The 576716-nt window shown below is 44.2% G+C and overlaps 1 protein-coding gene across 1 annotated transcript; it reads left to right on the top strand.

Moving 5' to 3' along the window:
• Positions 1–170823: 170823 nt before the first annotated feature.
• On the top strand, positions 170824–521536 carry STIM2 (stromal interaction molecule 2). Its single transcript, XM_069202138.1, has 12 exons — positions 170824–171217; positions 317987–318117; positions 384539–384653; positions 433282–433393; positions 466442–466557; positions 484757–484934; positions 488164–488341; positions 509283–509450; positions 510845–510945; positions 512006–512244; positions 516073–516274; positions 520132–521536. Exons 1-12 carry the CDS (start codon positions 170992–170994, stop codon positions 520607–520609), a joined length of 2244 nt encoding a protein of 747 aa, XP_069058239.1. The 5' UTR covers positions 170824–170991; the 3' UTR covers positions 520610–521536.
• Positions 521537–576716: the final 55180 nt, after the last annotated feature.

Below are 576716 nucleotides of genomic sequence, written 5' to 3'. Positions count from 1 at the left end.
CAGGTGTGTGTTGATGAACGTGTCCGTCAACATTGACGCATGAGTTTGCCATCAGAAACCGTTCCTGCCATTGCTATCCTCCATCATGACGGTCCTATCATGGTCACACAGAACAAGGCTCAGCTTGTCACTTGCAAACACCAATCATTCTACAAGAGTAAAGCCTGGATCCTGGGAATGTGTGCATGGAGACACATGTTGTGGAACGGAGGGGGCAGCAGAGTATGAAAGACAAATACCATTTGAATGACAATGTGTGCTTACACATTCTGAGAAGAAGAAACACGCTGCTTAAAAGGATGTTTGAATAGAGAGAATATTTCCGGTTGAGCCATGTCATCATTCAGACTTCATCCAGAATGTTTTCCAATGGTCTTGCCAGATTTGCCAACTCTCTGAGGCCATTTTGACTATGGAATGTATAAAGATCCAGCCCAAGGCAGCACACCTTTTATTAGGCAATCAGTGCTGGTTGAAGGAGGTCCTGACACTGCTCCTGATTACTTACCTGAACTTCTTCAGCAAAACTCCAGCAAAGCTACGACTCTGACCTGCACCACCAGCAACGCAATGCATCCTGGTTCCATGGCACCCAAGAGCTTAAAAGTCAACCAAAGGCAGCAGCATTCTCTGAAAAAAAACAAAGCCAAAAGTACATAAGTAAGTGGCAGTAACCCCCAGCAGCACTGCCCAAGTGTTCAACAGGCACAAGACTTATCTAATTCACAGTGATTAACCCAGCACTTAACCAGACAATCCTCATTCAAAGGCCTAAAACCATTAACAGTGCAAAATAGACAAGGCCCAGACCAACTAACAGCACATTAGCAAAACAGATTGGAAGTTATCAAGCAGGCACATCTTGACACTGTCAGCAAAAACTAGACAAGAGTAAGTGCCTCTTGCACCAATGACGTGTGGATATTGACTTAAAATCAAGAAGGCACTTAACCACAGATGTAGTAGCATCCGACCTCAAACAAATGCAACACATTGAGGGTCCTTGCTCAGTTAAGCCTCAAGAACATTTCAGTGTCCAGGCTAAGAAAACCAGATAAATTAAGAATCTTGAGAGAGACACTGAACGTGATAGAAAGATGTGTGGAATAGACGTTGAGTAATTGTGAACGCTGAAGTGTGTTCTGATTCCCCACAGCACATGCAAAACCCAAAATACACAAGGGGACTTCAGTCAATTACATTTTGAGAGCCAAATGAGAGTGCAATTGTGACTATGCGTGGTCAGTGGTTGATCAGTTTTCTCATTTTATCCCAGTTCCCTCATTACCTTTGGTGTTCTTTGGGGTGACTTAGTTGCTAGGTGGCCTCAGAGAGTGCTGAGGGCTGTGGTAGCATACACCACGTGCATCACTCCCACTGAGTCAGACCTCACAGGTTAATACCTATAAATATTGTAATGTGACAGGCCCCTTTATTTCACTCTGACAGCTCTAAATATGGAAGATGAATGTCTGCCGTAGCATCGATGAAACAGTGGTGTCTGATGACAGAGGACGAGGGGGATACTGACGGAGAACTGAAGGATCACCAACAGTCCTTCCTCAGTTATGATAGATGGTGATAGCCCAAATTCTAAATACAATAGATAGTTGAAATCAATGGTAGCTGGGTATCACTGAGGGTGAACTCTTAAAATATCAATGCAGACATTAATTACAATACAACTTTTACTCTTTTCTGGGAAGGATGGCCACCTGACAACCCTCAATGCACCAGACCAGCTCAGACAAAGAATGATGCCCTTGGGTACGCCAATTAAAGTAGGCAAATATATTTATAGCAAATGTTCATCTTTAATATGGGCTCTACCCTTCCAATTTGCAGTTCAAAGTTCCTATCTTATTTTGTTGAATCCAGTTAGCACGTTAAGATTAAAAATAAACGGAGTTACTCTTTACATGTAATCAGCTCTAAGTTACAACGTCCAATACCACCTCATCAACACCACTCAGTGATAAATCTAAATACTCAAGATTTCAATCCAAGGTATTATCTATCAAAGTTGCTCAAATCCATAATGTTAAGTGTTTAACAAGATTATGTAACACCAAATGTATCCAACGAAAGGGATGCATAGTAATTGGTTGGCAGAGGTCTTTAGAGGATATTACAGATCTGGACACTGTAGTATTTGTAAATGGGAGCAGGAAAAATCTATGAGATTCTGATGTGGTATATAATTTCAATGGATATCAATTGTGGTACCAGATTTTGGTTTATATACTTTTGTGTAAATGCCACAACATATATGTGGGAAATACTATTATACTGCTAAGAGAGAGGATAGGTGAATATTTCCCAGCCTTGAAATAAGGTGACACTAAATACCTAATAGACTCACATGCACGTGAATGTTAAGCTCAGACTAAATCTCGCAGTTCTGGAGTTTATGGTGTAGATAATGTGGTCAAGAACCCCAGGGGTGGTAACAGAGAATCACACCTTTGGCGATTAGAAGCTTTTTAGATTATGAAATAAAAGGCTGTAGAGATGGGATTATGGGGGTCATTCTGACCCTGGCGGTCTAAGACCGCCATGGCCACGAATGACGGAAGCACCGCCAACAGGCTTCCTAGCCCATTCTGACCGCGGCGGTAAAGCCGCGGTCAGAAAACCGGGGCCGGCGCTTTCCCGCCGATTTTGCCCCTTTTGGGCTAATCCGACATGGCAGCGCTGCAAGAAGCGCTGCCATGGGGATTCTGACCCCCTTCCCGCCAGCCTGTTTCTGGCGGTTGTCACCGCCAGGAAGAGGCTGGCGGGAATGGGTGTCTTGGTGCCCCTGGGGGCCCCTGCACTGCCCATGCCACTGGCTAGCAGACAGTGAAAAGCGTGACGGGTGCAACTGCACCCGTCGCACGGCCGCAACACCGCCGGCTCCATTCGGAGCCGGCTTCTGTGTTGCAGCCCTCCTTCCCGCAGGGCCGGGGGGCGCTAACATAGTTAGCGCCCGCAGGCCCAGCGGGAAGGTCAGAATGCCGGCAGCAGTCTTCTGACCGCGTAGCGGCCAAATGGCGGTTCCTGCCTGGCGGGCGGCAACCGCCACCCGCCAGAGTCGGAATGACCACCTATGTATTATGTTGTCATGTGACAAATACTATATTGCCTCTCAATCTCATGCATTTAGTTATACTAAGAGTCTTTACACTGATATTTTTAGACGAGGGGGATCATGTGAATGCTTTTGGTTAAGATGCAATATTGAATATTTTCATGTAATGGCTCTTTAGTGTTATTTTTGAACTTTGATCAATACTGATACTGTGCAATTACTTTTTATTGTTATTTTAGGCTTCCAATCAGTATATATGTTAATAATTTAGTTATCTGGAGGTTTATGTTTATTGAAATGTTTCGCTGAGACCTCCTGTTGAGCAATACGCTTTAGGTATTCTGGTGTAGTCTAGTGGATAGCACTGTTCTTAATAAGGATGATAGTTTTAATTCAGTAATTTGTGATGCACGCGAGATAGGTAAAAAAAATGTAAAATGGCGGTCATGCTGGTATAAATGGGATACGTTTGTTATCTTTAAGGTTGTCATGATGGCGCCAGTTTAAGACATTGTCATATATAAGAAGTAAGGAGAGTGACCGTATTGGTGAAGATGGGATGAGTCTGTCAACGATTGCAGTTATTATTATAGGAAAACAAGATGGCACCTATACAAGTAATGGAACTCTCCAAATTTGCCATTGCTATTTGATTTGTCATGGATCTACTTACATTTTTCTAGTGGACAAGAAAATATGTTTTGTAAACTGCGTGTAGTATATTGGCCAATACGTACTGGCCTTGACAAGAAAGAAACAGCATGTATTTTTACTATGTGGTATTGGCAACTTCAAGATGGCAGCGCATTAAGATTGATGGGATGTCTGTCATCAACCATAATTGTTGATATTCAATTCAATTCACTTTATTTCAGCTGCAAATGTGACCGTAAAAGCACACATAAAACAAAACAGTCCATCACTTTCAAATTATAAAAAGCAAAGTTAAAATATGATTTTGATAAAAACCAACAGCATGCAATTCTCAAAAATGCCATAAATTGATTTACATGGCAAAGACAATAAAATACACACTTCATATTGTCTTACATATTTGGCTGGTACATATAAAGTGCAAAGAATAGTGCCACAGTCGCAAAGTGTTACTTTAATCATAAAAGAGGACCTTCCAGACAAAACATCAGTGGTTTCCTTCTGCTAACTGCACATTTAAAAAAAGAACAGATATTAACACAATTGCATGGGAAATCATGTTGTTGCAGATACACCATGGCTAATCTTGAGGTACTAATCCCCAGCTTTCTTATGATCGGAATTAGAAAACTTTTTGTAAGATTAGTGTAAAATTTACAAAAGAAAGTAAAATGCAACAGACTTTGTGGGGATGATTCATTGCGGGGACATATGAATACTTTTGAGGGCTCAAATTGGTCAGATTGCAGGAAAACATACATGTATGAACATTTGCTTGAGAAGTGTTTCATATTGTTTTTTACATCTCCAGAGTACATTTGCTGAGGAGGCCAAGAGAAGATTTCCTTTTACCGTAGGAAATGGGTTAGATCTAAGAGTTTTAATTATTACAATGTTGCTTTTGATTTGCCAGTGTGAGTTAGCCATGATCATGTCATGCTGACTTTGCAGTTTTGCTAAATGTTTATGCATAACATATGTATAAAAAGCCTTAGGGCCTGATTTAGAAGTCGGCTGGGGGAATACTCTGTCACAAACGTGACGTATATCCTGTCAACAGTATTATGATCCCCATAAGATATTATGTGAGTTCCCTCCGGTGACATAAAATATAGGTTTTTGCAGTGCTGCCAGCTATTGGCATCTATAGTTAGGAGGTACCAACAAATCATGAAACACGGTCAGTTCAATGTTTTAAAAACTTGGAAATATCCAACTTTGTTTTGTATTTTTTTTGGACAATGTTGTTCATTAGTGTTGCACTTTGTCAGTTTTGTATTGCAAATGTACGAGTGACTATTCAAATGTCTGTAATCTAACACTATTCTATAGGAATGGATCCACGCAGCCAGGCTCGTCTCCAAGGAGAGGGAAGCTGCACTCCACACCACAGCCCAAGCGGCACACCCGAGCGGCCCCCAGCAGCACCTGGCCCACCCGCACTTGTCCTGTCCCTGTTTGTGATCCAGGGGAGCCTGCCCTCGACCCAGAGCAGGCCCCGCACCCCTCAAGGCCGCGGTCCGTTCCGACTGCTGATCGGGCCCCAGGAGTGCAAGCCCGTAATCCACCGCCGGATCTCGGCTGCCGGTCCGCAACCAGCACGGCCTGGCCAGCGGGACCCGTCGGGGGACACACCGCGGCCCCCAGCACACCTCGGTCCACCCGCCGCCGGCACCGCCTTACCTCCAAGGCCCAAGAAAAGTTTCCCGTGCCTCCAGGCCCACCTCTCTCCTTCAGGCATACTCAGCACCTCCGGACGCCTCTCGTTCCCGCAGAGGCGACCCGCAGCCTCTACAGAGCTGCCGGGACCCGCTCCTGCTGAATCCAGGACACAGAAGGCCGCTCCCAAGGATAAATTCAGAAATTAGGCATCCGGCCCAGCAGAGACTCACTCAGTGGCGACCCTCTTACTGGTCGGCCTAGCCACGCCCCAAATATACAAAATTCAGCATCAGCCTATCTGCGCTCAATAAACAATAATCTAGTTAGATTATATAGATACTTGACACAATTTGGAATGTGAACATTGAATAGTGCCTCAGCGAGGGCTGCTTGAGCTGTCCAACAACAAATGACTACAACTGGGATTAACCTAGTGATTATTAATGCGATTATGGGTAAAGTACCCACCAACCAGGAGGAAATTCCCTTTTTGGATTGCTCAGAAAACAAATCTGCTGGAAGCAGTATTTCCCCATACAGACCTCAAGATAAACATAAAAATTCACAATGTGCTTTTCATTTAGGATTGTAACCTCTATTGATGATTGTGCTACTCGGGGCAAATATATGCCATAACTCATGGTACACCATCAATTGTGGTTTTACTGAAGGGTTACAACAAATACAAAACAAATAAGGGGCTGCCCCTGCCCTGGACGGATTTAGGGATTTAACTTTGCCACAGTATCCGCAATTATTTTAGAAAACATAAAAGGGGAAGCAGCAGCATTGGCTGTTTCCCAGTGATCCCGCACAAGTTCCTTTAATAGATCAGGAGCACAAATTACCAAAATAAATTGCAGAGACTAACACGTGTACAGGTCACAATAATTTGATGGCCAGACCAAATAAGCCACAGCTTAAAGGTAACCCTGAAAAGGATAATCCTATGCAAGAGCAGGAGTCTTGTAAAAAACACAAGGGCAAACAAAAATCAAATAAGGACAAAGTAATATCACAAAGAGAATCACAGCAGCTGGAGAGCTCTGAAAAGCTTTATAATTTATGTAACCATGATAATTTGAAACTGCCTGACAGGTATCAGTACACTGATATATGCCCTTCTTGTTCCTTTCAGGACTCATCAGACAAATGGTCTGAGAGAGCGGGTGGTCAGAATGCACAGCAGAGGAGTATGTGAAACCAAAAAAGGAGTCACAATTCTCATCTGACATCATCATAAGAAAGGACGAGAAACTTCCTCAACAAAAACCCCAATTAAAAAACAAGAAGGTTGTCAGGCACTTTGGCAAAATATGTCACAATACTGAGAACCTTATTGTGGAACAGGATGTGGGCAGTGGTTCTGCCAGGCAGCATGGCAAAGGTCACAATAGTTCACCAGAATCTTCAAGAGTTTCTGGATGTGAGAGCAAGTAATGACTACACAGCAGTCAAAACCCCAGATGGGCGAGTCGCCCTTCCAGACCAAGTGCATAAATCAAACAAATTGAGTGGAAAACAATGCACACAATTAAAGTAATTTTCTGGGAAAGATTAACACATAGCTATGACATTCTCTTGGTTGAAAAAGATTGGCCAACAGAGTTTATTAGAACACTCCCACAAGGGGAAGATATGATTTTACTGTCTTTTGTCAGTTCTCATTTCAGAGCAAGTAAAGCAAGCGTATGCTGCAGATTCAGCTCTTGCACAAACTTCAGCGCTATACCACAACCATGCGGGCTGGGATAGGGACATTCCTTATCATCTAATATCCATAAGGTCCAGGCCACAAGTGCAGCGACAATAACCCAATAAGCATCAAGCAAAAGCTCCTGTGAGGGAGATTATCTTGCGTCTCAAGTACTAGTGAGTAATTAACCCCTATGTATCTCCTTTGAACAACCCTCCGTTCCCAGTAGCTAAGCTGGATCCATTCCCGGAGAACTCTCGCGGCTGCTGGTGGTAGAGAGGGCTCATAGATCATTGGGTCCTCCCCCACCACCTGGTACGCCGGCACAGCCTATTATAGTGCGTTTGTTGAATTACTGAGATAGAGACACCATACTCATGCTGGCGAGGGAGCGGAGGCCGGTGATTTACAAGAACACTGAACTGAGTATATTTCCTGATTATACCCCAGGGGTGCACGCTGCTCGGAGAGCTTTCTTAATGATTAAGCGCACTCTGAGCCATACAGAAGCTAGATACTCTCTCATTTACCCTGCGAAGTTGAGAGTGCAGCATGGGGGCGAATTGCATTTCTTCACGGACCCGAAATTGGCAGCCAGGTTTGCCAAAACTGTGCCTAAAAAGACAGCATCGGGAAGTCCGATGGCCTCTGGAGAAGAGAGAGATACCCTAAGTGACAATGACTAAAGTGGTGTGCTGATGATGGTCGGGGTTGTCTGTCTGGAGGTTGTATGGAGGCGCCATGTCACTGTGATAATTATTTCTATGGGCTGCTCTGATGTATAATTTGTTAGCAGGCCCTTTGCCCCCCGTCCTGTTCAGGATGGTGGTTCGGATGTCCTGGCTTGCGCCCCTTGGATGAGTTCTCTTACAAAGTAATTGTTGTGTTTGGGGTTGCAGATTTGAGGGTGAGTAGGATTACTGTTTTGACCCGTTTGGGGGGTCTGCGTGGGTGGGGTACTTCTTTCTTTCTTTTTTCTCTCTCCTTGCTTCTTTGCATGCATGCAGCAGGCACTTATAATGAGATGCTGTTGGTGAGCGGTTCATTTGGCTGGAGGATGCGATGGTACATGGAGATGTGACATTGGTGCGTTGTCTTACTTGGAATGTGCATGGACTGAATGATGGGCGTAACGTGTGGCTGCTGTCAGCTTATGTGAAGCGGCATGAGATTGACATATGCATGCTGCAGGAGACCCATTTAGTTGCGGCGACTAGGAACCGGTTGAAGGCTGGCTGGGTCAGAGAGTACCACGGAGCGGTGTTTTCGCGCTATGCGAGAGGGGTGGTGATCCTGTTGTGGAGGTGGCTGCAGTGGCACACTCAGAGGGTAATCGTGGACCCCAATGGCCACTATGTCATGATGAGTGACACCTTATTGGATAGAACATGCAGACTTGTCTCAATTTATGGTCCTAATACCGATGACCCCAAATTTATCAGGGAAGTATCAGGGCAGCTGATTGAACCGTTGGTGAATGGGCCCTTGATTTGGGGAGGGGACTTCAATGTGATCCTGGATCCGGTGGCGGATTGTGAAAGCCTAGCCAGGGTGCAGCTGCCAAGGCCCTGTCATCTGTAATGGCCGAGGGCGCTCTGGTGGACATATGGAGGGCGAAGCATGGGACAGCCAGAGAGGGCACCTGTGTTAATTATGCCCATAACAGCTGGTCCCGCATTGATAGATGGCTGGGGATGAGGGACGTGGAACTCTGGACACAGTCAGTTGAACATATGGAGCGTACCCTGTCAGGTCACTCGCCGGTCAAGCTGGTGCTGGCAGTGCCCGGGGCCCTGGACATGCATTCACGGTGTTGTTTGCTGCATGGTGCACTACGAGATCAGGCGTTTCGGGAGGAATTTCGCGAGGCCATTATTCGTTACTTTGTGGAGAATTGTGGATCAGTGAATTCGGCAGGAGCTCTCTGGGAGGCTTTTAAGGTGGTAATTCGGGGTATATGCCTGTCTAAACAGCATGGTGTATTGAAAATGCTGCAGCGGGTTCTGGCGGACCTGGAGGCTAAGCTTATTGAAATGGAAAAGGGTCTGCTTCTGGACTGGTCTGGAGATATACTGGCAGCCCTGAGAGGCACTGTGTCACAATACGAGGAGGCGGCGCTGCGTGAGATCTGCTTTTTGGGAAACATGCCAAGGCGAGGAGCTATGGGGAGGGGGAGAGGGCGTTACATACATTGGCGAACATGCTGCATGAGCTATGGGCCAGTAACTATATTGTTGAACTGAATAGCTCGTCCAGCGAGCGGGTGGTGGGAACTGATGGGATCATGCATGTTTTTACAGATTTTTTTGCAGAATTATATGCGGAGCCTTCTGGGTTAGACACTGAAGCGGCACAGGATTACTTCTCTGTGATTAGTTTGTTATGATTTGATGAATTGCACAGGTCCTATCTTGATGTTCCTTTTTCTGTGGAAGTTGTAAAACAGGCGATTTGTAGTCTGCCAGGTGATAAGGCACCTGGCCTAGAAGGCCTAACTCCCTCCTTTTATAAGGAATATGCAGATATTCTAGCACCACACCTTTTGGAGGTTTACGCAGAATCTCTTGAGACCGGGGTTCTTCCTGCCTCACTACGTGAGGCCTTGATTGTCACGATTCTGAAGCCTGGAAAGGATCCGTGCAGTTGTGACTCATATCGGCTGCTCTCCTTGATTAATATAGATAATCAAATCTTGGCTAAGATGATAGCGGCTTGATTACAGCCTTTGCTCCCAAAGCTGCTGTTACCGGATCAGACTGGTTTTGTACGTCATATAATCTACGTACGTACTTCACTGTAGCCAGTACGATTGATGCTGAGGATGATGCGACGGCAGTGTTTTTAGATGCCACCAAGGCTTTTGGCTCTCTGGCGTGGACGTATATGTTCGTGCCATTAGCTAGAGTAGGAATGAGCGCGAGGGTTGTCCAATTGATTCGCTTGCTGTACTTGGAGCCTTCTGCTTGGGTGCGAGTAAACGGAATTGTTTCTGACTCCTTTCAGGTCACCTGGGGAACTCGGCAGGGCTGGCCACTTTCTCCGTTCCTTTTTGCAATAGCGATGGAGCCACTGGGGGCGTGTCTAAGACAGCATCATAGCTATTGATGGCTGCCGTTTTGCCAATGCCCAATATTAATATCCATGTATGTGGACAACATAGCGTTGTATGTTTGCGAGCCGTGGAATCATCTTGACACTCTGCTGGATGAAATAGTGCGGTTTGGTGCCTTCTCCGGGATTACGATCAACTGGTCCAAGTCAGTGGTGATGCCCCTCTCCACGGGAATGCTGCGTCTTCCTCCAAGTATCCCATTGGATGGACCGATGGCCCGGTGCGATACCTGGGCGTCTGCCTGAGCAGAGAAAGACGCTTTGGTCTGCAAATTATGGCAAAGCCATAGCGTGGTTGGAGAACAAGGTGGAGATGTGGCACTCACTACCGCTCTCGCTTACGGGTCGTGTTGCAATAGCTAAAATGGTAGTTCTGCCCAAATTTCTATACTTGTTTGTGAACTTACCTCTTGTTCTCACTGCAAGCTTTCTGCAGAGACTTCGCTCTGCGCTGATACGGCTGGCTTGGGCTGGAGGGCAGCCCAGAATTGCATGGGAAAAGCTGACACTCCTATTTGAATTGGGTGACCTTGCTTCTCCGGATTTAGAGCTCTACTACCACTGCACGCAGGCTCATTTTGCCCATTTTTTGCTTTGTCCTGTTAGGTATTTACCGCACCTCACACCAGAAAGTGATGCGGTGTGGTCGGATGGGTTGTCGCGGGTGCTCGGGAACCCGTCTCGGCCTAGGCCGCGTGGGGTGGATACGGTGGCCTGTACAGCTCGGGCCTGGACTGCATTGTTGTGCCGGGCTGGTGTGCTTGAGCCCTCTGCCCAGTCGATGTCAGTGCTCGATGTTGCAGATGGGCAGATGTTCCGGGATGCTCGGCTGCACGAATTTCTCCGTGAATTGAACTTAACTACACTGGGAGACTGGTTTGCGGAGGAGCGGTTTCTTGCCTTGGAGACAGCGCTGGGGGATGGATGAGATACTGCGTTGAATTGGTTGTATGTGCGTCGCATTGCCGCGATGCTCTGCGCATGCTTCCTTTGCTTCCCTGAGGCTCCGATGGCATGTCAGGTGCTGGAGCTGATGTATCGGGAGCAATCACTGCGCAAATTTATTACTAAGCTATATGATTGCACCCAGAGCGAGATGATGGGGACAGAGATTACTGCCAAGGCGCGGTGGGAGATGGACATAGGCAAGGCCATATCTGCTGAGGTGTGGCGAAAATGCTGTGCGCATATGAGGGTGCTGTCCCCCAATTATAGGCTGTGCCTTATTCATTTTAAATTTCTGCATCGTTTGTATTATACCCCGGTAGTTTGCATGGTATGGGTCTGCTTGCGGATGCTTGTTGCGCAAGATGTGGTGCCCCGAATGCAGATTTCTTGCATCTGGCGTGGAGCTGTGCGGACGTGCGTGCTTACTGGATTGAGGTGCTGCAGATGATTGAGGCGATGACTAGTCTTGTCCTGCCCTTTACTCCTACACTTGTGCTTCTTGGATATGTCGAGGAGATACCGTTAGCGCATAGGAGGCTGGTGGGATTACTGCTGCTGTTGGCTAAGCGTAGAGTCGCGATGTGTTGGGGACGTGGGCAGTCCCCCCTGTGGCTCTGAGTGGCTTTGGGATGCCTCGTTTTGTCAAGAACAGCTAATGATTTATTGGGAGTTGATGCCTGAAGGGTCTCGGCCTAGAGACATATGGGCTCCACTGCGCTCTTTCTTAGAGTCCAAATTATGAGACTGAGGATAGTGAGTTGCACCTTGGCATGAATACAGAAGATCAGAATCCTGACCATGGCATCCATGTGCCTTTGCAGATACACTGTGATGGATGACTGCATTGGCCTTCTGCGTCTTTAATCATCTCTACCTTTCTTTCTCTCTTACTGCTTGTTGTTGGTTTGTGTTCTACAGCCCTCTGGATATATCCCAGATTTGGTTCTTTGCCTTTATGGTAGTATACTTCTTAGCGGACCCACTGGGTGGCCGCAGATAATGGATACGTTCGACTGGGTTTGGGGGCAGCTTGCTCCATTTAATTGATATAGAATGTGATGATATATATATCTGTCTTTGGTTGCTGTGAATGCATATGTAAGAAATAAGCTTGGCCATCCTCACGGGATGGGCTGGTTCTGTTAGTTGTTAAAGCTTGATAAAAGAAATAAAAAAATGTTTAAAAAAATATTTTTTGGGGTATATATGGATGTGGTGTGTAGGCAGCTAGAACTCCCCATGTGGCCCCGTCAATACTGAGGGGATCCAATCTATAATTTTCAACAACATGTGGCAGGGTGCTTTGGAACCAACTTTGATGTTCCTGCTAAGTGAGAGGTATTTCTAAATAATTGCATGCTCTTTTTTCTTGTGGAAAGTTAGCTGCTGAGTATGTATGAAATGTATTTGTGTTGGCATCCACTGCAGGAAAATTGACCCATGAGTAAAATGTTTCATTTTTGTACATATTGTGTGCCCCTACAACAAATGTAACATCTCCATCCCATTAGGTACCCCATTCAGAAGTAAATGGTGTGTGACAACATGTCTACAATTTACTGGAATAACCACTGGATTTGTCATTTTAGAAAATGGAGTTCAGAAAAGGAAACACTAAGTGGGGTATCCTTTTAAATGTTCAAGCTTGAACAACCTACAGACAAATATAGGTGTTATCTATACCACTGAGAAGGATATTTCGCTAACACCACAAATGGCTCTGTATAAAGGTGAATAGAGCTCCTTAGGCATACAAAAGAAAACTACTCAGGAGATCGGTTAAATAAGTATCTGACCTTGATGCATTGGTGGCACCATGTTATGTGGTTTCTACTACAGTAATAGGACTGCTTGTTTAGGACAGCAGAGTGTGGGAGACTGAGTCCATCCACACTCTTAGTACCTGTCAGAGGGAGACTGAGTCCATCCACACCCTTAGTACCTGTCAGCCTAACTCCTAGCTAACTCACAGTGCCTCACCTGAACTCCAACCGGGTGTTCAGCTACCTGAACATGACACACAGACTACACAGGGAAGCCGTGAAAACAGATGTTACCCCTTTCATAGTATTACTCATGCTTGCCAAGACGAGACACAAAAGATGTGAGCTAAGTTTTCAACACACTCATTAAAACTATTGCAATCTAGCATATAAAGAGTGAGCTGTGATAATAAGGCAGATGAAACAAAGCAAAGTAATCAGCATTACAAACATGGTAAAAAAAAGATAAACAATCCTACCATGGTGTATATGGTTCTAGATGTCCTAGAGGCTCCTATCTAACCTTATGTCTATGCTGAGAGCACAGCAGGTGTACCCTTCTCCCTGTCCCAATCTAAGGGATTAGCCCCAACCCCATTTCTGGAAACCGTGTCAGGAGTTAGTCTGTGATGTAGATGGCAATCCTCTCAGGAGGCTGGGAGCCAAGCTGTATGTTAGACGGCATGCATCCCAGGATAGTTGTGGTCAGAATCACTTCTACCTCCTCTAGGTCTGTGCATCATTTATATAATAAACCATACTGTATTGGAAGTACAGTTTTGATGCCATGCCGTGGTTAGGTGTTAGAAGCTCTCTCCTGAATGGGTAAAACCACTAGCATATTGTGTACAGAGTTCTTTAGCCTTGGACAGAAAGTACTGATTACTTGTTTCCCGCCCTGCCTGCCTGGTGAGGCAGGTGGGAAATTAGCTATGCAGGAGTCATGCACCTACAAAGGACTAGCCACACCTTGAAGGTGGGCTAGGAGGTCAACACAGCTGAGGGAGGGTTCTGCCATCTTGGCAGACACTGAGGATAGTGTGTTCTGGGTTGAAAAGTGACACACTTCCACAGGAAGCCTTCACTTCAGGGGCAGATTAGCTGCAGGGATGCACCAGCCACTGAGAACTGTTCAGCACCAAGGACAGCCAAGTCACTTCTGCAACGAAACTCCCTGGGCAAGGTAACAAAAGTGTGACTGTTAAATCTTGGTCTAGGTCCCAGCAGAACCTTACGTTCTCTTGGGTCCGTCAAAACTCACCATACAAGTGCCAGAGTGCTCACTGCTACTTTCCCCTTTGACTTCAATGGAAGCCCTTTAAATCTACAAAGTATTGTATTTTCTGAAGACTTAAAATTTCACAACTCCAGTTGTACAAAAGCTACAAGGTTTGTTTTGGTGTATAAATTAAGAGTAAAATCTCATCTATTTTTCTAAATTGGTGTCTGCTTTCCATTGAGTCATGCCATTTACTTATCATCCATATTGGTAATGTGAAATACTTTACACATGTTCCTCTAAGTAGCCTGAGTTGACTTTGCCACACTACCAGGACTGAGCTAGGGTTTGCTGAGAGTGAATCCAAGGTCCACTACTGCGTATTCTGTTTGTATTCCATGGCAAGACTGCCTAGTCATACCATAGAATACCTTTACCTTGCTACAGCACCCCAATCCAATCCAGTTCAATCCACCATAAGCAATCCCACTCCAAACCAATCCACCCCACTCCAATCTAATCCACCCCTACTCTATCCATCCATTACAATCCAACTCACCCCATTCCAATCCAACTCACCCATTCCATTCCATTCCAATCCAACCTACCCCACTCTAATTCAGTCCACCCCACTCTAATCCACCCCACTCAACTCACCACACTCCAGTCCAATACAATATACTCCACACCAATCCAATCCACCCCATTCCCTTCCACCTCTCCAGTCCACCCGACTCTAATTTACTCAACTCAACTCCACTCCAATCTAATCTACCACAATCCAATCCACCCCACTCCACTACACTGCAGTCCAGTCATCCCATGCCAATCCATCCCACTCCAATCTTCACCAATCCAATCCTCCCATCCCCATCTGCTCCAATACAAATTCACCTCACACCACCCCATGCCAATGCAATCTGTCCCACTCCAGCACAATCCACCCCACTCCAATCTACCGTAAGTAAATCCACCCCACTCCACTTCAATCCTCCCCACACCACCCCAAATTAATCCACTCCAATCCAACCCACCCCAATCAATCCATGCCCACCATATTCAATCCACTTTCCCAATCCAATGCACCCCAATGCATCTCGATCCAACCAATGCACCCCAATCCAGTACAGTCCACCTCCCCAATCCAATTTACCATAATCCAGTCCAGTCCACCTCACCCCAATACAATTCATCCCACCCCAGTCCAATTTACCTCAATCCAGTCCAGTCCACCTCCCCCAAAATCCAATTCTTCCCACCCCAATCCAATTCACCCCACCCCAATCCAATCTAATCCACCCCACCCAATGTCATCCACTTTATCCCCATTTAATCCACCTCACTCCAATGCAATCTCCCTAATCCATTCCCTCACCATCAATCCAATCCACCGTACTCCAATCCAATTCATCCAATCCACCCCACTCAATTCAACCCACTCCTGTTCACCCCATACCAATCCACCCCACTCCAATCCAATCCACCTGATCCAATTCACCCCACTCCAAATCAATCCACTCCAATCCACTCAATCAAATCCATATCACTCTAGTCCATTCTATTCCACCCCACCCAACACCAGGTCAGCAGTGGCGGCCGGCAGCTTTGGGAGGGGGGCGGGCGGGGCACACACACAAACACACACACAAACACACACACACACAGGCTCATTCTTTCACACACAGACACGCACGCACGCTCATCAATTAACAACACTCATTCCATTCAAACATACACGCACGCACCAAACATTCATTTTACAAGATCACACACACACATTCATTCTTTCACACACACGCATGCACGCACTCACATCCATTAACAACACCCATAACACTCAAACATACACGCGCGCACCAAACATTCAATGTGAAACATAACACACATACATACATACACACACACACACACACACACACACACACACACTTACACACTTACCTTTAGCCTCCAGGTCCCAGGAGGGTTGGGACTGCTGCCTTCCCTCACTGGCTGAACTGAGGTCAGCCAATGAGGGAAGGCAGCAGTCCCAGCCTCGTCACAGAGTGGGATGGGGTCAGTGAGACTGCTGACCCCACCCCACTCTGTGACGAAGTGTCACTGATTGACACTCGCCCTGGGCTCTTCAGGGCTTAAACCTGAAGCGCCCAGAGAGAGTGTCAATGGGTGACGCTTTCCTCGTCACCCAGGGGAGGGCCTCGAGGCACCTTTGCTGGGCCGAGGAGGTCACGCCCATAGGGGTCGTGATCTCCTCAGCCCAGCAAAGTTCAGCTCAGGCAGCCAGGAGTCTGCGCAAATCGCGCATGTCTGCTCCTGGCTGCCTACCCTGAACATGAAGAGTGTCTGTCAGGCTGACCTTTGTTCAGCCTGACAGACACTCTTCATGGGGTGGGGGGGCGTGGCCCCTCCACCCCAAAGGACGGGCCGCCACTGCAGGTCAGTCCACTCCACTCCACTCCAGCCCAATTCACCCCACCCCACTCCAACCCACCACAATCCACCTACTCCAATCCAACCCACTCTCACCCACCCCATTTCAATCCACCCCAAATCCAGTCCACCCAACTATCACCCCAATCACAGTACAGCCCACCCACCCACTCCAGTACAACCCACCCACTCCATTCCAATCTACCTCATTCCAATCCAATCCACCCTAGTCTAAACTAATCCACTCCAGTGCAATCCAACCTGCCCCCTGTCCCATCCCCCTCACTCCAGTCGAATCCAACCCACCACATTCCACCACACTCCAATTCAATCCAGCCCACCCCAATCTAATCGACTACACTCAATCCACCCCACTCCAAACCACCCGGCTCCAATCCACCCAACCCAATCTAATCCACTCCACCCAATCCAACCACTCCAATCAAACCCACTCCAGTCCATCCCACCCCAATCCACTCCACACATCTAGTCTACCTACTCTGCTCCTATTCCATCCATCCAATACACCCCACCCAGTGCAATCTATCCTACTCCAATCCAATCCACCTCACTTTAATCCACCTCACTCATATCCAGTCCACCCCACCCCAATCCAATCCACCCCGCACTCCAATCCAGTTCACTCCACTGCAGCCCGCTCCAATCCACCCCACTCCAATCCACTGCACTCCAATTCCCCCACTTTAATTTACCCCACTCCAACTCCAACTCATCCCAGTCCAATCCACCCTACTCTAATCCACTCCAATTGACCTCTCTCTAGTTCAATCCATCCAATCCACCCCACTCAACCCAATCCACCCCACAATCCAATTCACTCTACTGAAAGCCAATCCACCTCTCTCCAATCCAATCTACCTCACTCTAGTCCAGACCACCCCACTCTATCAAATCCACTCTAATCCACCCCACTCCAGTCCAATCCACCACACTCCAGTCCAGTCCAATCCACCGCAATCCACCCCACTCCAATCTATCCCATTTCTATTCCCTCCAATCCAATCCACCCCACCCCACTCCACTCCACTCTAAACCAGTCCACCCCACTCCAGTCCAATCCACTCCAATCCACCCCAAACCATGCTACTCCAATCCACCCAACCCCAATCTTATCCACTCCACCCCAGTCCAATCACTCCAATCAAATCCACCCCTCCAATCTAATACATCCATCCCAATCAAATCCACCCCACTCTAATCCAATCTAATCCACCCCACCCCAGTCCAATCCACCCCAGTCCACTCTGATCAAATAAACTCCAATCCAATTCACCCCACTCTACACCAATCCACCCCACTCTACTCAACACACCACACTCTAACCCACTCCATTTCACTCAACTCTACCCCACTCCAATCCACCCCACTTTACCCCAATCCAATCCACACCACTCTACTCCAGTCCAGTCCATCCCACTACCTCAGTCCACTCCAACCTGCTCCACCTTATTCCACCCCACCATATGCCACTCCACTCTACAACGCTGCATTCTAAGACACTCTTTGCCACTGAACCACTGAACTATACTCCACTCTACCCCACTCTACAACACTATACTCCCTGTACTCTACACTGACAGTTTACTCCAACAGATCCACTCTGCAACACTCTATTCCCCTTACTCCACTCTACAACACTCCAGACCATGCCACTGACTTTTTGCCATTCTGAACAACGGTCACCCTGGTGTTCAACATGGCTAAAATACATTGCCAGAGTCAATAGCTTTTGCAAAGGCGAGACCTATTGACTTTGATAATGTTGTTTAGCGTTTGAAGCAGATAGGTCTTAACAGTGAAGATGTGCTATCTCATATTAATAGAGACTTAGATTGAAGAAATAATCAGAAATAAAATGTTTTCCGGTTGATTTATAGCACTATTTGTGGATTAAATAATTGCAACTAAACAGTGTATTCACATGCTGCAGAGTAATGTAATTTTATCTGCAAGCTAATAACTAGCCATCTGAATGTAGAGTTTTTATGAAATTTACATTTAGTCTAATCCCTATTGGAGAAAATGTATGGATAAAGAGAAAAGGGATGAGTTTTCATCCTGGCTGTCAGTTTTGAGGATCGAAGATACAGGACATGGTTCATCTTCTGTTTTTTTGTCTGACGCATTTATACATAAAACTTATTAGAACCATTTTTATCAATATCCGATAGAAATGAATGCGGAAACATTTTAATTATTGTTAAATCTACCCACCATGAATATTTGTTATCACTTGGCAAAATGCTTTGGCTTCTTTTTTAAACTGTAATAATAATGGAGATTTGTAGTTCTTTTATTTTAAATAATTGAATGTGGTCTATAATAGAGTAGAAAGGAATAAGAAAATATTTTATCCATTAGCAAATCTGTCTATGGTGAATATTTACTATAGCCTGGTATTTTTTTGTCTCATTCCCCAAACCTTGATAATGATAGAGTTGTAGTTTTTAGATTTTTAGCAACTGGATGTAAATGCACTCCACGATAGAACAGAAACAAATGAAAAAGTGGTGTTTTTTTTTCCTCAATTGTACCCATTGTGTGCATTTGTTAGTAATTGATGAATTTCCCTTGTTCACCTTTAAATGTAATAATGTTTTTGATGAAAATTATATATTTCCCTTTTTTTATGGGTGAGCGCAAAGCTCTCCGTCCCATTCTGTAATCTCTCTTTGGGCTTCCAACCACGCCCATGTCACGTCAGTCACTTTCATTGGTTCGTGGGCTTGCCTTTTAAAATCCACTTGCTTTCATTTGTGAAAGGCATGCATACATCATGCCTTTTCCGATGTTTAGCCTACCTACACAGCACCGGTAAACTACTAAAAACATAGGAGGCTCGATGGTTTCAGCATGGTGTCCGGACTACTTTATCTATTTATTTTACACACAGTTGAATGGCGCTGCATTTTACATGGTGCGATCGCGCTGAGTTTTTTTTTCTTTACAACGCTAATAGCTCTAACTCGAGCAAATGCGAGACCCGCTGCTTTGAAAATGCTTGTTGCTTGTATTGTGTTTTAGTAGTGTTTATGAGAAACCAAAACTTGAAAAAATGAATAAATAATTTGTCCCTCTGCTGCTGGTATCACAAGGTCTCACTCACTCTCTTTGCTCCCACCAGCTGCTGACCCACTGCTCCATCCTCCACAGGTTTGGCGTCTCTCGTGGCCTCTTTGGAACCGTGACGTGGGTTTTGAAAAATTGCTCATTTGCAAGGGGTGTTCTATCGGGTGCCAGTGTGCATACACATGCCTCCTTTCTGCTTTTAGTATGCAGTTTAGTACGTCTTTCTTTATTTGCTTCTTTTCTAGTTACCAATGGTGTAGCTGCTGCGGAGCCCTAATTGAGTATAATCCCGGCTCTAAATGGAAATATAGAAGTGCAGGTACTCTTTAGTGTACCTGTTTACTCTGGAGACGTGATGGTACTCTCCCACTAAATGTGTGACAAAAGTGAAGAGAAGAGCAGGTAGTCTCCCTTTCAAATTAAAGAAGTTCAGGTACCCAGGACCGGACAGTACCTGCCCATTCAAAGCACGGAGTATAATGTGATGCAAATGAAACCCTGGCTAATTGGCTGTGGATGCAGTGGATTGGTTGGTTATATTTATTTAAGTATAATTTAAGTCAGGTGAGTATGAATTCAGATTCAAGAGAGTATAATGATTTTACAGTGGCATATCCTATGAGTTGCTCTAGCTGTTTAATACCAGCCTATCTCATGTGTTCCAGTTTAAGAGAGATCCTCCCATTGTCAGACATGCATTATTTCATATCACACAAGTGTATGAAACCAAGGATGTAATTTAAGCAATTTGTGTGCTGTTTTCTACGTCAAAGGCATGCAGTATTTTAACAGATATGTTACAGTGGGTCATACTGATTTAAGTTTGTAGAGGGTATTTAGGGTATTATCCCCTTCTAATAGGATGGTCTCGGTGACAACCTGTGAAGGTGCGTAGGGTATAATATATTAAATGAAAAGCATGATGCATCAGACAATATATTTCCCTTTTAGGCAAATACAATCCTCCTGCCACGGTGTTGGGGCTTCTATTTACAAGTATGCCTAGTACACCCAAGCAGTGAATTTTACTGTGAACCCATTTCAGAGGAACGTTGTTGATACTGGGCCTGATGGTAACGCGAGATGTGGGCATCACTTTGCATTTCTCCCAGTTTATTTTATAACCAGAGAGCTTTAAGAAGGTGGCAATCACTGATATTAATACCGGAAAGGATGCCTGGAGACCAGTTATTGTCATCAGGATGTCATCTACATACAGGAAGGCCTTTAACGGGCCCTTAGATTTGCCAACAGTTCTAATGTAGGGAATACCAGCAGAGTGGATAGGGTCCATCTCTGCCTGGTTTGATCTCTATTAGCGACACAGGAACACTCCACAATTGATTTGTGCAGTCAAGGTTTGGTGTACCCATTGGAAGTTAGTAATAAAGTCTTGGTCTAGGCCCGATCTGTTCATAACTCAGAAGAGATATTCCCATTCCACTCTATCAATCGTCTTTTCTAAATCTACAGAGATGACAAAAGCTAACTGCTCTGAATTTTTGGATTCCCGTAAGCAATGAGCAAGTATTCTTAGGTGGTTTCTAGAAGCGGTGAATGCACATTCAATGATGTCATGCTAGGCATCCAGGCCTGCTCCACTGCAATGTCTTATTTTGGGTGTGGCAGTTTGCTAGCATCAAATAAATTGTAGAAAACGGGTGCCATAAATTCTGACGGTAGTCATCTTCCTTCCACAACCATGTGCCTTGTCAGAATTCCCCCGAGGATGGCGAGAAGGCTACTGCTCTTTTACCTTCCGGCAGACTTGAATTCACACAGCTATCATCTTGCTCCATGGCTGCTTCTGCATCAAGCAGTAGCAGGTTCCATTATGGAAGATGAGAAAGATTCTAGTCAGGGCTTGGTTTTCTGTTTGTCTCTGATTACTAATACAGGAAGTCTGATGACAGCGAGGTGCAGAGATTTCACACTTCATTGTGCCACTGCTGTGGGTACTCCTACTTGAAATCAGCCACATTGGTACTTGCTGTGGAAGCCCTCACTTTGCACAAAGGCTGAGTCTGGAAATTGAAACCGATTCCAGGATGCTTGTTTCCGGTCCAGGGAGGGCCTAGCTTAATAGTTCGGGCTGGACTGTTCCCATGGGGAGCAGGGTAAAGACTGATTTGCACATGTCTGGGTCAAAACTGGGGTGGCATAATGGGCAAGAAAACGATGGATTAACCCCAGATCTTTGTGGCTGAGGTGAATGTTTGCATTGTTCAGCATTCCATCCATCATCTGTTCTTTTTACTTGTGACATTTGAAAGGTGACCAACCAAACCCAGCCTTCTTTCTAAGTACATCCTGTTCTAGATTCAATTCATATCTTATTCACTTTGAGCGGTTGCTGAGATGGCTGTGACAGAGAAGCATCTCTGCGGCGGCTGTAAAAGAACTTTATTGGGCCACTTGTCCATAAAACATTTAAAAATAATAAAACAGTAAAACAATTACAATATAGTATCAACTTAAAAACAGATGCACACCTGAGGGGCACAGCTTATTCTAAACCATCCTTAAAACTCTGCTCAACAATAAATATAAAATGTGCAATTCCTACTGCAATGTCAAGATAACACATCTCAGACAGAAGCCCTACTGCCTCCAACCTTGGAAGTGTTTGATATTTTAAAACTAGAGGACTTAAAAATATAATATGGGCAGGAATGTAACAAATAGAGTCCATAAGTACATGAGATAAGGACCATTTTGCATTCAGAGAGCATGTGCAAAATCCATTGCTATCCTTCATAGCGTTAAACCATTTCGGGGTTAAAAAGAATGAGTTACACCCCACTGTCATTTTTAAGATTTCATTCCTTAGCCTGGGGTCTGGTACCTGGGCCAAATAGGGAAAGACCGTGTGCTGACCAAGAGTGGGCTGTTAATAAAGAAATTGTACGTGTCTTCCATTTGTGTGTTTGTAGTATGGGTTAGTGTATTTGTGCATGGAACGTAGAATGGAAGATTTGTGGCAGTTCTTATCTCTGTGCTCTGCTTGTTGCAGTTACTGACATATGGAGATTTTACTGGATGCAGCCTTGCTTTGGTCTCTTTGTGGGTCCTGCACCTTCACTTCAGGAATAAACCAAGTATTGTACTTACCAACAAAGTGTGTGCTTGTATCCATCCATCACCAATTCAATGAGGAGATGTTTGGTAGGGACCCACTGATGATCGACCATCCTTCCCTGTAGTTTCAGAAGACTCCAGTGGCGGACTCATCATCTATCCTTCAATTGCCCTGGAAAAACGTGCATGCTGTGTCTTCATTTGTAGTAGTCTTTAAGGTTCCGCAGTACTAGGATTAATGGCCCTTCAGTAACTCAACGGTTGGTACCCTACACAAGCACAGCACTCAATTGTGATTTACATGGCGCTCTAACTCCTTGAGTGTTTCTTCTTGAGCTGATGTTCTCATTGTGTTGGCAGACTTACTGATGTCTAACACTGTGTGTGACCACGCTAAAGAGAAAAAACAAGGTAAACAGTTGAGTGAAAGTGTAGGAAGATGGCTCTCTATACAGTGCACTAAAATGAAGTACACTGTGCAGAGAATCCAGTGGATCCCCAAAGATTTACAGAGGCAGAAATAGATAGGCCTAGTGCCCTTTTTGTGGTAGTGTGTGTGTGAGTACCTAGTCTTATCCAGGAGTCTTGCTAAGCATTTGTTGTACTCACAGAGGCAATAAATGAGAGACACACTCAAAGAATGAATCTGAAACCAATTTATAAATAACAGTTGCTTTTATATACAGGGAGTGCAGAATTATTAGGCAAGTTGTATTTTTGAGGATTAATTTTATTATTGAACAACAACCATGTTCTCAATGAACCCAAAAAACTCATTAATATCAAAGCTGAATATTTTTGGAAGTAGTTTTTAGTTTGTTTTTAGTTTTAGCTATGTTAGGGGGATATCTGTGTGTGCAGGTGACTATTACTGTGCATAATTATTAGGCAACTTAACAAAAAACAAATATATACCCATTTCAATTATTTATTATTACCAGTGAAACCAATGTAACATCTCAACATTCACAAATATACATTTCTGACATTCAAAAACAAAACAAAAACAAATCAGTGACCAATATAGCCACCTTTCTTTGCAAGGACACTCAAAAGCCTGCCATCCATGGATTCTGTCAGTGTTTTGATCTGTTCACCATCAACATTGCGTGCAGCAGCAACCACAGCCTCCCAGACACTGTTCAGAGAGGTGTACTGTTTTCCCTCCTTGTAAATCTCACATTTGATGATGGACCACAGGTTCTCAATGGGGTTCAGATCAGGTGAACAAGGAGGCCATGTCATTAGATTTCCTTCTTTTATACCCTTTCTTGCCAGCCACGCTGTGGAGTACTTGGACGCGTGTGATGGAGCATTGTCCTGCATGAAAATCATGTTTTTCTTGAAGGATGCAGACTTCTTCCTGTACCACTGCTTGAAGAAGGTGTCTTCCAGGAACTGGCAGTAGGACTGGGAGTTGAGCTTGACTCCATCCTCAACCCGAAAAGGCCCCACAAGCTCATCTTTGATGATACCAGCCCAAACCAGTACTCCACCTCCACCTTGCTGGCGTCTGAGTCGGACTGGAGCTCTCTGCCCTTTACCAATCCAGCCACGGGCCCATCCATCTGGCCCATCAAGACTCACTCTCATTTCATCAGTCCATAAAACCTTAGAAAATCAGTCTTGAGATATTTCTTGGCCCAGTCTTGACGTTTCAGCTTGTGTGTCTTGTTCAGTGGTGGTCGTCTTTCAGCCTTTCTTACCTTGGCCATGTCTCTGAGTATTGCACACCTTGTGCTTTTGGGCACTCCAGTGATGTTGCAGCTCTGAAATATGGCCAAACTGGTGGCAAGTGGCATCGTGGCAGCTGCACGCTTGACTTTTCTCAGTTCATGGGCAGTTATTTTGCGCCTTGGTTTTTCCACACGCTTCTTGCGACCCTGTTGACTATTTTGAATGAAACGCTTCATTGTTCGATGATCACGCTTCAGAAGCTTTGCAATTTTAAGAGTGCTGCATCCCTCTGCAAGATATCTCACTATTTTTTACTTTTCTGAGCCTGTCAAGTCCTTCTTTTGACCCATTTTGCCAAAGGAAAGGAAGTTGCCTAATAATTATGCACACCTGATATAGGGTGTTGATGTCATTAGACCACACCCCTTCTCATTACAGAAATGCACATCACCTAATATGCTTAATTGGTAGTAGGCTTTCGAGCCTATACAGCTTGGAGTAAGACAACATGCATAAAGAGGATGATGTGGTCAAAATACTCATTTGCCTAATAATTCTGCACTCCCTGTATGCTTGGACAAAGAACTTCGTTATAAGGTAAGCATTTTTTAAATTAAAAATACTTCAAAAATCGACAGTGCAATTTTCTGTGTTTTTAATGTTAGCCTATGGAAGGAAAACTAGATTGCAGTTTCTCAGGCAAGTACAAAACTTACAACCCCAGTCTTCAGGGTTTCAGTCTAGCGCCGGACAAGGTTCAGGTTGGTACTAAGTGGTACTTTGGTTGGGTGCCAAATTTGAAGTCGGAGTCTGTGCACAATGTTATTCAATGGAGACTAGAAGGGGGACTAAAGATGCGTTGCTCCCAGGTAAGTACAGGTGGTGTCAGAGGTTGGTCTCCAGGGGTTGAGGCAAGCACTAGGGGTGCCACAAGGCAGCACCAAACCTACACCCTGAGTGGCACAGATGCAGCTGGGTGCAGTGTGCCAACACAGCATCAGGTGCCCTATGCTATCCAATGGACACAGGGGGTATCTGCTGCAGCGCTGCTTATAGGTTAGTAGAGCAGGGTCAGGGGTGGATCTCCTGCGGTTGAAGCAAGAACAAGGGAGGGTCACAAGGCAGCACCAAACTTACATTCTCAGCAGCACAGGGGCGGCCGGGTGCAGAGTGCCAACACAGCTTTGAGCTCCCAGTGTTAGTCATTGCAGGGGATCACTTTCAGAAAAAGGCTGCAGGCTCTGACCAGAGAGCCGGGAGCGGTCATCCCACAGCTGCCCAGGTAAGTTAAGATGCCAGAGGTTGCAGGGACACCAACGGTCTAGCTCACCAAGGCCCAGGGGCTCCCGTTGCAGGGGTGTCTTTTGTAGATGAAAACAGGTTACAGGGCGGGTCGCGTTCAGGGGGAACCCTCAGATTTAGGCTGCAGGCATTACTGTGGAATCCGCAGGGGTCAGCCCATGATGGACTCTGGGTTAGAAGTGCTGGTGAACCTTCACTGGACTGGTGGGCCACTTGGACTCGGGCCGTGGCTGTCGGGTGCAGAGGTGGTTCCAGGTAGTGGTTTCACGGTTCCTTAGGCAGACTTCTTTCTTCTTTGGAGATGTTTCTTTTGGACAGGTCTGCTGTCCACAGGAGTTCTTGTTCTTTACTGAAGGCAGGCAGTCCTCCCACCACTTTAGAGGTCATGGGCTGCAGGACAGTCAGTCGCTTTCTGGGTGCAGGTTCCTTTGAAGGCTGGTTTGGCTGGGGCCAAGACAGTTGATGTTTTCAATCTTCTCTGCTGGGCAACATCTGTTTTGTCTGGCTCTTCTGAGGTCGACATGAATCTGATTCAAAGGTTCAGGGGTGCCATCTAAATACTGAATTTAGGTGAGTTACAGGGAGTGCCAAATGGTAGCCAATGGGCTACTCACCTTTAGGGTGACTACACCCTTCCAATGACCACTTCCTTTGAGAAGTGGCATAGCCCTAACCCTATTGGCCTAATTCCTTCCATGCAAGATGGAAGAATTTAAAAAGTAGTGTCCACTTCAGCTCACCCACCCTAGGGGTGGGACTGGCATGAAGTGGGCACTCCTCCTAATTTACCTAATTTTCCCACCAGTCCTGCTTTCAAAAGTTGGGTCAGGAACTGGGGGTCGGCCTTCTCCACCATTTGGAGAGGCCTGATTTGCAAGGCCTTTGAAGCGAATGTCCATCCTGCCTGGGAGATGAGATCACACCCCTGCCCAGAGCAGGCCTTTGTTCTGAGCCCTCAAGAGCATTGGCTCTCACCTCAGGGAGCCAGAGCTCTGTCTAAAGTGGCTGCACTGGTTCTGACCAGTCAGCCCACTCTAGGAGTTTGTAGGTTGCAAGGGGGCATGAGTGCATGTAATAATAAATCAATCACTGGCTTCAGTGACAGTTTATTAATATGAGATGTTTGATACCAAACATCTCTATTGTCAGTGTTGCCATCATGTAGCTGGGGAACTCGTAATGACCAGTGTCCAGCACATGTACTTAAAATGCCTGCACTGTTCACTTACTATGTCTGAGAATTGACAAAGACGTAGCATGGGCATAGCTGCTCATGCAGATATTCCCTCACATGTAATATAATGCACCCTGCCTTTAAGGCTGGAAGTCCTGCCAGAGGGGTGACTTACATATATTGCATGCAATGTGCAGGGGGCAGGGAAACATGCATTGTGCCATGTTGTGTTTTAATTGTAGGTCTGCACCAAGACACACAGCCTGTGAATGCTGCACTGTGTGCACCTAGGTGACAGGGTCCCTGAGGGTGGCAGAATTTGTGCTGCAGCCCTCAGGGACCTTCCTTTAGTGCCCTGTGCCTTAGATACTAGGGGTGCTATTCACTAGGGACTTACAATGGCAACTAAAGGTTTGGGAAAAATGACTGTGCAGTTTTAGGGAAAGAGATCTGGCACTGGGGAACTGTTTAGCAGTCAAAATTACACCAGAAACCAGGGAAAAAGTGTGGGGGGGGTTGACTATGTAAAAAGAGGTACTTTCTGGCAGAAAGTGTGTTGGATACATTTCCAGAAGTTTTTAAAGAATCTGTAGGAAATGTTTTGGGGTTCAAGCATCATATAAAGGTTAAAAAATTCCAAATCTGTAGTTCACAAAGTCAGTAAGAAAGTTTAATTTCTATGTTTCAAGCAGTTCACATTTACTCTGTGGCAGCCAAGTTTCATTTATTCCTGTTTACTAGCTGACTCATTTATGTGTTGATTTATTTCTGAGAAATGCTTATCTGTTCACCTACTGTAGGAAAGTAGGATTTTTCTGACATAGTTACCCCCACTTTTTGCCTGGTGTTTTGACTATAGTGTACTTTGATACTGCTAACCAGGACCCCAGTGTCAGTATTCTCTCCCCTGAATTTAGTTGGTAAGCAATGTTTACACTCCACAATTGGCATACTGGGGTACCCTTGAAAGCCACTAGTATATGGTACTTAGGTACCCAGGGCATTTGTGGACCAGGGGTCCCCCATAGGCGGCAGCATGTATTGTGCCACCCATGGGAGCCCATGCAGATTGTGACTACAGGCCTGCCACTGTAGCCTGTGTATTATGGTGTATGCGCCTTTCATCGTAGATATAAGGTTCACTTTTTATCATGGTCACTGCACTTTGACCCTATAATTCACCCCTAAGGTATGCCCTTCAGCCCATGGGCAGCGTGCATGGGTCTAAGTGTCGGGGCACCCCTGCATGAGCAGAGGTGCCTCTACAAACCCCGGACTCCATTTTCTGGGCTTTGTAGGTGTGGGAAAGCCATTGTAAGGCATGTAGTGGACACTGATCATCACAAGATGTCCAACTACATAATGGTTTGCCGAATCTAGTCATTTGTGGTACCAAACATGTCAGAATCATGCAACTACACTGATTCCAGTGTTAGTTGCCTGAAGCCATGTACTGTTGGGGTTCCTTAAAGGGTCCCCCATGTCTGCCTGGGCAGCCTTGCAAGGTCTGCAGGGACGCCAGTGTTGCCGCCAACCCCAGACACTGTTCTGCCCTCCTGCTGCTGAGCTTAACTCGGGCAGTGAAAGGCAAAAACAAAGAATTTCCTGTAGAGAAGAGGTGTTCCCACCTCTCCTTTAGAAATAGGTGTCTCTGGGCTAGGGTGGGGGTGCCTCTGAGCACCCCCAGACTGCTTTGAAAGGCACGTTTGATGCCCTCCTTGCATGAACTGGTTTACTCAAGTGCAGGAGCCCCTTGCTCCCGCTCTGGCATGAAACCTCACAAAGGACAAGCGAGTGACCACCCCCTCATCCAGCTCCTCCCCTAAGGAGGTGCCCAGCGCGCTGCCAGGTGGCCATCTGATTCTGTTGTCTTGGAAATAAGATGAGCAGAGGCCCCTGGGGACATCTGACTGGTCAGTCCACCAGATTAGTGTTCCTGAGGTCCCCCAATAGGTGGCTCACTGCAGAAGCTGTCCAACCCCCTTCCTGGGTTATTTGAGGGCTCCCCGGAGGGCCGGTCCCTAGATTAGTCTGCAAGAGCAAGATTCATCTGCAAGAGCAAGATTTGTCTGCAAGACTCTTGTGCAAGACAGTTCTGCAACCTGGACATTGGAACCGCTACTGGACTTCGCTGGGACCCACGACAAGACTGCAACTAGTAGGAGAGCTACTGCAAATTTGTCCCTGTGTATTGCAAGGACTCAGCAACCTTCATGGCCGTGCATCCCTCAGATTCACAAGGACTCTGCCTGCATGTAGGACAGCAAGAGGGAATCACCTTTGGAGTGACAAAGTCACTCATCTGCATCTGCAGGAACCTCAACGATGACAACTGGTTTGTGGATCCTGCTGTCCCATGGAGTCTTCAGCTCTACCACACAGGTGGTGGTTCTGTGGCTCTCCAGAGATCTGACCTGTGTTTGCTTCTGAGAAGTCTGTGGTCCCTCGATAGAGCTGCTTGGCTGGAACCCCTATGCACTGCATCTGTTTGTCATTGCCAAGGCTTGTTGGCTCTTCAGTCCAAAGACCTCATAGCTCCAAGAAGCCCCAGTCTCCAGCATCGCACAGCTCCAAGAACAACATCTTCCCTGCAAACCCTGTGACATGGGCATCCATCTTTGCTGTGCTGCTGAGGCTTTCCTGCGACTCACTGTGCCTGCTGCCAGTGGGTTCTCCTCAGGTTTCCAATGATTCCTCTTGACTCTCCTGCTTGCTGAGGGCTGGCCCTGATTTAGGTACAAAGGTTGAGTCCCTTGGACCTCGCTGGTCCCCAAATCCTGCACTTTTTTGAAGAATGCTTGCTTGCATTTGGCAAGGCTTATTGGTGGCCCTAGTGTCTACTGACCCCTTGCAATTCAACCACTGGTATGGGACAGCTCGTGGATGCCTCCTGGGATCTTCCTGAATCACCTGGACACCACAGCCTCACTTCCTTGACAACCGTTCCTTAGTAAAGCATCTTCAAGAAAGGTGAACATTGCCCTCCTGCACCCCCTGGCATCTCCAGGTGGTCTGAACTCTGTCTTCCCTTCCTTAGGTCATCTTCATCCAGAATCCATGCCTGGGTTCCACCGACCTGGTCCATGGTTCACGACAGCAGCTGGACAAGTGAGGTCCCCATTGACTTCAATGGGAGGTTCCGACCCAACTTCACCCATATGCATCTGGTCTTCCTGGTGTGGGTACTCCACTTCTTTGGGTATCCAGAGGTAGGGACACTCTTGAACCTCCCTTGTCCCAACAGGTTTCTGCGTGGACCTCTGGGAAGGGTCCTGGAACACGAAAACTAACTGCAACTTCCCATGTTATCTTAAGGACACTCACCTGGGGTAACATCTCTGCACACGGGCACCAGGGGGATCGAAGCTACCTACTTCTAATGTTTTAGGGCTTCTCCAGCCCTGAAGGTCCTTGGGTGGTAGTATTGGTTCATAGTGACCTTCAGCACCCCATTTATTTTGTATATGGTCTGGCCTACCCATAGGGGCCCCTGTTATTTTATGCCTTTACTTACCTGTTTGTAAGTATATTTTTGTGTGTAGATATCTTTGGTTAGGAGATACACCAAGGTTAGTTTAGTACCTGTGTTGTAATAAATAATACATTTGTTTTCTAACACTGGCATGATTCTTTCTTGTGTGTACATCACTGACTGATCTATGTAGTATTTCAAATTGCTTTACATCCTTCTGGATAACCCTTAGCTGCTCTCCACAGCTATCCTTTGAGAACTCTGGTTATCTGGAACCACTTACACTACCATCAAGGGTTGCCTGGACTCAGTACAGGGTGCCTCATATATACGTTTACACCATTAGCCTCCTACACATACCAACAACCACCAAATGCCCTTGTCAATCAAGAACAGCTGAATAGTATTATTTCTTCTGTTTTGTACTAGCCCAAGGTTTGTTTCCTTTACAGGAGGGGTAGCTGATGTCAGCTGAAGTCTGCAGGAAATTCTGCTAAATTGTGTGTTTTTACACTGGAAACTCCCTGACAAGGTCTTTTCTAATTTATGAATGAAATTAATGAGGGAAAGACAAGAAGTCTAGCATTAAGAAGTTCAAAAGTAGTAAATCTGTCAGGAACATCCAGTGCCACATCTTTGTGAGCCCCCGCTGTGATATTTTGTGCTTCCTGACTCATCTGTTTCAATTAGAACCAATGGTGTCTTCAATATATATATATTGTGTGCATGTCTCATTCAGCAGAGTTGCTGATTGGATGTGTATTGGGCTCTATGCAGCGCTGCAGACAAATGATTATTTTCCATGTCTGCACTCTGTCCATTGTGAGCAGTGACATTATTTACGCTTTAACAACTGGAGTTCACTGCTGAGATAGACTGAATCCGCGAGCCGGATTCTCTATGCTGCAGTCTAGGAGTCAGTTTTGTTCCTCCAATGTCTGATGTGTACACCTCCAGAGGCTATTGCATTTCCCAGAGTTGGCGGCAACCAAGGGACTGTCCATTTAACCCCAAGAAAAGAAACTGATTGCTTGCTCTCTCTTTGAACTATTACGAATGCAAGTGTGGACAGTGGGTAGATTGACATATCAGAGGTTTCTGTATTAATTAGTCAACATTCTGTACAGAAACCAGGGGTTAAAGTTACCAATAAAATCATTGGGGTTAGAGTCCCCAACCAACTAATAGTGGTTAGAATCAGCCAAAAAGTAGAGGGAGTTAAGTGTCCTGTTTTTCCTCTGAATAATGATGTTAAATCACAGATCTATGTAAAATGTCCTGGATTTATGCGTAATTGTGCTTATTTTAAAGGTTCCAAAGAAGTAAGATATGGGTAACCTATTTAATATAGATACTCAGGTGGATCAAGTGAAGCCCACACCACCAAAAGATTTGCTTGCTTTTGAAATAATGGTGGAAAACTACCGGCATTCTTACCTTTGATAAATTAGATTACCTTTGATAAACATTGTATACACTAGGTAACAAAAGATAACATCATCATATTAAATATAGGGGAGTACTATGCCAGGAACCGATCAGTAAAACAGTCCATGGTAAAAAGAGTTAAGAAAAAGAATAATAGAGAAGTAACCAAGGAAAAAAGGGACCAAAGAGTGGAACAAGGAAGACAAGATTCATTACTAGAAGAAAATGTTACCCAACCACGCTGTCAGCACCATCGGAGCCAGAAAAGGAAGACCTCATTATAGAGGGGTTACTAAATGGAGTGATATGTCCCTCTCCATATGAACAGACTAAGATAGATAGTAGACAGAAAGATGGGAGTGAATCAGTTGTACAGTCTAACACGTCAACATTATTCATACCGCTTACATCTCCCAACAACCTAAACGAGAGGTCTAAAAGATTCGTAGGTACCACATTGTCCATCGCTGTTATTTTTATGGACAATGTGATATGCAATGGCATTGATCATTTTAGGGGTGATGTTGAAAAAGTAGAATTTCCTGGAGAATTTACCCTTATCATGAAAATCTTGTTTTAGAACACATGTGAAAACATATATTTCATGATTTGAAAACATATGAGGCCAGGGCACATGAGAAGAAAGTGGAATTAAAATGTGAATGGGATACAGAACTAATGGATATTCATTACCGGGCTCACAACCTTCATGGTAGGGAAGAAGAAGGACCATGTCTATTCTGCACTTAGGCCCATATTTATCCTTTTTGACGCAAAACTGCGCAAATGCAGTTTTGCCTCAAAAAGCTTAGCGCTGGCTAGCGCCATTTTTTAGCGCCGTCTGGGCATCATACTTATACCATGATGCAAGATGGCACTAAAAACTTTTCAGAGTCAAATATTTTGACGTTAACCATTGCGCCTTGTCAAAGGCAAAATTACATTAACATTTTAAGGCACGTAAATTTGTCGCAAAACAGAAATGCACCATTTTTAACCGCTTTAGCGTAAACTTCAGATGCTAATGCAGAACACAGTGCAAAGGAGAGGCAAAATGGACCCGGAAAGCCAGGAGAGACCCCAGGGTGAACCCATTCAAACAGGAACCAGCCAGGAGGACACACACAAGTCCCAGAGAAAGGAGAAGAAAAAGAGAAAGTGTTGTTTTAGTGCAGAGGAGCATGAAATACCTGTGAGAGAGGTGACAGAGCACTAACATCAACTCTTCGTCACCTTCAAATTGCCAATTGGTAGGAGAGAGGCAATCTGGCACCAGATAGTTGACAAGATTAACAGTGTGGCAGAGGTGAGAAGAACCATAACCGGATGCAAGAAACGCTGGCATGATTGCAAGCAAAGGACTTAGGAGAAAATGGCAAGGAACAGGAAGGCGGCACTGCAAACTGGAGGTGGTAGTTCAGCACCACAAGAGGACCTGGATGAGATGAAGGAGATGGTTGCAGTGGTCATCCCAGAGGAACTGGCCACTGGAATCACAGGACAGGGCAGCGCAGACTACCAGGAAACACCACAAATGTAGGGTAAGTTGCATGGGTAAATTAATGCTAAATTGTCAAGTGCAAGAAGGGGGAGGCACATAGGACACACTCAATGCATGTCAAAGGAGAGCAGAGGAACACATTGCACAAGAAGCAAGTCGCACCATTCAGACGTAAGCTACACATGTGCCTACGCCTTGGTAGTGCCATGCACCACAACACATACACAACCTGTACATATGTCAATCACCATGGCTAAATACCTATATGTACATATGAAGCACATAGGATGGAAGGCATGTCTAATTACTGTGCCTCTGGTTGTGTCGTCACAACATCCCTTGCATATAGTCAAATAAACCCTACCAACACGACCAAGACATCAGAGACAAGGAAGTCAGTCAATACCATTCCTGGGGTTACGTCATGTTGGTGTCCCTTGCAGTAAAACCTTGCAACTGCCTTGCCTCATTGCCCAAACACATGTGTGCTGCATCTTACAGCACACAATTCATTGCAACCTTTCCCAACAGTACCCAGACATGTGCGGGTAGCACCACCACCGTGCACATTAACAAGAAATCCACATAAGGCAGCCACCACTCCATCATGCAGTAAGGATGCCCCCTGGGTGCAGGGAAAAATAATCTGAGCAGGCGCTGGGGGAATAGCAGGGTGGTCCTGTATCACTGGAAATATTCCACTACCCAGAGCAATGAAACTGGTGTAGTGTGGAGCCACACATTTTGATGCTGATCAGAACTGTGCCACTACAAAAAATATGTACTACATATTGCAAACGGTAGGTCACAACAAATACAGGCTGAGCCCACAACTACTCTGACAAAACAATGTGAGACACATAGGAATGGGGAAATAACCACACACAATCAACATATGGTGAATGGCTGTGAACATAATGGTGTACAATTATACATTGACGGGTGGGGGTGGTGCATGGGAAAATCTTGTGTTGGTAAGACTGCCAGTGCAGTGTACCCTTTGCGGTTGGCAGTATGAGTCGCACATTGTGATGGTGGGTGTAAATCTGTCTGCTCATGGTAGCCCTGTGGGGCACTTAGCACAACATTGTTGATGGATCAAATAGAGTCAGTGCCAGTCTTGGGGTGCTTTTTGTGTGACAGGGCATGCTGCTCTTCGCCTTGCAAATCAGGCAGTGGAAAGGGGAAAGGGTCAGGGCATGGGTCCCCCTGCACAGCCCATGCCAGGTGCATGGGCTGTGCAGAGGCACCCAAGGGCACACCAAACCACATCACCACCAACCTTTGCATGACAACCTTTGCATGGGGGTTTCACCGCCATGCAAAGGCTGGTGGAAAAGCTGGAACATACCTGGAGGGTAGCGCTGATTGTAATACTGGTCTGGTGTTACAAGACAGGTGGCATTGCAAGTCTGTGAGCTGCCGGCAACCTGCCAGTGCCAGGCCATTGGCCCATGGGGCATTCCCCATGGACAACATGCGCCACTACCACCTGCGCTGTTGGGGGTGGTAATCTAGACAATGGCGGTCAGGTGGTCATAGGACTGCTGGAGTTGTAATGAGGGTCCATGTATGCACCAGTATGTCTACCTGCAAAATCACCATCAAACCAGCATGAGGCCCTGACCTAACTGCAACTCCAGTTAACTGGCTATGTCCATAAACTAATTTACCATCAGGCACTGTCATATAGAAAATGATGTACACAGCAACAAATGAAACCCATGCTGGAAATCCCTGGGTCCTCCCCTGTGCCTGTGTCAATTTAGCTGCACTGCCACTATGCTGCATATCTTGCATCATAGTGCAAGGATAGCTGCATTGAGGGGGAGATTATAGCTGTGTAGGAAGGAGCACCTTCCAGCACAGACAGAAGATGAAATGGAAATCTGCTAGGTCCGTCTGTGCTGTGCAATGTAGCACACATACACATTCATCAACATAAGGAGCTATCTAAGGAAACAACAGTATAGTGTCTTGGCAATGCCATCCCTGCAGTGATGTAAGGTTTCAGTACCGCCCGGGTGTATTTGAAACATGTAAGACTGGGACAGGGGCATATTGCAATGTGTGTTGCTGTGCCTTGACCACTGCAATACCCACTGCAAGGCCCTACCATGCAAATTGATCCATAGGGTCGACAATAACAAGATGGTGTTAAGCCACCAAAAGGATTTACATCACACTTTGTAGATATAACGCAGCCAATTGCTCCACCTGCACTTCCCTTCATGTGACACTCAGGTGGGGCAAAGAGCTGATAGACTACAACCATGATATACAGGAACAATGTTTGGTAAGTAAGATGACAATGCGCCTCCAATAGCAAGTCAGTGATGTGACATGTCAACAGCCACAACACAGAAAGATTGATTTTACACCATCTCATTGCAGAGGATGATGGCTATCCTGCTGATCTGCCTGTCCTTGAGTACCCCGATGACCTGGATGACCAGCTGACAACCATCAGCCAAGAGACCCTCCAAGAAGTCCTGGTATCCCTCCAAACATCACCTCCAGTCACAAGGAGGACAAATTATGTAGCAGCCATCCCAGATGCCCCATTCAACACCCCAATAGTACGACCTGCCAGCACCGACACAGCTGAAGACTCTGAGGACCCAGTGACTAACTTTGAGAGGATAGTGGTAGGAGTCTAGCGGGAGCTGGCCAAGCAGGTGCGGGTTGGGATGGAGACTGTGGCAGCCAGCCTAGAGGGTATGCGCACTTGCCTTGTTACGGCCAATGAACATAATGCAGCCAAACAAGGCACACACTCCCCACTGCATAGAGTCCAGCAGTGTCTGAGGTACATAGCTGCTGCCATGAGGGAGAGGCTACATCTGCCCTCCCAAACTGGTAGCAGCGTGATTGAGAACAAGCTAGACTTCATGCACTGGGAAGTGGCCTCCCTCAGGGCAGACATGGCTGCCTACCACCGGGATGCTGCTGCTATCTTGAAAACTCAGCAGCTCCTCCTTGCTGCAGTGATGCCATATGTTGTTCCACAAATGGTAGCTGCTGGGAATTGGGATTCCACATCTCCAACCACTGAAGTGTGTGTGGCCCCCTCTACCTCTCCACCACCACCATTAAGGCAGAGGAGACACCATACACATCGGAGGATGAAGATGTGGAACAGATCATCTTCACTCGTAAGAGTTCCCAGTAGCACCAGCCCATGCCACATGGGCAGTGTTCTCCTTTGTTCTGTGCTTGAGATCGTGCCAGTGTTAGCACAGTTGGATATGTGCACTCTTAACCCACACACTGTTGGCCTGTCTGCTATGGACTGTCATTGTCTCTCACCTACCAATTGGCAATTATTGTTCCTCCGCACTTAACAACACTTTACCCAAGCATGTCCCATGACATGTCCTTCAACCATGGGCTAGTGTTGTGTCACGATTGTATGGATTTCACAAATGGGGTCACTGACCTGGACATTGGAAATATTGCCACATGGGCAGTGTTCTCCTTTGTCCTTTGCTTGAGATCATGCCGGTGTTTGCCCAGTTGGATATGTGCAGTTTTCACCCACACACTGTTGACCTGTCTGCTGTGGATTGTCATTGTCTCTCACCTACCAATTGGCAATTTTTCTTCCACCGCACTTAACAACACTTCACCCAAGCATGTCCCATGACATGTCCCTCAACCCTGGACTTGTGTTGTGTAATGACTGTATGGATTTCACAAATGGGGTCATTGTAAATATTGTGCTACAACATTTGTAAATAAACACCTCCTACACAAACAGCATGGGCCATATTTATACTTTTTGACGCAAAACTGCGCCAACGCAGTTTTGCGTCAAAAAAATTAGCGCCGTCTAATGCCATTTTGAAGCGCCGTGCGGGCGTCAAATTTATACTTTGACGTACGGCGGCGCAACCAACAGGTGGGAGTCATTATTTTGTGACGCACACAGCGTCGGTCTGTCGTAAAGGAAACCAACGTAAAGGCGACGCACATCACTGTGGGTCGATTTACGACAGCGCAACTCGGAAAGCGCTGGTTTTCTTCACGCTATTGCGTAAAAAATTTGCACGAAAACTGCCCTGTCAGCAGAGGAGACCCAAAATGGATCCCAGATGCCACAACAGACCCCAGGAGGATGAGAGCAGACCAGGAACCAGCCAGGAGGATCCATACAGGAACCAGGACATTTAAAAAAAAAAAAAGAAAGTGTCGCTTCAGTGAAGAGGAGCAGGAAATCCTGGTGAAAGAGGTGACGGAACACCAGCACCAACTTTTCATCTCCTCTAAATTGCCACTCAGTAGGAGAGAGGCCATATGGAAACAAATAGTGGACAAGATCAACAGTGTGGCTGAAAAACGCCGCACAGTCACTGAGTGTAAGAAACGCTGGCATGACTGCAAACGTAGGACAAAAGAGAAAATGGCCAGGAACAGGAAGGCAGCAATGCAGACTGGAGGGGGGAGTCCAGCACAACAGGAGGCCCTGGACCACATGGAGGAGATGGTCGCAGCCGTCATCCCGGAGGAGATCGTCACAGGGATTCAAGGACTGGACAGCGCAGACTACCACGACACAACGCACATGCAGGGTAAGTCGCATGGGGAATTCAAATGCAATAATGGGGACTGTAAGCAGGGGGGGGGATACCTACTACACAATGCATGTAAGTCAGCACATATATGAAGTGGCATGGGTAAAGGGGCACGGCAGGGGGGCATGCCCAGCACAGACCGAAGCTGGGGCACGACAAAATACAGCAACAACAACAGTCCCATGGGGACATCCTGTAATGACAACAATAGAGCCAAGGGAAAGCAGCAACAGGTGGGAAGGCCACTACCTCAAATCCACATCCAGGCACTTGTATTGCAAAATCTATCCTACATCAACTAGGTCCCTATCAGTAATGCAGTAGGCAAAACAACAACTGCAATGTAACTGCCACAACAGTTGACAATAACACCTCTCATCTCTGTGCAGCTATAGTACCAAATGGCAGGAACCTCCCCATGGAACATACATACCTAAATTAGGGGGTGAGGATGACATCCGCAACTGTTCATAGAAATAAGACAAAGGCACCAGTACACTCAAATGCCGAATGTCCATACCTGACACATACATAAGCCTAAGTAAACAGCAATAGGAGCCACACAGCACTAACGACACACACATGCTGCATACGTCACGGTCCCTCGCGTGCCTGGCTAACAAGGCTACATCACTAATGTCATACTGCTCAGACAACAACATTGAGGAGGGGACACAGGCAACTGGTCACTGAAACACACCTGCAAAGTCTGACAAACAAATAGGACATTCATACGATAAACAGGCCAATCCAGTAAGACACACATGACCCAACATCATCTTCAAACATCAACAATGTTTACATCCATTCCACATCCTAACATTGACATGCATAGGTAATGCAACGTAACATGTACAGTTCATGCAACGTGAATAAAAAGTGTATGGGGCAGGGCCTGAGAGGCAAGTGTGCTGGCAGGGCAGTCACAACACCCACAGTCAGTCAAAGTGTATTGTGGCAAGTGTAACGTATACTTTGCGCATTAGCCTCAGGCTGGAGGCCTTTGTGCATCTTACCCTGAATGTACTTATACTCATTTGCTCACATCTAAGAGCCTCAGAGCACTTTGCACTAAATGATTCTCATTGCCCTTCCTATCAGTTAATTTAGCAAATAGCCAGTCCTAAGGTGTTGTCAATTAGTCAAATCACACTGTTTTGCCTACTTCTGCACTGGAGTTTGCCAGAACATATTCACTCTGTGCCCCAGTCAAGGATACAGTCTGGTATGTTGCTGATAGATGTGGTAGGGATTAAGGTTTGGCATTCCTGCGTAGGGAAACTTTGTCATCACAATGACATATGACTTATAAAATCACTTCCTTGTCCCAAGATATGCAAGAGGGAGTTTCCAAACAGAGAAACACAACTAGATGCTGCCTGCCTTGCTGCTGATGCACAACCAGATCACAGCCCATTCCTCTGATATGAGGGATGATGTCTCCCCTGTGATTCAGACAGGCAAGCTCCAAACTTAACATGCTGTGCTATACATAGAACAAGCAGAGGGAGAGTAGAAACTGTTAGGCACCATGATAGCTGTGTACTAATGTATTACTCTCCTGCGGACTATTTAAATTCTAACAGTGTGTATTGTTTGGGTTATTGTGGCTCACACCTAAATTTCTACAAGTCAGTTGTACAATGAAACCTCATATTAAACAAATACTGTCTTTGTCATTTGTGTATGGTAACATACCGGAAAATACATAATAGTGTAGGATCTGAGTGACCACGACTTGCCTGAGAAGTTCCAAAGATGTCATGCGCTCGGATGTCTAAACATTCCTTTGATGTGGGAGACCAGAGGCACTGCTAGTTAGTCTGAGCAAAATGAAATATCAGGGTGACAGAGTTATTTACAAGTGGGTCAGACTTAGTCCCCCACACCATTAGCTATCCTGCTGCCTAGAAAGCCAGTAATCACATGTAGGATAATGAGAGCCCACCCAACAAAATGTCCCTCCATAACAATAGTTAAACACCGAGGGAGGAGGAGGACCAAAAGACGCCTATTCCTAAATAATTACAAAGCAACACCTAGAGGCGATCTGGCAGACATGTCTGATAGCTCCATATCATACATGTGACACACAGGTGGGCCATAGGCCTACAACAATGCCCTATGACGGACAGCAGATACCAAGACAAACACAGAGCACAAAGTTAAGGCATACCAAGGCTTGTATCTTAGTGCAAAATTGTCACAACACAGACACACTAATTGTACCCTGTTTCATTGCAGAGGAACACGGATCTCCTGCCGATATGCCTGTCCATGAGTTCCCTGATGACATGGATGACGAGCCCATAAACCTCCCACAAGAGACCATTCAAATCGTCCTTGAAAGCCTCCAAACCCCACCTTCAGTCACAAGGAGGAGCACAGAAGAAGCAGCCACCACAGGAGAACCACCCGCCACCCCAATTGTAAGACCTGCCAGCTCCAACACAGCTGAGGACTCTGACGGCACTGGCACCAGCTTTGAAAGAACTGTTGTTGGGGTCCAGCGGGAGCTGGCCAAGGAGGTGCGGGTGGGGATGCAAACTATGGCAGCCAGGCTTGAGGGGGTGCGTTTGTGCATGTTGTCAACTGCTGATCAGGCAGCTGCAATGCAAGCCCGAACATCGCTCTTGGAGGAACTTTTAAAAACACAGAAGGAAATCTGCACAGCTGTCATCCAGTTGACACAACAACTCCAACTGCAAGCCAGTCAACGTGTGCACGAATGCAACATAGAACCCCTCAGGGCTGACCTGGCTGCCTACCATCGTGATGTGGCTGCCATTCTGAAAAACCAGCAGGTCCTCCTTGCTGCAGTACTGCCCTTCATAACTCGACAGGGAGCAGCCCCCGGGATGTCTGCCTCCATGTCTTCTAACACTGAGGTGTGTGTTGCCCCTTCACAACCAACAACAACAAGGACACACCAGGCAACACACACATCAGAAGAAGAAGACATGGAACAGATAACATTCACATGCAAGAGTACCCGGAAGCCCTAGTCCCTGCACCATGGCCTACTCTGACCAAGGTCCTACGTTTTGACAAATGCCAGTCTCACTACAACTACACTCAATGACTGTTTGGCAATCCACTGTATGACTTGTCCCCATTGCCAGTGAATGTCTCTCTCCTACTATTTGGCAATTCCTGTTCCTCTGCACTGTCTGTGACATCACCCCAGCATGTCAGGAGCATCATCCACACCCCGTCTGTAGGATCACCATGTAAGAATGCACCAGAACGGACTCAGCTAACATTGTGAATGGACATTTTGCACTACAGCACCTATAAATAAATATCACTTGCACACCTATTGTGTCTCTGTGTTATTTCACACTCCAACTGTGCAGTACATAACTCCAAAGTGGCTGTGTGGCAACCATGTCGATTCTCTATACTACTGTCCTGATTTCATGTATACTGAAACATCTGTGCAGTGGCCAGGAATGCATCATAGCCTTACTATACTGAGGACAATAACTGATGAAGGGACTAAGCACACACAATCATGCTGTGTTGGACAGAATGATGCACCATCTATAGCTATTCTAGACAACTAATGGTGGCTGAGAAATGTAGGCACCATGCAATACTTAAATAAGAAATAATGCTGTAAAATGTAAGGAATCATTAACAAATTACACTGCATCAATCATCCTTACGGAGTATACTTCCATGAAGGAAAGTCATGCTGAATCAGTACACACATGATGTAGGTCAGCAATGACAGCAACAAGACAAGAGTGTGAACAATTCCTCATCTACAAAGATCTCCCTGAACTTCACACTGCTGTCCGACCTATCTATTTACCCACAATAACAAGTCTGGAAGCACTCTTTGTGAGGTAGGATACATGCCAACCCAAAACCTTGATGATCAATGCACACTACCAATGGTGGGTCTCCCACATGGTGGATACCTACCAAGTTAGCACACGGGTAGCTGGCATGTTAAACCTCAATATCCTGGGGATAGCGAGCATAGGACACAAATGTCATACTAAAACATTCTGCTACACTGATGTCAAGGCCATGATAATGTAGCACCTAACGCATCATGTAAAGGGTTAACTAAATTTTTATTTCAATGAAGTAATAAAAGATGCAACTAAGGGAAAGGTAAACCTACACTAATCTAACCTGACTACTACTAACCCACAACTGTCCATAACTAACCTAAGCTAAACTTACTCTACACATGTAACGAAACGATCTAAACATCAACCCCCCACCCACCATTATGAGACAAGACACATGCAGGACAACACTTACTAACCTACACACATACTATACTATCCTAAACAAACATATATTTTTTTGGTAATATTTTTTTAATAAGTTTTTTTTTTTTTTTTTTTTTTTAAACAGGAATCCCAACATTGCCCCACACCCACCCACCCACACAAAAATATAAGATAGAAAGAATAAGGACCCCCCACCCTCTTCCCTAACACTAACTAAGCTAATTACCTATACTTATCCTATAACTAACCCCCAAAACCCAACTAACAGTATAAAATAGGAAAGAGGTGAGAGGGGAGGGATAAAAGTTCAGGAGGGCAAATGTACTACAGATTTGCCCTCCGTAGTGTGCGCCTGATGGAGTGGACCTTCTTTTTCACATAACTCATGTCCTCCCTCAGGTTGTCCACCTTTTTAACCAACTTGTCCAATTTTCGGGACAATGCCAGGAAGGCAGCTGGGTCGACAGGAGGGTCTGTGCTGGTTTGCGTGCCGGCGGAGGTGGATGTTGTGGCAGGAGTTGTGTGGCCACGGGACAGTCCTGCTACCACCACACGGCTGGGTCCAGGTCTGGAGGAAGATGCTTGGTCCGTTGCTGGGTCCACTTGGGCAGACCTGGTGGATGTGGTGTCGGTGGTTGTTGGTGGCACTGTAGGGGGAGCCTGTGGTGTGGCCCACCACGCCCCGGAGGCCCGATCTGAATGGTACTTGCGGGCCATCCTCCGATACCCACACTGCACCTGCAGGATGTGCCTGTATCTCATCGCACGGTGCTCAAAATGGTTGCGATCTGCGGCACTCAGGTTTGCAGCTGTGAAGAGAAAAGGCAAATATTTAGCTTTGGATTTGCATTGGGTGGAATACCACAATGGGTCATTTGTCCATTACTAGAAATGTATTGGTTGCAGCAATTGTCACAACATAGTTCACGGAAAGGCTCAGAGGAAGTACATGTGAAACATGCATACATAAGGGCATATCACACCTAGAATATCCATGTCTCTACATGATGGATGGCATCACCCTAAACTACTCATCCAAATCATACCTAAGGCATTTGACATCATGGCAGCACCTCTTCTGCATACTGACTTCACTACATATGTCATTCTATGTGATAACAATCACACTCCTCACTCAATGGCATTTGGAATTAGTTGTGTGCTAAGATTGAACCCATGGGCCAGAATCAAATGTCAACACTAGGGGCCAGATGTAGGAATTTTGAAAATGCAACTAGCAATTTGCAATGCAGAACGGTGTCTCTGACACCGTCTGCAAGTCGCTATGGGGTCGCTAAGACCCACCTCATGAACATCAATGATGTGGGTTCCAAGTTGCGCCACCTTAGCGACTATGGGCACTCACGGGGATGGAGGCCTGCTGGGAACAGCAGACCTCCATGGACGTGACTGCTTTTAAATAAAGCAGGTTATTTATCCCCAAGTGTAGGCCATTTACCTGAAAGGAAAATGAGCTGCAATGAGTAAAAAATCACAACAACTTCAATCTTGGAATATTTCACGGTAATTAGTGGTCCCTTAGACCACTGGCTGTTTTGTACAGGATTATTTCGGTCCACTCACAAAGGTGAAGGGTTACAATGGGGACCCCTTCCAGTTAGCAAGTGGGTTACCATCCACTTCAAGTGGATGATAACTGCGACTCACTTTGCAACCACGTACTCGGTTGCAAATGGGATTGCCTACCACTGTGAGTTGAAAGTAGGTCTGGAAAACCCCTTTATATTTTGCATTTTGAAAAGCATTTAGCTAATATGTTCATGACCACCAAATACATTTCGGAATAGGAAACAGACGTTTGCAACTCACAAACAGAAATTTATGCCATTTGCAACGTGTACACAGTTTGCTACATCTGGCCCTAGGTACTAACTCAAGTCACAAAAGGTGTCAAGTACGTGTAACATACTGGTTGCTACAGTCCTAGGTACCCTGTTTCACAGTAACATCCCAGTCTTTGTGGGTGGTGTGCGAAGAACAACCAACAATCCAAGGTTCAATGCACACCCAGGAGTGTATAGAAAGTTCAACAAGTATGTGCCTTCACACACAACACCTATGAAGGGCTAGCAACACGTTGTAGTCAGCCAAACATTGTCACATCCCAGGTCCACACATGTCAAAATGATATGACTTAGGCCAACATGACATACTATCAGTGAGGCATGTTTTACAACACACACAGAGGAGGTAGAACACCCATTCTCATGATTCGACAGAACACCTAGGCCATTGCACTCAAGTCACACACACTTCTAGTTCACCTTGTGGAAGTACATGCCCCCGGAAGATCCGACCTACAGTGTACACAGTCCATCCTCAACTAGGAAGAAGCACTTGTCATCAGAGCCATGTGCCTAAGCTATCTGGGAGACTGTCAGTCTGATATGCAGACTCAGTTCATGGCAAGTCCCTGACCAAGTCTAACATTGACCAGTGTATTCCAAATGAGTCATCCCATTCCCCATTGCCGCACAACTGGAATGACCTACAGCCCCTCAATCTGAGAGATGGCTAGGTATTGCTTTACAGAAACATAAGTCCTATTTGATATCACACTAAAACAACAATGCCAATGAACGGCGAGCGCATCAAATCATGAATTCTCTTGAACACACAGTAATCCATCATGCTTCATTACCAAACAATGAAAATAGCACTCAGGCGACACTCACTGTAGGTATCGGGGTCGTCAAAATGTGCCACCTCTCCCATGGTGTACGGGGCTGGTCCACCTGTAAAGCATGAAAGGAAGAATATACTCAGACTGGGTGAACTGACAAATAATTTCAGTTACAATGACACTGTGTGAATATGACATGGTAATGATAGACTTTCCCACATGCTCATACTGCATGGATGACTTTGTATTCAACATTATCATTGGATGAGTCTCCTGCTACAGTGACACACCCTACTACACACATGCAGTGGCCAGGACAGTCATGTGTCGTCCAAGTTAACCCTCCATTAGTATGCCCCAACAATAATGTTATCCATACATCTCAGCCTGTGCATCCCAGAGAGACATTCCAAAACTGGTTCCATGAGGACTGCATGACCACTCACAATCAAACAGGCTAGGTGGACATGTTCAACACACAGCAACCACACACACATGTGACATATGTGTGGACAACATAACTAACTTCATGTGACGTGAAGGCAACACACATGTATAGCATCATCATGTGTTTCTAATTTTCTGTCTAGCTATGGCGTCTACATATGTAGGTATGTTGTTTCTACATGACTTACTCACTGGCCATTATGACCACTAGAGTACAAATAGAGCCGTTCACGTGTTGCTTGTCTGACACAAATGCAACACTACATTACATACAGCTATAGCCATCTGGTATGTGTTGCAAAAAAGAGCCATCGGACTGGTAGCATTGGTCTTCCTACACATTCTGCAACAAATACACATTAGGGCACATATGGATACCTTTGTAGCGCATCATTTGCATCATTTTGTGACGCAGAGAGGGGGCTAATTAGCAAAATACAGATAGATGTTGCAATTTGCTGCTGTTATTGCGTGAAAATGTGTTGCAAAAATGGGGATATATGTGTATAAACATGGGCCTAGGTTTCCCTAGCATTACACACAGTCAGCTACTTATTTAGCAGATTGCTAACAATCATCACATGTTCCCACACAGATTTCTATTATTCCCATGTAATTGATTTGTACTCACCAACATGGCCACCAATCCTGAGTCCCAGGTGGTCCAGCAGGTCCTGTTCCCTGGTGATCAGATCTGCCCAGCGGTGCTTCAATTGATGGACATTTCGCATGCTCCCGTAGACCCGGACCAGGTGATGGCGCACCTTCTCCCACCGGATTTTCCTAGCCTCCGTGTGATACCCCTGTATCACACGGCCCCCAGCCTCCAGCATCAGTGGGAGGAAATGGCTAACTAGCCATATGAACCCCCCCAATTCATCTTCACCCATCCTGGACAGGCGAGGCCTACCTGACATATTGACAGCTAGAAAAATGGACAAATGAAATAAGAAAGTAAAAGTGGGAAATGGGGAAAGGTAGAGGTGTGAAAGAAAATGAAAAAGGAGAAAAATAGCCCAACTAACCCCCCAAACTATGCTACCCACAACAGACTCCCACAGACAATACAAACAATCACAGGAATAGACAAAACAAGACTAAACAGACTGAGACAATGTTATACAACAAGAATAGATTGACAAAAAGACAAAATACAAGGGACACAGGACACTAAAGCAGTAAAACACAGGACAACACCTTTCACACAACCACACAGTCTAGATAAATCTGAGACTGCAAAGTGAAAGTGAAAGTTAGCTCACAGTACAGATTTTGTAAACAGGATATCCTTTTACATCACTTCCTGCATAAAATGGCCGCCGTTTTTATTTTCCCGTTATGCGTCATATTTTCACGCATACACAATTGTGCGTCATTGTTTTTTTTACGCATTACATTGCACATGATGCCGAGTAAAAAAATATGATATGAATATTAATAATTTTTAATGTACATGAGATGACCAACATATTGTCCATGTAGCGTCAATTTTACCACGCATACATCATGGGCGTCATTTTTTTCCACGTACAGTAGTGCACATGATGCTGAGTCAAAAAATATGATATGAATATTAATAATTTTAAATGTACATGAGATGACCAACATATTGTCCATGTAGCGTCAATTTTACCACGCATACATCATGGGCGTCATTTTTTTCCACGTACAGTAGTGCACATGATGCTGAGTCAAAAAATATTATATGAATATTAATACATTTTTATGTACATGAGATGACCAACATATTGTCCATGTAGCGTCAATTTTACCACGCATACATCATGGGCGTCATTTTTTTCTACGTGCAGTAGTGCACATGATGCTGAGTCAAAAAATATGATATGAATATTAATAAATTTTTATGTACATGAGATGACCAACATATTGTCCATGTAGCGTCAATTTTACCACGCATACATCATGGGCGTCATTTTTTTCCACGTACAGTAGTGCACATGATGCTGAGTCAAAAAAAATTATGATGTAAATTATACTTTGATGGCTAAATATGTGACACTTTTGGATACATTTCTATTTGACTCTGCATTCTGTACACTCATGTACGTGAACAAATTATGACGCCCATGCTGTATGCGTAGAATTTGGAGCAAATTTTTCCTTATGTCTTCATGTTTTTAACTTTGGAAAGGTGATTTGTCATGGTCAAACGGTGCTATGTGATACACATTTGTGTTTGGATATGACACATGTCCGTTGTTGTATGTATAGAAGGCATTCACACTGTCATGTTTTGGATACGTTAACTAATGTATTGACCATATTTGTCAACATATTTGGGGTAATTGCTGATGGCTATTTTGAAATGATGGATGGGATACCATGATGTATTCCTTCTCCAAAATGTGTCCACAATTATGATGGTGATGCTTTTATCTGTAGTCCTAACAAGGAGTGCAATAGTCACTTACAGTTTTTATGGGCTAACCATGTCCCATTATGATTTTGTGTTTCAGATTTGTGTTGGACTTTTGACATGTAGCCCACACATGTGCCTTATGCATGTGTTTAGTTCACAAGTACAAGATTCTTGTATGTTTTGGGGGCGGTAGAGGTGGACTTACGCCCCCAGCACCCTAGGATTTGACCATCCAGAATAGCTACTGTATCCATGGAGTATATTTATTATATCATGGCAAACCTGCAGCAGCAGGCTAATGTAAGGCCATATGGTATGAATGACTGTTGACCATTCAATTATCTCATTAGCCCATTTGACGTTTGCTGTAATGATGAATTGGAGCAAACTTGCATACCATTTTCCAATGACTATGTTTGCAAGACTCTCAGCGTTCCCGATGTGATAATGAGAATAATTTTGTTGTTGTCTGTGTCCCTTTCTGCATAAACTGGTTTAGTGGCATGTTACATTCTTCCTGCTAGGTTCAAACTGGGACACAACTGTGATGGTCTACTTTCAAATATTAGGTTGATTGTATGACATATGTGTACATGTGTGTTGGAATGTAGATCCACTATCACCTGTCTGGGTGTATGTTGTCACTGTGACTTCAAGGTCTCCTCCTGAGTTAGTGGCAGCTGATGTTGTTCCAATTGTGTATTGCTCATATCACACACTTGAGAGAAGCCATTGATGACATGGTCACGTACACATGGATGGTCCCACCCTGTCTCTGAACACGTGTGATGTGACTTTCAAATGATCTCAAATTTTGGGCTGGATGAGAGACTGTTTCAGGTGTTTGGATCCGGCATGTGTAATTGCCACATTTGTACTCCTGTTGGGCTCTGTGTATGGTAATGTATCATGTCACATCCTACCCTCTGTGCATACATTTGTGATGTAAACTTTTGGTGTGATGACTGTTATAGCATTCTTGCTCAATGAGACGACATTCTTCTTCAGCAATTTCAAACTAAAGGTGGTCAGAAATGCATAGGCCAAAGCATGATGTGGTGTTGGTTATCTGTGTTTATTTACAAGTGTGGAATACAAGTTATTATATTAAATTAAGAAAAAAAATTATTGACAAGCTGTTGGCGCCTACGCACTCCTGCTGCCGTGTTAGGTTGTTCCCCCTCCTGTTGCAGGCCAGCATCCTCCTCTTCGTCATCCTCAGGCATGTCTGGGTCCAGGTCAAGAAGGGGAATATTCCTTTTAACACAAATATTGTGTAATATGGCACAAGTGAGTATGATCTTACAGACCATCTCTGGGGAATAGAGTAGGCTACCGCCAGTTATGTCAAGGCAGCGGAACCTTGACTTTAGGATCCCAAAGGTCCGCTCCACAATGCTGCGTGTCCTCTTGTGGGCGTCATTGTATGCCCGCTCAGCAGCAGTATTTGGGTTCCCATATGGTGTCATTATCCAAGGCTGGATGCCATACCCCTGATCAGCTGAAAGAGAAACACAGAATGGTATCAATTAGATGTAGGAGGCACTGTTGTACGTATCTTTGATGGCAGTAGTTGTGTTGTGTTGTCTGTGACTATTTTGTGTACTAATGTGACAACCTATGGTTGTTGGTGAAAACGTTTGCATTGATTTTTTTTTCCTTGGCTGAGCAAGTGTTTGTTGGCTAACTGTTTGTCAGCAGGATGTATTGGTTTCTCCAGTACAGTGTGCCCTCCCTTGCATTGTGACTTGTGATACAGGTGTCCGTGTGTCCTCACTGGGGGTGTGATGATAGTTCCATGTAGAGTTGAAACATGAAAGTGTATTAGAAACGTTCATATGAACATACCCAGGCCATCCCATACCTTTAAACTTATGCATTGTATTAGTGTACAGGTTATTGTGAGACTTCCAATTTGCAAGGTGACATTTAGGCAACCACAGTCATTAATGTCTTCACACTAAGCTGTAGAGTAAATTCCAATGTGTGAGAGGTTCAATGGTGACTTGTGAAACATGGCTAGTGATGTGAGTACCTCAGTGTGTTCCTGGCTAGGTGATGCTATTGTGGTGTATGTGTTGTTTATCCTAGAGGGTTTCTGAGCAGTGTGTATATGACTTTGTTTTTTGTCCTTACCAACAAGTAGTCCATTGCCATACCGTCCATCCTGGAAGTGTTGGTTGATGGTGGAGTGACGGAAGATGAATGCGTCATGTACACTCCCAGGATATTTAGCCACAATGTTGCTGATCAGTCCTTGGTGATCGACTATGGCCTGCACGTTGATTGAATGTGTGTGCTTCCTGTTGCGGTAGAGGTGTTCACTCGCAGCAGGTGGCACAAGGCGTACGTGTGTGCAGTCAATTGCACCAAGGACGTGCGGGAAGCCACTGATGGCGTAGAACCCCTGTTTAGTTTCCTGCTGCATCTGCAGTGTGTTAGGGAAGCAGATGTGGCGGGGTGTCAGGCGAATGATGGCATCCAGTACTTTAGGCAGGAATGCGGAGAAAGATGGTTGTGATATTCCACCAACCAGGGCACCAGTTGTCTGAAACGAGGCACTTGCCAGCAGGTGAAGTACGGCAAGCAGCTTTGTTTCTGTTGGGATAGTGCGGGGAGTCACTAAAGTGGGGGCCAACTGCTGTTCAATATTTGTCAGCAGCTGCTGAATGGCCTGCCAGTTCAACCGGTTCCTCTGGATGATGTCTCGTTCCCTGAGGCCATGCAGGGTTGTTCTTGGGCGGAATATCCTCTCCTGCCTTCTGCGCTGTCTTTGGGGTCCCTGCTGTTGTTGTTGTAGCTGCTGTTGTTGCTGCAGGGCTCTGCGTCTATGTGCACGCTGAAGAAAAAGCACCTCCATGTCTCCCTGTTGCTGCTCTGCTGCTCTGCTGCTCTGTTGTTTGTTCTGTGTGTTCTGATTAAGTACAGGTGTGTTTGCCCCATTTTAACGCCTGCCCTGACCCAGGCGTTAAAATTTCACGATATTCGTGCTTTGCGTCATTTTTTTGCGCCGCCTGCCGCGCGGGAGTCATTTTTGCACGGAAGCATAAATACGACGCACCGCTGTGTGCGTCGGTTTTTGGACGGGAACACCTACCCTGCATGTCATTAACGCAGGGCGGGGTGCCGCTTCCAGAAACTGACGCACATAGCGCCATTTTCCTTGTGCGCCGGCTCGGGCGTCAGGGTTTAAATATGGGCAACGTTTGCGCTGAATGTGCGTCAACATTTTTGACGCACATTCGGCGCAAACAGAGTATAAATATGCCCCCATGTCTTTGTGTATTGTGATCCATCTACTATGCTTAGTAATTGTGATGTGTGTAACCATGTCATTAGTCACAGAGTGTCAGTACAAGAGTGCAGGACTGTGGGGCACATACCTACACACAAGATCCCAACATGACAAATGTTAATGCTGGTCTGATCCCCTACAAGCAATTCACTGAGTATATCACAAATGAAGATAACATATATGCTGTAAAACAGTACAAGGGCAATATCATCAGATGGGAGTACCAGTAGAACACATTGGTGTGGTACAGAGGTACCTAACCTCATTAGTGATTGCCACCGGTCAGTTTTGCAGGATAGAGTTCAAATTTAAGCTGTTGTCAAATGTGCCACAGTTCCCACACTGACAGCTGAAGTCCTACAACTACCTATCCAATACAAAGTAAACATAGTCAGCTTGAGTGGTGGGCACACTGGATGCAGATGCATGGACAGTAGATGTGCTGTTGCTGCCAATGTGACAGCTCAGTTGTCAATAGGTGATGCACATGTCAAGAGAGGTATTCAGAGACATGATGGAATCCCTAGGCCAACACAAAATTTGCACTGTGCACTCATGGGAAGACCCTGAGACACAAACATATAACACAAAATGTATGGAAGTACGCAAAAATGTTTCTTCACATTTTAACTAAACTAAAAACTTTAATAAAACCTACCCTATCCTAAACTAACCTATTCTACCTATATTTATCCAACAACTAAAGCTACCTACCCTATGCTAAACCTAAATAACACATTAAACACCACACTCTTAACATTGGCCCACCCCACCAACTCTAAATTACAAGACACATGCAAGACAGCGTGTACTAATACTACACATATACTAACTAAATCTAAATAAATATATTTATTTTTTATATATTATTTTCATTTTTTATTATGGAAAACACATATATACCCCAACATGAACCGCCAACCCACCCACCAATTAACACATAATAAATCAAAAAAGCACCTCTCAAATCCACTTATCCTATCTAATCTACATACCTACATTAACCTAATACTACCCCCCTAAAGCCCATAATAAAACTTAATCGAAAATCAGAAGGGAGGAGACAGAACTTAGAGGTAGCAGTCCACAGATTACTCAAAGTTTGGTCTTCTTTAGTTTTTTCTTTATGTATGTTAACCTCTTCCTCCAAGCTGTCCAAACGTTTTAGAACAAGGGATAGGTCCCTCTGCAGATCCTGCAGCAATTGTGTGTCCATGGCTGCAGGTGGTGTGGGCTGTTGCACTGATGTTGGTGCAGTTTCAGCCGATGTTGTGGGTGTGGTGCCAGCTGTGCCCCCCTGCACTGCTGAGGAGTTAGGTGTCTGCTGTGTTTTCTTAGCCAGTATAGGGACCCCTCGTGGGAATGCCTGCCATCCCACTGTTGTCTTCTCAGCACGGTGGCGGCGAGCGATTCGTCTGAACCCAGACTTCACTGCCAGGATATGGAGGTACCTTACTGCCCTCTTCTGAAACGCACGCAGCTCATCATTGGTCATGTTGGCAGCTGTTCAATGTAAAAAAAACTGTAAACTTCATACTTGTATGACGCAATACTCACCTGTTACGGTCTCAAGGCGCTGTATGCATACCACTGTGGAACCCCTCCTGGCTTTTTCCCTTTGAGGCACCCACTCCTGGGCACCCCCAGGTATCCAAGCGCTGTCAGGGCCCTTGTGGAGATTAAGCAAGCTATTGCCCAGAATTACAGAGTGGGACCCCTTAATTAGATTAGGCACCATGGCGAGAATTATCTGGTCCAAGGGAATTGAGCCCAAGACCCACCAAGGAGGGAATTGAACCCTGGTCCTGGACCAGATCTCTGCATTAGGGTCTGCCGCTCTAACCATTGTTCCACACTTCTCCACAATGGAGACAAGCAACAATCATTGTCAGCAATGTGTGGAGTCTCTACAGTACTGCTAAATCTAATTACACATGCACTCAAATGCACATTCCAGAAAAGACAATGGCCCTGATAAATGTAATGACAATGCTGCATTGGCATCATTATTTTGACACCAAAGCGACGCAAACCGAGAAAATGAACCAAACATTTGGAAGTGTGCATCGCTTTTGCGAAAAAATGAATGATGCAAAGGCAGCGCTAACTTTACATAGATCAGGCCCAAACATCATCTGTGTCTATTTCCAACCATACATCACCAGTAACTTGGACATGTCATTTGGAGGATGGGATGCTGTTGGTAAACATAAGGGGTCAGAGCTGATAGGTACACATGCAAGCCTGATCAATATGACTGTAACCTACACTGTGAGCATCACATCTACCAACACATTTGCTTTTCCTCTCCCCCTGAGCCTAAGGGGGATGGCCATGCAATCCATCATCTCAACTGTCCTGGACCTCCACCAAGGCCTGCCCACTCATACATGGAGTCAAGGAGTGGACCATATGTTAGGAGGGCTGACAATTAGGAAGCTGGCATCCATAGGTCTATAACATCTACATTCATGTGTCCAGGTGTAGACACCCATCAATACCAGATTTGCCACTACAATTCCTTTTACACCCATTTCCATGCCAGCACACATTTGACCTTGACCTGCATGCAAGGCAATTACATTCCACACAAGTGTAACATACATTGAGTGCAAAAGACGGAGCGCGATGCTGGGGGACAATTGCCAGCCCAGTCCTCTATCTTCATGACAATACAGGGATGCACCAATTTGGGTTCAATATGGTGCATCCCTGTGTTGTGAGAATGATGGAGTGCGCCACTGCCAATATTCTCACAGCGTTGCACTTTGTCATTCTTAGTCACATATGGCCCTACATGTGCTTGTCACCACCTTGTCTACACGATGCTGGCCATTGTGCACCATGAGCCTCACAAGATGTGACCCTCTGGTGGTGCATAGGTATCCTTTAAATGGGCCATAATGTCACCATCCTGCCTACTTTGATATCTGATCATTGGACAGCTTATCACATCTGGCATTGTATTCAACACACATGACTCACTCACACCAAACCTTGAATTACTTCACAGGACACGCATTATCACACTTACTGAATACATCTGGGTCCTCGAATCACACCAGTTTGCCAGTTGTGTAGTGGGCAGGTCCACCCATAATACATGAATGGTAAACAATGCTTAGTGTCAAATCATAGTCATTGTGAGTGGAAAACAAATTTCAGTGTGAACTGGTTGAGAGGAGTGAGCTAGGTATCCTAGTGGTAAACAGTGCAACAGACACACCACTACAATCACACAATGACACAGACACTCAGGTGAATAAAAACCACACATCTGAACACTGACACCGGGCCAGAGACCCAGTGCAACATCCATATGTGGGCCATCTATAGAAGATGGAACAAAATGGTATAATGGGGAGTTATGCATGAAAACATGATACTACCCTGGCGCTTTGCAAGACTTATAATTCAGGTACTCAAGCTTGTCCAGCAAGGCACCCAAAGGTGCTTTGTGAAGGAAATGTCACTCAATTTTAAGTCTGCAATGATAATGTGTTGATTAATCCATGACTGATGTGGCAAAGTTATTTAATGACATCAAATGCCTCATATTCATTGCCTCCTAAGGTGGGTAAACCCCCTTTGAGAACATAATGGCTGAGGCAGGGGTCATGTGTGTAAAATGTTGACAAAGTTGCACTATGCATGCATTGCGCCACTTTGTTGACACAGTCCAGGGAAGATATGGTAGCTGGCGGTGCCTTGGCGTTTCATACATGATACTATGCTAGGGCACAGGTGTCACTATGGGCTCTGAAATGTGTGCCTTCATGATGGTTGTGCAGGACTCATCAGACATCTGACCAGCATTGGTATCATTGTTGGACATGTGAACTCCAGGCCTAGACTGGCACAGATACACTTCGTTCTAGTTGCATACAACCTGTCCACAAGCAATGCAAGCAGCACTCCAACTCATCTGCTTCTGTCATTCAAGAGCAGTGAATAGTCAATAGTATGCCAATGGGAGACTCACCAACAGCTCCACCGATCTCAATCCCAAGGTGATTGAGCAGATCCTGCTCCCTGGCCACATTTAGCTGGTGCTCATTCCTGCCGGTCCTGTATATTCGCTTCAGATGGTGGAGCACCTTGCCCCACAGCAGCCGCCTGTCCGCGGTCCTGTATCCGAGGAGGACCCGGCCACCCATCTCAAGCATCATTGGCAGGTAGTGAGATACCAGCCACACAAATCCACCAAGCTCATCCTCTGACATTCTGGTCATCCTCCCCCTTCCAGACATGTCGAATTATGGTCAGAGTTGACCACAAATACAAAGAAATAAAAAAGGAACGGAAACTTAACCCTACTAACTTTTCACAACCATCCCAAATGAGTAACAACCCCAGACAGACACCCCACAGTACAAATACAAATCTAGGCAAAAAATACACAATTACTGGGACAAAAAGCACACAAAATACAACAGGACATGACAGAAGGGACACCACAAACTTCAAGACACAACCAAGACTCAACCACCAGCTCCAAAACACAACCACACAGTCACACAGGCACAGACTGTAAAGAGAAAGTGAAACTACACTCACTGTATCATGCTTGTAGAGAAGATTTCCTATTACATCACTACCTGTCCCCGTGCGTTTCTCGGTTATGCGTGTATTAATTTGACGGATTTGATATTTGCGTATGTTTTTTTAGACGCATTACGCACTTGCGTTGTTTACATTGACGCATGTCGGTTATGTCAGAAGGCTGCATTAAGAGGAGTGCGAAGGTAGAATTCACGCTAAAGTCCCAAGTGTTGTTTGCGGATGTTTTAGATGCATTTGCGTAATATTTTTTTACTCATTTCCTGAATGCATGTTTTTTTGCATTGGCCTAAGATGCACCCTGAATCAACATGCATATGACATGGGCTGTGCTGCAGTGTGGCATATTGGGTATGGCCACATGTGGTAGTCCATACAACAGTGTGGTAAGGGTGTGATTGGTCTGTTCTACCAATATGTGTTGAAGGAGTCAACAGCATGGAAATTGTTGCACGTTGTGCATATATATGCATGTCTGACAACAGTGTATCCACATATGTTTGGCATTCAGTACAATGCAATACTTCTGATATTCAGTTGTGTATTGTGAATTGGTATGTGATATGTGATGTTCTCATACAGAGCATACTATTTTTGAGGTGCATACAAAGGTCAGGCATTGTTGATGATGGGCAAACTATTCCTACCTAGGAAATGTGACCAGACATCTGTCTCCGTATTTGGATTTAGTTTATGCAGAGCTGTGTGAAGACAGCATATCTGCCTGACATGTGTACATCTTTGGTACATAGTATGTGTGACACACTTTGCCTACATTCCACCCATACTATGGTAGGATCACATATTTTGGATTTCACTCGTTGCATTTACCAATGGTTGTTGTTTTTAGTATGGTGGACATGCAGCCCTAGCTGCATATGTTCTCATCCATACTAATGCGCATACCACAGATGTGTTCGTGCAATGAGTGAGGTCATGTTTACTCTGTGTCAAGCTTGTGCCCCATGCCTTGGCAGCACAGATTACCAATATCCTTGGGCAAGTCATGATGACCATAGTTACCAAGTATGCCCCCCTTGTCACACATGCTCCATGCAGCCATTGCCACTCTCACACTGAGTTGTGACAGTGTTCAGTTCCAACATGACTTAATTTCTATTTTTCAACATCCCCAACCTCATGTGTGGGCCCCCTTGCATACATCCTACTGGGACATGATGTAGTTGGTGTGATACGCTATTGATTAGCAAGTTGGCAAAGTGAATGTACAATATGTGTTGTTGTCTATAGATTGTGTCCTTCTGTTGTCACATACCAGTGATCAGGCTGTAAGTGATGTGTGTGATGGTGGCAGTACAATGTTACAAATCTGTGACAGATAAGTAATAATGGATACTTGAATGCGTAATATAGGTTTCATATATTTCTTTATTTTCTTTCTTCCACACTTTTCTGTCTTCTCTCTTATAAATTTTTCTATTGCTTTGTAATGCTGTCTAGAAGTCTTCCTTTCCTTCTTTCAGGTTTCTTTACTTTCCTCTTCTTATTCTTTGTAGGTTGGCATCTCGGAGATCAGAAGACCATTTATTGGAAAAGGGATAAAAACAAGAAGCCTGTTTTAGAAAGTATGCTGGTCTATAGAGGATAATTCTGTAACACTGCGCTCAGACGCGGCGTCTCTTTCTGTCTTGGCGGGTGGAACGCGCTACCGATACTCGGAGCGCCGTTCCCCGCGTTTTTTGACTACACATTTTGGGAAGCATATATTTCGCTCCCGGTCCTGCTATACTTACCTGTAGCCCTTTTTTCTTCTTTTTGTTGTTGGAGGTGGGGTTGTCTGGTCTTTTTGCCTGTCTCTGTCCATGTTGTGTCCATCTTGTCTTCTTCGTGTTTTTGTCCCAGCATGCTCTGTACCACTTTCTTTTTCCTATACTGGTCTATGGGCTCTTCCCAATTCAAGATGGTGTTCTTTCCTTTTCCTGTGATGTCACTTCCCTTTTCTCAGTATATAAGTCAGACAGTCTTGTTCCACCTTGTGTTGCAAACACTTCCTTCTGGTTGTGTTGTTCGCTTCCGTTCTTTGTTCCGGCTTTTTGCCTGTTCTTTGTTCCTGCTTTTTGCCTTGGGAGATTTGCCTATTTTTGTTTCCTGTTGTCAAGTCCTTTTTTTCTTGTTTTTCTTCAGGAGTTCCTGTTTGAGGTTTTTTCCCCAGTGTTGGTTTTTTTTTCCCTCTGGGACTGCTTCTGGAAGGTACGTTCGGCTTTGGCGTAGCCTGTCAAGCGGCACCGTGGCTACTAGAAGGGGTCGTTCTTATCTGGGTGTATCCTGAACCTGTAGAAGACTTGGGGGGTCATTCCGACGGGGATGCGGGAGCACCGCCAACAGGCTGGCGGTGCCCCGCAGGGCATTCTGACCGCGGCGGTTTGGCCGCGGTCAGACAAGGAAAACCGGTGGTCTCCCGCCGGTTTTCCGCTGCCCTGGGAATCCCCCATGGCGGCGCAGCTTGCTGCGCCGCCATGGGGGATTCCGACCCCCTCACCACCATCTGTTCCTGGCGGCTCCGACTGCCAGGAACAGGATGGCGGTGAGGGGTGTTGTGGGGCCCCTGGGGGCCCCTGCAGTGCCCATGCCAATGGCATGGGCACTGCAGGGGCCCCCGTAAGAGGGCCCCACTTTGTATTTCAGTGTCTGCTGTGCAGACACTGAAATACGCGACGGGTGCCACTGCACCCGTCGCACATACCCACTCCGCCGGCTCCATTCGGAGCCGGCTTCCTCGTGGGGAGGGGTTTCCCGCTGGGCTGGCGGGCGGCCCTCTGGCGGTCACCCGCCAGCCCAGCGGGAAAGCCAGAATGGCCTCCGCGGTCTTTCGACCGCGGGGCGGCCATTTGGCGGCTCCCTCCAGGCGGCCGGCTCCCACCGGTCACCGGGCTCAGAATGAACCCTTGGTGTATTTGCCAACCCGGTTTCCAGAGGTGAGAAGTCCAGCGCAGTACGTAACAGATTGCAACGCCAAAACATTCCGCCTTTCGAGCTCGCAATGGAAGATCCACAGGGAGAGGCGTCAGAAAATGCTCAAGCCATGTTGCAGACTGTCCAACAACAAGCCCAAGAGTTACGGGCAGAGAACACTGTGCTACGACAGGTCTTGTCTTCCCGATCAACGGACATACCACCCGTATCTACCACTACTCCCCGATTTTCTAGAAATCCTCTAAAGATGAAGGAATTTTTGGACGCCCTGATGGTTTTCTTTGCCTTTCGTCCACTCCAGTTTTCTACGGATAAGGCTAAGGTGGGCTATTTGATCAGTGCCTTGTCTGGTCCAGCGCTTGCTTGGGCGACTCCTCTGGTTTCTGCAGAAGACCCAGTCCTGGCTAACTATTCCGCTTTCCTGACTCTTTTCAAACAAATGTTTGAGAGGCCTGGGGTAGAGGCAGCAGCTGAAGAAGCCTTATGTGACATTCAGCAGGGTAATCAGGATGTTCTGCAGTATATAACCTGCTTCAAACAGCTGGCAGCTGAAACCTCCTGGGTGGAGCGCACCTTCATAACCCTTTTCCGCCGAGGCCTGCGTGAAGAAATTAAAGATAAGCTTGTACATTCTTCTCCAGCTTGTTCTTTGAAGGAATTAATGGATCAATCTATGAACATCGAATATAGACTTCGAGAGCGCAAGATGGAGAGACGTAGAACGCGAGCTCCATTCCAGTCTGGTACCTTTCGTGCTAGCAGTTGGCAAACAGAAGATATTCCATCCGAAGCCTCTCCACCTCCCCCTGAAGAACCCATGCAGACAGATCTGGTTTGTGGGCAATTGACGGAGTCAGAAAGGGAGGAACGACGACGAAAGGGACTTTGTACTGTGGTAAGGCTGGCCACCTGATCCGTAGTTATCCGGTACGTCCTTCAAGACCTGCGGGAAACGCCAGCTCCCGTCCCCTGTAAGGAGGAAGGAGACGGGAGGAGCTGAAGTACCATCAATATGTTCCTCCAAAGAAAGCATGTCCACCCTGTTTATCCTCTCGGTCATGTTGCAAAGTTCACAAGATCAAGAAGAACACCTTCTGGCTCTCCTTGATTGTGGAGCCAGTGGACTTTCTCTGGATGAGACCTGGGCTATGAGTAAGGGAATTCTTTGCATTCTTAAAGAGACTCCTGAGCAGGTTCACAAGGTGGATGGCTCTCCTTTAACCTAAGGACCTGTGGTGGCCTCAACTCCAATCTTTGTTTGACATTTTGAGGGCATCAAGAACATGTTGCCTTTGATCTCATAGCCTCACCAAATCACATCATGATTTTGGGAATACCCTGGTTAGCCCGACACAACCCCTATATCAATTGGGAAACAAGAACTATATCCCTAATGTCTTCATTTTGTCAACAGAATTGTTATTCCACTACTTCTTATTGGACTCCCAAAAAGTCCTGTCAGTCAACTAAGGATAACACTAAGGGCCATATTTATACTTTTTGACGCAAAGCTGCGCCGGCGCAGTTTTGCGTCAAAAAAATTACCGCCGGCTAACGCCATTTCGATGCGCTGTGCGGGCGTCAAATTTATACTTTGACGCATGGCGGTGCAACCAACAGGTGGGAGTAATTTTTTTTTTACACACACAGTGGCATCAAGTCGTAAAGGAAAACAACGTTAACGTGACGTAAATGACTGTGGGTCGATTTACAACAGCGCAACCCGGAAAGCGCTGTTTTTTTTTATGCAATAGCGTCAAATTTACCCGCAAACACTGCCCTTTCAGCAGAGGAGAGCCAAAATGGATCCCAGATGCCACAACAGACCCCAGGAAGATGACAGCAGACCAGGAACCAGCCAGGATGATCCATACAGGAACCAAGACATATATAGAAAAAAAAGAAAGTGTCGCTTCAGTGCAGAGGAGCAGGAAATCCTGGTTAAAGAGGTGACGGAACACCAGCACCAACTGTTCATCACCTTTAAGTTGCCAATCAGCAGGAGAGAGGCCATATGGCAACAAATTGTTGACAAGATCAACAGTGTGGCTGAAGTACGCAGGACAGTCACCGAGTGTAAGAAACGCTGGCATGACTGCAAACGTAGGACAAAGGAAAAAATGTCCAGGAACAGGAAGGCAGCACTGCAGACTGGAGGTGGGAGTCCAGCACACCAGGAGGCCCTGGACCACATGGAGGAGATGGTCGCAGCCGTCATCCCTGAGGAGATCGTCACAGGGATTCAAGGACAGGACAGCGCAGACTACCACGAGACAATTCACATGCAGGGTAAGTCTCAGGGGGAATTAAAATGCAAAAATGTTAACAGCAACCGGAGGGGAATACCTACTCCACAATGCATGTAAGTCAGCATATATATGGAGTGGCATGGGTAGAGGGGAACCGCAGGGGGGCATGCCCAGCACAGACAGAAGCTGGGGCACGACATAACACAGCACCAACAACTGTCCCATGGGGGCATTCTGTCATGACAACAATGGAGCTAAGGGAAAGCCGCGACAGGTGGGAAGGCCACTACGTCAAACTTACATCCTGGCACTCGTTAGTCAAAATAGATCCTACATCAACTAGGTCCCTATCAGTAATCCAGTAGCCAAAACAACAACTGCAATGTAACTGCAACAACAGTTAACACTAACACCTCTGATCTCTGTGCAGCTATAGTAGCCGATGGCAGTAACCTCCCCATGGAACATACATACCCAAATTAGGGGGTGAGGATGACATCTGCAACAATCTCCAGAAATAAGACAAAGGCATCAGTACACTCAATTGTCAATGCCCATAGTTGACACATACATCAGCCAAAGTAAATAGCAATAGGAGCCACACAGCACTAAGGACACACACATGCTGCATACGTCAGGGTCCCTCACGTGCCTGGCTAACAAGGCAACATCACTAATGTCATACTGCTCAGACAACAACATTGAGGAGGGGACACATGCAACTGGTCACTGACACACACCAGCACAGTCAGAGGACCAAATAGGACATTGATACGATAAACAGGGCAATCCAATTAAACACGCATTACCCAACATCAGCTGGAAACATCAACAATGTCTACATCCATATCACATCGTAACATTGCCATGCATAGGATATGCCACATAACAATTACAATTAGGTCAATGTGAACAAACAGATTTTGGGGCAGGTCCTGAGAGGCAAGTGTGCTGCCAGGGCAATCACAACACCCACAGCCAGTGAAAGGTCTCACCATAAGAATAGATATACACGGAGGGTCGAGTAGGACAAAAAGATGGCTATTCCCTATTTGGTACAAAGCAGCACCTAGAGGCGATTAGGCAGACAAGTCTGATAACTCTGTATCATACATGTGACACACAGGTGGGCCATAGGCCTATAACAATGCCCATATGAAGGACAGCAGATACCAATACCAAACAAGATCACAAAGTAAAGTCATCAAAAGGCTTGCATGCTACGTCAAAACTGTCACAACACAGACACACTAATTGTACCCTGTTTCATTGCAGAGGAACATGGATCTCCTGCCGAAATGCCTGTCCCTGATTTCCCTGATGACATGGATGACGAGCCCATAAACATTTCCCAGGAGACCATCCAAAAGGTCCTTGAAACCCTCCAGACCCCACCTTCAGTCACAAGGAGGAGCACAGAACAAGCAGCCATCACAGAAGAACCACCCACCACCCCAATTCTAAGACCTGCCAGCTCCAATACAGCTGAGGACTCTGACGACACTGGCACCAGCTTTGAAAGAACTGTAGCTGGTGTACAGCGGGAGCTGGCCAAGGAGGTGCGGGTGGGGATGCAAAATATGGCAGCCAGCCTTGAGGTGGTGCGCTCGTGCATGTTGTCATCTGCAGATCAGGCAGCCGCTATGCAAGCCCTAACATCCATACTGCAAGGACTACAAGAAACCATAAAGGAATTCACCACTGCAGTAAGGGAGTTGCCACAACATCTCGCACCCCAAACTTTCCACTGCATGCACGAATGCAATCATGACTCCCTCAGGGCTGACCTGGCTGCCTACCATCGTGATGTGGCTGCTATTCTCAAAAACCAGCAGGCCCTCCTTGCAGCAGTACTGCCCTTAAGAACTTCACAGGGAGCAGCCCCCGGGATGTCTGACTCCACGTCTTCTAACACTGAGGTGTGTGTTGCCCCTTCACAACCAACAACAACAAGGACAAACCAGGCAACACACACATCAGAAGAAGAAGACATGGAACAGATCACATTCTCACGGAAGAGTACCCGGAAGCACTAGTCCCTGCACCATGGCCTATTTTGACCAAGATCCTACGTTTTGTCAAATGCCAGTCTCACTACAACTACACTCAATGACTGTTCTGCTAACCACTGTATGACTTGTCACCATTGCCAGTGAATGTCTCTCTCCTACTATTTGGCAAATCCTGTCCCTCTGCACTGTCTGTTACATCACCCCAGCATGTCAGGAGCATCATCCACACCCCTTCTGTAGGATCACCATGTAAGAATGCACCAGAACGGACTCAGCAAACATGGACAATGGACATTTTGCACTACAGCACCTATCAATAAATAACACTTGCACACCTAATATGTCTCTGTGTTATTTGACACATAAACTGTGCAGTAGATAACTCTAAAGTGCCTGTGTGACAACCATGTAGCTTGTCAATACAACTGTCCTGACATCATGTAGTCTGATACATCTGTGCAGTGGCCAGGATTGCATCATAGCCTGACCATCCTGAGGAGAATAACTGATGAAGGGACAAACCACACACAATCATGCTGTGTTGGACAGAATAATGCTCCATCTATAGCAATTCAAGTCAACTAATGGTGGCTGATAAATGTAGGCACCATGCAATACTAAAACATGAAATTATGCAGCATAATCTAAGCAAACACAACTAAACACTGCATCAATCACCCTTTCTGAGTATACTTCCATGAAGGGAAGTCATGCAGAATTTTTACACACATGATCTATGTCAGCAATGAAGGCAACAAGACAAGAGTATTAACAACACCTCATCTACAAAGATCTCCCTGAATATCACACTGCAGTCCGACCTAATAAATTACCCACAATACCAAGTCTGGAAGCACACTTTGTGATGTAGAATACCTACTCATCAACACAAATCCTTGGTGATCGATGTAAACTACCAATGGTGGGTCTACCAAATGGTGGATACTTACCAAGTTAGCACACGGGTAGCTGCCATGTTAAAGCTCCATGGTCTTTGGTGTGTAGCATAGGACACAAATGTCATAGAAAAACATTCACCTACACTGATGTCAAGGCCATGATCAAGTAGCAGTTAACGCATAATGCAAAGGGTTAACTATATGTTTATTCCTATGTATTCACACCAGAGGCAACTAAGGGAAAAGTCATACCTACACTAATCTAACCTGACTACTCCTAACCCACAACTGTCCCTAACTAACCTAAGCTAAACTTACTCTACACATATAACGAATCGATCTAAACATCAACCCCCCACCCACCATGATGAGACAGGACACATGCAGGACAACATATACTAACCTACACACATACTATACTATCCTAAACAATCATATATTTTTTTGTTAATTTTTTTTATATTTTTTTTATTTTTTATTTTTTTTATTTTTTTATAAACAAACAGGAATCCCAACATTGACCCCCACCCACCCACACAAAAATGAAAAATAGAAAGAATAAGGACCCCCCATCCTCCTCCCTAACACTAACTAAGCTAACAACCTACACTAACCTAACACTAATCCCCAAAACCCAACTATCAGTACAAAAAGGAAAGAGGAGAGAGGGGAGGGGTAAATGTAAAAAATGCAATAAAGTCTTAGAGGTTGGCCCTCCGTAGGGTCCGCCTGATGGACCAAACCCTTTTCTTAATATATGCCACATCCTGGCTTAGCTTGTCCACCTTTGAAATAAATTTGTCCATTTTCCGGTTTAATGCCAGGAATGCCGCTGGGTCAATAGGAGGGGCTGCTGCAGTCTGTGTGCTGGCCGAGGTGCACGGTGTGGCAGTAGTTGTTTGCCCACTGGACTGTCCTGCAGCTTGGAAATTGCTGGGTCCAGGTCGTGCTGACGAGGCAGGGTCAACTGTCCCCGCCGTTGCTGGGGCCACTTGGGGAGACCTGGTGGATGTGGTGGTGGTGGCTGTTGTGGGCAATGTAGGGCCCCCCTTTGGTGAGGCCCACCATGCCCCGGAGGCCCGATCGGCTTGGTATTTTCGGGCCATCCTCCTGAACCCCGACTGCACCTGCAGGATGTGCCGGTATCTCATTGCACGCCTTTCGAACTGATGTCTCTGTGCGGCACTCACGTTTGCAGCTGTGAAGAGATATGGCAACTATTTACCATAGGAAATGCATTGGGTGGAATATCACAATGGGTCAATTGCACATTACTTGTACTGTATTTGTTACAGCGATTTTCACAACATAGTTCATTTGAAAGTCTCAGAGGAAGTACATGTGAAGCCTGCATACAAAAGGGCATCTCACACCTAGCATATCCATGTCTCAACATGATGGGTGACATCAGCCTAAACTTCTCATCCAAATAATGGGTAATGCAGCTGACATTATGGCTGAACCTCTTCCGCATACTGACTTCACTACATATGTCACTCTATGTGATAACTATCACAACCCTCAATCAATGCCCTTTGTAAATGTTTTTTGCAAATATTGAACTCATGTGCCATAACCGAATGTGTACACTAGGTTTTAAACAAAGTTGCAAAAGGTCACAAGTATGTGTAACATACTGGTTGCTACAGTCCTAGGTACCCTATTCCCAATCACATGGCAGTCTTTGAGGGTGGGGTGGGAAGAACAACCAACCATCCCAGATTCAATGCACACCCAGGAGTGTATAGAAAGCTCAACAAGTATTTGCCTCCACACACAACACCAATGAAGGGCTAGCAACAAATTGGAGTCAGCCAAACATTGTCCTATCCAAGGTCCACACATGTCAAAATGCACTGACTTAGGCCAACATCACATACTACCAGTGAGGCATATATTAACACACACACAGAGGAGCAAGAACACCCATGATCATGAGTAGAATGAACACCTAGGCCATTGCACTCTAGTCCCACACACTCCTAGTTCAACTTGTGGAAGTACATGCCCCCGGAAGATCCAACCTACAGTGTACTCAGTCCATCCTCAACTAGGGAAGCTGCATATTTAAGACAAGCCTTTTGCAGAAGCTATCTGGGAGAATGTCAGTCTGAAATGCAGACTCAGTCCAAGCCAAGTCCCAGAGCAACTCTTACATTAACCAGTGTATTCCACATGACTCATCCCATTCCCCATAGCGGGGCCGACTGGAATGACCTACAGCCCCTAAATCTGAGAGATGGATAAGCATTGCTCTATTGAAACTGAAGTGATATTTGAAATCCCACTAATGCAACAATACCAATGAATGGGCAGCGCATCAAACCTTGAATTCTGTTGAACACACAGTAGTCCATCATGCATCACTAGCAAACAATAAAAATAGCATTCATGCCACACTCACTGTAGGTGTCGGGGTCCCCAAAATGAGCCACCTCTCCCACGGTGTACGGTGCAGGTCCACCTGTAAAGCATGGAAGGAAGAATATACTCAGACTCCGTGCACTGACAAACAATTGCACTTTCAAAGACAATGGGGGTTATTCTAACTTTGGAGGAGTGTTAATCCGTCCCAAAAGTGACGGTAAAGTGACGGATATACCACCAGCCGTATTACGAGTTCCATAGGATATAATGGACTCGTAATACGGCTGGTGGTAAATCCGTCACTTTTCCGTCACTTTTGGGACGGATTAACACCTCCTCCAAAGTTAGAATAACCCCCAATGTGAGAATATGACATGCGTAATGAAACACTTTCACACATGCTCATACTGCATGGAAGAATTCTTAATCAACATTTACATTGGATGAGTCTCCTGCTACAGTTACACACCCTACTACACACATGCAGTGGCCAGGACAGTCATGTGGTGTCAAAGATACACCTCCATTAGTATGCCCCAACAATACCGGGGTGCATTCATCTCATCATGTGCATCCCAGAGAGACATCCAAAAGCTGGTTACTTGAGGACTGCATGACCCCTCAAACTCAAACAGCCTATGTGGTCATTTTCAACACACACCAACCAGACACACATGTGACATATGTGTGGACAACATAGCTAACTCCAATTGACGTGAAGGCACCACTCATATATAGCATCATATTGGGTTTACAAATTTCTGTCTAGCTATGGCGTCTACATATGTAGGTATGATGTTTCAACATCCATTTTTCACTGGCTATTATGACCTGTAGAGTTCAAATAGAGGCATTAACGTGTCGCTTGTCTGACACAAAGGCAATACTACATTACATACAGCTACAGGCATCCGGTATGTGTAGGAAACATGAGCTATCTGACTGCTAGCATTTGTCTTCCTACGCGCCTCCGTGTGATACCCCTGTATCACACGGTCCCCAGCCTCCAGCATGAGTGGGAGGAAATGGCAAACAAGCCATATAAATCCCCCCAATTCCTCCTCACCCATCCTGGCAAGCCTTGGCCTACCTGACATCTCTGCACTTACAAAGGTGAAAAAGTTGGACAAAAAGGAAAAGGGGGAAATGGGGAAAGGTAGAGTAGTGAAAAAAAAAGGAAACTTAAGAATAAGAGCCCAACTAACCCCAAATTTACACTACCCAGAACAGACTCCCACAGACAATAAAAGAAACACTGGACTTGACAAAAGTATACAAAAAAGACTCAGACAGTATTAAACAACAAGACAATGATCACAAAAGCACAATAGAGAAGGTACACTGGACACAAAAGCACTAAAACACAGGACAATACTTTCCACACAGCCACACAGTCTAGAATAATCTGAGACTGCAAAGTGAAAGTGAAAGTACACCCACAGTACAGAATCTGTAAACAGGATATCCTATTACATCACATCCTGCATAAAATGGCCGCCGTTTTTATTTTTCCGCTATGCGTCATATTTTCACGCATACAGATTGTGCGTCATATTATTTGACGCATAACAGTGCACATAATGCAGAGTCAAAAAAAAATTCGACATTGTTCCTTATATTTGTGTGAGGCTTATTTTACAGTTCTAGAGTTGAAATTTAAGCCGCTGGCAAATATGATGACCAGATATGAAAATTAATTTTGACTCTGCATTATGTGCACTCCTGTACGTCAAAAAATTATGACGCCCAAGCTGTATGCGTGGAAATATGACGCATCATAGAAAATATGGTGGCCATGTAATGCTGCTTATTAATATATTAATTTTAAATTGATATTTTTTTACTCTGCATTATGTGCACTCCTATACGTCAAAAAATTATGACGCCCAAGCTGTATGCGTGGAAATATGACGCATCATAGAAAATATGGTGGCCATGTAATGCTGCTTATTAATATATTAATTTTAAATTGATATTTTTTGACTCTGCATTATGTGCACTCCTGTACGTCAAAAAATTATGACGCCCAAGCTGTATGCGTGGAAATATGACGCATCATAGAAAATATGGTGGCCATGTAATGCTGTTTATTAATATATTAATTTTAAATTGACATTTTTTGACTCTGAATTATGTGCACTCCTGTACGTCAAAAAATTATGACGCCCAAGCTGTATGCGTGGAAATATGACGCATCATAGAAAATATGGTGGCCATGTAATGCTGCTTATTAATATATTAATTTTAAAAGGATATTTTTTGACTCTGCATTATGTGCACTCCTGTGCGACAAAATTTATGACGCCCAAGCTGTATGCGTGGAAATATGACGCATTTTGACAAATATGTCTTTATTTTGTCAAATTGTGAAAGGAATTTTGTCATGACCAAACGGTGCTAAGTGATACACATTTGGGGTTAGCTATGACACATGTCCCTTATAGGATGTATAGAAGGCATTCACAGTGTAATAGTAATGATTGCTCAAAATGGTTATTACCCATATTTGTACACAAATTTTGGGTAATTGCTGATGGCTAATTTCAAATGATGAATGGGATACCAGGATGTATTCCTTAGCAACAATGTGTCCACATTTATCACGGTAATCCAATTATCTATAGTCCAAACAGGTAGTGCAATTGTCACTTACACTTTTTATGGGGGTAACCATGTCCTAATTATGAATTTGTGTATCTTATATGTGTTTTACTTTTGACATGTAGGCCACACATGCGCCTTATGCATGTGTGTACTTCACATGTGCATATTTCATGTATATTTGGGGGGCGGTAGAGGTGGACTTAGGCCCCCAGCACCCTAGGGTTTGCCCTTCCAGATTTGCTAATTTATCCAAGGGTTTCATTTATTCAGTAATGCTAAACCTGCAGCAGCAGGCTCATGGAAGGCCATAGGGTATGATTCACTGTTTGCCATTCAATAATCCCATTTGCCCATTTGACGTTTGCCCTATTGATTATTTGGAGCAATCTGACATACCATTTTGCATTGACATTTTTTTCTAAATCTCGGCGTTCCTCATGTGCTGATGACAAATAGGTTGTTGATGTATGTGGCCCTTTATGCATTTCCTGGTTTTGTGGCATGTTTCATTCTTCCTGCTAGGTTCCAACTGGGACACTACTGTGATCGGCTGCTTGCAAATATTTGGTTGATTGGATGGCACATGTTTATATGTGTGGTCCAATGTAGATCCATTATCAACTGCCTGGGTGTATGTTGTCACTGTAACTTCCAGGTCTCCTCATGAGTTAGTGGCAGCTAATCGTGTTCCAATTGGGCATTGTTTGTAGCAAAAATGGAGAGAAGCCATTGAGGACATGGTCACCTACACATGGATGGTCCCACCCTGTCACTGAACACGTGTAATGAGACTTTCAAATAAGCTACATTTTTGTGCTGAGTGAGAGAATGTCTCAGGTGTCTGGATCAGGCATGTGTCATTGCCACATTTGTACTCCTGTTGGCCTCTGTGGATGGTAATGTATCATGAAACATCATAGCCTCTGTGCAGACGTAAATGGCTGGTATTCAACACACAACTCATCTTTAGCATTTGAAAAAAAATGTTACTCAGCGTTTTGAACAGTCAGGGTCCTCATATGTGTTGACTTTTCATGGACATTATCTGAGGTTGCTGGCTTTGATGGAGGCCATTTACACCATCATACACTATGGTCCTGGTCCACTGTCACACTTTAAAGTTTAGGCAATAATGAAGGTCAGACAACAGAAGGGCCAAGATTTGCCTATTCATGGGTACTGTCACAAATCTGGTGCAAATGACAGTCAGATGATGCACTACTATGTATTTGAGTATACATTGATGAGGCTAATGACAAATGATTGTCTGAGGTACAAAAGGTATTGGACAGCATGTGTGGTCCATAGGTGGACCCCAGGTATCTGTAGAGTGACCCACGGACAGGTGCCAGTCAGGCTGACAGGATGCTGGGTCAATCAGGTGCACACTCTTTCAGTAATTACATGATCACGTGCTCTGACTAGGACTGGTCAGAGGGTGCATTAGACAGTTGAGATGTCACACTGTGTATGTCCTGTGTTGCTTTGAAGGTGACACATGAACCCTGATAAAGTGTTACACGGCAACATTAGTGTCAAAGCTTAATGATGTAATGGCTCACATTCAAACATGTATGCAGTAGGAGGCATCTGCAGGGACAGGGCATGTACATTTGGGTGGTGTGCATGGAGGGAATCACAAGTGTGGCCTCCATCTGTGTCTCACTAGTCCTGTCAGATGGGATTAGCTGATAAATAGCCTACAGTACCTTTAACAGAAGAATCAATCTACAGGTGATACCAGGCCTTATAAACTCCAAGGCAGTGTATTATATGAGCTGGGTTCCATGCAGTGAGATGGTAGTATGACAATGGTCGGCATAGTAAAGGGTGTGGCACACTGGATGACTCTTGTGAGTGTGTGTGTGTTGATGAGGGAATCTGAGTGTACACAAATCGGCATTCCAGAGACCTCTTCAGACAGGTGGGGTGTGAGCAGCTGCAAGTGTGTGTATTGTTTTTAGAAAAGGGCTGACATGTAGATGGGATGTGATGTGCTGGATGCTTGTCATAGGTGTAGCACTTGTGCTGTGTTCTGCTTATGTGTAACTCTAGTGACAGATAGTCATTGCAATGATAGTAAGTAGTTGAAATTACTGTTGGCAAGAGTCTAGTACTACTTTCCTGTTCCTGAAGCATTAGCATGTGAATTGGCTGATGTATGAGGCCTGTTTTCCCCTAGTTGAGTGATGGTGTTTTAGTTGTGTGCCATCTGCTGCGATGATCCATGTTTCCTACATGTATGTGAGTCATATGTGTGGTCCTCAGCTATTGCCCTTCAAAGGTGAACTGTACAGGATGTCTGTCATTTACATGGTGTGTGTATTTGACCATTGTATGGTGGCCATTACATTTGTGGTGTATATTTTTTGTGTGATGAGTGTTATGTCATTATTGCTCAATGAGACGACATTCTTCTTCAGCAATTTCAAACTAAAGGTGGGCAGAAATGAATAGGCCAAACCATGATGTGGTGTTTGTTATCTGTGTTTATTTACAATTGTGCATTAAGTGGTGATAGAAAAAATTATGAAAATAAATTATTTACAATCTGTTGGCGCCTACGCACTCCAGCAGCCGTGTTTGGTTGTTCCCCCTCCTGTTGCAGGCCAGCATCCTCCTCTTAATCATCTTCAGGCATGTATGGGTCTGGTTCCAGGAGGGGAATGTTCCTTTTTACACAAATGTTGTGCAATATGGCACAAGTGAGTATGATCCTACAGACCATCTCTGGGGAATAAAGTAGGCTACTGCCAGTGATGTCAAGGCAGCGGAACCTTGACTTTAGGATCCCAAAGGTACGTTCGACAATGCTGCGTGTCCTCTTATGGGCGTCATTGTATGCCCGCTCTGCAGCAGTAGTCGGGTTCCCAAATGGTGTCATTAGCCACGGCTGGATGCCATACCCCTGATCAGCTGAAAGAAAAACACAGAATGGGATCATGTAGATGTAGCAGGCACTCTTGTAAAGACCTTTAATGGCAGTAGTAGTCTTGTGTTGTCTGTGACTCTTTTGTTTACTAATGTGACAACCTATACTTGTAGGCTATAACTTTTGCTTTGTGTTTTTTCCTTGGCTGAGCAAGTGTTTGTCAGCTAACCGTTTGTCAGCAGTATGTTTTGGGAATTGCAATAGAGTGTGTCCTCCCTAGCATTGTGACTTGTGATACAGGTGTCCGTGTGTCTTCACTGGGGGTGACATGATAGTTCCATGCAGAGTTAAAATTGAAAGTGTTGTTAACACGTTCATATGAAAGTACCCTGGACATCCCATACCTTTAGACTTATGCAATGTATTAATGTACAGGTTATTGTGACACTTACAATTTGCAAGGTGACATTTAGGCAACCACACTCATTAATGTCTTCACATTAAGCTGTACAGTAAATTCCAATGTGTGACAGGTTCAATGGTGAGTTAAGAAACATGGCTAGTGATGTCAGGACCTCAGTGTGTTCCTGTTCACATGTTGCTGTTGTGGTGTATGTGTTGTGTGTCCTAGAGGGTTGCTGTGCAGTGTGTATATAAGTAGGTTTCTGTACTTACCAACAAGTATTCCATTGCCATACCGTCCATCCTGGAAGTGTTGGTTGATGGTGCTGTGACGGAAGATGAAGGAGTCATGGACACTCCCAGGATATTTAGCCACGATGTTGGTGATCAATCCCTGGTGATCGACTATGGCCTGCACGTTGATGGAATGTGTGTGCTTCCTGTTGTGGTAGAGGTGTTCTGTTGCAGCAGGTGGCACAAGGCGTACGTGTGTGTAGTCGATTGCACCAAGGACATGTGGGAAGCCACTGATGGCGTAGAACCCCTGTTTAGTTTCCTGCTGCTTCTGCAGTGTGTTAGGGAAGCAGATGTGGAGGGGTGTCAGTCGAATGATGGCATCCAGTACTTTTGGCAGAAATGCGGAGAATGATGGTTGTGATATTCCGCCAACCAGGGCACCAGTTGTTTGAAACAAGCCACTTGCCAGCAGGTGAAGTACGGCAAGCAGCTTTGTTTCTGTTGGGATGGTGCGGGGTGTCACTAAAGTGGGGGCCAACTGCTGTTCAATGTTTCTCAGCAGCTGCTGAATGGCCTGCCAGTTCAACCGGTACCTCTGTATGATGTCGTGTTCCCTGAGGCCATGCAGGGTTGTTCTTGGGCGGAATATCCTCTCCTGCCTTCTGCGCTGCCTTTGGGGTCCCTGCTGTTGTTGTTGTAGCTGCTGTTGTTGCTGCAGGGCTCTGCGTCTACGTGCACGCTGGATAAAAATCACCTCCATGTCTCCCTGTTGCTGCTCTGCTGCTCTGCTGCTCTGTTGTTTGTTCTGTGTGTTCTGATTAAATACAGGTGTGTTTGCCCCATTTTAACGCCTGCCCTGACCCAGGCGTTAAATTTTGATGCACATCGGGCTTTGCGTCATTTTTTTGCTCCGCCTCCCGACCGAGAGTCATTTTTGCCCGGAAGCATAAATACGACGCACGGCCGTGTGCGTCTTTTTTTGGACGGGAACGCCTACCCTGCATATCATTAACGCAGGGCGGGTTGCCGCATCCAGAAAATAACGCACACTGCAGATTTTTATCGTCCGCGGGCTCGGGCGTCAGGGTTTAAATATGGGGCAACGTTTGCGCTGATTGTGCGTCAAATTTTTTGACGCACATTCGGCGCAAACGGAGTATAAATATGCCCCTAACTCTATCAATATGATCCAGGGAGTTCCAGATTGTTATCAGGAATATATCAGGATTTTTCAGAAACCTAGTAATCCTATTTTGCCGCCTCATCGCAGTTATGACTGTGCTATTCCTTTACCCCTGATGAAGTCGTCCCCTTTGGTCGAATGTATTCTCTGACAGACCAAGAAAAGAAGGTGCTAAAGGAATATTTAGACGATAACTTACACAACGGTTTGATTGCTCCTTCCACATCCCTTGCTGGGGCTTCTCTCTTCTTCGTCCCAAAGAAGACTAAGGATCTGCGTCCTTGTGTTGACTTTCGTGAACTCAACAGAATAACGATTAAGGATCGATATCCGCTGCCTTTAATCAGAGATATATTGGATGCCATTCAAGGAGCCAAGATGTCTACCAAATTAGACTTACGGGGTGCCCATCATCTCCTTCGGATCAAGGAAGGAGATGAATAGAAGACAGCTTTCCGTACCCTTTTTGGGCACTATGAGTACCGTATTATGCCTTTTGGACTGACCAACGCCCTTTCTATTTTTCAACGATTTACGGATTCGGTGTTCTCTGATGTACTCAACCAATATGTAGTCATTTATTTGGATGATATCTTGATATATTCCCGTGATCCTGAGCAACATATAGATCGTGTTCTGCAAGTCCTGGAAAGACTCAAGGAAAAACAATTATTTTGTAAACCTGAGAAGTGTGAGTTCCATAAATCTGAAGTAAAGTATTTGGGGTTCTGTATTAATCAACATGGAATATCCATGGATACTGACAAGGTCAGTGCCATATTAGATTGGCCTTCTCCAACGTCCATTAAGGAAACGCAATGTTTCCTTGGTTTATCAAACTTTTATCATCAGTTTATTCAGAACTTTGCCCACCTGCAAAGTTTCATAACACAAACAATTAAGAAAGAGAACCTGAAGAAGGGTTTCGCTTGGACCAAGGATGCTGAACGCGCGTTTCAAGAATTGAAGACAGCCTTTACCCAAGCACCCGTGTTGCGTCATCCTGACAATACCAAGAAATTTATCGTTGTGACTGATGCCTCAGACAGAGTTATTGGGGCAGTTCTGCTGCAGAAACAAGACAACGATGGATTGGAACATCCTATCTTTTATATGTCTCATATCCTATCAGAGGCTGAACACAGTTAATCTGTACTGGAACAAGAACTACTCGCTCTCACAGTAGCTTGTAAAGAATGGAGGCATTTCTTGATGGGTTTCAGAGAGCCTTTTGAAGCCAGGACTGATCATCGTAATCTCCAATGTCTTCGGAGTTTTCAGTGTCGCAATAGTCGTCAGGCTCGATGGGCTTTCTTCTTTAGCCAGTACGATTTTGTGATCACGTAAATACCTGGATCCCAGACTTCAGTGGCAGATGCCTTATCCCGCAGATATCCTGACATAGCCCAGAACTCCTCTCCACATCTTATTGAGTCTAGCAGAATCATCTGAGCTACTCAATCTTTTCAAGAACGCGTTCAATCCGAGTACCAGTTTCTGTCTGCTTCAGAATGGGATAGAGTGAGTCCTTTTTTGCAGAAGAAGGACAACTACTTCTATCATCAACATGCTCTTTTCCTACCTATCAAGAAAGTGCAGACAGAAGCTGTACAAATGTGCCATGATTCTCCTATAGCCGGTCATCAAGGTATCACGAAGACCCATGAGCTGCTTCAGCGATCTTTTTGGTGGCCTTCGCTTAAGACAGACACTGAAACCTGTGTGTCAGCATGCCCAGTCTGTGCTCAGACTAAGACACCCGGAACAAAGGTGGCAGGGTTATTAAGACCTTTACCGGTTCCTTCCGCTCCTTGGTGTACTCTATCCACGGATTTCATATGCTCTCTACCTACCTCCTCTGGTAACCAAGTAATCATGGTGACCGTAGATTAATTCACCAAGATGGCCCATTTCTCAGCATAGAAGAAACTACTGACGACCCCAGAAATGAGTTGCATTTTTCTGTGGGATATTTTTCGCCTCCATGGTCTTCCGCAAGAGGTCATTTCGGACAGAGGGCCTCAATATGTATCACATTTCTGGAGAGCTTGTTGTGCCTTATTTAACATTCAGATTTCTTTATCCTCTGGTTTCCATCCACAAACTAATGGGCAAACTGAAAGAGTGAATCAAGAACTTAAGCAGTATCTGAGATGTTACTGTAATGCCACACAAACCAATTGGTCAGAGTATCTTGCTCTTACTGAGTTCTCCTATAACAACACAATACATAGTGCGACCAAAACCACACCCTTTTATTGTACCTATAGATTTCATCCGAGGACATTCACTTCTGTTTCCTGAACATCCTCTTCTGTGCCTGCTGTCACTTCTTTTTCACGGCAGATCCGTCAAATCCAAGGCCTACTTCACACAACTCTCCTAGCTTCGAAACAAGCAATGAAACGAAAGGCGGATCGTTATCGACAAGCCGCACCTTTGTATCAAGTGGGCCACAAGTTATGGCTTTCTTCCAGATTTCTACCTTTCCGGTTTTCCACCAGTAAGTTCAAGCCACGTTGTTATGGACCTTTTCGGATTTCGCAGGTCCTGAATCCTGTAGTTGTGCGTCTCCGCTTACCTCATAACTGGAGGGTTCATCCTGTTTTCCATGTGTCCCAGTTAAAACTCTTTGTCCCTGATCCATACCATCGCCAGTTCCAGCGTCCACCTCCTCTTTCTATTAATGGACAGCCTGAGTATGAAGTCCAGGAAATCTGTGATTCCAGATTTTTCGACACAAACTACAGTTTTTGGTCCATTGGAAAGGATACCCTCTCAGTCACTGTTCTTGGGAGGATACTTTCTCCGTCCATGCTCCCCGTTTGGTCCGCCTGTTTTTTGACAGTCATCCTGACAAACCTGGTGCCTCAGGGAGGGGACCTACTGTAACGCCGCGCTCAGATGCACCGTCTCTTTCTGTCCTCACGGATGGAACGCGCTACTGATACTCGGAGCGCCGTTCCCCGCGTTTTTTGACTATACATTCTGGAAAGCATATATTTTGCTCCCGGTCACGCTACACTTACCTGTAGCCCTTTTTTCTTCTTTTTGTTGTTGGTGGTGGGTTTGTCTGGTCTTTTTGCCTGTCTCTGTCCATGTTGTGTCCATCTTGTCTTCTTCGTGTTTTTGTCCCAGCATGCTCTGTTTTTCTTTTATACTACTTTCTTTTTCCTATACTGGTCTTTGGGCTCTTCCCAATTCAAGATGCTGTTCTTTCCTTTTCCTGTGATGTCACTTCCCTTTTCTCAGTATATAGGTCAAGCAGTCTTGTTTCACCTTGCATTGCAAACACTTCCTTCTGGTTGTGCTGTTCGCTCCTGTTCTTTGTTCCTGCTTTTTGCCTTGGGAGATTTTTTCCTGTTCTTTGTTCCTGCTTTTTGCCTTGGGAGATTTGCCTATTTTTGTTTCCTATTGTCAAGTGCTGTTTTTTCTTGTTTTTCTTCAGGAGTTCCTGTTTGAGGTTTTTTCCCCAGTGTTGGGATTTTTTCCCTCTGGGACTCCTTCTGGAAGGTACAGTTTGCTTTGGCGTAGCCTGTCAAGCGGCACCGTGGCTACTAGAAGGGATTGTCCTTATGTGGGAGTATCCAGAACCTGTAGAAGACTTGGGGGGTCAATCCGACCCTGGCGGGCGGCGGAAGCCGCCCGCCTGGCGGGAACCGCCAGAAGACCGTACCGCGGTCAAATGACCGCGGCGGTCATTCTGACTTTCCCGCTGGGCCGGCGGGCGACCGCCAGAAGGCCGCCCGCCGGCCCAGCGGGAAAGCCCCTTCAACAATGAAGCCGGCTCCGAATGGAGCCGGCGGAGTTGAAGGGGTGCGACGGGTGCAGTGGCACCCGTCGCGATTTTCAGTGTCTGCTAGGCAGACACTGAAAATCATTATGGGGCCCTGTTAGGGGGCCCCTGCACTGCCCATGCCTTTGCCTTTGGCATGGGCAGTGCAGGGGCCCCCAGGGGCCCCACGACACCCGTTCCCGCCATCCTGTTCCTGGCGGTTTTTACCACCAGGATGGCGGGAAGGGGGTCGGAATCCCCATGGCGGTGCTGCGAGCAGCCCCGCCATGGAGGATTCTTTGGGGCAGGGGTAAACCGGCGGGAAACCGCCGGTTGCCCTTTTCTGACCGCGGCTTTACCGCCGCAGTCAGAATTGCCCATGAAGCACCGCCAGCCTGTTGGCGGTGCTTCCACGGCACTCTGCCCTGGCGGTTTTCAACCGCCAGGGTCAGAATGACCCCCTTGGTGTATTCGCCAACCCGGTATCCAGAGGTGAGAAGTCCAGTGCAGTACGTAACAAATTATTTTCCCTGTCTTGCTTTCTTCTCTCTCTGTCTTCCTTTTCGTTTTCTCCTAAGCCCTTCTCCAGTTTCTGTTAGCAGCTATATGATTCTTTATTTTCTTAGTCTGAAGCCTCTCTTTCTCTTTCTCTGTCCTCTAAATTACTGTATTCTATTTTTCTCTTTGTTTTCCTTTAATTAGTATATTGCCCCTCTCTCTCTCCCTGTGCCTTCCTTAATTCAGTTGTTGGTGGTATTGTGACTGTTATTATTACTATTATTCCTCAGGTGTTTTAACCATGTGCAACAACAAACATAGTGCTCGCTTCTTCGGTGCCCCTTTTATTACCCTTCCTCCCCTTCCCAGTAACTACCCCGTACCTTATGTGGCCACGTTCTTCCTGGAACGTGGCCAGCTCCTGCACATCCTCTCCCTCCTCAGTCTCCTGTGTTCTCTGTATCACCGTCTTCCTCCTGCTGTTCGTCTCCTGGGTACTCCGTACATCCGTCTCTTTTCTGCTCCTTGTCCCCTCGGTCCTCCGTACCTCCGTCTCTCTTCCGTTCCTCGTCCCCTCGGTCCTCCGTACCTCCGTCTCCCTTCCGCTCCTTATCTCTGTCTTATCCTCCTCGTTCCACGTCACTGTGTTTTTCTTTCCTCTCTTCGCCTCCCGACTCCTCCGCGTCTTCCTGGCATTCTTGTTTCCAAATTGGTCCCACCTCTTCCTTCTCAGAGTCAGCAAGCAAAGAAGTGCCCCCGGGGTACTTCCCATCCGTCCCAAAACTCTGCGTACTACCACATTCACTCCCCCTTGAGAGGGGCTGTTGGAGCCACTCTTTAGATGGATACCTAGATAAAAAGTCTGCATTGGAAAGAAGGGAACCTGGGGAATGTTGTATCTGAAATGAAAAAGATTGTAGTGATAAGAATCATCAAAGTACTCGGGAATTCATATCCTTGTGTTTAGATAGCCAAGTTAGTGGGGAGTGGTCCGTAAGGAGAGTGAAGGGTCTTCTTAAGAGATAGTATTGAAGAGATTCCATTGCCCATTTTATTGTGAGACACTTATTTTCCACCATGGGATAATGTTTCTCTCTGGGTAAGAGTTTTTTGCTGATACATACAATGGGATGATATTGTCCGTCGTCCTCTTCTTGGGCCAATACTGCTCCTAATCCTTGATTGGGAGCATCTGTTTGTAATTGGAAGGGTTTGTCATTCGGGCAATGTAAGATGGGTTCAGCAATTAGTAAAGATTTTGGGGATCATTATGAACATGGTGGTAAACACCGTTCCCCGCCGTGGCGACGCTGAACAGAATCCCACCTTTGGCAGTGAAGAGAAACCCGCCATATAAAGATGCAAAAATCAGAATCTGACAAAAGTTTCCCTGCCACCAGTCACCGCCAGGGCCTTGTCAGCGAAAATGCTGGACGTCCCACCCTGCCACCGCCGAGCACACAAATTCCCCGCCCTCCAAATAATGAAGCACAAATCACTGCGGCGGTCAGTGGAAGTCGAACAGCCATTGGCGGTACAAACCGCCACAGCCAGCAATGGGGCCCAACAGTAAGAATTGCACACATTGGCAAGTTTGAAACCCACACACCTGACACACATCCACAACACTATAAAACACTCATAGACACACCCCACAAACATTTGCATCGCCAACAGGACAACGGAGATTGAGAACTCCACAAGCAGACACTGAACGCCACAACACATGAATCACACACCCAACCACACAACAGCACCTTCACCTAGATCCACACAACACATCACTCACAACACACACCATGGCACCCTCCAAGCACCCACACTTCAGAGAAAGGGAGCTAAGGACCATGGTGGACGAGATACTGAAGGTCGAACCACAATTATTTGGGGCCCAGGTCCAGCACACACCCATCACCAGAAAGATGGAGTTATGGCATACCGTTGTCAACAAGGTCAATGCAGTGGGAAACCATCCATGCACGAGGGACAACATCCGCAAGAGATGGAACGACCTGCGTGGGAAGGTGAGGTCCATGGCATCCTGGCACAACTTTCCGGTCCAGAAGACTGGGGGAGGACCTCCACCAACACCACCCTACTACACTGACTGGGAGGAAAAGGTACTGGCCATCCTGCACCCTGAGGGACTCACTGGAGGAATGGACTCGGGTAAGTCATCTACAATTACCCCATATCTATCACACCTGTAATGCATGCACCACCCCACCCCTCCAACACTACCTCACCCAGGCCATAATCACAACAGCCAGTCACCCTGCATGCCCACAAATCCACCAACAGGCCCACATTCCTCCCCCTGTGCACAGCCACCTACCCCTGCAAGGAATCACAATGGCTCTACACCACCCACAATGCACCTTCACATCCCAATCAAAAAGCAATGGCAACCTCACAAAGGCACCCTGCATGGCTCAACAGTGGAAAACCTGCACAAAATAGCCCAGCCCTGTGCACCCCATCCGATTTTGCAACTGTAACAGACCTGTCCATTCCCCCCAACAGGCACCACTACCCATGCCATCCTGACAGACAGGACAAGGAGTGGCAGTGCCCCACATGGAGAAAGAGGCACCACCCAGGACACTGGAGAGGGAGCCCTGGACAGTGAGGAATACCCTGGCCCCTCACAAAGTCCTGGACTGTCACCATCCAGCAGCCCCACCCAGGACACCACTGACACCCTTACCACCCAGCCATCAACATCAGCCCAGGGCAACCGGCCCCACACCTGTGTATCCAGGCCACAGACTGGTGGAACACAAGGACAGAGGCCACAGTCACCACCTACCAACAGGCAGGAAGACGATGGCCCCAGTATAAGTGGTACCTCCAGACCTGTGCAGGGGACACAGGCACAGGGGGCTAGGCCCAGTGGGAGGGCATCAGTGGCCCAGGGGAGAGGCCACAGGATGGATGCTGCAGCCCAGGATGTGTCTCTGAGGTCCTGGGAGCATACCACCATACCCAGGACAGGATGGGCTAGATTGTGGCTACCCTGGAGCAGAGTCAAAGGGTGCAGATAGCCCAACACCAAGAGACCATGGAGCAGTGGAAACTGCTCAATACCACTATGGCCACCATAGCAGGTGCGTTGCTGCACCGTGTCCCAACCCAGCCTGAGACCCCCACAGACCAGGAAGCCCCTACTACAGACCAAGATACAGACCAGGCAGCAACATCAGCAGCAGCAACTAGACTTTTGCCATCATCTGAGGACACACAGGAGACCAGCACCTCAACCCGTACAGGCCAACACCAGGCACCAAACGGTTCCTCAGGCCCAGATTTGGCACTGGAACAACTGCCAAGACCAAGGTCCTCTCTAAGAAGTGACTCTGACAAGAACTGTGCCCCAAGTGTGCCACTGAACCACCATCTCAACCATGCAATAGCAACCCAAAAACTTGTAAATAACAGATGGACATAGTACCACTGCCAAAAATCGCTGAGACCATGTAGCCAATATGGACATCCACCAGTAGCCCACTCCCATCACTGTAAAGATCACCATGGCATCCCTGACACCAAGTACAACACCTGTTCACCAATGTAAATGTCCTCTGTCAGTATGTTGAATCAAATCGAAGTGTGCATGCAATTTTAATTGAAATCATTTATTCATATATTTATTGCAGGAATGGCACCCCACGCATAACATGGGGTTGTGCCAACAGAAATTTCTAACAAGTTGTCCATCATGTTACATGTCCCATTGTCACAGTGGCAATGTCTATAGACCCAGCACCCCCATAGAGGACAAGGCATACCCACAGTATGCAACACAGACAACAACAGCATCAAATAGTACCTCTTAGTTACTGGAAGTACAGTTGGATCCATTGGTTCCTGGAGCGAACATCTTCCCTCTCCTCATCATCACCATCACTCGCATCCCCTGTCAGAGGAAGCTGGTCTGGATATACAGCACCCTCCTCCTCCAAGAGGGGAATAGATTTCCTTACAGCCACGTTGTGCAGCATGCATCAGGCCACCACTATTCTCCACACCGTCTCAGGCTCATAGGCCAGGGATCCCCCAGAGATATGGAGGCAACAGAATCTAGCCTTCAGGAGACCTATAGTGCGCTCTATCACCCTCCTAGTACGTCCATGGGCCTCATTGTAATTCCTCTCAGGTTCTGTCCTAGGATTCCTCACTGGTGTCAGGAGCCAATGCATGTTTGAGTAGCCAGAATCACCTACAAAAGAGGGCAAAACAGGACTGTCACTGACAACCCTCAGGTGCAGACAGCCTGGCTGTCAGCTATGTGCCAAAAAGTGTCAGACACACTTACCTATGATCCATCCTCTGTCCCCTTGTAGCTGTTCCATCATGTGTGGTACACTGCTGTTCCTCAGCACGAAGGAATCATGGAATGATCCAGGGAACATGGCATTCACATGTGAGATGTACTGGTCTGCAGTACACACAAAGTGAATGCTCATGGAGTGAAAGTCCTTCCTGTTTCTGTAGACCTGTTGACTTACTCTTTGGGGGGATGAGAGCTATGTGGGTTCCATCGATGGCACCTATCACATGGGGAATGCTGGCAAAGGCATATAAGTCTGACTTGATGGCAGGGAGTTCAGCACTTTGTGGAAACCTCACCTATGACTGCAGGTGTCGTACAAATGCATTCAGGAATCTGGACAGAATGAGGCTAAACACTGGCTGTGAAAAACCTGCACCCATGCCCACAGTCACCTAAAATGATCCCGTGGCCGGGAAATGGAGTGCGGAGAGCACTTGCACTTCAGTAGGGATTGCATGCTGATTCCGATTAGCCAGTCTCAGTGCTGGATCCAGTAATGCACAAAATTCATGAATAGTAGCACGGTTGATGCTGTAATTGATAATGATGTGATGCTCCACCATTGTCACCAAATCAACAAGTGGTCTGTACACCGATGGGGCCCTCCCTCGCCACATGGGTCTGTACCTAGGAGGAGTGGAGAACACATGTGAGGAACACACATTCATCTGCCCAAAATGTTGAATATTCAGCACTGCTGGCATACAAGTCGATGACACATATGCATGGTAGGAAGTTAAACTGGAGTGGCAGATCCTCAATGATACATCTGGACTGTTGTGGTGAGAAAATGTATATTTTTTCATGCGTATGGGGGCTGGGGACAATAGGGCCTGCATGGGGCAAATGAGAAATTAATAACCGCGTAGTAATGTCCAAAATGTCTGCCCCTGTAATCCAGATATGTTGTAGTGGAAGTGACCTGATACTGCTAGCGGTTGTCGTAATGGCGTAAGGTGGTGTTCACCTCCGTGCGACCATTCATTGGTTAACATGGCTGTCAATGGGGAATATGAGCCTATCATGATCATCGCCGGCGGTGAAGGTGCACACTGCCACGGAGCGTACACTATCTCATCACCCCAACTTCACTTAACTCCCAGATTCCATGCATGCAAGTACTCCACTAAGTGTGCTGCTGTGTCCTGACCCTGGTCCTGAAAATGGCATGAGTGGCAGAGAAAAGGGCCCTGGCCTTCACCACTGAGGAACTGAAGAAGCTGGTGGACGGGGTCCTACCCCTGAACGCCAAGCTCTATGGTCGACCAGAGGTACAGGTGAGTAGGTGGACTGGGGGCATGGATGTGTGTAATGGTGGTAGATGGCTGTAAACATGTGTGACGGATTTGACACTACAGTCGTGGGATTCATGACATGCTGCGTGTGTGGGGTCCTGGTATGCTGTTCTAAGTGTCCGTCCCATAGGCGACGTATAGCCAGCTGTAACTAATGGGCATTATATGACCTCTGTGTTACTTTTTCTGTGTGTTCCATATAGGTCAGCGCCCATCAGAAGAGGGGACTCTGGCAGGCCTTCACCGGGGAGGTGCAGACCCGGGGCGTCTACAACCGGCGGAGCACCTACTGCAGGAAGCGGTGGGAGGACCTGCAGCACTGGGCAAGGAAGACCTGCAAGGCCCAGCTGGGGAAGTCCTCCCAACGAGGAAGGGGTGCCCGTCGGGCACAGATTCCCCTAATCGCTGCATTGTGGCTGTGGCATATCCGGACCTGATGGGCTCTTGAAGACTGCACAGCAGACAGAAGGGAGTGAGTACAGAAACCATTGTATGCCTCCTTGATGGATGTGTGAGTGTGCTATAGTATGTATGCTGTCTCGTGGCAAGGACTCTAACTGATGTCATTCTACATAATGGCCCCCATGGGAAGTTAGGTTGTTAGGTACAGGTCTGCAGTACTTAAGGTCTTTCTGTGATGTTGGAAATGGCTGGAGAGCAGGGTTGCGACCATTAGTCAGAGGCATAGCCGTGTGTATAGCGGTAGGTGCTGCTTGGTGGAATATTTGCAGGGTAGGAGTATGTGTGAACCAGTTATGTACCTCAATTCAGCTACTTACAAGTGTCTCTCCTGTTTTGTCTCCCCATCCCTGTTCTCTTGTGTTGTCTGTGTACATTAGCATCATCTGACAAGGGAGCAGTGGCACCGCCGAGTGGGGATGCAGCGGCCCACGGTTCCACAGAGGCAGAGTCGAGCGATGCCAAGGGGACCAGTGGGTTGGAGGACGAGGGGAGTACCACGGGGGAGGCAACTACCACTGGAGGTAGTGACTCTGATACCTCCTCCGCTGGGAGCTCCCTGGTGGTGGCGGACCCTAGTGGGCCCACCCATTCTGTGTCATATTCCGCCACCCCCATACCATCACCGCCCTCCCATTTGCTCCACACCCAGTTGCCCGTGCCCGCTCACCCAGAGGATGGGTGTCTCCTTCGCCCCAGGCACCTCATCCCCTGCCCCACTCAGCCCTGCTGCCCTCACGGAGGAGGCTATTGACCTCCTGAGGACCATCTCTGTAGGGCAGACAACCATCGTCACTAGCATCCAGGGGCTAACAGTTGTGGTGCAGCAGACCAATGCATACCTGGATGGCATTCACAGTGCCGTGTATGGCCTACAGAGATCTTTTCAGGCTCTGGCCTCCTCTTTGACAGCAGCCAGTGTCCCTGGTCATTCCGTCCCCCCTCCAACCACCTCCTCCCCTTCCAGCACCCCACTCCCTTCACCCGTCCCAAGCACACATTCTGACAGCCATACACACACCTCAACACACAAGAAGCACACTGAAAAACACAAGCACCACACTTCGCACCACAGGCATACACACAGCCAACATACAAAGGCACACACACCAACATCCACTTCCCCCAGTGTGTCCACCTCTTCCACCTCCCTGTCTGTCACCTCCACATGCACACTCACAACAACTGTACCCTCATTCACTGTTGCTGACTCCATTCTGGCAGTCACCACAACATCAGACAACCATTCATGCACCCCAGACACCACACCTGCACTCACCACAACGACTTTGGTTGACACATGCAGCACACTCACCAAACCTGCAGGCACACAGACAACATACATTTACACTGGCAGCCTGTCTTGTCCCACTGTGTCTACCCCCTTCTTCCCAAGACACTCAAACGTTCCAAGACACTACCCAACACACATCCACCACACCTCAGCATACTGTACAATCACCTGCATCCACGTCACACACACCTACACCTGTCACAACCACTCCCTCTACCTCCACTCCCACACCTTACTCCAGGTCCACCCCGACTGCCCCCAAAAACCTTTCCTATCCCGTTTTGACCTATTAAAACCTACTGTTAGAACCACCCCATCTTGTCCCTAAATGTGCCCACCTCCTTGCCCTGTCCACTCCTCCCATGTCACAGCCCGCCCTTTGTCTGCCCTTTCCATTCCCGTGCTACCTCCCCTGTGAGCGAGAGACCCCGTGCTGGCCCAGGTACATCTGCTGCACCCCAGACCAAGGCCCCTCCACCACCTTCAAAGGCCAGACTCAAGCCCCTTCCACCTCCCAAACGTAAACCCAAGCCCACCTCTCCCAGTCGTAAGTCCCCACCCCCACCACCCTCTGCCCCTGTTCCCTGAGGTGCCTGGATGCCCCATTGTTTCCCCTTTAAGGTGAAGAACCATTTGCACTTAAGGGAGTCAAGTTGAGGCCATTTGGGCCTATCGGACTTTGGACCATGGACTGGCCATTGGCCTTCTGTTGGACTTCTGTTGCTCCTGGAGCTTAAGAAAAGTTTGTGTGGCCAGTGTTGGTTTTGGCACACTCTGGATCCGTGGTTCATTGTTTCTTTGTTGGGGGGGTTGTGCACATGTGTATACTTTGGGCAGGTTGTCTTGGGCTTGTGTCGGATAAGTACCTCTTGTTCAGGTGTGTATGGCTTGTGCTGTTGTGAGGGGTTGTGGGTGCATTGCAGGGTGGGCGGAGTGGGTGGGTATGTAACAGTGCCCTTTCTTCCCTTATTTAGTAGGATGCGGTACTTACTGTTGTCATCTTCGTCGGCGGTCTCAGTTGTGGAGGTATACAGCAAGGAGTAGGACTGGCATGATTTGCAACTTTCTATCCATGTCTGCTTCGGCGTGTTGTGTGAGCCTCCGGTGAGTGTTTCCTTTTATGTTGTTCATTTCTGCCTGGCTTTGCGTGGCGATGGTTCCCACCCCGGAACTGACGGTAGTCTAGTGCTTCATTATTTGATGGGCAGGTGGGGCTTTTCCGTCAGCCTGTGGGCGGCCTTTGCCGTTGTTGTCGGCACTCCTCTACTGGCAGTGAGTGGTTTTCCGGCTGCCTGTTTTTCATGTGCTTCATAATTTGGTGGGCCAGATCGCCTGACTGTTGGTGGTAGTTACCGCCACCGCCGGTGGGGCGGTCTTTACTGCTGTGTTCATAATGAGGGCCTTTAAGTGAAAGAACCATTGTCTCTCTAATTTGGTTAACTGGGTTATTTGATTTGGTAATTTCTTCTTGAGTAGAGCTCTAAGAGGAGCGACAATGTCGGAAAAGTGGGGAATAAACCACCTATAATAAGCTACCATCCCTAGGAAGGCTCTGACATCTTTTTTTCTCCTTTGGGACAGGTATTTGCGTGATGGCTTCTACTTTCTCTATCTGTGGTTTAAGTCTTCCGTTTTCTATCACATAACCCAAATAATTGATTGCATTCTGAGCTAGTTTGCATTTATCCGGGTTAGCCATTAATAGATTCAAAAGTATGAATATCCCTATCATTGGAACAGATCCGAAATGGTGAGACATCCACCTTCCCTCCAAAAATCGAAAGGGCCTGGCTTAAGTGCCAGGGGAAAGGGTGGATTAAAATGAATGGGGGTGAATGGGGAAGGAAATGTGGTCTAGGATGTGGAGTGGTTCACAACGTCCCAATCTTTGAGGGTGGTTTTTGTAGGTGTGCTAATGTATGCATTAGGAGGTCACTCTGATTTTGGTTTCAATAGCAGGTCCCAGATTTAGTGGTCCACTATTGCCTGGTCCATATAGAGCCAGTGTGTATCTGATTCCCTCATGGACCATTCGGAGCTCAGTCTCAGTTGAGCTGCCTGATACTAAGAGGGGAAGTCTGGCAGGATGAATCTGCCCCTCCCTTTAGGAAAGTGCAACAGTTTATATGAGAGCTGGGCTGTACGACTTGCTGAGTAAAATAATTATCAGAGAGCAAAGTTTTGTGAAGAATCTTCACTATACTTCAATTGGAAGGCCTTGAAAAAAGTATAAAAAACACAGTAAAACAGTCAAATTGAGTGCTTGGATATGACCAAACCATGATAGGTACATGGGAGCCCACCTTTTAAGGTCTGTTTTAAGTTGCTGAAGAAGTTGAGGTTAGTTGGCTATATAGAGGTCAGATATCTTGGGAGCTTTAATCCCCAAGAATGTAAGTTCCTTTTCTGACTCAGCGGAAGGGAATATTATTCGCTAGCATCTCCATCTCAGACTAAGGGAGAGTCAAGTTCAAGAGGAAACATTTATGAAGGTTAATACAGTAGGGGCCATATGTACAAAGCTCAGGCCGTTTGTGACAGGAAAATAGCATTTAGTGATGCACAAACCCAATTTTGCGATCGGTAATCTCTTTACTGAATCACAAAAAGGGTTTGCAAGTCACAATTAGGAAGAGGCATTCCTGAATGCGGTCACAAAACAATTGCAGGTAGCACCAGTTTCAAATTGGTGCTAACCCATTCGCAAACGGGAAAGGGTCCCCATGGGACCCATTCTCCTTCATGAATGCATACAGAAATATGTTTTCAGAGCAGTCACTGCTATGAAAAAATGAAAAGAAAACTTTTCATTTTTGTTTTTGAAATACAGCCCGTTTTCCTTTAAAATGGGATGCATTTAAAAAACATACTGCTTAATTTAAAAGCAGTCACAGACATGGTGGTCTGTTGTCCCCAGCAGGCCACCATTCCTGTGAGTGCAGTCATTCCCAATGGGGTCGCAAATTGCGACCTACCTCATGAATATTAATGAGGTAGGTCATTTGCAACCCCATTGAGAATCGCAAACAGTGTGAGGTACACTGTTGTGTATTTGATTTTGCAACTCGCAATTTGCGGCTCGCAAATGAGTTGCAAATTGTGAGTCGCAAAACTCTGGCCCGAACTTCTGGCCCTAGCTCACTACTCTCTTGAAAAGTGTTAATTCTTGTTGAAATGCTACCAGGGAGGTTGCAGGTGAAATCAGGGAGAGAAGCATGTAGTCTGCAAATGGTGACATTTTATGGTTGATAGATCCAAAGGGTAGGCTCTGGATCGCTTTTTCTTTTCACACCTTGACAGCAAGGGACTCTATGCTAAGAGCTAATATGAGTGGCAAGAGGGGGCATCCTCGGCGAGCTCCCTGCTCTAATTTGAAGAGGGCACACCCCACCCCACCCCATTTACCAATATTCAGAAAGTGGATTTGCATAATTACCTGGGCAATAATAATCATTCGCACATACAAAACTTGTGAAGAGTGTAAAAAAGGAAGGGCCAGTCCAGTATGTAGTGCCAGTAAAACTGCTGGAATATGTTTTTAGTAGTCTTTTCAACCATGTGAATCACCCTTCTCAAACAGTCATGTGTTTGTCTGCCCAGACAGACTGGATAAATCAGATTCGGCATATTGTCCTCAAGTCTTGACGCAAAAATGTTAGTGTATAATTTAGTATCCAAGTTTAGTGAAGCAATGGACCTATAGGAAGCACAATAGTGCAGGCATTTCCCTGGCTTTGGCAAGACAGAGTTTTCACCTTCACTCATCTAGTATGTAACCCCTCGAGAGGTGACTGTTAGACTTTGCATTCTTGGCGTGGTCTCCCCTAACTTTTTGCCTCTGTTTCCCAGGTTGTTGATGTGTGCTGGACTCTGTTTTTGCTGTTTTTGTTACTCTGCGAACTTTACCACTGCTATCCAGTGCTAAGGTGCAAGTGCTCCTATATAAAATGTGTATGTAATTGGATTTCCATGATTGGCATATTTGATTTACTGGTAAGTCCCTAGTACAGTGCACTAGAGGTGCCCAGGGCCTGTAAATCAAATGCTGCTAGTGGGCCTGCAGCACTGATTGTGCCACCCACACGAATAGCCCTGTAAACAGGGCTCAGACCTGCCACTGCAGTGTCTGTGTGTACAGATTTTAACTGCCAATTCGACTTGGCAAGTGTACCCACTTGCCAGGCCTAAACCTTCCCTTTTCTTACATGTAAGACACCCCTAAGGGAGGCCCTAGGTAGCCCCATGTGGAGGGTGCAGTGTATGTTTAAGGTAGGTGTTGGACTTTTTGCTTTTGCAGGGTCATCCCCAATCTTTTTGCCTCCTTCCTACTATTTTTTCTGACCTCTCGCTGTGGGTTCTAGGACTCTGAGCACTTTATCACTGCTGACTACTGCTAAAGTGCAGGTGCTCTCCCATCTAAAGTTGGTATGATTGGCTTATACCTAATTGGCATATTTAATTTACCTATAAGTCCCTTGTACAGTGCTATCTCTATACCCAGGGCCTGTAAATTAAATACTACTAGTGGGCCTGCAGCGCTGCTTGCGCCACCCACTGAAGTAGACTTTCAAACCTGTCTCAGGCCTGCTAGCGCAGGGCCTGTGTGCGCAGTTTTCTGCCACAGGGGCCTGGCATCTAAATTTACTTGCCAGGCCCAGAACTCCCCTTTTACTACATGTAAGTCACCCCTAAGGTACGCCCTAGCTAGCCCTATGGGCATGGTGCCATGTATGTAGAAAGGCAGGACATGTGCCAGGTTGCGTGGCCTGTCCTGGTAGTGACAAACAGCCTAACTTGGTGTCTCACTGCTGTGAGTGCTGCCTCCTCATAGGATTGCAATAGAAATGCCCTGCTGTATGTGTAAGTGGTATTGTCTGATTTATGAGAGGTAGCTTAGGCATGTTTGGTATGGTTGTGATGGTAATGATAAATGCTGCTTACTGGTGTAGGTGTATTTTTTATTACTATCACAGAAATGCCACTTCTAGAAAGTGCACATTTATCTGTGCTTATGACTCTGGTGTTTTGCAGCTTGACTCCAATCCACGTCTGGGTAGAGTGACAGTTGGGGCTTTGTGCGTACTTTTCAGACAGCCTGCACACAGGGAGGGTATAGGTGTCACAGAGGTGGATCTGCATACTGAATAGTCTTCCTGGGCTGAGAGAAGGGAGAGGCGGGCGCACCTACATTTGTAAAGGCTATGCCCTGGCCTCGCACTACAGGGTCGTTTACCCCCCACTGATGTTTGGAGCCTGTGCTGAAGGAGAAGAAGGGGCACTCCCAGAACCAGTTGTAACTGGTTGGAACCTCCTCTCCGTACCATTGTAAAACACTGTAAGAACTGACTATAAGTACAGGGGAATTTTCCCCACAATTTGGAGACTTTTTGTACTTACCTGGAACTGGACACAGACTACCGGAAGGACTCACCAGGAACCGCCATGGACTGCTGCTGCTGTGCTGACCTGTGATCTGCTTGGTCACTGAGAAGGACTTGCCACACGCTGCACCCCCTTTGTGCTGGCCTGTTGTTGGGCCCTCCATCTGTGGGCCTTTTCTATGGACTCTGTCCCCCAGGAGCAGGGTGATGTGGCCCCTGACCCCTGTCGCCTTGTGAAGCACCAAGGAGTGCTTCAACACTGCCAAAATTAGCGCTTGGGGAAAGCGCTGCACCTTTAAATTCTTAAAAGTGCTGTGAGCACGCGTTTTTTTAATGCCAGAAGTCACCGCCGCAACCCGGGAGGCTGCATTCCTGGAGCACGAGTGCCGGGCACCTTCTAGTGCCCCCAGGGCATGAGGAAACCGAAGCTGGAGAATCTGGAGCAAGCGTGCTCCTAGCGGTGCCCACGGGGTAGGGATCGCTCTGAGGAGCGCCCTCTGGGCACCGGCAGGCCCGGCCTTGAGCCAGAGCATCATCGGAGCAGGAGGGAGAGGAGGACGTCTCTCCCTCGCCTACTCCAGCCCCGGAGGGCTCTCCTTGAGCATGCGGGCGGGGCGGCAGCCTCATCGGAGGCTCGCCCGTGCCGCGGGCTCTCTTGTGGGCCCCCCTCGTGGGCCAGTGGCATTTTTTGGGGGTCTCCTCCCTGGTGAGGGTCAGTGGAGGCCCGGGGAGACCCCAAGATTTAGCGGGTCCCTGGAGGGGCCCATTTTCAACTCAGAGGGGTCCTCCCTGGAAGCACTTTTCCTGGCTTTGCCCCCCCCTTGTGAGGGCCGGTTGAGGCCCCGGGGGGCCCACAGTAATCACGGTCCCAGAGGGGCCCATCAGGAATTCGGAGAGGGTGCGTGCCGCCCCTCCCGGTCCCCAAAGCTCACAGGAGGCCCCCCGTTTTGCACAGAGGAGAGCCAGGGGCCCCATGGTTCGTCTTTTAGGCACTGGAGGTGCCTTCATCAACTCAGGTACTGTTTACAGGGACAATATATCTCAGGAGTTCCTTTTAGACACTTTAGTGGATTGATATATTGCCTACCTGTTTTGATGTGTGATGATGCTTTTACATATATGGGCAAATGTTACTTTTATGGGCATGACTTGCTAATATGTTTCCCTAACTTGCCATATGATTTCTAATGTTCCTACTATGGGCATTTTATGATATTCTTATGACAAGTGCTTTTGCGTAATAACGTGTTTCCTGACTAAAGCTTATGTTGCAGAATATTGAGTAACCTGTGTGTTATTTGTGACTACTGCTAGTTTGCAGAGTAAGTAATGTGTAACGTTCTGACAACTGCTAAGGTAGCAGGATACTACTGTTATGTGATGTTGGTCTAATAATTGCGTTGTGTACAATACAGGATATTTTCATATACTTTGGTGTTGTGTTTCCATTGTGGTGGGGATATTGCATCACATGTGTTGTGTGTGTTGTGCAAACACTTTACACATTGCCTCCGGGTTAAGCCTGACTGCTCGTGTCAAGCTACCAAGGGGGTGAGCAGGGGTTATCTTGGACGTGTAACTCCCTTGCCCTGATTAGAGTGGGTGGGTTCTGTCTGACTGAGGTGCATACCCTAGCCAACCAGAAACCCAATTTCTAACAGTAGGAAATATACTAATGTGTTTTATATGTCCTGACAGTGAAATACTGCCAAATTTGTTTTTCACTGTTGCAAGGCCTATCTCTCTCATATGTTAACATGGGGGCTGGCTTTAAAAAAGATTAAAGCGTAGATTCCCTTTGAGAGCTGATAGACATGTGGAATTTGGGGTCCCTGAACTCACAATTTAAAAATAAATCTTTTAGTAAAGTTGGTTTTGAGATTGTGTGTTTGAAAATGCCACTATTAGAAAGTGGGCATTTTCTTGCTTAAACCATTCTGTGACTTTACCTGTTTCTGGATTCCCTGCCTGGGTTAGTTTGACAGTTGGAATGTTTGCCCCTCTCTCTAGACAGTAACACAAAGGGAGCTTGGGTGTAGCCTGCATATCCTGATGAGTCATCTGTGCTAGGAGGGCTCGGAGGAGTGGTCAGTTACACTTGAAAGGGCTGTGCCTGCCCTCACACAATGTAGTCTCCAACCCCCTGGTGTGTGTCTGGGGCCTGGCCTGGGCAAGGCAGGATTTTACAAACAAGACAGACTTTCCTTTGAAGTAGGCCTACTTCAAAGGCAGAACGTGGTGTAAGAAGGGCACCCAAACCCCTGAAAATTAGATAACTTCTGGAAATCAAGAGGAACCTCTGCCTGGAGAAGAGCTGAAGAGCTGAGGAGAAGTGCTGCCCTGCCTGTGACTGTGCTTTGTGGAGCTATCCTGCAGTTGCTGCTTCTCCCTGTGCAAGGGGACAAAGACTGGATTTTTGTGTGCATTCCTGCTTGTGAAGCAATCTCCAAGGGCTTGTCCTGAGCATGCCTCCTGTTGTTGAAGTCACAGGGCCATCAAAGACTTCTCCTGCCAACAACTGGGCTCTCTGCTGAGACTCCTGCCCTGCCAAGTGGTGCTATATCCAGTTCCTGGGGCTTTGGAAGGTGAAGCTGGCAGATGAAGACTCAAATTCCACACGCAGACCGATATGCGGGGAAAATATTGACACACCTTTCCGGGACACGGCTGAAAAACGACACACCGCCAGCTTCGCAGCAGAAATCGATGCTCCACCGGCATCCTGGCTGTAAGATCGACGCACGAAGCTGGAGAAACGATGTGCAACACCTGCTGACGGAGGCTAACATCGCAACCCTCATAGCGCGGTTTTGCTGATACCGTGCAGCAGGAGTTTTGACGCAAACCTTGCTGGGTGCAGAAAAATGACACAAAGCCTGCCCGGACCCAAGCGCTTGCCCAGATCGACGCATCGCTCTCCTGCAGAGAGGAAAAACAATGCACGCCGACCCGCCCGGAGGAGGGGAACGACGCGCGGTCTCGCTTGCGTGTGAGGAATTGACGCATCACTAGCCTTTTCTGAGGCACACTCGCCTGTGCATGTTATTTTGCTGATACTCAGGTTCGTTTCAACGCTGATAGTGTTTTTACTGTTTTCTCATGGATTTAGAACTCTTTTTAATAACTTGACTTGTGTTTGTTGGATTTTTGTCACTTTGGTGTTGTTTTGTTTAGATAAATATTTCCTATTTTTCTAAACCTGTGTTGTGTCATTTTGTGTCAGAGTTACTGTGTGTGTTGGAACAAATACTTTACACCTTGACTCTGAAGTTAAACTTACCTGCTTGTGCCAAGCTATGAAAGGGGTGAGCGGGGGTTAACTGAGGGTGATTCTCCTTTACCCTGACTAGAGTGAGGGTCCTTGCTTGGACAGGGGGTAACCTGACTGCCAACCAAATACCATATTTCTAACAGCGACTATATGGTTGAATAGTGTAGTCAAGTATCAACTCAGAACTGTACTTATAAAATTGGGTCATGAAGCCATCAGGCTCTGGTGATTCATGAAGTTTAAGGGTAGAGATGGCGGTCTGGACCTCATCGAACCTGATCAACTGCCAAGCGTTTCATTTTGGTCCTCGGTCACCTGAGTGAGAGTTATATCATTGAGGTATTTTAGCTAGTCAGTTGTCACGGAAGGCTCAGCCATGTGCAGTTGTTTATAGAAATTTCGGCAGGCTGCAGCTTTGTCAGCTTCCACTGTTGCCACTCTCCCTTCGTCTAGATTGAGGTGATTAATAAATTCCTTTTTGTGTTGAGCTCGCAATTGGTGAGCTAGGTAAGCTACCAACTTATTTCCCTGGTCATAGGTCCCGAATTTGAGACAGTACAAAGTGAACTCCACTCTATTCACATGTACTGCCTTCAACTTTTCCATCAATGCAGTAACTTCCAATTGCAGGGGTAAGGTAGGGTTTTCTTTGTGCTCCCTTTCTGCTTGTTGTAGTTCTTCCTCTAGTGCCAACCTATCCTGTTTTTTCTTTGCTTGGTCAAAGTAGCCAGGAGGAAAATACCTCTCCCCCAATAACAGCTTTAAAGCCATTTCAATTATTGGATAAGTCAGTATTATATAGTCATTCACACTGAAGAAGTCTCTGATAGTCTTGCTCAGTTTGTCTCAGAAGAGTCAATCCTGTAGTAGAACATTGGAGAATACCCACCTGCTTTATTTGGGTGTAAGAGGAGCCCACTCCAATTTCGAAAGCCACTGGAGCATGGTCTGGGAGGGATATTGGGTGAATGTCTGAATGTAGTATAGATTGTTCCAGAGATTGGCTTACAAAGAGACAGCACATACATTACTATGTGTGGTGCGAATGAGAAAAGAAAGTGTAGTCTCCAAAAATCTATAAGGCCTTTGGAACAAAATGTTTGTTTCAGAGCTTTGGGAAAGCTCCCAGTAAAGGTATTGTGTGGATGGGTGCTGTACTTTCTGGGTGGCAGATACAGTAAGGTGGAAGTCTCCCACTAAGATTATGTTGCCCTCAGTGAACTACCCTAGAAGAGTGAGGCATAATTGTAAAAAGGCAGTTTGGACTGTATTAGGGCCACAGACAGTAGCTATTGTGCTCATTCGACCTGCTATGTTCCCCTTCACCATTAATATTCTTCCCTCTTTGTCAGATTTACAGCCAGTAGGTTGGCATTTAAGAGACGATTGAAAGAGGCTGGCTATCTCATTGTGTTTGGTGAGGGCTGAAGATTTGTATATCAGGGGGTATACTTTATTATGTAATCTGTGATCTTCGCTTCTTTTAAGATGGGTCTCGTGCAAAGGTATTGTATCATGCCTCATGTCCAGGTTGTAATTCCACAATTTATGACGATTAGCCAGGGAGTTCAGTAGGGGGCTTAGATGTAGGTCCCCGCTCTTTAATGTCCCATCAGTACCCCAAGTCGGATAGGAGGGAGTTTGCACCTGAGTCCCAGGTCCCCACACCCCAACTCAAGTAAAAAGATCTCCACTCATCGATAACAAACAGAAAAAAAAACAAGAACAAGAAAGTGGTCTTAACTTGTATCAATATAGGTGTACATATCATAGACTGCTTTGGTATTCCAATAACGTATATATTAATATAAGGCATAACAGCAGTGTTAGATATTGTTTTCTTAAAGATAAGGTACCCCTTTTACAGAGAGTGAACAATCACTTTCAAATTGATCAGTTAGAGGTTATGAGTGAATAAAGAAGCACTGTCTCATTAAAAGGATTTATAGAATTGGTGAGCCATTAAGAAGGCAAAACAAATCAAAGGACATCACAATCTGAGTTTCATAGTGGCTTAGCTTCAGTGATCAGGGCAGAGGACCTGAATCGGACCTGATCCAGTGTTTCCCTTGTTGTTTCAATTGCCTTCGTGAAAGCCATTTTCCTTTCTCAGCCCCCAACGTGGAACATGTGGTGGGTCTCTCTGTTGGTCTCTCTGCGTCTCTCGACATCTTTGCCATCTGCAACGGTATACACAATAGTGAAGCCGCCTCTGCCACTTCTGTGAAGTAATAGGATTTACTTGGTAAATCCCCTGTATGTGATGTGATCGTGGCCCAGGTTATCTGTAACTGGTCAGAATTAGAATATTCTGGCTAAAGTGGGTGGTGCAATGTCTTGGAATACCGAACATGTCGTCCCTTGAAAGGAGATCTAGTCTATTTTCCTTGTAGCTTGTAAGATCTCTTCTTTCACTTTGAATGAGTGCAGCTTAATGAGAACATCTCATTGTTGTTTCCCTTCGCCAGCTATGGGTGGACCTCCATGGTATATGGTGCCATGTTTATTGACCCTGTTCACATTCTACTACAAACTAATGTCACACCACCGAGAGTACCACAATACAAGATATCACAAGAAGGTGAATTGGGATTACAGAGAGCTATTTGCAATTTATTGGAAGATGGAGTAATTTTAGAAATCGAGGGAAGTCCTTCCAATAGCCTCATTTTACCTGCCTTAAAAAATTATGATCCAACTAAAGCTGATCAATGGCATCTAGTGGCTGACCTGCGTGAAATTAATAAGATTATACAACCCAGATTTGCAGTGGTACTAAATCCAACAACAATTTGTGCCACTGTTCCTCGCATGCCAACCTATTTTTCTAACTTAAAAAATGCCTTTTTTCCATTCCTTTATATCCTGATTCTCAATACCTGTTGTCGTTCAGTTTTCAAGGTCACTCATACACTTGGGTACAAATACAACAAGGATTTACAGAATCCCTCTCAATTTATTCTCAAGAACTTTAGAAGGAATTGGATATGTTAATATTATGAACACACACTGCTTTAATACAATACATTGATGATTTGTTATTATGTTGCACACTAAAAATGAATGTATTAGGGGTACCATTGAATTATTGCAGTTCTTACATACAAATAAACATAAAGGGCCTCATTGCAACTTTGGCGGTCCTTTGGCAAGACCACTGCGGTGGCATCCGCCAAAAGACCGACATGTTGGTGGTAATACGACCGCCCTATTAAGACTCTGAAGTCCGCCAGAAAGCAGCCAAAAATCTGACACCGCCAGGAGATAGAAGGGCGGGAAAGAGATGGTTCCACCACCAGCACTGCCAGCCCGACAAAATTCCGATTCTTCCATGGTGGAAAACCATTGGCTACGGTCAGGACACAACACCACATTGGACAGTCTGAATACCCCACACCTGACACACATCCACACACCAGGCACACCTACTCACTGCACTATATAACACACTCCCACACAACCTACAATCCTTTGCAAGTAAAACGCCACTCAAATACACCGAAAGCAGGCAAATACACTAATATAGCATCTTTACACTATAGGCGCCTACACACATCTCACTAAGCACACACCACACAACTGCACAACCAACACAAAACACACATACCGAGCACACACAAACACCACAAGCGTCCAGCACTCGCAAGCACCACCCACACCCCATCAATCACCCTACACTGCACCCTTACACACACAACATCCCCGCATCAACACAACCACTACCATGTCCCCACAAAAGCACCCACGTTTTACAGACGATGAGTTGAGGGTCATAGTGGATGAAATTGTCAGAGTAGAGCCCAGGTCCAGCAAACGTTGATTGCCAGGAAAATGGAGTTGTGGCAGAGAATAGTCGACAGGGTCAACTCAGTAGGCAACCTTCCACCCACATGGGAGGACATCAGGAAGTGGTGGAATGACCTACGGGGAAGGTGCGTTCCATGGCATCACGAGACCAGATCGCCATGCACAAGACTGGCGTTGGGCCCCCACCTCTTTCCCCACTGTATACATTTTGGGAGGAAAAGGTCTTGGACATTCTGCATCCCGAGGGCCTGACTGGAATACCTGGCGGATTGGACTCTGGTAAGTACCCACAACTACTGTGGCACACAATTGTCGTGTCCTGCATGCTTTCTCACCACCCAAATACTCCCCAATTCACTGTATGTCTCACTACACCTCCCACCCATTTACCTAATGCCCCTTTACTGCATGCCACACCTCTGCCCAGCCCAACTGCCCACACAGCCTTTGCCAAAGGCACGGATAGCATTGGATAATACTATCACTAAGACCCCGACAAAGCACTAGCCCATCTACGTTAACACCTGCAAAGTGCCCATCACATCACATCTCTTGCATGTATGACTATTGTACTAGCTATACCATCTAGTTGGTATGACTGAGGACCACCACATGGCAATGACAGCAATGCGATGGCACAACACAATGACAAACAATGCTAAACACAGCAACAGCTCTGTGACAAATTCAAATGGCCACAAATCCGGATCCACAACCCAGTAATGGACTCTCCATGGTATAGAATGTAAGATGGCAGGTACCATGCACATGCACAACATGAACAGACAGGACATTTAGCCTTGCTTACTCACATACCCTCCTCCCACTGGGACACCCTGCTGCATTGTCCAGCCATGTCGTGTCACATCTGGTAATCTTGAATAGGTAACAGTGCTGAACAGTAATGTGAACTATCAGACAGTACCAGAACCCATCCACAGAGCAAAGATTACCAAACCTGAATGACACCAAGCAAAATAAAGTATGGTACACATGTCACAGAACACTATCCTCCACCAATGGTATGCTGTGCAGCATCTGTCATTGTCATTGCTGGGAATCATGTTAAGCCACTGTATGCATCTGATAAAAAAATACCCAAACACATGATCAATATTTAGCTCTGTGTCGAACTCCATCCACAGGTCCCCCTGCCAGTGCCACCATGGGGAAGATACCAGAGACTAGCAGCCCTCCTAAGGATGTTTGGACACTGACAACCTACCTGGCCCATCTGAGACACCCGGTCAGTCTACAACTCCCTGCCTCACCCTGCCCAAGACCAAACCCACTGCCAGTAAGTAAAACTCTCCTGATTAGTCCCCCTTGTGTGCCACTGACACACCCTGTTGACTGTTCAGTGATATTACTCCATTATTCAAAGGCACATGGACACTGGACCTGTGCAACCAACTGCTGTACCACCTACTCTGATGATTCCATCTACCATGACCTCACTCATCACCTGCTGGACAATGTATGCACCTTTGTTTTGCCTCACAGTTTCATGATATGCACACTAAACACCATGGAACACAGGTACTGTACATGTGTCTTTATTAAAACATTAACAAATGTTGTGATGGTTGTTTGTGGTCAGGTAAAGCCCCCCCCCCCACTACATCCAACAGGCAGTGTAATGGACAGCAGAGGGAGGCATCCTCAGCAGGGGACAACAGATATGTCCCAGGACAGATGTCAAATAGTTAGACTCCAGGGCCACACAAGGATGTAGTCAGTATTCCAACCTGCAAAAATACCATGACAGAGAGTACCATCAGCATGATGCCACACAAACAACATATGCAGGTCATATATGTCATGCTCACCCCAGGATACCTTCTAAGCAGGGGGGCCCAGATATTAACCAGTCACAGATTATACATACAAATATCTTTACCTGCCAAATGTCATGTTCAATAAACTTTTCAGCTATCACTTACCAATGGGTAATAACTATGAATGTCTCAAGCCATGGGTAGCAGAAGCACTTAGTCAGATACCACAGTTAGTGGGTGGGATGACATGAGAACAGGAGTATGCAGCAAAGATAGCTCAACATTGGTCTGGCCAGTTGAGATGTGAATGTAGGAAACTACAGTGAGAACACTTGTTAGAGCTGATACACTTTTACTGTGCACCTTACATTCTATCAGCCAGCTCCCACAACTCACACATTGGGATAAGACCACATTACACCCCCACTAATGCTTCAAGTCAGGAGGACTCTTGTCACCAAGGATTGTGGGTATACAAGACTTGCAACCCACACTCAACATACCTGCATGTCACTGGAAGTACTGCTTGATGAGCTCAGTCATAGAGTCAGTTGAACCTTCCTCCTCTGCCTCTTCAGCACTTGCCATTTCAGCATTACCAGCCACTGGTCCAGCTGCCTCACCCTCATCAGCTAGCAATGGTATCTGATGTCTCAGGGCTAGATTGTGGAGCATGCAGCTGGTAACTATTATCTGGCATACCTTTTGGGGCGAGTAGAGGAGGGCACCTCCAGATAGGTCCAGGCACCTGAATCTGGCCTTCTGGATGCCAAATGTTCTTTTTATTACTTGTATCTCCTGTGGGCCTCATTGAAATGGAATTCACTTTCCATGGCAGGGTACCTCACTGGTGTCAACAGCCACCTGTGTGCACAAATGTAGGACCAGTGAAATAACAGGTACAGTCACAGGGAAGCTTGTGATGACGTGCCATAAAAGTGAAACACCTCTATATGCATACATACCAAGGAGCCAGGCCCTCTCTGTGTGTAGTTGTGCCATCATGTGTGGGACATTGTTGTTCCTCAAAATGTAGGAGTCATGCACAGATCCTGGAAACTTGGCTGTGACTTGTAAGATGTATTGGTCTGCCAGACACACCACTTGAACATTTATGGAGTGGTTTTTCTTTCTGTTCCTATACACCTGTTCATTGGCACTGGGAGGGACCAGGGCTATATGGGTGCCATCAATGGCCCCTCCCACATGAGGAATGTGTCCCATTTCATAAAAGTCTGCCTTCACAAAGGCCAAGTCCACACATTGGGTGAACCTGTAAATAGTATAGCCTTCAACACCAGACTGAACATGGTCTTGCTGTTAAGCCCACTGTATTCAGAAAGGAGCCTGTGGAAAAAAGTGTAACACTGATAGGACTTGTACTGTGGGAGGGATGCAATAGGGATTGCGTATGGCTGGCAACAGATCTGGCTCCAACTGTGTACATAGATCCATGAAGTTCTGACGATTCAGACGATAGGTCTGGATGACATGCATGTCCTCCATGGTTGCACAGTCAACTAGTGGACGGTACACTGGTGGTTGTCTTATTCTCCTCATGGCAGGATAGCTAGGTTGAGAGGAGAGAATGTACAGTGAGTAAAACATTTGACACATGTAAGCAGAACATGTTAAAATAGCACACACCTAACACTGTAGGACATGTGTAACACTGCTGACATATACTATTACGGCCATGCTGAGGCGCTTTGGACACTATCTATGCAACACATTGTCGTACATGTAAGTTGTATAGGACAAATATCACATGTATAATGTACCCCATGTGGCTGACTGAGCTGTCCTGCACTGATCAAAGAAAATAGAATTGAATATATCAATATAGTGTCATAGCCTAGGTGCCTCCGAGTATCTGTACATGGCCATCATCAGATATACTGCCACCTCACGTCACTGTGTCATGACTGTCACAATATTTTGCAGTACCATGATGGCACAGCATTGGGCTACTCCGCCATTTGGGCAAATATATGTATGGTGCAGTTATTTTGGCACATCAATGCTTTATATGTGCACAAAATGGCAGTTGCCTGTCCTGCTGAAGTGGACAGTTGGAAGTGACCTAAGTCTGCTGGCGGATGTCGTCGCGGCGGCAGGCAGTCGCAACCACTGTGCTACTTGTCATGGGTTAACATTGCTGCCTGTGACCAATAGTAATGACCGCCATCGGTGACGGTCTAGTACGTGGCAGCCGTGACAGCCATTTTTTGCAGCCTTACTCACTTGACTCCTGACACTGTTGCTAGCAAGACCTCCACAACCTGAGCTGCTGTGTACTGTCTCTTTGAGCCATCATCCCATGTCCTGCAGGTGATAGGGCCCTAGCCTTCACCCCAGAAGAGTTGGAGAAGTTTGTGGAGGCGGTCCTACCCCTGTATGAACAGCTATATGAGGCACCAGAGGAGCAGGTGAGTCCAATTCCATAGTCATGTATGATAGGGGTTGCTTGTGACAGTGACTCATGCAAGCGTACCAGTGAGGGAGTATATGCATGCAGAGGGCAGAAAGTGAAGGTCTGTGTGGCAGAGAGGATGAGTATGTGTAGGAAATTGGTGAGTCAGATGTGTATTGGCCAATGCTGTTGGTATGGTGCCAGTGTACATGGCTTTCTCCTTCTGTCTGTGTCATCCATTCAGGTGAACGCCCATCAGATGAAAGGGGTATGGCATGCCATCGCCATGTAAGTGCGGACCCTGGGGGTCCACAGCCAGCAGAGCATCCAATGTCAAAAGCGGTGGGAGGACCTGAGACGCTGGGCCCGGAAGACCGCGGAGGCCCAGAGGGGAATGTCCTCACAATGAGGGAGGGGTGACCATCGGACCCTGACCCCCCCCTAATGGCCCACATTTTGGTGGTGGCCTACCCTGAGGTGGATGGGCATTTGAGGACAGCACAGCAGTCACAAGGGGGTAAGTGCTGACTGTATCCTGGGACTTGCATATGGTTGTATGGTGTTAGCTGCCTCACTGTAGCTTATGAGACAATGTAGTCAGTGTAACATCTATGTAGACTATTGGACGTGGGTAGTATTCACCCGGCCTGAGTATTAGTTGTAGTTGTGTTTTCATGGTTTGCTGTCAGTGGATGTACATCTCCTATATTAAGACATCTCCTTGTCTGCATGTGGAGATAGTAAAATGACAATGACACATGTGTGACTCCATCCTGACTTTTCTATGGATGTGAGACTGTGTTTTACCCTAGTCATTGTGTATGACATGGTCCATCCATCAGCATTTGAGCATTAGTTGCTCTAAGGTGTCAGTCAATTCCCATCTGTTTTGTTCACCTATATTAGCAACTGGGTGACTCTCGTTTTTTCACATGGACTATAGACATCCTGGAACTGGTATTAACTCCATGTGTGGCAGCCATTACATTTCCACCACTGATATGGGCTGTAGGAGACTGGACTTATGGCTTGTTAGTTGTCTCCACATATGATGTTCATCTTCTAATCTATGGGGTATGTGAAGGTTGCAACAGTATGACACATTGAATTGGGTGTTTGATTAGGTATGATTGCAATCATCATGCTTTTCACTGTGCCAGATTTGTTGGGATGAAACCTTGAACCCAATTGGAAAGCACTAGAGTTGCTAAGTGCCTAGGCAGCCCTCGCCATTGACAATATGTCATGTAAATGCAATGTATGCCAATGCCCTAGCAATTACAGTGCAACATACCTTGGTTACAGCCTACATCATGTCTCATTGGTTACTTGGGGCACATCTGATGGAGTGGAACAATGACTGATACCTTTGACCAAGCTTAAGTGGATGAATTGGACAGGATTCTGTATTGTATGACCTATGAGATGTGGAATATTTGTTGTTTCTTCTTTCATGAAGCAGCTCTATGTAGTAATGTGATCAGTTGTCAGTGCTATGGCAGTCGTGTTGGACCATGTGTGCATAATGCTTACATGTCTTTTCCTTCTGACATGTGTGTTGTCAGGACAGGTGAGGAATTGAGTGAGTGATGGTGGTGTCATCATGTTGTGAAGTCCAACTAGTGATACCACATGTCTGATAGAATTGTATGTGGACCATGATGTCATATGTGTGTTCCTAAAGTTCATCAGTTATGACACTGCACTCAGTGATTGAGTATGGATGTGTAATGTGTGCAATCTGGGCCATTATAGATGCACTTAGTTGTATGAACAGTGGAGGTATAAATGGGTTTGGTGTCTGCAGATCTTCCTCTGTGATTGGGTCTGACTGATCACATGCATGTGCCCAGACATGTATTCTACACATCAGATGCCACCTGTATGGGTGTCCAACTTGTAGTGGCTATATCAGTTATCAGTTCACCATTGGAATTTCTGTACAGAGTATCATGTCAGCCTTGTTATGTGCATGCATGTGCTGTGTGGTGTGTGAGTGAAGTAGTCCTCACTATCATGGAACATGACAAAGGACATGTACTGATCAGGTGTAGTAACTGTACAGGCCTGATCTGTTTTGTTCAGTCACCTGCACTTCCAATTGGTGATAGGAGTATGGAGAGGTATGATGATGATTCAGGTAGTCATTTGTACTTTAGCCAGAGCATGATGTAGAGGCAAAGAAGGCTTTGGTGGTGATAATGTGGATGACTCCAGTCACGCTGACTTACTTGAATGTAGATGTGGATGTGAGGGTTCCAATACAGGGGTGGGTAGTAGTGACATGTTGTGACATGATGTAGGATATGTGTATTGGCACCAGAGATAGCCTAACCAAGATGTGTATTCCTACAGATGTGCATGACTAAATGTGTGTATGTGAAATATGTTGACCCTCTCTCTCCCACTCACTCCCTCTCTCTCTCTATTTGTGTGCATCAGCATTAGCAAGCGAAAGAGATGTGGCACAGATGAGTGGAGATGCTGCAGGCCACGAGACCCGAGTGCTGTGACAGCGAGGGACCCAGTGGCACGGAGGGCGAGGGGAGTGCCACGGGGAGATCAGATCTTCAACATTATAATCGGAATCCTCCTCCAGTGGACAATCCCTGGTGGTGGTGGGCCCTTCTGGGACCACTCCAGCACCATCTACGTTCACCACCGTTCACCACCGCTCCTACTAGCACCACCCTCCCTGTAGCTCCCCACCCAGTTGTCCCACATCCGCTCACCCAAGACGGTAGGCGTCTCTTTTGCCACAGGCACCTCTGCCCCTACCCCAGTCAGCCCTGCTGCCCTCAGTAAGGATGCTATTGACCTCCTGAGGTAAATCTCTGTCGGTCAGTCAGCTATCGTGAATGCCATCCAGGGACTGGCAGCTCAAGTCCAGCAGAGCAATGCGTTCCTGGAGGGTATTCACTGTACACTGGCTGGCCTACAGAGATCCTTTCAGGCTCTGACCTCCACAATGACGGCAGCTGGTCACCCTTTGTCTACCTCTTCCTGATCCCAAACCCCTCTTCCCAAACCCAGCCAAAGCACACAGACAGACAAGCATGAACTCACCTCAACATCCAAGGCTACAACTGTCAAACACAAGCACCTCAAGACCCACCACCAGCATGTACATAGAAAACACCCACCTGCAAACACACCAACATACACTACCTGCACAGACTCCTCTACCATCTCCACCTTCACAGACACTAAACCCAACACACCTCCAGACACCACACCAACATTCACCAATACAGCTACAACTCCTATCCTACCAACAGTCAGCACAATAGCAGCCCCACAGATGTCCACCCCAGTTACCACATCCCCACCCACCACAACCACCCCATTCCCACATGCAGCACATCTTCCATACCTGCAGACACCACCCCAACAGATAGTCACCCATCCAGCATAGCATCTTCCAGCACTTCCTCCCCCTCCACCCAAGACACATAAACTACCACACTCAGACACCCAGCACCCACAAGCATTCCTTGCACACACATGCAGCCAAGACATCCACCAAGACACCTCCTACAACCACTCCCTCTCCCTCCACTCCCAAACCCTTTGCCATGACTACCCTGTGTGTCTAAAAAGGCATTCCTCTCTGAGTTTTCCCTTCTCCCTACTCCTCTTCCACTCCATGATACACCCAAACCGTCTGTGTCCCTCCCCAAGTCCAGTCCTTTCAGCTTCAAGTCCTCCCCTGCTCCCCCTGCTAGTACCCATGCCCCTTCCCCGGCCAAGAGGTTGACCCCTCCCAAGTAGTCCCAGCTCTCCCCTTAATCTCGCCCTAAACCTCTCTCACAAGCCCAATGACCCCTCTCCCAAACAGAAGGCCAAACACCCCCCGACCCTGCCTTAATCCCTGAGGTGCCTGTCTTCCACCTTGATGCCCCTACACTGTGGAGGTTATATAGCAGTCAGGAGTCATATAGGGGCACACAGAAGTGCCATCTGTGAATTTTGCACTTGGCAAATTGGATTGGCCTATGGCCTTTTATCTTGTACATAGTTATTTATTTACTTATTGGCATATTCATATATTTAATATATCTGGGCCAACCAGTTATTGGTTCAATGGTAACATATTTGTCCTGCCTTTCTTTCCAAATGGCTGATTTGTTCTTGCCTGCTTTGGTTTGTGTGTGTGTGTTGGTTGTTTTAGTTGTTGTGTCTGAGCAGCATGTGTGGGTGTGGCCCTGGCATTTGTACTGCTGTGATGGCTGTGTATTGGACTTGTTTGTGTTTGGAGCATGCATGTATGTTGATATTTTATGTATTGTTTGTGTTGACATGTGTAAAGGTGGTGTTGTGTGCCGTTGTGTGGTTGTTGTATGTGTGTGCGTGCGTGTGAGTAGTGATGGGTATGTCCGTTGTGTGGTGTGTGTTCGTAGTATGACATATACTTTGTTGTATGGCTGTGTGTTTGTGTTTACTGGTTGTCAGGTGTTGTTACATGTTGTTGTATGTAGTGTCAGGTGGAGGTGTGTATTGTATTTGCTTGCAGAGGCCTTTATGATGCTGTGGTTGTGGTGCAGTTGTGTGAATCGGTGGTTTTGTGTATTGTTGTGTTCGACTCTGCTGGTGCTCTGTGTCTGCGGGTTGATGTGTGTATTGTACAGGTATGTTGGCTGTGGTGTGTGTAGTATGTGCGTGCCTTTGCGTATGTGGCTGTGTGTGAATGTGTTTATAGGTGTGAGGTTACATGTGTGTGTCGCCGTCGCAACCTGTCCTGGATGTGTATGTTGTGTGTGTGTGTGGGTACTTTGGGTTTTCCCTACAGTGTCAGGTAGGTATGTGTACTCACGTTTGTTGTTGCTGTCACCCTCACTGGTTCTGGAGTCATTGCACGAGCAGGAGCAGTGGGAAGACGAGGAGTTAAGGTTACATGGCAGAAAAACAGATATGACTACAGCACTCCTTTGTTGACGTCCGCCGGCCCAGAGGAATGCCTGGCCCGGACATTGACGGTGGCTCCACATGGAGCCACCGCCAATGCCTCTGTGCGGCGGATGCAGCTGCACCCGTCGTGCAGATCACTGCCCGTAAATATGGCAGTGACCTGCACGACGGGACACTGCACGGGGGTCCTGCACTGCCCATGCTAAGTGCATGGGCAGTGCAGGGTCCTCCGGTGCACCCCTTCCGCCAGCCTTTCCCTGGCGAGGAAACCCGGTGCACCCCTTCCGCAAGCCTTTCCCTGGCGAGGAAACCCGCCAGGGAAGGGCTGGGGACTACAGGATCATTATCCGAGTGGCAGCACCGAATGACATGAGTGAGTGAGGGGCCCTCCAATGCGTGTTTTCCCGCCACCGCCGGCATGGCAGCCCACACCGCGAAGATCATAATGACTGCCTTAGTATACATAAGTTTAACTTAGTATTAGTACACAGAAATAGAAGTGAGAAAAAGGTAAAGGAAAAAGTATTTACAAACATATATAAATCTTTTTAGATATGAAAGGGCTCAGACATGACAGAGGTGACTAGATGTGTAGTGGTGGAATGATGTGCATACAAGAACTGTGAATTATAGTGTATGTGGAGAAAGGTAGAGAAAGAAAATGAGTGAAATAATTAAAAAAATTCAGTATTGTGTAGCTAAAGACACCCAAAGTGTTCGGAGAGAGCAGCAAAAAGTGAGTTGGATATGGATAGCTGAAAACCCAAGTGTGCAGAAACAACTGTCACTCGTTGAAGCAGAGAAGCATCCGGTAATTGGAACCTACCTAGACGGGAGACGAAATAGCAATATGTCCAACTAGAAATTGGTGTGAGAAAGCTGTAAAGGGAACAGAGAGAAAAAAAAAAAATAGGATGGAAAATGTTGATGAGTAATACTTGTGGTAAGGTACACAAAGGTAGAAAGCTACTAGAATAGGTACCTGTATCCAAGTTGGGCGAGCGAGGAAGTGTAATGTTTGGGTAACACATAGCGAAAGTAATCGTGGGTAAAAGAGAGAGTCATCAAAGAGTGAGGGATTAGGGGACCTTGGTAAGTCCTATAAGAAAGGGGGGTGGGAAAAACATCAGTACTGGAAAATATTGAAGTAGCAAAAATGTAGGAGTATACGGTAAGTAGTAACATATGATCTTAGTATATCCGATTTTGGATCGAACTAATGTGCTCTAGATTTTGTACGAAGAGGTACAAAAGGATTAACAAATAAGCATAGTTGGATCAGAAGAATAATAATATAAACAATGTATCGGTGGGGCTGTTAGGAAGGGAAATTGAGAAAGGCACCATAAAATGCAAGTATTGCTAACATACAAAGTAGCACGTATTTATTGGGAAGTAAGTAAGTAATGTCGAAAAATAGTATGACAGAATATCGGTGCAGTAATTAGTTAACATCATGCAAGGGATTGTTGACATACGTAATTTAAAAAGTGTCACCGATAGGTTTCACAACTGAAGTGTCTTCAGAGAAATCAGTATATCGGCGAAGCCGTTAGGGATAAGAATGTTCCCAGCATTGGAACAGTGTGCTTTACAATTGTCATTAGTTATATTTAGAAGAGTGTACACTGGACCAATAATCTCCCCATTCCCTCCTTTATTACAGTACACAGGTGGATAGTATTTAGTGTTTTGAGTTCAGCCAGAATTGAATTGTTTTTGTAGCCAAAACCACTTGTTCTGTGTTTGTCCTCCAGGGTGAATAAATCCGCACTTACTGCTTTATAAAAGATATCAATGTGGTCGTCTAGTGGTAAGATAGACATAAAGGAGGATTTTAGTCTAAGTCCACTATCTAGCTCTAGATTGGGCTGGATATTTAAGTGTTCCAAGAGTTCCTCAAAACTGGGAGTAGAGGAAGTCGAAGTGTCAAGAGATATAACCGTGTGCATGGCCTGTATATCTCTGATGGTTCTGTTGCATCTAGGTAATGTCGTGCCAGAGCTCTTGTTAAAAACAGGTTTGTCCATAAATAATTTTTTTCAGTTCAAGATGACGTACGTACTTGAATAGGTTAATGTGTATATTGTTGTAGTTTGGCCTGGAAACAGGACAGAAGCCTAGATTTTGCTCAGTACATTTATTTTATCTTGAGAAAGAACAGTAGTAGATAAATTAATAACTTGCACAATATCCTGATTGGAAGTTGGGGTTAGCTCTGAATTGGGACACGGTATGGAACTTGCACTCATGTTCTCTGATTGCATGCAACCGAGTGTGTCACGCCTTCTCTTTTGTCCGGACCCATGTTTCTTTCCTCCCCTCCTGATTGTTTTAGGTTTGGGCTTGGTCTCTTGTAATTCTGACAGATGCCTTTCCTGTATCTTGCCAGTTCCTCTACAAAAGATGCGTGCGTACCCCCAAGAGTAGGCATTGTCCCCAAGGTCCTTTCAGTAGGAGGGTCCATTTCAGTGCTGGAGATACTCAAAACATCTGTTATGCTGTTTGAGGGATACTTTGGTGGTGTTAGTATCAGAAAATTTGGAATGGGTGTCATCCTTAACTTGATCAAACTTGCGAGAAAATGTGTAAATCCAACCATTGAGATAATCTTTCTCGTCCCTTTCAAGTTTTTTCAGTTTTTTGTCTCTGATGTAAAGTTGATGCGCGTTAAGTATTTTTTTAAGGATAGTATAATTTTTTTCTGTTGCTTCTGGCAAGTTCATATTCTTGATCTCTTGTTCCAGAGAGGTAATATCTGTCAGGAGTTTGTCCCTTTTTCTTTCAGCATATCTAATAAGGATATTCATCATTCCAATAGAGGATGAGGAAATTAGATGTTCCCATTCTCCCAATAGGTCTGGGTCTAAGTCATCAAATGAAGGGAAAATAATGACTCGAAGTCCCTAAGGGACTTGTTTTAGTTCTATATATCTCTTTAGTGTAGTGGCATCCCACCATCTAGAGAGTTCTTGTTTTTTTAGTCGTTCAAGTCTAATAAATGTTTGTTTGAGACCTTCCTGTATACATGTATTTATGTTAGGTTTAGTTGACATTGGTTTAGTGGAGAATAACTCAGCTGCCAAGGTGTCTCTATTGTCATCAAAAGAAGTCATGTCTGTATTAAACAAAAGAGACAAAAGTTGGAGCAAGCATTTATGCGTAACGTATAGGACCAGGAGTGCAAGTTACCATATCATAGCATATGTATACAACTGTCTAAAGGTAGTAATGGCAGAAACTGCACCTCCTTGTGGTGTCCAATCTGGTATGTTAGTACCTTTGCTCAACTACCCTAAGGGGAACAATTTAATGTATATAGGTATACACAATGTACAGAAAAAATGATATGACTACAGCACTCAAAACATATTTGGTTACAAACACAAAAGCGAAGTCTGATGTGAAAGGTCCATTGGTGAATAGTACAGTACTCTTCTTTGTGTTCCAGAAAAATATTTATTTGGATCAATAGTTTGATTAATCATAGGCCATGTATAGTGGTAGCCTTTGGAATATATATGTATTCAAACACAGCCAACACGTGTTTCATCACACAGTGACTTTTTCAAGGCTGTAAAAGACATAGGCCCTCATTACAACCCTGGCGGTAAATGCCGCTTAACGCCATGCAGAAGACCACCAACATACAGCTGCGGCCGCGGAATTCTGCTACAGGTATTACGACCCACAGCTCGGAATCTGCCATAATACAGAAACCCACACAAGTCCGCCACACCAAAGGTCGGTTATAAACTGGCGATAACAAAACCGACACTGTCACGCCAAAATGAATACGCCCACACTATCACGACCCACGAATCAACGCAGTGGTCTTTCAACCGCGGTATTCCATTGGCGGTACACACCATGGCGCTCAAAATACACACACATTTACAAAACACAACCACATTGGACAAATCGAAATACACACACCTGATACACATACACACACCACACACCACACCCACAGACCCTATCCAATATAAAGCACACACCCACATCACCCACAAACCCTTACTACCAGAATTCTGAAACCACACCAGAGAGAGAGACACTACCTTAAACAACACCAGCATCCACAGAGACACAACACCATCACTTACACAATATCCACACACCTCAAACAACACACACCAACACATCCCCTCACCCATCACAACACACACCACCTCACACATCACCCACACCACATCATGGCACCTCAACGACACCCCAAGTTCTCCGAGGAGGAGCTCAGGGTCATGGTGGAGGAAATCGTCCGGGTAGAGCCACAGCTATTCGGATCACAGGTGCAGTACACCTCCATTGAAAGGAAGATGGAGCTATGGCACAGAATTGTCGACAGGGTCAACGCAGTGGGACAGCACCCAAGAACTAGGGATGACATCAGGAAGAGGTGAAACGACCTCCGGGGGAAGGTGCGTTCCGTGGTCTTCAGAAACCAGTTTGCTGTACAGAGGACTGGCGGTGGACCCCACCTCCTCCCCCACAACTAACAACATGGGAGGAGCAAATCTTGGCAATACTGCATCCTAAGGGCCTCCCACCATTACCCTCACCCCCATCACTCCAACACCTCACATAATCCCCACTATCACAACCCACCCACCCCAATACCAAGCCCTGCATGCAACACCAAAGAATGGACACCCATCACCAAATCATGTCCACTACAGATACCCACACAGACCCCAAACCAAATATCACACAAGGACCAAGCCAAGAATGCAAACACTGGAGTACAGGGTCACTCACCCATTGCACACGATGGCACACACAGATGCAATATTCATGCCTTTACACCCCTGCAGGACCCCTACCCAATGTCAATGGACAGGAGGTACCAGACATATCCAGTCCCCCCCCACAGAAGTGACCCACAGTGGTGACAGCAGGTCTGTACAACTGGATCAAGATGACCAGCCCGGCCCATCAGGGACCTCGGGACAGTCGGTTCCCCTGACACTGGCACAAGTCACCACAGATCCTCCCCCCTCAGGAAACACCACCACAGCACCCACCCAGCGGGCCCATCCCTCTGTCCCCAGGACACGTCAATCAGCAGTGTGTCCACCACTACAGGAAACCCAGGCAACCCCACTAACACAGGACGATCAGGGACCTGGGGGCAGTGGGCACACGGTTCAAGGGACAGAGGCTCAGGAAAAAAGGGAAGCTGGGAGGACTGCTGTGCGACAGGGGGAGGACAGGCCCAGAGAACCCACTCTCCACGAGGCACTCTCCAACATCATGGGAGCTTACCATCATTCCCAAGAGACGATGGCAACGTTACTGGCCAAGTTTCAGGAGACCCAGCAGCTGCAGGAGGAACACTATCTGGGGATCAGGGAGGAGCTGAAGTCCATTAACAACACCCTGGTCACCATTGCAGGGGTGCTGCAAGACCTTGTCAACACCAGGAGGGACACAGTGGCACAACAAGGGGCTCTTGACACTAGCCTGGACAATGAACAACCCTCCACCTCCGCCGGCGCTAGTGGACAGGAGGCACCGCCACAGGAACACGACACCAGCACCCCACCCCCTGCAGATGGAGAACCACCCCACAAACGGTCCCTGAGATCCAAGAACAAGACAGAGAACATTGCCAAGACCCCCGCCAGGAAATAAGACCCCCCTGAATGTCACCCTTCTGTTCCACTTTGTCACCCTGTCCATCCTTCAACTGCCATTGCTCCACTTCCTATGTACCTTTGGACAATGCACCTGTGAAACAAATAGACTGGACTCCGCCATGGACATTCCTCCACCACCCCCCCCCCCAGCCCATTTTACAACCCCTCCACTTATTTGTACAGAAATAAACACACTTCAATCACAAAACAATCTGGAGTCAGTCTGTGCTTTCACAAACGTGTAATTGCAATAACCATGGAATATAGCAATGTCAATTTACTTGTGCACATACCGATGTAACACAGCTGTAGGCCTGGAGGAAATATAGCAGAGGGCACAAAGTGGGACCCACATCTGTGAAATGGAAAGGCAAAGTGACAAGTCAGGGTCCATACACTGAGTGAAAATGACAGACTTATGCTAGCTCCAATAATAGTATGAAATATGGGAGGCAGTGACATCTTCTTCCCTGTGTCTCACTGGAAGTATTGCATGATTATGTTGTTTCTGTTGTCGATATCCTCTTCTTCTGTCTCCTCTTCTTCACTGTCCACAGGCTCCACAGCTGCCACAAGACCACCAGCTGGACCATCCTCCTGCAGAAAAGGCACCTGGCGTCGCAAAGCCAAGTTGTGCAGCATACAGCAGGCCACGATGATCTGGCACACCTTCTTTGGTGAGTAGTACAGAGACACCTGTCATATGGAGGCACCAGAATCTGGCCTTCAGGAGGCCGAAGTTTAGTTCAATCACCCTCCTAGTTCACCCATCTGCCTCTTTGTAGCGTTCCTCTGCCCTTGTCCTGGGATTCCTCACTGGGGTCAGTAGCCATGACAGGTTGGGGTAACCAGAGTCACCTGCAAATATCGAGGGACAACTGTTAGACACACACTAACCCTTAAGGACAACCCCATACCCAGACACCTATTCACACTGTATTGGGTCCTTGGCCTCACCTATTAGCCACACACGATGCCTCTGGAGTTGCCCCATCACATAAGGGATTCTGCTATTCCTCAAAATGTAAGCGTCATGCACTGAGCCAGGAAACTTGGCATTGACATGGGAGATGTACTGGTCTGCCAAACACACCATCTGCACATTCATCGAATGGTAGCTCTACCGGTTTCTGTACACCTGTTCACTCCTGTGGGGGGTACCAGTGCCACATGTGTCCCATCAATGGCACAAATGATGTTGGGGATATGTCCCAGGGCATAGATGTCACCTTTCATTGTGGGCAAATCCTCCACCTGAGGGAACACGATGTAGCTGCGCATGTGTTTCAGCAGGGCAGACAACACTCTGGACAACACGTTAGAGAACATTGGCTGGGACATCCCTGATGCAATGGCCACTGTTGTTTGAAAGGAACCACTTGCCAGGAAATGGAGTGCTGACAGGACCTGCATTAGAGGGGGTATCCCTGTGGGATGGTGGATAGCTGACATCAGGTCTGGCTCCAACTGGGCACACAGTTCCTGGATTGTTGCATGATCAAGTCTGTATGTGACTATTATGTGTCTCTCTTCCATTGTCGACAGGTCCACCAGCGGTCTGTACACCGGAGGATGCCTCCATCTCATCACCTGCCCCAGCAGACGTGCCCTATGGAGGAGAACAACGAGCAGAGAGTCCTCCAACACTGAGGTATCACAAAATGTCATTTGCAGAAATGTATTAATCTGCAATGTGCCTGTAACTGTGTGTATTCCAGGCCTACATTGGTGTGACACAGTTTTTATTAATGCCATGTGGCCTCCTGAAATGGCGGCTGCCTGACCTGCAAGGTGGGACAAGGGGATATGAGGTAACTGCGCTGGCGTTCTACACCGTCGCAGTGGGTGGCCGAAGACTGCGGCGCAATTCTGCATTGGTTAACATTGGGCCCTATGGGTCTGAGGAGCCAATGACGATGTACGCCGGTGGTGACGGTACGCACTGCCACGGACGTGACCGCCATTTTCTGTCTGTTCACTCACTTGATACCTGACCTTCAACAGGAGAGGACCTACACTGCAAGTGCTGCTGTGACCTGTGTCTGGAAGCGACGATGGCTACAGTGTCTGGGGAAAGGGCCCCTGCCTTCACTTTGGAGGAGTTGGAGAAACTAGTGGATGGGGTCCTCCCCCAGTACACACAACTGTACAGTCCTCCAGACAAACAGGTGAGTACACTGTGAGCATGCTGCATGGACAATGCCTGTTTGGAGTGGTGTGGATAGAAGATACATCGGGGGCTGAGGCCTGTATGTGCGGACGGTAAGTGTATGTGCGTCAGGGCAAGAGTTGAAACGGGGACCAATGAGTATGATGGTCCGCACAGGTAAAGAATTTCCTTTCCCCCTGTACTATTCCTCAAGGTCAGCGCCCACCAGAAGAAGGCTATTTGGCGTGCCATCACCAAGGACGTCCGGACCCTGGGGGTCCACCACAGACAGAGCACCCACTGCCTTAAAAGATGGGAGGACCTGCGCTACTGGAGCAAGAAGACGGCGGAGGACCAGCTGGGGATGGCCTCCCAATGTGGGAGGGGTGCCCGTCGCACCATGACCCCCCTGATGTTCCGGATCCTGGCAGTCACGTATCCGGAGATGGATGGGCGCTTGATGGAATCACAGCAGCCACAAGGGGGTGAGTACACTCTCATTCAGCTGACTCTGCGTGCATTACAAGGTGTCTGGGTGGGGGAGGTGGGCAGTGGGTTCCCCTAGGCCAGGGCGATCTTGGTAGGCAAGGTCCCTTGTGAGGCAGGCTATGTGGCACCCCAACCCCACTAGTGGTTAGAGCCATCTACACCTAGTCAGGCTCCTGTGACTGCCAGGTGTGCAGCAATCGGGCTTAGGCCCTGTACACCATGGTCATGTGATTAATCTAGGAACGATACGTGCATGGCGTAGTTGACCGTATTATGTTGGAAAGACCGCCTGGTCATAATTTGGCTGTCTTTTCTGCCGGCCTGTTGGCGGTACGACCGCTGCCACCAACATGGCAGTCCTGAGACTGCCAAACTCGTAATGACACCCAAAGTCTCTATGTAGAAAGCTGGCTCGGTATATACTATATAAAAATGAGATATAGGGGGTCATTATGACCCCGGCAGAAGGCGTTAATATAGAGGAAAATACTGCCAGCAGGCTGGCAGTACTTTTCTCCATAATATGACATTGGCGGTTTGGCTAAAGCCAATGTACCACACTGACATGGCGGTAGGCACTATCAGTGACAGGGAATCCCTTCCCTGTCACTGATAGGGGTCTTCCCTGACTCCCCACCCCCTCCAAGGGTTCCCCCCATCCACCATTACTCTCCAGAACCCCCATACACACCCCTCCCTTCAGACATGCACACATGCATACACACACACATTCCAACATTCATCCACGCATGCATACATCCATTCACACACACATCCACATACACTTACATACATACACACAGACATGCATTGACACTACTCATCCTACACGCACTCACACATCCATACATGCACACACACGCAACACACACCCGCATACATGCCCGCACTGACATACACACACACACCCACACACACACACCCACACAACACCCTCCACCCACCTCCCCTGTCGGAGCACCCAACTTACCTGTGTGCAGGGGTTCCTCCACCAGGAGACGGGATGGGCGCTGATGCCAGCAGCAGCGTCCACCAGCAGAACACCGCCAGGCCATATTATTCTCATAATACGGATGGCGATGGTCTACTGGTGTGGCTCTGGTGCTTACCGCCATCTGCCAGCATGGCCACAGCCGGATTTCCGCCATCCTTCTGGTGGAAATCTGTCTGTGTTCATAATCCAGCTGATGGCTGGTAGCCGCGGCAACGGTGTTTTGGGGGCCATCGCTGTAGGCGGTTTTTTATCGCTGGGGTCTTAAATAGTGTTCATAGAGTACATGGGTTCCCCAGAGGCTTAACAGAGGCTAAAGTCGATAATATTAATGCTCTCTTTTGTAGTAGTGTGTTTGAACAGTTAGGCTTACCAGAGGGTAGTGCAAAACATTTATTGTATACACACAGTCAAGAAATGAGGCTCTTACTCAATGATTAACTCCAGGTCAATTGTTTTTATTTAGCAAAAATATATTTTGTTCCTTTATTACTAGAAACAGAAGAACTTTGTTGCTGGTAAGTACAGTTGTAGATATGTATCAAGCATATGTATCAAATGTACTTTGGTTTTAGCATATAAAACAGTTTATAAGTAAGTAGCAATTTTCTATTTCAAAAGTTGATAGTGCAATTTTCTATAGGAGTCAATAGGGTCCCGGGTTGGGGGAAAAGTGTTAGCACAGGAAACAGGTAAGTACATGACTTAAGACTTTAGTCTTCGGAGGTTAGGATGTCCATAGATCGAAGGTTAGGTTGACCCTAAAAGTGCACCACCAGCAACATAGGGTCAGCTGGGTGCAGAGGTCAAGGGTGGCATTGGGTTTGCAATGGAATCCTATGAAGATTTGGGGTGCTTGGAATAGATCTGCTTGCAGGTAAGTACCCGCGTCTTTGGAGAGCAGACTTGGGGGTTTAGGTGAACACCTGAGGGCCACAGATTGGCACCAATCACACACCCTCAGCAGCACAAGGGTGGCCAGTTCCAGGGTGCAAACACAAGGCTGGGTGCCCAATGCTTTTCAATACGTGGACCTCCGAGGTCACAAAAGGTGCTGCAGGCTGGGTCCAGGGGGTCAGTTGGGGAAAACCACAGGCTGGACAAGGAGGGGGACTGCCTGCTGAATGTCACCAGACTGTCAGTTGGATTCCCCAAAGCCTGGGGGCTGCGGCTGCATGGGTACCTTTAGGTATCCAGAATCTTCGACGGATCCGGTCGCGGTCAGGGGGTCCTCAGATTTCAGGCTGCAGGCGTCTTTGTGCTGTCCAGAAGGGGTCAAACCCAGAGTGGACACAAGGTTTGAATTGCCTGAGGACCTGCTGTGGACCAGAGGACCACCTGGACACAACTGTGGGCAGGACTCGTGGATCCGGGCGGTTCTGTAGTCCTTTAAGAGTTTCTTGTGTACAGGGCTGCTGTCGTCAGGAGTTCTTGGTACTCTGCTGGGCAGGCAGTCCTCTGGGGGTTTGTAGAGGTCGTTGGTCCTGCAAGATGTGTCTCCTTTTTGGTGCAGGAGTCTGTGAAGCTGCAGACAGGCCGGTAGGGCTGGGGTCAAGTCAGTTGGTGTCTGGAGTCTTCTCTGCTGGGGTAGCTTTAGCAGTCCTTCTTCTTGCTTCTTTCTCCTTTTCTTCTTGACATCACCAGGAATCTGGTGAATTAGGTTCAGGGATGCCCTTAAATCCTACATTTAGGGGAGTACCAAGGGTCAGAGGATAGTAGCCAATGGCTATTGTCCCTGAGGGTGGCTACACCCTTCCTTTGTCCACTCCCTTTGGGGAGGGGGCACATTCCTAATTCTATTGGTCCCTGTCCTCCAAACCAAGATGGAGGATTCTGCAGAGAGAGGGTCACTTCAGCTCTGGACACTTTACAGGTGGTCCTAGCTGAAGTGGTCACTCCTCCCTGTTTTTCCTAATTTTCCCACCAGACTTGCTATCAAAAGTGGGGCTACATCGGGGGGTGGGCATCTCCACTAGCTGGAGTGCCCTGGGGCACTGTAACAGGAGGCCTGAGTCTTTGAGGTTCGCTACCAAGTGTTGCAGTTCCTGCAGGGTTAGGTGTGAAGCACCTCCACACAAAGTAGGCTTTGTTCCAGACTCCAGAGAGCACAAATGCCTTTCCCCTATGGCATCAGAAACGTGTCTTTTAGTGGCTGGCTGGCACAGACTGGTCAGCCTTACACCAAAGGGTTGGTTAAAAGAATCTCTAAGATGCCCCCTGGGTGCATTGTACAATAAATTCAACACTGGCATTAGTGTGGGTTTATTGTGCTGACAAGTGTGAAGCAGTACTTCAGGACAGTCTATGTCGATGATATCCACCCTCTGTGTCCTTAGGAGCGTGCTCGTCATTGTCAGAGGAGCCCCAGGGTACCGGTCGTCGTCTTGGAAGGTGCCTGCTTGGAGCAGGGGAGTGACTCCGTCACTCCACGGGAGATTTCTTCGGTTCTTCTGGTGCAGGATGAATACAGGGAGTCCCCAGAGCGTGCACACCATGGAAACTGTTGCAGTTGCTGACTTGGAGCTGAGGTTGCTAAAGAAAAGTGTCTCTTGTAGACACTTTTTTGCAGTTACTGCGTGCTAGAAATGGGGTCTTTGGTTGACAGTCAGGTTACCCCCTGTTCAAGCAAGGACCCTCACTCTAGTCAGGGTAAAAGAGAATCACCCTCAGCTAACGCCTGCTTACCCCCTTGGTAGCTAGGCTTAACTTCAGAGTGCTAGGTGTAAAGTATTTGTACCAACACACACAGTAACTTAATGAAAACACTACAAAATGACACAACACCAGTTTAAACAAAACAAGACCAAAATCACAAATATCTGACATACACAAGTCAAGTTATGAATTTTGAAAGATTAATCTCCAAAATAGCACTTAGAAACAAAAAATGCTTTGATGAGGTGTTAACACGGCATCGTAACAAAGTCGTTCCCAACAATCAGACACCAGCGGCGCCGGACACGGAGTCACGTAGACCCCCAGGTACAGTACCTTGGTAAAAAAAATTAAAACGAGCTGATGCGCGAAGTCGGGGTTCGCGGCGTCTGTGCGAAACATGGAATCCGCGCACTTCGAGTGGAATCAGTCACAACGTGGTGTTGCCACTTCCACGGAGTCGCGGGCTGCAGCGATGTCGGGCCTGCAAAGGTCGTCGCGTTCCAGTGAAGATCACGGAGTAGGGTTCAGGCGGCGTCACCGGATTCAGCAGCGGCGTCGGTCCGAAGTTGTGCAAAGTCGATTTCTTTGAATTTCCACCAGCTTTCCTTTCAAGGGCCCAGGGACTGGATAGGGCACCACTTGTCAGAGCAGGGGTCTCTCCAGAGACTCCAGGTGCTGGCAGAGAGAAGTCTTTTCTGTCCCTAAAACTTCAAACAATAGGAGGCAAGCTCTAAATCAAGCCCTTGGAGATTTCGTCTCAAGATGAAAGGCACACAAAGTCCAGACTTTGCCCTCTTACTCTGGCAGAAGCAGGAACTGCAGGATAGCTCCACAAAGCACAGTCAAAGGCAGGGCCACTCTTCATCCTCAGCTCTTCAGCTCTTCTCCAGGCAGAGGTTCCTCTTGTTTCCAGAAGTGTTCTAAAGTCTGTGGTTTTGGGTGCCCTTCTTATACGCAATTTCTCCTTTGAAGTAGGCCTACTTCAAAGTAAGGTCTCTTTTGAATGTGAAATCCTGCCTTACCCAGGCCAGGCCCCAGACACTCACCATGGGGTTGGAGACTGCATTGTGTGAGGGCAGGCACAGCCCTTTCAGGTGTAAGTGACCACTTCTCCCCTCCCTCCTAGCACAGATGGCTCATCAGGAAATGCAGACTACACCCCACCTTTTGTGTCACTATCTAGTGTGAGGTGCAACCAGCCCAACTGTCAAACTGACCCAGACAGGGAATCCACCAACAGGCAGAGTCAGAGAGAGGGCTGTTTGCACTCTCTCTAGACAGTGACACAAAGGGAGCTGGGTTGTAGGGTGCATATCCTGATGAGCCATTTGTGCTAGGAGGGAGGGTAGGAGTGGTCACTCACACCTGAATGGGCTATGCCTGCCCTCACACAATGCAGTCTTGAACCCCCTGATGTGTGTCTGGGGCCTGGCCTGGGCAAGGCAGGATTTCACAAACAAGGGAGACTTTTCTTTGAAGTAAGCCTACTTCAAAGGGCAACATGGGTATAAGAAGGGCACCCAAAACCACAGACTTTAGATCACTTCTTGTGATGCTATTAATTGTGTTTGACCAATGACTTTGTGTTTCACCACTGCGCATATTAGTTGCTCAATGCTCACCAGTAGCACATTACATGTTGTGTTCAGTTTAGCTGCCTATTGGCTTTGACATGGCGTTAGCAATTACATTCTGTATTCAGGTCAGCTGCCTATTGGCTTTAACATGGCATTAGACATTACATTTGGTATTTAGGTTAACCGCCTATTGGCTTTGACATGGCATTAGCCATTACATTCTGTATTCATTTTAGCTGCCTATTGGCTTTGACATGACATTAGACATTACATTTGATATTTAGGTTAGCTGACTATTGGCTTTAACGTGGGGTTAGACATTGCAGTTGAGACATTGCAGATGAGCTGTGTTTTTCCACAAGATAGACCAAGCAGTGTTGTTCACACCAGACCTTAGCTGATAAGAGCACGTAGATTTTGTGTTTACCTGGCAATCCAGTCTGAGAACGAGTGAGCTCTGGAGAATTGGCCACTCTCCAAGTTTCTTCGGTTCTCACACTGAGTTTGCTTTAAGGATGACTCTGGACTACAGGAGAGGTAGATTGAATCTGCTTGACTTCAGACAGGAACGTAGACGTCAGTTGCCTGCCTCCCATTTGGGTAGAAAATCTCTTTCTCGCAGTTGACCGGAGTCATCAACTTGCAGTCCCCAGAAAGATGAAGCTGAGCTATAGGCCCTACGGTGATGAATTTTGGCTTTTATGCTTTGCTTTGAAGTTATGCTATAATATAATCACATATATTTGCTGTGTACATTGCAACTGAGAAGTACTTTGATATATTTTGCTTTCATTGTTGCGACTACTTTTGAACGTGTGCTTCCAATCAACTAATTTCATCTCTCAGGAACCTTATGTTGAACAATAAATGTCTTCTTTATACTCAGAAGTGCATTCCAGAGAGGTTCTGTAAGCTCATTTATGAGATAAGAGCAGGAAAGCAGAACACTTCTGTAAACCAAGAGGAACTTCTGCCTGGAGAAGAGCTGAAGAGCTGAGGAAGAAGAGCTGCCCTGCCTGTGACTGTGTTTTGTGGAGCTATCCTGCAGTTGCTGCTTCTGCCTGTGCCAGAGAACAAAGACTGGACTTTGTGTGCCTTCAGCTTGTGAAGAACTCTCCAAGGGCTTGAAACTGAACTTGCCTCCTGTTGTTGAAGTCTCAGTGACATCAAAGACCTCTCTCTGCCAGCACCTGGAGCCTCTGCTGAGACTCCTGCCCTGCAAACTGGTGCCCTATCCAGTTCCTGGGGCCTTGGCAGGTGAAGCTGGTGGACCAAGGTTGGAATTCCACACACAGTTCGCCGTGCGGGGAAATTTCCTACTCAACCTCTGAGAGCGGCTAAAGAAACGATGCACCGCCGGCTCCGTGGTTGAAATCAACACAGCGCTTGCAGCGCAGCTGTGAAATCCACGAGTGCGGCTGGAAAAACGACACTCAGCATCTCTGACAGAGGCTGCAACCATGCAACATCACTGGGTGCGGAAAAACAACGCAAGCCTGCCCGGACCCGAGATGTTTTGTCCGGATCAACATATGTCTCTCATGCAGGGAAAGAAACGACGCACGCTGATCGGACCAGAGAAGGAGAAATGACTCACAACCTCGCTTGCGGGTGAGAAATCGCAGCACAGCTTACCTTTTTCGATGCACACTCGCTCGTGCGGGTTATTTTGACGTGACCCAGATAAATTTTTCGCGCTAACAGCTTTAGCCTTGTGTTTAAAAGAACATGAAGACTCTTTTTGCATTTTAATTAATAACTTGACTTGTGTATGTGGGATTTTTGTCGTTTTGGTCTTGTTTTGTTCAGATAAATATTCTCTATTTTTCTAAACCTGTGTTGTGTTATTTAGTAGTGTTTTCATTAAGTTACTGTGTGTGTTGGTACAAATACTATACACCTAGCACTCTGAAGTTAAGCCTGCCTGTTCGTGCCAAGCTACCAAGGGAGTGAGCGGGGGTTAGCTGAGGGTGATTCTCTTTTACCCTGAATAGAGTGAGGGTCCTTAGATGGACAGCGGGTAACCAGACTGCCAACCAAAGACCCCATTTCTAACAGCTCCCTTATTTTTGGAGACAAAGCGGACTCAGCCTTGGAGAAATTTAAGGATTCCCGGGCTACGGCTCGGTCCCTTGGTCTTTACGCAGTTCACTTTTTGCCCCTTTCGTGGCCACAGAAAGGGCTCCCTGTAGTGCCCCCCACCCAGCCACCGTGCCACCCATGCTGTTCAGCTGCTGTGTGGCCGGGGACGTGGAATCCCATGTGGACGTGGGACAGGGAACCAGAGGTCTGCCCAGTCTACCTCTGCCCCCGCTGCAGCCTCCAAGCCCTCCTAGTCCGTCCCCTCACTCCCATCCAGTTGGTGGCAGGATTCGTCATCACCTGCCCCACTGGGAATCCATCACTACGGACAGGTGGGTTTTTCAGATCGTTCGAAAGGGCTACTCCCTCCCTTTCGAATCTGCCCCTCCCTCTCTCAGCCAACTCCCGGAGGATCATTTGGCACTTCTCCGCCAGGAAGTCACGGCTCTCTTGGCCAAGGGAGCTATAGAGAAGTTCACTGTGCCAGAAGTAGGTCGTGGTTGTTATTCCCGCAACTTTCTGGTACTGAAAAAGGGCAAGAGCTTACGTCCTATACTAGAACTTTGGGACCTCAACTACTTTCTCAAGTAGGAGAAATTCAAAATGCTCACCCTGGCTCAGGTTCTGTCTGCCTTAGACCCAGGAGACTGGATGGTAGTGTTGGACTTGTAGGACGCTTATTTCCACATCCCCATCCTGCCTGCCCACATATGTTACCTACGATTTGTGGTAGGTCACAAGCACTATCAGTTTACCGTGCTCCCCTCCGGCCTTACCAGCGCCCCTCGGTTGTTCACGAAAGTGATGGCGGTGGTTGCAGCTCATTTGTGCAGGTTAGGGGTCTCAGTCTTTCCTTACCTCAATAACTGGCTGTTGAAGGCGGACTCGCCCCAGAAAGTCATCTCTCACCTTCAGACTATGGTGAACCTGTTGCACACGCTGGGGTTCACTATAAACGTGCTGAAGTAACACCAGACTCCCTCTCAGATGCGCCCTTTCATTGGAGCTGTTCTGGACACAGTGCAGTTTCAGGCTTATCGTCCCGAAAAGAGAGTCCAAGATATTCAGACTATGATTCCGATCTTTCAGCCTCTGTCTTGGGTTTCAGTGAGACTGACTCTGAGGCTGCTTGGCCTTATGGCCTCCTGCATCCTGCTAGTGACACATGCCAGATGGCATATGCGGGCTCTGCAGTGGGACTTGAAGTTCCAGTGGGCGCAGCATCAGGGGAATCTCTCTGACATGGTCCAGATCTCAGAGGGGACTGCGAAAGACCTGCAGTGGTGGCTTTGAATCCGCATTGGGTCCATGGCAGATCCCTCTTCCTTCCCTAGCCAGATCTATCTATAGTGACAGATGCGTCACTTCTGGGTTTGGGTGGCCACATGTGAGAGGCAGAGATCAGAGCCCTCTGGTCTCTGGCGGAGTCTGGGCTCCACATCAATCTTCTGGAGCTCCGGGCAATCAGCCTTGCGTTGAAAGCATTTCTTCCCTCTCTCAAAGGGAGAATAGTGCAGGTGTTCATGAACAATACTACAGCCATGTGGTACTGCAACAAACAGGGCGGATTAGGGTCCCGACACTTTGTCAAGAGGCACTAGACTCTGGACATGGCTGGAACATCAGAGCATTATCCTGGTGATTTAACATCTGGCGGGTTCTCTCAACGTTAGAGCGGACGAACCTAGCCGTCGATGCACAGCGATCACAAATGGTGTCTCTATCCGGAGGATGTGCAAGGTCTCTTTATAGCAGTGGGGAGAGCCTCGGTTAGATCTGTTCACCTCCGCAGAGAATGTGCAATGTCAACTGTTTTGCGCATTGGAGTTTTCAAGACGGCAATCGTCTGAGACGCTTTTTGTCTCGAATGGGACTCGGGCCTCCTTTACGCCTTTCTGCCTATACCACTTCTGCTCAGAGTTCTCAAGAAGATCAGGAACGACTGGGCCCAAGTCATCTTGGTGGCTCCGGACTGGGCACAGAGGGTATGGTATCCAGAGCTATTGAGTATGGCAATTGATCATTCACTCAGACTGCCTCTTCGGATGGATCTTCTGTCGCAGTAGCAGGGGACGGTTCTCCACCCGAACCTGTCCAATCTCTGCCTTCATGTGTGGGGACTGACCTTGGACAGTTGACGACTTTTGATCTTCTACCCGAAGATTGTGATGTTATCTTGGCAGCCAGTCATCCCTCCACCAAAACAGTATACGCCTGTCGTTGGCATTGATTTGTGGCATGGTGCACCAACAAATCTGTTGATCCCCTCTCTGCCCCACTCTCTGAGGTTCTTTTGTTCATTCATGCTTTGGCCAAGCAGGGCTCTGCTTTGGGCACCCTTAAATGGTATTTATCTATGATGTCGACCTTTCTTAGGTTACCTGATCAGCCCTCACTCTTTAAATCTTCTATTGTGAGTAGATTCTAAAAGGTCTCACCCATTTATTTCCTCCCACTCCATTTATCATGCCTCAGTGGGACCTGAATCTTGTCCTTATTTATTTAATGTGTACTCCCTTTGAGCCGATGCACAATTGTCCATTATGGCTCCTCACCTTTAAAACTGTCTTTCTTGTTGCTATTACCTCAGCTCGCAGGGTGAGTGAGCTTCAGGCCCTTTCGTCCAAACCTCCATACTTGTTTCTGTGCACCCTGACAAAGTGGTGTTGCACACTAAGGCTTCTTTCCTTCCAAAGGTGGTTATGCCTTTTCATGTAGGCCACTCCATCACCCTGCCTACTTTCTACGCACCCCCACATCCTATTCATGAGGAGGAGAGACTCCACCGCCTGGACCCAAAAAGAGAGTTGGCATTCTATCTTAATCGTACTGAAGATTTCCGGGTGGACGATCAACTCTTTGTCAGGTATGTGGGTGTGAAGAAAGGGAAGACTGTGCAAAAAGTACCATCTTTCGATGGATACTTCTTTGCATCAAGATGGGCTAGGCTTTGGCCAAGAAGCAACCCCCTGAGGGCTTGCATGCTCATTCCACCAGAGCAAATCCTGCTTCCACTGCGCTAGCACACGGAGTTCTGGTCCTGGATATCTGCCAGGCAGCTAAGTGGGCGTCCCTGCACACGTTTGCTAAACACTACTGCCTGGACAGTCAGGTCCATCGGGCCGGCTACTTTGGTCGTTCGGTCCTGCAGGACTTCCTAGTATGATCTTGGTTGGCAACCCACCACCGAGGATGGCATTGCTTGGGTATCTATTCTAAGGTAAGGAATCTGCAACTAGAAGTCTCTATCAGATGTACAGGTTACTTACCTTCGGTAACAAAATATCTGGTAGAGACATATTCTAGTTGCAGATTCCTTACCGACCCACCCATCCTTCCCGCCTGCGAACTGATTTCTAGGACAGGGATTCCCCCTTCAGGTTCTTAGCTCTGGCACACAAATCTCAGTGTTCTTAGCGGCTCTGCGCTTTGGCGTGGAAAGTCGTTAAAAGAAACTGACATCACTATTCTGAGGCGGCGTCTATGTACTACTCCCAACGTCATCACGGCTACGACGCCGACGATGCCCGTGGAGTCGACCGACGCCACCTACCGACGCGCAAGGGTATTGCTTGAAGAAAAATCTCCGGGTCCAGTATGACACCTGGGAGAAATTCTAAGGTAAGGAATCTGCAACTAGAATATGTCTCTAACAGATATTTTGTTACCGAAGCTTGTACAACAGGCTTAAACTTTGATATTAGGAAATACATGTCATGTATATGTTCCACATTCTGCTGATCTGATTTTGAACAAAACAAAGACACAGCATTTTGGGGGTGATTCTGACCGCGGCGGACGGCGGTTGCCGCCCACCAAGCAGTACCCGCCGAAAGACCGCTCCGCGGTCAAAAGACCGCAGCGGTCATTCTGGCTTTCCCACTGGGCTGGCGGGCGAACGCCGAAAGTCCGCCCGCCAGCCCAGCGGGAAACACCCTTCCCACGAGGAAGCCGGCTCAGAATGGAGCCGGCGGAGTGGGAAGGTGCGACGGGTGCAGTTGCACCCGTCGCGAATTTCAGTGTCTGCAAAGCAGACACTGAAATTCTTTGTGGGGCCCTCTTACGGGGGCCCCTGCAGTGCCCATGCCATTGGCATGGGCACTGCAGGGGCCCCCAGGGGCCCCACGACACCCCATACCTCCATCCTGTTCCTGGCGGGTGAACCGCCAGGAACAGGATGGCGGTATGGGCTGTCAGAATCCCCATGGCGGCGCAGCAAGCTGCGCCGCCATGGCGGATTCCCATGGGCAGCGGAAAGTCGGCGGTACACCGCCGGCTTTCCGCTTCTGGCCGCGGCTGTACCGCCGCGGTCAGAATGCCTGGCGGAGCACCACCAGCCTGTTGGCGGTGCTACCGCCAACCTCCGCCATGGCGGTAATTACCGCCAGGGTCAGAATGACCCCCTTTATGCTTAATTGTCACATTATGAGTTACAGTGGTATGCCCCCAATGTTATTCTGCATCAGTGTACCACCTTGTTGAATCTAGCTATCCTTATGTCTCTGCCTGAGGAGATGAAGGATTTACCAGACTACTATGTCCTCATAACTAAGAACAGACTAAAGGGTGAATTGATCTAACAAATGTTTCCTTTCAGGAAAGAGATAGGGGTATATGGTTAGATGGGTCCTGTTTTAAATTGCCAAATGGTGATACTACTGTTGCATATGCTGTTTCCACTGTTGTTGAAACTTCAAAAATTACACAATCATCCCCACAAGCAGAAGAGTTCATCGCAATGACTAGAGCATGTGAACTAATGAAGGGGTTGAGAGTAAATATGTATACTGATAGTCAGTAGCCCATACCTTTCAAAAGCTGTGGCAAGAGAGTGGATTTCTCACTTCCACAAGAGAGAAAATAAAGCATGGCTTGGTCATTGTAAAATTGTTGAATGCTTTATCCCTACCAAAGAAATTAGGCATTATAAAAGTGCTCATATGAAAATCATTGATAATATTGGTAAAGGTAATGCTTTTGCAGACTACATGGCAAAACAAACAGCTCACACTGAAAATGCTTTAATGTATATATCTCATTGTGTTAATGTATTGACAGTTGACCCTGTACACTTAAGTCCCCAAAAGCTGCAGAAGTTAGCAGCTCCTGGGAGATACAAGAATGGCAAAAGGAAGAAACGTCATTGAATGATATTTGGGTGAGACCTGGGGGAAGAGTAAGATTGCCTGATGGAATGGTTCAAAATATGGTATTAAGGGGCATATTTATACTCCGTTTGCGCCAAATTTGCGTCGGTTTTTTCGACGCAAATTCGGCGCAAAATTAACGCCATATTTATACTTTGGCGTTAGGCGCGTCTAGCGCCAAAGTAGGAGTAAAGAGCGTCATTTTTTTGCGTGAACGCCTTCCTTGCGTTAATGAGATGCAAGGTAGGCGTTCCCGTCCAAAAAAATGACTGCGCCGCAAATGCGTCGTATTTATACTCCCGGGCAAAAATCACGCCCGGGAGTGGGCGCGTCAAAAAAACCCGCATTTGCGCCGCTTTTTAACGCCTGGGTCAGGGCAGGCGTTAAGGGACCTGTGGGCTCAAAATGAGCCCACAGCTGCCCTCCCATGCCCCCAGGGACCCCCCCTGCCACCCTTGCCCACCCCAGGAGGACACCCAAGGATGGAGGGACCCACCCCAGGGACATTCAGGTAAGTTCAGGTAAGTATACATTTTTTTATTTTTATATTTTTTTTGTGGCATAGGGGGGCCTGATTTGTGCCCCCCTACATGCCACAATGCCCAATGACCATGCCCAGGGGACAGAAGTCCCCTGGGCATGGCCATTGGGCAAGGGGGCATGACTCCTGTCTTTACTAAGACAGGAGTCATGTAAATGGCGTCTGGGTGTCGTTAGAAATGGCGCAAATCGGGTGGAGGCGATTTTTTTGCGTCAACCTGACTTGCACCATTTTTAAGACGCCCTAACGCCATTTTTCCCTACGCCGGCGCTGCCTGGTGTACGTGGTTTTTTTCCACGCACACCAGGCAGCGCCGGTCTGCTTGCGCCGGCTATCGCCATTCAATAAATACGGCGCCCGCATGGCGCTTCAGAATGGCGTTAGCCGGCGCAAAAATTTTTGCCGCTAAACTGCGTTAGCGCATTTTAGCATCAAAAAGTATAAATATGGGCCTAAGTATACACGGACACGTCCATTTGGGGAAGGATGCAATGCGCAGGCACGTCTCACAGTTTTGGTACATCAAGATTTTGTGCAAACATGCTGAAGCCGTACGTCACAGTGCATGAATTGTGGGCTGCATAATGCTGGAAAGGAAATATCAATGGATGAGGACCTTTTATACCATTTGAGGCACCTTTTGAACATTTGCAAATTGACTATCTAGAGATGCCTCCAACAAACAAATATCAGTCTGTACTGGTGGTAGTCTGTATGTTTTCAGGCTGGATAGAAGCCTACCCTACTAAATCAAATGATGCCAAAGTACTTGTTGAAGGAACTATTTCTAAGGTCAAGTTGCCTAAAATATTATAGTCCGACAGTGGGCCTCATTTTTGAACAAAGTAATGTACTGGGAGACTAAAGCCTTTGCCATCAAGCAGAAGTTTAATTGTGTATATCATCCATAAGCAGCGGGTGCAGTGGAGAAAGAAAATGGCATACTGAAAGCCAAAATTGTGAAAATGTGCTGAAACTACCTTGACATGGGTGGATGCTCTGCCATTGGAACATATGAGTATACATGGTACACCTGGTTTAACAAATAAACTGAGCCCCCATGATATCATCACAGGGCTCCTGATGTCTGCCTGAGGGGGGGGGGAGGGCTGCCACATTGCATTTGTCTAATGAATTCCTAAGAGACTATTGTATTGCCCAGACTAAGTAAGTACAACTTTTGCACCAGCAGGTGAAGGAAGCCTTGGCAGAACCTATGCAGAATCCAGGACATGATCTGAAGCCTGGCAAATAAGTCCTTGTAAAAAATTGGTCTGCAGCAGAGTTGGAAAGGTCCAGTAGAAATTCTGATGGTGACTCTTGGAGAGGAAATGAAATATAAAGAAATTACGCTATATCAGACATCGGTAGAAAACAATAAAAAATCAAATGTGGTGAAAGAGCACTGTTTTGGTGGCCAATTGCCTCTACTTCTGAGTCTGAATCTAACACTCCCACTAATAATGTCATGCCTCATTATGCTGAAAAAGCAAATTTACATCTTCAGGAATTACAGGAAGCTGCTCCACCATATGAAAAACAGTTATAGGAGACTAGAGGGTGCTCACAGTCAGGGGATGACTTAGTTTATAAGCAGATATCTATAGGTAAACCAGTGATGCCTCAGGCTTTACTTATAATAGCTCTTGATCAATTGAACTTACCACCCTTCATCACAAGAAATCATTTATCTATGCAAATACAACAAAATTGGTTTCTTCCCAACTTACAAGATATGCCAAGCCATGTACCTTTAAAATTTTACTGTTTGTCAATTATTATCTCCAAATCCACCATTAAAAGTGGTAAATTCTACCATTCCACTAGCACAAGTTCCTTTTAAAGCTCTCCATCTTGACTTTTTGGACATGATAGAAAGGTGCAACAACTATCGGTATCTCATAGTTGTAGTTTGTCCTTTTCTCTCGATGAATTGAAGCAGGACCTTGCGCCCATTGTGATGCTAAGTCAGCTGCTACTTTTCTGATTCATGAGGTGAGTCCCCACTGGTGAATTCTAGAAGGGACAAGATCTGATAACGGAACACACTTTGTTAATGCAATCTTCACACATCTCACAACAATGCTAGGGATAAAACCTAAATTATTTTCTGTTTATCATCCCCAGAGCAACAGCATCATGGAGCACCTTAATGATCTGCTGAAGAATACGCTCAGCAAGTTATGTGCCATGTTACATAAGAAGTGGTTGTATTGCGTACCATTGGCCCTTTTCTCCCTTAAGAACACACCTAGCTCTGATCATCACTTTGCACCCCATCAGATAGTGACAGGGAGGCTTATGAATACTCAAATACCGTCCGCCAGAAGTAAGGTACAGGTAAAAAGTACAGCTGAAATCCTGAATGATGAAATGCATGCTTATCTTTTAGAATGAACCAAAGCAGTAAAGTTCATTTCCAATCAGGTAACCAAGGTAAACGAGAAGTTTGCCATTGCTGAGGTTGCCCCCCGCAGTTGCGCATATAGGTGATACAGTTTTTTTTAGTAATTGTGTTAAAAAATCGAGAGAGAGCGAAGGTTTGATGGTCCTTTTGCCATGACAATGCTTATTCCCACTGCTCTCAAGGTAGATGCCCGGAAGCCTTGGATTCATTTATTGGACATTCGATTGAACCCTGCATCACACTAGAAACTGCCAGCGATATAAATGGAACAAGAGAAGGAAGAAGCTTGAGACCGTAAAGATATCCCCTCCATCTCTGTCATTGGACAATTCTCTGCTTTTTAACAGTCTTTTGAACTAGAAAAATGAAAGTTATTTATTTTTGTTTTCTTTTTCCTTTTTTGTCTCTTATTACTATCACTTCTACTATTGCTCTTTCATAGTAACATATATTCTGGTTCTACTAATTACATCATACACCGGAAAAGATCATCTTCTACATATGATAATGTGTCCCGTAGTATTAATTCCAGTTTATTAGATAACATGTGGTACCAGCACATGCCAGATATAGGTTCAGAAAATACTAATGTATCATGTTTTGTTTGCGCTTTAATTCCTTATGCCACAGGAACAGATAGGTTACATCCAACTAAGGAAGTGCTCCCAAGCACAGTTGTATGTCCTTTACATCTCTATTTGTGTATGAATAAGGCTCAAATGTAGCCAACACATGTCAGAGTAGTACAGTTTCTAGTTAATACCACAAAATATGACTCTTCAGGAGACGTTTTATACATCATTACAGATAGACAGGACATCAAGGATGAAATAGTAAGAATGAAGAAAACGGGTCATCCTGAAACTGCAGAATGGATACAAATAATCTTAGGTTTAGGGTTTTTAGGAGTGACACGCTCGCCCACCCGCCCACTGAGTGTAGTAGTTATTAAGTAAATCCTTTACCCCCAGATTGTATGTAGGCCAGGATTTTGAATTACTGGATCAGTTTATGCCCATGATCAATGGCATCCTGATATTGAATTTTCATATAGGATTATTTCATTATGGAATGGAACAGATATTAGCCAGAATGCAGTAATACAGTGTGTGAGTATCTGGGACAACAATGTTGTACATTTCACTTGGGTAGATAGTACAGTAAGTACTCAGACAGTCATGAAATAAATGTTTCTTTATGTGTCAGAGGAAACAGCACCGTTAATGTAGGCAGAAACTGCAGTGCCACAATAGATAAAGCTGACATGCATGGGGGCACCATCAGACTAATTGGCAGTGTGGAGAACATCTGTATGCTTTTCACCAGTACGGAATGGCCTATGTACCATGATCATCTTGCATGCCCCTGTTTTGGTAATTCCTGGAGTCAATTTGTCAATGCTTCATCAACACCCCATGACCTGTCCAATGATCTTGCTACATCATTACCAAAGAAGAACTGCAGAGTATTATGGCACTACCACTTGGAATGATGTGCCCCAAGAGTACCGGTTGTTTAATGATGCACAGTTGTTATTTGGAAGTATTCTGCCATTTGCTCAGGCAAAGGCAACAGCTCAATGGATACAGATAACTCGATGGAAACGTCTGAAGTCTATAAACACTACAAAAGATGGATTCAATGCCATAAAAAAGTGTTGTGCACTATACAAATGATAATAATGCAGTACTGTTATATACTTAACCTTATGACGGACATGGAAGGAGGGGTATGTGAAAATACTGGAACTGCTTATTGTACATATGTACCAGCAAATGATGTGGACAATGGAAGTTTGTCGGAGGCCATACAAACTTTGCATAATCTACAGAAGAAAATGGGCCCCAGATAATTGGCTTAGTGAGTGTTTTTCTTTATTACCACCCTGGATGTCGGGACTGTTAGGAGCCTTGCTGCCAGCTCTTGTGGCTTTGTTGTTGATATGTTTTGGTATTCAATTAGTTTTAGCATGTTGTAGAAGGATTAGTACAAAGGTGGGAAGGATGTTTCCTGTTAGGACACCAACACAAGTAGTAGATGCTCAGAGCAATATATATCTCCTTGTGCCAAGTGCAGACCAAGGTTTAGATTCAGTAGCTGAATATCAACTAGAAGGGTGAGTTTTGGAGAGGAAATTAAATATGAAGAAATTATGCTACATCAGACATCAGTAGAAAATGATTTAGAATCATATGTGGTGAAAGAACAGTGTAGGCCTAAAATTTGTGCTGATGCCAGAGAGGTGAGGGATTCACTTGAAAACAGAATGCATGAACAGCAGGGTCTTACTTAAAGTAAAACCCGTGTTTGTGAGCCATAAGGTATTTAGGCCCTCATTATGACATTGGCGGTAAATTCCACTTACCGCCATGCCGACTGCCGCCAACATACCGCCGCCGCAGATATCCGCCAACCATATTATGACACACACATACCAATCCGTCACTATACAGCACACACACAAGTCTGCCAGCCCAAAGGTCAGTGATAAACTGGCGGTATCCAAACCAACACCGTTACGCCAACAGAACAGCACCCACAACATTATGATCCACAAATCACTGCAGCGGGCATTCAATGGTGGTAAACCATTGGCGGTACATACGCGCTCAAAATACACACAACCTAACAAAACAACACCACATTGGACAATTTAAATAAAACACACCACACCCACACCACTATAAAACACACACCCGCATTACCCACACCCCTTTACGACTACAAACCATTGCCAACAGAGAGAGAGACAGCAAGAGCACCCACACACCCAGAGCCACATACCACCATCACCTATCCACCACCCACGCACCTCACAACACACACCCCAACACATCACCCTACACACCCTCACCCACACCACTCACACCACACTCATGGCACCACAACGACACCCCAGGTTCTCTGAGAAGGAACTAAGGGTCATGGTGGAGGAAATCATCCGGGTAGAGCCACAGCTATTTGGATCACAGGTGCAGCAGATATCCATTGCTAGGAAGATAGAGCTATGGCGGAGGATCGTGGACAGGGTCAACGCCGTGGGACAGCACTAAAAAACAAGGGATGACATCAGGAAGAGGTGGCACGACCTACGGGGGAAGGTACGTTCCATAGCAGCAAGACACCAACTCGCTGTACAGAGGACTGGCTGTGGACCCCACCTCCTCCCCACAACATGGGAGGAGCAAGTCTTGGCAATCATGCATCCTGAGGGCCTAGCAGGAGTAGGAGGAGGACTGGACTCTTGTAAGTCAATTCCCTATTACTACCACCCCCCTACCTGCATGCCATCCCAGACCCCACCCTCACCCTCACTCCCATCACTCCACCACCTCCCACACACCCCACCATCACAACCCACTCATCACAATGCCAAGCCCCGCATGCAACACCAATGCATGGACACCCCTCCAGACCTGCATGGACACCTATCAGCACAGCATGCACACTAGAGAGAATCACCTAGCCCACCTAATAACAACTCACACAAGACAAAGCTGCCAGGCAAATCCAACCTAAGATGACAACACACCCATGCACAATATGTCACACACAGAAACAATAACACTGCATTTACACTCCCACAGGTAGCCCAGCCAATGTCACCGGCGAAGAGGTGCCAGCAACATCCAGTCCCCCCACAGAAGAGGCCCACAGTGATGACAGCAGCTCTGGTCAACTGGATTTGGATGACCAACCTGGCCCATCAGGGACCTCCGGACAGTCGGTTACCCAGGCACACTCTCACACCACCACAGAGCCTCCCCCCTCAGGAAACACCACCACAGCACCCACCCTGTGGGCCCATACCTCTGTTCCCAGGAGACGTCAATCAGCAGTGTGTCCACCACTACAGGGACCCCAGGCCACCCCACAAACACAGGACAATCAGGGACCTGGGGTCATAGGCAGTGGGCACACGGTTCAGGGGACAGAGGACAACAGGGGAGCTGGGAGGACTGCTGGTCGACAGGGGGAGGACAGGCCCAGGGAACCGACCCTCCAGGAGGCACTTACTGCGATCAACATACCAACATTCCCATGATACGCTGGGCCAGATTCTGGACAAGTTGCAGGAGAACATGCGGCTGCAGGAGGGACAGTACCTGGGGATCAGGGAGGACTTGAAGGCCATAAACACCACCCTGGACTCCATTGTAGGGGTGCTGGCAGACATGGCCAACAGTATGAGGGAGGCAGTGGCACACCTCCGGGCCCCTGACACTAGCCAAACCACTGAACAGCCATCCACCTCTGCTGCTGCTAGTGGACAGGAAGCCCTGCCACAGAACCAATAGACCACCAGCACCCCTCCCCCTGCAGAAGGAGAACCACCCCGCAAATGTTCCCTGTGATCCAGGCAGAAGCCAGAGACTATTGCCAAGACCCCCACCAGGAAATAAGACTCTCCTGATTGTCACCTTTGTGTCCCACTCTGTCACCCTGTCCATCTTGAACTGCCATTGCTCCCCTTCCTATGGCACCTTGGACAATGCACCTGTGATACAAATAGACTGGACTCTAACCTGGACTTTCCTCCATCATCACCCCAGCCCATTGCACTACCACCTCTTCTTCAGAGCACTGCAATAAACACACTTTGATAAAATACAATTATGGTGTATGTCAAATGTTTTCAAAATGTAGTAGTTTAACCAGGTTCAAACATTGCAATTCAACTGTACAGTAATGTCTACACTGGAAAGACCTGTAGTTGGCTGCACTGAACACACCAGGAGCAATAGTGGGGCACCAACATCTGCAAAAAGAGATGCTAAAGGGTACAGTGAGTAGGCATAGAAGTAGGAATGTACAGCCTGCCAGTGACAATGTCACACACCAAACTGTCAATTATATGTGTATTAACACTGTCTTACCTGTGTTTCATTGGAAGTATTGACAAATAATTGCACTTCTGTTGTCCTCATCCTCATCCTCTGCCTCCTCATCTTCTCTGTCTACATGATCCACTGCTGCCACACAGCCATCTCCAGCCTCCACCTCCTGCAGAAATGGCACCTGGCAACGCAAGGCAAGGTTGTGCAACATACAGCATGCCACGATGATCTGTCAGATCTTCCTGGGTGAGTAGCACAGGGATCCACCTGTAAGATGGAGGCAATGAAACCTGGCCTTCAGGAGGCCAAAGGTCCTCTCAATAATCCTTCTTGTTTGCCCATGTGCCTCATTGTAACGTTCCTCTGCCCTTGTCCTGGCATTCTTCACAAGAGTCAGTAGCCATGAGAGGTTGGGGTAATCAGAGTCACCTTCAAATATCGAGGGACAACTGTTAGCCACACACTCACCCTTAGGGCCCACACCATACCCATACACCAACATCCACTGGGTGGAAACCAGGGCTGACCTATTAGCCATACCCTGTGCCTCTGGGGTTGGGCCATCACATTTGGAATGCTGCTATTCCTCAGGATAAAGGCATCATGCACAGACCCAGGATACTTGGCATTGACGTGGGAGATGTACTGGTCCACCAGGCACACCATCTGGACATTCATGGAGTGAAAACTCATTCGATTTCTGAACATCTGTTCATTTCACCGGGGGGGGGGGACAAATGTAATATGTGTTCCATCGATTGCCCCAATGATGTTGGGGATATGTCCCATTGCATAGAAGTCAGCTTTTACTGCGGCCAAATCCTCCATCTGGGGGAAAACGACGTAGCTGCACATGTGTTTAATCAGGGCAGACAACACTCTGGTCAGCACTATTGAGAACATTGGCTGTGACATTCCTGCTGCCAAGCCCACTGTCACTTGGAAAGAACCAGTTGCCAGGAAATGGAGCACAGATAGGACTTGCACAAGAAGGGGCATCCCGGTGGGGTGCCGGATAGCAGATATTGGGTCAGGCTCCAATTGGGCACAAAGCTCAGTGATTGTGGCCCTGTCAAGTCTATAAGTGAGGATAATGTGCCTGTCCTCCATTGTTGCCAAGTCCACCATGGGGTCTGTACACAGTGGTATGTCTCCATCTCCTATTCATCCGCAGCGGTTGCAATCTATGTGGCAACTGGTCATTATCTGTACATTGTAACCACTACAGTTAAAATGTTTTTTTTAATTGTTACAATATGTTGGTGCTATAGGTCCAGAATGTGAAATTGTATACTGTGACGCAGTAGGACCCATGGCCTGCGCCCCCCCTGAAATGGCGTCCGCCTGTCCTGTATGGAGGGACAAGTGGAAATGAGGTAATTCCGCTGACGTTGTGTGCCGTTGCGGGAGGCGGTCGAGAACCACCTTGCAACTCCTCATTGGTTATCATTGGACCCTATGGGGTAAAGTGGCCAATGGTGATGTACCTTTCCCTGTGTCTATTTTCCTGCAGGTCAGTGCCCATCAAAAGATGGGTATTTGGCGTGCCATCGCGAAGGACGTGCAGACCCTGGGGGAGTCTATGGCAGGCGGAACACCCACTGTCGGAAACGGTGGGAGGACCTAAGACACTGGGCACGGAAGATGGTGAAGGCCCAGCTGGGGATGGCCTCCCAATGAGGGGGTGGTGCCCGTCGAGCCCTGACCCCCCTGATGGCCCACATACTGGCGGTGGCCTATCCAGAGCTAGATGGGCGCTTGGGGGCATCACAGCAGTACAGTGCCATAATTTACAACTTACACCTGGTGGTGTGGTATCCGGGTAGGGGGGTGGGCCCTGGGTGGGCCCTGTGGGTTTCCCTAGCCCAGGCCTGGTATTGCAGAGTAGGTCCCATGTTGTGCAGGATTCTGATGTGAAAGTCCTGCAACGAAGCTAGTAGGCATCCACTACTGGGCAGGGGTCTGTGGGTGTTAGGTATGCTGCAATTTGCATTAGATGTCCCTATCCATGGGCTGGTGACTAGCATTGTGACTGGTAGTGCATTGCCTAATGCGTAGGGTTGTTCCCTGTGTGTTGTGTACGCCAACGGTGGTGTTGGTGCCGCCACTGACCAAGTGTATCCTTTGTCTCTTCCTCCCCTTTTTGTTTTGTTACCCTGTCCTTATGTGCATTAGCATCATCTGGCGGAGGAGCAGAGGCACCAGCGACAGAGGGAGCTGCATCCCACAGGACCCAGGAGGCCGAATCAACCGATGGTGAGGGCACCAGTGGGACGGAGGGTGAGGGGAGCACCACGGCGGAAACTGGAGGGGACAGTTCAGACACGGATACCTCCTCCGATGGAAGCTCCCTGGTGGTGGTGGACACCTCTGTGCCCACCTCAGCTACAGCCGCCACCCCCTGTACCAGAACCCCCCTCCCAGCAGCCCCTCAGCGAGTTTCCTGTGCCCGCTCACCCAGGTGGGTGGGCATCTCCTTCGCTCCAGGCACCTCAGGCCCTGCCCCAGTTAGCCCTGCTGCGCTCAGTGAGGAGGCTATTGACCTCCTGCGATCCATCTCTGTTGGGCAGTTAACCATTGTGAATGCCATCCAGGGGATGGCAGCCCAAATGCAACAGTCCAATGCATTTCTGGAGGGCATTCACACTGGCTTGGCGGCCCAACAGAGATCAATCCAGGCTCTGGCCTCCTCTCTGATGGCAGCCATTGTCGCTGTTTCCACACTCCCCCTCCAACTTTCCCTTCCCAATCCCATTCCCCTTATCCCCAACCTATCCCAAGCACACAGTCAGCCAACCAGGCACCCAGGACAACACACAAGGCCACACTTCATCCCACAGTACACACCTATAACTGGCAGTCACCACCCCCACATCCATGCACATCCCACTGTGTCTATGCCCCCCTCCTCCCAAAGTACACAAGCACAAGCACTCAGACACCTAACAGCCATCCACCTCACAACAGCATCCAGCCCATGCACCTGCACCCAAACATAGCAGACTGACACCTCCTACCACCACTCCCTCTTCCTCCACTCCCAAACCATCTCCCTCTTCCCGCCCCAATGTCCCTAAAAAGCTTTACGTCGCCAACATTGACCTCTTCCCTAGCTCCCCCCGTGCCTCACGGTAGGCCAGGAAGATCAAAACCCAGGCAAGCTCCTCACCCACCTAGTCCACAGGCACAGTAGTGTCCCCAGCCACTCCAGGTGGGAAAGGATCCTGGCCACCAGCCAGGCAAACGGAAAGGGTGTCTGCCCCAAGTGCGTCAAGGAAGGGCAAGGAGTCAGCCCCAGCTGCAGGAAGGAAGGGCAAGGAGGCAGCACCAGCTGCGGGAAGGAAGGGCAAGGAGCCTGCAACAGCAGGCAGTAGAGAAAAGGGGCCAAGTCCTGGACCTCAGTCGGAGCCCCCACCACCAACCATGGTGGTGCAGCCGTCCGAGGCTGCAAGGGATGGGCTGGAGCCTCCCCCCACCACTGCCAGCACTGCCACCAGCACCGCCACCAGCAGCAGCTACCCCTGTGGGCAGCTGTCCGAGGCTGCAGGGGATGGGCTGGAGCCTCCCCCCACCACTGCCAGCACCGCCACCAGCAGCAGCAGCCCCAGTGGGCAGCAGTCCGAGGCTGCAGGGGTTGGGCTGGAGCCTCCCCCACCACTGCCAGAACCACCACTGCCACCACTGAGCAGGCATCACCGCTGGTGGACATTGTGTAGTCCTGCATCCATGGGCTGTTGTGGGTATGACACCCAGGTGAGAATCTGAGACCTTGCACTCCCCAAGATCTGCATCACAGGGCACAATGCCCCCTCCTGAACCAGTGGAGAAGCCATCCACTCACCCCATCCTCCCCAGAATGAAGCTCACAGGGCACGATGCCCCCTCCAGAACCAGTGGGCAAGTCACCCACTTGAGAGACTGTGGCCTTGCACTCCCCAGGACAGAGTAATGGGCATGTTGCCCCCTCCAAAGCAAGTGGGCAAGTCACTCACTTGAGAAACTGTGGCCTTGCACTCCCCAGGACCGATCACAGGGCATGTTGCCCCCTTCAGAGCCAGCGGGCAAGTCACCCACTTGAGAGACTGTGGCCTTGCACTCCCCAGGATAGAGTAATGGGCATGTTGCCCCCTCCAAAGCAAGTGGGCAAGTCACTCACTTGAGAAACTGTGGCCTTGCACTCCCCAGGACCGAGCACAGGGCATGTTGCCCCCTCCAGAGCCAGCGGGCAAGTCACCCACTTGAGAGACTGTGGCCTTGCACTCCCCAGGACAGAGTAATGGGCATGTTGCCCCCTCCAAAGCAAGTGGGCAAGTCACTCACTTGAGAAACTGTGGCCTTGCACTCCCCAGGACCAAGCACAGGGCATGTTGCCCCCTCCAGAACCAGTGGGCAAGTCACCCACTTGAGAGACTGTGACCTTGCACTCCCCAGGACAAGTCAGTGGGTAAGTCACCCACTTGAGAAACTGTGGCGTTGCACTCCCCAGGGCAGAGTGATGGGCATGTTCCCGCCTCCAGGACCAGTGGCGTTGTACCATCTTCTGGCTGAGGTGCCCCCCCACACCCCATCCCCCTGAGGTGCCTGGCTATTTTTGACCTGATACCCCTGCAGTGTTCTCTCCGTGTTGTTGCAGGAGTGAGGTGGGGCCTTGGACTTTGTGATGTGGCCCTGTGGCCCAGGAACATTGAGGACTGGGCAGTGTCCCTTGATTTGTAAATATGTATATACTTTTTTATTTTGATGCACGTATTACTACTATATTTATCTTGTTACACTCTTTTTACTCTATTTATTTGTCCTTGCATTATTCCTGAGCGGTACGGGGTGAATATGTTATGTTTCTGCATCTGCTTGTGTATGGTGCTGGGGGTGGGGTGTTGCGTGTGTGTGTCACTCTCTTTTTCCTCCCCCCTCCCCTGTGTGCTAGACGGCAGTACTAACCGCGGTCGTCTTCGCCGGCGTTGGTGTTTGTAGTGGAGCAGAACGTAGAAGAGCATGGAGAACACATGCAACTCGGGCTCCATGGCGATGTGGTTCTTTCTTGAGTCTCCAGAGGTGCCCTGTTTCCCTTCTGTGCAGTGTTTCCACCAGGCTTTTGATGTCGTTGGTACCACCCCGGAAAAGGTGGCGGATTGGTGTGTCATTATACAGTGGACGGAACATTGTCTTCCGCCTGGCTGTAGGCGGTTACCGCCATGGTGCCTGTTGATTTCGCCTTGGCGGTCGGTGTCTTAAAGTGGCTGTCTGTCGGTTTCTGCCGTGGTCATAATTTCATAGTTATTACCGCCACTATATCACCGACCACCAGGGTTGTAATGAGGACCTTATTGTCTTAAGCACACAGGCACATATTCTGTTGTCTCAGTAAATTTAAAATGTGATTGAAGAATGGGGTGTATTCTGTTGAAGAATGGAAGTAGGAGACTGACTTAGCCTAGAGTATGGAATAACTGATAAGAGATCTTGGGAGCAGAGTGATAAGTCACACTCAGAAATACACATGCATTCGAGAGAAGTAACTGGTTAGTTTGTTAAGCATTGTGAGAACTGCAATAAAGAATGTATAAGAAGTAAGTTAAAGGTTAAGACACACTGGTGATGTGATTTTGCAACAAGTATGTAATTGCTAACCTTACCGGTTAACCTTTTGTAATAAGCATTGTTCAACTTACTATATAAGTGGGTGCCTGTGAAGCAGCAAATTGAGACCAGCTGTTTACCTGTATGGAGATAGCTACTCTCCCTACCGTGATAGTAAAAAGATGTATTTTGGCTTCCCAAGTGGAGTTTTGACATTTTTATCTTGTTTCCCCGCAACATGATCAATACTGGAGTAAAATGTACTAATTTTGAAAACTGGATACATTTCTCTCATGTGACGAGAACACCTGCATCGACGTGTGAAGAACAGTCTGAACATGAACCAGATTTACCACAAGCAATGCATACCAACAAACCCTAATATAATCTGAGACCAAAAGTGCAAATGAACTATAAAGCATAACAAAAGAATTGATAAAGGACTCATAAGTGCTAGAAACCGTGGTGAGCCTTATATCTACACACTTTTAAGAAATAATGGATGGAGAAAGAAAAGAGAACTTGAAAGAACTAAAATTAAACATTTCTACTAAACCTGCTTATGTTATGCTATTAGCATTTTTGATGTGTTGCTTAATAGTTTGTGCCATGTTCATCTATGAAATATTAATGCCATTATATTGCCCATGTCATCTCTTGTGTTACAAGGTGTCCCTGATCATCAGCATGAGAACTATAAACACAATGTTGCTACACAGACTATGAATGCTTAGCACAAGCAAAGGAATGTTTCAGACTGTTGGATATGTTTGAAAGTCCCAGCAACAGTGGAAAAAGGAATTACTGTTTTACATCTTCCTTTGTTTTACGATGATTTGTGTTGTATTATATATAAAATGATTATTTCTTGGGTTCCAAGAAGCAAACAAACTTACTTACAAAGTCTATATTGAGAAACTATAATTACGCCTGGTTATAGTAATTATTTACAGAAACCAGTTGATAATACAGTGGAGGATTCAGCATACAGAAGTTTCCTAAATTTTACTGCCATGTCTAGAAGATCTAGGGATTTCCTTATGCGGCTGAAAAACTCAGAAATTGAAGACACTAATATTCCATATCTTATGCTATCAACTAACACTCCAAGAAAATTATGTGCACATGCCAACTTGTGCAAAGAATACAAAAGGCTGTCACAGTGGGGGACAGTCTAAGGAATACTACATTTTCACTTAGCAGTAGTGGATGGCCAAGTGTACCTTTATATGCAGGGGAAGGAATCTATTGGATATGTGGAGTGAAAGCCTATACCTGGCTACCTTTATATTGGGCAGGTACTTGCTACCTTAGAATTGTATTTCCTTGTGTCAGATATCACAGTTGAGATGGTATAAGGTGTCAGATGATAGATTTTAAACGAGTGAGGGGAAAAAGGGAAAACCAACAAGAAGATTCAGTGGGAGAAAGAGTCTCTGACCTTGCAAAGGCTCTGTTTATACCTTGAATAGGGATATCTCTCAGTTCTGTGGTGGTCAGGAGAATTGGCAAATTGCTGGAAGCAATAGTAAATAAAACATAAGTAGAAACAGGTAATCTAACAGTAGAAGTAGCTGTAGTATGTTTAAGAAACTTTAAAAAATAGGATTGTTTTAGACATGATGTTAGAAGAATAGGGCAGTGTCTGCAAGATTGTGGGCACTGAATGCTACATTTTTATTCCTGACAATGCCCCTAATGTCTATATGGCTATAGAAAATTTGCATCACATAATAATTCTTGGCCTACTAGTTGGAGGTTGTCTGTTAGTGAATTTGTTACCGAGCTGTTTGTCAGCCTGTATGGTTACATGTTTTCCTCAAGTTACTAGGGTGATGATGGCAAGATCAAGCGCCATACATCAAGTTGATAAATGTGGTGAAATATATTATATGCTGAAAATACAAAATCGATTAAAGTTGAACAAATGATTGAATATTAATTTAAAAGGGAGGATTGAGAAAGTTTTATTTCCATGTTTCATGCAGTTTGTATTTACTCTGTGCCAGCCAAGTTTCATTTATTCCTGTTTACTGGTTGACCCGTCTACATGTTGTCCTAGTTCTGAAAAATGCTTATCTATTCACATACCAGTAACCACCAAATGTTCCTGCTACTCAGGAACAGCTGAATAGTATTAGTTCTTTTGTCTTGTAATAGTTCAAGGCTTTTTTCCATTACAGGATTTGATAGCTGATGTCAGCTGAAGCCTGCAGGAACATCTGCTGAGTTATGTGTTTTTACCATGGAAAGTCCCTGACTAGGCCTTTTCTAATTTATGTTTGAAACTAATGAGGGAAAGACAAGAAGTATAAAAGTAAGAAGTCCAAAAGTGGTAACTCTGTCAGGAACATGTATAGCCACATCCTTTCAAGGATGTGTTCACCCATCATGATATTTTGTGTTTTCTGGCTCATCTGTTTCAATTATGACTAATGATGTCTTGAACACACACCCACACACACACACACACACACACACACACATATATATATATATAGATATATATATATATGTATATATATATATATATCTATATATATATATATATATACACATACACACACACACACACACACACACACACACACACCATGTACATGTTTCATTCAACAGAGTTGCTGGTCAGAAGAGTACCGGTCTCTCTGCAGTGCTGAAAATAAATAAACAAATAGATTATTTTCCACGTCTGTCTTCTGCTTCATTCATTCTGCCTGATTTGTGAGCAGTGACATTATTTACGCTTTATCATTAGACCTGTTCCATTGAGCGTGAGGGGGGATTTAACAGTGATCTTTAACACATTGGCCCTCATTATGACTTCCGCCAGTCCGAAGACCGACCACCATATTATGACTGCTGGCGACTCTCCGCCATACATTGGGTGGAGCCGCCAGCAGCCATACTGGTGGTCAGCGGTGTAGTGGAGGTTGCTCCTCCGGCACCGCCATGTCACAACAACACCGCCCACCGAATTACGATACAGTATTCGGCGTGGCGGTGTTGTGGAGACGGGGTGCTGCTGGCGGAGCAGGCCCCATGGAACCCGTTCCCTCCCGGACGACCACCGAGACAGGTAAGGGGATCGTCCGACAGGGGAGGGGGGCAGGGGGCGGGGGTGTTGTGTGATGTGTGCGTGAATGGGGGTGTGAGTGTGTGTTTATGGAGGGGGTGAGTGAGTGTGTGTATGAATGCGGGGGGTGGTATGTATCGGGGGTGTATCGTGTATGTGTGCGTGCATGTGTATGTGCGTGTATGTGTGTGAGTGGTGTGTGCAAGCGTGGGTGGGGGGTTGGGGGGGTATGTATGGAGGGCCCATGGTGTTCAGGGGGTAGGGGGCCCTATCGGCTTTGGGAGGTGGTACGGGGTCGGTGGCTGTTGGGGGAGGACGATGGGGACGGGGAGAGGGGGGCAGGGGAGACCCTTATCAGTGCCAGGGAAGGAACTGATAGTGCCTACCGCCATGGTTTTAATGGCAGTACAGAAGCCACGAAAACCATGGTGGTATGCGGGGTTATTATCCCACAGGTGGGCTAGTGACGTCCGCCGGGCTGGAGACTGGAGACTGATGTCTCCAGCCTGGCGGTCAGTACCGTCGCAGCAGATGGTGTGGTACACTGGCAGTAGTTACCGCCAGCCTGTTAGCGGTGCTACCGCTAATTTAACACCTCCGCCGGGGTCATAATGACCGCCATTATGTCCAAAGAACATAATACAACATGTAGGTTCTGCAAAGTGGGTTCCCCTCTTGTCAAAACATGCACAAAATCAGGTGATATTCAGCTTTGTGCTGCTTTGCACACACTCATCAATAACACATTGGTTACCTGTCATCCTTTGCCCAAAATAAAAGATTTGTTGGCTAACAGCGGTGGATGCTGGATACTTTTCTATCATAGATCTCATATCGGTTTACCATGGGTTCAACTAGTCAAAGATTCTCAGGAATTACCAACATTTGTAACTCTTTTGGAGCATTTGCGTACTTATGGATGCCTTTCGAACTGGTGTCTGCAGCTAGGATGTTTCAAAAGCATATGGACTATTTATTCATGAATGGTGTCCATGCCTTCCATTCTGACATTCTAGGTTTTGCAAAATCTGTGTGGTAACACAATGTCATCCTGGAAAAGGTGTTAGGAAGTCTTGAAGATTGGGGAATGACTGTAATAAAACAGAAATGTGGATTTCTTGTTAAAGAAGTTTAGCATCTGGGAAACAATAATTTGATAAGATATAAGCAATCATTGATGTTCAAGTTCCTCCAGACAAAGATACATTAAAACGTTTTCTAGAACTTAGTGAATATTGTGCCCCTTTTATGCATGGTTATGCATATGCAGTACAGCTATTAAGATTCTTTGTAAAAACATGTGGTAAATTAATTTGGTCTAAAGAAGCATAGAAAGCATTTGACATAACCACATGATTAATTGCTGAAGCACTTGCTTTAAATACTTTTTTTCAGGACCAAAATGCATAATAACAGTAGACCAGTATGTTAGGTATTGGTGCAGTGTTGAACCAAGTGATTGATGGTTGGAACTGTACTACTGGATTTGCATCTAGATTATTGAGCCATTCTGAGACCAATTAGAGCACAATTAAATGAGAGGCTTTGGCCTGCTTATCCGCTGTAGACGAGTTTGAAAATTAGATGTGGGGTACAGATTTGAACTGTGTATAGATCACTAACCATTAATGTTTTTATTCAATGGCAATGTTTTAGGTGAACGTTCTGCCAGGTTGATTAGAATACTGTCCAGGTTAGAAGAATATGATTTTGATATCAAATAAATACATGGTAGAAAGAATTACAAGGCAAATTGTTTGTCAAGAATGAGTTTGTCAGTGACACTGCACATTTTTGGAAGATTTGGACTGTGTGATTGCTACCATTCATGCTACACAAGAATGCTGTTGAATTATAAATGAGAATGAATGAAGGAAGGTTTACGAAGAAGATGAAACTTTGAAATATGTCATAGGTTTCATAAAAAAGGGTGGTCTAAGGAAAAATCTCTACCAGAACTTTTGAAATTTTATTCACATGTAGCTCAATAGTTGAATGTGGTTGACTACATAGCTACATGGCAGGATCCATTGTTCAACCTGCTTATTTAAGAGACCCTTTGACTAAAGTTGCCTATGAAGGTAATTTAGAGATTACAGATACCTGTAAGAAACAGAGAGTTTTATTGGAGGCCTTCTTCGCACAAGCATGTGTGTAGCTAGTTAAACAGATGTCTTGAATGTTTTTCTTCTGATAAACAGTGAAAGACTAGAGTAAATCCTCTGCATCCAAATGTATTTCCAGAATCTCCATGGGATAAGATTGTGTTGGACTTTACTGTGCAATTTATTTTCTTGTAAGCTGATTTATGATTTTGTTTATGTTAATTAATTGTCATTCTATGTACCTATATTTTCACTAGGTGGGAGAGGCTAGTACAGAAAATGTAGTTAATTTTTTGACTATGGTGTTTTCTATTGAAGGCACACCTAAAACGCTTGATATACTACATAGTGTTACTGGAGAAGCACTGTTTGTTCTACTGAAAGGCAGAATGCCAAAAATAAATGTATACCTAGAATAGTTGAAGAGGTCTTGAGGTGTCAAGAATGTTAACAAAGCAAGTGATGCTGTAAGGGCTGAAATAATAGAAAAACAAAGGCGATGAAAGACCAATTTTAATAACAAAAGTTGTGTAAAGCACAAACAATCAGTGCTAAAGACTGGGTACTGATCAAGTCACCCACTAGAATTAATATAGGCTTGTCAAAAACTTCAAAATCAGTAAAGGTTAGTAAAGTACGCAAATCTTATGTGTTACCATCTGGGAATGGTTTGTGGAACAAGTGGAGGATGAAAAAGCTCAGATTATTTCAAATCATAAGAATGGATCTAGATCAGATGAATAACTTGGGCCATATGTACAAACATTTTTCAACTTGGTAATCAGTTGCAAACTGGGCACCAGTCGCAAAAACACCTTTTTTGTATGTGTGCAAAAACCTTGCAGCCATAAATTTAGAAATGTGAAAGATTAATGATTTTCTATTTTAAAGACACCAAATACTGATCCGCTTTTAGGAAATCGTTAATAGCAAATCGCTATTCCTAGGTTCATCGCATTTGCAAATAGCAACTAGTCACAAAATCACCATTTTGCCTATGCAACTCAATCCAGGTACCAATTCAAAACAGGTGGTAACTGTGTCCAAACTATAAAAGCTGGTCCAGAATGCATCAGTGGTTTTCCAAAATGACTGCTCTGTATGTGATGGCAAGAAGAATGTGTAGCCTGGCTGGTTTGCAGAGAAGGAGAAAACAGGGAAAAAACTTCAGACTGCGGATTACACTGAGCAAACTGAGGAAGAAATGTTTGCCAAGTATAGGTTAAGTAGCTCTGTTATCTTGGAACTCATAGCTGATTTTTAAAGCCTCAGCTTGAGAGACACACTTTGTGCAATAGGTCTATCCCCGCCCAGGTACAGGTGTTATGTAGTTTGCATCTCCTAGCCTATGGTAGATGTAACTGCAGCAGCTGGTGGTGTGTCACTGAGTGCCCTCTCTTGTATTTTTCATACATTTCTAGATGCCATGTTAATGTACATTCAGACCTATACAAATCTGCCCAGAAATGCACAGGAATTACATACCATCAAAATAGATTTTTATAGGATATCCAACTTTCCTCATGCCATTGGATGAATAGAAAGACCACATATGCCCACTATGTGACATTGAGTATCTGATAGAGACTTCTAGCTGCAAACTTCTTACCTTTGATTTTCCTCATCTCAGACTGGATCTGGAAAGTTTTGCTTGAGCAATACCCCTGCGCACGCCATCGGGTGGCTCCATTCAGCTCCGCGTAACGGTGCCACCCAGGCATGCAGGCATTAGTTCTTTTACTTCTGCCCCAGTTAGCAAAGATCCAGAGAGATTTTTTCTTCAAGTATGTTGAGGATGTCATCGAAGAAGGCTGGGTTCAATCCGTGTGATGCCTGTCACCAATCCATGTCGGTTACAGACCTGCATCTCATTTGACTCTGGTGCTTCAAACGCGACCACGGCTACAAGTCGTGCTTGGACTGCCAGGCCATGGCACCAAAGGCTTCGAGGGAGTGGTCCCTAAAGCTGCTTGCAGGGCTCCAAGTCATGCTCGGACTGCCAATAGCAACAAAGGCTTTGAGGGAGTGGTCTCTAAAGCTGCTTGCAGCCTGGCAGTCGAGGTTACAGACACGCACAACTCCTCTGAGGTCTTGGTCCCAGTCAGAAGGAGGTCACAGGACCACTCCAGGAACCCCCAAGTCCTCTTCATCCCACTCGAGGTCCTTGAGACACTCAGGGAAGAGGCACAAAAAGAAGAAGTCCAAGAGGAATTTGACTTCCCCTTGTCGGTTGGCAGATGAGATGAGTGGGGAACATCGGCATTCCCACCACAAGTCATCGCCCAGTTCAACTCTGTGCCTCCTCCTGGTTCCAGGAACCGGGTCGACACCCACTCAGATTAAGGATTTTTACGAGGCCATGCACTGCATATTCAAATGGGATGACCCCTCTGACGTGCATTCGGATCCCACGGGGTCAGACGAAGCCCCATCCAGTTCCATGTTGGCGGCTTCGGCCTTGGCTCTAATGGGGTCTCATGGATCCGATTCCAGATCCAGGCCGGTCGTACCCAGGTGACCTTCTCTGGCACCAGTTCAGATGGCGATGCTTCCGGAGCCGCTGGCACTGCCAGCCCCATTCTGATTCCCAACAATCCCGAGCTACAACGGCATCACACAATGCCAATGTTGGTGCTAATGGCGCCCACTAGTGCCAGATTGTTGCCTGAACCTTATTTCACACAGCCAGGCATGGGAGAAGACTGGGAGGGGTCACTGGACCCTTTAGAACACCAGCTGGAGAGAACTTTGGACTGATATGAGTAGCTAGGAGAGGCGAGTGGCCTGGACACCTCTCCAGATACTGGCTTGTTCTCCCCCAACTATGGCTATGACAGAGGGAGCTTCCTAAGCAATGGTAGTTCATAGGGCAGCGGAAGTCCTCCACCTCGAACTGCCCTCAGTGGCTGTCAAGATGAACATATTGATGGAAGTGCTTCAGCCTGGGGCTTCTACACCCGAACACCTTCTGCCCCTTAATGAGGCACTTACTGACGTCATGCAGAGAACTTGGTCCAACCCCAGCACAGGGGCTCCTGTAAATAGGACGACCCTAGCTTCCTCAGCCAATACCACACCCCTGAGAGTTTGGTAGTCCAAGCCTCCACTTCGCATTCCCTTCCACTCCCCCGGACAGGGACTCCAAGAGGTTGGACCATCTTGGGAAGAAGAGGTTTTCATCCACCAGCCTGGCACTGAGATCGGTGAACACCTTGTGCTTCCTGAACCGCTTCTCACACACCATTTGGGAAACAGTTGTGCAAGTGCTGTCTCAGGTCCCAGAGGAAGCCCAGGCCATATCCTTCCAAGCAGTAAAAGACAGGAGGGACGCAGCAAAGTTTACCATTCGGTGTGTCTTAGATATGACTAATTTAGCTGGGCAGAGTGGTTGCATTGACAGCGGCCTTAAGGTGCAATGCCTGGCTGAGAACATCTGATTTTTTGGGGGGATGTGGTCAGGAATAAGGCTGTGCGCGGTCCAGGTCCCTAAAACTCCGCTGCACGTATTTATGGCGCTTCATGCTCACCACTTGTAATCCCCTCTTCTTCTAGAAGTGGTCATCAGCATCGCCTGCCCTGTGGTAAAGCTCATGTAGCTGCAGGGTCAGGACATTGGTGGACAAGATGCACTTATCAGTGCTATTCTATGAATGGACTACAATTCCCAGGTTTCTAGAGGCAGTGGCCACCTTAGGGTGTGGCAGGCCTATAAAGCCCAGCCACACCCAAGCACATTGCTCACTATTTTGAAGACTTCGATGCAGTCAGACTTCGTGGGGGTTCCTCTGAAGAAGAGCAGATTTCCTGCATGGCAGATTGACAGCAAATCGGAGTATCCTTGTTTCCATGGTGAATTCAGATACGAGTAGGTCGTGCTCGTAGCGGTAAGGTCTTGATGAGCCCAATCTTGAAGGGAGTTGTTACTTCCAAAAGTAAAGCGCCCCTTAGCACTACGAGCAAAGTGCTTCGGACCACATGAGTAAAGCGCCCCTGGCACGAAGATAGAAGCACTTCAGGCCAAACGAGTAAAGCGGCCTTGGCACGACAATCACAGCATTTCAGGCCAAACGAGTAAAGCGGCCTTGGCGTGACGATCAAAGCGATTCGGACCACATGAGTAAAGCGCCCCTTTGCACAAACGAGCAAAGCGCTTCAGGCCACATGAGTAAAGTGCCCTTGGCACGACAATCAAAGCATTTCAGGCCACATGAGTAAAGCGGTCTTGGCACGAGGATCAAAACGCTTCAGGCCACATGAGTAAAGCGCCCCTTAGCACAACGAGCGTAGCGCTTCAGACAAAGCAAGAAAAAGGGCTCTCTGGCATAATGAACAAGGCGCTTCATGTATGATGATGAAAGCGCTTCATGAACAACAAGGCGCTTCTGCCCAACGAACAAAGCGCTTCAAGTTCAATGAGTAAAACTTTCAGGCCTTAGTAGTAAATGTGAAAACGTTTTGGAGATAAGCAAATTATACAGTAGTTTCATTGTTTTTTGGGACGCATAATATGTGAGATACATATTTAAGTCTTTGAGAATTTCTAGGCTGAGATCAAACGTTTATGTTATGAATGCATAGTTGTTACATGATTGATATTCAGAGTATGACCATTGTCCAAAGCTCTTGCCATCTCTAGGTTCAGAGGTTGCAGTTTGTTCTTGTTCCATGATTCAAAGGAGGGGCTACGCCCAATTCACAAAGGGTCTCAATCTGATATCACGGAGAAGCCTTTATTCAAGAGGCTATTGGTGAGTTTACACTGTTATGAATAAGTATATGCATATTTGTTCTAACCGTTTCGTTTCAGATCTCTCTCCCTGCAGTTCCCCACCCTAATTCCCTTCCCCCTGCCTGGCTTCATCATAACTCTGAGCTCTGATAGCTTTCTGAGTTGGTGACGCCGGGAGGTGGGCCTTTTGTTCAGCAGCTTTCAGATCCAGAGGAAAGGGCACTGTGACAGATGTCCAGACAAACCTGATGGACATGTCCTTTGATGCCACTCGCTTGTTTGGTGAGAAGGCAGACTCAGTGCTGGAACCCTTTAAGGTCTGCAGGGCTACGGCCATGTCCTTAGGCCTCTCGGTGACTCCTTGTACACTGTCTGCCTTTCGCCCATTTCACAGCTACGGAAGAGTGTGGCACCACGCTAACCCTACACAACCACTCTAGGCTATGCGGGCACGTTACCTTTAGACCTAGAGGGTCTGCAGGCCAGAAGTCGGCCGCCACCCAGCCTCCAGCAGCTGCAGAATCAAAGCCCTCATAGCTTGGCTCTGCAGGACCATACTTGCCACCTGGAGGGAGAATACACCATCATCTCCTCCACTGGCAGTCCACAACATCGGATGCGTGAGCAATGCAGATCATCAGAAAGGATACACCCCGCCTTTCCAATCCTTTCCTCCTCCAATACCGCAAACATTTAAAAGGCTGGTGGAGGATCTTTTGTCTCTACACCAAAAGGAAGTTACAGCTCTCTTTGTCACGATCTGAATGCTTCTTACCGCGGGTTCTGTCAATCTTGAAGCACCACCTGGTCTCTTGCTGGTTCTGGACTGACCAAGGTAAGGGCAACCCTTTCCAGTAGCCACGGTGCTGCTGACAGAGTAACACCAGGCAGACCGTAACCTCCAGAAGGAGTCCCAGAGGAAAAAACCCAATCCTGAGAAAAACCTCAGAAGCAAAGAACTCCTGAAAAAGAGGTAAGAAAAAAGAGAAGTGTAATATGAACTGGAACAGCAAAAAACTGCAGACAAGAAAAAACAGGAGAAGTCCAAAAATCACCAGATACAGGGGCGAGGAGCACCACCAGAATGGAAATGTTTGCAACGCAAAGAACAGAAGACCAACTGTGCTTATATACTGGCAAACAGGAAGTGACACGCACGAAGTTCCAAGGGCGACCCTTCCCAGTAGCCACGGTACTGCTAATAGAGTAACACCAGGCAGACCGTAACCTCCGGAGGGAGTCCCAGAGGAAAAAAAAACAATCCTGGGAAAAACCTCAGAAGCAAGGAAATCCTGAAAAAGAGGTAAGAAAAAAGAGAAGCGTAATATGAACTGGAACAGCAAAAAACTGCAGACAAGAAAAAACAGGAGAAGTCCAAAAATCACCGGATACAGGAGCGAGGAGCACCACCAGAACTGAACTATTTGCAACGCAAAGAACAGAAGACCAACTGTGCTTATATACTGGCAAACAGGAAGTGACACACAGGAAGTTCCGAAGACACCATCTTGAATTGGGAAAAGCCACAATAAAGCGAATGGAAAAATAGCCATGGTGTAAAAGAGGAAGCAAAGCATGCAAGGAAGGAAACACAGACTCCTGGGAAGAAGCAAAGATGGCTAAGAGGGAAACCACAAGGAAAGAGAAAACAAGAAAGAGGAAAAAAAAAAGACAAAAAATAGGTAAGATAGAGTATAAAGGCAAAAGGCGGGCGCAGCACAAAGCAGCGGCCAAAGAAAAATGTACCGGTCGAGCTGTGAACCGAAAAATCGTCAGCGGCCCAAAACATGGCCCGGGGCAGAAACAGCTGTCCAGGACACAGACCGCTGATCTGACCGCGTTCTGCAAGTGGGGCACCGCAGGTCCTTGCAGCGTCCTTTGCCAGAGGAGCCATAGAAAAGGTTACGCTATTGGAAGTAGGCAGTGGTTGTTATTCACACTACTTTGGGTACACAAAAAATAGAATGTTCTTTTCCCTGTTCTAGACTTATGCACCGTAAATCTCTTTCACAAGAAAGAGCAGTTCAAGATGCTCATGTTGGCTCAGGTCTTGTCTGCCCTAGTCCTAGAAGAATGGTTGGTAGTGCTGGACTTACAGGATGCATATTTTCATATTCCCATTCTGCCAGCCCACAGGTGTTACCTGTGGTTCATGGTAGGTCATGAACACTTTCAATTCACTGTGCTGTCGTTTGGCCTTACCAGTGCCCCTCGAGTGTTCACCAAGGTTATGGAAGTGGTCGCAGCTCATGTGAGAAAGGGCCTCATTTGAAATGGTTAGCCCCCCACTTCCTTCCTGGTATTTGATATTGTTTCAAAGTTGTTGGTGCCCAGGGCCCCTGCTAGCCAGGTTACCTGGGCCAGATCTCTTTCCTAAAACTGTTGTGATGCATTGGTATGACTGGTAACACCTTTAGCTGCCACTATAACTCCATAGTAATTGGTACTTAGGGCCCCAGGCATGGGGTACTAAAGGTAGGACCCTGAGGGCAGCAGCACAGATTCTGCCACCCTGAGGGACCATGCATCCAAGTGCAACCAGCAATGTCATTGCAGGCTGAGTGTCCTGGTGCAATCACAAAATGCAAACTCGACATGGCACACAGCCTGTGTGCCCTGTCCACTATGCAGTGAATGCAAAATAGGTAAGCCATCCCTCTGGCAGGTATTCTAGACCTAAGTCAGGGTGTACTTTAATGCATGTGTGGACATAGATGCATGAGCAATATGCCCCTACTGTGTCCTTGCCAAACCTGGTACAAAGTAAGTGAAAAGAGCACCCATTTTAAATGCATGTGCTGAACACCGGTCAATATAGGTTTCACAGCTCCATGATGGCCACTCTGAACCCTGGGTTGTTTGGTATGAAACAACTCAGAAAAATAAATCCAAATTGGTACCAGTATTGGATTTATTGCATAATGTACCTAGGAGCCACCTTAAAGGTGCCCCCTGCAAAAGCTAACTAACCCTGGCATGGCTGCTGGCCAGTCACAACCAGCCTGTCACCACCAGACAAGATTTTGGAATCCTGGGGTGAAAGCCCTTGCTCTCTGGGTTCAGAAAACAAATCCCTTCCAGGGCAGAGATGTTACACTTCCTTCCCCAGGAATGTGCACTGCCAGCGAGCTTCAAAGAGCTTACTACCTTTGACACTCGACCCCAAGCCCTGCTGCTAGCAGCAGATGGCCACCCCCATTGCAAACCCCCACTTTTGGCGGGAGCAATGGTGGGAAAATGTACAAAGGACAGGAGGAGTGGCCACCCCCAGCTTGCACGACCCCTAAGGTGTTGCATGTGGGGTGACCTCTCCATTTCATTTTCCTCCATCTTGCATGGTAGAAAAATAGCCTATCAGGGATAGGGAAGTAACCTCTGTCCACAGCAAGTGGTCACAAAGTGAGTGTAGCCATCCTAAGGTAGATAACCCTTTGGTCATTACTAGGGACTCCCCTAAATGCCCACTAAATGTAGTATTTAGTGAGTACCCCTATACCTGCAGATCAAATTCCAAGGACACAAGAAGACCTGCAACAAAGAAGACCCAGGGCAAGAGAACTGCACTCCTGCTCCACAAAGAAAAAGTTGCAAAAACTCTGCCTGCTGCACCCAGGACTTGACAATCGCCGCTGAGGGGTTGCATGGACATCGGACAAACTCTACAATAACCCAGGTTGAAGTCATCACTCCCTGTCACAAAGAGGGAAAAAAACAGTGAAGTCCAGTTCACTGACCGGCCACTGACCAAGGAACCAGACAGAGCAGCCAAACCAAATTCCACCTGATGGACCCGGAGGACAAATGCTGCAAGTGTGTGAACTTTGGTGGCACTGCGACCTCCAGTGGCTGAACCGTGCAATAGCCTGAAATACTGGTCACCCAATGTCGGACACCAAGAAGAAAACTCCACTTCGGACTCTCAAAGAACCAGAAGCAAGCCCCAGTCAAGGCACTTCAAGACACATAAGAACCACTCCTCAGAGTGGCCCTGCTGACCTCCAATCCGCCTTAAAAGTAACCTGCCTCCTGCTTCCAAAGGAACCTTTGCGTACAGCTCCTGGCTCATCTATCTGCTCTGCACCCGGCCTCTGCACTGGAGAACCAGCTGTGCTATAAGATCCCCCCACCCGTTGCAACTTCTACACTCCAATGAGGCCCACCAAACTCATATTGACGTCCACCTGTGCATTGCTTTTCCAAGTAGTCCCCCACAGTGGTCCTGCACCAGCTCCAAGGACTTTTCAGCAGCTTCTCCTGCCAAAAGCGTGAGCTGCCCAAATTTCCCCGGCTGGTCCACAGGACATCTTGACGACCAAGACCTATAACGAAAGGAGACATTGGTAAACACATTGCCTGATTTTGTAAGCATTTTTAAAGATTTCTCCTATTGATTCTTATGGTCCATAATTACGCACAAAAATACTATTTTTGCTAAACTTTGAAAATTCATAACTTAAAAAGTACTTACCTGATTTTGATTGTTCTTGGTCTTAAAAATTGTATACAAATCTAAAGTATTTTTGTAAATTGGTCTCGAGTTATTCTTTTGAGTGTGTGTCCACATTTATTGACACTGTGAGTGCAACAGATGCTGAGCACTTCTCCAAGATTGGCCTAACTGCTCGACCAAGCTACACTAAAAATTTGAGAATTAGGTTTACCTCTGTAAACCAGGGTGTGTTGCTTAGACTCTCTTCACACTGCACATCATTTTTGTACACTTTATAGAGAGCCAGCCTCCTACACCTCATTTGCACAGGTCAGGGGTGCTAAGCCTTCCCTTAATTCGACAACTGGCTGTTGAAGGCAAGTTAACCCCAGACAGTTGTCTCCCACCTCCAGAACATGGCAAACCTTCTGCATTTGCTGGGGTTCACTATAAAAATGTCAAAGTCCCACCTGGCTCCCTCTCAGACACTCTTTTTCATAGGACCTGTTCTGGACACAGTGCAGTTTTGGTGGTTCAACACTTGCCAGGTTCTCTGAACTCCAGGACGAACGTACTGAGCAGTCGATGCATAGTGGATCACGAGTGGTGTCTCCATTCGAAGGTGGTGCAAGGACTCTTTCAGCAGTGGGGTGAGTCTTGGTTAGATCTATTCGCCTCCGAAGAGAATGCGCAATGTCAGCAGTATGGCAGCAATTGCTCGGTGACGTTTCTCTTCGTGAGTTGAGTTCAGGCCTTCTGTATGCCTTTCCACCCATACCGCTCCTGCCCAAAGTTCTCAAGATCAAGAGTGACCGGGTGTAAGGAAATGCCTCCTCGGCATGGTTACCCCCTGACTTTTTGCCTTTGCTGATGCCAAGTTATGATTGAAAGTGTGCTGAGGCCTGCTAACCAGGCCCCAGCACCAGTGTTCTTTCCCTAACCTGTACCTTTGGTTCCACAATTGGCCCACCCTGGCATCCAGATAAGTCCCTTGTAACTGATACCCCTGGCACCAAGGGCCCTGATGCCAGGGAAGGTCTCTAAGGGCTGCAGCATGTCTTATGCCACCCTGGAGACCCCTCACTCAGCACAGACACACTGCTTGCCAGCTTGTGTGTGCTGGTGGGGATAAAATGACTACGTCGACATGGCACTCCCCTCAGGGTGCCATGCCAACCTCACACTGCCTATAGCTATAGCTAAGTCACCCCTCTAGCAGGGCTTACAGCCCTAAGGCAGGGTGCACTATACCATAGGTGAGGGCAAAAGTGCATGAGCACTATGCCCCTACAGTGTCTAAGCAAAACATTAGACACTGTAAGTGCAGGGTAGCCATAAGAGTATATGGTCTGGGAGTCTGTCATGCACGAATTCCACAGCACCATAATGGCTACACTGAAAACTGGGAAGTTTGGTATCAAACTTCTCAGCACAATAAATGCACACTGATGCCAGTGTACATTTTATTGTGAAATACACCCCAGAGGGCATCTTAGAGGTGCCCCCTGAAACCATACTACCGACTACCAGTGTGGGCTGACTAGTTTTAGCAGCCTGCCACACACCAGACATGTTGCTGGCCACATGGGGAGAGTGCCTTTGTCACTCTGTGGCTAGTAACAAAGCCTGTACTGGGTGGAGGTGCTTCTCACCTCCCCCTGCAGGAACTGTAACACCTGGCGGTGAGCCTCAAAGGCTCATCCCCTTTGTTACAGCACCCCAGCTAGTGGAGTTGCCCGCCCCCTCCGGCCACGGCCCCACTTTTGGCGGCAAGGCCGGAGGAGATAATGAGAAAAACAAGGAAGAGTCACTGGCCAGTCAGGAGCTAAGGTGTCCTGAGCTGAGGTGACTCTGACTTTTAGAAATCCTCCATCTTGCAGATGGAGGATTCCCCCAATAGGATTAGGGATGTGCCCCCCTCCCCTCAGGGAGGAGGCGCAAAGAGGGTGTAGCCACCCTCAGGGCTAGTAGCCATTGGCTACTAACCCCCCAGACCTAAACACACCCCTAAATCGAGTATTTAGGGGCTCCCAGAACCCAGCAAGATAGATTCCTGCAACCTAAGACGAAGAAGGACTGCCGAGCTGAAAAACCTGCAGAGAAGACGGAGACACCAACTGCTTTGGCCCCAGCTCTACCGGCCTGTCTCCCCACTTCAAAAGAACTGCTACAGCGACGCGTTACACAGGGTCCAGCGACCTCTGAAGCCTCAGATGACTACCCTGCATCTAAAAGGACCAAGAACTCCAGAGGACAGCGGCTCTGCTCCAAGGAAGAAGCATCTTTGCAACAAAGAAGCAACTTTGAAAGAACACACGTTTCCCGCCTGAAGCGTGAGACTTTGCACTCTGCACCCGACGCCCCCGGCTCGACTTGTGGAGAACAAACACTACAGGGAGGACTCCCCGGCGACTGCGAGCCCGTGAGTAGCCAGAGTTGACCCCCCTGAGCCCCCACAGCGACGCCTGCAGAGGGAATCCAGAGGCTCTCCCTGTCCGCGACTGCCTGCTTCAAAGACCCGATGCCTGGTAAGGACACTGCACCCGCAGCCCCCAGGACCTGAAGGAGTCGACCTCCAGTGCAGGAGTGACCCCCAGGTGGCCCTCTGCCTTGCCCAGGTGGTGGCTACCCCGAGGAGCCCCTCCCTTGCCTGCCTGCATCGCTGAAGAGACCCCTAGGTCTCCCATTGGATTACATTGCAAACCCGACGCCTGTTTGCACACTGCACCAGGCTGCCCCCGTGCCGCTGAAGGTGTACTTTTTGTGCTGACTTGTGTCCCCCCCGGTGCCCTACAAAACCCCCCTGGTCTGCCCTCCGAAGACGCGGGTACTTACCTGTTGGCAGACTGGAACCGGGGCACCCCCTTCTCCATTGAAGCCTATGCGTTTTGGGCACCTGGACGGCCCTGAGCTGCTGGTGTGGTAACTTTGGGGTTGCCCTGAACCCCCAACGGTGGGCTACCTTGGACCCAACTTTGAACCCTGTAGGTGGTTTACTTACCTGCAAAACTAACAAACACTTACCTCCCCCAGGAACTGTTGAAAATTGCAGTGTCCAGTTTTAAAATAGCTTATTGCCATTTGTGTGAAAACTGTATATGCTATTTTGCTAATTCAAAGTTCCTAACGTTCCTAAGTGAAATACCTTTCATTTAAAGTATTGTTTGTAAATCTTGGACCTGTGATTCTTAAAATAAACTAAGAAAAGATATTTTTCTATATAAAAACTTATTGGCCTGGAATTGTCTCTGAGTGTGTGTTCCCCATTTATTGCCTGTGTGTGTACAACAAATGCTTAACACTACCCTCTGATAAGCCTACTGCTCGACCACACTACCACAAAACAGAGCATTAGAATTATCTCTTTTTGCCACTATCTTACCTCTAAGGGGAACCCTTGGACTCTGTGCATGCTATTTCTTACTTTGAAATAGTACATACAGAGCCAACTTCCTACACCGGGCCCAAATCATCCTTTTCGCTCTAGACTGGGCATGCAGAGCCTGGTATCCTGAGCTTCTGACAATGAGAATCGATCCTCCGATCAAGCTGCCCCTGCAAGAGGATCTTCTGTTGCAGCAGAAGGGGACAGTTCTCCACCAAACTTGTCAACTTTGGGCCTTAATGCATGGAGATTGAGCAACAACAGTTAACAGCTTTCACTCTTCCTCCCTAAGTCTGCAATATTATTTTGGCAGCCAGGCATTCCTCCACAATAACGGTACACGCCTGCTGTTGGCAAAGATTTGTAAAATATTGTAGAGAAGTCGTTAAATCCTCTTTTTGCTTCTCTCTCTCTGATATTCTTATTGTCATTCTTTGTCTTGCCCAGCAGGGCTCTGCTCTGGGCACTCTTAAGGGCTGTCTGCTCTACCAATTTTCTGCGACTGCCTGACCAACCCTCTTTGTTTAAGTCCTGTATTGGAAATAGGTTTCTAAAAGGGCTTGTACATATGTTTCCCCCTACACCCTTCATCATGCCTCAGTGGGATTTTCATCTAGTTCTCACTTACCTCATGTGTGCTCCTTTGGAGCCACTGCACAATGGTCCCGTCAGGCTGCTCGCCATCAAAACATCCTTTCTCATGGCATTAACAACTGCCTGGAGGGTGAGTGAGATACGGGCCTTGTCATCCAGGCCCCCATATCTCACAATATTTCCAGACAAGGTAGTGTTTCGCACCTGTGCCTCTTTCCTTCTGAAGGTGGTGACCCAATTTCATTTGGGATAAACTGTCACCCTGCCCACCTTCTTTGCTCCCCAACATCCCTCTAAGGAGGAGGAGCGACTCCACCGACTGGACCCAAAAACAGCATTGACATTCTACCTTGACTGTACAAAAGAGTTCTATGTGGATGACCAATGCTTTGCGGGTATGTGGGAGTAAAGAAGGTTCGGGCAGTACAGCAGCAGACCATTTCACACTGGGTCATTCTCTGAATAAAGATCTGCTATGCTCTGGCCAAGAAGCAGCCTCCTGAGGGCTTGAGATCCCATTCCACCAGGGGCAAGGCTGCTACCACAGCGTTAGCACGAAGTGTACAGTCCTGGACATATCAGGCAGCAACGTGGGCATCTCTGCAACGTTGACAAACACTACTGCCTGGACAATCAGGTCCACAGAGACGGACATTTTGCCTGTTCAGTCCAGCAGGACTTTTTATACTAGAGTGAATTTGTCTGCAGCCCACCACCAGGAGGTTAGGGCTGGGTATCTATTCTAAGGTAAGGAATCTGCAACTAGAAGTCTCTATCAGATAGGCAAGTTACTTGCCCTCTGTAATGCAATGTCTGGTAGAGATTCTATCTAGCTGCAGATTCCTTTCACCCACCTATGCCTCCCCGTTCTGTGGAAGTATTTGCTAGGGTCAGGGTGATTCAGTTACAGGGCCCGAGTTTGGACACACATGTGCGCTAGTTCTTGTCATGGCTCTGCACTTTTAGCATGGAAAGTTGTGTTAAAGTAACTGATGCCCGCGTGCCTGAGTGGCGCCTATATAATGGACTGTGAAGTCACTTCCAGTGTCAACAACGCAAACAACACCACGTGGAGCTGTATGGAGCCACCCGATGGTGCGCAGCGATGTTGCTCAAGCAAACGTTTCCAGATCCAGTCCTATGCCTGGGGAAAATCAAAGGTGAGGAATCTGCAGATAGATATAGGGGGTCATTCTGACCCTGGCGGCCGGTGACCGCCAGGGTCACCGACCACGGGAGCACCGCCAACAGGCTGGCGGTGCTCCCGAGGGCATTCTGACCGCGGCGGTTCAGCCGCGGTCAGAAAGGGTAAACCGGCGGTCTCCCGCCGGTTTACCACTGCCCAACAGAATCCTCCATGGCTGCGGAGCGCGATCCGCAGCCATGGGGATTCTGACACCCCCTACCGCCATCCTGTTCCTGGGTCTCCCGCCAGGAACAGGATGGCGGTAGGGGGTGCCGCGGGGCCCCTGGGGGCCCCTGCAGTGCCCATGCCCATGGCATGGGCACTGCAGGGGCCCCCGTAAGAGGGCCCCGCAAAGTATTTCAGTGTCTGCAAAGCAGACACTGAAATGCGCGACGGGTGCAACTGCACCCGTCGCACCCCTGCAACTACGCCGGCTCAATTCTGAGCCGGCGTCCTCGTTGCAGGGGCATTTCCTCTGGGCCGGCGGGCGCTCTTTTGGAGAGCGCCCGCCGGCCCAGAGGAAATGTCTGAATGGCCGCCGCGGTCATCTGACCGCGGTGCGGTCATTTGGCGGCGGTACCTTGGCGGACGGCCTCCGCCGTCCGCCAAGGTCATAATCAGGGCCATAGTCTCTACCGGATACTGTGTTGCTGAAGTTAAGTAACTTGTTCATTTATTTAGGAATTTCAAAAAATACTAATTGCCTATCATTCAAGTGGTGTGTGTGCCAAAGATGTCATAACAGATACTGTTGTCCAGTTTCCAGGAAGCACCCACAAAGCTTTCATATTCTGACATAGTTGAACTTACCTAAGGCTACAAATAGAAGATTTTGATGATGGATATTTATTGATAAAACACATATAACTGTAATAAATATGGCTTAAAATGCAAGTGAATTCCATAGCTAAATATATTTTGTTTGTTTCTAGGTGATAGTGAGTATGCCAACAGACATGGATAATGATACTAAATCTGCCCCCTACAACTCCCAATGAAGGTCTGTACAATATGGCACACTGTAGCACCAAAGGCATCAAAGAACATACTTTTGGAATACTTGAAAGTCGCTTTAGATGTCTGCATAAGAGTGGTGGTGCTCTGCTATACTCTCCAGAGATATGTTGCAAAACTATAGCAGCATGGACAATTCTTCACGATATTGCATCAAATAAATGAATAACTGGTACTGTGTCAGAATCTTACTCAGATGAGGCAGAAGAACCAATCCCACCAGCTCCCACAAATGAGGAAACTGGAGCTGCAGAAGGGTGTTTGAGATGTGCTAATATAACCAATCATTATTTTTCATGGTAAGTATGTAATTGCATTCAAAATTACGGAAAGAACTAGAGAGAGTCATTGAAGGTTGAATAACTAAATATACCTTTATTTTCAGGTAATATATTGTATATCTGAAAAGATGCTTCTCTTTCCAGATGGTTGTTTTGAGAAACAAAATGATAATGCAATTTTTATGCAATGTTATAAGGTACCAGTTCTTTCATTCTAAGACATTAAGTTTGTGGTGAGCAGATGTTTTTACTCCAACTATTTCAGCAGTACTACTGAGACTCCTGCTTTGCCAAAGATTCAAACTGTCTGTAGCTGAGATCCTGCTGACACTTCATTGGTCCTCATTTTCTCCCACTCCAACCTGTATAAGTCTAGTTGTTTCTATTGTCTTCACAGCATTGGTCACCTGTATTCGTCCTCTTGCGTTATATGTACTGAAATGCGTCATTTCCACCTGTAAACTAATAGTGCAGTGAGAAGTGGTTGTGGCTTGTGTTAGCTGATTGATGACATGAGTTAACCCATCAATGAGGGATGATGTATGGTGCTCCCTACACTTTTGATGATGATTTCATGATGCAGTTTCTGACATAAGGTCTTGATGGCATCAGTGAGATTGTTAAGATTGTCATTCATTGCTATTTGATTGACAGCTAAGGTACTTCTGACACTTTTAAACCCAGTTATGGTGCTTTTATCTAGAATTACAAGTTTATGATTACTTATTTTGATTTGCTTCTGTTGCAGACCTTGAACCTTGATCTTAGATGTTTCTAAACCTCAGAGTTGTTGGTTTTCAATTTTTATCATACAGGGAGTGCAGAATTATTAGGCAAGTTGTATTTTTGAGGATTAATTTTATTATTGAACAACAACCATGTTCTCAATGAAACCAAAAAACTCATTAATATCAAAGCTGAATATTTTTGGAAGTAGTTTTTAGTTTGTTTTTAGTTTTAGCTATGTTAGGGGGATATCTGTGTGTGCAGGTGACTATTACTGTGCATAATTATTAGGCAACTTAACAAAAAAAAATATATACCCATTTCAATTATTTATTATTACCAGTGAAACCAATATAACATCTCAACATTCACAAATATACATTTCTGACATTCAAAAACAAAACAAAAACAAATCAGTGACCAATATAGCCACCTTTCTTTGCAAGGACACTCAAAAGCCTGCCATCCATGGATTCTGTCAGTGTTTTGATCTGTTCACCATCAACATTGCGTGCAGCAGCAACCACAGCCTCCCAGACACTGTTCAGAGAGGTGTACTGTTTTCCCTCCTTGTAAATCTCACATTTGATGATGGACCACAGGTTCTCAATGGGGTTCAGATCAGGTGAACAAGGAGGCCATGTCATTAGATTTCCTTCTTTTATACCCTTTCTTGCCAGCCACGCTGTGGAGTACTTGGACGCGTGTGATGGAGCATTGTCCTGCATGAAAATCATGTTTTTCTTGAAGGATGCAGACTTCTTCCTGTACCACTGCTTGAAGAAGGTGTCTTCCAGGAACTGGCAGTAGGACTGGGAGTTGAGCTTGACTCCATCCTCAACCCGAAAAGGCCCCACAAGCTCATCTTTGATGATACCAGCCCAAACCAGTACTCCACCTCCACCTTGCTGGCGTCTGAGTCGGACTGGAGCTCTCTGCCCTTTACCAATCCAGCCACGGGCCCATCAAGACTCACTCTCATTTCATCAGTCCATAAAACCTTAGAAAAATCAGTCTTGAGATATTTATTGGCCCAGTCTTGACGTTTCAGCTTGTGTGTCTTGTTCAGTGGTGGTCGTCTTTCAGCCTTTCTTACCTTGGCCATGTCTCTGAGTATTGCACACCTTGTGCTTTTGGGCACTCCAGTGATGTTGCAGCTCTGAAATATGGCCAAACTGGTGGCAAGTGGCATCGTGGCAGCTGCACGCTTGACTTTTCTCAGTTCATGGGCAGTTATTTTGCGCCTTGGTTTTTCCACACGCTTCTTGCGACCCTGTTGACTATTTTGAATGAAACGCTTGATTGTTCGATGATCACGCTTCAGAAGCTTTGCAATTTTAAGAGTGCTGCATCCCTCTGCAAGATATCTCACTATTTTTGACTTTTCGGAGCCTGTCAAGTCCTTCTTTTGACCCATTTTGCCAAAGGAAAGGAAGTTGCCTAATAATTATGCACACCTGATATAGGGTGTTGATGTCATTAGACCACACCCCTTCTCATTACAGAGATGCACATCACCTAATATGCTTAATTGGTAGTAGGCTTTCGAGCCTATACAGCTTGGAGTAAGACAACATGCATAAAGAGGATGATGTGGTCAAAATACTCATTTGCCTAATAATTCTGCACTCCCTGTATTTGCAACAGGGGACTGTGATTGAGTGTGTGGAGGTTGACAAGTGCCAGGACGATATCTTCCCTGCAGTTGGCCTGGCTTCACTACCGGTTCCTTGGCAACAGCTGGTGTGATTTCCTCACTCCCTTCTTCAGCTGTGTCTCTATGCTGCGTAGCTGCAGAACTTAGGGCCAGATGTAGGAAGCCTTTTGCGCCTCGCAAACGGCGAAAAACGCAGTTTGCGAGGCGCAAAAGGCCTTACGCGATGCAGAGTAACATTTTGCGAGTCGGTACCGACTCGCAAAATGTGATTCCGACTCGCAAATTGGAAGGGGTGTTCCCTTCCTATTTGCTACCGCATCGCGATGTTGAGTTGCTTTCGCGGTCGCAAACCAACTCGCAGTTACCATCCACTTGAAGTGGATGGTAACTCATTCGCAAAAGGGAAGGGGTCCCCATGTGACCCCTTCCCCTTTGTGAATGCCACAAAAAAGTATTTTTCAGAGCAGGCAGTGGTCCTATGGACCACTGCCTACTCTGAAAAAACCGAAACAAGGGGCCAGATGTACCATCACGGCCCATTGCGATTCGGTAATAGCGATTTTTAAGAAATCGCTATTACCAACTCGCAAAGGGCCATGTATCACATTTGCGAATCGGTAATAGCGATTTCTTAAAAATTGCAAATGCTATTACCGAATCGCAAATTGCGATACCGGCCCCATTCGCAGCTATGGGCCTCTTGGCCCATAGCTGCAAATATTTTGCATTTCCAAAATTGCGATTTCTGAATCAGAATTCGCAATTTTGGAAATGCAAAAGGCCAGGGTGCTGGGGGCCTAAGGCCCCCTCTCCTGCACCCCAAAAAAAAAAATTTCAACATACAAGGTACACACATGCCAAAAGGGCATGTGTGCTTTACATGTTTAAATTAAAAATGCAGTTTAACTGCATTTTTAAATTTTGCACCAGGTTACCACCTGGTTGCAAAGCATGGTATTTTGCAAGTGCAAAATTCCATTTTTGGAAAAATCGCAATTTGCGTTTTTTTCCAGAATAACCTTGCGACCTGGAAATTGCAAATCGCGACTCACAATTTCCAGGTCGCAACGCAAGAAATCGCTATTTTAGCGATTTCTTATTTGTGGTCTGCTAATGCATTTCATGCATCGCAGACCACGGTTTTGCACTCGCAAACGGCCGAATTTACTGATTCGCACCGTTTGCAAGTGCAAAACTTTTTAATACATCTGGCCCTAAATGGTTTCGGTATTTTTTCTTTTTGCAGCCCATTTTCCTTTAAGGAAAACGGGCTGCAAAAAAAACCAAAAAAAACTGCTTTATTTAAAAGCAGTCACAGACATGGTGGTCTGCTGTCTCCAGCAGGCCACCATCCCTGTGAGTGCCTAGACTCGCCATGGGGTCGCAAACTGCGACCCACCTCATTAATATTCATCAGGTGGGTCTTTGCGACCCCATAGCGAGTCGCAGAAGGTGTCTGAGACACCTTTCTGCATTTGGTTTTGCGAGTTGCAATTTGCGAGTCGCTATGACTCGCAAATTGCAAGTCGCAAAATCAAACTTACCTACATCTGGCCCTTAGATTTGCATCATGGGTTGGACTGGACTGGCTGCCCCTATCATTGAGTCCAGCTGCATTCATTCAACTCAATCAGTGCCCGTTCGCTGCTCCCAACGTGATTGAAATACTTCTTTTTAACTTCTAAGGCCATGCAAATCGAAGGTGTGTGAATATCAAAAACATGCCCAACCGGACAAATACAATTGCAATGTTTTATTTTCTATAGTTAACTCTTTTCTTTTATTTTTCCAAGTCTTCTTTTCTAACTTTGCACTCAAGTTTTGTTTTATTTTTGCTCGTGGGCACTGTTCTCAAAAGATGACGATTATCTTATTCTAAATATTGCAAAGTGACATTGTTCCTTTCTTATGTGTAATTAACTAAATTATGCTTTAACACATAGGGGGTCATTCTGACCCTGGCGGTCTTGGACCGCCAGGGCCAACGACCGTAGATGCACCGCCAACAGGCTGGCGGTGCTTCCTGGGCCATTCTGACCGCGGCGGTAAAGCTGCGGTCAGAAAAGGGGAACTGGCGGTTTCCCACCGGTTTACCCCTGGCCCAGGGAATCCTCCATGGCGGCGCTGCTTGCAGCGCCGCCATGGGGATTCCGACCCCCTTCCCGCCATCCTGTTCCTGGCGGTTTTTACCGCCAGGAACAGGATGGCGGGAACGGGTGTCGTGGGGCCCCTGGGGGCCCCTGCACTGCCCATGCCACTGGCATGGGCAGTGCAGGGGCCCCCTAACAGGGCCCCATAATGATTTTCAGTGTCTGCAAAGCAGACACTGAAAATCGCGACGAGTGCCACTGCACCCGTCGCACCCCAGCAACTCCGCCGGCTCCATTCGGAGCCGGCTTCATCGTTGCTGGGTCTTTCCCGCTGGGCGGGCGGGCAGCCTTTTGGCGGTCGCCCGCCCAGCGGGAAAGTCAGAATGACCGCCGCGGTCATTTGACCGCGGTGCGGTCTTTTGGCGGTCTCCGCCCGGCGGGCGGTGCCCGCCGCGGTCGGAATGACCCCCATAGTCATGCAATACACCGTAATCCACCCAACTCCAGTCCAATTACCCCAATTCCAATCTACCCCACTCACCCAATCCACTCCAGTCCACCACACTGCAGTCCTTCCAACCCACCCTAATCCAACCTGCCCCATCTGCCCAATCAAATCCAAAACCATCTGCCCCACTCCAATAAAATACAATCTGCCCCAATCCAATCCAAAACAATCCAATCTGCCCCACTCCAACCTAAAACAATATGCCCCACTCCAATCTATCCCTCTCTAATCCAAAACAATCTGCCCCACTCCAATCCAAAACAATCTGCCCCACTCCAATCTGAAACAATCTGCCCCACTCCAATCCAAAACAATTTTCCCCACTCCAATCCAAAAAAAACTGTCCAACTCCAAAACAATCTGCCCCACTCCAATCCAAAAACAGTCTGCCCCACTCCAATCCAAAAGTCTGCCTCACTCCAACCTGCCCATTCCAATCCAAAACAATCTGTCCCACTCCAATCTAATCCACCTCACCCTAATACAATCCACCCCACTCCATCCCATTTCAGCCCACTCCAATCCACACAACACAAATCCAATACAGCCTAATACAATCTACCCCACTCCAATCCACCTCACACCAATGTAATCCACCCGACCCCAATCGACTCCAATCTAGTCCACCATAGGCCACCCCACTCTAATCCAATCCACCCATCTCCAGTCCAACCCACCCTACTCCAATACACTCCACTCCAGAACAATCCGACTCATTCCAATCCAGTCTAACCCAATCTACCCATTCAAATCTGTTCCACCTCATTCCAATCCAACCCACCCCACTCCAGTCCAATCTACGGCAACTCAAGCCACCCCACTCCAATCCATGTCCAGGGTCAGATTGGTAAGCGGGCAGTCGGGCATTGGCCGATGCCTATGGGTGACCTGTGGGCTGTGTTTTTTTTTAGGGCCTCTGTTAACCGGCCCACAGCAAGCCATTTGCTTTGTTCCTCCCCTGCCAGGCGATCATCACTCTTCAGGATATGATGGGCGAGGGAGGGGTTAGACTGAGATGGCCTCGCTGGGGACCAGGTGTTGCTCTTGCTCTCTGGCTATTCTCACCTCGGGTCCCCTGCAGGACAGCCGTGCCCAGAAGCAATCTCTTTTTTCTCTGACTCCCCCATTCCCACTGGGCCATTACATTCAGGGCATGGCTGTATGCAGGGCCTCCCTTGAGGAGAGGGGGCGGGCAGGTGATTTTGTGACCAGTGGGTCATTTTCACCTCAGCCCCCTAGATACGTAGCAATGTGGTTTTCTTAACCCCTCCCCTGCCAGACAATTGCCCTGTGATTATGGTGGGCTGAAGGAGGTGACTCTGGGCGAGGTGATTTTGTGGCCTTTGGCCTCCACCTTTCTGTTGCTGGACCAATAGCAGCTGTGTGCTTCACCTGACCACCGCCCCTATCACATTTCTAAATAAGTTAGTTGAGGAGACTAAGCAAACAGTATTTAATTAATGGGCGCTGTCCAGGAATTTGGGCCACTTTTTTGGGTCTGCCTGGGCATAATTATGATCCCAATCTGACAATGTCCATGTCCCCTTATTTACCCCACTCCAGATCACCTTACTCCACCCCACTCCACAACCACCTTACTCCACCCCACACCAAAAAGGCTACTCCACTCCACCCACACCAACCTATTCCACCACACAGAAGGAATGAAGGCCATCGCCGAAAGGATGAAGAGGAGCTGCCTCAAACTCAATTACAACAAGATGGAACTCCTCATCTTCAGCTCCACCCCCTTCGCATTGGATGACTCCTGGTGGCCTGCCAATCTCAGAGCCGCTCCGACGCCCACCGTCCACGCACACAACCTAGGATTCATCTTGGACTCCTCATTATCCATGACCCAGCAGGTCAACGTCATCTCCTCCTCCTGCTTCAATACTCTCCACATGCTCTGAACGATCTACAAATGGATACCCACTGAAACCAGAAGAACAGTCACCCAAGCCATCATAAGCAGCAAACTGGTATACGCCACTGCCCCCTATACATGAACCACTTCCAAACTCTAGAAGAGGCTGCAACGCATCCAGAACGCCTCCACACGCCTCATCCTGGACATGCCCCGCCACTGCCAATTCACAGACCACCTGAGAAACCTGCACTGGCTCCCAGTCAACAAGAGAATCACCTTCAAACTCCTCACCCATGCTCACAAAGCACTGCACAACACCTGACCAGAATACCTCAACTGATGGCTCTCCTTCTACACCCCGACCCAGCATCTCCGCTCTGCCGCCCTCGCAACTGTCCTATGCGCCTGCAGAACTACAACCGGCGGTAGATCATTCTCGCACCTTGCCGCCAAAACGTGGAACACTCTTCCCACACACTTGCGCCAGACCAAAGACCTCCTTACCTTCAAGAAACTTCTCAAGACCTGGCAGTTCGAGCAGTAGCAGCACCTCCTCCCCTCCTCAGCGCCTTGAGACCCTCACGGGTGAGTAGTGCGCTTTACAAATTCCTGATTGATTGACACCAATCTAATCCCCCCACTCCAGCCCAATTTACAACAATCCACCCCAATAAAACCATGTCTACTCCACCCCAACCAGCCCACTCAACTCCAAAACACTACACCACTCCAATCCACCCAACCCCAATCCAATCCACCCCAAACCAATTCATACCACCCCAATACAATCCGCCCCACTCAATCCAATCCACCTCACTCCATCCATTCATTCCTACTGCAATCCAATCCACTCCAGTCCACCCTACTCTAGTTCAATCCACCGCACTCCAGTCCACCCCATTCGACCTCACCCCAACTAATCCACCCCACTCTAACCAATCACCCCAACGCCAATCCAATCCACCTCACTCCAGTCCATCCCAATCTATTACACACCAGTTGAACCAATCCCAATCCAGTCAACCCTACTCCATACCAACCCACCCTACTCCACTCTACTCCGATCCGCCCCACTCCACCCAATCCACCCCATTCCAATCCATCTAGCCCACCTGACTCCAATCCAATCCACCATACTCTAGTCCAATCCACCCCACTCCAATCCAACTAATTAAATCCAGCCCACTCCAATCCTCCCAACTCCAATTAATTCAATCAAACCCACTCCAATCCACCCCAGTCCAATCCACCCCACTCCAGTTCAATCTAATCCATCCCACTACAGTCCAATCTAATCTACCCCACTCCATTCCAATCCATCCCAGTCCTATCACTCCAATTCAATGCGCCCACTCCAATCCAATCTAATCAACCCCATTTCAATCTACTCTACTCCAATCTACACCACTGAGTCCACCAACTCCAATCCACCAGACTACTTCAATCCACTCCAATCAACTTCACCCGATTCCAACCAATTCCCCTCCATTATAAGACACTTTCTGTCACTGAACCATACTCCCCTCTACTCAACACTCTGTTACTATACTCCCCCTATTCCGCTCTACTACAGTGGACTACAACAAATCCACTCTACAACACTATTCCACGACTCCACACCACTAACTTTTAGCCATGTTGAACAGCAGCCGCTGTGGTGAACAACATAGCAAAAACACATTGGCAAGCCTACATATAGCTTTCCTATAGGCTCGACCTCTTGGCTTTGCCAATGCTTGCTTTTGATTACTGTCCTGAGGATTGCGCGGAAGAAAATAGATTGCGAGAAGCATCAGTGATGGATCCAATGTTTTCACTTCAGATTACACAAATGTTGGTTCTTCTTCAGCTGATTCGTCTTTGTCTTTATCAGAGGATGTTTGTGAGCATTGAAAGTCACCAATAATTTCAAAAGTTAACATTGTGATAATGTTTCACCTGTAGTTACAGGAACTTTAGGGAATTCAAGACTATTTCCTTGAATATATGACGCTTTCAGTTTGTTAGAAATACTATTTTTTTTATTGTTATCCTCTCAGCATGTGTGTTTTTAAGTTATCAAGGTGGTGGGGAATAGGTAAGAGTATTTGTGCATGGAACGTGGAGTGTAAGATTGTGGGGCGGCAGCGCTCTCATCTCAGTAGGAAATCTGGGGACCCTGTTGGACACAGACTTGCTGTGGTTTCCCTGGGGTTCTGTACCTTCACTACTGGAATGAACAAAGTAGTGCATTTACCAAAGTGTGCGCAGATGTCCTTACCTCCAGTGTTGCTCGGTGTGCCAACGCAAGAGCCTCCATAGGTATTTTAGGCATAATTTTAGTGAAATAAATCAGTCTTGGCTAACTTTGAACTTAATAATAATTCTGTGTAGATCGAGCGCTACCTGGAGTGTGAGTGCCTATGTGCGTTTTGCAGTGTAAGGCGTTATCGACAGATGAGTGGTTGGCACAGGTGTGCATAGGTTCTGTGGATCCCACGATCACAAGGCCGGTTGACGCAGGTGGGCCTGTGATGGCTATCCCCCTGTTTAGAAGACCGGTTACCACTTCGGCGGGCATGCCCCTTTGTGTTGAGTCACTGGCCAGGATGAGTCACGGGCGACAGGCCCGGTCGTGCCTCCCATCCCCGGTGCCGCAGGAGCCCCTGCGCTCGTAGCTTCCTCACCCTCTCCCTCCCGCCCGCAGTGACGCGGCCAGCCTGTGCGCGGTGACGTTGCAACTGCTGGAGCCGAGCCGCGCGCCCAGGCTGAGCGGAGCTGCGCTGCGGGCGAAGCATGCACTGAGCCTCGGAGCGGGAGGCGCTGGTATCGCGGGGTCGCTGCTGACCGGGCGAGGAGGACGCGGCGCCCATGACCTACAGCGGGCCGGGCGGCAGAAGCCCGGCTCCCGGGCGCCGGCGTAGAGAGCGGGGCTGGGTCGCCCGGGCGCCGCTGCTGATAATGATGCTGTGCCTGGCCGCGGCGGGGACAGCCCGAGCCGCAGCCCCGGCATGCGAACCCGATATCCCCACGGCCGGCGCTTGCAGCTCAGACAGGAGAGAGGATTCGGGGGCCGCCGCAGCACCCACGGCGGCAGGTAAGAGCGGTGGCGGGGAGGAGTGGACATTAGGGGCACTGGTGCCTGCATCCGGCCACATCACACAGCACTACAGGCGAGCTGTGCTCTGTGCAGTGATACGAGGAGTCCGTGTTTGGGAGGAGAGGTGGCCCGAACCCAGGTGTAGTGTTAATGCGGGGAACATGGGCAGTCCAGATAAAGTGGGAATCACTTCATGGTGCACCCCATCACAGCCTGGTGGTCACCCCCAAACCAGTCGCAGCGAGTTGACAACCTTTTATTAGTGGGAGGGTTAAAGGCTTGTACATGGCGGGGAGTGCATTCCCATAATGCGGCGGGAATAAATCTCGTTGGGGGTGGGGGTATGACTCAGTAGACAGTGGGGGCTTCCGGCCTTGGTTTGTATGTGGGAGAGATGGGGCGCCCATGGACAGTCAGGTTATGTGTCTTAGGGTTCTCCTCATGGTACATTGGGTGACTGCCTATGAACAGCTTACGCGGCTGTTACGTGCACATTGGAGGCAGAGTGGGCCATAAACCAGGGTCTATGGGAGGTAGTCTGTGTGAAATGATAGTGGTACACTTTTCAGAGAGGGTGTATGGTGGAGCAATCCCCTATGTAAAGTGGGCGTTTTAAACCCAGAGGCAGTGGCGCCCAATGTCATGCTATTTTTCGCTGTGTGGGGCGGGATAGAGACCAAGACTTGTATTGTTGTCCGTGCACAGGGTCACGAGTTATAGACCCCAGGGCAGCACCCACTGTTGTGACATTGGGAGGGGTGGGCCTATTAATACACGCTCCTCTTGTTGCTTCGATTTCCACTGATGCCCTTGCCTTTCTGCTGTGTGTATCCTCGAAAGAAGTCTCGGATCCGAGGCAGCCCCTGCAGTGGACATTAAGGAATGTCGCCGAGACCTAAAGCTGCATTGTGGACTGTTCCTTCTCTCCATTACATTGGGAAAAGTAGCTTCTTCCCGGCATGCCCGGGATGTGGTGTGTGTCCGGTTTGGCTGTGTGCGCAGCTCTCTGCAGGTACAGTAACTCGCCATCTGTCCTAACAATTAATCATGTGCTGCCTCCTGCTCCGAGCACCGGCTGCCTTTTTCCTTTCTGAATGCAGCGCCTGCCCACAGACATATCTGTCATTCCTACGCACATGCACAAAACATAACACCGTCCTGTTTACCTAGATGCACTTAGTCTAGACAGGGTATAACTAGCACACCAGATAATTATTAAAAGCCTCCCAGTTTGAAGGCATTTGTTGCATGAAATTTAATATTCTAAGATTAAAATTAATTTCCTCCTGTTTTGCATTATTTAGATTTCCTTCTATGTTTACTCAAGTACCACAGACACGTTTCACTGGGTCACTGGATTATACACTTTATGCTGACCTTACGAATACACAGCTGCTTCAGAATGCCAGAGCTGTGTGCAACATACTCGGATTCAGAAGCTTCCAAAGCTCACTAAAATATGCCCGGTCTATTTATTAGCTAACATGCTGTTTTGCAAGCGACTCCTTTGCTTGCAAGTACTCGGTATGCAAAGACACCCAGAAGGCCGTAAATCCTTTCAACAACCAGCCCAAGTGACAGCGGTCCATAAGCATTCCTATGCAGCCCGCTAGCAGCATGCAGAGGGCTGCCAAGGGGCCAGATATTGTGATTCCGAAGATAGCTTTACGAAATGTGGAAATAGTGACTGATGCCATTGGGTGCTTAAAATCGGCGGCTCGTGGCACCAAAGATTATCATTAATAGCCATGGTGCCAGGGGAGACACAGGGGGGCATAAGACCCACAATGCAGCCGACAAAAAAAGCTTTTTATTTCCTTGATTGGTTTGCGCCACGTTTTAATGACGGACAAATGAAACTTGGGTATGTATCTATTGTTGGAATTGAGGTGGTGGGTCATGAGAATTTTTGTACGTGAACCTGTAGTGTTTTTTTTTTTATTTTTTATTTTGGCGGACTGTTGTGGAGAAACTAAACCTCAAACCCAGTAAAACAGTAGTATATTAAATCACTAGCTAATAACAGAAGACTTGTAGAAACTGTTTCCCAGTTAGTGCACTTCATAGTTTTAGTGCATGTCAATGCAGACACTGCCGGTGTCCTATACAGACTATACCACAGAAAAGATTTGTTTAATATGGATACAGTGTATTTTGCTATTTCATAAACACCTAATCTGCTGGCGCTCAGTTGCTGAGTGAGAGTAGCCCTAGCTCGTTCTGCGTGAGGTCAGTTCGGAACATAAGTTCGTTTACAATCAACTTTTACAGTCGGTAAGGACGGCCCAGTCTTTTATCCTTGCAATGTGGATAACTTAATCACCTATTTCAGTTGATGAATATTTTACTCGCAGACAAGAGGCATGGGTAAAATTAACTAAATGCCATGGGCTTGGCCCAGATGCAGCGCTGTCAGTAAGTCATTAATCTTTATTCTGCTTCTATGCCATAAAAGTGTAAAGCTACAACATCAAAACAGTTAATAAAAGCACAAGTAATTACCATTACAATCCTCTAAATCCATCAAGGCTTTACCTTAACCACATAAATTCGGTTCACGATGCATAGCAGATTACGTTAGCAGCCAAATGACATGATTAAAACGTATCAAGACTGGTTAAGAGTGATATAAAAGCATTACAATGTAATTAATTCCTCATATGCTCGAAATAAAAAATGCATTTAAGGGTCTCCATAGGATTCCCTAATCTTGAAGGCACTTCAGATAAAATTGGTTACAGTATAATATAATACAGGGTGATCCTAAGTGCTTAAAAAAAATGTCATCCCAATCTGATGTTGTCTTAATATCAGCTTTATGTAAGATTGGGACCAAGAAAGAGGCCCGAGAGGCAAAATATAAAGTGCAAAAGAGCGTATAGTGTAGTGGTTTGTTTGGATGTGTTATATCATGGGCATTTAGGAAGGTCCGCAAAGCAAATTCCCTGTAATGGAAAAGCTGTCATGAAGTGCAATGTGCTGAGTGGTAGGCGAGCAAAATAATATCTATATGTGGTAGTGGATATTAGACTAAAACAAAGCTCAGTTTCCAGTGTAGTAGATAGATTAAATTAATTTTCTACAGTCATTATGGATTGGGGTCTTTCCTTCTGAACTCTGGAGCGATGGCCATAGATAGCCTTCTCTTTCCAATTTTGAAATAGATGTGTCGTATTCGGAAATATCTCTGGGATGCCCAACAAATTAAATACTTTCACCATATAGGCAAGCCAGGGAATCTGATCAATTTTTTATCAAGGCCTCAGCAATCCTTTAAAAAAAAAAAAAAAAAAAAAAAAAACAGGCTCGACTCCGGTTTTAACCAGCTATTAATCTATAACATCGAAGTGGCCAGAGCAATAGCGTCTTCCATGTGTCTTAATTCTACCTCTGTGTGATCCAAGGGACTGATAAAAGTCTACAAAGAAAACCATTGTCGGCTCGTTGTAGATTATCTGGATTACTATAGCCCTATATGCCTGTTCCATAAAGCCTCGCTGATACCTATTGGGTATGCGCTGATTTACTGCCTTGCATTTGAAAAACACAGCGTTGCATAAACAAACCCTAGATACTTGTGGAGTGTAGTTTGCTTTTTTTGTACCGTTGTTCGGGGGTGATGGGCAGCATGACCCACTCCTAGGCTTACCCTCTTTTGAGTCTTGGTCCTTCCCCACACTCAACAATGGCCATAAATACTATTGTACATTCCATACTATACATGTCCTATGAGGGGAAGTTCTTGGGACTTTAAAAGCTTATGTATAGTCCAGTTCAAGTTAAGGTTTTTGACAAAAATCATGTCAGTCCGCGATTGGATGATTACATTTTGTTGGAAACATTTTAAAAAACGTACATCAGTTTTATAGTACTTTAGTAAAGTACTTAAAATGTATATACAACTCCTCTTTGGTGACAGTTCAGGCCTGAAGATTGTGTTGCGAGCTTTATGAAACATATTGTGTGTTCAGGTTACTATTGAAACCTCCCTCCCCGCACACATTGTATTTTGATTGTCTACAGGTACCCATTTAACACAATTCGGCAAACGAAGTGGACGTTGTCTGTTGACATAGCTGTTGCGGGCCATTCAGTGCTTTACTCTGAACAGACACATCAGTAAGAGAGGTGTTTTCCATCATTCATGCTCCATAACACACAGGCCGACTTCCATTCACTTGGGCGACTGAAATGTAAGGAGCCGCGGCTAGCAGTGCCCAGCAGCCTGGAGCCCCTGTTGGCTCACTTGGAGATACTGGGGAGTCGGTCTACAAAAGGCATAAAGTAACTGTTGTTGTGGCCTTTGACCCCCTCCCCACGCGACCCGTTTCATCCCGTAAATACACTTGCAGTTGTGACAGTGTACCATGTTGGGTTTTATTTATGCGTCCCCACAAACTATCAGCAGTGTTTAAAACAACTATATTCACTGCGCTCACTGAGAAAGTTAAGACATAGTTGAACAAGGAAGGTTGGAAGCAGAGTGGGCGTGGTAAAGTGTGTTGGTAAGTTAAGCTGCCTGGTGTGTTGTATTTTATATCTCAAAGTAGTGAAAGAGACGCCAACGCTGCCAGAACCACAGCTTTCTGTTTCTTGCTGGTACAATAGAAGGCATCTGCACATCCTACTCGCAGGACAGGGTGGGTGTGTTTCTCTGCCCTAGACTCGCCCTAATCCTTTACTTGTAATAGGAAACAACACACGACGCAAAAGTGCTCGGTGCAGTTTTTATTTTTATTAAATACTACTTAAAATAAACTCGGTAGCTAAACTCGGAAAATCCGGGCGAGGTGTAGGCGGCTGGAGTTCCAGCATTTGGAACCTGGGGCGCCAAGTTCGAATCCTGGCCTCAGCGCTACATTTAACACAGCGCGATTCTGGGCGCATCGCCCTGTGTATAGACTGTATTTGTGTAATCTCAATTTGATGTACTTGAAGTTCGGCCCCCGACCTCACACATAATGAATGCTACGGCTGGTTTCGCGCTAGATAAATAAGAAAACACACACACAAAAACAAAGAGGCCTGAGAAAGAAGGGTCTGACTGAGTTTAGAAGCAGACTCCAGAGACCCAGCAGCATCCGCCCCTTCTCGTAATTTCTGAGACTGAGGGTCAAATGAATGAGCGCTCACAGAATCTAAACATGTAATCATCTCAGGATCACCGTTTTATCAGGGGGTGCTAGCTTGTATATTGAAAAGAAGCCTCGAAGACCAGCTCGGTTTTGTGTTGAATTTTACGTTTAAAACAGTGTTTTCACACACGGTTGCAGGCAGCAGTTCGTGGGCGCAGGTTGAGAGCGATTAAGAAAGCTGCTGCGTGGCTGAAAGGAGGAAATGAAACCGTATGTGGTTAACTCGGAAGCAAAGTAAAACTGAACGTCATTTAAATAGGTCGAGCCTGGCCACCCTGTCGGGTCTCTTTGCAGGGCGCTCCCGAACATTTTTTTCTCAGTTTCTTTGACTCCTTTCTCTGACACGCACAAAGGGATGACTGGATCTCTTCTGCCTTGTGTACGAAGGTCTGGGTTCCGTTCTGGCGTGGAACCCTTTCACCTATTGAGTGTTGAGAAGAGCTTTCAAACAAGAATGTAGACAGATTTGGGCCTAATTAGGGTCGGTTGTTTCCATCCTACTGTAAGCGAGACTAGGGCTTGTTTGATCTTTCGGAATGCTAAGCCAAAGCAGAACTTAAGGTTCCTCAGTGGATGAAATACTGTGTATTTCCGTAAAGTTCATTGAGCAGACGTGGCCGCTGCACCTGCTCGACATTAGAGTTGCGACTTCAAAGAATGCGCGGATGTTCTCTGAACAGCCTGTACCTGTGTTGTACTTTTGTGGCTCTGAGTTAACGCTTTAGAAGGAACGTTCTTGTTCTTAGTAGAAGTTTGAATCCTGCATCTCAGTACGCCACATCGGTGGCCCTCTGCATATTGTGTGCGCCACATCATGTCCACTCTAAATTCTGGGCTAGGATCTTGACTTGAAGAGGGTATCTAGGGTCATGCGATATTATTGAGTTGCTTGTATTTCTATTAGTGGTAGTGATGATTTCGTTTCCCTGTGTTTATCGCTGTATTTGCACAGTTCCGTTTTTCTCTCAACTTCCTGGCACAGTTTGTATTTAAAATCGTTTACTATTGGCATGAGTTTCAATGGTTTCTTTTCGGTGGAGCCCTGAACAAAATGTGGGTACCATTGAAGTGCATCAGTCACACAAAGGGTGATGGGAGGAACGCTTGCAAATAGTCTAACCACTGGCAATCTCTTTGGCAGCATTTCAACCCATCAATTGTTTACTGACTGTGGAACACTAAACTAAGGGCCTGATTTAGACATTTGCGGACGAGTTACTTCATCACAGCGGTTACGGATATCCGCCCGCCAATATCTAAATCCCATTACATCTTATGGGAAGTAGATATTGGTGACCGGATATTCGTAACTGTTGTGACGGAGTAACTCATCCGCTAATATCTAAATCGGGCACTAAGACCCCTCTTTATGTTAATAAGCCCTGATCCAGCTCCATATGGGAGCAGTCCACCCTGAACTTTCACACTAGGCCCCCTTTCCTAAAGGGAACACAAGTTACCCAGGACCAGTTTCTGCATTGTTAGGCTTCCTCAGCGAGGAATAGCTAGAATCCTATGGCACAGTGAAGAAGGGACCCACGTTTTGGCATGACTTTGGCCATTTACTGCATTATGCCAGATACACAAAAAGTGATGGGAGGAAGGTTTGCAAAGAGTGTAACCACTGGCAATCGCTCTGGGTAGCATTTCAACCCGTCTTTGGTAGCTTCCTTACTGTGCCATGGGATCGAAGGTCTACCTGCCTGACAGGCCTTAAAAGGCCAAAACTGGTCTGGTGTTGCTTGTGCTTTCTTCTGGAAGTGGCTTTGCCCGAAAGTTCAGGATGGACTGTTTCCATTAGTGCTTATTTGCATAAAACAGGCCTTTGTCTTGAGAGGCACGGTGGGTAAAAACATTGGTTTAGAATGGTACTCTGAGCGATTGTCAGGCTTTTTGCAAGCCTTCCTCCCTTCACATTTGTGTGTCTGATTTACAGTTGAAGCACAACATGCTTGTTTACTGTCACCTCCTGGGTGAACTTCCCACCTCGCCGGTTTCATGGTTGTTATAGTTAATCTTTCAAAGTCAAAAAGCGATTATGAATGCTACTGATTTGTCTTGAGAATGAAGGCTCAGTATTGGCTTTGCCCACAACTCAAGCTTAGAACATGGGGAGAATGCAGCAAAAATAATTATACGAACCCCTGGGACTGCCATTGAATATGGTTGTTTGGGCTATGGTGAAAAAATCAGTTAAAAAAAAAAAAGCTCACTCTACTATTGAACTCAGTTGTTTGGTGTATGTTGTAAAATCAGTTAAAAAGCTCATTCTGGACACTATCCACATATGTTGTTGAATACGTCTAAAATCTGCCCTGCATGTAAATTTCCTACTTTTTGCAGGAAATTGCCAAGCAGGCATATGTAAATCCTAGATTCTCGTAATATGTTTTTTTTCCTCACTTAAGTTCTACTGTGGTCCACAATAAAGATTGTGAATTGGGCCATCTGAGTGCTTTGTAGAGTAAACATCCCTCATAGAAAATATGACTTAATTGGTCTTATTTTTGGCTCCCACATTCGTATGCTGTGGAGGTTAAAATTACTTACAATAGAACATTCCTGTAAACAGTCTGGGCCCGATTCACATGGATCTTTGTGTGACTAGGTGTGAGTTACTCTCGTAGTACTCCTCACTCTCTCCTGCATATGTGGAATGCATAAGTAAGTCAGGAGCACAATGTATGAGTAAGTCGGGAATACTCCATGAGTCGGTTACAGCTAAATCTTTGTAAATTGGGCCCTCCTTAAGCAGAACATCAGAGTGAAGTGTGATGTGCTCCCAGTCTTAGTTTGATTCGTTCTGATTTTTAATATTGCTTTGTTTTAGATGTGTGTATTTGATTAGTTTATTGTTAAGTGTTTGTGTTGTGCACCTTGCCGTGGCAGTAGTGCTCTCGTTGTGCCTTTGGCTGCAATATAGAGAGTATTCAGCGATGTTTTAAAAGAACCAGGCAGTTCGAGGAGGCTGGGTGCAGTAAGGGGGTAGGTTTTCATAGCGATGCAGAGAATCCTTAATTCAGTGACCATGGCAGCAAGATTTCTCACGAGTAGAGGATCAGGGCAAATAAACCAGTTCACTATAAACACTGATGCACACGGGCAGAAGTCCTACCAGTCACCAGCGGAGCTGTCATAAAGATTCTGGAAATATAAGTGTGGGATGAAGACGGAGGGGATCCACAATAGTACCCCGCTTCCTGCATTGAATGAAGCAGAGGAGAAAGGACATCGCAATATGAAGCAAACCAAAAAAAGGTGACATTTGTTGCAAGTAAAGAAGTTACTGAAACTGTATGTGTTACAAAAACAGTGACACAATCCTCAGACAGGTAAAGAAGGAGAAAGCAGGTGGGAGGAGGATATAAAAGGAGAAGAGATGTATTGGCTGGGAGATATTACAAGTGTTTATTAGTCTAAACAGTTTCAGGCAACACTTCAACATTTGTGCCTTTGGAAGGCGCTTGAACGAGGTCCATTTGTTTAACACGAAGGACTGATGATACACAATTCCAAGTCTATAGTTCTTGAGGAACACTGAGCTCTACTCATTTGGGTGTCCAGTATTGTGCGGTATATCTGCCAGTGCAACCTGCATTAACACCTATTCTGTGCCTCCAATTATCATAGGAACATTTTCTCTTCTCTTGACAAGTTGGTTACATTTTAAGTTGAACTTCTCTCATAACCAGTATTACAAATTGTGTAACGAACTTGCTGGTACCTTTTTCTTAACATTTTCTGTAAGGTTGCAAATAGCCGTTTGCCTAGAGGAAGAGGTGGCATGTTGATTTTCGGAAATCTGTCATTTTTGAGGTACAGCCAACAGATACATTGGTGTTTATTCCCTTCGGGAATTCCCTTTCACTCTGTTTCAAGTCCTTGGATTGTTTGGGCTTTTTTGCTCAAACCTGTGAGGTCTGGTCCTCTTATAGATGTTCAATCCACAAATCAATACATTATTAGCTCCTTTTCCAAGAGGAGGAATACAGCACGTTTATTTATTAAATATCGTATTTGTTACACGGAGAACCATATACATACACTGCTGATCAGTACATCAGTTCTGCCATACATGAGTTCAGTACGCCTTCCAAAGTATGGCTGCAGCTGTGTTGTTTTTATATTCCTGGGGCATAGAATACTTGTGCAGTCATGTAGTCTGCACACAGGGGGTAGTTATTGCTGATTTTGCACTGTTTCTGTACATCTGATGGGTGCCGTAGTTTGCCGTGGCACTATGTACATACGGATTTGGTATTACTACTGTTAGTGCACTCTCTTTTTAAATCTGTTGCATGCAGTCCTGCATGCATCACGCAATATGTACACCAGGTGGATATAGTATGTATGCTCATACCATATTTATCTACACCTGCAGCATAGATTTCTGCTGTCATCACACTATATGTACACCTGGTGGATGTAATGAACTTACTTCCATGCAGTTTGCATACACCTGGGGCATACAATATTGCCGCCATCAGTACACCTGGTGGATGTAGTGCTACTGCTGCCAAGCTCTTTCTATACACCTGGTGCATACATTACTGCTGCCTTCGAGCTGTAAATACACCTGGTGGATATAGTACATCTGCTGCCATGCTGTTTGTATGCACTTGATGCATGCAGTCCTGCTGCCATCACGCTATATGTGTACCTGTTGGATGTAGTGCACCAGCTGCAACGGGGTTTGTATACACCTGGTGAATGCAGTACTGCTGCCACCACGTCATGTATACACCTGATGGGGGGGGGTAGTGCAACTCCTGCCATGTTGTTTGTATAGAACTGCTGCATGCAATACTGCTGCCATCACGCTATATGTACACTTGGTGGATGTAGTACTTATGCTGTCACCCTCTTTCTGTATACCTACAGTACTGCTGCCATGATACTATATGTACATGTGCTGGATGTAGTGCATCTGCTACCGTACTGCTAGTATACACGTGTTACATGCCTTACTGATGCTTCAGGCTATATGTACACTTGGTGGATGTAGTTAGTCTGCTTACCTCCTCTTTCTGAACACCTACAGCATACAGTACTGCTGCCATCACACTATGGCCCTCATTCTGACCTTGGCGGGCGGCGGAGGCCGCCCGCCAAAGTCCCGCCGTCAGGTTACCGTTCCGCGGTCGAAAGACCGCGGCGGTAATTCTGACTTTCCCGCTGGGCTGGCGGGCGGTCTCCTTCAGACCGCCAGCCAGCCCAGCGGGAAAGAGGCTTCCACGATGAAGCCGGCTCGGAATCGAGCCGGCGGAGTGGAAGCTGTGCGACGGGTGCAGTTGCACCCGTCGCGTATTTCACTGTCTGCGCAGCAGACAGTGAAATACATTTAGGGGACCTCTTACGGGGGCCCCTGCAATGCCCATGCCAGTGGCATGGGCACTGCAGGGGCCCCCAGGGGCCCCGCGACCCCCCCTACCGCCATCCGGATCTCGGCGGTCCGACCGCCGGGATCTGGATGGCGGTAGGGGGGGTCAGAATCCCCGCGGCGGTGCAGCAAGCTGCGCCGCCGCGGAGGATTCAATGGGGCCGCGGTACACTGGCGGGACCCCGCCAGTGGTGCCGGTCCGACCGCGGCTTTACCGCCGCGGTCGGAATCCCCATTGAAGCACCGCCGGCTTGTCGGCGGTGCTCCCGCGGTCCTCCGCCCTGGCGGCCAAAGACCGCCAGGGTCAGAATGAGGGCCTATATGTACACCTGGTGGATGTAGTGCACTGGCTGCCATGTGTTTTGTATACACCTGGTATATGCAGTACTGCTGCTTCACACTATGTGCATACCTGGTGGATGTATGCAGTACTGCTGCCATCACACTATATGTACATTTGGTGGATGTAGTGCACTGGCTGAAATACTGTTTGTGTACACCTGGTGTGCGCAGTACTGCTGCCTTCACACTATATGTACAGCTGGTAGGTGTAGTGCATCTGCTGTCATGCGGTTGGTATATACCTGGTGGATGTATGCAGTGCTGCTGCCATCACACTATATGTACACCTGGTGGATGTAGTGCACTGGCTGACATACTGTTTGTATATACCTGGAATATATGGAGTACTGCTGCTTCACACTATGTGCATACCTGGTGGATGTATGCAGTACTGTTGCCATCACACTATGTGTACAGCTGGTACGTGTACTGCATCTGCTGCCATGCAGTTTGTATACATGGTGATATGCTTCACACTGTGTGCATATCTTGTGGATTCAGTTTTATGTGCATACCTGGTGGATGTACTTAGTCTGCTGACATCCTCTCTCTGGACGCCTGCTGTATGCAGTGCTGCAGATGTAAGACTGTTTTGTACTCTTGTTGCACCGATGGACTAATATAGCTTACGCTGAGGTGTTTTTTTTTTTTTTCCTCCTGATAATCGGACATAGCAAATGTACACAAATATCCACTTTTGTAACAGTTATGACGCGCGTTATTATGCAGGGGGACTCTGTGTCCCAGGAGGCTCCCCAGGAAGAAGGGGTGAAGCCAAGTTCGGCGAACGCTTCAAAGTGCTGAGGAGTTTCCCATGCTCGGGCTGTGCCCGGGCCCGTCCTTGCCAGTCATTGTCCGGAAGGGGCTCGGCTTACCCCTCTTAGATCCGGCACAGTGCGTGAGTGATTAACCTTATTGACTATCGTGTAATTTCCATTCAGTTTGACTTTTATGGTGAAGAGAAGCTTCCTTTCCACCTATGAGAATATAACCATTCAAAATAGTGGCCGTAGTTGATCTGACGTTCTCTAGAGAGGCCCTTTCTGGCAGGCGAAGGGCCCTGCAAAATGGGGATCAGTGTGGAGGAGGGAAGGGAGAAACGAATTCAATGTTGGATTCCTTTCTTGCACGAGCAGTTGGGGTTGTCACAAAGGAGATTGATTTGACAGCGAGGGGACTCTCGCTGGAGATGGGCGATTGGCAGCAAGTCTCTATCGAACATGAGGCTCTGGGGTCCTCTGAAGAGGAGGATGGACTCTTACGGATAGGGCAGGGGGATTTGCCCAAAACCCAACTGCCTGTAGAATCGGGGGTAAAGGGCCTGGTTGGAACAACAAGGAAGATTAAGAGGCTTTTGATGGTTTCCCCTCCTGGCAGTCGTAGCCCTCCTTTGAAAAAGACTTTGAAAAAACTTGGGGAAAAATTAAAACCGCCCTTGTCAACTAATCCGGACCCCTCGGATACTGCGGATGGCGCAAGTTTCAGTTAGTGCCCAGGTTTTGGCGTAGAAAATCTGCTGATGAAGTTCAAGGTAATGATTGAGACTGGTATGGCCCCGGTCATGGAGAAATTGCAGGCACTTGAAAATGCAGTCTCCTTGTTGAGTGGAAAGGAGAGGCCTAGTTCAGCCCCAGTCAAGAGTGGCCTTTTGGATCCTAGTCATCAGGCAATTGTCTGAGGAGGTGTTTCCACAGGAGCGTAACCCTAGAGCCTTGGAAAGAGAGATGCGGCAACCCTCGAGTCTTTCAAATTTGGGGGCTCCTGGAAACTGTGTGGAGGCTACTTCATCGGATTCATCTGCCGGTGTAATGGTAAATTGCAGGCTGAGCGATGGAAGGTCAGTTGGTTGCAGGCACATGGAGAATCTGACGGTGTCTCGAGGTAGTAGAAGGGGTCAAAATCTGCATTTGGAGAAAGGCTCGCCACTTGTCTGCTTGGAGCTGCCTCCGGCCTGTGCCCCTTACGTGGTGGTGGTCAAAGACGTTCCCTCCTTAGCACCAGAAACAAGTGAATCCACGGACTAACTAAAAAATAAGACTTGTCACTGTCTGAGCAAACATCTGTGATTTTGTTTGCAAAGATTTTATGGTATTTTGTTTGTTAGAAGAATTGACTGGGTCGGGCCTTGGGTAAAGGATGGAAATGGGGACTGTATTATTGTAAACTGTAGATATCCAGGTCTGGCCCAATAGCTCCCATCGACACAACGTTTGGTACCCAAGATGAAGGGAAAGATTGGTATGGTCCCCTTGGGTTTCTTTTATAATCATACTCTGCAGACTGTTGATTTTCCAAATAGGAATCCTAACTTAGTGCAGGGTGACTTACAGCCAACTAGTCCGGGTAGTGGTTCTATTATTTTTCCTGATCTGGAGGGGGTGGATTGACGTTATGCATGGAGACCTTCAGTGAGTGCGGCAGAACCCCCAAATGTTACTAAGGACACGGAAGGCCATATATATGTAGCTGAGGGATTATAGGACCCCAGGGTAGTAGGGACCTGATCAAGGACCTACAGAGTTTGGGTCTCCTGAATGTATGCGACCTGGAAGTGGTAGGTACACATCAGGCCCAAACTTTTGTGGGCAGAGGGGATGGTATGACAATTGGCTACATCTTTGTGTCCCCATCTTTAAAAAATGTGGTTATGCATGGTGAGGTGGTAGAGCAGTATTTTAGTGACCATAATCCCCTCACGATTTTCTTTAACTTCCCTGAGACCTTACGCAGACCAATGATTGGAGGGCCAGTCTCGGTGAGAACTTAAGATCAGGGCAGGAGACGTGGTTGGAGACAGGTAAATATCCAGCAAATAGTAGAGGGTGGTGGGTAACAATCTTAATCTGATTATAGGAACTCTCTTGGCTGCATCCCCCAGATCAGGGGAAGTCAAGATGGATGCCATGCTCAGAGTAAATGTAGCATTTAAAGAATGTATGACTGTAGCTGCCCAGCCGCCTCGTAAGTACCAGGGTGGATGGTTAAGCAAGCCCTGTTTTAAGGCAAAGAAATCTCTGAGGAGGGCACTAAATGAACACCCAAGAGATAATGCCCATGTAAGATTTGCGAGGCCTCATTATAAAATCGTTTTGAGGGCTAAGAAACAACAGCTTAAGGAGCAGGCCTAGGGGGATTTGGAACGTGCATCATATTACAAGAACCCAGGCCTGTCTTGGAAGGTTGTTAATAGGCGTTCCATTGAGACGGAAACATCTGATAGTTTGGGCTGTAATATAGCCCCTGAGGTTTGGGTGAGCCATTTCTGTAGGATTTTTTCGGGGGGGCCTCTAGGGGAGAAATGGGTAAACAGTATGGCCACCCTCTATATTTATCTATTCGGTTTACCCTAGAAGAGGTGAGGGAGGCGCTGCAAGGCAGTGCTAGCCATAAAGCCCGGTCCCCGATACTATCCCAATGGATCTATATAAACACTTTGCTCAATGTTCTCAACGCAGCAGTTAGTGCAGGAATTCCCACTACTTGGAGATCGGCATGTATTATACCTGTCTACAAAAAGGGTAATCGAAATGACCCAAAGTCGTATTGCCCAATCTCACTTCTTGATTCCTCAGCAAAAAATTTGGGTTGGATTATTTTAAGGCGTATTGAGGATTGGATGTCTGAAAACGCAATTTTGGGCAGGATGCAATATGGTTTTAGGGAAGGGCTTGGTACCCAAGAGCAATGTTTAAATCTGCTCATGCTGATTGGCAAATACACGCAAGCTAAGAAGGACACTTTGTATCTTGCTTTTATGGAACTCAGCTGCACCTTTGATAAGGTAAATCGGAGTAAGCTGTGGGAAAGGCTAACCCGGTTGGTCATGGATTCCCAAATCGTGGAGCTGCTTCGCTATTTCCACCTAGGAATAAATGCAAATGTGAGGGTTGGGCCTAATGGGGAATGTACCGATTTGTTTGAGCTTAATATTGGTGTACGTCAGGGGTGTGTTTTGGTTCCTACCCTTTCCTTTTTGTATACAAATGGGCTGTACAACTTTTAGTTGAAAGATGTAAGGATGCTCCTAAAATCAATGGCAAGAGTGTCCCGGTATTGATCTATGCTGATGATGCAGTTTTTATGGCCCGCATTATGAATGGACTCCGTGAGGAGGTCAAAGCGTATGCAACTTTGATGCCAGCCCTAGATTTAGAGATAAATTGCAGCAAATCACATTTTATGGTGTATGGCAAACCATTGAATAGGGCGGGAGGGTTGAAGATAAATGATCAAGTAATCAGCAAGGTACAGGAATTCCCCTATCTAGGGGTACATTTGGATGATAAGAGCAGCTGGAAATCCTGTATCTCTAGGAGAGGGATGCTTTTTAATGCCACAGTAGGTGCTACTTTTGAGTTTGCTGCAAGAGTGGGTAATAAACTTATCAAGCCCGTGCTTGAAGTATACAGGCGCAAATGTCTTCCACTTTTGCTGTATGGGGCACCACTTTGGGGCTACATGGAAAATAGGGCCAACGGGACAGAAGAACATCGTTTCTCTAGAAGGTTGTTAGGAGTTGGCCAAAACACCTCTGGTTTCTGTTTGCATGCTGATTTGGGCTTGGACTTTATAGAAGATGCCATCAAGATCGCGCCTTTCTTGCTGTGGATTTCTATCTGGACTAATGAGTTTGCTTCCTTAAATAGAGAGATCCTGCTGGATTGTATGCTATACGATCATGCAAAGGATATCCCCTGGCTAGTATATATAAGGGAAGTAGCCATTGCACTAGGGCGTTTAGATATGTTTGATGCACTAGAGGGTTTAACTAGCGCTGACAAATGTTGGGCAAAGGAAAATTTCCTTAAAATCTCAGGGGCCAAGAGGGAGGAGGAGGAATTAAGGAAAAAATCAGTGAGGGATTTTATAATGTTAAAGATGGGAGTGGGCCCAGAGGCATATCTCTTGGAAATAAGAAATGTTGGTGAAAGGACCCTTATTTCGCGATTCCGTGTGAGGGTAATTCGAAGTAATTTGTGTTTTCCGTTAGGCCAGATTGATCGATATTCTATAAAATTGTGCCCCTGTGATGGTGTGCCTTGCAGACCCTAATTCATTTTATTTTGTTCCTTGATTTTTATGCACCCTTTAGGCGACGTTATTTACTCCCCTTGCTGAGGTCTAGGGGTTTTGTGCTATATCGCCAAGCTTTTTTGTGGCTGCGTATGGTTTCTGATGTGCTGGTGTGGCGGGGGGAGGGGTAGGATCTTTTCTAAAGGGAGCGATATCCTGGCGGAATATTGTTAATCATTTTTAAGTGCTTTTATAAACTCTTATCTTTATTGAATTATTAACTGACCAATACAATTTTGAATGTAATTTTTAATTGTTATAATTAATTGCAGTCTTGAGGTGATACATTTGGTGGTTTAATGCAATTGTTTTTTAATTCTGTTTAAATGTATTTATTGGGAAGAATAGCTGTCCCACTGTAACCTTGGTAGTGATATTTTTCGAATTATTACTGTACGTGTTATGTGATGTGATGTGCTGTTTTTATGGTTGAAATTTTTAAAACCCGAATAAAGTATTTTGAGATTAGGACTTTAGCATCAGAGTGTTTCGGATCGCTGAAGCAAAATACATCCGCATGCTTCATTCTCCTATTGTGGTTCGTATGTTTCTAGAAATTCAGTTTAAGCAATAATTAAATCTGTTATTTCTGTAAATGCAGAACTTTAATATTGCTGACGCTTTGGGGGGCTGAACGTAAATGATGCTTCGTCCAGAAAAAACATGTACGTGTTGCAGAATGGATAAAAAGGACCAATGATAAACTAGACCAAGAGTAAAATTACAGGTAATGCTATACCTGAATGCTGGTAATACATTATGAGTGGGAGAAGAATGCAGGCCCGAATTTCTTAGGTCCTAGCCCTTTACCATCTGAAATATAGAAATGTTCCAAATCCGTGCGTACCAAAGGGGGCGGGGCCACAGGGGCACTCTACATCATTACAGCGATCCACAAAGCTTTTAATTCTTTAATTACATTCACCCAGCTGCTTCCTCATGCAAAGAAAATAGAAATGCCACGTGTCATTTGCATATTTTCTTGTGACGAGACAACTTTGGTTTCCGAGACACCTGTAGGAAAATTTGCAACTTGAATACGCAGCTGCAGGCAAATTTCTTTCCCCTGTTTATACTTTTAAGTTTTGCCCAGTGTTGTTGTTCTAATGTGACTGGAAATACATCAGAAAAAAATTGTGGGTGTGCGGGGTGGTCCCCAGGGGTATAGTCCTTCCACCCCACCTTGGTTAACGTTGTAGAATTTAAACACTACTTTTTTCACCAGTGTTACTGTTTTCATTTACTCACAATTCACTGTTTGCTACTACATTTTACACACTTTGTTCCCCAGATGCTTTCTGCTATTGCATGTCAGATGCTCAAAGTACCTCCCCTCTGCAGAGGACAAAGACCTTTTAACACAGTTTTCTGTTCCCCACGCCACACACTCCGACTATGTTGATTTTAACACAATCCACATATAGGAAGCCATATTAGAATTTGCTAAGCAGTTTTCCTTCTTTATTATTGATATAGCTACTCAACCCACCATTTATTTATGTCATTTAATAACATATGACTTTGTGCATCGTGACCACCTAATGAAAATATTAACACCAGAACATTGGGCCTACGAATTTTTTGTTTTAAGTACCAAATGACCGATATTCGTCTTTCAGCTCTGTTTTGAATTTAGGCACAAATGCGTGGAATTAGGAGTGATGTGTTTGTCTGAACACCATAGTTTGCTATATCTTGATGGGGTATCAGTGTCTAGGCTGTAGTAGCATGAAGGATTAGGAATGATTACCAGTTGACTAATGTCCGAAAGAGGAAGCCAAGGAGAAGTGGATAATTCGTTGCTGAAACACACAAGTCTGACTTCTCAGAAGCCCTCATTCACCTTCCCCCATTTCACTCTGTGTAGGAACAAGATGATGTTATATTGGTGCCACATTTGTGCAACCTGTTTGTGTCCAACCTGCCAGGTTGGTGGTGGTGTAACTTCAAACCCATGAATCCTGAGTCAAGATGTCTTTTTAATAGTGTACCACATTTGAATTGGGCTCAGCATGATGGTTTCCTTTGCTGTATTGAAGATATTAGAAATGGGAAGGGAGAAGGACAAGCACCAACCAACTGTGGTTTAATTTCCAAGGCCAGGCTGGCTCTCTGGTATGTGCAGTTTAACAGTGATCTGGAAATGTATGTGATTCTGATGGACAGATGACTAGGTGTATCTTTATTTTGGCTGTAACTTCCTATAGTTATACTTATCCACACAATGGAGGTGCTATGCCTCTGCCCTCTTAAAAGCATAATAACTGGAGCCCATTGCATCTTGCGGCTTCACTAATATAAGAGTGAGGGACTAGTGATGCTGGTGTTGTATGGAGAGAGATACTACAGAAGGTTTGCTAGAAAAAAAAAGAATAAAAATTTAGTCTAGCAGCCCCGATGATGTTTGACTTGGGGGCGCCTGGACGCACACAAGAAGGTACTTTTAAAAGGAGCTCATACTTCACTTCCTCTTTTTGTAAATATTTTTATAACATCATCATTAATGTGAAGGTCTTGACTTATCCCATTGTGCCGGCAAAAGTGAGCGAATGGTACACAGCTGCAGTGTAAAATGTCAGTGTTCATCTTAGATTGCACCACAAGGAATACAGGTTTCTGTGCTCTTGTTCAGCTTGTCAGTTGAACACAGCTATCCTTTGTAAGCCAGGGCCGTTAGAGCATTCTAATTCCAACATCAGAGCAAAACACTATTCTTCTTTGCCCACTCTGCTTACAGGTGGTTTCAGAAGGTACTGTCATTCATCTATTGTATTGGGACGTGCTAATCCCTGCTTCAGTAACCAAATCTGCAGTTTCTTCCCAGATTCAGTCGTAGTAAGCACAGAAAATATGTAGTTATTCTTGCAATGTTGCTTTACAATCCAGTGATTTCCAAGAGATTTTGTTTGGGTAATGACCAAGTTATGATATGTCAAAAATTGTTAGATTCTTCTCGAATCAAAATATGTTTTTGTAGTTTCTCTGTGGAGTTTAAACAAAACGACGGCAGCAGTGAGAGTCTACTGCAGTTCCCTATAGGCAATTTACTGTAAGCCTTCTGTGATGATTCTTTTTTTAATCATGATCACCTTATAATCATACCCATACAACCTTTTACCTCATATTGCCTCAAGCTCTGGTGCTGCCCTATAAATCTACTTCTTCTATTATTCACTCACGTCATTCATTGTGGAGATTCAGCCAGTATATCTGCAAGGCTCCAAGCTCAGCGTGCATCGTCAGAGCTACCAGTATTCTGGATTGTTGCAGGATTTTCACGAAAATACTTCTTTGAGCCAATATCGGGGATAGAGCCATCAATTTACGCTGTGCTTCTCAATATCCTTGCAGGGGAATTTTCCTAGTAGAAAAAAGTGGAAGACACCCAGCTCTGTCTTCTCAGACAATTCTGTTATAATGTGTGATATAGTCAAGAGCCAGAATATCTGAACTACCACACACCACTACAACAGGTATATTGATTCTGCCTTCTTTGGTGTAGTTCTCTGGCGTCCTGATATTGTGCCTGGAATTTTCCTATGCACGGCCCCTCATTTTATGAGTTAGAATAATTTTAGTCTGCCACTGCGGGATACATTTGTGTTTTTGTTCATATCTTGCATCATTTAATATCTGTATTTTCAGGGATATTGTTTATACTCCCCCTGTCCCTTGGTCTGTTTCCTTGCCATTCCGCAGTGCTCTGTAGATTGAAATAATTTCTCATCATTCTTTTAAATTTCATTAAGACTTTGAGGATCAATAGTTCTTTTTTTGTTCCAGGAGAGGTAGACCACAGCTCTACTAATTTCCACCAGTCTTCTGGATTGTAGAACATTATCCCTGCAAGCAGTTGAAATTCTTGTATACTTAAACTGTGGTCCGTGTACCCCTTGGGGTCTGTGATGCATACGCAGGGGGTCCACAACTGCTTACAAAATTAAATAATAGAAAATTCATAAAGTGTGTATATGTTAGTGAAAAAAGCTAATTGTAAAATTATATTTAGGTGCTCTTTAAATATGAGGGTTTTTGGAATTGGAGGCTGAAAATTAGCTCAGCATACATTTCGGAGCAGTACAGAAACTATTATGTGCAATTGGTGACCTCGATTGAAGCACTGATGTGCGTGGACAAAAAGAGAATATGCATTAATAGCAAAAAGACAAAGATGTGCTGTAGTTCAGCAGATTGCTTCAGCTTATAGAAGTAAATCTACATTTTGGAAAGGCCCAACCTTCCCTTTAAAATTTATTTTGGTATACTTGTTTGTGAATTAAATACACCACTTCAGAATTTTTGTATTTGTTTGATCTATAATTGTTTGAGGTGCAAATCGGAGAAACTGCTTGGCTGGGGTCCCCTGCTTCCAGTAGTGATGCAGTAGGGTTATCCAGAAGTTCAAAGGATGGGAACCTCTGATCTGTTATTTAAACACCAGACTCTTAAGATTTTACATGTTACACCATTTTACAGCCCTGTTAATGCTGCAATGGTGTATCTATTTTTCTTTCTGCCTTTGCCGATTGTCCAATATCAAAAGCTTTGCTTCTTGAAAATACACATTCATTTGCATGACCCACCATCTGTGGATGGCGTAGTATTTGGATTTGGCTCTGTCATCAGGAAATCTTTCATATTATCGGTGCTTCTGTGGTAATCGGCATGGTTTTCTTGCTCATGTAAATGAACGTTTTTTAAGCAGAATGCTGACGCTGTAACAAAAAGAGAAAGAAGGCGTAAGCTGCCGTACATAGTTACTAGGTTCAGACTTCATATGATGGATAGGAATCATACAATTAGTGTTTGTTAGAAATGGGGTCTCTAGTTGGCAGAGGTATACACCCTTGTCCAAGTAGGGGCCACCATCCTAGTCGGGGTAAATCACACACAATCCAAATTATCCTGTGCCCACCCTCTGGTAGCTTGGCACTGAGCATTCCGGCTTAACTTCGAAGACAATGTGTAAAGTATTTGTGCAATAAATCATATACAGTTACACAGTGAAAACACCACAAAAATACACCACACAGGTTTAGAAAAATAGATAATGTTTATCTGAATAAAATAAGGTGAAAACGACAAAGATCCGGTACTCAAAAGATGAAATGTCACTTTTAAAGGGTTTAAAAGAGTCTTAATCCTTAGAAATGAACAGTAGTCTCTCTGTTACACACAGCACCTGGTATGCATAAAAAATATCACACACACAGACTGTAGAGGAGGAGATGCGTCGAAAAATAGATTGTTTCTTTCCATGCTGCAAGGGGTTTGTGTCGTTTTTCAGCTTGCAGTCTTGGTTCCTCACTGCAATGCTGGGATCTTTTGACACCCAGGGACGATGTAGGGAAAATATTTGACGCGCTGGATGTAGACACGGGCGCTGTGTCGATCTGGTAGGCGATGCGTAAAGTTTTCTGTTGCAAGGCAGGCACTCTGTCTAATTTGAAGTCGGGAAGTTGGGCCTGCGTCACTCCAGTCGGCTGTGCAGTAATTTCTCAGTCGCATTGCAGGCATTGCGTCAGTTTTCTACGCACAAGAAGTTTCCTGATGAGATAAACTCTTCTTGGCCTGAGACTTCAGAAAACATGAGTCGAGCTCAATCCAAGCCCTTGTAGAGCACTTTTGGGGAAGGCAGAGTCCTTCTCAGCACAGTCCGAGACCAGCAGGGTAGCAGTCCTTTTCAGCAAAGCTGTCCAGATGGATCCTTAGGGCAGTCAGGCAACTCCTCTTGACAGGGTGCAGGTGTAGGTCTAGAAGTATCTTGTGTTTGTGGTTGTCTCGGTGAAATGCACAAGGGAGCTGTCAACCAACCCAGCCCAGACATTGATTGGAGACATGCTGTAAGGCACAGATGTTTTCTAAGTGCAGAGAAATGCTCACTTTCTAAAAGTGCCATTTCTAAAATAGTAATATAAAATCCAACCTCACCAATAAGCAGGATTTTCTATTACCATTCTGGCTATACTAAATATGACCTTGTTACCCCTTCCGATCAGAATCCACCACTCAAAATGTATATGAGGGCAGTCCTAATGCTTGTCTATGAAAGGAGCAGGCCTCACAGTAGTGGAAAACAAATTTAGGAGTTTTCACTCCCAGGACATATAAAACACATATGTACATGTCCTGCTGTTTAACTACATAGCACTCTGCCTTATGGGTTACCTAGGTCCTACCTTAGAGGTGACTTACATGTTGAAAAAGGGGAGTTTAAGGCTTGGCAAGTTCTTTTAAATGCCAAGTCGAAGTAGCAGTCAAACTGAACACACAGGCCTTACAATGGCAGTACTGAGACATGGTTGAGGGGCTACTTATGTGGGTGGCACAATCAGTGCAGCAGGTCCACTAGTAGCATTTAATTTACAGGCCCTGGGCACATGTAGTACACTTTACTAGGGACTTATAATTAAATCAGATATGCCAACTGGTAGTGAACCAATGTTACCATGTTTTAGGGTAGAGAGCATAGGCACTTTAGCACTGGTAAAGTGTGCTGAATCCTAAACCCAGCAAAAACAGTGTTAGAAAAGTGAAGGGACGCAGGCAAAAAGTTGGGAGTGACCGCCCTAAGGCTGTCAAGTCTAACAGTGTTGCTCATCTCAGTTATTCTTGCAATGTTGCTTTACAATCCAATGATCTCCAAGAGTTTAGTTTTTGGTAATGCACAAGTTAGGAATGGCAGTACATTGTCATTGGAGCCCTAGTGATATGATATTGTTTAAAATAAGCTTGTGGCCTTCTGGTTAATAACTGTTTACATTTGGCCAGAGTAATCCAGTTGCTGCAAAAACATCATACAGATATTTTAAAAATTATCCTTTTTCAACGGTGGGTAGTAACATATAAAAATACATTGGAAAAACAACAGCAAGTCTAGCTTATTTTTGGAACTGTCTCTGCAGTCACTGCTGAGCTCAGGGACTTAATAAATCATTGTGCATGCACTTTGTCTCTCAACCTTCCACTCAGGTATCCTTTCATTCACTCATTGACTCATTTGTGCATTCACCCACTTACCCATCCACAATAAAACACCACTCAAACTCAAAAAACATAGATAAATTGAGTCAAATTAAGAAAACATACCTCCTCCTAAAGTTGGTGCCTGTGTTTTAAAAAAAAAAAAAAAAAAAAAAAAAAAAATTCAACCTTACAGTGACCGTCTTGCAATAAATAGTATTGTGCATAGTGTAATGTTTTATAGTTCCAAAATAGCTTTTACGTGTTGCCATCTTCAAGTGATAAAAAAAATGGGTCCACTATGTATCATGGGTACTCACAAACATTTTCCAGGGGGCCACAAAGTACTGTCTGTAACATACCGAGGGCTGCGCTTATGCCAGCAGGGCGAGAGTCGGGATGATGAAAGGTTGGCATAGGGCAGTGCTCTTCAAACATTTTAATGACACGTCCCCAGTTGGAAAATAAGTCCTTGGCCCCCCCTCAGAGTTTTTCACAATTATTTTATAAGTATGTCAGTGTTTAAGTATGTCTAGGCCTATTTAAACATTTCAGTTAAGTACTGTTACCTTTTTCAACATGCAATAACATGCTTCTGCTTAAAACAAAGGCCTGTTATCTGTATAATGCGTCTTTTGGCCAGAGTCTGGCACCCCTTCCCCCGTAGAATCATGTGACTTCTGTCTGCCACCAAAGCTCTATTACTGTTATTTTAGTTAATGTTTAAATAAATTATGCCTGTTTTACAACTTTCTGAATGTTCCTGCTCTGTCAGTTGAACAGCAGCCCAGTTCTGCTGTTCACCAGGGGGCCGCAATTAAAGGTCAGAAGGGCTGCAATTTGAGAATTCCGGATATGCATGATATAATTCGATGATGACTTCCAATATAGAAGCAGTGGGCAGGGCAGATGCAGTTCGCTGTAGATGAAATGAGAAATTAGAAAATGGCCCCATAGCTGTGTCTGGTGGGTTGCAGGCTGATCTAAACCATGAGTCTCCAACCTTTTCTCTAATAAGAGCTTCTTATTTTCAGTAAAAATCACCTGAGCTACTAATATTAGTGTTATAGTGAGCACATCAGACAAATTATGTAAGTGGCTACCCCGTGCAAGATTGCCATCAGTTAGTGGTGCCAGCAGTAATGGAAAAAAGGCTTTATCAGTTTAAAATGCCTTTTCATGGCTAATGTCTGACTGCCATAACGTCAGTGCCGGTAGCACAAAGATAGTATTAGCAATACATCCCTCCAATGTTACATGATTTATCAGCTACTCTTCAATTTTCAGTATATTTTGAAAATTCAACCATTTTTCTCCAAATGTTAGCTTATGAGTTCTGAAAATAAACACATTTACGTTTTGAATACAGGCTTTTCAGTTTTGGCATTCTTACATTAATTCAATAGGACAAACATTTCTAATTTATTATGCTGAACACAGGAAAGCTACTTGCAGGTAGCTGGAAAGCTGCAAGTAGGTCACAGGCTACTCTTTGGCGTAACCTGGTCTAAACCCATGCCCAAAAAAAAGCCAGCATTGGCAAAGCCAATAGGTCTCGCCTATGTGCGAGCTATTGGCTTTGCCACTGACTTTTAGCCATGTTGTTGAGCAGCATGGCTGCTGTTCAGCATGATTGAGTTATTTAAAAAAAGCGCTATGACCCAGGAAGCTAAAGGGCACTGTGATGTGGCCAGAGATAGCTGCGTCATTGCACTTTTTTAATGGTCTGACTTGACTGTGCAGCTTTCCTCAGACGATTATGTAAGACTCAGCAGGAGAGGGGCTTTGTCTCCACTGCATGTTGTGAGCCAAGTGTACATGTTTTGATTAGGAAGAAGTTGGGTGCTTCCACAAAAAAAGTGCTTTTTCTCCACACACTTGTGATCATTTTGTTTATTTATCCAGCTGCCTGAGCTCAAACGTTTAGGGGTGCAAGCATACCATTACAGTGCTATTAAAGTGTTTTAAGATAACTAGATCATTTGTGGTGTTTCTGTTTGGTAGCAGCACAGGCGGAAGGAGGGCAGTCATTAATGTACATAGATTTTTATGTCTGGCTTGAGAGTGCATTCTTAATCCTGGCCTGTTGGCATTGCCAATGCTTGTTTTGCAATGACAGGTGGCAGGGCAGAAACTGACGACAGGAGAGTGGGAGGGAAGAGACAACGGGATGGTGGTGGGTTAGGTGATGTAAGAAGCAACGCGGACAACAGGAGGTTGGGAGGGTAGAAGCAACATGGGCAGCAGAGGAACGGGTGGTTGGGATGAAGCACCTAGGACATCGGGGATTAGGGATGGGTTCGAAGAAGAAACATTGACAAGATGGGGTGGGGAGATGGGACAACTGTGTTTCATAGAAAATAAAACAGTGCCTCAATTGCAGTGCCAGCAGCGGAAGGACGCCAACCAAGATGAAACAATCAGTGCTTGCTTCATAGGGAAGGAAGCAAAATGAAGCTGGCACGCACTGCCCAATTGGAAGTCAGCAAATGAGTGGCAATGATGCCTTTCAAATGGTACATGCGTGGGCGTGCTCCAAGCCTCCTCCCACCCACCCCCAGTAATCAATATCTCTCTCAAGTGAGAATGCATGGGCTAGTAGCGCATGCGCTGTCACAGAAGACATGTAAAAACAAAGCAAATAAATAAAAGAATACCTTAAAAAAATAATGAAAACCTAAAGGACTGTGGTTTTGGAGCAACATCATTTTGAGGTGGATGTGCTTATGTGATAAGGGAAAATGCAGTCTCTAGGGCAATAGAGCAGTTGGCTGAAGTCATCTTATTTATATCCTTTTTCATATTTTTTTTATTAGGGATGAATCCCATGACACCTGATATAACCTATCTGACTGAACCCATTTGGCATACAGCCTTTATGCCATAGTGCAAATATTCAACTCCCAAAGTTTTCCATAGGGTGTAACCAGCACTAAAATGCTGGCAAGTATAGTAATTTGTAAGATTCCATGCAGTTAAGTACTTTTCTATAGGTATTAACAATAGCCCACCCTTAAAGGTCTGTAGGATTTAATAAAGACATTTTACAGTGAATATATTAGGTCTACTGCCTTTGCTTATCTCCATACCGACTCCCGCTGTACTGAGCATATGCTTTCCCATAAGGCAAAAAGCTCAAAGCAAGCAGTATTTTTCATTGTAAGCACACAATTTCTGTCCAGTCGGATGCTGTGCTTGAGGGAACCAACATGTGGGTGGAGTCAAAGCACCTCTTCATTACTGCTCCTTTACTGCTCTCTCTTTTTCTGTGTTCACACGAGTTACGACGACCGCTGCTCTGTCATGCCGAACCCAAACATGTAGATCTCTTGGTGAGAGAGCCATTTTACTACTCTTTCATTGCTCAGACTAAGTCTGAAATTTCACTTTTTCTTTGCTCGTGCTGTATTACATATTGGGATTTACCAGTTCTGTCTTCTCAACTTGGAATTTTATTTCAAAATCGTCATAGATACTGCCTAGCTAAAAGGAAGTGACGTGAGTTATCGAACTACATACTAAGACAATAGTCCTGTTACGACATCCACACGTCTTCAGGCATATCTAGGATCACCTCAGCAGTATTTTTCGCAGTTAGATATTGTCTATATGAAATGAGAACTCTCTCTCCCAAACCAAGACCCATCTGCAAATCGCTCCTTTGACAAAGATGCTAACAAGTCTGTCACCATTGTAAACCATCTCATTGTCCAAGTGTCTTCCTGGCACCCATATGCACCTCTGTGTTCTCTGTTACAACTCTCACCTCTTACACCGATTTGTTATGATAGTAGACCCTATTAACTTAACCCCAACATTCACCCATTCCAACCTGTCAAAAAGTGCTTCTCACACCAGGAGTTTAGATACTTCCGTGTTCTAGGACACAACTGCAGATTCTTTATCCAAACCCTGCTCAGAAAGTGGAAGAATCATCTGAAATTGCTAGTTGTACTCCTCCCTCTTGCAAGCCCAACAATGGGTACGACCACTGTTTAGATTCTACAAGCAACTTTATTATTGATGACATTCCCATTTAAGTTGCACGTTGTGAGTTTTCTGTACAAGTTACGCCTTGAACGTTTCTACTGTGGTTCAAAGTTATCACAGCTTCTGCCAGGACAGCTGATGCCATGCCTTTTGGTTTTCATGTACCAGTACTTTGCAAGTTGTGCTTTAATTACTTCCTCTGAAAAATAGATTTCGACTATCACTCCTTCTGTTTCTTGTTCCCCTTTCATTTGCTTATCTAACGCATTCCTCTCTCTCACAGCTCTGGAGAGCTTTATCTACAATTCTCTAATCTGTTACTTTCGAAGAAGGGTTTTATATAGTGCGCTCACTAGTATGTCTTAAATATTTGACCTAATACTTGTTCAAAACCCCATGTCTGGTATCAGAACGGAGGGGATCTCTTTCTTGGTGCTCCCTCATTTTCGGCCATACCAAAAGTTCCACTACTTGTTTCCTGACTAAGTATTCACAGTAGTTAGAGCTACCGACGTTACATAACTGAGTTTGCTGTTTTACTCTCTGAGAGTCTGGTCTTCACCTTACAGACCCTGTGGAACTACATTTTTAGTTGTTTAGTATAATTTCAGACTATAAAGCCAGTGGTTTTAAGTCAAAGGTGTCCTTGCTTCACATAAAGTGTCAAGTGCATGCTCTGTTAGAATCAGTGTCACTTCAGACCTGTCTCTTTAATATACATGAGAGGGAGAACTCGGTCAAACAGCCAGGTCTTAAACTTCTAAAATGCAAGAAGAGAGTAGGAGGCAATGATGTGTAGTGGAAGTTCGTTACACACCTTATGAGAGATGTGAGAGAAGGCTTGACCTCTGATTTTATGAATGCTTGGGATTCGTGCTAGTTGGAGTCCAGCTGGGCAGTTTTGCCTGGAAGTTTGGTGGAAGTGAATGCTGTTCAGGTAGGCTAGGCCAGTGTTATGTAGTGCTTTTCTATGTGTGGATGAGGGCTTTACACTGAGTATGGACACACCTCAGGTGTGGTGTGATGTGAGACAAGTGTGGAAGGTTCAGGACGAGTCTGGCTGCTGCACTTTGGATAGCATGTACTCTTTGTGAGAGAATTGATGATTCTGGCGTAGAGAGATTTCCCATAATGCAACTGTCTGGTGATGAGGGCTTGGGTGTCTGTTTTTGAAGTTGTTCGGTAACCTCTTGTAGATCTTTCTCATCATCTTCAAGTTGTGGTAGTAAGACGTGGTGACGACATTGATCTGGGCAGACATGTCCAGCTTGTTATCAATGATGATCTAGAGGTTTCTTCTATTTGGGCTGAGGTGGGGTGGGATGGAGTTCAATAGGCCACCAGGTGAAATCCCACACTGAGGCATCCTTTCCGAATATTACCACTTTTGTCTTGTTGGTGTTCAGCTTGGGACAATTGGATTTTATCCAGGTGGCCCCTTTGGTCATGTAGGGAATTAATTTGTTCCCTGTGCTGCAATTTGACCGAGAGGATCTGTATACGTTTTGTGTTGTTTGCATAGAAGTGAATGTTGATGTTGTGGGCTCAGATGATGTCAGCCATTGGGGTAATTTTGACTTGGAAGAGGTTGGTGCTGAGTGAGGTGTCTTGGAGTACTCTGCAGATAAGTTCCTCAGTTTCAGGGGAGTACGGTTGCATACTGACTGAGTTCTTAACGTTAAAGTACAGATCCATTGAAAAGCAGGTCCCTAAAAGCTGGCCTCATGCTGTTGTCTTATCAGGATGGGGGGGGAAACTGTCAGACGCTGCTGAAACCTTTCCCTATATAGAGGCTTTGCCTAATGCTAAGTTACGGGACACGGTTCTAAAATTCCGGGTTGGGCTAAACCTATGTTAAATGGATCTGAAAACCAGAGCCATAATGAGGGATGATTTGGGTCTATGTACATGTGGCCTCAAACAAAAATGTAGTGCCCAACATATTTTATTGGATTGCTTGTGGTTCTTAGATGAATGGAAAAAAAAATTACCGTTAATTTTTTGGGAATATAATGTTATTAACCGAGATCAAGCTCTCAACCTACTGGTAGATATGAGATTTTTGAACGTGATGTGCCTTATACCGATTTTTAAATGAAATACGAGGTTCCTTAATGGGGCTCCCTGGTGCCTTGTAAGGGATGAGAGAGCAAATATGTGAGGTATAATTAATTAAAGGATTAAATTATTCTTAATTATTGACCATATGGTAACGAATACGCAAGTGTTATCTAAAATTGCTATTATATTCTATAATGCTGCCTTGTATTATTTATTAGAATTATGAGATTATACTTTTATTCCATATTATGAGCATATTGTATCCTAAATAATTATGTAATTGTGATTTTAATTGACTTGTTTTATGTTCTAGGGTTGCTCCAGAATAATATCGTGGTAGGCATATATAAAGGCACCATTTGATAGGCTGGGACCTTTTAGAAAGGTTCTCCTATTCCCTGTCAATAAAATGTAGTGCTAAACATATTGTAAGATCTCGCCATGCAGAATTTTGTATGAATGAAAGATCACGCAATGTATTGTGACTGAAGTCTGTGAAGGTGCATATTCGGATGGTTATAATGAAACATACCGATCTATAGCAAATTTGGTTCAAGAATTTAAGCTATTCTTATCTAACTGTTTTTAGATTCAATTTTATAAATGTTTAAGCTGCTCTCCATCCGAGGGACAAATGATTTCCCCCCCCCCATTGTAATTATGGTTTAAAGCAAGGCATGTCACTTTATCCAGATCTGCCTGCCATATTTAAAACCTAGATCAGTATTTTTAGGACCTTTACTGGGTCTGCTGGTTTTGCACAGTGCAAGCCTGCAGTTAAGTCTACAATGCCTTTTTGTGAATAGGTAATACTGAATTTTATTAAGTACTCCCTGTCACTTTTATGAATTATTAAATATTTATGTTTTATGCTTTTATGGCCTTTCGTGCCTAATAAATAATTTATTGAGTGGCTGACTCCTCTGTCTAGGATCATTGATGTTGTCTGTTGTGATGAGAGCTGCCTCTGTGCTGTGGTTGGGTCTGAGTTCAGACTACTTGGTGTTGAGGTGCTGGTGTTGACGAGATGTTCGGTGAGGGGTCTGTTGATGGGTTTCTTCAGGACCTTGGCTGGGTAGGGTAGGATGGAGATTAGTCAATAGTTAGAGCGCATGTCTGTGTCTGCTGAGGGCTTCTTTAGTAGAGCATTGACAGCTGCATGCCTCTGGGAATATGGCTGTGTCAATGGAGGTGTTGAGGATGCAGGCGAGTGCTTTGCTGCTGGAGGTGAGTACTTTGTTGAAGACGTGATGGGGCAAATTCCTTGTAGTGCCCCGGAGTGGATGAACTTTGTGATTGTGGCGGTTTTGTCTGAGGTGATGGTGTTTCATGTGGTGATGGTGCGTTCTTTGTCCTAGATTGTCAGACTGACTCAATTGTTGTTAGGTTGAGGTTGGCGGTCAACGTTGTCATAAATGGCTGTGATTTTGTTGCTGAAAAAGTCAGAGGGTCATTGGAAAGTTCTTGAGATGCAGAGTTGTGGCTGACAGTGGCTTCAGGCGTGATGAAACCCTTGATAATGGAGAAGATTTTTTTCCTGCAGTTGGAGATGGCAATGTGGTCTGCTAGAGCTTTCCTCTTGGTGTTACGGATTTTCTAGTGGTTGCGTCTCATGGCGGATTTGAAAATGTCCCTTTCTGTGGCTTCTTTATATATTTTTTTATTTTATTAATTATTTTATTGTTAACACTGCAAAATGATACAGAACCCAAGAGGGACCGAGGTCCCAACATCTACGAACAGTGATACATAATAGGTCAGATAATATGAAAAGCAAATAAAACATTGAGATGTTGCCAATCTTGCCTTGAAAACATAACACATTAATCATAAGAAAAGATAAAGGATAAAAGATGGAGAAAAGGCAGAGAACCATATTGTGGGACATTCGGGAAGGGCGAGGAGGGGAAAATAATCAGCCTAGCAGGATGATGAGGGCATAAGTACAAGGTCATCTGGCCACCTGGTGGTAGAAAAGACACTCCTCACTGTGTTGAAGCCTAGGTTGGGGTCATGTCTTGACGTGTTTGTACTTTAGGACACCAGTTTGAGCTGAGTACCGTTATATCGGAGGACAAAGTATCAGGGTAATAGTGTGCCAGGGCAGCGTGATGCCAAAATAGCAGACCGATCGGGGCGTTGGGGCTTGGGTCTTCAGTCTTCACTCCACGCAGTTCATACTCGGTATTCTGTACCACTGCAGTGACCCGGAGAGGTGGTACTACGAGAGGAGCATGCTGAAAGAAATAGGAAAGACCAGAATCGAATCCCCGAGGAGACTAAGAGAAGAGGGAAAGAGAAAGAGGGAAGAGAAACTAGTGAAAAGAGAGAAAAGGAAGAGGGGGAAATGAGTGGAGGGGGGGGGCAGGGGGAAAAGTAAAAGGGGGTGGGGGCAGATAGCTTGGGGCAGCGTACAATCGTCCTGTGGTGAGGAAGGAGGTCCACACTTGATTGAATAACTGAGCTTGGTGTTGCAGGTTATAGATAATTCTTTCATGCATGGCAATGCGGGTCATAGCTGTGATCCATTCTTCTGGGGTTGGGGAGGTCGCCGACCGCCACTGGTGGAGAAAACAGATTTTTGCGGTGGCAAGTGCCGTATGCAGCAGTCTTTTGTGCGGTCTAGAGAGGTCTGGGAGGGAGGTCGTATCTTGTAAGAGTATGAGAGAGGGGGAGAGTGGCGACGGGAGTAGCATGGATTCGGCCAGAGTGGAGCCCACCACATTACACAGCGGTCGGACTGTTGGGCAGTGAATTAAGATGTGTTTCAGATCACAGCATGTCTCTGAACATCGCCAATACTTCATATGCGGGAGGAGCCCAACCTTGTGTAGTTTCGCTGGGGACCAATACCAGTCGTGTAAAATCTTAGAGGCAGAATTTTAAACGCGCCACCCGGGTGCCTCTGTCCAAGGCCTCTAAGATGTCCTCCCAGTCTTTTGGGTCTAGCGTTTGTTGTAGTCGGGCTTGCCATTGGAAGCGCAGCTTATCTAGGAGAGGTTGGGAATAGAGCGGTCGGGTAATTAGGTCATAGAGATCCGCCATAACTCCCCTGTGTTGCCCCCATTTCTGTAGGTAGGCCACCACGGGTGAAGGCTGGGATCCCCGTCGGATAGTGTCAGCCTCCTGGTACAGGCAGTGCTTAAGTTGCAAGTATCTCCACTCTTGGCTCGGCTGGAGATCAAATTCTTCCCTGAGCCTAAGGAATGGTTTAAGCGTGTCATTTTCCAAGATCTGAGAGAGTGTGTGAATGCCGGCCCTCTTCCATTGCGGGCAGTTGAGCACATCACCGCCTATCCGTAGTCTGCTGTTAAGCCACAGAGGTGTCTGGGCTTGAAGGAGAGGGTGGACCCCAAGCAGACGGTGGGCTCTTCGCCAGGCTGCCCGAGTCGCCTTCAGAATCGGGTTCATCGAATTAGTGGATGGGAGGTAATCACGATCAGGCTCTCCGAGTCCCTCATTCGCGGAAAGCAGTAGTCTTTCCAAAGCTACCCACTGTGGTGGATCCGGCACTTCAGACAGAGTGTGGGACAGTTGGGACAGACGTAATGCTAATGAGTAGTGCTCTACCGACGGAAGTCCCATGCCCCTGTGGGAGCAGCAGGCTAAGAGCTTGGCGGGCGCCAGGCGTGGTCACATAGAGCCCCATACAAATGATCTGATGAGTGCATCTCTGCTTCTCAACGTATAAAGGGACACCTGTAAGGGGAGGAGCCCCAAGATTTAAGTAAAGCGGGGTACCATGACCATTCTAACCGCTTGTACTCTACCCCCACATGGAAAGGCCCAATTGGTTCCATTTCGCAAAATCAAGTTTTGTCCGTACGATGAGAGGGTCAATGTTGTCCGCCACCATATGCATCAGGCTCGGATTAACTAGCACTCCCAGGTATTTGAGCCGTTTCGGTGTCCAGCGAAATGGGAAACCTAGGAGCTCGTGTGGTCACACGCGAAAGGGGGAGCACCTCGCTCTTATCCCAATTGATGCGGTAGGTAGCCTGAGAGGGGTGCGACTTTATTAATGACCGCCAGCAGAGCTGGTAGGGATCGTTCAAGGTCCGTGAGAGTCAGTAGGACGTTGTCGGCGTATAAATAGATTTTAGAGATGCCTTTCGGTAGCGTGAGGCCTATTATGGAAGAGGAGGAGCGGATGGTTGCAGCAAGGGGCTCCATTGCTAGTAGGAACAAGAGGGGCGAGAGGGGCATCCTTGTCGTGTACCTCTGCGGATAGGAAAGCGATCCGAGAGGAAGCCTCCACAGTTAACTCTTGCCGTAGGCTGCTCGTATAGCAGCTGTACCATTGAAATTAATCTGTTTCCCAGACCAAATCTCTCCAGTGTCGCAAACAGATAGGGCCACTCTATACGATTGAACGCCTTTTCGGCGTCCAAGGACAAAGCCAGTGCTGTCTCCGGTAAGTCCTTTGAGGTCCATGGAGTATGGCATAGGGTGCGCAGATGTTTCCTAGAGGTGCGACCCGGTACAAACCCCACCTGTGTATGGTGGATCAGGGACGGTATAACTTTGCGTAGTCTATTTGCCAGGATACTTTCTAGGATTTTGATATCACCGTTTAGGAGAGATATGGGCCGGTAACTGCTACATAGCAAGGGATCTCTCCTGGGCTTTGGTATAATGGCTATCGTGGCATTGTTGGAGACGGCCCCTAGGGCTTGTGCTGTACAGGCTTCATTCAGGGCCGCGAGCATGATGTCAATCGCCTCCCCTCCTACCCATTTGTACAATTCCGCCGGGAGTCCTTCCTCCCCGGGCGATTTGTGGTAGGGGAGGTCGGAGATGACTCTATTTCCTGTCTACTTATTTCCCCTTCTAGAAGGCCGTATCTGTCGTCCGACAGGGAGGGCAGGTGAAGACCCTTCAGAAAGGCTGTAATCTGGGAAGGACTGGGCGTTGTCTCTGGTGTGTAAAGGCGCTTATAGAAAGACACAAATTTGTTTGCTATTACTTGCAGGTGTGTTAGTATTTCTCCGGAGGAGGCGCGGATAGCCGGGATAGCAAGAGCAGCTGTCCTCTGGCGGAGCTGGGCTGCCAACAGAATTCCCGCTTTCTTGCCGTGTTCATAATGTCTCCCTTGTAATCTCTGTAGAGCATACTCGGCCTGAGAGGTGTACAGCTCATTAAGGGCCATTTGGGCACGCTCTAGGTTTCGGCGCCATGAAAGGGAAGGGGGAATGGTGTATTGTCGAGTGAGTCGACGGATGTCCGGTTCCAGTGCTGTCTGTTGCTCTTTTCTGTCTCTGTTTGCCAGCGCGGTGTCCCGCATGAGCTGTCCCCGTATCGTTGCTTTGGCTGCAGCCCACATGATTCGGCTAGAATCAACAGTGCCCAGGTTTTCTTGGGCGAAGGCGGATACATGGCCCTGTAGCTGTAGCTTACCCTGGGGGGAGCGATAGCGGTGGACTGCAATTCTCCTGGGCTTACGGCCCGGGGATACTAGGCCCAGTAGGATAGCAACGCTAATAGGGGAATGGTCTGAGAGGCCACCTTCTAGTATGCAGTCATCATGAGTATGGGCCACCAGGTTGTGGGATAGTCCACGATTTAGTAATTGTATGGGGGAGAGTTTTACGCAGCAATAGTGCCACACCACGTTTTCTTGGAGTGTTCTCCGTACCAGGTAGGGTTGGAGTGCAACTGAATAGGGTGGTGCCCACCCAGTCTCGTCGTAGTTTGTCATATTCCAGTTTGTCTTAATGCGTCTCTTGTAATAGGGCAACATCAGCCTGTTTGGAGTTGAGATAGGATAGAACTTTTTTCCGCTTTATGAAGTGGGTGAGGCCATTCCATGATATAATCTGCAGAGGCACTGAGGGTGATGTGTTCGGGCCAGACATCCCTGCGCCTTATAAAAGCCCAGAAAGGTATGGGGACACCAGGGATGAGGCGGAGGAAGTGGGGGGAAGGAAAGGGAGAGTAGGGATTTGGTACTGTCTTTAGGGGCGGGGAGAAGGGACGGGAGGCAAAGGAGGCAGAGAGTAGATAAGGAGAGAGCGGAAGAAAAGGGAATAAGAGAAAAGAGGAAACAGATGGACGAGACCAAAAAGAAAAGAAAGATTAAGGAAATTGCAACACAAGCCCCGGAGTTCTCGATCTGTAACCTGCGAGTCTAAACCCAGGCCTAAACAGCTCGGGTGCCTGACCGGCTGGCCTTATGCCGAGGGAGGCGGCGCCCGCACGGCGCACCGGCTCCCCCCAATCTGGTTCTCCTGCCGATGCGCAGGCCCAAGCAACATGAAGGGAAGAGGGGGGAGGGAGGTATGGAGAAGGGACAGTGCGGAGAGTATGTTTGGCTCACTTGGTAGTCTGGGTCTGAGAGCAGATCGGTGCTGTACCGCAGGGGGTGGGGGGGAGAGCGGAGGGCGGGGAAAGGGCACTGGATGATTCATCAAGAGTTTGGGAGGAGAGGTCAATACCTTGGTCACATTTAGGAGGACATATCAGCAAGAACAATATGTATCACGTTTGTCTGAATAAGGAGGAGAGGGGGGGAAGGGATGGGAAGGGGCGGGTGGGCTGGTCGGTGAGGGTAAAGTGGGGTACTGTACTGCCGTTGTATATCAACCAGTTATGGCAATGCGTTGCCGCGTATAATGAGCATTGAACGGTAGTCATTTAAAGATAACCAAAGTAAGAACAAATTGTTAACAAATGAGCATAATGTGGCAACTCTAAAGAGGTGTCTAATATCCTTAGACAGTTAGGACAAGAGCTAGGCTATTGAAAAAGGCATGTCCCTTAATATCCAAGAAATGTAGGGAAACGTGGTAACCGGCAGAGATGACCAGAAACAATCAAAAACAATCAAGAACAATAGCCCCCAATAACAACATGTCTATGAGGTCACAAAATCAGGGACTCATCTCTCTGCTTCGTCTTCTCCACAGCGGGCCCCTTTGGTTTTTCCGTGAGGGCTCGTGGCCAGCAATAGAGAGGGTCCTTAAGGGCACAGTATTTTCTCGTCCTCGGGTGGGGGCCGGCGTGGGCTTCAAGGGGGAGCAGGATTTGTCTCTATCCGATAGCTGTGTGTGTATTGCCACCGCTTGGAGTACTTGACCCCTGTTGTCGTACTTTTTTGTTATTCTATCTAGGTCTCTTCCCCTGGCCTGGGGATCTGTAGTAAATCTTCCCCCAGATTCAGGTGCGGATGCCGAGTGGGTGGTTCCCGAGGGTAGTCCCATCATGTCCATGGATTGGGTCTGGTCCTGGAGACCCTTCAGGAATGTTCTCAGGTCCTCCGGGTCGTAGAAGTTCCTTGATTTCTCTGTTCTTGGTGATCCACATCCTGGCCGGCTCCAATAGGCCGAATTTCACGTCTAGATGACCATGTCGAGTACGGAAAGATAGGAAGGCCTTCCTACGTTCGGCAGTCTCCTTGGAGAAGTCAACTGTGAGTCGGATTTCTAGGGTGCCCAATCAAAATGGTCCCTGTGTTCGAGCTGCCTGTAGTAGTTGACTGGCCTTCATGTGGCGCAACATACAAACTATTATTGGGCGGAGGCGGCTGTTGCCGTCTTTTCTCTTGGGGCCCAGTCTATGTGCCCTTTAAAATTCTAAAGGAGGATCAAACATTATGTCCGTGAGTTTGGGTAACGTCTCCCGTAGGTAGGAGTATATGTCCGCACCTTCAATGCCTTCCGGGAACCCAAGGAGGCGGACGTTGTTCCTGCGACTCCTGTCCTCCAGGTCTATCAGTTTGCCACGAAGATGCAGGAGTTCTTGATCTCTGTCAGTCCAGGAGGCTACTTGAGTTTCCACTGTTGTCATTCGTTGATCTAGTCCAGAAACTTACAACTGGAAGCCCTCTATTTCCAAGCGCATAGATCTTGTTTCCGCTGTCAGCGAGACCATGGCGCCGTCCATGCCCTTTAGCTTGCGATTTACCACCGATATCTCCTGTAAGATGCGGTCCATTGTTGCACCCTGCGAGTCATCCGCCATGCTGGTATGTGGGGGGTGTGGGAGGTCCTCTGCGGGAAGTTGTTTCTGTTGCTGTTGACACAGGGCTTCGGAGAAGAGAATCCGGCAGGCTGGTTTACCCTGTGTTTTGCTCGCCGTCTTGTCCCCATGCTTTGCGGGTTTCCCCGTGTAGGTAGGGATCTGAAGGGAGCCTGTCAATGGTGCAGCGGGGGGGGGAGGGGACCAGGCAGCCGATGCTTCTGAGAGGGTACAATGCTAGCACTCAGCAAAGTCTCAGAGGGCAGGTATCCAGATGCTGGAGCAAGGCGTATATCCAGGCGCAGGTGTAGGCACAAGCAACCCCCCATCCTCTGGGGAGGAAAGGAGGTCAGTGCAGCGGAAGGTCAGGGCGGGCGCCAGTTGAATATGTAGGGGTGTGTGAGGGCCAAGGCGTAGGCACAGTTGGTGTCATCACGCACCCGGGGGCATTATGGCATCCAGTTTCCACGAGGAGGCCTTCGCAAGTCTCTATTTCAGGTCAGGTGGGGGCCCCGCGGCGCCCTCACCACCCCCCATGGATCGCCCGGGTTCCACTGTTGTGCCCGCAGGGTGGGGGCTCCTCAAGTTCCAAGCGTGGGGGGGGGGACGGGGAGGCACCCAGGCGCCCGCCACCCTCGATGTCCACGAGGAGCTCCGTCTGAATCGTGGAGCGGGGTCTCACTAGTGCCCGAGGCCGCGGCTTCTCCTCACGCCGCAGGCCTCGCTGTTCTTCCTGTGCACTCAGGGGAGTGTAGGCGTTCCCCGCGCTCACCGGAGCATCTTGGGTGTCGCCAATCGCTGGCACGTGCTTTGTAGATGGTAGGGGGGGCACTAGCGCAACCTCAGAGCCTCCGACCCAAGGCCCGCTGTCTAGCGGAGCTCGGCTCCTAGGCGGCCATCTCTATACGTGGCCAGACCATGCCTCCCTTCTGTGGCTTCTTAACTCATTCTGCTCCTGTGTCCTAGTTGCTTGCAGTGCAACTTGGTCTTCCTGAGCTCTTCTGTGTAATTGCTGGCCTGAGTTTGTGTTTTTGTGGTCTGCTTTGTCTGCAAGGAGCCAGGGTGTTGTCGCAGTGGGTGATCCAGTCATTGAAGTTCTTGATGTCTGCTGGCAGGTTGCCTATATGTTTGGGGTAGTTTTTGAAGAAGATGGAAGCCCAATCCTCCACTGCAGTAGTCTTCAAGCAGTAGTGGGCCGGGCCTCTAAGAAGGTGGATTATTAGTTGGGGTGGATGTTAGTTTCCCACAAGTAACAATGTCTCCGTTCTTTTTATGGCCAGTAAAGGTTTTGGTCAGCTCTTCATAGCTGGCACAGAGCAAACAGGCTAACATAAGAAATTATGTAAAGCATTTAGAAATGCCAATTTACAAAAACGGACTGCAATTTTTAAAAATAGAGAATAATTTAATGTAAAAAATGACACCAAAATGTCAAAAATTCAATGAAGAACAAGAGGCTTGAATTTTTCAAGTTTCAAATGAAAATAGCACCTGAAAGTGTTAACCGTGGTCATCTAGTTACGCTTGACCGGGATCTAGGCATGATTTAAGGTCGACAGTAATGAAGCGTGGGCCGGATACAGAAACCAGGTTTGTCCAGTCAGAAATGTTAACATCTCTGAAATGAAAGTCAAAAATCCTGAGTAGTGGAAGGCTGCAGACTGTGGCCGAGGCGGCAAAGGGCTCCATGTGGCCAAATTACTGCCTCATGTGTTCCAGATGAAGCTGTTGGCTTTTGGCGAGGAAGCTCAGAGCGAGAGAATTTCTAAATTCACACCCAAAGAAGGTCTTTTGCCAGCCGGCTACTTTTGGCACCTTTACTGAGTGAAGATTTCTCAGTTCAGACTTAGTACCTTTTTGAGATCAGGTTCCTCATGCAGGGCAAATCTGCAAACTGTAGCCTAACAGGGCTCCATCTGGTGAAATGCCCCCTCCTCAATATCCTGCTGAAATGGATGTGCTGCTGCAGAAAGGTTCAGAGCTGGAGTAACATGAATCTTTGGCCCAGCAGCCATGCACTTTTGTCAGTTTGGCTTGGCAGGTTTGTTCTGATCCTTTTTTGGAGCCAAAAAGTCCAAGTCCCAGATTTTTCTGGAAGTTAGTAAAAGTAAACCTTGACACATCCTAGGGTCCCAGGATCTCATGTACATCACTTGAAGCCAAGACTCACTCCAGCAGAAGCTACCACCAGAGTACAGGCAGGTTCAGTTGGAGCTGGTCAGCTCGGCTGTTCAGGAAAAGGGCTATTTGCTCCCTTTTGTATCTCTATAGCTTAACAGGAGGTCGGACAACAGACCCTTGGATCCTGCTTCTTTGTTCTATGTACAGGTGGAAGCAGGTCTAGCCTTTCATGCCTCCCCACAGGTTTCAACAGCAGATGCAGTTCTTCATCTGTCTTCTACGGGTCCAGTAATGTTCCGAAGAAGGTGCCTCCTTGTGGTGAGCCTGTGTGCCCACCCACAGGAGTGGCCAGGGAAATGGGCAACCTTTTCTCTGTGGTCATTTCAATCCAGCACTGGGAGCAGCTCCTCTCCCACTGGGAGTAGTGCCTGCCTGACTGAGGAGGGACAATGTAGGGCCTTGCCTAGGTATCAGCTAGCTTTTTCCTTTGGCAAGACTGGCCTATTTGAAGTTAATCAAGTTCCTGAGCACAGCCCAGATGGTCATCCTGCCTGAGAAACAGAACATTTCCCCACACCCAAGGCCTTCACATTGCCCTGGGAGCAGTTTTCACACCTCTTCAAGGGGGCTATTCAGCTGCCTGGTGATAGATTGGACTCATGCAAATGGTCCTGTAGAGGCTCTAGGTTGGGAAAAGGTCACATTCTAAAAGTACATTTTCCAAAACAGTTATTACACATCTGACTTCACCAGTGAATTGAACTTGTAATACATATTTCAGGAATTCCAAGAACTACATTTGTAGGTGTTTCTTGGCCGGAGATAACAATTTTTAATTGAGCAATGTATCCCAAAGCTTATCTGAAGAACAGCCAAATCTGCTACAGTGAAAATAGCTTTTGGGGCCTTTTTGAAGTAAGAGCATGTTTTAACGTTAAACATTTACATGTGTTACTTTTAAATACACTGCACCCTGCCTCATGGAACTTGAGGCCTATTTAATTATATTTAAAAATAAGGTTTAGGCCTGTCAAAAGGGGTTATTTTGACACATCCAATTTGCAGTTTTAAAACTGCAAGCCAGGCTACAATAGTAGGCTTGAAGTCACATTTGCACTTTCACTGTGGTGAGTGGCACAATGGATGCTGCAGTCCACTAGTTACATTTAAATTCCATGACCGTGTACACTTTGTACCATATACTAGGGCCTTATAGGTAAGTTAAATTTGCCAAATAGGAGTTGAGCCAATTTCAACATGTTTTAGAAGTTCCAGCAGGTGCACTGTGGCCTAGTTATCAAAGTTCCAGTGCAGAGTCCAAAAAATAAATAAATACCACTGCAGTACAGATGCCTACTACTGTATTTAATTTAGTGCTTAAACGCAGTATATGCCTGCTATGCTTCGGTGTCAGCATGTTTTCGTTTCTATTTGCATTCTTTTAATTTATTTTACATATGTTGTTGAATTAGTTTCTTTTCTTGAGGTTGTGTAAGAGGGTGAATGGAAAAATGAGTCAGTGGGTGGATGAATGGATTGAGTGCAAAGGCGAATGACAGTGCACATATGATGACTTATTGACGGTCTAAGCTGATCAGTGACCCAAAAGGCATATTTGTTCATAAGCTAGACATATTGGCATTGCCAAAACAGGTTACGCTTTTGTGGTTGTATTTTATGTATTTGCCTATGTGGGTATGTTATTTTTCTATATAGTGAACGTGGCCAAAAGGCAGTGGGGCGTTGTGCACGGCCCGCCTAGCCATGCTGCACTTAATTGATTTTTACCTGAAAAACTAGCTTACTGACAGCTTTAGCTGTATTGACTGTGAGAGTTCAACAGCTGTGTTTTCCTTCTCAAGATAGGCAGTAATAACCAACACGCAAGTTAACGCAAATTGATGTGGTTAGAACAGTGAAATACGTTTGACGGCAGCAGCTTAACACCGCATCAATAAACCCTAAGAATAACAAAGGGATGATTCGGCCCGATTAGGGGTTTGTGGACTGTTACTCCGTCACAGACCTCATGATTATCCCATCTACCATATTACAAGTGCCACAGGTTAAAAACACATGTACTAAGTTGGGCGGGATGTCAGTCGTGTTTGAGAGATGGTACCTGTCTGCCAAACTCGAAGTCTGACCCTAAATAGCGCTGCCACAAACTCAAGTGCAATTAGGCACGCTCAGATACAGATGTGCCAAGCTTAATTCTTAGGATGCCGGTCTGTTACCCAACTCTTGCTAACATCTGGAGTCATCGGAGACCCAGCATTTCCTGAGATACTTTCTGATTATGTCCCATGCTCCCTCTGTTTATCTGTCTGCAATGCATGTAAATTACAGATAATTACAAATCTGGTCAATAATGTTAAGTCAGCAAAACGGCAGGGGTAGCAGAAACAACGCCACACGGCCGTTGACGCCTAATAACCATACAGGACTAGACCTCGGCAATATACCCTATTTTACTGCATTTGTCCTACAGAAAATAAAACGAATTACATTTTCTTAATGTAAATAGGGCTGTTTTGCTGTTGCCTTCCTGACTCCCAAGATAAGAGGTAATGAGAACCATGCCCAGGGGGCCAGAGGGCTGGCCGATCCTTCTTTAAAAGGTGGGACGATTAGTAATAATGACCCCAAAGCGTCCCTCCAGCACATCGAAGTTCAGGGCATTGCTTTTTTTTTGTATTGCAAACAATGGTCTGAATTGAACCTGTACCTGCAGCTGCTGGTTAATGGTACACCGGGTTCTGAAGAGGTTCCGATTTGCCGCACACTTTCACTGATTTATTAGAGTTTTACTAGAAATGTATAAAAACAACTGCTGGAAGGTGCATGCACCACGAAGTCTGCTACACTCCGAGGTCGGAGAGGGCAGGAGCCAAATCTGCTGCTCTGTGATTTAAAAAAATAAAAGTACCTCACTGCTATTTTTTTCATTTAAATGTCGTTTCGTTAAGATTTTTAACGCTGTTTCAACCGTATGTGATCAAAATAAAAAAAGCAGCAATTAATGGGCTAACTACGTTCAGGAACTGACTCTATAGAGGCAGCCATGCATGAATAGTATATTTCTAAAGAACAATGGCTGCTAACAACTGAGAGCAAGGTGAGACCAGAGGAGCATTGTAGTTATAAAGATCCAAGTTTTGGTATGTTCATGAAGTGCGGATTCGGAAGTCACACAGTGGATATGCAAAGGTCTTGCGTTCCAGAGTTTAGCTGTGGTGAGAGCAAAGGACTGACCACTGCCCTCCAACATGTGGACGCTAGGAATGATAAGCATCCAATGCCCCAGTGGTCTGATGGTTCTGGTAGGAATGTACCAGTAATGTGTTAGCTAGAGATACGTAGAACGTATGCCCTGAAATTCGGGGTGAGAACCTTAAATTGGGTTCTCCTGCGAATAAGAAGCCAGTAAAGAAATGGCCATGGTGTGCCCAAATTGACACTTCCTGCATAGAGGGGCTTTGGGACAGCCCTCTACATCCATTGGTCATTCACATCTTTGCATTTTGCCCACCAAAGAATACAGCCATGAGTCAGCTCACTAAAGCTACTGGTTGTCTTACACTGAAAGTTATCGTTTTTTTCTGATCAGATGTTCACATCTGCCTAGAAGGAAGTATATTTCAGTGCCAGGGCTGATAGGCCAATGTTTTACTTTGCAGTACCTTCTTCATACTATTATTATTTGTCCTTGATTATGAGCGATTTGGAGAGCATGCTTGCAATAAAGAAAAGTAACCACTCACTGGTTTGCCAAGGCCAGCCCCATTGGCTTTACTAGTGCTTGATAGAATGTTGCTTTCACTTTTCCGGTGAGCGAGTTTCAGTAGTTGGAGCAGCAGAGTGGACGTTTGATTGTTTAATTAGGTTATTTCATTCTGCCCTTCAGTGCTAAGTGAGACCCAAAAATGAACAAAACAAATGCTCCTTCTCTGAGGAGAAAAATTGGTAGTAATGTTGTGCCTTGGAGTGTGCGGTCTGTGTGCTGATGCGTTACTAGGATACAACAGTTTTATTTACGGACTGTACACAGATGTGTGTTTAATTCAATTAGGTATTTACCAGAATTCAGACTCGTGGACAACTCCTTTCACATCAATCTCCAGAAAGGTCTCTCGACGACATTTTTTATAGCTGTTAGGGGCATCGCTGTGCCTTAATTAAGAGCATACAAAAAAAGTGAGTGTGGCGCCCTAAACTCTCAGCTCCTGGGCTAAAATGATACTGAAAAAATGGGGAGCGCAAGCGTCAATTTATACCAGAAGCTTCCATATGCAAAACAAAACTCTTTTTTTTTTTTTTCTTGCTTGCAGTCTGACCCTAATCTCCCAATCTAAACAATCAGTGTAGAACACTATGGCGGTCATTCTGACCCTGGCGGTCAAAGACCGCCAGGGCGGAGGACCGCGGGAGCACCGCCGACAGGCCGGCGGTGCTCCAATGGGGATTCCGACCGCGGCGGTAAAGCCGCGGTCGGACCGGCAACACTGGCGGGCTCCCGCCAGTGTACCGCCGCCCCATTGAATCCTCCAAGGCGGCGCAGCTTGCTGCGCCGCCGAGGGGATTCCGACCCCCCCTACCGGACCGCCGGGATCCGGATGGCGGTAGGGGGGGTCGCGGGGCCCCTGCAGTGCCCATGCCACTGGCATGGGCATTGCAGGGGCCCCCGTAAGAGGGCCCCTAAATGTATTTCACTGTCTGCTGTGCAGACAGTGAAATACGCGACGGGTGCAACTGCACCCGTCGCACAGCTTCCACTCCGCCGGCTCGATTCCGAGCCGGCTTCATCGTGGAAGCCTCTTTCCCGCTGGGCTGGCGGGCGGCCTGAAGGCGACCGCCCGCCAGCCCAGCGGGAAAGTCAGAATTACCGCCGCGGTCTTTCGACCGCGGAACGGTAACCTGACGGCGGGACTTTGGCGGGCGGCCTCCGCCGCCCGCCAAGGTCAGAATGAGGGCCTATATATCTTTAAAAAAAGGTGTATGTATTTATTCATCATTATGCATTCGGAAGTGCATTGTCACAATTCGTAAAAACATTACAAACATGCACAAATGCCATATAGGAAAACATAACGAATTAACACAAATTAAATATATATATATTCAGTGATTATTTCTGGTCTGTCCGAACCGCAAATTTGAAACCGACAGGGGGTGTTAATGTGTGTTTTATAAAAGTTCATAATCCACCTGGAAGTAGCAAAGGAAATGTCACCTTTAAAGAAACATGCACCTGCCAATTTTAGGCCTTCCCAATGAAAATATTCAAACACTTCCTGTTCTTGAGCTCCTCCACTAGACAATAGGTCAACGAGGGGCACGAATCCATGACCCTGAGATTAAGAGCCTCATGCTCGTTCGGGCCCCACTTGACCTGTTGTCTAGTTGTGGAGCTCAAGAAGATGAAGTTTGAATTTTACTTTGAGAAGGCCTACAATTGGCTCATGCATGCGTATGTTTCGTTACCGGGACCTTTCCTTTGCTACCTGCAGATGGATTATGAACTTTTAGAAAAACACATATACATCACCTATCGGTTTAAAATTTGTGGTTCGGACAGATAAAAACCAGCATTTGCAATGCAATGGGTCTCGCGTTTGCTCGAGTTAGAGGTATTAGCATTATAAACTCCTAACCGGGCTTTTCTTGTCACATACTTTGAAAATGAAAAGTAAAACAGTTTCACATAACTAACCAGACTTTTCTTGCCATATAAACTGAAAAGTAAAAGTTTCACATAAACGAGCCGACGGCCGCCATCAGCAAACACACAAAGGGAAATAAATGTTTGCTTGCAGTGAAACCTATCAGCAAAAGTGCAATTATCTATGTAACCGGCAAAAGTGCAGTTACCTATGTAACATGATTGATGCCATGCAAAGCGCTCAACTACTGCCCTGCGAGATCACGCTGCGAAATGGAGGAAAAAAAAACATCGAGCCTTGTATGTTTTTAGTAGTTGGTCGGTGTGCTCGAGGAGGGCTGAACACCAGAAAAGGCATATGAGGTATGCATGCCTTTCACTAATGAAAGCAAGCAGATTTTAAAAGGCAAGTCTACGAACCAGTGAAAGTGACTGACGTGACATGGGTGTGGTTAGAAGCCCAAAGAGAGATTACAGCTGGGAACGGAGCGCTTTGCGCTCGCCCCTAAAAATGACTACAGAATATATGTATTTAACATTAGCATTATACATTTGTGTTAATGTCTTTTGTGAATTTATGTAATGTTTTTACAAATTTTGTGACTGTGCACTTCCAAATACATAATGATGAATAAATATGTGCAAGGTTTTTGAACAAAACTATATGGTGATCTTTAGTCATTGTTTCGATTGAGTTTTAGATTAGTGTCAGGCTGTAAACAAATGAGTTTTGTTTTGTATATGGAAGATTTTAGGATAAATGGACGCTTGTGCTCCCCATTTTTAATTTAGTCGGAGGGCAAGCGACCATACCTTGGAGATGAGGGATGAGTAGAGCTATTTCATATAATACATGGGATCCCTGTATATACAACAAATTTCTTCATAATTGACGACTTGTGATGCACCCAGTGGTGGCTTATTAAAAAAAAAAAAAACAGAACTCAACTATAAATTATTACAGTCGAGTTCTGACATCACAATGCTTGCTGCCAGAGCCAGCAGCCGACATGAAAGGCAGGTCAAATCATGGAGCACAATTGATGCAGCTGTTTAAAGCAATGAAAACAAACATTGCTTTCCTTTGTGCTGCTCTATTTTTTTTACTTTACAATGACCAGCAGAGAGAACACTTATTTTTTTTTTATTGCGCTACTTGGAGAAGAGCAAGAATCTTTCTGCATTTTTCTACACGTTACGAGCTACTGCAGTTTTTTTTTGATAATTGACTTGTATTGAACTGTTTCCAATATGGTTGCAGCAGATATCCAACCGGTTTTTGTTGTGTTTAATTTTTCACTAGCGGTTTCATTTTTCATCTTCATGTTTGCAAACATGCTCACTCTTTCATATGGGAGAGCTACGTCCCAAGAATTTCAGTGGTTTGTAGGAAGGGTGATGGTATGACCATTTATTATTTGGGATAAGTTACCCTCTTCTGTACATGGTAAGGATACTGATCAAATCAAATCAAATCATTAACATTTATAAAGCGTGCTACTCACCCGTGCGGGTCTCAAGGCGCTAGGGGGGAAAGGGGGGGTTATCGCTGCTCGAACAGCCAAGTCTTTAGGAGTCTCCGGAAAGCGGAGTGGTCCTGGGTGGTCCTGAGGCTGGTGGGGAGGGAGTTCCAGGTCTTGGCCGCCAGGAAGGAGAAAGATCTCCCACCCGCAGTGGAGCGGTGGGTGCGAGGGACGGCAGCAAGTGCGAGGCCAGCGGAGCGGAGGGGGCGGGTGGGGACGTAGAAGCTGAGGCGTCTGTTGAGGTATTCCGGTCCCTTGTTGTGGAGGGCTTTGTGTGCGTGGGTGAGAAGACGGAAGGTGATCCTTTTGCTGACTGGGAGCCAATGCAGGTGTCTCAGGTGTGCGGAGATGTGGCTGTTGCGGGGTACGTCGAGGATGAGGCGGGCCGAGGCGTTTTGGATGCGTTGCAGGTGGTTTTGGAGTTTGGCGGTGGTCCCGGCGTAGAGGGTGTTGCCGTAGTCCAGGCGACTCGTGACAAGGGCGTGGGTCACGGTTTTTCTGGTGTCGGCGGGGATCCAGCGGAAGATCTTGCGGAGCATGCGGAGAGTGAGGAAGCAGGCGGAGGACACGGCGTTGACTTGCTTGGTCATGGTGAGAAGAGGGTCCAAGATGAAGCCGAGGTTGCGGGCGTGGTCTGCGGGGGTCGGTGCGGTGCCGAGGGCCGTGGGCCACCAGGAGTCGTCCCAGGCGGACGGGGTGTTGCCGAGGATGAGGACTTCCGTTTTTTCAGAGTTCAGCTTTAGGCGGCTGAGCCTCATCCAATCTGCGACGTCCTTCATACCCTCTTGTAGGTTGGTCTTGGCGCTGGCGGGGTCCTTGGTGAGGGAGAGTACAAGTTGGGTGTCGTCGGCGTAGGAGGTGATGATGATGTCGTGCTTGCGTACGATGTCGGCGAGGGGGCTCATGTAGACATTGAAGAGTGTCGGGCTGAGCGATGAGCCTTGAGGTACGCCGCAGATGATCTTGGTGGGTTCTGAGCGAAACGGAGGGAGGTAAACTCTTTGGGAGCGGTTAGCGAGGAAGGAGGCGATCCAGTCCAGGGCCTGGCCTTGGATCCCGGTGGAGCGTAGGCGGGTGATTAGGGTGCGGTGACAGACGGTGTCAAAGGCAGCCGAGAGGTCGAGGAGAATGAGGGCGACTGTTTCACCGTTGTCCATCAGGGTTCTGATGTCGTCTGTGACTGAGAGGAGGGCGGTGGTAGGGGTACTGGAAGTCACCTCGGAGTTCCCTACCCTTATAAAGAAACTCAGCCTTAGGTCTTGTTCCTCTGTGTGGTTATGGAACTCCTTGGAGACTTGCACTATCCTTATAATGTACAGAAGGGTGTACTTTATCTCTTTATATAATATCACTAACTGAAATTTATATTTCTGACAGACTGAAAGGACTAAATTTTGTTTGCACACACTAGTGTTACAATATACCGATTATGTGTATACTTAACCCTATTGCCCTTCTCATGGGGAGTTCTTTAGGTTCATGTAAATAAAGCATTTGCTGACTGGCACTCTGTAGTTGGTTCTAAACAGCCTGATCTTTTTGGTGGTAGGGAGGTGGTGGAGGACTCTGTAAATCTACATGTTCAGTATTCAGTCTGAGTTCCCAAGTCGGGACTTTATTAGGCTGGTAAGTACTTCCCAGGCCTTTTTTTGGTACTTTACCACGCCGGTGAATATTTTTTTTTTATGTCATAATTCTGTCATTTCCCAAAACTAGTTTAAGAGTTATGGTATGATAATGGGTTCAGGGTGGTAGGGGTTTCAAATGAGTTTTTTTGGGTTCAGGGTGGGTAAGGATACGGTTTGAAGGGGGTTTAGGATTAAAGTTGCAGGGTTCTAAGAATGATAAATAATTGATGATATAGCTAATTAATTATTGTACACGAGTTAGTGATTATAACGTCATCACATTACAGTTTGCAACATAACAGAATGGATTATCCTTTAACGTTCTGACCTGCTCGGAATTTGTTTTTGATAGTAGGCTACTTGGATTTGATGAAAATATGTTTTTGGCTTTACTTGTAAATATTGACAGTATTGGTAAATCAGGATTTCTAATGCATCATGACACCTGAAAGTGTACACAATTATTTTGTATGTTTCAATTATTATCACTTACTTTGTTTCATTTTTTTGCAGCTGGCCATCATAAAGGAGACTGATGGAATAGGAACAATTGTTTGCATAAGATTTATTTTCCATATCTGTTTAAATAGTATGTGTTTATTTAGGTTACTTTCGAATAAGAGTATGTTAGTGTTTACTGAGAATCCCTTGCCTTCCACAAGAACTGGTGTACATTTCTATAAACTGTAGATATGTTTATTGCATATAACAGATGACTTGTAGAACTAACGGATATTAGATATTGAGCGCACAGCATTGTACAGTACTCAATACAAATTATACATAATTAGGTACACGTGTTTGTGTGAGTGTATATTTGTATAGTTATATATAATGTATGTTTACATTTCAGTCAGACGTTAGACACATCATGGAAAATCATAAAGGAAATGGGGCTGATTTGCTTTTGTTTTCCACTGTGTATAAATTGATCTTTTAGACACTTTTCACTTTTGGTAGCAGGTATATTGCCCTTAGTTGATGGAGAAGGTTACTCCAGAGGTAAGGGTAATTTGATTCAATTTGAATGGGTCTCACAGGGTTAGGTGTGCTAGCACAAGGTTGCCCAACATAGATTTAGCAGTGTTTTTAGGAAGTTTTGTAACCTCCCCCTTTAGGTACACATGCATGTTAATTCCATCACCTATTATAAATTATCCTGCAAACAAAACTTTCAAACCATCCGTGAAATAACCTCTTGCTGCTTATTTAATTTAAAGTTCAACCCTCTTATATTTGACAAATGTCTCCTGCATCTTCTGTAAATTAGATTCTGCGCTGTCAATACCTAAACGTAAAAAAAGAGATTAATCCTCTTAATTGTTTTAGGTACAGTCCGTGTTTGCTTGCGAATTGCTGCATATTTTACTCTCAAACTGTCTGTGCGCTTTCAGCTGTTTTTGTTCCCCCTGCTGCTAGCATTACCTGCTGTAACTTCCTTACTGTAATGAGTTTAACGTTTTACCTTTTTAAAATGTTCTTACGATATAGCCCTAGATGATATCTATTGTCCATACATTTTTGCGCTCTGCTTGAACTAGATCATCCACCTTCTCTGGCCAGCATTATTTCTTTGTGCTTATGATAATTCTTACAGCAACATTACTGTTCATGTCAAAGGAAACTTTGATATGATCCAACATGTTTACACTTATTGCGCTGTATGGAGAAAAGACAGATATAGCACAACCAGTCCGACGTTTCATTCATTCTGCTTTGGGATAATGTTTCCAGTTTATTCAGAAATGATACCTTTAGTTTAATGTTATTTTCTTTATTTTTTCCTCATGATCGATAGCTAGAAATTGTGTTTGTTATATTGTAATTGTTGTCAGAATATTTCCCTTCTGGCGGCTTACAGTTCTGCATTCTTATATTAAATATGTGTTCATTTAAAAACTTTCATGAACGGTAATTGAGTAGCCATTAACTAAACATGAAATCAATATTGAATGGCGATTGAAACAACGTGGGTACAAATAAAAATATGTGTTGTAACACCGAGAGAATGATTGCTCTTAAGTGCCTGAACGAACACTGGATTCTGACATCATAGAACAGTTTTTCAGAATGTCTCCTAATGTAAGTTTACATAAATTAATTTAAATGCAACTCGGGTACATTGTCAAGGTAATCCCAGAACTCTGGCATGGATATAGCAAACCGTAACATACATTAGACACAGTTGAAGTAAGTGGTCTATATTGGCTGAGCAGTAGTAGAGGTGATATGATTGCTGACGTAAGGAGGGGGGTGTCTGTCAGGAGACTTAATTGCAAGAACGAAAAGTGCACGTTCTGCACCATATTTGGGTGGGGGGGCAACATACCTATCTCTTAGCAGTGCTGGATTATAAGCAGGTATTAATAAAGTGTGTATGTGGCACAAGTAATCCTCTTACTGGCGAGAGGAAGCTTATTGGGGGTATTTCATGAGTAGAATGTAGGAATAACCCAGTTGACTTGTTAGTGTGGGAAATAAACAATGTAGCATTGGGCGTGGGGGAAATGAAGGTTGATTGTTGAAATCTAGAAATTAGTATTCCACAGAGTACTAAATAGGTTGGGGGAGATAATTGGGGAGTAGGTAGCCTTTGGGCGGAATGAGGCCTTATAAGGTCTATCTGCTGTACAAGAATTAAGTATTAGAGATTGAAAAGCCAGGCAGTGTTGGACAGTAGTAAGGCTGACAGAGATCTTCTATTAGAGAAGTGAGGCTGTGGTACGGGTAAGTAAATATGTGCTGTCTTCATCTTATTAGGGACCTTAAATAAGGATAGACACCTGTATATGTGGAACAGAAAAGGAAAACCGATATCCGTGGCTAACGCCCAAGGGGGAGACCATTGGGTAATTGGGCCCATGGCAAAGTGGAAGAGCACCAGAATACTGTGAAAGGTTAATTGTCAATTTGGTATAGAAGCCTTACCTGTGATTACAAGCCAGGCAAGAGTTAAAAGTGGTTAGCATATTGAATGCATCTGAAGTTTAGGAGAGTGAGGTTGGAAGACAGAAAGTTATGATGTACTGAAGTGTGGAAGCAGGAGACGTGAGGAATCTTTCATATATTAACTGAGGTTGGAGGAACCCAGGCTGAAGCAAGTTGAGTAGTTTTGAGGGCCATAAATGTGTAAGTTTATGGACCACAATTTGTTTTAGTGTTTATAAAACAAATCATGTAGGGAAATGCATTGTAGTAGTTTGATGTGGAAGAGAGATCAGCAGATTGTTTCTTTAGCAGTGGGAGAAAGACCACCGCTAGCTTCGAAATAAGGATGTGAACCAGAGAAGATTGTATTTAAAGAAAGAAGAAAGGCAAGACAGAACTGGAAGCAGTAGGGCAAAATATGTTTTGTTTGGGAGGATGAAATGGGTCTAATGTGGCACAGGTGGAGTTGGTTTATTTTCGTGCAGGTACTAATTTGGTGAGTGATTTTGGAGAATAGGAGACAAGCTGGTAGGAGTTGGAAGACTGCTGTAGTGATGGGTCTGACGTTTGGTGGGGCAGTGTATAGGTTACCAAGTATGTATTTTTTTTTTTTCTTTTTTTAATTGATCTTATTCGATTTTGACATTTGGTGGTTTACCATAAGAGTTAGTGGACAGTGCATGCATCTGTTAGATAAGGAATGATACCTTGGAAGCTTTTTGAATAGCAAATCCCAACTTTTTATTCATACCAAGGTTGAAACATCCGAAGATCATGATGGCGGTAGAAGAGAATCCATAATGACTCCACCATGATTTGCTAGCCGGTGTGCGTGGATGAAGAAGGACCTAAGCAGCATGGAAGGCTGTAGGGGTGGCATTTTTTAATTTTATTGCCAATTCATGTTCTTATTATTATTAGCAAGTGAAAGGCAGTGTGGGTTCATAGTTGAAATGCCAAAATGACCGGAAATATGAAGTTTAATTTCGCAAGTTATATGCAAGCCACAGGCTGTGAGTTAGGAAGTTTGTGTTTGAGAATTTTTAGGGTAGTGTTTAGCTGTGGTGGTACAGTCAGATTGCGGGGCAGGTGTTTTTGTGAGAGTCAGCAGGGCGGATGATGATAGTAAAGTGACCAGGACAGGCATCTGTGTTACTTTAAGCAATGGATGCATTTTAGCAGTGCACGAAGGGTTAGGAGTGTATACAATTTCAGTTGCGCTCGCATAATTGGCAAAATTTCAGTAATTTTGTGTAACCTGAACTACTTTTCATTTCAGGACTTGTGCAAATGAGAAATTTCGTACAGCGTTTAAAGCGGTGATGATTTTTGAGTAGAAAATGTCTTGCAGGAGATCAGGTCGAACAAATAATATATCACAGGAGTAAGTCCCCTTGCCTTTATCCTTAGTACCTTTTGAAAGGGAGGCATGCCGTTGCATTTAATTTTCACCAAGTATACCTCAAAATACATCTGTAAGCTTTGCAGGCCTTTTCGTGTAATTTTTTTCAACTTTTTCAAGAAAACAATTACTTGATATCACACACGCTATTAAAGCTGTGCATGAGCATCAATCCACAGAAGCGCAAATCACTCCAGTTTTATTAGCGAACCAATCACTAAAGGTGAATCAATCGCTGAAGGTGAAGCCGGTTATAGTCTTTTTTAAATCTTATACACGCACTGATCTGTGGAGGACACAAGCTTGCTTATTCACTTCAACATTTTGTTTCTGTGAGTGTGTGCACACGTGTCTTGCAGTATGGATGTGAAGTTTCAGTGCCAGTACATGGTGTACTGACCTCTGGTCAGAAATCTTACTTGTATGTCCCAGAAATATAACTTGACATGGTAGTGCCAGGTGGTTACAGTTTTCAGGTAGTTCTATTTAAGTGATTATATGTCCGCGTGTCTTTGTAATACAGTTCACAGCTTAAACCGTAAGTTTCTCTTGGTGTTTGAATAGTTATCAACCAAGTCAGTGGCACTTACGTTGTCGACCTTGAAAACACTAGTGGTATGTCACCAAAATCATAACTGTAGCGGAATTGACATCAACACGCAGTTTAACTCTTTAAAGGCACCACAGGAGATAGCCACAGATGGTCCTCAACCTAATGATTTTACAAAAAGTGGTATTACACTGATTTTTGCTCTGATTAAATCACAGAAGTTGAGCTCAAAACACCTGCAGTTGGTGTGACACATTTTAAGTGACCCATAAGAGTAGAAAGACCATTAAAGAAGCTGCAAGGGAGAGCATAGTGGTCACGGTTCAGTAATGTGCCACTAATGCCAGTTACTATGCCACAGTAGCCTAACCATCAGGAAACCCAAGAGGTGTCACCCGTAAAGGGTGAAAGGATTAGTCGGCCCTGTCAAGTTTAAGTCTTTGACTAGCAGGGTATTAAGTATCTTGACCAATAAAATGCAATAATTTGGAATCCTTGGGAGCATTCTTGGCGTTTAACCCTACTTCTGCTTCGGATTTTAAAGAGAGAAGTAGTTGAGTTTGTTTGCGAACCAAGGTGAGTACTGGCAGTTTTGGGTTTGTAGGCGAGGGACTGGTTTAAAAGACATGGCATCTCACCTCCTTGCCTGGGCAGGACTACAACTAAACCAATAGTTCTAGGATGAGTGGGTGGGTACAGCTTGTGAAAATTGATTTCGCGTGGCTCATGTGTACCTAAATTGGTTCCGGGTCTTCCAGGTGAGTTGCATATGCTTGTAAAATGTCAATAATCTGTCATTGCCCTGATAAATGCTTCACACAAGAAATGACACACCATATTGTAAAGCATTTTTACATGTACCTTTTGAACTAACATGTGCGCAGCGCAGTTTCCAAATGTTCAAGCACTTTGGATTAGAGTCAGGACTGTTTAGCCTAGTTTGTGGGCAAAGGGTGTCTTCTGTTAAATTTGAGTTTCATTATTCTCTCAAGTAGGTTGATGCTCGTTTTGGCTGCATAAAGCCGATCTTGCACAGTGCCGGAAGTGCCTACGTTGTTTCACTTGTACAAAGGCTCTGACCGTTCGGATGCCCGCCTCGGATTTATAGCTGTTCCCCGTTGGCACTAGTGGCCTGAGACGCCCGTGGCTGAGTGGATTTTAAGTGTAAAGGGGCCGTGTGCTCTATGCGCTCTATGCGCCAGGCGCGGTGCACTGTAACACAAGGCCGTCCCTGCTGCCCCATTCCCGCCCAGCCAGAGCCACAGACACGTGTTACTTCGCCGACATGCTGAGAATGTGCAACAGGTGTCCGCGGGCATTCTCGCAATTCTTTCAGTGAATAGTACTGAATTAGCCTTTGCCGGTCTAATGTTGGGGTTTTCGGTATTAAGCTTTATAAATTACCCCTTGTCACTGATAAAAAGTACCGTTATTAGTAGACGAGGAGAAACGATTTTAGTAATTCAGGTCACTTGGGAAACTCCGGGAGGTGCATCATTCTTTTCTGTGGCTTGATCACTCACACCTGACGTTGGAGGTATGTTCACATCAGGTCAGGGACTATTATGTATTTATACACGTTTGCGCCCGGTGTTTGGCAGAATGTGTCTGCTCTCAAAATAGAGCACGATCTGTCTTGCAAGAATATTTGAAAAATGAAAAATGTAATGATTAATTCAGGCATTGTTTGAATTAGACTTTTGGAAAGAAAGCGGTCCACTCTTTTCTGCTCGTCTATATTTACAAGTGCTCCATCTTATCTTGCATCTTAGAGAAGCCCTGCCTCGGATCGCCTATTTATAACGCGCTCTTTTTAACTTGCTTCAGCTTGTTGCTTGGGTCGGAGGGAAAGCAACTCACCCTATCAAACTACGGTGCTCGTTGACAACACGTTGTAATCTCGACCCTATTAAACATCCTCTACCTGAGTGTGTAATAAAAGGTCGGAAGTCTCTTGCACTTGATTTTCTTTCCACGATATTAATTTACAAGTTTACACGCTTTGCAAGTGACTTCGAGTTTGCGCAAATAAATATATTTAAATGTTGTATTTCCCTGCGTACTCCTTCGCTCACTCCTGTGTGCTGCCTTTTGGGCGGAGTCTTTGCAGGTTTCGCAATTTCTGCATTTGCAAAAAATATATATATATATTTTTTTTAAAAAATACACACACACAACCGTTTCCCCCTTATGAATATGCCCAATATTTTGTATACAAACCCAATAACTTTAAGGTGGTGTCCCAACTTTAAAAAGCACTTCTTGGGGGGTAGCAACTTGTCATTTGTTCCCATGGTGGGAAACATCGTCCAAAATGTTTGAATGCCCTCAAACCGATAAGTTTGTGGGTAATGAAGCATTTTGCATGGTCATCGCACTGACACTCCCTTTCCCACTCCTAACTCTAAGCGGATTTTTTTTTCTTCATCTTCTTAAGTATGTAGATTGTTTTTAGTCTGGTCTGATTAACATAACTCGCAAAAATACATATTTTGTGACTAACGTCTACAGAGGAATTGCATCCACCTTCATGACTGTGCGCTGAAGGTCCGTGCAGCTGCATGCCTGTGCTTTTTACAGGGCAGGTGTTGGATTGCATACTATCACTTCCAAACGTGTAGACATTACACATCATATTTTCCCAGTTTGATTACACACAAAAAGATAGACCATCACATCCCATTAGAGCTCAGCTCTTTCAGTACTGTAATGTTAAGGCAGGCTCAGACATTTGTAAGTGGATCTGCGCCTTGCATGAAAGCCAGTTTCTTCCCAGTAAGAATGGTAAGAGCCAGGTGAACCATAATGACAACATCCAGATCAATTTTAAATTGGCAATAAAATAATGTAATGTGTGCCACAGCCCTCCCCAATATCTGTTTTTCAGTCCTAAACCTGTCAGGAATTTCAAGGATGAGCTACCAGAAGATTTTGGATGATTTATGCACAAGTAGGTCTCCTCAGGCGGTAAGAATAGGATAGATCTATGGATCGCCTCAGTGCTCTTTATTTGAATAATATAGAATTGCATCAACAATCTTTGCAGTAACATAGATTCACATCGGTGAAACAATTACACCACTTCAACCACAACCTGTCTGACCGGTATTATTCTGACTCCAGGTCATGGTAGTCAAGGCAGTCATTTTTCCATTGCATGCCATTTTAAAATTGGTTGGTGTGATGTAGTTGTACCTCTTAATGTATGCATAGTGGGTGCAGCCTGCAGGTTCTGCACAACTCTGGTGTGCCTTTTCATTTGGGTCCTGGTCACATTGGCATAACTACTCCTTGATAGGTCCTTATCAGTGGTAAATTCATCCAACATTGGTTAAGATCTGCGTGTATAACGCATGTATTTTGTGTTGCTATTAGTACAGAGGTTCATGGTTTGATATCTTGACAGTAGAAATAGTCCCACTTGCTTGCTTGTTCCTCTGGTGGTTGTACCCGCACCTGTAGCATCATGGATGGATTCTATCTAGTGCCCATAGAGACGGTCTGTAATATGCTTCATCTGAATCCGTGTTTCAAGTGGGTCATGCACACACAGCAGCAATTCATTCCTATCAGTTATGCGTGGGCTTTGCCGCAAAGTGCCATACCCTACTGTAGGAAGCTGGCCTGGTGTGTGGTGGGTACCTAAGGTACTTACACCTTATACCAGGTATCTCCTCTTAGTGAAGTGTAGGCAGTGTCTAGAAGCCAGGCTTTCTAGAGGTAGCTGTGAATGAGCAGCTAAGACTTATCTAGGAGACATGCAAAGCTCATGCAAATCCACTGTAGTCACATAGCACTTACACACATAAAAGAAAACACTCAATTGTACTAGAATAAATGTACTTTATTATTGGTCACACAATGCTTCAAAATACTAGAACGGCAACCCTCCAATAGAAGGTAAGTAATACACTAGTTATATAAACTAGTAAACCACAATAGACATAGAAAAGGTTAGAAAACAGTGCAAATGCAGTTAGACAATAGTGACCCTAGGGGGAGCTAAAAACCATATACTTAAAAAATGAAATGCGAACACAGGACCCCCACCTAGGTAAGTGGAATGTGTAAAGGGGAGCTGGGAGTACTAGAAAACCACAGAGGTAAGTAACACAGTACACCCCCCCGTGACCAGGAGAGCAGGAGTAAATCACTGGAATTTCCCCAAACCACCCAAAAGGAAGAAAAGAAGACACTCAGACAAGACTGCAAGAAATTAGCAGTTGATTCCTGGAGAGGAAGACCAATGGAGAGAGGGGACCAATTGCAAGAGTCACAGTGGAGTCCAGGAGGAGTAGAAGCTACTACCCACCCAGCAGTACTTGCAGGAGTTAGTTGACGGTGATAAAGATCAGGTCAGCACTGCAGCCCTGGAGCCGGAGTAGAGTTCCTGAAGAATGCAGAAGATGTCCCACGCTGGAATGAAGATTGCCGAGGGGTATCAGTGCAGCAATTCCACCAACAAGCCTTGGCAAAGGCAAACTCGAGGTTAGTGGAAAAGTGGTACTACCAGGGACCAGCAAGGCCGAAGAGGACTCATCCCATGAGTGGGAGTCAGGGGGGACCCTCGGCCACAGGAGCGGAGGAGGCACTCACAGGAGTCGCTGGAGTAGCCCATGCAGCACTACAGAAAGGGATCCCACGCTGCAGGAGAACCACACAGAGGGCTGTGCATCGCAGAAAGGAGTGCTGTAGACTGGAGCTACAGGTCGCCTGAAGATTCCGTGGAAGAGATGCAAACAAGTCTTGGCAGCTGCAAGAGACGTGGTGCATGAAGGTACTCTCCTGCGTGGGAAGGCAAGGGCTTACTTCCACCAAAGTTGGACAGCTGGCCGAGAGGACCAAGAGCACTACTCCGGACGACCACCCGTGATGCAGGATCCATGCAGCTCAAGATGAGGGGAGATCCATGCACCCGGTTGTCGTTGCAGCAGGTGCCTGCGGATGCAGGGGAGTGACTCCTTCACTCCAAAGAAGATTCCTTCTTTTTTCTAGTGCAGACTGAAGACACGCCACCCTCAGTGGATGCACAGCCGATGGAAATGTTGCACTTGCTGGCGGGAGCTCTGGAAACAATGTTGCAGAAGAGTTCTTTTTGGAGGCAGATTGTTGGGTCCTGGAGGGTCCAGTTGCAGTTCCGGAAGAGAGAAATCGAAGTGAAGGTTGGAGAAGAATCCTGCGAGAATCTTTCAAGCCGAATCAGAGGATCCACTCAAGAGAGAGACCCTATATAGCCCTGAATGGGGGATTGGTCACCTAGCCTGGTAAGCACCTATCAGGAGGGAGCTCTGACATCACCTGCCTGGCCTAACCACTCAGATGCTTCCAGAGTTCCCTGTCAAACTTGGATTCAAGATAGCAGAACCCAGGGACCCTCTGGAGGAGCTCTGAGGACCACCCCTGGGGCTGTGATGAACAGCAGAGTGGTCACTTTCCTGCTCTGGCGTGAAACTGGACAATGGAAAGGGGACAGGGGGGGGGTCTCTTAACTCGTGTGGACTGGTTTAAGCACAGAGTGCACCAAATGTGCACTTCAAAGCGTACCAGTGGCTTGGGGAGGCTACCCCTCCCAAGCCAGTCACACATATTTCCAAAGGTGTTACCTCCCTCTCTGAAAGGGAATCCTTTTTTCTACCTTCCTGCGCTTGATCAGATAAAGCAGCAGGAGGGCACAAACCTGTCTGAGGGGTAGCATCAGCTTGCGCTGCCTGGAAAACCCTGGAAGACTGGTGGTAGCAATGCTGGGAGTCCTCTAAGGAGCCTCAGGAGTGCATAAAATCATTCTCCCAATACTGTCAACAGTATTGGGGTAGGATTCCGACATGTTTGATACCAAACATGCCCAGGTTTGAAGTTACTGTTATGTAGCTGGACATAGTTAGTGATCTGTGTCCAGTACACGCATAAAATGGGGTCCCCACATTCGCGAAGTCCAGGAGAATGGAGTTGGAGTATGTGGGGGCATCTCTGCTAGTGCAGGGGTGCCCTCACACACAGGTACTTGCACCCTGCCCTCTGGGCTAGGAGGGCCTGCCATAGGGGTGACTTAAAGTGACCTGGTGCAGTGACCTGTATTGAAAACGGTGCATGCACCCTTTCATGCAGGCTGCAATAGCAGGCCTGCACAAAGGTTTGTATGCACCCCAGAAGTGCCATAATACATGCTGCAGCCCATGGGGATCCCCTGGTACCCCAATGCCCTGGGTACCTATGTACTATGGACTTACATAGGGGCACCAGTGTGCCAAATATGGGGTGTAAAAAAACAAGTTAGAAGGGAGAGAGTATAATCACCGAGGTCCTGGTTAGCAGGATCCCAGTGAACACAGTCAAACACACTGACAAACAGGCCAAAAAGTGGAGGTAACCATGCTAGAGAAAGGCTACTTTCTTTCACATACATACCTCACACCAACCAAGGCTGACAATGGTCAGACAGCAGGGTACTTTTATTTTAGAAGTGAAATTGTAGTTGAATCTCATATTTTTCAGTTCAGGTAGATTGGTATAAACCTGGTACATATAAGTGTTTCAACTGTTCAGTGGAACAAACTTCTTTGAATTGTCAGCCTCCTAGCAGATTGAGAAGTCATGTTGATACAGCCACTGTCTGTCTAGTCTGCTTTATTTATATCTCCTTTGTGATCCGATGACCTGATACAGTAGAACACTGTTCTTGAATTTCTATTTGTTTTTGGACTTCCAACATTATCGCGCAACGTCCAAAAATGTAAAAGCGGCTGTTTCCAAACAGTGTACATTTTGTAAAATGTAAAAAGGTATTTTTCTTGAAGGAATGAAAACACTATGTTCGCAATCCTATCTGATTCACAGAAAGGTATTATGTGTTAGAAAGAGATAATGTTTTAGAAGTTGGGTGGGAATTTGTTATTTCGTATGACTACGCCAGAGGGGCTATATTAACAAGCATGGGCATATCCAATAGGTCTTGCCTTTGGGATGTTTTAAGTGTTTAGCCATGCAGCACATTATGGAATCCTTGTAAATCAAAGTGATCTCCCCGGCTGATAAATGAATATAGTGTATTACTGGTTTCATGGTAGTTGCGTTTCACACGAAAAACACATCAAGAGGCCGTGCAAATGTCAAACACACTTTCCAAACATGGTCCAATAGCATAAAGCCAAATACCTACATGATCTTTCATCTCTAGCCATGTTTTCTTAGGTATACACTGTGGGTTTCTGCACTACAAGAAGGAAGGGGCAACATTGTCCTGCCTTTCACTAGATTTTGTGAAATTAAAGAGGAGGCACATAACAAATTCCCCTGTAACATAGACAATTGACAGCAATAACCTCTGTATAACTGTGTGGGCTCTCATGTTCTGATGCAGTCACTTGTTGTTACACAGACAGGAAGGGCAGGGGTGAAAAGAAAACACTGTGTACCAGCAGCCTGTGCGGATGGGCCCAGTGTTTGCTGCACTCAGTGAGGCAAGCATTGCTAGCAAAGTGCCCCCACATTGTCCAAGGCCATTTCCCCGGACTTCGTGAGTCCGGGGATACAATTATAAGCGTGCACTACACATATGTCAATACCTACATGTAGCTTCACAAAGGTAACTCCGAATATGGCCATGTGAGGCGTCTAAGATCATTGGTACGGGGGACAATCCCATGCACCCTGGGGGGCTCCACGATGGACCCCCAGTACTGCCAAACCAGCTCTCCAAGGTTTCCAATGCATCACCAGCTGCTGCCACCTCACAGACCGGTGTCTGCCCTCCTGGGGACTGAGAAGCTCAATCCCAGGAAGGCAGAACAATGCATTTCCTTTTGGAGGAGGGTGTTACACCCCCGCCCGTGGGAAATAGGTGGACAGATTTGGGAGGGTTAGCCTCCCAGAGCCTCTGGAAATGCTTTGAAGGGCACAGATGGCGCCCTCCTTGCATAATCTAGTCTACACTGGTTAAGGGACTCCCCCAGTCTCTGGTCTTGTGCAAAACTCCCCTGTCCATGACCACCCCAGGGATGGTCCCCAAAGCTCCTCCAGAGTGTCCCTGGCATTAGCTATTTTGGATTCCAAGGTGTGGGGACCCTCTGGAGACCTCTGAGTAGCCAGTGCCAGCAGGTGACGTCAGAGACCCCTCCTGATAGGTGCATACCTGGGTAGGTAGCCAATCCCCCCTCAGGGCTATTTAGGGTCTCTTCTCTGGTTGTTTGTTTAGATTCGGTTTGCAAGATTCCTCCAGGACTCCTCTGCTTCAGCTTCTGACCATCGGATCAACCGCGGACTGCTCCCCTGTAACTGCAGCAAAGTATCCAGGATGACTCCTGTGACCTGCAACTTCAGCTCCAGCCAGCTTTTGCAACAGTTTCCAAGGTGTGCATGCTCTGAGGACTGCTTGTCTTCACCCTACGCCAGAAAAAACCAAAGGAATCTCCTGTGTGACGGAGTCACTTCCCTGCTTCTGCAGGCACCCTTCTGCGACGACAGCTGGTACTTTGGGACTCCTCTCCTGGCAACTATGCTCCCTGGAACACAGGTGGTGGTGGACCGAAGTGACCCAGACTGGCCAAAAGTCCAGCTGTCCAAATTTGGTGGAGGTAAGAGCTTGCCTCCCCGTGCTGCGGCAGTACCCCTGTGCACTGCGTCTTCTGCAGCTCCTTGGGCTTCTGTGCACTTCTTCCAAGAATCCTTCGTGCATACCGTAGCCCAGGTCCCATGCACTCCATCCTGCGACGCACAGCTCCCTGAGTTGTTCTCCGGTGGCGTGGGACCTTCCAGTGTAGTGTTGCGACGACCGCACTTTGCATCTTCTTTGTCCCCGTGTTCTGGGACTCCTGTGGGTGCTGCCTGGTCTTCTGTGGGCTCTCTGAAGTGCTGAGAGCCCCCTCTGTCTCCTCAGTCAGAGTTGAAACCCCCAGGTCTCTCCTGGGTTCAGACAGCTCCTTTCTGATGCAAACCGCATACTTGCTTGAGCCAAGGCTTGTTGGTGGAATCCAGTTACGCAAGCAGCTTGCATCCAACAACTCGACGTGGGACATCACCTGCACCAAGCAGGAACCCACAGCCATCTTCTTTGGTGCTCTTCTGTACTTTTCTTCTGACCTGAGAATACACTTTTGCGCCACCTTCTAGGTTGGCAGGGGCTCCTATCCTTCCTGGACACTTGTTCGACTTCTGGACTTGGTCTCTTTTCTCCACAGGTCTTCAGGTCCAGGAATCCATAGTTTGTTGCTTGCAGTCTTGCTTGGTTCTTGCAAAATATCTTATCACGACTTGTAGTGTATCCTGAGGAACCTTGCTGTACTTTACTTTCTGGGGTGTTGTACTTTACTTACCTTTGGTGTTTTCTACACTCCCAGTGCCCCTCTACACACTACACCTGCCTAGGGGGGAATTTGTTATTCGCATTCCACTATTTTTGTATATGGTTTGTGTTGCCCCTAGGCCTATTGCAATCTATTGTATTTTCTACTGTTTGCACTATTCTATGACTGTTTACTTACCTGATTTTGGTTATTAGTGCATATATTGTGTATAATACTTAGCTCCAGACGGAATATTGCCTCTAAGATATTTTTGGCCTTGTCACTAAAATAAAGTATCTTTATTTTTGGTAACACTGAATATTGCCTTTACTTGTGTATAAGTACTGTGTAACTATAGTAGTATTGCAGGAGCTTTGCATGTCTCCTAGTTCAGCCTAAGCTGTTCTGCTACAGCTACCTCTAGACAGCCTAAGCTGCTAGAACACTGCCTATATTTTACTAATAAGGGGTAACTGGAGCTGGTATAAGGTGTAGGTACCCACTTCAAACCAGGCCAGCCTCCTACAGAGTGCCGTCAGTTTTCTTGAGGCAGGCAGTGGCGAAAGGGACTCCCGGAGCTCCTGCAGATGCTGCTCCTCTGCTAGTGTAGCTGAGTGAGGTCTGCGAGCTTCGGGCAGAGGAAGAGACTGCACAGAGGAACAGCTGCAGCGTCAGCCCTGAGAAAAGTGTGTGAGAGAAGGCTGCATCACTGCATGGAGTATTGTTAAAGAGGCAGGAACCTGACATTTGGAGGAGTGACAGAATCGCAAGGACATGCTGCTGTTATAATTCACTTGAAACATGAAGCAAAACACATCATGAATTAAACTTAGCTTACACATACATAGCTACATTCTTGTTGGCAACAAATTGCGTCAGCTCGGCACCAAAAGGAACCATTGCAGTTAGGGAGCAGCACACGAGCAGGGAAATAACAAATGAAGCAGAGACAAAATAATAAAAGTAGTGCGCCGACACTAACGTATATGGATGATTGTGCAATAATCCATGCAGTGGGGTCAGTCTCCAGGGCGGGCACAAATCGGCCAAAAGGCTGAACAAAAGTAAATCATTTAACAAAGAAACCAAAGCAATTTTAGAAGGCAAGCCAAGGAACAAGGGAAGGTGATGGGCATGGTGAAAGCCCACAGAAGTAGATTACAGCACGTCGAGACAGCGCATGCGGTCTGCCACGGCTCTACCTATAAACTGTGCAGTTTGAACAGTATCAGAAATATAATCTGCATTTCCTTGGCCCAGGAACCAGTTCACAGGTTTGGCATGTTGAATATTAGTCTCAACACCTCTTAAACCAATATATTAACTTCACGAAAGCATACCATGTATTGTAGGTTTTGTTTCACTGGAAATATATTGGCAAAATGTTATTCCTCCGTCCCTGCCTTGTGCCAAAATTTGGCTGTAGGTTCTACAGATAATTAGCTTATAGTTCATATCTAATCTAATCGCTGCTGCTCCGAACTTGGCACATTCACCAGGGTCAAATATGACTCCTGGCTAGAATCAATTTTTGTAGGCAGTTTATCTCTTTAGAGCGTAGAGTAAGCATGAAGCAATATCAATTGTTTGTTATTCCAGAAGGAATTAGCTGGTGTATATGTGAGAAAGTAGCCTCTTTCTAGCCTTGTTACCCCCACTTTTGGCCTGTTTGTGAGTATATGTCAGGATGTTTTCACTGTCTCACTGGGATCCTGCTAGCCAGGGCCCAGTGCTCATAGTGAAAACCCAATGTTGTCAGTATGTTTGTTATGTGTTACTGGGACCCTGCTAGCCAGGACCCCAGTGCTCATAAGTTTGTGGCCTATGTGTGCTCCCTGTGTGATGTCTAACTGAGGCTCTGCTAACCAGAACCTCAGTGGTTATGCTCTCTCTGCTTTCCAAATTTGTCACTAACAGGCTAGTGACTAAATTTACCAATTCACATTGGCATACTGGTACACCCATATCATTCCCTAGTATATGGTACTGAGGTACCCAGGGTATTGGGGTTCCAGGAGATCCCTATGGGCTGCAGCATTTCTTTTGCCACCCATAGGGAGCTCTGACAATTCTTACACAGGCCTGCCACTGCAGCCTGCGTGAAATAACGTCCACGTTATTTCACAGCCATTTACCACTGCACTTAAGTAACTTATAAGTCACCTATATGTCTAACCTTCACCTGGTGAAGGTTGGGTGCAAAGTTACTTAGTGTGTGGGCACCCTGGCACTAGCCAAGGTGCCCCCACATCGTTCAAGGCAAATTCCTCAGACTGTGAGTGCGGGGACACCATTACATGCGTGCACTGTACATAGGTCACTACCTATGTACAGCGTCACAATGGTAACTCCGAACATGGCCATGTAACGTGTCTAAGATCATGGAATTGTCACCCCAATGCCATTCTGGCATTGGGGGGACAATTCCATGATCCCCCGGGTTTCTAGCACAGAACCCGGGTACTGCCAAACTGCCTTTCCGGGGTCTCCACTGCAGCTGCTGCTGCTGCCAACCCCTCAGACAGGTTTCTGCCCCCCTGGGGTCCAGGCAGCCCTGGCCCAGGCAGGCAGAACAAAGGATTTCCTCTGAGAGAGGGTGTAACACCCTCTCCCTTTGGAAATAGGTGTCAGGGCTGGGGAGGAGTAGCCTCCCCCAGCCTCTGGAAATGCTTTGATGGGCACAGATGGTGCCCATCTCTGCATAAGCCAGTCTACACCGGTTTAGGAATCCCCCAGCCCTGCTCTGGCACGAAACTGGACAAAGGAAAGGGGAGTGACCACTTCCCTGACCTGCACCTCCCAGGGGAGGTGCCCAGAGCTCCTCCATTGTGTCCCAGACCTCTGCCATCTTGGAAACAGAGGTGTTTGTGGCACACTGGACTGCTCTGAGTGCACAGTGCCAGCAGGTGACCTCAGAGGCTCCTTCTGATAGGCTCTTACCTCTCTTGGTAGCCAATCCTCCTTCCTAGGTAGCCAAACCTCCTTTTCTGGCTATTTAGGGTCTCTGCTTTGGGGATCTCACCAGATAACGAATGCAAGAGCTCACCAGAGTTCCTCTGCATCTCCCTCTTCACCTTCTGCCAAAGGATCGACCGCTGACTGCTCAGGGTGCCTGCAAAACCGCAACAAAGTAGCAAGACTACTAGCAACCTTGAATTGCTTCATCCTGCCGGCTTTCTCGACTGTTTCCAGGTGGTGCATGCTCTTGGGGTAGCCTGCCTCCTCTCTGCACCAGGAGCTCTGAAGAAATCTCTAGTGGGTCGACGGAATCTTCCCCCTGCAACCGCAGGCACCAAAAGACTGCATCACCGGTCCTCTGGGTCCCCTCTCAGCACGACTAGCGTGGTCCCTGGAACTCAGCAACTCTGTCCAAGTGACTCCCACAGTCCAGTGACTCTTCAGTCCAAGTTTGGTGGAGGTAAGTCCTTGCCTCCCCACGCTAGACTGCATTGCTGGGTACCGCGTGATTTGCAGCTGCTCTGGCTCCTGTGCACTCTTCCAGGATTTCCTTCGTGCACAGCCAAGCCTGGGTCCCCGACACTCTAACCTGCAGTGCACAACCTTCTGAGTTGTCCTCCGGCGTCGTGGGACTCCCTTTTGTAACTTGGCGGGACTCTGGTTCACTCTTCTTCCAAGTGCCTGTTCAGGTACTTCTGCGGGTGCTGCCTGCTTCTGTGATGGCTCCCTGACTTGCTGCCCCCCCCCGTCTCCACCTCCCAGTGGCGACGTCCTGGTCCCTCCTGGGCCACAGCAGCACCCAAAAACCTCTACCGCGACCCTTGCAGCTAGCAAGGCTTGTTTGTGGTCTTTCTGCGTGGGAACACCTCTGCAAGCTTCATCACGACGTGGGACATCCATCCTCCAAAGGAGAAGTTCCTAGCTCTCTTTTTTCTTGCAGAACTCCAAGCTTCTTCCAACAGGTCGCAGCTTCCTTGCACCCTCAGCTGGCATTTCCTGGGCTCCTGCCTACTGTCGACACTGTCGCGACTGTTGGACTTGGTCTCCTTGTCTTACAGGTACTCCGGTCCGGAAATCCACTGTTGTTGCATTGCTGGTGTTTGTTCTTCCTGCAGAAACCCCCTATCACGACTTCTGTGCTCTCTGGGGTAGTAGGTGCACTTTACACTTACCTTTCAGGGTTTTGGGGTGGGCTATTTTTCTAACCCTCACTGTTTTCTTACAGTCTCAGCGACCCTCTACAAGCTCACATAGGTTTGGGGTCCATTTGTGGTTCGCATTCCACTTTTGGAGTATATGGTTTGTGTTGACCCTATACCTATGTGCTCCTATTGCAATCTACTGTAATCTTACACTGTTTGCATTAATTTTCTTGCTTTTACCTGCATAATTTCGGCTTGTGTACATATATCTTGTGTATATATCTTATCCTCATACTGAGGGTACTCACTGAGATACTTTTGGCATATTGTCATAAAAATAAAGTACCTTTATTTTTAGTATATCTGTGTATTGTGTTTTCTTATGATATTGTGCATATGACACCAGTGGTATAGTAGGAGCTTTACATGTCTCCTAGTTCAGCCTTAGCTGCTTTGCCATAGCTACCTTCTATCAGCCAAAGCTGCTAGAAACACCTCTTCTACACTAATAAGGGATAACTGGACCTGGCACAAGGTGTAAGTACCTCTGGTACCCACTACAAGCCAGGCCAGCCTCCTACATTATATTTTTAGCTTTCTCAGTCCTCCCAATGCATTCATTAAATAATAATTCACTACAGTTCCTGAAAATAAGTTCAATTGCGTTTGGCCTGTTTAAATGATTATGGTAGATATATAAATTGTATTTTAACTAGATTCAGCAGAACCTCAGCAGACACATTCGATAAAACTTTTTTTTATTTTAAACACCTTAGGCACTTGTGCATAGAAGCAATGGGTGGCGTAAGTGAACTCTTGGCGAGGAGTGCCACCAAATTAACATTCAGCCTCCTTGATGATTTGCAGTATTGTAGTTTACAGTGTTGGGGGTAAGGTCGTGGGAGGGGGGATTATACCGTGGATCATTGTGATGATGCAAACTCTTTCATTTTATTGGTGCAGCGATCAGGAGTGTTTTTCTGAAGGATACCTTCATACCGGACTGACTGGCATACCATATATGCTCACATCCTGTTCTTAATGTATTGAAACACAATGTCTTTGGCGAGGCCTCCAAATCCTGACTTCTGCTTGAGAACAGAGGTGGCACGTTATACTTGTTCATTTGCTCCCTCCACGTACCTGCCTCTTCATTTGCTCACCCCCTCTGTGTTCCTTTCTTGCTCTCCTTATGTTGCTTTCCCACCTACGACCCCCCTCCTGTTGATTCCTCCTTCTTACACCCTCGCTGCAACCCCCCTACCTCAGCATTGTTTCTCCCACCCCTTCCTCTTGCTTCCCTCTAATTGCTTTCCCTCACTCTGTTTCCACACTCCTCGTTGCTTCCGCCTACCCATGTTGCTTCTCTTCACCCTTGCTGCTTTTCCCCTTGTTAATCCAAGTTGGCAAGCAGAAAATAAAGCGCTCTTGTGATTCTGTAAACACATGCATGCTTGGTATGCATGCCTAAAAATGGCGCAGCAGGCGTTTCTTTTCTTTTTTAAAAGCATCGGGAAGGAACTACACGGCTAGATCCATTGGCAAAGCCAATCGGTCAAAAGGGCGAGACCTATAGGCCTTGCCCGTATTTATTATGTTTTGGCTTCTAGCTTTATACCCATGAAACATTGATGTATAGTGATTAATTTGTTAAAATGTTGATGATAAAAACAATAGGACGAAAGATTTTCCTAAGAAAATGTCCCCACTTCCGCTGCTGCCCACTCCCTCCACTAGCAAGGTCAAAGGGAGGTGTACGTTTGGTCACATAACTGCAAACATTGTGATTCAGTGGAGGAGCTTTATAGGAAAGGGTGGCCCCACAGTCAAAAGGAAGGAAAGGACCTGAGAGCATTGCTGCCAAACATAGAAGTTAAGACTTGAAACGAAGGGACGTGATTCATAACTCTCACCCTCGAATGTCGGCATGGGGAAATATAAATATAACACAAAGTTCAAACGAAGGACTTCACGAACTTGAGGTTAGAGGAAAACAAAAATAACTTGTTTTTCATATAACGCCCCATACATCTCTTCTTCCATTTTAAAAAGCTGTACACATCAATCGTTAATAGAACCCAGTTTATCACCTCTGAACAAAGGAAATACCTAATGGGATTTAAGCTCGCTACTAAATGACCACCTGGTGTTTTACCAGCAGAGTATTAACTCGCTGTGCCGTTCCACCGTCATGAGAGCAAAGCGGCAGTCCCTTGGGACTTAAGATGTGCAGTTTACTGCTAGTAATGCTGCCTTGTTGTACCCTTTACGGCCGTACCTTTCAGACCCCGAATCAGTAGGCCATCGGCAGGCCCGGCTGGGTCACTGTCGCCGCAGACAATGACAGTGTAGCTGCAGGACCATGTGCCCCACTGCGATCATCTGACGGCCACTGTCTTCTTTCGAGGCGTGTTGACTTGGTTGGTCAGTGTTGTGTAGGGCCTTGTGTGCCACTGCTGTTATCTGGTGGTCAGTGTTTTCTCTCTGGCTGATTGCTTGACGAGCTGCTGCAGCACACTTTCGATCACGTTCAGTGAGACGTACATGCCTTGTTCTTTTTGGGTGGGACCGGGAGGGGTGGGGGGGGGATTGCATGATCCCATGCTTCTGTGGATAGCAGCAAAAAAACTCATTCACAGAGTAGGGTATGGGTGGAAATAGAAGAGAGGTGCATGCTGTGGATCCGGCATCACTTGAGCCCTCCCTTTGGAATGTTCCAGCCAGTGGCGGACGGAGGTGAAGTGAAACTGGGCAGTACAGCACTGAGGTTCAGTGTAACAGGCAGTCTCTCCCCTAAGAATGGATATCCAGTGGTATGACCTGGTGGCAGGGTGAGTGGTGTGCGGTCTCTGCTAGGCACTCATACTTGATAATGAAAAATTAAATTGATATTGATTGCATTACTGCTTGCCATCAGTAGAATTAGTGTTCACAAAAGTCAGTGCTGGTCCATGCAACTGGCACACACTGTCACAAATCAAGCACTGAATCATTGCTGTGTCTGTCACTTCCATTGTAATCATGTGAATATATCTTCGTGATTCACTATCTGACTGGCAAACGATGCATTGATTAGCTCCCTCTGCTTTACCAACGCAGTGCTTCAATTTTCCTGCATTGATGATGAAGAGTTTGTTCCTTAAAAGGGTAATTTAAGCCACTTTACTGTATTATAGATTTATGGAGCTCATACTAGCCCTCTCCTGACATTGAAGGGCTTTGTGGATGGGTAGCAAACTACTCTGGGGAGCCCAGGGTCAGTTTCTAGTACTAATTGTAAGTGTTAGTTGCGTATTTTGCAACATTGTTAGAGTTTCTATATCAATTAGTTGCATGCAGTTTCTAGTTTAGAGATAAGATATTTATTAAATTGCTACTGATGCAGATGTTTTTATTATGTATTGATCTGCATTCCTAGTTGCGTTTGTGTGATTAAAGGGAATGAAAGGCATGCTTATTAATCTGTTGGTTACAGTAGTGCATTGTGTTGTTTATTGTATGACAGTAGTGCTTATAGAGAATACAGTTCTACCTCTTTTGGGTTCTGCTTATACAGGCTGGGTCAGCGGCTCTGGCGAAAAACGCTTGGTAAGGCTTGGTTTAAAAGGTCAAGTGGAATAGGACAGAAGGAGGCCTGGACTGACAATTCTGCTCAGGAGCTGAACTATCTTTGAAAATAGGAAAGGCAGGAGTTCCTCACTCTGCTTCATGTCTTTTTTTAGGTTTGGCCGGCTAAGCGCTTCCGCTGCACTTGTGAAATCTTTTGTACTAAATACATTATAAGAGAAGCTCACTTCTCGCCTCCTCTTGCTTTCATTTGGTCCTATGCTTGCCTCTTAGTTTTCCTTCATTTTAATTGGTTGTAGCAGTATTTTCTTTCTTTTAACAATGCTTTTTTGTGTTTCTTTTTCTGTGCTATTGTCTCATCGGGCTCCCGTGGCCCAAGTACTCATTTTCATCCGGTATGTGTGGCTTTGATGTGTGGAACCCTTTTTTAAAAAAAAACTTTGATTGCACCACACCGTGTATTATTATATATATATATTTTTTCAACTTTGATTGCTGCACATCGTTTATTGATAGTCCTTATTGGGTAGGGCGTTTTGACAGCGATTCCAAAGCCACCCCGCACTCCCTCAATCAGTTATTTTGAAACCCCTCCTTTCGTAGTTCTTTTTATACTGACCTTTCCTCCTACAGCTCTTTTTTTTTTTTTTTTTTTTTTTTAAACTGCAGCAGCAGTGCTAATTTACTTAAACGGGCTGGGTGGCTCTGGGTCTGATCCGGGGTGTTGTGCAGCACGGAAACTGCTGAGACCCATTACTTGCGAAAGAACGGTGCTGTTAACCATGAGTGTATTTCTTGTATGTCTATCTTTAAATTATATATTTTTAATAGCGCAAACCCAGCCTGAATGTATCCAAGCACTTTACATCAGCACCAGTTAAATTACACAAGGCCGCATTTATATTTTGGTAGACACGGGAATATTAAGCGATTTCCCCAGAATCACAGGATGTTGAGCTGATGCCAAGACTCAAACCTGGTTTGCCTGCTTCAAAGTCGGCAGCTTACTTTGCCACATCCTCTTCATAGCACTTCCGGGATCATATCACACTTGATTGCCTCATGGAGAAGTCAGATCTGGGGGCAAGCGTGCCAGGCTTGTTAATTTGCCACAACTGTTGCGGGATGGGGCTGTGAGCAGAGCATACAATGGAAGAAAGTTCCCAACCACAGCCAGCATGGGGCCTGCTAACTGTTGCCGTCACTCTGCCACAAGCGATCACTCTTTCCGTGCCTGTGTTATTCTGCAGGGTATGTCTACTGTGGCCGTTTCAAGCGGTCATGGCAGGGTTATCCCTGTGAAGGCAGGTCTTCTTGTCACTGGTTTGCACGTTCTAAGGCCCCAGTGTTTGTGCATTGGTGATTTTGGGTCCACAGCGCTACTTTTGGTATACTTTCCGGTGGGTGCTGTGGTGGATTTGTCTCAAAAACGTGGGAGGGGATTGTACTGCTCCGAGTATAAATGATGACACGCTATTGCTGCTTACAAGTGAACCCTGTAAGTGAAAGAACCGTAGAGAACTGAACGCTCAGTACAATGTGTCGCCATTATCCCCCCACCCCAATCTGTGCTGCTTCGTGTCTTGCTGCTCACATGGGCTAGTACTGGTAAGCAGTAGTGTAACGCTTCATCCTCGATCTCCGGGACCCCACCTTCACACACAGTGATATTCAAGGAGTATCCCAAGGCAGGTGTTCCATGCACTGCTGGCTTCTTTCCGCAGGTATCCAGGGTTTGCCTAGTGAGCTATTACCTTTGCTGGACTGCTCCCCTCAATCCATTTATAAAGTTCCTAGCGTCTCAAGGCCCTTTAAGTAGGGCGGTACTTGCCATTCCTCGGGCGCAGGGCGCATGAACGCTAACAGTGCTGCCTTTTCACTTTCCTTGTTAATGCCTACTCTTCTTGTTTTGTTTTGCTGTGAATGTGGCTGGCGCACAAGAAGGGTGCACAGGCGGATTCTTCATCAGTCATCGAGCCTAAACAGCTCTTGCAGAACTTCGGAGCTCTTCACACACGCTTGTGCATTTCCCTTCATTAGCGCGACACCCCCTCGCAAATAGGGACACGGCCGCTGGTTACCCTCCCTTTAATTTTGCCAGCACTCCGCTCGCTTTAACCCAGTGTGAGGACACATCTTTTTTTCTGGCCTCTAATTTTATAACACTCAGATCTTTTTGTTAGCAGGTAAATCAATTGATATAATTATTTTGCTAACCACTCCCGCGTCCAAATAAAAGTAACTCTGCAGTTCTTTCTAAAATGAATAATTTTTGCAAAACTGTCCCCTCCCGCGGCCAAAGGAATCCATCTTTCCACCTTCTTCCAAAAACATATAATCAACAGTGCAGATAGTGTGGTTATGTTGGTGTGCATGAAACTCTTTTAAACACATACGTTAAATATTAAAAGCATCGTAAACAAAAAAGGAGAGTTTCTTTTCGGTGTGGCTCAGTTATTACTGGTTTTTCACAGTTTTGTGTTTGGTCATATTCTGTGACCTGGATACTACAGGCTGTTTCCTTTCGGTATATCCACCCTTTGCGCTACCTTATATCATCTATAACTGCCAATTCATAATTTTCCAATTTTTCTTTAGAAGGTAAATTAAATTATACTGGTAATTTCGCCCTTTGAAAATTGTTAATCACATAGGCGAAACCGTATGCGTTTGCAAATAATTACTATTCTGCTGGCGTGACAGGCACTGACACAGGACATGTATGGATGAATTTTGCTGTTGCTCTATTATATGCACCACTTTCTTGCCGCATGACACTTTCTGCAGTGTGACTTCTCACCTGATCTGCTCCATTGGGTTCACTGCCTGCCCACTAATTGTCCTGATCTGATCCCATGTCTCCATGGTACCCGACGCCTTGCTGCCCATTATTTGCCTTCTTCCCCCAAGATGTTCCCTACCTGCTTAGCTTTCCTCTACTTCATGTTTTTATTCAGTTGCCACCTCATCACCTCATGTCCTGGTCTTACCTCGTCACTTTTTGATGCCTGGAACATTTCCTCCTCTCTCTTGCTTTTTGCCTGCAACAGGTTCTGCCCTGAGGTGCTCACTGCCATTTCACTCCTTCCTACCTGTGTCCTGTTGTGCTCATCTCATCTTATTGTGTGGCATATTGCGCCATGATGACGTATTCCTTCCCCCCCACATCCTTACTTGTGCCAACCAGGAACAGTACTACTCTTCCCTTCTCTCGTCTGCCACCTACATTTGTCACATTGCCATTACCACTTCCTTTCCTTCGCTGGTTTTTGCTCACAAGATGTCAGGCCCTTGTCCTCTTTCTGCCCGAGTGTGCTATGATATATATGCACCCCCTTAGAATTATGAAGCGCCTCCCTGTGAAACTCAGTCACCAGCAGTTACTGTTTAATTGTACGCAGCCTGTATTAGAATTTGCAATGCAGTTCATTTATATAGAGATTCATATCCTTGCTGAGGTAAATCTAAGCACTACAGTTTGTTTGGCAGTCTCTATTACAAGGAGTTTTAACTTTGTTATAATACAGGCCATATGCTGTGTCAATGCATAATGAATGCTAAGACATTTAGTTTCAAGGCAATATCACTGGGTTGCAGTGGTCAACTCGAAATGCCAGTCTGCATATTGCATGGTTTTTTTATATGGCAGAGACCGTTTTTGCTAGATGACTCTCTACGTCCTAGGTATGAAATCTGTTTGCAATATAAGCCATATTGGACTTGCAGGGTGGCACAGTAATTTCATTGTTTGCAGTTAAAATCGTGTCTTTACAGGTCACGAGTTCGAAACCCAGGTGTATAAACAGCCTTTTATGTTTCTGAGTTTTATCAGTTGACAGGGGTGTGGAATTTAATAAAATATATACTTGTTGATGGGACGTGTTGCTTCATAAATCAACTTGTCCTGTAAAAAAATCTACGTATCCCTTTGATGCCTTGTAGTGTGGCAACTAATTATGACAGCAATTTCATCATAAAGAACTCTGCTAATAGCTCTGTGATTTTGCCAGGGGTAATACTATAGCAGGGCTTGAATAATGGCAATTACCTTATTTTGCCATCTTTCAGATCTATACTGGGGCTAGGGGTTGCAGTAAGCAATAGTTCCAGTGTTGAAGTGCCCTATTGATTCTCTGCAAACCTACTAATTTGCATGTTTTAAGGTTTTTCACCAGCTCTTCTCTAATCATATTTCTATACTGAGAAAGGTTGAAATGTACTCCTGACAAGTATCAGAAGTAAAACTTCTTCCAGGTTGGGGAAAAAGGGTTAAAGGGAAAGTGAACTTGTAAACGTTAAACAGTTTTCACATGAGTAAATCTACACATGCATCTACCCCACTCACATCCACCCCACCGCACTCACACCCACCCCACTCTACTCCAGTCTAATCTAACTCAACCACTCCAATTTACCCCTCTCCAAACTACTCCACTCCAATCTGTCCAACTTAATGTATCCCATTCCACTCCAGTGTACCCAAGTCTACCCCACTCTGTTTCAGTTATTCTACTCTAATCCACCCCACTTCACCCTAATCTACCCCAAGTCACCCCACTCTTCTCCGCTCCAATCTACTGCTCCACACCCCACCTAGTCTACTCACTCCTCTGTCTACTCCAATACCATCTGCCCCATTTCAATCTTTCCCATGTATCTCCTATCTGCTCCACAACAATCTACCCTACTCTACCTCAGTCTAGGCCATTCTGTTGCTGTCATCTACCCCATTCCACTCTACCCCAATCTCCCCCACCCCACAGTACCGTACTTTTATCCATAGTGAATGGCAGCCACACTGATGCACAACATAGCTAAAAGAAATCGCTGCTTCAGTCTTCCCCACCCTCAATACGCTACTAACTTTGAGCCATACTGAATAGCAGCCACACTGATGTACAAGATGGCTAAAAGAAATTGCCAAAGCCAATAGCTTTTGCATGGGTGAGAACTATTGGCTTTGCCAGTGGTTGATGAAGATGGTTACCATATTCATCATACAATTTGTAGGCAAATGTTTTCTGTGCTCACATGCAATGGCTACCCCTGTTAGCAAGGCTACCAACTGCAAGGCGAGAAGCAGCTGTGCACCAGCTTGATAAACGTGAACAATATTGGCACAAATTATTTTTGATATCCCTGCAATAAACAAGACACACACCAGTCTATTGCGTGTAATTGCATAATGTGTGATTCAGTGATGCAGCAGGTAAAGCTGTATGGTAACTGCCACAGACGCAAAGTCACCATGCTAGCCCGAAGTGATTAAAGTATACTGCAGAGAAACGTGCATAACACATTCTCAGACCATACACTGCATGATATGAGAGTAGTAGCTCAAACACATCTGCCACAAACGCACTACAAAAGACAGTAATTGAAGCAAGGCCTCCAGAAGAGCAATAATATAACTGCATATAGACATAGCTATAGTAGTAAACAGAACCACATCCCAAGACCAACATCAGATTGTGAAGCCTCCATAAACTGGTTTCATCCACATTGTGAGAAGATATGCAGACTGAAAGCAAATTGAACAACCATTGGCAAAACCAATATGTTTGGCTTTAATGTGTTAACTTATGCAAGCAAGGGCATATTTAAGTGCACTCACATTATTTGTGCCTGATCTCAGTGCAACCTACCTCTTTCTGTGGCTCCTATGTGCTCTAATTTTTTTTATTTCCTAGATAGGTCAGTTTTAATGCTGCCTAGCCTGAGATTGTTTTTCAATGATTTGGTTTTCTGGTATTTCTGTTTTGTTTGGGCGTTGTAGCACTTTTTTTTTTTTAATGCTGGCAGGGTGTGAAGTGGGAAGGAACGCAACACGAAGGAAGGCTGTGTGGGGTTGCAGTAGAGATGGAGGGTTTGGGAGAAAAGTGCTATAACACGGCCAACACAAGCCACGTCATAACACTTTTTGGGTAATTGGAGTGGGGAGGTATGAGGTAGGAGGCAATGCAGAAGTGGGGGCAACACGGATAACAAAGGGGATCCATGGGAAAATCTGGAGAGGAAGAGAGGGCCTGAGGACAGGCTGCTGATGTGGTTGGAGGGAAAGGCTGAGGGCAAGCTGACAGACGGTGAGAGGCAGGGACTGGGGTAAGCTGATGACAATGGGATAGGAGGGAGGGGCTTTGGGACAAGCTATTTAGGGGACAGTGGAAGATCGATGAAAGGTAAGTACAAAAGGGAGACTGCACAAAAAGATGTACTAATAGAATGTCCAAAAAAAGTAGTGCCTAAAAATTTGCAATGTACGTAATACGTCTGTGCTCCAGAGGAGTGACAAAGAGGAAGGAAACCTACAGTAGCAGTCCAATTACAAGCAAGAAAATGAGTGTGACAATGAAGCTAACAAATGCTAAGTGGTGAGCGGCCTCTAAGGCTGTTGGAAATCAATGTCTCAAAGAGATGTCACATGCTGTTTAGGCGAGACCCTAAAAGGTTTATATTATGATCAAAACCAATTGAAACAAAGGATTAAAACCATGCTGTATTTTCTCCAGAGCACTGGCACTGAATTAATGTTTCCTACGTATATTAAAAAACAGAACAGAACCCCTACTGTGCTTAGCCTAAATCTCTGTACCTGCTCAAGTGGATTACCTATAATGTTAAAAGAACTCTCATCCACTTGAATTCCAAGTAGCATGCTTCATCATAGAGTCCTCGTCCAGATACCTAGTGTATCTGGATAGGCTCAACTTTGGTAGCCAAGGGGGCTCATTAGTATTGGGAGGGATCCTAGATTTAAAATAGTCTAGGGTGTCCTGAGGGTTTATTTTGATTTCAAAGGTGCCCTTTCAGAGTTAGAAACAGGAGGGGATGCACTAAGGAAATTACCCTTTGAATCCCTGGTTAAACGTGTTTCAGCATTCACCTGAGTGCCACACCGGGCTAGTTGGCTTTCATCAGACCTCACCAGGATCCTGTTAGTATCCTATTTCTGTGCATTCGGTTGTGAAACTTCCATTCACCATATTCATACCTGTTATACATACTGGATCATTTTGTCTCTATATTCGCATTTTTCTGTTGTTATGAGAGAGATAAAGATGATTAGTCAAGAACAACATTACATACATCTGTGTTATCCTTATACCTGTCTCCAAGTGATCACTGTGATAATTTCACATCAAGCAAGACCAGTGTGTAAGAAGTACAAATTGTGAGCCTCTAGCACAGTTACTCTAAAAATGGGCACGCACTTTGCCGACACTAGGTTGATATACAGTGTGCAAGTATTATCTTTGAGATTACCATGATACTGTATGTGCTGTACTCCATATAGATCATGATTTTTCTCATTCCCCTATTTAGAGCTCCATGGGGGGAAAGTGGGCAGGTGGGCCTTGTAGCCAAGCTCTGTTGGGTAGGTAAAAAGAACATTAATAAGAGTGTCAAGGACTAGGTTCTCCTAGTCAGAGGACCCATCATAGCCTCCCCTTATGCCTCACTTAATTCGTTAAATGTCTTTTCCCGGCTGTGAAACTATTTGGTTCGTCCTTCCCCCCCGCAGCCTAATATGGGGATATTTTCCTGGCCTTAAATACCCAGTGGTCCTCCGAGTCACATGACCCAGGTGCGTCATCACATGATGACGTGCTACTTTTTAATTGGACGAGTGCCACTGAAGGCTGTTCTGCTGCCAGTTTGAGAACATTTGGGCAATTTTCTATACAAAATTAGACAATCAAAAGAGGCTCTTTAGCTGCCTATTCATTTCATAATGTGTTGAGCAATACCCAAATGCTCTAAATGTGCTATATAGAGAAGCAAGCCCATGTCTTAGACTTCCTAAAATGATCCCTTATTTAAATGAGTCTGGTATTAATTCTCTTTAGGGCTCTAACTTTCTTGTATTATTTGTGTACCTCTGTGATTATGTACACAGACACAAGATTTTTAAGAACTATAAATTTGATGTGCTGGAATTAAATATAAAAAGGAGGAACCTTGTGAAGTGGTTACTCATATACTACACGTTGGTACTCTTCTATTACATGTTATTCTGATGCTGAGTCCCCATGAATGATCTCTAATCTCCAATTTTTATATGTAAGGGCGAGTCCGAATTCAATGTCTGTAGTGACATCCATAGGATGTCATCATTTAATCCTATTGAGAGAGCGTAGCATTTATACTCATAATTAACGTGAAATGTTTATGAACTACTGCATAATAATGCCGCATAGAAAATGTATTAATGTACTTTTGCTAAAACACATGCTTGAAATGTGCCCACGGGGAGTGGCCACCAATGTATACAATGACTAATGAAACTGACTAATAATAATAATGAAAATGAGATGTTAAAGTACGATTTTACACTAATATTAAGAATTATATGTTAAGGTTTTGCTAATAAATCATTAGGCATTAGCATGAGCCGAGGCCTAGCTGCCCGGTTTTCATATTAAATGTGTTTTTTCTAACGTGCAGTGTGCTGACTTGCTGAAGGACATGTACTCGTATTTTTCCAAAGCTAAAGGATGAATGTAACCATAGTAGATCAGTTCTCATGAAATTCGACTTGCTAGTGGAAACATTTTTGCTGAATGCAACACTGTAGACTAGTAACAGGTACAAGGTCGTCTGAACCAGTATAGACAATGGACCTACTGACTGAAGATGCGAGAGGACCACAAGAGTATGAAATCATACCGGAAATTCTGCCCGCTGAAGACGTCAATCATAAGAAACAATAATCTACGTGAGAACTGTTATGGGGTGACAATTTTGATGAAATATTTGAAAACCTATTGGATGGAGATAGTGGGGTGCCAACCCTAACCAATCAAGAATCAGGGGACTGTACAACAGAAAAGGGATAAAAACCTTTGATACAAGGAACCATTAGGAGAGATGCCATTGCAAACTTGTTATGACCCAGACACTTTATCACTCTGCATAGAGACTTTGCTTTTTGGTTCTTCAAACCATCCTTGCCCGTTATATACTTTTCCTCCTTATGAGGGAAGTGTCCCTTCTTACCAATCTTGCTGAATTCCCTGACTGCTGGCGAATCAACTGATGTCCTGAGGACGAAGAATGAATCTGTATGCTGACCCATTACGGAGGGTAACTATATGATGATGAAATTGTAATTGTCCGATTGCCTTTTCTTTCTAGGTACCAACTGCTTCTTTTGACAGAGACCATAGATAGATGTTTTTCCAAATTCGTGTTACAAAATTGTTTTGCATGAAGCCCAACATGCCAATGCTAATTCGAGGTTAGTTAAGGGGATCACTGAAACGGACGCAAACAGACAAATGACTGGTTCAATGCTTTGTTGAATGATGCGCTAATGATACTCTGCTAAGGTTAACTTATGTTGACGTCGTGCTATGTTCTAATGTTTGTGATTCTTGCCTTATTGAAATCTTATTTGAGTTGCCATAGTATGACAATGCTAATGTGCTTCATGGTTTTGAGACTAATAAACTTGCTAGTAGAATTGTAATCAATAGGGAATAAACTTCATATAACCGTACTAAACTGTTGTGGTTATTCATGACTGAAAGGTCATGGTGGTTTCTGAGTCTATTTGATGACGTTATTGACTTGTTGATTGACATGTTGATCAGTTATCTCGTCCTAAGGTGTCTTCAATCAGGGTCAAAAGATTAATTGGCCTAAAACGAGTCGCAGAGAGTGTAAAATAACCAGAAAGGGACGTGTTAGCTATATATTATGAGTTCAGAAATGGTATGTCTGTTTGTGAATGGTTAGATGGTTGGGAAAGTGAGCGAACCTTATATCACTTCTTACTCACTCCTTGGAACATAGCCTATGTACATTCCACATACGAGGGTTACACAATCACTAGACCACCTATTGTATGGTTTCTCTTACTCAGTTTTATTGGAACACTGTTTTTTATTATTAAGTCCAATATGCATCTTGCTCATGTCTAAATCTGAGCTTTTTCCAGAATGGTGGCTAATATCTTTGTTTACTTCTGGGCAATTTCCATGTTCATCCCCTACACTCAGGACTTAAAAATGACCACTGATGATGCTTTTGAAGACCAGCTTGACCTGACCTCATGAGACATACCTAACGAACCTGACTAACTCCTTACGTATTAGAAGACGTGGAGGGTTGGCAACCTGTAAGGCAGACCAGGTTGCTGGGATTGTCCTTTTTAACACTTGAGATAATTATTGTTGTTCCCGTACATCCACCAAGTTGTGTAGGCCATTTAGTTGAGTAATTGCCTGCTTCCATTTATGATCCGTGTTAGAAATATTCCGACCAGTTGTACATATGTTTTTTGGCCTCTTCACCTTGCAAAAAATTGACTGCATGATAAAATACGCTGCCAGTAATGCAATTTTTGCTGTACAGTTACACGGAGAAGTATTCGAAAATATATCCAAAATGAATGTAAGCATCCCGCTCTGCATTCCAGCTTTTCTTTACTTAACAACGGCCTAGGCCGAAAGTTGCCTGTTGAAGGTATCCAAGACATTTAACTACTTATAACTAACTCCCCGTTCCGCTAAGAACAACAATGAGACATCAGAGCCGCTTTGTTGAATAAGCCTTGTTTGGTAAAATTCCACGAAACATGAAATGAGAATAAGAGCGTGCCTGTTGACAACGTCTGCCAAATTCAACTTGATTAAATTTCTTGGTTTTCATTGCCAGAGCTGCGAAGGTCAGCTTTTGTTAAGCCAAGTGCGATCCTTTTCTGAAGCAATGAAGGGTGCCTTTATGAGTTATCAGCCTGATTTCTCTTCTTCTCATATTTCAGTGCCGCTGCATGCAGAATCCACCTTCCTGAGAGTTGACATCCGAAGCCTTTCTAGGCCTGAGTTATTTACATGTAAATGTCTTTTTTTTTTTTTTTTTAGTAAGTTCACGTTGTCTATGGTATGAAACTGCTTGCACGTTTAAATACCTTCAGGTAGTTTCCCTGTATGTCTTGGTTTATCTCATTTTCTTTTTTGTGTCAGCACTACGGAAGAACCTAACTCGTAGCTGCAGGACATCTCTATCCTAGCCTGCCTTTGTAGCATTTTTCCTTCAAATTACCCCCTCATTTTCTTGTGTGTGGTGCAGTTGTTTTATGCTGAGACTTTGTTCTTTTGGTAAAAAAACACTTTCAACAATATGGAAGTGTGAAACCCAAACTGTTGTAAAATGGAGATCTAGTGAATACCCACCTTGGCTACTAGCCAGAGCCACTGAAAGTATGCGGCAAAGTGAGAACACAATTATGCGACAAGGGTGACTAAACTATGCAGCAAGAACAGGCAAATTGTGCGGCATAATGGGTCTCATTTTGTGATGGTATTAGTTCATTATTTTGACATTTTTGCTCATGGTAACACTGTCTGGGCAAGATTTCTCCTCATTTGTACCTGTTTATCAACCAAATGCAGGAGTGAGACATTGAAAGATGATAAATGAACTTTTGCAAAGACCTTTCATAGTGCAGGAACATACAAATGTTTTAACGTTTTTAGTAACTTTTGATCCTTTTGAACTAGAAACAAACATTTTTTTGTTAAAATCTGCGGATTATGCACCAGATGATGTGGCAAATGGGTTAATTCTATAATGTGGAATATGCTACAGTCGCAGAATCCTATAATTCCAGTGTCCCTGTTCATAGCTAAAATGATGAAAAAAAAGAAACGTACAAGTATGTTTATTGAAGAAAAATTTCCTTTCCTAATAAATTAAAATTGTTTGGGATGGGGTATAATTTAGAAAATGCTGCAATACCAGCACCATGTGGCGTACAAGATATGTTACCATAAAAATGAAAAAGCGAAAAAGTATGAGGAAAAGACAGGAGGACTGTGGGCTTAAATGAGGCCTTGCCAGACTCTTAAAAATAAAATCAAAACTCTTAAAAAAAGAGGTGAACGAAGGTCCAGGAGGGTACAAGAGGAGAGGAGGAAAATAGAAAATGTTACACGAGGGTGGGAGGCATAAATTAATTAAAGGATGCAGAAAAAGTGGGCTCAGGTGATAGGGGATAGTACCAGTTGACAAATGTAAACAAGCATTAGGAAAGCCAGTAGGTGTCGCCTGTGCAAGACACATTAGCTTTGCCACTGTCTTTTACTGGCTGCTGTTCAGCATGGTTTAAAGTTAGTGGAGTGGCGTAGAGTTTGAGGGCGCAGAGTTGAGTGGTGTGGCATTGTGTGGAGTGAAGTGGTACAAAAGTGGAAAGGAGTGGTATAGAGTGGTGTAGAGTAGAGTGGCTTTGCTTTATTGTCTAGTGCAGGTGTGACAATCAAATGTTTATGGTTACAAAAAGTGCACATTGTCATGATACTGCTGGGCACTGAAAGAAACTGCTTCGTGTGGATTTGCTGCTTCATAAAAGTCACAATGTGTTAATGAAGATAGGCAATGACTGCATGAAGGACAGCTCTGCATCCTATGTGGGGGAAACAGCCTAAACTACGTGGGCACAGCCATGCATTTCAGAAATCCACAAGCTAAACAAGGCTTGCCTGAACAACGCATATGATTTAACTACGCATTTGCGTAGTTAAGGTAGGCGGCATATGCGTTGTTCAGGCAGTGGTCTAGCTGTGCGGAAGGGTGGGCAAACAGGAAGGAGCAGGAAGACTGATCGGTCGAGGTAAATGGAGCGGGGGGAGTTCTTTTTATTTTAGGAGTGTGTGGTTGGGGATTTAGGGCTCAATCATGGGAGGATCGGGGTAGATTAAAGGGTGTGGGTTGGGGTAGTATGGTGAATGTTGGGGTGTCGGTAGATTGAAGGGCTGGGGAGTTGGGGGGTTGGGGTAGTTTTGTGGATGTTGGGGCTTGGGGGCTGTTGGGGTAAATTAAAGTTAAGGGTGGCTTGGAGGAGGTTTTTAGGCTGTACACGGTGGGTTTTAAGGCTCAGTGGGGGAGGATGGGCGGACAAGCAGGAAGAAGGTCTGGTCAAGGTAAGTGGGGCTGGGGTCGTTTTTAGAGGTGGGGGCATTTTTTTTTATTTTATGGTTGCGTGGGGGGTGCGTTTAGGGCTTATGGGCCCCAGATGTGGAGGGGTTTGGGTTAGATTTAAGGTTAGGCGGGCCAGAGGGGTCGGGTTAGTTTAGGAGGATTTAGGCCTCCTGGCAGGGGAGAGGGGTTAGGCGGTTTTTCGGGGTGTATGGGGGAGTTTTAGTGCTCACGGCGGCGTAGTTTTTGTAATTTAGGCCTCAGGGTGGGGTAGCTTGAGGAGGTATTGAGGGGTGCATAGGGGGATGTTTAGGGCTTGGGGGAGATGGGGTCGGTAGTTTTTGGAATTTGGGGCTCGGGGGTAGTCAGGGTAGATTTGGGGCAGGAGGGTAGTGGTAGTTTTGTGGATTTGGGAGGGGTAGTTGCAGGGGCAGGGTGGATGGCTGGTGTGTTTTAGGGCTCAGGACGTGGGGGTGCGGCTACATTTTAAGGGTAGGAGGGCCAGGGGTGGGGGTAGTTTTGTGGATGTAGGCCTTGGGGGTAATTGCAAGAGCAGGGGGGGTCTGGGGAGAGGTTGTGGTAGTTTTCTAGGTTTAGGGATCAGGGTGGGGGGGCGGGGTAGTTTTAAGTACAGGGGCTTGTTACGGCGGAGGGCAGAGGAGGAATTTACCATGCATACTTCTTTACCACATATGCTTTTACCACAAAATTTGTTGTAAAGGCATGCATGGTAAAGCCATGCGTGGTAAAGACGTGGTCGTGGTTCTGACTGCGTTGTTCAGGCATGCGTTGTTTTTGCTTCCGTGGTTGTCTCATACAACCCCTATGTGGTGGTATGTGTTGTAGAAGAGCATTGTGTTAATGGCTTGAGATCATCATGTATGCCTGTAGATTACGATATTGTAATCTACTTTGTGTGATATCCGTTGCCACACCTGGCAGTGTTCACCGACTGACACTGGTACAGCTGCAGCTCCATTATCTCCTGCTTTCCACAACTGAGGCATGTAACAAATGACCGCTTGTGGCAAAGATATTGACTGGTCTGTAACCACCAACTAACGATGCCAATAGCAATAGACATGGTCACTGTAATTCTACATCAAGGGAGTACCAAATTATGCATCACAAGTTGACAAAATTATGCAACAGGATATGGCAAATTATGCAAAGTAAAGTGGCACAGTATTTGACAGCGTTACTTCATTATTTTGTAATTTTTACATATGGTAATACTGTGTGGTCAAAGATTTCACCTCATTAGTACTAGTTAACAACCAAATTCAGAAATAAGCAACTGAAAGAACACTAGTTGTGATAGGCCTTCTACTGCACGTGAGCATATGTTGCTACATTTTAGTAACTTTTGATCCGTTTGATCTAGAAACTATTTTTTGTTGTTGTTAAAATCTGCTGATAATGCTGCAGATGATGGATTCTGTGGCAAACCCATACTTAAGCGGCAAATGCTGCAGCCTCACAATCGCCTTATTCCAGTGGCCCTGACAATAGATTTTGTATAGTGCTTGCACTGCCAGTGAATGGGTACACAAGCACACCCAAAGCCAGGGCGGAGATCAGTACACCTACAGCCACTGTTATCTCAAACATGAGGGCTTCCATGCGCACAGACTTGCAGTGGTAGATAGCGGTTTGCGGTAAGAAGTAGAGTGCGGTGCATTGACTCGGAACAGAGTGCTGTGCAACAGGGGGGCATAAGGTAAAGTTTATCAGCGCAGATGAAGGGTGATGTACACCATGGGAGCACACGAGCATCTCTAGGGCGCTGTGGGTGCAGTACATCCGGGGTATATACTTCTCTGCATCATAGATTTTCGGGGAAGTGTGTACCTTATCATTTGTGGCACTTTCATCCACCTCTGATTTTCTTTTTTTTTTATTTCGGTTAGCAGCATTTTTAAGCTTATATTTGAAATTATTTAAGCGAAGATGGGCAGAATGCAATTTTCTTCGGGAATTTAATTAGAATTTTCCGAATGCATCACGTATTACACGTGACACTTCGCATCCCTACACAAAGATGGCGGGTGGAAAAAAAAAACATCGCTCATTCCTTCTGATAATTTAAGATGTTTTTTCAGTTTGCTGCTTTAAAGTTCTCAATGCTTTTTGGCATCTCAAATTTTGAAATGTCTGTTAACTTGCATTTTAACATATTTTGGTTAACAATGGACCGCGAAAACGATTTACTGTAGCCGGAAATGGTCCTATGAAATAAATCGTGTAATGGGACCCTTTGAATGAGTGAACCTGACAAGGGTTTCGCTGAAGACTAGATTTCTCTTCCACCAGCTCCAAAGCAATGAAACGGCAAATGCTACTAAAACACTTAAGTGAAGAAACATTACTCCATTCCTGAAGCTTGTTTCTAGCAGCTCAGCCAGCCGCACAGCCTCCGTTTCCACTCCCGCTTCACAGCTGTCATTAACTACTACTTCTGTTAGGCTTAGAAAAAAGTAATTCTTGAAGTCAAACCTAAAATGAGAGTTTAAAAGGAGTCCAGCGAAGTGAGGAGTTTTCAACTTGCAGAGAACAATACAGATTTACTGTCTATGTCCCTGATGTTGGAAGCCTGCGTCTAGGGGTCTATTCACAGCTTTGGGCCTGCGCAACCATTTGGTTCCAAGCAAATTGCTTTCTTTTCTGACACAGAAAATACATTGTAACTGCAGACAGTAAATACGTAAACATCAACTGTGCATTACTGTTACTATTACATATCTCGGCCATTTCTTCCCAGTCAGACAATGTTTAATACAGAGCCCACCTGGCACAACAAGATCTTATGTTTGCAATGCCTCCAATCCAATACCTTCAGATCGAATTCCCACTATATAAAACTGCCAAAAAATATATACGTATATGTAGTGTATTACCCCGTACCCGGATATCTGTCTCTTTAGGTAGTACCTTAGATGCAATAAAAATGGGGTTGTTGATGGCATTCCCAACTTAACAAAATAACTCGCAATGCATGGAATTGTTTTTTTTTTATAGTAATGTGCATTTTCCCGAAGCGTACAACCCCGTTTGATTGGACGGGCCCCACGCAGCTGGACGTGGGTACATGGTTCCCACTCTTGAAATGCACCATTCGGAAGCCAGGTAACTTCACACATTTTAACGACTTCTTCCTAAATGTATGGATCGACCAAATTGAGATTTAAAACAAAACGGTCTAGCATGTCGCAAAATAGTAAATACACGTTATTGACGCTAGGCCGTCCGGCTGCAGCCGCTGACTCCTTTCTGTCTACGTGTTTAAAAGTTAAGTTCAAGGCTCGTTGCTTTAGATACTCTGTTTTTATCTTTGCTTGGTTTTCAGTTCACAGTATGGTACGTTTTGGGGTTTACCATCTTAGCCGTTTTACTTTAGTTGGCTGCAGTGTTGTATTTAACGATCTGTTAATAGAACAAATTGACTCTTTTTCAGTCTATATAACGGGGCCCTGCCTCTCTCCCTTTCCTCTGTAGTAGTAGACAGCAGGGGGTGAACGTCGGACAGGTGGTCCGCTAATGGGGTGCCTGCCCACTTCTTGCTTTCTGCAGGCTCCTTGGGGTGCTTGTCAGCTCGTTGTGAAGAGTAATTCAGTAAAACATACATTTGCTTACTGTCTTATGCGAGATGCTAAACAATAACACAAAAAAGGTACAAATAGTAAACCTGCATTCACATCCAAAAGGCAAGACCTATTGGCTATGCCACTGCTTGTTTTTTTTATGTTGGTGTCACGGTGGGAGAGAAGACAGGAAGGGGAAACAAGGAAGGAGGGAAGGATTTTGGAGCACATCACGTCAGCAGTGCTTGAAATGGAAAAATAAAAGTGCAGTTACTCTGTACTAGAGTACCTTATTGTTTCTGAGAAGTGCCGATACTCTCCAATTAAAAGTATTACGTTTTTCTTGAGAAGTACAGGTACTCTCCCTCTCCAAATAAAAAAGTGCTGATACTCAGTACCGGCCCATTTAAAACACTGCATGTCAGCACATCAGTGAGCGATTGCTAAGTTGCAGTGCTGTTGACGAAAATCAAAGTAAAGAACACTGTGATGAGACACATCGTCTCATACGCTGATGACACCCAGCTAATCCTCTACCTCACCAAGGACCCCGCCACCGCCAAAACCAACCTCTATGAAGGCCGTTGCCAACTGGATGGAGAACAGTCACCTAAAATTGAACTCAGACAAGACAGAGATCCTTATCCTCGGCCTCACCCCCTCTGCCTGGGACGCCTCCTGGTGGCCGACCTCACTGGGAGCCGCTCCGATGCCCACCAACCACGCACGCAACCTGGGTTTCATCCTTGACTCATCGCTCTCCATGACCCAACAAGACAATGCCGTCTCGTCATCCTGCTTCAACACCCTCCGCATGCTCTGCAAGATCTACAGATGGATCCCTACCGAAACCAGAAGGACGGTCATCCAGACCCTCGTCAGCAGCAGACTGGACTACGGCAACGCTCTCTACGCGGGAACCATGGCCAGTCTCCAGAAAAGACTGCAACGAATACAGAACACCTCCGCAAGCCTCATCCTCGACATCCCCAGCCACATCACAACCCACCTGAGAGACCTACACTGGCTCCCTGTCAACAAAAGTATCACATTCAAGCTCCTCACCCACACCCACAAAGCACTCCACAACGCTGGACCAGCATACTTCAATGATCGACTCACCTTCTACACCCCAAACCGACAGCTCTGTTCCGCCGACCTCACCCTCGCCGCCGTCCCACGCATCCACAGGACAACAACCAGCGGCAGATCATTCTCCTACCTCGCAGCCAAGACCTGGAACACCCCCCCGTCCACTTACGACAGCCCAAGGACCTACTGACCTTCAGGAGACACCTCAAGACCTGGCTGTTCGGGCAGTAGCAGCCCCCCCACCCCCCTCAAGTGCCTTGAGACCCTCGCGGGTGATTAGGGCACTGTACAAATGTACTGATTGATTGATGCTCATGTTTGTGAGACTGAGCTCCAATTTGTATTTTGGGCATTCATTTATTGAGGAAGATTGGTGAACTGCAAGGTCTGTACTGATGTGCTTTACAATGTAGAAGGTTTGTGGAAGCATGTCAGGTAATCATGTAAAGTTGACATGATTACCTGACATGCTTCTTAACTTCCTGTTTTTCTTGGAGCATGTTTAGTACAACATTTTCAAAAGAGAACCTCATAATATCGATCTCAGGAAGGATTTTGACATTTCACTTGTCAGACCCAGGCTTCAAGGAGGGGTCAAGAGTTTGCACACATGACGCCCAAGATCAGACTTGAAATCCAACACAACTGAATCCAGTTGATTAGAACTCTCCGTTTCTTAAGGCTGTGATTTTGTAGGTGAGCCCTTCATCGAAGATCTGTCAGGTGCGTTAGTTTTTCTAGAAGACTGCTACTATGATATTTTTGGGACTTATCGTGGAGACCTAGAGCTGTAGTCTGCTACGTCTACGCGTATGCATAGATTGGAACTATTTTAAATAAGACTAGGCCCACATGTCCATGTTTAGAATCTGCTATAAACTCATTTGTAATTTGGTTGTTGATAGGCCTGGAATATCAAGACTACCAGGCTTCTTCTAAAAATAAAGGGAAAGTGAAAAGGAATGCATTGGGCTGCAGCCTTGAATTAGAGCAGCATCAAATAAGCCCCCTCAGTCAAGGATAATTCAGTTTGCATATTTGTGAGATGTTGTACTGAGGGACAGGGCAAGGCATCCAGTTTGTATGGGTGGAGCATGCCCTACAGAGCTCACAGGGCAGAAAGTCATATTTACATCTTTAGTCTTGGAGAAGAATTGGGTGCACACAAGGCCTCTTGAGCCAGTGTTGCAAGGCCAGGAGTTATCTGACCCCTGCTTTACCGAGTAAGGAGTGGTTGCTATGCAACCAGTGTAAGCCAAGTGAAATGTTAATGTTAAAGGCTTTACTTGTGTTTGATTAAAAGATAATGAAAAAGCCAATAGGCATGATTTTATGAATGCTTAAAATCACATTATTTTTCATTTCGTATCAAAGCCAATCTTTGTTTATCAGCAAAATGTATTTCAAGAGGCTACAGGCCAGTTTATATTGATTTTGAATTCAGTGACAAAGCCAGTAAGCATGCCTGTATAATAGTAAAAACTCATGTATTTATTCTGTTATAGATTTGTCCAGCGGATAATGCTTACCTAGCCACACACTGTCACATGGCACCCTGCAGCTAATGGGATGAGAGCAGTTTTGGGGGTTAGTTGTCTCTTGTGACACTTATGTGATTTAGCTCCCTGCTTATTCTATAGTGCACCTGTGGATGGGATTCCAATTTGTAACTCCACTTGTGAACCTGAAATTATTTGTAATTTTGTATTTAGCATTTAGTTGTGTGTGCTTGAAAGTACTTTTCCTTTTTAAAGAAAAAGTGCGGAGTAGACCTTGATTTATTGAGCATGGCTGAGCTCTGAGTTTATAGGTGTCTCCACCTGCCTGAGTCAAATTTGAACTGCCAGGCCTCTTTACCCAGGTGGATCATGTGATCAAGAGGGTAGTTGGCCCCCAGTTTGAGAGGCTGCTTTATGACCGCTAAGGACAACAGTGCTGAAAGACCAATTAACACATTTGGGGCCCAGTAATGTCTGGCTACCATGGGATCTCCCAAACCGGATTTCTCATAACTTGTCCATATTCTACCGCAAAATACTTTAAGTATACTTAATTTTTATAAAAGATAAAGCTATTTGGCTAGGTAATAGGGGAAAGAGATGGCGTTTAGATGAAATTAGGGCTAATGATTATTGCTGGAGCATCCTATAGGTGAAACCATTCATGTCCGAGCCTATAACTTTCCTTCCTAATGTAAACCTTTAATTACACTGAGTGAAAGCAATAAATGCAGAGTATAGTAAGGCCAGGGACCAACTTGCTGTCACAAGCGCTGTTGAGAAGAATGCTGATTCTCGGTTAGTCAAGTGCCTCGATCTCCACACACTGTCTGTTGATAAGTCTGTCGAGATACAAACCTTCAGTAGATCTCTGCTCTCTCAAGACCCTTACAATTTGAAACGTTTTACCTTTTATCTGTGTCATGGGCCGACTCAGAAAGTACCTTAAAATCACGGGTAGAAACTTCTTCCTCCAAGTTTGAACTTGTACAGGATTTTGTTCCACCTCATCCGCCTGCACAACCAGGACTCTAAAGTAACTGTTTACTTATAGTATTGTTTAATAAAACAATGCCCAAAGTGAATAATACTGCAAACAGTTTGTGCAGCTCCTCGTGTAGTACACCGTTCCTGGTTATTTTCTACTGTGCAAATATTTTACATTTATTTTTTCTTCCTTTGTAAAGGTTGTTTGAGACTACCGAACACTTGGTAAGCTGCTCATCATGCAAATATGCGTAGCCTTTTGCAGTAACCTGTTCTTTGGAAGTAAATGGATCCTTCAGGAAAAGTGTGTTTCCTTTAAGTCAAGGAGGATTAGCAAGAAGGACAGCAAAGGCTTTGTGATAGCTACATTGCAACAAAAATGGTTTGAGGGGGTGTTCTTTAACTGATATTCTTAACTGTAGGTGAAAGTGGGTGGTGCCAGTTTTTGAGTAGTAGTTGTTTGTATTACAATGGATCTAGCAGGTACAATGCAGAGAACTTGAAAGTGGCAGATGGTAGCTTAAGTAAGGCAAGGAGGCAGATATTGGCAGACCATATGCCCCTTATCTAGTTTTTGCTAGAGGGCCTCGTGTTACACCACTAAATGTAGTACAGCTACCCCGTTAATGAAGCTTCCGATAGCCACCTCATTGTTCAGAAGTTGGAAGAAGAAAGAATGTGTTAAAAAGTAAATAATTTGTATTGTTTAAAGCTTTTCCCTAAAAAGCTTTAAATCGTAGCTTGCACAGCATATTTCTGCCAGTGATCTTTTTAGCAACTTCTAGTAGGGTTTAGCATGGGAAACAGCATAGAAACTACCCTACTTCAGGCAGCATACCACTATTTTGCATCCTTGACAATGGTAGCTCCTTGTCCTTCTAGATCTCTCAACGACCTTTAGAACTCAGTCACCTTTCATGGGTCCAGGGCTGGGTAGGTGTGAGACGAGCAATATTAAATTTGGGCTTTTTTTTCTTATGTCTCATTGATGGAATCTGGGTGTGGGGGTGGAGTGAGACTAAGTATGCAGGTATTGGTTATTCTTCTGGCCTTTTTTCTTCTAATTTTGCTGTTGTGTGCTGGCCCATTAAGCCATGTTCTTTATTTTCACTTCAAAATAAATAAAACTTGTTTAAAAAAAAAAAAAATGCTCAATCACTCCTTGTTAATTAGGCTACTTAAACCACATGGGTATTGAACAACACACTATCCTCCAAAGTGCAACAGATAGAGGTCAACAACTCATTTTCCATTTTGGTTGTCTTGCCATAGATGGTTTCTCAAGGTGTTCTATACTCACTGTCACTTTCTATTCAAATAACCTCTTCATGTCCCACTCAAGAGCTTTGAGACCCTTTATCATGAGTATGTGGATGAGACATAGGAATATCTCATGATTTCTTCTCGAACAGTATCAAAGTCCGTGCCAAAATTCTGAAAAAAAAAGTGCAAGGCTGGTTCATCTCATTTTACTTGACGCGGAATTTGGTAAAATCTGAGTTTCTTCTCACCGCATCCTCCCACTCAACATTATTTTCCAGTTTTGAGTTAATTTCTGTAATGTTTTGAAATGGAAACCAGCGAGTGTCGATAGCGTGAACCACATTTTCAAACGAACTCAGTAACAAAAGTGCTCTTAACTGAGGCTTCTGTGGGGGATTTGCTAATTTATTCGAGATAGGACATCAAAACTTGTTCACATTTTGATGTAGTCAAGAATAGAAGATGAGAACTCTCTGTTGACTTATCTTCCGAAAGTACACTTCGCTCCTCTCCTTTTCAGGCAGCACTCAATTCGGCAATGTGGTCCGAAACCTATGTTTTAGTGCTTTATTGGCTTGCTTGGAACTGGAGCAGTCTACACAAGGGCCTCCATTACAAGGTTGTTCACATCTTCACTCCTCATTACTTAGCACCGAAACTAACAAGCATTTGCAATACAACAGGTCTTGTGTTTGCTCGAGCTAGAGCTATTAGCATGGTAAATTACTAACTGGACTTTTCTTGCCACACAAACTGAAAATAAAATAGAAAACAGTTTCACATGAGCAAGCCAATTCATAGCACCACCGTGATTGTGACAGACACACAAGAGGGAATAGAAGTTGCTCCCACTCAAAGTTATTGGCAGACCTGCAGTTATCCATGTAACAGGGTCGGGCCCCAAGGAGGTAACAAAGCCACCTTAAGGAGGGACAAACGTAAAGCAGTTACCAACTAAAGGAACGGATTTTTGAAAGGCAAGCCCATGAACGAGTGATAGTGATTGGGGAGCGGCTGGCGTGGTTGAAAGCCCAGATACATACCAACACGTCGGAAAAACACCTCGCCTGAAACAGTCAAAGCCGAGCTGAAACGTCTCCTCTTCTAAAGATATCACTCACCCTCACTTCCTGCTATTCATTCTTTCACTATTTGCCTCATAGAACTTCACATACACCGTCTCTTTAACCTCTCTTAATGTGTTTAACTTAATGTTAACCACATTAAGTATTTCACCTCGAGCCCTTTGATAGGATGAAAAACGTTGTTCACTGTCTTTATAAAAAAAAAAAAAAAGTAAATAAATTTAGGTCTCAAGCTTCCAGCCACACTTTACATTACACATTCCAACTTATATTATATCTCGGGTCATACACAAAGATTGTAAAAGTCTTAAGTATCAGAAGGACATGGCACGTAGCAGTGCATTGCTGGAGGGGTATCTACCTTGACTTGGTATGTCATTTGCAAACAATACATGTCTTGCATTTACACAGTTAAATACAGTACATTCTCATAAGGGTCTTGGCAACCATTTGGACAGTGCATTGGGAGCTTCATGGTGTCCAGCCAAGGATTTACGCAGTTGGGGCAGGTTTTGCAGGTGTCTGGTCCAATGTGCCATCCAGCATCGGAGGGGAGGGAGGTTCCTGGTCCCCAGCTGCGGTGTTCCCTGCAATCCCGCCATGTCTCTGGAGTTGGATGTTGGGGCTGTAGTTCGGCGAATGTTTCACATTTAGTATTAAAAGAAGCTAAGCCATTTAGCAGGTCTTATATGCAAGGTGAACAAGCGCTTTCTCAACACAACGCAATTTGTCTCTGAGCTAGTAGGAGTGCAAGGGCAGCTAGTCAGTGTACTCCCGACAGCATAGCTTTGACATAGTGCGAGAGGGGCATGAATTCTCTGGGGCGTAGCTTGGTCCGTAAGATTGAGTGGGGGGGTGTAAACTTTAGATTTACTAAAAATCACAGTGACATATCTTGTGAAATACATCATGTCGGAAGAAGGATATACCCGCAGGGCATTTTTTAACTGCATGCGCATCTACTGGCAAAGTTGTTCCGCTAGAACAAGATCAGCACCCTCTAATACACATACTGTACACGTTGGGTGGAGGGCGAAGGCTAATTGCTTGGTTTACCCAGGTGCTGGTGCATGATGTGTGAACCCCCCTGGCGGCAACTCACAGAGAGTGGGAGAGTGATTTGGGTAGAAAACTCACCAGTAAAGAGTGGGAGAGAGTAACAGAATATCCCAAGAAAGCACTGTGTAATGTGAAATTTCAATCCATTCAACATAACATCCTACACAGGGCCTACCTTACACCAGCCTCCATCTCCTGCGTGTTCAATTCGGCGTCAACGTACACATGGTGTCAACAAACTGGGGCGACATAAAACACATGTTTTGGGCCTGTCCGTGAGCTGTGGACTTCTGGGCTTCCATCTCTGACGAAATAGGGCAGGTAACAGGCTGTACAGATAGTCGGGAAAGCCAATGAAAAGTAAGTAGTGAGCAGGCTCCCAGCGTCCTGTATGTTCTTGGTAAGGCCACAGTATGTCTTGCAACAAACAGTACGTGTTCTGTCTAGAATGGTAGGATTGACTTAAAAGTGGTACTTTGTCATAGAGCTTGCTGAAGCCTACTTAACGCCTTGCAGTATCGCAATTAGTTTGTAAAGATAAAACAATCTTGCAATGTCATTTTTTAAAAATATACAGAAAATCAGAGTACATTTTTTTATTTGTTTTATTTTTATTTAAATATAGCTCATAGTGAATGCCAGGATGACATAAGACAACATAGCCATTTTGTGAGACATATAAGTGATTATCCACTTGTGCCCCTCAACCTAGCTGAGCTACCATTTTCGTCTTCCAGAAAATGGCATTCCCCATCTATCATTTATCAGACATGTCGAAGTCCAACCCTGTTTAAAAATGGCACAAGGAACATACACTAAGTGAATACTTAGCTTTTCAAATATGACCCAAATGACAAAATGAAATGCCATATTTTCAGCCTCATTTAAATTTTAGGTTAGAAATAGCGAAATAAACGTCTTTAATGAGTAGCTTCTCTGAGATACAAAATTATCCCTAAAAACCAGCAAGGGTTGCAGAAGGTCAGAGTAGCACTTGCAAACTCCACAGTCTGACTTTCATACTAAAATCTGTCACCGAAACGTGCTGTATCACCTGCAAGGCAGTAACTTCAAACATAAAACCCATTGGTTGGAAATAATCCACATCTTTAGTGGATAACACTGTTTTTCTATCACCAGAGGGGAAGCTAAGAGCTTCAAGAAAGGAGTAAATAAGCCTGCTCAAGTTACACATATGGGATCTGGAATAACCGTCCTCAGCAGACATTCTCTTCATTTCACTCCTCAAAATTGAGTCTTTCTCTACAATGAACAAGCAATTCACCTTTGAAAGAAGTACCTGCAGCCTTTCCTAGGAGAGGTTGATAATCTTATTTCTTCTCATCAACTTGTGCGGGACTCTTACTGTTGAGCAAGATTTGTGCTATACATTCATTTAAAAAATATGTCACCACGTCTGTCTGCAAGCCTCATGATGTTGGACCAATTGACAGCTATTCCTTGTAATAACCTTGTTAGACCTGGAATCCTTGGCATGGTTTCCCCTTAACATTTTACCTTCAGACCGCCGGTGTTGGCTGACTTCGTTTTTGCTATCCTTAGGACTGCACATTTTACCGCTACTAACCAGTGCTAAAATGCATGTGCTCTCTGCTTCAAACATGGTAACATTTGCTTGAATCCAATTGGCATATTTAATTTACTTATAAATCCCTAGTAAATTGCACCACATGTGCTCAGGGCCTGTAAATTAAATGCCATTAGTGAGCCTGCATCAGTGATTATGGCACCAATTTAAGTAGCCTCCTAAACATGTCTCAGCCCTGCCATTGCAGAGCCTGTGTGTGCAGTTTAAACATCCACTTCAGCCTGGCAAAATAAACCTTTTTTCAGACCCAAACCTTACTTTTTCATACATATATCACCCCTAAGTTAGACACTGGACAGCTCAGAGGGCAGGGTGCAGTTTATTTAAACATTAGGACATGTACATTTGCTTTTCACTACTGCAGGGCCTATCTCCCTCGTAGGCTAACATTAGAGTTACCTTATTATATTTTATAAGCATAATTTTGAATGGGAAGAGATAATTGATTCAATGTTGTTGTCTCTGGAATTCTAATTTAAAATCCTAACGTACGGTGAAGTCTGATTTTTAAATCGCAATTCTGAAAATGCCACTTTTAGAAAGTTGGCATTTTCTTGCCTTAGCTATTTGGTACCTGCAGCCTCTCTCTGGTTTACATGACTAGGTGTAGTTAGGCTTTGTGTGTTCCTCCTAGACAGCCACACACAATGATAGCTTAGGTGTGACTGGGTGGGCCATAACTAGCAGGATAGGTGGGAGGAGCTGGGCCCATTCCCACTTAGACATGAATAGGCTGTGTCCTGTCTCCACACCCTGGAGCCAGGGAAGGCAGGGCATCTGTTCCCTTCAAAGTCATGCCCCAGAAGCTTCTCCTCATTTCAAAGGCTCAACTGTGTATAAAAGGAGGACTTCAGACATCACCACTTCAGTACACTTCTGGACTTTTGGGTGCTCTGCCAGGAAGGACTGCTGTGCTGCTACAAGGACTGCCACTCTGCTGGACTGCTGATCTGCAGGAATTGCTGTCCTACTGTGCTGACCTGCTGCCCTCTTGCCTGGTTGAGAAGGACTGGACCTGCATTGCTTGAACCCAGAGTGATTCCAAGGGCTAGTTGTCTGCCCTCCTGATCTGAAGCCCCAAGGACAGGCTTCTACCAACTTTGCTTCTCCACATGTACTATGCCATCTGTGAGTCTATCCTGCCAAGTGGTGCCACACCAGTCCTGGAAGAGGCCGTAAGGTGCTTTGACAACCTCTGTGGTACCAGCGGACCAGACAGATCTCTCATGCTGTGCGGCAGAACCCTTAGCTGCAGAACTGATGCATCTCTGCTGCTGCATGGACTGGACCCATCGCAAAGAATTGTATGGCCGTTGCAGCCCACATCACCTCCGGAACTGACATTGAGCAAAGGATTTTTGGTCATGCCCTCTCACCTCTTGACAATGTCGCAGCCTCCCAGCTCTTCAGAACCAATGCATTACCCGACTGCGTGCTGCAGACTTGCAGCTTTTTGGAACCGACACATCACCCTGACTGCATCACAACCTCGACACTGGGCTTTGCCTTACAAGCCCTGTTACGGGATCCTCGATGGTGATGCAGGCTCTTGCATCACCACAGCCTTGCCACATCTCTGGACCGACAATTCACGTCAGCTGCGCTACACATCTTTGATGCCAAGCCCCCCAGTGCTCTGCAATCCAGGATTTAAGGAACCCTCCTTTCAGCAGGACTAGCTGGTTCCCTGTAGCTGCTCCACGCTCCATCACGTTCGGCCTAAACTTGTGACTTTGTTCTGGGCTATCCGCAGTTGGCCCTTTACGTCTTTTGGCGCTGTTTTCTCTAAAAATTCAGGGTCTCCATTTCTACTAATTGGATTTTTGTCCTTATGGTCTTTTTTTATTTTATTAGATTAAGCTCTATTGTTCGAACCGGTTGTGGGATCTTTTTGTGTAATGTGTTTACTGTTTTACAATTTGACGTGTTGCACAAATACTTTAAACATTGCCTTTAAGTTAAGCCTGACTGTTCTGTGCCAAGCGACCAGGGGGTTGCTTGTGCCTTACCCTGACTAGGATTGTGGTTATTGCTTAACCAGGGCTCACACCCCAGTCAACCAGTATCCCAATGTCTAACATACCTCAGCCTAGATACCCTAGCCACACCTTAATTTTAGCCTGATCATAACCAAAATGCTGTAATTCATACCCTTTGATGAACATTGTACATCAACGCAGGACATTGGCTTATAATGTTGAAAATATAATAAATTGCGTAAAATGAGTTCTTGGCTTAGCTCTACAAGGATTGTTTTCACCCCCACTCGTGACACAAGTGAACTTTGTTCAATGCACAGGTGCTGAATATGAAAGACCGGTTATTGTAGCTCCACAGAACCCCACGAAGTGCATAACTGAAGTGGTGTCCATGCTTTTGGGTTACTAACAGGGAGCAGTCGAAATCCAAGGACCGTTCATTAATGATTTGCACACCCAAGAGCGCTAGAAATGGAGTACGTACTTCAACATATTTTTATTAAATAAGTTATTTTAAAATGCTGTGATATAGTGCATACAGTATCGGTTATATCACAGTAGATAATAAAAAAGCCACTAAACTTTTCAGTAATAGTGAAAACCTTGAAAAATAGTAACATCACAAGTTTATAGCCCTTAACACCCTGCCTGCGCTATCTGTAAGCGCTAAGCTAGTTTTAACAGAAGAGTAAGCAATAAGCTTGAGTTCCAGAGGTGGTGCGCATACCTGGACAACAGGGTTTGTTGTCTGTATGTAATAGCTTGTCGGCTATTTTGAGCACAAAGCGAAGAACTAGGAGATTGCGCCTGCATGCAAACACAAACCTGGCACCAGTTCGTCATGGCACAATGGACTGCTTTGGAGAGCCTTGCTGGAGGCTCCTTCAGTCGAGATGGCATATGGTGCCGTGCACATCTGGATCTGCTTCTGTAAACTGGGTGAAGTTTCTCTACTGACAAGAGTTCAAGTGGCAGCCATTTATACTGAGTCTTATGCAAGCTGGAATTTCCAACATTAAATTTTTAATGTCTTGACATAATCGTATACGTCAGTGGCTGTACTTCATAAGGTAAAAATATGTCAAAACGGCCTACATTGTTTGGGTCATGGTTGTTATTTGACCTTGAAAAAGGCACTTGTCCCAGATTGATGTTGCACTGGGGGTTTTAGAGGTCAAAAGGATGTCACATATTTCCAATTCCTGAGGAAGATAAAGGCCGCCAGGTTTTAGGCCTAAGAAGTTACTGTCATTTGGTTGGCAGACCTATGACAAAATGGATTCTCGCCTGCACAAAATGGAGTCTGCACTTATGTGTTCAAGAACCTAAGACTAAAATAAAGAAACATAAAACCAAGTGATTAAATAAAATAATAGAATTATGGATGAAAACAGTCAGAATATTTATGAATTGCCTGGAATAATTTCTAAACTGAGTATTCACTTAGTTATCACTGAAATGTGTTTTTGATTGATCTTGCTTGTCAGACATGTTCATTAAACATTTACATAATAAAAGCACACGCTAGGTTCAATACCATATCTTCAGACTAAAATGAGAAAGGGGTCTCTGTACTGGAAGACGTGATCATTAGAACGACTGCAGTCAATACTCGCACTGTTGGACAACATTCAATTTATGAATTCACAGCTCTGTCATAGTATTAACGTATGTGTACTTACATAATAAGATGTATAGCAGGCTTGTACTTGCATCCAAGCTCAGGATGTGCAAAGTAACTGTTGAGCCCAACAGACAAACAGTAAGGCTTTATAAAGATTGTTTATGGGGGTAACCTCGAATACTGATGAGGCAAGGCGCTGTGCCCGAGATCCTCTTCACGTGATGTGTTCTGCCTTCTGTCAGTCAGAATTTTCCTCCCATCTGTTCCTTCTGCTGGCTCTCGGTGTTCTGCATGCAGATTGTAAGCCATCATTCCCTAAACGAAGGCTAGTTGGCGACAGGTCTTGTGAGCAAACTCAATGCCAAATCAACCAATAACCCTTCCTTTTCTAGCAGTGCCTCAAAAAACAGGAATAGTTCGAATTAATAAATCTGCAATAAGCAGTCCATTCTTTTCACTTTTGTCCTGAAACTGACATGAAGGGAGGCTACTTTTAAACCAAGCACTGGCTGTATGTTTCTGGTTTACACTTTTTACATTTATGACTTCGTTTTGCACCTGTGACTCGCCTTACACAAGCATTTGTTTTAAGCTAGTGTCACTGTAGTAGATCTTTTTGTCACAGAAAATATGTATTCAGCCCGATAAGGCAGCCCCCCCCTCAGAGCTATTGCTGTGTGTACTGTTGTGTAGCGTTCATTGTGCCTGACGCCCGGCCCGGAACTGCTGTGCTCTCTCCTCGCTTCCTTCTCAGGAGCTGGCCTCTGGACAGCACGCTGTTCAAATTGTCCTAACTCGAATCGGAAAGCACACATTTCTTGCCCATTTATATTTCCACAAGAGCAGGAAAACCTACAACAAATATTTGTCATCTTAAGTTTTAGCAAAGCATTTGAATTATTCTTTGCTCGTATTAGACAATTGTTAATTGAAATATTTGACAGTATTTTGCCTTACTAATAGCAAATTAGATACTAAATCCCAAGAGACTACTCTGCTTACTCATTGTCTTTGTTGCGTGTCTTTATGACAACGGTTTTGGGTGTAAAGGTGTACTAAAACCATTTTTGCATTGCCTGCATCTTTGGTAAGTTGATTCTTACAGCCCAATTACTAGATATTAGGTGGGTCTGGGATGTGCCCTTTCACCATTACAGTGCCAAACTGGAGCCACTTCACAAAAGCATTCGAGGACAGGAAATTGTACTACAGGAATATTCTTACATGACTTTGTGAATCTGCCCCACACCATCTATGCAAAGGTGGCACAGTCCTTTCTGTTTGTACTCATTGAATATGAATACTCCCAGAATATTCTCTTTTATTCCCATTTAAGTTGTTTTTGAGTCAATTCACCAAGGTGTGGAAGACTATGTAAAAGAATACCAGTGCTCCACTGCCTTTGCGCCATATAGATACCATAATCCTACACACAGTAGTACTGCTGGATGTACTCCAGAATGCGTTGGTGAGTAGTCCCCTGTATGCTTTACTAATACACTTTGAATGCTAACTCTAGTAGAGTAACTTTATAACGTTCAGCCTCTACTTGGTTAACTGTTTAACCAGTCACTGTTTTACATTCCTAGTTAGGAGAGATATGATGTTCAGCTAAATTCTCTTATTTGCATGCCTTTTCATTTGACTCCACCAGGCTCTAAAACATACTCTCACTCCCCTTTACCCTTGATGAGGGTGAGAGGCTTCAATAGACTGAGTAATGAAGCAATTAATAATTGAATTTCAGTAGGTGTGAGAGTAGAAACGCAAGCAAGCTCTAATATGGTTGCATCTAAAAAAATATATATTTTGTTAACTTGCAGACTGGCTTAATAAATACATTATGGTTTGCAAATATATTAGCTGTTTTCCCATAAAAATTGTTGCCAATCAAATCTAAAATTTTGGAAAGCATCAGGTAGCATATTTTGTTCAATCGGACAAAAACGAAAGCTTTATTCAAGCAACGTCATTTCACGTTTTTAACTCCTCACCATAACCAAACTGATCACTTCCTGAAAATTAATTATCGACTCTACTCTACACCCTACCCTGCACTACTTCAATCTTCGCCAGTTCACTCTACTCTGAAACAATCTACTCTACTAAAGTGCACTGTATACCACTCTATTCCACTCTGCACCACTCCACGCCACTGAAATCTATCCTGCGCCACTTCTCTCAATTCTGCAACACTCTACGCCTCTACACAACTCTGTTCTACATCGATGCACTCTACAACACTTGACTCAAAACCAATTCACTTAATGCCACTGCAGTCTATGCTAATCTATTACAGCCTGCGCCACTGCACTCTATACTGCTGTGCCACTCGACTCTGCACCGTGCTACTCTACGTCACTGCAGTCTACATCACTCTATTTTACACCAATGCACTCTACACTAATGCACTGTACACCACTTTCCTCAAAACCAGTGTACTCTATGCCACTGCACTCTACACCAATTTGTTCTGCACTACGGTATTTTAAGCCCCTTTGTTCCAGGCCTCTGTACGTCACTCCGCGATACTTCACTCTTTGGTGCTCTACTTCACTGTCAATCCACTCTACAACATTCAATTCCTCTCTGTGCCACTCTACATTACTACACTTTACTCTGCTCTATGCAACTCAGTGCCACTGTACTTCACTCTGTTTTAAGACACACTAATCCACTCTACTCCGACGCAATGTGCCACTCCGCTCTGACAATCTACTTCACTTTACGCATTCCACAACACCCTATTCAACTCCATGCATTTCCACTCTACTACTCTACGCCACTCTCCCTCCACTCTGACAATGTACTCATTTCTACACCACTCCACAACACTCTACATTGTTCTGTGCAAAACTCAATGTCACTTAACTCTATGCCACTCCACTATATGCCAATCCACTCTAATCCACACTATGCCCTTCCACTCTCTGACACTCTACTCCCTCTACGACACTCCACAACATTCTACCCCACCACGTGACCTTCCACTTCACTCAGCTCTACTCTACCCCACTCCATAACACTCTTCTTTACGACACTCCACACCACTCTCCTTTACCCAATTGACTTTTAGCCATGATTAAGACCACCCACGCTGGTGTACAGCATAGTTAAAACATACTGGCAATGCCAATAGCTCATGTGTAAGCATTTCTTTTTTGGGAGCAACAATAAACAAATCGGGACAGCCCACCTTGGGCATTTGATCGACTTACTGTTGACTGAATCATTCTCATGCCAATTCTGTACGTAACTTCGCGTAATTACTTTATAGTAAATGCTAAGGGGTTTAATGCATACTTTTCTGTGCTCTTGTTCTATGTCATTTTTGTACTATTTGGCCTCAAGGCAATGGTATTTTACCTTTGTAGATGATGAGGCAGTGTATGTTTGGACTTTTGTCCTAGCCCTGGATGCCAAAGTATTCAACAGCCGCCAGACATACATGGTTGAATTTTTCAGTATTAAATTTGCCTTTGCTTGAGCTGATGTAACCTCACGATTCTTAACAAGCTAATCTAATGACAAGGATATGATTTACCTTTACTTGCTTTACACAATACTTAGTGTACACTTTCTTAAAGAGATTGACAAGACCTATTTTGTCGTGTTTCGTTGAGGTTGTTTACTTTGTGTTTTTTTTTTTTTTTTTTTTTATTCCTTGAGAGATAATAAGGATGTGAAGGTGTAATGTACGATGTTGATGTAGTAAATATCACATAATTCAGAGTGAGACGCAAATTAAAGTCTAATACAAAAGCTCCACCCGCAACAGTTGCTCTTCGGTTTACACCTCATTTCATCTTTAAATTGGATAATAATTGAATATCTGTTGTTGGTAGCAACCTCAAGTACAGATTGTTATCGTAGTTTACAATCTGGCATTCCTTTACTGATAAAAATATGTAGCGCTCAATACCCTATGTAAGGCAGCTCTAACCGAGAAATAAATCAGCAGATTTCTGGGTGTGATTTATAAACATAGGCTTTCCTTAAAGTGTGTTTATTTATGATAAACTGATAACTTCTGGTAGAATGTACTTAACCCTTTCGCTGCTAGGCCTTTTTCCCCGATGCTAAGCCTTTTTTTGGCTACTTGGGGTAGTTTGTGTTTAGGTCTCCATATCTTTTTGTCCACATAGGTTAGCCATGCCAAATTTTATTTCTTTTTTCCGCATCTTGGGGATTATAATGGTACCCAGGGTTTGTGGATTCCACTGGAGGGGACATAGCTACCTTTTTGTTTTTTTGTTGTTTTTAAAAATGGGACAAAAGTGCTGTAGAAGAAAGCGTCTGTTTTTCCCTACAAATGGCTTCTAAGAACGGTTTGCAATGCTAAAATCACCATCTTCCCAGCTTTCAGAAACAGGCAGACTTGATTTTGAAAACCAGGCTTTTTTTAACACAGTTTTGGCATTTTACTGGATGATAGCTCATTTGTCCTATTTTTTGTGCTTTCAACCTCATTGCAGTTTGTAGTGGAACTGGGTGTGAACCCCATGGTCAATTCCGGAGAACTACTCAGAACTCTGAATTCAGCAAGGGGTAATTTGTTTAGATCCTTCAAGATTTTCCCAAAGACGCCAAGTGTTGAACTAAAAAAAATAGTGGAAATCAGAAGAAAAAACAGCCATTTGTGACATTTTCATTTGTAACTTCTCATTAGTATGCAATATACCATGACATCTGCCAGACCATTCTGGTTGCGGGATATATAGGGTTTGTAGGTTTTCCAAGAACTCGAGGTACCTAGAGCCAATAATTGAGCTGCACCTTGCAATGGTTTTTCATTGTGTACTGGGTATAGAGCAATTCATATGGTAAAATATAGCGTGAAAAATAGTTATCAAAAAACCTATGTATTTTGGAAATGAGCAGAAGTTATGGAGTTTAGAACCAGTGGTAGTTTGCACATCTCTGAATTTGTGGGTACTGTAGGAAGGTGCCCCTTTTTAGCGTGGTTACCCTTCCTTCCCCCCAACCACACACTTTTTTCCCCTCGATTTGATACTAACTTGACTGTGTGGTGTGTGTGTGCTGGGATCCTGCTAACCAGGCCCCAGTACCAGTGTTCTTTTCCTAAACTGTACCATTGCTTCCACATTTGGCACACAGCTAAGTCCCTGGAGGTAATTGCCCCCAGACTGTTTACCTTTTTTTGAGGTGGGGACATCCCCGCCCCTACAATAAAAAATAAAAAAAGTAATCCCTGGTGTCTATTGAGCTCCCCCTCCCCCCCCCCCAGCAAGGGGGAGGAGGGGGCAGGTGGGCTAGTTGCCCCCATCTGCCACCGGCAGGTTCGGTCAGAAGTACTGTTTCCCAATTTTTGAGGGGATGGGGACATGGCTATGCCCATGCTGAGCAGCCCCCACCGCTACAATTAGAAAGAAAAGTAATCCCTGGTGTCTAGTGGAGTTTCTGCCCTCCTTGGTGGGCAGATGCGGGTAATTTCCCCCCTGTCTGCACCCCCTGGGTGGGGCAGAAAGACTGTAATATTTACACAAAGCCTGTGTGCTGAAGTCCCCAAGAAGGGATCCACTAGAAAAAGGTACCATTCCAAAGGCAAGATTCTTCCCTTTCCAATGATACCTCTCCCAGTGTGCTTCGCCGAGATATGCCCCTGAGCACCAAAGCAGTGAAAGTGAAATGAGCCGATCAGCTCAGCCATGCGTGCTAATCGTCATTACATTGAAAAAAAATGCCTCAGGCTGCTGGGGAAGCTCTTCCCCAGCTCCCAAAGCTAAAAAATAACAAGCATTTTCAATGCAACGGGTCTCGCATTAGCTCAAGTTAGAGCTATTAGCGTTGTGAGGAAAAAAAAACGCAGCGCAATCACACTATTTTAAAATGCAGCGTGATCACGCTGCGTGGAAAATAAACAGATAAAGTAGTCCGGACACCATGCTGAAAACATCGAGCCTCGTATTTTTTTTAGTAGTTTACCAGTGCTGTGTAGGTGGGCTAAACACCATAAAAGGCATGACGTATGCATGCCTTTCACAAATAAAAGCAAGCGGATTTTAAAAGGCAAGCTCACAAACCAATGTAAGTGACTGACGTGACATGGGCGTGGTTTGAAGCCTAAAGAGAGATTACAGAATGGGACGGAGCACTTTGCGCTCACCTATAAAAAGTAAATTCCTCTGATGTAACCAGCATGGAGCCATGATTGGCACACAAGCACTATGGTGGAGGACGGCTCCAAGCCATCCTTGATACACAAGTGGTTAAGTGGGAAGCTTAGCAAAGAGTGTTTGTAAAAATGAACACTTTTTGCACAGGCAAGCTACACATAATGTACAAGGAAATAGTGATCTTTCTGTGGTTAAACATCCTCTGTTGACATAACTTCACATAGGGCTCCTAGGTCTCCAGCAACGTTAACTCTGGTTCTCTTCTCAAATGCTTTGTGCTACACTACCAGTGTTTCCTTATCTGGAACTAATGTGGAGTATTAAGCTAACTTATCTAACGTGAATAGCCATACAGCAATATATTTTAAACATTTCTTTATTGAGTTTATTTGTTTTCTGGGAGGAGAAAAAGGGAGTGAGGCTAAAGATCCTATGAAGTAGGGTCAGAGGCCAAGTTGGTTTCTGGCGATTGAGTGTTTGTTTATTGAACTTATCTTGTCACTCAAAAAGGACCACTGTTGGAGCGGGTCCTTTTTACAGGGTCTTCACCAAACCTTTGCCTTCCTCCTTCTATTTTTTCTGGCCGCTTTTTGTTGGTGTTAGGACTCAGGGCACTTTACCATTGCTGATCAGTGCTAAAGTGCATGTACTCTCCCTTCTAAAATTGGTATAATTTGGCTTACATCTAATTGCCCCATTTAATTTACCTTTAAGTCCCTTGTACAGTGATATCCCTATACCCAGGGCCTGTAAATGAAATGCTTGTGCCACCCACAGAAGTAGCCTTCCAAACCTGTCTGAGGCCTGCTTTCGCAGTTTACTGCTACAGGGACCTGGCATTTACATTTATTTGCCAGGCCTGGAACTCCCCTTTTACTTCATATGTCACCCCTACTGTAGGCCCCAGCTAGCCCTATGGGCAGCATGCTGTGTATGTAAAAGGTAGGACATATGTCTATATGTACTACAAGTCCTTTCAGTGACAAACAGCTTATTTGGTTCCTCACTACTGTGAGATCTGCCTCTCTCATAGTATTACATTGGAAATGCCCTAACCCAGGGTTCTGCAAAGTCTGTCCTGGAGAGCCGGGTCCATGCCAGATTTTTAGCATATCCACATTTAGAAAAATGCAGATTTCTGAAACATCTTTTTTTACTAAATGTGGATATGCCAAAAACCTGGCATGGACCCGGCTCTCCACGACCGACTTTTCAGAATCCTGCCCTAACCTATGTCTAAGTGGTATTGTCTGATCTATGAGGGGTGGCGGAGGCATGTTTGGTATGGTTGTAATGGTAGTGAGAAATGCTGCTCACTGGTGTAGGTGGATATTTTTATTACCATTATAGAATTGCCACTTTTAAAAAGTGAGCATTGCTCTGTGGTTGAGTCAGGTGTTTGCAGCATGACTCCAATCTACGTCTGGGGCAGAGTGACAGCTGGGCTTTGTGCATACTTTTGAGACAGCCTGTACACTGGGAGGGTGGAGGTATCTCAAGAGTACAGTCTAGTGAATGGTCTTCCTGGGCTGTAAGAAGTAGGGGGGGCACACCTGCATCTGTGAAGGCTCTGCCCTGGCCTCACACAAAGGGCTTGTTTATCCCCCCTGCTGATGTCTGGAGCCAGTGCTGGAGGAGAAAGGGGACATCCCTGGAATCGGTAAGTGCTGGTTGGGACGACTCCTTCCCGTTTTGTGGAGGGAGCGCTAAATGAGGGTAAGTACACTGGGCAGTCGACTCCCCCCTCCCCCCCCCCCCCCCTACAACCCCCCCCCACCAGCCCCACCACCACACACACACTTCCATACTTCAGTACTTCCTGACCTGGACTTCACTGGCACTGCTGGTCTGCCAGGAGGAACCGCCACAGTTGACCCTGGTGTACTGGCCTGCTTGGTCCTGTGGGCCCAAGTGTTTCTCCAAGGAAGCCCGGTGCGTTGAGGGTGCTGGTTTTGTTACTGGTCTCCCTACAAGTCTAGCACTGGAAGAGCGCTATATTTCCCTTTACTGACTACCACCTGGTGCAGGGAGGGCACTTTTCATTCGTTTTTCATGCGCAAGGGAAGCATTGTAACGTGCTGTCCCAGCGCTCTACAAGTGCTTTTATTCTTGTCATCCCTGGCTCGAGGAAGCGCCCCGGAATCACCCTGTGCGCGGACCCCCCGCCTCTTCCGGCATGGCTTAGCATTGACAAGCGTGCTCTGTGCCGTGGCCTGGGGGGCACAGGCAGGCACCTACTTGAGTGCGATCACCGCCATGGCCCTGGTGAAGAGAAAAGAGGAGGACCGGCCACCTTTGTTGGAGCTGCTGTACCACCTGCTTGTGGGCAGTGGCCCAGTGAGAACTGAGACGGCGGACCGGGAGTCCTGGGGGAAGGGTCCGTGGAACGCCGCACATTGGGAATACCCTCGAAGGGCCCCTGGTATCCTTGCCCTCACGAGGAGTGAGGTTGCCTCTCCCTTGCGAGTTTCGCAGGGGACGATCCTTTGTGTGCATTGCCACTGTCGCATCGCATGATTCTGGGTGGCAGATCTAGCTCCAGCTTCTCGTTCTGTGGGAAGGAACGAAGGAGGTCTCCCCCCAGCATTCCCGTATTTGCCTGTAACGAGAGACTGTGAGGATCACTTCCGAAGCGCCCACAAAACTACCATAAGGCTCCTATTAGGAGCGCAGGCGCCTTCTGGTGCCCGATAATTGCAGTTGCGACTCGTGCTGGGATAGACATTGCTGTGATTCCTGCGGGGTTTCCGAAGGCTACCATAATTGCCCTAGTGAGAGCACAAGCATACTGATGCCCACCCACCCTGTTGAACTTAGTGGATCGTGTGTGCTCCAGACCAGTTTGCAGAGCCGATATGTGTCACATACGTTCATTCTGTAATGCCATATAAGTTTTCCCCTTGTCCGGTTTGTACTGGCTGTATAATACGCTCCCACTGGAGGTGAGATACTACCCACCACCCCTGTGTATTAGGAGCACCCGAGCTCCTTTTGCAGGGCAAACATTGGTGTGGAGATGTTAGATTTTATATGGCTTGCCATTTAGGGAATTTCACATGCATTCCTGATGATGTGTTGGCATTTAAGATATGTGTTCATTATGACATGTACATTTTTGGTCCCCTATATGTGTTTGAGGGGAATGCTTCATTTTATGTGCACACATGTTGGTGATATTGTTCTATGATTTGTGCAGTGGGGAAAGGTTATCTCCTATGTGTACTCATGATGATGTCTTAAGTGTGCATTCTTGGTGGTAATGACAACCTGACTACTACTGGTGTTGCAGGATACCAGTAATCTATATGTTTACCTGACAGCTGCTTGTGTAGCAGTTTCCCTGATACATGTTGTGTTTGGTCAAATGATGTTTTATGCAATACTGTTTATTATTATATAACTTGTTGTATTTCCTTTGTGGTGTATTTATTGTGTCACAGGTGTTGCATGTGTTGTGCAAACGCTTTAAACATGACCTCTGGGCTAAGCCTAACTGCTTGTGCCAAGCTTTCAAGGGGGTGACCAGGGGTTATCTTGGGTGTGTAGCTCCCTTGTTCTGACTAGAGTGATGGATCCTGTCAGGCTTAGGCACATGCCCTAGCCAACCAGAAACCCCGTTTCTAACAACCACTTACGAGTTAGTCTTATTTTGCTACTTGACATCAATCTCAGCCTTAACAGTAAAGGCTTGGTTTGTTTTTGATGTTGTCCTGGAAAGCAAAGTATAATGCATTTCTGCCAGAAAAGCCATTCTCTACCTCTTCAGGTTAAAGCCAGGCCTGTGCATGCAAAGTCTCTTTTGAAGACAAAAATGTTTTTTTTTAAATGGACTTAGAGCCTGCTCACTACTTATCATTGGTTGGCTCTCATGTCACTCTACCCAAAGGTATTGCACTGAGTTACAAAACACCAGTTAGATTACACGACAACACATTCATTTTTGTTTTTTAGGCACACAGGGAGGTGTTTGTTATAGTTGTCTATGTAGTGTAATTGTATGGGAATCTGACAGGGCTTTGCTAGTTTGTGACACAATTCAGCCTTTTTATTGTATGACGTTTTTGGTTAGAAATGACAGCCTGACTTTATGTTAAAGAAATATTGGTTTCTGAAATACTACATCTTCTACCCTGCAATATATTTTGGTTATAAGGTAATTCAGAAGATAGTTAACACTGTTTGTTCTGCATTCTACATGCAATAAAAGTCTTAATATAACTAAAACATGCATTGGAATGTACACAAAGGATCCTCCATGCATCTACCACTTTGAATTTACTGTCCCCTTGTGGAAGGGCTGTCAGACCTGTAGAGATGTACTAACCAGAAAAATGGCACAGGCCATATCAGCAGCCCAGCACACGCCACAGTGGTGTGCTCCACACTATTCTAGCCAAAATAATTATGAAGTTAAATTGGTAGTAGGACCCAACACACAAAATGCAACACCTTTTGAACGTGATTTTCGTGAATCTGCTATGCCATTCCTCTCTCAGGTCCTCCTATGTAGTTTTACCCTTTGTCCCATTTACATTTTGATTATATATACAGGCCTGGGGTAAAAGGAGTTCACAATACATCCCTGGAATTTGCTAGCCCCCATACTCTTCACCTGGTAGCTTCAACCATAAAGACAAGCATTAACCTTTTTACATATTTTTTTTTCTTCTAACAATATAACAATAGATTTCCCAACCAAACTGGGCATCACCATCCAAACTGGGCTTCACCAAGCAAAAGTGTGCTCTGGTGCAGTCTTGTGAGTAACGCAGTGTTATGTACATGTTACCGATTTTTAGGTCAAGCCTACTAGACAGCACACGCACTGTCTTATGCGAGGCATAGTGTGGCTTACGATGAACTTAGAGGGGCTTGGAGCCATTCACTGCTTACCATTGGTTGACTTTCCTTGTCACTTTGGTTTGCCTACTTTTTATTTGTGTCCCATCTTTTTCAACCTTGTATTTGTCCCTCCAATGGAGCATTATGTCTCTCCTGTATGTGTATTTGTCTGGTGTTTGTGCTTGATGTCGAGGAACTGTGTTTTATCTTTGTGTAAGCTCTCAGAGTGCATGTGTTTTCGAGCAGTCTCTCTTGTATACTTCTTTCTCCCTCGTGCTACCTGTCCCCGTGTGATTCTCCCTCCCCCCTATCTGTTCGCTTCTCCAAGTTACATCCCCCTCTCACTCTCACCTGTGCTGCTTCTATGTTCTGCTGCCCTCCCAATCAATCAAGCATTTGTAAAGCGCACTACTGACCTGCTAGGGTCTCAAGGTGCTGAGGGGGGGGGGTGCAAGAGAACTGCTACTGCTCGAATAACCATGTCTTGAGGTGTTTCCTGAAGGTCAGGAGGTCCTGGGTCTGTCGTAGGTGGGTGGGGAGGGTGTTCCAGGTCTTGGCGGCGTGGATTGCTTCTGAATCTCTCTATGTAGTGTGCAAAGCTAGTTGGTTTCCAACCGCGCATTGGTTTCCAGAGGTAAAAATAATGCTCCAATTGTTAAGGTAGCTAATCGAGCAGTTAGGCTAATCCAGGAGATGTGGTAAGTATTTGCTGTACTCACAAATCCAATTATGCACCACACACACTCAATGAATAACTTTAGACCAGATTTTATAAAAAAAAATACTTCAGACTTTTATATACATTTTAAGACCAAGATCATTAAGATACGTTAAGTACTTTGAGATATGACTTTTCAAAGTTTTAATAAAGTTAGTCTTTCTGTGCGTAATTACATACCTATTGGAATCAATAGGCAGTCACTTTTAAAAATGCATTAAAAATCGTACAGTTGAGATACCAGTCTCTTCGTTTGCAGGATGGTTGCAGCAGTCGGTGGGCACCTTGTGCCAACTGGAGAGCCTCTGGCTGCTCCCTGTTGCGGCAGGAGCAGCGTTAGAAAACCTCTTGGCACAGGGCCACCTGGATGAGCCACTTGGAAAAGGAGCTGGTTTGCAGATATAAAGTTGGTGCCTGGGGAATCCCTGTGGGCTGTTGAGGTCACAAGGGGTTGGGGACCTGGGGCACACAGCAGATCCCATGATGCAAGGCTCAGGGCGACCAGGTGCAGGGCTAGTTGGAGTTCCAGGAGCTGTGCACAACGTACCCCTTTTGAGCTGGGGGCGAGTACCTTTTAGGGGTGCTTACAGGACAACGGGGCCACTGTGGTCGGAGGTCCTGGGTGTTCCTGAAGTCCCTCGACTGGGGCTCCCTCCTGATCCTTTTTCAGCTCTGGGGGAGCTGGTTTTCTGGTTGTCTGACATCAACTCCCAGTACCCAGGGTATTGGTGTAACTTCGCCACTGGAGAGCCACTAAATTTGGCACACTCGTCGGACATGTGCAGGCGGTTGTTGGTGTGTCGTCAGGTCCGGCTGAAACATGAATCTAATAATAATTATTTTTTAAACTTCCACAATTGCATTATCAATGTTTTTAGGCCTGACTTTAGCCAATACCTTTTAGGTTTACAGGCCTAAATGTATACTATACTTATTTATTGGGGGTTACTGCCAGCACTCTTTATCCATTGGCCTGTTATCATTCACGTTTTCCATTTTCTAAAGTTTTCACTGAGATTAAGAGAGATTTATGTTTTCCGAGTGCTGTTGATTATCGCTCAAGCAGAAACCTGCCCAATGAATATTAATTAGGTAGGTTATAATTTACGACTCTCAGTGATTAGCTACAAGCGCACGTATAATAGCCTGCAAGGAGCAGCAGACCACCATCCCTTTGTTTCTTTAAAGGATTCCATGCTGCTTTAAAAAAAAAACATACCTTTCCCGTTTGTGAAAACGACAAGGTTAACGGGCAGTGATCTACCATTACCTGCTACCTTTCAGGCTACCAACACAATTCCACAAGAATCTCCCCCTTCAAGAAGAAATGTCCACCTCTTTTGAGGAGTTGGTAACAGCTCTTTGGTTTGCGACTGGAATTCTGGTTACAAACCATTGACACATACCATACCAAATAGCAGTTTGAAAGGAAAACCCCTTTTGTGCCCCTTTCAAGTTGTGATAAGATATGAGTTGTAAAGCCCATTTACCAAGTTGGAAAAACGTTTCCGACTCGTAAAGTGGGTTTTGTACACTACAAAAATAATTTCCAGGCCACAAACCCAGTGATTTTGCTAATCCCGTGGTTAGGTGATTTAGCGCAGTTGACCTAATGTCACATATTTAAGAAACGAATAGAATCGTTCAACCAAGTGCTTATAAGTTCGGTGAATATTTACCGACCCCAGTGCCACATGTTGATCTCTAATATTAGTATAAATACTTTAAGGGCTGGCTTATGCTCCTTTCCTGTTACTTTAAACGAGCAGACTTTCTGCATGCTCACAGTGAGGCGCGGCGCTCCATCTGCCCGGACCATCACAGCGTGTGCAGCATGGAGGGAGGCAGCTGCCCATCTGCTTGTTTAATTAGGCCTCCGCCAATCACCGGCCAAGTGTCACTGTACCCGATATCCCCACCAGTTGCTTATGATTTGAAAGAGTTTGACTTTAAGTACAGGAACCAGTCTGTACTCGTTTTTTTCTAACATGTTTCCGTAAATATAGGCTGCCCAGCACCATGGCGTGCCCACGTAGCAAACTTCAAGCTTCCCTCATGTTGTAGTTATGGTGTGTGACAGACCTAGCAGGTGTGGTTGTGCAGCAGCATTTTCCTAATGTTGTAATGTCTGCTCTAAAAGTATGTACATTTTCTCGACTTGACGTCGGAGCAGTTAACGTTTTTACAAACGCATATTTAACGGCTCAGATTTATATCAAATAATGAATCCCTGGGACTGCAATACAAACAGTATTGCACTAGTGTTAAAAAGTGCAAATCCATGTGCACCCCTCTTACTGCTTTTAAAGGAAGGAATTGGACTGGTGAAGTTAACGCCACAATTAACTACTGCGCCCGGGATAAACACGAAGGAATCTGTTGTCACGTTAGCTCTGCTTTATTTACATATTTAGAAATTGAGAAAATTAATTTGTTCCACTTTCAAAATGTGGAGAACGAGGCTGTGTTTTTAGGTTAAATGCATTTTTAATCAATTGCTTTATTATGAAAAATACTTGTTTGGCTAGTATTTAATCACACTCGTTACCTGTGTATAAGCAACGCACTTTAAGGTTTTAGCCATCCTTCCCTTCACCCGTGCAAGCATTTTCGTGTACAGTGAGTAAACCAAAAATTATTTGTGCCATTCCTTGTCGCACCACCAGCCAATGAGGGTAAAATGGCTTTCTGTGACGTGGCCCTAAGTATGGAAACAACGAAACGATGACTTGAATTTAGAGGTGGTGGAAGTAAAAGTGATCTGAAAACAGATGCTGCCAGTTGACGGCCTTTTTCATGTCCCTACCTCCGTTTGGGTGGCGGTAGAAGAAGAATGTGTAGGAGCGTGAGAAGCTGTGAGAAGGATTATGCAGTTGTTTGCTTTGCAGGGAGAGTTTGAAAGTGGCTTGGGAGTTGCCATCTATATTGAGAAGCCTTCCAGGCTGTACAGCGTTAGAAACTACATCTCTTGCTTGTGAGGAGAATGCCTTACACTTGTGTGATTTATCATGCTTCTTTTGTATTCAAGAAGAAGATCCGCCCACTGCCTTGGGCTCTTAAGTGACAAGGTAGCTTCAGCGTCATCTCTCAGGCTTGTGCCAGAAGATGCTGCATACGTTTCAGATACACCATTGACTTCAAACAAACTTCAGAATTTGTCTCCATTTAGTTTTCTGTTTTTTTTCCAAACGGAGCTTGTTGTCCCACGTAGCTTTCTATTGAGGTAATGCTACTGGTACTAGATAGTTATGTTCTACCACTTTCCCATATGTTTGGAGATCTGTAATTAAGAATGGCTATTTTGCTTGCATCCATCCACACGTCAAGTTGTTCTTGCCCAAGATTCTCTATTCCGACTTCTCAGCTCTTGCTTCCCCTGCAAGCCTTAAGAAATAGCTTTGCCGCATATCTGTTGTTTCATGAGTTTCAGTCCGTGTTTTCAAGAGTGTCGTATTGTTGAATTTGTATAGCGCTGTCTACTCCTGACAAAGCTTTCTGGTTACTGAGACACTATTTCAAAACATGCTTCTTTCGAAATGTGGAGAACTTGTAGCAGCACGTAAGCATGCAGTAGTGGTAAAGGGGTGCATGAGAGCAGGTGTGGTCTAGCTGGCAGGTACGACCGATTTTTTCTGGGTGGTAGGTTTCACGATTGGAAAACACCAGGTTTCAACGCTTTCTAAGCCAGTGTGGTTGTTGATTATTCTAATTCCCGAAGGAGTTGATCCGGACTAATGACTGGCTTGTGTCGGCCCAAGAAAGCAAAAAAGGGGGATGACCACCAGAGGGGCCTGTCAGGAATAAAGTGACCACGTTTGGCTGTAAATGAAGAGTTATACCTACTTTCCTTATCCGAGTAACAGCCTACTGTGACGTTTCATAACCCAGTCACTATATACAATTGGGACTAAATGAAATAGTATTTGGCATTTTCTTTTATATAGAATAAGTGGACTATATAAGTAAATTTACAGGTTTATGCAGTTTGTTTTTTGGGAACAAACTCCTGTATATTTACTTTGTTTATACTCTGCTTCGACTTCACAACGTTGTCAAAATCTGTGATGTCTCTAGGTATATTAGGCATCAGCAGAATTCCCCATGGAAGGTTATTATTCCTCTCCAGATCTTCTAACTCGGAGCTAAAATCCGCTCCCTCCAGTGTCCTGATGCCAGGCAAGTTGTATGGTTACTAGACATCAGTCAGTTCACTCAAAATCTTCCTGTCCATCATGTTGCTCAGAGAACAATGGTTCCTTAAAATGCAGGCTTACCTGCCCCCATACTAAAGCGTCTTCTCTCATTTTCCTCATTCAAAAATATCATGATTAAAGTGAGTGACAAGGGGAAACTGCACTGTTCGTACACATAGGCCATTGGGCATCCTGTTCCCAACTGGTGTACCGGACCCACCTGAAAACAGTCACTATTTCAGAATCATATAGGTTCCTGGATAAACTTGGAAAGTTTATACTCACAAGAACGTTTATGAATACATTTTCAGAATGTATTTTTCAGCACAACCCCCCCCCCCCCCATTTATGATGCAAGCAATCAACCCTTCCAGTTTTTACATTCAGAACAGTTGCCTTCTTTATCCAGGACACTTGTTTCAGAGCAGACCCCATCTGAAGCAACTTTTACTTAGCTGCTATTTCCCAGTCCTGTCGTTTTAAAACTAATCCACAGCTTCAGGCTCTAGTTATTGAGTCCAGTTCTGCCCTGTGTGTTCTCTTGAATGTGCTCCGGAAGGCTTTCTCTCATCTCCAGTTGACATTTTTGCATAGATCACGGACACACTGACTAGAGAATTCGGCAGATGATGTTTGGGAGCTTCATCTGGCGAGTCTCCTGGTCAAAAGAGGCTTTTATCAATCTGCTCCTCGACCGAACCACTAAGCGGCTGTACTTCAATTGAATCCCAGAGAGATACTAATTTTCAGCTGCAGTCTACCTGTTGTAGCACATAAGGCTAGGCCCAAAGAGGGCGATGCAACTACATGACCCAAAGAGGTGAATATGTTCAGTCTCAGTAAATGGTAGTGTGCTGCCTTGGCCAAAGTAGTAGTGTTTAGTGACTCTTCTTGAGAAACATTCCCTCTCTTTTCTGCATTGTATTATGCCCCAAACTAACCTTCAGAGTCTCTCAGAAATGAGATTTGATTTTTTGCGTCTGTGAACAAACCACACTCTGTAGTGATTCCCATTGCAATTTCATGTTCCACAAAGTTTTTGTGAACCTGTCTTTCATCTCAGATATGACTGGTTCAGCAAAATTGATGCACACCAATGCTGTCTACTAACGTGTGTGAGCTTAAACAAGGCACTTGGTAGGAGATCAGCTGCCAGCTAGCCTTGTGAATTCAATCAGTCAGTACTTGTTGAGCATAGCTTGTCACCTGTGAGGGTTTCCAGGTGCTGGGATACTGGGCTAGTCGAAAAGCCAGGTGTTAAGTTTCTTTCTAAAGTCTGTCAGCGAGGGAGATGTTCAGAGGCGAAGGGGGAGAGCATTCCAGGATTTGGTGGCAAGGTGGTAGAAGGAGCGTCCTACGCTTTGGCTACAGCAGATGCGTGGTGTCTTTGCCAGGGAGAGGGAGGCTTTCTGGATGGTTGGTGGAAGTTCAGGTGGTGGTTCATGTATGGTGGTCCTTGGTCGTAGAGGGCTTTTGTAGGTGTGTGTCAGTAGTTTGAATTGGCATCTTTTTTTGATGTGGATCCAGTGGCCAGTGTTGGTCTCTCAGACTCTGGGTGATGTGAGTCCTTTTTGCAGGTTGAGGATCAGTGTGGTCCCTGAGATCTGTATCATCTGGAGCCTTCTCATGATTTTGCTGGTGGTACTTGCGTACAGTGCGTTGCCGTTCTCCAGACAGCTGGTGATTTGGACTTGCATAATTGTTTTTCAGGTGCTTGTGGTGAGCATTTTAAGATTCTTGAGAGCATGCGGAGAGTATGAAAGTAGACTGTGGAGACAGTGTTGATCTACCGTTTTATCGTGAGTTTTCGCTTCAAGATGATGTGAAGGTTGTGGTTGTCTTCTTTAGGTGTGCGTGTGGGTTCAAGTTCAGGGTGCCACCAGGTGTTTTTCCAGTGGGAGTTATGGTTGCTAAAGATCAGCACTTCGGTCTTGTCCATGTTGAGCTTCAGGCAGTTGTACTTCCTACAGACTGCGATTTTCTTCATGCAGTTGTGGAAGATGGTCTATGTTGTGGTGGGGTCTGTGGAGAGCGAGAGGACGAGCTGGGTGTCGTACCTGTAGGATATGTTGTTGATGTCGGCTAGTGGGGTCATGTAGATGTTGAAGAGGGTGGGACTGAGGGATGAACCTTGATGGACGCTGCAGGTGGTGTCCTTGGGTTGTGAAGTGAATGAGGGGAGATGGATTTGCTACGTGCAACCCGTGGAGGAATGATGCCATCCATCCAAGTGCGTCTTTTTTTATTCTGTTCTGGTGCAGTCTCTTGATGACTTGTGGTGAGAAACGGTGTTGAAGGCTGCGGACAGGTCAAGAAGGATCAGGACGGCTGATTCTCTGTCGAGTAGGGTGCTAATGTAGTCTGGGGTGGTGATCGAGGAGGTCTTAGTGTTGTGGTTAGATCTGAAATCAGATTGGGAGGCATCTGCAAAGTTGTTTCCCTTCAGGTGTTTGGTGAGCTGAAAGTTGATGGCCTTCTCCAGGACTTTTGCGGGAAATGGAAGAAGCGAGACAGGGGTAGTTCTGAAGGTTGCAGGGGGTCTGCAGAGGTTTTTTTTTAGGACCAGTCTGACCTCAGGGTGTTTCCAAGCATCAGGAAAGGTGGCTGTGGTGATGGATATGTTGAGGATTGTGATGAGTTGGTGGCTGATCTTGTTGCTTCCAAGGTTGAAGAGATGGTGGGGGCATGGGTCGGTGGGTACTCCTCAGTGGATGGTGTTCATTATGACTGTGGGGTCTGGAGTGTTCAGCTATTCCCATGCGCTGAGTTGGTGGTCAGGGGCGGTTTTCGTAAGAGTGGGAAATTAACTGTAAAGCCAGCTTAAAATCAAACCTCATCAGGGCTCGAAAAATCTACTCGACCACTCGCTATGGCAAGTCTTATTTGATCAGGTCCAGTTATTTTTAGGACTTATTCCCCCCTTCTGGGAGTTGACAAAAAAGCAGGTGTTCTGTTCAGTTGAAAAGTGGATGGGCAATAAAAGATGCCCTTAAATCTTGTTATGTCACATTTGCTCTGTGTTCACAGACAGAGGTCAAAAGTCAGTTTGTCTTGCAATTAATTTTCCTTCTGACTGCAGAGTTCCAGGATTTTGTAAGCTGAACTGTGTGACCTGCTGTTTAGAGTGTAAAATAAAAGGATATAGGGTTTTAGGTTTTTCCTAACATACATTTAAATGACTAAGTCAACTGTGCATTCATTTCAAAATATATTTCAGTAGTTGTGACATCCCATTTTTTTATATTTCTGTGTGATGAAAACTATATTTTAGTAGGATGAAAACAAATCGGAATACTTTACATGTTAATGTGCAAAGGATATGTTTTCTGAAACCCAATTATTGGAGATGGTTAATACACTATATAGTTTTATCAGTAAAGCTGCAAATTAATGGAATGGTTTTTGGACATTTCTTGGAAATTGACTGTGTAGATGACAATATGCTACCACATCATGAGATATATAAATATATATATATTTTTTTCTCATGATGTAGTAGCATCATATATATATATATATATACACACACAAACTGAGAAACACTCCTACCCTGATGGCAATGCTGTCAGTAAACTAAAAGGAGTCATGGGTCATGTGTCCCCTATATGTGGACATGCTTGAGCTCACATATTTGAAGGTGCAATCATATGTGAGAATGAAGAAAAAGGTGACACTGTAAACTATTTGCCTAGGATCACACAATTTGAGATGTGTTTACTGGTGAAGTACATTACAGTTGAGTTGAGTAGATTATTTAAGTTACTCGGCCTTCAGGTCTAGTAACATTTTTATGATTTTTCAAGGCCTGCTCATTCTAGTGTTAAGCATGTCTAGTATACTACAAAGTACCACAATAATTTCCACATTTTGTTGTAAAACATTGTCCAAGTTGGATTTTGTTTTTTAAAATCCCAAACTAGAAACGGAATGTTCATGAAATGTTGCATTTTTAGCAGCAGTTTGTACATCATTTTTTGGCAATAATAGTATGCTAGTATATCGGGCATTCCTAAAGTTACCAATGGGGTGGTTCCCTTTGCACTGACTGAAAGAGATAGGATTGGTCCACCCCACCCTCCCTCTTGTATTTCCTCTCGCCCAGGCAAGCTCAGCAAGTTGGCAATAAAGTGGTCATTTTGCACATGTAAATCCATTTTAATTGTACATAGAACTCTGTGAATCTGTTCCTAAGTCAAGGAGTTGTATGAATTGCTCCTCAGACTGCAGATCTTTGGCTGGAGATGCTGGGAGGATTATAGGATAGGCGATCAAGTATGTGCTAAAGAGACTGTAGACACATCCAAGGTGTTCTACAGTGATAAGTCCTGAAAAACAAGTGGGACTTCTAGTGTTAGACTTTAAATGTAAACACTGAACCGGCAGCTCCCACAAAGAGCACAAAGGAACATTAAGCACTAGTTTCATGTTTTTGTGTTGTCAGCCTGTTGTCGAGAATTAAAAATTAATCTTATAACCCGTTTTTGTAGATTTTTTTTTTTTTAAATAGATCCGTAATTGATTTGCAGCAGGAGTTGAAATTAGAGATAACCAGGTAATCAACGGTACTTTAAATAGACGCATTTGTATGAGGTTGCAAAGTAATCTGTGCCTCGTTTCTAGGTGAAGTGTGTCAGAGAAAAGCAAAGAACGAGAAAGCTAGTGGTTGCCAAGTGTTAGTCTTCAGCTCCTCAAGTTGGAAAAAGTGCTAGGTAGAAATTCCCATTTATTGTTTGTATTGAAGCTCTATATTCAGTCTCCTTCAATGATTAATGATGGCCCTTCGAATCTGCAGCTTACTCTAGTCTTGTGATAATGGGAGTTAATGTTGGTGAATTAGCCATAGGATGCTAGTCGCTGTATGGTCTCATTCAGCAGATACAAAAAGAGTGCTTGAAAATAAGAGCATCTTAAAAATCCAAAATGAATTTAGAGTTGGTGTTCCTCTACTGGCATTGTGAACGTCAAGCCCAAGGAAGGTGCAGTTTTTATGCGCAAATCCTGCACGTGATTATACTGTGCTTTCTTGAATGAATATTAGGTGTTCGCTTATTGTGCTTTTAATCACAAAACGTTTATCTCTGAGAAACATTTGTGCATTGAAGAATTACCCTTTCATGACACCACAGATAAATGGAGTTCACATGACTGTTGGCAAGGAGATGGCCACTAAAACTACAGGAAGAGGAAATGGTTTTATTACAGAGCGGTTTTATGTTTGGTAATATTGGATCAGAGAATGCAAATATCCCTGTGACCTATGCCGGCTGCATGCTAGAGATAGCCGGGGTTCCGCTCGCATTAGATGCATGAGTCAGACTTTCTTCTGTCCAGGAGTGTTTGAGATTTTACTTTCATCTATCCAATTACTACTAAGGCTCTTGAACATGTTCCAAAATGTTTGTCACTCACAATTGTCAGATTGGTTTACTTGTTGAATATTAGTAATGTTGATTCTGTTGTTGGTGTATTATCATTTTTTTTTTTTTTTTTTACCTTTGTTTACATTTGATATTTCCAGAAGTATTCCACGTTTTACTGCATTTACAGTGTATTTTTTGCTAAACTAATAACAGCTCTTTGAAGCATCTAGCTCATTGATTGGTCCTAGGAAACTAGTGCGACACATCAGTTTCTCAGTAAGTGGGCAATGTAGAAAAGTGTTGACTTTTTAGGACAACAGTAAGACATTGGATTCAAATACTTCACAAATTAAATCTCTTTCATTTTAAGGCCAAGGGGATTGTTTGACCTTCAGTAAGTTTATGTAACTGGTCATTTTTTTCATAATGTACATTTTGAACAAAAACGTACGTTCTATTTGACCACTTTCTTAATTTTGTAATAATTGAATATATTATTAGTTCACTACTGAATACTCTAATTGGATTTAAGCAACCCGTTATACAGTAATCTGAACTGATTAGGGAGCCATAGAATGCTGTTCGAGTAATTCATAAATCTATTGATGTCTCTATGCCTGGCACACTGACTGTAATGAAAAATAAGTGAGTTTCATGCTTGGACCTTTTTCGGATGAAGTGTTTTTTGGCTCATGCATTTAACTCTAGTTGGCACAACACTTCCTGTTCATCAGGCCCCCCTGCAAGTGACTGCCTGTATGAGGTAGGTGGGCCCCAATGCACAGTGTTTAAAGCACTCCTCAAACTGAATAGGCTTTGAACGTGATAGCAGTCACCATATCTCTTGGTTGCCGGTATTAGTCTTCAGGTATACAGGTGACAGCGTTACTAAGGTGACTGTCTGCCTATAGAAGATACTAATTTAGGGTATTAGGCTCTGAGATATGCAATAGGTTATTTGATCTGTTGTTTTAGGCCCTTGTTATGAGTGACATTATGCCACCTGGAGAAGTAACTCAGGATGAACTCTGACCACTCACCATTCTGAGCGGCCTGGTGTCTCCTGGCCAGATATTCCCTGGTAGATAAACTTCAGACCTGATATTGTCCAGCCTGGAGACACCAGGTTCAGTAGTTTCCTCACGTATGGGTGTGCACCTGGAGAAACCTTTGCAGGTGTTGAGAGCAGGAGCACAGCCCAGCTTTTGATAGATCCATATAGTACAATGGGAGGAACTTGCATCACCTCCACCCCATAAAGGCCCGCACCCCTGTCCCACCCTTCTCTTCACACATCTCTCAGGAGAATGACAGCCTCTGGCCAATAGCAGAGCCTAGGGCGGAGAGTCCCCACTTACTCGACCAGAACTAAACACTTGGGAGCAGACAGTGCACCCCGTGTACTACCCGATCTCTTCCTGACCCTTCTCCCTGACAGATCACTGGCCCCAACCCTAACCAGGTCTCACTGAAATTTACAACTTGCTCTGAACAGGCAGAAAATATCAAATATTTTAAAGTTGAGATGCACACCAAAACCGTATTGAACAGATTGTCTTATTTAGGTTAATGTGATCTTTGTAAGAATATGGAACATAACACAAGCAGTTTCAAATAATATATTATGTTGAGGTGTTAATCCTTTGTTTAATTGCCAAAACTCTATATATACATTTCTGCAAATTATTTGGTCTTCATCCAACATGTGTTTGGTCTAGTATGGCATGCAGGTCTAGGGCTGTCTGAAGGCTTTCTAGAGAGCGACCAGCATTAGATACTTGGTGGATGTGTACATTAGGATCCTTTCCATGACTGCTTGAGGGCTTGATTGGTGTCGACAATGTCTTATTATACTTTAATTTCTTGAAATTTCTGTCACTGTGGCTCTGTTAAGTCTAATGTATATTTCAAAGCATCTGGCAATCCTTAATGACCTGCTCTGGCTCAGCTTGACATCTTCTTGGTCCCTTGAGCTAAAATGGGGTGACTTTTAAAGTGGCTTCTGCCTTTAACACATGCTTTAGGCTCATTTGCAAAGAATTAAAGCCAATCCATTGCCTTTGAAGTGAAACAGGAGAGAGGAAGTGATTCCCATCTAGTGACTAAATTATGAAACTGTAAAACATGGGATCGATCACAGCTTCGCCACCTGACCAAGTTGTGTGATCCTAGGCAAATGTTTTATTTCCACAGAAACCATAGTGCTTGTGTCTTCATTACCACAGATGAGAACACCTTAAAGTATTGGAGTTTAGGATGTTGGATGTACAAAATCAAAAGCTTCCCATGTTTTGATGCTATAGGCTATAATGTTGCAGGCCACATTACCATACATGCCAATGTTTTAGAACAGGAAAGCAGGAGATTTTGGAAAAACAAAGTTGGAGGAACGCATTTTCTCCTTTGACTTCTGTTGAAGTACAATCAACTTCAGACGGGAGACAGGCAATAAAGCCACTTTTGGCTCAACCAGGGTTCTGCAAAGTCGGTCCTGGAGAGCCGGGTCCATGCCAGGTTTTTAGCATATCCACATTTAGAAAAAAGATGTTTCAGAAATCTGCATTTTTCTAAGTGTGGATATGCTAAAAATTTGGCATGGACCTGGCTCTCCAGGACCGACTTTGCAGAACCCTGGCTTAAACCATCAGGAGTCTCCCATCTGAATCGAGTCTGTCGGCATGTCGAAATTACATATAGTATCCACATGACAATTGACTTGCTGCTTAGTGTTCATAAATTGCACTGTCAGCTCTGTTGGGTTTAGAGATCTGCAGAGGTATTTTCAAGTTTAAAAACTACCTTCTTCAATAAAAAAGCCTCTCAAAGAAGTGAATACAGTCTGATATTTGAAGGTGAAAGGCTTGCAGTTTCCTAATTTTGAATACAATTTTTTGAATCGGAGATATATTTTTTTTATTTAAATGATGTTTGCTGCATGATTAAACTGCCAAATATGTTCATGGACAGCTCCTGCACAGACTCTTTAAAGCCAATCCAGGTCCTTAGCTAGCTTTGGCGAGGACTCCTTGTTCATTTATTGTCTTGCCCCACCCCTTGTAGGAAAGCAGCCATTTTGTTTCTTTTTCTTATGCATAGGCCTTACTTGACGAGCGGGCAGTGACGTTTGCTCACTCTGATGTCCTGTGGGCTGCTGATTTCTTCCCTGGGCTGGCTCCCTGCCCCATGCTTAGTGCTGCAGTAACCATGCAGGTGTAGTCTGAAGGTAGTAAGGGCGATAGTGTCTGCTGTGCCGCTAAGTGCACATGCTGCATGGAGAGCCAGCTCTGGCAGGCTGATGGCGTGCTACTGTTGTGGGTCAGGCTGCATGCACATTAAAGGCAGCAGCACCACCACTGTGGAGCCCAGTGCTGCCTGTCACTGTTCGCTGTGCTAGCTGTTCCCTGAGCTGGGAGGTGCACATGGAGCTCAGACTGCGGCGCTTCCCCGCCAGATGATTTAATTCCTAGAGGCAGCAGGTAGAGCGAGAGAAGGGCACGCCCCGCAGCCCCTCCTCTGCCTCGGTGCCCAGTTTATTCTGACATTGCAAAGGGAAATGTCTGTCCTGCTGCGTGAAAGCACCCTTCTCTAATCTTTGAAGAGACAAGGTCCCATCCAGACATAGCCTGTAGTCAAGATAAGGGGAGCCATGAGCACTGGGCCAAAACAAATTAAAAAATAATGCAACAGCAAAACCTGTATCATTTAGAGGGGCCACAGCAAAAAATAGCTGCACCCCTTAGCCCCATCCTGACCTGCGGCAGCAGCCCTGTGCGCTCACGTGCGCACACTCAGACACACTCTTAACGAGGTACATGCCTAGACGCCCACGCACACTCACGAATGGAAACATAACCATATTTGCATGTTGTGAGATGCTGTGCCTTCAGGAAATGACGTCCTCTTCCTGGAAACAAGTTCTTGTTTGTGGACATTCGGCCAAGGCTTTACTAGCTATTTACTTACATTTTTCATTCAGAACTGAAAGCCCTTTGTAGAGCCGAACACCCTGCATCCTCACCCACTGCGGACATAGTTATTATGTTCACTAATGCCTAAAGTGCCTTTGAGCTATAGCCAAGTATGATGTGTTTTTCGATTTCAGTTTCAATGCATGATAACTCTGCAATTAAATCCACAGTGCATCTGTAAGTCTGAAAAGGTTTAGTTTCTTTTATGCACTGTCTTGTTCTTAGACAGTTAAGATGTTTGGTTTATTCTCCAGCCTTGTTTGGGAGATGGGAGAGTTTGCATTGGAATAATCCGACGGTAGGAAGTTAATTAGTTGTGAATTTGGCGTGCCACATGATAGTGATGTATGCTTGATTTGGAGCCCCACTTTTCCGGTATAACATAATTGTAAAAAACATATGCACATATTTGTTGTGTTAGATGAACGTATAATGTATCTTAACAGGTGGTCATTTCAACAGAAGCACTCTAAATTCAGTGTTCTTTGTTTACATCTGAGTGTTAGGGAACATTAGTGTGCTCTTTCTTCTTGTTCACACAGATTTGTTCTAGTTACAGGGTCTCTTTTGGTTAGAGAGACTAATGCTATTTGCTGGTGGTGGTAGCTATTCACTTCAAATCTTGTATTTAAAGCCAGTCTATATCTAGTTTTTAGGTCGTGCCTGATATAGCACCTCCTCTGTTGCTTGTGATACATTATGTTTAAATACAGGTGGCTTAGAGTCGGCCCATTGCTTATGCTTCCTTGATTTCATTGTCAGTCTTACTTAGTGGGGCGTGCTGGCTTCACTTTGGGGTCACTTTCTGTTCATGTGTTTTCCCGTCCCTGGAGCATGGACCAAGTGCTGTTTATTTATTTTTTCTTTGGAGTACCCTTCCACTCCTTCCACTTTCTGGCTCGGCTTATTTTTTCTTTTACTTGCAGCACTCTGCAGGTGTCTGTGTGTTTTTAGGTTGTCATGCTCCTTTTTCTCTGTGTTGCTTTCTCTACTCATTTCAGTGTTTTTGTGTGTTCTCTTTTACTTTTCATCCTTTGCCCTTCTCCACTCTGGTGGAGCATAACAAAACCAGCAGGCCGCTGCTTGTTAGTGTTGCTTTTAACAATGATTTTAAAATACATTAATGGCTTTGCGCTATTGCTACTAAGTAAGGGCTAATAAAAATGTTAGTAGACCTGCAGGTCGAGTAATTTAAATAATCTACTCGTCCTAACTGTAATGTATTTGACACGTAAACATGTCTCAAATTGTGTGATCCTAGGCAAATAGTTTATAGAGTCGCCTTTTTCTTAATTCTCACATATGATTGCACATTCAAGTATGTGAGCTCAGCATTTCTGCGGTATAAAAAAAACCTCTTTTGATTAAGAAGACTAAAGTTTGCTGCATGCATTACAAGAATCTAGCTCACATACCCATGAGGTCTAGCCCGCATAACCTAGGACTTCTTTTAGTTTACTATCAACATTGCCATCAGGGCAGGAGTGTTTCTCAGTTTGTTTAACCACTCAATTTTAATAAATATATCACTAAACCATAATGTGGTAGCTTATTGCCATCTACACACAGTAACTTTCCAAGAAAGGTCCAAAATCTTCTCCACTAACTTGCAGGTTTACTGATAAAAACTTTATAGTGTATTACTAGTCTGTGAAAATTGGGTTTCAGAAAACAAATCCTTTGCACATCAACACAAAGTATTCTGATTTGTTTTCATCCTATTAAAATATTTTTTCATATCACAGAAATATAAACAAGCATTTGCAATGCAATAGGGTCTCGCATTTCTCTGAGTTAGAGCTATTAGCATTTGTAAACTCCCAACTGGATTTTTCTTGCCACATTAAATGGAAAAAAAGAAGCGCGATCACGCTGCTAAAGTTCACTCATAGTGAAACCTATTGGCAAAAGTGCTATTATCCACGTAACCGGCAAAAGTGCAATTAACTATGTAACAGGGTCGATGTTATGCAAAGTGCTCTACTTCTGCCAAGTGAGATCACGCTGCGAAAAAAAGGTAAAAAGTAGTTCACAAACCTGATGGGAAACAGCAAGCCTCGCATGTTTTCAGTACTTGGTTGCTGTGCTCGAGGAGGGCTAACCACCAGAAAAGGCATGATGGATGCGTGCCTTCCACTAATCAAAGCAAGCAGATTTTGAAAGGCAAGCCCACAAACCAATGAAAGACACTGATGCGACCTGGACGGGGCTTAGAGCCCTTTTCTAACTCCTAAAGCGTCTCGCAAGCGAAACGTATGCGCAAGCGCATGCGACGCAGGCTCGACCCTAAAAAGGACTTTCACAACTAATGAAATATATTTTGAAATGTTTGCACAGTTGACTTAGTCATTTAAATGTTGTGTGTTAGTAAAAATCTGAAACCCTAAATCCTTTTTATTTTACATTCTAAGCAGCAGGTCACACAGTTCACCTTACAAAGTCCTGGAACTTTGCAGTCAGAAGGAAAATTAATTGTAAGAAAAACTGACTTTTGACCTCTGTCTGTGAACACAGAGCAAATGTGACATAAGAAAAAGATTTAAAGGCATTTTTATTGCCTCTACCAGGGAGTATTAAAAAAAATAAATCTGGACCTGATCAAATAAGACTAGCCAATGCGAGTGGTCCAGTGGATTTTTCCAGCCCTGTAAGTAATTATTCGTTTAAGTTGTAATAAAGTGCTTTTATTGGTACGTGTGGCTTTATGAAAATGTTTTATGCAAAGTAAGGGTGTGTTTCAAATTGGTTTATATTTGCACGATTACGGGTTGGATTGAACATGTTAGTATGAAAATACCATTATATTGTAAAGTGCTTATTCGGCTATTGTGCTTCCTCCTGTAGCTTAATGTGTACATTGTAACAGATTACCATACAATAACATATTACACAATAATAGGCCATTCCATACAACAGCATGATGGGGTGTACCATATTTTAGAAAGAGAGACCATAGAATATAATGACAGATCACACCATACCTTACAATGACAAGCTATACCATATCACAACATACTGTATAATGACCTGTCACACCATGCTATACAATGTCTACAACAATTTAATACTAAGTATGTCCCTAAAGTGAAGACATTTTAAAAGCTGTTTTGACTATAGCAGGGTTGGCTGCTCCACAGGAAAGCACTAGGGTGCAATACTAAACGAGCATTTGCAATGCAATGGGTCTCACATATTTCGAACAAGTTATCATCTTTTGACAACAACGTCCACAAGCAAAAACAAAAGAAAACATGAGAAGAAACAACTTAGAAAAATAAAGTTAGCTCAAAAAAAAAAAAAAAAACCTTTGCAGTTTTGTGACTGCTGGCCACATTTTTGCCAGTCACAATCCTTCTGTTTGCGGGGCACTATAAGTTAAAAAGAACAAATAGTACCTCAATCACGTCTGGAGCAGCGGAGGGGCACTAATTAAGTTGCATCAATTAGTGCTTGATCCCTGTTCCGCAAAGAGAAACATAAGTGATGCCAGGCATGTCTTGACGAATTACGAGGCTGTAAAGAAGATTGCCACACAAACCAACAAATGGTGAGCAACAGGTTGGCTCTGCCCCCTTTATTGAAAACAACAGTCTCTCACAAGTGAGACGCATGCTCTTGTAGGCTCGACCCTAAAACTAATACGGTATCTCTGCAATGGGACTAGTTAGAAAAGTGAACTACTAATTTTTGATCGTTTTTAAAAATTCAATTCAGTGGTGAAATTGGATTTGTTTTTCTAAATATTGCTGAAAGTAACTTTTAGACAGTTATTCTTTGCTCTACCTGATGTCCTGGGAGCTAATTCTGAATTTTGTTCTCCCACTTTGGCCAGCCAGTATTTATTTAAAAAGGTGTGAATTTGCTCACAGGAGCACACAATAGGCTGACCTGAATGAGCAGAGATGGCTTTGAATCTGATGGAATATCCAGGGGATTCTGGGAGGATCCTCTTTGACATTAAAGTGTTACGCCCTGTTTGCATGTCACATCCTGCTTGACAGGTCTTTTTCGGTTTTTCATATGATACTTGGGGCACACTTCAAAGAGGTCTCCCAAGCCACAGGCAACCTTTAGCTGGCACGTAGGTACTGCCCTTCATTTGTTCCCTTAACCCATCAGGCCCCAAACACCATGGGTCTGTTTTTGACACTGTTTTTGACGCTACAGTGGCAGAGCCTGTTTGACAAGTCTTCTGGGGTTACATATAATGTTTGTGTGTACTTCAAAAATCAAAGTCCAGATCCCAATACATTTCTGGTGTATCCCATTTCTGGCTGCTGAAAACTCAAACTTTGTTTTACCAGACGTGTGTGTCTGAAGTTGTTGTGGGTACATCGAAGATCTAAATCTGGATTTTGCTGTGAGGACACTATGGTTACTATAAGACACTCCCATGCTCTCGGAGCCGACGTTTAGTGTGGGCCAAGACTTTAAATTATCTTGGCATTGCCTAACTTGTGTAGGGTTTACCCCGGGAACCTTTACCAATTGGTTGTCGTGCCCCAACGGGTCACTCCTGCTAGGCATAAATGTGGCACCCAATTCAAAACATTCCTGGAAGTACAAATATGTGATCTCTAAGTCTAACCTTCTCTTCAAGCTAAAAGGATTCAAGTTACAAGAGGCCTTATCCTGTAACTAGCCAGTGGCACCTGGACTGGATCCTCCTGTTGGCCTCTGCCCACCATCCTGTGAGTCTTTAAGTGCCTTACCTGAGGTCCTGGGGCTTTAGAAGTATATTCCTGTGGTGGATTGGTGTTAGACATGGGGTCTTTGGTTGGCTGTCCGGTTACCCCTGTCCAAGCAAGGACCCTCACTCTAGTCAGGGTAAAAGAGAATCCCACTCAGCTAACCCCTGCTTGCCCCCTTGGTAGCTTGGCACGAGCAGTAGGCTTAAATTCAGAGTGCTAGGTGTAAAGTATTTGTAACAACACACACAGTAACTTAATGAAAACACTACAAGATGACACAACACAGGTTTAGAAAAATAGAGAATATTTATCTAAACAAAACAAGACCAAAACGACAAAAATCCACAATACACAAGTCAAGGTATCAATAAAAATGCAAACTTCATGTAGTTTAAAACGCATACTAACAGTGTTAGCCTGAACTTGTACCTTAGGTGTGTCAAAAATAACCCCACACAGGTGAGTGTGCGTCAAAAAGGGCTTGCGATTTGACTCACAAGCGAGATCTTGCGTCGTTCCTCCTTTCGTCGGGTCGGGGCGTGCTGTTTCTTCTCTCCGCAGGAGAGCAATGCATCGATCCGGTCAGCACTCTCGGGTCCGGGCAGGCCTTGCGTTGTTTTTACATGCCCAGCAGTACTTGCGTCAGAAATCGAGCCACACGATGATCCGAAAACCATGCAGCGCGGGTTGCGATTTCCCAGCCTCCGTCAGTGATGCTGCGTGTAGTTTCTCCAGCTCTGTGCATTGATTCTTCAGTCGCATTTCCGGCGAGCGTCGATTTTCAGCCGCGGAGCCGGCGGCGCGTCGTTTCTTCAGCCGCAGATCAGAGTCTCATCGATCTTTTCCCCACACGGCGTTCTGTGTGTGGATTTCCTCCTCTTGCGCTGCCAGCTTCTCCTTTCAGGGTCCCAGGAACTGGATGTGCACCAAAGGGCAGAGTAGGAGTCTCTCCAGAGACTCCAGGTGCTGGCAGAGAGAAGTCTTTGCTGTCCCTGAGACTTCAAACAACAGGAGGCAAGCTCTTGAGCCGTTGGAGATCTTCACAAGAAGGAAGGCACACAAAGTCCAGTCTTTGCCCTCTTACTCTGGCAGAAGCAGCAACTGCAGAATAGTTTCGCAAAGCACAGCCACAGGCAGGGCAGCTCTTTTTCCACAGCTCTTCAGCTCATCTCCAGGCAGAGGTCCCTCTTGTTTCCAGAAATGTTCTAAAGTCTATGGTTTTGGGTGCCCTTCTTATACCCAATTTCTCCTTTGAAGTAGGCCTACTTCAAAGCAAAGTCTCTCTTGAATTTGGAATCCTACCTTGCCCAGATCAGCCCCAGACACTCACCAGGGGGTTGGAGACTTAATTGCGTGAGGGCAGGCACAGCCCTTTCAGGTGTGAGTGACCACTCCTCCCCTCCCTCCTTGCACAGATGGCTCTTTAGGAAATGCAGACTACACCCCAGCTCCCTTTGTGTCACTGTCTAGTGTGAGGTGCAACCAGCCCAACTGTCATACTGACCCAAACAGGGAATCCACAAACAGGCAGAGTCACAGAAATGGTATAAGCAAGAAAATGCTCACTTTCTAAAAGTGACACTTTTAAACACACAATCTTAAAATTAACTTTACTAAAAGATGTATTTTTAAATTGTGAGCTTAGAGACCCCAAACTCCACATGTCCATCCGCTCCCAAAGGGAATCTACACTTTAATCAGATTTAAAGGTAGCCCCCATGATAACCTATGGGAGGGACAGGCCTTGCTCCAGTGAAAAACGAATTTAGCAATATTTCACTGTCAGGACATATAAAACACATTACTATATGTCCTACCTTAACCATACACTGCACCCTGCCCTTGGGGCTACCTAGGGCCTACCTTAGGGGTGTCTGACATGTAAGAAAAGGGAAGGTTTAGGCCTGGCAAGTGGATACACTTGTCAAGTCGAATTTACAGTTAAAACTGCACACACAGACACTGCAATGGCAGGTCTGAGACATGATTACAGAGCTACTTATGTGGGTGGCACAACCAGTGCTGAAGGCCCACTAGTAGCATTTGATTTACAGGTCCTGGCACCTCTAGTGCACTTTACTAGGGACTTACTAGTAAATCAAATATGCCAATCATGGATAAGCCAATTACATACACCTTTGGTAAAGGAGCACTTGCACTTTAGCACTGGTTAGCAGTGGTAAAGTGCCCAGAGCAACAAACACAGCAAACTCAGAGTCCAGCACACATCAGCAACCTGGAGAACAGAGGCAAAAAGGTAAGGGAGACCACACCAAGGATGAAAAGTCTAACAATTGGGATTTGAAGGACTAAAGTCAGAAGGTAAAATCTTTGACCAGTACGAGCGTGGTTACTGTATCTGACCGGCGCTCCATTGTTGTTAGTGTCAGATTGCACCTAGGTCCTGTTGTACAGCGACATTAACTACAATTGGCACTTTGTGATTCTTGGAACTTTAAAAATGCATATCTCCTGTTACCCTTATTGGATTTTTGTCATTTCGTTTATTAAATCGTACTCTGTTTTTCTGATTGATTAGGGATTTGTTTATCGTTTTGCATTTCAACTTCATTATTGCTATAATATTGCATAAATACTTTAGAAATCACCTGTAAGTTAGGCTTTTCTTCTACATGCCATAGCTACCATGAGATTGAACTCAGGTGTATTTAGTGATTTCAGTGTTTTACTCTCACAAGAATTGGGGTTATTACCTGAGGGTGATACTTACCCCCCTCAACTAATAACCCCATTTCTTAGTGTTTAATCTTCCCCATGTCTTAGTGTTTAATCTTCCCCATCTTGCAATACTGGGATGTCGCACTGCAGCCCTCGAATGCCTCTTTAAGTCCTAGGTCATGCTGCCACATGTCTACTGTTGGGCTGCAGTGAGCAACATGTTAGCTGAGCTGCAGTGGGAAGTTGAGTGCACGCTATGGCTGCCTGCGCACCCGCCCATGCTCAGTCCTTTGAGACCGCGGCAATAGCACAAGTGCAGACTGTGCCTTCTTTGGGACAGAGTGACCAAACCGAGACTCGTTTGTGTGTGTAAAAGGCCGCTTTATTGGAGCAGGTGCCCCTAAACCTACCCCCTTGGCCTTTGCCTTACAAAACTAATACCTCACTAGACATCGAATCACCGCCCCTCCCCCGATCCCTCCCCCCTTTACTCTCGACCTGTCTTTTCCTTCCTCTTGTCTCCTTTACATTCTCCCGACCTACCCGCTTCTTTGAACCTATCCGCTACTGAGCAGTCTCCTGCCTGTCCTTGTCTAATTACTGTTACTGTTAATAGCTGCCCTGCAGCTGTCCCTGTCTCGGCAAGCACCTGTCCAAGCGACACCTAACTACGACAAACGGACACCTGTTCCAAGAAAACCCATCCAAACCATCGTAACAAGCGGGAGGGAGGGAGGGGAAAGAAAACTAGAGCCCCACCGACTACACCGTGGCCACCAGGTCACCTTTCAAAATGGTGCCCGTTCACACGAAATGGCCGGTTAAATATCCAATCCCACCCGCCCTACATGACACCCCGGATGTCCAACCACGTCGCGGGTCGTGCCACCTGTCCCAAAACCCCCGGGGGGGAGGGGGGGGGAACTCCTCGTTCCTCCTCTACCCCCCCCCCCGCCGAGGCCCCATTGTACTTTTACTATTAGGGAGTTGGAAAGGCATGAAAAATTATGTAAAGAATAATCCTTTAGTAATACTTAATGTACTTGTGAATACTTTCGTGAAATGCCATTCAATTTCCCGGCTACTACACATTCCGATTTCAGTTCTTAATGGTGAAAACGAATGTGGGCTAGTAAGTCATTTATGTTGACAATAATACGGCTGAGTTCACTGACCTACTGTATGCAACAAACCACGTGCTCATGAGCAAGTGCTAACATTGTACGTGTGACCAGACGTCGGGTATTTAATAAGGTTCAGGCAAGGGGACAGGAGCTGAAACGAAAGAAGGTATTTTCATTTTTATGCTTCACTTTTTTTTTTTACAATTTCATAATGGTAGCTATCTGTCCTTCCTGTGCTCAACGTACCTTTTTAACTTCGATGCACCACTTTCACTATTGAAAGTTTGCACTTGGGCAGGGCTAGTAGGTGGCGCGTCAGGGAATGAGAGAGTGCAGCATAGTGCGTGATAGAAACACTAATTAGCAATTAATTAAACTGCGTACAAAATTGTGCCGAGGTTGAAGATGCATTCGACGTGCCTAATCTCACTATGTGCTAAATATTTTGTAAATCCACGCCGTGCCCCTCCTAACCATCTTGTTGTCAAAGGCTCACCGATATGTAGCTGATACCGATTGTGTGGTATCGTTCTACGTCTGTTAATACACTTCAGACTCCCATTTGCTTCACACATGATGACTACGATAGAATTGTGAGCTTTTTTTATTATTCCAGTGGCCTTTTGTGATGCGAAAGAAAATTACTTATGGCTTCTAAGAAAGAAGGCAAATAAATTAGGGTCGTCCTTTTTTTATTAAATATAAAAAAAATAGGTGTGACCTGCAAACGATTCTTTCTAAAATAATAAATGTTATCCGATTTGTGACCTTACTTCCTCCAGTAGAACCATTTCCTTTAAAGTATTTCCAGTTAATTTCCTTTGCTTGTTTCAAAGCCTTGCGTTGCACGGGCTTTCCAATTACTGTCTGACTTTGATTGTGTACAGAAACGCCCTACAGAGTGAAGTAGAAATTCTAGCGGCGTTTTAAATGTTGTGTTCAAATATTCATGGCTTCTGAACTCCCTATTTAAAACACCGTTATCAGGGCCAGCAGCAAATGGAGTTTAATTAGCAATTTGTTTGTGGAACTATATCTGATTTCGTTAATAGAGGGCAGTTTTAACAGAATCCAAATAGGATAAGGCTTCCCTTGTTTCTTGTAGGCAGGGTGTAAGTGTCTATAAACCAAAACTTTAATTCGCCCTTATACTGAATGTGTTAGCTTGGATTTATATTGCAATTTTTGTTCAATGAAGTCAAATATAAATTTTTCTAAACACCATTTCATGCCGTTAAGCAAATGCTTTCGAGAATATATAATTCACTTCTATTTATTTAGTTATTAAAACAGCCACAAAGAAGTAATGCCCACTTTGTAGTGCTTAGGACTCTACAGTTGTTGATGAATAATTCATCTCTGGGGAGTGTGAGGACGCATGTCATCGTCTCCGAAGGCTGTTACACCTGTTCTTGGTGGACCCCTGTGTGAATTGTAGGGGGGTTCTATGCACTGCTGAAGGGGCCTGGTTACCGGAGGAGGTAAGGGATCAGGAAGTGGATGGCTATTAAGTCTCTCTAAACAGATTGTTGTTCAGAGTTCTTCATGAAGTATGGCAGGGGGGTTAGATCCATCAGCTGTGTGTTCATAGTTATCAAGATTCAAGATCCCATAAGGTTGATGATTTTGCCTGTGTTTTCTGCAGTTGAGCTTGAATTGGACGCATACCTCCACCTCCACCTTCCCTTTTCAAAGGATAGATCTTAGAATATCCAAGGTGCTTCTGCAGATGTTTTTTTTTCCTTTTCCTAAAAATCTGTTAATGCTGCCCACAGTCTTAAACTTGTTCCTTTGCTTCCCTGGAAGCCAGTAGAGCTATTTCAGTACCGGATCTAGGTAGTCTGATATCTTTATGTTCTGGCAGAGTCCAAGAGCTGGACTTTGGATCCTGTGGATTTTGTGGATATTGATCTTTGTAGTCCCTATGCAAGTCAGAGTTGTGGTAGTGCATCCTCAGTAATAGTTACATAGTGTGTATGCTCCATTGTTATATCTGAAAGAGATGGTGGGCTCAGATTAGAATTAGAGGAGCTGAGCTCTCTCTGTATCATTATTAACTAAGAAATGGATAACCAAAGAGGTCACAGCTCTTCTCAACGTTATCATACTGGATGAAGGTGTAACTAGATTGCAAAATTAAAATATTGTTTCTATTGAGGAAAATTAAGCGTTATCTCATAACACATTGTTAATGCTTGATGCTTATCTGCAAACTCCCAACGCTATTGGTATTAAGGGCTAATTCTTTAACGCACACAATCATATATAGAAGTGCCCTCCATACAAGCAGCACAAACCTTGTGCTTTTTAGATAGTTTTAATGTATGAGATGACCTAACAACACCAGTAATTAACCCAACATGACTTATTATGGCACTACATATATCAGGGCCCTTTTTCTTTAAGGGCCATCTATTAAATACCACTTTTGCTGAAATGCACCTCCTGAACTTTTATTGGTAATTTTTATTTATGGGCAGAGGACTAAAAATGCCAGAAGCTGCTGTCCTGGCCAACAAAGCAGCACTTGCCATGATATCCCTTATATCAGGGCCAATGCACTTTATGGTCATCTATTTGATGACATTTTTTTTTACAGATATGGATCTCCCGAATGTTTTTATACACGTCCCATAGGTGAGCAGATCGAGCAGTATTCACCTAACTCTTAGAAAACACCCTAGGAAAACCCACAGAGCATCCTATACAATTTCAAAACACTACTGACGGCAACTCATATTGATCATCATTACATCACTTCCAGGCCTGAAAATTTGTTTAGTCTTTAATCCTACATTAGCTAGATTTAACAGCTGTTTCTGTAAAGCCTACTTTACCCACCAACTAAGAGGCAAAAATAATAAATCTTAAGTACAGTGTTTCCAAATTGATGATTAGATTTCGTTAACATATACCTTAAAATGCATTATTTTGCTAAATATGAGACTTACGTTTAAGTTGTTGATGCTGTCAATTGATCGTGTTAACTTTTCCCATGCCATTAAGCAAACTAGGGAATCCTCTGCACTGCACAAACTCTCTCTTCCCAAAGGTTGTACAAATAAATACATTTTTTCAAAGACAAAATTGAACCGGTTTATCTATACTTCGCAGCACTGCTAACAGGGTATCTGATGGATGCAATATACTAGATAGTGAGACAGGGGGCCCTTTCGACTGCGCCCATTGAGTCATTTGCCCCTTTATTTTATTTTTTAATTAATGCTTTTTTTGCAGAGTAAAACGAATCTGATTCTTCCAGCGATGTCTTACCTGCAACAACATTGAAACAGTTCCTTACATTTTAAGGGCTAACTAAAGCTTTCCTGAATAGTTTATCCTGAATGCATACTTTAAAACCTGTTCCAAGAGAGCTTCCCCAGCGATCAAGATTTATTATATAATGGCTGTGAGCGTTGCCCTTTATAGAGACGAAATCTGGGGCTATGCTGAATGTAACATCTTACTGACAACAGAAAACAGATTTGTGAGTCTCCTATTTACTCTTCCCAAGAGCATGCCCTTGACCCATCTATTTATTGATATGGCATTGAGGAGAATATCCTGGTAAGCTGAACTTAGGCCCTCATTATATTGGCATAGGTTATGGACTTCACCAGTTGTAAGATCTTATAGAGAGCCCCCTTAAGGACCTCTTGCCTCTACCTTGTGCCCAGGATATATCATGGTTTGTGCATGTCAGGTCTGTGCGTAAAAAGCTGGGGATGGTAAAATGTTGTCAATACTGGAGGATCTTACCTCCATCACCACAATGGACATTAAACTAACCTATTGGCAGAATGGGTAGGTGGAAACTATGTAAAGACCTAGCTATGAGAAGGTGATTGATGAGAGAGCTCCCCTGCTAGCCTGGAAAAAGTTTTTACAATTTAGATACCAGACTCTTCCTATTAGGGCTTTGTGTAGGGGGCCATCAGCAACTATGCCACATTTTATAATCTTCTGTCCAGCGTATGATCTACAGAGGAGGAAATGGTAATTGCCCCTGTGTAGGACCCTTGGTTTAAGGAGGAACTTGGATGCACTTAGAATTTTAAAAACTGATACCTCCAGGCTGATGGTGTTCACTGTTGCGAGATACCTTCAAGCAGCCTGGATTTGGCATTCTAAGTGCATCTGTGCCTATGAAGTTAATGTTTTCCATGACAATAAGGGGAGTAAGGTCATGCCTCCTGGATGCAACAAATTTATGGTGGATATCTTGCATTTTTAACTGGGTTTTAAATTGTGTGCAATGTTATCTGATTGGCCCATGCTTATTTTATTTTTTAACTTTGCCATGAATTTTGCGTTCTGTACCCTTCTGCCCAAATGCACTGGCACTTTGTGTGGCCATGCGATACCATGGTCAGCCATTTGAGAGAAACACCTGACACGTGGGGTCTAAATGTGAATATTTGTTTTTAACAAAGTTCTTGTGTTGCTCTTTTATGATCTGTGTAGATTGAAATAAAGCTATGAATTGAATTGTATACTTTGTGTAACCCCTTGTGAGCGTCTGGGTGGCGCCTAACTCTGCAGTGCTCATGTCTTCGGGCACATGGCACATGAAAGCCATTTGATGGGGGCACCAGAGGGATTGCATTTGGACATCTTTAGCCTTGGTTGCTGGGGAAGAGCCTCCCCAGCAACTAATGCTAAAAATATCACCAACCTGAAATGCCGATCTGCATGCCAGTATGCGCCAACGTCATTACAGACCGGCTCATTTGCTTTCATTTTCTACTTGATCAGGGGCATATATTAGCCTCCTAGGTACCTATTTCAATAGGAGAGGTACCGTTGCAAAGGGGAAAATCTCCTTTCCAAAGGTACCTTTCGCTAGTGGATCCCTGCTTGGGAATTGCCTGAGGAGGGCAATCACCAAGTAGGGATCCACTGCACTAGGCCACCAGGGAGGGGGGAGCTACCCCTTGGGCAAGGACTTTTACTCCGCCTTAATTTTTTAAATGATAATCCTTCTGCACTGCCCCCCTCCCTCTCAGCGGGAGATGGCCCCCTCTGGGAACAAGAAAGCCCACTAACCACCAGTGATCATTGTTTTAGAAAGGTCTAGGGGTGGGGGCTTCCCAGAATGGGCATGTCAATGTCCCCAGCCCCCTAAAAATAGGCAGGGTCTTTATGAGCCCCCCCCCTCCCGGAAGCTGACTGTGGTTATTTTGCCCAATCTGGTCTGGGGGGAGGGGGGGGGGGGGGGGGGGCAAAAAGCCCACTAGACATCAGGGATTTTTTTTGTTTTTTTTATATATAAAAGAGGGGGTTGGGGCTGCCCACCATTGGCATGGCCATGTCCCCACCCCACGTAATTAGGTACCAAAGACTTCCTGTCCCCCCCCTGGAGGGCAGATAGGGTATTTACCCCAGATCTGCCTCCCAGGGTATGGGGGGGACCATGGGCACGCCAATAGCTCTAACTCTCTAACCGTGCCCCCCCGCCCATCCCCCACCCCCCAGGCAGACTAAAGCATCTCCTCCCAGTGGCAAGCGAGAGGACATTTGAGTCTTTTAGGTTTTGATTTTACAAATGGCCAAGAGAGTTTGGCTAACTCCCAGTATTGTTCCACTTGCAATGGTGAGCAGCTGCACTTTTTGGACTTGGGTACACTGCCACCTGGAAAAAACCGACCAGACTTAGACAATTCTGAAAACTAAACATCTGGGGGAGTCTAGGTTGGTGTACTTCATACGCACCCTACACCATTTTCTTAACCACAATACCCTGCAAACCTCCAACTTTGCCTGAAATCATACATTTCCCCTACATTTCTGCAATGGAAACTTCCAGAATTTGCATGAATCCACAAAATTCCTACCACCCAACATTGCCCCATCTGTACTGATTGAAAACTCTGCTCACTTGTATGGATGCCTAAAGCAGCGTCAGCCTAAAACGCATGAAAAAACTGCCTTTTTGAACCCGCTTTGGTTCCCCTCAAGTTCCACACGTTTTTGGCCCTTCCCTGTTGCAGGCTCTTGGTCCACCTACACAAGTGAGGTATGATTTTTAGCGGGGGGCCGAGGGGAATTCTGGGTAGTAAAAACATTTGTGGCTCCCCTCAGATTCCAGAACTCTCCACCACAGACAAATTTTTGAGGTTTGCAAGTGATTCTTGGTAACAGAACCTGCTGGGAGCCACACGTCACCCCCTTCTGGATTCCCCTAAGTGCCTAGTTTAAAAAAAAAAAAGAAAAAAAAAAAAAGTGCATGTTTGCTAGGTTTCCCTAGGTGCTGGCTGAGCTAATGCCCAAAATCCACAGCTAGGCACATTGCAAAAAAAGGGTCAGTTTTCAGTGGAAAAGGGTGCTGTGTGCACATTGTGTTTTGGGCCGTTTCCTATCGCAGGCACTAGTAAGGTACCATTTTTATTGGGAGACTTAGAGTAACCCAGAACAGAAGTGTTATTAGCAATTGTCTTTCTCTGCATTTTTGCCTTCCAAATGTAAGACAGTGTGTACGAAAGTAGTCATTTTGAGTGTTGCCCACAAATCAAATGCTAGTATGGTTATCCTCAAATTTAGAAATGTGCAAATAACCACTTCTTCTAAATGCCATATCTTGTGCCCATTTCAGAAATACATATGTTTAGTTGATACCTCTATTTCACTCTTTATATTTGAGCAATTAATTGCTGTATACCCGGTACACACTAAAAAACAATTGCAAGTGCTGCTCAGTTATTAGCTCTGGGGACATTGGGTTCTCAGTGAACCTACAAACCCTAAATATCCCTTCAACCAGAAGGGTCCAGCAGATGCAACAATATATTGCTTTCGAAAATCTGCCATAGTTAGAAGAAGTTACAGATAAAAATGTAGACACAAATGGCTGTTTTTTCAATTCACTTTAAATATTTTTTATTTGATCTGTTATTTTCTTTAGGAACACATTGACTGATCAACATAAAATGACCCTTTGCTGATTTCAGAATTTTGTCTGTTTTTCAGAAATATATAGCGTTCTGGGATCCACCATTGGTTTCACACCCATTTCTACCACTAACTAGAAGGTGGTTGAAAGCAGAAGAAATAGAACAAATGGGCTATATCCCAGTAAAATGCCAAAACTGTTTTGAAAAATGTGGTTTTCTGATTAAAGTCTGGTTGTTCCTGAAAGCTGGGAAGATGGTAATTTTAGCATGGTAAATGATTTATTGATACCGTTTGCAGGGGGGAAAAACACAGATGCTTTCTTCTGCAGCACTTTTTCCCCACTTTTCCCTCAAAAAACCCAAAATGTAGCTTTATTTAGGCTAATTTCTCAGTCTCCTCCAGGGGAATTCAAAAACCCTGGGTACCTTTAAAACCCCTGGGATGTTGGTAAAACAGGACGCAATTTTGGCCTGGATACCTTAGGTGGACAAAGTTATGGGGGCCTATGCACAGACTACCCCAAATAGCCAAAACAAGGCTTAGCACAATTTTTTTATTTTGCCTCGTCGCTTCGTGCTACGTAGCCGTGTGTTTATTCCTCGTCCTTGTTTTCTGGCATCTTGCTTTTTCTTTGAGATGTCTGTAGGGTCTTTTTTATTGATTTATTTATTTTTTGCAGTTTTATGTAGTGCAAATGCAGAGGTATTACAGCGCTTTACGTGAGCACCAGTTGAATTACACAAGAAAACATTTATTTTTGGTAGCAAGGGGAGATTAAGTGATTTGCCCAAAATCACAGGATGTTGAGCCAGCGCCGAGACTCGAACCGTGTTCCCCAGCTCCAAAGTCTGCAGCTCTGGCCCTTACGCCACATCCTCTCCCCTAGGGTTCTTTGTCTGGTGCATGTTGGGGCAGTCTGGGAATAACAATTTTTTTTTATCTAGCACTTAGTAATACAGGTTCTGTCATTTCATTGCGCTGAAAAGCAGGTCTCATTCTTAACAAAATTGCTATAAGTGATTTGCATCAATCTTGTAGAGATGAAAATGTTAAAAAGCTATGTCTGGATTTTAATCTGTGACATTTTCGTCCTGTCAAGACCTCTGCAATGGGTGCATTAGCCAACTAACTTGAGTAGAGCTTACCACTAGATGATAGCACCTGCTCTTAATAACCTCCGGAGGGTCACCAACAAAGCGCATAGGTTAGTTCTAGGCAAGAAGATGGTGAAAGGTGTTGTCTTAAAAATGGTGGAAAAGAAGTTGTGACTCCAGTCCCAAGCACTTCACAGCCTCAAGCTTGATAGTAACCAACATCTAGCCTCTGGATGTAAATTGGGCCTTTTCAAATAAAGTTCAGTTAGTAGACGCAGCCATTTTCCTAACCCTGTAGCGCAAAGAAGCTAACACAAAGATGCCACAGTGAGAGGAGCAGCGCATCCTAGGGCACAAAAGTGGAGCAAACTCCATCACTTTCTGTCTCTCAGAATTCACTTGTGTCATGCGTTTGCCAGTCCCCCCACAGCTACTACGACCTTGCAGATGCCACTTCTGAAAGTGCGGTCTTAAAACAGCGCTCGAATAGCACTGCTTCCTATTTGAAGAGGCCCCACCTCGAATACCCCCCAAAGTTGCTGTCACAGGCGCAGGGCACTTCCCCACCCCCCTCTGTAATCCTGTGTATAATATCACAACCAGACTGTAGGAATGAAGCAAAAACACTCCCAAGATGGCAGCCTTGTTGTTTCCACTCTCCTGCAGCGACAGGACTGGGAGGGTTGCTGTGGCACCTGGCATACATCCATTACACTCCAGACAAAAACACATTGGTAGAAGACATTGCCATTTACAATGCCAATAGCTCTAACTCTCCCAAATGCTAGACCTATTGCATTGCAAATGCTTGTTCTAATAGTGCCAATATTGTAACGGTACTTGAGTCATTGACAGGAAACTTAACATTTTTGCAGGATATTAGCTTGTTTAATTTTTCACCAGGAACACTCTTATCCTGAAACTGGAACTGAATCCATACAGATTAGCATTCTTGATGACTTGAGGAGGCTTGCCAATAAGAAATGTTGGAACAGTAGCTTAATTGTGTTGAGGGTCGTTTGATGCTGTCATTCTCCTCAGTCGACTCAATGAATATTGTTTAATGGACTCTACTTTTAAATGGAACAAACAATTCTTATCTGATCGAACACAGTGTGTTATCTGACCCTCTCCCAGTTGAGATCCCATCAGCATATCATGTGGAGCCCCTTGAGGTGATACTTTTACCCTCATATTTTAACATCTACATTGCAGCCATTGATACACTCACTCAGTTGTGCAGGTTTTCGGTTGTGAACTACAGTGATAATACAAAGATCGTTAGGTAATTTAAGACCGTAGGTTCCATTGGGTCTAATATTTTGTATTGAATTTTGTTTTGGCAATGGCATTGGGTAGGTAGGTGAAATTACTCCTAATTCCCTTAAGCTGTACCCAGGAGAAAAATGTGCAAACTATTCTGAGTGTCATTCCAGTCTTACTGGTTTTAGGGTTGAGCGCAAAGCGCTCTGCCCCTGCTGTAATCTCTCTATGGGCTTGTAACCACATGCACCACACTCCCAGGAGTTTGGTTGGTTTGAGGGCTTGCCTTTTAAGATCTGATTGCTTTCATTAGTGGAAGGCAAGCATACATCATGCTTTTTCTGGTGTTGAGCCCTCCTCGAGTGCACTGGGCAACTACTGAAATCATACGAGACTGTTTTCCGGATGATTCCTGGACTACTTTTTTCTTTTTATTTCCTACGCACGGTGATCTCGCAGTAGTCGAGCGCTTTGCATCACATCAACCCTGTTACATGAATAACTGCAGTTTTGACGATATGTTTGACTGCGAGTGAACTTCTGTTTTACTTTTTATTTTCAATTTATGTGACAGGAAATGACCAGTTCGGAATTTACAATGTAAATAGCTCTCGCGTGAGCAAACGTGAGACCCATTGCATTGCAAATGCTTGTTTGTAACTATAGCCCAAGGTTTGTGATTTGTCCTGCAATAGTTTATGCCAGGGTCTCCAACCTCTTCGGTAGTGAGAGCTATTTATCAGTGAAAATCATTGTGAATTACTAAAGGGCAAGCACCTTGGACATTGTTCCCAGAGACTCCCTACCCCCATCCCCATTAACTTGAAGCCTAATTTCCGTGGTATGGTGTGAACAAAAAAAACAAACTTGTAGTACCATAGGAGAGGTGTGCCCTGGAAGCACTGATATGAATGACAGCAGATTTGTGTTATCACCATGCTTCAGTGCCTTTCAGTTAGTAACTGTTCCTGAAACAATAATTATAATGCAGCTCAGTTAAAAAGAAAAAGGCTGGTCTGAACTGTCCGTGTGCTCTGCTCTTGCCTGAGATGCAGCCAGAAAAGCTGCAAGTTTCATCTTCTTGATCAGTATAGCATAGGCCTCACCTCATCCTATGGAGCACTAAAAGTGGCCGAAACACCGCTAGAGAGAAAGAGATGCTGCAGTGCACAACATGAAACAATAGAACCTGGGATAAATCCCAGCTTCAAAAAGTGTGTGGTCCTGATATCTGCAGTGATTACATCGTGCCTCATTTTTCTTCATTATCACACATGACAGCTCTTTGAAATAAATTCAAGGCCAGAGTGTGCTGTGTACAAACTTCTCTCCTGTTAGACAGACTATAAAGTTGCTCCCTATAGCAATAATTTAGGCCCCGTATATGGTACACATGACTTGCCTCTTATTTCATTAATACAGCATCGTCCGCAGGGATGATGGGAGTCATGATATTGGTTCGTGTTTAAAAGCTATCACTTTATAAAATGCCTTTGAATCCAGTGTTAGAATCTGATGGAAGAAAGAAACGCTTCTGCACTTTGGAGAAATATATTTTTTTTTGGCTAAAGATTATGAGCTTCCTTACGAGTTTGGCAGAGGGGATTACTCCGTCACAACCATGACAGATATCCCGCCCGATTACAAGTTCCATTATATCCTGTGGAACTTGTAATATGGCGGATGGGATATCCGTAACGTTTGTGACACAGTAATCCCCTCCTCCAAACTCGTAATGAGGCCGTATGTCCTGTTTTTTATGGCATCTTTGTCACTATTGCCATGGTTTTAAATGCTAACCATTTTCAGGCCTGTCCTCGAGTCATAAGCCTAGGACTGCCCACTGTCTCAGCTCTCCCTCTTAATTTATTAGCCTAATTTTTACAACAGAAAAATATGGCCCTTGGAGGGGCGAGGTATTTTTCCTTTTAATGTGATTCACTTAAAGTGAGGTGTTAAGCCTTATGTTCATTGCTGCATCACATTAGCACTTGATTTGAGGTCCTTATATTATTTCACTAAACTAAAGCAGCATTTTACAGAAATCTTTTTTTTTTTTTTTTTTTTTTTTTTTAAATAAATACCGTGCATCTTAAAAGTTTTCCCTGGGCATAAACCGCATCCAGGATCTTTACTTTACACTTCTCCCATTATTTGGTTAAAACTTAATGTAAAGAAGTGTAAAATTTAATTTCTGCCTCTCGTAATGTACCTCTTGCAAGGAACAACATACAAGAGGTACTTTATTTTTTCAAAAAATCGCTTTGAAACGATTTGATGATTAAGTTAAAGCAGCATTTCAAATGGATTTTTTTTTATTAAAAAAAGAGTATCTCTTACATTTTAGATTTTCCAAACAAAGAAGTTCCCAGGCATCTTTTATTTATTTATTTGTAAATAAATAAACTTCCTCTTAGTGGCCCAATACCATATACCGGTCTGCCTGTTTATGCCTAAGGTACTGAGCGCTGCATCTCCTGTGCTGCATTATGCAGCTAGCTACACTGCTGCACATCCAACCTGAGCCTTAAAGCCTTGTGCTCTGGTCACACAAGTCTAGCAGGATCGAAGCCCAATGCCGGCACCAGAAAGTTGGCGGCGTGGTTCCTCGTGGGCGGTCTAATACAGCTTGTGCCAGGTCAAAGTCACCTGCTCTTCCCCTCGACAGCCAATAGCCGATGTAAGTAGCTGGTGTGGATGAAAGCAGGAAGCCTAGAGAAGAAACCTATACATTTACACAACAATAAAGATGTGGCACTAAAATGGATGTCGAGGCAGCAGGCTACTTGCAGGATGTTAGTGAGCTACTATTAACTTGCAACTGACTTGTTGAAGACCCCTGGTTTTAGGCTTTTGTCCCCTTTGCTGCACCATATCAATGACTACTTTTGAATTCAGAGGGGGGTTTGCAACCCTGTTACTTTAACAAATGCAATTTTTTATATATATATATATATATATATATATATATATATATATATATATATATATATATATATATATATATATATATATACATATATATATATATATAGTTAGTGGCCAGTCAAACAACTGTGTGCCCAGATATTTCATTATTAGTGAATTCTGACCTTTATAAAATACATATAGATGCATTAATACATATATTTGAATTGTGATTAATCTCCCCAGTCTTCTTGCTGTTTAATTTGTATACATAATGTATTATACTCCCAAACCTGGGAGTGGTAGAGGCATTAGGGGTGGTGGATGGACAGTAAATGATTGGATGCTACTGCAGTCTTGTTATTTTTCTGTATATCAGATAACTCTGCTAAAATTAATAAAATGTGAACAAACGCCACAAAACAAATCTTGCTTCTCCCTCAGTTTCACAAATTTGTCAAATGGACTTCGTGGGGTACACCTGTTTTGAAATCCAAATTCTTTCTCTATCTGAATCTCTTTTAGTAAGCCATTTCTATTGAACTGGGACCCTTATCAGAACAAACTACGAAGGTTCACCCTGCCTCATACCTCTCACTGACCACTGTTTAATCAGTACAGCCCTGTCCGGCAGTCTGAGTAATCTGATTTAGTTCTGCATCGTTTTCTATTACATATATCTGTTAAGCTATACAATATCTTCTGCAGCCTAAGGCTTCCCTTATCTGTAAACTAAAGATGTTTTGTTATTTTGCACTTACTATGTTTGGACGTGTTGCAATCTCTTAAGGGATTGCTGAGGGTAGTCAATGTAGATAGAGCGTGTTTCTTTAGTCCGTTCTCAAAAACATGCAGGACTTGATTACGAACACTTGGTGATTCCTGACCAGGAAAACTGGAATGTTCCTGGCTATCCACAGGTCATAAAGTGCTTTTTGCGATTAGGAAAATGTGAGGTGTCATGGCTGTCATAGTCAAAGGTGAAAGCTTGGTTGTGCACCACACTTATTGGTGTTGTAGATATATGCAGAGGTGCTGTCTAGTCAAATGGCACATGGACGTCTAGTGAGAATGGTCCCAGCATATCATCCAGTCTGACAGCATGAAAGGAATATGAACCTGATTTATCCAGTTAACTCTTGGCAATCTCTTTGACCAGAACTGATCAGGGCATCCTAGTTTTGGGGCTAGAAGGGGAAATATTTGTTTTTGGGATGGTATGTGCAGACCTGCCAGCTTTGAAAATAATTTTTGTGTGTGATGGGGGCAGGGCCTTCAAGCTATTTGGTTTGGAGTGGGGCGGCAGAGCCTAGGACTCTAAACTGAGTTAAACCCAGAGATAAACAAATGCTTTTGGGTCTGCCTGCCATGTTCTCGGGAGATTGTGAAACCCCTGATAGCTATCGGCTACCAAGAGCCACCAAACCTGAGATAAAAACCCACTCTCTGCGGGGATTCCAGGTCACTTTGTGCCACTGTGTGATATCAGCTGTTCACCAGCAGACTGTGTGAAGAGAGCCAATGTTGTGTCACACAGTGGTACCATGTGAATTGCAATTCTGTATGTATAAAGGGTTACCTGAGCCCCAGAGGGTAATGGTTTGCTGTACATGACAACAGGATAAGTAGCCAGCATGTGAGTATAGAGAGATCTGCACAGACATTTGCGGTAATGCAAGAGACTGTACAAGGGTGGATGTTCAATGGGTTTCGTCTTCCCCTCACTTTGATTTTCTGGGGAGCCTTTCTGTGGTAATCCGCATGTTATTGAGTTCTGTGGTAACTGATATAGGTGGTAAGGAGATGTGGGAAAACCCCTGTACCGCAAGGATTGTATTATAAACTTGAGTTGTGTATTTTTATTTAATTTTTAAAACCAAAAAAAAAAAAACCTCTAGTGTGTAAGTTTACACTCTCTTTGAACCCCACATTAAGGGATGAACCTTGCACCTGCATACCTCCTATGTCCATATCTGCATAGACTGTCAATGCATGTGCTTAAGTGCTAATTTATGGAGGTAACTGTCTCTAAACCTTACCCCTTATGACTGTCAGATATTGAAGTTCGTGAAAAGATGAATAGTTTGGCCTGATTCTTGTATTCATATGTAGTTAATTGAATGAACCACCAAAAAAACTCTTCTAGCATTGTGTTCTGATGTAGAAGAGAATATGAAGTGCTACAAGACTTTGATGAGGAATGCATGTTTATAAAATGATGTATGTTCTTTGGTCTATATTGTAAAGCAAGTATATAGCTGTTTGGCATAATAAAAGAAGAGACAATCTTATCCCATAGGCACATTGAGATTAACAATAACCTCTAGTTCCGTTCTGACTACCCTTACATTATAAATATTACTGATGTCAAAAATATATTTAAACTGTTGTATATGCTGAGGCATTACTGTTCTATTCAATGGCAGTGTTACAGTTTGAATTGGTAGTCGGCTCAAATTGTATTCACTTGAAGAATGTTTCAAAGCTACGGAAATTATGTTGTGTCCAAACACTGATTTTGATGGTCTACCTATACTTTTCCAGAATTGTGTTTATCACTCATCCCACCGTGCCTTACTGAAGAAGATCGACACAGTTTGGAGGCTCTCCGAATGATCCACAAGCAAATGGATGACGACAAAGATGGTGGTATTGAAGTAGAAGAAAGCAGTGAGGTAAGGACTGGATGTTCTTAATCACTGGGTTAGCGTTTTTTTGTTTTGTTTTTTAAACTTGTACACGTCATAAATAATCGAACCTAAACGGAAAGATAATCAGCACTCCTTGGGGCTTATGGAACTTTATGGATATGCTTGTGTCTTCATAGATTGGTGTGGCTGAAATTGCAGATAGCACATAATGTAACCTAGATATTGAGATCTAGCTTCATTTTCAGGTGACTTCACATTTGAGATGCACATATTTGTCCCTATTGTTTTAAGTCCTTGCCTGAAGATAGCATTTAGTGGTTTGTTGTTGAACACCTAATGTGGCTATTACTAATACTTACCAAGGGCTTCGGGTTGGCTTATTTGCTACCCTTGGTTGATTTTATTGGCAGTCTCATCTGCTTGATTGCTTTTTTTAGTGACTTACTTTCCTCTTCTTATGTTTGTCCCTTCTCTGGACCATACATTCTTTATCATCTTTTGATTGGATGTCTTGTATCCTTCAATGCTTACATTCAACAACTTTTTATGATGTGACTCAGCAGCAAAGCTGTTGCCACGCTATTGAGTGAGAATTACCAGGAGAAGGGCTTTTGCCCCTCCCTCCTACACGTTTGGAATCCGGAGTAAATGTTCTGATTGGGCAGAGGTTATGTGCTTGTGCAAAAAAGTGCTTGCCCCTCGACACAGCTGTAATAATTGTATTTATTTATCCAGCTGCCTGAGCTTGAACTTGAACTCAGCAGCACACACGTCATTTTATGAAAGTATCTTCGATAACAAGATACTTTATGGTGTATTTTTCTCAGGCAGCAGCCCAGATGGAAGGAGAGCAGCCATTAACCTACATGGATTTTAGGTCTTGCTTGATAGTGCAACTGTCTCCCACCTTTTAACCTACACTATTACTATTTCACATCTCTTTGCTTCCACACAAATGCATATCAATTCCCACGCTATCTACTTATAATGCTTCACATTACCCTACAACATGCCTTAAAAGCTACACCTATTGCCATTGCCAATGTTTTTTTTTATTATTCTTTTGGCACTCCCTGCTTTCCAGCTGCAAAAACCAGGCTAATGGTCATGGGGAATTTTTTTATTTTTATTATTCATTAATTGGCCTATATTGCGCAGACTCCAACAATTTGTAAATTGACAGTGGAAAAAACACTTGTCACTAATGTGCAAAAATTTAAGGGGTAGTCAGAAGTTTGAAAAGGGCGGGTGTGTACCGCTTGAGGAGAGTACCAGAACTCCTACATCTAGAGACAGAAACCAATAAATATGCAGACCTGCATCGTCATTTAGGAGGAGCAAATCCTGAATCAACTTTCACCTGGGTGACTGATTTCTTTACATTATTTTTAGGGTGTATTTAAAGTCGGTTATAGGCAGTGATATTTGAAAAATAAACCCGAGTTGGAGTTTTATACGGAAAGTCAAGTTTAAAATGGGTAATGGATACAAAATGGCAGGGGGAGTCTTAGACATTAATAGGTAAATAAATGTACAGATAAAAATAGTTCTAATTAGATGGGTGAAGAGACCAAAATGTTAGTTATGAAAGGCAAGTAGTAAATCTCAGTTAGATAAGTGTATGCCTAAACATGTGAACAAATTCAAGAGCAAAATATTAGTTAATGTAATGCTGTTTTCATTCAATGAAAATACAGGAGGAGAAGTGTAGACCACCAAATTACTTTAGCGTATGTTAGAGCTACGCAAATGCTGGTCTCCTTTCCTAAATGTACCGACATCCCTGGGCATATTATGTGGTATAGACAGTAGTTGCTGCGATGCTTGCAGAACATGTTCTGAGCAGTAGTGATTTCAGACCTGAGGCGTGTGGCCTGTGCTTAATATTAGTACCCTACCACATCTCTTAGGTGTCTGGTCTAATTAACCACACTTTTTGTTTGTTTGTGGCACCTTGCGCGCAAACATCATGTCTGCATATATTCCTAGCCAGCTCCTAGTTGCTTTTCACAGCTTCCCTGCGCATCATACAGTGCCCTGTGTTCCATCCCTGCTCCCACTGCCTATATGTGTCCATCCATACACTCCTAAGTATTATCCCAGCTACACACCTATCTTCAGTTCTGCTCTTAGGTCTACTAGTATGCTACCTCTTGCGCTTCACAGCTCAAGTCCCACGACTGCGTGTGCAGCTTCCAACACAGCGCTTGTACCATCTCCAATTTTTCTTTTTTTTTTACGTTTGCTTTCTTAAATCCTCTTCTCCTAGACTGTACCATGGTTATGATTGTTTGCCTTATTTCTTTCCGAATAAAACATCTTTAGGGGTGTGCTCAACCTTGTTTAACTGATCTTTGTTTAATCTTGTTCATTTTGTTTTGCTTTGTGTTTGTTAATTTCTTTTGGTTCTCCACCTGCCCACTTTCCTGCTGCATCTCCCTCCTGCTTCACCCCTACATAGGCCCTGCCAACCTCCTCCCACAACCTATTTAACGGTGGCCGCAGTGCGTCCCCGCCACTGGTGCACCAAAGGCAAGCCTGTCTGTGCTCATCCGGGCCTGTATTGCACCAAGAACCCTGGTTCTCCTGCCACATGCCAATATACTGCCCCTGAGCTCCGAGCCCTGGACCGCAGACTTTGCAACAACTGCTGCCACACTTTTCCATGATCAACGGTCGGACCTTTTACCTACCGGCGGTGTTTCTCATCCTGCAACACTGGAGCACCTGCACACACAGCGACCACCACCACACTGACTATGCCAATCATGACTGCTTTGGAACAACTCCACTGCCTCCTGCTCAATGCATGATCATTCTGCAAGCATGCCACCGAGATCTGGGTCACCATCACCTCCCTCCCTCCCTCCCACTTGACATTTTCTTCTTGCCTAGACCTGGCTCAACCCCACATCCGCTCCTGATATCGTCTAAGCAACTCCAAAGGGCTGCAAGATAGCACACGGGACCGCATTAACAAACACAGAGGTGGAATTGCCATCATCAACAAAGAAACCATCCACTGCACCATGGGTGCAGGCATCACCCCGATCATGGAATACCTTAGTTTTCAACTCCAAATCGATGGCAGAACCACCATCAGAGGCACCCTCACCTATAGTCCTCGAGTACCACACCCCAGCTTCTGTGGCACCACCCCCAAATTCATCATCCTGCTCGCCATCGACTCCAAACAATACATTTTCTTTGAAGACCTCAATTTTCACCTCAACGACTTCAATGACGCCAACACCGCCAACCTCCTTGAAAGCATGCCCAACTTGGGCCTTACCCAATTAGTTACTGACTTTACACACTATGCTGCTTGACCCCATCTTCATGGCAAGCAACAGAGTCAAGTGCAGCTATGTCACCAAGCTTATCTGGACAGACCATGATATTGTCCACTTCACCATCACAGAATGCCTGACACAGCCTCCCAGCAACTCGCATCTCAGCTGGAACAAAGTATCAGAGAGCCAGTGGACGAACACCTTCAACATCTCCCACTCTGACACTGCAACCAACCTAGAACAGGCTGTCAAGAACTTCTTCGCCTGGATCACCGATTGCACTGGCAGTGTCACCCCTTCAAGCTGACCAAACAGGCCAGTTCGTAACCAATGGAACAGAGATCCATGAACATCACCCCCTTCTCAAGAACAATGCAAAACTCTGGTAGACTTCTTCAATGACAAGATCTCCACCATCTAAAAAAAAAACTTCAAACCCCAACCCACTGCTGACACCCTCAGCCTCCTGGCTGCCACGGATACAAACCCCAGTGCTATCCCCAACCACCGGCTCACTTCCTGTGACCAGCTCACCACCCAAAACACCACACCCACTCCGTCCACTCTGGAGCACCCACGGAGCATCCACAGACCCCTGTCCCCACCATATTTTTAACCTCCGGAGCAAAATGATCTGCAGCGAGTTCACAGCCATCTTCAACTCATCCATAGCCATGGTCACCTTCACCGAAGTATGGAATCATGTAGAAGTCCAACCCCTTTTCAAAAAACCATCTGCGCAAACTCAAGAACTTCCTCCCATCTCTCTGCTCCCCTTTCGCGCCAAATTCCTCAAAGGCCATCAGCCACCTAGTCACAGAACACCAAAATATCAACAGTCTTCTGGACCCCTCCCAATCCAGATTCCGTACCAGCCACAGCACCAAAAACGCCCTAATCGCTGCCACTGAGGACATCAGAACGCTACTCGAGAGTCGTAGACCTCTCAGCAGTTTTCTACGTCATATCCCACCACACCCTTATCAAGAGGCTTTATCATATTGGAATCTAAGGAAACATCCTCAAATGGATCGCGTCATTCCTCACTGGAAGTACCCAGAGAAACCGCCGACCATCTTTCATCTTCGGAACCCAGGAACATCATCTGGGGCATCCCTCATGGCTTGTTCCTCAGCCCTACACTGTTCAACATCTACATGACCCCTTAGCCGGAATCGGTAGAACACATGGAATAAACAACATATCCTACACATATGACACCAGCTCATCGTCTCACTATCAGAAAGTCCCTCCACCATAAAGGCCATATTCCTCAGGTTCATGACCTGCATCGCCAACTGGATAAATAACAACTACCAAAAACTCAACACAGACAAAACGGAAATGCTGATCTTAGGGAACAACCCCTGCCTGTGGAGCGACTCCTGGTGGCTTACCAAACTAGGACCAGCACACTCTGGCAGACCAAGCTCGCAACTTTGGCAACATCCTGGACAGCAAGCTTCAAGCTACATTCCCCTGTCCATGCAGTTTTCCAATCTAAAAGTGAAACTGCTTGGGCGTAAGATGATTTGAGGTGCAGTGTCCGTTGATGTTGAACGACTTAAGAGTTTGTATAGAGAACAACAATGACAAAAAGAACAACCGTTGCATGTAGCAAAAACAGGAAATTGGGAACAGAACTGACTTTATAAAAAAAAATCTGCAGAAATGCACATGATAGTTACAGAGAGCACAGTGCTTCAAAACGTGGCTGTATTGTCAAAGTGGCATAGGAGGCAACATACAAATGAGGATTAGTGAGCCTCGTGTTATCAAACTAGGGCCGTGTTGTCAAAGGGGCACAAGAGACTAAACAAACGAGAGATAGACAGCACAGTATTAAAGGGGCTCAGAAGGAAACAAAGAAAATACTGAGAGCATAGTGTTACAAAACTTCAAAAGTGTTGTCAAAGGGTCCTCTGGAGAAATAGTGTTGCACAATGAGGGCCCTATTATCAAAGGGGGACATGAGGCAGCAAAGACCGGAAAGTTAACAAGAGCACAGTGTTACCAAACAGAGAAAATATTGTTAAAGGGTCTCAGGAGGCAACAAAAGCAGGTTAGAGACCATAAACTTACAGAACTGGGGCCTTGTTGTCACAGGTGAACGGGAGTCAGAAAGGAAAATTAGAAAGCGTAAGGTTTAAGAACAGAGTCTGTATTGTCCAACGTACACAAAGCGGGCTCGATTGTGCTTGCAAAGAAATTGATGGTGCAGAAGAGACTGTACTGTCAGTTTTTGTGCATGTCCTCCATGGTCTCTTAAGTGGGGTGCTAAAGATCCCATTCGTGCAGTGCAAAATAACCTTGAGGGTACATGCCAACAGAATGGAGGGTTCCAGAGCACCCCCTCCCCCAAAGAAGCCAAATAGGGTGCAATCAAATACTGCTTTTCTCTCCTAATAGAGGCAGGCCTGTTGCGTGCCTGCAAAAACAGATAGCATGCCACGAGCAGAGCATTCAAGCTGCTCAGCTCTTGAAGTGGGCCCTCAATGAGCCTACGAAAGTCACATCATCCAATTTTGTTGGCCTTTCATGGCTATACAGTAAAGTTTGTGAAACTTTGAGGAGCCAGACTGGAGATTAAACATGGGATTATAATGGAGTGTGCTGTTAATATAGATAGAGTAATGGCTAGTTGTGTCAACTATATCTGTCCCAGAGTTCCATTTCATCTCTAATCCCCGTAGAAAAATGCCACCTGCGTCCTTGTATTATGTTATTTCCTGCTCAGCAACATTTTTGCACCATGTTATATATCTGTGTTCTCTTTAATGTACTGTGATCATCTGTTTTTCTTTAAAACATTGAACTTATATTTAAAAAAATGTTTACCAAAGTTTTGGCCATTTTGGGTAAAATATGGTGTGCGTCTTATGCTTCCCTCAGACGTACACATTGTGTAGTGTCATGCCTCACGGATGGACAGCCCTGTCAGCTTGAGCTTAATATCAATCTGTTTGTGAAGAGGATTGTGACGCAGCCTCGAGATTTCTGGCAACTGATGGTTACAAAGCAGTTGGAGAACAGCCGAGAGCCAGCAAGTGTATGGCAGTATGTGGGATGGTACGTTATATGAAATCTCTCAGTAAACCATCTTCAAAACATACTGATTCGTGATTACTCCATAAGAATTGTGGCGATGAGTTATCATTCCACAGAGGATGGTCGTATACGTCTTTAGCAGACAAACCTTTGTGGAAGCTTGAGCAGAATAGTATAGAAACAGCAGAGGTATCCATTGCGGCCGTAATCATCAAAGTTCATACAGGAAGGCTACTTCAAAGGAGAATTCAAAGGCTTACGAGCTTCCGTATCTGTGTACCAGAGGAAGAAAGACTAGTCCACATCAGCAATGCTGAACCAAGTGGACGTGTTGATGCTACAGTTCAACTTGCAAGGCTCACCAGCAACATTTTTTAATTTTATTCGGAAAATAAAGAAAATTCATCACATTAGTTAGTCCTACAAAAGATTTAGTCCGTAGAAGAAAAAGATCCAGGATACATGGCAATCATAATCAGGTTCAAAAATGAAAAAGGAAAGAGAAAAGCGGTTCAGATATCAGTGAGAGAAGTTTGGAACAACCCCCCAATAAGCATTAACGGGACCGAATCCAATCTTGAAACCGCCCCATATCACCTGCCCTCGTCTCCTAGCCCGTCTCCTCTTCCGTTCGTACAGGGCAGTTTCAAGATGATACACAGATAGCATTTTGCCTAGCCACTGTTGACAGGAAGGGGGCAATAGATCCAGCCATGCAGATGCAATACACAATCGATAGACCGCCACGGCCATAAATATAAAAGCTCTATCAGTTTCCCCCCCTTTCTCTGCGATACCCAAAACCATAATCTCAGGGGTAAGCTCGACTTCATATCCCACTACCTCTTTTAACACTAGCTGGACCCCATCTTTCAATGCCGTCAGTTTCCCACAGGTAGCAAACATATGGGTGATATCTGCCCCAAGCATCCCACACCTCGTACAATGTATCCCTTCCTGACCACCCCATTTAGCTAAATGAGCTTGGGTATAACATAGATCATATAGCGTCTTATAATGCTGCGCTTGTAGCGCGGAGGATAATAACATGGTACACCCGAGCTCTAGTGATTTAAGAAAGATAGTACCGCCATTCTCAAATTTACCCTTCCACTTCTCGCTATATTTCTCTAAGTCATTAGGCTGTTCTAACATAAGCATTGAGTAAATTGATCTTATTGGTATATTAGGTTTTTCGGTTATATCCTCCAGAAAAGGAATATTTACAAACCCATGTGCCCGCACCCCCCCCCCCAAAGCCTTTTTACTTAAGTAATCCCATAGCTGTAAATATTTAAAAAAATCTCTCCGCTCAAGTCCAAACTGCTCTCAAAGATCCTTGAATGACTTCACTCCAAGCTCATCATAGAAATCTCCTAATCTTCATATACCTAAAAAGGTCCATTTAGCAGCATATTACAGGCAGGGACAGGTTATTATTGATTAAAGTATAGTAATTACATCTCCCAAGCCCAGTCTTTTTCCGCCATGGCCGCCTACATCCATAGGCGGCCTCAAGTACCTTAAATCGTACTTTCTTGTAGTACCCAGGTTCATGAGAAATCAGCAAACTTCCATTAGCTATTGGTCCTGACAACAACTCATAAATGTGTGGGCAATATTCTATCCCCATCTCGCCTTGTTTTTTCCCCCAACAATGGGCGCATATACTGAACAGCTGCTGCAAGCTGATATAATTTGAATTTCGGAAGAGACCACCCTCCCTTTCCCGAGGGAAAGCCATAGATTTGCCTGCCCTAGATTTGCCATATGCCCATATAAATCTCATTACTAACCGGTCCATCTCTTTAAACCGATAGTTAGAAAAACTCAGTGGTGTAGCTCGAAAAATATACAGCAGCTTAGGGAGAAAGATCATTTTAACCATATTACATCTTCCCATTATAGACATATGTAAGTTGTTCCATCTATTCAAATCCTGTTTTGTTTTAACTAGTATCGGGTCCAGATTCAAATTAACGATCTCTCCTACCCTTGGGGTGTTATCAATACCGAGATATACTGCGTGATCTACCCACCGAGTGTCCTGTGTACTCGCATGGCTATTAACCAACAATTGGGTTTTTGCTTTATTTAGTAAATACCCTGAGAATATTCAGAATTTACTCGTCACCTCTTCTATTTCTCTCAGTGATACATCTGGGCTAGAAGTTATAACGGCTATATCATCTACATATGCCAGAACTTATGTATCCCAACCAAACCTGGAAACTGGTCGGATGGTAGAGTTCCCTTTTAGCTGTCTAAGCAAAGGATGTATATAGATTGCAAATGGCAATGGAGAGCATGGGCACCCCTGTTGGGTACCCCGTTCTATTCGGATATACTCAGATTGTCCTCCCATCAGCAGTATCCACACCCCAGGGGATATATAGATGGCTTTTATTGCCAAAATGATTTTTTTCCCAAAACCATGCATTTCCAATACCTGCCACAAATAATTCCAATTCACCCTATCAAACGCCTTCTCAGCATCTAACAGCACAACAGCTATAGGTTCTTCTGCCACCTCTGTAGCATCAAAAAGCGTAATGACCCTCCTGATATGTTCGGTGGTATCTCTCCCGGGGATGAACCCGTGTTGATTTGATACTAATTTCTCAATAACCATAGAGAGTTGAGCGGAAAAAAAATTGAATACATTTTAACATTGCAATTGATCAATGTGATTGGTCGTTATGAGCCCGTGTTCTGTGGGGTCTTCCCTTTCTTAAAAACAATCCACTATATTGACCAAGTCCCAAGATGGGGTAGTTTTGCTGCCATTTTGCACCTGAATAAATAATTCCTTCATCAAAGGAAACGAGTGTTTTGAAACACTTATAAAATTCAAGCGGTATTGCATCGGGTCCAGTAGCTTTCCCCATGGAAAGATCGCTCATTGTCCTCTCTAATTCATCACTGTTAATAACTTCCTCCAGAATCGAGTGATCTTCATCTGATAATTTACTGATATTAATTGAGTCAAAAAACTCCAACATTGCTGCTTCTGCACTTTGAGATGTCGAGCTGCAGAGCTCGGTATAATATCTTTGAAATACCTCCCTAATCCCATCAGTATCTACTATGATTCGTCCTTGTTGATCCCTGATTTCTCTGATAACCCCGGTTGCTGCTTTATGGCGCGCTCTCACTGCCAGCAGGCGGCCAGACCTCTCTCCATATTCATACCATTCGCTACGATTAGCAAGATATTTTTCCGCAACCTTTCTTGCTGTCACTTCATTTATTGCTGCCTTTGCGATACCGATCTGCTCCAAAATATTATTTGTGTCTTCACCCCTCTCTATAACCAAAATCAGCTGGTACTCTACCGCTGTAAGTTTGGTATATGCAACCTTCATCGACTCTTGGGCACATCTCTGTTTCCTAAGACTAAAACTCAATGTTTCCCCCCGTACTCCAGCCTTTAAGGCGTCCCAAACCATCTTGAGCGAAGCTGTCCCCCGATTAAACTCTAAAAATTCCATTATCCAATTCCTCATATAAGCGCAATATTCGGGGTCCTTAAGGAGCCCACCTCTCAAAGTCCATCGCCTCATACTCAAAGCCATCCAGGTCGAGATCCTATATTAATGGGTTGTGATCTGACATAAACCGTGGGTATAATTCCATACCAGCTCGCCCTAACAACTCAAGAGATGCAAACAAATAGTCTAATCGAGCCAGCTTCACATGAGGGGATGAGTAGTATGTATACCCCGGGTCTGGTGCACACAACTTTACCCAAGCGTCTACCAACCCTAACTCCTTCTATAGCCGTACAATAGCGTTATATACCCGAGGCTTGCGACCTTGGTATCCCTTAGATGTGACAACGAACAAATCTTGCAGCCCATCCTAAGATCCATTAAAATTGAGATCCCCACAAAGAATATAGGGAGAGGGCCATCCTGCTAACTCCACTGCCAGAAAGTCCATTACAGCAGGACCGTCTGTTATTACACCATATATAGAACATAACGTGACGCGCCCTTGCCTGTAGTGACATTCCGTTACCACCCATCTTCCGATCTTATCTGCCTCGTGTATTTTAATCTATTACTCCGATCCAAAATCGCAACCCCCTTTGGTCTTGATGCCTTGTTCAGAACAGACAATGACCCTCATACCAAGTGAGCCTAAAATCCCTCTATTATTATACTCCACATGTGTCTCCTGTAAACAATATATATCATCCCTAAGGACGTTCAGATCTTCTGCTATATTTTGCCTTTTTCGGGGATCGTTTAATCTGCATATATTGACTGTTGCAATTCGAAGTCTCGTCATTTAGCCCTTAACGCTTCTATGCAAGTATAACCACTTTTTTTTATTTTTTATTTTTTCCCCTTCCCCCTCCCTTTTGGATATCCTCTCTCTGCTTTCATCGTATCTTGAACTTTTTTCTTCTTCTCTTTTTCTGCTCCATTAATCATGAACAACGCGTTACTCCTTTCTTTCCATTTTTTCCCAACCCTTGTGCCCCACCACGCATTTCAGCCCCCTTCTCAAAACCCCATCCCCCACCGTGCCCCTCCCTTTCATACCAACCTCCCCCGATCACGACTCCCAGCCACCCCCACCCCCCCCACCATCTGAGCAATCAGACCACTAATGGCCTGAATGATGGTGACAGAAGTGCCAACCGGCTACTCCCTCCCCATGACACCGCTTCCCTACGACTAACCCTCTTGCATCCCCCCCAGCCTCCAGCAAGCTAATCGTTTACTAAGATCACTTATAGCTTCAATACCATCAAATACTCCTTTGCTTGAATTTCTGATGTGAACATCCTAACTTTACCATTAACTACTGTCTTCAATCTTGCAGGAGCCAACAGAAAAGCTTCCCCTCCCCTATCAAGGAAAGGCTTAATCATCTGTCTTAATCACCATCTGCGCTCCACTGTAGCGTGGCAATAATCAGGTCGTACAAAAAAAGTCACATTCTCAGCGCAGCGAGGGGCGTCCGGACGGGCCTTCTCAAATATGGCTTGCCGCAATAAGAAATTAACGAAAAAAATAAATAACAGCCATCAGGATTGCAATCTCCTCGTTTGCTCAAAGGAAATCTGTGAACTCTTTGAATCTCTGACTCCCAATTCCAGTTTGCAAGTTCAGGAAAAGCAGCACTCAACAGCTTAATCATGAATGTTCTAATGTCCCCTCCCTCGGCCCCTTCCTCTAGCCCCAAAAATCGTAAGTTACTTTTCCTCTGCCTATTCTCAAAGTCCTCTAATTATCACATAACATCTGTTAATTGTCCACTTTGGATGACTACATGATATTTAAGAACCGCCATCTCCCCCTCAACCACTGAGGATCGGCTTTCAATAGTATTCAGTTTCTCCTCTATTTCAGATCACGATTTGGCTATCTTCCAAACCGTGACCTGCAGTTGTTTTGTAGCCACTCGGGCTTTTCAATTCTCTGCCTGTGTCTCATTCTGCAGTTCCCTCACAGTGCCATAAATCAGCTGTAGCATTTTGGTATCAGAACTGGCCATATTGTTCACCAGCTCCCCCGGGCAATTTTCGTTCGCAATTAAATTAGAAGTCAAAGCCGTGTCGGTAGGGGTCTGGGGGGCCTTCTAAGAGTGTGACAACCTAATTCCTGAATAATCCCACTTAAACGTCACTGCGGGGGAGTCCATGAAGCCACCTGAACCGGTTCTAAACATTATACGCTTATGATGGCGGCGCTGTGGCCGCACCGTGGGTCCCACTGCAGGGGACATGCTCTCAGCCAAGCTCTCGGCCTCTGACGAGCCCCTGCAGTCCTCATCGTTCAGATCATATCCACTGCTTGCTGCTTCTGATTCTGTCAGCGAGTAGAATTTATCTCCTCCTTCCTTAAGCCATTCGCCATTTCTTCCATCATACTCTGCTTTTTCAGTCTCCAACAACCGGTTTCTATCAGCATCTCCCCCATAACAGCTTCTGTCTTTTCCTGTGCCATCCTCTCTTTGACACAGGACTCAGGGCAGCCCTCAATCAGACTTTGAGTTTCCTTTGCCCTTTCTTGCTCTTGTACATTACTATGAGCCATAAGATGATCAAACCACCTTGCTTTCTGGTCCGGCCACTTAGCCTCATTAATCTGCCCCTCCCCCACAATCTTGTGGATTCTTAGAGTTCAGGCTGTTCTCCCCAGGCTTCAATTCCATGCATGCCTCCAATTCCACACTGCTTTCCTCTCCTGAGGCTTCCATAATGCTAGGGGGGGTCTTTAGGTAAGGGGCCTGAGTCCTCATAAGCGAGGAAGTCCGTTATACTTGGTTGTGTCTTATTTTGCAGTTTATCTTTAGGCTTATTATCGGGCTGGGCACCAGCAACATTTTCAAGCGAGCTCGACTGGTCTTGTACAGGATGAACTACCTTGTTGCACTATAAGTAATTTTAAAAAAAATGTATTTGTGTCAAGACTGACTTCCCCTCAACTGCAAATCTTTTTGCTGTACATCTGCACACAGCTTACGCAATACTTAGTGGCAGCCCGGTGACACGCACACCAGATATTGGGGCATCCAGATGGCAAAGGTTTAAGCTGTTAACTTATAGGTGAGGGATGAAGTAGTGATAGGCACACCAAATAGGGACACACCCAGACAGCAGTTTGTAATGCCATTCACTTCAGGCAGTCTATGAACCATTGAAAGCTGGCGTGGTGACGTGCACACCAAATAGCGGGACACCCAGCGGTTTGTGAGTGAATGAGAGTCCAGGAGAGACACAGAATACAGTTGTTTGCGCAGTGTTGCGCTCACCATTTAAAATAAATAAATAAGTAATAATAAACATTCTTTCTCATCCCAGCGTGGTGATGGCACACCTAATCAACACACTACTTGGAGCAAACCTTTGCTGTGTCCACAGCACAATGACTTGTGCACTTAAACAGAGGATGACATCTATCTTCTCAACATTATCTTCTTGCAGTATTTTCTCTCATTGAAATTTCCTGGTGATGCGCACACCACTGGAATTATACCAAGTCATCTATATTTAATATGTTTTTCAGTAACTACTGAAAGAAATTGGGGAATTTTTTTTTGTCTTTTCTATTATATTTGTTTTATTGTATGTTCAGGTGCATGAATAAGTAGGAACACTAATATCTCAATGTTTTCTTCTTTACACTATCACTATTTCTTAATTTGTCAATAGGATAACTTTTCTTCTATTTATTAAAAATGCAACCAGCATTTTTGATACACTGGGAGATCCTCCCATTCCATGGCACCAGTGGTTAGATGCCTTCAAAACTTATTTAGGGGCTATTGGGGCACATAGAATCCGCCCGAAAGAAAAATCCTTTTACTTCACTCATTGGGATTTGAGGGCAGGTCCACATTCAGACATCTTCCTGAAGTGGTGGTAGAAGCAGATGAAGAGTAAGATGAATATCAAGAAATGTAAAAAGAAAACAAAAAAACTGCCAACTAGATTTGACGTCCAGCCAAGTTGAGTGGTGTTAAATTTTGTAAAAGAATTCAGAGGACTTGAGAAGGTGTTGAGAGATATATTCATATATATATATATATATATATATATATATATATTTATTACACTTATATATATTATATATTATTAAACTTGTGGCTGAGTGTGATTTTTCAGAATTTCAGTAACCAGTTAGGATGCAACCAATATATTAGTCATTGTTCAGACAGGAGCATTCATCAACAAGTGTTCTCTTTGGGAAATCCTACATTAGAAAAAAGTAGCAGGGTAGCCAAGAGCATTAAAACGTCACAAAAATCTATTACAGAATTGGATGATAAGGCTGTTGAGTCAGTTATTCCTGTATGCTTGACTTCCGAAATGAAGAAGAGGAAGAACGATATTCCCAGAAACATTTTTTTAAATGCACTGACCTATGTTTCAGGTGTGGGAATCTGAGTTACGTCAAAGGTGGAAGGTTGTGCCCAGCAAAAAACGTTGTATGTAGATCATGTTGCAAACTAGGCCACTTTGCAAAACTTTGTAAGGGAGTCAGGAAAACTGAGACAAAAGTTGGCTGTGTTTCAGACCACAATAGTAGTGATGAAGAAGGCTTTTGCTGACTGATATGAAAGACATGGTGTTGGTTGTAAGCAATAGAAACATAAGGACTGGTGACCTTTCCAATTGTGTTGACCCATTTGTTAACATATTGGTGGCAGACAAGAATCTACATTTTTTGGTGGATTCTGGAGCACATATAACTGAATACAGAAGAATTATTCACAACAAATTGAAAGGATAGGCAGTTGTTACCACCCAGATCGTGCACCAGTTTCTTATTAAGGACACAAAATAGATTTAGTTGGGTATTTTGAGGATCCCTTGGAATTCAAAGGTAGACATAACCAAGGGAAGGTCTATGTTGCAGTAAAAGGATTAAATATTCTTGTTTGGTTCCATCTAGGTATGGTCGACATGATACTCAGTTCAGATGCAAAAGAACAGGTGTTGGTTATAAGAGATTCCAGTTTTGTAGAAGAAATATTGAATAACTTTTCTAAGATGTTTTCAGGGGAGTTGGGAAAGATAAAAGGTATTGGGCGGAAAATCAAGATGAGGGGAGTTCCTTTCAGCGTCAGAAGATTTGGACAAATAATTTACAGAACTGTGCAAAAGAGGGATTATTGAGCCTATTGATTAGTCAGTTTGGCTTTCTCCCTTGGTAATAGCTAGAAAAAAGAATGGTGAGTTTAGAGTAAGTATAGATCTTCATAGTCTTGATAGAGAGATTTGGATAGATTCTCACCCTTTCCCCAACTTCACAGAAATGTTTCGATACGGTTGCAGGGGCAAAATTGTTTACAAAACTAGACTTTGTTGCTGTTTACCATCAGGTTGATTTGGATCCAGAATCTAGACACCTCACTGCATTTGTAGTGCCAACAGGGACTTTCCAATTCTGTAGGATGCTATTTGGCCTTGCCTCTACCGTGTCAGTATTTCAGTGCCTCATGGTAAATCTTCTTAAAGTTGTGAAGAATGTTACAATCTGCCCAGACGATGTTTTAATATATGCTCATGGTAGACAGACTCTTGACGACATATTGAACCAAATTTTGAATATATTTCAAAATCAAGGTTTAGTCTTTAAACACAAAAAAATTTAAATTCTGCAAAGAATCTGTAGAATATCTTGATCATACAATTTCCAGCACTAATATTAAACCCAGACCAGGATTGGTCAATGCTTTGTTACAAGCACCCCTACCCACAGACAAAGCTGGTGTGAAATCTTTTCTTGGGTTGAATGAATTTTATTCATGTTTATTTTTTATTAAATTTATTAAAGAAATGTAGAATTTGTATGGAACGAATGCTGAAAATCTGCATTTGATTATATCAAGAGATAACTTGTTGAAGTTGTAAGTTAAGTTTTCTAATCCTATGATTCATTATTAACATGTTCTTAGTTGATGCAAGCAAGCATGGCTTAGGTGCTGTATTGACCCAAAGGAGTGCTAATGAAGAACGAACCGTTGGATTTGCATCAAGGGTACTTAGAAATGCTGAATTGCACCATTCAGTCATTGAAAAGGAACTCTTGGCATGTTGGTGAGCCATAGAAAAATTCAAGCGCTACTTGTGGGCTATGAAATTTAGACTTCAGACAGATCATAAACCAATGGTATATACAAATTAGATGGAACCTCTAATAAGAATAATACTGGATAATAGTGAACCCTACATAGTTTTAATGGGAATCAGGAGTTTAGCTTAGCCTTCTGGCTTGTGGGCCTGTTCCCCTGTCGCCTAGTAACTTTTCACCTACTTATCCTGCTCTGTTTTAGCCCATTTATTTTATTTTTTCCTTTTAAGATGGCTGTCTTTGTTTAGAGTTAGAGCAGTGTTTTGATTTGTGTTATCAGTGCCACTCTGTAAAGGCGTCACTATCAGTGTCAAAACCAAGTGATGGACGTAGGTGTTCACATCATGTCCCTTTCCCCACTTACATATGACAGGAACATAATGTGCTTTAGGTGGGAATTGTTTACATAATTGCCGCCACAAGCCTGCCCCTTATCTATGGTTTGGGAACATACCTCGGTCAGGTGTCCTACAAGATCTGTATAAATGCATCTCACACAAAGTTAACAGAGGGATTCCTTCCTAATGCTATTGACGCCAGCTATGCTGCATGTCGTTTTGACGCAGACCCGGCCTTTGTGTCACCACAGAGTCTGAGTTAGAGATCTCACTTCAAGGTAACAAGAGTTGGGGGGGGCTTTTCTCATGGGCATGGTACTGGCAGATTAGGTTTAACACACCTAGCTGTCATTAGGTTAGAGATTAGGTTCTCCATGCTAGGGTTTTAGGGTATTTTACATTTCATGTTTATTGCAAGATGGTGGGGCCTTTGTATTCACCACCCTCATCATTACAATTCTTCTTATTCTTCTTCTTGCATTATCCTAATCATTGCAGCTCATGCATTTTATTGTAGGTTGCAGTCTTTTTAATTAACCTATTGAAAACTTTCCTGCATCTCCTTTATTGCCTGTGTGTGACTGAGACTTTTTGTGACATGAGAAAAGGATAACTTCCGCTCCACCACTACTCACCTGAGATGTGTCATTTTGGAGTCCATGCGTAAAGGCTGCCAGAAATCACCTTTTACTGTTCGGGTTTTTGGTGAGGTACTACTTGATAGCTGGGAGGGTTGGGCCGACAGTTGTGACTTGTTGTAGTATTGGCCTAGTCGCCTACAAACAAAAATGCTGTAATCCCTAAACCAGCAGTCTTGCCTAGGAGCGAGAGTACAACTATGACAAATCCCTTTGTTTTTTTGCCTGCTGTGCCATTCCAGTTTGGATTGGGCTGTATGCAAATCAGTCTTGACCCTGTTCCCCAAGAACAGATGGATTAAACCCAGCTCTGTGATTGGGGGTGAATGTTTGATTGGTTCCGCATTCTGTTCATTTGTGTTTGTTTGCTTTTGTCGCCCTAAGTGTGCCGGGTATGCCAAGATGTGCATCCTGGGCTCACTATGCTACTGGATTCAAGCTAGCCTGGTTGATGAAGTGTGATACCTTGAGACTGGTCCCAGGATGCCTGTTACCAGTCCAGAGAGGACCTGGCCTGGCAGTTGGGGCTGGACTGAGGTAAAGTTTACTAGGGAACTGGATTCCAGAGCAGTGTTGGATTTTGTGAGAGGTTTTCATGAGGGAGGGAAGATTTGATCTCTGACAGTGGTGTGCAATTCATCTGAAAAGAGGTAGAGACATTTCTTCAGGAAAATGGTACTGTGCATTTAAAGAGTTCACTCTTTCACCTCTGTACCAACGACCTAGTTGAGCACTTCAACAGAGCACTAGGTGAGTGTATATGTTGTTCTATCTAGCATAAGTGTGCAATACCATTAGCTTTAAAAACTATGGTTTTAAAGGACAGTACCTCTCTCAACAAAACATGTATCTCCTTTCGAATTAATGAGGGGGAAGAAAGCACTCTACAAGCTTGGATGTCTAAGTGGCTTAAACAAAATATGTCACTGTGAGAAACAACGATAAGAATGCACAAGTGAAACAAAAAGTTATTTGACAAAAAGATTTGTGGTAATACTGTCTGTGTAAATGGTCACCAACTTGTGGAATGTGTATAAAATTGTGAAAGAAGAACCCAAGTGGGGTTCTCCTGAAGTCCAGGGTACCAGAACCAAGAATGTTGATGAAACTACTACAGAGGAGGGTTTAGTAGGCAAACATGAAGTTCATAAAATTTCTAAACACACAAAGTTACCTCTAAGGTTTGGGTAACTATTTTCTTCCCTTTTTTTCTTTTTTTTCTGATTTTATCATAGGTTGACAGTATAGGTCGTATTATTTAAAATGTTGTTTTTGGTATAGTCATAAATGTACATAGAGTAGACACGAATTAAGCTTGAATAGTGTATATAAAGTAGGCACGGTGAAAGCATTATTGTGTTTCATCTCGGTAATAGTGTATTTATTTGTTTGTTAGACTGCACAGATATAAGAAGAGTCCTTTTTCAAGTTTGTAAAAGTAAAAGCAATATGTAGTGCCGTGCCTCGCGGCTGGACAGCCCTGTCAGTGCGAGCTTAACATCAACCTGCTTGTGAAGAGTATTGTGAAACAGAAAGCAGTTGAACAAGCGAGAGCCAGCGAGTTTATGGCGGCCTGTGGGGATGGTACGTTACACTAAAACTCTCAATAAACCATCTTAAAAACATAACATTCGTGATAACTACACATGGATCTTAAGGCCAGTTCTCGTCCCGTGCGTGCTATCCATCCCAGTTGATAAAATGAGTGTGATTGAACGAACTATTAGTAGCTTGTGTTATTAACAGGCTTTAAAATTTTAGAATAGCGTGCGTTATAATACACAGTTATTATTATTTTAAACATTGTTTTTTTACATTATAGTGTTGTTTAGATTTACCACTGTACTTAACTGCTGCTTTGTATCCAGCAAAGAATATCCGGGTATTTCCTGCCTCTGCTATGTTTACGTAGATATTCCCCGATAAGACGGACTACAGGCCAGGTGCCATTTTTGTTGGGTAACCTTTAATACGTTTAACTTTTAATCTGGATATTGTGCACCCTAGTTGTGTTCTAACTTATTTGAGTCCCATGAAAGGGATTTGCATTATTTAAACTCCCGGGGCAATTAAAACTTATTTGGGACACGAAGGAATTTAGATCCCTGTGGAACTCTTTGTACTTTTGTCCAATGCAGAGAACGAAGTTCGCACCAACAATGTAGGTGTTCGGTGATTGGACCGACCAGTTTGACGTAAGGAGACAGCCAGTAAGGGTTGCTTTTATTTTCAGTAAAGAATGTTAAGTGATACCTCAACCTCTGAAGCATTTTTTTCTGTGCGGACCGGCGTACCTGGTATTCCTCAAAATGTGGTACCACTTAAGCTGTTTAACCTGCGATTTCCTCTCACCGGCTATGCCTGGAGGATTTCACTGCACACGTTTTTTTTATTTTACATATGTGGTGCCAAATGTCCGTACGATACGTCAGCATTATGTGAAAAGTAAATATTTTCCAGCATAGTGCTAATATTTATTTTATTGTTTGTTTTCCCAAAAAAATGCGAGCATTTAGAAGTATTTTGTGTTCACAATGAAAATATAAATAGCGAGGTTTCTTCCGGTCTCGTCAGTCCAAATCTTAATAATAACCTCTTTAGAAAAGGAGTCTTTAAAGAGTTGCTCGTTTCCCCACGTATTCTCCTTTTGGAAGGTCATTAGCTTTTACATTTTTATTTTTATAATTGTTTATTTAGATGTTATTACCTGTAACTAAAACCAACTAATCCTTCTAGGGAAAAAAACACCATGTTGAGAGACTTTTTCTAATAATAGTCATGGCCACTGGAATTCTGCGTCCATAGAGGGCCAAATTATGCGTCAATGTTGACTAAATTGTGCCACATAATGGGACCCATTTTGTGATAGTAAGGCGTCACTATTTTGTAATTTTTTACATTGAACACCGCCTAGACATAGGCTGCACCTCATTGGTAGCAGTTAACACTTAAAATTAGCAACATAAAAATGACCAGGCAACTATTGCAAAGGTCCTTTTACTACTCTGCAACATATGTCGCCGAGTTTTTAGTAATTTATGAACCATTTGAGCTAAAAAATATATATTTTAAAAAAATCTGCAGATGATGGATTATGTGGCAAATGCGGCAAATCAATTATTACGTGAAAAACGCTGCAACCGCACAATCGCATAATTGCAGTGGCCCGGATAATACTTAAGGCACTTTAATTATATATTTGGGTGTTTTGCAGATTTATAGAGCCTAGTTTCACCTGGTAGAGTATACTGGCGCTGAGCAGGCTGAGAACAACTGGCTTTTCAGGGGATGTCCAAGCATCGATTTTGGTTATGCCCTTTGATAGCTCCCATCTCTTCGGAGACCAGGCAAACTCAGCACTGGAGCTCTTATAGGATAGCAGAGCTATAGCTAGGTCCTTTGGCCTTCCATGACGCCTCGCTAACCCCAGTCTGCCTTTCACTCATTTTATGGCCACAGAAGGGGCATCCAGCCTCTGCCTGGCAGAGGACATGGTACCCAAAGACCCCATCGGTCAGGCAGCCAGAAGTTGTGCCAGTCCACCACCCCCCAGCAGATGCATCCTCCAAACCCATTTAGTTTGAATTTCTTTCATCATGTGTATCCAGTGGGCGGAAGAAAATGCCATCACCTGTCCCACTGCAGGTCTATAACATCGGACAAATGAGTTCTCCAAATTGTCTGACTGGGCTACTCCCTCCCCTTCGTAACTACCCCTTCACCCATACCGCCTATAGAGGGCCATCTTACCACGCTGCTCCAGGAAGTGACGGCTCTCTTGGCCAAGGGAGCCATTGAGAGGGTGCCAATGCCAGAAGTTGGTTGTGGTTGATCTTCCCACTAATTTTGACACTGAAGAAGGACAGAGGTTTTTGTCCTGTCGTAGACCTGTGTCCTCTCTTACTTCCTCAAGAAGGAGAAGTCCAATATGCTCATGCTCGCTCAAATCTTGCCTGCCCTGGACCCAGGAGTCTGGATAGTAGGGTTGGACTTGTAGGATGCATACTTCCAAATACCTTTCTTACTTGCCCACAAGCAGTAGGCCACAAGCATTTTAAGTTTGCTGTGCTCCCTTTTCGCTTTACTAGTGCCACTTATGTGTTCACTAAGATGATGTTGATGGTTGTAGCTCATCTGACAGATCAGAGGTTGGTGGGGGGTGGGCGACAGTCTTCGTCCATCTCGACGACTGGCTGTTCAAAGTGGGCTAGCCTTGGGCTGTCGTCTCTCACCTCCAAACTACGGAAGACCTCCTGCACTTGCTAGGGTTCACTATCAATGTATCAAAGTCACACCTGACTCCCTCTAAGATGCTCCCTTTCATCAGAGCGCTTCTGGACACAGTGCAGTTTGGGCCTATCCTCACAAACAGCAAGTCCAGGATATTCAGGCAACAATACTGACATTTTATCCTCTATCCTGTATTTTGATGAGACTGACTCTGAGGATACTGGGCCTCATGGCCTCCTGCTTGTGACACATGCCAGCTGTCCTATGCAGGCTCTGCAGTTGGACCTGAAGTTCCAGTGGGCACATCATTATAGGAATCTCTAAGACATGCTCCAGATCTTCAAGAGCATTGTGAAAGACCTGCAGTGGTGGCTAATAAACCATGATTCAGTCAGCAGCAGACCCCTCTCCCTTCCCCAACCAGATCTGACAGTGGTGACAGATGCTTCACTCCTGAGTTGGGGCGGCCATCTGGGAGAGGTGGAGATCAGAGGCATCTGGTCTCAGGCAGAATCCAGACTCCACATCAACCTACTGGAGCTCAGGGTGATCCGGGTGGCATTATAAGCCTTTCTACCCTCTTTCAAGGGAAGCCTACTGCCGGTGTTCATGGACAGCACCACCACCATGTGGTACTACCACAAACTGGGGGCTGGGGGGTTATGGACCATTTGTCAAGAGGCCCTGCTTCTCTGGACATGACTAGCATGTCAGGGCATATCCCTGGTGGTTCAGCCCCATGGAGGCTCTCCGAATGCCAGGGCAGACTAACTCAGCCTACATTGCCTAGCGGATCGCAAATGTTGTCCCTATCCAGAGGTTGTGCAACGTCTCTTTCAGCAGCTTAGATCTGTTTGTCCCTGCTGAGAATGCGCAGTATCAGCAGTTCTGACCACACTGGAGTTTCGAAAGCGGCTCTCACTTGGAGGTGCTTTTCGTCTCGAGTGGAGCTCATGCCCTCTGTACGCCTTTCCACCCAGATTACTCTTCTCAAGAAGATCAGGAACGACTAGACCCAAGTCATCCTTGTGGCTCCAGATTGGGCTCTGATAGTTTGGTATCCCGAGCTGTTGAGCATGGAAATCGGTGCTCCTATCAAGCTGCCCCTGTGGGAGGATCTTCTGTCATAGCAACAGGGAAGGGTTCTCCACCCGAACCTGTAAACGCCTTCATGCTTGGAGATTGAGCAGGGATCGTTCACAGCTTTCAACCTTCCATTCGAAGTCTGCAGTGTTATCTTGGCAGCTAGGCATCCCTCCAAGAGTGCATGCACCTTCCATTGGGACGAGTTTGTGGCATAGTGTGCACAGAAATGGGTTGATCCTCTTTCTGCTCCCCTCTCCTCGGTCCTTCTCTTTATCCTATCTCTTGGTCAGAGGGGCTCTGTTCTGGGCACCTGAAAGGCCATTTGTCTGCCATCTTAGCCTTTCTGCAGTTGCCAGATCAGCTGTACCTCTTCAAGTCCCCTGTTTTACATAGTTTCTTGACAGGTTTTCAACAAATTTCCACCTTCACCCTTCAGTATGCCTCAGTAGGACCTTAATCTGGTCTTAACTTTTCTCACGTGCACTCCCTTTGAGCCATTTCACAATTGTCTTCTCAGACTCCTTACCATCAATCGAGATGCATTCCTGGTGGCAATAACATCTGCCCAAAGGGTCAGTGAGCTTCAGGCTTTGTCATCCAAGCTTCCATACATGAACATCTACACAGACAAACTGGTTCTTCTCACTAGAGCTTCCTGTCAACTGAAAGTTGACAGTCCCTTTAATGTCGGCCAGTCCATCACCCTGCCTACTTTTTAAGCTCTGCCACGTCCTAGGCCCAAAAAAGTATTGTCGTTTTAGCTTGACAGCACAAAAGAGATCTGAGTAGAGGACTAATTCTTGGTGGGGTATGTCGGAGTGAAGAAGGGAAAGGCCGTGCAGAAGCAGACCATCTCCAATGGGTCATGCTCTGCTTAAAACCTGCTACGCATTGGACAAGAAGTAACCCCTTGAGGTTAGGCAGGGGCAGAGGATATTGCTTAGGTATCTATTCTAAGGTAATACATCTGCGGCTAGTAGTGTCTGTCAGATGAACAAGTTACTTTTCTTTGGTGATGCCTTATCTAGTATAGACTCTAATTAGACGCAGATTCCATACCGACCAATCCATCCTGCCCACTCTGTGAATGGATTTCTAGGGACAGGCTTTCTCCTTTTCAGGGTGCTAGTTTTCCACACCAGTGGTCAGTATTCTGCTTGGTTCTGCGTTTATGGCATAGCAAAGTTGCAAAAAGAAACTGACATCCGCATGCTGGGGTGGCTCCTATATAGGCAAATTGCATGTCAGTTCTGACATGGCCGACGGCGCCACCTTGTGGTCTGATTCCTGTTTGGTGCAGATCTGATCATATTCCTGTGTATCAAGAACGTGTCTCCAAAATCAGTGTGAAAAGCGTTTGGGGGTCCTTTTAGTAAGCTGTTCCTAGGAAAATGGGGGTGGGGGGGCATAAACACATTGTATATCACTAATTTATATGGGGAAGGGCCAAAAGAGTGGAGCTTCTAGGCCATTTCACGTACTTGTATTTTTAAAAAGGGATAACACTATATCTGGTCTTAGCAGCAGATGACAAGAAAGAACCCACTTGTCATAGTCACCACATGAGATATTGCACAAAAAAAAGCAAAAATACAAACATCCCCTTCAAGGTTTACAGATAACTTTTCACAGTGGAAATGCAGAAAAACACACTGCTTATGTTGGGCATGTGCACGAATTTAGGATGATTTAGTATTTTACAGAAGTGGAGCTTCAATTTGGACACCTGCTTTGTTTAACCTGTAAGTGCTTTCCATTGAGGGTTATTTCCATGAACTGAGCATAAAGCCACAATGCGCCCTGCCCTGCGTACATGATCAAAAATACCAGGGCAGGATTAATTTATTAATTAATTTATTTTTTACTAAATCTTGGAGACTACAAGGGAGCCTCAAGGTTCCCTACAATCTCAGACTGCTCCCTGACTCCTCTGGGAGCCGGCATTGCTCCCACATGCAAGGAGCTGATGAAAAATGGGGCTCTCTGCATGCAGGAGGAATAGATTAATCTCTTTCCCTGTCTTTATGTCTGCAGGCAGGGTGTAAGTGGGAGCATTTTGGCAGCTCCTGCTTGCTGGAAGTGGAGTTAATGTTGGCTTTTACTTGGCGGGAGCTGTTACAGCTCCTGCCAAGCAAAAGCAGATGGCTACCTCCCCGAGGGTGGGCACCTTGGGAGATAGCAGGAGTCTGCCCTGGCTCCAGGAGGGGGCTCCCCTCCTTAGTTTAAATAAATGAATTGGCCCCAGGGAGGGGGTGCCTTCCCCCGCATAATTCTTAGATTATAGCTCAGGGGACGTGGTGGTCCTTGGGTGGGTGGGGGGTATGAAGGGGACTTGATGGGGGGGGGGGGGGGTCCACACAGTCCCTCATCATTTTCTTGTGGTAGCCCCAGGGAGTTGGTGGTCGCCAGGGACTGGGGGGGGTGTCTTGCAGACCTCCCACATATCATTTTAATGTTGTAGCCCTGGGGAGCTGGTGGTCCCTGGGCTCGGTGGTGGGGGTCATCTGTGCGGCCCTCACATAATTTTATTGTTGCCCCATGGAGGTAGTGGTCCCTGGGGGGGTCGGGGGGGGGTCAATGCCCCCATCCCCAGGTATTTCTTCACATGTAACCCACAGGAGGTAGTGGTCCTTGGTGCTTTTGAAAGCCCTAGGACAGGGGCCCAGTGCGCCCCCTCCATTTTTATTTACTAGGGATGCCCCCGGGACCTGGCCCACCTGGAGGCAGAAATTGAAAGCAAGCGTGAAAGACTGCGCTTGCTTTTTTTAAATTTGTTATTTTTTAAATTTCATGGCAAAATTAGTGAATCATCGCAAATTTCGCCGTGAATAAAATACAAAAAAAGTCTTTTTGCCCTGGCAGGACCAAGGGTAGGGTATTCTTACCCTGCCACCTTTTATTTTTTTTTCATTTATTTTTTCTTGGGACTCGGCTAGCTGCCAACACTTCCTTGTTGAAGTGTTGGCAGCCAATCAATTCTCAGCACAAGATCTGGGCTATTCGCAAAGTATTCGCACTTCTAAATATACAAATTTGGATTTCCATTAATATCTCAAACTACTGAACTAATTTACACCAAATAACAAAGTGTGATCTGCAGACCAAAATGTACCCTTCTGCCAAATTCTGTCCTGTGGTTCGGGCTGCGGGCGTGTCTAAAGTATCTATGGGAATTAACATGAGCAACACATTTTTTTTGCCCTCCCTTTTCCTCAGCCTCGCTTGACAGATCAACCTGAAACCTTCCATGCAAAACAAGACTCAACTTGACGCTTATTTTTTGTAAAATTTCATAATTTGTCAAATGGCGCCAGAGATACAACCAAGTTAAAAAAAAATATATATATATATGCTTTCTCTATGGAACCTAGGTCCTAACTATAACTACCTACTGGCAGCCACGAGAAGGTTCTATCTATCTATCTATCTATCTATCTATCTATCTATCTATCTATCTATCTATCTATCTATCTATCTCACTTTATCCAATATCTCATAATTATTTGTTTTATTCTCCACACAATTCAACTCTTCAATATCCTTTTTTAAATTTAGACAACAAATATCCACTGGCGGTTCACTTCCATTCAGAACACACAGTAAGACAGATGGAGAATTTGAGATACATTGGTATGGAGGAATTCGAAGTAAGTAGAAGAGATAGGGAACTGGAAAAGACTTTGAGAGCGAGGAAAAAGTTTTTTCATCAATTACTTTCAAACTGTAAATTGTGGTCTTAACATAGACCGTGAGTTTACTGCATTCTTGTGAGATTTGACGTACAATGGGGGGGTCAGGAATGCAGGCGGTAATAATGTTGTCCTCTGTGGTTGCAGGGCTGACATACTGCTTATTGGTGTTTTAATTTTCTCTGATTACGTATGGTTAGTAAGTGGTTATTTTGTGACCGGATGTGGTGGTTTAATAGATATTGGATTGATTTGCTTTTTTTCTCTATTTCGCTCCTTAAAAATGGTTAGTTTTTGATTCAGTATACAGTGGTATCCTCCTGTTTTCAATATAGGCTGTGCTGGTGATTAGAGTTATATGTGCAGGGCTCCGTCAGACCAGATTCCAATTAATGCAAAGGATTGTATTTTTTTGCCACTCATTTAGCTTTTTCAAAATGTTTTTTCCCTCGGGTTACTAGGGCATTATAGCCCCAGTTTTGAGTAATTATTATGTAGGTGAACAGGGGTTATCATACTAGATTTAAATTCATGTCGAGTTGAGGGTTAAAGGCAAAATAGCCATAATATAGGTTATGCGGTTGAACTGAGTTACATGTGCATGAGTCTATTTGATTAGACCCTTAATATGCCAGGTTGAGGGTTTGTGGCTGAATAGCTGGTGTAGCGAGATGAAAACGTTAACTAGTGTGATTAAATGAGGTTTATGGTTTGATATTCCACATGGTTATTTCATGTTCTAGCAAACGTTTTCATGTTTTTGGTGGTGGTGAAAATGGAGGTCAGAGGAAGTGTTTGCACTTCATTTTTTCTTTTAATGTTTTAATCTGCCCTTTAGATACGATCCTTTTTCTGGCTTCCAGGTTGTGTAGTCCCTCTGCCTTAGATTCGGTTAATCAGGCAGTAGAAACAAATGGCTTATAAGTTTATCGACTACTTTAATGAGGATTGAGGCAACACTGCTGAAATAGCATGACGGTAGTGTCGCTCATCACTAACCCGAAGTCCAAGGTTCAATACTGTACATGGCTAAAAAGGTTTGACTACATCATTGGTATGTGGAGTGGATTTTCATTTTATATTTTTATCCTTCATATTTTTCTTTTTCACACATGTAGATATTTTGTCCAGGATATATTCATAATTCGAATATAGTGCACCAAGAGATGCACCTTTTTTTCTTTTGCATCCTTCTCTAATATCTTTTCCGTGAAGCTGAATTGGCGGGTTAACTGATGCTGGACATTGGTTGTTTACATTTTGACCTAAAGGAGTCCTCCTTCCTGTTTAGTGTAGGGGATATCCCACACATAGGTGTACTAGATTAACATAGATGTATATACACTGGTTTTCTTGTGGTTCGAACAGCTATTGATCTGATGGACGAAGAGGAAACGCTGTGAGAGAAATGAGTCTAAAGACCATTAGGTTTTAGGGTTTCTGGTTCGATTAACTAGGGTGTGTGTGTGGTAGGTTGCTTGTTGTTGCAGTGAGATAAGAGGGTATCATTTGAATGTTGGTTTGTGTTTTCCACACAGGGTGTACCATATCATGGGGATTTTTGGATGGTTCAACGGATGGAAGATTTTTAATTAAGGTCATTTGTGTAATGAGGTACTTGTTTGCAGTCAGATTGGGATGGTAGAAATTATAACGTTGATTTATGGAGTGTTTAATACTGGGCACAGAAAATGGGGTCTTTGGAGATGGTTCAGGAGGCTAACTTTTTTAACTGTGAAGTAATCTGGCGTGTATAGTGAATGTTAAATTTTTAAGGATATAGCCCAGGCCATTTTTAGGATGTGTTGTAATCTGTCTGTGGGTTTTTAACCACGCCCACTGCTCGCCCATCACTCGTTCATGGGCTTGCCTTTCAAAAATCCTTTATCATCATTGGTAAATGTTTTACGTTTGTTCCCCCTTGAGGTGGTTTTGTTACCGCTTTAGCCATTGACCCTGTTACATGGACAATTGCACAATTGCCAATACGTTTGGCTGCAAATAAACTTCTTTTTCCTTTTGTGCCTCTCCTTCACACTCATGGCGGCCATGGCGCTATGAAATGGTTTGCTTAGGTCGACTGTTTTACTTTTCATTTTCAGTTTATGTGGCGAGAAAAGTCTAGTTAGGAATTTACAACGCTAAGTGCTCTAAGTCCAGGAAACGGGAGACCCATTGCATTGCAAATGCTTGTTAGGGCTGGTGGTAGAAAAGGAGCGCTGCCTGGCTGTATGGGAAGCATTATGTGTGAAGTATGTTGCATTGTGAATGGTTTGTTTTGTAGAAGTTTCTTATGGTTTAAGTTGGCGGTTGGATCGTGTGAATTATGCATAGTCACTTGAGATAACTAAGCTAACTCTAACTCAAGTGGGCGTTTCATCATTAGCATGAAAGAGTGGCCCCCTGCTGTTGAGGGAACACACTGCACTGCACAGCCATAATATTACTAAACCAGGTGCTTGGGCAATAGTGCTGTCTGGGGATGCTTTAATTGAGAGTAGTTTAAGTTTATTTATTTTAGACTGGTGTATTATACATAATCAGAGTTTCTGACATCTGTTGACAATAATGAAGTATTTCTTTTCCATAATTTATTATTTTGTAATTGTTCCATCTACTGCTTTGGGTTTCAAGATGGGGACATAGTCAGATGGGTCTCCTATCTTTCTAGAAGCAGTAGGGCCCAGAGCCTGTCTTACAAACTGAATTAGATCTCTCCATGTAATTGTAAATTATATTCCGTTGCCCGTATTTATCAACAGAACATGGTTTTTGGGCTCTTTTCACATACTGTCACATACTGTTAGAAGTTAACTTTACAGTGTAAAATCAATCTTATTTTAGTTCTGTCGTCCTTATTATTAAAAAAAAATATATAAAACTAAAAATCTGTCAGTAGATGATGACTGCCAAGTCGATTCAATCTCACCATTTTCCATCTACACATGACACCCAATTACTACATGCAATTCAAATCTATACTTGCTTCCTCAGTACCTTAATGCTGGTGCGATTTGCCGAGGTCTTGTTTAATGCAATTATTGTTTCTGCCTTCATCAGTTTATCTCGAGGTTCGCTCCTTTATTCACCATCCTTTCTGTGTCAAAGTATTTACCTAAAGCCTGTTTTCTCAGTGCACCCCAGCATCCCTTATGCTTTTCTCATTGTTTGTCTATTTGATTAGCTACTTTGAGATTATCCAGTATGAAAACACCAAGGCACCTGTCTTTCCACGGCATGGCCAGGAAAGGATCCTTTTGGATGTGCCCATATCTAACCTAACTATTTTGGGCCAGCAAATGGCTATGGTATCATAATGAGTGAATTCTGGCTCCTAGAAATGAGTTTGCAGAAGATTTAGAAGCGCACACGAGGATGACATCGGAATTGATGGAACAGGCTCACATTCAGAGCATTTCACCTGGTTACCCTCTTCCCACTAAGATTGTGAAAACAAGATGGCAGTCGCAACACAGATCAAATAAAATCATTGGTGGTGAGCAGCAAGTCGGGAGGCGACATACAGTACTTTCAAAAGAGAATGAGATTGCCGACGCGTTCTAGTTCCTGTTGCCTGCCCACATCAAGGAAGTTCATTTGACAGACTGGCAATGAAGAGCTGTGTATGAGAGATGCTCAATCAAAGAAAAATAAAACAAAAAGCCCGGGATATGGTTTGAAGCCATGGCACCCTTCCGCACTTCCATACGGTGACCGTTCCTGAGGGCTGAGATGGCCTAAAACCCAACACGATCCCTCTGCATCTCTATAGGAGAGAGAGAGAGAGTGTCTCACACATCAGCGCATATAGATTTTAACATGACAGTAACTGCAGGGCTGTTGCCTGAGGGAAATAGCTACAGATAATTACCCACTGAAAAAAGCACAAATAAACAAGGTAAAGGAAGTAGGAAGTGGAGATACCCATCCAAGTTCAAAGTCCTTCTATATAATAATAATATTTGTTTCGGACTTATTGAGAAACAGAAATGGGAAATTACCCACTGATGATAAAACAGGGACTCTAACACAGTTCCACCCTATATTATTCCCTCATGATAACACCTCAAAGAACTTAAACAATACTAAAATAATATGCAATAGAATTGACAACCCACAACCTCCATCAGAGAGAAGCAGCAGTAAGTAAAAGGTGGTAGATAGCACCGAAAAACACTCACCTGACCTATGTGATTCATAAAATATTTTCTCAGGCTCAGGATGATGACATCCCTCGGCATCCAGTAAACACAAATCACCCAAAACACCTTCAATCAAAAATGTTTTCCAAGTACTTAAACCAGATAAAACACAAGCAACTCAGACCTTTTAAGGTGCAGAACAAATGCCATGATTACAGAAATCATTCAAGGCTTAATAACTTGTACCTTAGAGGAACCAACAAGGAAATCCCAGAAATAACATAAGACCTGCACATAAAAAAAAAAAAATATATATATATATATATATATATATATGTGTGTATATATATATATATATATTCTGAAAGCTTCTATAAATCCAGGACGGCACAGAAATAATTCTTTGGAAGACTTGCAGAGTCTACATGAAAGGAAAAGAAAGCTCAGCCCTAATGTCCTGGCTAGGGTCTACTTCTTTTGGGTGAAAACAGAAATTTTTGAAGTCTGAATTAAACTGGAACATGATACTTAATGAAGAGGGTACAATTATTAAATTCCAAGAAGTCTCAACTTAAACTCTGAACAGAAGGAAGGAATTCAAAGAAATAACACCATTGCAGAATAAAAAAAAAATCCTTATTGATGGGGCTTCCCATTGCAACTTTTATTTCCCTTAAATAGTGCAAAGAAGGAAGCAGTGATAATCTTAAAACCAAGCTCTGGTTTTAAAGGAATGTTATATGATAGTGAACGCATTATAAGTAAATACCATAGGAATGAATATGTATTTGTGTGGAACCAAATTACTGTAGAGTTATATTGGTGTAGGTTAAAAGATCCGGTTAAAGTTGTACTGTCAAGTCAGTCCTGAAAATTTGTGTTTAAGGAATGCCCTCCTGTCATCTGTGCTGCTGCCAGAGAATGTCAAACACCATAAATTATTCAGTTATCTGAGACACATTTACAGCATTAGAGTGTCATATGTGGGCCCCGGGAAGTTCAGGTTCAGCCACCCAGAAAAATAAAATCATTGCAGGTCTGTGGAAGGCAAGTAATGTTTTGTGGAAGTGTAGGAGGCTGGCTTGGCTTATAGTGGGTAACTTGTGGTACTTGCACCTTGTGCCAGGTCCAGTTATTCCTTATTAGAAGAATAGATGTGTTTCTAGCAGCTTAGGCTGTTAGAGGTAGCTATGGCAAAGCAGCTTAGGCTGAACTAGGAGACATGCAAAACTCCTACTATACCACTTATAGCACTATATATAGAGTTACTAAAAATAAAGATACTTTATTTTAGTGACAATATGCCAAAAGTATCTCAGAGGATACCCCCACTTAGGAGGTAAGTAATATACACAAATTATATGTACACAAACCAAAAATCAGGTAAGTAACAATAAGAAAAGTAGTGCAAACAATGTTGAATCACAATAGGATGCAATATGTAGAAATAGGCCTAGGGGCAACGCAAACCATATACTCCAAAAGTGGAATGCGAATCACGAATGGACCCCAGGCCTATGGTAGGTTGTAGAGGGTCGCTGGGACTGTGAGAAAACAGTAAGGGTGTCCAAAATACCCCACCCCTAGACTCTGAAAAGTAGGAGTAGAGTTACCCTACCACCCCAGAAAGACAGTATAGTCGAGATAGGGGATTCTGCAAGAACCACAACTGCTACCAAAGCACTGAAGACGGATTCCTGGACCTGAGGACCTGTAAAAGAAGGGGACCAAGTCCAAGAGTCACGTAAGTGTCCGGGGGGGCAGGAGCCCACTAAACCCCGGATGAAGGTGCAAAAGGGCTGCCTCCGGGTGGAGAAGCCGAAGATTCTGCAACAACAGAAGGTGCCAGGGACTTCTCCTTTGGTGAGAAGATGTCCTACAGCATGTTGGAGGATGCATGAGTGTTTCCATGCAGAAATACCGCAAACAAGCCCTGCTAGCTGCAAGAGTCACTGTTGAGGATTTTGGGTGCTGCAGGGGCCCAGGAAGGACCAGGATGTCACCCCTTGGAGGAGGAGACAGAGGGGGCGCTCAGCAAGTCAGAGCCCCCACAGAAGCAGGCAGCACCCGCAGAAGTATCGGAACAGGCACTTAGAAGATCTGAGGGCAGTGGTCGACTCAGAGTCACAAAGGAGGGTCCCACGACGTCGGAGTCCAACTCAGCGAGTTGGGCAATGCAGGATGGAGTGCTGTGGGGACCCAGGCTAGGCTGTGCATGGAATCCTTGGAAAAGTTCACAGAAGCCGGAGCAGCTGCAGATCTCGCAGTACACAGGATTACTGTCTGGCGTGGGGAGGCAAGGACTTACCTCCACCAAATTTGGACAGAAGGGCCACTGGACTGTGGGAGACACTTGGACCCAGCTCCTGTGTTCCACTCATCAGGATGAGAGGGGACCCAGAGGACCGGTGATGCAGAAGTTTGGTGCCTGCGTTGGCAAGGGGAAGATTCTGTCGACCCACGGGAGATTTCTTCTTGGCTTCCAGTGCAGGGTGAAGGCAGACAGCCCTCAGAACATGCACCACCAGGAAACAGTAGAGAAAGCCGGCAGAATGAGGCGCTACAATGTTGCTGGTAGTCGTCTTGCAGGCGTCCTGGAGCAGTCAGCGGTTGATCCTTGGCAGAGTCGAAGAGGGAAGTGCAGAGGAACTCTGAGCTCTTGCATTCGTTGTCTGAGGAATAGCCCAGAGGAGAGACCCTAAATAGCCCAGAAAGGAGGATTGGCTACTGAAAAAGGTAAGCACCTATCAGGAGGGTTCTCTGACGTCAGCTGCTGGCACTGGCCACTCAGAGTTGTCCATTGTGCCCCAACACCTCTGCATCCAAGATGGCAGAGGTCTGGGACACACTGGAGGAGCTCTGGGCACCTCCCCTGGGAGGTGCTGGTCAGGGGAGTAGTCACTCCCCTTTCCTTGATCCAGTTTCGTGCCAGAGCAGGGCTGGGGGATCCCTGAACCGGTGTAGACTGGCTTATGCAGAGACGGCACCATCTGTGCCCATCAAAGCATTTCCAGAGGCTAGGGGAGGCTACTCCTCCCCAGCCCTTTACACATCAGAGGAAATTCTTTGTTCTGCCTTCCTGGGACCAGGCTGCCCAGGCCCCAGGGGGGCAGAAACCTGTCTGAGTGGTTGGCGGCCACAGCAGCAGCTGTAGTGGAGACCTCGGAAAGGCAGTTCGGCAGTATCCGGGTTCTGTGCTAGAGACCCTGAGATGCATGGAATTGTCCCCCCCAATATCATAATGGTATTAGGGTGACAATTCCATGATCCTAGACATGTTACATGGCCATGTTCGTAGTTACCGTGGTGACGCTACATATAGGTATTGACCTATATGTAGTGCATGCGTGTAATGGTGTCCCCGCACTCACAAAGTCCGGGGAATTTGCCCTGAACAATGTGGGGGCACCTTGGCTAGTGCCAGGGTGCCCACACACTTAGTAACTTGGCACCTAACCTTCACTAAGTGAGGGCTAGACATATAGGTGACTTAGAAGTTACTTATGTGCAGTGAAAATGGCTGTGAAATAACGTGGACGTTATTTCACTCAGGCTGCAGTGGCAGTCCTGTGTAAGAATTGTCTGAGCTCCCTATGGGTGGCAAAAGAAATGCTGCAGCTCATAGGGATCTCCTGGAACCCAAATACCCTGGGTACCTAGGTACCATATACAAGGGAATTATAAGGGTGTTCCAGTGTGCCAATGAGAATTGGTAAAATTAGTCACTAGCCTGCTGTGACAATTTTAAAAGCAGAGAGAGCATAAACACTGAGGTTCTGGTTAGCAGAGCCTCAGTGATACAGTTAGGCACCACACTGGGAACACATACAGGGAATACATTATGAGCACTGGGGTCCAGCCTGGCAGGATCCCAGTGACACATATGCAAAAACAAACATACATACAGTGAAAATGGGGGTAACATGCCAGGCAAGATGGTACTTTCCTACAGGAAGCACATAATGTCTGCCCAATCAAAACATGTACTGTTGGCTCCCAGCATGTGGGTGGAGCCATAGCACCTCCCTACTGACACTCACATAATTGCCTGGCAACATCTGCATTTTCAAGCCAGACCACAATGAAGGTTCATGATAATGAAGAACACACTTCTGATCGACCCAACCTTGAAGTATGACAGAAACAACAAACATCCAAAAGCAGATATAAGACAAGACTAATTCATATACTTAAAGACAACAAACAAAATGAGCCATCTCCATGGGAGGGAACCCTTACTATTTCCTTTTAGGGTGATTTATACATGTCACATGATGCTACTCTCTGCTGGAGAATATTGAACAGTTTAGACCTTCATATGACTAGAACTATTCTTTAAACTAACAGGAGATAGATCAACAGTTTTCCCATCAGAGCATATAGCGTTGTTTATCACTTTTTAATAGCTTGACACTTTGAAAAGCAGCCTGCTCGCCTCAGGTGAGTTCTCAGTAGCTCATGGGTACTCACATTTTCCCAGGGGCCAAAAAGTATGGTCTTTGATGTAACCGAGGGATGCATTGATGTTAGTAGGGTGTTGTTCAGGTGGGTGGGAATTGGCAGTAAGATGGATGTCAGGAAAGCAACGCACATATATATCTAGTGACTGAATTGCACAATACAAACCTAGAAAACCTGGTATTATTCCTGTATTCCCCACTTTACCAAATAGTATGATCCTAGGCAATTGTTTTATTTCACTTTCCCTCCTTTTCCTTTGTTATCACATATATGAAGACCTTGAAAGACAAAACTTCAGGATGTGCGCTGTAGAAACCTTCTCCTGTGTTTGATTTAATAAATATAATGTTCTTGAATAAAAAGAATCGAGGCCACAGAAGAGTGCACATAACGACTGAATTGCCTCTTTGGTTCACGATTGGCATTGTTATCTGGGTGGGGGAAGAATTAATGTTTCTAAATTCATGTTTGAAAACTTTCAGTTTTAAAATAGTACATTTCAATGCACTGATATAATCTGATGCACTGAGGTGAAAAGGTTCTGCATGTTAAGAGACTTTATAATATTTTTACACATTTGCTGCGAGATGCCTTTAAAAATGAAGGTGTTCCTAAAGCTAATCATGCAGGACTCCCTAGTTACTTACTTTATTTACCACCAATCAACCTTTAACCCTTTCGCTGCCAGGCCTTTTCCCCCTCCTGTGCCAGGCCTTTTTTTGGCTATTTGGGGCAGTTCGCGCTTAGGCCCTCATAACTTTTTGTCCACATAAGCTAGCCAAGCCAAATTTGCGTAATTTTTTTCCAACAACCTAGGGATTCTAGAGGTACCCAGACTTTGTGGGTTCCCCTGAAGGAGACCAAGAAATTAGCCAAAATACAGTAAATATGTTTTTTTTAAAAAAAAAAATGCGAAAAAAGGGCTGCAGAAGAAGGCTTGTGGTTTTTCCCCTGAAAATGGCATCAACAAAGGGTTTGCGGTGCTAAAACCACCATCCTCCCAGCTTTCAGGAACAGGCAGACTTGAATCAGAAAACCCCATTTTTCAACACAATTTTGGCATTTTACTGGGACATAGTCCATTTTTACTATTTTTTGCGCTTTCAGCCTCCTTCCAGTCAGTGACAGAAATGGGCGTGAAACCAATGCTGGAACCCAGAAACCTAAACATTTCTGAAAAGTAGACAAAATTCTAAATTCAGCAATGGGTAATTTGTGTAGATCTTACAAGGGTTTCCTACAGAAAATAACAACTGAAAAATAAATATTGAAATTGAGGTGAAAAACTCTGCAATTTTTCTCTACGTTTTACTCTGTAACTTTTTCCTGCAATGTCAGATTTTCGAAAGCAATATACCGTTACGTCTGCTGGACTCCTCTGGTTGCGGGGATATATAGGGCTTGTAGGTTCATCAAGAACCCTAGGTACCCAGAGCCAATAAATGAGCTGCACCCTTCAGTGCGTCTTCATTCTATACCGGGTATACAGCAATTCATTTGCTGAACTATAAAGAGTGAAAAATAGCTATCAAGAAAACCTTTGTATTTCCAAAATGGGCACAAGATAAGGTGTTGAGGAGCAGTGGTTATTTGCACATCTCTGAATTCCGGGTTGACCATACTAGCATGTGAATTACAGGGCATTTCTCAAATAGATGTCTTTTTTACACACTCTCTTATATTTGGAAGGAAAAAATGTAGAGAAAGACAAGGGGCAATAACACTTGTTTTGCTAATCTATGTTCCCCCAAGTCTCCTGATAAAAATTATACCTCACTTGTGTGGGTAGGCCTAGCGCCCGCAACAGGAAATGCCCCAAAACGCAACGTGGACACATCACATTTTTTGAAAGAAAACAGAGGTGTTTTTTGCAAAGTGCCTACCTGTAGATTTTGGCCTCTAGCTCAGCCGGCACCTAGGGAAACCTACCAAACCTGTGCATTTTTTAAAACTAGAGACCTAGGGGAATCCAAGATGGGGTGATTTGTGGGGCTCTGACCAGGTTCTGTTACCCAGAATCCTTTGCAAACCTCACAATTTGGCTAAAAAAACACGTTTTCCTCACATTTTGTTGACAGAAAGTTGTGGAATCAGAGAGGAGCCACAAATGTCCTTCCACCTAGCGTTCGCCCAAGTCTCCCGATAAAAATGATACCTCGCTTGTGTGGGTGGGCCAGGTGCCTGCAACAGAATAAGGCCAAAAACTTGTAGAGATAGAGGGGATAGCACAGCGAGTTGATAAGGACATATTCTTCTTTTATACATCTTTAGTCTGACTCTGCTTTGGGGACCCTCACAAGTGAGGTGTCATTTTACTTGGGAGACTGAGGGGAACGCTGGGGAGTAGGAATTTTGTGCTGGAGCGGTGATCGTACAAACAAAAGTCAGGAAAATATGCTTTTTTAAGCAAATTTTGCGGTTTGCAGAGGCGTCTGGGTAAGAAAATGTTGGGGGATCCACGCAAGCCACATCTCCCTGCACTCCTCGGGGTGTCTAGTTAAAAACATGTTTTGTTTTGGTAGGTTTCCCTAGATGAAGGACGCACCCAGGACCAAAAGCATAGGTGGCCCCTCCCCCCACAAACACAGGTAGTTTTGTAATATATAATTTTGATGTGTCCACATACGTCTGTGATGTGCCAAACACTAGAATTGTGAAAAGAAACGCACTTAGGTTATTTGAAAAAGATCCCTCACCCATTAACCAAGTTGGTGGCATGCTTCATCATTGGGGTCCCACCTGAGACACATAGTGTGTCTCAACTGTGCTGCAACACCTGATTACAGCGGAGCAGGTTTTGTCATTTGTACCACACATACTGGTTGGATTTGGCACGAGGGTGAGTGATGGTTCAGTAGATCAAATTTTTATTAACAAGAGATTTCACAAAAGTGAAATGCACTGGTAATAACTGAAAGGCCAAAAAACGGAACCAATGACTCACAGCTCGTGAGCTGTAAAGCCACAAGAAGACACCAACTGCTTTACAGTCCATTTACACACCTTTCATACATGACCTGCACAAGACCATTCACGCCGCCAGCCACGGGCTCAGCACATTACAAGACTTGCATCGACAGACAGCGCCAGTCAAGGGCCCATCACTTTCATACGCCCACATGCCTGATACAGCAATCACACCAGCTGATGAGTGTGTGGACTGGCGTTTGGCTGGCACCGCCAGCCAAGCACCACCCCACGCACACCGCCAGCCAAGCGCCACCCCACGCACACTGCCAGCCAAGCGCCACCCCACGCACTGTGCCAGCCAAGCGCCACCCCACGCACTGTGCCAGCCAAGCGCCACCCCACCCACACTGCCAGCCAAGCGCCACCCCACCCATACCGCCCGCCAAGCGCCACCCTAAGCACACTGCCAGCCAAGCGCCACCCCACGCACACCGCCATCACTTTTTTTTGTTTATAAACAACAAAGAAACCACTAACTAATTATAAAATAAGCACAAAACTACAAACACAAAAGCTCTTACTAAATACATGACAGTGATGCCAACCGTGAAACTCAACATATGAAAATATAAAACAGACAGTTTACGCTCACGGTATTTCCCAAAAGTTTTTCCATGTGTGGTAACTTCTAAAACAGCTGGGCACACACAGCCCAGGCTTTGAAGGGCATTCGGGGCAGTACATCCGGCTCTCCCTCTGGATTAATCTCCGGGCACATACTGTACATTTCTTTGTGGGCAAGTCTTTTTTGGGAGTGGGAGGAATGTGATCTGGAAAGTGCCGATCTTTCAATGTAGCCACATCCTCCACCACTTCTACTCTAGGAACTCTTGCCTGTTCCACCACAATAAGGCTTTCTATCACCGACTCCTGAAATTTAACAAATGTCATCCTTGACTCAGGTGAACAGTCCTTGAATACAATAAAAGCATTAAAAGTTGCCAAATGAAATAAATGTAGGGCCAAGTTTTTATACCACACGTAAGACTTACGAAGAGCAGTGTAAGGTTCCAACCTCTGATCTACTCTACCAACACCACCCATGTGCCTATTGTAGTCCAAAATGCACGTAGGTTTGCGCACTTCCGCAACCTGACCCCAAACAGTCACAGGGGAAGTACTCATCATGGATGGTAGACAGCATGTACACTTCCCTCCTGTCTGAACATTTCAGAGCTAGCAGCTCATTATTCCGCAAGGTACCGCACTATCCCCTCTCAAGTTTTTTTACAGACAAGCTCCCTTGGATAGCCTTTCCGGTTAGAACGGATTGTGCCACAAGCAACAGTGTCCAGTCTAAACAACTCCTTGAACAACTGCACTCCAGTAAAGAAATTATCTACGTACAAATGGTGACCTTTGTTAAACAGCCGTCTACCAAGTTCCCACACAATTTTTTCGCTAACTCCAAAAGTGGCCGAACAACCAGGATGGTCAATACTGGAATCCCTACCAGTGTAGACCCGGAAATTATACACATATCCTGTACTGCTTTCTGAAAGCATATACAATTTAATCCCATACCGTGCCCTCTTACTAGGAATGTACTGCTTAAAAACTAAACGCCCCTTGAAAAGGACCAAAGACTCACCACACTTATATCTTTGCGTGGAACATAGACCTCTGAAAACCGATCTACAAAATGATCAAGGACAGGCCTAATCTTAAAAAGACGGTCACAATCAGGGTGATCTCGTGGCAAGGCTAAAGCATTGTCTACAAAATGCAGCATACGAAGAAGAAGCAAATACCGATTACGTGTCATAGTTTCAGGAAATATAGCCGTTGCCATCAAGGGACTAGTAGACCAATAAGAAGCCAGTGATGGCTTCCTGATCAACCCCATCAAAAAAGTCAAACCTAAAAACATTTTCATCTCTTCCAGATATGTGGGAACCCACTGAGTAGCTCTAGACTGAGGCTTAAGTCTGGCAGCGTTGTCCCTCAAATATTTCTCTGCATACAAATTAGTCTGCGCCACAATCTCTTCCAAAAATACATCGTCCATAAACAAGTGAAAGAAATGGACAGGCAAAACGTTTTCCGTATTGACTCTACACCCTGGGAGACCAGTAAATGCAGGTAACTGTGGCTGCTCCATGTTTGGGGCAATCCTGGTGTCAGGTCTTCTAATGGGAAACCCTTCAGCCCCAAGCTGCAGCACTCTTGGCACATCAAGGTCCTCCTCTACAACAGGCCCTTCATCTGCACTGAGAGTAGCTTCCTCATCAGAAGAATACTCTAGGACAGAAAACTCACTTCCAGAATCTCCCACTTCCTCCTCTGCCTCAGATTCAGAGTCAGTCTCGTATGTCTTTTTGTTAGTGCTGAGTCATGTAAAGAGCAGCCCAGTGCTGCTTTTGGCCTTGGGGCCACATGTAAAGATCAAGAGGGCCCCATGTACTTGGAGTATCAATTCAAGAAGGCCACATGTACTTGGAGTGTCAATGCAGTAGCTACTCCTTGAAATCCAAAAAAGGTGGAATGTGGTTCAGTTACCCCATTCATATTTTTTTTTTCATGACTCAGTATCCAAGCTTTTCGAATTCCCTACCCAGCTCTTCCCCTTTATATATCCTGGTACAAACATGGCTCTTTTTGGGGGGCTGGCACTTAAGTTTCCCCATCAGACAGGGACTAAGAGCAAGAGAGGGAAAAACAGGGAAAGGAAGAGAAAGATTGAAAAAAAAGTCATAAAGGAAGAAAGTAGGAAACTGTAAGAAGGAGATACAGTGATAAGTGTCTAGTAGTAGATTAAAGAAGACTGTGGTGCAATCAGTGTAACGTATTTAGTGTGCCAGCTGTTAATGGCACCTGCCACGCGCTTCTGAGCAGAATGTTTGGCAATTGCACTTATTTCTTTGCCCCAGTTGACTCGAATATGTTCCCAAACTTATTTAGAGTCTCCAGTGGTCACTAGCCTGTCAGTCTTCTGTAGTTCCATAGTTCACATACTAGAGCATATCATACACATAGAGAGATATGCAGCCATCTATTGTTCCCCTCCATTCAAACCCCTCCCGATCTTCCCGGGGGTGGGGGGGGGAGGCACCAGGGATCTTTTTTTGTTTTGCGCCGTCACGCATGGCGAGTGACCCCGTAGGCAAGGATTGCTCCCCGGGGGAAATGGGGGGGGCGCACATTTATTTTAGGCCATTTCTGCCCCCCCGGGGGCAGATCGGCCTATTGTTCTTAGGCGATCTGCCCCCGGGGGGGGGCAGAAACCTCTAGGCGCCAGAGCTAAAAAAAAATTGTGTGTTTTTTTTTTGTTTGTTTGTTTGTTTTGTTAATTTATTTTAGGCCATTTCTGCCCCCCCTGGGGCCGGCTGAGCTAGAGGCCAAAATCCACAGGTAGGCACTTTGCAGAAAACACCTCTGTTTTCTGTGAAAAAATGTGATGTGTCCATGTTGTGTTTTGGGCCATTTCCTTTCGTGGGCGCTAGGCCTACCCACACAAGTGAGGTATCATTTTTATCTGGAGACTTGGGGGAATGCTGGGTGGAAGGAACTTTTTGGCTCCTCTAAGATTCCAGAACTTTGTGTCACAGAGATGTGAGGAAAATGTGTTTTTTTTAGCCAAATTCTGAGGTTTGCAAAGGATTCTGTGTAACAGAACCTGGTCAGAGCCCCACAAGTCACCCCATCTTGGATTCCCCTAGGTGTCTAGTTTTAAAAAATGCACAGGTTTGGTAGGTTTCTCTAGGTGCCGGCTGAGCTAGAGGCCAAAATCTACAGGTAGGCACTTTGCAAAAAACACCTCTGTTTTCCGTCAAAAAATGGGATGTGTCCACGTTGTGTTTTGGGGCATTTCCTGTTGCGGGCGCTAGGCCTACCCACACAAGTGAGGTATCATTTTTATCGGGAGACTTGGGGGAACATAGAATAGCAAAACAAGTGTTATTGCCCCTTGTCTTTCGCTACATTTTTTCCTTCCAAATATAGGAGAGTGTGTAAAAAAAGACGTCTATTTGAGAAATGCCCTGTAATTCACATGCTAGTATGGGCACCCCGGAATTCAGAGATGTGCAAATAAACCACTGCTCCTGAACACCTTATCTTGTGCCCATTTTGGAAATACAAAGGTTTTCTTGATAGCTATTTTTTACTCTTTATATATCAGCAAATTAATTGCTGTATACCCGGTATAGAATGAAAACCCAAGGCAGGGTGCAGGTCATTTATTGGCTCTGGGTACCTAGAGTTCTTGATGAACCTACAAGCCCTATATATCCCCGCAACCAGAAGAGTCCAGCAGACGTAACGGTATATTGCTTTAAAACATCTGACATTGCAGGAAAAAGTTACAGAGTAAAACGTAGAGAGAAATTGCAGATTTTTTCACCTCAATTTCAATATTTTTTTTCAGTTGTTATTTTCTGTAGGAAACCCTTGTAAGATCTACACAAATTACCCATTGCTGAATTCAGAATTTTGTTTACTTTTCAGAAATGTTTCGGTTTCTGGGATCCAGCATTGGTTTCTTGCCCATTTCGGTCACTGACTGGAAGGAGGCTGAAAGCACAAAAAAATCGTAAAAATGGGGTATGTCCCAGTAAAATGGCAAAATTGTGTTGAAAAATTGGGTTTTCTGATTCAAGTCTGCCTGTTCCTGAAAGCTGGGAGGCTAGTGATTTTAGCACCGCAAACCCTTTGTTGATGCCATTTTCAGGGGAAAAAACACAAGCCTTCTTCTGCAGCCCCTTTTCCCCATTTTTTCGAAAAAAAAGAAATTTTCACTGTATTTTGGCTAATTTCTTGGCCTCCTTCTGGGGAGCCCACAAAGTCTGGTACCTCTAGGATCCCTAGGTTTTTGGAAAAAAAGGACCCAAATTTGGCGCGGGTAGCTTATGTGAACAAAAAGTTATGAGGGCCTAAGCGCAAACTGCCCCAAATAGCCAAAAAAAGGCTCGGCACAGGAGGGGGAAAAGGCCTGGCAGCGAAGGGGTTAGTCGGTTAAACCCTTTATATGAATTAATTGCTCCAACATTTTCTGACAAAAAATTGACAAATTCTCATAATGTTAGCTAAAGTGGATTGTTTTGGTCTTAGGATGTAAATGTGGATACTTGGCTAGACGTGTCAACATTTAGTATTTCAGTCGTAGCAGAAGGCTGTCCTGTACTTTCCCGTCCCAGAAGCAGCAGCGGATGCAGGATGTGTGTGGACGTTATTGTTTCCTTCCCACGGCGGCGCAACACATACTGTGATGTGAAACAGACCCTTCCTCCACATTTTGCACACTTCCTGTTACTTTAGTAAGAGTGACATGCTGTAAACCAGCCACATTTGTTGATGTGAATTGTTCGGATGTCTTTTCTGGCACCTGCAGTGCACTGAAATTTGCTGCAAGCCGAGTTGTATAGGTTGTCACTGCAACCATTATACGCCTTTTCACGTTGTTCATCATTGGCAGAGGCTGTTTATGTCGTGTCCTGTGCCCCAACAAAACCACCCTGCGTTTAACCAGTTATCACCTTTCTTAGTAAAACTAAACTACTCTGGTTTAGGGCTGACATTTTCAAAATTATGTTTACCTTTCCTGATGAAATGAAGGTAAAGATCCAAAAAAAGAGTTTTTCTTTATTGGTGTTAATTAAAAAAGTTTCCTACTTGATTGAAACCTATAAATAAATGTAAATCATTTAAAAGAACTGCATTTATTCACGACAGACCGGTTTTCATTTGTTCAGCAGCCGCTAGAGAGCTGAACAAGGGCCTACTGTGTTTGCTTTGTTCCTGCGTTTCTGGTCTGAAAGAAAGCTTACTCTCACCTTTTTGCCACTTAGCACACCTTGTACTGTAGTTATGCAATTAATTTTCTGGCAGATGTGGATAGTAACGACTTTGTATTACCACCAGGGAGTGTGATTGAACCACCCAATTCCCAAGTTCACAAGGTGCCTCATTTTTTGTACACTGGGCTTATTCCACCTTCCTTGATGCACAGTCCTGTTAACCTTAAAGTGCGGTAGAGGTTAAGGTCGGCTATGTTGTCTAATAACTTAGTTTACGTTATCAGCTAAATTCAGAAATCCAGTCTGTACTTCTGAGGAATGATTTCTTTTGTTTGAAGGAAATCCCATGGTTGATGCTGAATTTAGCAAATTACTACCTGGTGAGTTGCTTTCAACACTGCAATTTTATCATTTTGCCCCTTATAATTCTGTGTTGATTAATGTGTACTGGTGCCCTTGTGATATGTTTCTTCTTTGGTTTGTTGATCAGAATTCTGTAGTGTATTCTGTGCAGCCTAATATCCTAGTCTATATGTACGTGCATCACAAGTCACAGAGGTAGGACAATGTAACTAGAAACAAGGTGTTCCCCTGCCAAAATTCTGACACAGACCTGATTTCCATAGCATCAACGTAAACACATTTCCTTGAATTAAGTAATGTTGATTTAGCATTTACAAAACACACCATATGATCATTTTAATAAAAATTAAGGTAGTTTGTTAAAAATTTCACCCACCTCTAAGGATAACATTTAAGTTCACCCGTATACTTAGGCGATATTAGAACATTTTTACCTTGGTGAATGCAGGGAAATTGCCAGACTTTTGCCTCATTAAGCAAAGTGGAAAGCCTGAGCTCGCCTAACCTATGAATATTTTCTGTCTCAGGACATCCTGTGGACAGGGCATCCAGGGGCATGAAATTGTGGAAAATAGGTAGTACACTCCTACGATCAACAAAAAATGGTGGCAGTGAGGGTGTCAATGGGGGATAGTAGAGGATTAGGAAAGCAAGACAGTTCAGTGTGTGGGAGGGTGAGGTGGTACAAGAGTGGAGTCCAAAAGGGTGGTGGAGGTGACACACCCACTATAGTGGGACCAGAATACTCGAGGGCCAAGCTGGACGGGGAACTTTGCACCAGGACCACCACTCCCTTTTCCTTGTCTTGAATAATCTCCTTGCTGTATAGGTAACAGTTCTTGCTGAATTAAATGGCATGATTTATTATTGTTTTTTAAATCTTTGAGAGAGTTGCACTTCTTAAAGTCCCGAATTAAAAAAACAAAAACAGAGAAGCTGCAAATATATGAACTTTGCAGACCCATAAATACATTGATTTAAGCAAGTTTGAAGCCAAACAAATATATCAGTTTAATAATACTAATTGGTGTATTAGTGCCCTGTGCTGAGGATTATAGGGGCAGATGTAGGTAGCCGTTTGCATGGTGCAAACTGTGAAAATCGCAGTTTGCGCCATGCAAACAGCCTAATGCGATGCACATTCAGAAATTGCGAGTCAGTACCGACTCGCAATTTGTGAATACGACTCGCAAATAGGAAGGGGTGTTCCCTTTCTATTTGCGACTCGCATCGCAATTCAGAATTGCTTTGTGACCGCGAATGCGGTCGCAAAGCAACTCGCAGTTACCACGAGTGTCACACTGGTGGTAACTCATTCGCAAAAGGGAAGGGGTCCCCATGGGACCCCTTCCCCTTTGTGAATGTCGACAAAAATATTTTTTCAGAGCATTTTTTCTTAAAAAACGAAACCAAATGGTTTCGGTATTTTTTTCATTTTGCAACTCATTTTCCTTTAAGGAAAACGCGCTGCAGAATGGGAAAAAAAACTGCTTTATTTAAAAAGCAGTCACAGACATGGAGGTCTGCTGACTTCAGCAGGCCACCATCCCTGTGAGTGCAGGGACTCGCTATGGAGTTGCAAAATGCGACCCACCTCATGAATATTGATGAGGTGGATCTTTGCGACCCCATAGCGAGTCGCAGACGGTGTCTGAGACACCGTTCTGCATCTGAGATTGCGACTCGGAAATTGTGAGTCGGACAGACTCGCAATTTCCGAGTCGCAATCTCGGACTTCACTACATGTGGCCCATAATCTCTAATAATTGGTTCTTGAACAGTTATGGGCCCGAGTGTATACTGGTATGCAGGGCAACTACTAATGCCTGATTTGGGAAATAAGGCAGTTGTACATACTGTTCTGTTCCCAATAAACACCTGCTGTTTCTTTCATGAACCTGGAATATCAGCTAATAGTCAGTGCCAATGCTCAGAGTATTCAGATTAGCTGACCCCGTCTCAATATTCAGTATAAAGTGCTACTATTAATCAAACATTTCAATAGGACTTTCTGTTACTACTGAGCCCCCATGTCATAGATAACTACAGTTTTGCAGTGTGAATCTTTTCGGGATTCACATACTGTACATTATTTCGCCATCTAGTGGTTGGGTCTGGAATTCACCCTTTGAAGTAGTAGTAGTCATTCTTCTCTTTTGTTGTTGCCAGCGATGGAACCAGCATTTGGTGCCTTATCCAGCCTCCTGTGATGTCATAAGCGCTCCCCGGAAGCTCCTCTTGTGGTTGCCATCTTCAGATTCTTGTTTTCCAGCCGTTGAGTTTGGATGCAGAGCTAATGGATCCCCAGGTCATTGAATAAAGGTGATGTTATTTTAAAATTTGTCAAGGAATGCTGGAAAAAGAACACCGAATACCTCGGAAAGCGGTACCACTAAGCACTCCATCGGAGGGTTCGCCAAGAGGGTGTAAGAATGCCCAGACAGGGAGCTCTCTGTTCCGCTTGATGAAGAAGACCCCTTTGCATTTCTGCACCAAGTGCCGTCACAATTTACTTAGAAAGACCAGCACCAGGTGTAGGAAGTTGGCTCAGTATGCGCTATTTCAAAGTAAGGAATAGTATGCACAGAGTCCAAGGGTTCCCCTTAGAGGTAAGATAGTGGCAAAAAGAGATAATACTAATGCTCTATTTTGTGGTAGGGTGGTCGAGCAGTAGGCTTATCAAAGGAGTAGCGTTAAGCATTTGTTGTGCACACACAGGCAATAAATGAGGAACACACACTCAGAGACAATTCCAGGCCAATAGGTTTTTGTATAGAAAAATATATTTTCTTAGTTAATTTTAAGAACCACAGGTTCAAATTTTACATGTAATACTTTGAATGAAAGGTATTGCAGGTAAGTACTTTAGGAACTTTGAATAATCACAATAGCATATATACTTTTCAAATAAAACACATATAGCTTTTTTAAAACTAGACAGTGCAATTTTCACAGTTCCTAGGGGAGGTAAGTAATTGTTAGTTCTTGCAGGTAAGTAAACCGCCTATGGGGTTCAAGTTTGGGTCCAGGGTAGCCCACCGTTGGGGGTTCAGAGCAACCCCAAAGTTACCACACCAGCAGCTCAGGGCCGGTCAGGTGCAGAGTTCAAAGTGGTGCCCAAAACGTATAGGCTTCAATGGAGAAGGGGGTGCCCCGGATCCAGTCTGCCAGCAGGTAAGGTCCTGCGTCTTCGGAGGGCAGACCAGGGGGGTTTTGTAGGGCACCGGGGGACACACAAGTTAGCACAGAAAGTACACCCTCAGCAGCACGGGGGCGGCCGGGTGCAGTGTGCAAACACACGTCGGGTTTTCAATTGGAATCAATGGGAGACCAAGGGGTCACTTCAGTGATGCAGGCAGGCAAGGGGGGGGGCTCCTCGGGGTCACTCCTGCACTGGAGTTCCGATCTTTCAGGTCCTGGGGGCTGCGGGTGCAGGGTCTTTTCCAGGCGTCGGGATCTGGGAGTCAGGCAGTCGCGGTCAGGGGGAGCCTCAGGATTCCCTCTGCAGGCGTCGCTGTGGGGGGTCAGGGGGGCAACTCTCGCTACTCACGGTCTCGTAGTCGCTGGGGAGTCCTCCCTGAAGTGTTTGTTCTCCACAAGTCGAGCCGGGGGCGTCGGGTGCAGAATTGCAAGTCTCATGCTTCTGGCGGGAAACGCAGTTGTTTTGAAGTTGCTTCTTTGGAAACAAAGTTGCAGTCTTTGGTGAACAGGGCCGCTGTTCTCGGGAGTTTCTTGGTCCTTCTAGAGCAGGGCAGTCCTCTGAGGATTCAGAGGTCGCTGGTCCTGGGGAAAGCGTCGCTTGAGCAGTGTCTTTTCGAAGTGGGGAGACAGGCCGGTAGAGCTGGGGCCAAAGCAGTTGGTGTCTCTGTCTTCTCTGCAGGGTTTTTCAGCTCAGCAGTCCTCTTCTTCTTAGATTGCAGGAATCTGAGTTCCTATGTTCAGGGGAGCCCCTAAATACAGAATTTTGGGGTGTGTTTAGGTCAGGGAGGGCAGTAGCCAATGGCTACTAGCCCTGAGGGTGGCTGCACCCTCTTTGTGCCTCCTCCCAAGGGGAGGGGGTCACATTCCTATCCCTATTGGGGGGATCCTCCATCTGCAAGATGGAGGATTCCTAAAAGTCAGAGTCACTTCAGCTCAGGTTGCCTTAGGGGCTGTCCTGACTGGTCAGTGACTCCTCCTTGTTTTTCTCATTATCTCCTCCGGCCTTGCCGCCAAAAAGTGGGGCCGTGGCCGGAGGGGGCGGGCAACTCCACTAGCTGGAATGCCCTGTGGTGCAGTAACAAAGGGGGTGAGCCTTTGAGGCTCACCACCAGGTGTTACAGCTCCTGCAAGGGGGAGGTGATAAGCATCTCCACCCAGTGCAGGCTTTGTTACTAGCCACAGAGTGACAAAGGCACTCTCCCCATGTGGCCAGCAACATGTCTCGAGTGTGGCAGGCTGCTAAAACCAGTCAGCCTACACGGGTAGTTGGTTAAGGTTTCAGGGGGCAACTCTAAGGTGCCATCTGGGGTGTATTTTACAATAAAATGTACACTGGCATCAGTGTGCATTTATTGTGCTGAGAAGTTTGATACCAAACTTCCCAGTTTTCAGTGTAGCCATTATGGTGCTGTGGAGTTCTTGTTTGACAGACTCCCAGACCATATACTCTTATGGCTACCCTGCACTTACAATGTCTAAGGTTTTGCTTAGACACTGTAGGGGCACAGTGCTCATGCACTGGTGCCCTCACCTATGGTATAGTGCACCCTGCCTTAGGGCTGTAAGGCCTGCTAGAGGGGTGACTTATCTATACTGCATAGGCAGTGTGAGATTGGCATGGCACCCTGAGGGGAGTGCCATGTCGACTTACTCGTTTTGTCCTCACCAGCACACACAAGCTGGCAAGCAGTGTGTCTGTGCTGAGTGAGGGGTCCCCAGGGTGGCATAAGTTATGCTGCAGCCCTTGGAGACCTTCCCTGGCATCAGGGCCCTTGGTACAAGGGGTACCAGTTACAAGGGACTTACCTGGATGCCAGGGTGTGCCAATTTTGAAAACAAAAGTACAGGTTAGGGAAAGAACACCGGTGCTGGGGCCTGGTTAGCAGGCCTCCGCACACTTTCAAATCAAAACATAGCATCAGCAAAGGCAAAAAGTCAGGGGGTAACCATGCCAAGGAGGCATTTCCTTACACCAGGTGTTTAACCTTTTCCTGCCACTGGCCCACTAAAGTGAGGACTGTGAGGATTCCCCTGGGTTTAAGGTGAAGATGTTGAAGGTGAGGCAGGAGCAGAGGCAGGAACACTATGCCATGCAAGGACAGAATCATGCACCATCCCTGAAAAAGCTGGCTTTCTCAAGCGACGATGACGACAATCTCGCCGGAAGGGCATAGGGAAAAAGCTCGGATTTGTGGGGAATCATCAACATTGATCATAAAAGTTGAGGGAGAAGAACCCCTAAAAAGAATATAGGGGGTGGGAATTTCCTTGACTTTAGAGTCAAAAAGACTAAAAGCTGCCTTGACACCGAGGAACTCGGCAACCAAAAGCAAGCAGACCTTGAAAGAGTCCCTCGGCCCGTGTACAAAGATGCAGCAGGTAGTAGAACAAAAGAAAAGACGTTGACAGACGATCGAAGTCAAGACGTTTTGACATTGAAAGAAACAAAAGGAAGTGAGACGCCGATAAAGTTTTTGACCGAAACACTGTCGAAAGGCGATATGGCGTTGAAAAGAAAAATGGCGACAACAGTCGATACTGAAGAATGATCTGTTGAGATCAAAAAAGGTAATTTCACAATTTCATATTAATCAAACTATTCAGATTCCATGTTTCTAACAAGGACCACAAAATCAAGTGGAAAGAGTGTTACACACACTCTTGATGCAAGAAGAGCAATCATTTACTACATAAAAGGAACAAAAACAACTAGGAAAAAAAAAAAACTGTTGTTTCCCTTGCTAACAATGTGGGCAAACCAGTGACTAAAGGTACAATTGCTAAATTGATTTCACACCCCATTCAAATATATCATACAAATGTGGGGTACAGTTAGGCAGCATACTAAGAGCACAAGGAATATGGGTATGCCTTTCTAGCAAATATACCCATACAGAACACTTGCATAGCAGCAACTTGGTCATCATTTCATACGTTCATGAAGCATTAAAGTATAGACGTTCAAATGAACAAGGAAGTTCAAGTTGGACAGGAAGTACTTAAACATCTATTTACTAACTTAAATCCATCTTCAGCCCAACTACCACAAGTTTATCAAAAGCAAAAAACACACTACAAAATTATTGCACAGCATTTGAATCCGGAAAAGATTCACACTACAAAACAAAATAATTTCTTACCTGGCAGAGTACTTTTGCAGCTTGAAGAAGTTTCTGGATTTACAAGTGACCCACCCACTACCCCTAGAAACTGGGGGAAGAAAAAAAAAGACTCGAAGTATGGCGACCACGAGAGCAGCTTCTGGGGAGAGCGTATGACATCACAGTAGGCCGGATAAGGCACCAGTGGTGGATCAGTCGACATTGAACAACCAAAAAACAGAGAAGATAAGGAGGACTGTCTCTACAAGGGGAGAATTACGGACTGAACCACTAGATGACCGAAGAATGCACAGCATGTGGATCCAGAAAATTCTTCAAGCTTCAAAACTACTACAAATAAGAAACCATTTAGTTACTGTAGCAAGTATATTCTTTTTGATGACCGGAAAGCATGTTCGGGCCAGGCATCTGCAGTGGATTGCACTGACCTTTTGTTTTTGAGGGAAGGACACATCCATTATCCTGAGTATCTTAACCTTATAACAACATTTGGAATGTACTGAGACAGTGCAGCACTAGTTTTCTGAACTATTGTAGCTTCGCCGGTATCCAGTGCTATTTCCAACAAAGGGAACAAAAAAAAAAAAAACAGCACTTACAACCGCTCAGATTCCAGGTTTCTTTTTTTTTTCATTTCACCTACAGTGTAAAAGTTGAAAACAGAACAGGCAACACGTTTATGCGTGTTGCCTTCAACTGGGCTATAGAGTCCTAGATGGTGTTTTTAAAGTGCCCCCAACCAATACAGTCCATTGTTGCTTTTTACTTAAAATCAATTAGCGCATACATCAATCTGTTTCAACCATGTCACATTTTAGTCTCCATTTTGGAAAAATGGATCATTGTCCTTGGTTTCTTTCCCAAGTATCCTGCAGTCCCAGCAATTGATAACTGAATAACTGTAAAGTACATACCTTGAAAAAAGGAACCTTCTTTATAAAAAAAAAAATGTAATCGACAAAGGTAGAACATTGTGGCAGGCATTTGTTGTGTTAATTTGAAAATCAAATTGTACTTATTGAGTGAGTATCTTGAGTTCTGAGTGTCAATGTTTTTTTCAAACAAGTCAGTTGACTCAATGTTCACCAATGTGTATTCCACTAATAGGAAGGTGCTACTCTCCAAGACTTTAAAGTACTATGTGCTCTATTATGATCAGTGGACTACCCCGCTTTAGTCATAACTCGCTTCTATTACAGAAAGTGATCATGCACATGAGTAAAGTTCTAAAAGTTTGTCATATAGAGTTGTTCATCATCATATGCATTAATCCAATAGTCTGGGCTCATAGAGGTCTGTTTAAAATGAGGAGATGAAAAGTGGAGGGGATTGGTTCTGCTGACATACTAATAAAAGATGTTGACATTCATAGAACATATACACGATAGATTGTGATTATGGTGCAAATTTTCTAATATATGGGAGGTGTAAACAAAGTTAGATATAAAGTGCCAAGTGCTTCTAAAAGTCATAAAGAGCTACTGCTGAAAGATACCACATCTACAAATGTTGCCACATGAAGTCTATCCACTAAAAAACACAAAGGTTAACATGACATTATATTTGTTTGAAAATGCCAGTTTAAACATAACATTTAAAAGTGCTAACCAGTGCTAAAGCGCTAAGGGCCAGATTTAGCAAAGGGTTTTTCCCATTCTGTGTTAATGGGAAAATGTGTTCGTACATATGGCCCTTACTCCTTTAAAAATGGTAAAATTGCCCTATGTCTGATTTAAACATTTATTTATCTTGTTAAAACCATAGTAAGGTGGTGCTACATGTATCCTGCACCTTTAACTTGTATGCTGCTAGTGGGCCTTCAGCACTCATTGTGCCACCTATTAGAGTAGCACCTTAAAATATGTCTGATTCTTGCCACTGCGGCCTGCAGTGCTGTTTTAAACTGCTATTTGGAACTGGCAAAATAAACTTTTTGCCAAGCCTACAATCTTACTATGTAATACTTGAAGGGCACCCCTAAGGTAGGACCTAAAGACCCATAGATCAGCGTGCATTATATTTAAAAAGCAGGGCGTGAGTTTGAGTTTGACATGTCCTGGTAGCAAAAAAAAAGAATCTTAAATACGGTTTTCACTACTGTAAGTCCTACCTCTCTCATTGGTCAACATTGGGTTAACTTATTATGTTTAATAAATGCTAACGTTTGATTGGGAGCAGGTAGACCTGTCATATTTAGACTCAAATGAATTGTAATTTAAAATTCTCTTCAATGATAAATTCTGATTTTAAGCCACAGTTTTAAATATATAACTTTTAGAAAGTTGCCATTTTTCTGACCTAGCCATTTGTGTCCCTCTGCCAGTGCCCTGGGTTACAGGACTGTGAATTGCACCACTGTTGGGGTTTGTATATTCCTGCCAGACAGTGAGACAAAGAGGACAGGGTTTAGGCAGGATGGATCATCCTGTCTGGATGATTGAGGGGGCAGAGCTCTTCCCTGCCCCACTTACATTTCAAAAGGCTTTGCCTCCAGCACACACAAATTAACCTGACACCAGCCTTTTGTCACCCCAGACTTCTTGATTTCTTGACAGGGGAAGGGAAGAAATGTCCAGACCCAGATGTGGGGGTAGACAAGGATGTCCCCCACTTCAAAGGCTGGCAGCAGGTATAAATATTGGACCCTCAGAAAACTTCTTCAGTACACTCCTAGACCTGTGGGCGACTTCAGAGGGGCTGCATGGACACACAGAGGACTGTCTTGCTGTTACCAGAGTATAGCACTGCTGCTTAAAGGTCTTCCTTGCTGCTTGAAGGAGAACTGGACTATCTCCTTGATCCAGGGGCAACCAAAAGTGACACTAAGCAGGCTAGTTGACTGGGCTCCTGTGTGAACCTCAGGGACATAACTAGCTCCAGACATTTAACCTGCCCCTAGCTTCTGCTGAAGTGAGTTCTAACCCCCAAGTGTTGCCCCTCAGGACCAGGACCTATAGAAGTGGTGTTAAAGGTGCTCCTCCTGCCTAACCCTAAAACTTGTTCCTTAGAACATTTGTCACCGAAAGGTGCCTTAACAACTGACAGGGACCTACCTGCCATTCGATCTGCCCAAGTTCCATCGACTGCCGGCCTGGATTTGTGGTAGCTCCCACTACATTGTTCTTAGCAGCAGCAAATCCTGTTCAGCGTGACCTCTTGGCCAAGGTATCCGGACTCATGGAGCCATCATCGGCTTAGTCCCACTGAAGATTTTCGACTTCCAAAAAAGTGACAGTCCAAAGGTCAAAATCTTCACTGCCTCTCTTCCTCGGACACCATCTGCTGCCTTGCCTCACTGACCTACCCTCTCAATAATTCAGAAAGTATGTTGAAACTGGGTTCAGTTAATCTCATGTATCAGACTAGCGCTCCATTATGGTTGTCCTTAAGTTTTGACTTTGCCCCAGTCTAGCACGATCAGATTTCCACGGTTGGCACTTTACTTTTTAGGGATTATTTTGCACTAAAAATCTTCAAAATGCATTGCTCTGGTTCTACTGATTTGATTTAATTTGTTTTGGTGTTCTTTTATTCATTAAAACGTATTACTTTATTTTTCTAAATTGGTTTCAGATTGTTCTTGTGTTTTCACTTTAGTACTGTTTGTGTGCTGATTATTTTACCCATTGCCTCAAAGTTCAGCCTGCCTGCTTTTCTGTCAGACTATTAGAGGGTTAGGCATAGGTTAATTTAGTGACTTTTGTTGTTCGCTCTGACCAGGACTGTGGTTGTCGCTTGTGTGGGGGTTCATACCCTCCTCAACCAGTAACCCAGTTTATCAAACTAACTATAGTCACTTAAACCTTTGTTTTTTCTAGGGTTTTTTAAGGCCAACGTCCCACTGCACACAGTAGAGGGCATTGTGCCCAATCCCCTACAGGTAAACAACTCCACACTGCACAAGGCCTTTGCCTGTTTGCTGCAACCCATCACAGACACACAGGCCCTGCCCTTTTTATGTTTTTTGTCCCAGCTCCTATGAGACTCTTGTGGAGATAGCGAATACCCACCCCCCACACTTTCCTCCCCCGCTAACAAGTCCTGGAATGGTAACTGCAATATTTCTCTTACTAGAAGTTTGTGGGAGCCAGGTGGTCAACTGGGGAAATAAGAACCTTCGGCCAACCAGACCACTCTATTATGTGAAATAGCATGATTGCAGAACTCTTGTAAGCCTCCTGTGAACCCATCCATCCAGATATTAAAAGTTTTTTTAGCCCTAATTTCTCAAAAACAGATTTACACCAAATCACACAAAAAACACACTTTCTTGACCAAGATCTAACTTTCTGCCAAATTTGGTGTAATTTCGTTCAGCCATTTTTGGAGTATCGCTGTCCAATTTTCCTATGGAAAATTGCATGCGGAAATTGGGTTTTGGGACCTCCCCTTTTTCTCGGCTGCCACTTGACAGATTACCCCTAAAATTTCACAGAAGGAGTGAGGTGGATTAACTTTTTTTTTTGTTTAAGTTTTATGAAATTTATCAACTGGCACTAAAGTTACTGGCAAACCAAAAAACACTCTCCTATGTCCTATGTCCACACATTGGCAGCCACCAATTTTTATGCCCGAAAGAGACTTCATTCTCACTATAAGCATCTCAATTTGTGTTTTTCCCCAGTACAGTGCGTATTTGCATCTCTAGCTTTGCCATTCAAAAAGAGAGAGCATTTTCCCATAACTAGGGTTGAAAGTTGCAATCGGCAGCAATCTCCACAAGATCCACAAGTCATTGTCCTGTACCTTTGAGCCTTGTTTCTCTCCTATCTAGAATAGTCATTGCAGGGTCGTCTTTGTGCAAGGCCTCCTTTTTGTGGCAGTACATGTATTTAATTCTGCATGAGAGGAGAATTGTCATTGAAGGATCACTTCTTATAAAAGACGATTTTGAAATACTTAAAAGCAAGTTTAAAACACCTATCCTAAGTGTGGAATCACTGAGAAAGCAAATTTAAACGATGATGCTCAGTGTTGTCTGACAGAAGCTGAAGATCATTTTCACAGCTACGGTATTGGATTTGCCCCGCCCTCAGAAAGAGTAACCCGTTTGATCTTACCAAGGTGATCATCGAAACAAACTAGGTCTAATGGCCTCCATTATTTTTTTTTTGCAACTGTGTGTAACTACAGATGCTTAATCCTTTCACAGTCATGATAAGCAAAGTACACAAAACGTGGTGGTGTTAGGGCGTTTGTTTGCCTTCTTGGAAATAAAAAGAGACACTCTTCAAATACATATCTTCCTTCCTGGGTAGGCTGTTGACAAGGCTACGACTGCATACAGTGAATGCACACAGAAGAAACTGACAAAGTACCCACCTCCATAAATGCACACAATGTTGCGTATCTATTTCAATATCCATGGATATTTTCTGTACTTGAAATTTGAAACGAGAACATTGTTCCAAAGGTTGATACTTTATTCCAGCTTCACATTAAGCAGTGAATGGGCGGCTCGTTTCAGCTGGACGGCGTCTTCCGCTTGTTAGTCGCCATTTTATTACAAACACATTTAAATAGACTCTAGCGCTACACATCAAATTGTAGCTCAAAATGACTACTTCGGCCATCTTGTAGTGGATGCGATTTCCTTACAAATATTTTCACATTTCAAAACAAAATCAAAACTGCATGGAAATGTCCGTTTTTACCAATCCCAGAGCAGAAATATGTAATTATTTTATCTTGTGTTTGTCTTGTGTTTATCTCTTCCTTGAAGCATATCTTTTTTTATCATGCTATTGATTGGACGGATTGTATTGTTCCCAAGATGTAGTTCATCTTCAGAGAAGTACTTTACTGCTTTTCTTCTAGCACTCTTTGTGAGTGCATGTGTTTTCTTGCACTGTCCCTTGTGTGCTGTCTCCCTAGTGTGCTGCTTCATAATGACATTTCCCCCATCTATGCTCTGTATATTGCCGCTCCCCCTCACAGCTTGTCTGTTGCCTTTTTCCTCGCCTCCCTGCCAGTGTGCGCCTCCCTGTGCTCTTCATGTTGCTGTCCACTACCCTCCCTGTCTCTCTTGAGTTCCTTGCTTTTTACTTAGGTTTGTTCTGTTTTTCTTTGCTTTTTCTTGTGTTTTGTATTTCTTCCAATGTTCTTGGAACCCCCCACCGAGCTACTGTTTCCGTTTACTCTACCAACCTAACATGCCTAAACCTCTTTTGTGGAGGGTCCAACAACTGCAGTTTGCTGCTGGACTGCTCCTTTTACAGTAATTGTGCTTCAGCGCACTTTCTTTGTTTACCATTCCAAGATTGGGGTTCACCATCTAGGAACGGTGAATAAAGCCAAAAAACAAATGGTCAACATGTTATGACTTATCAGTTGTTACACTAGGCCTGCTGTGTGTCATGAAGCATACATGCGCATGTGTGATGTATGTGTGTATAGGCATAATCCTGCCTTTTTTGTGTACCACGCACATCGTGCGTCTTTGAAATAAAACATCCTGGTTACAGATCGAAAGTGTCAGTGCTGAACAGTCTGTGCAGACTGTGTGTGTGCTGAATGCATGTGTACATGTGAGGGTACAATGCATAGAGGTATTAGTACTGAGCAGAAAGTGGGCTATGAACGTACAACGAGGAAGTGTGCTGGCAATTGTACATTGTATGGGAGACGTTTGGTTCCATTGTAGGAAGCCCAGGGCTGGCTGGTAAAGGAATGAATAAAGGAATCTCCCAGACAGATTTGTATATTGCTGCACTACTGTGAGATAGGTGGGGACAAAATGCAGGGGTATGGAATTCCCATAGCCCAACACCCAGGACATATTGTTTGGGGTAAAGGGCAACACGTTTTCATATTTATTTTGTCCTTGGGACAAGTAGGTCCAACCCTCTACAGCAAAAACCTTTTGGCTGTCAGTTTACTGTACCACATTATGGATCAGGGAAAGGCATTGCCTACAGTAAAGATACGATTTGTGTCTATATGTTAATGCTGTTCCAACTTGTATTTATGATTCATTCATTCAAAGCCTCTATTATTAGGGTGGGCATGTGCTAAGGAAATGTAGTAAGCTCAGTCAGGACTAGTGATAGCAAACGTCTTTACACATTTTTATACTGAAACTAAGTTGAACACTGTAAGGCTGTGTTTAATGCTCCCAGAATGCTCTCTGATTAGATGTGAATATTTGCAGAATCTTGAAAGCAACATTGAAGATTGTTTGATTTCAAAATCAAAACGTTCATTAAAAAATGCAATGAGGAAAAAAAAAACATTTTGCTAAGCTGCTGTGGAATTTTAGGTAAGATTTCATAATTTAGTACAATGTGTTGATGCATGCTAGTCTTTCCAAAAAAATAAATAAATAATTATATATATATATATATATATATATAATAGAATAATCAGCGTAACCGTCTCAAAAAGATTATGGGAAACACAAAAATAAATAAGCATTGTCAAAGTCAGTAGGTTCGACATTGGTTGTCTGCCTTTAGGTTTTGTCAATGCGTATCTTGTTTTGACATGGGTTTTATAAAATCTTACTGCTGTGGGAGCGGCTGGGCGCGCACTATTATAACAAACATTGACAAAATAAAAAAATATTTGTTGGTTTCAAAAAGCACACATTGCTACAGCAGCTACTGGTATTGAACAAACCTACTTTGTGTGCCAGTATGCTCCTCGTAAAAGAGCACAATGATGTCACTCATAGTCAAGCCAGCCAATAGACAGAGTGAGAGAGAAAATTGTAATAAGAGCAAAAATGTTTTGGTTAACACCAAACCTAATTAGGGCCCCAAATCTTAAAGGCAGTCACAAAAGTGCACCCATGGTATATGTCCTTGCATTAGTGCAGATTTACAACTCATGATTTACCAAAAAAATTAGAAAAGTAGTTCAGGAAATGGTATTCCTAGAAAATATTTGTGAACTACATTGTAGCTCAAGCAAATATGTACGCCTAGAATTGCTCTTGTGAAAATCTGTTGAGTGTTTACCAATTCACTTTCCCTCAGTTAAGTTTTTCCCCAACTGTCAGGAATAAATGCCTAAGCTTTCTCAGTGTGGAAAATACTTAGAAAACAACTGGTAAAAACCCCTAAAACATGCAAATTTGTAGGTTTGCACAGACTCAAAAGGTCATTCGAAACCTGGAACTATTGCTTACTGCTACCGACCGCCTCAGTATGTACATCTGTGGAAAGGTGACAAAAGAAGGGGTTTGATTGTGTTCAAACTCAACTATAATATAAGCATAATCAAAGATTCTATTAAGAGCCCTTATGTAATGAGATTGCAGCCATGGTTTGTCACAGCACTACATGGCATAAAAAGGGACAAGTGGATTTTGTTACAGGACAAGTAGGTTTATGAAGCAATCTGTCCCATGGACAAGTAGATATTTTATTAAATTTCACACCCCTGCACTGACAGGAAAAGGAAGAGCCTGCTCTTTGATTCAGTGATACATCAGAAGGAAGAGTCCTGGAAACATCTCAAGAAGGAAAATGGGGCTGATAAGAGACTAAGAAGGAGTAGGGCTGCGGATCTGTGATTAACCTTTATATGCACATATCACTGTTGATGACAACCAGGTGTGAATTCTGGCCAAATTGTGTTGTAGACACTCAGCTTTGGAGTCGTACCTGCATTGGGAGACCTCTATCATGAAGGAAGATGGAAAGGAGAAGCACCGACTTCAAAAGAGATTTTGTATCAACTAAGTTGTGAGACTTGTTATAGGAGGATTGCGAGTGATCCTGCTGAGGAACTTAAAACTGAAATAGCTTTGATTACCAAAAGGATTTACAGCTGGGTTTTTGAGTACCAATCAATACCTGTTCCTGAATAAGGAACACCCCAGGTTACCCGTGATATATACTTTAACCAAGATACAGAAGAGACTGATAGATCCGCCCCTGTAGACCTGTTGTATCAGGGTGTGGATCTGTTTTGGAACCAGCGTGCCAATATTTGGATTTTTTCCCTCAACCCTTTTGTACGTTTACCTATGGTATACATTAGAGATAACATGCATGATATTAATTTGTTTGAGGGTATGCCGTTTGATGAATTTACTGACATTATAACTATGGATGTACAGTCAGCGTATACTAATTTTCCACAATCTGAAGCTTTTCAAGTAACAAAACTGAGGAGATTGATCTATCAAAGAATTATTTCTATTTGACACTTGATTTTACCTTCAAAGCAAAGAAGTAGCAATGGGGACAGGCTTTGGCCTGAACTTAGCTAATTTGTTCATGGCTGACTACGAGGGAAGCCATATTTTTGGTAAAGAAATTATCTTCAGAGGCAACCTAATGAGATGGTCCAGATATATAGATGATGTGTTATTAATTGGAAAGGGGTCCATTGATGACTTATGTGGCTTCCACTCATAGCTTAACACCAGGTCAATTGACACCCAGTTTACTTTAGAGAGTAGTAAAACCAACATCCCATTCTTAGATCTCCAGGTTGGTGTGGAAGAAGGAATTTTGTTTATCATTGAAAGGAATTCCCTACTTCACTACAGCAGTAGTCACCCTATGAATCTTTGAAATAACTTGTCATTTGGGCAGTTTTTACAGATCTGAAGAACCTGCACTAGACATGTAGATTATTTCACTGAGTCAGACACACTAATAAACAGGCTAATTGAAGGGGGTACCCAAGAAAACTGGTAAAACAGGCCAGAAAAGGAGCATGGTTCCAGCACAGGCACTTTATTTTGGATCGCAAAATAGAGACAATACTATGGCTGTATTAGTGTGTGTTACCACTTTTAATCCGCACAGTAATGAGAATTAAAATAGTGAAACATCTTTGGGGTCTGGTGGAAGACCCACCTCACTAAAATATGATTCCCCCTTTTTTCTTTTAAGCAGGGTCGAAATCTGAAAGATACTTTTGTTAAGGCAGCTTTACCAAGGCCCACAACACCTTCCCTTTGCTCATTGTGGGGTCTCCCAGCAATGTTAGGTCATTTCAAGTGTGGTGACTGCTCAGCATGTAAGTTCAGTTTGAGTACAAACAGTTTTAATTTGGCGATGAAATCATCAAATTATCTTTTTTCAGTAATTGCAACACCAAGGATGTAATTAATCTATGCAATTTGTTGTTTGTGCTCATTAATCGATATTGGACAAACAACACAGAAGGTTAAATGTAGGATTCTACAACACAGAAGTAGAATCCAGTGTGGTACTGCGGGCACACCTCTGGTTGAACATTATCAAAGGCTCAAACATAATAGCAATTATCTTAAATGGCAAGGCATCGAGAAAGTTTCAATTGGACCCAGAGTTGGGGACAAAACCACCCTCTTATGCAGGCGAGTTGTTTTACATGGACACATGCGGTACAATTGGAGGAGACTAGAGGACTGGAGACGAGCCTCGTTGCCATGAGCATTTTTTTAAATGGGTGACTTTTTACTTATAAACCACTGATTAGGGCCAATAAATCACTTGCCCATTATTTCCACTCAAAGGAATTTATCTTTGATCAGCAGTATCCTTGATGGGGCGATGCACGGTTGAGCTGACCTCATTATGAATGATTCTCTGGTGGGAATATTTAAGCAAATATTTTTTCAAAGGGTGTAGTAATTATACCTCCACTGTAGAGGTTATTCTCAAGTAGGGACCATTTCTTTGGTATGTATGCTCTTAGCCCTATTCTGACAGCTTTTTTCACGTGTCTGATGTTGTTTTGTGCTGATTTACGATGAAGCAGTTGTTAGCCTCATTCTCTGTCTCACTCGTAGATTTTTTCTTAAGGGTAGTGTGGGTGTTTAGCACTAAAGTTGGTTGTTCATGCGTGAACAGTACAAGATTTTCTTCTTATTACTGACTCTGGCCACTAGATTGGGCTCGGGTCCTACAGCGTGCACGTTACATGAAATTAGAAAGCTTTTAATTGGCGTTCTCCGGCGTGCCATGCGCTTATCTCTGTCTGCTTAAGAGTTGTTCCGCCCGGTTTATGTGTTCCGCTGAAGGAGTCGCAGTGAGTGTGTTTTGCTTGACAGATTGCTTCTATACAAGACTTTGCCTCGTTTGATTAGTAACATAGCTTTCATTTGCCCAGTGCATTTTTATGTTTTAGTCATTATCAAGCACTATGAGGTTACCTGATGTAATAATATGACAAAAGTGATTTTAGATGTTTTTAGATTTTACATGAGACACAGTTGGTATGATATAGTGTCCGTCTGTTAGGATATCTTCTCTTACATTTGGATTAGACTTTTTCCATAGATGTATTGTGACGGTCCCATGATCTTTGGATATGTTTTTGGGCACATTGTGAAGTATAAATGAGTTATACATCAACTATGGACATTTTCAAATGTGAGCTTTTCATATTTGTTCACCCCACACAGGCCTGGTGCCAGTTTGAGTTTGAGCTCATCATGGTGGTATGATACTTATTGGTGGTTGTTTATACCAGATCTTGGAGGAGATTTGTATATGTAGCATGTTGTGGGTAAGTCTTTTGCTTGATAATTGTTTTGGTCCACTGTGGATACAATCATGGTGGGGGCCATGTGCAACTTGTGGAATTCACTTCATCAAGGCTTTAGGCCTTATTATGGTGTTTGATCCATATTTCGTTTCTTTTGGGTGCTTCCTTTTGTATTTCCTTGGTCCTGATGATGACCCTCTGGCAATTGATTTACCCATAGGTTTGAAACATCAACAATAATTTACTGTGGAATGTGGCTTGAAAAAAAGTGGTTATTTTAAGACATGCAAACAATGTTTACTGCATGATTCTGAACATCAAATGAATTATCAGGCACAGTTTTACATGTACATATTTATGGATGCACTTTTTCACCCGTTCACTTATTAGGTGCACCATCACAGAGTAGGAGTACCTCATTTTAGATTGTTACATTTACCTAGGACAACACCATTGTAATACGTTTTTTTATGTGTTTTTACTAATAAGAACAGATTTATGTATACATAAAAATATGAATAAATGATTAGAGTAAATTAACGACATCGAAAGAAGAAAACGTTTTTTACACAATTAATTTGGATATACTTTACCTTTTGGGTGGATGAAGTTTGCTGTGGAAGTCAAGGCTGACACGTCCCCCGCAGGGCCCTATTGTTTTTTTTTGTTTTTTTTTTGTTTTTTTTATCCATTTATTGTGGTCCATGGGTTACAGGGTTACACATTATTGTTTTATATAGACTTAAAATGAAGCAGAACCTTAAAGTAAAAATTCAAAGCTTCAGACTCTAAATCACATTTGGTGTCTGGAAAAGGGCTATAAGAAAGGGAGCCTAAGTCCTCAAAAGCGTATCTGCCAAGCAGTCAGACTGGCTGTGTGAGAAGAGGAAGCTGTGCAAAACTTCTGCCTGTGACCAGGGCTGGGGGCCAACACCTGTTAGTCTCCCTGCTGGGTGAAGGGACTTTACCCAGTTAAACCAAGAACACCAAGTCTGGTGCACCAGCTCCTTCTGGCTTGCAAAGACCAGTGTACCCTGTGAGGAAGAGGAGAGCATTGGAGGGAGGAAGGTCCTAACATGAGGTCTTCTTGGGCAAGGTATGAGAATTTGCACCAAACTCGCTGTCACCAGTGTGAAAGATTGTTTTTGGTGACCCCATTTGTCAGGAGAGGGCCACCATATACCAAACCTTGTGCTGAGTGACGTGTGAGTCTTGCTATGCCCGTACCACCGTACTGTGATGACCCTGTGTACCAGAGAGGGCTACTGGTAATGCTACCACTTCAGGGAGGGCCGGGGCTTGTGACCGTCTGGGACAGGGCACTTATGCTGGAAGAGCCAGCACCTATATAACAATGTACTACAGCAACCCAGTTTGCCAGGAGGAGCTGCCGATGCCAACGTTGCCAATGGATTTTGGCCACCTCCCTAAGAAGAGACTGAGGCTATGATCTGCAGGTTGGACCCACTCTGCAAGCATAGTTGCATGCACCTCAAGTATTGAAAACTCTGAGAGCTCAGAGAACTTGCGGTTAAAGAGCCTATGTCGTGGTAGCTGGCAGTACACTGTAAGATGGTCTTTGAGGTCTTTTTCTACCTGCAGTAATTTCACATCTGCGTTGATTAGCCTACTAAAATTAACGTATCTCACATAAAGAACCAAGTGACATGTTTTATAATTTGTATATTTATGTATCACATATCTGTGATTTTCTTCTTGCGACCACTCAAAATTGAACATAAAATAGTAATGACGTTGTTGTATAGCACTTAATACCACTAAGTTTGCCATTTCAAAGTATTGTAAATAATTACTCTTACTTTCTGACTCTGTCCAATCTTAAACATATGTGTACTTTGGATCTTTAACCCCTTCGCTGCCAGGCCTTTTCCCCCTTCTGTGGCGAGACTTTTTTTGGCTATTTGGGGCAGTTCGCACTTAGGCCCTCATAACTTTTTGTTCACATAAGCTACCCACGCCAAATTTACGTCCTTTTTTTCCAACATCCTAGGGATTCTAGAGGTACCCAGACTTTGTGGGTTCCCCTGAAGGAGACCAAGAAATTAGCCAAAATACAGTGAAAATTTTGTTTTTTTTTTAAAAAAAATGGGAAAAAGGGGCTGCAGGAAGCAGCTTGTGGTTTTTCCCCTGAAAATGGCATCAACAAAGGGTTTGCGGTGGCAAGATCACCATCTTCCCAGCTTTCAGGAACAGGCAGACTTGAATTGGAAAACCCAATTTTTCAATACAATTTTGACATTTTACTGGGACATACCCCATTTTTACTATTTTCTGTGCTTTCAGCCTCCTTCCAGTTAGTGACCAAAATGGGTGAGAAACCAATGCTGGATCCTGGAAATTTCTGAAAAGTAGACATAATTCTGAATTCAGCAAGGAGTCATTTGTGTAGATCCTACAAGAGTTTCCTACAGAAAATAACAGCTGAATTAAAAAAATATTGAAATTGAGGTGAAAAAAACAGCAATTTTTCTCCACGTTTTACTCTATAACATTTTCCTGCAATGTCAGATTTTTGAAAGCAATATACTGTTACGTCAGCTGGACTCTTCTGGTTGCGGGAATATATAGGGCTTGTAGGTTCATTAAGAACTCTAGGTACCCAGAGCCAATAAATGAGCAGCACTTTGCAATGGGTTTTTATTCTATACTGGGTATACAGCAATTAATTTGCTGAAATATAAAAAGTGAAAAATAGGTATCAAGAAAACCTTTGTATTTCCAAAATGGCCACAAGATAAGGTGTTGAGAAGCAGTGGTTATTTGCACATCTCTGAATTCCGGGGTGCCCGTACTAGCATGTGAATTACAGGGCATTTCTCAAATGGACGTCTTTTTGACACCCTGCCTTACATTTGGAAGGAAAAAATGTAGAGAAAGACAAGGGGCAATAACACTTGTTTTGCTATTATGTGTTCCCCCAAGTCTCCCAATATAAATGGTACCTCACTTGTGTGGGTAGGCCTAGCATCCGCGACAAGAAACGCCCCAAAACGCAATGTGGACACATCACATTTTTTTAAAGAAAACAGAGGTGTTTTTTGCAAAGTGCCTACCTGTAGATTGTGACCTCTAGCTCAGCCGGCACGTAGGGAACCTACCAAACCTGTGCATTTTTGAAAACTAGAGACCTAGGGGAATCCAAGATGGGGTGACTTGTGGGGCTCTGACCAGGTTCTGTTACCCAGAATCCTTTGCAAACCTCAAAATTTGACCAAAAAAACACCTTTTCCTCTCATTTCGGTGACAGAACGTTCTGGAATCTGAGAGGAGCCACAAATTTCCTTCCACCCAGCATTCCCCCAAGTCTCCCGATAAAAATGGTACCTCACTTGTGTGGGTAGGCCTAGCGCCCACGAAAGGAAATGGCTCAAAACACAACGTGGACACATCAAAATTATCAAATACAAAACTACCTGTTTTTGCAGGGGGGCACCTGCGTTTTTGGTCCTGGGCTCAGCAGCCTTCTAGGGAAACCTACCAAACCCAGACATTTCTGAAAACTAGACACCCAAGGGAGTCCAGTGAGGTGTGACTTGCGTGGATCCCCCAATGTTTTCTTACCCAGAATCCTCAGCAGACCTCAAATTTAGCTAAAGAAATCACATTTTTCCCCACATTTATGTGTGGGATCACCGCACTGGGACACATTTCATACCACCCAATGTTCCCCTCAGTCTCCCGGTAAAAAGTATACCTCATTTGTGTAGGTGGGCCAAGTGCTTGTGAAAGGGAAGAGCCAAAAACATGTCGATATTGAGGGGGAACAAATGGGGTCCAAAAGGGCAGTTTGCAAAAAATATTTTTAGGCTGACAAGTGCAGCAGAATTTTTATCGGTATAGATGAGACAATGCTGGGTGTTAGGAATTTTGTGGATTCCTGCAGATTCCGGAAGGTTCCATCACAAAAACGTGGGAAAAATGTGTGATTTCCCGCAAAGTTGGAGGTTTGCAGGGGATTGTGGGTACAAAAATGGTGCGGGGTGCATGTGAAACAAATCACCCAGATGTTTAGTTTTCAGATGTGTCTAGGTCTTGTGGATTTTTCTACATGGCAGCGTCCCAAAGTCCATAAAGTGCAGCCCTCACCATTCCAAGTGGGACGATTTTGAGAGTAAGCCAAGTTCTCATAGCCCAAATGTAAAACTAAAACCCAAAATAATCAAATGTCTTCTTGCTTGCTGTGGGCTAAGATGTTTTAGAGTGCGGGGGAGAGCTGAAAGACTGTTACCCCCTTCAGTTAAGGTGGGGGGTGTAACCAGGCCCGTACTGGTTGGTAGCCACCACCCCAATACATAGATATTGTTTTTTATTCCCTGGCATCTAGTAGACTTTCTGCCCGCCTGGGGTGTGGATCAGGGGTAATTGCCCCATCTGCCCACTAGTGGGCAGAACAACTTTGGCCCCATTTATTTGGGGTGGGGGTATGGCCATACCCCCACCCTCTTATTTTTGGAAAAAAATCTTCCCTGACCTCTGGTGGGCTTTCTGCCCCCCCTCCCTTGGGGCAGATGGGCCTTCCAAAAATAGGCCCATCTGCCCCCAATGAGGGGTAGATATGGCCAACAGTAATGTGCTCCCATGGGGAGCGACCCTTACCCAAGGGGCTGCCTCCCTAAAGAAAACACACGCATACACACACACCAATCCCTGGTGCCTAAGTGGTTTCTGCCCCCATGGCGGCAGAATGGCGTAACAGAAATTGGCCGATCTGCCCCCAAGGGCGGCAGAAATGGTCTAAATATAATTTGCCCCCAGGGGAGTGACCCATGCTTAATGGGTCGCACCCCATCTAAAAAAAAAAAACTTAAAAAAAAACAAATTTGCCCTGGCGCCTAGAAGTTTCTGTCTAGGCAGTGTTGTATCCTGAGAAGAGGCAGCACGTTTATTGAGCCTGTTTGACCATAGCTTTGAAAAACTTTTAAATAGTGTTAGTTTTAAATGCATGTCAAAGGTATAGAAGGCCATCATGAGCAAATGGCGCTTCATGAATGAAACAAAAAAAAAAAATACATCTATATCCTCTGTTTGTATTGCCTTTTTTGTAAATGGCAAATTCTTTCTGCTAAAATACTTCTTTTTGTACAGTTTCTTAGAGAAGATATGAAGTACAAAGATGCATCCAGTAAACACAGCCATCTTCACAGGGAGGACAAACACATCACAATTGAGGACCTATGGAAGCGCTGGAAGACGTCAGAAGGTAAGAACTCAGTAATGTGTAGACGTCTTTCAAAATCTTTTTTAAATCTGAAAGTAAATATAACTAAACAACCTATACCTCACTGGTCGCAAATGTGCCAGTAAATCCAATCCCTTTTCAAACCTCTGTTAAGGATGGCAGTTCTAAGCAGTGCGGTAAACACCAACCCCCCGCAGTTCCCCTATGATGAAATTTGGCAGCACAAACCTGTTAAAAGTTACAGTGGGAAAATATTTTGTATAATCCTGTACATACCCAGTACTTGGTGCAAAAAGCATCAGATATAATTTTGTGATTTCCGTAGGGGAAGAAATTGGAGGGATTAGAGCACTTGATATATATCGCACCCATGGTATCATGTCACAGGCTAGCTCATGGTATTTATTTATTGAAAGGCAATTTTTTCAATATTTCGCTGTATAAACCCCCTCTCATAATTCCTGCAAGAGCACCATTGATTTTTGGAAAAGGGACATCATTGATTATTGTTGTCATCCCTTATCAATCTATGGCAGCTAGTGAAAATGTTACTTATTGCCGCAACTGAGGAATATAGTGTTTTAGGACTCTTACCATGGGGGTAAGACTGCTTTGTTTTGGGTGGCAGCACCACAGCGTGTGGGTAACTGAGTCAGTCCCACACCGCCTGGAAGCTGTAGGTCTGACATTTTCGGCGAGCTAGCAGCACCAGACTCAGACCCCAAAAGTAAAGGTGATTTGTGGCAGCCTGATGCATGACAGTCTGACTCCTGAGGGAAGGCGTGGTGGGACAAATCTTACCCCTTTCTCTCATTTGCACAAGTCTCATAGAGAAATGCAGGGTAGATTTCAATATATTTTGTTGAAGCAACTGTAATCTATGTTTACAAAAAAAAAAAAAAAAAGCATGAGCTGCAATTATTAGGAAGATGAAACATAATTCAGTTATGATTGTGACCATTAGAATAGAACATATAAACAGTCCCAGCATCCTAACGTAACCATAAATATAGTGATTTCTACCTACACTTGTGGCATCTAATATGAGAGCATAGCAGTCGTAGCCCTTCTGCCCATATTAGTCAATGAAAGGACCCCATACCTGGAAAGCAAGGGTCTGCCTTTGGGCTGCTGACAGTCCTCCTATTTGGCTAGAGAGACAAGGCCAAGTCCAGCAAAGCTGCGAGAAAGTGGCACAGAGTGTAAGATGGCTGTCTGGAATGTCACCTTTGTAGGAAAGTACCATCTTGCCTGCCATATTGCCCCCATTTTTACTTGTGTGTCAGTTTGTTTTTGCCTCCCTCACTGGGATCCTGCTAGCCAGGACCCCAGTGCTCATAGTTTGTGGCCTAAATGTGTTCCCTGTTGGTGCCTAACTGTGTCACTGAGGCTCTGCTAACCAGAACCTCAGTGCCTATGCTCTCTCTGTCTTTAAAATTGTCACTGCAGGCTAGTGACCATTTTTACCAATTCTAATTGGCACACTGGGACACCCTTATAATTCCCTAGTAAATGGTACCTAGGTACCCAGGGTATTGGGGTTCCAGGAGATCCCTATGGGCTGCAGCATTTCTTTTGCCACCCATAGGGAGCTCAGACAATTCTTACACAGGACTGCCACTGCAGCCTGAGTGAAATAACGTCCACGTTATTTCACAGCCGTTTTACACTGCACCTAAGTAACTTATAAGTCACTTATATGTCTAACCCTCCCTTAGTGAAGGTTAGGTGCAAAGTTACTAAGTGTGAGAGCACCTTGGCACTAGCCAAGGTGCCCCCACAAAGTTCAGGGCAATTTCCCCAGACTTTGTGAGTGCGGGGACACCATTACACGCGTGCACTACATATAGGTCAATACCTATATGTAGCTTCACAATGGTAACTCCGAATATGGCAATGTAACATGCCTAAGATCATGGAATTGTCCCCCGATGCCAAATCTGGTATTGGGGTGCCAATTCCATGCATCCCAGGAGCTCCAGCATAGACCCCGGTTACTGTCAAACCAGCTCTCTGGGGTTTTCACTGCAGCTACCGCTACTGCCAACCCACAGACAGGCTTCTGCCCTCCTGGGGTCTGGGCAGCCCAGTCCCAGGAAGGCAGAACAAAGGATTTCCTCTGAGAGCGGGTGTTACACCCTCTCCCTTTGGAAATAGGTGTTAAGGGCCTGAGAGGAGTAGCCTCTCCTGGCCTCTGGGAATGCTTTGAAGGGCACAGATGGTGCCCTCCTTGCATAAACCAGTCTACACTGGTTCAGGGATGCCCCTGCTCTGGTGCGAAACTGGACAAAGGAAAGGGGAGTGACCACTCCCCTGTCCATCACCACCCCAGGGGTGGTGCCCAGAACTCCTCCAGTGTGTCCCAGACCTCTGCTATCTTGGATCCAGAGGTGTGAGGGCACAATGGAGGCCTCTGAGTGGCCAGTGCCAGCAGGTGAAGTCAGAGAACCCTCCTGATAGGTGCTTACCTGACTAGGTGGCCAATCCTCCTCTGAGGGCTATTTAGGGTCTCTCCTGTGGGCTTCTCTTCAGATAACGAATGCAAGAGCTCACCAGAGTTCCTCTGCATCTCCCTCTTCGACTTCTGCGAAGGATCGACCGCTGACTGCTCCAGGATGCCGGCAAAATTGCAACAAAGTAGCAAAAAGACTACTAGCGACGTTGTAGCGCCTAGTCGCTTTCTCGACTGTTTCCTGGTGGTGCATGCTCCGGGGGGCTGTCTGCCTTGACCCTGCACTGAAAGCTGAGAAGAAAGCTCCCGTGGGTCGACTGAATCTTTCCCCTGCTACCGCAGGCACCAAACTTCTGCTTCACTGGTCTTCTGTGTCCCCTCTCATCTTGACGAGCGTGGTCCTGGAACACAGGAGCTGGGTCCAAGTGACCCCGACAGTCCATTGGTCCATCTTTCCAAATTTGGTGGAGGGAAGTCCTTGCCTCATCACGCCAGACATTAATCCTGTGTACTGCGTGAACTGCAGCTGCTAGGGCTTCTGTGCACTTTTGCAAGGAATCCTTTGTGCACAGTACAGCCCAGGTCCCCAGCACTCCGTCCTGCATTGCTCAACTCGCTGAGTTGACCACTGGCTTCGTGGGACCCTCCTTTGTAGTGTTTAGAAGTCTGCCATGCTCAGTTCTCTTGAACCCATGTTCAAGTGCTTCTGCGGGTGCTGCCTACTTCTGCGTGGGCACTCTGTGTTGCTGAGCGCACCCTCTGTCTCCTCCTCCAAGGGGCGACCTCCTGGTCCTTCTTGGGCTCGGGCAGCACCCATTTTCTTCAACCGCAACCTTTGCAGCTAGCAAGGATTATTTGCGGTCTTTCTGCGTGGCAACAAATCTGCATCCTCCAGCACGCCGTGGGATATCTTCTGTGCAAAGGAGAAGTTTGCGGCATCTTCCGTTGTTGCAGAATCTTCAGCTTCTTCCACCCAGAGGCAGCCATTTTGCACCTTCATCCGGTGTTTAGTGGGCTCCTGCCCCCCTGGACACTTTTGTGACTCTTGGACTTGGTCCCCTTCCTTTGCAGGTCCTCAGGTCCAGGAATCCGTCTTCAGTGCTTTGCAGTCTGTTGTGTTCTTTGCAGAATCTCCTATCATGACTTTAGTGTTTCTGGGGAAGTAGGGTAACTTTACTCCTACTTTTCAGGGTCTTGGGTTTGGGTATCTTGGACACCCTTAGTGTTTCCTTACACTCCTAGCGACCCTCTACACACTACACTAGGCCTGGGGCCCCTAAGTGGTTCGCATTCCACTTTCTTAGTATATGGTTTGTGTTGCCCCTAGGCCTATTGCATCCTATTGTATTCTACAGTGTTTGCACTACTTTTCTAACTGTTTACTTACCTGAGTTTGTTTTTTGTGTATATTTTGTGTATTTTACTTACCTCCTAAGGGAGTATATCCTCTGAGATCATTTTGGCACATAGTCACTATAATAAAGTACCTTTATTTTTAGTAACTGGGTATTGTGATTCTTATGATATAGTACTATATGATATATGTGGCATAGTAGGAGCTTTGCATGTCTCCTAGTTCAGCCTAAGCTGCTCTGCTATAGCTACCTCTATCAGCCTAAGCTGCTAGAACACTACTCATCTACTAATAAGGGATAACTGGACCTGGCACAAAGTGTAAGTACCATCAGGTACCCACTATAAGCCAGGCCAGCCTCCTACAACCTCTGTGCTCCTTCTGCCTGGGTGGTGTTTTTATAACAAAACATGTTGTGTTCTGAGAACAGGTCTGACGTGAAATGTCTTGGTTTAGAAGGTTGGCTCCGTAACTCTTGGACTGGCAATACTAGGTAGGCTATCATGTACAGCCTTAAAGCATAGGCACAGGATGAATTGTTATGCAAAGGAACTTACAACAATGCTTTTACAGAAAGGCAATTGATTAAAATATAAAAACATTACTGCTAAAAGCAAGCCATGCTAAAATCTAATAAAATAAATAAATTAAATAAAATATGTATCTAGGTAAAGAGGCAAGGGGCACAGGTTCCCATGCAAGGCGCTAAGATGAACCCACGACAATAGGTCTTTAGATATTCCTACCATGGTCCCTTGGTGTGTTCTCACATGTTATTAAGGCAAAAATACTATTTTTTAAATCGACTTTTTGCATCCCTCTATTTCCTAGGATATCTAGTTTTTAGAAATGTGTACAGCTGGCCTAGAAGGAGAGCCATATCTATTTGGTGTAATGAGCTTGCTGAACAGAATGGTTAGTTCTGATGTTTTTCAGGCCCACCATTCAAGATGTGAGAGAAGCCAATTTGTAAAGGCCATTTGTATAAGTCATCTTCCCCCTAACTAGCAGAAAGTGTGCATTTGGTGAGAAAAGTGAGATCACAAAGCAACATGTTTCTCTGCTATGGTAGTTTCTGCCACATGGTATCAGACTCTTGCATCTGAGCCGAGATCCAAACCAAGTACTTCTGTGGACATTTCCATGCCTTTAATCCCAGACACCATGTTTGAATACTCAAAGCCAGGTCTTTCCCTTCCTTTTCAAGTGCTGTTCTCAGGCCTGTCAGCAGAGAAATATTACGCTTTATACCACTTACGGGGTAACTGAAGACAATGTCTTAACTTAAGCTTTTCACACCCCATTTTGACATCTCTGTCAAGTAGACCTTTGACATATATACAAATTAGTTATGAATACATTTGCTTGCCTCGATCTCCAATGTGTTACTATAACACCAGAATATTTCTTTATAACAAGCTAAAGCAGCACGTTACCTTTTTGATGACAATTGTAGTAAGTTACATCACCAACTTTTCTCCTGAAGAGATTATTCCTCAGCAGGTAATTGGGCCATCAATATTGAGCGCAGTGTGGGTACTCCGTTCTATTTTATGAACGACCACAAGCTGATTACCCTTAGTCCCACGAACTCAGTCACCTTGAAGGAAGGATCAGGTTGTTCTTGCTGAAGACTGTTCTCTGCATTTTCACTCCATCTGTGATGGCACACATATGTGACCACAACTTCTTCCTAATAAAGAACATTGAGGCTTTTCATCCAAACACACAGCCTTGTAACCTCAACTTGTTTGTTCTCAACCATGCCTTCCAAGCAGAGAACAAGATGTGTATGTGACGTTGATAGTGTTATGCAGTTCCTACGTTGGTAATAGGATTGCATGTTTAGGATGGCAGATCGGCAAAGCAAGGGATATTGAGCCTACTCATGTAGTTAGTAACTGCCGGCCTAACTCCTGGCTAGCTCACAGTGCCCTACCCAAACCTACAAACCCACCAGGATAAAAGGGAATTATGGCAGCCTGAACATAACACTCCAACTCCCCAGGGAAGCCTTTTATACTGTTAATCATGCATGCCAAGGAGATACAAAAAGATGCAAAATATGTTTTCAATACATTTATTGAAACAATCATTATCTAGCATATAAAGAGTGAGCTGCAATAATTAGGCAAATGAAACAAAGCAAGGTAATCTCCGTGTTTGATGTTGCTAGAGCTTTTTATGGTACTTTGTTATCTCTAAGGTATAGGATTCTACAGCTGTTTCACATAATAGGTGATCCTTCTGGTGTGTTCACAGCAGATAAGTGTACCGGAGGGATAGGTTGAGAACAGGTCACTCTCAAGCTCATAATAATGAATTTCAAGCAACCAGCATTACAGTCCACAAAAGTGCCTTTGAATGTCCGAACTCAACATTTTCTTTTATGGGAAATGATTAAATTAACAGTGTCACTATGTGTCCCATGGGTTAAAATCCTGGAGGCACTTCGAAGGTTGTGTCTGACGCATTCACTCTCTGAGCCCAGGCCTTTCAGTTTGACCGTTGGCGTTTAAGGATGCATGAGATGTAAATGCGGCGCCTCTGCCAAGGTCTCATTTTGTGGATTTATTTAGTGTGTTTAGAGACAAGGTGTCTGATACTTTGGCATTGGTTCAGCATCGTGATAGTGTGGCATATATGGATACTCGGCTAGCCTTTCTATACAGAGTATGTCTTTGTGATAAACAGCCATTTGAGCTGTTAGGTGTCCTTCATCACCATGGTCCACCTCTGCTTCCCTCATTTCCTACCACACTATAGTGCTATTTTAGGCCTACAAATGAAGTGCATGGTCATTACCAGCTACATTTACTGCTGATCCTTGGAAGGAGGTCAGTGAAACCGAGATTAACCATCACCAGGCTTCCTTCCACTCACCCCTTACTATGGACTGTTACATTGATGAACTAGACACTCATAATAGTGGCTGCTAGTAGATAATCTGGATATTTTCTATTTTACGGTAGTATTACATATTAATCTGTGTGCTTACAGGACCTATAAACCTATATTAATTTTGTTTTGCAGAAAAGATGGGTATTGTGCATTAAGATTTGGCAATAACATACATTTAATTAGGATTACAGATTTGCTGAGAAACTGCTTCAGATTATATTCATTTCATAACTTCAGGTGAAAATAGTTACTAGTTAATTTCTAGCATGACCTTGAAAAGGTACCGTACTTTATTTGCACACATTGTTTTTTTACTTATGTGTTTATGTTGGAATCTTAGGAGGCCATTATTTGATATTTGATAACTTGTAAATCCAAATAAACCTATTTTAACCCCGCTGCTATTCTCTGCATTTTCTAAAGGATAAAATAAACTGAACGTGTTTGCCACGATGATATTCATAGTTGGCGATTATTAATTTCCTTTCAACAAAAACAACGTTTTGCAGTCTGTTTACATCCCAGTCTCTTTTTGCTCTGCTCTGAAGGTGGGAGTTTGTGCTGGACAATTAATCCTCTCCTGTGCGCCGTCACCACCTTTCCTGCGCTCTTAGATAAGGAAGGGTTGGGCGAGAACTGGGTTCTCTTGGACAATTGACATCTATGTCTGGCATTTTCACATTCACATCCCAAAGGTAACATGCTTCCTGTTTGGAGGGCCTATTTAATTAGACAAAACCTCATCCATTTCCCTCATTTGAACGTATCACGTCCACATTCCTCAAGTAATTAAAATCAAGCTAGTGTGTGCATTTGTTAACATCTATTTTTTTAGAAGCTCTCTTTTAACTCCACCGTTGATGTATTCTTTAAAACCTAAATTTTCGCACAGTATCCGCTCACAGGTAAGGAGAGGTTCTTCCAAAAACCCACAGTACATTCTGAAAAAGAATAGGTATAAACCCATCTGTGTGTGCTGCATTGCTTATTGGACATGTGCCTCTGAAATATTTGTTTTGTTTGTATTATAGAGCACCAAAATGGTCTTCTAGTGGTCAGATTGTTAGTTCTAGTCTTTAGAAATGCTTAAAATATTTATGGAAGTTGAAAATTGTTGAAGTAGCAAGTGTGCTACGGAGATTATGCATGGCATGTGTAATTAAGTGGAGGTTGTCGCTTCTGCCAATTACCTCGAGGTAAAGGTATAATGTGTCCACGTTTATCTGTTGCCTAGTGAAGAGGAGGCTTCTACTTAGGAAGGACCCCTAGCGTTAGTTGGTTTCAGCAGTCCTTCTTACATCACATCTGTCAGACGTGTCTGGTCAAAGCTGTTTTCAAAATTGTATGCAATTTGTGGTTTCGCTCTATTAATCAGGGAAGGCTTAAGAAACACCCTAGAGCCTTAAGTCCTGTAGTCCTTGCCTAGTGTCCTCAAATTAGTTCTAGAATTGCAGATGATGTTCACTTACTTGAGTTAGTGATACCTTTGTCTTCCAGGGTATGCATGATCTGAAAACTAGGAATCATTTTTGGAGAATCTACTTAGTCCCTTTTTGGTAGATTAGGGTAGCTCCACCTTTCAGATGTTTAAGCAAAATGTGATGAACAGTATCGTAACCTACAGAGAGGTCAGTGGGGCTTAACGCTGCGTGATGCTTTAAGTGCAATGTATGCTCTTTCAGCAAGTCTCAAACAACTAGAAGTCATGTAATATTGTGTTGTTTCATAAGTTGCTGGATCTGCTTGATAAGTATTTTGTTACAGTTCTTAATAACCTAGTGGTAAACCTGTACCTTTGGAGTGATCTGTGAGTTTTTTTTAGATCTTATAGGGATTGTTAAAAATGAGGTCTCTAGTTGGCAATGTTTTACACCCTGTCCAAGTAGGGGCCCTCATTTTAGTCAGGGTAAGGAAATCCCAAAGCTAAGTTAACCCCTGCTCCACCCCCTTGGTAGCTTGGCTCAAGCAGTTAGGCTTATCTCGAGGCAATGTGTAAAGTATTTGTTTGTGTGTGTGTATGTGTGTGTGTGTATATATATATATATATATATATATATATATATATATATACACACAACACAATGGTCTTGTTATGTGAGTATAACAAGACCAAAACAACAAAAATACTACATACACAAGTAAAGATTCGAATTTTCAAAGATGAAATCTTAGTATAGCGCTTAGAAACACATTATCTCCAGTTTATCATCCTGTTACTAACCATAAGTTACCACCAATTTGAACAGGCATCTGCTATGTTAAGTCCAATTTACAGTTGTTCACAATCTACAAGAGGAATACATAAACTTGTGGTCACATTGATAAGATGGTAACTCAATTTCTGGCTGAAGTGGCAGCCCAAGAATCCATATCTAGTTTTAAAATAACTAGAAAATACAAAAATAACTAAAAAGTAACCCCCCAAAATGTAATTACTATGAAGAGAAGGTGTCTATTATTGCCTGAGGTAGCAGCAAAAGGATCTGTGTTAACTGTAGAATCGCTAAAGATAATCCCCCATGTTAGTGGAGAAACCCCTTTTCACATCATTCACTTAAATTTCAAGTGTCACAAGCCAAACAATATATCATCATCAATTAAAGGAAAGAGGAAAAGGGGGACAGTAGTTCCCTATGTTTTGTTATCAAATAATTAAATCCTCACAGGGTGGAATAAACTGTTTGGAACATGATAGATAGCATCCTCTTTATCTTCTTGACCCTGATGGTCACTTCATTCGCCAGCTAAAAATAAAACCAAAGGTGCGGAGTCATACAGCGGCCCCGGTTCGGAAGTCGTTCTGGAGTTGATGTGTTTAGTTTTTTCTTGGTTGTACCAGAGCTCACTTCCAAGGGCCCAGGAACTGGATTTGGCACCACTTCACAGGTCAGGTCTCTCAGCAGGAGAACCCAGACGCTGGCAAGTGAATTCTTTGATGGCCCTGAGACTTCTTAACAACAGGAGGAAGGCTAAGCTCAAGTCCTTGGAGAGCCTTGGAAAGCAGATGTAGAAAACCATGTCCAGTACTTTCACTCCCAGGATAGAAACAGTAAGCAGCAGGCAAACACAGCAAAGTAACAGGCAGAGTGGCAGTCCTTCATAGAGCATCCGGCAGAATGTCCTCAGTCCAGAAGTGTTCACTCTGTAGTGTCAGAGATCCTGTACTTATACACATTTCTGTCTCTGAAGGAGGCAAACTTCATAGAGAAGTCTTTGTAGTGCACAAGACTCTGCCTTGCCTGCCCTGGCCCAAGACACACCACAGGGGGTTGGAGACTGCTTTGTTTAAGGACAGACACAGCCCTGTTCAGGTGCAAGGGTCAGCTTCACCCACCACTCTAGCTCAGGAAGACCCATCATCATGGTGATGGGCCTTCAGGATATGCAGGGCACACCTCAGCTCCCTTTGTGTGACTGTCTACAGTGAATGCACAAACAGCCCGACTGTCATCCTGACCCAGTCATGTATTCCACAAGCAAGGCAGAGGCACGGAAAGGTTAAGCAGTGAAATGTCCACTTCCAATAAGTGGCATTTTCAAACCTACAATTCAAAAAACAACTTTATCAAAAGATTTATCTTTAAATTGTGAGTTCAGAGACCCTAAACTCCACATCTCAATCTGCTCCCAATTGGAAATTACATTTAAAAGGTATTTGAAGGCAATACCCATGTTACCGTTTGGAGAGTCAGGTCTTGCCTTAGTGAAAACAGAGTTTAGCAGTATTTCTCTATCAGGACATGCAAAACACGCCAGTACATGTCATACCTTTTAAATACACTGCACCCTGCCTTTGGGGCTCTCTGGGCCAACTTTAGGGGTGATATACATGTAGTTAAAGGGAAGGTTTGGGCCTGGCAAGTGGGTGTGCTTGCCTGGTGGACATGGCAGTTTAAAACTGCACACACAGGCATAACAATACCTCGTTATGCCCAAGAAAACCTGCTTAAGATGAGGAGAAACAAAACATGCAAATGACTGACTTTCTTGACACTCCCCAGCATGAGGTTACCATAGCAGTCCACCAAGCAAGAGGGTTGTAGCAATCAAAACAATGGTAGGCCTATTAATGTGGGTGACCCAATCATTGCAGCAGGCCCACCTGTAGCATTTGAGTTACAGGCCCTGGGCACACACAGTACACTTTAATAGGGACTCATTACTAAATCATATATGCCGGTCATAGAGAAACCGATCACCAATACCATTTATACATGGAGCACTTGCACTGTACCACTGGTCAGCAGTGGTAGAGTGCCCAGAGTCCTAAAGCTAGCAAAAAATGAAATTTAGCACAGGACCAAAATACAGGAGGTCAAAAGCAAAAAGACAGGGGAAACCACACCAAAAGCTGACAGGTCTAACAGGGATAGATATCTGAATTTAAGTCTTGAGTTCTTGTGGTGATTTTTTTCCCCTGAGTTTCTATTTTGTGCACTAAATATATTGACTAATATTTTCTTTTTACACGTATGTTTGTGTTTATATGTGTGTGTGTATATATATAGATATGTGTGTGTGTGTGTGTGTGTGTATGTATCTATATATATAGGTCTGTGTATGTATCTATCTATATATATATATACATATATATAGAGAGAGAGAGAGAGAGAGAGAGAGGTTGACATATGATGTATGGGGAAGCGTTATTAATATGTTTTAGTTATGCCCATTTTCCTATAAAACATCATTTTAGACAAAATGGATACCATCTCTGTCACTCACTCTTGTTTCTTCCTCTGCCTACATTTACTGTCCACAGGCTCCACAGAGCACAGCCAAGCTGATGTTAAGTAGTTCATTTCCACTGTTATGATTACATTGCTTTCAATTGAACATTTACCTCCTACTTATAAATTTTAACATTTGTAAAGGTCTCTTTCACTGCCAGTAGGCCGTTCATTCGCTGAAAGTTCTATTCATTAGTTAAAACAATAACCAATGACATTTTCTGAAAACCTGGGATGATGCTTATGTATTAATGAAATTACATATTTTTCTTATGTCCTGATCTGTCAAAGAAATAATCCTTTTGATCAGACCATGATGATTTTGCAGTTTTTGTAATTTGCTATGCAAGAATTGTGTATAAGGACCCCTTGAATTTGGGGGTGAGCCAGAGATGTTCCTGAGCTTTCATGTTCCTATAGGGATGCTGTACAGTTTTCCTCTGATCTTGCTGCTCATTTGGGATTTTGCATTCTCTCTTTGGGTCAGAGAGCCTTCATGGCATTGACTGTCTTTGTAATTTAAACATTTTGTGATAAAACTCTTTAACTTCTCATTGATCTAGAATTCAATTATTCAGTGGGCTCCATTACTTAGTTGAACTGCTTAAAGTTTTGAGGAGGTACCTTGATGCACAATTCAATCTGCGGGAGGACCGTATAAAGGAAATTAATTTTTGACGTGTTCAGTTTCTGGCATGTCTAAATTTTGGGGTGCTGTTTTGCTCCCACTCTGTGCTACTGACAGAAAACAAGTGGCAATATTTTTAGGCACAGTGTAACCATTGTTTATGAAGGTAAGGGATTTCATCTTGTTTGAAAGTTGAATAGCCTTCGCTATTGTTTTAAAGGTAAAGAAGATTATACGTTATATTTCATGTTGTTAATATTGTAGAATGTACTTTTGATGCACATGTGGCAGAAAATGCAGGATTCTTCACTGGTCACTTGTTGAGATCCTACGACCTGGGCATGATACTGTACAACTTTTCTTACTAGACCAACCTTATCTATTTATGCTACAAGTACGGTTTAACGCATGGACAATTCTGTTTGTCACCTATTGGGATGATGTAAACAGGGTGGTTAATTTAATTTATGTTACTATGGTTTCCTCCTAGCTCCTGTGATCTATTGTATGAGGCGGATATAAGGTCTTATGAGCAAAATCTTGATATTGATATGCTGTATTTTGTTGTACTCAATTGGTTGGTGTTTACTCCTCGCACTCAAATTGATTTAAATTGTTGTGTGCTGCACTTCACTCCACTAGCCATATTAGATATTCAAGGACCCCCACTTCCAGTACCAACAACCCCTCCCACAATTTTTAGATTTTTTTTCACCCATGCCACCTTCACTTCGAATGTGCTTTGTGCCACCTTTTACATCACATGACCCCATCATGGAAGTCCAGTTGCATGGCACCTTATTTATGCAGACATTATATCAATGATCCTTTATAAATTCATGTTTCCTTCTTTTTTTTTTCTCTATTTTTCTTTAGCTCCTTTTTTTGTTTCCTCATAGAGATACCCGAACAGCTAATTACTTTGTGTATAGTTGTGTCTTGCCAGGCAATTAATATACTGTCCTGATGATGATCCTCGGATTTTATGAAGATTGAAATGTTGTCGAGTAATGCACACTGACCTCCTTTTTGCATATATATAGTTGAGATTGGGTGCAGTAGTGTTATATTGTATAAGGAAATTCTGATCATATAGTTTGTGATTTATCATCGCTTGTTTACTTGCATATGCTTAGTACCTGAACAAAAACACCTGGGTAAGGGAATTACTCACTTTTATATTGAATTTTTATGAAAATAAGTTGATGATTATATATGTATTTGATCGAATGTTTCCAGGGCTAAATTGTTTCCCGGTTGTATTGGTTGTTACTTACCTTCAGCTTAGGGAACTTTGTTCCTCAATGCACATTATTTCACTTGGTCCCTAATTATCCCTTGGTCTCCCTTGTTCCTTTAAAACAGTATAAGTGCAATCGAATAATTGCAAGGGACTTCTTTCAATTCCTCCTACTATTAATATTAGTGGGTAACTGTTTTGTCTCACTTTTTTCTTTATTCCTTTTCTTTTCTTTCTCTTGTCCACTCCCTCTCTTTTTTCTATTGACTAAATTTTGCACAGAAGGTTCTGAATTAGCAGCATGTCACATCATACCCCACCATATACTGATGAATATATATAGAAGATATTGGAGGGCCTCTATTTGTTCTCCCATACCACTGAAGTGACACAACCTGACAGTTTGAACCTAACTGAACAGCTAGAAAGGTGCAAGAAAAAGTATGCTAAATTACAACTTGATACAGATGGTGACTGAATATTTAAAGGCAAATACAATTCCTCGTGGGCTAGAAGTGAGGAATATTCCTGGTGTATTCACAGATGATAAGAATTATAAACGGGTTTTAGTTACATTGGTACTACCTGTTCGCAGCACTGGATGGTGCTTGGCATAGACACAGCCATCGTACACTCTACAAAATTGTTAGAGGAAATTTCCGAGCTTGAAAAACAAATGAGTGAATCCAGCCTGATATCTGATGCTAAAACTCTACTGTAGAAAATTGATAAAAACATTGCTGAATTTACAAGAATAAAACAGGAGAAGAAGTCTAAGAAAGTTAAAAAGGATATAGGATACTAAACAGTAGAAAGGACATATCCCTATCTCAACGAAGAGTTCAATGTAAATCGGAACTTTGGGATCCCACTTTTGAAAAGCCTTGGGGGTAGATTCAATAAACAAAAGAACCTTGTGATATTTAGCGACTCTTCAGCAGAATTGTCTGATAATTCCGACCCAGGCTAAGGTATAGGCTCCTTCACACCTAGCTTAGACCAAACTTTTTTAGGGAGGGGCCGTTCGAGACCTCTACCAAGAGAGAGGGGCAGAGGTCGGGGCACACTATGGTTCAATACACCAGGGGAAAGACAGATGGCAGAAAGTTTACCGGTGGGGGAATCAGTGACTCTAAGTAACCCTACCTACACCTGCCCTAATATCTCTTTAGAATCTACTCATGTGGCACATACTATTCCCATCTTCAGTCTCTTGAGAGATACTCTTTCAGACACAAGGACAGCATTATTGAGCAGAGGTCTCTCCTTTGTGAACATGGTAGACCCAGATTTCTTACATTTACAGACTGAAATCGTTCAATTGTTCCTGCTAAGTCAGATTACATATATTTTTCTCTGATAACCCATATTCTGGTGGTGAGTCATGTACTAATATCTGCCCATCATCCACCTTTTCACCTCCCAACCCATCCATCCCTCCAGAGATTCATACCTTTAAGAAGTTGGTTCTACCTTGGCCATCAGAATACTTATATTCCTTACAATATGTCTCTAGCGGAGAAACAGACTTTAAACACACTTAAATTGAATACCTCCCTGGTCACTAAACCAGCCAACAAAGGCGGTGGGAAAGTCTTTGCAAGGCATTGAGCAGTAGAGTGATGATGAAATTATAAGACAAATCTTTAATGAGACTCATTATGTGAAACTCGGGCATGATCCTTGTTGGAAAATTACCCTCTCTGAAGGGTCCCCATATACTTTTGCCTTCCTCCTCCGCTTTTTCTGACCTTCTTTTTGTTGGCTTTAGGACTATGGGCACTTTACCACTGCAAACCAGTGATAAAGCGCATGTGCTCTCTCCCCTAAACATTGTAACAAATGCCCAATTGGCGTATTTAATTTAACTATAAGTCCCTAGTAAAGTGCACTAGATGTGCCCAGGACCTGTAAATTAAATGCTACTAGTGGGCCTGCAGCTCTGAATGTGCTGCCCACAAAAGTAGCTCCTTAACCATGTTCCAGGTCTGCCATTGCTAGGCCTGTGTGTGCAGTTTCACTGCCACTTTGACTTGGCATTTAAAACTAATTGCCAAGCCTTTAATTCCCATGTTCTTCTACATAGGTCACCCCTAAGGTAGGCCCTAGGTAACCTTTAGGGCAGGGTGCAATTTAAGTAAAAGGAGCAGGGCATGTACTTATAGGTTTTACATATTCTGGTAGTGAAAAACTCCCAACGTCGTTTTTCACTACTTTGAAGACTGCTCCTCTCATAAGTCCGTATTAGAGATTCCTTTATATGCTGTTAAGTAGTCATTTCTGATCTGAGAGGAATAGACGTCATATTTGGTATGGTTGGAATGGTAGTAAGAAATCCTACTTACTGGTGAAGTTGGATTTTACATTACTATTTCCGAAATGCCACTTTTAGAAAGTAGGCATTTCTCTGCACTTACTGCCATCTGTGCCTTAAAGTCTGTCTCAAGTCCAAGTCTTGTCTGTGCTGGTTGACAGCTCCCCTTGGGCATTTCACCCAGACAGCCATAAATAACAGGACACTCCGCTGCATCTGCATTCATCTGCATACACATGGGTTTCTCTGGGCAGGAAGGGTGGAGGCTGTCTTACACATCAAAAGGCCAGTGGCCTGCCCTCGCACAAAGGACTGATAAAGGACCCCTCCCCACTTTCGGTCTGTGGGCTCACCAAATCAGGCACCTCTGGATCTGCTGTCAAAAGGACTACTGACCTGCCCAAAGGACTCATCTGGACTGCTTTTCTAGAAGGACTGCTATCCTTCTTGTTGACCTGCTGCTCCCTGACTCTGCTGGAGGGACTCTGCCTTCCTCCATAAGTGCTCTCCAAGGGTTTGGAATGAGCCTGCTTCCTGTTTGACCAACTTCAGCGACTCAAGAACTGACGTCGCTGTCTAACGCATCTGCCTGCTCCAGCTCTGTGGTCCTTACTGAATGACTGCAGACAGCGTAAGCCCGACATCGCTGTGATGCTGCTGAAGTCCTGTGGTGTGATTGCGACACTGTGAAGTCGATACCTCGCGTCATGACCTGCTGGACTCAACATCCCTGCCGGGTCACAAGTAACCAATGCCTCACTTCCAATGCTGCATCATCTCCCATGCAACCGGACGGAACCAACACCTCATCTTCTCTCTGTCGCTTCCATTCATAGGCTTCCTGGATACCATGGAGCTCAGAGCTTTCCTTCCGCCACAACAAGTCCAGGACATTTGATGTGATCCCTATGTTTTGGGCTCAGTCCTGGATCCAAGTGAGGGTGATTCTGAGGCCTCTTAGCCTTGTGTGTCCTTTTTGTCAACAATGTCAGGTGACAAATGTGGGTGGCCCCAATGTTGAACTTGGAGGCCTGGTGGGTTCAGTACTTGGGGCTGCCTTTATCATTCAGATCTCTGCGATGGCAGCTCAAGAGCTGTGGTGGTGGCTGACCGGAAGCAGTTTGTCTCACCCAGAATTGACGAGGACATATCACTACTGACTTGCAACAATAAGGGCAGAGTGGAGCCCCGTGCCAAGAGACTTTGCTTCTCTGAAGGTGGGTGAAGTAGCAGAACATCTTTCTGGTCGCCAACCACCTGGTGAGGTTTCTGAATGCAAAGCAGATCAGTTGAGCAGACATTCTCTGACAGATGAGTGGTACCTGCTTTCTGGGGAGGCCTAGAGTGTCTTATAGCAGTGGAGAGATCTCTGGCTATATTGTTTCACCACCGAGAATGGATAGCATCAACAGTTTTGTGCTTTGACGTTTCTGCAAGTACCCTTATGGGAGACCCATTCTGGCTGACCTTGAGCAAGGGATTTCTTTATCACCTTCCTGTTCTTTCCCCTCCTGAGTTCTGAGGATCAGGAGTCATCCTAGTGGCCCCACATTGGGCAAGGAGAGTGTGGTATATGGAATTCCTGGCCTCTAATCATACTTCCACTTCCAGAGGACCCCCGTCTCAGCAACAGGTCAGGGTCTTCCACCTGAATCTAAGCAACGTACACCTCCATCCTTGTAGATTGACCAGTGGCAGTTGACTGAGTTTGATTTGCTGACTGAGGCTGTGGATTTCATCCACGGAGTTAGGCACTCGTCCACGAAATCCATTTATTCAGGGTGCTTTCGCAAATCTGTGACCTGGTAAGGTGCCTGGAATACAGACCCTTTACAGGCAAAGATGTTGTATCTCCTTTTATTTGTTTTGTCTGTAGCACAGCAGGGCATGGCCACCTATAAGCAGTGCCTTTCAGTGAGCACTGTAACAGGTTATTTTAGACCTTTTCAACCTTTTTACCTTTGCCAGACCAACCATTCTTGTTTAAATGATCTATTGTAGTGAGATTTATTAAAGGTTTGACATATTTATTAAAGGTTTGACTCCCAAGCTGTTTGCGATGCCACAGTGGGACATAACATGTTCTTGACATTCCTCATGTGCATGTTCCTTGAGCTGGTACATATCTGCCTGTGGGATGACGTTGGGTCCTGTCTGCTCGTTGCATTAGTGAAATACAGTCACACTTATTGCCACTGCCCTACACCACCTTTCTCACAGATAAATTGGTACTGAGGCCTTTGGCAACCTTCTTACCTAAGGTCCTGACTCCCTTCCATATTGCCAATCCATCATTCTAGCAGTGTTCTTTGCTACCTATCACCCCTCGAAAGAGGGAGAGACTCCATAGGTTGATTACCAAAAGGCTTTAAGCTTGTACTCAGATTGTATCAAGGATTGAGTGCATGTTGTACTTTTTGAGGAGTGATCTGGAGCAATGAAAGGGGAAGGCTTTGCAGAAGATGACCCTGATGAGATGGATAGACCTCTGAGTTTAGATCTGCTACCTACTGGCCAAAAAGTAATTACCGGATGGTCTGTGAGCTCATTCTACCAAGGACGTGGTGGCTACTATTGCATTTGCATGATGAGTGCCTGCCCGTGACCTCTTCCAGGCTGTGAAGTGGGTGTTGTATACAATTTTCAAAGCATTACCGCCTTGACAGCCAGGTCCTGCGGATAGGGCATTTCGCCTTGTCGGTTCTGCAGACCTTTTGGTCGGAGTCCACTTCACAGACTCTCCACCTTGGGGAGGTCGTGCTTTGGTTTCTTTCTAAGGCGGGGAATCTGTGGTCAGAAGGATACATCCGAAGTCTCAGTTATTTAATGTTAATAACACTCTTCATGGTGGATACTCTTTAAAGCTGCCGATTCCTTGTTGCCATCCCACCTCCCTGTTCTGAGGAGTGGTCTCTTTTTCAGTCCTAAAAGCATCCCAAGTTACTGATCACGAGATTGTTACCAACAATTGTTAATGCTCTGAGAGGAGGGAAAGGGAAAAGGCCGGAAACTGACATGAGCACACAGGGCTTGTACTTGTTTGCACCTCTTCTCGGTCACTTCTGTGGCGGCATTGAGCCAACATGGAGCCCCAGAACACCACCTGGAGGTCATCGTAGCACTGCAGTAAAAGGCTTTAAGGCCCAGTCTGGCGTTTGGGGAAATTTCTAAGGTGAGGAATTTGCGGTTAGTGTGTCAACTAGGAAAATCGTTCGAAAAGTGTTATTAAAGGTGAGTACTTGTCTCTTAAAATGTATTCTTTAACCATGTTTCCCTCTTACTCTTTTCCCCACTGCCACCATTTGGTACTTCTCTGAAAAGGCCGAAGAAGAGATCCCGCTTCTTCTTATGTCCCAGATACGTGAATTGACATATCCTTTCTGTAATGCTGAGGAAACGCTGTCCTCTAATAAGCAGAAGTTATAATAGACACTGCTGCCATCTTGTGGCTAGTTTAGAAATATTTTATAGAAATGTATGTTTTTTTGGTTACTTGTCATTAATTTTAAACCATATTGAAATTTCAGCAATGTCCCACGTGGATTCGACAAACAAGGACAAAGAAGAAATACATTTAAGAAAATATATAAAAAAAAATATCTGAAATATCTACCACAAAATTACCTTATAAGATCATCCATTTCAAGGTCTTGTTTTTGCTTGCAGCTCTGAGGTTGCAGCTTTGTACATCATTGTTTAAAGTGTTTTATATCCGACTCTATCGTGAATGGTGTACGTAGATCAATTTTACAAAGCGGAGTTATTGCCTCCCCGTCACTCATTCCCACATCCCTATATTACCCAAGCATATTTAAACAATATAATATGTTTCTTCACGCTGCGTGACTCTGAAAGAACACCCAGTTGGCTCAGATTTATCCACGTTCTGTGCTAGCCCTTGCTTTTCCCCCTTCACTGTTTCTTCACGGTGGGTGTGAGTTCATGAAGTGTCATGCACCTTTGCAGACGTTTGTAGAAAGGTGGTGGAGAGGGTGCCCTCTGTGTTTTGCAGTTCTCTGTTCTGTTTAAACTGATTTGGGCATAAGACTACATCTCTACATACTTCGCAGTTCATAAAGGATGTGAAGTTGTGTTTCTCTGTTCTGGGTGGAGGCGGCTTGTGGCTGTCTCCACGCTGCTACCAGTTGTGCTTTCCGGTTATATAGGAATAGCTGCCACCTTAGCACTAACATGTCTCAGGATACTACAGTGGATTTTGGGGGAGATCTCGACGACTGAGAATTCGGGTTTCAGTAATGTTAAAACAAATAAACTCGGAATGCATGTTTGACTGCTTCAAATCTACCGTCCCAAATATATATTCAGAAAAGTGCAGGTGGAACAAAGCGTAATTGTATCCATGAATACCAGATAATACCAACAGCTTCTTATTTTGTTCAATACAGTCTTCAAACCCGCAGAGTTCTCCAGTGTGAGAATTTTGTTCACCCAAAAGGGACGTGGTTAGTATTAATTTACAGCCCAAAATCAGAGTTTGAAACCATTATTTTTATGCAATGTCCCCAGCCTATAATAAGCAAGAGAACATTTAATAACCTGTATATCCCGAGGCAAACGGGATTTTATGGGTTTTAGAACGCCCCATTAATTCTAAATTAATCACAAGAATAGAATAAATGCTGGACTGTGGGAGAGGAATTCCTTCGAAAGCAGTTAGCATCTAAAGTGACATTTTGTGACGTGAATGGCTACTCAAAACAACTCGTTTTGTGAGCACCAACTCCTGATAGCGGCCCACCCAGGAAGCGTTCCATGGTTAAGCACCTCCCTGCCCCTTTGTCGTGTTGGTACCATCCACTCAGTCCCACCAAGGATTCCAGTTTCTTGTAGCTTCCCCTGTTCTAGGCCAATATAAGCGTAGTTCATACTCGTGGACGAAGGAGCAGTGAATTCAGCACACCGTGGTGGCAGGAAAAGTGGGTCCGCTGTCTCGCTGCCCAGCTCTGGCTGTCTCTCCCGGTGCAGGGGTCGGTGAGATGCTGATATTGGGGCTCAGTGCACAGGCTCCGACGGTTACTATGCTGAGTGACTGGGAGTACAGCAGTTCAAAAATACACTCCTGTACCAGGTGGATAATTATTCTCTCCGACAAAGTGGCAGCAACAACAGCTTCACCAAGGAAAGGACCAGAGCTGTAAGCGTAAGGAAAGGATTTTGATTTGTAGCCAGCTGTGGCTGGAGCATAGCATGTTAAAGGATTTTGTAAACTCTTGATCCTAGGATTTATTTTGGTCATGAAAAGGGTTTCATCGGGGTGATGGGAAGATAAATTGACAGTACTCCACTGGGGAACACTAATGCAGCCTTATAGGCCACTTTGCAAGGAGATTCAAGTCTACATATTTTTACTGTTTTTTTTCTGTTGACGTGGCTGGAATATATATGAGTCTTGGAGTGAATTAGTTTGTAACCTGTGTGACGTGGGTGTGTTAGCGTGGAATCTGCTTTTCAACATACCCTTTTTTTTGTACTTTAGTTAAGAGCATCCTAAAACCCACAAGACATTATCATCCATGGCCTGAAGAAATATAACCACATTACTTCCAGCTCGTTGGAACTCCACTGCCTCCCCTTGCTTGTCCGCACCAGACAGGACACCTTCACACTAAACTCGGGTGTAAAAGACAAAAACAAGGCATCAGGCCCTCCCCATTTTTGCATCTAGGATCTGAAACAACCTCCCAATATTCACTAAGACTGCCCCAAATGTATGACTGTTAAAGAACTGAAAGGTCACCTCTTTAACGAACACTAGGTCACATTAGAATACCATTAAATTGCTCTTAGGACCCAGGTACCTTTTCAGTCATTTGTGGTTTGTATTTTAGCCTTTGACCTTGTACAGTGCTCGTATGCTATTAGGAAAGGTTTGCATTATATAGATACTTTATAAATACTTGTTGGGTCTTGCTTTGTAAGTGGAGTATAATTTAACATGGAATACAGAATGTGGAATGTGGTTTGGATGAACCGACTGGCAGTTCATACTGTGCCTGCTGCTTTGTAGGACTCATTGCTTGAATCTCAATCAGTTGTAGAGCTCTTACCTGCATGGTGTTTGCGTATTTTCTCCCAGCTTTTTCAGTAGCGAATAGGTGTGGGCTTTCGTCCTGTGCGTGCACACCATTTCAGAATGTTGTCACCGGCTGAGCCTGTCGTAGGGCAGCCCTGCTTTGGCATGCTTCAGTCAGCAGCGAATTTCCAGGGGACGCAGAGGAGGATTTCCCATCTTGCTGTTCTTGCTGCAAGTTTCCTCCAGTTGGGTGTGCTGATTAAGACCACATTAAGCGGCCACCTTAGCATCACAGTTTGGGCCTTACACTTGCGCTCACGTACAAGTGTTGGAACTCAACGCAATTTTGGATTGGTCCAGTTTGGCTGTCAAGTACATCAGTTCGCACGCACTCATGCATGCACGCTTGTGCATTTTTGCACAATGCCATCTTCAATTGGACTAGCTGCTTCTTCTCAGCATTGGTGCAATCTGTGTCACATGCAGAAGAAAGTGAGCACTGATGCATATGTATAATTTAGGAGCGTTTTGGAATAGGCACTCCATATCGGTGATGCACACTCCAGATTCAAGGCCAGATTCTTCCCAGGTACTTTAGGTTGGTGCAGATCTACCTGTCTAAGTTGATTTGCTCACTTACTCATGTTTAATAATCACAGTTATTTGTATCCTAGTATATATCTTCTGATGGATACAACTACATGTGGATTCCTCACCTAATGAAAACCCCCATTGCGCCAGCACTCGACGGAAATCTTCTTCCTAGCTTCTGCACGTCGACGAGGACGTCACAGTTGCCCACGCGATGCCGTCTGACGTCATACAGGCAATAAGAGGTCCTCGCCGACGTGCCAAATGTCGGTAATGGACCCACATTCTGACTGTTTGTGGTGTCTTAGTTCCGATCATGATGTTGACAAGTGCGATTCTTGTCAACATATGAATCCTAAGGCCCTGAAAGAGTGCGAGGCCAAGCTTTTTCTGGCAAAGTCGAAAAAGAAGGAAAAGAGACATCATCGAAAATCCTCGTCACCGAAGTCTCATCGGCGCCATCGGGACTCCTGGCGTCGTCGAGAATCACGGCGCCGGTCGAGTAGGGAGAGGTCTCAGTCGAGGTCATCATCAACTCGACGTCGGAAGACTTGGGAAGTCAGTCCCACTTTCACTCCCCAGCCGTCAACGCTGTTGCCTTCTCCAGCTTCACCGACCTCGCCCGTGTCATCGGGCCAACCACCTTCAGTGTTTGAGGTTCTGCAGCCTCAGATGTTTTCTCCGTCTTCGCAGACGTCGAGACCGGCGTCGGGGTCGCCTTCGAACCAGGCACCCCAGTACCCGGCTTTCCCGGCCCCTGGAGCTGATAGTACCGCATTTTTAAATGCGATGTTTTCCATCTTCCAACAGATGGCTCCAGGTGGTGGACCGGCTGGTCCTTCAGGCCCTTTGGCTTTCAACATGGGTGCTCCGGCTCCGCTTCGACCAGCACCCTTTATGCCCTTTCTCCCCTTGGGGAACGAGGGCTCGGCGCCGGTATCGGCTCCGGTGGCTCCTGAGACTTCGGCTCCGACAGCTTCGGCTCCGGCGGCTTCGATGTTTCAGCTGGTGACGCCGTCTAAACCTCCTACGACTCCGAGGCAGTCTTCGCTCCATTCGGTTCCTCGTTCGGCGCCGAAGAGGCCTATGGCGCCTGTAGACCCGGCGTCGGATGGATCCGAGGATCGGCGTCGTTCTTCGATGTCCGCTGACGCCATGTCGACGCCGAGAATAGAGGAGAGGCTACACTCGAGGAGGCTTGCTCTCCGCCTCCTTGAAGAGCAGGAGTACCAGAGACAAAACCTGGAGGAATGAGAGATTGAGGACTCTCGTGAGGGTCTCCATGGGCTGGACACGGCTAGTGGCCTAGATACCTCCCCCGAATGGGACTTGTCATCTCCTGGGGAGTACACAGAAGAGGCGGCCACTTTTCATTCTGTTATCAGGAAGGCAGCTGGCTTCCTGGACCTCCCTTTGCCGGTGACTGAAGCCAAGCAGAATTTGTTGACAGAGGTGTTGCACCCTGCCTCTACATCGGCAGAACCACTTTTGCCATTCAGTGAAGCGCTACTGGACCCTATAATGGAAGTCTGGAAGAAGCCGGTGTCTTCTTCAGCTGTCAATAGATCTGTGGCTAGGAGGTATCGGGTTGCACCGGCTGACCCAGGTTTTCTTACCAGGCATCCAACACCTGAAAGCTTGGTGGTCCAGGCTTCCTGCTCGGCAAGGTCTGCTCCTGGGTCTTTTCCAGCTGGGCCCTCGGATAGAGACTCCAAAAAGATGGACATGGCATCCAAAAAGGTGTTCTCTTCATGTAGCATGGCATTGAAGTCCACCAATGCTACATGTATTTTAGGAAGGTACATTTATGCCCTGATGGACGAAATTGCATCAATGCATTCGGAGGTTCCTCAAGGGCTAATAAGTCTGGTATCGGACGCTCAGGCAGCTGCAACTCAGGTTATCCAATCTGGGTTGGATACAACTGACTCGGTTGCTAGAGCGATGGGCACTGCTGTAGTTACGAGGAGGCAGGCTTGGCTTCGTAACTCAGGATTTTCCTCGGATGTGCAGTCGACCCTACTGAACCTTCCTTTTGATGGGGACAAGCTCTTTGGTGCCAATGCGGATTCGGCCTTAGAAAGGTCCAAAGAGAGCAGGGCCATGGCCAAGTCGCTAGGCTTGCAAGCCACTTCTTCTACTTCCTCCAGATTTTTTAGGAGGTTTCGAGGATTTGGTCGTGGCTCCTCCTCCTTTCGAGGGAAATTCCAGCAACCTACCTCTGCTCTCTCCTATAGATCTTTTAGAGGGAGGGGTAGGATCCTCACCCGGGGAGCCACTCAATAGCATTCTGCCTCTTCCTCGTCCTCTGGAGGGGTGCAGCAGGGGAAGCAGCCTTAGGCTTCTACCAATTCCCACTCACTCCACTCCTGTAGGGGGGAGGTTACTGAATTTTCTCCACAAGTGGGAGGTCATAACTTCAGACTCCTGGGTTACCAGCATTGTGAGAAACGGCTATACCCTTCCCTTTCGGGAGTTTCCGCCCCCCATCCCGCCCTGCCCATCTTATTGTTCAGAAGAGCACCTCCTGTTGTTAGAACAGGAGGTCCAAGTCCTCCTTTCAAAGGGCGCGGTGGAGTTGGTCCCAGAGCAGGAAAGGGGTCAAGGTTGTTATTCGAGGTACTTCCTGATTCCCAAGAAGGATGGTCGGTTGAGACCAATCCTGGACCTAAGGATCTTGAATTGGTTCCTCAAACAGGAAAAGTTCAAGATGCTGACCCTAGCTCAGGTGCTTTTGGCACTGAACAATGGAGATTGGATGGTGTCTGTCGACTTACAGGATGCTTACTTTCATATCCCGATACTCAAGTCGCACAGGAAGTATCTCCGGTTTGTGGTGGGGTTGCAGCACTATCAGTTTGCGGTCCTCCCGTTTGGTCTTACTTCAGCACCTCGAGTCTTCATGAAGGTGATGTCGGTGGTTGCAGCAGAGCTCAGAAGGAAAGGGATAGCAGTATTTCCTTATCTCGACGACTGGTTAATCAAAGCCAGGTCTCCGGAGCTCGTGTTGCATCACCTGCAGTCGACAACCCAGTTGTTGTTCGACCTGGGCTTTTGGGTGAACGTGCCCAAATTTCACCTAGAGCCCTCTCATCGCCTCCTGTTCATAGGGGCAGTACTGGACACAACGTTGAATCGAGCCTTTCCTCCGCCTCAGCGGGTTCAGGACATTCAGGCGTTGGTTCCAATGTTTCAAAGTGGAGCGGTCATTCCAGTCCTCAAGGTCCTACGTCTGCTTGCTTCTTGCATACTGTTGGTCACGCATGCTCGCTGGCACATGAGGGCTCTTCAGTGGTGCCTCCGAAGGCAGTGGTCTCAGCACAAAGGGGATCTCGAAGGCTCAGTGAGAATCTCCAGAGATGCTGCCATGGATTTGAAATGGTGGATTGCGGACGGCAATCTTTCCAGAGGAAGGCCGTTCTCGCAAGCTCCGCCTGTGGCTACAGTAATAACGGATGCTTCCACTCTAGGGTGGGTAGCTCATCTGGGGGACCTGGAGATCAAGGGGCTTTGGTCTCCAGTGGAACAGGTGTTTCATATCAATCTGTTGGAGTTGCGGGCTGTACGTCTGGCTCTCAAGGCCTTCCTCCCATCCCTTCGCAGGCAGTCGGTTCAGGTCCTGACGGACAACCCTACCGCGATGTGGTATATAAACAAACAGGGAGGGGTATGGTCGTACCTTCTCTGCAGAGAAGCTCTTCGGCTATGGTCCTGGGCAAAGGACCATCAGATTTGTTTGGTAGCAAATCATCTGGCCGGAGTCTTGAACGTACGTGCGGACAGTCTCAGTCGCCATTTCTCGGCCGATCACGAGTGGCGTCTCCATCCAGATCAAATCCGGCTAATCTTCCAAATGTGGGGCTTTCCTCGGATAGATCTGTTTGCCACCCCGGAGAACTCGCACTGCCCGTTATTCTGCAGCCTCCAGTATCCGGTGCAAGGAGCTTTAGGGGACGCGTTTCAGATAACCTGGTGCGACCAGTTGCTTTATGCGTTTCCTCCCATACCCTTGATTCCTCGAGTGTAGAGGATAATTCACCAAGGCCGGGCCCAAGTCATCTTAATAGCTCCGGATTGGCCAAGGAGGGTGTGGTACTCGGACCTTCTCCAACTCTCACTGTGCCCTCCGCTCCGTCTCCTTGTCAGGGCAGATCTCCTCTCGCAGGGGCAGGTTTTACACCCCCACCTCCAGAGCCTGCACCTTCATGCCTGGAGATTGAACGGGGCAACCTGAGTTCCTTTTCTCTCCCGCCTGATGTAGTGGATGTTATCTTAGCAGCCAGGCGACACTCCACTAAATCTATCTACGCTAATAGGTGGTCTAAATTTGTGGTTTGGTGTGGAGAGAGGCAGATTGATCCCTTAAGTGCTCATTTGTCAGATGTCTTATCTTTTGCTTTGTCTTTAGCACAGAGGGGTTGTGCAGTAGCTACTGTTAAGGGTTACTTGTCTGCCCTGTCAGCCTTTATTTGTCTTCCAGACCAGCCTTCTTTGTTTAAATCTCCAATAGTGCTTAGATTCTTGAAGGGCCTTATGAATAAATTCCCTCCTTCTCCTTTTGTTATGCCTCAATGGGATTTGACCTTGGTTTTAACTTTCCTTATGGGGTCCCCTTTTGAGCCTATGCATTCTTGCCCCATAAGATTATTAGTTCTTAAAACGGTTTTCCTGGATGCAATTACCTCTGCAAGGAGAGTGAGTGAGTTGCAGGCTCTATCTGTAAAACCCCCTTATACATCTTTTTATGGGGATAAGGTGGTGTTGAGGACCAAGGCTGCTTTCCTTCCGAAGGTTGTTTCACCCTTTCATTTGGCCCAGTCAATTACTCTATCCACGTTTTATCCTCCACCTCATCCTTCAAAGGAAGAAGAGAGACTCCACCGCTTGGACCCAAAGAGGGCGCTAAGCTTTTATATAGACAGAACAAAGGATTTCAGGCTGGAGGGTCAGCTTTTCATCGGATACGTGGGAAAGAGGAGAGGAAAGGCAGTCCACAAGAGAACACTCTCCAGGTGGGTTGTTCTTCGTATTAAAATGTGTTACTCTTTAGCAAAGAAGGAACCCCCTGATGGTATAAGAGCTCATTCCACCAGAGCTAAGTCGGCCTCTTCGGCCTTGGCTAGGGGTGTTCCTGTGGTCGACATCTGCAAGGCCGCAACTTGGTCATCCCTTCATACTTTTGCGAAGCATTACTGCTTGGACTCTGAGGTCAGAAGGGGTGGCCATTTTGCACGGTCGGTGCTGCAGGGTTTCTTGGTTTGACCAGTCAGGCACCCTCCACCGAGTACGGTACTGCTTTGGGACTCTATTCATTAGGTGAGGAATCCACAGGTAGTTGTATCCATCAGAAGAACGAGTTACTTACCTTCGGTAACGACTTTTCTGGTGGATACATTAGCTACCTGTGGATTCCTCACGGTCCCACCCGCCTCCCCGTTGCCTGCCTGGTCTAACCAAGTAGTTCTTGAGTGTGCTCCTCTTGGTTTTGAGGACTTGTATATATTCTGTACATATGTTCATATTTATATATATATTGTCCATATAATTATATATTTGTTTAAAAAAAAAAAAAAAAGGACTGAATTCTCAGAATGATGTGTTTGTTTGGAATATCATTAAATATTTCTATTGTTCTTTCATCTCAATGGCCTATTATTCTCAGGCACGTAAATAATGTTGGTACTGACGTCGGCACGTCGGCGAGGACCTCTTATTGCTTGTATGACGTCAGACGGCGTCGCGTGGGCAACTGTGACGTCCTTGTCGACGTGCAGAAGCTAGGAAGAAGATTTCCGTCGAGTGCTGGCGCAATGGGGGTATTCATTAGGTGAGGAATCCACAGGTAGCTAATGTATCCACCAGAAAAGTCGTTACCGAAGGTAAGTAACTCGTTCTTCAGTTGTCAAGCTTCAAGTTTATGTTGGTCAGTTTATTTACAGTGTTTCACACACTTTTACATTTAGGTTGCATACAACTGTTGATAGCACTATGGTTCACACATCTCAAAAAGTGCCTGTTATATGCATGATTCTGCTTCAGTGTGAATCTACCGTGTTGTGTAAACTGTTGGATTGTGTATTGTGAATTCTGTGATGATTTGCACACCATAATTGCATATTGTTGCTTGGTGAGGTTTCGTTTCATTGTTAAAGGGGGTGCTAGTATGCAGCAAAAAATTATTCCCCCTCCGGCCTTTTTAATTACACTGGGTTCACCACAGGTTGACTAGAAACAATGGAAGGAAGTGTTTGATATCTATTTGGAGGCCATTGACAGTGAAGTGTTCACACAAAAGAAGAAATATGCAGTTTGAGATGATCTTTAGGTCTTAGGGCAGGAAATTCATAAAGCGTTTACCAGTGTCAAATGTGATGAGTGAAAGGGATGTACTGGGTGAATGTGCTACTGCCATTAAATTGCTTGATACTCATTTTAAGAAACAGATAAATGTGATAGTGGAATGGCACACATTTTTATTAGACATCATTTACCGGGGGAGTCTATTGACTGTTTTAGTCGGCGGTTTGAGAATGTTAGCAGTTTCTTGTGAGTATAAGTCATTTGAACATGAAATAGGGGATCACGTGGTATAAAAGGCAAATAAAAAGATACAAGAGAAGTTGTGATCCACAGAAAATTGACCGTAGCATAGAGTCTACTTCTACCTAAATGGAGCAAATGTCTTTGAATAAACAGGTACATGCTTTGCAAGGTGTGACTGTTGTGAAACACAAAGGACAGAATAGTGATGGTACAAGGCATAAATCATTTGAAGAATGCTTTACATTATGTTGCTTTTGGTAGTGTGTGTCCAAAGTAAAAAAAAAAAAAAGGCACATTGCAAAGGTGTGTAAATCTAGTAGTGCTAAATCCTCATCAAGGAATGTCTACTTGGTTGAGATGACTTCATGTAATAAAATCAAATTTGATGAGGATAGTGTGGTGCTCTGTGTGGATGAGGCAGATGGAGTGTGTGCAAAGGGTGGTGTATTGCAGATTGGTTCATGTTTTGTTAAAATACCATATTGCCTTATAGATGTATCAGGAATTTTGGTTATAATGATGGATGATTCTGGATCCTTTTTCATATCAATAGGGATCAAAGAGTGGAGACAAAATTGACAATGAGGTTCTCAGGAAGGAATGTGTGCATACAGTTGTATATGGGGAGAGCCCAAAGAGATGTTAGGGGAGTTTGAGGCCACTCTGACTTTCAGATATAACGAAGCTCGTGGTACAATTTATGTGTCAAAGGATGAAATAATGTTTGTTGGGGGTGGCTGGAACAGAGAAGACTAGGAATTGTTCTTGATCCAACCAGTCCCAATCAGGTGTTGTTGAGGAAAGATTGCATGACGGTGGGTGCAAAGGATGTTTGTCTTTGGGTGAGTGCATTCCCTGCAGTTTTTTTTAGGAGAAATCGGGAAAGTTGAAGGGTTTCTCTCATCAAATTGTGTTGAAGTCAGGTGCTGTGCCAGTAGTACCTATGGTTCAGTGTGTGCCCATTTCCATGAAGGATGCGTTAAGAAAGGAATTGAAACATCTGTGTGATCAAGAAATAATTGAAGCGATCGAGAGTTCAGAGTGGTTATACCCGATAGTTTTACCAAGAAAAGCTAATGGGTCGTTAAGGATATATATTGACTTGAGAGATCTTAATGACAGGATTTGGGTTGACAGACCTCCTTTGGCTAAGTTGCGGAGATGGTTTCCTGGCTCAAGGGTGTCATGGTTTTCACAACCTAAGATACAACGGCTGCATGTCATCAGATAGTATTGAAGCATGAGTGAAGACATTTAACTTTGTTCATTACTCCTGAATGGCCAAATAGGTTTAAGTCTATTCCAGTCAGCTTAGCCTCTGCCTCATTGATCTTTCAGCGTGGGGTGGGAACGTTATGTAAAGACATTCCCAATGTTAGGTGTTAGCAGGATGACATTTTGGTTTTTGAACAAGACATGCCTTCCCATGATAATTCTTCAGACATAGTTGTATCTGTGTTAAAATAGAAAGATCGTGTTGAAGGCCAGCAAGTGAAAAATTGCATTGGATTGTGTTGATTACCTTGGATATAACCTATCGTCACAGAGTATTGAACCCAAAGAGAGCTTTGTAAGGGTAATTTTATTCAATGTCAGGATATAAAGATGAATTGTGATAATTTTTCTGTTTGCTGGAGTTTTATATTTTTTTTCCCGAAGTGTGCTGAGAGAATGCACAACTAACGGTTGTTGCTCAGGAAGAATGAGAAATTTGTATTGAGTAAGGACACTGATTACGAATTTAATGTAATCAAACAGGAAGATGCTAATGCTATTCCTTTTAAACCGTTTGATACCCATGATACCTGTGTAGTTGTCACGGATGCCAATCAGTATGGATTAGTTGCGGTGTTACTGCAGAAGCAAGATGGGAGAGATGAAGTTGTTGCTTTCGCTCCCTGTCCTCTTACATGGGCTTAGATTACCTATTCAGTGAAAAATTGTGAGGCGTTGGCTTGCTGGTGGGAAGTTGATCATTTTAGGAACTATCTGTGGATTGTGGAGTTCACTATTTGTGTGGACCACAAGACCTTGGGTTAATTTATTCACTATTAAAGGAGCCAGCAAAGCCACGATGCTTATTGCCATGTGGCAATATAGGCTGCAGGAATTTCAGTATCTTGGTAAGTGCAAATCTGTTGAATATGAAGGCATTTTACTAGTTATACGTTTTTTTGGCGAAGGTCATCCTAAGGACAATTCATCAATGCCCATTTACTCTTTTAACCATTTTTTTTCGGAGTTGAGTGTGTCTGATGAGATATTGAGGAAGAGCAGTTTGTTGTTTATGCTGGGTGGCGTTTGTGCCAAGGTTTTGAATTTAGCATACGAAGGTCATGTGAGGCTCTGGGCCATGAAAAGAAGGATCAGGGATACATTTTCATGGCCAGGGATAGAGAGAAAAGTGGAGCATTTTGTGAAGGGTTGATTGACCTGTGCTGTCAATTACCAGTCTCTGGTTACTGTGCTAAGTCCAGTTGAAGCTGTTCCATTTCTGATGAGCCCTGGCTTAATCTAGCTATGGATGTTATTGATCTGTTCAGTGTGGTCAGAGGGAGTTGTAGGTTTGAAATTGTGCTTGTGGATTATGTCTCGCTGTGGCCTGATTTAGAGTCTTCCAACACATCTGAGATAATGGTTATTTTACTTGCTTAAGTCCCACCTGACTTCCTATTGGGCTCTCCTTTTCATCAGAGCTGTTCTGGATGCAGTGCAATTTTGGGTGTATCACCCCGTATGGTGAGTCCAGAATATTCAGGCTATGATACTGATTGTTCAGCCTCCATCCTGCTTGTCGGTGAGACTGACTCTGAGGCTTCTGGGCCTTATGGCCTCCTGAATCCTGCATGTGACATTCCTGCTGGCATATGTGGGCTCTGCAGTGGGACCTGACATTTCAGTGGGCGCAGCATCAGCACAATCTCTCCAGCAAGCTCCAGATCTTAAAGGGCACCTTGAAAGATGTGCAGTGGTGGCTAACGAGCAGTGATTGGGTCAGCGACGGAGATCTCTCCCTTCCTCAACCAGATCAGACAGTGGTGACTGATACATCATTCCTGAAATGGGGCGGCCATGTGGGAGAGGTGGAAATCAGAAGAAGCCTGCAGTTTCTGGTGGAATCTGGACTCCACATAAACTTACTGGCGCTCTGGACGATCCAGCTGGCATCTCCAACTAGGGGTGCTGCTAGGTCTCTTTCAGCAGTGGGAAGAACCTTGGTTAGATCTGTTCGCCACCGCAGAGAACTTGCAGTGCCAGCAGTTCTGCGCACTGGAGTTTCTCCGATATGCTGTTCGTCTCGAATGGAGCTCATGCATCCTTACACCTTTTCATCCATACCTCTCCTGCCCAAGGTTTGCAAGAAGATCAGGAATGACCCGACCCAAGTCATTGTTGTGCTCCCGGATTGGGCTCGGCGAGTTTGGTATCCCGAGCTGTTGAGCATGGCCATCAGTCCTCCAGTCAGGCTGCCCCTTCAGGAGGATCTTCTGTCGCAGCAGGGGAGGGTTCTCCACCTATACCTGTCAACACTCTGACTTCATGCGTGACGATTAAGTGGTAGCAGTGGTCAGCTTTTGACCTTCTGTCCAAAGACTGCATGGTAATTTTGCCAGCCAGGCCCTTCACCAAGACTCTAGATGCCTGTCCTATACGCCTGTCGTTTAGGCAAGTTTGTGGCATTGTGTGCGGAGAAACGGGTTAACCTGCTTTTTCCTCCTTTATCTCCGGTCCTTCTCTTTATCCTTTTTTCTTGCCCAGCAGGCCTAAAGGGCTATCTTTCTGCCCTTTCAGTCTTTCTGCGGTTGCCAGATCAGCTATCCCTCTTTAAGTCCCCTGTTGTGCATGAGTTTTTGAAATTTTTGCAGCACGTTTCCACCTTCACCCTTCATCAGGTCTCAGTGGGGCCTCAACCTGGTCTTATTTCTTCTCATGTGTGCTCCCCTTAAGCCATTGCACAATTGTCCTCTCAGGCTCCTTACCATCAAGATGGTCTTATTGGTGGCAAAACCATCTGCCCAAAGGGTCAGTGAGCTTCAGACTTTGTCTTCCAAGCCTCCGTACCTGAACATCTACCCAGACAGGCGGGTTCTTCGCACTAGAGCTTCCTTCCTGCTGAATACTGTCACGCCCTTTCATGTAGGTCAGTCCATTACCCTGCCTGCTTTTTCGCTCTGCCCCATCCTTCCAAGGAAGAGGAGCAACTTCACAATCTGGATCCCAAAAGAGCATTTTCGATCTCCCTGGACCACACAGAAAAGTTCTGAATGAATGACCACCTCTTTGTGAAGTATGTCGGAGTGAAGAAGGGAAAGGCCGTGCAAAAGCAGACCATCTCCTAAAAAATGATGCTCTGCATTAAAATCTGCTGTGCATTGGCCAAGAAGCAATCCTCTGTGGGTTTGCATGCACAATCATTTCAGGGCCCTAGTTTCCCAAACCAGTGATTAGTTTTCTTTGTGGCTCCAAACTCTTGCCATGGAAAGTGGCAAAAAGAAACTGACGTCAGCAACTACTGGTGTGCAGGGGTACTGCTCACAAAATAATTCTGGATCCAGTCTGAGGCCTAGGTATAATCCCAAGGTAAGAAATCTGCGGCTGGATAGTCTTTACCAGATAAGGCGTTACTGAAGGCAAGTAACATGTTCATTGTGGTTAGTGTTAGACTACCTAGCATTTTAACCAAAGGCCAGCCGAAGTTTATTTCTCCCTAGGAAGGTCGTTCAGGTTAACAATCGTGTTGTAATGCTTAAGATTGGAAAATAGTGGAATAAAGAGAAATTGTCTCTTCAGAGACCTGTAGTTTGCCAAGCTGTGGTAAGATCGGTTGTCGAGCTTGGGAATAATGATTGTTCGGGGAGTTCTGATTCTCATAAAGTGAGACTGATGAGAACACCAACGGAGAGTCCTCCTTCAGTCAGATTACGCAACTTTGCTTAGTCTGCTCAGCCTTACACAGTTTTGGGTGAATGCTCATTGTGCATATGTGTACATTTCTTCCCTGTTTAAGTATTGAACTTTATTAGGTGTAAGTAATTATCATTATGTATGTTGGGTCATTGCAGGCGATTTTTATTTATTTGGGAATGGTTTTGTGTTACGTGGGGGAAGATGTGATGGGTCTGGTTTAAGTGAAGTAGAATGTGGGTTTGGATGAACTGGTTGGTTGTCAGTGCTGCTTGAATGGTCGCATTGCTTGGACCTCGATAAATTGGAGAGATCTTACCTGCGTTGTTTTCGTGGACTTGCTCTCTGCCTTTTCAAAACCTTACCTGCCTTTTCAGAGGTCCCGGAGCCACTCCACATTGACATTGGCATGGAGTCTATAAATAGTCTGCAGCTATAATGGTAATTATATTCGAAGCCCACACACGGGGCTGTGTAGAGGGAAGCTGCTGGAGGTAACAAATTCATTGATTTTTCTAGGACATGGTTGCACAGAGCATCAGGTATCCGAGCCAATGGGCTGCTTGTTGTGACTCTTCCATCGCTAGTGCTAGCATGCCTGGTCCTTAGTAAGTAAACTTACAAGGGGACGCGTATAGGTCGATTAACCTTTTGGATCGCATGGAGTATCCTAGTCAAGCGGTAGCCAATGAACATCATAATCGACAAGTAAACACCATAAAAAACTTTATCTAACAAGAAATACCATCACTCTCAGAAAGGTTAATAGTTTTTATTCCTTATTAGTTACAATTCTAATCAAAACCTTTAATCGACTTTTATTGTTAATCAAACTTTATTAGCATCACGAGCAACAAGTCGATAAGTGTTATTGATAATCAAAAACAAGCATCAACATAAGTTAGCAAATCCCTTAACATTGAATAATTCATCAATGCAAGTCAGTCAGTCTACCGTCACCATTAAGTCACCCTTGTTGGTCTACCTATCTCAAATTAGCATCAGCATGTGGGTCTTCATGCAAAAACAATTTAGCCAAAAAAAATCATTAATTAGGAAAAATCTATCTAAGAGAGAAAAGCATTTTGAAAGCAGCGCAGTTGGTACCTAGAAGAAAAAGCACACATTAGTCAGTCAACATTATATAGCTACCTATCCAAGATACATCAGCAACGAGTCAGTCTTCGTCTCCAGGTCATCAGTCATCAGTCATCAGCAAGTATCAGGCTCACAGAGAGTAAGCCCAAATTTTCAGCACTTCGGACAGCGTCTCCCGACGTCAACTTTCACGTCTCCGCTCTGCTCTTCCTTCCTTTGTCATGACTTTTTATTAGGGTCGTCCCGTCCGTCCCAAAAATTGCTAATTGGTCAACCTCATCAGGAGTTATGATTCTAACCTGTAGTTTTTGTTTACCACTTGTTTGCGTCGGTTCAGGCATCAAGTTCCATTAATATGATTGGTCCTTCTGTTGATTAGAACATCATCCGGCTCTTCAGGTAACAAAATTGTTGCCCACAGTCTCTTAGTCAGTGCTTCCATTGTTCAAGTCCTGGGAAAGTACATTTAGCCTACTCTACACATAATTGTATCAGTTTGTTCTGATCGTCTCCTGTCCGCTGGTACATTACAGAAATTTCTAGCAGAGCTCATCTGAACTTTGTGCAGTTCAAGGTCCTTTTCTCCAGTTCCAGTCCTCGGCAGCTCATCGTGTCTCCACGTTTAAGCGAGCAAGGCTCAGCGCCAACCAGGCCTCTAGTTTGGCTAAGTTAAGAATATGAAGCATCATAAAACATAGATTACATCATCAAATATGGCATATTAATACATAATTTTTTATATCACATTATTTTAGTACTGTTATCATATATGGTGACCACTCCCCGTGGGCACATTTTACTCATTGCACGTTATTTTCCATTATTAGTTTCTTTTACCATAATTTCTCATTAGTATGTATACACAAATCATTAGAAGATTCTCATATTAGCATATCTGCTCCAACACTAGACAGTGGATACCTGGAGCCTTGGGCAGTGGTCACCTGTGTATACAAGGACCATATTTGTGATTCTGCCCTGGCTTCATACAGTACTATAAAATACATGAGATGTAACAGATGAAAGCCAGGCAGCACGCTACTGTAACCAGAGAAAAGAGCAACAGATATCTAAAATATGCCCTTCTTTTCCAGTTAAGTTGGATTTTCGAAGAAAATTCAGAAGGAGTGCCACCTAGATAATATTTTCACAGCTTGCTGGCTGGCAGATCGAGGCGTTAGAGCTACAAATATGCATTTCGAGACTTCCCAGATGAAGGTATCTAAATAAACATAAATTTGCTGACATTCCCGCACTCTTCAGATTTCACAGTTCAGCATATTTTTTTCCAAGAAGTGTTTAACAACAGTGGCTGTAGATGGGGCATCTTTTTATGGCTCAGTGGAGGAGCAGCCAGACATTGCTGAGTTTATTTCCTAGATTTTGTCAACTGTTTCACAATAGCCACATTAGCATGATTTATGTTTTATGAAAGGCAATAAAGTGTAGATTACGAGACAGCTGCATCGCAGTGATCCAATCTCGCAGGGAGAGGAGGATGAAGGCATACTGAAGTGGTGCTTGCAGTATTTCGTGTGTTATCCAGTAGAGCTGCCAGGTTATTTAGTGACAGTGTTACTGTCCGTCACGTGTATTAATTTGCGGCAAGCAGCACATTGCTGTAAACTTTAAAATCAGGCACATGCTAATGTTGCGGTATTTATTTAGCAATGTCAGTACTAAAGTCTCCAACACCCGCCCAGTCGGATGTCACATGCGCGGCTGGCATTGTCTCTGCACCGCCTAGCCTGCTACCTGCCTTCATAAACCCCTCACTCAAAGCAGGCTAAGTTTATGTTGATCTCACACATTCCTGTTGACCCCCTGCAGACTTAGTACCCCAGAAAATGACTTCCCCATAGCAGGCCTCCCACCGACCACAATCTAGATACGTTTTTTTTTGGTTTTTTTACCACCCAGTATTAGTCCCACTTTGAGACATGTAGACATTCATCAATCCAGTCTGCAATTTATCCCTGATATCAGAGACCTCTCATCATGCTTATATTCTCAGATCTCTTCACCACCTTCAACACGGTGTCCCATAGAATTCTATTCAGTCACCCTCACTCAGTGGCTGACTTCTCACCTGGAACAATCGATTAGTTAGTATACTTTGTCTGAGCACAGCTAAAGAGTAACAGTTGTTGAACCATCATACCTGCATACCCTAGTCAAATGTGTAGTACCTCAAGGCTGCCCATTTTCAACCCTGCTCTTCTACATTTATATTTAACCCTTCATCGATCTTCTTCATTCCCACCATTTCACCTCTTGACCTTTGTTGATCCCACATAGGTTATCCCTTACGAGTCTTATAGAGGGGAAACATCATTAACTGACAGGAACAGTTGTGGGCATCAACTCTCCTTTTAATTCTGTGACTATTTCACACAATGCACATGACGGACCTTTTCGTCTGGCTGCCATTTGTCCTATGTGTGCTTTATCTCTGTAGTACACATTTCTCATTATTTACATCCACTTTTCTATTGGGCAAACAGTTTCACGCTGAGCCCACGAATATATTTGCAGATGTAGATGAAAAATTATCCAGTGTAGAGTGACAAATCTTGTAGTATTACATTATAGGCATCTGCCTTCATAACTGCTTTTAAAACCTACGTTTTTTTTGCCTGTAGAAAATGTCAAAGAATGGCCTTGTGATCTTTAACATTTCTAAGGAGCGGTGTGACGATTAGCATCTCATCCCACACCTGAAATGTGAAGGACAAAAAGTGGTACCCTCTCTGGAAACTATATTTTTGTTCCTCTTAAATTTGATCACTAAAAGAGTTTAAAGAATTTCTCAGAAATAGGGGTAGATGAAACTTGCGTTGCCTCTATATGCAGCACTAGATGCTAGCTACATGTAGTTTATCTTGAAGTAGGTGGCTGAAATAAACGTGATGACCCTGTAATTCTGGATCTTTTCCTTTCTTTTTTATGATATTGTTATGCACACTTGATAACACCTTTAACTTTAGGTCTTAATTTTAAGACCTTCCATTCTGAGTCTTAACTAGGATGATTCATTCTGTTGGCATTTAAGGTAGGTATGTATGTGTCTCAAGCTGTCCTTCCGATGTTTGAGTTTAACATGTCCCTGCAGGTAAAATTCAGCATTTTGGTATTGTTGTAGCAGCACATCTAGGCAGTTTCCTATTTATGATAAATTAGCATAGTGGCGTCACACCTCCCAAAAGCTTCTTGTTCCTCAGACAATGTGACGTCTCTCTGTAGCTTCTCATGCTCCCTGACCCCAACAGTTTCCCACACTCCACCATATTGAATTTGCAGGATTTTCAGGCATCTCCCTTTGAAACAGCTCTCCAGTCCCAAAGCATAGTGGCATCTGGTTCCAATACTACTCCTTGCTTACGCTTCCAGCTCTGGAAAAACATAGATGATGTTTGAAATGCTGACTGCATTTTACAGCTTCAGTCTTCTTGAAGACTCCACACGGTAATATGAGCTAACACGTTCTGGATCCCCTAGGCTTGTGCTTAGATGAAGCTGACCATCATTCTGTTCTGGAGTCCTAACTGACAGGAAAGGGAGATGTCTTCTAATTTGTCCTTGATGTTGGGTTGTGCCTCTTTTTTGCGTTTTAAGGGTTTACCTCTTACGGCTGAGAGGTGTGGATGCAAACCCATTCCCTGGAACAGAAGCTTTTAGGATCTCTAGCAGGTCAGGAACAAACTTTCAAGTTGTGCTCTTTATATTGAAGGAACATGTTCAGTACCAAGAAAACTCCAAGATACACAAGAATACAGCACCTTGATTCCTGGAGGTCTGGCCTACTCATCTTTCCTCAGACAATGTTATTAGCCCATCTCACCGCAAGGTTTGAGATATCAATCGTACTGTGGCAGCAGTCTGTGTAATTCTCCTGAGCACGATCCTTCGAACTTGCAGCAAGACTGTAGCTCTTCCACAAACGGCATATCTCAGTGACTTTATTTGGGATCTCGTATGTTTGGAGCTTTAGGCCACAGGAAACACATAAGCCAACAGCAACAGCCATGCAATGGAAGAGATTCAGTAATTCTGAATTTCAAGTAGAAAATATATAGTTGGAAATTGTAGATGTTTGGTCTGTTTTCAGCTGTACATAAAGAAAAGACAGATTCTCCTTTTTCTTTTTGGAAAGTAAAGCGTGGGCATGCACAATTCTTTGTAAAATAGTACATAAAAGTGGGATAGTTGGATACAGAGAAAGCGGTGCAACCTTTTCACAGTGAATTAGTTTAAAAAACGTAACTCCATTGCGGCTGTGAAGTAGTTAAGTGTTGTGCAAGTTATTCAAAAGAGTCTGTGATTAGCAGACCAGAGCGGATTTTCATGAAATTTGCTACATTGCCCAATGGGTCCCTTCTAAGATTTGACCACGTTGAAGCATGGGTGCTGAGCGGAGGGGTGACACCATAGATGGGGAAAATCAGAAAAGGAGTTTGGAGATTCGTCAGTTGAAGAGCAGGTCAGCGAGAACTGACCTGTTTAAGTTTTGTGCTGGATGGATCAAGAAGCAGACTTCTAGAGTCTGTTCTGATCCATGGTAACCAGAGTACTGGGGAGGCCACTGGCAGAGGAAACTCCAATCTAATGCCCTTGATGGAGATGTGTTTCTGTTTTTCCACCAAAAAGGTCTCATTGATTCTTTTACCTGTCTGTTGATGGTGAAAGTGCAATATGATCATCAGCAAAGGGACATGAGAAGGGGACATTGATGGGTGGGAGCCTTCCTTGGGGAAGACTCATAAGATACTTGCAAATGTTGGGCAAAAAAAAAGATCTTCTCCACAAGGAGAGTTGAAGTCTCCTGCTCCCCGATATGAATGTAATGAAAATGTATTCATCATCGAGCACAGGCACTTGACCTGTAAATTGACATACTGAGGAAAGGAAATGTTATTTGTTCAAGTTAAAGCAGTATCCATTGAAAATCTCAGCCACTTAGTTGTACGAAGTAAGAGGCACAAATTGAGGTACTTAGGGGTACGACGTAATAGGCACAAATAGTGTGCAACCACATTATGCTTTAGTAATATATTTATTAAAAGTACGTGTTCAAAGGCCCATAAGTGACGCTCATGGATTTGCATTGAAATTCGTGCAGTTGTTACTGTTTAAAAAAAAAAAAATATATATATATATATATATATATATATATCTACGCTCTACTCAAGCACTTTAATAAGAGTCTGCAGTGTCTTATTCTAATGATGTGTTGAAACATATGTCGTTGCCCTTCTCTCTTTCTCTCTTGTGCTAAGACTTCAGGCCCACTCCTCTTCAGCCTTGAGTTAGTAAGAGCCTTTAGCCTTGAGTCAGTACGGAAGATAAGGAGAATGTTCTGCTTATCCTTCTTCCCCCTCTTGCCTATCTACTCATAATCCATCTCATGCTCCTTGTTGCAAATATCAGGCTAATTCCAGAGCTACTTCTCATCTTCATTTACAGTCTCTAATGTGATTTTCCCATTCCTATCTTAATTCCCCTCCCTGAACTCGTAGCTTGCTCCTCACACTTTTTCCCATTATACTGTTCAATAGCCCCTGACTTATTGATGTCCCTGGATGGTTACAAATGTTTTTCTCCTTTCAGTAGGAGAGGTGCCTCCTTAGTGCGCCGGGGGCAGTGAACCCTTTCCATCTTGAGCAATGTCAAAGGTAGACACCCTCGGTGGTTATATGATAAACACAAAATTAATACAGGCCTTGAAAAACCTACTTGCCCCTTGCCATGGCGAGTCATATTTTATCAGGTCAAGCTATTTTTGGGATCTACACGCCCCTTTTGCTGCGTTGACAAAGAACAGGTGCTATGTTCAGTCAGAAAGTGAAGGAGCAACAAAGACACTTTTAAATCTTGTTCTTATCTTGTCACATTTGCTCTGAGTTCAGAGAGAGAGGTCAAAAGTCAATTTGTCTTCTTACAACTACTTTTCCTTTCCGACTGCAGAGTTCCAAGATTTTGTAAGATGAACTGTCATACCTGCTGTACAGAGAGTCTAAAATGAAAAGCTGTAGAGTGTCAAGTTTTTCTTTACATACATATGCTTAAGTCAACTGTACAAACATTTCAAAATATATTTCACTAGTTGTGAAACCCCTTTTTTGTACTTCTGTGTGTTTGGGGTAAAAAAAAAAAAAAAAAACATTTTAATAGGATGGAAACAAGTTATAACACTTTACCTGGTGATGTGCGAATGATAAAAATGTTTTCCAAAACCCAATTTTCACAGAGAATTGTTAATACACTATAGAGTTTTATCAGTAAAACTGCAAGTTAGTGAGAAGGTTTTTGGACATTTCTTGCAAACTTAGTGTCTGTAAATGACAGTATACAACCACATTATGCTTTAGTAATATATTTATTAAAAGTGAATGTTTAAACATAAACTGAGTAACGCTCCTGCCCTGATAGAAATGCTTTTAGCAAACTAAGGGCCTAAGTTTGACCTTGGCGGATGGGGTGCTCCATCACAAAGGTGATGGTTATCCCGTCCACTGTATTACAAGTCCATTATATCCTATGGAACTTGCAAAACGGCGGGTGGGATATTCGTCACGTTTGGGACGGAGTATCCCATCCGCCAAGGTTGTAATCGGGCCCTAAGAGTCAAGTCATGGATCATATGTACCCTATGTGTGGGCTAGATTCTTATTATACATGGAGCAAATGTTTAGTCTATTTAATCCCACATTTATTTTTTTTGGTAGAGCAGAAATGCTGAACTTTGATATTTGAAGGTGCACTCATTTGAGAATGAAGAAAAAGGTGTCTCTGTGAAATAAAATATTTGCCTAGGCTCACACAATTTGAGACCTGTTCAGGGGGTCACCTACATTAAAGTTAGGTTGAGTAGATTATTCAAGTTACTTGACATGCAGGTCTAGTAACATTTTAGTTTTTTCGGGGCCTGGCCTATGTTCTATTTGTCCATTGGTATATGTAGAATGTACTGACACGGGTATTTTGATAGACAAATTACAATGTTGTGCCACATGTGCAAAAGAAAATGGTTAAACAAGATCCTATTTTGTCTGAAGTTAGTCTGTTTTGTTATCTGATCTCCACCTTTTGCTATGGTCTTGACAGTGAATTATGCCACAGTTATTAGTTTACTACTTTATAACATCAAAAATAATGATCTGTATATATCATAGATTAGAAGCTTTGCTCCAGGAATATGCTTTATTTGTATTGTACATTTTCTAGCAGGAAATACTGTACATGTACAAAACAGATACATATATTTAACATTTCATTAAAAAAATACCATCTTTTCCACAAAGTAACAGCTGAAGTAATTATCTGGAAAGTTAGATTTATTTGTCAGTGTTATACTTTTTTATCTGAACTAGAAGAGATGAAATCAGGAAATACATATTTTTTATAATATGGTTCATCTTCCTTCTCTTGTATCAACTGATTATGTTGTGTTTACAGCCTCAGAACTGTACAAGTAGTTCAGGAAGTAGATTTCATGTGCTTTTTATCTGGCATGTATCGCTCTGCTTATATTGTTTCTAGTTTGTAAGTGGCTTTTGGTTTTCACAAGTGCTTTCACATTTCAGGAAGTTGGCTTCATGTGCTTTTTATCTGGCATGTATCGCTTTGCTTATATTGTTTCTAGTTTGTAAGTGGCTTTTGGTTTTCACAAGTGTTTTCACATTCCCTCAGATTCCAGACATGCTTCCAGGCTTCAGGCTGGTTCTGAAAAGCTTTCCCCAGAAAAGGTCTCCAGCACCACTAGGTGACACTATGCGACTTGAGCCATAACTCCATCTCCTGACATGATAAAACCTGTGTATATTGGGCAGCAGTTAGTGCGCTGGTGCCTGTTCCTGTTTTCACATTGACGCAGTTCTGCTCTTTGTGCCACCAATTAAATTCCTCAGGATTAAACAGCGACTAGGTCAGATACTTCCTCCCAAACTTTTAGGTTTCAAACCTTGTGACAAGATGATGTCTCTGCCTCCACTTCTGTCCCCGATGACACTCTGATCCAAGAGCAACATTGAGGCAATTCCTTTTCCTTCATGTGCCCGAAGGCCAGCAGGCAATGGGGGCACCAAGTGTTTCTTGCTCAGGCCCACAGTTAAATGCTTAAGTGATCACTTTCATCCACAGGTAAGTCACCTGTAAGGGAACAAACTGCTAAACGTTTGTCTCCACAAAAAAAGTCAAAAAACAAAAAGCACTAGAGGGAGTCAAGGTTCTCTGTCTTCCAGGAAAGTATCCTACTCACAGGACAGTTTGCGTTCTCTATGGTGATTTCTGATGCAGAACTATTCCTCACTGTCAGAGAAGATTCCAACTTTGTAAAAAGATGAGACCGGAGTTTCCAGGTCCATTGGCCGACCCCCACACACATTTGAGGTCTGCTGCTGTGCTATGCTGGATCTGTTGGGGATGGCTCCTGCACCCACTGGGTCAATACGGTGCTTCCAGGAACTCCAGCACTTAAAAAAGGAATTGAAACCTGTCATAGTGTGGTCCTCTGTTAGTTCGGCTTCTCCTTTGACACAGATCCACAGAGTGAGGCCCACTGATTCTGGAATCCATGGCCTTTGTAACAAATTATCTGTGTTGTGAGGGAAAAGGTTAAGGTTAACTTTAATGACCATAGGGCTCAGATGCTTGTCCAGAGGGAGGAGATTGTTGGCTGTGAATATGAAGCTTTAGCAATGCCTGATGAAGGGATTATGATTCAGATGCTGATAACCGCCTTCCCAGTTATAGCACTGATGCTTGGTTTATAGCTGGACTTAAGAAATGGGAGTGCCCTGGATGCTTCATTAGGAGAGGCTTCATCAGAATGGGCATCCCTTTCCCCTTTGGCCTGCTTCAAAGTAGATTTGAAGCATATACAACCATAGTATGTAGAGCAGCTGAGGCTTTGGATTGTAGATGTGAAGTATGATTTTTTTTGACTGAGATGTTGCAGCACTCCCTATGAGATCTTTCCTTCCATTCATTGAGAGTCTTTTGGATCATGTCAGTGCACCGAGAAGCCCTTTTCTGACCCTGTACTCCACAGACAGATTACCAGAAGTCAGTGGCCTGCTCTGGGTGATCCAACTCCTGTGTGTCCAAACATCTTCCTTGAAGCAGAAGCCAAATGCTTTTCCTATGACGCTTCCAAATAGGGAGTTGAAGAAGCTTGAATCAGTAAGCCTTAGTAATTGTTTCTGGCATCCTGACCCTCTGTACTTTTTACATCTTTACGTTATAGGCATTGGCAAAACGTAAGGCGATTAGCTCGCTAGATCACATGAGAAAAACGTTTATTGACTTGCTTAATGACAGATTGGACGCATTAAAATAGAATTTGAAGTATGGCCTGAGCTCTGCAGACAGTGGTGCTCGATGTATGGCAGAGCTGTCACTCCGTGTTAATGCACAATGATACGTTCCAGCTGATTCTTTATAGATATCTAAGCCACATTCATTGACATGCCTTAAAGTGTAGAGCATCTGTTTGTAAAGAAAACAATCTCAACCCTGGAGCGCTTTGAACAGCAGAGTTGCATCTGGTGCATTGGGCCTAGTCTTCCCAGCGATACAGCTCCACTAACAATATAGGACGTTTTGTGGCTACTCCTGGGCGAAAAGCTATTCAGACTGTCTGGAAACCACAGCAGCTATACCACTCCTTCAGTGGCAAGGGCACTGAAGTCAAAATCAAAAACAAGGTTATCAGGTACTGGCACACAGGGCAGGCGTACACAGCTGTACACCATGCAGTGGGCATTACCATCCCAGTACTGTTCCAATGGAAATGGAGTAGAAGCTAGCTTGGTCAACAGCCCTGATTAGCAGGAGTAACAGGACTGTAGATTAATTTCCAAGGTTCTCTAATGCTAGTGAATACCTTAGGTTCCCTTTACACTCTTACCCACTTTTGTGTGTTCCATATGCACTTTTTTACTGTTCTTCGCACCACATGTTTTTTGGCCTTTGCATTTTCCAAAAGGTGGTGTTACGCGACAGGGATGGTGTGTGGCCCAAAGGTGGTCACTGGTATTTTACTTTCTCCCATTATTTTATGAATGGTTGTCAATAAACATATAATTAAGGAATAATAACCACATGAGCAGCTATGCAGAACTAGGCATTTTTATTAGCTCAAAAATTCAAGCCATACCATTGTCAAAGTAACAATTTACCAAGCTTTCTAAATCCCTCAATTCCAATAAGGTCCGTAATTTTCCACACTGCTGCTGATTCATAAATATGTGCTGTACAGGTAAACGTTCCTTTTACATTGTTTCTTAACTTTACAAATGCTTTCAAACACTACGTCGATGTTTTCACTCATTTTAGAGAGTTTTCTTGGTATCAAACGTCCTGCTGAGAAACTGTGCTATATATTTATTCTCTTGCACAGTTTGTTTATAGGAATAAAACGAGAGGTATAGGTGTTCCTTTATGTATTTGCCTAAATTATTCTAGTTCTTAACTACTTGATGAGATTTTTGTTACCACGAATAATGATTTCTAGTTGGAAGTGTCTATTTTCACAATTGATCCATTTTAACGACTTACCTGTGAGGCACGCACGTTCTTGATCTCTGTTTGGTCATTGTGTAGTCCAGGCAGTGCTTTTTCACACTTCAGTAAGTTACTGTAACCCATCAAGATAATAAATTAATTGAGACATTACATGAGTAGTGCAAAAACCGTCAGCAAACCAGGAGGACAGAAGAAAATCAACTAAAAACTCATACTTTTTTTAAAAAGGAGTTTCAGTAATTATTCTCAGCGTCCGTGTTAATCTGGGGTTGAGCCATTCAGGTCTGGAATCTGTGAACCACAACTAGGATTTGTGAAATATATTATATCAAAGTCCTTCAAAGCACTCTTTGGGCTTGTTTCTTTGAGCATTTCCTTCTATAGGTGTGGATAGCAACCAGTCTGGACCCTTGCCCACACAACCACTCCGCCTACAGATGTGGATAGCAGCCAGGCGGACCCTTGCCCACACAACCACTCTCTGCCTATAGGTGTGGATAGCAGCTAGTCGGGACCCTTGCCCACACAACCACTCTGCCTATAGGTGTGGATAGCAGCCAGTCAGACCAGTCGTACACTTGCCTACACAACCACTCTCTGCCTATAGATGTGAATAGTAACCAGTTGGGACCCTTGCCCAAACAACCACTGTCTCTGCCTGTAGGTGTGGATAGCAGCCATTCGGGACCCTTGCCCACACAGCCACTGTCTCTGCCTGTATATGTGAATAGCAGCCAGTTGGGACCGTTGCCGACACAGCCACTCTGTACCCATAGGTGTGGATAGTAGTCAGTCTGGATCCTTGCCCACACAACCACTCTCTGCCTATAGGTGTGGATAGCAGCCAGTCCTACCCTTGCCCACACAACCACACTCTGCCTACAGGTATGGAAAGCAACCGGTCGGAACCCTTGCCCACACAAACCACTCTTTGCCTATAGGTGTGGATAGCAGCCAGTCGGGACCCTTGCCCATACAACCACTGACGCCTATATATGTGAATAGCAGGGGTCCAGGTGCAGGAGTCAAACTCATTGCGCATGCTGTACTCCCTTCAGTGCCTGCAAAACCCCAATCTGAAGTATATGAGGCACATGATAGACTAGGTTTGCCAAGAAATGTTCCTCTACTTTGAGGCAAGGGCCCTCCTGTCAGGTTTGGATACAGTAAAAGTTATATGCTGCATCAAGGTAATTTGAGTGAAGTAAAGGTAATGTGTCCCCTGAGAAATTGCTGGTGTTCAATGTGCTAAAGGTAAACAACTGCACAGATCCACCCTTTCTTCCTTCTTCCCTCCCCCTCCTTGTCGCCATGCTCGAAAGATTGCAAATTCTCTTGATACTTATACATCACCTTGTTTGTAACGAAAGTATCAATACTGAGTCACCAGAATCCTGTGTAGTGAAAGTGGTAAAGGAGCCATTGCTCCAGAATGATCATACTGGGTTAACCAAATGTGGAACGTACGTTAGAAATACATGGTTTTAAGAACCCGGCTTGTGCTTTACTTCCGCTGCTGCCTCCATTACCCCCTAGCCAGGGGTAGCAAATGTAACGTGGGCTACTAAAGCACAAGCTGGGGTGCAGCAGGGATTACCCCTGGTGACCCCTGATTGTTGCCCATAAATGAAAGTATTTAATTTGTGACTCACTACAGGGAGTGCAGAATTATTAGGCAAGTTGTATTTTTGAGGATTAATTTTATTATTGAACAACAACCATGTTCTCAATGAACCCAAAAAACTCATTAATATCAAAGCTGAATATTTTTGGAAGTAGTTTTTAGTTTGTTTTTAGTTTTAGCTATGTTAGGGGGATATCTGTGTGTGCAGGTGACTATTACTGTGCATAATTATTAGGCAACGTAACAAAAAAAAATATATACCCATTTCAATTATTAATTATTACCAGTGAAACCAATATAACATCTCAACATTCACAAATATACATTTCTGACATTCAAAAACAAAACAAAAACAAATCAGTGACCAATATAGCCACCTTTCTTTGCAAGGACACTCAAAAGCCTGCCATCCATGGATTCTGTCAGTGTTTTGATCTGTTCACCATCAACATTGCGTGCAGCAGCAACCACAGCCTCCCAGACACTGTTCAGAGAGGTGTACTGTTTTCCCTCCTTGTAAATCTCACATTTGATGATGGACCACAGGTTCTCAATGGGGTTCAGATCAGGTGAACAAGGAGGCCATGTCATTAGATTTCCTTCTTTTATACCCTTTCTTGCCAGCCACGCTGTGGAGTACTTGGACGCGTGTGATGGAGCATTGTCCTGCATGAAAATCATGTTTTTCTTGAAGGATGCAGACTTCTTCCTGTACCACTGCTTGAAGAAGGTGTCTTCCAGGAACTGGCAGTAGGACTGGGAGTTGAGCTTGACTCCATCCTCAACCCGAAAAGGCCCCACAAGCTCATCTTTGATGATACCAGCCCAAACCAGTACTCCACCTCCACCTTGCTGGCGTCTGAGTCGGACTGGAGCTCTCTGCCCTTTACCAATCCAGCCACGGGCCCATCCATCTGGCCCATCAAGACTCACTCTCATTTCATCAGTCCATAAAACCTTAGAAAAATCAGTCTTGAGATATTTCTTGGCCCAGTCTTGACGTTTCAGCTTGTGTGTCTTGTTCAGTGGTGGTCGTCTTTCAGCCTTTCTTACCTTGGCCATGTCTCTGAGTATTGCACACCTTGTGCTTTTGGGCACTCCAGTGATGTTGCAGCTCTGAAATATGGCCAAACTGGTGGCAAGTGGCATCGTGGCAGCTGCACGCTTGACTTTTCTCAGTTCATGGGCAGTTATTTTGCGCCTTGGTTTTTCCACACGCTTCTTGCGACCCTGTTGACTATTTTGAATGAAACGCTTGATTGTTCGATGATCACGCTTCAGAAGCTTTGCAATTTTAAGAGTGCTGCATCCCTCTGCAAGATATCTCACTATTTTTGACTTTTCTGAGCCTGTCAAGTCCTTCTTTTGACCCATTTTGCCAAAGGAAAGGAAGTTGCCTAATAATTATGCACACCTGATATAGGGTGTTGATGTCATTAGACCACACCCCTTCTCATTACAGAGATGCACATCACCTAATATGCTTAATTGGTAGTAGGCTTTCGAGCCTATACAGCTTGGAGTAAGACAACATGCATAAAGAGGATGATGTGGTCAAAATACTCATTTGCCTAATAATTCTGCACTCCCTGTAAATGGGCCAATATTCAGACTTGCATGCTTTTAAAACACTACCAGCTGGTGCTGGCAACTTATTTTATAATTCATCAGCCCGCATAAACTTAAGAGAAGTCTTGCTTGTCTTTTTCAGTTCATAACTGGACGTTGGACGGCACTCTGCAGTGGCTCCATGAATTTGTGGAACTTCCCCAGTATGAAAATACTTTTAGAGACCATACTGTCAAAGGAACTACTCTCCCCAGGTGAGTTTCTTGGCATTTGTTTATGGTTAAAGGGCATTTTGCAGAACATCTTGAAATATGTTAGATATGACTGTACATGTGAAGGAAATGTACATTTGCAGAAATTGACTGGGTTACACGTTTGAAAAAAATAATTTCTTATTCTATGCATAATTTCTGCAGCAAGGTAATCTTAGTTTCTGCCACCGAATATCCTTCAGAATAATTTCATCAAATCACGTTGTGGTTAAATTATAAATTACGAAAAAGTATAAGTAAATACGCATATGAACTACTCAGACCCTCATGTTCAGTATTCCACTTATTTTATCACCACTTCCGGTTATTCCTGTTTTAACGGTTCCACAATTGTAGATCATTTATTTTCATTTCTTTTTTTAGAATTTTCGTATTTAAAGAATGGTTTATTTTCCTTTGTAATTTTAAAGTGGAGTCTGGTTTAGTTGATCTGTCTTGCATTTGATTTGTATCAACTGTTTTTCTTTTCAAAGTTGTATTGGGTCAGAAAGTGAAATGTAAAGAAAAAGAAGGGGGTTGCTTTTGACATATCGATTTCCTGTACAGCTTTACCAATTGATAGACTTGTTTTATTGTGTGTTCTTTACCCTATGCCCAGTGGGGTTCTTAAAATGTTTATGGACATCTTGCGGCTGATGTGGAAAGCAAAGGGCCATTTGTTCTTGATGGTGCGCTGCATGGACATCAAACTCCCATTAGCTGGCTGGATTATCCTGGTGGGCTATTTGAACATAGTAGTGGAGCTCGGAGATTCAAAATATTGGTTTACGAAGTCAGATTTGTCATCTCATCAGGGCAGTAACCCAGCACCACTTGGCGACAGACTTTGGTTATAGATGAGATTAACGAGGAGCTGTATATCAATCAACAAATCATTTACATTTTAATTATTATTTTCCAGTCAATGATGAGAGTTGTTGTGAGTGTATTATTCACCTTTAGTATAATTGTTACCTGAAGATAAAGAACAAAATGGTATTCAGTAAATCTTCAACACCTATCGGTTTAGCATAAATACTTGCAAGACAATTCAAAAACCACAACAAGAACATCATCACTGACACATCTTCAGTTCCACAAAGCAACAATATGACAGATCATTAACCCAAAGAAAATATAGTATTTACTATTAATCGTGTCAAGAGGCAGACTTCTTCACTCGGGAAAGGAAAGAGCATCCCATGCATGGGCAGGAATAATCCTTGCCTCTGTGTACTTAATAGAATTGAAACTTTCCATCATGATAGCTAAGAATGTTTTTTATTCTATGTCAGGACGAGAAGCAAGGATTATGCTTGTTTAAAGCATGTCCACCACCAAGGATGCCATATTTACCACTGGTTTAAAGTAAAATCTTTTAAACACAGTCTGATGACCAATCAGCCACATTAATGATAACCTCCATTCCATAGAAGAAAGTCTTTTGAGACCATGGCCCCTCTGACGGAATGGGCTCCGAAGAGCTCTACATTAATGCCTGCCACTTGTACAACCCAGCGGACCCCGCAAATGATGGTGGGCGATGAGACCGCTTTGAAAGATTTTCGTATGTCCTCTGTCTCATTCTCACATGCCTTAAGGCAACACACTACACACAATTTGGGAACCTTGTTGAAGGCCGGATAAGATATTACTCTGGAATCAGTTTTAGTTCTCCTGGAGACATAGAAGTGTCCTACCTGTGGGGCAAAAACCCGGCTCAAAATGTCAAAGGCTCTCACATCCAAGACACTACGACAAGAAATCCGACACCACAGCATTGCTAACTTTGCTGACAACTCCTCACAGGAGAGAATTTGTCTGCCATGATTGAAAAAGATTCAAAACAATGTTCACATCCCACTAATTAAAGTAAAAAACAAAAGAAGTATTTTGAGGTCCAGAATCATAATACAATAAAATCAACAGGTGGAAAATTTTTTGGCCAATTATTTATTTAAAGTATTGGGTTTACAAAAGCAAAACATAATTATGGCTCAACAAATAAGTCTAATGTCAAGTCTTGGTTTTACAAAAGGATTTGATAGGATTGATCAATTGTTGGATATGAAACTATCTCAATCAATCTTCGAAGGCCACTTCTGATCTATAAAGTTACAGGACAAAACTTGTTTCGCGACCTCATTCGCTTCCTTGGGGCCATAAAGATAATCACTAGAAATGATCAGAAAATAACAATGTAAAGAAGATGATCACAACGATTGGTGCACAATTTGGGGTATTTTTCAAGATAAAAGCTTGAGGCGTAATTCCAGACTTCCAAGATCTAACAAAGGTAAATGAAATTCAGAAACGCAGAATATGATTTTGGGTAATAATGAATGAATAATGAATCAATTTGGCGTGATGACCAGCGCATCCGATAAACAATAGTAAAGCATCAGTTCTGATGCTCCCACAGTGGGGAAATCTGCACAGTTCACACATGCACCTAGGCAAAATCAACACATCGCAAGAAGAACTGTACAATGAATAATGGAACCACTTATCTTTTCATGAAGACGGAAAGAAAAAGGAAGCGTCTGGCAGAAGGGTGGATTATATGGACATCAAGGTTTGGGGGGAGTGTTTACTGGTTGTTACATTTTGTAGTCTTTTCCAGTGGTGTTATGGGAAAGGTGGTTCTGTTCCTTAAACGCTGCTGAGTAATAAACGGAAAGAAAGAGGCTAATTCTCACCCCTGACATAGAATCTTTATTGAATATGCATACGTAATCATCAGTCAATCAATAAAACAATATAATCAAATAACATCAGAACAAATGTATAAAGTACGTTCTGTAAAGGAAAAATCCCTATTCTAAATCTCAGAATTGGGATGGGGATAGGCGAGGAAATGTGTCAGCTGGAACCCATGAAGAGCTCCAAATAGAGAGTTTAAAGCATCTGTGAAAGGCTTCTATCTGCAGATTCCTTAGCTTTGAATTTCTCAGGCATCAGGCAGGATCCAGAAACTTCTGCTTGAGCAATACACCTGCGCATGCCGTTGAGTGGCTCCATTCGGTTCCATGTGGCGTTATTGGTGCCGGTTGTGACACGTGGTCACCTATATAGGTGCCACCCAGGCACACGGTCATCAGTTACTTTCTCCACGACTTTAAACAACAGGAGCGCAGAGCCATTAAGCAAAGTGACAATTGCATGTCAAATTTAGGGCCCTGAAAGGGATCACCCTGACCCTAGCAAATAAGTTGGCAAAGCAGGGAGGCATGGGTGGTGTAAGGAATCTGAAGCTACATGTAGTCTCTACCAGATAATGTATTACCAAAGGTAAGTAACTTATTCATCTAATAGAGACTTCAAGCTGCAGATTTCGTACCTTTAAATAGCTACCCAAGTCACTCTTTTTAGGTACAGTCAGTGGAGTTGCTCTTGTATAGAGGGATGCAGGGGAGCAAAGAAGGTGGGCAGGGTGACAGTTTGTCCCAAATAAAATGAGGTCACCACCTTTGGGAGGAAAGAGACACGGTTGTGTCAGAGAAGGCTCTTGCAGTGGATGATTCTGATGCAGTGCAGTGTGCACTGTACATGAGAAAGAAAAGAGTAAAGACAGTGATAAACATTTTCTACATGCTATTGGTATGGATGGAAATAGCATGAGGGCAATAGCCTAATCTGTCCAACTATTAGCAAACTATGCAATTTTTGTAAGAACTTCTGCAGTTTTCAAAGTGTTTGTCTAACAGACAATGCAAGAAAGGTAATGTGAATCTAGTGAATTCTACGGATGCAATTAACCAAGAGATGTTTAAAAATGTGTTGCTTACAGTTGATGAAAGTGAACATATTCAGGGTATGCATACTGTTAGACCTGACATGCTTTAGGGTGGTCACCCCTAACTTTTTGCCTGCCTCCCTCCACTTTTTGGACTGTTTTTGCTGCCTCTTAGACTCTGCGCACTTTACCACTGCGAACCAGTGCTAAAGTGCATAAGCTCTCTCCCTTTAAACATGGTAACTTTGGATCATACCCAGTTGGACTATTTAATACACTTATAAGTCCCTAGTAATGTGCACTGTATGTGCCTAGGGCCTGTAGATTAAATGCTACTAGTGGGCCTGCAGCATTGGTTGTGCCACCCACTCAAGTAGCCCCTTTACCTTGTCCCAGGCCTGCCATTGCAAGGCCTGTGTGTGCAGTTTCACTGCCACTTCGACTTGGCATTTAAACGTACTTGCCAAGCCTCAAGCTCCCCTTTTTCCACACATAAGTAACCTCTAATGTGTGCCCTGGGTAACCCCTAGAGCAGGGTGCTGTGTGGGCAAAAGGCAGGACATGTACCTGTGTAGTTTACATGTCCTGGTAGTGTAAAGCTCCTAAATTCGTTTTTACACTACTGTGAGGCCTGCTCCCTTCATAGGCTAACATGGGGCTGCCCTCACACATTGTTGAAGTGGCAGCTGCTGATCTGAAGGGAGTAGGAAGGTCATACTTAATATGGCCAGAATGGTAATACAAAATCCTGCTGACTGGTGAAGTTGGATTTAATATTACTATTTTAGAAATGCCACTTTTAGAAAGTGAGCATTTCTCTGCACTTAAATCTTTCTGTGCCTTAGAATCCACGTCTGGCTACGTTTAGTTGACAGCTCCTTGTGCATTCACTCACACACCCCAAACACAGGGTGCTCAGCCTCACTTGCATACATCTGCATTTTGAATGGGTCTTCCTGGGCTGGGAGGGTGGGGGGCCTGCTCTGACACAAAGGACTGCCACACCCCCTACTGTGACCCTGGCAGACAGGATTGAACTGAAAGCGGACCTGGTGCACTTCTAAGCCACTCTTTGAAGTCTCCCCCACTTCAAAGGCACATTTGGGTATAAAACAGGGCCTCTGCCCTACCACCTCAGACACTTGCTGTAGAAGAAACCAGAACCTACATTCTGTCAAGAAGAACTGCCTGGCTGCTCAAAGGACTCACCTGTCTGCTTTCTACAAATGACTGCTGCCTTGCTGTTGGCCTGCTGCCTTGCTGAACTCTTGTCTGGCTGTAAAAGTGCTCTCCAGGGGCTTGGATAGAGCTTGCCTCCTGTTCCCTGAAGTCTCAGGACCAAAAAGACTTCTCTTTTTCATTTGGACTCTTCGTGCGCCGACAATTTCGACGCACAGCTTGCTCCGCGGCGAGAGAATCGCCGCACACCGACGCCGCGAGACTTCCAGAGGGGAAATCGACGCGACGCCTGCCGTGAGAACGAAAATTCCACGCACAGCCTCCCGGAACGACGCGCAGCCGGAAAACAAGCCGAAGAATCCATGCACAGACCCCGGGACACCTGGTAATCCCGCGAACCACAGAGAGAGACTGTCCGTGTGCCGTAAAACGACGCACGACTTCCCCGCGTGAAAAATAACGACGCAAGTCCGTGTGTGCAGGGGAGAAATAGACGCACACACCATTTTTCCACGTATCTCTTCTTCTGCGGCCCTGGGCGGAGATTTTCCACTTTAAACCAGGTAATTTGTGCTTGAAAGAGACTTTGTTTGCTTTTTAAAGACTTAAGACACTTAATATCACTTTTCAGTGATATCTCAACAATTTCACATTGCATCTTTATTCGTTTTGATCTGCAGTTATCCAGATAAATATTATATATTTCTCTAAACACTGTGGGGTGTATTTTTGTGGTGCTATATTGTGGTATTGTATGATTTATTGCACAAATACTTTACACATTGCCTTCTAAGATAAGCCTGACTGCTCAGTGCCAAGCTACCAGAGGGTGGGCACAGGATAATTTGGACTGTGTGTGACTTACCCTGACTAGAGTGAGGGTTCTTGCTTGGACAGAGGGTAACCTGACTGCCAACCAAAAACCCCATTTCTAACACATACCTTTTAAAGAATCATTATCATGGGCGTATGTAGGAAAAATAGGCATGCTAGTTCTAGCAGATTCAGGTTCTCTAATACTTATATTGTCTGAATAAGGATTAACAAATTGAAAGTTATTGAATACCAAAATTCTAAAGTTAGTCTCAAAGGATTTAGTAAATTTTAAATAACAGTGGCTATTTTTATGTCAGATCAGAGCTCTTGGGTCGTTCTATAGAAATCAAAATATGTGGCGGGAAAAGGTAAGGACATTCTAGGATGGCAAGATTTAGGGAACATGGTTATTATATTAAAACCCGCATCTGATTGTTCTATTTCCTTGGGTGAATCTCCCATATTAACTATCAGTAATGATCTTGACTTATTTGTGATTTTGGGGATTTTTTATTTATTGATTTTTCAATAGGGTGTGCCAAAGGTTTTAAGCACAATTTAAAACTGAAACACTGGCTTGTTCCAGTTCATAAGGTTCACTCAGTGCGTTCGAGCACCAGAGACAGTCTTCAGAAACATGTAGGTAGCTTGCATGAAATATACTAATTGATCACTAATACATCAGAGTGGGTCTCAGCAGTTCTCATCACATTTAAAAAAATCAGGCTAATCTTGGCTATCCTTAACTAAAATTTGGTGATTGACTCATCCACTTCCTAAAATACAGCAATTATTATCTGCAATTGGAGGAGCACATTTTTTCTTCTATAATAAATATAAAAACTGCTTAGTATCACACTGCTTTTATCTGAGGCTTCATGCGATTTAACTGTTTTTGACTTGCCATATGGAGCATACTGATATTTAAGGTTACTGTTTGGCTGACCTTCCCAGCCAGCGTGTTTCAAAAGCTAATGGCCAATCTTTTTGCAAGAATTCCAAGATGATATTTTGATATTTGCCAAAACAGTAGAAGACGACAACAGGTGGCCGGACATGGTTTTAAAAATACTTGAGGGACATCACATGAATGTGTGTACAGAAAAAAATGCAAATTCAACAGGAAGGGAGTTGTGTATTTAGGTTACGACATTACGGTACATGGTATTTGTTGGAAAATGGCCTCTTAGGGGTCACCCCAAACATTTTTGCCTTCCTCCTCTTCTTTTTCAAATTTTTGGGGGCTCTAGGACTTTGGACACTTTACCACTGCTAACCAGTGCTAAAGTGCATGTGCTTGCTCCCTAAAAACATGGCAACATTGGCTCATACCAGTTTGCATATTTGATTTACTTATACGTCCCTAGTAAAGTGCACTACATGTACCCAGAGCCTGTAAATGAAATGCTGATTGTGCCACTCACATAAGTAGCCCCTTAACCATGTCCCAGGCCTGCCGTTGCCAGGCATGTGTGCAGTTTCACTGCCACTTCGACTTGGCATTTAAAAGTACTTGCCAAGCCTTAAACTCCCCTTTTTCTACATATGGCACCCCTAAGTAAGCCCTGGGTAACCCCTAGGGCAGGGTGCTTTGTAGGTAAAAGTCAGGACATATACATATGTGTTTTAGATGTCCTGGTAGTGAAAACCTACATTCGTTTTCCACTACTGTGAGGCCTGCTCCGTTCATAGACTAGCATTAGGATTGCCCTCATATACTTTTTTGAGTGGTAGATTCTGATCTGAAAGGGGTAACCAGATCATATTTAGTATGGTCAGAATGGTAATAGAAATTCCTGCTCATTGGTGAGGTTGTATTTTATATAGCTATTTTAGAAATGCTACTTTTAGAAAGTGAACATTTCTCTGCACTTAAAACCATCTGTGCCTTACAGCCTGTCTCCGGTCCACATCTGGTCTGTGCTGGTTGGCAGCTCCCTTGTGCATTTCACCCAGTCAACCACAAACACAGAACACTCAGTCACATCTGCATTCATCTGCATACTGAATGGGTCGTCCTGGGCTGGAAGGGTGCAGGGCTCGAAAAATCATAAAATTATTACTAGACCTGTCCGTCAAGTAATTTAAGTGATCTACTCGACCTAGCTGTAATGTACTTGACCCATAAACAGGTCCCAAATTATGTGATCCTTGGCAAATAATTTACAGAGCCACCTTTTTCTTCATTCTCACATATGATTGCACCTTCAAATATGTGAGTTCAGCATTTCTGCATTACAAAAAACCCTCTTTTTTTTTAATTAAGTAGACTAAAGTTTGCTACATGCATCAAAAGAATCTAGCCCACATACCCATGACGTCTAGCCCACGTAACCTAGGACTTCTTTTAGTTTACTAACAACATTGCCATTAGGGCAGGAGTGTTTCTCAGTTTGTTTAAACACTCAGTTTTAATAAATATGTTACTAAACCATGATGTGCTAACATATTGTCATCTACACACAGTAACTTTCCAAGAAATGTCTAAAAACCTCTCCACTAACTTGGAGCTTTACTGATAAAACTACATAGTGTATTAATTTTTGAAAATTGGGTTTCAGAAAACATCGTTTGCACATCAACACAAAGTATTCTGATTTGTTTTCATTCTATTAAAATATTTGTTAATCACCCAGAAATATGAAAAAGGGCTTCACAACTATTTGAAATATATTTTGAAATGTTTGCACAGTTGACTTAGTCATTTGAATGTTGTGGGTAAGGAAAAACCTGACACCCTATATCCTTTTATTTTACATTCTAAGCAACAGGTCACACAGTTCACCTTACAAAGTCATGGAACTCTGCAGTCAGAAGGAAAATTAATTGTAAGACAAACTGACTTTTGACCTCTGTCTGTGAACACAGAGCACATGTGACATAAGAACAAGATTTAAAGGCATCTTTTATTGCCCCTCCACTTTTCAACTGAACAGAGCACCTGTTCAGTGTCAAGTATTAAAAATAGTTCAACCTGAGACTCCCTAATGCAACCAGGAGGGCCTGACACTTACATTTTAAAGGCCAATGACCTGCCCTTACACAAAGGACTGATAACCCCTCACACAACCCTGCAGAAAAGACTGGTCTGAAACGTGTGCACTTCTAAACCACTCTTTGAAGCCCCCCCCCAACCCCACACACACACACACACACACACTTCAAAGGCAATTTTGGGTATTTAAACTGGCTGTCTGACCCCACCAACTCAGACACTTCTGGACCTGCACCTGAACTCTGTCAGAAGACCTTCCTGGCTGCCCAAAGGACTCTTTGCTGAGAAGGACTGCTGCCCTCTGACTGTGCTGGAAGGACTCTGCCTTCCTCCAGAAGTGCTCTCCAAGGGCTTGAATTGAGCTTGCCTCCTGTTCTGCAGTCTCGGGGACAGTAAAGACTTCAACTACTAGCCTTTTGCTAGTATCCGTCTCTAACGACTCCGGAACGACCTCAGGGATGCTTCTGCTCCGTGGACCTCACTTCACGCAAAGACTGTGGCCTGCAACACAAGTCCTACGTTGCCACTACTCCACTGACATCACTCGGGGTCATTGCGACACATCATGTCCTGACGGACTGGCACCAGTGCCCCCACAGGGTCACAAGTAATTGACGCATCACTGACTATGCCACATCATTCCCCTCCCCCCCACCATGCTTCCGGACGGAACAGATGCCTCACCTCCGCCTGCTTCATAGCAGGGAACCAATTTTCTTTTCTTGGAAGCCGTAAGGGACTGATGCCTCACCAACTCCAGCGACTCCTCATTCCGCTTCTGTGCGACTTCCTTGTTCTTCGTTTCAAAAGGTATTGTCCCTGGGGCTCCATGTGACTCGATGACTGGCTCCAGTGATGTCGGATTGTTGGGAACGACTCCGTCAATGACATTCTTGTAGCCTCAGTCGGAGCTATTGTGTTCCTATGCGCTTTAGTTGGATTTAACCTTTAAAGTTCATAACTTTGCTTGTGTACATTGGATTTTCCTCATTACAACAGTATTTTATTCTGATAAACATTCTCTATTTGTTCTAAACCTGTGTGGTGTCTTTTTGTGGTGTTTTTACTGTGTTATGGTATGCCTTCTAAGTTAAGCCTGACTGCTCAGTGCGAAGCTACTGGAGAGTGGGCACAGGATAATTTAGATTGGCTTGTGACTTACGCTGACTAGGATTGTGATCCCTAACTGGATAATGGTGTATACCTTTGCCAACTAGAGACTCCATTTCTAATAGTATTGTTCCAAAAGATAATCTGGTAGATGCTATGAAAAAGGCAGAGATGCTACATGATAAAGATGCTCAAAGGTTTTTTGTGGGTTTAGGAGAGTATAATGCGAGGTTTATTTACAGCTGCGAAGTGCATGTAGAAACGTTTAGAAGATTTTTGAAGAACGGTGAATATTTTATATGATCTGATGAGCAACAAATTGCATTTTAGGGTATGAAGATTGATTGTGAATGCACCGGCATTCAAGCCGATTGCAAAGGCAAATGCATTCTAACTGTAGATGCAATTTCAATAGCAGTGTTCGCTGTTTTTAGCCAAATTATAAAGCTGGAATAACACACAGTTGTGTTAATTTCACTTGATTTGAGGGGCTCAGGACCCCATTACAGTACAATAGAGAGGTGCACTGGCATGTGAGGACAGTTTAGAGACGCAAGGCTTATTTGTAGAGGAAGACCTTTGACTTCATAATTGATCACAAGCCTTTATCGTGTATGCTGGATGGATGTGGAGCAGGAAGGGTATCATCAAGACTAGTTGAGTTCATTTATTGTGTGCAAGAATTACATTTCCATATTAGGTGTATTTCTGGAGGTAAAAACATAAGGGTGGATTGCCTTTCAGTAATACCACAAAATGACAGGCACGAAAATATGATTATGGATAAACTGGAATGTGTGATAACTACTATTGATTCTCTTGAAAATTGTAGGGGGGCCATCATTGAATTTGAATGGAATGAAACTTGTGTAGCAAAGACACTAAAGAAATGTGTCAAAAACATTTTTTGTGGTTGGTTGACTTTCTGATAGAAATCTAGATGTTACCATGAGGACGTTTGCTCATGTGTCTTTAAGCGCAGTGTGATAAAGTGTAATCTTGTACACAATGGTTTATTTGTCCCGCCAGAAGCTTAGAGAGAAAAGCTGATTAAATTGGCAGACATGGAGTGCTCAGGACGCACTGCCACCAAACCACTGCTTAAACAGCATTACTTTTGGCCTTCCCTTTGGAGTACCTTTGATGCAGTTGTTAATGATTGTAAGTATTGTTTGTTTTCAGACAAATACTGGAAGACACCTAAAGATCAATGAATGTAACTGATACTCAGAGTGGACCTTGGGAGTAAGCTTCAATTGATTTTTGCAGGACGGTGTAATTTATTGATGAAAGATACGAGATTCTTAGTAGTTCTTACTGACTAATTTTCTAAGTGGATCCTTTATGCATTTTTACAGAATCCCACTACGAATGCTGCTGTTGAGGTTTTTTTTGGAACTGATCCTGAGTATTAAGTACAAAGTGCCTTTGTCAGGAAATTATACTCAATTTGTATCTGAGGAAATAGTGGACTTTTTGAAGTGACATGGTATTGAACAGCAAGAAGTGTCTCTGTATTTTCCTTCTGTGAACGCTCTTGTAGAGGAGACAAATACATTTTTAAAAGAAGGCATGCAGAATGCAATTAGTTAAAACCTGGATGTGGTCAGCTATCTCTATAAAAAATATGCTATTATCATAAAACTCAGCATACAGTTACAATGGTATCACCATTTAATGTTAATTGTGAAAAATGTTATAAAAATCAGTTGGCCGCTTTGAAGCAAGGAAGTAAGAATGGTGTCTATGAAGTGAGGAGGCGCATTGTTGAGAATAAATGTTGTGGTAAGAAATATCATGACAAAGCACATAGATCAAATGAAAAAAAGAAAGAGATTGGGTGTTGATTCTTAAGCCATCAAAAGTTACCAAAGATTGTTTCAATTTTTGTTTTTAACCTATTTGAGTGTCATCCAGTGCTGCCCAGTTTGAAGGAAGAGGATGGTGGAATAAGAGTTATGGTATGATCCTCAAACCTAGTCAAGATATAGGGCCAGATTATCAATTTGGCGGTCTCAAGACTTCCAGACTCGGGGTGGCGGTCTGACCGCCACATTTCAAGTCTGGCGGTCAGACCACCAAAAGACTGTCATCTCTACCAGGATCTCTGCTTCCGACGGGCTGACTGCAGCCTTGGTTATGAGCAGCCAGGGCAGCACTGAAGTCAGCGTCGCCCTGTTGATTATAACCATGTTCTCTACCAGCCTTTTCATGGCAGTTCAGCCACCATCAAAAGGCTGGTGGAGAACAAGTGCTGGCCTCCCCAACTCTACCCCCCCCCCTATTCCTTCCCCCCAGAGCAGTGTTGAAATGCGCACTGTCTGCTTGGGTGCTTGAGAGGACTCCTATACGACGGCGTTGGACTGCACATTTTCCACTGTGCTGACATGTTTCTGCCTTCATAAAGGTCCAACAGCCCAATTTAAATGCTGGCAGACCCTTGGTTTACTGACAGCGGAGACTGCTTAGCGTCCACTGTGGTTTCACCATTCTGACAGAGTAAGAGCTGTCAGGGGTTGACCTGTGTGTCTCTCCACTTAATTTAGATGGGTGGACATATAGGTCAGCTTTCATTTCCAATCACCACCTAGAAAACCATGGTGGAAAGGGGGCAGGAAAAATTTCAAAATACCCCCTTCGCCATGGGAGATTGTTGTAGGAAATGTTTAAAAAAAAAAAAACAAAGCGCACTACCATAAATATGAAATGTGAAAACATTGTGCCACATCAAGCACATCTATATGCTATGCTATTCCTATGAACTACTCCGCTGTTCTCCATCAAAAACCAGTTTAGGCCTAATCCCCACACTGACATGAGCAAGGTGAATGGTTCATTCAAGATGTAGTGGCACAAGGAACATGAAAGGGTCCTCTGTTAAAGGCCAACTTATTTCTCCACAACCTGAAAGTATACAACATCAGCACACAAGTCCCCGGCACACTCTCCGTGCCTTCAAGCAGATTGCAGACTGATTAGACAATGAGAACATAATTGAATTAACCCAAAGCACACAGGTGCACAACTTAGTGGTTGCAAGGAAGAAATGAAATTCGTTACACTCAGAAGTCCCAGACACACAATGCTGTCAGCACACACTTCAAATAAATTACATGTACAAAAGATTACGTAGCATTCATGGGTTAAAAAAATGCTTGGTAATGAACCTTTGTCGAACGTATAATAAAGAGTGAGCAATGACTTAGCCTAGGAATTCGGGGTTATGGAGTCACATGTTTTTGAGTGTTTTTCCATTTTAAATTTGCATGTTATTTATGATCATATGTAATAAAGTATTGTACTGATGTATATAAACACGCCTGTCTGTGAGCAGACATTTGAGAAAAAAATGTAGAGGCAGGTCGTGCAGGTCTGAGGTGCAGTCTGCAGTGTTTTTTACCCTGTTGCGACAGTTAGTAAATACTGTCTGGATTGCCAAGAAGAGTCTCTGTAGTCATTTTTGAGTCTAAAGAGAGTTCCCGAAACGGTTGACGACCCACCCGAGGAGGTACCTTTGCACTCCCACCTGACCGCTGGCACCTGAAGACCGCCTGCCCCCCACTGCAGAGGGACCAGTGCGCGTAAATTTGATGAGGTAAGCAGAAGCCGGGTTAGCTGAAGTTCTGCCTGTGCACGAGGGTAGGGAAGGCTATGGGGGCTGCTATACCCTCAAAGATGAGGACATAGCAATTCACGATCATCGTTCTACTTAAGTGCGCTACTCTTGGCAATACTAAACCCAAGTGTAAGTGTAATATGATCACTTGTGATGTATCTTTTTTATTCTTGAAGGATTGTGTATGTGCGTTGCACAATCAATGGAAATATATGCATTTTGTGAATTTGTCAAAGAGGGCCAGAAGGAATTAAAAGCAGAAAGCCTATTGTAAAATGGTAAAGTAGAAAAACTAATTTCCCACTAGAAATGTTTTGTGAGTGTACTTAAAAATTATTTAAATCTGGTAGCAGAAAAGGTAAAACGTAAAGGATTAAGAACATCTAAACATGGAGACCCCTTTAGAACGTATACAGAAGGTATTTCCTAGTGACATAAAGGAATTACAAAAGTATAGCCAGGAGTGGTTTAAAGGCACCCAAAAGCATACGTATCTTTGGCCAAAATAAGGAACTTTCAATGATAGAGCAAATGACCATGTTGTCACATATCTCTGGAGTAAATATGCAGGAGCCAAATTAATGAAAAAAGAAGCCACCATAGCATTATGGAGACTATTCTAAAGATTCCTCTCAGGGAGATACCTCGCGCACCCCAACTGTTCCCTCACCCCCATTTGATCCCTAGGGCACTGCACCCGTAGTGCCCAACATCTCCCCACTAGTGCAGCTGCAAAAAGCCGCAGAAGGATTTGAAAACCCTGAAACTGAAACCCCTTCACACTTCCTACAGCAACCCCCAAGGTAACCCCATGAATGCCAAAACCAATGAGGGCAAGTAGTCCTATACAGCAAAGTAAAATAGGGGGTCCACAATTTTTAGGGCGGTTAGACGAACAGTTTGTTACTGCATCTAGACCCTACCTTTCCCCAAGAGCAGAAGAGGAAAGAGCAGAATTCAGGCGATAGCAATGTCCAATAGCATATTTCATCAACAATGTTGTAGTTGCTTCAGAAAAGGGACGCTTGAGGTAGAGTAATTAGGAAACAAGTGTCCACCCCACACCAAAGGGATGTAGGGACTGCATTGTGGAGCAATATTGTACATGGATGCATGGGACTGTAGATATGATGGGACAGCCTGTATCTTGAGGAAGGGAACAGGAGCAAAGAACGACTAAAAGTAGTCCACCCCCTTGGCAGAAGGAGAAGGATGGCGTAGTAGTCTCAGCAGAGTGTGTGCAGGACTGGCTATCACGCAGTAAGGATAGGAGAGAGACAAGTGAAGTAAGGAGAGAAGGGCATGACGATGACTGTACTGGGCAACAGGGCAAACTCAGAGGAGTTTTGGGAAATTAGTGTACCGTATGCAATCTATACACCAGCTTGTGGAGAACATGGGTGAACTCCTTCAAACCCAAGAAGTAAGTCACCCTATTTATGGTCTTCAAGAAAGACCACTCATTGACTGAGGGGCACATGGAGACTGCCTAACCCTATCGATGCTAGGGGAAGAGAGCAAGATGTGCTCTCTAGAAGCAGGAGGCCCCAAGCTACAAAGCTTGAGTGGTACAATTCCAAAGCACCCATGGCCAGCTAGACCCCGGAATGGGATCATGCGAGTTTAGGGGACGGGTGACTCTCCACAACAGACCTTCTCAGCAAATGAGTGCCCAAGCAAATCGCGCAGCACTGGCCTCACCCCGAGTAAGACAGTCACTGAAGGAGAGGATAGCTGGCATTTTGTTGTGCTATTTGCGGAAAACTTACACTGGAATCAGTGGTTAGCTCCCCAAATGAGCCCCTGGCCACAAGAGGGGTTCTTTAACCCACACAACATGGCAAATGCTGAAAACTGCATTCTGTATGGCGAGGGTGATCCGGATTAGGGCTACCCTTACATGACGAAATTATCTGCGTAAATGGCAGAAGTACGTCAGACCGCCCAATCCCCAGCGCTCCACCACCCCTTTACATCAGTTGCTATTGATATGTAAGGGCTCTGGGTCGCGACATTTATGTTTCTTGACTACAAATGGACATAGAAAGCCTCAGAAAACAGTTGCCGCTGCTTAGAGAGGGAGTAGGGAAATGGACTAGACCATTTGAGAAGCAAACTGCAGGTATCACCCTAGCAGCGGAGGGTGTAAAAAGCCTGCTTAGGTCCCTCATAGGGGACGAAACAGACACAGTATTTCAAAAGGATGGAGGTAAAAAAGTGACATTCACTGAGACCAGCTATGATAGATCGCCATTCACTCTGGTCAGATCTGTAGTGTGGGATCAGCTGAGAAAAATGTACCACTGTAGACCAGATATCGGTATTGTTCTATAATGTAATTAAGAAAGGATTGCCTCCTGACATACAAGCAGAGGAATGCAGAAGTTTCTCATCCACCCCCTTGGCAGAAGGTGAAGGATGGCGTAGTAGTCTCAGCAGAGAGTATGCATGACTGACTATCACACAGTGAAGATAGGAGAGAGACATATGAAGAAAGGAGAGAAGGGCATGACGATGACTGTACAGGGCATCTTTTACTCATCTGTTTTACAGATCAGAGTAGTTTGCGTTTTAAGGGTCTTGTTTGTAATAACATTACGGTAGGCCTCCTATCCCTGAAAATGTGTAATGCACTAAGCCCTGGAGGGGTTAAATACATGATTACACTGCAATACTTTCCATCATTTTCTTTCATGTGGTGATGCTCTCTAGGAGCTAACTATATGGTAACATGACCATGTTTCTTGCAAATGCGGTTTTCATTGTGGTGTAATCTAGGGGCTGTTATTTCTGATGAATGTTTTTATTGGGTTTATATGATAATTGTATATGTTTTATTACTCTCTCCTTAATGCAATTATCACCACTATTTAGGCCAACTTAATATCCTTATTACACTATTGCTGTTTAAACACACTCAATATGTTTAGGTAACCATTCTAGTTTATTTGTCTCGTTACTCCTCTGTGGCTGTCTTTTTTTGAGAATTGTGTTATCCAGCCAGCAACTCTGATGGTGGGTGGTGAAAGTGGTAGTCTATTGGAATTCACATGGCATATTTAAATTAGGATGCTATATGGCAACATTTTCATTTTTGGCTGCAGATAGAGGAAGTAGGTAAATGGAAGTGCTTTAGTTATATGCCGGGCCACTGGAATTATGTGGCAGGAAAAGAGCAAATTATGAGGCAGGGTTGACCAATTTATGTGGCAAGAATAGTCCAGTTATGAATTTACAATGCCAATAACTCTAACTCGAGCAAATGCTATACCCATTGCATTGCAAATGCTTGTTCTAATACAGTATTTGAACACCTGACAGCACTGTTAGAGATTAAGCAGAAACTGTACCACCCACAAAGTAATGGAGTAGTAATGCAGCAGAACAACCCCTTGAAGAGCAAGATCAGCAAGTTGTGTGCCACTCTGAATAAAAAGTGGCTACACCACTTGCCAATGGCACTATTTTTCCTGTAGGCCAGCATGAGCTAGTTGTGGGCACTGTTAATGGTTATTTTTCTAACCTTTTTGCATTTGCCGGACCATTCATCCTTGTTTAAATCGTCTATTGTAATTTGTTCTCTTAAAGGTTTAGTTTGTATGTTCTCACCCAAACCTTTTGTGGGGCCGCAGTGGGACCTTAATTTGGTTCTCATATTCCTAAAGTTTAGCCCACATGAGCTGATACACAGTTGTCCTTTGCGTCTCTTCACTCTTAAAAAAGTCTTTCCTATTGTGCGAACTTCCGCATGTGGTATGGGTCAACTGCAGGTTCTATATGCCATTTGTTTTCTGCATAAACTGGTGTTGAAGACCGGAGCAGCATTTCTGCAGAAGGTTGTGACGCTTTCTCATGTTAGTCAATCCATCACTTTTCCAGCATTATGTGTTGCACCTCAACCCTTGAAAGAGGAGAAGAAGCATATACCTTCGTCCCCTAAAGAGCCTTGAATGTTTACATCAGTTGTTCCGAGGACCATCGGGTGGACTGTCAGCTCTTTGTGTGGTTCTTTGGGCCTAAGAAGGGTGAGGCAACGCACAGTCCACTGCATTAAGATCTGCTGTGCATTGGCCAATAATCAGCCTCTGGTTGGCCCGCGGGCACATCCAGCCAGTCAAGGCCGCTTCGACTGCATTGTCGCACAATGTTCTGGATATCTGTTAGGCTACAACATAGGCATCAATTCTCACATTCACAAAACGCTCCTACACTGATAGCCATGTCAGACCGGAAGGGCATTTTTTCCCCGTTTGGTCCTGTGGAACATTTTGGTTTGCTTTGGGGGGAGTGCTTCAGTATCTGTTCACAAGTTGAGGGATCTGGGGATAGAAATAGCCATCTGAAGAACAAGTTCCTTGCCGTTGGTAACACTGTTTCTGTTGGATACTCTAGTCACTGATTTCTCACTGCCCTACCACCTCCGCATTCTTTAGAATCCTTTCCATCTAAAAACCTTCTAATCTATGAATCTGCACACATCTGAATGACTGTTAAGCTCTGCGTCTGACGGCACAGACAGAGTTCAGAAGGACACAGATGCTAGCGTGCAGGGTGGCTCTTCTATATGTTTTTCATATTACTTCAAGGGTGGGGTGGAGCTGCATGATGCCACCTGCTGGCACGCTGTATGAATGCTGAGAAAGATTCCTGGATCCAGTCAGGATCCTGGGCTTATATTCACGAGCTGAGAAATCTGCAGTTAGATTATCCACTAGAAAAAACATTAACAAATGTTAGTAATGTGTTCATCAAGCAGGCAGTGGTGAAAGCAGGAGTCTTAATCTGGTACCTGATGGTTTCTGTGAAAATTAGCTGTGTTTCATTGTCATGAAAAATTGCATTACTTAAAACATCTGATCATATTGAGTGCTATGATGTCAGAATTTTACATTGCATTGAAAATTCCATTTGGGTTGACTCCACCTTTGTACGAGGAATGTCTTTAACGTAGCCATTTCTATTTGAGTCATTTGATTTTTTTTTTAGAGTTTGGGAGGCATCAGCAAGAGCCTTTCCTCCTCAGTGAAAAGCGGCAAACACCCCTTTATGAAGTGGCAAGGTGCCTGCCCCTTTTTGTACACCTTCTGTTTCTCCTTCTGGTTCTTTGGTCAGCCAATCAGCTTTTAGCTTGTTGGACTTGTGCCTTATGTTCATTGTATTGGCTTTTTTTTCCCTTCCATTGTTGTAAGCTGATACGTTTCTGTCTGAGGATCCGGCACACCTTTCATTAAGCTTGTGAGTGTCTTTAATAAAACCTTAGGGAGCGATTCACAAAAGTCAATTTTTTTTTTTTTATAACATGCTCTCACTTAGTAAAGATGCTGAGGTAACAGTCTGATATATATGGCAGTTCCTTAAATATCCTTATTTTATTCATGTTTTGGATGTTTTGGGGGGCAATTCTGTAATACATATAAGAGTAAATAAAAAAATGTTTGCAAGAGAAGTATCTTTTGTCATCCAAACTGTCTTTTTGAATAGGCCTCTTACATTTTATCTTTGCAAACATTAGTAAAGTCCCTGTTTTAAGGTAAGCCCATGAAGCATTTTTATAGAAAAGTTTAAATCACTCACAGGAATCTATCAGCCATGTCAGGCGCTGACTTCAGACCGAAGGTTCTGATAGCAGTTCTTGTGGCCAGTCTTTGGCCTTGATAATGTTCTCTAACCTCAAGTCAGGACAAGGGTCATTGGATGCCACGGCACCCCATGTGGAGTTAATTCGGAAAGATGAGACCTTTTTAGCCATGGAAGCCATTACTTCCTGAACTGAACATGGCAGGGTCTAACATGAGACTGGTTTGTATGGATTCCTGAAAGATATTAGGAAGAGTTTAAATGTACAAGAAGAAAGAAAATAGAAAGTAAAGGTACAGGAACCAAAGGAAAGGGTGTGGTGTCTTGGTCTGCATTGAGTTATAAAACCTGGCTCCACTTAGAGAGAAGCAAAACTCAAGAGTTGCGAGGAGCTTCCAACAGAGATGCAAGCTTTAGGGAAAGATCTTTAAGGGAAGACTGCCTTTGAAGACACAACAAACTAGTAGGTTCCTACAAATAGAAGAGATGCATATGCATGGTAATTGTCAAGCAAAATACATGAATCGTCCTGTAAGACAAGCTTCTATTGTACGTATTTTCTCTTCTAGCTATTCCGCTTCTTAAATTATATTTGCTGTTTATTGAGCTATAGGTTTAAAATATAAATACACATTTGCTCATGTTGTTTTTCATTGCAATGTGACAATTAAGTCTGCATGAATATATTCATGTTTTTTTCATTTAATTTTCATTTTCCAGTGGTTGTTTTTAATGATGGACATGGTTTCATAGAAGCTGTTAACGTCACTTCCTGTTTATTGTTTTGAAACAATAGGCAGGATTACATAGAATGCAAGTAAGTGGAAGGTTGCCTGGTCCTTTCTGCTAGTTGTTTATTCTGAAAAAGTTCAACAGTATTCATCGACATTATTCATATACAATGTACAAAGAACAGAGCATAATCAATTAGAGAGGAACTTAATACCAGAGACTTGAGATGGTACAGCCATACTAAGCTTAAATCACCTTCTTTCTTTGAAGACAACATGGAGACACATCTAGCTTACACTTGGCAGGCTTATCTGCCCTGCCTGCCTGTTGATGCACACAAGAATAGCAGACAATACTACTTCGCTGAACATGGGTTTATTATTCAGAAGATGTATGCATGTGTGAATCATCTCAGGAGCTTGTAGTCTGCTTCTGGTTAGCTGAAAGTAAGGTTGGGTGGGACATAGAAATGAGTCATATGATATAACCACAATGTTTCAGCATATTTTATTGTTCACTCTTCTAGCATTGCAGCAATATTGATAGTTTTCATTATAGTTTGTTCTATAAGAGGGTTTGATTTTAGATAAATCTTGAAAATATTTTCCTGATTTCCTCATATTCTTCAGTGTGCCTTTCCATGATGAGAGTGTTTGAGTTCCACTAACTATCCCTGGATAGTTCACAGAATTGATTGTTACTCACATCACTCAAGTAATGCCCAGTTGGTTGTGGGCTGGTTGCCGTTCATATGGCTTTCTGTCTCAGGTTGGCACATTGGAAAATTTCTTAGTGCGAGAAGGTATAGAAAGCCTATTACCAGGTTGTGTTCTGGAAAGAAATGCAGAAGAAGACTAGCAAACAAGTCAGGCGAGAATTTTCAAATTGAGGTTGTTGAGGTAGAGGTGGCAATGAATCCAAACTCTGCCGCATGCACCAGAAAAGACAAGTTGTCCTGGCAGCCTTATTTGCTTGTCTGGTTCCTGGAGCCCAATACTTGTTAGCAGCGAGCCCCCAAAGACCTGACTATACTGAGTGTTGCAGAGATTCCCCAAACAAGTATATATAATTATTCCCAAAGAACTTGTCATATTGAGGGCCACCAGGCTCAGGAGGAGAGGGTTGAACAGAGGAATAAGGTGAAAAACTTATTTGCCAAATCTAGAAGATGAAGAAACCATCCTAGGGAAGGTATGTCCAGATTATTCAGAATGAGGCTACAGTTGTAGAGCCTTGTGATTTAGAGAACTCTAAAAAGGGAGCAAAAGCATAAGAATGGAAATCTGTTAGTGCAACTAAAAAGGAAGCAAAAGCATTGGAATGGACATCTGTTAGTGAAGGAGTAGGGACTCTGTGGCCCAAGCCTTTGAATCTGCCCGTTCACATGAGCTGAATGTTGGTAATTGAAGCTTAAAGCAAATAATTCTATGAACTGTAGGGCCCCCTAGAGGGTGGAGAATACCATCACAATTTTTTCTTGATTCCCACTGATGTCTATAGCACTAGTCCACTGTCAAAGTGGAGAGCAAAAGTGATTCAATCATAATTGCATGGTTCATTTAGAGACCATGTTCTCAAAGGTTTCCGGACGGATCACCAAGAAGATTTGGTCATCATCCTTGAGCTGACTGTACTACTGCCAGGTTGCCCTTCTTGATGAAGACCTGGAAGGAAGATATGTTCAGAAATGGCTCTTGTTAGCAACGGTTCCTACAAGAAGCTCCAGATCACTGATGTGGAGGAATCACTTTACTAAGGATCAGGAGGATAAACCCATCAGCTTGTCCTGCTGACATCTGACTCCATGGCCAGATCTGTAGCTGATCCAAAAATGACTGTCGCTTCAGGGTACGATGTCTTATAACCACTAAAGAAGCTCATAATGAGAATCCTCATCTATGATGTTTTGTGAATATTGCTGGAATACCTAGTAGTGGAGAGTGGCAAGAAAGTTGCTCGGATGAAAACTGGTGTGAAGGGATATTAAAAGAAAGAAAGTGAAAGGACCTAGTCAACCTTAGCTCTCACTTGATTACAGAGACCTTAGTTGATCTTATTTGGGGTAATCTTGAGAGTGCAAGAGGTAGCATCTACAGTGACAATTAGGGCATCTGGTAGATAAGAGGGCATTTTTCTACAATCTGGAAATTACAGGTGCATGACTTAAACAGGCACATTATATTTCCAGTGAGTAGGAATTCCATTACTTAGTTGTGATCAACCTTCTGTTTAATATTAGTTAAGCTTGGAATGCTAATTTTGTGCACCAGGAATGGTGAAGGACCCTATGTCTCAGGGATGTGTGTTACTCTTGCCATTGTTGGGTCTGCCCTAATGGGTCCTGCCTCTCATTCTGCGTATCTACGGAGCAGACCTGGACCTCTATGTGAGCATAGCATGCTGAACAGTTGTGGATATACTCACTTGATTGTTTTGGGGTCATTTAGCAGTAACTGGTGGACTCTTTTTCCTTTTTCAAGAGGGGAGGATGTCCTGCTCTGCCACAGGGTCCTACTTGGCATCCCCCACAGCTGTCCCTGAAGTTGACACAGTAGCATGGCACCTGAGGCAGTGACCAATTTTTTTTGGATCTTTTCCCAGGAAGCATAGATTTTAGAAGACTAGCATAGTTTTTGCTTAAATTAAATGTGTATTTTTTGTTTCAGGTATGCCACCCTATTCGTAAATTCGATCCAGTCTGAGACTTCCATATTTTATTATGAGTGTTGTCTCGAATCTTTCAAAACCATGGGCAGCATTGATGGTATATAGGTGCCTGGAAACAGTTCTCTTCTTGTTGATACTGCAGCTAGCAAGGTGATCCAGTTTATTGCTCTGTTAACTCTTGAGCTTCATGTAGTATTCCATCATCATGCTCAAGGCACATCCTTCATTTCCAAGGTATTTTCTGACTTCCATGTGCACCAGATCGTATTTCTAAACTTTTTTCTGAATCTGTATTTCGACAAGGTGAGCATCTGACACTATATTGATGTACTGAGGTGATTCAGATTTTAAAGGAGTTTTAGTTTTTATAGTGACATGTGCATGGCTGTGGAGTCTACATGAGCATGCAGGCCTCTAACACATCGGTGACCCACTTAATTATACTGCAAATCATTTTGCTCTTTAAGTGGATCTTTTCATGCTGGATTTCATGCAGTTGCTCTTGGGCCAAATCACTGTCTGTTGTCTGTGAATTTTCGGAGATGCTGTCCATTTCAGAGAAACTTAATCACTTCTGCAAGCACTTGATATATCAGAACCAATGTCATTTCTCAAAAGCTGCCAAACCTAGACAATGTGTTTATCATGAGTTAGGATCTTCCCACAAAAGGAAGAAAGGTTACAGCAGTGCTTGAGAAAATATTTGACTGATCCTGTATGTGCTCAGTAAAAGTTGACATATGTACACAATGGTTTCCGTCTTGACTAGTAATTTTCCCACAAAAGGAACAAAAGAGTCTCAGAACATAGAATTAGAAAATAGGTTCTGCTCTGCAGTTCGAAACTGGGTTCCAAGGCCATCAATTGCATACACTCTCCTTGTGCCGGATCCAAGTCCCACCAATGCAGCGTCAATTTGTGAGGGACCCTGATAGGCATAACACTGTTTGTTCATTTCTGTCCTACTCAGAAATAATCCCTATCACACTTTTACATTTTGTTTGTAAAAGACAGGTATCTCTATGCTGCTTCCCCCCCCCTTCCATCTGCCCATTTCCCCCTGCCCTCCTACATTATCCTTGATGTTGGAATGGCTAATATAAGCATAACTGCTCACATTAAGTAGCAGCATGGACAGTGAGTCACAAAATTATTTTTCATATAGATAAGATGGGAGTAAAATGAATATATATGTATATATATGGGTTCCTCTGAACTTGACTGTCCTTGGTCTGTGAACCAGTCAGGGAACCACAGACTACAGTGCATTACAGGGTGGCATCATGTCTGAATTCACCCTGTATCTGAGACCTCAAGCCCTTCCTGCTGCCACATCTATGTCTTACCCTTCTGTACTCAGATTCTTTTATGTGAGTGTCTACCTGCAGCAGTGCGTTTGGGAGCATCCCTTCCCTCATTATTCTCCAGTGTATATAAATGTGTCTTCAGCAGTGTTCCACCACAGTCTGTGGTGCCAGTGATGCACCATTCCTTTAGCCAGTCCCATGCCTGCTCCTGGTGCATAAAGTGTTGCAACAACATTTCGTAGCACTTTAAAATGGGAAAGGGAGCAGGCGTATGTCAGGGCTGTGGAATTTATAAAAATATCTACTTGTCCGTGGGGCAGGTTGTCCTGTAAAAAATAATCTACTTGTCCCTTTGGCGCCATGTAGTGCAGCGACAAATTATGGCAGCAATCTCATTATATGAGCTCTGATAATAGCCTCTCCTATTATGGCAGGGCTCATAATATAGTAGGGTTTCAATACTTGCAATTCCTTTAAGGGTTTATTACTAAAGAAATCACACAGCGCAGTATAGCATGCTACTCTGCTGTGCCGTATGATAGGAAAAGGGCAGGAATGCGCCATATTTAAAATTGTATAACGCATTCCTGTCTTTTCCTTGCACTGGTGCACAATGTACTGTCTAGTGCCAATGCAGACACCCTTGCACCATGGTGGAAGAGTGCCTGTGTTGCAAGTAGGATTGTTTTTGTGCAGGAAGGAGCACCTTCCTACACAGAAACAGTCCTGATAGGCATTTTCTTTTTTCTATGTGTGCTGCAGAATGCAGCACTTGTAGAAACAGTAAGTAACACCTTAGCTGGAGAGGGGTTGGATTTTGATGCATTCCCAGGTCTACCAGTAACGGACCAAAATCCAAGGGTGCATGTATGGGATGCTCCACCCATGGAACGCCTTCCCAGGGCAGAGTAACACAATGCAGCGATGTTTGCTGTGTTGCATTACTCTAGACTTATCAAGCCAGGCAAGGCCACACAAGGTGGACTTGCATGGCTTGATAAATCTAACTTAGTAGTTGTGTCTCTTGTGTTCTGTTTCGTGGCCTGGGGGCGACACAACTGTTTTTTTATTTTTTGCACAACTGTTTCAATATGTCCCTTATTTTTCCACACTTCTGCAGATCTGTATACTGGGACTGGGAGTAGGAGTAAGCAATAATTCCAGGGTTGGAATGTCCTCTTGAGTCTGTGCAAACCTATTTACTTGCATGTTTTAGGGCTTTTCAACTGCTATTCGCTAATCTTTTCCCACATACCTAGAAAGATTGGAAATTTACTCCTGAAAAGGACAGAAGTAAAACTTCTTGCAGAGTTGAGAGGATAAAGTAGTTGGAGGGAAAGTGAACTTGCAAAGTCTCAACAGATTTTCACATGAGCAGATCTACACAAGCATATTTACTTGTGCTTAAATGCAGTTCACAAATATTTTCTAGGAGTATGATTTTCTAGCCTACTTCTGTAAATTCTTGTGAATCCATGAACGCAGTAAAGCTGCCCTAATGCAGGAAAATATACTATAGGTGCACTTTTGTGACTTTCTGTAAGAATTGAGTCCCTAATTAGGTCTGACATTCACCAAGACCTTTAATTTTTATTAAATTCTGTGTCTCTATATTTCTGTCAGCTGACTTTACTGTGAGCGGCAGCATTCTGCTCTTTCACAAGGAGCATATCAGCACACACACTCAGTGGTTTTGTTCAGTGCCAGGTACTACAGTGGCAATTGATTTTTTTTTTTTTTTTTTAGACCAAAAATAGCATTTCTGTTGCCAAAGTTTGTTATAATGGTGAGTGCTTAACAGCTTCTACATCAATAAAGTTTAACAAAAATAATATCAAAACAAGACACACATTGACAAAACCAAACCTTTTACCACCAATAATGGACCTATTGGCTTTACCAATGCTGATTCTCATGTTTCTCATAATCTTGTTTAAACTGGTTATATTAATTTTCCATTATGAATATTTTCTGGAAATACTAACATGCATTAACACAAGTTACTGGAAATGGTATCTAAAATTTGACAGGAGTTGATATAGGATTTTTTTTTTTCCAGTTGCATTTAAAGTCTCCTCCTTTCTTTTGAGCTTTGAGTTCCATGGCCTTGGTTTGTAACTGCCACTGGCATATATAGCTTAACTTCTTGATAACTATAAATATGGCATTCTATCAGTGCCACTCTCACTTTGTCTTCTGAAAATCTGCCCTCACTGATGTAATTTGAAGAGTTACTGTATGAACTCCAGGGTGGCCATAGAGTCATGAACCACAACCAAAACATCCCCTGTTGAGGTGCAGAGGCCTTGTCTTGGGGCATCCTCTGGCCCCTTTACATACTGGGTCTAGATCCTCTTTTTTGGTGATACTTTCGCCTGCCAGTTTTCTCATTGTTTGGAGTTACTACGTTCCCAGATATGCCACCAGCCGTGTTTGACCCCAGTAGATGGGCATTCAAAACTTATAGAAGTGGAAATTCACTAGAACTAGGCGGGAGTCCTTTAGGCAAACATAGGCATTCAGGTTCAATGTTCAGGCAACATAGTGGGCTTGTAGGGACTCCAACATCCATGCACTTCACTCCTGTCTCACAGGCACTGATGAATTTAGGAAGCTTCAAGCAAAGGGGATCACAACCTTAGAGATCTAGGTACCTCGGTCAGTCAGGGATGCAAAAATCTGGTTCCCAGGGAGCCAGTAACAGAAGCTGTTTCTTCTTAAGTGGATTCTGGTTTGTGAATAGAGACTGTGTAAAAGATCCCAGTGCAAGAGAATGGGTATGCCCCAGGTACACTTTGATAAAGTCCAGACCACCACATTCAAATAATTTATATATTGGCAAGGGTGTGTATTGGCTCCCACCCTCTTCTCATTATTTCCTAATGGCATTGTACAGTTTCTTGACCGCTCTCCCACAGATGCTCCCACTTTGGCTGGTGAGGAAATTCCTATTTTAATGTTCGTAGACGACATACTCCTAATATCTAACACCCCAAGCAGGCTTCAGCATGCTCTGCATCGGCTTGAAGAATTTTATCATTTGAAGAGGTTAAGTAGATAAGGTTAAATATATGACATTAGCTTCTAATGTCTTGGAATCACTAGATAGACATTAAGGCCCCAAAACTTCGACAAATTGCTGGAGTGTTGCTGAAAGAATTTTGTAGCTCATTTTCCAAACCTATTAGTCTGGTACTCCAAATTTATGATGCTGAAGCTCTTGGATCAGTCTTATATGGTTCAGGATTGTGGAGTTGTACAAATACATCTTCCCTTGCAGTAGCTGAGAATACGTTCCTGTGGAACGTGACCAATCTCCAGTAAGGCACCCCTTTAGAACCCATGCTTCTTGATTTAGGTAGAAAATCAGTATCTAATAAAGCTATGCTTTGCCCTTTTTTATACTGGCTGAGGCTATGGTCTACCCTTGAGCTAGCCGATTATGCCACAGCCTTAAGGAATGTCGTTGTGGCTGACCATTCCCACAGGAGAGCTTGGTTTTGTTATGTCAAAACCACTCTGACAAAACTGGGTTTGAAGACTATGGGATAATCCCTCCGGTACTCCCTTTTCCTCTGCTGTCAAATTAAGATCTTTTTTGGTCTTTCATCTATTCAGAAGAGCAGAGCTTGGTAGATGGGTCATCCTCGATGGGGAGGTTTTTAGATTTTAAACCAACCCCTTTTTTGGAGGCATATTGGGACATCATTTCAGTACCCCTTGATAGGAAATTATATTTCCCATTCAGTTTGTTTGAATCCTCTAAATTCTTTTATTCATACTTGGAATCCAAAAATACAAGATCACGGTCTTTTTTGCCCAGTCAAGGAAACTATTACCCATGTTTTGATTGTCTGCCTGCTTATGCCAGCTCGTGAAGAAAGTGGATGAAACCTTTATGCCAGGCCCTGGGAACTCGAAGTTGCTTTTTACAATTAAGAATTCTTACATCTGATTCCCGTCCGCCAGTTGCATGTGCGCTAGCAAAGTTCTCAGGATGGATGTGATATATGAAAAGGAAGAAGTTACAAAACCTATTCTCCATTGAGTCTGGTATCCTCTAGCTATTGGGTCATGATGAAGTTACCTTCCCTTTAACTTTATTTTTGTCCAGTTTTAAGAATAGTAACCGCTTATAGTTCTTGGATGCTAATGATTTATCGTTGTTTGATATCTTGAATTAAATTCATTGTGTTTAAATTTGTTTTGGGGATTTTTAAAATTATAATGATGCATCTGTGCATATTTTGTCATCGTTTTGGATTGGAAATGTTTTGCATATTGCCGAAATACAGCTTTATATTCACTTAATGTTTATGCTTTATGTACTTCATTGCTTTTATAACAAATATCTGCCGAATTAAAGTTGTTATGATGATGATATAGTATTGCCAGGCCAGACTATCGGGATTTGGATGTCGACATCAACCATTCTGGCTTTGCAGTCCTGCAACAGTCAACCTGATTCTCTGATTGCCACAGTGCCCATCTGGCATGGAATCTTATTTTGGGCTAAATAATATGGCCCCACATCTTGGACAAGTTGAAGTGTAACAAAAGTATGCTTTTCTTTATTGCTTTGTTTGTATCTGGAGTCTTCAAACGTGCCTTTACAGTGTGGACAAATAGGGCATCTGTATTGTTCAGTTTTAAAGAAGGTAGTACTTTGGTAGCCCTAGGATCGTGGGTTTGTGGGCTTCAACAGTATAAACACCTTTCTTTCCCTCATCTTGCAAACGTTCTTTTCTGTTTGTGGTTGTGAATGGACAGACCTTGTTTTGCAACCAGAGTCAGATTATAACTTCCAGACACTTTACTGGGAAAGTGACTAGAACAGACTTCACTGGAGAACAGTCTTATAAATTAGCGTTTTTGTATCGCATGGATGCCTGCTGTCTAACCTACCCCATGCCTTTCACTCACAGGTCATTTATGTCACCATTACTAACACCACCTAAGTAGCCTATTGGCCAGAACTAGGACCATTAACATCTTCATTCTTTTTCTCTCTCTCTTTTTATTTCTCTCTCCATGCATCTTTTTCACATTTGTCTGCTTGCACCTTGCATTTTGATATGTGCTTCTTTTCACTGCCACTTTCCTACCCAGGGTGACTTATGGTCCCTTAAACACAAAGCATCACTAATTTGGAGATTTTAATATATGGACGCAACCTGTCTTTAATTTTCTTATTGTAGTCCAATTGTGACCTCATTACATTGCTACTCTGCTGTGACATTAACTGCCAGAGCCTGCAGTCAGTGTGAAGGACAGGTAAGTAAGCAGAAAGACAACTTCCTGCTTAAACAGTGAAAGGGATAACTAGTTTTTTAGGGCTCCATACAGACAACTTTTAGTGACTCAAGTCAAGTGCGGTAGACTTTGAAGAACGAAATGAACACTGCAATTGTGTCATTGGTGGGACAACAATGTACTTTATGATTTTTTTTTTTTTATGTTAGCTTCTGCCACAATGTAAGTCTTATGGCATCAAAACTCATGGGGATGCTTTTGCGTTTTGCTTCAGGACACATCAACCAGCACTTTTCCGCCCTGTTTCCTATGGTTGATCTACATGGTCTTTGTTGGGGAAGAAAACTTGGTAATGTGGGATACCAAAGAAAATAGCACTACACTTCCTCATGTATATGTTCTTTTTATGTAATTATGGTGAGCTATATGTTTTTAACTTTGTTTGATTATAAGATTTTATTGGACCATGAATTTATTTTACTGTTTGGCACATGTAGTAGTATAATTATTGGATGGCTTATACTGATGACAGTAAATAAATAAAATGTCTTCATTGCCTTCCTCAACAGCTCCACCCGCCTAAGCCCTATCGCTTTGTTGCTGTCAACCCACCCCACAGTAGGTCTGCTACGCTGCATCAATGAAAAGCTTATCTGTGGCTCCTCTGGCCCTGCCCCAGTATACAGTCTGAGCTGCTTCATTCTAGCCAGCAGGCATTTTGTCACTTGCACTGCAGCACTTTGTTAAACAGAGCTGCAGTTGAAGGGGCTAATTGCCCATCAGCAGAGTCATAAGGGGAGCAGTGGCACAGGGGCACACCCCTTTAAAAAAAAAAAAAAAAGAGAACAAAAACATTTTGAAAATAAGAATCATACTTCGAGTGTGTCAATATTTGCCCCGTGGTGAAATGTCAGCAAAACTCAAAACCCCTGCCTGCACCATCGCATTCTTTGCAGATCTCATAGCTTAACAGGTACTTCTGTGCACATTTCATTTCTTAATAGGGTCGAACCTGCGAGTGCATGTGCTAGCACTTGCAAGACACTGTTTTGTTCAGTAAGGGCTTGGATCCCGCCTGTCACTTATTTGTTGGTTTGCCTGGCACTCTTCCTAACAGCCTCGTAATTTGTCAAGGCACACCTGGCATTATTTCCGTTCCTCTGTGTGGATCAGGGATCAAGCACTAATTGATCCCAACTTATTTAGTGCCTGTCTGCTGCTCCTGAAGTGATTGAGGTACTATTTTGTTCTTTTTAACTTTCAGTGCCCCGCAAACAGAAGGCTTGTGACTGGCAAAAATGTTCCCAGCAGCAAACAAAATTGCAATGTTTTATTTTTTTAAAACTAACTTTCTTTTATTTTGTTAAGTCCTGTTTTATCAGTTTCCACTCATGTTTTCTTTTGTTTTTGCGCATGTGCGCTGTTGTCAAAATATGACAATTAACTTGAACGAAATATGCAAGACCTATTGCATTTCAAATGCGAGGTTTAACTTACCATTTCAGAAAAGAATCTTGGAACGGTAGGTGGGAAAAAAAAGGTGGCTGTGTCATACCATTTCATATGTGTGCACTTGTTCGGTGACTCATGTATGCGTGTACTTTATCGTATTGAGCCAACTTAACATCACATACACATTGACATGCTTTGTTTTGCATCTGCATACAAACATTTATTTTCTTTTTGCTGATGCAGGGCAGCATTGGCAAAATCCCATGGCAAAGTCAACAGGTCTGCATTGGCACTGCCAAAAGGCAAAGCCTTTTGCCTTTACCAATGCTTTTTTAGCTTTCTCTTTTCAGCTATTTTTCCCTGAAAAGTCAGTTGTTGTCTGACAAGGAGATATTTATGGTATTTGAATCTATCTGAATAATATCACTTCTACTGACCTAAAGCTATTGTGTGGAGTGGTGTATTAAACAGTGTGCAATGTATTTTGTAGTTAAGTGTATGCTACCAGTGGTCCTTTTTATTCTTAGGTCAAAGCCTACCAGATAGCTCAGCTGTCTGCCTTGCTAATGACATCTTGGGGACATTCAGAAAGCTTCCATGGGAATGCACTCCACCCATTGCTTACCCTTGGCTTTATGGTTTATAACTCACAATGTTGGCTTTATTAGTTTTACGCTGCCAAACTTCAGTTCACCCCTTTCCTTGCCCAAACCTTACTTACTGAATTCTTCCAGCAGTACCGTATTTGTTTTTTAAACAGGCCTTTAAATCCTGTACTTACCTTGTCACATTTTCTGTGCATTCCAAGCAGAGGTCAAATATCAGGCTCTGTCTTTCAGGGAGCTTGGTGTTTACTTTTCCTTCTCTGAGTTCAAAGTGAGAGGAATTCCATGACAATCATGCTGGCTACTGAGGGTATGCTGGTCGTTGTGCACTGTATACTTTCATCAATAAAACTGTTTGTCTCTGCAAATGTAATGGTCATTTCAATTAACAATGTGTTGTCTGCAATGGTCATTTCAGCTGACGATGTGTTGTCTTTAATCGCAGTACTCTACCATACCATGCATGCTGTACTATGCACTGCTCAGTACCACTTCACTCTACTTTTCACCTCACTACGCCACTCCACACTGCGTCACTGCACTCTTCTCTGCACCACTCCACACCATTCTAGTCTACACCACTTTACTTTATGCCAGTGCATTCTACCCCACATTACTCTATGCGCCCCTGCACTTTTGGCCCCTGCACTCTAAACCACTCTAATCTGCCATGCACCACTCCACTCTGAAACAATATACTCTATGCCACTACACCTGATGCCACTATACTCCATTCGAATGTATGCCACTTTACTGCACACTATGCCAACTACTCTACACCGTTGCACTCTACATTACTGTGCTCTACTCTGCAGCTCTCTGCCCCTCTGCACTCTACGACACTGAACTCCAAGTCACTGCAATCTGCTCTGCACCAATTGGTCATTGCACTCTAGACCAATACAATATGCACCACTTTTCTCAAGCCCAATGGACTACATGACAATGTACTCTGCACCACTGTACTTTAAGCCACTTCATCCTAGGCCACTCTACGATGCTCTACACAATTGCCTCTGCACTCCACTCTATTCTACTACACACTGCTTCACTCTTCTCCAGCCCATTACTCCACTCTGCTGCACACCATTACTCCATTCTTCGCCACTTGACTCTACAGCAATCTACTCCACTCTGTGCCTTTCCACTCCCCTTACCACTCCACTTTATGCCACTCCACTGTACAACAATCTACTCCTCTCTATGCCACTGAACAACACTTTTCTCCACTCTGAAACACCCTGCTTCACTCTATTCAACACCCTCCTCCACCCCACTTTGTTCTACACCACTCTGTAACACTCTATGCCACTCTACTCTACAACACTCTACTCCACTCTAAGCCCCTCAACTCTACACCTTGCCACTCGGCTCTTTCACTCCACACCCTTCCACAACACTCTGACACTCAATTAGTCCAATTCACTCAATGCCACTTAACTCTATGCCACTTCACAACACTATGCCACTCCATAACACTCCACTCACCTCCACTTTGACACTCCACACCACTCTCCTTTACCCCACTAACTTTTACCCATGCTGAGCAACAGTCAAGTTGGTCAAGTGCAAGATGGCTAAAGCATAATTACAAAGTCAACAGCTCTTGCATAGACGGGACCAATTGGCTTTATCAGTGCTTGTCACAGTATAGATTCCACATTTATTTTACAGATTTTGAACTGTAAGCTTTCTTTCCTATAAAGAAGAAAACAACGATTTAAAAGATGGCTAGGGAAATATTGATATTACAATGTAATACATGGCATAAAATACTCATTTTAAAGATCCATGACGTTATAAAGAAACTGCTAAGACACTTATAATTTCCTTGTATTTTAATGCATATAGTACATTGAGTCCAGCTCGCCATCTGAGATTGCTATTGTTAAGTTGTCCTTTCGTTTGGTTAGCCTGCGCTATGTTTGCTTTGCCGTGGTTCATTTTGTTCTCAGCTCCGAGTACACCGCTGCTGCAAACTTTAATATATGGCTTGTTGTTCACAGGATAGCAGTAAATGAGCCTGTTTTCATGATTTCCCAATTGAAAATACTTGATCGGAGTCACAGGCAGAAACTTGCGCTGAAGGCTCTAGATGTTGTGTTGTTTGGGCCTTTAACACGTGAGTATTTTGCAGTCTGAGGTGTTTGTTTCTTTCTGTGTTGTAGAATACTTCAATACTGTGTATCAGCGTTAACACAATCTGTGGATTCCGCATTGAGTTTGGAATTTGTGTCAGTGGAAAACTTGATGTTCTGATTTAAAAAGTGAAATGGTTTTTGAGAGGAGTTTGAGAAAGCTCTGAATTGATTGCGTTTTGTTTACAGAGGATTCTCAATAAAATTCCAAACTTTATGGACGCTCTGGAGAATATAATACACAATTTTAGTTCATTCAGCAAAACGATGGCTCACGAGTCTTCGCCCTCTTTGCCCTAAATCCTTTTAGGAACATGTTTTCAAAGTACGCCAGTGCCACTTCAAATATAAGAATACCATACAGAAAGCACAATGTTTATCTGATGCCCTCTGCATCTTTTTCTTTTACCTGCGAATGTTAGGTCTGCAACCGGGTTTACGTTGTGGCAGTTGGAAAAACTGTGTTCAGATACATTAGGTATGATTTTTTTTTTCCAGCTGGCGAACTAGAATAATACATCCTACAACAGGTAATTAAAGACAGCACAAATGAATATGGCTATTCAGTTATTCATTTAAGCAATACAAACCTAGAGTAGCTGTTATTGAGCTGTGGTTCCGCAGGTCCCTGGGGATATGCGACACCTACTAAAGGGGTCCTCGACTGTTCAGAAAAAGTAGTGGTATTATCCGATTAATATAAAAGATAGATGTATAAAAAGCAACATGTGAACCTGAACATTTTAAAAATCCATGTTAATGCAAAGCAGTTTGAAATTGGAGGCAGGTTTGTGTCTTAGCTTGAGTCATTTGAGAATCGTCTGAATGACTGGTGGCTCCATTAAAGCACTGGTATGTGCTGACAAAGTTTGATTAATGCTTGTTTCTGTATATTTATGTGTTGTGTTTAGGCTCAAATCATAGAAATTGCTTAGGATGAGGTCCCCGGCTTGCAGTAGTGATTCAGTGAGGGCCAACAGGTTTGAACCATTGGCCTATGGAACAGTAGAGAGATGATGAAAGATCTGAACAGTATCAACGGCAGTACCCGAATCCACAAAAACTCTCCTTTTTACACAGTCCCACACTGTGCACAGTGTGAGAATAGGGTGATGCTTCAAAATGATGTTCCAAAATTGAGTATGTTGTCCTGTTGCTGCAGCCTTTATCAGTGTGAGAGTATACATAACGGTTAATTGTGTAATATGAGCCTATACAGCCTTCAAGTGTTTTCTGGTGACATTTATAAATCACAAAATAGGAGGGGACCTGACCATCGCTCCCAAAAATAACCTGTGCTGCTCTACCTTTCCCTGTGAGAATTTGAAAGGGATGCAGAAGCCCTTGGTTTTTGCATATCTTTCTGTGCTTCGTTGGGGTTCTAAATTAATGCCCTCCAGGATACACTGGGTAATTCATTTAACTCCCTGGATGCAGCCTTGGCTTCTATTATTATAAAGTATGTGAACTTAACAATCATTGGAGATTTAAACCTCCCTGTGGACAATACTGATGGAAAATGTCTAGAGATTTTTCTAGAGACAACTGCTTCTTTCAATCTCACTAAGATGCCTACTGGACCCATCCATAGGAAAGCTCATACCATAGATCTGACTCTATCCAACACACCAATTTTTATGGAACACCCCAACCCCTGCTCTCCCCCCAGGAACTCCCAACAGAGGGCCCCTGTAGCAATATATGTGGGCAGGCAATACCAGAGGACACACTGTAAAGAAAGAAACAAAATTGCCACCCCTCTATTTCATTTTGATATATATCATCCCTAATCTTTCAGTGTAATTAGTTTTACAAGCCAGTGGATATTAAACAACCATTTATTGAAATTGTCACCTCTACAGGAAATTAACAAATGTACTTATGAATTGTTTGATTATACATAGTATACAGCTTATTTATATTATAAAATCAAACTCAATAGACTTCATCACCAAAGCAGAACATGTAATATAAAAATATACCATACACACACACGTCAGTAAGTATTTGTAAAGCGCAGCTACTCACCTGTGAGGGTCTCAAGGCTTTTGGGGAGGGGGGCCTCATCCGAAGAGCCAGGTCTTGAGGTCCTTTCTGAAGATGGCGAGCAACGGGCTTTGTTTGAGGTGCAGGGGGAGTTTGTTCGAACTCTTCGCTGCAGTGTAGGTAAAAAGATCGTCCTCCAGCAGTGGTTTGGCGGATGCGAGGAACGGAGGCCAAGGCCATCTGGCCAGAGCAGAGGAATTTGGCCGGTGTGTGGAAGGAGATGCAGTGGTTCAGATAGGCTTGTCCTGCATTGTCTGGCCTTGTAGGTGTGAGTGAGAAGCTTGAAGGTGATTCGCTTCTCGACCGGTAGCCAGAGGGATGTCCTCAGGTGTTGGGAGATGTGTTCTCGGTGAGGGAGGTCCAGAATGAGTCTGGCGGCGGCATTTTGGATGAGTTGAAGTTTTTTGATGTTCCTAGTTGAGGTGCCGGCGGAGAGGGCATTGCCGTAGTCAAGCTTGCTTGTGACTAAGGAATGGGTGACTGTCCTTCGACAGTTTGCTGGGATCCATCTGAAGATCTTCTGGAGTTTGCGGAGTGTGTGCCTGCAGGTGGACGTGACATTGTTTACCTGGCGGGTCATGGACGGGGAGGAGTTGAGGATGATTCCTAGGTTGTGGGCGTGCTCGTCGGCTCGGGGTGGCTGGGGGGGTGCAGACCTAGACAAACATATATCCCTACTGTTCAAACAATACTGACTCAATCATGCATGACTGATACCCAATCAACAATCCATGTGTACATAAAAACCAAAAGAACTTCTAGACACAAGATAACTATATCCCACCCCCACTAGAAAACTCAACTTAAGAAGTCAGACTAGCTGTCCTGATAAACATAGTTCTAAAACCGTTTTTCATCTATTTGGATCCTTGGACAGTAAAACAGTGACCATGATGTTCTATATAAAAATAATTGTACTTAAAATATAGAATTTCTGTCCACAATATGTAAATGGATATGACATGTCTCTGTTTACATAAGAGTGGAGCTGTTTACTGGTCTTCTGTCAGTCTCAGTATAGCGCCGATGCACGTTTCGGTGGAAACCAAAGATAGAGACACCTTCATCAGGATGCTGGACAAGAATACAAGGCTTAAATTGAAAAAAATAACCTACGACAAGGCCACCTGTTTTTATGAAACAGAGAACTATGCTGACAACCACCTTCACCATGTGCCAAGACCATCACCTTATCACAAAATACGGTGCTTAAGGCTTCACTGCAGTAGGCTTCCCAAGTGCCATAAATGGATACCCCAAGGCTAGGTTCGAAAGAAAAATAAAAAGATTAAGGTAACAGAATACAAAGGATAAAAAGGTAAGACAGTTAAACATGCACAAAACACCAACGCTGTGCTTGTAACCATGCACCATTCCCCCACATATCTAATGGCCCAAAGTGCTCACTTCAAATCATGTAAATTAGTGTCTTTCATCTTCTCAAATCAAAAGTGGTCATACCAACTAGTATGCCCAAGGAATCATTACACCTGAAATGTATAGCCAGCTCAAGAAGAAAGAGTTCATTGTGGCTGGGCAGGTCAGAAGGGCACATTGGACGCAACTATAATGTGAAGGACAGTCAGAGCCATTATTGAACAAAAAATACTACTCAGTACAGTACCTAAGGCTTATCTATATATGAAGGACCCAGCACTTAACTCACAACATGGTACACAACACCTTACATAAAGTAACAAGCAGCCTCAATATATACTGAGAGCTTTCACAACTGGAGAGTCCTTCGCCCCTCAACCCACCCCCTGAAAAGTACAGGGGCTCGAAACAACCATGGAATGATAGTGTATAATATTTGTAAAACCAGAAAAAGCAAATAGGAATAGGAGTTATTCCACATCTTCTAAACTGAGGAACTCTAAAGTAAAGCCAAGTTCTAAAGCTTGGATCCTCAAGAATACCTATGCTCGGAACATGCAACCTAAGAAGAAAGCAATCCAGTATGAAAAAACCCACAGATATCACTAGGATATCAAATATCAACCTAGCCTTCTAATCACTGTTATATCCATAAGAGCATCACAGAACATGACAGTCACAGAAATAAACACCATTCTCCATAAATATAATGTAATCAGCAGGACGTGATACACGCTGGAAAGTGATGATATAAACAGTCCTTAAGGCGGGAGCAACCAAGTCCACAACGCGACTATTTAATGGAAAACAAGATTGGAAAACATCCTGGTGGATAAGCCCAGGGACCTACAGTAACACAGCCATATCCCTAGTCTACTTGCCTGATAACTGCTGGAGCAACACAGGTATGTGCCTTCCTGAATGGTGTCATGTTTCTAATGAAGTAGGCATTGGAGAAGCACTAAAGGATCTGCTTCCATTTAAATACGCATAGTAACAAGGGATCTGGAAGTGATGTATCAGCCATCGAAAGGACCTCAGGTGTGCTCTGAATACACAAATCCAGACCATATCGAAACCAAACACCTAAAAAAGGATTGCTTAGCATCCACACACGGGGAAGAGAAATATCGAAAGAGAGAGCCACAGAAATCAAATGGTCAGATAGAACTGAACCATAATAAAAAAAAATCAAAGCTTAATGCAGCTAATACCCTGAACTGGACCTATCTCAAAAACAGGTCCCATAAAAAGATGTAAAAGGAACCCGGATGTCCACATTACCAGGGTGGAGGTAAATAAGTTCTTCTCTGTGAAGGACCTGATAAAAAAACAAGGTGCTATCTCAGAAAGTCATAGCGGTCACTAGGGAAGGAAAAAAAGTCTGGGACCAAAAACACCAAATAGTTCACATCTCATAGACTAACCCCCAAATGTGTGCAGACTTAAATAATCACATTCTCAAATGGGATAATTTCATTAGGTTCTTGATTATGTGTGTTTAAGGTGAATATCCAAAACAATTCTTTCTTCCTATGGAATTTCATCTCATATTGTCCTCTCATTACCTTCACTTTCACCAAATAATCCAATTAAGATCTTGTATGTCCCATTTTCATCCAGTGCTCAACTAGAGGTGTTTCCACTTTGTTGCATTTTGCAGATTTGTGTTCAGTAAATCTTGTGCTGAATTAATGGCCAGTCTCTCCTACATACTCTAATTGAAATGGACAATGAAGAAGATAAACTACATTGGATGTTCTACAGTTAGTAATATCAGATAAAGTACATTTCTCTTTTCCCCATTGTAATGTGCTGACCACATTTGTCCCTGCACATGCCTGACATATTTCCATATTTGTGATTACCACTAATAGGGTTCTGCCCAATAATACATTTTTGACAGAAGTCTTCAGTCTTAGGACAGTGGGATTTCATCCAATAGATTTCTTAGGTTGTGGTATCTTTTAAAGGCAAACAAATCTCTTGGCAGTTTGTTTTGTAGAAGAGTCAGTGTTCAGAATGAGACATTGTGAATTAATTATTTGCCTTACTTTGTGATTTGGATTAAACACACTAGTTTCTCCTCATTGTTTCTTGCTCTTTTTGGAACATGCTTTCTCTATTGTAGCACTTAGCCCATTTGAATGAATCCCATACCATACGTTTAGGGTATCCACATACTAATAGCTTGTGTTGCAGTATCTCACGTTTTTAAGAAAGTCCTGCATACTGGTACAGTTTCTCCAGAGCCACAAAAACTGAATGAACAAGATACCCTGTTTTTGGTCTCCAGGATGAAAGCTATCAAAGTGTAGAACTGTATGTTTTGCCGTGAGCTTGGTGTGAAGTGAGGCCTGGATCTGTTGGTTGTAATGTTGGATCCACATGTCAAGAAACTCAACTCTGTCCCTGCTCATATTTGGAGTAACTTTGAGATTGGTATCACATAAATTAATCCATGCACATAATTCCTCCAGTTGTTTTTCTTCTCCTGTCCATATAAAGTAGATGTAATCAGTATATTTGGACCATTGTTGGATGTTTTTATAAAAGGGTACTACTTCGTTGTATATGTATTTCTCCTCAAATAGCCCCATATACAGGTTAGCCGCACTTGGGGCACAGGCAGCTCCTATGCTTACTCCCCTTTTGGTTTCTTGGTAAACCTTACCATGAAACTCAAAGAAGTTATCATTTAGAACAATCTTGAGGCATTGTAATATAAAATCATGTTAGTCACTTTGACTTGTCCTCGCTAATATTTCTCTGATTGCTTCAAGGGGTTGCCATTTTGAGATGTTCGTATATAACGCCTCTGTATCCATAGTAACTAAAATCTCTGTCAACGGATTAAATGCTTTGCCTTCAAGCTTAAAAATCATATGCCCTGCATGTTTGACAAACGCCAGTAAAGCACTCACCAATGGTTTCCAGAAGACATCTACGTATTTAAATAATGATTCTGGGCATTTCCAATGGTAGAGACAGTTGGATGCAAAGATGAATGAGATGTACTCTTGTGGATTTTAGGGACACTATAGATTACTGGCACTCGGGTATTAGTTGGATTAAGGAACACAAATTCCTGTTTACATATAATACCTTTACTCCTTGCATGCTCGCTCACTGATGGTAATGATCTTCCTTCTAACCCTCATTTCCGGGTCCCCTTTATCAGGGCAATAATGCTCAGGGACATAAAAAATGGATTGCATTTTCTCGTTATAGGATTGTGTATCAAGGAGGACAATCCCTCCACCTTTGTTGCATGGTTTAGCAGTAATATGGTGATTGTTTTGTATTTTTTTTTATTTTTTTTTATGAAGATGTGTAGTCCTAATTAGAGGGATTTTTATTGGGGCTTCGGTACAAACTTCAGTACATTCTGTATCTTCATGGTAACTGCCTTTTAAAAAAAATGCCTACCTCCGGTACTAGCCTGTCCAGACTAAGCATAAAAGTGGATGGAGGTTTTAACCCAGACACATTCCCTTCTAACTCTATTGGCCTTTCCATGAAGGTTTGTTTTTTTAATCGGATTCATCTGAAAAATGCAAATATTTAATCAGTCCAAATTTGTCTATAATTTTACTGGATACACATGAAAGTCCTTTTGTGAGGCAGATTTAGTGTGTTTCTGTCAGTATGGGCAGAACTTAAATAAAAGATGGGGTCTAGTCCCTCCAGTATTGTTGGTGTCTCGTGTGCAGCATGTGGGGGGATGTGTCTAGCTCTCCACCTGACTGATTCCTGAACCTTTGAGTCCCTATCCTGGCTAAAAAAACAATTGTTGCTATTCAGGCCTTCAAAATGCTCTTGCCTGTTGCCATGCGAGTTGAATTGATTGGAGCTCCCTTCACCCTCTGATTCTGAAGTATCATAGAAGGTAAGAATTTTCTTATTTGTCGAGTACTACTTGTCATGACCATTGGGGCTCCAGCTAGATGTTTTGATAGTCGGTTGCCAACAGGTACGGGTAGGTATGTTCTTCTGAGAACAGGCGTATATCTTTCTTCAAATTATCAGTCTTCGTTTTGAATAAATACTCACTGAATGACTCCAATTCTGTGTTAATTTCCTCAGTTTGTTTCTTTGCTTCATCTGGTGCATTATTCTAGAAGTCCTCTTCCAGGGTCTCAATCACCTTTATTAATATCTCCACCACTTCTCTGGCAGTCTCAATAATGAGAATCATCCAATCACGAGAACACCAGGTAGATATTAATGACCTCTTCTCGGAAATTGTCTTAATCTCAACAAAAAGCCTTGGAGATTTAATCCTCTGTGTGGACAGTACTGATGATAAAATGGCTAGAGCTTTTTCTAGAGGTGACTTCTTTCAATCTCACTCTGATTCCTACTGGGCCAACCAATTGGGCAGGTCATACTATAGATGTGACTCTCTCTAACCCCCTGATTTTTATGGAAGCCCCTCTTCGAAGTAACCTGGTCTGACTACTACTCAATTAGGTTTGCTTCCCTCGTTGTTAAAATTCACACCAATATATTGGCATCTCTTCCTTCCCTTCCCTGGAACTTGTCTCCATGCTTCCTGCTCCCACTGCGGATAACATGCTTCTTTCCTCTGTACTTATGAGGAAAAACTGACCTCATGTTCTGTCCTATAGATCCGTCTCTCCCCAGAATTAAAGCCCCTCTATCCCCCACATATCTTGAGGAAAATTGTAGATGTTATCTGTCCAGTTTACTCCAAGATGTTTCACTCTTCCCTACCGACAGGGATAGTTCTTGATATATGGAAAAAGCTAGTGTTGTCCCCTTGCTGAAAAAGTCTACTGCCGACAGTAAGATTCTGTCTAGTTTTAGACACATTTCTTATTACTGCTGCTTTCAAGACTCTGGAGTTTAGTGTCAATAGGTAGCTCTTGGTGCTTGTGGAATCTAACCATCTTCTCCACCCATCCAAATCCGGGTTTCATGCATGCCACAGCATTGAAACTGTTTTGCTGGAATTCACTGACCCCATGAAGATGTTACTGGATCTGGGCTATAACTCAGCCCGCATCCTATTGGACTTGTCAACATCGTCTGACAAGTATTGGACTGGGGGAATGGCCCTGATATGGCTTATTTCCCTTTTAAGAGCCAGAAAACAATGTGTGGATAAAGCCATATTTTTTGAAGGCTAAACTCCTCAAATGAGGAGTACCCCAGGTATCCACATTGAGTTCTACATTGTTCAACATCTACATGTCCTCACTTGCTGCCCTAATTGAATCAGTTGGTATTAATATTATCTCTTATGTGGGTGATTCACAGCGAATGGTCTCCTACGGGAGTGCTATGAATACCGCAAATAAATATTTTCCAGCTTGTATAAGGGCAATTCTCAGCTGGCTCAGAGATAACCACCTGCAATGCAACCCGGACAAGACTGGAATTCTCCTTTTCGGGTCTAATCCTAGTCTAGGTTGAAATTAGTCCTGGCCTAATGATGGTCTTGCTCATCCGAGCCCCCAGCCCCAGTCAACAAAAGCCATCATAAACCTGGAAGTAATCTTTTATAATAAACTCTCCTTAAAGCCCAGATTCTTTCAGTAGTAAAAACTATTTCTGAATTATAAGGCCACCTAAAAAAAATTCTTACCCATTCTTCCATGGGATGCACGAAAAACATCAATCCAAGCCTCTCTATTATCCAGACTAGACTACTCTCAAATGCCTTATATCTGGGTTTACCAACTAATTTGATCGGGCGACTACAGGTACTTCAGAACATGACAGCTCATCTGCTGTTCAATCTTCCTAAGAGCACTCTGACATCACTTTACCTTAATCAACTTCATTGGCTACCAGTCAAAAAAAGGATCATGCTTAAAGCGTTAATGCTTGCTCACAATGCCTTCAATGACTCTGGCCCTCACTACTTGAACAAGAGAATTCAGGAAAACCAGCCAAATAAGGACCCTTGGTCTACTAAAGCTCATGTGATAATGGTCGCCTGCTTCAAAAAATCAAGACTCCATGGTGCGTCTTTTTGGGTCTGTTTGGCCAAACTTTGGAATCTCCTTTCCCTTCAACTCTAGAGTCTAGTGAATGAGGCCGCTTTTCGTAAATTATTAAAAGCTTATCTCTTCAGTCAGTAATTCTTCCTGCTCTCTCCCAGTTACATGTTATACAGTCGGGTCATTCCTTGAGTAGCTGCGCGCTTTACAAGTTACATCATTCATTCATTCACAATGATGAAGATAGAGCTGTTTCTAAATGCCAACTGACCTGGAGAGGACAATATAGATCATATTACACATGTTACTTAGTATGTATTTTTTATATTACATAATATATTAATTGATTGTAGTGCATTTTAAAAATGATTTGCACCATTTTCCATTAACTATGGATTGTTTTCCTCAGACTGTAGATATGTCAGTCATTGTTGTGAGAAATGGGTTTTGTTGATAGTGTGGTAATATTTAAAATGTTTTTTGCAATAATGTGTATTATATGTCAAATTGTAAATGGAAAGCTCATTGTAAGGAATTTAAAACCACGTTCTGTTATTTTGTTTTGTAGTACATACATTGAAACTATGAAATAGGATATACATATATATGTTCGATGGCATGTGTAGCTGCAGATACACATGCTGTGCATATCTTGTCATGTAGTGTTGGGCTCGGAGTGTTACAAGTTGTTTTTCTTTGAAGAAGTCTTTTGTTGAGTACAGGATTGAGTGACTTCTCTTCTCGGTGATAGTGCGCTTGGGCATCGACTCTTAGATTGTTTTCTTTCCGGCGTCTGGTTCGGACGTGTACCATCTCACTTTCGATTCGGAAATTCTATACTTTCTTAAACTTTTCTCATACCGTTGGTATTGTTTAGAACGCGGTTTATTCTGTAGTTGATCCAATAGTACCATAGGGATCAAGGAAACGCCCTTTCTGGCGCTCGCGCCCTCCTTGGGCCTGTTCGGGCCTACTGGTATTATACCTTGATGGATCAAACTCCATTCCGATTCTGTCCTCGGTGTCACAAAATTTCCTTATACTGACCAGCACTTGGTCTGTAATCTCTGTCTTTCTCCTGAACATCGAGAAGAAAGTTGTGAGGCATGTCTGTCTTTGCGATTGAAGAAAACATTATGCGATCGAAGGGCACAAAGACTGGAGATGGCATCCAAGCACACGGAGTCCACCACCAACACCGTTGAAGAGGAGCAGGCACAAACGGCAGTTTCGATCCCACACTCCGAATCAGAGCAGGGTTCAGACGAGGACAGCCAGCCAATAGCAGCAGTGCAGTACGTGAGTACACCTGCCCTAACACCAGCTCTTAAAAGATCAGACAAGGCCTTGGGTGCATCACTGCTGTCAAGCAATGGTTCCACCTGAAAAAAATTAATCGTCGACCGACCCTTGGTCAGAGCATAAACCTCGGCCAACAGCTTCGGACCCAAAACATCTCGGTCCTACTTTGGAGCCGAAAACATCATCTTATACAGAGGAGACAGGGCTTTCAGCTTGGATGAAGCAGGTGCTCAAAACATTGACAATACATTCCTCTAAGAGCACAAAACATACCTCTGAACACCAAATGGAGGTATTGGACATTCAACCTATTTTAGAGGTTATGGACAGCAAGCAGAGAAGAATCCAAATCCAGAAATAAACTAGAAAAATTATTACTTTTCCTCCTCTACAGCCTAAAAGAAAGCTAGCATTTCAGGAGACTCTTGATACTGCCCCACCACCGGCAAAATTTTCAAGAAGGAGGAAAAGCCAAAACCTCTTCAGCTTTCTCCACCACATTCACCGCAACCTTCTTTTTCACCACAACCTCTCACTGCACCACCACCACCTTCACTGTCACACTCTCACACTTCTTCACAAGAAGAACATAGGGGTGATTCCAGTTACATTGTAGACCCATGGGGCATGTATGATTCAGATCCTATACCATCTAATGATCCGGATCTCTACCCTTCTAGATCATCCCCACCAGAGGATAGTACAGCTTATAACCAAGTAATATCCAGGGCAGCTGCATACCATGGAGTACAAATGCATGCAGAACTTTTAGAAGAGGATTTCCTTTTTAATACACTATCCTCAACTCATAAGCAATACAAGTGTTTACCAATGCTTGCTGGTATGCTTAAGCATGCAGAAGAAATTTTTAAAGAACCAGTTAAAGCTAGGGTGTTAACCCGAGAATCGACAAAAAATGTAAGCCTGCACCAGAAGACCCAATTTATATCACACAACAATTACCACCAGATTCTTTTGTGGTCCATGCTGCCAGGAAGCGCGTCAATAGTCAGTCTTCTGGGGATAACCCACCCCATTGACAAAGAAAGCAGAAAATTTGATGCTGCGAGGAAAAGGGTGGCAACACAAGTAGCAGCCAACCTGTGGCGTATTGCCAATTCCCAGGCCCTGTTAGCGAGATACGACAGGGCACATTGGGATGAGATGCAAGAGTTCTTGCAATACCTACCCAAGGAACAGCAAAAGTGGGTGCAACAAATTGTGGAAGAGGGTCAGGCCATAACAAATAATCAGATCAGGTCTGCTCTAGGTGCAGCTGACACTGCAGCTAGAGGATTTAATACCGGCATCACAATTATACGTCATGCATGGTTGAGGTTCTCTAGTTTTAAACCGGAGATACAACAGGTGGTCCTTAATATGCTGTTTAACAAACAGCAACTTTTTGGACCAGAGGTGGACACAACCATAGACAAACTCAGAAAAGACTGACATAGCAAAAGCCATGGGAGCCCGCTATACCCCACCATTTCGGGATCCCTTTTGGAAACCGCAATTTACAGGAAGTTTTAAAACCCAGACTACAGAGGCTTCTACCTCCCATCCAAAGCAAGGACAGCAGTACTACCCAAGATGGTCATTTAGAGACTGTTACAGAGGACAACATTTCAGGGCGAGAGGGAAATTTGCCGCCTCAAAGGGTACTTCCACACCCACTAAACAATGACTTCCCAAACATCCCACAATTCCATACGTCTCCTGTGGGAGGAAGACTGCAACAATTCCATTCTCACTGGCAAAATACCACCACAGATCAATGGGTACTCTCAATTATCTGCAATGGTTATTGCCTAGAGCTCAGCTCTACTCCACCAAATATTCCACCTCGTTCACACAGACTCTCTTTAGAACACACTATTCTACTAAAACAAGAGGTACAATCTCTATTACTCAAGGAGGCAATATAAATAGTTCCTATCTCACAGCAAGGAACATGAGTATACTTCCTTATACCGAAGAAGGATGGTACTCTCAGACCCATTCTCGATCTCAGACCTCTAAATCTATATATCCTGTCAGAACATTTTCACATGGTCATTCTACAGGATGTCATTCCCCTACTACAAAAACAAGATTACATTACAGTGCTAGATCTAAAGACTCTTACCTCCACATTCCCATACACCAAGCTCACCACAAATATTTAAGATTCAAAATTTCAGGCAATCACTACCAATTCAAGGTTACTACCCTCTGGAGTAACAACAGCACCAAGAGTGTTCACAAAATGTTTAGCTGTAGTAGTGGCATACCTCAGAAAACAACACACACATGTCTTCCCTTATCTAGACCATTGGTTAATAAAATAGCTGCCTTGATCAAGACTGCAATGGTTGAAACGCGTAGGCAGCGTTATTGTGCTTTGCTGAGGCCATTAAATTCATCACGTTTTTGAAGCCCCTGAGAGTGCAGAGTATTTTGTGCTTTGGTTCATATATACTGAGGATACGCTTACCTTGCATTGTACAGACAGGTCGTGTTCAGTCCTCTTTGGGCCATATGCTAGTACCATCAATGCCCAGTGATAGTGCTCTGTCAGAGTTGCCTTTGCAGAATCATCTGTTTGTATATGACTCGTTACAAAGGAAGGAGGATTTTCTCCATAATGCCTTGAACATCCCTTACTTGAACAAGCGCATTCTCTAAATTAAGTCACAATAATGGAGAGCTAAAAAATCTATTTTGCTTTAAAATCCTTACAGTTTTCCTGCCTGTAAGAGGCAGGACTCTGGGCTATGGTTACCCCAATACATTTTCATCTTTTGCCTTCTAAAGTGTTGTAATTGTTTTGTTAAAATAATGAATCCTAAGTGCACTTTTGCGCAGCTGGCATTTCAGATAAACTTAGGTCTTCTTTGAACAGTGTTTGTGATTTGTTATTGTATATACTTTTTCATTTGCATTATTTATTTCCCGTATTACTAACATTTTTATGAACCTGGGGTGCACTCACTACATGCATCTAATCCTGCAGGAAGGCAGCTTTCTTCTTCATATTTAATTAATTGTGGGATGAGGGAATGGTGGACACAGGAGCGAAATTGAACAAGTAAAAGGCAGAGGTTTGTGTGTATTCACAACGTTTATCATGATTATTTCCACCATAAAAGAACTCCTAATGCTATGTGTGTAAATGGTGGGAATGGCAATAGACCACACGCAAATGTACTGTGAGCGTAGGTCAGGTGGTTTCTTCTCGAGAGAATACTGGCTGTGTTTGTAAGCCTACTGGCATATCCATCATTTTTTGTTAGATTGTGTAGTGAGTAAATGTTCAGACTAGACTACCTGTGGAGGGGCACTGGAAATCTGGAACTACCATAGAGTTTCAGTAGTAATGCCCGATTCTTTATGCAAGTTATTGGGTCTTCTACTACAAAATGCTAGAAATCTACAAGGTATATATCTGGCTTTTTAAAACGACTTTGAATTAGGCCATCTGATTCTACGTTCACACCTTTTCTCATTCTATATTTTTTCAGCACAGTCTTTAGGTGATTAAAAACACATCTATACCATCCTTGTTGGTATGACATTACAGAGACGTGTAGAAGTGCTGTATTGCTATAAATCTGGACTGTTTTAACAAAGTCATAGTTTGGGCATCTTAACAACCCGGTCTTGAAGAATCTGTCACAGGTTAAATCTGTTTTTATTGTTTGAGTTGAGTGTCAAGGGGGTATGGTTACGATTCTGCTTTCAAACGCAGCCCCGGGCATGTGTTGTAATGGATGACTTTGTTTGATTTATGTAGCTGGTAGCCTTTACCAGTTTCGGTGCGTGCCTTCTATGGAGATGTGTATTTAAGGCTGCTTCAGAGTTATATTTGAGGTAATTGAGATTATAGTATCTTCTTAGTGGCCACAGTCTCTCTCTAAAGGAGATTAGCTGTGGGGTGTAGGGTGCGTGTTGACTTAGTGGGCTATATTTTGTCTTGGAAAGGTATTTTTTATGAAGGCTAGTGAGCTGCAGTGTGCTCAGTGAGGACCAGCGCTATGGTGCTCCTGAACTGTGCTGGATCTGGTCTGAATATTGTGCTCTGTAGGCTGTCTCTTTATCATTGTTACTGTTGTAAGCTATGTGAATATCTGAGCTCTGCCGATGTGTGCCCAGTCTCCTATCTAATGTATTGTTGATTGTTTTGTGTTATTTCTTTGTGAAAGGCGCTGGTGTGTTCAGAGTGGAATCTATGTGCCTGCTTGGTGCATCTGCACATGTGTGTGCAGCCGTGTCCAACGTTAACTTTGTGTGCTGTTGTGAGCTTTGTGGTATTAAAATACATGCAAATTCTTAAATGTGTTGGATTTAAGCCTGTTGATATTGTAGGGATGTTCATCTGTGTGGTGTAGTTGGTGTCGTGGATGCATGTGTGATGTAGAGTCTAACGTTTCCTGTTTGTGGTATCTAAATATCTAATAGTTCAGTAAGACCCACTGGATGTTGGGATATCTTATGGGACAAAAGCACAACATAGGCAGTGGAAGCTAAACATTCCTGGACTCACCAATTCGACAAAATCCCTGCAGCTTGGCTAAAAACATCCAATCATAGGGTTGCCACAAACTGGGTAATTTGTAAGGGAAGGAAACCCCCCAGTGTGTTGGAAGGACCATATGGATTCCTGACATCTGTCCCGCACATTTCCCTCCTTCTCTTCTTCTTTGTGCAGGTGTCAGGGTCAGACACATTTCTCTATCCCATCTTGTAGCTTGTATCCCACCTTGTAGCTTGTTAAAGCAGCTTGTGTCAAATGTTTCCACTGAGTCTGATACATTCTCTTTTATTTGTTTCATGTCAGTGTTTGTTTGCCTTAAGGACATCTCCTATGTAGCCTAGGTTGGAGCATCCTGAGTCGGGTCTCTGTTTCTTTTTCCATCAGGTCGTGGTTACCTTAAAATGCCCACCATTGCTACAAACCTAGCTTGGGCCTACACCACGCCTTCCTGTAATGAAACTTAGAAGGTCCTCTATCACGATATCCTATCCACAAAGACCATGAAACTAGAATTGAGATACCACCTGATTACCAAAGGCTTCCTAGTTTCAGTTACGAGGTGATCTCAATTGTGGACTCCCAGAATAAAGAATGCATCTAACCTGTCCTCTGTATGGTATCTCTGACCAAAATGTTTGTTGATCCCCCACCTACTGACCTCCCCAATCCATTTTTTAATTAGACTAGTGACCCAGGAGGGAGTTATGTTACAAAATTCTTAACCAAAGATTGTGGTGGAGAGGCTTCACCCACTAATATATATTTTGTCTGATATATTTTGATTATCTGCATGGCCCTTTCATTCCACCATGCACACATCAGATTTTGACATTAGGAGAGTGAGATGTGAATTAGAATTGAATTTCGGCTTCCCAACCTGATGAAGCTGTGTCAACCTGAGCTCATCTCATCATCTTCCCTTCTTGGGGGTGCTCAGAGACAATCCACTTTGCAAAGGATAAATGTGGGCTAAAGTATCACACTACAGGCCATGAGGAGAAATACTGCCCAGGCCACCTCACTGTCATACCCGACCAAACTCCACACCTGTGCGCTACAGCTTGCACGTTCTTAAATCACAAGTGGCTCACATGCCTAGTCTTTTTACTCCACTGCAGTGTCCTCTTCTCCTGTCCTTGGACTGCGCCTCGTGACTCTGGGCCAGTTGGAAATTGACAGGGTGAGGAAGTTAATGATTGAAAGAAATTAATCAAAGCAGCCTGTCCTGTGTTGCAGCTTAGCGCAGTAGTGGCTGACTTATCTGCCTTGACACTGTACTGCCATCACAGGCCACCAGTTTGTGAGGGTCGCAGATGGTCAATAGACTGCACAGAGTCTAATAAACCTGAGTCCGGGGATGTGACCATGGCTAGTCCAGCCTGTAAACAGATTTCAGAAGAGCCTAATATATCCCCCTTCTGAACCACATGGATAAGTAGTGTCACAGGAAACCCTTTAGCTATCTACAATTTGCTTTCCAAAAAGTGCTGCAGTGCCCATGTAAGTATTTTATGGGATCGTTTGCCCTTTTCTTACAACCGCGAATGGCGGTGCTAGAGGCGAGTGTCTTTGACAATGTAAGACATCCCACGACTCAAGTTTGTATAGTGTCATGCATTACACTAGTTCAGAAATGGGACCGTCTGTACTCCCCAGCCAGTACAGCATCATGAAGTAGTTTACCAATGTTCATTCAGTAATTTACTAAAAAAAAGAAAGGACTTTAATATAGGTAAACTAAATAGTTACCATTCCCAGGCTGAAATGTGGCCCAATGTGTGTTTTATAGCTGCTTCACACAACTGACTATTCTTTTCTTTTACATTAGCCTTATAGGGGAAACATCCTTAACAATGCTGCCTTAAGGACACAGGTGTTTCCCACACCAGCGTAACCACGCTTGCCTGAACAAAGCATGGCTTTTTCTGTGCCTTAATCACACATGTGTTGAATTACGCAACAAGCCATGCGTTGTTCAGGAGAGGATGCATAGGGCGCGGTGAGGTAAGTGGGGCTCGGGCGGGGGTGGGTAGTGGACTAAGGAATTGGGGTGGGTGGTTTTTTTTTTTTTTAAAGGGCGGGTGGTTTTTTGTTTGTAAGGGATTAGGGAGGAGGGTCAGGTTAGTTTGGATTTTTAGAGGCAGGGTTGGGGGGTTTGGGTATTATTTTAAATTAGGGCTTAGGTTGTGGGTGGAGTAGTTTATTTTTAAAGGGGTGGGGGAAGTTTTAAGAAAGGTGAAAACAGTGTTCAAGGCACGGGAATGCCCCTAGAAACATCCCAAAGTATGGCTAAAATGGGCAGATTATAGGGGAATAGTCCTAGCACAGTCAGTCAAGTACAGCAAACCAGGGATGAAGAGATCAGAGCATTTCAGGGGCGGGAGGGTGTCCTGTAGGAGTACATATGCCAATTATGTTGTGTGCTGTTAAGGGTCGGGTACTAAGTTAAGCATGTCGTGGGTGAGTGGAGGCGGGCCGGTCTTTCATACACTTAATATTCAATGGTTCTCTGTTATAAGATTATTGTAAGGTTTCCTTCTCGATCTTATGATTATATCGGCCAGGTTGGCTGTATTGTATTTTCTTTCAAACTAATAGAACATGTCCAAGAAAAAAGAACGAAAGAAGGGCCTGTGGCCAAAACAAGCTCTTGCATGTATTGCTGCATTAAAATAGTTGCCCTTTTCCTCTGACCTGAATTATGCTATTTCTTACTGTTTGTCCAGCACTCCTGGATGTCACCAATTCTGTGTTTGAACGAATTCAAGTATAGTTAAGCAAAAATCAGCCAGTCAGTGGTCATCTCCTGTAGTGAACGTGGCCTATACAGCGTCATTCTAATATTTTTCGAGCCTCCATCTTTTGTCAAATGTACGCCAACCTACGGATATACTTTAACCTTGTGTAACATTTCTGCTCACAGATTGAGTGTATAATGCTTGCTGCTTTCTCCTCATTTCATTATTGCAACAGGCCCCCCTCACAATTGGGTGAAGGATTTCATCCTCACAATCTCCATAGTGATCGGTGTGGGAGGCTGCTGGTTCGCATACACCCAGGGCAAAACCTCAAAAGAACATATTTCTCAAATGATGAAAGACTTGGAAAGTCTCCAGAATGCCGAACAAAGCCTTACTGAACTGCAGGAAAGGTATGTGAATGAAAATGCGTCCTTGAATTTCCCACCATTTTGTTTGTTTAAAGTATGTTTACAGATCTGTCCTAAAATCTAAAGCAGCAAAGGAAAAATCAATATTGCTGTTCTTTTTCAAGCTTGGCAACATGAATACTTTCTTCATTCATGATCTGTACATTGATATCTATAAAAAATACTTTTTTATTGTTTGTCATTCAGTGTCTTAGTTTCTTGTATGCTGTATCAATTTATAGGAACTGGTACATACTTCTAGTTGTGAAATGAGGCAGTGACAAGAATCTCTCTAACATGCAACCCCAGACCAAGTTAGAAGTGGTTCAGGGTGTCAATTCAACATTGGAATTATTCAGCCGTTTCTAGGAGCAACCTATTGAATGAGGTACTCTTTCTGGATACTGGCTTTAAGTTGTATAGACTGCCCCGTTCCCACTCACCCACAATGAGTTTTTAAGTTCAAAAAGTCAGTTTCCTGCTAAAAGGCATGCAGGGTATGACCATGTGATTGTTCCAGAGCACATAAGGATTTGTGAGCACAGGTACTTCACCAATCTACACTTGGAATAAGACATATCATTTTAGATGGATTACAGTGAATTGCAAAAGTGTTAAAACGTAGGAAAGTTGGGAGCTCCATTGAAAACAATGGAGTGCTCCAGGCTTTTAATGGCCTTTAGAAGCCAGAGGCTCCAACATTCGAATGCTGGTCACAGCTGTTGCTGTGAATAAAGACCTCGTGGAGCCCATGGGGATTTTAATCCTCTTGGGCTCTGTGAGGCCTTTGTTTTATTTAATAGAACAGTCTGCCCTATAGTGGCTGAGTGTTCTCAAAGCCTTATAGCCCTCTGTAGCTGGGTCATACTGCCATTAAACTCCCCCCCCTCCCTTGTTAAAAGGCCCTCACCTTCTGCTTGGGCCTTTAACGCTGGAATGGTCGCTATAGCCCAATACAGCAGGCTATATTATCACCCAGGTTGAGTATCATCATATCGAGAAGAGCGAAGCTTGAGGTCTTCATAATGTTACTCAGAACCCAGAGGTGAAAAAAATGTTATTCACTTCTTACCGATAATTATATGTTATTAATGGGACCCAGGTCCTTGCTTCTAGCTGCTACACAGCAGTAAGAGAGTGAATGGGAGCCATATATAATATGGCCTCATCATCTCACTGTCCCAATTGTAAAAAAAGAAATGCTGGCCTCCTGCCACTCACCTCCACCATCATATGTGCCTTCCTTTCTCCTCCCCTCCGGAATCTGTGCTAGTTGCTCCACATCGGAGCAGAAAACCAGCACAGCATTGAAAAGAGCAGCCTGGAATTTATTTATGATGTACACACTGTGGTAATGTTGCACAGTTCACAGCTCTTCTCTATTCTGAAGCATACCTAAAATTCAGTCATTGATTTACAGTTCTAACCGGTTGTTAATAATTTGGAGGTCTGGCACTGAACTACGGGCCAGTAAAGGCTTGAACTTTTTCGATGCAACTGACTGTCCAAAATAAAGAGTTCTGAAGTGATAACACCTCACATTTATAATGCTTCTTTGTCAGGAACATATTGTTTTATAGATCCACTTATTTTATATTTCCTTGGAACTATTTATTTTCACTTTTCCGAATGCATTTCAAGCTAATTGTTCTTGAGGGAGTATGGTATTTATTCAATACTGTATGGTTCACTGATTACGTCTCATTAAAAACATAACATCCATGACTTGAAGAAAAAAAACAAGCATTTATTGGTCTTTCGTATGGTGCCAGGCCTCATAATACCCTGTGCAGTGGAGGAGCATAGAAGGCAGCCATAGTGGAGAACAAAATGTTTCCTTCTGTGGCTGTGTCATAACCGTGAATAAACATATTAAGAATCTAGTGTTCACGATAATGACACTCAATGAAAGTGATACATAGTAATCGGATATGCCATTGTGATCATACATTCGGAGTTGGGCTGCAGCCTAGAAAACTGAAAGTCTGTCTAGCCCTTATCCTAGCCCTGTCTAGGTTGGATTTGGAAAGGTTCCTTCAAAAATATTTGTTTTTGTTCTCTTACCAAAATAATGTGTATTTGCGGGCAGCTAAGGCCCTCCAATTTTTTGTGATTACAATGTTAGCCCATCTTTTCACATTAGAGCATACTGATGTACTCAGTGTTTGGGCTGAAAGCTATTTTTCAAGTAATTAATTTATTTCAAGTCCTTTAAAGATAGATATTTTATGTAAGAACCAACAAATGTGTTATCTCTGAAAAGTAACGAGGAATCTAGTGTGATCCTTCTTTTGGGCATGCCAGAATGCGGTGAATTATACTTCATTCACACTAGAACTAAACGTGAACGCGGATTGAATCAGTTAGTTGCATCATTCTCCATTTTTGTGGGAACTCAAAATGGTAGCTTCTCATTTGCTCCTTGAAGGCTGAGGTCTTTCTTGGGGCGATCTTTGTCAGCAGACACACGTTGGCTCTCTTGGATTAACAAATTGATGTTGATGACAGTTTCCCTTTGCTAAAGAATTTACGATAGGTTTGTACATTGATTTTTTTTCTTCTGTTGGAGAGCAGAATTGGTTTTAACATAGTTTCTCCAAAGCTGCCTTGTGAAAGCCCTACTGCATTTTGAGCTAACAGGCCTTTAAGGTATCAGCTGCTGTACCTATTGTTTTCACACCTCCGACAGTTACAGCATGCAGGGCACGGCCTTCTCGTGAAGTGACTTGTTTTCCAGTAGAGCTAAGATGAATGCATTGCTTTCTTAAAGAATATCCCCATCTCATCTGTTTGTGGTCTACTATGCTGTTTACTTCACATGCATTCTTTCATCCGTTTGTGGGGGTCTCTTTCCGGAAACGTACGTACAAACTTTTCTCCAAAATATATTTGCCCGTTGCTGGCTCTATTGTGTAACCCTATGAAAAAAAGCAAAATGTTTGTATCGATAGTTTATTTTTCTTTTGGGGTTAAGGAGTGGGGCACATTAACGTGTAGTTGTAAATGAAGAGGTATTAACCGTTAACCCAATTTAGCGCTTGTAAAATGTGTTTTTTGCCTTTTAGATTATTAAATCTTTGCTCATCCTGGTCGCCACGTTTTAGCATATTATATGATCGGTAAAACATATTAAGGGCAGAAATCTCTTAAAGTCTTGTGACAAGTTTACATTTCTGTTGACTTCAATCGATGTCTAAATGTCAAAACTTTTACATTTGTCTGAATGCTGTAGGCTTGAACAGGCACAAGAGGAGAACAGGACTGTTGCAGTTGAAAAACAAAATTTGGAGCGCAAAATGATGGATGAAATCAGTGATGCGAAACGTGAAGCCTATCGCTTGAGAGAGCTGAGAGAAGGAGCGGAGTGTGAACTAAGCAGACTGAAGTATGCGGAGGAGGAGTTAGTGCAGGTATGGGAATACGAGAATTGAGTTGCAACAATTTAGAACACAGCCCCCCAAAAATATTTGTTTCCAAATCTAATTCCGTATGGTATTGCTGTGACGTCTAAACGTATACACTTATTTACTTCTGTTGCCATTATTCTAATTCGATCGAAGTGCAATTTCTTATGGATCTTTCCCAAGTTGGTTCTCACTTACCTTTGCTCCTCAGATAATTTTTTGAATCCAGTTCTTGGCACAGTTATAAGCGGTTGTATCAGAACGAGCTTCTGCCTCTTTTTTTTTTTTTTTTTTTTTAACTGCAGGCTTATACTAATTTATGCAGATAATTTACCATAACCCTTATTCACCTTCCATTTAAATCAATTTTTCTTGACAAAATGCAGGTAATTTAATTATTTGTCAAGGGGATAGCGAAGGTCAAAACAATCATAGCTTTTTAAAAAGAGGTACATCAACCAACGTTTCAGTAGTAAGCAACGGTGTAAAGTAGAACTTGTGAAAGTACTGAACTTTGTATCAAGCATCACGTTTCAGGATCATGCACTGTCACAAGAAAGTGCAGCGGCAATCAGAAATGGATGGCTCCATTGAATTTGCTCCTCACGTCCAAACGTCCCAGGATTAAAATATTGCATCCATTAATAACAACCCATAAGTAACTTCAATGTAAGGGCTGGGGAGTATATAAGTTCAAGCACTGCATTTAGATATTGGCCTATCCAGTTTGGATTGTAAGGTTTTGGTGCCAAAGCTCAGATCAGATTCTTATAAGGGTCTGCTGCAGTATCTGAGGGTCTCTTAGGAATTGCTGGGGGCATGTAAGGATTAGCTGACAGTGCCTTATGGTCTCTTGAGAATATTTTGTTGTCATTTGAGGGCACACCACCGATCTCTAAGGGCCCGTTGGAATTGATTAATTTCCAGGTGAGTGTGAGGGCAAGCTGATGGTCTTTGAGAGCAGGCCTATGCATTCTGAGTACCTGCTAAATGTGCCTGGGGCAACTCCAAGTCCCTGGAGCAGTAATGCACCCCCTTGAGATTGACGGAAGCAGGAGGCACCACCAATGGTAGCTCCTTCCTGTCTATTCATCTTTCAGTGGTGGTGGTTGCTGCACATTTGGTACATTGGGATGGTAGTATTGAAGTACGACAGAGTCCACATACGTAGATTTTTCCTTGCATAATCTTGTGATCGGCCTGGTCTGAAGGCTGACTGATGGCCTCTGAGGCTAAGTAATTCTGAAGGCAAGCTGGTCTTCCCTTATGACAGATTATATCTTTAATAAGCTGCTAAGGGAATCCAATCACCATCCCAAAGCATCTGTGAATCGGTTGAGGATTTCTGATGGCTAGTAATTCCTCTGCTCACCGATTTGAGGTGTTTAAAGATTAGTGTGTGGTGTCTTACCAGGTCTCTGAAGACAACCTGTTACTGTTTGAAAGTGGACTGAGATTCATTAATGGCACACTAGAGTGTCCAAGGTCCACGGAGGGCATCTGATGATTTCTATAGGACAGCTACTGTGTCTGAGGTCATGTTGTGTAGGTCTGATGGCAGGCTGGTCATGTATAAAATCCAGGAGGTTTGCCTCCGGGCCAGCCACGTTCCTTTTTACTGTATGAGAAGGTCTCTCAAGGCCAGTTGGTGGTGTCAGTGTGGGCTGAGGGTCTCAGAAAGCTTGCTAGATGTCTATAACGACATGAAAGAAATATGAATTCTAAACAAATGCAGGTTGTCCTTACCTTACAAAGGGAGCTGTTCAAAATACATGTTGTGCTCCTGTACTTGAATATTTTCCTTTATAATTAAGGAATTGTAATATCTGTGTTGATACTATCTGTTACTAGCTGAGTATAGCAACTCTTTAAGAAATGTTAGTAAGATAACATTTACACAGGTGAATTGAAATTGCTTTCTTTTCCTCTTACACATCGTGGTCACCTCTCTTGCTTGCTATCACTCTCTCTTTCTACATCTGTAGTTTGAAATCGAACAAGGGTATATCAAGGTAGAAAGCACGCTTAAGTGAGTTAATTTTATTTTAAGGTATGTTTTATGTGAGTGGGATGATGCAGCTCATAGAGTAGAATGCAGTGCATACTGTAGGTAGACTCCCACATCTGACAGATGCTTTAGTCCTGTAGAATCCCTCTATAATGAAAATGAAGGGGTGGGGTCAGAAACACCTTATTGTGTATGTCATATGTTTCTAAGATGGAATACAAGAAAGGCTGATGCTGCTTGTTAGTAATTGGGTTTCTGATTGGCAGAGGTAGGCACCCTGTCCAAGCAGAAACCACAGTCCTAGTCAGGTTAAGTCACGAACACACCCTAAATTAACATGTGCTCACCCCCGGTAGCTTGGCACAGAGCAGTCGGGCTTAAATTAAGAGGCTGTGTGTTAAGTATTTTTGCAATACTTCAAACAGTAAAACTGTGACAACAGTACACAAAAAGATACTCATCAGTTTAGAAGAATAGAGCTTAATTTAATGAACAAAACAAGACCAAAATGACTTAAATAATTTTTTAAAGAATAAATGTAGAAGCATTGAGGGACAACCGGGGCAATCTGGTCATCCTGAACCAGATCAAATCTGAAAAGTAAGGGCGACCACAATGAAGCACAGGTCAGATACTGGGACCAGCCTTTGTCCGCTGAAACAGTATTATGGTTGGTGGGTGGGTCAACGGGCAAAGCGTCTGTGTCAACCCCAAGGATGTAGGCAATGTGCATTCTCCGATCCGTGCAAAGTCAGGGGATGCATCAGAATGGAGGTGATGCTCTGAGCCTTCGGCAATGCAAAGACCTTGATCCTAGCAGCAGTTGCAATGCATCAACGGTGATGCAGGGTCCTCAATCCTCGCAGCAGCAGTGATGCATAAGTGGAGATGCGCCAGATCAGAGTGGCGAAACAGCGTTGATGCATAGATTTTTAGCAGTTGCAGCACTTTATACCCACTTCCAAAGGCCCAGGACTGCAGTAGCACCACTTGGTAGGGCAAGACTCTCAGATACCAGAGTCCAGGTGCTATAGGTGATGAAGTCTTTTGTGTCCCTGAAACTTCAGAAGAACAGGAGGCAAGCCAGCATCTCTTCGAGTTAGTTTGGTTCTGAATTGGAGAGATGTAGGTCCAATCATTCTCACTACCAGGCAAGAAGGACATTAAGCAGCAGGTTAGCTGAGCAGGAGTCCAGCAGAGTTAGTCCTTTCAGCAGCAAAGCAGTCCTTCTTCCTGGCAGAGCTTCCACAGGTCCAGTAGTGTACTGAGATGCTGTTGTCTGATTTACAGTACTTACACCCAGTTGTGCCTTTGAATTGAGGGAGACTTTAAAAAAAGAGAGGCCTTTGAAGTGCACAGAGTCCCTGCCCTTCCTACCCTGGCTCCAGACTCACTACATCGGGGTATGCAGTCCTTTGTATGGGGACAATACACAGCCCATTCAGATGTGTCAGCTTCCCCCTTCCAATCCTTTCAAGGATGGCAAGTCAGTCACACCTAAACCCCCTTTGTGTGTGGCTGTCTAGAGGAAATGCACAAGCCCAGATGCCACCCACCCTCGACATGTATTCAGAGACAGACAGAAGACACTAAATGGCTAAAGTAAGAAAATACCAACTTTCTAAAAGGGGCATTTTCAGAATTACAATTTAAAATCTCACTTCACCATAAGTTGTGATTTTAAATTGTGATTCCAGAGACACCAAACTTTGGGGGTCACATGTCTTCCCAACTGGAAACTACACTTAGAAAATGTAATAAGGCAATCCTAATGCTATCCTATGGGGGAGATAGGCCTTGCAGTTGTGAAAAATGAATGTAAGAGTTGTTCACTACTAGGACATGTAACACTTGAAAGTGCATGTCCTACTTTTTAAATACACTTCACCCTGCCCTTGGTATGTCTAGGGGCCTAACTTAGAAGTGATTTTCATGTACTACAAAGAGAGTTTTGGGTCTGGCAGGAGGGTTAACTTGCTAGGTCGACAGGACCACTTAACTCTGCGCACACAGGCTCTGCATTGGCAAGCCTGAGACATGTTCAAGGGCTACGTAAGTGGGTGTCATAATCAGTGCTGCAGGCCCACTAGTAGCATTTAATTTACTATGGGCAGGATGTACGATGCAATTTTGTGGTTGCGAGAGGTGAAAATCACCATTTGCGACAGCAAAATGACCTCGTAAAATGTACCATTGCTAATTTGTGAGTCTGTATCCAGTTACTGACTCGCAAAATAGGGATTACGACTTGCAACTAGGAAGGTGTGTTCCAAGTTCACCCCTTCCTAATTGCGACTCGCAGGCCCATGTATGATTGTTTTGTGACTGTGAATGCGGTCGCAAAATAATCGCAGTTGACACCAATTTTACCATGGAGATAACCCATTTGCAAACAGGAAGAGGTCCCCACTGGACTCCCTTTCCTGTCTGAATCGTAGTGAAAGTTTATTTATTTTTTATTTTTTATTTTTTTAGAGCAGGCAGTGGTCCCATGGCAGCAAAAACGAGGTCAGCAAAACAGGAGGTCTGAAGGCAAAAAGCCAGGGTAAACCTATGCCAAGGAAGCCAGGTCTAAAACAGCTCTTCATTCATCTTATAGAGCAGAGAACGTCATAATATATTTTTAAACTTTGTAGTTAATTATATGTTTTAGTTATGTAAACGGTCTTGGAAAGCTACAATCAACTAAAAAAATTGACCGTCTGAAAAACTACAGCTACAAACAAACTCACTTGCTTCTTCCCTTTCCTTCTTCATATTTGCTAATGTATTCTTTCTCACAACTGCCACTCTGCAGAAGAGTGATAGTTTCTACTGTACCACATTCTCCTCTGTTCCAGCAGGTCTTTTACTGATGATACTTCCAACTGCAGATTGTTCACCTTAAGAATATCCCCAGATCCCAGGCTGGATCCATAGAATTTCTCAGCAATGCTGCTGCATGCTGAAATATGGAGCCGTGTGGCTTCACTGTGGCTTTGTATTGCCCTGGAAGTGATGGAGCAGAGCCGCAAATAAGCACCACTTGTATGCGCTGACATCAGTACATTTCTTTCAGCGCCATTTGACATGGATCTAAAGTTCTGCTTCCAGTTTTGCCGGTCTTTTTAATGACTTCCAAATTTCTGCAACAGTACGTTAGGGAACATTGTTCCCACTGAAAATGACATCATACAAACCGTGCTAGGACTTCAGGAAGCAGATATTGGTTACAGATCTGCATAGGTGTTTGTGGTTCTTGTACTCCTGTCACAACTCTTTAAATCATGCCAGTGTGACCTTATGCACCCAATGCAATTCTAGTGTGGAAGATGAAGTTCTACATCTCCGAGAATTAGAGGTTGTAGTTGAAGATCCAAGTTGTAGGCCCTGTCGCAGGCTGCTTTCGTGAAAAGTCCATTGCCCAACCAAAGTCTTCCAGTGATTAAAAGTCTAAACATCATTAAAAGAAGGCTAAGTAGGACTTCACCCCATCTGCCACTTATAGTCTAGTGAGAATACACAAAGATGTCAAATTGGAGATTGCACACCTCAGGTGACAACCGATTCTGGCCTTTAAGCTCAACAGAGCCACAGGGATCTCCAGTAGGACTTTGCAGCTAGGTACACCCCAACGCAGCCTGCATCTTCAGGACACGCTACCGGGCACACTCGCCCTCTGGTTTTGGCTGATAATGATGTGGAAGAGAACAACTCACTCCCTTTTCATTAAACTGATGATGCCTTATTTTAAGACCGCTAGAGTGCCAGTGGAATAAACACCTCTCCTGAAACAGCTCTAGATGCGACACATGGGACAAAGAGCCTTGTTTTCACTGGTGATTTGGAGGACAGCTGATGCTCTCTACTTGAACTCGCTTGGTTTTGGGACAAAAACAAACGTGTTAACTGAGATGCTTCAGTCATTCGGATTCATCTGAGCCATTATTTCTTTCTGAAGAGGCTGTGAGAAATGCATATATGAGCTTCAGTGTATATTTACACTGCCCACATTTATGACAAAAGTATGTTTCTGCCAGAGCACCTCTTTGCTCTGGCTAGGCTGCAGAACAACCTATTCTTTATATTCCTAAGTCACCCCTCAAGTATGTCTTGTAGGCTCACAGGCAGGGTACTGATATATAAAATAGGACACACTACATAGGCCTGGCAATACCCTTTAGGCTGGGGTAGAATTATAATCTTTATTTTACACCTTCACTTAGAAAAGGGCCAGAAACATGGTTTAAAGTTATGTCCTGCTTAGTTTCTAATATCTGACTAAATGGCTTTGATAATGTACGCATAAAAGTATCATTGTTTGAGCTAGAAGTGGCATAACACCATTTCTGCTGTGCATCACACCTCAGGGCTGGAATTCACAACCTTGGCTGGGAAAAGTGACTACTCTGACTCAGAACAATGACTTGCCTTTGGGCACAGGAAAGGCTAAATGAGTGTTAATAACTGACCATGTTGCAGTTATTTAAGCGAGGACATGAAAAATTGGCAGAACAAAGGCAGTTTTAGCACCGCTTCTTTTGACTTTGAGGTGCTAGGGAGGGCTTCTCCTATCCATTCCCAGGGCCCTCCTGGACAACCGGTCACGGTAAAGGGGATAACCAGTTCTGCCACGTATCACACTTCCAGAGCTGTCATATACGTCTTTGGTTGGGAGGTTAAACAACCCTGGCACAGGGGAAGATGGCTTGGCTCTGGGCTGACTAAAAGCCAATGGGTGTTAACCGCTGACTGGATAGAACAGTTGGCAGAACAAAGGAAAGTAGTATCACTTTTGACTTGGATCTGACAGGGAGGGCATTTCCTGTTACCTAGACAGTCTCCCGCCATAGTAGCAGGGAAAACCGGTTTTGGCCCTGTTGGGTGGGGAGAGACCAAAAAGGTGACAGGCTTGCCCTGTGGTAGATCGGTCCCACAATCTTGTACCAGGGTCTCTTGGTAGTTTCTAGTTTCTCCTGTGTAGTTATTCAGTATGGCGAAGAGATAGACCTGCAAAAGGAGATGGGGAAAACTACTAGGAAATTGTGAGGAATGGGTGGTATAATCCCTCCAGTCACTGGCTAGTGCACAGGCTAAATCTGGTACCTCTCCCCCCCCCGCCCCCACCCCCACCCCCACCCCCACCCCCTGTTCCTCAGAACATTCCTAGAGCTGGTAAAACTCCATCTTGAGAAGGCCATGCTGGAAAAAGAAACCTGACTTCTGGTGCCTGCTGGAAGAAGAGGTGTCACTCAAGGACTTCTGAATCCCATTGTCACCCAGGGACTGTAATTGCTTTCCAATGTTCATGTGATTGACTTCCTGTTTAACTGATTCAGGGACACAAAAAGCAGAAGGACTCATGAAAACAAGAGGGCACAGCTGATTAAGAGGACTAGACTCTGTGGGAGACCTGATGGAGTGAGGCCTGAGGCCCAAAAAGGATGGCCTTTAGGAGCAAGGGGCTGCAGTACTGGCCATAAGAAGCTTTCCCAGTTGGTTCAGGCTGTGTTTGAAGGTAAAACCTTTGGCCAGTCCGCATGGTATAGCCAGCCTCAGCTCCAACGTAGTCAGCCTGAAACTGCACCAAAATCCTGGTCCACATCGAACTGTTGTTTTCCACAGTGCTTGATTGGTTTTTTTCTAGGCTCTTTTTCCTTAAATTCTTTAAAACAAAATTGACACCTCTGGATCCCATTAAAATATTTCGATTATCTAGATGTCATTTTTGGTCATTACATGTGTCTTTGTATTTTTCTAAACTTTTTCGGGAATTTTATTGTGTAGTGTGTTTTTTGTTGTTGTTTTTTTTACTTTTAAATTGTTGGTAGTACTTGAACTTAGCACACTCCTCTCCTGGGTTTCCCTTCAGCTTGTGTCATAGCTACAAGGGATTTAGCAGAGCTTTTCTTAAGACTGTGCTTTTATCTAGCTAAACTGCACTTATTGGCTCGGTAGGGGTGTCTCCTCTCCGAAATGAATAATTCCATATCTGACAGAGCCTTTACTGGTACCCTTATGGGAGCTTGGCCCAAGCTAAATTCATACCCTCTGGTCAGTCCACCTACTGTTACATGACGCAAACCTAGCTCCTGGAGGCTTGTACTTTCTAACCAAACTCCTTGCTACTTAAAGCTTGATTTTTCAGGCTTTGACAAATAAGGTCATTCTGAATTTTCTTCTCACCAATCTCATTGACAAGAGAATCTAAAAGAAAGTAAGCCCTCGCAAAGCATACATTTTCTTCAGTAAGTTTAGTCCTCACATCTATTAATGTGATTTATGTTCTTGGAAGGTACACCCGGGCATAGTACAATATGGCCAGTGAGCTCCTGCCAGCAGTCCCTATGGACCTCTGGGCCTCTTTGACCGAAACAATACATGATTGACAGTTTGTTGCAAAGTGTGTACTCTGAGCTAGCTTGGACACTACTGATTGCAGAGGCCAGAGCTACTGACACTTCTGTTGTGTTCAGAAGTCATGCGTGGATCAGATCAGCTGGGTTTTTTGGCAGTGAGCAAGCATCCCTGTACTGAGTGTGCTCTTCAATGGCTCACGTGAAGAAAAGGCTGATTCACCATAGCACATGCTTTCCAGCTAAACAATTTACTCCCTAATACAAAAAAATTCAGAAGTTATTCCAGGGGGCTAGCTTACTGACAAAGCCTGCCCTCTCAACCTGTACTTCAGCAGCCAACATACTCCTTTTGTGGCCATAGCCGTTGCACCATGGGCAGACATTCTCCAATCAATCCTCCTCTGCTGTTTCAGCTATCAAGCTGATTTAGTTTGCCTTCATGCTCATGCGTGGCTCGTCAGATTAAGGACATGACATTTCATCCCTGGCTCGAGATCCATACATCAGGCAGATGGTTCTTAAAGATTATGGAAAAGGGCTAGGCCTATTACCTCAACACCCCTTCTCCACCTTACTCACATGGGAGCAACTTTCGAAAGAACATTCAGCAATCCGGATGCAGGAAGACCGCCTTTGTTTGTTCAAGGCTGCCATAGCATAGGTATCAGAATCTGAGAAGAGGGAAGGATGATATTTGGTTACTTTTTTTTTACCTGAAGAAGGATGGAGGCCTTAGAACTATTTTGGGCTCCTGCCCGCTGAACTCCTTTGTGGGCATGGAAAGGTTCAAAATGCTCACTCTGGTTCATGTCCAGTCAGACCTGGATCCAGGAGGTTGGAGGGCGCCCTCAAACTTGTAGGACATGTATTTCCATGTACTTGTCCTGCAGTCCCAGAGGCTTTACCCGCAATTGAAAGTGAGTCAGGAAATCTAAGTTTACTTTGCTCCCCTTTGGCCTTCCCTTGACTCTCAGGTGTTCGTAAAAGTAATGGCGGTGGTCACTGCCCATGTTTGGAGGTTGAGAGTATACACATACCTGTACCTCGAAGGCTGGCTGCTAGACGTGAGCTCACCATAGTCTGAGGTAGGCCACTGCCGAACAAGGCCTGTAAGTCTTTTACAGCGAGTTCTCTCCCTACCTGGCATATTGATGTGTTAGATAACCAGATTTTAAATTGTTCTGTGCAAATGGAGAAAGGTAATTCTCTTGATGAGTTTTTGTTAGGTTCACTTTTTTTATTCAAGCCAATAGTGTTTTAAAGGAGCTTGTATTTATCAGTAGTTGCTTGTTCTGGTATAATTTTGCCTTTTATGGAATGTGTTGTACTTGGACTTCTCAACTAGAAGTAAAACTGGCTCTAGAAGGCTCAAAATAGTAATGATTCTTGTTTGTGGGGTAAAAAGCTGTCACCATATTACTCCGAGTGAATAGACTTTTCACTGATTATCCATTAAACAACTATTAAACTGGTAGCAGAAATTAAAATATTGCATCTAAGATCAGGTCGTGGAGGGCATGGCAAGAAGGTATCTGACCGTCTGCATATTCCCAATGGCGTTCTTACTGTCACAGAGCTTGTTGGTGTTTATTACTGACGGGATGTGTTGCTGGTTAGTTTTGTAATCATACAGTTCTGCTCTCTCCTAGCCTCTCTCCCAGTGATTGCATTGAACGGTAATGTATCCTGTGTCACTTGGTCATTGTTCGTGACACATTTCCTTTTTATATCTTAAAGGCTGGTACGTAGAGAACACTATAACATCTGGAAGAAAGCTGCAGGCTAAGGTCTAAGTTCTCCTTTTATCGGGCTGCATTTCAGTCTAGCCCACTGGTGTGTTAAACTCAAATTGTATTAGAATAGTAAACAGTCCTACAAGAAATCTCGCCCAGTAATGGGAACCAGAGATGTTTAATGGTCCGCTGCGCCGTGTTCCTATGCTAGCAAATAGCCCTTACCTAGTTAACTTCACTCAGGGTATTTCGTCTGTGCTCGAACTGTTCATTTTAGAGTTTTGGAACGTACAGTGCATTCAGGCTTGCCATAAACTTGCAATACTTAATAAAAATTCCTGCAGCTTCTGACTTGAGCTGGAGCAGCAATGCCTTCCATAATCAGTCCGGCCGTGGGGAGGATAAGGCCTCCTGCACGAACTAATTTACAACTTGTTCAGCCTCGCATTGACTGATAGAAAGTGGCTGCTTGACACACCCGTCGTAAATTTGTAGTTTCATTCACCAAGTTTCAACTCCCATGTATTTTTGCCTATACTAGTACCCCAAGCTTCAAGCCTGCCGTGCATGAACCTAGCCCCCTCAATTGAGACAGTGATAACAGAATGACTTATTTAAAAAATTGAAAATAATGTTTCTAATCGTGGGCTCCCCTCGTTGACATTCACTCAGCTTTCAAAGGAGATGCAAGGTCTTGCCTGTTCACATATGAAAACTAAATTCAAAATGCCTTTGTAAGTTAATACAGCGTGCATCATTAAGAACATTTTAAAATGTAGCTAAAGTGATATTGTTTTTCCGCAAGTGCATATTTCAGAGATGGATAATGAATAATTTTTAAACTCTCAAGCCTCTGTTTTCATGCAACCTGCTATTCCTGTTCTAGCAGGGCAATATCACTCCCATAGACATTTCCTTGCAAGACATAAGACAATATATATATATGTAGATGAATGATATGTTCTGTTTAAAGTTGCTGTTGCCCCTTGCGAAGAAGTAGGTTCGGAACGTTCTAAACTCCTTAGAATGTCTGTTTTTGGATCACCTGTGTGTGTTTGGACGTCTGCTGTGAGTGAGTCTCATTACTTTATTCTCAATGGCTGTAAGGTTCTTCAAACAGGGGACTAAGTGCTAACTGCTGGTGCCCACCTTTTAAACTAAGGTATGTTTCTCTACAGCTAAGGCAAGAGGCTCAGTGTTTGTTGCACCTGAACATATATTCACAAGAGTGCACCCTTGTATGCGCTATGGAAAGAGGGCTGCTGTCTAATTCATCCTGGCGTATTTGCACAGGTAGCCTGTTGCAAGATGGGACTATGAGTAAATTGGTTGTGGCTTGTAGAGTCCCTATAGTTTATTTGCAAAAACAACAGATTGACGGAATGCAGAACAAATCAAACATTCACCCCCAGTCACAGACCTGGGTTTAATAAATACTTTTTTTGCTTGCCATGCCATTCCAGTTTGGACCCAGCCATATGCAAATCAGTCTTGACCCTGTTCCCATGGGAGCAGTCCAGTCCGAACTGCCAGACCAGGTCCTCCCTCAAACATCCTGGGACCGGTTTCAGAGTATCACCCTTGATCAGCCAGACTAGCTTGAATGTGGTGGCATAGCAAGCACAGGACCCACGTCTGGGCATACCCTTTCCACTTAGGGTGACAAATGCAAAAACAACAGATGATGGACGTAATGCAGAACAAATCAAACATTCACCCCCCACTCTCAGATATGGGTTTAATCCAAACTGGGATAGCATGGTGAGCAAAAGAATTGATGGATTAAACCCCGATCTGTGACTGGGTGTGAATGTTTGATTGGTTTCTCCTTTCGTCCATCATTTCTGTTTGCTTGATTTTGTCACTATAATTTATTTGGGCATCCAAAAATAAGTAACCCTATATTTTTTTGTAGCTATACAGTGACGCTGTAATGCATTAATGTGAGTCTGAAGTGCATGACTGTATTCGCACTCTAGGTGAAAGCTGAGCCAAAATATAACTTTGCATTGGCTCAACATAGAGAGGTGATTAAAGTCTTTCTATGTGCTTAAACAGCTTACAAGTACAAACATCATATTTGGCTATATTTGCAATCCTTTACACACTTTAGGTTTATAAGTACCCCTTCTGGGCCAAGTTAATGACTCTGCTGCCCTGCAGGCAGATCTAAGCCTTCCCTAAACAATAGATCCATTTGGAGGGGATTAATTATTCTTGTTGAAAGAGGGCAGTGTAGAAATCTTTGTCAACTGGCACACCCCTTACAAGCCTTGACCTGCCTTTCTTTCACAGGTACAAAAGTGAAGCAGGCACACCCTGGACACCAGTCACACCAGGTGTCCCCTTCTGAGGTCTTGGAAGAAAAGACTCCATTTGTAGTGGCACCAGGAGAGGGAGCTGTTGCAAATCCAGCACTGATTCTTCCATTCTCAAAATGTTATCCTGCTGTGCAGGAAGTCTGCTCCTAGAACATGTCTGTGAGTGTGGAGGGTTGATAGGACATCTCTGTAATGGGCAGAGGCAACCACCTTTTTTTATCTCTCCACAGCAACTTTTAAATCCCTACTTAAGAGAGAAACTCTGGATAAGACAATAGTAATGACAGACCCCATGTGGATCAACCCCTGCTAGAGCAGAGGGAAACACTTGACTTTTATTTTCTTGGGTCTTTTCAGACTCTTGTCTCCATGGCTAGGTGGCACTGGCCTCCACACTCCCTGGGGACACTGAAGGGAGAACTTGCTGGGTACCTGAACATTGTGTAATATTTCATGCTCTAAGTCTCCTGGGTTGTCCCAGGGAGAGTTTGGCACCATTATTGTGTATCACTGGAGCTGGGATATTATTCCAAAGGCTCTGGGGTGATAAACCTTTTGTTGCCTGTGCAACCCTAGGGAAGGTAGTAGAAAGACTTGCACTGCATTATTTTTGAACAGGTATTGTTATTGATATGCGTATGTTAATGGTAAACACTGTCTTATGCTCCTGTGTCAATGAAAGGTGGCACCATATTGAAAGGTTTTGAATATTGATTTGTATTGTTTTTAGTGCATAATTTGCCTTCAATTGTGGGTCCTGCTGGCTGCAATAAAGGGCATTCTCCACAAATCATGGAGGGAATCGGTAATCGTCCCATTTAAAAAAAAAAAAAAAAAAAATGTTACAGGTCTTCAGCCATCCTGTTACTGTCCCATCTCTCATTTGGACCCCGCATCAAAAATATTAGGAAGCCAAATCTCACAAAAACTTGAGATGTGGGCGAAACAAAATCGTTTTTTGTCAGAAACCCAATTTGGGTTCCAGCATAGGAACTGTTGAACAATCCCTAAACTTCTGCCTTCTAACTGAAAAATAGGGAGGGTCCCTTATACATGGCTTTTATGGACCTCTCTTTGCTTTTGATTTGGCGACTAGGGAGAAGTTATGGGACCTGAATAGCAAAATGGGCATTGAGACCCTGCTGGACCTGAATAACGCTGTCTCTGCATCCTGCTTCCACCACCGAACTCATGGGGAGACTCCAGGGGATCCAGAATTAAGCAGCCAGACTGACTTCAAGCTGCCAAAGAGGACCCATGTCAGCCAGCATCTGAAAGACCTCCACTGGCTCTCCATCCAAAAAATGATGCCAATTCAAGCTCCTGACCCACGCCTAGAAAGCCCTCCACGACCAAGGACTAGCATACCTGAGCCACCATTTGAGCTTCCACCTACCTCCCAGGAACTGCCACACACCTCACCCTCGCACAGGTACTACACATCTGCCACACCAGAAGGCGCTTCTCCTCGCTGCCAAGTACTGGAACACCCTCTGCACCTTGCCTTCTCTGACCAGCTTCAGGAAGGGGCTCAAGACATGGATCTTTGACTGACTCCACAGCACGGTGCCTGGATACCCTCTCGGGTGATAAGCAGCACTCTACAAATACTGTTTGATTGATTGATTGATGAAATGTTTACATTGGGGACAGTTGTGACGGTTCACTATGGCTTGGATGGAGAATATATCACACAAATTAGATCGAGTTGAGGTGTTGGACAAGGATGTATCTTAGCCCCTTTCTTATTCTTATTTTACATAAATGGCCTGGATACAGAGTTAATACAAAGAGGCAAAGATAGGCCTAAGGTTGGGAATCAACCTGTACCTATTATCCTATATGCAGACTATGCCGTCCTTGTTTCACACACAGCAAATGGCCTCACATGTTATTACATTTTTTTAAAAAACTTTATGAATTACCTTGGTTTGAAAGTTAGTCAGCAAAAATCTTTGTTTCATGTGGCACCAACAATACACGGGATAAAAATTATGTGCTAAATGGGTCACTGATTACCATGATTAAAAAATGTAACTACCTAGGTATTTTATTTGATTTCACTTTAATGTGGGAGGGGAGCTCTTAAATAGAGACCACACACACTATTAGGGGCAGTCGTAGCCATTTTTAGATTTACGGGAAAGCTGGATCAGAAGCCCATTAAGGAAATGATTGGTCTTTATAAAAGAAAATGCCTTTCAATTGCCTCCTATGAGGTGGGGGTATGGGGTAACGCTAATCCGGGGAAATTACAAATCTGAGAAGATATTTTTTTTATGCGGATTTCTGTCCGTCCCACAGAGTACATTGAGTTAAGATGCACATTCAGACCTAGGATTATCCTATATTGAAGACCTACCTGGTGTTGCATCCTTGTTACTTTGGCTAAAGTTTTGGTACACCCCTGAAGCTAAATTTTCCCACCTGATATTGGAGGATTGTGTCAAGTTAAACCATATGACTAAGATTCCCTAGTTATCATACATTAAACATGCTTTTTTAGACCCAAGGAAAGACAATATTTTCTTTTCTCCTGAAACCATTGATAATGAGTCTAAAATCTTAGTTAAAGATATGTTTTTTAGCCACAGACGTGATTTAAGGGCAGCAGGTGTCCAAGATATGGATACAGTGGTTAGATCTTGAACCTCAACCTCAACCTTATTTAAAATGGATAGTTAACCCTGAACATAGATGTTATCCTACTAGGCACTGTGCACCTTCTAACTGCTTTTTCTCAGCTTTGGCTTATTATTTTCGTCTCTGCTGCACTCCCCTTGTGATGATATATCATCCAAGTCTACGGCACACTTATCTATTTTGTAAAAAATATTAGATCTTCTAAGCTAAGGTTGCAATTTTTACAGTGTTTAGGAACGTATCCAACTTGTCAGTTTTATCCAGTGGGCCCTAAAATGAGAAAATGGTATGCTATGTAGATGCTATGCCTATCTCCGAAATGGATGAACAACTAAAACATGGATGGTTTTAATGTATTACTGTAAATTATGTGTATGGTACAAAAACCTATTGGGCTAATTATTTTTATGTGGGTGATTATAGATGCATTGTATTTTACAAATCGTTTTATTTTTTTGTGCATTTTAATATACATTTTGAACTTTTATGGCCTTTGATTGTGTAGGTGATACCCTGACAAAGTCAGTAGTATTGATTTTAGTAATGCACCTGCTTAGCTGTGTTTTTTTGGGTTAGGACTTGCTCGAGTGCAAACTGTTAAAGGTGCCTTTAGAGCTTGGAGTCGACGGTACATTTAAGAGATTAACTGACCTGTGGAACCTTTCCTAAATGTTTCCCCCTGTAAGTTGTGAGACCCTTTATTAGGGTGCCACCATGAGCATTTCCACTTGTCTAGTAATATTTGTTCATTTGAGCATTTCCACTTGTCTAGTAATATTTGTTAGTTTGTGTGTAGTATTTTTGGGCTTGTGTAATAAGGTATTTTTGCTTTTCAGAAGAAAAATCACCCTCTGGACAGGGAATTGGGTGTGTGTTGTGTGGCTCAAGTCTCTTTCTCCATCCACAGAACCTTCCCCAAGTAAACCTTTGCTTGCTCTGCCTCGCTGCCCTCCGTCACGTGCTAACAAACACTGGCAAAGCCAATAGGTTTTGCCTTTGTCTTTTTTTTTTTATCTAACTGGCTTACAAATATTTGAAAACTGTTAAAATAATGGATGCCTTATATTTTGTAAAACAAACGTTATTATAACATTTTGCTAATATTTGTGAAATCTACTGGCATGCAGCCTAAAAGAAAGAAGACTGGAGCGAGACAGAAGATGGCAGTGAAGACAGAAGTCTGCTGCAGTAAAGAAGACAGCGATGAAAGGAGACGACATGCGGAAATGAAGCAAGAAGACAACGAACGTAGAAGGCTTTATGCAGAAAGAAAAAAGAAGATGGACGTCAATGAAGAACAAAGACAGAAGAAGGCATTCAAGAAAGAAGATGTCAGCAAAGTAAGAAGACAACAAGCAGGAAGAAAAAAAGACAGCAACAAAGAAAGAAGACAGAGAAGACTGCAGAGAAGCAAGAAGACGTCAGTGAAGAAAGAATACGGCCTGCAGAAAGAAAAAAGTACCTTCAGCGTCGTAGCCTGAGGAAGGACTCTGGCCAGTATCCACTGGGAAGTGACCAGAAGGAGAACTTGGTCCACCGTTAACTCAGTGGCAAGATCAGTGAAGAAGATGACGACGTCGACAACAGGAAGTGACATGAAGACGATGTGCTGGCCAATCTGAAGCGTGTAATTCTGAGCAATGTTGCAGTAAGCCAGTAGTAAATTCAGGTAAGTAAGGGGCTGGTTCTAAGCCCCTTTTTAGATTTTTTCAGTAACAAAAGATTTTGCAAGCAAGCTCGCATGCAGGCAAAACCTTCAAAGGGGTACTTGGTTCCCAGTTGGTGAGGGGCTCCACACTACAGTTGCCCCAGGGCACCAGTTGCGAAAGACTCCCAGTTGTAACAGTTTGGGCCCAGTAGCCCTTTTCTGCCCTAAGACTGTCCAGTCGGTATTGCTAAAAAAAGCTCAAAAACAGTAAACGTTCCATTTATGCGCACCAAATTCACCAGAATAAGATGATAGAGGAATGTTTGTTGAGTAGTGTTGCTGAATTGGAAAAGCTAGATTCTGGTATTTAGTTGGCTAAGCAGATACCCAGAGTTGTGTCAGGTAGGTAAAAGCAAAAAAATAAGATTCATACAATGTAAGTATACCAAATCATGATAAATTTTCCAGCTGTCTGCTTCCCTACATGAACACTGCGATTCCTAGTGATGAAAAAATGTATTCCAGGATATTCATCAAAAATATTTCTAGTGTTTGATATGGTGCATTTTAAATGTCGATAAGGCATTTGGGGCCCGATGTAGTAAAGGGTTTTTTCCATTCTGTGTCACTAGGAAAATATGTTTGTACATGTGGCCCTTGATTTCCTTAACACTGGCAATTACTGAATCGTGTTGAGTTCTAGGGTTGCTCAAACTCTTAATAAGATGGACTGTTTGTTTTAAAGCCCCCAAATTTGAACAAATAATCGTTTGACACTGTGGTCTGAGCTTGTTTCTGAGAACTGTAACCTATTCATTCCGTCTCATCCCAAAATGTTGCTTTCTGGGTTAAGACATTCGGTAATTAGACATGCTACTAGGTGAAAGCCAGATATCTGTCCAAGGCGGTGGGTGATTTAGTTTTAAACTTTGTAATATTTTTCATTGTGAAGTGTGAAACAGGAACTCTACCCCACCCCTCTTTTTTATTTCTGACCTGCCCCAGTTGGACCTGCGGGAAACCTCATATATGTGCAATGGGTATACCTTGCTAATTGTGTGCCACATTTGGTCACAATTATCAAACAGCAGTAAAGTTATAAGCAAATGAAAACGTTATTTCCTCCTCTTTAGGGTCGAGCGCAAAACGCTCTGTCCCTGCTATAATCTCTATAAGAGTTTGTAACCATGCCTATGAGTTTGGTTGGTTTGTGGGCTTGCCTTTAAAATTCACTTGCTTTCGTTAGTGGAAGGCTTGCATACGTCATGCCTTTTCCGGTGTTTAGCCCTCCTTGAGTGCACCGGTTAACTACTGAAAACATACGCGGCTCTGTGTTTTCCATATGGTATCTGGACTACTTTTTTCTTTTTATTTCCCACGCAGCGCGATCTTGCTGGGCAGTAGTCGAGCGCTTTGCATTACATCGACCCATTTACAGGTATAATTGCATTTTTGCCGATAATACGTGCAAGCAAACTTCTGTTTTACTTTTTATGTTCAATTTATGTGACAAGAAATGTCCAGTTCGGAATTTACAACGCAAATATCGCTTACTCGAGCAAACGCGAGACCCATTGCATTGCAAATGCTTGTTAACTTTGCCACTAACCTGATGGATAGGCACAAAACGTGGCATACTAGTAGGGAACCAATCCTTCCAAGCATCTGCAAAATTGATTGATTATTTATAGGCAAATGAATGCTTATTTGTCCCTTCTTTTGTAACCTTTTAATGCCAAGGACGTGCTGCTTTTATCTGGATTAGTGGTAGAAAGTTTGTAGATCCTCGCAGATTCCAGAGCTTTTTGCCACAAAAATGTGAGGAAAATGTGTGTTTTGTAGCAAAGTCTCAGGTTTGCGGGGCATTCTGTAAAAGAAGTCAGTGGAATCCACCCAAGTCAGACCACAATGGACTTTCATGGGTTTCTAATTTTAAGAAATGCTAATTTTGCTAAAGAAAATGTATATCCCGTTGGTGCATTTTGCGTCCTTTTCTGCCACAGGCACTAGGCGCAGCAACACAAGTGGGTACAGTTTTTATTGGGAGATGTGTGGGGACGCTGGGTGGTAGCAATTTTATGGATCCCGATTTTCATGAAAATGTGAAGAAGATGCGTGATTTTAGAGGTTTGCCGGGCATTTTGGTTAATAAAAGGTAGTGAGATCCACGCAGGTCAGACCACTCTGGGATTCCCTACTGGTCTAGTTTTAAGAAATGTCTGAGTTTGGTAGGTATCACTAGGAGACAGCCAAGCCCAGGCCCAAATTTTGCAGCTGTGTACATCTCCAAAAGAGGTTGCTGTTGATGAAGAAAATACGATGTCTCAATTTTGTAATTTTCCCTGTTGCAGGTGCGGGGCACAGTCACACAAGTGTTATCAATTTTATTTCTCTGCCTTTTTGGCTTCCAGATGTAAGCCACTATCCGAAAAATAACACATTTTTCATTCCTAAACTCGGGATCTTGTGCACATTTCAAAAATACAGAGGCTTTTTTATACCAATTATTAATTCATTCGATTTTAGCATATTGCTGTATGATTTGTACACAATGAAAAAATCATTATAAGCTGTAACTCAGTTGATGGGCCTGGATATTGTGTTTTTGGACAACCAACAAACAGTATAATACACCTATGACCTGAATAGTCTAATACATGTAACTATATGTAACTTTTGTAAATTGATCATCGAAGATACTTAATCATACATGAAAGCATCCCCAACTGCAATTTTTCCAACTTAGTTTCATATTTTATTTTTCAGTTTCGGTTTCTGTGATCAAATCATGAACAATCTACACAAAAGACCCCTGAATTTAAAAAAAAGATCCCAGGAAACCTTTTGTTGTTGCTACTTTTAGGAAAGAAAGTCATACATTTTCTTACACAACACTGTTTTCCCATTCTTCAGAAAACAATAGCTTACCTATTTTTTGGGTCTTTTTTAAGTTCCCTTTAGGGCAGTGGTTTCCAAACTTTTTAATGCCACGCCCCCCCCCAGTTGAAAAAGAAAAATCACTGGGCCCCCCTCAGAATTTTTCACAATTATTTTATAAAGATAGCAATGTTTAAATATGTCTAGACCTATTTAAACATTGGAGTTAAGTACTGTTACCTTTTTAAAAATGCAATAACATACTTCTGCTTAAAACTAAGCACTGTTATCTGTATAATGCTTCTTTTGGCTAGTCTCGCGAACCCCCCCCCCCCCCCCCCCCGCCCACCCCCCGGGATCACTTGAGGTCCCCCCCCAAGTTTGAAGACCTCTGCTTTAGGGAAATCATCAAACCCTGGGTACTTTTGAAATCCCTAAGATGTGGAAAAAATACGGACATTTGGTCTTGGATACTGTTTATGAAGAAAGTTATGAACCCCAAATGTCTTACAAAAGACTTAACATTTTAGAGGGAAAAGGCTTAGCAGCCAAGAATAATCTCACTACTAAGTGCCAAGTTTCGTGCATATTGGTCAAACAATGAAAAGATTATAATCAAATCAGAAAATGGCTTTTCAAAAGACAAGACATACTATTGTTAGCCTTGTGAAGCCAACCTCACACCTTTTTTCAAATGTTCATATCTCATAAACTACTGAACAGATTTGTACCAAACTCAAAAGCTTTGCTTTCTGGTTAACGTTTAACATTCATATCATGTTTGGTATAAATCGGTGCCATTGTTGTGGCTTTATGTGCAAGCTAAATTTCCTTTTGGCGTTAAAATGGGAAAACATCTTTTGTTTTTTACAACCACCCCCTTTTAACTTGGTTTACCCCACACAGAAGTGCACAAAATTTGTCATCCCCTACTTTAGTTGACTATGCTAAGCGAGTGTCAAATTTGGTGCACATTTGTTCATTGGTGGTGGTGGTGCGGGGGGTCATAGTTACTGCCCAACCAAAAAATGTTTTTCAATGGAAAGTCTAGCTTAACCATAACTACACAGTGACAGCTGCCACTGTGTAATATAAGCATACATATAATTGGAGAAAGAAAAATTCCCTTAAGTACTGTTGTGCACGTGAGCAACTGAATAAATTTAACCCTGCAACTTCCTAGATACTTTGCTGACTAGCTTTGAAGGTGTTTTGTGCTGGTACTACATTGCATTAAGGGCTTGAAATTGTAATCTATAAATATCATAACATTTACAATGCAATTGCTAGCAACCTAATTTTCTTTGTGTCAGTTTGATTGTGTAGACGTATGAAATGGGTATTTTCATTTTTATTGTGCTGGTCATTTTGATTGGTAGGTCCGTATGGCACTAAAGAAGGCCGAAAAGGAGTTTGAGCTAAGAAGCAATTGGTCTGTTCCTGACACACTCCAGAAATGGCTCCAGTTAACTCATGAGGTTGAAGTTCAGTACTACAATATAAAAAAGCAGAATGCAGAAATGCAGTTGGCCATTGCCAAAGAAGAGGTAATGTCATCTTTTCTCGGTTACACCCAATGCAGATAATTTTGTAATGTTGAAAAGCTGTATTGTTTGTATGCTTAACATACTGTGCTGAGAGCACCACGGGGTAGTGTGTACGATAAGAAAAGGCTCAATTGAGTGATTTATACTAATCATTTACATTAAAGTTTATTTACCAGTACTCACTTTGTAATACTCCTACTTGGCCACTATGGTTAGGAGGTCAGCAAAATGTCCAAAGCCAATTTAGATGCGTCTATTGTTTCATATTTGTGAGCACATAACTATTGATTGACGTATTTTTCTAAGAGCTGCTGTGGCATACTAGTGGCTTTCCAGGAGAATATCAGATTTACTTATGAAAAAAGCGTTCTAATTGAGACTCATAATTTAGTTGGTCGCTTTATCTTGTCTTATATGACAAATAGTTCACCAAACGGTCTTGAAATTGAGAATTTCATTGGTCTTGCCAGCTGTGACTCCTATCACATCTCGGCTCACAGGTTGTATTGTAGTTGGATTTATGCAGTGTTTCTTGCCCTAGACGAGTAGCTGAATCACTTTTATGGACAGGTTGTTCGCTGTTCATGGATGGAAGTGTGTGACTGTCATGTGGCTTATAAGGGTAGTGTAGATGTTGCTTGAGCATCAGGTTATCATGTTGTGCTCTCATTATGTTTTGGTGCTGCACCTACGTATGAACCTGCAGCTAAAAGATAATAGAAGCACCAACTTTTTAGCTTACTCTTCAGTCTAGGTATTCATCCTCCACATTTTATATTTGCTGAGGTCACAATTCTGAATGTTTGGCAGCATCAGTTGTTGGTTTGAAAATCTCACTTATTAGTATCATGTACGATGAGATTTCGTGATTCTGCCTCACTGCGTGCCGAGAAGTTGCAGGCCCTTAGCTAACTTTTATCGCTCTCCTTACTGATCTCGGTTTCTCCCTTTCGTCACTTTCAGGGAAATTTAATGTACATGCCAAGTATAAAATTGATCGTATCCCTCCATCAATCTAAGTTTCTCCAAGTCAGAGGTGCTACAGAAGCATAAAGAGATTTGCAAGGCATGGGCAGAACCAGACAGGTTACCGGAGCATCACTTAGGAGGTAGTTTTAATGTATCAAATTCCATTGTTCGAGTGTGGGTGCCCCACTGACACAGTGTGTGATGTCAGGCAAGTCCACTTTAACCAAAATCCCCTGAGATGAATTCCCTGTAACTACCAAACGCATGAAACCTGGTTCTATTTACATGTAGTGCTATTTTTCATATAACATGAAGTGTGATTTTAAAGATTTTTTCATACGCTTTTGACAAAAATCTTTAATTTGTAGTCATTTATATTATATTTAAGGTTTCTTTTGAATTTACCCCCCACCCCTTTTATCCAGGCTGAAAAAATCAAAAAGAAGAGAAGCACAGTCTTTGGGACTTTACATGTAGCCCACAGCTCATCTCTGGATGAAGTGGACCATAAGATTCTTGAAGCAAAGTAAGAAAATTGATCTGCACTGTTAAAAAACATTGCTGGCATTTTTGCATATTCAGAAATGTCAGAGGAAAATTTGAAGTTTGGAGAACAGTTTGTATCATTTGTTCTTTCTGCAGAATTTTCGATTAAGTATTTGATTGTGACTCAGAAATTTCTAGCTGATGTGGTGATTGAATTAGCACCCTGAGGTATTCTCTAACCAAGTAAGAACAGCAGATATGGCAGAAAACACAGCACTTGCTAAGACATATTTACTGGCTATCAGTGTTGCGGTGCTTAACCCTCAATGGTTCTTAGGTGCCTAAAACCCAGATCAAAGGAAAACTACCTAAACACATAGGGAAGCATTCTATTTGTCATGTTTTTTCTCCATTTAAACACCATATCGAAATGTCATCACATAAACCATTCAATTTAGAAAAGTTTCCTTCCACTGCATTGTATCCTGGAAGTCAGGAATGAGATAATCAAGTTTCCTTTAAAGAAACTCCTTTTGTTGAATTCAGACTGGCAAAACTTCTTTAAAAGAACAGTTCAACCCTGCCAACCAATATGTTTTGGTCCAATGCAGAACTTAATCAGGGTTCAATCAATTGCTTTCAGGATCATTATTTTGAAGTCTCGGACTCAATGTCGAAATCACTGGCTAATGTATACCATCAGCTGTACACCCCTTTTCTTATTAATGTAGTCTTAATCAAGTTGAGCTTCAAAAAGCAAGGAAGGGTTTTAGCAAATTCCTCTTTATTCAACAAGCAATGTATTTCACAATTCAACGACGATCATACTTATCACCTGTATATTTTGTACATAAACCTGCTGTTGGAAAATCTTGAGATGCTTGTATTGCAGCACAGTAAATATTGAAATCATATATGCTTGTTTCTAATGTGAGGCAAGGAGTGGTGTCTCCAAGCGTTTTGTCCAAAAAACAGCGTCTTTGCTGGTGGGAGGTGGGATACTGTAGTCCAAAATGTGCTGTGTAAAGATATGTTCTTCTAAAGAACCATTGTGGGATTGGTCTGATTTACAGGTTCATTGAACTATGGTTGTTTTCTAGGAAAGCCCTGTCTGAGCTGACCTCATGTTTGCGGGAACGTCTTTATCGATGGCAGCAGATTGAAAAGATGTGCGGTTTCCAGATTGTGCACAACTCTGGTTTACCCAATCTGACTTCTACTCTCTATTCAGAGCACAGCTGGGTGGTGATGCCTCGGGTCTCCATTCCACCCTACCCTATCGCAGGTGGAGTGGATGATTTGGATGAAGACACACCTCCAATCATTTCCCCATTTCCCGGTACGTGCTGGGCTATCCTATGACACAAATAGTAATCATTCTTGTACAAAATGGTTTGTATAAGCATTTATGAAATTAAAACCGGTTTTTAGCTAATACAGTTGTTGCCCTACACAAAGATTCACAGGTTCATCGGGTCTGTTTTATAGTGACACTTCTTTACAGCCGATGCTGAACCCAGACCGTTTGCTAGATTGAATTATCTGTCCAACAATTGAGTTTGCGGGCAGGCACCGACATGTGTAAACTTGTAGGCATAGCTGTTTTAGGTATATGACTGACTGTCCGCTTTCTTTGTGGCCAACAGTGTTAAGGTTCCTTACACATTTCCTAGGGAACCCCTCAACAACTTCATCTAACCACCATTGGACAGCAGTTTCCTTTATAGTGAGTCCCAAAAATGCCAATGTAGAGGATATGACGTCATGAATTCTCTTAAACCCCCTCCCCCCCAAAATGACATAACCTGATTGATCCATTTTTCCATTCTTAGCTCCTTATACAGTTCTCCTGTCTCCTGCTGAAGGGGTAGGCAAAGGTAAGATGAAAACTACTGAAAGTAGGCGGTGCTGATGGCGAAGCTTACTTTCTGTTAATGCTGTCGGGTTCATGACCACTGGCACCAAGGTAACCAAAGGGCAAGCCAGGTACAGAAGCTGTTAGCCCTGACTACCACATTTGAGGCGAATGGATTTCTTTATTATGTAGATGCCTATATTATTTATGTGGAGTCCTTTCCTAGAGCTATGTTCACAGTGCCTAATTTGTTAAAAAGAAATTAAGTGCCAGGGCCCAGTATTTTTTTTTTTTTTCAGGAAGTCTCTGACTGTATCGGCTAGCGTTGCCAAATGCCAGGAACAATTCTACAGGTTTACCCTCACGTCCATATGAATGTGATAATTTGGATGATTCCTTCACATCCACAGCTGTTGGAATAGACTGGATGGGCTGGCATTGTGACATTTTATGGAATTTTTATACCCTTTGCTGAAGTTTAAAAGGAGACAACCGCACCATGTGTTGGCCTGTCAGCACTGGCAAACACTGGCACAAGGCATGCACCGACTGCTCGTGACAACCGTCAGTACTAGTGTACGTGACAACAGAGATCAGTCTCTTTCTAATTAGGTTGCACACACTGAAAATAAACACTGTAGTGTTAGTAGATGATCTCTCTTTGGAGGGAGTGGGAGTGAAGGGGGAGTTTGAGAGAACAAGGGGAAAGTGAGAGACATAGTCTTCAGTGAAAGAAAGTAGCTATGTTGAGATTGAACAAGGTGAGATCAGGGGCTAGGCTAGGTGTTATGTGGGTGTAACAGTGTGTGTGCCAGTTTTATGCGCCTCTGGGGTACTTCGTGTGGCCTTCTGTGATGTCGCTCCAATGGTAAATGTTTGCTGGAGAAATACCATGGGTCATGCCCTCATTTGCATCATTACAGAACCTTGTGCAGCGGAAAGAGGCTGTGAGGCCTAGAGGGGGTGCAGTCAGTCTGAAACTGACGACTCTTCTTTGAGACGGGATCGGGGAGGTCCCAGGGACCCTGTGGGCAACCCCCATGTAGATGGGTGAAGTCACTGCCTGCACCTGCCTGCAGTGAGATATGTGCCCCTTTTGAAATGCAGACCAGCTTGCACCTGCACGGGAAGGTGGGTTGAAGGTTTATGAAAGTCTGCTTTTCACTAATGTGTAGGCGGACGTTCACACCTAAACCCTGAGCAGCACATTCACTGTAATAGAGTGCACTGTCCGGTCTGCGTCATGGTAGTGAGTAGGACAGAGCACCCTACCTGTAATGCAGACCCTGGTTTGTAGAATGTGGTGTGATGCTGTAAAAGTAGAAACGTCTGGATTGTAGTGAAAATGTCTAAGTATCGTATTCTAGCAAGTATGTAGGCAGCAATATTGCTCCTCCAGGTTTTATTATATATATATATATATATATATATATCTCTCTGTTGGTAGAATAAATCAACTTGACTGATGACCCCAGATTTGGCAGCAATTCCCTACAAAATTAAATATGGGCCAGCTTAACTCTCGCCTTTCAGGGAAGGTAATTGGGGTGCAGGTAGCAGATCTTATTTAGCAGATGTGTGAACTCAGTGTGTTTTCCTTTTACAATGTAGGTTTAAACCAACAAATTGTCTTCGCATGCAGCGACGAGTTGCTCCACAATTGTAAATATCTATTGGTATTACTATATCCTTCAAAGCCGTTAAAAGCTGCCAGTATATGAACTGACTTAAAATTTGAGACATTCACCACAGGGCTGTGGTGATTCCTTTTTTGATCGAGAGCACCATACAGTTTAGGGCAATCATTTTCTGACCTGAGCTTTTGGATTTTGGAGTTACTTGCCCGGAATCCTGACCGAGTCTATAATGTTTCCTGCTGGACACACATTTTTGTTATGCTTGTGCTTATGTCAGACCAAACTTGTTAGGGAATGTTACCCAAACAGACCCCACACTTGGCATCCAAGAACACCCTTCATTTCCAGTGTCGACAATTCTGTAGGTGTGTGTATATGATTGTTTCTGTCAGCAAACAGACTTTTCTTTTACGGCGCTCTGGGAAACTACATTTGTGTGTTTAATTAAATAATGCATTTATTTTGAGGGAAGGGGTGCAGATTTACGTACTTAAATTTCAGGAAATCATTGTATTATGTACACTAGTATGAACATTGTGTGCTATGGGTGAACTGTCTACAGATGTACGCAATTGCGATTGCTGTGCTATGGACGTCTTGGAGAAGTTGACCAAGAATGTAATTGTATTTCATAGTGTTTGTCATCCCTGTTTACGAACTCTCTGGATATGGTACCCCAACCATTGTGGGTGATATTTGGAAGTTTACTCTTGATATTTTTAGAGCATTAACTGTGTTGGTGCTCGTGTGCGCAGTGCTGGCGGTTTCTGAATCAGAGTCTCAGTCAACTTGTTCAAGTCCGATTGTTGTGATTTCGAGTGGTGTGTAAAAGTAGATCTGTGTGTGGTTTGTGTACTTGAACACACGAGTGAACATATGATCAGTTTTTATATATTTTTACTGATTTGTGTTTGCGATGTGTATTACTTCCAGACGGCTAAATGTGGGAGGTTATGAGCCCATGCCCGGGGGATGATTATATCGAACTCAAAGGCGTCAATTGTATATATGTTAGGGTATTATTTATGTGTTTTGTTTAATAGTGGATGTGGTTTGTCTATGTGACATTACCAATGATAAATACTTAGGTTTCCATTATGAGGGGGAATTGTGTGTTTCTGAAGTTTATATTTTGCTGTTTTTTTCCGGAATGATACTTTTGTTCTTAACAGTATATATGATGTATGTGTTCCGTTTATATAACTGTGGTAACTGTTGTAATGTTGCCAGTTGTGTATCCAACGGTATTGGGAAATGTTGATACATGTATCTCAGATGTAAATGGAATTGATTGAGATACGTTCGCTCAGTATGATAGTATATGTAGAGTGAGTGTATGTAGGCATGAGTCTAAAAAGTGTTAGAAAACTAAACTAAGGCATCATGCCAATACTGCAAAACATATTTGCCAACATTAACTAGAAATGTAATTGGGTAGATTTTATTTACAATGTTGATTAATTTTAAATGGTATTTGATATACCAGAACATTCCCTTAAAGGAAAAATAGATTTTGATATTTAAAAAAATTGAAGTATTTTTATTTAAAATTAATTTCTTGAATCGTACCCGAGCTGATCAAACAATATTGGTTCCTTATTAGCCAGGAGCTTGACAACAAACCAACTTGCTTTGTGTTTACAATCTGTTCTATATTTGTTATCTTTCTCCTTAGGGTCAATTGTAAAGACTCATGGGACATTAGCAAGAAGCAGCAGCTTATGTCGGTCTAGACGAAGTGTCATCCAAACGTCTCCACAGGCCCAACATATCTTGCAGTCTCCTGATCCTGACATCCTTTCAGTTGCAAGCTGCCCTGCTCTTTACCGCACGGATGCGGAGGAGGAAGCAATATACTTCATTGCCGACAAGCAGTGGTATGGCACACGATTAATAGCATGTCACAGCCTATGCATATTAATTTCCCTTTTTGCTTTTAGTGAAAGAATAGTTGTACATGCTAACTGTGAAAGCAAGTTGCAGTTTTTCATATATTAGTTTATTAACTTCAGAGTGATGCACCCCTGCCAAATCAATAATTCCACTCTGGTATGGCCAATTCTGAGAGGATTGCTTGTCAACCCCTGGTAACTACGCCATAAGCAGCAGATTATCCCTCAAAGAAGTGTGTGCTGCATTAAAGCAGTACCAACAATTTTAAAGTATGAAACACAGTAAATTAAAATTTGAAAACCAATTGAGAAAAATGTAATGAACAAACCAACACCAAGATCATAGGTTAGGGTACGTTTATATTTTTAGGTTTTAATCTAAAAAGTGCTTCAAGGGCAAACAATTCATGGTGGGCCAGGACCAAGGAGCAAAACCAGGCCTCCCATGATAGCACGAAGGTCACCTCCTCCAAGTGGGTTGTCTGGGACAAGTTTTTTACCTTCATATTTACACTCCAGCTCCTGCGAAAGCTTCTTCTGGTCAGTTACGCTGCTTCTATTCCCACAAAGCAGGCTTGGGGCACCAGGCCCCTCTCTAGTCAGGTCTCCTTTAGGGTCTAGTCCTCTTTAGTCAACTGGACCCACTTGGAGTCCAGAGTAATCCTGCATTTTTTTATCTTTAAATGAAGTAAACAGGAGCCCAGACACTTGCTCCTTTGAGAGCAGTTCCAGTCCTTGAGTGCCAGCAGGATTCAGGAGTAAGAAGTCAGGGTGGATCTTCCGGCAGGATTGTCTTCTTCAGATCGATCTTCACTGGTAACGTTTGAAGGAGGTGGAGGTGCTAGATTTATCTTATGCACTAGGCAGTGATGGGAGAAATTCTACCACTCAATATTAACAATTGTCTCGCAATCCCCTTACCTCATTTTGAACACTTCCTTTTTGCCTTATAGTAAAATTACCCTGGAGTCCCTGTTTCTAGATATCCGGACCAAGCCACCACCAGACAGTCCTCAATTTATTTGCCATTCCCCTACCTAAAAGGGCCAAAACTGTTTTTCCCTTGACTATCTGGCTCATGTTCATCCCCAGTGCCCTGGTAGGGTCTTGGGGATGAATTGGTGAAACCCTTTTTGGCATCTTCAAGTCAAAAGAGGCAGTGATAAAGTTGCCTTTTGTTCTGCTAACTGCTCCTGTACACTCCCAGGTAGCTAATCCTTGGAAAGTGGCCAGCACACAACACCAAGGTCCTCTGAGCCAGAATCATTAACTTTCCTAATCAATGATGTGTATTTAAGCTGTGGATTTGGGATATGTGGCAACACTGAACTTGTTTTAAGCCAGTTGTGGCAGCCTAACATTTTTACAATATTACCTTTGCTGCTTAAGTTTCAAAAACAAAATGATTTCACCATTAAATCAGATTTTAAAAACCAAGCAAGAAATAACTATGACTCATTTTTCAAGCTCTTTCTAAGCAGGGGCGGATAATAAAGATTTTAAATTCATCAAGGTCTGTTAGAGAAAAGTATAACCCATCCTACAGAGTGACATAGGGTTTGCCTTTTATTTCACTGGGAGCACACACTAACCCAAATATGTAGTGTGTGCTACTTATAGGGTTGAGCGCAAAGCACTCTGACACAGGTGTAATCTCTCTGCGGGCTTTTAAGCGCACCCATGTCAAGCCCATCAGTTTGGTTGGTTCGTGGGCTTGCTTTTTTTTAATTAGCTTGATTTAATTAGTGAAAGGCATATGTCATGCCTTTGCCGGTGTTTAGCCCGCCTCAAGCGCTTTGCTGACATCGACCCTGTTACATGGATAATTGCACTTTTGCCGGTTACATGGATAATTGCACTTTTGCCGGTTACATGGATAATTGCACTTTTGCTGATACATTTCACTGCGAGCAAACTTCTGTTTCCTTTTATGTGTTTGCTTTGCACTCATGGCGGCTGTCGGCTCGCTTACGTGAAACTGTTTTACTTTTCACTTTATATGGTAAGAAAAGTCCGGTTAGGAGTTTACAACGCTAATAGCTTTAACTCGAGCAAACACGAGACCCATTACATTGCAAATGCTTGTTATATATTGCCACCCTGCCCTGGAAGCTAACAAGGCACACTTTAGAGGTGACATGCATATTTAAATTTAGATTTTTCCTACACTGCAAAGTCAGTTTTTACTGCTATGTGTTACTACAGTGCTTTTAAACATCAGCCTAGCCAGAGCACAGTGGTGCTCCTGGCAGAGATATGTTTTTCATCGCATATGTGGAATTTGTAAATATGCGCTGCAGCCCATATATGACATTTAACATTGCATGTGATAGTTGCTCTCTGTGCACCATTCAGAATGGACTTATAAGGAAGTTAAATAGGCCAAATATGGAGTTCAAATTAACATTACATGTTTTCGAGGGAAAGCACTTACAGTTTACTTGGCATTAATACAATGCACAGTGCCCTAAAGCCAGCACTCCTAGGTTCAAGTAAAAAGACAAAATATCTGGAGTGACCATAAAGAAAAGGTGAATTTGCTAAAAGTGTTATAGACTGTGCTTTTTTGCATGTTAAACTGTTTTATATACTTGTCTATTTTGGTGCACTTCTGGTTCCATCCTGTATCTAAGCATCCTTTCTTATAGCAGCTAAATTGTACTTGGTTATCTAGGTTAGGCATGTGCATCAATGTAAATAGGTAAGACTCTGTAATGTATAATTGTGTGTATAAATATTTTGAAAATTCTGTCACAGTTCTAGCAGTCTTGCTAATGGATATTCAAAGCATGCAGTACTGCTTGGAGTTTCCTGTCCCAGGAGTAGGCTGTAAGTGACAGCTGAACTCTCAAACCCATCACAACAAAATCAGTCATGTTTATGTCTTGTACCCTGTAAGAAGCATATGTCAAAGTAAAAAGGAATTTGTTGCAATTAATATTACCCACAGAAATGAGGGTCGGGTGAAATGTGGAGCTCATTTCCTGTATAAACAGTTACAGCTGTGTATGTGCCATAAGTAACCAGATGTAAGTATGAAACAGTAGCTACTGTTTTGCCAACCAAAGTAAGGCCTACTTACTGCTCAGAAGCTGAGCATGTCCAAGTTGGTGGAGTTGAGGTCACACTAATAGTAGGCACACTGATCGTCCTCTCCTTGGATCACTTTATGCTTCATTGAGGCCATTGAGTCGAATACACAGAATGGATGCAGTACAAGATCAGTGCGTAATTGGAAATGACTACTCCATAGCCACCATCTAAGCTTAATTAATGGCATTAAGTTTGTCTTATTACTTTATTTACCTGATTAAAAGTGATAGTTTTTTAGTGATAAAGGACCACCTCCACCTTTGGAAATTAAGTGTGTTTGCTGCATGTTCTGTTTGGATTGACCTGGACAGATTTTTTTCAGGTAACATAAAGTAATTAAATATAATGCAGTCTAGAGTTTAATTTGAACATTTACTTGAGGGAACTTACAGTCGATAAGCGAGTGTGTTGCTGTGCGCTTTCTTTGAACTAATAGTTGAATTACATTGTTTTTCTTCTGAAAACTATTGTCTGCTATAGTTCTACTTTTTACTGAGTCACTACTATATTGAGGGTCTGTGTTTCAGTGCATCCACCCACTACTGCCAGAAAGTGTACTGTGTACAGGCATTTCCACTTCCCTCAGTATTCATTGCAGGAATGCATTTATGAATTGCATGGAAGTATAAGAAGGGAAAAGATGATTTTGTTTAACACGTTTAAGTAATTTTCCTTTTACTTGTAGAAATGTCAGTTGATAAATGTTAGTCTAAGTTCTAATGCATTCGTTTCTGGTTTCTTATATTCAGGGAAGTTCAAGACACTGGTTCAGAATGTGACTCTTTGAATTCTTCCTTTGGAAAGAGGCAGTCTCCTCCGATGAGCCTTGAGCTGCACCAAATAGCCACTCCTCGAAAGATCTCTAAGGAGGAGGGCTCCTTTGAAGAACCATCAACTGGGGACTCTGCTTTGACTGCAGATATTTCAACCAGCTCTCCAGAGGTCTTGGGACTAACAGAAAGCCAAAGCATGGTTTTCAGTCCCGCCAGCAAAGTCTATAACGGCATTCTGGAGAAGTCCTGCAGTATGCATCAGATCTCAAGTGCCATTTCAGTCCCAAAACCTCCCCAGCCGTCCATTTTCTCTTCCCCTAGTGACAGCAAACCAGATGAAGAAGGCCTGGACAACTCATTGTTAAAGAACATCCCTCAGGACCTGTCTCATAATGGAGAGAAAAACAGAAAGTCATCCAAAATAAAGAGCCTTTTTAAGAAGATTTCTAAGTAAGCTCACTGAAACCTTAAGCAGTGGCAACAGTAGACTTGATTTTTCCTTTTTGTTTCTTCTTTTGGAATGTAGCTCTTTTGGGTCTTTCCAGACTGGATGCCATAGTACAATGCTCCTTAGTTCAACTGTGTAATATTTTAATGACTCGTAAGTAAAAGGTCATGCCAGCTATCACTGAAAATCACCATTAACAAGTTGATCGGTGTTTACAGTAGCTTTTGCTTATTTATTTCTGCTTTTAAGTTTTTAGTTACATTTTATGTTTTTAAAGCCACTTTGGACTTGCTAGCTTTAAAGGACTCGGAAGCCCGTGGGCTTGCAAAAGTTTCTCGTTTACTGGAGCATCTTCTTATCTTTCCACATAGCTATGACATTTTACATACTGGACTAAACTTAAAGGAAATAAAACTAATTGCACTACTGTTTTCCAGACTGGAAAAGTATCTCTGAAAGTGAAACTGTGTAGGATTTTAAACCGACGGAGCCTGGATGGGATTGTTTTCACTTTTAGATTTAATGGGTTTTTAAGTAGAGCCTAGAATTTCTAATTGAGAATTCTGGGAATGAAAACGTGCGCTTTTATTATGGGACGCTTCTCTAGATGCATTTATTATTATTATTTTAAAGGTTTGAGTCCTGCTGTAAAGACTACGATTCTTTTCAGGGCTTTCACTGTGATTTTACTGCATTGCAGGCTATATGGATCGGTAAAGGTAACTTAACTCGAGGAGGCGGATGAGGAGGCTCTTGATTCCTTATGCAAGTGATGGAGGTGAAACTTAAGGACTTCAGACATTCACATGCTTAAATTGGGAAAATATGGGCACTTGTTTACAGACTTTGAATGAATGCAAAAAAAGATATTTGGTTTGTGAAACTTTGTACTGTGGAAAAGGAAAATAAATTGGAGGCATTATTGTGTCTTGATCTTTTGTTATTGGTTCACCTTTCTGCTTATGAGCTATTTCTATTTTTTATCGGGTTCCTAGTATTTTGCCCTTTCTTCATTCTCTATACGGTTATATGTTCTGTCTGTCGCGTGTGTATCATTTTCCTCACTAATCCTGTTGATGGCAAAAGTTGTGCGCTACTATGCATAACTGTACGTTTTCACATTTTGTGTGCACACAAATATAATTTTATAATTGGTATATCGCCTGTACGGAAGCACAAGAGTGGCTTGTTCAATTGTGCAGGCACATGAGGAGGTCTTGTGCGTCCTTCTCGGGTATTACTGGACACGGTGTTTCCTTTTTTTTTTTTTTTTTTTTTTTTTAAACTTCGCATTGCTATCTTTGTGTCACTGTGCCAGTAGCAAAGTAGACAGATATATACATTTGTTCAATTTGCTAACGTGTACAAAAATGTATCTGCAGTTTTTACACGTTTGGTCGCAGCTTTGTAGTTAGGGGAAAACCCGAGTGTTACTGCCTTCCAATTAAGGTGCTTGTGGTGTGACATACACACTTATTTTGCAGCCACAAAGTCTGTGATTCCGAAAATCGCGTAATTTGTAAATGCAAAATATATTTTTAATATGTACAAAAATCCTATTTGGAAAAAGCCTTTCTGACTTACAAAAGTGCTTTTGCGACTGTCTGAATGGTCAGGTAGGTGCATAAAAAGGGCATCCTCTCACATGTGCGTTTAAAAAGGAATGTATCGGTGTTTTTTACCACAGGTGCATGGTTTCTGATTCGCAAAGAGGAACCCTATCCCTGTTTGGGCAACTTTTTATTTGGGCATCGGGAAAGCAGTTTCAATGGAAGCAGGCAGTAGTCTGCTCCTCCAAAAGTCTTCCTTAATGAGAGACATTTTTTATTTAACGTAGCTCTAGTCCCTTTAATGGGCATGGTCTGCTGTCACTTGCATGGCTACATTACTTCATTTACAGCAAATCAGAGGGGGTTGCAAACTTTATCTGTCTAATTAATATTCGTTAGGCTGGTCGTTTTGCGATCATCTGCGAATGTAGAGTTTGTGATGCAGCCTATTAGTACATAAGTCGCATCTCAGGCTGTCATTGAATAAAGGTAGGTGCAAATTAATTTCTTCAGATTGATCATACTGAATTTTTTTTAGAAGCAAATTATGCCACGGCTAAGGGTTTTCTCTTTATCTTATGAATTTGCCACATTTTCGAAATTTCAAATTTGAGATCCTCTGTGAAGCAATCTTCGTATGCAAAATCCAACAAGGTACCTGGCCATTAGCAAGTGGTGTGCACTTGATTTGATGTGTAACCCTGAAATACACCAATGTTAAGCTAACTCTTTGCACTTTCTGCAGATATAGTTACAACTGCTCTACAGATTTTGTGTCAGCATGCAAACCAGTAGAAGTTTTTCTTCCTAATGGATTCTTGAAGTCTGTACAAATTTGCATTTAATAATTGTTTTTCTTAGATTGTGATAACGTACTAGTAAATACAGAACAGAATAGTTATGATGGAGCTACATGTTTATACACGTCTAAAGTTGAGATGGGATGCTGGAACAAGAACAGCAAATGCAATTCTTCCTATTAATAGACTGCTCTTCACACCTACAAATTAGTCAAACATAAAAAGAGAAAGATGAACATAACTGATAAAGACGTCTGTGTACAGGTTTTACAAATTATTATTGTCTGGCAGGTATTTCATGAGTTGTGGCTATATACATTTCTAAATATTAGTGAAAAGGTTGAATAAAACCAGGACTTAATTTTAACTTTGAGTCATAGCCATTAAACCAACAAAACAGCAACCTTGAAGTAGTCTGAATTGAAGTAATAAATTGTTTGTCCCAGTGAAAGATACAACAGATAGTTACGAGTACTAAGAACAGAAGTATTAACACGTTTATTTTTTCCCATTGTGAGAGTTGTCCACTATATTACACATCACTGTCTTTCCCACTCTAAAAAATGTAAATAGCTAACTGGCAAAACAAAAATGAAATAAAACATCGGATGCTGGGGTTTGATGGTCGTCATCTTTGACATGGTAACCCATGGTGCATTCCATTGATAAGGAAATTCAAAGACATGAACAGTAGAACACATGGATAGAACTATGCATATATTTTATTTACTATCTCTTATTTTAATATATTAAATTTTAACCATAGTCTATTTTTTTAAAGAAAGGACAGTATGTCAGGTTGAAACTGTGGTTGACATCTTAGCAAATTGTTGATGGAAAACTGCATCTGATTCACAAAAATAAAGTGATTACTCAGCTCCTAAGGCTCAGAATTACAAACCTACTGTGTGGGTGAGTACAAAACTACTTAAGAATGAAGAATTTTCATTTTGTATCATGAGTGGATAATCCATCAATCTTGGCTCCTCCAACATCTACCATTATACGACGTTTGCCTCTACATATTATGCTCACCCCGTAAAGTCAAGTCTCTGTTATTTATTGGTTTTCATTTACTGGGTTATACCAAAGCTGTGTTTAGTATTTTGCAGATATGTAAAGTGCTACGAGTACTAAAATAGTTTAAACTTGAAATGATAGTGTCTATTTGTTTTCTCGAGTTAATCATAAGAAATGTATTGACTCTGTATTCTAACTGTAGCGTTTGGAATCTTAATCAACCAATGTGCTATTTCTATATATCAATGTATGATGTTTGCTTAAGTAAACTTGGCCATCAGCCAGTTGAAGTCTGTTATTTATGATAATTCCTATACAATGTTAAAACAGAACGCTTTAAAATAATACATTCCTAATTGAAAACAGAAACTGTATGGACTAAAGTAGTTATACATTATATTTGATACCACCAGTAAACCTTTTACACGGCTAGTGTTCATGTTTGCTTCACTAATTAATAAAGTACTTTTACATTGAAATTGTAAAGTGATCCCTGGAAACAGAGTGCAAAAATCTACATTAAATACATTAACATACTCCTAGTTCAACATATGCCACATGGGTATCATATCCTATGTGGCTGATTACATTTGCACATAAACAAATTAATTCTAACATAAAAACATCCATGGTAAAATGATGTAAATAATAGCAGCTTGAAGTGGAATTCCACTCCATCCAGAATTATGAATCAATCAGGTTCCCTTAAAACTTTCATATAGCTGTTTCTCCAAATGATAAGCTATTTGCTTGCTGTTTTACTGCCATAAGATTCGTATTAGGCTTTCTATCATATCCATGAAAGTTGGATGAGAGGGTCACCATTTGCACTTGCAACTCTTTAGGGCATTAAACGCAAATTATGCTTTTAGCTTCCAGAGTTGTAATAAAAGGTAACAGGCTATTTTTGCACTCTATTTGATGAACATCTGCAGATTTTTCTTACCTATTACTTCATCTTTTAATGATCCTATTGGTAGCTGATGTCAAAGCTGAGACATAAATCAGGAAGGCTGAACTAGCCACTCAAGCATTGTTGCTCGTGTACAAATCAATAGATGTGTTTTTAGAAAGTCAAAGTGCACCCTGCTATTGTATGTAAGTTGAAGCTGTAGCTTTTATGCAGTAGGCCTGTAGATTCCACAGCTCAACGTTTTCAAGAGACTCACAAAAGTAATACAGTTGGTAAGAACTAGCTTAAAGTTGAAAACATGCAAGGAGAACATTTTCTGCTTCTCAGGCCCACTTTGGATCCAAATGCTCGGTATTTGGTCTTAGACTGCTTTTGAATCTTACATCATAAACACAAAGAAAGACAATTGAACAAAACTCGAAAAAGTGCAAAAATCTATTGCTGTGTTAAATCATCTATTACCTAGTACTCTTGTGACATCATGATCGATGGTACTCGCTCTAGTCGATAGGTCGGCTTAGTCAAACGTTGAGGATGGTAACCATGTAGGGGTGTTTATTCTTTTCTGGGTGTACCTCTCATGTATCAGGAGTTTTGGGGGCTACTATGCACTCCCACAGGACTCGGGTGGCAACTAAGATAAGTGACGAGGGTGGGGGGGGGGGGGGGGGGGGGTAGATGTCTACTGGGCGATAACCCTAACACAGTATGCTGTTAGTTGCTCTTGGCAGTAAGTCACATCACGCAACCAGGTTTTCGCTTGGGGTGCAGGGTGGCTTCACCAGTGTATTGCAACCTGACCCTGGGACAGGAGTAATAACATTGTGGTCAAACATCAGACCCCATCAGAATCGTCCCTGATGTATCCCAAAAGAGCACCCAGCAGACACCTATGGGTCCTGAGTTCAGTGACTGAAGCAATGCCATCAAAGATAGCCAACCAGAAGCACTCCACTTCAGGGCACTCTCAGGCCAAATGGAGAAAGGAAGTGCCGTTGTGTCCGCACCTGTGCAGCTGGCATAATTTGAGAGCCCCACGCAATGTAACTGGGCGAGGTGCGCTACATTTAATGAAGGAATTTAATGTGGTAGTTGGGGGAAAGTGCTTTAGTCATTTTGCAGCAATTTCTCCATTGTGCGGCAGTGAGCTAGGGGTCCAAGACGGCTGCCCAGGTAAAGTTTACCCTGGGGATGCATATTAGCAAAACAAGAGATGATGGACAGAATGCTGAACTATGTGAACATTCAGCCCCCAGTCACAAATATATGGGTTTCATCCATTGTTTGTTTGCCCACCACACCACTCCAGTTTGTCTGTCTTTTTCTGTTCTTTGTGCCTTTGTCACAGTAAATGGGAAGGACATGCCCAGACATGGGTCCCATGCTCACTTCACCACTGGATTCAAGCTAGCCTGGCTGCTAAGGAGTGATATCCCATACCTGGTCCCAGGATGCTTGCTTCTGGTCCAGTGAGGACCTGGTCTGGCAGTTTGGGTTTGACTGTACCCATTGGGAGAAAGGTTAAGTCTGATTTGCATATGGCTGGGTCCAAACTGGGGTGGCGTGGCTGGCAAAAAAGCGATAGATTAAGCCCAGATCTTTGTGACTAGGGGTGAATGTTTGCATTGCTCAGCATTGTGTCTGTCATCTGTTCTTTTTGCCCCTGGGATGCACATAGGCACCCTATCTTGCATGACCACGTACAGGCACATGATCACTGTCTGCAGTGAGGGGTTGGTCAGGATCATATCCAGCACATGAAATGTAAGAGGAGCAGCAGGGAAATGTGTCGTAAAGCTCTCAAAGCATGGCCCTGAATCTAAAGTAAGTGAAAATGTCAACTTGTGCTGCTGCATTGCAGTCATGGGTTGCGCTGTGACAAATCATCACTCCGGTTATAAACGGCCCAGTGTAAGGAGCCATAGCTGGGTCAACAGGTGTGATACCCCCTCATTGTCTACTGCCGAGAGTTGCAGTTGGCCACTGAACAAAGTGTTAGGTGAGTTGAAAATGTTCAAGTGGGCCCAGAGTCGCATTCTATCCCATGCCCAGACTGTACTTGTGAAAGTGTCTATTTCAGCCCCAGGGTTACTGAGGAGGCAAGTATAGAGTGTTGTTTAGCAGACAGAGATCAAGTATGGAGGCCTCAATGGCCAGTTGGTATTGGAAGAGGGGGTGGCTGTATCCAATGTGCATATTCTGCTTGTGCACAGTGATAGTACAGTTACATGTCTGGGGTGCACAGTCTGCCTTGTTCGAAGGGAAGAGTTAGCGTTTCCCAGGAGACTCTTGGTTGCTTGCCAGCCCAAGTCAGAGTCACAAGCTGTGTGTGTAATTGTTTGATGACGCAGGCATTGAGTAGCAGGGGAATATTAATGAATAGTACAGGAATTTCGGAAGAGTGAGAGTCTTTGCAATGATGATTCTTCATGCAATAGAGAGGGGCAAACTGATCCAGAATGAGACCTGTGCTTCGAGTCATATCGTTGTTGTTCCTTAATTGGTGTTCCACAACTTGTCAATGTCCCTGCTGATACATATACCTAAGTAGCTAACCGGTTCATCCACCCATTGTATAGGGTATTCACTAATGAAGCAGTCCATCACAGATGTGAGTGGGGACAATAAATGATTTGGACCTGTTTTTGTTAGTGCCAGTGAGACCACCAAACCGGATCACCTCTCAGACCACTGGGGATATGTTGTCATGTGGGTCCCGATAGTATAGTTTGGCATCATCTGCATACATGGAGACTAGGATACTCCCTAGTGTGGAAGGCAAAGCCCCATGCATGTGTGGCGGTGGGGCAGGCGGGCCACAAACGGATCTATCACAGTGACAAAAAAGGGTAGGTGATGGAGGCAGCCTTGTCTGGTGCCCTGGCGATAGGGAGATAGGCAGTGATCTCACCATTAATGTGCAGCCTGGTGCATGGAAGTGTGTAGAGTAGTTTGATTGAGCCAATGAAATCAGGGTTGAGGCCTGAGCGTCCTAGAAGCTGGAACATAAAGGGCCACTTCAAGGAATCAAATGCCTTGCTGATATCAAGCAAGAGGGTTTACGGAGTGCAAATAGTGTGTGCAGGTTATGAGACATGTTTTGTCCAGGCACAAAACCTGATTGGTTCGTACGGTCGATGTCAGGCAGTAGTGCTGTCAGGTAAGTCGCTTCTAATTTTGCAAGAATTTTATCATCCATGTTAATCATTAAGAGAGGGCAATAGGAGTCTCAATGGTTGGGAGGTTTCCCATGATTTAGAATGGTGGCAATCACTGCCTCACACTGTGTGGGAGACGAAAATGCTCCAAACTTAAAGCCTCATTATATACCACCAGGTGGTGCAGTCAAGAATCTGGGCATATTTTGTTATAAAACTGGCAGTCAGGCCATCCAGTTCTGGTGCTTTATCCCCAGGCCTGCTCTGAATCGCCTGTACTATGTCTTTGGCCAAGAATGGGATATCAAGATACTGCTGATGCGAATGGTTGAGCCAGATGAGCTGAATAAGGTCCAAGAACTTGTCTAATTGGGCTAGGTCGTACATGTGCTATCTTGGAGTTGTATAGATCAGTGTAATAGCTCAGACCCTCCGGATCTGAGTGGGAATCCTGCCTGTCACCAAGTAACTCTGGGGTATAGTCACTAGCCCAGGGGTGGCTCAGCAGTTTGGCCAGCATCCACCCCACCCTGACCTCTTCCCGAAAGGGTTGGGCTGCAGCGTCTTTGCTAAGATAGTAAGTCTCTTGCAGAGCCTCCTCTTAATTCTCTCCAAGTTTCTGCTTGATGAAGACAAGGATCTCCACATCCTCTGAGAGGAAGAAGGCAGGCTTGAGCGCTTGAATATTAAATTCAAGATTAGTGTGTTCCGTTTGAATCACTTTCAACACCCCAGCCTGCTTACTGTATCAAACACGCTGAACGTAGGCATTAAAGTCCTCCCAGAGTGTGGAATGCAGAGGATACAGATTGTGAATATAGGGAGAAATATTCTACAATACTCAATCTAACCTCCTATAGGAATGTTGGATTGTGGAGAGCATTGGTTGGGAGTCTCCACATGGAGGAGAGATTCTGCATGTTGGGGATTGTGAGTTCAAGGAGATTAGAGGTGTGATCTGAGAGTGTCCTTGGGAGGTGTTCAATGGGCCTCAGCCAGGGAACTATATCTGGAGTGGCCTACCCAAAGTCCATTTTAGACCAGGTGTTGTGTGCCACTTTGCAAGTGCGCTCTCTATACTGGGATGAGCATTGCCACAAGTCAATAAGCCTGTGGTCTTATATTGTAAGACTCAGTTGAGCTGCCGCTCCAGGGTGCAGCTGTGTGGTGTTGCTGGATCGGGCTAGATGAGGCTCAAGCACTGCTTTAAAATCACCTCCCCCACAAGATTGTAGCAGTACCCACATTGGCAATGCGGTGCCAAAAGTCTGCAAAGAAGGCGGGTGCTATCAGTGTTAGGCCTATGGACAGTGACCAATGTGAGAGGGCCGCTCATGAGTGTGCCTTGTAAGATGACGTACCAACCTTGCATGACTCCGCAAGCATAGTTAGAATGTTCTGCGGCATGTCTCTGTGAACGAGCTAGCACGATGTTGGGGATGAGAAGAACTATCGTGGTGGAGTTCCTTCGAAAAAACAAATATCAATGTGATATTGACCTAGGTAAGCGTGCACCCTTGCGCTGATCATTCTGTCTGCATACTTTCCAAGTCAAACAGATAGTCTCAGCTTAAGGTGGGTGGGAGCACTGGGTGTAGGGCTTATACAAGGGTCACAGAAGTTGTACGGGATTTCAGGCAAGTCATGGCATACTGATGTGTGTGCCAATAAAAATAAAAAAAAGAACCCCCAAAAAAACTCCCACCCAATCTAGTTCAACCATCCTCAACCTCTCCCCTCGTCCTTAATATGAACATGGTAAGAAAGAATGTAGGAATACCTACCAGAGGGCACCAAGATGCCAAGTGAACAGCCCAGCAAGTCCAAGATGGGGGCCGGGACTGCAAGGAGATGTAAAACAGAGGGCTTTGTGGCCAATGTTGAATATCGTGTATGAGGGTCATTCCAGGCTGAGTCAGACACAGGCAATAGGCTGCAGCAAGTAACCTCACTAGACCACAGTTGGGCCCCATGGCATGCAGATCAAGTCTGTTTGGGTCCTCAGCCTCAGGAGCGAGTTTCCAGCAAACGGCATGCTCAGTTGCAGACATTGGGTACAGGGCATTTCCAAACAGAAAGCAGAACAACTCCTCAACATAGGTGTCCATTTTGTCCATAGAAGTTGATTTTCGGACCCCCACGGATGTGGAGGTTATTCTGTGGAGATCAAGCCTCCAAGTCATTTTAATGGGCGAGCGCAAAGCGCTCCGTCCATGATGTAATCTCTCTTTGGGCTTCATAACACGCCCAGGTCACGTCAGTCACTTTCATTGATTCTTGAGCTTGCTCTTTAAGATCTGCTTGCTTTAATTTGTTAAAAGACCTGCATACGTCATGCCTTTTCCGGTGTTTAGCCCACCTACACAGCACCGGTAAAGTACTGAAACCATTCGAGGCTCAATGTTTTCAGCCCGGGTTTCCGGACTACTATATTTGTTTATTTTCCCCACAGTGCAATCGCGCTGGGGTTTACATAGCGTGATCGCTCTCCGTTTTTACATTTTCAATTTCAGCGCGATCGTGCTGCATTTTACATAGCTCGATCGTGCTGTTTTTGTTTTCTTTTAATTTGGGTCAAGAAAAGTCCGTTAGGAATTTACACCGCAAATAGCTCTAACAAGTGCAAATGCGAGCCCTGATGCACTGAAAATGCTTGTTTTTATTACCTACTTGACCTTTCCATCCATCCCAAAAAGGTGCACATTGGTGGATCTGTGAACATCCTCCACCTCTGAAATTACCTCGACCAAGGCAGTGGATCCACTGTGCTTGTACATTCTCTCCTTCATATAGTCCAGGTGCATGGTTAGCGTATCGATTATGAGGGGTCTATGGTGCTGAGGCTGTGCCCAAGGTCCATGAGCATACCCAGAGTCACCATCTTGCGGGCCAGAAAGGGCAGTTTCCGCTGCCTGATATCCTGTTTGCCCATTGCAAAGTGGGCGAGGGGGCATTCAACGGAGCCAGTGTTCACAAGTCTAACACAATCTGGGTCTCCCAAAACTCCTATGTTCTGTGGGCCAGAGAAGACCTGGGTGTCACCACAGCCCTCAGCAAGGAAGCCCAGGCATCACTCCAGCTCTCTCAGGGCCAGCCAGTGTCAGGGGTGTCTCATTGCGCAAACGATGTTCTGAGCGGGCGAGGGCCACCCCAGCTAGCATCAGAGGGCCGACCCAGCCCTCTGTGACTGTCAGCACAGTTGAGGTGGTGGGCAACAGCAGGCCAACCACCCCAGTGGCCCCTTTGTGGTGAGCTAAGACGCCTGCAGCCCCACTGGAGCACAGCACCCCGCATAGGCAACACAAGGGCCACAAGCCTACCGCCGACATACCCCAGAAAAGGGGGCCACAGGACACAGTCCGTCTGCAGAAGGTGTCATGTCCCTGATGTTGAGTATGTGGGCTCAGCAGCCAGATTCCTTGAGGCTCCCACACCAGGTAGGATGCCAAACCTCCTGTCCACAAGCTTCAGGTGCAGCTCCAAAACCGCCTACCCCAACTGACCAAGGCAACCCGCCCCATCCCAACCGAGAAAGTACAGGCCACTGTATATTTGAGGGCCACGATCCCTGAAAAGTGAGGATTTTAACAGATTGCTGCCTTCTTGACCTTCAGAGCCACATTAAATAGCAGTCATCTTGCTGCGCGCTTTATGGCGACCCCGTCGGAGCTTTCACAAGGTTAACTAGCTCACACAAGTACATGTATATATTTAATATGTGTAAAATACTTTAAAACTGTCTTATCTTACCTACATTTTAAATAGTCTTTAGCTGTTAGTGATTTCATTAACAGATATTTAGTATATCTTTACCAACAATTGTCATGTTACTACTTATTTTTTATTTCCTTTAATATACTCATTCAAAATTCGGGGCAAACATTATCAGTATTTAATTTGCACTCAATATTAAATAGTGTTGCCATTGGAAGTCCTGTCAAATATAAAATAATAATTTAACTCTCACACTTGCAGTTTCAAATGTATTTGATTATTGATAAATATTCATGAACATGCATGAATAAAATAAAATTAGTAACTTTTACAAAATCAATTATTTCGGAACTTTAAAAATTCAGCAATTAAAATCACTGCCTGTTTATCCCCCCACATCAATATAATATCATCATACAACAATCAAATTAGTTGGTAAACACCCCTTATTTGTTAATTCCATATATAAAAACAATTAGAAGAGCAAATAATTATGATGCCAAATAGATTTAGAAAATGGCCCTCAATAGCACAAACTTTGGACACAGCATTTGCAAAATTTAGTGCAGGTCAACATTTTTTCAAAACCAAACCTCTTCAATAAAGGAAACAAAAATGGTACAGTTTCGAAAGAATCATAAAGTTTACAAACAAGGCAAAATGAAGCTTAGACTGGGGTGAGCAATTTTCGCAGAACTCAATGCCATATCATTGTTGCCTAAAGAAAAAGAAATTTGGAAATAATTAGTACCCAGTGTGAACTTAGTAAGGAGCGCTCGCTCCCATATGTTTGGTATTATATCAAGATAGTGTTCTAGTCCAGCAGTCGTCTGAATCATTATAGGATCATATAGAAGTTCTATAGGGAGGACCTGGCCTGGCAGTTCGGGCTAGACTGTTCCCATGAGGAACAGGGTCAAGACTGATTTGCATATGGCTGGGTCCGAACTGGGGTGGCATGGTGAGCAAAAGAACGATGGATTAAACACAGATCTGTGACTGGTGGTGAGTGTTTGCATTGTCAGCACTCCGTCCATCATCCTTTTGTGTTACTAATGTTGCCCTAAGTGGGAAGGGTATGCCCAGACGTGGGTCCCTTGCTCACTGTGCCACTGGAATCAAGCTAGCCTGGCTGAAGAAGGGTGATACCCTGAAACCGGTCTCAGGATGCTTGTTTCCGGTCCAGGGAGGACCTGGCCTGGCAGTTCAGGCTAGACTGTTCCCATGAGGAACAGGGTCAAGACTGATTTGCATATGGCTGGGTCCGAACTGGGGTGGCATGGTGAGTAAAAGAACAATGGATTAAACCCAGATCTGTGACTGGGGGTGAGTGTTTGCATTGTCAGCACTCCGTCCATCATCCTTTTGTGTTACTAATGTTGTATAGAAGCTCTACCAAGAGGCGTTTAAAATTCACACAACGTCTCTCTCCAGCTGTCTAACTTCCATAAAGGACTGCTTGATCCACAACTTATCCTTTACAAATATCTGGCCTAATGATGTCAATAGGGAAAGTCTACCAAGTTCTGCTGTAATAAGCTTAATATAACAGAGTCAGGGAATTTTGAGGCAAAGTCATAAGATAGACAATCTTTTACTGTATTTTTATTTAAAGGTGAGCGCCCATTACACCAAATTGAGATCTACGGCAGCAGTGGACCTAATTTAATCTCATCTTTCACAGATTCTGACTGTAGCTTCATGGGCAAAAAAATGTGCTGCCCGATGGTAGTGGCAAGAAGAGTTGTCAAAAGCAATGCTCCACTTGGAGGCTTCTTACATCACTATAACCCAGATACTGTACCATATTTAAGGTTAGGATGGCACTTTTATATTGTAAATTTCCAACCGGAGGACTATAGGCCCATTGCCAGAACTTGGGGCTAGATTAAACAGAAATCTATCTACTTGCGAGAATAATTGCTTCCTACATGTAAGATATGGAATCCATGTGATAGCAGAGACAAAAATTACCATCAAGTAAGGGAAAGAATTAACTTTACTAATAGGTTTATCCTTAACTGAGAAACATCGTGACCATAGAGTTAGGGTGCCTCTAGCCAAAATAAAGGTTTTAGACAGATTTGTCTTCAGGCCCAAGTTCTCCATAAAAATGACAAATGAGTCTACAAGTTTCTTTTTGTGTACTGGACACCAAAACTGCGTACAACAGGGCAGACAAATTCTTATTTTTAAAAACTGACATGTTCTGCCCCCGCTCCCCTGCAACTTAGGTGTTAACATTATTAATATAGAGGTGAAATAGGATGGGTACTAAGATAAATCCCTGGTGCACACTAGTGGCAAACATATGAGTTGGTACATTCTCCATGCTCCCCAAATCTTACTGATGTGGCTAAATCAAGGTATGAAGCATGGAGAAAAAAACACCAATTCGAAGTCCATTCCTATGTCATAAAAGCCCCCCCTAACTTGGACCTGTTTTAGCTTTGGCAAAAGTATTTTTACTTATTAACTGATGTAGGTTCAGGCATTGTTCAAGGCTACCCAGTCCCTCTCTAAATCCATACTGGACTTCAGATAGAAAGTTTTATTTAGCTGTCGATGTTAACATTCTACCAAGGTCAAGCCTCTTAGTAATCTTTACTTTGGAGTCCAGGAGAGAAATGGGAAACCAACTTTTGCAAGCAGTGTTTAAAATATTTGTGATAATTGGGTCAGTATTGACTTTGTATAAATCCACAGGCACTCCATCTGGGTATGGAGCTTTAAGGTAGGCATTTGTGTACAGCTTCTACTTTATGGAGCTAAAACTGAATTGGAAATGGGCAAGCAAATCAGAGCAGTGGTCAGTGTCTGGTGTTCAATACATTTTTCCAAAATGCTCTACCCATTGTTCGTCCCTAAAAAGATATTCCAAGGCTGGCATTGATGAGTTAGCTATTTTTCTTGTGGTGGCAGCCTTCTGAAATGGCCAGGTATCTTTTCATACTACAAGTGGTAACCAAGTTGTCCTTTGCCTCTTTATAGAGGTCATATTTGCTCTTTAGTAAAGTATCCTGATGAGCAGTTTTGCAACTAACAATTTCCTCTCTGGGTTGGTGGGGTATTTGAATCAGGAGTTCTAATTGGCTATTAGAGCAACTTCCTTGTATTGCTGCTCAGTTTTGTAAAAGCATTAGTAACTTTAGTTGGTCTAAACTCCAGGGAAAATCACTGATATACCACATCCAGGTTGCCCTCTAGCAGTCCGAACAGTTATCGATTTGTGATCTTCCCGACTAGCCTTAACCCGTTATTCTTTACGGAAAGTTGAGGGACCCCTCCCACCCCCATCCTCATTACAGAAATGCACAGATTAATCAATGGTGCAGCTCAAGAGACCACCAGAGGATACCACCCTCCAAAAATACAAATTCTTAGATAAAAAAAAATATAAAATAATAATCAATGGTGGATCAGCAGCCCCGTTCAGACAAAAGTGGATATCTGGCAATTATTCATCTCTGCAAGATCCTTAACATTACATAGGTCATAGGCAACCAGATAGTTAAAAAGCATGTTACCTCTCTCAGGTAACATTCCACCAGTGAAAATTATTTTTTTACGTAGACATATGCCCAATTTTGGCATTGAAGTCTCCCCCCACCAACACTGTTATTCCTGTAGATGCACGTTACAATGATAGATGCATATTAGCAATGACAACACTTGGAAATTTAGATTATCCGCAGTGGGAACATGAATTGTTAAAAATAATTTAAAAAATGTGAAATCGCCTGGCTGTTTTTAGCTGAAATACCTGAATGAAATCCATACTCATCAGAATCAATTCCTTATCACATTGCAATGTAACTCTAAACCAGGTTGTTAAACCATTCCCAGTTCGACCCAAAGGTGAGGCCAGTGGCATTATTGAATAACAAGGATATCCATCCCAGCTAACTTCCCCTGTGGCATATTCCTTTTGAAGCATGACGGCATCATATGAATGTATAAGGCTTAATCAGTTATCTACATTACATTTAGAAGAAACACATGCAGTATTCAAGCAGATTGTATTTAAATTAGAAAATGTGTGTGATACAGAATTATTCTATGTATTACTAACAGCAAGCACAATTAAATTTAGGGCTTTAAATGAGGAAGGCATCCCAGGTGCTGTCTGACAATAGTTAGGCACCAAACCTGACAGAGACACAAATTATTTGGTAGTGGGATTTGGGCATCAGGTACCTGAGGAAACAGGGGACGAGTAATAGAAAGGCATGCTGTATAGTAGGTTGGAGATGTTCATAGAAGTGGCCCAACGAAAATGTCTGGATTGGCCTAGATCATGTAAACCCTTGATGGTGTTGAGCCAAACGATTCCTGGCCAGGTGAAAGTAATTGAAGGTAACAAGGATGCAATCCACACTACATGTTCTAGGTGAAGGACCTATCCAAGCCACTCCGTGGACCATTAAGATCTCATAGCTATGACTGTTAAATTTGGTGTTGTTATTCAACCAGTGAGTGATCTTATTATTTAACTAAGTTGTGCTCTCTACAGTCTATAGGGCTAAACATGGGAAATTAGCCAAAATGTAGTAGAAGTATGAGCGAGCTGCTGAGGGCAAATACATTCTGATTGCAAATGGAGGCTGTGTGTGTGTGTGTGTGTGTGTGTGCGCGTGTGTGTGTGTGTGTGCGTGTGTGAAATTGTCTCACATTAGCTCCCATTGTTCCTGACCTCTCATGGAGGGCTGAACAACACTAACTGTTTTTTGCGTTGCAGGGCCATTATTCTCAGACTATGAAACTACAGATTGAGTGTCGAAAATGCGATTACTGGTTTGGTGGGGTGGGGGGGGTTGGAAGGGGGTTAGACCCTACTAAAGCAGCAACCACAATTCTTGTCCGGATGAAACACAAGCAAAAGCCAAATAAACCTGTGCAGAGTCTTGGGTAGCTTGGCACAAAAGCAGTGAGACTTAACTTAGAGGCAATGTGTAAAGTGTTTATGCAGTACTTCAAACAGTGATAAAGGAAAAACAAAACACAAGAAAAATCCCACCCAATTTAGAAAAATACAGTAAAATTTAATGAACTGAGATCATAACAAAAATCCAAACAGTCCAACCGGCGATATACAGTTTTAAAGATTTTAAGTGGAAAATATTGCCTAGAAGCACAAAGGAAGCGCGATGCAGCAACTGTGGTAGTCTGGTTGCACTGGACCAGGAAAAGTTACAAGTTCAGACTGACCAAGATGGAGTGCGGGCCAGATACATGGAACAAGTTAGGCTAGCTGAACAAAGTACCCCTAAATCCTGGTTTACAGTGCGTTGTGAGATCAAGTGGCAAGGATGTGTTCCACAGTCGTGGGTCTGAGGAAGCTGCAAGACTGTGATGTGGAGTCTTGCGTTGTTGAGGATGCTGTCGGCAAAGGGCTTGTGATACAAAGTCCTGAGTTGAAGGTGTGTTGCGCATCAGTGGTTCCGAAGAAGCTGAGTGGCTGAGATGCAGAGTCCTGCTTAGTCTTTGAGGATGCAGTCGATGAGAAGGTCTGTGTCAAAGATGCGTTCTGCAGCGGTGTTTCCGAGAAAGCTGCTGGCCGCAATGTGAGGTCCTGCATCAGGGATGTGTTGCACAGGGGTGTTTCTGACGCAGCTGCTAACAGATTTACAGCTCTGCATCGGTCCTGCTCACAGGACCACAGCTGGGCTGGCAGAACACCTTCAGGCCCACTCTCAAGATGCCACTACTTGGGGGCAAAAATCACAGCAGAATGAGTCCAGGTGCTGGGTTCTAGGTGGGTGAAACCTTTTCTATTCCTGAGGCTCTGTTCAGGTAGCCATCCAAGGAGCCATTGGAGTCACTCTAGTAGTCCTGAGATCAAGATGCTAGTCTAGTTCTCTCACTTAGGTAGCAGGGCAACAGAGTAGCAGGTTTTTTTGCAGAGCAGAACAGTACTTCTGAGCCTTCAACAGTTCCAGAGGTGTACTGAAGAGTTGGGTCAGAGGGTCAACTATTTATACCTGGTACCCGCTTTGGTGTAGGAATAGGTTGTGGATGTTTCCACCCCCAGAGGTGTTTGGAATTTCTAGCCTCCCTCCTCTGGCCCCAGCTTGTCTGCGAACACAAAAAGACCAGTGTCAAACCCTGGGTGACATTGCTCAGGCAGTGGCTTTGTGATGTGCCAGTGTGGTGAGTGACAGCTCCTCCCCCTCATCAAGTTAGAGATGGCCCATCCTGCCAGCTACTATCCCCTTTCTCTCAGTCTGTCAAAGATCACCTGTCAGCTACACATAGTCATGTGACATAGGATACAGGCTGCATGAACCAAAGGGTGGGACAAGAAAATCCTAAGATCCAATTGTACCTTTAAAAAGGGTTTTAAACTACAATTCTTTAGACATAAAACTCTTACCTACCTAATGTTATCCTATAGAATAGACAGGTCTTCCAGTTGTGAAAAACTATTTTAAAAGTTTTATATTTGTACCAGAACTTGTATAACTACATGGCTAACTCTTTAAGTGCACTGCTCCCTGCCATAGGGGCCTAACCTAAGGATGGCTTGTATGTATTAAAAAAAAAAAAAAGGTTGAGGGCTGGTAAATGGTTTATTTTTTCAGGTCAAGATAGCAGTTTAAACTGCACGCCCAGGCATCAGTGAAGGTCCTGGGACAGGTTTAAAAAGGCTTCTTGAGTCTTACATTGCAGACCTACCGGCACTTCACGATTTTAAACTGTTGGAATGGTAAGCTCCATCTAGGTTGACCATGAGACTGCCCTAATTTTTCAAATGCTTCGGGCATGGGAGGCCAATGTGGAAGCATTAGAGGACGAGGACTGAGGCCTTGGGTGCTCCAAGGAGTGCGGCCGTCAACACTTGGCTCTGGCTGGTCCAGCTTAAATAGCAGGACAGGGTGTAGTATACGCATCGCCTGCTGTGGAGGATGAGGGTGATTACCTCCCCTGCTTGTCTAATGTGTGCAATGGAGGAGGGTACATTTCTTCACACGGTGCGAGGCTGTCCCTCATTAGATCATTTTTGGAGCCGCATAACATCATGTATGGGCGATGTTCTAGGTTGATCAATCCTGAAGGGCCCATTATGCACTTGTCTTAATGTCTCCAACACACTAGGGGGTAATCAGTACAAGGTGTTCTTACTGTTTCTGGGCTAGACTTTGGCGCAGTGGCATATAGCGAAGGGGTAGAAGCTGGCGGTCCCCTGTTCCCTGGCGCGGTGGAAGAGTGGCGTGGACCATTGCATGGGCCTAGAGCTGGTGGTGTGTAAAGGCTGGGAGTGTCCAAAGAAACCATGAGCAGACTATAAGGGTGTGGTGCTTGAATCCACCCATTCACCACAACAAATTCTGAATGATTCTATGGGTCAGGTTGGGGGGGGTAGGGTGGACAATGGGGGATATTACATGGGAGAATTGGTCATCAGGCTTATCTGTTGTATACTCTGTAGTGTATTTCTGGACCAGGGGGCGGGTTAGGTTTAGTTATACAGGTGTATGCAGGTGTGCTTCTTCCTTATATTTTTGTTTATTTTTACAAATTGTTGGCTGGCAGTCTATATGTCCTTGAAAAATCATTAACATTTGTTAGAAAAAAGGCTACTTAAGTATGTGGCACCATAAATGCTGCAGGACCACTAGTAATGTTTAATTTACAGGCCCTGGCACATGTAGTACCACTTTACTAGGGGATTACAAGTAAATTAAAGATGCCAATTAGGCATAAGCCAGCTTTACCATGTTTAAAAGTGAGGTCACAAGGGCTTTAGCACTGGTGATCAGTTGCATAGTGTGCAGAGTCCTAAAAGCCTACAAAGACCAATTCAGAAAGCAGGTTGGTGAAGGCAAAAGGTTTGGGGATAACCCTGCCTAAAGGGCCATGGCCAACAATGAGTGAGCAGAACTTCTTTCAGTGGGACGCCTAACTCCTGTGTCGCTGGATCAAAGGTGGAGGTGGTGGGTAAACGGGACCCAAAAGGCTAGAGCCTACTATGAGTGGTTTGGGGAAAAGCCCATCGATGGTACCATGACTTTCGTACAAAGGGCAATGGCTAATCACTAAGAGCAGTTTAATTATGGTGCAAATTAATTCAATATCGTTAATGTCACTATGGACGTATTGGAAGCATAATTTAAGGAGGAGATAACGTTTTCTTCTTCAATATTTTGATCTTTGATGGGTTCCTGTTTACGCTTCACAGCTGGCCTTAAAGTGTATAAAGGTGACAGACCAGACAGATTAGTCCTTAAAAGGCAAAAATAGATCTTGACATTCAGTACTAAGATGACAGGGTCACGGTGAACTTGAGCTGTTTTCTGAGCCATCCACTTTGAAAACTGGATGGGAGCCTCAATTCAAAGGCACCTATCTACTAGCTCGATTTCTTTTGTTACTACTCCCATTGCACGTTCCAGAAAACAGATAAATACCGTACATTTGGATTTCCTTTTGGATTTTCCTCTCATGTTACGCTTGCCCATCTTCTAGTGGTATAGGTGAAAGAAGGATACCCCAACCTGCTCCAGCCACTGATGGCGGCAGACAGGCTCGGGCACATCGTGCACTGTGGGACATCTAATGGCGCTATGTAGCTGGACAGGTAGTTGTGGGCCTTGTAGTTGGCCCCACCAGAGCTGCAATGATGCCTTAAAACAGTCCTGGTTGCAGGAAACGTGATGGTGCTTTGTAACACTATGCCCCACCTCCTGCTGACCAGTGCCTAGTTGTTGCCCTCACCAAAGCGGGAGAGATCTCCAAACACTCTTGTACATAAATAGGAAAACATTATAGTTTTTTTTTGTAATCATGTGCGACTACTTTTCACATTCTCTCAACACGAATCACTCAATCCCTCTTCCTAGTATTAGATGTCCCATAGTCAATACCCCCAAAATTCTTCAACATTGTACTTTGTAACAACATGTTGTAGTGTTGCATAGATCGCATAAGCCCTGCAAAAGGGATTCACATGTTTAAAGGTTTGTAACCCTGGACTCCTTGGGCTACAAGGAAACAAATATGTATGCATGTCTTCTAAGTATATGATAGGCCTTCCTTATTATATTATTGATGAAGAAACGTGACCCAGTCCCCCCACAAGCTATCAATTTTTCACTATGTTGCCTTTAAGGAAGCACCTAGCATAAACTTCTAGTAGACTTTTGTAAAAACCTATGACTACCAGATCATTTAATCAGTTCTTTTCAGATTATCGAGCTAACAGGCTCACTACTGGCATCCGGTGAGTAAAAAATTAGAGATTTGTGTCCTGTTTAGGTGTTTTCAGTTTGTCAGTTTTTACCTTTAAAGGGCAAGTTTATCACATTGACCTTGATATTCACTTTGACAAACCTGTATTTTTACACTTTTGGGTATCCCATGGAAACTAATCAAAGAATGCCCAAAGGCATGTACAGTAGTATCCATGCTCATTGCCTGGATAGCTCGAACCCTCTTGCATTATTTGATGGTTTCATTAGGTGTGAAAGAACCACCACACCTGGATAGCAGATCACTGTACACTTCGGACATGCACACCAAAACAGATAAAACAAAATTTGTGTGGGGATAAGCATATTATATACAACATGCCTATATTTTGAGCGGAAACTAAGTAAAAAGATCAGATGTAAGTCTAAAGCAAGAGGGACCTTAAAGTCGAAGTCAGTGTACCATGAAAATTAAGGAAATGTAAAAATGGTGTGAGGGAGTAAGTAATGTCAAGTCAGGGAGAGAAAAAAAGGGAAGGACAAGTAGGGACTTGCATAGAGAAGGAAGCACAAACTACGTACTCTAATGTGGCCCCTAAGGAGAGGAAATTGAAATTGTGTATATTGAGGTCCATCAGCGAAGACTGAACAAAAGTGGTGCTAAGTGTTTCTTCAAAGGTATTTGAGAGACTGTGGCACAGAACTCTGAAATGCTAATTCCATAACATACCGTAAAAGCACAGGCTGAAAAGATGATAGAATGTCGATTCATAGATTGACATGAAGAGAATCAGGATTTCATTAAAGACACGGAGGCTAACATTATGCATAACCTTCCAACTGCCACTCCTGTAGCAGCACCTTTTAGGCATTTACATAACAAAGACATATGACCGAATTAGAATCTTAACAATCCATAAATAACAGAGCAGTAAAACAGTTCTCCTTTCTTAAATACTGCTTCTGTTCAGATAAGTATCTAATTTCTTGTATTCATTCTAGAGATGTATATGGTGTGTTTATGACTCAAACTTCTAGTTTTCAGAAGTGGAGTCTGAATGGTTTGTGGAGCTCTGTAATTCATTGGTGGGCTTGTTTATGTGATAGAACAGTAGATTTTACTATTGTATTTTAAACACTAAGGATTTTCAGGACTTAGTATCTATTAGTAAGCCTGTCACTGTGGTAACCTCTTCAACAGGATCGCTTTGAGTAAACAGTCAAATTGAATATATAATTTAGTGTGTGTTAGTTGGACGTGATCTAGACTTGACTGATGGTGTTCCATAATCAAATATAAAGAACGTGTGTCGAGAATAGTTGCACCTAATATCGGGTGCAAACTAATCAGAGCTCACGTCACTAATGTTTCTTCTGTTTTCAGTGCGGTTGTTAATTTTGAACACAGAGTGAGTGGACGTGAGCTGTTTGTTTTCTTCGCATTTCGCGTCATTACTTAATGGGCATGCACACACTGTTTCAAGCTGAAGCAGCACGTGATCCATATCATGAACGGTGTTGCTGGTATTGGAAAAAAGGGTATTTCTTACATCCCACTGGAGTATTGAAATTATGCAGAGAGAGTGTTTGTTAACCTTTTCTGTTTATTTTGATGGGGTGGTACTCCTAATTTTGGAGGACGGTTGATAGGGGTGTTTTGCTGTTTTCAGTTCTGTTGAATATTTGATTGTTTTCGTAAGGGGGGAGGTGTGGTAAAACACAGTTAATCAATACGGTCCACAAATTTACAATACAAGTGTACAAATAACTCAAAACTTCCCTACTCACCCAACAGAGAATACTAGCTACCTGTTCCCCTCCACCTCACGCATTCTCTAACAGGACCAGCTTATTACCTTCCACAACTAAACACTCAACAGGATTACAGTTTCTTCCACCTCTACTGCATTGGGGTGTGACCACATACCCCCATCACCATACACCTAAGTAGAACCAGGGTCTCACCTACCCTCCACTGCATTGGGGTGTAAACACGTACCCCCATCACCATTCACATAAACAGAACCAGGGTTTCACCTACCTCTACCGCATTGGGGTGCAACCACGTACTCCCATCAACCTTTGCTCGAACAGGACCTGGGTTTCACTTACCTTCTGCTACATTGAGATGTAACCACTTATCCCCTTAACATTGGGCCTAAAACACTGCCCCCACATCCTTAACCCTGTAGTAAGGATTGACACATATCACTGGGGTGTAACCCACCTAACATTGGGCTTAACACACTGGCCTCACATCCTTAACCCCATAGGAAGGACTGACACTTCACTGGGGTGACCCCGCCCCACCCCTCTTAACATTGAGCTTAACACACTGACCCCACATCCTTAACCCCCTAGGGAAGGATGGTCAAAAACACAATCCCAAATACGGACCAAGATACTAATATCACTACATTAAAATGTCACTCTGCACATGTGACTCTAGCATCCATCCTCAAATTATGTGTCTCTAAAATCAAGCATGGCTTTAAAACCTCAGCCCAATATACCCACACAGAATATGGTAAGCGAAATTTTATGTTAAAATAGCTTTATGGTGCACCTCCCATGCGTAACATACATGCCACGACTCAACAACTTAAAAACACGTCAGTAATGGCATAACATTTCTCAATTCAATACACATTAATTTCAGCAGTGGCAAACATTGTCAGCATAAACATAACATTACTCAATTCAACCCAACGCATCTTTAAAATCCAGTATAGCATCATTGTAAAATACACTCAAGCAATGTATGGTATTGAGTAAAATGCACATTACAGTATATCTAAAGTTAAATTATTCTCCAGAATAGTCAAATACTCCACGCCGGTGAGCGACTTCTCACCCGAATACACTGCCACTGTACATTTGATTCCATTTAAATGCAGGCACATTTCTATATCCTCGTACCAAAAATTGGTACACCTGCTCTCCACTGCACATGAGCTGTTCCCATGTGCCAGGTTGGCGCTCTAGTCTTCCTCTCAGAAAACTTCCTGGAAACAGATCAGGTACCTAGTGACCTCTCTTGCAGAGTAGAGGGTGGGGAAACTCAGCAACCCAGTCAACAGGAAGACTGTAACTGGTACTCACAATGTGCGCCCTTATGCACAGTGCTTCAAGTGGCTGCTGCACAGGTTCACTCTTCAGATAGTGGTTAAATGCTGACACCAGTTGTTCCTCCAACTGACTTTCCACTAGGTTGACAAATGTTCAATGCCATACATTTTTTCACTCTGTACGTACACACACACACACACGTACACGTACACACACACACACACACACACACACACACACACTCTCTCTCTCTCTCTCTCTCTCTCTCTCTCTCTCTCTCTCTCTCTCTCTCTCTCTCTCCCCTCTCTCTCTCCCCTCTCTCTCTCTCTCCCCTCTCTCTCTCTCCCCTCTCTCTCTCTCTCTCTCTCCCCTCTCTCTCTCTCTCTCCCCTCTCTCTCTCTCTCTCTCTCTCTCCCCTCTCTCTCTCTCCCCTCTCTCTCTCTCTCTCTCTCCCCTCTCTCTCTCTCTCTCCCCTCTCTCAACATACCCAGTCCATACAAGCAGGTACAACAGATATGGCGCCGTGCACAGCTGAGCAGACAACCCTCTCAATCTGCAGGCCACTGTACTTTGTGTTTGCTGCGCACCTAGTAGATTAAACAGCATGCCTTCTGTTAAACAGGTCACACACCCTCTAACATCTGTTGAGTACAGGCTGTCTGGTAAAAAAGACACTGGTGGGGCTTCCAAGGGTATTGTTCTTCACTTCAATCTTCAGTTTCTTTTGCATCATATTTTTCTCTCAGATTTTCAATCTCTCTTCTTTTGGTTTTCTTCTGTAATCTGGTTCCTCCTTAGATTTTCTGTAGGTTCAGTTTCTTTCTTCTTTCATGTGCTAAGTCTTTCTTAAATCGTCGCTAGTGTTGTAATCAATAATGGATACTCGAAGGTTATAAAAGAGGTAGATTACTAGCTTAGTTGTAGGTTACAGATAAAGCCCCACCAGGAGCAGCATCCTGCCACTCAATCCAACTGTCCACTCATCCAAGCACAAACACCGTCAACATTCCAACCATACAATGACCTCGCTTACTGGTTGAGCAGCAGGGAACAATAAGGTAGTGGAGAGAATGCATAAGATAGAAAGATGCCGCAGCAGTATTGTAGTGGATTATTTAATTTGACAATGACATCAGAGGAGGCTAATGAAGATTTTTCTACAGGCGACAGTGGTTTATGTGAAGAGAATTTGAAAAGGTTCATTCAGAGTGAAGTAAGGGCTTCTGTGTAGGAGATAGTGGATATTGTGATGGAGGGAAGGAATATTGAATCGACACAGGAATTTTGATCCCTATCAGAGGAGAAGATTAAGAAAAACAGGAAAAAGTTTAGGAAAACTAAGCACATGGTAAAAGAAAAAGTTGGACTGAACTCCATGAGGAAGGAAGGTACCCTTAAACGGCATACGAAGAGAAAGTGTCTTAAGTGGCACACAGGATCAGTCTGATGATGAATTTTTACATAATGATTATAGCCTGTTGTCTAAAGGTGGAAAGGAATATGATGAATATATATTGGATTTGCATCAGGATGCTGATTTAAATGAGGATATTAAGGAGAGTGCTAATACTTAATCTAATGTGGACAAAAAAAAAATCTTTGGGCGAGGACATGTTCTGTCCTTATAATATATGCGATGCCATGCTGGTGTTCCAAAAAAAAAAAAAACACTGTTTGTCAAGGATGATTCTTCGTCAGCTCTTTCTGGTATCTCGAGTATCTCTGGTCTTCTTGGGATGACTGGGGCTTCCATGCCCAGCAAGGTTAGGGCTTAAGGCCATTCGTCAGGTCTAGTGCTGTGGAGGAGGGTATTTGCGCAGCTGGTAATCACCACGTTCTGGATATATCAAACAGAAACAGGGACCACACAGGCCCCAGTACAAATAGTGATAAGCAAGCTGTAGTGCAGCTCCAACTTATATTCCAAAAGATGTGCACTTAGGCAGATGCATGCTACAAGTATTTAGTGCATCTTACAGGTTTAAAGGATCAGCAAATGAAGCTTAGAGTTTCACTCCTCAGGGAAGCCTCTGACATAACACCGTCCCAGCAGCAAAGCAGCAGCAGCAAAGATGAAATAGAGAGTAATGCAAGCATGCATGAAGCGTGTTTTACAATCTATCCAGACTGATCTTTTTGCGTCTATGGAGACAAGAGAATCAACACTTTCAAACAGTTAAGATTTCTGTGAAGCCCACTTGGCCACACAATTAGAGCCAACAATCGAAAATGAAGGTTATGTGATTTATTTCCAAATAATCTAATGTATATTCAAGGTCATTAAATTATTGAAAAGGTACAGAATTACAGCTGGCATGCTGAAATATTGCAATTGGTTCAGTCTCATCAAAGTAAGATACTACAAAGCAATAACCACCACAGCAATACAGAAACTGAGAATACGATTTAGGTGTTCCATAACGAAACCCCTACTCTCTTTTCTAAACATGAAATGATTCTAAAATCATCTAGTCAGAATTTTAGGTCAAGAACAAGGATGGTTGGAATGGAGTTTCAGGGAAATCTGGAAATGTGAGAAGGTGTCAGCATAGCGAATGCTTCAGTAGAAGTCCTCCAGAAAAAGGAATGTGTTTAGCATTAAGCTTCACACTTGCTAGGATAAAGGAAAGCAGAGATCTGTATCCCTCGATGTCTAAGGAAAGTCTCTGTTAACTTCTAACAGATCAAGCAATAATTAAAACAAACGGAATCTTAAACATGAACATTATCAGTTTCTTCCCCTCCAAGGACCAATTAGCTATGGATAAATTGTCTACATTTGCAACACCCCCTTAATTTCTCAGAAATCGGACAGTTACTTCGACATTGGGCATCCTACTTTCCCAGTGTATGATGAATAGAAGGCTTCAGCTGCTCAATAAATCTTAACGTCCCTTGTCAGGCCTTACTCTCAGTTAAACTAATACATATGACAATACTCCTTTTCACTAGCTAATGAAGCCTTAAAATGCACCTGCAAAAAAGAATAGAACACTCTCCAGGCAAAACACAGTTTAGAATTAAGCCTTCAGTCAATTAAGTTAGCCTGACTTTACCTAAATATTTAACATGCATTTCATGGTTATGCATTCACACGTTACCTCCCAAATAAACATGAAGAAAACACGTTGCTTAATAAATACAACTTAAAGAATAAATGCAAAACTTGAGTAATGATTACATGTAAGCACTTTATATGAACATCAGTATGCATGTTACAAAACTTCAGTTTTTCAGTGATTACATTGCATTAATGTGCTTTAACATCCACCTACGTTAATAGTATTAGGGCACACAATAAATATAATGTCAAATGTAAATGTGTAATTTATGCAATGATGATTTATAAAGGATCGAGTCTAAAATGCACTACTTCAATTCCCCCTTTGATGGCAAATTAAGCTATTGCAATATCACACATGTGAAACCATATCAGATGAGATCAAGTCAAGACCTTGGAGTTTTCAACAACATCTGTTTCAGGTCATCATAAAATCTACACTGACTCTCTTCCATCTCCATATCCCTTCTAGTTTTTTTCAGTCCCTTTAACTGTTGTCTTTCCTTCGTTTCCTTTACATATTCATATCTCTTAAAGATGATAAACAGACATTTTGCACAGATAATAAGGGGTCTCAAGACAGAACCCGCTATTCCACCTCCTAGGTTTCCAAACCATTTCCCAATTCTAGAAAACCCATTTCCCTTTGTGTCCCAAGCACACATAGCTTCTAACTCCTTCAAATCTTCCTTCAACCCAATGATGTTATTGATATATGCCTTCATGTCTTTTCTCTTGCCAGGGATGTGTAGGCACAGCATTGCTGGACCTTTAACATCCTGCAGACTCCACCCTCTTTGGCGAGGAGAATAGCTAACGTAAGTCAGTTTTGCAAAACCATGGATCTCATAGCTACCATTTCAGTATCTACAACCAATAGATCTCCTGCCATACTGGTGGACAATTAATCCAATATAGTAGACAACTTCCTAATCTTTGTAATTTAAAATCACACCTACAGATGGAATCATTGCACCAAAGATTTCTCCCACTACTTCTCCAACAATAGCACCTTGTATAGATCTGGACTTTGCTTCCAAATGATATATTTTCAGGAAGACTACACCTAAATAACATACACCGTACCATCCCTTGGGCAACTTGAAATATGCTTGTTCTCCACTTTTCCCCTGGATTATAGTGTCAGCTGAAGTTTTATCTGTAAGTATGCACAATTTCCATTTATGTTTCCAATCCAAAATCAACACTGCTTGATTACCTGCCACTTGATGCTCAATTTTTTCTCACCTACATATGCTGATTCTTAAGGTCCTTGTTTTTCTTTGACTTATATTCCATATCTCTCCTCCTGTCTTCAACTAAATTGAGAAATGTCTTCTCAATATCTATCAAAATGCAAGTCAAATTGCTTCAGTGAGAATATGTAGTGTCCAATTTCATGGTGGGTTTAAAAAAAACTCGAATTTATCCCTATCTACTTAACACTGGGGCGCTGATTCAAATGCTCAAGTATGGGAATTTCAACAAAAAAAATGAAACCATCATTCCAAAAATAATATTGCAAATGACACTGTCCATAGAAAATTTTCAGTAAAAGACTACAAGTAACACCATAAGTCAGAGGAATATGATGGTACATGATGCCCTCTGCAGCTGTGCAGGCAACCACATACGTACATGGCAAACCCTCGCATCCATAGTGTCAATTTACTCATAAAGCAATTTCTAAAAAAAAAAAAAAAAAGGCGTTTGCTGAATAATCTCCTCTAGATGCATCTACATGTAAAGCCTTATAATCTAATGCGTGCACATTATTATCTAAAGGACTCATGGTCAAATGGTCAATGCCAGGCTTAAGCCTAGCTGCTGCAGAAGATGTGGGTGAGGACAACCTTCAAAAAAATAATGAATACTACAATAGTGACAAGCAATACTCCCTCCTCCTAACATATATCTATGTTTATGTGTGTTATTAGTTTCCATAACTTCTCTAGAATCAGACCTGTAAGGAGAAATTAACAGCAAACGGTCTTATCTGTATGTTTCTACTTGCGCAAACAGCAAAACAAAGTTAAATCATGCAATGAAATTATGTACAAAATCTCCATAAAACTTCCTTGGCCCTACTCCATATTCTTCTAAATCACACCCTTATCCTCCTTCTGCTGCCTGGGATTAATCTTTATTATTTTAAACAATGTCCTTTTTATTATTTACAAATCAGAGTTCAGTTCAAATGATCAGCAGTGTTTTTTTTAAACTCAGTTCATTGCGTTGAGAGTGCAGTTTTAAACTCGGGCTAGGTTGCAGTACACGTTCACGGAGGCTCAAGTGGAATTTCACTTTGGTCTTTCAGGTTTCCCCTCCATCATCATGATCGGCAAAGTATGTGCATTCATGTGATGAGTACCTCTGACATGACACTTTAGCTCTTTTGTGCTTTCCTGAGTGCTGGTTTCTTACTTTCGCTCTCATTCAGGTCAGACCCATCAGTATCGTCTGGGACCCTGCTCAGTCCTCGTGTCAGAGGCAATCACAATCCCTCTCTTTCCTGCTTCCTCAGTCAACTGTCATAAGGTTCTACTTGGCGTGACACAGCACTAAGTCCTTGATCAGGGTATGAGTCTGAGACAGTTATCAGTTCAGGCCAAGACTCCTCAATTGTAAATTCTTCAAGACCCCTCGAAGGTTGAGGATGTGCTACCACAGGCGCCCTTGTCTCTCGGTGTCTCAGTTGTGGGTTGCACTTCTGGAAGAGACACTATCACATCCTCAAGGGGACACTTCACTCTTTGTGTGTGGGCTCCATGAATCCAGTTAGATCCCTACACTGAACAGCTTTGTTCGTCACTCGGATAACCTGGTATGGTCCATGCCATCTAGGCTCCAGACATGATTTTTGAACATGTTTTTTCAACAGGACCCAGTTGCCAGGACTGAGGTCATGGCACTGTTCCAAACGTGGAGAGGCTGTAACAGCTTCAACCTGGTAGGACACAGATTGGACTAAATTAGACCTGGCCTCTCTTGGCATGGTTTCCCTGTACTTTTTTTCTTCTAAGCTCCTGTGTTTGCATCCTGTATTGTAATTTGTTTCTGTGTAATTCGCCCGTGCAGCTTTATTTTTGACACATACCAGGTACTTTGTACTAAAAGAACACATCAATTGATTTCTATGGATTAAGACTCTTTTTACTTAAAAGATTCATATATTTGCTTGTGTATGTTGGATTTTTGTTGCTTTCCTAAACTGGTGTGGAGTCCTTTTGTGGTGTTTTGACTGTGTTATTGTGTGTGTTGGTACAAATACTTTACACATTGCCTCTGAGATAAGCCTAACTGCTTGTGCCACGCTACCAAGGGGGTGAGCAGGGGTTATCTCAGCTGTGTATCTCCCTTGCCCTCACTAGAGTGAGGGCGCCTACTTGGATAGGGTGCCACCTGCCAACCAGAGACCCTATTTCTAGCAGACCACATCAGCTAGTCCTTTGCAATAGTCAAGAACCATGTTATCTGTAGTGTTTACAAGCTCCTTCAGGCACTACAGGCAGTCTCATGGCTCTCCCCATGATTATCTCATGAGGCGACAATCCTGTGTTTCTGTCAGGGACACTACAAAGGCTCATTAACACAAGAGGCAAAGCGTCTGGCCACTTCAGATATATTGATGCACACACCTTGGCCAATCTTGCTTTCAATGTCCCGTTCATCTGCTCCATGATGCTATAAGCCTCTGGCCAATAAAAGCAATATAGTATTTGCCCCACTTTTAATGCTGCATACAACATTCTCAGGACCTCATTATTGAAATTACCTCCTTGGTCTGACTTCAGCGAAGTCTGGAAAACAAACCTAGGTATCAGCTCCCTCAACAACAGTTTGGCTACTGTGAGACTCATTTCTCCTGATCGTGTTGTCTTCCACCCAAGCGACAGGATGCACACAATCACCAGGACATATCTCAGCCAGTTGCAAGCAGGCATTCTGTTAAATGGCCTTCCTGATCTTCCTAAGTGGCTCACTGTTACAGGAGTTTGTTTACCTACGTTCATCTGTTGACACACATCTCTGGCAAAATTCTTCATTCACCATCCTAAAACGTGGATTGAATCAGTGCTGTCTAAACAACCTCACCATGGCGTCTCTCCCAATATGTGTGGGACCACAGAAATGCCTTGCCATTGGGGATAGCATGCTGTCGAGCAACACCCGTCTGCCATCTACAGAAAGGCATATATTGTCATCTTTCTTCACACATCCTGCTCTGACCCAACCCTGCTTTTCTGCATCTGAAACTTCCTTCTGCAATCTCTTCACTTTTTCCCATGAATCAGTTGTTGACAACAGAAGGTTATAGTTGGTCTCACCTTCATTCACATACTCACCATCGAAGGTTCATGATCCATATGCACAGTATTGAGCAACCTCATCAGCATATCAGTTGCCCATGGTCACATAATCATCACCACTGCGATGAGCAGAGCACTTCACAACAGAAATGTGTGCATGAAGCTGTGGAGCTTCTAATAGTCCCTTAACTTACTCCCCATTCCGAATGGGAGCGCCAGAAGACGTCATGAACTCTCATGACCATAACTTCCCGAAATCATGTACAACATCAAATCTGTACTATCTGTAAATAGACTCACTCTCAACTGGTCAGAGACACAGCAAGCTTTAGTAAGAGCTACCAGTACAGCCACTTGTACAGAAAGCACACCGCAAAGCCAGGAATCTTCGACTACTCTAGAGACTGCAGACTGCGTAAGCAGCTCTCAAGTTTCCCTCATTGTCTTATGGACAAGAACCATCCACAAACAGTATGTAATCAGATTCTGCCAGTGCCTCATCCTGTATGCCTGGTCTTGTTGTAAAGTTCAGTAACATCAAGGCAATCATGCTCAACCTCTACATCATCATTTTCACTCTCTGGAAGAGGCATGAGGGTATCAGGATTCAAAGTAGCACATTTCTTAAGGGTAATGTTTTAGCCGCAAGTATAATTTGTTCATATTTTGTCAAGCAGCTGTGTGTAAGACACTGAGTGTGACTACGTGTCAGCAATATCTCAACTGAATGTGACACAAGTACAGTGAGGGGATTTCCCATCACAGTACTCTTGCGCTGTTCAATGCTAACATCTATAGCTGCCATAGCTTTAAGACACCTGGGCAGTCTTGCAGCCACAGGATCAAAAGTAGCAGAGAAGTAGGCCACAAGGCGTCTTGTATTTCTGTGCATCTGTGTAAGCACTGAGAAAGCGCAGCCCTTCCTCTCACTGCAGAAAAGTGTAAACGCTTTATTGTAATCGGGCATTCCTAATGCCAGGGCATGACAGAGACTGTCATCCAACTCTAGGAAGGCAACCAAGCAGTTGTTATCCCATGGTATCGGATCAGAAACATCCCTATCTGTCAGTATCTGTAAAGGCTTGACCACTAGAGAAAAGTTGGCTGTCCACTTGTGACAGTAGCCCAATATTCCCAGAAACATCCTGACTCCTCTCTGAGTGGTTAGTGGAGTCATTTTAAGAATTGCTGTGATTATTTCCTGTGACTCCTTCCTTTTTCCCTTCTCAATGTATTGTCCAGGGTACATAACTTCTTTCTGACAATACTGCAGCTTATGTCCATTCTAAGCTAAGTGGTTTACTAATGCAATGGGGTCTCATTTGCAAACTTCTTGAGTATCAGAAGCCACTAGCAGGTCATCAAGGTACTGAATTAGGACAGAAGTACAGGGCATGATTAAGGCCTCAAGATTCCTTTTGAGGATCTGGTTAAAAATTGAGGGACTGTCTGTATACCTTTGTGGGATTTTACCCATCACAAAACAGTTTTGGAACCAAAAGGTGAAAAGGTACTGGCTGATCTCATGCAAGGCTAAAGTGAAAAATGCCTGACACAAATTAATGACAGTGATCCACTCAGCCTCACATAGAAACTGAAACAAAATCACAGTTGGATTCTTTACCATGACACAACAGGGAATAACAACATTGTTGATCCTTCTCAGGTCCTGCATTATGTGGTACTTATCGCTAGGGTTCTGTAAGCCCATAACAGGTAAATTACATGGACTCCACATTATCTCCTTCAAAATGCGTTGCTGTATAATTGGCGCGATCACAGGAGTAATTCCAGCAATTGTTTTGGGGGTCAGATTCTACTGTGGGGTTCTAGAATACTCAACATTGGGCATTACTTTTATGTACTACTTCTGTTATGGAGTTTGTCATTTGCTGATTTGAGACTCCTACAGCTTGGATTTTTTTCCTGAAATGGGTAGCCACATCTGTGGCACAATTCTAAAACGTGGATTGAACCTTTTCTGTCTAAACAACCTCACCATGTTGTCCTTCAATCTATCAATCAATCACTGCATTTGTAAAGCGTGCTACATACCCGCGAGGGTCTCAAGGCGCTGGGGAGGGGGGGGATGCTACTGGTCGAAGAGCCAGGTCTTGAGGAGTCTTCTGAATACCAGCAGGTCCTGGGTCTGTCGTAGGATGGTGGGGAGAGTGTTCCAGGTCTTGGCGGCGAGGTAGGAGAATGATCTGCTGCCGTCGGTGGTTTTTCAGAATGCGGGGGACTGTGGCGAGGGCGAGGTTGGCTGAGCGGAGGCTTCGGGTGGCGGTGTGGGAGCTGAGTCGGTTGTTGAGGGAGGTGGGTCCAGTGTTGTACAGTGCTTTGTGTGGCTCAGGAGCTTGAAGGTGATCCTTTTGTTGACGGGGAGCCAGTGCAGACCTCTCAGGTGGAGTGTGATGTGGCTGCGGCGGGGGACATCGAGGATGAGTCGGGCCGAGGCGTTCTGGATGCATTGGAGTCGTCTCTGGAGCTTGTTTGTAGTTCCTAAGTAGAGGGCGTTCCAGTAGTCGAGTCTGTTGGTGATGAGGGCCTGGGTAATGGTTTTTCTCGTGTCGAGGGGGATCTATTTGAAGATCCTGCGGAGCATACGGAGGGTGTTGAAGCAGGACGCGGAGACGACGTTGACTTGCCTGGTCATGGAGAGAGTGGAGTCGAGGATGACCCCCAGGTTGCGTGCGTGGTCCGTGGGTTCCGGGGCTGTGCCTAGTGACGTGGGCCACCAAGAGTCGTCCCAGGCTGATGGGGTGGGTCCGAGAATGAGGACCTCCGTCTTGTCTGAGTTCAGCTTCTGTCTGCTGTCCTTCATCCAGTCAGCTACGGCCTTCATTCCTCGGTGGAGGTTAGCTTTGGTGGTGTGGGGATCTTCGGTGAGGGATATGATCAGCTGGGTGCATTCAGCGTAGGAGATGATGTTGAGGCTGTGTTGTCGTGCGACGTGGGCGAGGGGGGCCATGTAGATATTGAACAGTGTCGGGCTGAGGGAGGATCCCTGTGGGACGCCGCAGATGATCTCGGTGGTTTTGGAGTGGAAGGGTGGGAGGCGGACGCTCTGGGTTCTGCCGGAGAGGAAGTATGTGGTCCAGGCCAGGGCCTTCTCTTAGATACCGGCGTCATGGAGGCGTGCTGATAGGGTGCGGTGGCAGACCGTGTCAAAGGCTGCTCATAGGTCCAGGAGGATGAGGGCGGCTGTTTCTCCTTTGTCCATCAGGGTCCGGATGTCGTCAGTGGTGGCGATGAGGGCGGTCTCGGTGTTGTGGTTACTGCGGAAACCGGATTGGGAAGGGTCCAGGATGTTGTTGACTTCGATGTAGCGGGTCAGCTGTTTGTTGACAATCTTCTCGGTCACTTTTGCCGGGAAAGGGAGCAGGGAGATGGGCCAGAAGTTCTTGAGGTCCTTGGGGTCCGCCTTGGGCTTCTTCAGAAGGGCGTTGATCTCGGCGTGCTTCCAGCTTTCTGGGAAGGTTGCTGTCTCAAAGGAACAGTTGATTGTTTTCCGGAGGTGGGGCGCGATGGCTGCGCTGGCTTTGTTGAAGACGTGGTGAGGGCAGGGGTCCGATGGGGATCCGGAGTGGATGGAGTTCATGGTTTTGATGGTGTCTTCATCGCTGACGCTGGACCAGACGGTCAGGCGACTGGTGCGAGTGGTAGTCGCAGGGGTGGTGGACTCGGTGGTGGGTGCGGGGGGGTCGGGGTTGAAGCTGTCGTGGATGTCGGTGATCTTGCGGTGGAGGAAGGTGGCCAGGTAGTCGCACAGGTCTTGAGATGGTGGGATGTCGTTGGTGATAGAGCTGGGGTTGGAGAGTTCTTTCACGATGCTGAAGAGCTCTTTGGCGTTGTGTGCGTCCTTGAAGGCGGTCTTCTTGGCGGTCCTGATGAGTTGGTGGTGTCTGCGGGTGGCGCTCTTGAGGGCTGTGTAGTTGTCTGGTGTTCGGTTGTGGAGCCATTTCTTCTCCAGCTTCCGACAGGTGTGCTGGGGGATCCGGAGGTCCTCGGTGAACCAGGCGGCTTTCTTGTTGGTGTGGTTGGTTATAGAGGTCTTGAGAGGGGCGAGGGTGTTGGCGCAGTCGTTGATCCACTGTGTGAGGTTGGTCGCGGCGGTGTCTTAGTCGGTGGGTGGTCTCAGGGCGAGGGCGGTAGTCAGTTGGTCCTCGGTGACCTTGCCCCAGCAGCGGCGTGGTAGCTGTTGGGTGCGGTGGTGTGTTTTCTGAAGGTGAAGTGGACGCATCTGTGGTTGGTCCAGTGTGGTTCGGTGGTGTGGTTGAAGGAGACGTGGGGGCTTGCAGAGAAGATGGGGTCGAGCGCGTGTCCAGCGGCGTGACTCTGTGTCGTTACGAGCTGTTTGAGTCCGAGGTTGGCGAGGTTGTCGATCAGGGCAGTGGAGTTGGCGTCGTTGTTGTTCTCGAGGTAGAAGTTCAGGTCCCCGAGGAGGATGTAGTCCGTGGAAGCGAGGGCGTGGGTGCTGATGAGGTCGGCGATGGTGTCACTGAACTGTGGGCGGGGTCCGGGAGGTCTGTAGATGAGAGTTCCTCTGAAGGTGGTGTTGGGGTCGGTGTGGATCTGGAAGTGCATGTGCTCGGCGGTGGTGAGGGTATCATCGGTGTTCGTTGAGATTTTGATGGAGTCTTTGTGGATGATGGGGATTCCTCCTCCCACTCCGTTGGTGTGGTCTCTGCGGGAGATCTTGTAGCCCTGTGGGATGGCAATGGCGATGTCTGGTGCTGAGGTGGCGTTCAGCCAGGTCTCCGTCAGGAAGGCGACGTCGGGGGCAGTGGAGTCTAGGAGGTCCCAAAGTTCGATGGCGTGCTTGCGAGCGGAGCGGGTGTTGAGGAGGATGCAGCGGAGGTGGTTGGGTTCTCTGGCTGGTGGTGTGGAGGGTTGGATGCTGGTGAATCTGGGGTTCCGGCAGGTGAAAGGCCCCTGGGTGCGTTTCGGTTTGGCCCGGTATCAGGGATGGTCTCGTCTGATGTTGAGTGCGTGGAGGGTGCTTGCGTCGTAGTGCAGTCTGGCGTTGCAGGGGATGCGGGTTCTGGTGCTGGGTGCGGTCCAGGCACGGACGGGGGCGCAGACGGGCTTGCCCTAGGCGCGCCAGCGGCGCGCCCGCTGCGCGGCCTCCATATGAGGGCAGAGGGAGGGAGGAGCAGGTGGGAGCGGGGCGGCCAATGGGAGTGAAGGGGGCGGGGCAGCAGGGGCTCAGCGGTGAGGGGAAAACCTGGGGAAAAACCCAGGGAAAAAACGGCGTGAGAGGGACAACAAAGCACAGGGGTACAGAAAGCAAAACACAGGGGCACAGAATGAAAAAACGAAGTGGCACAGAAGCCAAGCGCAGGGGTACAGAAAAAATGGAGCGAGTAGTCAGGCGGCAAAAGCGGCAACGGAGGTTCAACCCACAGGAGGCGGCGTGGCAGATGGGGGGAGTGACCTGCCTGGTGACATGTATGTGCGGGTTTAAGTCCATCTCAGATGTTCGGGCTAGTTCAGACAATTTATCGTGAGTTTGTCGTGCACATTTAGTAACATCCTTACACAAAAACAGAAGCTTTATCCTCTTGATAAGTGTCCAGTCGGGAAAGTTCTAGATTTCCAAGTATCATTCAATTATAAATTTAATTTGACCACATCCACCTCGTTTTCCCTCACCGGGGGTCTGTAATATTTCTCTGCTTGATCCTAAACCTTAATTTTCTCTTGTGGACCCAATGTAAAATCTAATCAAATCATCTAGTGCTCAGGAATGAATAGCATTTTATACTTCAGGGATATTAAACGCTCCCCAATCTTTGAGTGGACTCTTCTTAGACTTGACATGTATAGGCAGTGATTTCCCCCAGATTTTTTCACTTCTTTCGAGTAGGTTTTGTCTGTTCTCCTCTTCAAGAGCCTAGATGCTCATAGCACTTTCCCTCTGCCAATGCAGAGTGAAAGTGCCCACGCCATCCATATGCGTTAGAAACAAACTGGCACCGTCAACCATGTGTGAGTTTGAGTACTTGGGCTGGGTCAAGTATGGATGGGAGTTGACCTCTCCAGCCCGCGTGTCCATGTCTATGACAGACCGTGTGGGGTGGATCCTATGTGAATGCACACATGGGTGAGAGGACCATGGCATGCACATTTACGCACATATATTCATGAAAGGAAAGGAGCCAGAGGGCTTGGGTCGACCGAGGTGCACGATCACCATGGTGCTGGCTGTAGCCGAAGTGTCACCTGCCTGGGCAGGTTGGTTCATACACTACGGCATAAGTGCCCAGGAAGTGCCAAACACCCATGCGTATTCGCACTGCCCATGAAAGCTGCTCTACCCATAAAGTGATATGGGACGCCTAGGCTTATTAAGTCTGGTTGCAATAAGGGATTGCAGGGGAGAAGCCTCATACTGTTTGGTATTGTTCAACTCAGAATGACAAACCTGAGCCGTTGGTAATGGTAGCTTTGTCATCCCTGGCCAGGAAATACCACTTCTAGGACATGGGAATTTTTAGGCTTTGGAACTGGGGCGGGTGCCCTGTAAATTAGACCTCATTCCATAGGTCCCGGGAGAAGAGCACATCTGCACAGTCTCCAGATGACCACTATAAAACTCTGGCATCCAGAATGACGGATCTGTACCATTTGGGGGCTGTTGAGATAGATGGGGGGAGAGGGTGTGGCACTTGGTCTCCTGGACCCAGAGCCTGGCACCCTAAAGATATAGATCTGCATTCCAGGTCCCCTGGGCAGACATCAAGGAAATTTAGGGGAATCTTCTGTGGTTCAAAGGAATACCCTTCAAACCACCCCTACTTCAAAGGTTTTACTTAGTATAAGTGGGGATACTCAAAGCCTGCAACTTAGAGTACCACCAACAGATATGTGGGACCAGTGTGGCTGGACCACGTTGGCGCAGTGTCGGAGGAATCTGGGTCTCTAGGAAGATAACTGTCGAAGGAAGGGGATCCGCACACACTGCCTGATTAGAGACTGGCCTGAGGCTGATTGTCTGCTGTTGTGTGGCATCTTGAGGTGGCTCTCCAAGGGCAGGATACTTGCCCCCTCTTCTCTGAGAAGGTCTCCTGGGACATCAAAGACCTCCTGACCGGGATCTACATCATGATCGGTAATATCTGGAGAGTTGTGCCCTGTGTTTGCTCATACATTGTGCCAGAGGGCGGTGTGTGTGTGGACCAAGAACTAAGTCTGGAGACCAGTTGCCCCAGGTGTGGGGTAGCAACATACTGTTTGCTACTGGTGTGTGGCCCATCGCCACTGCACTCTGAGATGGCTTGCAAAGTGAACAGGTCACTGTTGCGGGACCCTGCTGGGGGCTTGTTGAGGTTGAGTGGGAAGCATTTCTCTCATGTGACCCTCAGCTGCATGCTCATTGCGTGCTGTGCCCATTCATAGGTGGTGTGGGTATAACCCAAGGAGTGCTTTACGTGGCCTAGTATTGCATGATGGAACTTGAGTCTAATGTATTTGTCCGGAGAGTCCAGTATGGCAAAGGTCATAGTGTACTGGGCAGAGTACCTCAACCCAAAGAGGTACCGAAACCAAGTTCTGAGTGGAACCGAAAGGTCTGGTGCAGTTCAAACAATCATGCACCATTCTAGTTCCTCCTACTGGGGGGGTAGAATGCTAGGCATTGGTTGAGGAAACCAAGTGCCATCAGGGAACACCCAGTCATCAGGGGGTAAGGCACTGAGCACTCTCTACGGGGATCGAACCTGTCTGGGGCCACTGGATGTTCACATGCACCAGACAGGGTGTCTCCAGTCTGGAGACACGGACCTGGTAACTTATTGTGTGCAGACTGAAGTGTCGGGCAGGTTGAGTCAACATGCCCCAACTGTGCTTCTCCATTCTGGCGGTGCTGAATTTGGTTACGATTTGGTAACATTGGATTGCCTGGCAGGGCTGGGTGCCTTCAAGTCTAACAGTTGGCACTTGTGACCATCACCGTGTTTTGCAGACCTCTGAGTGAACCTCCTTTTGGGAGCCTGAACATCTCCTCTGTAATTGTTTACTGAGTGTTGTCTTTCTGGTCCCCCACCTTGACCCCGACACCGGGGGGTTGTGACTTAGCTGTGAGCGGAGGGTGCTTAGAAAAAAGTTACTATAACCTTTGGGGTTGTGGTGGGTTGAGGTGTAACTGGAGGCTGGTTTGGGCCCAAGAGAGTGCAAACGTATGGGCATCTACTTGCCAGTTATCAGGGTGTTTTATTAAGGTGCCAGAAGTGAGTGCATAGAAGAGTGTGTGCAGTGTACCAGCGACAACTGACACTTTGGTCCCATGCCTACGTGTGGGCTGGATGTGAGGGAGTGAGTCTGTGCAAGAACGAGTGAGGGCTTGGGCAGCACTGCGGTGTTGCTGGGTACTGTGGCTCTGCTAGGGAGTTCATAAGGTTGACATCACATTTTACTAGCATAGCTGAGGTCGTGGGTCTAGGTGGGAGTGTGTCTAAACTGTGATATACATTATGCTGCTACTGTCAGCCCCGGGGTGCATTCTGGATTGCATGTGTTACACTGATCATGGGTAACATGAGGGGGGACCTAGTATTGACAGCGGGTGGGCAGCTTATGGGACTGCGGGGAGGGAATGAATGGTTTCCTCAACTGTATTTACAGTGATCAATGTTTAATGCGGTTGGGCCTATTATTCTGTGTTGTGTTGTTCATTGAGATTCATGCCCAAACATGCCATGTATATTTTGTGTTGTGTCCTCATTGCCGGGGATGCTGAGAGCACATTATAATCAAATTGTGTTAATCCTGCGTATGTTGAATACACTTTTTCTTTACATACAAACAGTGTGAAGTTTCTTTTTGTGGTCGTTCAGCTGGTGTGTTGTGTCAACATGCTGTGCTGTTGCTTTACACATTGTCTCCAAGATAAGTCTGACTGTTCTGTGCCAAGCTATCCAGGGGTGAGTCCAGGTTATCTTGCAGCTGTACTTGACCACCCCGGACAGGAGTGGTACTTTCCGCCTGGCTGAGCATAATATTTAACCAACCAGACTGAGACATCTCCAGCAATTCTTCTACAGGAATAAGTCCTGTGTGATTCATGTTTGATTTTGGAGAGACAATGCAAGAAGTTTTTATCTGTGTCTGGAATAAAGGAGTTCCTCCCATCCCTGTGACCACAGGAGTACTTCCTCTAGTAGTAGCTGTCAAAGTATGGGTTGTGGTTCCAGCTGTTTCAGGTTTGTACAAGGGACCTGCATGACCAATAGTGACTGAACAGTGATTGCATCTAGGGTATTGGGAATTGAGTAGTTAACAGGGACACTAATCCACAAACTCTCTCCTATCTGGTTCTGACTCATATTTGCTGTAGCTCTTCCAGAGCTTACACTGGCTACTGCACCACACGTTCCTTCAGGTGAAGCCACATTATATGGAGATGGACGTGCTGACAACACATCTAGTACATCGCTAGAGTCACTATCTCTGTCTTTACCTGAACTCTCTGGATTTACTGTCTTTCCTCCTCCTTCTTCCTCGTCTTCTCTTTCTTTTTCTCAAGTTCTTTACTCATCAATGCAGGGTACAACCTAGTTCCCTCTGTTATATCAGTCCTCCATCGCTTTTGTTCTGCATCCCATCTAGCATCTGCACAACTATGCACTGCCTTTCTAACTCTACATTGGTATTTTTTCCTTTTCCCTAACATTAGCGCCCAAGCGTTAAGTGCTTCGAACTGTGCAGGTCTAGGAGGTGGCTTCATTTCGTACTATCCCCTCCTTATATTTTCAATTATTATCAAATTAAATGTGCTAAGACATGGAAACATCAGTGCATTTTTCTTCTCTGTGATCTTATGCCATTGGCTCTCCCAAACACGTGTGACATCCTACATGTATAGCCATAAAATGACCTGGAGTATCTTCGATGGTGCTTCTTCACCCTCTCAAACAGGTATTTTCACATCTCCCCTAATCAAATTGCCTATAGCCTTAAAGAATCTCATTTTTGCAACAATAATGTCAACAACCACAAATAGAATTTCAAATTCAACCTGGAAATAATTTCTTTTAGAACCACAATTAATGCTCAATGTTAACAACCAAAAGCAGCATGGCACTCCATGATGTAATCAACCAATACCTGCACGGTACCACATGAACCGTCCAATCTCCGCATGGCACACTGTAATATCTTTCTTACTCCTCGCAGGGCTCCCCCTCCTTTACAGTTCTTCTGGGACGTTGCAATACAAGCACGATAACTTTGTCAAGCAATATTTCAACATCTTTGTCTGCTCCACTAAAGAATCAATAGTATTTATTCACACAAGAAATGGCTGGAGCAACAATTTCTGGCCTGTTCTGACTCACACTTGAGTGAAACCTCAACCAATGGGGAGTTACCCGGATTAGTGTAGCTGCACCCCTACGCAAGAGGCTTAACCACACCAACCACACTCTCATACAACGGTATATGTCATATCTCAATTGTGTATTCAATGGCGTCCCACAACTAACACCACAAAAATCAGCAGACAAGTACAACACTGTTTTTTACACTGATAACGTATTGCTATCCCAGGATATTAGGCTACATCAAGCTCAATAACCACTTCAACTTCTTTGCCTTAAGTGCTTTCATATCCACACAACAGCTTAAAACATCACCACATCACACCACACAGTCTCAGCAAAACACTGCAAGCTACACAAAAACAATTGCAGTGTGCGACCCTATTGATACTCACTTCTCTGCTGCTAAAACTTAATTCCAAATTTCTGGAATACCGCTGCTCCTCTGTATAGGCTTTAGGATTAGGTATGGGCTTGGGCAAACCTGGGCTCTCATACAAATACAATGACTTCCTCTGTTTCAGTAACAAAACCGTCCTCTGCTACCATCTGCAAGCGGACATGAAGAGTGTTTTCAATCTCCCACTGGACGTATCTTTTTACACTGACAGAGACAACGAGGGAATCTACAATATCAAACAATTTAGATTTCTGTGACGCCCATTTGGCCACACAATATGAACCAAAAATCTGAAATTAAGGTTAAGTAATTTATTTCCAATCAATAATCAATACAATGTATATGCAGGTCATGTAAATATTGCAAAGGTACAGAATTATAGCTGGCAAGCTGAAATATTGCAGTTGGTTCAGTCTCATCTATTTAAGATACATAGCAATAACCACCGTAGCAATACAGAAACTGAGAATTAGAAATAGGTGTTCCATAGAGAAACCCCTGCTCTCTTTTCTAAATATGGAATGATTCTAAAATCATCTAGTCAGAATGTTAGGTAAAAAATAAGCATGGTTGGAATGTAGTTTTAGGGAAATTCAGGAATGCGAGAAGGTTTCTGCATAGCGAAGACTTCAGTGGAAGTCCTCCAGAAAACGCAGAGAGGTCTGTACCCCCTGAAATCTAAGGGAAGTCGTAGTTAACTTCTAACGTTGTAAGCATTAATTAAAAGAAACAGAATCTTCAACATGAATGTTATCCGTTTCCTCACCTTTATGGACCAATTGGCTTTGGATCCGTCGTCTGCACTTGTAACACCACCTGAATTTCTCATCCCACTGAACTTGGACAGTTGCTATGACATTGGGCATCCTATGTTCCTGGTACACTGTGAATAGGTGGCTTCAGCTGCTCATTACATTTTCATGTCTCTTGCCGAGATTTATTTTCTCAGACCTTACTATTAGGAAAACTAATACATAAGGCAATACTCCTTTTCACTAGCTAATAAAGACTCGAAACATACCTGCAAAGGAAAAGAACACACTATCCAGGCAACACACAATTGAGAATTAAGACCTTCATCAGGTAAGTTAGCCTGACTTTTACTAAACATTTAATGTGCATTTCGAATACATGGTTATACCTGCACATGCTAGCTTACAAATAAGCATAAGCATAAAAAAATACGTTACTTCAATAAATGCAACTTAAAGAATAAAAGCAAAGCGTGAAAAATGAATACTTGTAAGCATTTTATATGAACATCGGTATGCACATTAGTAAACTTTAGTTTTTCAGAGATTACGTTGCATTAATGCTTTTTAACACCCATCTACATTAATAATACTAAGACACACAATAAATATAATGTCAAATGTAAATGCATAATTTGCGCAACAATGATATGTAAAGAGTGGAGTCTAAATTGCACCACTGCAGTAAAACGTTCTAGTAAAATATGGTGCAGTCTTCCCCTCTCCGTGTGCTGGCACATTTTAGATTCCTTTGCACCAAAAACACAACCATTCACAGCTGTAGTTGTGTGATTAAACAGAAAAACAGGAAAAGAAAAAAAGACTTAAACCGTTACAAGGGTTTTTTCATCAGAGTAGATAGAAAATTGGCCACGTATGTAGCATTTTGAATTAATTCAAGTCCACAAAGCCTACAGGACGGTGTCAAAATTATTGTAGACATCATCGAATATGTAATTTGGCATCAGTGATGTTACTTAAGATATCATGAGTGACGTAATATGTGAGATCATAAGCAATTCATGGCAGACGTGCAAGTTTTTTAAAATATTTATTTTATTGGCATTTCAGTTTCATACAACACCACTTCAGAGGATGCATTAATAAGTAATATAGCCATAGTTATTATTTGTGAAAGGCAAAATGTTACACTACCCTCTTTGATCCATGAAGGAAATGTTGACTGACATACCAACTTTAAACATTTCCCACTCCCTACTAATGCTGAGCTCACTATAGTTGGCAGTAACAGTAGGAGATACATATCCCCAGTGACGGTATTAAGGTTTCAGAGCATGTTATGCAATGGATCGGCGTCCCTATGTCCTCATTTTAGTGAGGTCACCCTCCCCCCCCCTTACTTCAGATGCCTACTAGTTCATGTCTCCATGAGCACCTCCATCTGGTCATCTGAAACATCCTCAGGGGTAGCATGTGTGTCATTTGCAAGATCATGTATCATGACTGCCCATGCCAGCAGGTCGTCCACTAGTTTATCGTCAAGTCTGACTCTTTTCATATGGACCGCCTCAGCACCAGCCCATTCTGTCATGTCCCATACCCAATAATTCGTCAGTGGGGGTGTCGGGCTTAGCCATGTAATGGTTATCCATCTCTTGGCCAAGGTCAAGCCCAGCAGTGTGAATTTTCTGCTCAGCTTCCTTTCTCCCCCGTCCGGGATCAATTCCAGTATGCAGCATTTAAGGTCACATGTTTGTGGTGGTCCTGTCACCCTGTGTAAGTGGCCCAAGATCATGTCCCAGTAGTTTATAATTGGTGGACAGGTCCACATCATATGACTAAAATCTGCCAGTGTATGCCAGCATCATGGGCATTTAGCGCTTTTTGTGGGGTATACCTTATGTACTCGCTGTAGTGTGAGGTAGGAGAGATGAATCACATTATAGTGTGTGCGGTTGAAGCACGTGTTTGTTGAGATCTACCACACCCCTCCATGTATTTTAGCCCACTCTGCAGGTGTTATAGGTTAGTCACTCAGCCGCTGCCATGTGTCTTCCACTCTAAGGTGGGTCCTGGGTTTATCCACCTGTAACGCACAGTATATGTTAGTGATAAGTTTCCTACCCCCAGCTAGCGATAACAATGCCACCATACTTTGGGTTCAGTGCTCGAGAAAATGGCCCAGATCTCACTTACCGTGGCCGCTATTTTGGCATATTGAACAAACTGGCCTCTACCCACCCCAGAAAAGTCAATCACCTCCAGAAGAGTGATGAACCACCCTGATGGATATAGATATGCCAAGGTTGCACACCCTCCCACTCACCAACTAGTCACCGACGTAGTGTTGGCAATGTGCGCAAAACATCTGACAGGCCATATTTCTAGATCTGATGTGAATGGCATCCTGTGTATCACCCTGCACACTACTATTTCCCAGATTCTGCACACAAGGTTCACCACAAGTGACAAATTCTCTTGCGCCCTTGCACCGTGTAGGGAGCCAAAGTCACTAACACCAATAGTGCTGGCCAGCAAAGATCGCTCCCATTTGGATTCAGCATCAAACCAGTGTACAGCATGCTGCAGGTGAGTAGCGTAGTTGTATAATTCCAGGTCAGGGACTTCCGTCACACTTTATCCCACTCCTACCTCAACATGGGAAGTCCAATTCTGCAGCGCTTCCGTGCCCAAAGCAGTTCCACAAGGAGCCTATCACACCCACCACAGGATCTCATGCATAGTGCCTTGTAATAAATAAAGACATTGTGATAGGATTACCATTTTGGTTAACGCAATCTTCCCTATCAAGGAGATATTAAGGGAATTCCAAAACTCTATGGACAGTTTGAGGTTGGCGAGTACCCGCAGCTATTCAGGGAGTGACTGTGCTGAATGTCATGTGTAATGTGTAATGTGCATAGCCAAATATCAAACACTATTACAGCTCCAAGAGATACACGAAGCTGGGGGCCGAGCAGCCCCCAGATTCTGCAGTTGGCCCACTGGGAACAAGGCAGACTTTGTGTGGTTCACATACAGGCTGGAGATCTCATCAAATTCTGCCATCGAGTTCAACAGGATCGTGAGAGCTGTCTGGCTGCGGCAGGTACACCATAGTGTCATCCTCATATAATGACACAAGATGTGTTGTATGCCCCACTGGCATCCCCCAGCCTTGCAGCACCTGGTGCAGTCTGCATGCCACTGGTTCCATTGCCATGGTGAACAGTAAAGGGGCAGAGTACACCCCTGTCTAGTTCCCCTCTGTTGACGGATCTCCTCTGAGACCATGCCACCAGTATGCGCCCTTGCCAGGGGCTGCTTATAAAGTAATCATATCCTAATTGTATATTTAGGTCCCAGTCCCACCCTGGAGAGCACTTGCCAGACCAGTCCCTGCTAATTAAGTCAAATATGTTTTCTCTATCTAAAAAAGCAATAGCATACTGGTCATGCTTCAGACGGTGCATGCATTACATGCGACAACTGCCGGAAGCTGCAAAGGGTGTTTCTGCAGGGTAAACATCCTGACTGGTCAGGGTGTGCCAGCCTGGGGAGATGGTGGAGGAAGCGTTTCATCAGTATGTGCCCTAAAATCTTTTGGTCTACTTTCAGAAGAGACAGAGGGCGATAGGAAGCCGTGTTCAATAGTTCTTTCCCCGGTTTGGGTGTCAGAGCGATATGCGCTTCTATCATAGAGGCAGGCAGTAGTCCACGGTCCATGGCTTCAGAATGTACCAGGAGCAATTTTTCCACCATGGTAGTGTCTTATATAGTTCGGCAGGTCGACCATTTCCACCCGGAGCCAGTCCCCCATCCAGGCATGTTTGTCCAGGCCAGTTTGCAGCACCTTCCCACTGGGCCTTTGCATCACATATGAGGATTCCCAGAGTACATAAGTATCAAGTGCGCGGTTCCCAAGATTACAAACAAAAAACATAACCAAAATAGTTAACAACACCCTTCCCTGTACCACCTCCCCTCCCCCATGGTCAGAATATCCGATCCCCTCCCAGCTTTATTAACAGCTAGAAGGTTGCCATCCTCACTCTAAAAAAAAAAATATATATTAGATGGACGGACCCTCGGGGATGGGGTCCACGGGGCCGAGATAGGCCTGGGGAGTGGGGGCATGCGACCCCCCTCCTAAAAAAAATAATAATATTTAGTCCGGGCCTTGTTGAAAGCGCTCCCCAGGGCCAAGATCACAAAGGTCCCTACCCCGAAAAAATAATAATTAGGCTGGGCCCCGAGGAATGAGGTCCCCAGGGTAGACATCGACCTGGGGAGGGGACTGCACAGCTCCCCACCCCCAAAGAATGTAAATGTTTGGGCCCGGCACTGGGGGATTGGGTCCCCGGGGCCAAGATCAGCCTGTGGAGGGGGGTCGTGCATGGTTTAGTTGGTATAGGGGTTGGGCGCAGGGATTAGCCTGCAGACAACCCCGCTGCACATGACTAAAAGCTGTGCACAGGGAGGGGTAGGGTGGATATAACTATAACTCATGCCCTAATGCAGAGGTCTTCAAATTGCAGGCCACGACCCACGGGGGGCTGTGGAGTCATTAGAAGGGGGGTGCGCATTCCTCAGCCACATCTGCCTCAAATCCAAAACGTCTTCATTTTGGAAAACGACAACCATCCTGGGACTGTTCATTCAGATAGTTTAGGAAGCTTCAGCTGAATTGTCATTCAATGAGTTTCCTGTTAAGTGAATTGGAGGGAGGGGCAGACATCTAAAGAAGCATTCTTGCCATGGTGCCTGCTTGCCTGAAAGAAATGCAAATATGTGCTACCATTTAATCTGCAAATGTAAACTGTAATCTGCAAATGTAAAGGATGCTTTGGAGCAGGTACTGATCGAATCACTGGAAGCTTTGTGATGACAAAGATTTATTATTTTTGAGTGGTGGTGAAAAGAGTTAACAATGGAACTGTGAAGTGCATGCTTTCAATTGTAATTGTATTTATATAGTGTTTACTACCCCTAAGGAGATGTTGAAGGGAGAGTTATGTAAAATAAATTGTATTACGCCTGGTATGCATATTGCTAAAATCTATATTTTGGAAGCACTTTTTTATGGTAAAACATTTTGCACATTTTGTAATAGTCTATTTTATACTGTGTGTAATGCAAATATCAAATAATGACTTACATACTCACAGTGGCTTCTGTCCTCTCCGGTTACACACAGAACTCTGCAGTGCATTAACTAATAGAGGTTTCATAATGCACTACAGTGCATTTCCCACTGAGTAACAACTTTCCTTTATTTCTTTTTCAATTAAGCTGGCTGTTATTTCATGTAGCTACCTGACAGTGAAAGACCTAAAAAAAACTTACAGAATATTTTGGAACCTATTTCTGAGAGGCTTGGTTCACCAAACATCACTTTTTTTTTAGACTCCGGCAGCACAAGCCTGTCAGTCATACCCATGAGGTGACTAAAAGCCACCCTACTTGGCTTTACATGGCCTCATAGATATGGAGTAGGGCAAAGCAACACAAGCCACTGCGTTGCCTTACTCTGCACCAAGGAGGTGTCCCATGGGTGTTGCGGTGGCTGTCCCCACACAACACCCATGGATTTTGACTCTGCACCAGATTTTCAAAAGCACATAAACTGGAGCAGTGCCAATACCTTACAGACCAGAGCGGACGTAATGAGGAGAAATGTTTTCATTTCTCCTTGTTTTTTCCTCTTTCACGTGTGTTGCATTCTGTAGCACACATAGAAAGAGGAAAATGCCTCCCTGAATTGTTTTTGTGCAGGAATTCCACCTACATTGGTGCTAGGCAGTAATTTGTGAGCCAACACAGGGGGGAAGGAAAGAATGCACTGTATTTCATAAACACGGTCCATTCCTGCCCTTTTATATTGGTGTAGGCCAGTGAAGTAAGAAGACTTATGGCATTGCCCTATGCCAGTTCTTCATAAATGAGGACCTTTTCTTTTAGCCACACCTTTGACCACTCCACCATAATCACTTACCTTTGGTTTGCTAAACACTGTTTGTTATTTTTTCACTATAAAAAGGATTTGCCATGGGAATCAGGGACATTTATGATTGTCGATGATGAGTACCACCAGGTTCTGGAAGTTTTTTTTCAGGAGGGTGTCCTTACACCTAAACATTTTTGAGAGGGGGTCCCGGTATCAAAAGGTTTGAAGACCTCTGCCCTAATGTAAGTATAACTTGCACCCTCGCCATGCACTGCTAGTTACTCTTTGTTCTTTGATAACATCACTGTTAATATTTCTGTAATAATTGCAATAAATGCTTTTACGAAAAAACTGTGCATGGCAGGGGTGCGAGTTATAGTTGCCTTAGAGCACAAATTATAGTTACGTGTGATAACTATATTTATAACAGGTACATTTCTATGGTTTTGGACGTTTAAAAAGTGAGCCTAACTCTAACGTCCCTGTAACCTTTGTTTTTTTTTAAGTGACTTTTCATATTTTTTTAATTCTATTTCCTAACTATAACGTCCTGGTAACCTTCATTTTTTTTAGTGAATACATATACATATATATATCTGAGAATCACCTTTTCCTCACTTTGTTCTGCTTGAGAAAATATGAACAGCACTCCAATGTCACTCATGATGGCACAATTTATTCAGATATGCTTGTTCTGGCAGCAAAAAAAAAAGCTAATGCATTTCGGTCTCTCCGACCTTGTTCACAATGATGCTTGTGGACAAGGTCGGAGAGATCAAAACAAGCATTTCAGAATAAATTGTGCCATCGTAAGTGACTTGGAGTGCAGTTCATATTTTCTCAAGCAGAACAAAGTGAGGTAAATGAGATTCTCAGATAACTGCTCGGTATCCCCTGCCGCGGAAACCAGCACCACCAAAAAGGAAGAAAGTGTGCCATTAGATGCCATGATGGAGTAAATTATATATATATATATATATATATATATATATATATATATATATATCAAACCTACTGGCAGCCGCCAGAAGGTAGTTATAGTTAAGACCTAGTTTCCATAGGGAAAGTGTTTTTTGACTTATCTATATCTTTGGCCCCATTTGACTAATCTTCACAAAATTTTCCAAAAAAGTGTGCCCAAGAATATTGTTGTGCATTGAAGTTTCGGGGTGATACGTCAAGCAGGGGCTGAGGAAAATGGGGGGGTTAAAAAAAAGTGCATTTCCCATGTTAATTCCCACAGGGATTTTTAACACAACTACAGCCCGAACTGCTGGAAGAAATTATACCAAATTTGGCAGAAAGGTAGCTTTTGGTCTAGAAAGAAGCCTTTTTGTTATCTGGTGTAAATCTGTTCAGTAGTTTTAGAGAAAGGAAAACCAAATTTGTATATCTAGAGATGCAAAATCCTCCCGGTCTTGTGCTGTGATCCGATTGGTTGTCAACACTTCAACCAGGAAGTGTTGGCAGCCATTTTGAGACTCAGCTTCAGCTGAGTCTTAATGACCGATGTAAAAAAAAAAGAAAAAGGGGCAGTGCACATTTACCATAACCTCCTAGCCTTGGTCCAAGGGACCACTGGGGCCCCGTCAGGGCAAAAAAAACATCCTTTTTTAAATTCACAGTGAAGTTCCTGATTATTTGTAAAACAATTTAAAAAAAGTATGTGCAGTCTTTTCCGCTTGATTTTAATATTGCCCTTGGGTGGGCCAGGTCCTGAGGTCATTGCATAATTAAGAAGGTGGCGGCGCATGTGGCCCCCCTCATAGGGCTTTGAAAAGCCCTGGGGACTACCACCTCCCTGGGGCTACATATCAAATAAATATGGGACAGCTGCACAGACCCCAGCAGGTCCTGGGCACCGCCACCTCCCGGGGCAAAAAACAATGAAAGATGTGGGGTACGTGCAGACCCCCCCACCCCAGGCCCCAGGGACCACCACCTACCCAGGGCATCTGATACAGAAAGTGATGCTGAGGGCCACGTGGACCCCCTGGGGACTGCCAATTCCCAGAGGGTACACTAATAAAATTATGCGGGGAGCCACATGGATCTCTCCCTCTGGGGACCACCACCTCCCAGGTCTGCCTCCTGCTACCTCCCAGGGTGCCCATCCGTGGGAGGCAGCTGTTTGCTTTTTCTTGATGGGAGCTGTGACAGCTCCCGCCAAGAAAAAGCAAACACTAGGCTTTCAGCAAGCAGGAACTTTAAACATGCTCCTGCTTGCTGAAAGCCGAGTTTTCATCTCTTCCTCTGCTGCTGTCATGCGGACAGGGAAAGAGATGAAACCATTGCTCCCTCACCCAGGGATCTGCATTTACAGCAGCTCCCTGTGTGCAGGAGTAATGCCGTCTCCCACAGGAGGCTGTGAGCCAGCTCGGGCCAGAATGGCCTTGAGGCCCCCCCTGTGGTCTCTTCTTATAAAAATTAAAAAAAAGTTTTTCCTGCTGTTTCACCTTGTAAAGTTATCTGATGGAGGTGCGTAAGGAATAATCACATTGGCAAAGTTACAAACATGCAAGGTCACTGGGGCTATTTCCTCTGTATTCTTTAGGTGGATGTAGTGTAGGAGATGCACTATAAATTTACCAGATGTAGTAGCACTTACTAATTAGCCAGTAGAAAATACTCCAGTTGGGTAAACATTCTGCATAAAATGTTGGCCTCCTCTTGGATAAATAAGAAGGGCAGGATTCATTCTGGCACAATGCTCATTTCACAGAAAGTAAACCCCAATGGGAAGCACTTACAGATGTAAACAAAGCAGGTGCCCATACCATGCACTGCTAATTACACATTACAACACTCATGGCTTCTTAGATAACATCACTGATAATATTAATAATATTTGCAGTAAAAGATTTTACAAGAGTTATAGTCACTTGAAATAACTCTAAAAGGTGAATTCCTATAGTTTTGTACATTTAAAATGTGAGCCTAACTTTAACGTCCCTGTAACCTATTTTTGTAAGTAAATATATATTCACTACAAAAATGATTTGTTTCAGAATTTACACACACAAACATATGAATTCAGCAGTTACAGTTATACTTGTGTGAAGAAACTATAACTCTTGCCCTAAGGCAACTATAACGCGTGCCCTTGCCATGCATAGTTTGTTCATCAATAATTTCAATGCAAATGTTGCAGTGCTATTATCAATGATGTCATAGAAGATGTCATGAGTGATGTAATATGTGTGGGGTAGTTAGCAGTGCATGGTGAGGGGATAAGTCTGTTACCTTAGAGGCACACGTTTTAGTTTCTTCAGATAAGTATTGTTAGAAATTGTGTCTCTAGTTGGCAGATGTAAGAACTCTGTTCAAGTAGGTTCCGCAATCCTAGTCAGGGCAAGTAAGATACACACTAAAGGTTTACCTGTGCTCACCCTCTGGTAGCTTGGCACAGAGCAGTCAGGCTAAACTAAAGAAGCAATGTGTAAAGTATTTGTACACACACCACACAGTACCACAAAAAGACTCCACGCCAGATTAGAAAAATATCCAATATTTATCAGAGTCAAAGAAGACTAAAACGACAAAAATCCTACATACACAAGTCAAGTTATACATTTTCAAATATCAAAAATCAAAATGAAATGCTTGGAAGCCAACAGCTCCAACCAGGGCTATCTAGTCGCACACAACAGGAGCAAATTGAAAAGTGCAGTGTGACCATGATGGAGCGTGGGCCAGGTACAGGAGTCACGCACACCCGCTGACAGTACCTTTGTAGCATCGATGCTCGGTGACGATGCATTGATCAAAGGAGGAAATGCACCTGCAGACGATGCGTCGTTTCTGGATCGGGCAATGCGTCGATGTCCAGAAGCGAGGATTACTGTTTCCGATGCATCGATGCTGCGTTGGCCAAGCAGGGGCTGTTTTGTAAGTTGTTGCATCATACAATCAGCAAGCGGTGTCAAAGGCTTTGGTGCAGGGAGCAGCAAAGTAGTGTTTCTGCAGCTGTTCCAAGTGAAACGCAGGTGTTGTTGCGTCATTTCTTGTGTTGGAGCCCCACACTCACCTCCAAGGGCCCAGGACTGGATTTAGCACCACCTTGTGAGCAGGACTCACAGCAGAGAAGACCAGGTGCTGGTAGCAAGAGGCAGGTGAAGTCTTTGATATCCCTGAGGCTTCAGAAACAGGAGTCAAGCTCAGGCAGGCCCTTAGATAAACTTTAGCTTGCAGGATGTAGAGAATTAGATCCAGTCCTCTCAGTTCCAGGCAAGAAGTAGCAGGCCACACAGCAGAGCAAACAGCAACGTGGCAACCCCTCCAGATAGCACAGTGTCAGAGGTCCAATACTTATACCCTAAGAGGCCTTTGATGATGGGATAACTTCAAAGGAATTCTCTGAAGTGCACAAGGATCGCTTTCAACCCAGTGTCAGGCCTGCAAACCTGGATGTGCTCCAGTAAAGAACTCTTGAGCCAGTCATCTGCCTTTGCAGGGACCAGTGTTTGTTGTAACCCCATAAGAATGTTTTACAGATATCAATGCTTGTTTACAAAGACCAGTGCTCAACCCTCCAGCATCCCTATGGCTCAGATTGGGTGTGGCTTGATGAGGCAGGTATTTAAACCACACCCGGCATGAGTGAATTGCTTGCTGTAAAGGTCACTGGATACAAAGAAGCTGCTTCTCCAAGTTTTATCTTTGTGTTCAGACCTGTATCTTGGATGCATCTTCTGAGGAGTTGAAGAGATTGAGAGAATTAACTACTAAAAATGCGGTAAGGTGCTGCGCGTGCTCAAAATGCATTTATTTGTGAAAACTTACACTTGGTGGCTTGATATTTGAAAGTCGGATGTTTCAGGGTGCGATACGCCTAAGAAGGCACATCACTGGCATTGAAGGTCACTGGGATGCTTGCCGCTAGTCGCGTAATAAATCTTATCGTTGATGCTTGTTATGTATATCAGAAAGGAAATTCTTTTGTGCAGTTATCATAAAAACAAGCATTGTGAATATGTTTGTTATTGCTAAGTTTAATATGACATTTGCATAATTGGTGCTGGCGATACGGAACATTCTGTAAATGGCCTGAAAGTTTCATTGCTATGATCAACTTACGCTGTTATGTAACAGCGATAAAACCGATCGCTTGTGTTATTGATATTAAACCTGTGTTCCCAGAGTGTTACAAACATTGCACTGTGATCTTTTGATATCAACCCTATGTTCCCAGAGTGTTACAAACATTGTACTGTGATCTTTTCATTTTAACCCTATGTTCCCCGAGTGATGCAAACTTTGCACCTTAATCTTTTGATATTAACCCTATGTTCAGTATGATTAAAAGACATCGACTGTGTTCTCCTTGGAATTCTAAGTATAGTGCATAAATTAACCCATGAATGTCTGCAAACCTAATTACCTGACAAATTGTTGTCATTATTTGTTACCTATTTAAATGCCTGTGGATTCGAATGAGTCGGCATCTTAGGAGATCTCAGCAAGGTCATCAAACAAGATATCCACGGAACTTCACCTACATTTAGGTAGGCATTAATTAACGTGGCGTTGGATCAATCAGGAGTCACAGTGGGAGTAGTCATAGATATTATAGGAGGTTCAAAGTTCTAATTTAATTACAGGTACTCCATATAGTTTCCCAAAATTCTCTGAAGCAGGAAAGGGGAACCTAACAGGTACACCTTGCTTGCATATAGTAGTCTGAGACTAGTATATACACGATTACGAGTTATGAGCTGTTCGATTGATATGTAATTTATTATAGGAAATTGCTGCTCTTCAAGGACCATCACCAATCGTTCGGATCTGGACCTGTGGCTCCAGTCTCTCTCTCTCTCTCTTTCATCCATCCCCTTTCCCCGGGGCGTCCCGATGCCGATCATGTGCATTTAAGTGGTAGGCATGTAACGTCTAGAAGGAATTGGGAATAAGCAACTTGGTAAACATTGTGTCTCTGTGGGACAAACAGGTTAGTGCTTGACACCCAGCCCTGGCTCCAGACTACCAGTGGGATAATCAGCCCTTTGTGTGAGGGCAGGTCACAACCTATTCAGATTTAATTTTGACTATCTTTCCCTGCTCAGGAAGAGTATCAGTATGTAGATGAATGCAGATTTATCCCCTGGCACTCCTAGCTCTTCCCGTTTGTGGATGTCTGGAGAGTATTCTAGTGTAGTTGTCACCTAAACCCAGACATTTATTTAGAGGCAGGTTAACGCACAGAATGGTTAAAGTAAAAAAATGCCAACTTTCTAAAAAGTGACATTTTTAGACCTGCAATTTAAAAACAAACTTTACCAAAAGATCGATTTTTAAATTGTGTGCCCAAAGAAACAATCTCTATATTTCTATCTTTTCCCATTTGGAAATAATACTTACACTTAAAATATGTTTTACGATAACTCCAATGTTAGCCTATGGGAGAGATAGTCCTTGCAGTAGTGAAAAATCAATTTAAACGTTTTTCACTATCTTGTCATGTTAAACCTAAAAATGTCCACTTTTAAGTACACTGCGCCCTGCCCTTAGGGATAAATACGGTTGACATACATGTAATGAAAAGGACGTTTCAGGCCTGACAAGTGGGGACACTTGCGAGGTCAAACCTGCAGTTTAAACTGTCCACACAGGCTCTCCAAAGGCAGCCCTGATAAGTGTTTGAAAGGCTATTGTAGTGGGTGGATTTGTCTTATAGGCACACATACTGCACTTGACTAGGGACTTATCACAGTAAATCAAATATGCCAATCATAGGGAAGCCAATGTTACCATGTTTTAGGAACAAAGCACATGTACTTAAGCACTGGTCAGCAGTGAAAACGTGCAGAGAGGCCTAAAGCCAACATAAACGGGATCCAAAAAAGAGAAGGAGGAAGGGAAAAAGTCTGGAGATGACCCTGCAGAAAGGGTCATTTCCAACAAGTTTAATCATAACTGATTCTTTTTTATGTTTTTGTGTGGAAATCCTGAACCTAATTATAACATCCCTGTAACCTTTGTTTTTTTAAGTGAATTTATAAGGTTTTTAAAATTCTATTTCCTAACTATACCGTCCCTGCAATTATTGAACTAATCTGATGAATGTTTTCAGAGCTTGCTTTCAGGCTTTACAATAAAACCACCCTGCAAATCCGCCTTCTCTATCATAACATTAACAACACATTTAGACATAATAGAGAGACTTTGCACCAAATTTACTGAAGTATTGAATTAAAAGTGTCAATGGCCAGGGTAATGTGCAGTACAGTGATTCAAATGAATATTCGATTAATGCAATGGCACATGGGCTAACCGCACTCCTACTCTGATGATAAACGAAATGTAAAGGGAGCAGTCTGAACTGCGTATGCACGAATCATTTTTCATTTGATATCCGACCAAGGATACAGTCAACCAAGTACTACCCTCCAATTAGTTAGTGGGGAAACAGACTATCATACACTGCTCCTCGCTTTAAACTAGAAATCCTGACTAGGGTTGTGGCACGCTAGACTCTCCTGGACATAACACAGGCCCTGGAGGTGTAATGGATCCCCAACCATTCAAGGGGCAATTCAGTCCAAGGCCAATGGCTATCTAAGGTATAGTAGACTCAGGAGGCCCCTATTTACTTTTTGCGGGGGGGGCTAGTTTGCATTACCTAACTCATCTTTCCCAGAGTCTGGGCTAACTGTGAAAGGAGGTTGGGGAGCATCAATTCAGACAACACAAACTATCTGCATCTTTGTTTTGTACTGCCATGGGCTGTTAATTTAGTCCCACACACTGCTTCACATAGTTAGTCGGAAAATTGCCTTATAGCACAGCCTATATGTACTTAAACTTTCCCTACCAACCTTCCTTCCTTGGTTTCATGTCCTTATTTGCATTGTCTGCTTTAACAAACAGTAGGGTTCGTTTAACTAAAACAATGTCTTCTGTGCCCATTCTAGCTTGTTGTTGACCATTGTGAATTTGCTTGGTGTGTGCATGC

This window comes from Pleurodeles waltl, chromosome 1_2, assembly GCF_031143425.1.
Source record: "Pleurodeles waltl isolate 20211129_DDA chromosome 1_2, aPleWal1.hap1.20221129, whole genome shotgun sequence".
NCBI classification, from domain to species: Eukaryota; Metazoa; Chordata; class Amphibia; order Caudata; family Salamandridae; genus Pleurodeles; species Pleurodeles waltl.
Note: the sequence above shows the minus strand (reverse complement) of the source record. Positions and strands in the feature narration are given on the sequence as shown.

Excerpts from the sequence above, each read along its gene's own strand:
- STIM2 (XM_069202138.1), top strand. The coding sequence starts at position 170,992 with ATGACCTACAGCGGGCCGGGCGGCAGAAGCCCGGCTCCCGGGCGCCGG. Across the intron at positions 171,218-317,986 it reads CGCAGCACCCACGGCGGCAG|AATTGTGTTTATCACTCATC; the intron begins GTAAGAGCGGTG and ends ATACTTTTCCAG. Across the intron at positions 466,558-484,756 it reads GTTGTTTGGGCCTTTAACAC|GCCCCCCTCACAATTGGGTG; the intron begins GTGAGTATTTTG and ends TTATTGCAACAG.